Source organism: Myotis yumanensis, unplaced genomic scaffold (assembly GCF_028538775.1).
Source record: "Myotis yumanensis isolate MYYU_CA2020_CCGP unplaced genomic scaffold, mMyoYum1.0.hap1 SCAF_2, whole genome shotgun sequence".
Lineage (NCBI taxonomy): Eukaryota > Metazoa > Chordata > Mammalia > Chiroptera > Vespertilionidae > Myotis > Myotis yumanensis.
This window is the reverse complement of record NW_027223753.1, coordinates 208,538,582-209,096,995: the sequence shown is the minus strand read 5'-3', so window position 1 is coordinate 209,096,995 and position 558,414 is coordinate 208,538,582. Positions and strand designations below refer to the sequence as shown.

Genomic DNA, 558,414 nt, shown 5'->3' with positions numbered 1-558,414 from the left:
GAGGCGGGAGAGGCTCCTGCCACCTGCGCTCACCGGCCATGAGCCCAGCTCAGAGCTTCTGGCTAAGCGACCACCCCCCCCCTCCCCCCCCCCGTTGAGCGTCTGCCGCCTGGTGATCAGTGAGTGTCATAGCGACCGGTTGTTCCGCTCTTCAGTCAATTTACATATTACCCTTTTATTATATAGGATAGGATAATAACTGTGTATTTGGAGAAAATCATGGTGCCTTTTCTCCATTCTTGTTCAATGTAGAGCTTCAGTGGTTTAGAAGAATTTGACCTTCAAATGTAAATGAGGATACTGTATTAGTTTGCCAGGGCTGTCATAACAAAATGCCACACGCTGGGTGGCTTCAACAACAGACTTATTTTCTAACAGTTCTGGTGGCTGGAAGTCCATGCTCAATGTATCCACAGAGTAGGTTTCTGCAACCTCATTCCTTAGCTTGTAGATGGCCACCTTCTTTTTTTTTTTTTTTTTTTTTTTTTTTTTTTTCTTTTTTTTTTTTTTTTTTTTTAATTAAATCTTTATTGTTCAGATTATTACATTTGTTCCTCTTTTTTCCCCCCATAACTCCCCTCCTTCCAGCTCCCACCCCACCCTCCACCCTCACTCCCCACCCACTGTGTTCATCCATAGGTGCATGATTTTTGTCCAGTCACTTCCCGCATCTCCCACACCCCTTTTTCCCCCAAGAATAGTCAGTCCATTCCCTTTCTATGTCCCTGATTCTATTATAATCACCAGTTCATTCTGTACATCAGGTTATTTATTCACTTGATTCTTAGATTCATTTGTTGATAGATGCATGTTTGTTGTTCATAATTTGTATCTTTACCTTTTTCTTCTTCTTCCTCTTCTTAAAGGATACCTTTCAGCATTTCATATAATACTGGTTTGGCGGTGATGAACTCCTTTAGCTTTTCCTTATCTGTGAAGCTCTTTATCTGACCTTCAATTCTGAATGATAGCTTTGCTGGATAAAGTAATCTTGGTTGTAGGTTCTTGGTATTCAGCACTTTGAAAATTTCTTGCCATTCCCTTCTGGCCTGCAAAGTTTCTGTTGAGAAATCAGCTGACAGTCGTATGGGTATTCCCTTGTAGGTAATTGAGCCTCTTTCTCTTGCTGCTTTTAAGATTTTCTCTTTGTCTTTTGCTCTTGGCATTTTAATGATGATGTGTCTTGGTGTGGTCCTCTTTGGATTCCTTTTGTTTGGGGTTCTCTGCGCTTCTTGGACCTGTAAGTCCATTTCTTTCACCAGGTGGGGGAAGTTTTCTGCCATTATTTCTTGAAATAGGTTTTCAATATCTTGCTGTCTCTCATCTTCTGGCACTCCAATGACTCTGATATTAGACCGCTTAAAGCTGTCCCAGAGGCTCCTTACACTATCTTCACACTTTCGGATTCTTTTTTCATTTTGCTTTTCCAATTGGGTGTTTTTTGTCGAAACTTTGGTTTGATTATTGTACTCCTCTGGTCTGCTATTGGGTATAATATTCTTTATTTCAGTCCGTGTATGCTTACTTTCTAATTTCTTTATCGTAGCATCGAGGGTCTCATTAGTTTTCGTGAGGTTCTGCACAAATTTATGGCAAGCCCTCAAAATTGCGATTCTTAGCTCCATATCCTCCATTTCTGTCATGTTTTTTTGTCTCCGCATCTTTTATGCTTTCTTGGTGCACCCCCTTGTGGTCTCTGTGCGCAGTCTTGTTCTAGCCAAGCCTTAATTGTTGTAGTTAACACTAGGGGGATTTGACCCTCAGGCCGGCTGGCTATAGTAATCAGCTGTGCGGAAAACTCTGTCTTCTGGGGAGGCGCTAATCCAGCCTTTGCCTGAGGCGATCAGCAAATGGCTGTGCGCAGGCTTTGGGCGGGGCGGGATCAACAGGGCGGGCGGAGGGAGCAGTTATGGCCACGCTCAGTCCCGTTCCCAGAGGCTCTGCTTCTCAGAACCCCGGCAGCCGCTGCAAACCTCGGAGAGAAAGCTGCCCTCAGGTTCCAACTGATGCCGGGTAATCCCGCTTCTCCCGTTTGAGTCTGGGTCCCTAGAGACTCGCCCGGATCTGGAGCCCAGAGTCTGAGACTCAGTCCCGACAGAAAACGACAACCGCGCCCTCAGCCACCAGCCCGCTTTCGCGCGCACCTCGGTACCTTTGTATTTTCCACACTGCGCCGAGATGGCCACCTTCTTGCTGTGTCTCACATGGTCTTTTCATTACCTTTTCCAAGACCTTAGTACAGTTTCAATATAAGAATGGGGGCAGGGGGAGGGCACACAGTTCACAACAGGCACTGAGGTCAAATGGACACATGTTAAGTTCCCAGTTGTCAGATGACATCTTTGCCCTTGACAGATATGCTAATTAACCTATAGTATTTCAAAATGAAAATTTGGACACAGATTCAATATTTATTCCATGATAAAATGTAAGAAAAGTTATTTTAGAGTCTCCATTTAGAATGTTTTATTGTGAACGGATTTCCTGGGGGAAGTAGCTTACGGGGAGGGGGTGCAGGAAGCATTTCGCTTTTTTACTCTGTGTGCATGTTAACTGGGCATTTATGTGAGGCATTATAGAAAACCGCTTGAACGAGGAGGAAGCTTTCATGCATTTGCCCTAAGTTCTGTGTAGCAGAGTGATGATTTTTGTATGTTAACCTTGGAACCTTTTAAAGAGGCAATGAAAGTTGGCAATCAGAGATAGGAAATCTAACTGAAGATTTTCTTACTTTAATGATTTTTAGGATGACTACCAAAGAAATGAACAGGATGAAAAATGATAAGTTGAGACATAAAAGTTGTTTTTTTATTTTAACAAAAATGTACTAATAATACCCCTATGAAGTATTTGCTTCCGGCCTTATTCAGGGTTATTTTTTGGTGTTGAATCATTTACTCCTCACCACAGCCTGTTGGGGAGGTAGTCTTACCTTCCCATTTCACAGATGGTCCCCTGAGGCACAGAAGGGGTAAATGGCTGTTCAGCTAGCAGATGTGAACCTGAGACAGGGATTCAGGTGTTCAGGCTGGCAGCGTCGGTTCCCTCACCGTGCCTCACCGCCTTCTGATACTTACAACTCAGCTGCCCACAATGTCATTACTCTCAGCAGTGACTCGACGTTGTTACACGGTTTGGAGAGGTTTCTTTTTTTTTTTTGTTTTTTTAGGTTCACGATAGCAAAACAAGCAAATGTTTTAATGGCCCCCATCAATTCCCCATGTTTTCTTTAAGATCAATATTAAAGCAATTTGGAAAGTGGTTTTGCTTAAAGTCAGAGGATCCTCTGAGTATAAGACTTTGAGTAATCTATATTGAAAAGGTTCTTTTCTTTTCTAGCTTATGTATAACAGTGTGGTTATACTATCCTTTTATGAGAGCTAAGTGGGCTTTTCCATTCTGTTAAAACTACTGTGAAAGAGCTGAGTGAAAAGCTGAGTGTGTATGCAGTTAAAGTCACACCCATGGGTGTGTGTGTGTTTCATGACCAGTGTCTGCCAGTCTAGAGTGTGCTCTGAACGCCTCTCACACCTCCTCTTCCTTCTGTCAAGCGAGCGGGCTCCAGGTTTGGCCTTGCCTCCTAGGAGTTCCTGTGGGGTCTAAGTGAGAGGCTGCATGGTGGGTGTTTGGTATGGTTTTGCACCCGGTGCTATTTTGATGTAGACTAAATTTATTTTGATGGCGAAGTTCATGTGCACCTCTTCAGGTTTACTTTGCTGCCTGGAATGTTCTGGCTGTTTGTTCTCTTGAAGTTGAAGAAAGCAGTGGCTGCAGGGCAGACTCAGGAGTGAAACTGGGTGGTGTTGAGGGACCCCATCTTTCCTGAGCTCTGTGGATTTGGCCAAGTTACTCAACTTTTTGTGCCCTTACTCTCCTCGAGGAAAAAGTCATACCTACTCGTGGAGGTGTCATGAGGGTTAAGTTAGATCACATATGTCAGGTCCCAAGTTTTCTAGAGACCAGTTATTTAAAGACGTGAGACATCTCGTTTTGTGACGTCATTTTACTAAATATGAAATAGTCTAAAATTACTAATTTAATACATTTTAGAGCCTGTTTTGCCTATATTTACCTAAAAATGTCCTAACTGGATTTCTCTTTATTCCTGTTGTAGGTGCTGGAGATCAGAATTTATTTACCTCTATTTACCCAACACTTTCACAGCAGCTGCCGAGAGAACCGATGGAATGGAGAAGGTATGATGTGTTTGTTTTTTGGCTGTATCTCCCTCTTTCACTTTTAGACATCTGTGTGAACAAGTGAGGTAGTAAAAGTTAAAGCCTGAGTCCTACAGTGCACTGTGGAGAAACTGAGTAGCATCACAACTGTGGGCCTTCCTCCTTAAGAAATAGATGGATTTTCTTAATGAGTCATAGGATGGAAGAAATAAGACAGTTCTTTTGAGTTAGAGGCCTGCCTTTACAGGAATGATTTCTGATTCCTCAGGGTTCATCAGAATATCTTAAAAGCATAGGCGCTTTGGAGAGGAGACGGGCACTCACTCAGACTCCACATTAAGGCAGAAGATAGGCCTTTATCTGCACTCTCATAAACACCTCTGTCCACCCTGAGCTCCTTCTCATGCTCTTCCTTAAGGATGAGAAAGCGTACAGAAAGATGTTTTTTTTTTTTTTAAATTAGGACAGAAACCACATCAGCCACCCCAGCTGCCCTGTTGTAATTGCTTATTTAATGACTTGTTCAAAGGAAATACTTGGTTTTGGATTATTTCTGGTAAGGTATTATTTTTAGAAAGTGTTTGGATTTTAATTTGTTAACATAGGTAATCTGATTTGAACAATGTGGATAAAAATTTCCTGTTGTTATTCGTGCTCATATAATTCTGATTATTGCTACATTATTCATTTCTGACTACCAATTTTTACCATGAAGAATTAGTGTGGCTTTCTGAGGATGACTTACCCAAGTTCGCTATTGAATCTAGTCTAATTTTTGTGCCCAATTATTGTGTTACAGGAATGTGCTTAATCACTAACATTTGATATAAATAATATACAGAATGTGGGAGAATTCTCTTATGAAAAAACTAGAGGCCCAGTGTACAAAATTCGTGGACGGGTAGGGTCCCTAGACCTGGCCAGCAATCAGGGCGGATCAGATTCCCTGCCTCCCCACCTCCCCCTTCCCTCGCTCCCACTGCTGCTGGTCGCCTCCCATGTTCCGTGCCGCTCCCTCATGGTCAACGCACGTCATAGTGGGCGATTGAACTCCCAGTCGAACTCCCGAGGAGACACTTTGCATATTAGCTTTTTAAATATGTAGATTGCTCTGCTTCTGAGGAGTCCTAGTGCCATGAACAAGAGAAAACATTTCATTCAGCTAGTGGAGGAATTTAATGTCTAAAGAAATGGAGTAATTTAAAAAGGATTTCAAATAAGTATACATTATTTAAACACTCAGAAAGATAAAAGAAAAAAAGTGTGTCCATGAAACAATAAAGAGAGTTATGAGGGGGGAAAATGAAGTAGAGAAACTACATAGATTTAATATATGTATTCATCTCTTTACCTTCCTGAAACATTAAATGAGAAAAAGGACTAAAAAGGCATAAATGCACAAAGACTGAGAAAGGGGGTGGAGATGATGGCATCAAAGAGTTGTGGACACCTTTTTGGGCACCTTTTGGAAGGAAGAGAGATGGAGGAATTGGGAGAGACAGCTGAGCCCTATGTGTCTGCAGAGGAGACTCCCTGAGGAACAGGCAAGTCCCTGACAGGTGTCAGGCCTTGATAGGCGAGGGCAAGACCAGGCTGGAAAGGATAGTGGCAGAGGGCATGGGCAGGGAGCAGTTGGATGCAGGGCCCCCACAGTCCTGTGTCTGCATGCATGCCTGCCTGTGTGTGTGTGTGCATGCGCAGAAGTGACCACAGTTGTCTGCCCTGCAGGACCCTGGAGTGGGGGGGAGTCTTTCTATGGACATGAAGCTCCAGACCCTTGGATATGAGGCACTGCAAAAAGTTGGGAGAAGTGCCATTCTAAAATCAGCATGTCTAAATCTGAACGGGGTACAGTTGAGAACCAAGAACTCTGTGCCACATCCATGCTCCCCAGGCAAGAGAGGAGAGAATTCATCCGGGAGAAACTGGGTGGCCCAAGGATAAGGCTACCACACTCCCTGTTTTAGAAAATCTTGGGAGGAGGTGCTTCATCAAATTTAGGACCTGATTGGAGCAGTAAGACTGTGCTCCTGGGAGATGTCACCAGGGAAAAGGAACCAATAGAATCCCTGATGCCTGACTGTGTGGGTAGCACTCGGAGGGTTTACAGTTCTGTTGGAGAGCTTTGGAAGATTTACAAATGGTGACACTGGGAGCTTAAGAAAATAAAAATGCCAAGAAAAAGAAAAGTTACATTCTAAAGCTACTGCAAGCACAGTGTTATTACTTGGCTCATTAGTGAACCATGCTCCTACACTTAGTAATAAGGGGCACACGGCATATGGGCAACCAATACTTGTGGTAGAGCCATAGGGAAGTGGAAGAAGAGCAGGAGGATGGACAGACAGCTAATAGGTGCTTCAGAGGAGAGAACAGAGAATGGAAAACAGGCAATATTTGGAGAACTAACATCAAGATTTTCCCAGAAGTGATCAGAACCTGCTGAAAGGCGAGCAGAATAAAAGTAAAACAAAGCAAACAGAAAGCTATGTGAAGAAAATGGAGAAAAAGGAAACCAAATTTGCAGTCTCTCAACATTTGAAATGCAGCATAAAATAGTACACTTAAGAACAGTCTTCTCAAAGAACTGAGGGAAAATACCTTTGAACCTAGCACTTGTGCAAGAGGAAAAACTGCATCGGAGCAGCTGTAGGAGACTACTATGTAGGTGAGGCAGAGAGGATGGGGTAGGTACCTGCACTTGTGTGTGTGTGTGTGTGCGTGCGGGTGCCCAGATGAGACAGGGTGCTAAGAGATTTTGTTCCTTTTAGCCTTGGGGCCCAGCTGGGGCCCAGGATGGCTAGGGGCCCTGTCACATCTAGCTGCGCACAGCCATATGTGTTACTCCAGAGTGCCATTCAAATATTCTACTCACTGCTTACCAGGACATGGAAATAGTTAGAAAACAGTGCAATAAATAATAACATTTTTAGACATATATGATCAGAAACTTTACCACTCTGTCTGAAATAATTAAAGGATGTCTCAAGAAGAAAAATGAACTCAAAATTTACAAGGTGAAGGGAGCAGATGCCAGCAAACAAGTCATAAAATATTTTCCTAAAGTTAAGGTATCAATTCTTTTAAAAATGAAAAAAAATCTAAAGTTTCAGATATGTGGAAAAAAGAGAGGCGCGTGCTGTCTTTCTTGTCTCATTCAAGGAAGATACATGTTGACTTAAGTCTTTGAAAGAAAATATAAGTTTATGCATATCTACACTAATAAAAGAGAAACATGGTAATTGGCGTACGACCGCTACCCTTCCCATTGGCTAATCAGTGTATCCTTATGCAAATTAACTGTCAGCCAAAATGGCGGCCGGCAGCCATGCACTGAAGCGTCCAGGGAGGCTTGCTTCCACCAGGGACTGCGAACTCCAACGTTCCCCGCCTGCCGCTGCTGGCCTCTCAACTGCAACTCTAAGCAACTATTACTATGTTGCAAATAAGAAGCTAAACAAAACCGGCTGTCAGTCAGCCCCGGACTGCAACATTGTATCCATGTTTTCAGCAGCGAGGCCTCAGAGCTAAAGCTGGCCCAGAATAAAAAAAGAAAACAAGGAGCAGTTGGAAGCTTTTAGTCAACTGCCAGCAGGAAAACAGCCCTCAGCCCCTCAGCCAGCCTGGCCAGGCACCCCAGTGGGGACCCCCACCCTGATCCAGGACACCCTTCAGGGCAAACCAGCCGGCCCCCACCCGTGCACCAGGCCTCTATTCTATATAGTAAAAGGGTAATATGCCTCCCGGCACTGGGATCAGTGGAGCAGCGAGGCTCCCGGCACTGGGATCAGCGTGACGGGGCAGCGCCCAAACCTCCTGATCAGCCCTGCTCTGTGCCTGATGGTGGGGAGCTCCCCAATCCCCCTGATTGCCCTGCGGCTCTGTGTTTGACAGGGTGCAGCACACCAACCCCCTGACCGGCCCTGCTCTGTGTGTGACAGGGTAGAACCATAACCTCTCCATTGGCCCTGCCCTGAGTGTGACAGTGGTGGCGCCTCAACCCCCTGATTGGCCCTGTTCTGTGGGTAATAGAGGGTGGCGCCCCAATCCCCCTCCAGGGGCCTTGCTCTGTGTGTGACAGGGTAGAGCCATAACCTCCCCATTGGCCCTGCCCTGAGTGTGACAGGGTGCAGTGCCCCAACCCCCTGATCCGCCCTGCTCTGTGTGTGACAGGAGGCGGTGTCCCAGCTCCCCTATCGGCCCTACTCTGAGTGACAGCGGGGAGCTCCTCAACCCCCTGATGGGCCCTGCTCTGTGAGTGACAGGGGGCAGCGCCCCAACCCCCCTGATGGACCCTGCTCTGTTAGTGACAGGGGGCAGCGCCCCAACCCCCTGATTGGCCCTGCTCTGTGAGTGACAGGGGGCAGCACCCCAACCCCCTGATTGGCCCTGCTCTGTGCGTGACAGGGGGTGGCGCCGCAACCTCCCCATTGACCCTGCCTTTAGTGTAACAGGGGGCGGTGCCCCAACCCCCCAATCAGTCTATCCTGAGCATGACTGAGGGTGGCATTGCAACCTCCCGATCCGCCCTGCTCTGTGCATGACGGGGCGGCGCCCCAACTCCCCAATCGGCCCTGCTCTGAGCCTGACCAGGGGCTGCACCTAGGGATTGGGCCTGCCCTCTGCCACCCGGGAGCAGGCCTACGCCAGCAGGTCGTTATCTCCCAAGGGGTCCCAGACTGTGAGAGGGCACAGGCCGGGCTGGGGGACCGCCCCCCCCCCCCCCGAGTGCACAAATTTTTGTGCACCGGGCCTCTAGTCTATATATATAAAAGGCTAATATGCTAAGCGTCTGACCGTCTGACCTATGACGTACACTGACCACCAGGGGGCAGATGAACCCCGCCACCACCCAGAGCAACAGCCCACCAAATCGCAGCCGAAGCTGCCAAGACCCCATGGCGCAAAATGCCGCCCACAGCCCAGCCCAGCCCAGCCCGGGAACGATGGCTGTGGGCACCAGGTAATGATGTCACATAGCAGTGCCCTGCTTCCTCTCTCTAGCGACTAGCCTCCTTGCAGTTTCTTCAGCTCAGGAACAGACTTGCTTTATAGCCAGGTGGAAAATGTTACACTTTAATCAAATGTCTGTGAAGCATTTTCCCATGCCTCATCTCATTTGATCCTCACAGAAGTCCTGGAGTAGGTAGGTAGGAGATTTGGTGGAATCCTATTTTCTTTTCATTAGCCAGAAAATGGAGATTTAGAAAACTTAGAAACTTGACCGGACTGAAAAGAAGTAAGAAATGGTGGACCTTGAAAATGACTTCAGGTTTTCTCACTGTGCAGAATGTAGTCAAACACTGCTGCAGTTAAATATTCTATGCTTTGTTCTCCCTGCGTGATCTACAATAATAATCTGCTTCATGTTGATATTTACTGTTGTGTTGCTGACAATTACCTGAAGGAGAAGTTGGGGTGCTTTACTGTGCTGGAGAAAGTTTAGCTAAATCAGAAAGCAGGTCTAATTAAGCAAGTTTATCTATTATTTATAAAGCTCTCTCTGGTGCCAATTGCACATGTGTGTTTCAATTTGTCATTTTTGATGGTGAACTTGGTTGACAATTCTATTATAGAGAAAGGGCAAATAGTGATATTAAAATATTTCTTTTAATTAATTTCCTTTCAATGTGCATGAATTCGTGCACTGGGCCACTAGTTAAAAATAAAAATGTAAGCAACAGCAGAATAGGAGTAGACGGTTAAGATAGAAAAAGAGAACTTGATTCCCCTTACAAAAGACAGAAAAAAATAGCCTGCAAATAGGATATAGACAAATTCAGGTGTGAGCATGGTCACATTCAACACGGTTGGTGTCAGCTCGAAGCAGGGATGCTCTTCAGATTGGAGACACAGCCTCAAGAGGTGGAAAATAAGGTTTGGAATAAAGACACATATGGCATAATTTATTTTTAGAAATATAACAAAATAGCACCCATATCTTCTGATAACCTTAGGTTAGATATTTGTACGCGATGGGGTTTCCTTGTTCTTTCCTCTTGTGCTGAGAAAAGGGAGGAGGGTGGTTACCATGGTTTTATTTGTGCTCTGCAAACAAAACCGGTTCTCTTTCACCCACGGTTCTCTTTTCTGGATAACACAGGTGACAATAGTATTAGCTTTCATAGTTTCAGACTGCACTTTTGACATTTGGGAAACTTTTCTTTTATATAGTGACTTACAGATGAAGTAGTCAGGTCCATTTTTCTCAGAAGTCTGTATTGTTGCAAATAGCCCTGGTTAGATAGCATATTCTTGTGCTTGCAAGTTCATTGAGTAAAATAGGTTTTATGGACAGAGACCTTTGATGTATAACTGTGAATTGTGTTTAAAATGATTTTTAGAATTATTTTGGAAGACTCCTATTGGATTAATAGTCTGTATGTACTTCTGAACTCATAGAAGTGATTAAATTTTTGCCCTGGCCAGGTAGCTCAGTTAGTTAGAGAATTGTTCTGATATGCCAAGATTCCATGTTCAATTCCCGGTCAGGGCACATACAAGAGTCATTCAATGAGTGCATGGATAAGTGGAACAGAATTTTTTGCCCCTTCATCTGTCTCTCTCTAAAAAATCAATTAAAAAAAAAAGAAAAATAAATAATTAAATTCTTGTTGATTTTCCTCTTTCTGCTGAACATACTTCAGTTGTTTTTCTGTGACTTTACAAATTGTTTATAGATCCTATGGCCGGGCTCCCAAGATGATTCACCTAGAATCTAACTTTGTGCAGTTCAAAGAGGAGTTGCTGCCCAAAGAAGGAAACAAAGCTCTGCTTACGTTCCCCTTCCTTCATATTTATTGGACAGAGTGCTGTGTAAGTATTCACTTGGGGGTGGGGGATGTCTTGGAATGTGGTTAAGAATCCACGGGTCTAGGTGTTTTTTTCAGACAGTTACAATTTTTCATATGTACTTTCTGGTGCACCCTTTATTTTGGTGTTGTCTTTTCTCCATTCATCAGCCAGATGTATGGCTTTGTTGCATCTTTCTGCTCTGGTCCAGTGTGTTGCCCTCATGGTAATCACCCATTGCAGTCTTCCTTCCTGTGTCCCAAATTCTGTGAGGCATCTCTCTGTGCCCCAGTGGCCACTAGGTATTTTTAATATTTACTTTTAGTTTGGTTTTCATAACCTTCTCTGTTCACCACCATAGTAGATAATCCTTGTTTTCCCTTGCTGGTGTGTGTACTTTCTGAGGGCCTGGGCACTGGGAGCTTCCTCATGACTAGGGCCTGACAAAGGGCTTCCGGGGTTGCCCACCCAGTGAGTGAGCCCTGCTGCTGTTGGCGTTCACTTGTACTTGGCAGTTGTATATTTATTAATCCAGAGAGAAACTTCTTATTCTTAACAAAATTCTCCTCTCATGAACTAATAGAAAATTTTGTGGGTCATTTCTTTTTGTCTAATAAAGCAAACATTTAGCAATAAACAAAACACGTAAGTCATTGCATATTATGACATTTCAACCTGAATCTGAGGGTGCAGAAGCAGTTTTTGTAATTTTAATGAGAAATAACTCAAAGCTCATGCCTGGTTTTTGTGGGCTTAACCCCATACACCTTTTGCTTTTGTCCAGCAACACGTGTGAGATGTCATCTGTTAGCTCATCAGAGACTCAGCACCCAGGGTTTTTATTGGGGCTGGTCATGTGGCACCTCTGCCTGGCATGTATGAAAACTCTGGCCTCGCAGAGAGAGAGTAGGTTCCAGCACAGCCATAGTGTCTACACAAACGCTTTAGGCCCAGGGAAGCCCTCTCACATGTGGTGGGAACCCTCCCGAAGTCCACATTCCCAGGCGCTAGCCAAGGGCCAGCCTTGTGAGAGGCCTGGAGATGGCTGCCCAGGCCTGGTAACGGCTCTCTCCAGCCCCTCAGTGGTAATGTCAGGTTTGATTGGTGGTCAAGGAGTTGTCTGGTTTCTTCACGCTCTACTTGTTTTCCCCTTGCAACTAATAAGCCATTCCTGGGAGCACCGTATGGCCCTGGGAGTACCCTTCTCCTTATCCAGTGTTTGCACCGAGATGCCATCCCCACTGGTGACTCTTCCTGAGCCAGCCTTTACCAAGGGTTGCAAACACCACTCCCCCAAATTTATCAGCCAGTGCTCTACTCCAGGAGAGAGTCTGCATGGATTTTGTGTAATTTAATGCTTTACAGCCAGTTAGCCTTACTTATTTGAGGTTCAAATGGTCCCAGATTTGGCCAGCCAGGGTCACTTCAAATGGCTCCTATGTCCTTCTGAGCATTTCTAACTTTCTGGGACAATAAGATATTTTAGGTTCTTGTACTTTTGCTACCGTTGTACTGGAATCAGCCATTTCTTCCTTTGCCACTGTGGAGTGCCCCTGCTTTATGCCCTTTTTTAGACATTGCTAAGAAAGGACATTTCTGTAGAGCCTACGGTTGCTACTGATGGCTCAGATTTTAGCCTGACCCTGCAGGGCTCTTTCTGGCCTTACCCATTTCATGTTTATATTCACCTTGGTTCTCGACACCATGAACACATCGGCTCTGGGCTCAGTCCTACAATATGCGTAACATAGTTTCACGGTTGCTATGAACACTACACTATAGTTAGAAACTCATCTTCTAAGAAGAGTTCAGCAATTTGCAGTTTACACTTTCCTAGACTGACGGAACATGTTGTTCCTATCCGCTTAGGCTAGTCCCCCTTGAGGTTCGTCTTTAACAACGTGTGTTCCTGGTTGCTCTTGCCTATTTGATTTTCCACGTGAACATTAGTATCAAGTTCCTTAGCTCCAGACCAAAGCTTCTTGGTATTTTCATTGGGATCATATGAAGTTTATAAATAACCACATGCAGATCTAACATCTTGATGATATTGAGCTGTTCTAACCCAGAACAACGGATGTCTTTCCATGTGTGCAGGTCTACTTATGTGCCTTTCAGAGTGTTTTCTACTTTTCTTCTAAATAGATTTTAAACGTTTTTTGTTAACTTTATTTCTAAGTATTTTACTTTTTTGTTGCTATTGTAAATGGGGTTTTCTCTCTCATTATATATTTTAGTTTTTTGTGTATACAAAGGCTGTTGATTTTTTCAAGTCATAAAAGCTAAATACCTTCTGCCAGGTCCTCTTAGGATGCTTTCTCTTAGAGCCCAGCCATCATTCTGTGAGGTAATCAAGTGACTCCATGAGAAGGCATCTGGAGGTGCAGCCCTGATCTCACCAGGTCCTGGCCTACAAGTTCCAGCCTTCAAACCCCACAGCTGACACCAGGGGGCGCAGATGGGCTATCCACCAAGTCTCTAGGTCAGTGATGGCGAACCTATGACACGCATGTCAGAGGTGACACGTGAACTCATTTTTTTGGTTGATTTTTCTTTGTTAAATGGCATTTAAATATATAAAATAAATATCAAAAATATAAGTCTTTGTTTTACTGTGGTTGCAAATATCAAAAAATTTCTATATGTGACACCAGAGTTAAGTTAGGGTTTTTCAAAATGCTGACACGCCGAGCTCAAAAGGTTCGCCATCACTGCTCTAGGTTGTGGGTTGGTGAGCAGAACACATGTTCTGGACCATTATATATTGTATGGTTTGTTACAAAGCAACAGGTCACTGGAACAGCAGGTCACTGAAAAGAAAAAAGGAAAGACTGCAGAGGGTTTGATTGTGATTGCCTTGAATAAGTTGTAGATTAATTTGAGAGGAATTAGTAATTATGAATCTTTTTGTCTGGGAACATGGTTTGTTTCTGCCTTCTTTCTACCTTTTTTATATCCTTTAATAATGTGTTACAATGTTTTTTCACGAAAGTCTTGTATTTTTATTGTTGGATATGATTTTTGTGGTCATTATGAATGAGGTGTGTTTTCCCCCCTTAAATTGCATTTTCTAAAGGGCCTACAGTGATGGCAGGCAGCCTGCAGCGGGAGGAACCTCCTGCCTCCCCCATCCAGGCACATGTGTGGATGGGATTCCTGCAGTGCTTGGGCACAGGGCCTTTGGCCATGCAGGCCTGGGTTTTGAAGTCCCAACTGACTGTGTCACTGTGGGAACTTCCTGAACTGTCTGACTCACAGTCTATTCCTCTGTGACATTGGAAGATCTTCCCTCAGGGTCCCAAGTGTTTGGGGATTACTCAGAGGATAGGTACTGAGCCTGCCCAGAGACCTGCAGGAGTGGCTCGGTACTGGGTGTCTCCTGGAGTGTCCCCATCCCGGGACTGGAAAGTGCCATGGCTGCTGTATTCCCTGTTATTAGACACGTTTTGCCATATAAATGAAAGGGATGGATTAACTTGCTTTCACAATGACATATTTATTTTTAGGATACTGAAGTGTATAAAGCAACAGTAAAAGATGACCTTACGAAGTGGCAGAATGTTCTGAAAGCTCATAGCTCTGTGGACTGGTTAATAGTGGTAGTTGAAAATGATGCCAAGAAAAAAAACAAAACCAACATCCTTCCTCGAACTTCTATTGTGGACAAAATAAGAAATGATTTTTGTAATAAACAGAGTGACAGGTAAGTATCTTTAATTTTACCTCATTGGGCTGATACTGGGATGATATAGATTACTGGCTTCGGGTAGTGATAAATGTTTACTCTGCGTGACTGTGGTGTGCCTGACACTTGAGCATGTGATGGGGGTGCTGAAAACAGAACCAGGTCCCGCCTGGTGGAGTTCCTGGTCTGGCAGGTGAAACCTGTACACAGTAACCCCCAGTGGAGAGGCCCTCTGGCCCAGGGAGGGACCACGTGGTGGGCCCCCATTATTGATAATAACGGGCGTCAGCACAGCAAGGGCTTCAAGGAGTCTTGATATTCTTGTGTGCAGCAGGATTCCTTAAAGACAGAAGTTATAGAATGCTGACTTCATCTCCTTCACAAACTGTAACTGGGACCGCCAAGCCTTGGTGGTCACTCTGTTGCAGGGACTGACTCACCAGTAAAGAAGGAATAAAGGAAGGAGGGAGGGAGGGAAGAAAGGAAGGGGAGAGAGGAACTCACTGGAAGGAAGAATGGAGCAGTAATGCTGTGCTTGGAGAGTATTTTCCAGATAGTCCGCTCCTGTCTCTGCAGGTGTGTTGTGCTCAATGACCCCTTGAAGGACTCTTCTCGAACTCAGGAATCCTGGAATGCCTTCCTGACCAAACTCAGGACATTGCTTCTTATGTCTTTTACCAAAAACCTAGGCAAGTTTGAGGATGACATGAGAACCTTGAGGGAGAAGAGGACTGAGCCAGGCTGGAGCTTTTGTGAATATTTCATGGTTCAGGTATTTGACTAATGGTAGAACTGGACAATTTCCTTCTCTCCCTGTTCCCTCCCTCCCACCCTCTCCCTTCTCTCCCTCCCTTCCTTCTAAATAAGGCAGCTCTCTTGGGTTAAGTCTTATTGGCATCGTTTTTTAAATGAAGAGACAATATAGTAGCTAACAGATGTTTCTGTCCAGAGATGGTATCCTGAGTAATTATATCAGCAGCTCCCTGGAGCTTCAGAGTTTGACATTTAGCCTTTTATGAAATGGCCTTGTCCTTGAACCCAGTGGTGTTGGATTAGAATCTGAGGTATCAATGTGAACCCACAGTATGGTGGATGGGTAGGTGAGTGGGTGGGTGGGTGGGTGGATGGATGGGTAGATTGTTGGGTTCATTCAGACATACAGGTGTGTGTTGTGAGGGTTAGTATATGTACTTACTTGCTCTGCCTTCTGACAGGGCCTAGGAAAGATGACACCTCAGTAGCAATAAGCACATCTTGTGCCAGATCTTGGTTTCTAAACTCCATTTTCCACTAAAAGGTGCTGGAGCTCCTTGTAGAAGTGGTTGATTCCAGGGTTGGGGCAGGGACCTGGAATATCTATAGATCGGCAAGTAAGGAAGTGCACAAGAAAGGTTGGAGGTCCAGCAGAAGAACATAGCTGAACCATTTGTGCCAGATAAATAATGACCCATGCAATGAAGTTCATACCCATGAGGCTGCATAGATGTAAATAAATAGCTGGCTAAATGAATAAATGGAGAAGGTCCATGTGGAAGATTCTAGTGAAAAACTTGTATCTGGGATGGCAAGGGGAATGCCCGGGACAAGAGTTGACTGTGGTGTCCTGTGCTGCTGATTAGTCATGGAGAGTCAGAACTCACCTTGGCCTTCTCTGGTTTCATTCCAGTCTCCTCTCTGCCTGCATAAATGTCATTGACATGTCATTAAACTGGTTTTTACTTAGCGTAGCACAAGCATTGTTCATAACGCTGCATGCTTCTCTCTGTTACAATCTTCAGTAGCTACATAGTGTTTCAAAATACTGATTTAGGCTTTTGCTTTTTTAAAACTCTGGTGAACAGGAGGAACTTGCCTTTGTGTTTGAGATGCTGCAGCAGTTTGAAGACGCCCTGGTGCAGTACGACGAGCTGGACGCCCTGTTCTCTCAGTATGTGGTCAACTTCGGTGCCGGCGGTGAGTGGTGACCCTTTAGGTGCAGATCCTCTTCTCAGCACAGTTTCCCCAGTTTAAGTTGTCTGGAAGCTGCCACTCATTCACAAAATGATGAAAGCATCTGTGTCATTGTAAATTATATGGATATATTCTCATGGTTTCAGTAGGAATGAAATGAGAATTAAGAATTAGTCACTTTCACTTTTAGATGACTCCTAAGTAACAAAAGCATTTACGAAGTTGTTTTTCAGGTGTAAAGTGTCGTTTTTACAACTGACAGCTGGCTAGTGACACTTCTGATTCTGTGCCTCCTTGCTAGCGTGAGGGTGGGATCTTTGCTTCTGTTGAGAGGTCATCTTTGTGATATTTGAATGCTCATTGCAGTGCGTTTTATATGACACCATTGTGATGGGTGTTCATTTTTCCTCTAAACTTTCAGATAATTTCTTAAATTCTTTTAAAAGCACAAAAGTAGCACTGTCAAACCATTTATGAAGGTTATAATTGTCCTCACAGTTTTTTTGGTTGATAATTTATTTTGATGGAAATAGCATTAAATCTGTAGATATTTGTCTATAGCTTGTTCTTATTAACAGCCCATCGCAGGCATTTCTCCAGGGTAACAGCTGAAATTCTAAGTTATTTGCATTCATAGCTGCGTGATGCTTTGTAGTGTGGATTCGTTAGTTTATCCAGCCGTCCCTTGGTGCTGGCCATTTGGGTGTTTTCTGCTCTTGCCACCACAAGCTGGGCTGTAATAGACATTTTTGTTGGGTGGTGGCTTTTCTTTTGTTTGTTTTTTTTCAGAGAGAACTATCTTTGTTGGGTGGCGGGGTTTTTTGTTTGTTTTTTTCAGAGAGAACTCTTGTTATGAAGTCCAATGAAAGGAGTGATTTCGGGGACCCATAGTGTCTGCTAGAAAACCCTTGGGATGAGCGGCCCCAGGGCAGCCACTAGAGCAGCCGTGGGCAAACTACGGCCCACCGGCCGGATTCGGCCCGTTTGAAATGAATAAAACTAAGGAAAAAAAAGATCGTACCCTTTTATGTAATGATGTTTACTTTGAATTTATATTAGTTCACACAAACACTCCATCCAGTCTTTGGTTCTGGCCCTCCGGTCCAGTTTAAGAACCCATTGTGGCCCTCGAGTCAAAAAGTTTGCCCACCCCTGCACTAGAGCCATGACCACCGTGGCTCTGGAAAGGATGATGCAGTGTCACGTGACTCCTATTCCCAGCCAGTTTTTATTAAGTTCAGCTTTGAATCTCTTATTTTGCCAAGACACAATGTAAACACAACCAAAGCAAAGTATTTACTAATTAAATAAAAAAATTTAGAAGAGATAAAATTGCATTTCTTGTATTTTAGATATATTATCCATGTATATTTTTTAAATATCTTACGTATTTCTTACATTATATTTTATATAATTTCTTTGTTCTCTCAGTTTTAAAATAAACTTGGTGCCATTTAAAATCCAAAAGTAAGTTCTGCAGCTGACTGATACGATTGTTTATTTTTGTTCCTTCGTTTCATAGACACTTGCTGAGTATCCACTCAGTACCAAGCACTATTTCCAATGCAGCAGGGATCAGAATGAAATGAGGCACAGAAAGAGGAATATTTAACTCGCAGACAGGCAGGAATAAGTGCAGGCTGCAGAAAGGACACAGGGAGGGGAGAAGGTGGTGGTGAGTGCTGTTCAGTTTTAGGCTGAACAGTCCAGGAAGGCTCTCTGAGCAGGTGGCCTTCGCACAAAGCCCGAAGGGAAGATGGCGTGAGCCAGGAGAATCCTGGTGGTAAGGACCAGAACTGGCAGAGGGACTTGCTGGTGTTGGGACTCCAAGGGTCTGACTAGGCACCACACTTAGGGTGCACTCTAACAGCTCTGAGTATAAGTGTAAGTCAGCAAAGGATGCTTTGGGTTGCAATTGGCACTGCAGATACTCAGTAGTGTCAGATGCCCATTATCGAGTTGCTTCCTGACATGAACGTAGAACAAAATGGTTCTAACACCTCTCTTTTGGAGTGAGAAAAATAGATTAAGATTTTTTAATAGAGTTTGAATGACTTGTTATTATAGTTTCTTATGTTTATTTTAAGGTCATATTTGAGTCTTGGGGTTATAAGTTTAAATTGAGAGCATTGTTGGAAATTTTTGACAAGCAAGAATTTTCCTCTCTACTTCCTGTACTCCATCTTCCTTTGCTTAACATCCTTTTCTCTAGGAGCAGGACTCAGGTAGTTGGCATCATTGAGATAGAGACAGTTGAGTAAGGAAAAGAGTGGAGACAAGGAAGACAAAAAGACATGTGTGGCCCCATGAGCAGGCTGCCCTCCGGCCCCAGGAGACCCGCTCCAGCCCAGGCCTCGTGCCTTCCCTCAGAGCTGACTGACCACAGAGCCCACGGCTCCCTCACCCCTCAGCCCAGTCTGACTGCTTCCCCACCTGTCACCACCTTGTGGCATGGTACGATGGAGCCTGTGCCTAGGTCATGTTACCCTGTGCTCACTGTCAAGTGACAAGTCCTGAGTACGGTGCTTGTAAGGACCCCATCCCCGCATCCCAAGACTGGTTCCATGTCAACCGGAAGGGGCGGGCCGGAGCTCAGGGAGTCACTGGGTGATGAGCTGCCCGCCGGTCCCTGAGGTCCCACAGTCCCTCCAGCATCTCAGTGAGGTGAAGGGACCTGTCGTCAGCCTTTCATGATGTGTGTTTGTTTAGATGGTGCCAACTGGCTGACTTTTTTCTGCCAGCCGGTGAAGAGCTGGAATGGATTGACCCTTCGAAAGCCCATAGATATGGAGAAGCGTGAATTGATACAGAGGCAAGAAGCTACCCTATTAGATCTGCGCAGTTACCTGTTTGCTCGCCAGTGCACCCTGCTCCTCTTCCTGCAGAGGCCGTGGGAGGTGGCTCAGCGCGCCCTAGAGCTGCTGCACAGCTGTGTGCAGGAGCTGAAGCTCTTGGAAGTGAGTCGTCTGTTTTCCCAATTTACCCTTTTCTTGACTGTTCACACAGAAATCCCAGACATTGAACTGTTTGTGCTTAGGAAAGAGTTTTCTTTTCTGAATATCCTTAATTTCTTGTATATAATCTGTATAGTTACTTTTTGCATTGATTAATTAATTGCTGGAAAATATAATTTCCGCTCCCAATGTGGTGGAGTTCGTGTTGGCACAAAGCAAGTCTTTTGGATCATTTTCTTAATATAATTTTGAAAGTGGCCTTTGGCTTATTCTCTGGGAGCAGGTCTTCATGATAAAGGTACCCTCCTGATGGACATGCAGGATTAGGTTTTGCAGGTAGATATTTGTTTTATTTCAGAACTGTCTTCGTTTTGTAAGTGAACATGCAGGTAACAGTGTGACACACAGCCTGCTGTGCCATGTTAATTAATAGCACAGAGTTTAATGGAAAGTACATTATGAATACGTGTGTGCATATGTGTGTGAAAGAAACCACTAAGTGAGGCTAAATGTTGATCTATAGTGAAATACTGCCTTTAAAGATGAATTCACCCAGGGCGCCTGAACTCTCTCTGCCTGTAGAATCATAAACATTATTGTGAGAAATCCTAGTTGAATGGGTTCCAGCCATTTAATTTCAGCAGCCTCTTTACCCAGAGAAATGCACTTATGCACGTACACAATGTTATATATTGTTTCAGAGGATTCATAGCACCCAACCCCCACTCCTCAATGAAGAACTAAGTGAGTAGTCTAATTCCACTGCACACATGAAGAAAGTGGGTCTGGAAGTGGTTAGGTGACTTACCCAGTAACATAAGTAGTCACAGAATCAGATCATCCAAGCCAGGTTAGTGCCCTCTGTCCTAGTCCACACCAGCACCCGAGGGGCACAGTTATGAAAGGTCTAAAAGTGTAATATTCCTGTGTTAGGTAAGCCGTGGGCAGGGGTAGCTTTCCTAATATAGGAACTTTTATTTTGTGTGCCCTAGAATACCAAACACAGGCTCAACACGTAGTTTGAAATAATCTCAAGCGATTTAAACTTTTTTAATCCAAATGAAGAGAAATTATTTTAGTTCATTTCTAGAGGAGAAATGCCTAGCCCAGCTGTCATAAACTTGAGAATTTACAAATCTTATCAAATTATTTTCTATCCTCAGACATCTAATCAAACAAATGAGGAAAAGTAACATTTTCCACCTTGAAATGAAATTCTTTGGCTCCCTATAACCAAGTAGCTTTAGATCACCTGCTCTGGCTACTCCGATCTTGCTGTATAGACCTGGGGGCGGGGACTGTGAGTAACCATTCACTAATGAGACAGGCTGTCTGTGCTCACGTGTGCCTCGAGTTTGCCTGATTTATACTAGTCCACTGGGGGAGGGGGAGGTTTATATTAGAGTCCAGGCACGTCCCCTGGTCACTTCATGTGGAACAGCCCTGGGAGGGGTGATCAGGCAGTGCTGTATGGCTCAGGGCAGGCGTGGGAAACCACAGAGTGGTGCGGAGCCCCCCTTTAGCATGGTGCCCAGCTTGTCACAAACTCAAGGATTTAAGAGCCATTCTCAGATTCTCTTTCTTACCTTAGAAAGTTGACCAGTCATAGCATGGCTGCCAACCTGCAGAGAGGAGGGGAGGCATTGCCAGAGCCAATGGAACAGGCGGCCTGAGGGCCAGTCCTCTGGTGGGGCTGCTGGCCCTGGGAGGGAGCTGGCAGGGCAACCACTTCCTTCTTCTCTTGCCCTCTTGTCCCCTCCAGGCCTTCTGAAGCTGGAAGGCGAGGGAGCCCCCTGATGCGTCACACATGACAGCAGGGGGGAGTGTGGGCGGGGACATCCAGCTCAGAACAGGATGTGTCATCGCGCACTGGTGTCTTTGTCCCGGCCTGGATCCCTTGTCATTGCGGTGTGTCCTGACACGCAGGTGGGTTGCACCACAGCACACTCACCTCCTGTCAGCTCTCCCAGCGCAGAGCAGGCTTTGCCCACCTTAGCTGTCTTCGGAGTCCGGTCATGCCTCTGGCCATTGTGGAAGGAATGGAATCAGGCGAGTGATGCCCTGGGAAGAGACGTGCGAGGCATCGTGGTGTGGGCCTTGAGTGCCGTGGCAGAGTGTGTGGAAGTCGCATGTCGGCAGATGTGACGGGCTCTCGGGCTCCTCTCCTCCACTGGGCAGTGCACCCTGTGCTGTTGTCAGGATGCCGCCTGCACTGGGGTGTGTTATCCCTGGCTCCTTTATTCTTTGGATGAAAAATGGTCATTGCTGTCGTGTTATTTCCCCGAGTGGAGGCTGTCCCCACTTTTAATCATGTTTATTGTGCTCTTTTGCGCGTTTCTGGTTCTTCACCGTCCCTTTATCGGGGTGGACCAAGGCTGAATGGGACCTCACGGCGAGGACACACCACCTGCTGTTTGCTCTCAGTGTCTCCTTCCTCAGGACCCAGCTGTTCCTGCTCTCACGCCACCCATGCCAGCAGCTGTTGTGTGACTACGCCGTCGCTCGGATTCCCCACGACCTCCATGTCTGTACAAGGCACCCGGCCCCTGAAGTCAACCGTGTCCGTGACATTTCCTGGGGCTTCCCTCGCTGGGTGCTTGCCTGCTGTGCGCACACATTGACCTGAATGCATAGACCTGACTGCCATCCACTTGCAGGGCTTCTGGGGAGCTGCTTTCTCTGCAGAAGCGCTTTCCTCTCTGCCAGCAGGTTGATGGCAGTGTCGTTGGTGTCCCTGGTGAGGCTTGAGGACACGGGCGGTGCCAACGTCTGCATTTGCAGGCCCTGCACCCTTCCCGCTGGGTCCTGACGCAGGTACTTGGCTTTGAGCTCGCTCTTTCTCCACGAGATGGAGGCAGACCGCAGCTGCCATTGGGTTGTGAGGACCCATAGGTACCACGTGTACAGGGAGTGTGGCACGGGCTGGGCACATCACCACGCTCCTCCAAGCCAGGTCTTAGCATGACCCTCCTTATCCCTGTCTTCTTGAGCATTTCTTTCAAGCGATAGAGTTCCCTGTACACTTATGTGTCAGCTTTCTCCTAAGACTGTAGAGGTCATGTGACACTGTCAGCATGAAATTATTCTTTCAGCTTTCTCTTCTAAGATTCTTTCTGGCCTAAGTGGTTTGGCTCAGTGGATAGAGCGCCGGCCTGGGGACCGAAGGGTCCCAAGTTCGATTCCAGTCAAGGGCATGTACCTTGGTTGCCAGCACATCCCCAGTAGGGAGTGTGCAGGAGGCAGCTGATTGATGTTTCTCTCTCATCAATGTTTCTAGCTCTCTATCCCTCTCCCTTCCTCTCTGTAAAAAAATTAATAAAATATATTTTTTTTAAAAAAGATTCTTTCTGCAGGGGGAGGATTGTTATATCTTACACTAGAGGCCCGGTGCACCCATTCGTGCACGGGTGGGGGCCGGCTGGCAGAGGGGAGGGGCTGCAGGCAATTGGTGGGTCGGCCCTGTCCCCTGGTCGAACTCCCAGTGGAGGCGACAATTTGCATATTAGCCTTTTAGTATATAGGATGTTTTGCAGTTGGCAGTTAACTTGGAAAGTTTATTCTTAGAGTTTCTTTTAAAATTGTTTGGAAACATTCAAAGGTCAAAAGACTCAAAAATATTTCCATATTTTGTACACATGATTCTACTCTCAAAATCAGACTCCCTGCCCTGTGCTGGGCTGGCTTTCTGGGGGCTGTTTTTCATCGTCAGGGCAGGGGCCAGGGGCAGTGTTGAGCTTTGGCTCTGAAGCGCGGGCTGAGAGCTCAGAGCGGCGGCAGCACTGGTGGGGCAGCTGTGGGGCCAAGGCGGAGGCTCGGCCAGTGTGAGGCTAGACTAGTGTGTGGCTCTTCAGGGTTAGGCTGACGCTGCTAACCTTTTGAAGCCCAAGCCTAAGTATTGCAACGACTGTGCGCTCCTCATTGCGACATCTCCAGCAGGACATGCTGCACACACTTGCTTCTGTGACTTGGGAGGCCTGTCCTGGTAGCTTCGAGGTCGATGTATCAGTTGATTTAAGTGTCTCCTTTGAGAGGGTCCTTTTTCTGATTCACGAGAGCAATGGTTTGGGAAGTGGGAGGGAATGATGGTGTCCACGTTCACCCCTTTGATTAGAGCTTCAGTGATGGGGTGTCAGAACCGCACTGACCAGACAGCAGATAGTCATCTCCTCGGCACTGCAGAGCATGAAAGTCAAGGCATGTCAGCCGAGCTTGCAGAAAAGAGTTTACATAATGGAAAGGGGGGATTCTGAGAATAAGCAAGTCATCTTTTCTGTCAAACAGTTTAGGCCAGTGATGGTGAACCTTTTGAGCTCGGCGTGTCAGCATTTTGAAAAACCCTAACTTAACTCTGGTGCCGTGTCACATACAGAAATTTTTTGATATTTGCCACCATAGTAAAACAAAGACTTATATTTTTGATATTTATTTTATATATTTAAATGCCATTTAACAAAGAAAAAATGAGTTCGTGTGTCACTTCTGACATGCGTGTCATAGGTTCGCCATCACTGGTTTAGGCAGCCGCCATTTTGGCCCCGTGACTGGCAGCTCCCCTGGGGGCCACCATCTTGAAACGGCAAAGGTCAACCCCTCCCTTTGCATTAGCCAATCTCGAAAGACTGTGCGTCTGAGCTCCAGTCAAGAGTGAGGGACAGGTCACCTGTGGCAGGATTACAAAGCCTAGCGGACCGCCCACTCAGTGTGCGTGTGCTCCCAGACCACGTGCATGCACACCCTCCTGCAGGAGGAGAGACATTTGCCTTGCAAAAATCAAAAATAAAAATAAGTAAAGTATCTTTGAGAGGAAGGGGCATATGCCATGGGAATAAGCCTCATCTCTGTGGTTGGGCCTAGAGTCCCACCCAGGGGTCCTGGGTAAGAGCCTGGGGCCATCTCCCCTGATTGAAAATGGAAATTGTACTTATCCCACACAGCTTAGGGAGGAAGTTACATCAGCTCTGGGAGGGTTCACATAACTCCACTTCAGAGGATTTGTTTTTTCTACAGCAGTAAAAAATTTGCCTTCTATTTACCAAAAATTAATTATATCCTCTGTATACGTTTGGAAGGTACGGACAAGCACACAGAAGGAAGTGTCATGCTTACTGACAGCAGGAGGTCCCCTTGTGGCCTCCGCTCTAGAGGAGCTGCTGTCCCGTCATTCTGTCCTGCTCTGAGCAGGCTGCTCGTACATCATCTCAACGCCACATGGTCATACAAGTAGGAACACTAGTTCAAGGATACACTGTTCTTTTTTTAAAATATATTTTATTGATTTTTTACAGAGAGGAAGAGAGAGAGAGAGAGAGAGTTAGAAACATCAAGGAGAGAGAAACATCGATCAGCTGCCTCCTGCACATCTCCCACTGGGGATGTGCCCGCAACCCAGGTACATGTCCTTGACCGGAATCGAACCTGGGACCTTTCAGTCCACAGGCCAACGCTCTATCCACTGAGCCAAACCGGTTTCGGCAGATACACTGTTCTTAAAGTATTTAACATAAACCCTCAGGTGGCCTTCCAGAAAGATCTCCCCAATTCAGTTACACCAGCAATGCCTGTTTTCTAATCTTTACCAAACTGGTAAGTGAGAACAACAGAAGGAAGGTATTTTCTAGGAGGCCATTACGTGTTCGTCCAGTGACTGTCCAAATGATTTTTTCTTAATGTGTCCGCCTTGGCACTGACTTGCCTTTTATCCACATAGGTTGTGATTATGCTCACAGACAGGGTAGGACCAGCAGGATCAGGACCCCTCAGGATCCTAGAAGAGCTACCCATTGCAGAGACTGGCAGGAGCCATGCATGAGAGGCCATCGCAGCCAGTTGGCCACATTGTGAGCAGGGGCTGTGGATGGTAGAAGCGTCCAGGTTAAACTGGAGAAAATGGACAAGGTGGGCTGCCATTCAGGCTGGCTGGCTGGGGTAGGTGTCCCAGGGTTTGAGCCTAGCAGAGGACAGAAGCAGAGGTGTGGTTGAAGGTTAAGTCGGGTCAGCAAGTACTTGCTGTGTACTAGGTCCTCTGCTGGGCTCCTCAGTGGGTACCTGGAAGCTGTTGTGACCTTGAGCCACGAGGATCTGAGCTGGAAGAGTAGTGGGAGTGGACAGGAGGAGGAGATCAGTGCAAAGAAAGGGTGCTGCTGAGGAAGAAGTATGAGTTGATGGCTGTAGGAAGAGATAAATGGCTACCAAGCATCCTTGGAGAAACAGGTGATCACCTGCCAGACACTGTGGTAAACACGGGTGGGAGGATAGGGACACACATGAGGAAGAAACCCATAGTTGAGTGCTCTGAGCAGGCATGTACCCAGGTCGTCAGGGCCCAGTGTCAGAGCCGGATGGTAAGAGAAGGATCTTAGGAGGGGGTCAGGAATGGAGAAGCAGCTGTGCATGGGCGCTTCTGTTTAGTTTAGTAAATGTTTGTGCAGCGCCTATGTGTGCTTAGGAAGGTTTCTAGAGGTGGTCTTATATGAGCTAGATTTTACTTTATTTTATTTTTATTTGAGCTAGATTTTAAGATTCATTTGGCCAACAAATACTCACCAAGCACCCATTTTGTGCCAAGCAAGCATTTATTCTAGGCACCGTGTTTTTAGCAGAGAGCAAGACAGACCAAACCCTCACCCTGTGGAGCTTTTGTTTAATGGAATGAGTAGATTGTAGATGTGGCTTGTGGTGGCCAGTGCAAGAGTTCATTTCAGGCAGAGAAAACGATGTTTTATGTAAGGAACTATGAAGGATCTTAGTCTTGTTAGAACTTAAGGGGTGAGGCAGGGTTTGGAAGTGCAGGCAACAGAGGTACTGGAAGTGCATCTTGAAGGTTATGAAAGTGCTTGTGTGTCATTTTGAAGGTTGGATTTTATTCTAGAGCTGGGAGGGAGCCATTTTGAGGTGAGGGTGTCATGAAAGGTGTTAGGACCAGGTAGGGTAGAGGGCAGAGAGGGTGAGGAATTAGATGGAGGGAGGGAGAAGACTTAGAGACTTCTAGTGTAATCCAAGGATGAGGTTCTGTACTAAGGAAGTAGAGTTTATTTTAAATAAGTGGGTTCAAGAAAAATTTATTCCATGAATAAATTGTTGATCAACCTAATAGGTCTATAATAATAAAAGCATAATATGCTAATTAGACCGGACATCCTTCCGGCTTCCGGGGCTTCGAGGGAAGCTTGGGTCCCGGGTGCCAGAGGGAAGCCGGTGCTGGCAGCTGGGGAAGGAAGGCCTACTCTTGCACAAATTTTGTGCATTGGGCCTCTGGTGTAAAAATAAGTCTTGATCTCACACCATGCACAGTTAATTTCCGGTGGAGTTTTTTACCTAAACATGAAAAATAAATAAAACTTCTAGAAGACAGTATGGGAGAATGTTCTTCTCGACCTGGAGGTTAGCAAATGTTTCTCAAATATGACCAAAAGACACTAACTATAAAGGAAGAGAGTGACACGCTGGACTGCATGGAGATCAGACTCTTCATCAGTAGGTACCACTGCGTGAGGGAGGGGCAAGCACAGAGTGGAGGAGTGTTAGCAGAATGTGTGGTTAGGAAGGACCCTTACCCAGAATACACAGAGAGCTCCCACAAATCATGTAAAAAACACTGACAGATCAGTAGAAAAATAGGCAAAAGAGGATATCCAAATGGTCAATAAGCACATGAATCAGTTAATCACAGTGAAATGCAAACAAAAGCCAAAAACCACCCCCTCCCCCCTAGGACATCCTGGCTAAAATGGAAAGGCTTGACAGGTGCCAGCGAGAGGGCAGGACACTGACCACGTTCATGATGAGGAGGAGGAGGGTGATTGGTGCCACCACTTTGGAAAGCTACACACACACCCTGGTGTACAGAAACACATACATGTGTGTGCCCAAAGGCACATGCAGAATGCTCATGGCAGCATTATTCAATTGCTAGAAAATGGAAATAACCCAGATGTCCATCACGTCCAAGGAATATAGCCACTGCGATAGGTTGAGGCCATGGAAGGCATCCAGCAGTGGAAACGGGCGAACTTGTAGTGGGCAAACATCACCCACGTGAAGTGGAGCTAAAGAAGTCAGACACAAGAATGTGTATTTGATTTCTGTGCCGGGCCAGCTCAGCCAAGGGTTCGGTGAACCTGAGGGGGGACAGCAAAGGATGTAGAAAAGACAGACAAAGAGAATAAGCTGGGTGGATCTCCTGTGCCTGGCTAAGCCCACAGAGAGAGAGATCCAGACAGCAAGCTGAGCCTTTATTTTATAGCCAGAGGTAAACAAGGTAGTGGTCACCATAGTTCAATGTTCTTGTGAGTTTCATTTATTTTGGCAGGGGCTTGCTGCACCTCCCCATAGTCCATTAGCTACCCAGATAAGATCTAGGGAGCCTCATAAGGTCAAGCCTAATTATGCTAAGAGGGCTGTGCCCCCTAAGCTGGGACTTGTTTGTGGCTTTGCCAAGAACAGTCTGCCATGAGGGTTGGTTGGCCAGTGAGGGTTTGTGAAGGTGATGGTGACGGACAGGGAGCTCAAATGGGGCAGGTGGGATGTTGGAGTTCACTTAGGACACTGTTTTTCAGTATTTGGGTTATATATGTATATGCTAGTATATATAAAAAATACAGGTTTAACAGAAAAAGGATAAAAAGAACACCTTTAATTTTAGGCTTTGAAAGTGGAAAAATAGCTCTTGTGGTTACTGATGATACCAGTGTTGAGAGAGGAGGTGGATTTTAAGAAAACTAAAGAACATGGATTAAGATATTAGTTTAATAACTCTGTTGTTCACAAAAGTGGTTATCCAAATGGCCCAGTCTGGAAGCGTGCTCAGCATCCTTCTTGTTAGGGAACATGAATTGCCAAGAGTCTCAGCCTGCTGCCCTGGTCCAAGTGAGACGACAGAGCCCAGAGCCCTGCTGGGTGGGCCCGGGCCTGAGTGGAGCAGAGCCTCGCTCTCTGTCCTACACCTCTACCACTCCTGGACTGGCTCCCTGAGGTGGGCTTGCTGTAATTTAAATAGGTTTAAGCTTGTTCTAGTGATTACTTGTTACCATGGCTGCTGAACAACCACTGTTTTCCAGTTTATGGGACTTTGAAAAAATTCTCAAACTCTACTGTAATGGATAAAGTAACATTTTAAAAAGATTGACAGTACCAAATTTTAGTGAGCATACAGAAAAATTGGAACTTGAGTGTGATGGGATGTGTGTACATTGATACAGCACTTTGGAAAACTCTTTGGCAGTGTCTGCTAAAGCTTACACGTGCTTGCCTTGTGACTCAGCACTCCCATTCCTAGGTACCCAAGAAAAATGGGCCCAACCAGAAAACGGGATGGCACTATGCAGAGCAGCTGGTGACCTAGCAGGGGCTCTGACTGTGGTTAACTTCCTGGGAATAAAGTTGGTGCAACTATGTTCCTAGGCAACACGGCTTATGATCAGTCACCTTTGATTAGTAGACTGTGTCTGAACTGGGAGACTGGAAACCTGACCGTGAGGCCGTGCTCCTGGGCCACCTCACTGCTGTGTGCAGCTGTTATAGGAGGTAGGGGCTCCGTGGACCACAAGGTTTCATGAGGGACCCAATGCCAGGATTGCCTGCCTCCTCTGTGAGTAGCTGAGCACTGGGACAGGGGTCTTCTGGGTCTGAGAAGGCTCCCTCCTCCAGAGTGAGGAAAGCATTGCAAATAGTCTTATCTGTAGGAGCCAAACCCTCAAAGCAACCGAAATGCCTGTCAGCAGGGGGATGGACGAAGAAACTGGCAATGGAGAAAGGCCTGACACCCCGCAGTAAAGCACCACCTGCTGCGATAGGCCCTGAAAAGCTGAGCTGTGCTGACACTATATTGAGGGAAAGATGCCACGTGCAGAAGAGCTCATGCTGTGTGACTCGGTTTATGTGAAGTTCAACAGTCAGGCAGAAGGCATTACTGGTGACAGAGTCTGAATAGGGGAGTGGGTATCGACTGGGAAAGGGGGCTGGAGGGAACCTTTCAGGATAATGGAAATGGTCTGTTTCTTAATTTGAGTGGTAGTGACAGATGTGTCCTTGAGCTCTAAACTTGGGATTTGTGCCCTTTACATACCTTGCTGTATGTATTTTGTAACTTTTTTTAAGTAATGGGAAAGGTATTACTACAATCATATTTTAAATAAGTAAGTTTCACTAAACTTTCCAAAATTCTTAGGTGACCCATGACTGAAGTTCTGGCTGCCGTGGAGCCCAGCTCTGCCCGGCCATTGAAATGTATGGAGAAGAAACTGGCTCATTGGTCACTTTGGGGTGTTTAGTTGGGGTCTGGTTGGGAGCCCAGATGGACGCACGCAAATGAGTGGCAATGTAAGAGTTAGATGGCACCGAGAAGCAGCAGATCACAGGTGTCGTAAGATGCCATGTGGCATACCAATTTATGTTCCGATGTCTTTCAGTGAAAACTTAAATTTAAACTGGGTATCATAGGAAATGTAGGAGGCTGTGAAAGTCTCTGGAAATAGGGCCAATGAGCGTTCTGCAGTTCCTGAGCAGCCTTGGTGCAGGAGCCAGCAGTGCGCAGCGTGCAGGAGCACGGGTGTGTGGGACTTCCAACCGGGCAGGAATGGCTGGAGGCTTCAGGTTCCAGTTAGTAAAACCAGTGCTGCGTCTGGACAGGAGGACAGAGCACCTCAAGGCGTCGTGTTTGTGTCAGCGTGCTGTCCATCTGCTGGGTTTGACTTCCTCCAGGTTGGAAGTTGAGGCTTCAGCTTCGGCCATTAGAAAAGCTGCTGCTAACTGACGGTGTTATTTTGTACACACTGTTCTTCAGATTTACAAGTGGTACTTGCTCTTTGTAGAAAATAAATAAGCCAAAAAAAGCTATGCTGTAACCTTTTCACAAAGTGGCCTACTGTTCCCACCACAGCGTGTGACTCGATTCTTTCTCTGCACACACACATGTGCCACATAGGGGAGGGTGCAGCCTGGTGCCGGAGACTGGCTGGCCTGCCCCTGGCTGCTGGTACAGGTGTTCGCCTCTCTGAGCTCCCTGCTGTGGCTCCTGGGTTTCCTCGGACCCCTCTAAGTCACAAGACGCTTAAAGCGCTGTGTAGAGCCCTACAGTGTCCCTGTCCTTCATCCTCCCTGGCAAACAGCCTGTGTTGCCTGAGGAACTGTGTCCACAGGATTGGTACCTGTGTGATGGTGTCTTGTGAAGTGTAAGTGCCCAGATTGCCTGACAGCTTAGAACCAGGAGGCCCTGGTTTGACTGGGAAGGGAGGAGCGTGCTCTGTCCCAGAGCTGCGTCCTGCAACGGCTTTTCTGTGCATCCCTTGGGTGTGGTCCATTGTCTGGGCGAGAAAGTTGTACCACTTTATGAATGTACCTTCTGATCACGTGATTTTTTTCTGTGCTGATTTTTCTTTTCAAAGGCTCTAAGTAGTTTATCTCATGTTTTAGAGACTAAGCAAATTAGTTTTGATAGGACCGCTTAATGGCCCTTTCTTGTTCTGTCTTTTATTTGTGCTCAGGGTATGCTGAAGGAGTCCTTACATAAGTCAGTTTCATCAGCATTGTGCAGCCCTTCCCTCATCAGCTGACAGATAATTACTTTCTAGGTTCCCTTTTTTTAATGCTCACCCGAGGATATGTTTTTTTCATTGACTTTTGAGAGACAGGAAGGGGGAGAGAGAGAGAAACATTGGTTGGTTGTCTCCCATACATGCCCCAACCGGGGATCAAACCCACAACCTAGGTATATTCCCTGACTGGGAATTGAACCCGCAATCTTTTGGTGTATGAGATGATGATCCAACCAATTGAGCCACCCAGTCAGTGCTAGGTTCCCATTTTGAATGGCACCAATGACCATCTCACTAGAACTGGGGTGCCAATTGTGAGATACCTCATAATGTTAGCGCCGCCAAGAAAGCAGCACTGCCAACTGTGAGTGTCAAGATGCCATTGATTGTGAGACACTTTCCAATTTCAGAGATGCTAAAACGTGAAAAAGTACCTTTTAGAGTTGATCATATGCATTAAATACTTTTGCATAATATCACATTTGTTTTGTTTTTTTAATGGAACAGCTCAAATATATACAGAAGTAGAGAGGATAATATAATGAACTTCTAGGTACCCATCACTAGCTACAACAGTCCCCAACCAGAACGTGGTCAATTTTTTAAGTCTAGTTTTATTTTTTTAATATGTCTTTATTGATTTTAAAAAGAGGAAAGGAGAGAGGTAGAGAGATAGAAACATCCACGAGAGAGAAACATAGATTGCTGCTTCCTGCATGCCACCTACTGGGTATTGAGCCAGCAACCCAGGCATGTGCCCTGACTGGGAATCGAACCATGACCTCTTGGATCATGGATTGATGTTCAACCACTGAGCCACGCTAGTTGGGCGGGTGGTCAATTTTTATGTCATCTAAGTCCCTGTCTGCTTTCTCCTGAGTTATTTTTTCAGCAAGTCCTAGATATCATGTCTTGTTTGTGTGTAAATATTTCGGTGTGTATCTAATCAACAGGAGCTCTTTTTTAGAAACATGATCACCTAAAAAAATTAACAGTAATTCTTAAGTATCATCTAATATTTACTTAATATTTAGATTTCTAGTATTGAATATGATCTTTCTAAAATGTGACCCAGCGGTCATCTGAGATCTTAGTTTCTTTTCTTTGTAATATGTGCTCTTCGAACCCAGGTATGACCAGGTTGCAAATTTAGAGTGATGCTAGTTGGCCTTCTTGTAGGATTCTTTTCTTCATAAGCTTTAAAAACTCTGTGAGTGAAGGGTATATCCCTACCAAATCACTCATCAACATCTGAAATATAGAACCAAATCAGGTATTTGGACATAGATCACTTCGTTCTCTTTGGACGTGAACTGATATAATTATTGTTATTGTCCCCTTTTTCTTTCCTGTAGCTTGGCAGGTGACAGCACCAGTAGGCTGGGTAGCTGCTTGAAGGGACAGACTAGAACGTGTGGGTTTGCGTGCTTTCCCTGAGTGCCCTCCTCATGTGCCCTCCTCACGTGCCCGCTCTTGTACCCCCCAGGTCTCCGTCCCGCCTGGCGCACTGGACTGCTGGGTGTTTCTAAGCTGTCTGGAGGTGTTGCAGAGGATAGAAGGCTGCTGTGATCGGGCGCAGATAGACTCGAACATTGCCCACACTGTGGGTTTATGGAGCTATGCCACGGAAAAGGTAACTGCCCCTGAATGCAGACGTGGGCATTGTCTGTGAGCTGTGCCTCTCAGGGGTGGATGGACTAAGCCAGTGATGGCGAAACTTTTGGGCTCGGCGTGTCAGCATTTTGAAAAACCCTAACTTAACTCTGGTGCCGTGTCACATATAGAAATTTTTTGATATTTGCAACCATAGTAAAACAAAGACTTAAATTTTTTATATTTATTTTATATATTTAAATGCCATTTAACAAAGAAAAATCAACCAAAAAAATGAGTTTGCGTGTCAGAGGTGTCATAGGTTCGCCATCACTGGACAAAGCTGTTTGGAGAAGTGTTGTTCACTCAGTCACTATATGGGTTCTAGTTACTTTAGGGCGTGTCTGGATTAAATGGTTCCTACTTGTACCACTTTATTCAGCACAGATTAAACACTTGTTATACTTGTGCTGAAGGTGTGGTTCTCTGTCAGCAATTTTGGGGGATGGGGTCTACAAAGAAGGATGAAGTGTGAAACGTGAGAAATGCAGCGTGGTCCCGTGTGTGCAGCACGAGGGCCTGCTGGAGTGGGGTCATAGGGATGCAGATTGAGCGGGAGGCCTTGAAAACTTGGGAGAGCGTAAGCAGGTGCATGGCGTAAGCTGAGAATTACGAACTTCAGAGCCACTCTGAGAATTACTGTGTTGAAGGTAGGAATGTGAATGATCCCAATAAGTATATCTTTATATCCAGATAAGAATTATTTAGATGGAAAGCTAAATTTTTTTCTAAAATTTAGTTGGGTTTTAATTTTTATATTTAAATGTATAAGTTCTCTGCTGAGTCTTATGGCAAATTAAGTGAAATTGTGGGTTTATCTCAACAGCTAAAATCTTTGGGCTACCTGTGTGGACTTGTGTCAGAAAAAGGACCTAACTCAGAAGACCTCAATAGGACAGTTGATCTTTTGGCAGGTTTGGGAGCGGAGCGACCTGAAACAGGTACTTTCTGAGATGCACTTGTGCACGTAGTGCAGTGGAAACTAATAAAATGTAGGTTGTAAGTTGGCACATGTAACTCAAGTTCTAACAATATAATTACCATTTAGGAAATTGTACTCATTAATAGCTGACTAGATATTTTACCTTTTAGTAACATAAAGAAATGTTAGAACTTGTTTAAGAAATTGTTGGAAGATTTCTCAAAACTGTGTCTGAGCTTCTCACAGGCTTACATGAGCTGATTATGACTTTACAACCCATGTGACATTTAAATGCACCAATTTCCCTGTGAATTACTAAATAATCTAGTGTTCTAACAGTACGACCAGACAAATGATTTTCCTCAGTAAATTACTCCTAGGTAATAAAAACACTTGGAAGGGAGCGTTACTAGTTCCTGTGGGTACAAGTATAGTGATGAATATGATTTAGCATAAAAGGGACAGACTCCTAATAGTTTGTCCCTGTTATCCAAGAACTGAAAGGACTACTAAATTGAATACATTTACAAGGGAAAATGTATAATATTGCTCTGTCTCACCCAGAGACCAGCTCAGGTCATTTGGCAATATGTAATTCATTGGAGGATTTGTAATATATACTTTAAAAAATCCTAGCCCTGATCGGTTTGGCTCAGTGGATAGAGCGTCGGCCTGTGGACTCAAGGGTCCCGGGTTTGATTCCGGTCCAGGGCATGTACCTTGGTTGCAGGCACGTCCCCAATGGGGAGTGTGCAGGAGGCAGCTGATTGATGTTTCTGACTCTCTATCCCTCTCCTTTCCTCTCTGTAAAAAATCAATAAAATATTTTTTTAAAAAATTCTAATCTCAAAGCTTTTTAAAAAAATTATATGAAGGGTTTAGACTATTTCATGCATTTATTAATTGGACAAGAATATAGGTAATTATGTAGTTTCAGCCTGCACGGCTGTGTTTGTAGTCTCTACAAGTGTCAGGTGAAGTCATCTGCCTGCGGCAGGCACGCGGCCCTGTAAACTCATGTGTCCTGAAATGGTGAAGATGAATAAGGACTTTTATTTCTTTTTTGTTTAAGCCAACACCGCTCAGAGTCCTTATAAGAAACTCAAAGAAGCATTGTCATCAGTAGAAGCTTTTGAAAAACACTATTTAGTAAGTATTTTATATGTTGTTCCCTGTCTACCTGTGACAGAAAACCCAGCTCTAGAAGACTTTTTGCTGCTCTGTGACCTTGTGAATTGGGAATGAGCTGGAATTTGGGACGCCCTTCTTGTTGGCCTTTTCAGTTTCTTTGGTGCCGTAGGGAGTTGTGGGTAAAACCTAGAATAGCTGTTGTTCATTAAATGTTTACTAGTACTCATGGGGCCATACTTAAACTTATCTTCAGACATTTATAAGTTTGTTTAAAATGGCATTGCTAATTCAGTAGAATAGAATTTGTAAGAGAGGATAGTGAATGGTTTTCCATGGACAGAGGAATAATTTGGACTTAAACAGAGTTATTGTGCTTGCTTTTAAAGGATTTAAATTTGGAACCTTACAAAGCAGTATAGGTAGAAGCTGGGTGAGTCAACTGCGTACCTGAGTCATGGTTAACTCAAGAGTATTAGATAGTGGCTTCTAATAGTTTGCCCCTGTTACCTAAAGAGTGAAAAAAAAAAACACTAGAAATGTTACCCATATACAGAAAGTACTTTGACAAGCTAAATATTATATGCCTGCTGAGTTTGTATTTATTTTATTATACTGCTTAATTTTATGTACAAGTTAATGATCTTGTATAAATCACATTATATGCCCTAGCCGGTTTAGCTCAGTGGATAGAGCAAGTCGGCCAGCGGACTGAAGGGTCCAGGTTCAATTCCAATCAAGGGCACATGCCTGAGTTGCCAGCTCCATCCCCAGTAGGGGGCATGTAAGAGGCAGTCAATCAATGATTCTCATTGATGTTTCTATCTCTTCCTCTCTGAAATCAATAAAAATATATTTTAAAGAATAATAAATAAATCACATTATATAAAAACTCAATACAAAAGTAGATGCAAAGTAAAAAATAATGTGTTATTTAATAACTCTTTTGCTTCAGCTTTGGGTAAATAAATGTGGGATGTGTCTAGCATTAAAATTAAAGTACAACATTATGTGGTGTTTTATTTTCCCACAGGATCTGTCCCACGCTACCATTGAAATGTATACAAGTATTGGGAGGATTCGATCTGCTAAGTTTGTTGGAAAGGATCTGGCAGAATTTTACATGTAATTGATTTTCTTTGAATTTCAGATATTTCACACCTGTAGTAAGAAAAGATTTGTTATGTATGGAGTTAATGTGAAGTGTACATATATTTATAGAATGTAAGATTAGAATCTGTTAACCAATCATCATCACTTTTTTCAATTTCTTCTGAAAACCAAATGGAGAGATTTTCAGCTTGTTATTCTTAATAGCTGATACTGATCTTTGCATTCCTTTTATTTAATTAACATAATGATCTTATATAGTATATATAACATTGTACATATGTATTATATGTAAGATATAGTATTATAATTACATTTATTTAGTTAAAGAATTATGAGGAAATATTTAAGATTCTACATCCAGTGTTTACTAAGTTGAAGTGTAGATTCCTAAATATTTTGTTCTATAGCATTTTCTCTAGTTTATGTCAATGCCTCCTAGGAGTTTGAAATCCTGGAGGCCAGTGATGTAAAGTAACTGCATGTATTATGTTGGGAGAGAGGATGACCATGACTGAGTGATGCAAGGAGTATTCCCAGTCTTGCTCCAGCTTTAGACTCAGATTTCACAGGAAAACTCAAGACAGCATATTTCTCATGTGTTTGATAAAACTGGCCTGCCACAAAGGAGAAATCCCGGCTGGCAGTGTCATTGCTATTTGAAAGCATTGGAAAGAAATATGCATTATAAGGGAAAAGATATTTAAGTTTTCTCAAAAGAAATGTGTGTTTGAAATGATATCTTGAAATCTGTAGTACTTTCATTAGGTGAAACACGGAAGAATAATTTATTTCAACTGATTTCCTTCTAAGTGACATTAAGTTTTCCAGCTTTGCTTAGAGCAGCTAGCCAGTTACTGCTTAGCAACAGTCAGGCTGGATTGGCTCTCTTGAGCCTCCATCTAGTGCAGCGGTTCTCAACCTGTGGGTCGTGACCCCTTTGGCGGTCGAATGACCCTTTCACAGGGGTCGCCTAAGACCATCCTGCATATTAGATATTTACATTACGATTCATAACAGTAGCAACATTACAATTATGAAGTAGCAACGAAAATAATTTTATGGTTGGGTCACAACATGAGGAACTGTATTTAAAGGGCCAGAAGGTTGAGAACCACTGATCTAGTGTATTTCAGGAGTAAGTTATTAGTGGAGCAAAGGAGCCGTGTCTGCAGATGCTGTGAGTGGTGCCCAGCTGGACATTAGTCTGCTCTGAGGCCAGGTGCTACAGTGGCTAATCAGACAGTTAGGTCCTGGTTTCACCTTGGCCACATACTAACTAGGTGGCGGGGCCTCCATCTCTGGGGGTTGAAGATTTCCAACTCTAGAATGTAAGAATCTTTGACTAGAGATAGTAACTGAAGAAGTATTGAAGGTTTGGATCTCTTTAAAAAGGGGTGGAATGGGAGAGGACCATAAAAGTGTAGAAAAACTAACACATAATTTGATAGGTTTACATTTTATTTTATTTGAGAATTTGAGAAATGTCATTGCTTCAAGAGTAGGGCAGTAAAAATGGGGTGTCTTCCAAGGATGCCTGTTTAGCCTTAGCCTTTATCATGTGAGTTCGGTGGTCTCAGCCCTTTGGTGAGGGCCAGGGGACCCATGTTGTCATGGAGGCTTTGGCAAGCTCTTGCTAATTATGCTTTCAACTTTGGTTTATTCGGAACATCATGAAGGTTTAAATTCGGAAGATCCTCTCTTGGGTGATAAGTGTTGCTATTAAATTCTTCATAATTCTTTGTAAATCTTGGAAACCTGCTCAGTGCTATTTGCCCAGGCTCCCCTCTTGGTTGGGCCATATAGACTGCTTCCTTATTTCCTATCTTCAGTAGGTAGGTGGCATGAAGCCCTGATTTCGTAGCTTCCTCCCTAACTAGCTATGTACCTTCACCTTCTCTTAGCCTTGGTATTCTTATATGTCAGCTTGAGGTAGTGAACAGTGCCCTCACTTTCTTCTCCTGAGATTCAACTATTAAAGTTCTTCGACTAGTGTATGACGCTGGGCAAGTGGTGTGGGATCATCATCGCCATGAGCCCATTTTCAGGCCCAGTGATGGATTCCTGATCTGGTGCTCTTTCTCAGACCAGGGCATGTCTCAGAGAAGGACTGTCTAAGATGGTACGAAGGTCATTGTGGAGGGCTGGAAAGGGCGGAGAGCAGGTCATGAAAATCATGTCTAAGTTAGTTGATTATCATGAACCATAATGAAAGCTTCTATTTGTTGATTTGCAAGGAAGAAAAAGTCTCCACAGAAGGCAGAAACCTATCTTCAAGGAGCACTGAAGAATTACCTGGCTGAGGGCTGGGCACTGCCTATCACACACACAAGGAAGCAGCTGGCCGAATGTCAAAAACACCTTGGACAGATTGAGAAGTATCCTTTAAGTGTAGCATTTTCACGAAATAGGAAAATTGTTTTTGTTTAAACAGCAACAATGTCTACAATTGAGTGTTTAATAAGCATCTAATAATTAGGAGAGAAAAAGCCAACCTGTACATGGGTACCATGCTAAATATAAGTTAAATGCCTAGTCCTCACATTTGATCTCTGAGTTCCTTAATACGTTAAAAAATAAAAACGTTTTTATTGATTTTTAGAGAGAGAGGAAGGGAGAGGCATAGAACGATACTTTGTTGAGAAACATCACCGATTGACTGCCTCTTGCACACCCCCTACTGGGAATTGAGCCAGCAATCCGGGTATGTGCCCTGACTGGGAATTGAACCTGTGACCTTTTGGTTCTTGAGTCCGTGCTCAACCACTGAGCTGGGCTGAATTCCTAATAATTTAAAAAAAGGAGAGGCGGGGAAATATCTGTTAAATTGCACTTTGAAAGCTCTGGGGCCTGGAGAAGCTGTTTGCATGCAGCACCCCTTGGTATAAGGTCCTCTGTGCTGGCCCTTTGACTCTCCACTCCAGCTACCTTCAGACCAGCAGCCTTTTAGCCAGCGATCATCACTTAACTGAAGAGGAACGAAAATACTTCTGTCAAGAGATACTCAACTTTGCCAGTGAACAGACAGACAGCCCAGGTAAAACTAATGGTTAAAGCTTTTTATTGTGAACATTTTCAATGTTACAGAAAAGTAAAAAGAGTACACAATGTATAATGTATACTAAGCACCTAAATTCAACAACTGCTAACGCTTTGCTGTGTAGCAAACATGTATCTATATATTTCTTTTTACTTTTTTCTTTTTGCTGAACTTTAAAGCAGCCTCAGACCAAGTATAACACTTCACCCTGAAACAGTGTAGCATGGGTCTTGGAGAACAAGGGCAGCCCCCTAACTATGCCCAAATTGACAGGGTTCTAACTTCCTGGTACTCAGTGGCTCAAATTCAAATCTCCTCATGGTTTTTACACATTATTTTTAGTGGAGTCTAATCAGGGATCATATATTACATTTGATTGTTGTATCTGAATTCTCTTTTAACTTAAAAGTTTTTCCCTTCTTTTTTTTTTTTTTCAAGACACTGATCAAAATTTTTTAATGTCACAGCTGTTTTGAGATAGAATTTACATACCATAAAATTCACTGTTTTGCAGTGTATAATTCAACACCTTTTAGTATATTCATAGATATGTGCACATCACCACAATCCACTTTCTGTCTCTAGATACTATTCTGGATATTTCATGTGAATGGAATCATATACCATGTGGTTTTTTGTGACTGGCTTCTTTCATTCAGTATAATGTTTTCAAGATTCATCTATGTTGTAATGTGTCAGTATTTCATTCTTTTTTATGACTAATATTCCATTGTATGCATGGCCCACATTGTGTGTATTCCGTCATCGGTTGTGTGTAAGACACTGACTTTTAGACATTTAGCTAGTTGTTTCATGGATTGTCCCACCTTCTGGAATTTGTTCAGTGTTTCCTCATAGGTGTGTCCAACAGGAAGGTTGTTCCGAAAGGCTAAGATTCAAGCTAAAACTTTTGGCAAATATATTTTCTAGCTAAGGCTGTGTGGTAAATTTATTATAACACTTAGCTCCTGGGGTTTTGTTTATCAAGAAGAGTACTTACTTAAAATAGTACTTTTTTTTGTTTTTTTTCTAATCTTCACCCAAGGATATTTTTCCCATTTATTTTTAGAGAGAGTGAAAGGGAGGGAGGGGGGAGAGAGAGAGAAACATTGATGCGAGAGAGACACATCAACTGGTTGCTTTTCGCACTGACCAGGGCCATGGATCGAATCTGCAACTGAGGCACATGCCCTTAACTGGGACTCGAACCCACGACCCTTTGGTTCATGGGCCAACACTCCAACCACTGAGCCAAACAGCCAGGGCTAAAATAGTACTGTCTTGGTCAGCTGTGGTGGCCATCACAAAATGCCATGGACTGGATGTGTGAGCAGCAGATGTTCATTGTCTCACAGCTCTGGAGGCTGGAATCTGAGACCAGATGCCATTTGGCTTCAGGTCAATATGGTCATTGACTGCTGGTGTGTTTCACTCACATTGAGCTGTTTGGATGGGTTTCTCAGAAGCAGCATGGCCTTGATTAGTTGGTTTGTTTAGGTTCTTTAATGGGCCCAAACTAGCTGTTTGTAGAGCCTTGTGCCACATCTGCTGTGTGTGACATATATGTGAGACTATGCAGTTATGTCTTTCCTGCCAACGTTCTTTGGTATCTCTGTGTGAATAGGCTATTCCCTGATCATCCGCTTTTTGTGTGTGATTTTATAGCATCCCCATCAGCAAGTTCTTTTGTTGATTAGTGTTTAATAAATACCACTGCTCAGTCTGGCAGCCCTGTGGATTTTCTAGACTAACCAGGTGCTTGTAGAAAGGAGGTCAGAGAAAGCAGTGGGTTCCTCTTGGTTAGTGACTGTGGGGTGGGCTGCACTGGCCCTCTGCAGTTCAGGAGGCAGGGCTCCTTGCTCAATGGGCTGATGTCATAGGCCGGCAAGCATCTGGGTTTGCTTCCCGATATGCAGGGGTGGGTGGACATCTTCATTTGGGAATTTTGTTATGGAGGTGGAAAGTGGTGGAATTCCTTGAAACAGCTGTACGAATTGGACTATTTAAAAATGTTGTTTTGGCCCTGGCCAGTGTGGATCAGTTGGTTGAGCGTCATCTTATGCACCAAAAGGGAGCTGCTTCGATTCCTGGTCAGGGAACATGCCCAGGTTTCAGGCTTGATCCCCAGTAGGGGACGTGAAGGAAGCAGCTGATCAATGTTTCTCACATCGATGTTTCCCTCTCCCTTCCCCCTCCCCCTCTTCCTCCTCCTCCCTCTTTCCCTCCCTCTCCCATTCAAAATGCTTTGAAATTGAAGAGTTGACCTGTATTTCTCTTTGGTTTATCAAAACAGAACTTAGAAACCATTATTTCTTCAGGTTTTATGATTTCCAGGCGTTATCTAGGCATTTGATTATGTTCTGCTTTTGACAAAGTAATTCTTGGTGTGTGAAGATGGTATGAGGTTGGGTAGTTTTAAACTGTCTCATTTGAACTTCATTACTTCTTGCTTCTCATGTTGAGCATACTCCAGTTGGCCCAATGGTAACCAAGGTCCTGCTGCCTCTGCATCTTCTAGAAGTGTGACTTGGGAAGAAAAATATGGTGCTATGTATTTGCAGGTCACAAAGTCGTACTCCCAATGCATTCCTTTGCACACCTGAGAGATCTCCGTTTTACTCCCTCCAATGCCGTGGTACACGTGGGTGGTGTTTTATCCGTGGAGATAACTGTATGCAGTCAGATGCCCGTCCCTGTCCACATGGACCAGATTGCCATCAGCGTCCACTTCAGCATCGAGAAAAACAGTTATCGGAAGACTGCTGAGTGGCTTACCAAGCACAAGACGTCCAATGGGATTATTAACTTTCCAATGGAGACCTCGCCTTTCCCCGCATCCCAGAACAGTTTACCAGCTCTGGAGTTGTATGAGATGTTTGAGAGGAGCCCTTCCGATAACTCCTTGAACACCACAGGGATTATATGCAAAAACGTTCACATGCTCCTGAGACGGCAGGAAAGCAGCACTGCTCTGGACACGCCCTCAGGGGTGGCTCTGGATGACGGGGTCCCTGTGCTGAAGTGCTGCGGTGTGACTCTGGAACCAGGGGCCAATACCATAACCTTCAGGACACAGGTGTGTGTTGTGTTGGGGAGGTGACTTCAAAGGTGGTCAGCAGGGGGCGCTGGCCTGCAAGCATCTGAAGTATGGTGGGAGTCAAGTGGAGGCCTCTGTTCTTTTAACCTTGGTAATGTTTTATCCTTAAAAATAGACTGACAGTTAAAATAATTTTTATACTTATACAGTTTTAAGGCAATTGATAACTTTTGAATGAAGGTTTTAACATAGTTGTGTTCTCACTGGACTGAGATTTTTTTGCCTTTGTTTTAAAATATACCCTCATTTGTTAAAATGAGATTTCAAAGAAGGTAGTATCCTTGATGTTAAAGTTTATTTTCCTTTTGCAACTCATGGCTGTCAAAGCAGTTGCTTCTGATGCACTCTGACAGTCTTTCTCCAATGTAGTGTGTCCTATAACCCCTGCTAATCAGGGATGTGACCTCTGGGAAGGACAGCTATTGTCACATGTGTTTTAGTCTAGTCTGAGAGCAGGTTTTATATCTCATGCATTCAGAGAGAATGCCACAGATAAAGTTTATTGAATTGAAAATTCATTATTAGAAGTCAAGTTGAAGCCCCAATTACTCAGAAAGACATCAGTAGAAGTTTTTAGGGCCCTTTGCACAGCCTGCCTGTAGACATGGGAGCACAGAGCAGTAGGATAAAGAGGGTAAGAACAACGATCAATTCAGGGATAATGGTACCTCCTGCTCTTCGGGTGCTCACAGTTGCGAGAGTGGGTGCCGACTTTCCAAATGCTTGATTTGACCCTAGGCCAAGGAGCCTGGAACGTACACGCTGCGGCAGCTGTGCGCCTCGGCGGGCCCGGTGTGCTTCGTACTTCCGCACCTCTACCCGCTGGCGCAGTACGATGTGTACTCCCAGGAGCCGCAGCTGCACGTGGAGCCACTGGCCGGTGAGTGGGCTGCACAAAGCTGGGATTGTGGGGTCTGGTTTGCACATCACTCCTTTTTGAAGGAGTCTGAAAGTAGGGCTTTCTACACCAGTGGACTTCCAGCACAGTGTAGCTGGATTCCTCTGTAAGAGACGTTGGGGGTAGCATCAAAAAGATCTTGCCTGGCTGTGACTTTTCTGTTCATCGAATATTTGCGATCTGTAAATGCTAACTTTCATGTTTAATAAACATGGTAAATCCAAACATAAAAATGAGAGAAAAATGAGCTATCAGTTAATGTCAACTACAGAGAACTTAATAAGTAAATATAATTTCTTCATCTCTTAGCATAGTATTTGAGAAATTCAAAGCTGCTGTCCTCTTTGTTAAGTTCTTTTTAAAAAATTTTTTTATTGATTAAGTTATTACATATGTGTCCTTATCCCCACATGAACCCCCATCTCCCCCACTCATGCCCTCACCTCCCTGTTGCCTGTGTCCATTGGTTAGACCTATATGCTTGCATATAAGTCCTTTGGTTGATCTTAAGTTCTAAAATTAGAAAGAATTGGTATAAACAAATGATTTAAAACCACACATCAATTAAAACAATGAAACAGAATGTCTTAGTTGTTTAGGCTGGAACAATGTATTTATTGGCTTATTTCTTCCATTTGAAAAAAAAAATCAAAGAAGCATTTTTTTCTATTGAATCTCCTCATACTTTCTATTTTTGTGTTTTTAAACTTCTCCCATGGCCATCAGGAAAGGCCTCAGATACTGAACACAGCAGTCTCTCAAATGATTCTACAGTCAGAGAACCTTTTGTAAAAAAGGCTAAGCTTTGTTGCTGGCAGAGCCTGGAATGTGCCGGTGAGACCAGCCAGCTGTGCTCACGCCTCCATGCTGCAGCCCCTCCCTCCTCGTGCCCCTGCCTTCCCACCCTCTGTCTTGTCTGTTTCTTTCTCTTCCATGTTTGTTATCTCTTGACTTCTTCCTTCCACTTCCCTGGAGTGGGATTCTCAGAAAACTTAGCTCATTTTCATGTTAAAAGAAACCAATAGCCATGTCTTTAACTGAGTTGTTTTTAAGCCAAAGATCTTGAAGGGCTAATCTGAAACATCCAAAGAAAATTCTGAATAGCAATAGCACATGCAATTTCATCAGTCTGTTCTAAAAAAAAAAAAAAAAAAAAAAAAAATTATTGAGTTGAGAGAGAGAGAAACATCAGTTTATTGTTCCACTTATTAAGCATTCATTAGTTGATTCTTGTATGTGCCCTGACCAGAAATCAAACCCTCAACCTTGGCTATTGGGACGACGCTCTAACCAACTGAGCTAACAGACCAAGTCTCATGAATCTGTTCTTCAGTGTCATTATCTGAGTGTCTCTTACTAACTTATTGGCAGATAAAATTTGAGCCCCTCATAGACATGGTTGCCACTGTGATCCCTAACTCTTAGGCAACCTGGTGATGAGACACCTCAGGCGCAAAGCTTCTCTTAGTCTCAGCAAGGACCCCGCAACCCTGCAGTCCGTGTAATTGAGATTAAAGTGAGAGTGGAGGGATGGAAACAGTGAATTTGAGGAGTATCTGAAGTGAACAAATCTTTTCTAGTGGAAAAAACAGTGCTTTTTTGTTGTTTTGTTTTTATTTTTTTAAAAAACTGTACTTTAGCCTCATACTAGTTCCTCCATTGCTATTTTTGGTTGAGAGTGATGCTAAGTGCAGTCTTTTTCCCTTTAGATAGCCTTTTAGCTGGTATTCCTCAGAAGGTCAAGTTCACTGTCACTACTGGCCATTATACAGTGAAAAACGGGGACAGCCTCCAACTCAGCAATGTGGAAGCCATGCTCATCCTGTGTCACGCAGAGAACAAAGCCGTGATCTATTCTAACACGAGAGGTAAGGGGTGGTCCCCTAGCAAAGGTGGAGTCTCAGCATTGTTTGCCGTGCATCATGAGGATATAAGGAGCTGTCATCCCTTTCATCCTCAGTTAGCACCTGAGGCCTGCTTCTGTCTACAACTCTCTCCTGGCAGCTTCCTGCCTGCCTGTGGGTGGGTGGTGACCCCGCCCCTGGATGGGGCGTTACATATGGGAAGGATAAACAGAGCTGTGCATGTGCTCACTGCCAGGTGGTGCTGACCCTGCTAGGACTTCGGATGCAGCATGGGCCTGTGCTTGATAGTGATGCCCTGTGGGCCTCTAGCCTCCTACAACCCTCCCCGCTTTCCTCACCAAAAAGCAAAAGTAAATCAGCCTTTTTAGGCAGTGGACAGTCTGTCCCCCCGGTCCTCAGCTGTGAGTTATGGAGGGAAGGACGCTGCTCCCTTTCTGGGAGGGAGCACGTTGTGCAGGGACACACACAATGCTCTTCTGTATTCAGACTGAGCACAATGACAGCTCTCTGGTCTGGGACCAGCTGGCTTTCATGCAGTGTGACTCTGTCTTAGGGGGCTTTGTTCCTGATTTTCCTGCCTCTTCAGTCCCACCTTAGTCCTTTCTGTGCTTTTATGTGTATAGGAGCAGCAGGAGTTGGGCTGGAACTTCACTGCTGGGCCCATCACCTGCTAGAAGAAAAAGGAACAAGGAAACAGAAGGAATGTGTTTGAAGTGACTTTTTCTATTTTTCCTAGAAAAGGCTTCTGACGCATCACTCCGAGTTCAGTCGTCTGACAAGGTCACAAGCATCAGTCTGCCTGCAGCGCCTGCATACCACATGATCGAATTTGAACTGGAAGTTCTGTCTTTACCTTCAGCTCCAGCAGCTGGAGGGGAGGGGGAGAGCACCATGCTGGGGATGACAGAAGCCCAGAGGAAGCCTAAGGACACACAGAAAGCCGACCACTGCATGGCTACCACGGACCACAAAGTAAGGAGGGTCATGTCCTGCTGGTTCTGAAAGCCAGTGCATAAGAGATGACTTCGGTTGAAGTGGCAGATTTCCAGTTCTTGATGCCGCGCACTCTTGTTGGGTTTAGCACTAATATCTGTGAATCACCCCTCCTTTGATAATGGGTACATCTTGGAAAGACAAAGACAAACAGCTCTAACTTTCCTATCCCAGCTCAAGAGGGAAGGACAGTTTATTGTGAAAGATAGTGTTTGCTTAAGGGAGGCAACCTTGGGCCCGTAGTCTATTTGTCCTAGTGATTAGGCTAGAGGGAGTTCTGTGCCTTGGTGTGCTTGTTTTTGTCCACTGAGGTGTCCCTTCAAACTTAGTAAGGAAAAAACTCTGCTTTGGTGCTGGTATTTATTGACAGTAATTTGAGCGATCCATGACTTTGGTCCCCGATCCACAGCCCATCAGCTCATGCAATGTGTTGCTAGCATTGTGTTGATTCCAGATGTGTCTGTGTCTTGTAACACAGATATTGGTTCTGAGGGCTTCTGACCAGCTCAGGTGTAGAAGTGTATTCTTGTGGCTGCATGAATAAAGTCAAGACCCATCTGTATGCTGCCTATAACAGACTCACTTTAGATGTAAGGATACACACAGACTGAAAGTGAAGGTATGAAAAAAGATATTCCATGCAAATAGATATCAAAAGAAAGCTGGAGTAGCTCTACTGATTTTAGACAAAATAGACTTTGAAACAAAGATTGTAATAAGAGACATTATCCTATCTAATAATAGAGAAACATGGTAATTAGCCATACCTCCGCTACCCTTCCCATTGGCTAATCAGGGCGATATGCAAATTAACTGCCAACCAAGCCGGCGGCCAGCAGCCAGGCAGCTTGAAGCGAACAGGAGGCTTGCTTGCTCCAGTGACGGAGGAAGCCAACATTCCCCGCCCACCTTGCCGGCCTCTGAGCTTGCAGTTTAAGAAACATTGTTACAAATATAGAAGCTAAACAAAACCCCAGAAACCTGCTTTCAGCTAGCCGGGTTTCAGCCAGCAGGACTGCAACATTGTTTCAATTATAGAACAAATGCAGATCCCTGCTTTCAGCCAGCCGGGATCTCAGAGCTGGAGTGAGCAGGACCGCAACAGTGTTACAATTATAGAACCCAAACAAACCAGATACCTGTTTTCAGCAGCCGAGGCCTCAGAGCTGGAGCCAAGCCTCAGAGCTAAAGCTGGCCCAGAATAAAAAATAAAAAAAAAAAAAAAAAAAAAAAAAAGGACAGGTTGGGAGCTTCAGACACCCGCCAGCCTGAAAACGGCCCTCAGCCCCTCACCCAGACTGGCCAGGCACCCCAGTGGGGACCCCCACTCAGAAGGGGGTGTGACCAGCTGCAAACAGCCATCATCCCCTCATCCAGGCTGGCCAGGCACCCCAGTGGGGACCCCCACCCTGAAGGGGGTGTGACCAGCTGCAAACAGCCATCATACCCTCATCCAGGCTGGCCAGGCACCCAAGTGGGACCCCCACCCTGATCCAGGACACCCTTCAGGGCAAACCAGCCAGCTCCCACCTGTGCACCAGGCCTCTATCCTATATAGTAAAAGGGTAATATGCCTCCCAGCACCGGAATCAGCAGAGCAGCGAGGCCTCCCAGCACCGGGATCAGCGGAGCCTCGAGGCCTCCCGGCACCGGGATCAGCGTGACAAGGGGCAGCGACCAAACCCCCTGATCGCTCTGCGGCTCTGTGTGTGACAGGGGGTGGGGCCACAACCTCCCTATCCGCCCTGCTCTGTTCGTGACAGGTGAAGGCGCCCCAACCCCCTGATCAGCCCTGCTCTGTGCCTGATAGGGGGAAGCTCCCCAACCCCCTGATCGGCCCTGCTCTGTGTGTGACAGGGTGCGGTGCCCCAACCCCCTCCATGGGCCCTGCTCTGTGTGTGACGGGGTAGAGCCATAACCTCCCCATCGGCCCTGCCCTGAGTGTGACAATGGCGGTGCCCCAACCCCCTGATCCGCCCTGCTCTGTGTGTGACGGGGGCGGTGCCCCAACTCCCCTATCGGCCCTACTCTGTGAGTGACAGCGGGGAGCTCCTCAACCCCCTGATCGGCCCTACTCTGTGAGTGATGGGGGGAGCTCCCCAACCCTCTGATGGCCCCTGCTCTGTGCGTGACAGGGGGGAGCTCCTAAACCCCCTGATCGGCCCTGCTCTGTGCGTGACAGGGTACGGAGCCCCAACCGCCCTGATGGACCCTGCTCTGTGCGTGACGGGGTGGCGCCGCAACCTCTCTATCGACCCTGCCTTGAGTGTGACAGGGGGCGGTGCCCCAACCCCCCAATCGGCCCTACCCTGAGCGTGACTAGGGGTGGCATCGCAACCTCCCGATCCGCCCTGCTCTGTGCATGACAGGGTGCGGCGCCCCAACTCCCCAATTGGCCCTGCTCTAAGCCCGACCAGGGGCTGCACCTAGGGATTGGGCCTGCCCTCTGCCACCCGGTAGCAGGCCTAAGCCAGCAGGTCATTATCTCCTGAGGGGTCCCAGACTGCGAGAGGGCACAGGCCAGGCTGAGGGACCCCCTCTCCCCCCCCGAGTGCACAAATTTTTGTGCACCGGGCCTCTAGTATAATAATAAAATAGATCAATACAAAGAGAAAATAAAACATTTATATACCCAACATAGGAATACCTAAATATATAAAGCAAATACTAACAGACCTAAAGGGAGAAATAGATAGCAATACAATAATAGTAGGGGACTTACCACCCACCTACATTAATAGATAGACCATCTAAATAGAAAACAGTAAGGAAATGTTGCTCTTAGACATGCTAGAGCAGGGGTGGGCAAACTTTTTGACTCGAGGGCCACAATGGGTTCTTAAACTGGACGGGAGGGCTGGAACAAAAGCATGGATGGAGTGTTTGTGTGAACTAATATAAATTCAAAGTAAACATCATTACATAAAAGGGTACGGTCTTTTTTTTTTTTTTTTTTAGTTTTATTCATTTCAAACGGGCCGGATCCGGCCCGCGGGCCGTAGTTTGCCCACGGCTGTGCTAGAGCAAATCAATTTAACGCATATGCAGAACATTCCATCCAAATGCAAAAGAATACATGTTCTTCTCCAGTGCATGCGGGACATTTCCAAGTAGATCATGTTAGATCACAAGTCTTAATACATTTAAGAGAGTTGAAATCATATCAGGCATCTTCTTCAACCACAATGGTATGAAACTAGAAATTACTGAAGAAAACTGGAAAATTCACAAATATGTGGAGATTAAACAACTCGCTACTGAACAGCCAGTGTGTCAAAGAAGAAACCAAAAAAATACCTTGAGACAAATGAAAATGGAAATGTAACATACCAAGATTTATGGGCTGCAGCGTAAGCAGTTCTAAGAGGGAAGTTCAGAGTGATAATTGCCTATCTCAGGAAGCAAGAAAGTCTCAAACAACCCATCTTTGTACCTGAAGGAACTAGATAAAGAACAGACAAAGCCCAGAGTTAGTATAAGGAAGGAAATAAAAATTAGAGTAAAAATAAATGAGAAAGACTAAAAAGACAATAGCAGAAATCCCTAAAATTAAGAGTTCTTTGAAAAGATAAAATTGACAAACCTTTAGCTGGATTTACCAAGAGAAAAAGAGTGGAGGGATAGAAACAAATACCATGGAAATACAAAGGATTCTATGGTGAACAATTATATGCCAATAAATTGGACAACCTAGAAGAAATGGATAAATTTGTAGAAATACAAAAAGAAGGTTTATGGTGAACAATTATATTTCAACAAATTGGACAACCCAGAAGAAATGCATAAATTTTTAGAAATATACAACCTTTCAGGACTGAATCATATGAAATAGAAAATCTAAACAGATTCATTACTAGTGAGGAATTGAATAAGTGATGAAAAAACTCCCAACAAAAGTTGAGGACAAGATGGCTTTACTAGTAAATTCTGCTAAACATTCAAAGAAGAATTAATGCCAGTCTTGCTCAAACTCTTTCAAAAAGTACAAGAGGAAGGAATACTTGCAAACTTATTTTACGAGTCCCTGATAGATACCAAAACCAGAAAAGATGCCATAGAAAAGAAAATTACAGCTTAACATTCCTGATGAAGATAGGTCAAAACTCCTCAACAAAATGTTAACAAACCAGATGCAACAACCATATGGGATCATAAATCCCTGTATGATCAAGAGGGATTTATTCCAGGGATGCAAGGTGGGTTCAAATCCGCACACCAGTTGGTGTGGTACACATCACCAAAATGGACAAAATTACATGCTCATCTCAATAGATGCAGAAAAAGCATTTGACAAAATTTTGCATCCATTTATGATAAAGACTCTCAACAAAGTGGTATTGAAGGATCAATTCCTCAGCTTAATGAAGACGATATGACAATCCCACAACTAATATCATACTCAGCAGTGAAAAGCTTTAGATTTTTTCCCTAAGATTAAGAACAAGACAAGGATACCCACTCTCACCACTCTTCTTTAAAACAGTATTGGATGTCTAAGAGCAGTTAGTCAAGAAAAAGAAATCAAAGGCATACAGATTGGAAAGGGAGAAAAGAAACTTACCATTTGCAGATGACATGATCTTATATATAGAAAATCCTAAAGACTTGATCCAAAAACTGTTAGAACCATTTATGGATGAATGGGTAAAGAGGTGATACGCACAGTGGAGTATTATTTGGCCATAAAAAGGAATGAAATCCTATTTGCAGCAGCACGAGTGGATCTCAGTGGTATTATGCTAAGTGAAATAAATTGGAGAGAGAAAGGGAAATACTGTATCTTCTCTCTTAAATGTGGAATCTAAAAAATATTCAAAAACACCTTGCAGATACAGAAAACAGATTGGTGGTAGTAGGTGGGAGCAGTGGTTCAACTGTTTTTTTGTTTTAGTTTAAATGACAAGTTTTAAAAAGTATATGCACAAAAGGCTAAGAAATGCAGTCATTTTAAAGAGAGGCATAGAATATCAGACCAGTGGCACCTAAAGAATAATGTTTTTATTTTTCAGTCTTTGAAATGTTTTCCCTCACCTGATACAGAGTTCAGGAGACAAAGGTGATGTTTATTTCAATTAAGAGCATATAGTCATATTGAATGAGTGAGTTTCCATATTCAATATATGTGTTTGTTAAGTGAGGGAAATAAATCGAAGCTTGAGGCCTGGTTTCTGTCCTTACAGGAATTAATAGCTTTGTCCACACTGTGCCTTCAAATTGATTGGTTTTCAGCTATGCATTCAGTGTCATGTGGGTTAAGTGTGTGAATAATTCATTTAATTTTATAATAGTTAATGACTGAGTAATATCATCTGGACATAAGTGATTAAAAGCACTTTGTCATAACTTCCTGCACAGTAAAAAAATGCATTTAGCATCATGGCCACGTGTGGGAGGATAGCGAGGTGTGGCTTGTGTGCTTGCTACGACCTCTGCTCCGCAGCCATTGAGACGATTCTGGTGACTCCTGGATGTTCTGCCAGTCCCATGTCCATTTTTCTTGACTGTGTATGTAGCTTTGTGTCTCTCCTGTGTTTGTGCATATGTTTAGTGGGGTTTTCCTTCTGAATAGAAATTGTAAAGCCATCAAGTATGTAGGAAATTGGCAGCCCCCGCAGACTTGGATGGATGGTGGTGGTGCTGTGCCATTGGTGAGTAATCTGAATGGGTGTCCCTCTGTTTCTCCTCAGGTGTCCATCGAGTGCCCGTGGTCCATCTACTCCACTGTCATCGCACTGACGTTCAGCGTGCCCTTCAGGACCACACATGCTGTGCTGTCAGCCGGGACACGGTAAGGGAGGCCCTGCTTCTGTCGCAGGCTCTTTGACACAGAGACCCTTGCTGTTGAGAGCTTGGCCTTGGTGACCTTGAGCATGTTTTCTTACATGACCATGATGCTATTGTCCACTACAGTACCCAGTCTATACTGAGATCTCCCCAGCTGTCTCAGTAGTGGACTGCACAGCTGGTTTGTGGGAGAGGGGATCCATCCAAGTGCTCATGATAGTATCAGACCTTTCTTTCCGTCCTTGCCTTGTTCTTCAAGCCCCATGACCCATTGACAAACATGGGTCAATTGTCCTCTGGAAGGTGCGCATTCTGCATTTGCCTGGTCACTTCCTCGTGGGTTTGTTAAACTAGTTCCCCGAGAACCTTTGCTAATTCTAGAGCAGGCCTTTTCAGCCTCAACACTGCTGATGCTGTGGCTTGATAACCCTTCTCTGGGCACTGCTCTGAGCACTGCCCTGCGCACTGTAGGGTGTTAGCAGCTTACTGCTTTATGCCAGTGGTACTCCCCATCCTGCCCACCCCACTGTGACAACCAAAAAATGTCTCCAGACATTGCCCAACATCCCCTGGCTGGAGTGTGTGTGGGGAAATTGCTGCCAGTTAAGAACCACTGTGCTTGAGGCTTGATCAGACTCACAGTCAGCCCTTGGAAAGGCTGGAATCTTTGAGATGTGTCCTGTGCTTCATATGTCACTGCATCAGGAGGCAGTTCCCGTTGTCCCCAGTCAGTGATGCTCACATGACCACTGGGCTTAGGTGAGCCTGGCTCATCATTGTAATATCCCCTTCTGCTTCAGCCAAGGCTTACTTGGATAATTTGGAAACAAAAATGTCAGAATCATATTTATTTATTTATTTATTTGAGAACTTTTAAGATTTATTTTTAAGCAAAATAGTGAAATACTTAGAGCTCACCTGTGAGGTAGTGAGTTTTTTAAAAATTAAATTTATTGGGGTGACATTGGTCAACATGAACATATAGGTTTCAGAACCATATTTAGAGTGGAACATTATTCTAATAGCTATTTTTCCCTTTAAATTACAGTGAGGGAACTGTAGATAATAATGGTTAAAAACATCAGTAGTTTTGGCACTTCTGCAAACATGGTGCTCCGAGTGCCCCGAGCATATGGGCCTCGGCCTGCAGCTTTTAGTGCTTGCCACACCGTGCACGCCACAGCCCTGGGGCCTGAGGTCAAGCGCTGTCCTAAGGCTGTGCACCGGCCCCAATGTGCTCTTGGTGTGTAAATGCACAGAGAAACATGAATGGATGGCAGCAGAAAGTGGAATTGGAACAGTGGGAATCATCCATTTTGCATAGGAAGCTTTGGGAAATGTTTACCATAGTCTGCTTAAAGTCGGGACAAAATTGAACAAACTAGATGAGTTTGGTGCTTCAGAAAGGGTAAAAGCTGCTAGTGAACTCTATTCTCCTCCATCAGAAGTAACTGAAATTAATGAAGCTTTTGTAGAAAATCCAGGACTTGTCAACAAATCTGGTCATAAAGATGGTTGGGTGATCAAAATGACACTGAGTAACCCTTCAGAACTAGAGAACTAATGAGTGAAGAAGCATATGAGAAATGTGTACATCTATTGAGGAGTGGAAATAACACCCCCTAAATAAAGTAGCATGAAATATCTTCAATTAGCATAGTTGTCTTAAATTAGTGGTGTGTAGAAAATAGCAACTTTTAGTAATACCATGAAAAAAGAAACAGCAATACTATTGGAAGAAAATACCCCTAACTTTTTAATGATTGCAGATAAAGACATTATGCATCTTTTCCCAGCACCCTATGATTTATAGGCCAGGCTACAATTATAATATTCATAATTTCTGAAATCATCTGTGTTAAAACCTAGTTGTAAAAATTATGTATTTCAAGGATAACATTATCATAAGCCTTTATATAATATTGTAACGTACTTAACATTAGTCTCTAGATTTGGGTCAAAATACTTAATGATTGGAAATAACTAGCAGTGGAGAAAAGTTTTTGTTAGTTGTTACAATGTCAGATGATGAACAATACTATCTTAATTTTGCAGTATACTGAGGTTGCTGGTGCTGTTTTATACAGTGAAGTAGCAGCCTTTCAGGAAACAAAGTTCAATAATAAGACATTCAACTTCTTCATTTAAAAAAACAACAAAAACAATTTTAAACAGAACCTGAGTTGCTTTAAGAACTGTCTTTTCAAAACTCCTCTTTACCTGTAACAGAAATTAAAGTGAATCCTGTACTTAGTTTCTCAGTGAGTAATCATTATTTGTGATCACTACTTTCCTAGTCACTCATTTAGATCCATTGCAGGTTTAGGGAACTCAGTTATAATTGTGTAGTAATACTGTATCGGAATCAGAATGTTCTTTAATCCATTTTTCCTTAGAAATAGTTCACTTAGAAAGATTTATATTTTCTGACCCTTTTACATGTGAAATCAAAAGTAGGAATATAAGTAACAGCCTGTTCTTATTTATTTTCCTGTGTCACTTTTTTTTATAATATATTTTTATTGATTTCAGAGAGGAAGGAAGTGGGAGTTAGAGATAGAAACATCAATGATGAGAGAGAATCATTGATTGGCTGCCTCCTGCAGGCCCCACACTGGGGATTGAGCCTGCAACCCGGGCATGTGCCCTTGACCGGAATCGAACCTGGGATCCTTCAGTCCACTGGCCGACGCTCTATCCACTGAGCCAAACCGGCCAGGGCCTGTGTCACTTTTTTGATTCCCCAGAGAGAGTCTTCTTAACAAAGCCAAAGTATATTTCATAAAGTTCTTAAATGTCAAAGCCATACTTTTTGTTTTTCTGCTTTAGGAAATATATTCAAGTTTGTGTCCAGAATCTGTCGGAACTTGACTTTCGCCTGTCAGATAGTGATCTTGTAGATACTGGGGATAGTACTGACCTGCAGCTACTGCCGTTGAACACAAAATCCCAGCAGGTAACCGTCTTCCAGAATTGAGCATGAACTCGACAGAACACAGGAGAACAAGGGTGTACTGACCGAGCCACCCACACGTGTTGGTGGACATGGCAGAGAAGCCTCTCCATCCAGAGAATGGCGTGCTGGTGGTCAGTAAGCAGCCCACGCACCTGAGACTGCTGGGAACCGCAGTTTTGTGCCGCAGCGTGCATGTCCACCCCCCACTCTGTGGACTGAGTGGTTCAGTGAAGAGATTAGATTCTCATCAGAAGAATTAAATCTTACACTTGTCCTACCCTGCATACAGATTTATGTAACTACAAGCTTATTAGTCTCATGTGGACAGGGAATGTTGGCTGCTCCACTCTGCCTGTCATTCAGTGCCTGCCGGTGCCCCAGGAAGAAATCAGAGGTGCTGGTGTAAAGGGGTCTTATCCATGTTCACACTGCCTGGCTGAATCCTGACTTTGCTTTTCATGTTCATTTGCCACATGCGTTTTAGACAGTAAGTGCTAGGTGTTTAGAAGAGCAAAGGTTCTTAATTATTGCCTCATTTTTAGCATTTTCAAAGGATTTTCCCCAACTAACATCTGACACTACCCAATTCTATGGCTGTGCTATAGGTATGGACTTTTTGTGTGAGGTGGCGCTAGTTCTTCATTTAACTTATGCTAAATACAAAGTAATTGGCATGGATGTAGATTTCCTTTTTAATTGATTGATGCATTTCCTACTCTGGAAATGTATGGGATACTATATACAAATAAACATTCCTTAAGCTTTTTCATCTCCTATGTTGTGAAACTTATGAAATCTTAAAAAATTAAGACCTTTTTATCAACCTTATGCATCCTGCTCTGAGGGCCAGGGCAGGCAAGAGGAGCAGGGGCAGTGGTGAGGGTACAGGACTTAGCACAACACACTCTGGATGTCAGTAGCAGAGCTCTGTGGGGTCTCTTCTTCGGCTCACCCGCATTCCCATTGCAGGAAGTGTATCTTTGACAGATTGTGGCTTTTTCTGTGTGTGTGTGTGTGTGTGTGTGTGTGTGCGCGCGCGCGCGCGCACGCATTGCTGGCGGAGTGTGGCTTTGTCTCTGTGCAGTGACACCGACTCTCTTGCAGCACATCTGCAGCCGGCAGTCGGTGTTCTTTGTCTGGGAACTGACGTGGACCCGAGAGCCTCCCCCCTCACTGCATGGCCGGTTCTCCATGGAATTCCGCCCAGCTTCTGAAGAACGGCTGTCTATCTCCTTAAAGCCCTATACTTATGAATTTCAAGTGGAAAACTTCTTTGTATGTATTATATTATTTTTTTGGTGAGATGTGGGGTGGGAAAATGAAAAGTCGTGTATTCTTTAAAATCTAGAAAAATTAGACAAGATCTTTCAATATAATGAAGCAACAGTTCAAAGAAAATAGTTAACGCTTGGGGTAGTTAAATCACTGACTGTATTTGATCCCAGGTCTTTTTCAGGTGACATGATACATGTGCACTATTGCAGGCGGCTCTAAGATGAGTGTTTATTAGCATAAAGACCAAAGACTTACTGCTACTCCCTTCTCCTCCTTAGTTGACTTTAGTAGAGTCCTTTCATCTTGATCATTCGCTGCTACACAGGGCGGTTGTGTTATAAAGACATGTCTCTAGTTTTCTAAAAGAAAAAGTGAAAGTATCATAGAAGTTTACTTAATGTTGGGAAGGTTTTTTATAGCCTGCACATGGAGCTTAAAGTAGCCTTGAGCTAGATGAGTAGATAGTTGGTTTTTGTTTCTTTAGTGAAATTATTTGGATTTTGTGTTAGCTGAATGAAAATGAAAATACAGTTGACCCTGAACAACTCGGGGGGTTAGGGATACCCACCCCCTCCACCCCCCACAGTCAAAAATCCACATATAACTTTTTTTTTTCTTTATTGATTAAGGTATTACATATGAGTCCTTATTCCCCCATTGCCCCCCCACACACATATAACTTCTGATTCCCTCAAAATTTATCTATCATTAGCCTACTGTTGGCCAGAAGCATTACTGATAACATAAACAGACAATTGATACATATTTGTATGTTATGTGTTACATATTGTATACTTACAAAAAAGTAAGCTAGAGGAAAGAAGTGTTATTTAAAAAATCATAAGGAAAAGAAAATACATTTACAGTATTTAAAAAAAAATCTGTGTATAAGTAAGTGGTCTTGTGCAGCCTCAAACCTGTATTTTTCAAGGGTCAACAATTTTGTGGTATTTCATTTTCTTCTCTTTATTACTGAAATTGTCAACACTTTGAGAAGTGTTTGTGCTGACAGCTTTTGATTAACAATCTTTTCAATATCTCCTTTCAACTAAAAGACTATTTGTTTTAACCCTCTGTCTTATTTAATTGTCCATATTAGCTATAGTGCACAACATGATCATATTAATAGCAGCTGAACATTAAGTCGTTCACATAGTAGAGGGTCTGCAGAAACTTCATCTGGTTTGCTGATACAGATGATTATTAACTGGTTAGCAGTGTTCACTGGTACCTTAATCTTTTTTGCTTCCTCTTCAAATGAAGAGCATAGAACATTTTTCCTTTAGAACTGTACAAGCTGAGTAAAAGGCCAGATAAACAATCTGGTGGGTTCTTTTTACAACTGAGGACCAGATATATGGATACCACTTTTTTTTAAAGGCTTTATTGAGATATGATTCATATGCCATGAAGTTCACTCATTTAAAGGGTACAGCTTAATGATCTTTCTTCATTCAAAAAGAAACTATGTGCCTCGTTAACAGTCACTCCCCATCCCCATCCCATCACAGCCTAGAGGCCAAGCTGTCTATGAGTTGGTCTGTTCTGAACAATTCATATAAGTGGGATCATGTTGTGTGTGATCTTTTTGTGTCTGGCTTTCTTCACTTGGAATAGTGTTCCCAGGGTTTATTCATTTTGTAGCAGGATCAGAACTTCATTCCTTTTTATGGTTAAGTAATATTCTAGTGTGGACAGACCACATTTTGTTTTTCTGTTATCAAAGAGACATCACTTTACGTTCCCACTGGCAACATACGAGGGTTGCAATCCCCACCTCCTCCCAACACTTGTGTTTGTTGTCATTTTTATTAGAACCATCCCAGTGGGTGTGAAGTGATATCTCGTGGTTTTGATTTGCATCCCCTGGTGGCTAATGACTATAAGCATCTTTCATGTGTTTATTGGCCATTTGTATGTCTTCTTTGGAGAAATGTCTACTCAAGTCCTTTGCCCACTTTTTATAAGGTTGCCTTTTTATTACTGAGTTATAAGTGTTCTTTATGTAGTTTAGATATCAGTCCCGTATCAGATATGATTTGCAAATATTTTCTCTCATTTTGTGGATTGTATTTTCACTTTCTTGATGATGTCCTTTGAAACACAAATCTTTCCTTTTTATGAAGTCCAACTTGCTAATCTCTCTTATTTTTTGTACTTTTGGTATAGAATCTTAGAAATCATTGCTTATCCCAAGGTAAAAAAGATTTCCTTCATGTTTACTTCTAAGAGTTTTGTAGTTTTAGCTCTTACATGTAGGTCTGTGATCTATTTTGAGTGAGCCTTTGTGTATGGTGATAGGCAGGGGTCCAAATTCATTCTTTCCATGTGGTTATTCAGGTGTCCCTATACCATTTGTTGGAAACACTGTTCTTTCCCCATTGGATGGCCTTGGCACCCTTGTTGAAAATCATTTGGCCATAAATGTTAGAATTTATTTCTGCCAAGGTTTATTTCTAAATAAATAGTTCTAAATATTTCTAACACTGTCCCTAAAGCCTCAGCAGTTGCTGTCAGGTTTGGGAGGCACTTCACTGTTAAATTATGGTTCTGTGCTTCCCCTCAGCTGCTGGCTGCTGCCCTGCATTTCACATGCAGCCAAAAAGTGATGCTCAGGGGGACACACTTGGAGCGCACTCACCTTCATCAGTCCGTAGCTGCGCTTCCTTCCAAGCTCTGAACAAAAGGCACATTCCACCTCGGCTGCACTCAAACAGTCCAGACTGTGAGCTTCCTGGGAGCAGATTTCTCAGGCGGCTCTACTGAGGTGCTAGCCTTCTCTGCACAGTGTTCCTCCATCTCCTGCCACTGCTGCGTCCCCCAGTCCACAGATGTGTGTCTCCTTGCCCATCCAAGGGCTTGTGTCCATTTGTACCTGCAAGTGCAGGCATCTTTTTCATCCATTTGAAGAGTTGCATAAACTTCCAGCGCAGCCCTCTTCTGATGGGTAAAAGTCTGTCCTGTCCCCAACAGCCATGATTGGGTGTTTGACAGGGAAACAAACCGCTGATTGAGGCCCATCAGGATTGCTGCTCAGTTTTGTTAGCTCCCAGAAAAACATGAAATCTTCTTTGAACATTTTATAACAACAACAGAACACTTTAAATTGAGTTATACTCTAAGTAATTACTTTATATATTTGTTATAACTTCAGGAAATTAACACTTAGTAAGTGGAGCACAGGTAGCTGGATCGTCAGCTGTGGTTCAACAATAGACCACAAGGGGAATTGAAATAGAGAAATGTATTACTTACAGGTTCTGGAGGAGGTACCCTACACGCCTGGAGTTGCCACACCGGGAAGTCAGGGCAGAGTGCACACAGGGAGCAGGACCTGGGGCTCATGCCTTTATTAGGGCCTGTGGGTGGAGTGCTTTGAGGTTCTTGGACTCAGACTGGATTCGTCAATTCCAACAGGGGCTTGGGTAAGCCCCCAGGGCTCTTACTAAGGGGGGCACGTAGGGGAAGGTGCTGGGAGGCAGGGGCGACTGTTGATCTCAGGTACTGGAGAAACTGTTTCAGGATATACATTTGCTTGTGACTCTCTGGGCTGTTATCTAGGGCAGCAGTTGCCAACGGGTGGTCTGTGGGCCACTGGTGGTCTGTGAGTCCGAAAGGTTGGTGACCGCTGATCTAGGGTGTGGCTTGCACGAGGGGCCAGTGTTAGTTGAGGGCCCCGCTGGGCCAACACAGAGTAGCTGAGCTACACTCAGTGGTGTCCTGAAAGAAAGGCGCTCACCTTCCTAAGTGGAGCCTGCTGCGTGCGGCAGGTGGGCATGATCCCCTGGCAGGCTTTGGGTCTTTGTCCTGGGTGGCAAGCAAATGTTGGGTGAGTGTGAATAGGTATGAATATCAGATAAACATGTCACGGAGAAGGAAACATTGCAGAGAAAGCTGGTATGAACTTGATATTGAGTGATCCCAAGGAATTAATGTTAAATTTGCTAGTTGATATAATGGCATTATGTTTTGGTAAGAAAATGCCTATGTGTTTAGTATTACATACTGAAGCATACATGGGTAAAACGACAGATTGTCTGAAATTTGCTAAAAATACCCCAGGCGAGCTTTTCCCTGCCGATAGTGCTCTTGCAAACATGGTGAGCCTTCCTAAAACCCACGGGACTTTCTGTAAGAAGTGTGGCAAGCATCAACCCCACCAAGTAACAGTGCAAGAAGGGCAAGGATTCTCTGTGTGCGCAGGGAAAGCGGCGTTGTGACAGGAGGCAGCGTGGCTATGGTGGGCAGACTAAGCCGATTTTCTGAAAAAAAGGCTAGCACTACAAAGAAGGTTGTGCTGAGGCTTGAATGTGTTGTGCCCAATTGCAGATCTAAGAAAATGCTGGTGATTAAGAGGTGCAAGCATTTGGAACTGGGAAGAGATAAGAAGAGAAAGGGTCAAGTGATCTAGTTCTAAGCTTCATTTTCTTTTATTATATGACAATAAATTTTGATATGTTCACTTAAAAAAAAATACACCAGCGTAGATGGATAGATGAGGAAGCAAATGAACGGGCATGTCGATAATCTGGAATGTGGGTGACGGCACACAGAGTCACTGCATGTGCTGTTGTGCGTGCTCGAGCAGTCAGCACGCAGTGAAGCAAGGCCTCCCAAGAGCACTGAGTCGTTCAGGGGAAGCGCAGCTGCTCTGCTGGCGGATGGCACAGCGCTGGGCAGGCGTCTCCTCCGTTCTCCTCCGAGTCTGAGGGCAGCACCTTGTCTGCCTCACAGCGTTTCTGCAGATTTGTCATCACTGTTACACATCTCCGTTGTCCTTTTTTCCCCCTCTCGCCAGACCTTATATACCGTGAAAGCTGAGATTCTGCCCCCGGCGGGGACGGAGCTCTGTAGGACAGGCTCGCTCTGCGCCCTGGAGGTGTCCATCACGCGCCTGTCGGACCTCCTGGAAGTGGACAGGGATGAAGCACTGACAGAATCCGATGAGTACTTTTCGACCAAGCTGATGTATGAAGGTAGGTTTAGAGGCTTCTTTCTTCCTAACTTGTGCTGACCCAGTGTGCTGAGTGACTGTGCCCTCTCTCACAGAGTGTGGTGTTCCTTGTCCAAAAAGAATGTGCTAGAACTGAATGTTTTTATACAATGTGGCCCTACGCTCGCAGGAAGTTGAACTTGGTTGTTATGGAGTCTTCTTCTAACAGGTGTTATCAAGCAGTTGTTGGGCTCAGAGCTGAGCACATGGTAGCACTTGGAGCTGCCCTTTCCTTTCTGCTGTGACTCAGGGTCTTCACATCACCTTGAAGCAAAGTCCGAACCCCATTGCTCAGCAGTTCAGGTGTCCTGTAATCATGGCTCCTGCCCTTTTCCCTCCAGCTCCTTTCACCACATTTTCATACTTCATCCCCATGTGACCCCACAGTGACGCCCTGCGCCAGGCCCCTGCTTGATTGCTTGGGCACCCTTTCCCGGCCCTCCTCCTCAGGCCTGGCTCCTTCAGTAGCAGGCCTCAGTTTTTGGTGTCAGGACCCTTTATTCTCTAAAAAATTATCGAGGAGCCAAATATTTACTTACTTACTTAAAATAATAGAAATGTTTTCCAAAACAACAAAAACAAAAACTAGCAAGAGAAACATTGTTTTTGCATTCTTTCAAATCTCTTTAATTTCCATCTTCTGGGGGTAACTTGAGTTTTCCTGTCTGCTGCGTTTGGTCTGCAGTAATCAGAGTGGTCCAAGGACATGACGAAACGCCAGTCTCTCACACCGATGTAGATGGAATCGGGAAGAATAAGTTAGCAGCTTTCCGATAACTAGATATTCTTCGGTCCTACACCAAAACCTGACACGTGGCTGTTGTTACAGGCTAGATCAGCCGTGGGCAAACTACGGCCCGCGGGCCGGATCCGCCTGTTTGAAATGAATAAAACTGAAAAAAAAAAAAAGACCGTACCCTTTTATGTAATGATGTTTACTTTGAATTTATATTAGTTTACACAAACACTCCATCCAGTCTTTGGTTCCGGCCCTCCGGTCCAGTTTAAGAACCCATTGTGGCCCTCGAGTCAAAAAGTTTGCCCACCCCTGGGCTAGATACTCTGTGAGGTCTGAGATCACACCAATGGCCCTTTTGTACTGGATTTCATGAAATCCTTTTATCTGACTTGCATTTTGAAAGGCATCACTTTGTAGCACCATGCATTGGTTGGTCATTTGGGCACCGTGGTTCCTGAGTTATACAGAGCTTCTCGATGTTGCCACCTTTCATTACACCCTCACAGATTCACATCGTTTCCAGCTCACGCTGAACTCATCAGGATGGTCTGATTATAGGGACATTGTGCACGTTTTCCAAAATTCTAATTTTTGATGAGATTTTTCAGATTGTATCATTGGCCACTTCTTTAAAGTAACAAGCTCATGTCATTCAATTGAAAGAAAATGTCTGCAAAAACCCAAGACTGAGTAGCCACAGCTGGCGAAGTCGAGGCGAGCTCAGCAGTCTGGCACCCTGCGCTGTGCAGATGCCTGGTCCTACATCACAGGAGACAGCGAGGCTAGGGAGGCGGGCGATGGGCACACAGGCCTCTCTGCTGTTTGCAGCTTCTTGTGAGTCTATAATCATTTCACAAAGTTAGGACAGGAATGTGAAAATGGCTTTGGCCTACCCTGAGGACCACACTCTGGGAACTGCTGCTCCAAGGTGTCCCTCCAGATGCTGTATGTCCTTTGCACAACTCCGCATGTCCTTGGCACCACTCATCTTCAGAGGTTTTCCCATCTGCAGGAAGCTCTCTGTGACCCTCTCTTTGCTGCTCATAGAACTTGCAGTCACATGCTCCTAGGCTCCTGCTTTATTTCCTGTGACCCGGATGCTCTGCCCTCTTTGCAGGGTCATCTGCTTCTTGAGGACAACGATGCTGTCCTACATACTTTGGAGTGACGGCTCAGTTAAGTGTTTGACTTGCACTGGATTATACACAGCTGTGTTATTATTGGTGTCAATAATAACACCTACCGTGTATTAGACTGAGCGGCAGCTGGGATGTAGCCTCTCTGCTCTGATGCCACCCATTAGAAAATGCCACCCTTGGTGCCGCCCCCATTCTTCATTTAGCAGCCAGGCAGCCATGCTCCTGAAGTATCACACAGGTTGTGCGGTGATTTCGAACAGAATTGAACCCTTGTTCGTTTATTGATGAGAAGAGTGATTTCCCTGGCATCAGCATGTGTCTTGCTTGCTCCACCGTGTGTGTCTTACTGGAACGTGCAGTCACAAGACATGGAGGCAGAGACATGTTTGGGATTTTATGCTGAGTGTGAGACTGTTGATGCTTTTATTTGGTATGAATATGCATGCCCTTTTCCGGGGTAAGACAGTGCTTCCCTCTCTGTTTCAGTGGTCGACAACAGTAGCAACTGGGCAGTGTGTGGGAAAAGTTCTGGAGTCATCTCTATGCCTGTGGTCGCTCAGGCAACGCACAGAGTCCACATGGAGGTGATGCCCCTGTTTGCGGGTTACCTGCCCCTTCCCGACGTCAGGCTCTTTAAGTACCTCCCACATCACTCTGCGCACTCCTCACAACTGGACGCTGGTAAGGACTCAGTGGTGCGGGGAGCAGGCCTGCTGACCACAGCATGTTCTCTGGGCCAGTGGAACCTAAAGCCCAAACCTGGGCAGGGTGACCAGCCTTAGGCAACTGCTCTGGAGCTCAGTTCTTTGAGGACTTGTGTGCTAGGTTCCTGTACGGGTTGCCTGAGTTAACATGCTGCTGCACTGAAGGTTGTCTTGGGAGGCTTGCTACTCCCCATGGTGGGTAAAAGCTCTGCGGCCGTGGCCTCATCTCACTTCCTGTATGTTTTGCAGACAGCTGGATAGAAAACGACAGCCTGTCAGTGGACAAGCACGTGGATGACCAGCTGGACAGCAGCAGCATCAAGAGCAGGGGCAGCGTGCACTCGGCCGCCAGCAGTGAGCATAAAGGCTTGCCTATGCCCCGGCTGCAGGCGCTGCCGCCCGGCCAGGTCTTCAACTCCAGCACGGGCATGCAGATCCTGGTCATCCCCAGCAAAGATGACCATGTTCTAGAAGTCAGTGTCACATGACCACTCCTCCAGTTAACACGCCCAGACCCAGTGTGAATGCACTCCAAGGGATCCTACTCGATTGTCCTCCATTGTCATTCTAGCTCTAACCAGATCTGGGGACTCTGCCTGGCCATGGAAGCATCAGAGCGTCTCAGTGTGCAGCCGGTCAGCTGAGTCCAGCGTTAAGTTTGTGTTGTCAGTGGTGTAAGGTTACTTGTTACTTTCTCATCTCCCTGTCCCTGTGCTGGTGTCCCCCAGTGCTGGCCCGGAGCCCACTTCCTTATCCCTCACTCCCTGCTCACGAAAGCTCTGCAGAGGGGTCTTTCACCCAGACAACCTTCTGGTTCTTTTCCTTCTACTTCTTCTTCTTCTGGTTCTTTATGGAGGTCTGTGTGTCTTCCAGAGAGGCACACAACAGGCCTTGCAGTCTTATCAGTAACACGTGTGTGCCTTTCTGGTCACACGGCCGCCCAATTTCTGGACCAGGTGGATTTGTCAGTCTCCTAAGGAGTAACACAGTCCTTTACCTCAGCTCATCTAGTTGTGCTTTTCTAGAAAAATACCCTTTTGGGGCAGGTGGGTGGGCTAATGGGTGGGGTGGGGAGGGAACAACCCCTTCTGTGCCTTGGGATGTCAAACTGGGCGGACCTGGAGCACCCATTACTGGAGCCATTTTAAAGGTACTTTAAGATAGAGCAGGGCCTAAGGAACAGTTCAGTGTTGAAGCAGCTTAGGAATAAATGTTTCTGGGACACTTTTTTCCCTCATAATGTTGATTGAATATTATATGCACTTGAAATTAAAAATATATTTATTTTAATTGTCATATATGTGAGGGTTAATATGTTGTGTTTTCTCTCACCTTTAAACTTAAAGTCTTTACATCTAATTGTAACTGTAAAATCAATATTTTTCTTTTGCACCTTAAATCTTAGAAATTTAGAGGTTCCATTTAAGTGAAGATTAGAGGGGTCCTCTCAGTGCATTTCTAGTCTGGTTGTAGGAGGGACGAAAGTCTTGGCATATTCTCTGCTGGTCCACTAAATTGCAGTTATATCATACCAATGGATTAATTTGTTTTCGGTTGTAAATTTAATTGTACATATGGTTGATTTATTATTTTTAAAAGTACAAATTAACTGAGGTAATGTTTATGTATAAGTTGCACCAAAAATCAAGGACAGAATAAATGCGTGTTTGTTTTTATTGGTGTGAAAGTCACAGCTTGTAAATAAGTGTTGTATGTATTAAACCTTTTCCACCTCTCCAAAGCAATGTATTTTTGTACATATGGAATAGAGAACTCTTAATTCACTAGGAAAGTGTGATCAGAATTGAACTTGAACAGATTAATGCAAGTGAGGGTGGGGCTTCATGTGAATAACCTCAAATGTGTAAGCCTTACAGAAATAGGAGCCTCCCGCAGCTGCTACTAGCCAGGCTCGTCACCTGCTTGAGAGAGGCTGGTACTGGGGTAAAAGGTCAGAACAGTACGTACATCCACAACACAGCAGTCTCATTGTTCTGTAGGTTGTCTGTATCAACTCATTGAACACATACAGGTGGTGTCATTTCTCCCCCATGTCTTCTTCGTTTATAGAAATTGGAGAAGTGTGTGAAGAAGATAAATATTTGTGTATTTAATTAAACTTTCCAGAAATTTATCTTCCTTATGAGCCGTTTAAAACTAATAAACTTGGTCAACTTTTTAGGCAAATTAGAACTTCAGCATCTAATGATGGTTTAGAGTTTCTAAAATACATTTGTTTTATTGTAAAAATTGATGATTGCCCTACAAAGATCTACCAAGCCCTGTGAATGAAGAGATCTTTTGAGATTTGATTTGGCCAGAAAAGCTCTAATTCTCATGGTCAGCCTTGGAGCCCAGGGGACAAATCCATGTGTAACTTTCCCCCTTCCTTCTGAAGGAGCAGTGTGATTCAATGGTGACCTTATTTCTGTTTGTGTCTGGGCTCTACTCCCAGATGACATTCTCTAATTATAGAGAAGGGAAAAATGAAGGGGAAATCCAGATGTTTATGGTGGTTTCTTACTGTCTGAAAATTTAAGGAAATCAAATTTATCTCAGGTTTTGTTTTTTTACCCTAACCAAATGATCTTTTACAATATAAATTACCATTTTAAAGGTACTTTAAGATAGAGTACCTCTGTTTTTTAAATTTTATTTTTGTTTTTTACACAAAGGAAGAATGTCACCTAAAACTTTATCTTTTTTCTTTTTTTTTTTAACTGAAAGGCTACACTTGGATTTTTGTGGTGTTTAAAATAAGGCTTATGGGTTTGAGACTAGCTGGTTTAGTTGATAAAGATGTAGCAGCTGTTAAATAATTATGAAGCCAGATTTAGAATATGCATCTTAAAAAAACAATATGCAGCTACTTTGCAAATATGTGTGGAAATGTAAATATTAGCAAAAGGAACAGAAAGTAAGTTATAATTTTGGTGAATTTCATGGGGTCTCCTATGATTGGAAAAATTATAACTCTTCTGATTCTAATGTGAAAATAGATGTATTTAATCTGAAAATGACTTCTACCTACAGTTCCATTGTCAGCACAGGCTGTAATGGGTTGGATTTCTAAATTAGTAAGTCTTAGTTGATGAGGATAGATATCCCATAAAGAGTCAGTAGAGAAAATACACACAGACTTATATTCAAATTGTTTTTAGTGTTTAAAATAAGATTGTTATAAAATGAATTTAAACACTCCAGGTGTGTATATAAAATGAAACGTTAAATATTTTTTATTAAAGAATTAGGCTGACATAAACATTTCACTGTTAACTGTGATCTTTAAAATAAATCCTCCATGATTTTAAAATTTGATTTTTTTTTCATGAAAATGTCCCTTCCTCTAAACTTACTCATTTTATACACCAAGCTATAAAACTAGAAGGCATTGTTAATCGAATTTGCTGGGATTCTGTGACTGGAAAAGGTGACAAGTTGGTGACTTTGACACTGCAGGTATTAATTCCATTTTCAAGGTTTACTATGAAAGTCATTTTTCACATTCTGTAATATATTGTTAGACTAAAACCATTGTATTAAGACTGTTTAAAATGTAAGCATTTTAAATTCTGAAAATACACATTTTAAAAAGAAACTGATTTGCATTTTGTTCTTTTCTGTGGGATGTGAAAATTGTATAGAGTTACAGAGTTTTCTTGTTTTTTTCTCCCTTAACTTTGTTTCTGACTCTAAGTGTAGATTATTCGCGTTGGGGGACCATTAGGGATTTTTTTTCCATAACTTATTACCCCGGAGCTCACAAGAACTAAGACAAGTGAGTTTCAGAGGTTTCAGTTTTTGTAGACATGTTTGCCAACCTAACATTTGACAAGGTTACTGCCTCTGTGATGTTTGGTAGTATGGCTAATACAGTTTTTTCGGAAAAGTGTGGTTTTCAACTTATTCAGAGTCTCGTTCTTTTTTATTCTCCTTTCATAATCCAACGCTAGTAAGTAAGCGCGAGGTCGGATCTTCTCACTTTCCTTAGTGCATGAAGGGTTCCTCTGGCCAGCGGGGACCAGCCCAACGCAAGCCCGCAAAGATCCAATCCTCCCTGCCTGCGCCGGCCCTGCGCAAGCGCGCGACTCCAGGGCGGCAGGGGGCGGGGCCCGAGGGCGGAGGCTCCGCCTGTGGGCGGGGTCTAGGGCTGGGACTCCGCTTCCGGCGGCGCTGCGCCTCCGGGCCGCTGGGGGCGCTGTGGCGCGGGGCCGCGGTCCGGCCCGGAACTTGTCGCAAGCCGGCGGGCAGGGCAACGAGACTGTGTGGCGCCACACGTGCGGCGGCCGCGATGAAGTTCGCGTACCGGGTGAGCATGAACGCTGGTCGCCTGCCGGGGGAAGCGGAGGCGGGGATGTCGGTGCTGGAGACCTGCGGCGTGGGGGCCAGCAACCGAGGCCGGGGTGGGCTCGGCGTCCGGCAGCACCGTCTCCAGCGTAACCCGAGGGAGTCGGGCCGCGAGGGTTCCCAGCGCCGCAGCGTCCTGGACCGGGATGGAAGGCTGGCCGGGGCGTGGGCGGCGATGTGGGGCGGGTAGGCCGGCCCGGAGCTGAAATCCCGGTTCCCCGAGCCCCGTGGACGGGGAGGGGTGCAGGCGCAGGCGTCCAAGACCTGTTGCCCGGCCCACCCCACGTCACTCCGGTCCTCTTCCTCCGCTGCTCAGGACCATTGCCCCAGCGGCCGACCCGCTGATCGCATTTTCACTTGCGACATAAAGGAGGCAGGGGAAGCTGTTGCTCATACACACCGGCTGATCACATGTTGCTTCCTTCTTCACAGTGAGCTAAACTTGCCCGTTGTGCTTCTGGTAAAGCTCACGTGCAAAATGCTGTGCTGCATGTGAGCATGTATCCAGAGTAGCATTTACCAAGAACCCCTAGACTTTGAGACCCTTGTCTTACCCAGCACTCCTCTGTGACCCAAACCCCGAGGGGCTTCGCTGCCCTGCGCCCTCCCGTATGGGACGACGTGCAGGGGCGTCTCCATTCCTGGCATTACCTCCCTGGTTGAGACACCCTCACCTTCTGTGTGGAGTATCCCAGAAGCCTAAGCGGCTTCCCCGTTTCCCCTCTTGCCTCCGTGGTCATTGGAGTGGTTGTCAAAAAGTAGGAATTGGGTCAGAGCATGCCTCTGCTTACAACCTTGGATGACCAGGCCCCGTGGGCTCCCCGAGGTTCTCGGCCCTGCTGGTCTATTGCTCCCAATTCGACCTGGCCGATCTTCGTCCAGGTTCCAGCCCAGGCGGCCCCTCCAAGACCCCCTCCCTGAAATGCCCCTTCCTCTCTCACTGCTGGGGTTTGCTCTCTGCGCCTCGCTCCATGTCTAATGATGCCTCCTTCGCCCTGCCTGCTGCAAGTAGACCGTGAGGGCATTGAGGGCAGAGGCCCTGTGCACAGAGATAACTCCAGGCAACACTCACGTTTGATGATTGAATAATGAACGAGTTAATAAATAGGATGCTGGCAGGCTTCTCCTGTGTTCAGGAAGCCTTGAACCCAAGGTGCACTTGGGGTGGGTGCCATTCCTTTGTTGCAGCTTTTCTCCTCCTGAAACGTGGGCCCTGTTCTCTCCTCCTCCTGGCAAATACCTCCCGTCTGTGGAGGCTTCCCCGGTGCTCATGGTACCCTCAGCCACCTCCGTGGGAGCTCGGGCCCCTAGGGCTTGGGCTCACTTCTTCCTCTCTCGCTCAGGGCTGGCTGCGTAGGTGCCCAGTAGGTGTCCCACGGGGTGACTGGAGGGACCCCGGGATGACCAGGGACCTTGTGGGGGCCCTGCACCATCTTCTTGATCAGTTTTGTCACTTAGCCCTTTTCTGAAGTTGAGATTCTGTGTTTTCTTTGTATGAAGACAACTTTGTTTTCTTTCCAGTTTTCAAATTTGCTGGGGACAGTCTATCGGCGTGGAAACTTAAATTTTACATGTGATGGAAATTCTGTGATCAGTCCTGTGGGAAACAGAGTCACTGTATTTGACCTTAAAAAGTAAGTTCTTAACCCCTGGACAGTGTGGTTCAGTGGTTGGAGTATAGGTTCGGATCCTGGTCAAGAGCATGTACCTGGGTTGCAGGCTCGATCCCCAGCCCCTGTTGGGACACATGTAGGAGGCAGCTGATCAGTGTGTGTCTGTCTCTCTCTCTTCCCCCTCCCTCCCTTCCCCTCTCTGTAAACATCAGTGGAAAAAATATCCTCTGGTGAGGATTAAAAAACAAAGTATGAAGTTCATAACACCAAAATCATGTTAACAGCAGCAGTCATTATAGTTTTGCATGTAAAAATCAGCGGTGTTTTCCTTAACTTCCTCTTAATAGTACACCTGTTAATTCAGGCAGCCTGAGGCGGAGGCCACCGGATTGCATAGAGTGGATGGGTCCGCAGTGGAACTGGCTGGAGGAGTCCCAGTTTCTTCATTCTAGTGCCTCAGCTACACCCCATGTATCTAGGTTGTTACCTTCAAGGTACCAATCACATGTCACTGGGCTAAACTGTGTGGGAAAAGGTACGAGGGCGTGGAAGCCGCCCTGGACTCCTGCCTGGTCAGCGCAGTGCTTCTATGTTTCTTTCTTAAGGGAAGGACCCCTGCATGGGCGGGCTGTCACCCCTCCCCAGACTTGGCGGCCTGAGCAAGATCCTCTTCTTGCAGAGGCTGCCTGGGTTTTTACCCTGTTCTGAAGGCCTCAGTGTCCCCGTCTGTAGGATAGGACGGTAGTACAAGCGTTCGCCTTTGCTGTAGCGCCCAAGAGCAATGCCTGCACGGGGTGTGCCCAGGGCTGGCTGCTGGCATGGTTGTTACTGTCACTGTTTGTTTAAATGACATCTGACGGGGGCTCTCTAGTGTAGCTATCAAACACTCACTGAAGAAAAATTAGGAAATAAAATAAAGAACAAAATTAGAATCTAACCCAGTGGTTATTTGTTTTTGACATTACTTATTTTTCCATTTTTGTGCAGTTTCTGTAAAAACAGTTTTACGTGGATGTGCTGTCTTTGTGGTTAATCTCCCTGTTAATCTCTCTTGTTTCCAGTCTTCTGACTTTATACATGGGTAGGGTTTGGAGGTGCAGTCCTAGAAGCAAAATTGACCTTAAAAAGGCCATATTTTAGGTTTTTAATATGCTGTGCCAAATGTTCTCCAGGCATGTGTCTTCCTCTCCCTTTAGTGAGGAGCAAGGGTTTTTGGTGAGCTCTGGCCCCAGGGACAGGAGGGGTGTGTCGTGGGGGCGGGTGACCTGGTGGTCCCGGCCTCCCCGCCTGACAGCGTGAGGCCACCTTCACGGCTCTGGTTTTTGTCTCACAGCAACAAGTCCAACACCCTGCCCCTGACCACTCGGTACAATGTCAAGTGTGTGGGGCTGTCCCCAGATGGCCGACTCGCCATCATCGTCGATGAAGGTAACCACCAGTGACCAAGAGATAGGAGACAGTGGTGCAGGGTGGTGACGGATGGCACAGGTTGGGGGAGGGGAGCAGGTGTGGGCATCAGGGTGACACAAAGCTGACTCCAGGTCCTGTTGGGGGTATAGGCCCGCACACTGGGACCCGGGTATGGGGAGTGTGGAGTGGTGGGCGTAGTCCTTGGCATCGAAGCAGGGCTGGGCTTGACGTGCTGGGAGCCCGCAGTTCAGCTGCAGTTCAGCTGTAGCTCAGGTGTCACATGGTGGCCATGCCCTTCCTTCCTGCAGGGGGCAACGCGCTGCTGGTCAGCCTGGTCTGCAGGTCCGTGCTCCACCGCTTCCACTTCAAGGGCTCCGTGCACAGCGTCTCCTTCTCCCCCGATGGCAGGTAAGGGCCTCCCGGCTCAGGACCGGCGCTGTCGAGGGCTGGAGCTGGCTGGTGCAGACCTGGAGGGCTTTTTCCCCCAGGAGTCCCCGTGGGAGCCGGTGCGGGTGCCTTGTGTTGGCAGCCCAGACAGTTCCGGTACCCAGTGATCCCGCTGGGTCCCGGCTCCTACAGGGCTGCCCGCGCGGCCCCTCTGCTCCGCCTGCTCTGGGCTGGTGGGCACACAGCCTCCAGACCATGGGGCTGTGAAGGAGCCACCAGCTTCGAAGTCGTCGTGAGGAGGCTGTGTGGGGCCAGGTTCAAGGCCCGAGGGGAAGGGGGCTTGTTCCCAGGCTGCTCAGACCTGGGCTGACCAGGATGTGCCGGGGAAGGGGCGGCTCCGGGCTCAGCTGTGAGCCTCACGTCCACACTGAGAAGCCCCCTGGCCAGCATCCGAGGTCCTGCCTGCTCAGCAGGGCCAGTATCTTCCTTTGGTTTCCTCCCAGGGCTTTGGCGACTGGGCTGGCGGGAGGGAGCGCCTGCGGGGGATCTGCGTGGGGCAGCCTCCCTGGCCGTCCGCCAGTCCTCCTTCCCCTGGGTCCCCACAGTGAGGCAGGCCCCCAGGTGCCTCGTCGGAGACTAACCTCGGAGCAGGTGGTCTGTGCTCCCAGGGCCCGAGCTGGCCTCCGGTCTGGCTGGTGTTGAATGTGGATAACTACGGGACTACCGTTTCTGCCACAGGAAGTTCGTCATCACGAAAGGCAACATTGCTCAGATGTACCACGCCCCTGGGAGGAAGAGAGAGTTCAATGCCTTTGTCCTGGACAAAACCTACTTTGGGCCATACGATGAGACCACACACATTGACTGGACAGATGATTCCCGGTGAGGCCGGGGTGGGGTGGCTGGGGGGCCGGAAAGGATGCCTGTAACCATCCTCTTATTCGAGAAAGAGCGCCAGGTGACTGTTGTCACGCCCCGTTTCGTTCTGAAATGGCCTCCTGAGCCTTGTGTGGGGCTGGGTGCCTGGTTGGAGTTAGATCCACACTGCTTGGCGTTGGTCACTGAACCCGGAGGGCAGGATCCACCCTGGCGAGGGAAGCTGTAACCCAGCGCACTGGCCAGGTTCATGCCAGCACAGGCCTCAGGAGCCGTGGCCGGTGGGCGACCCAGCCTGGGTGCCGGAGCGGCTGTGGCCCATCCTTTCATGGCCGCCGTCCCTAACCATCCCAGAAGGCACCTGAGAGTGGCTGACTTTTTCTCAGCTGCCTGTTGTTCTGCGTTCAGGGAGAGACGAAGTCTGGCGGTGGCTGCTGCTTTGTACATCAGACCAGTTGGCCTCAGTGGAGGGCGGGGGACAGGGACACAGTCCCCAGGCAGCATGTTGTGGGAGACAGCAGTCTCACGTTCCTGGGGGACAGGTCTATGAGAGAAGGGTGGGGTGCCTCGAGACCAGACCTTAAGAGGCACCTGGGTCTGGCTCTGTCATCGCCATAAGCAGAGTTTGCCCCATTTGGGATCTTAGGGCGGGGGCAGGCGGTTTCAGGGAGGCTTGAACTGACTCCCCAAGCAGCACCCAATGGGCTCTGTGATCAGCTCTTGGGCCTTCTCTGGCTGACCCTGTGAGGGCCTACTTTTCGAGGAAGAACAGTGACACGTGTCCACCAAGGCTCCAGGAGACACACAGATGGGTGTAGCCAACACCCTGACCTGTCCCTGCTAGTCACCCTGGGGTGTCTCTGCTGTGCTTGGGGCAGTGCTCGCTGGGAGCCCTGGGGATGAGCTGTTTCCTCTTTCCAGGTGCTTTGCGGTCGGGAGCAAAGACATGTCCACGTGGGTGTTTGGGGCCGAGCGCTGGGACAACCTCATCTACTACGCTTTGGGCGGACACAAGGACGCCATCGTGGCCTGCTTCTTTGAATCCAACAGCCTAGACGTATGTCCCTGCACCCAGACCCCTAGCCCCACAGAGTCGGGTCACGCCCCTGTCGATGTAGGTGCCCCCTCCCCTGCGTCCACCCGGGTCAGTTGGGGAGTCATGGGTGGCCGTTGGCTGCCTGTTGGGAGTCATATCCCTGGTGCGCGGGGAGGCTTTGTGGGACAGGCAAACAGGGTTCTTGTCAAGCTGCCTGTGGACGGTGTGGGCCTGGGGTCAGGGTGACCAGTGCCCACCTGTGTGCTCCCACTTGCAGCTCTACACGCTCAGCCAGGACGGAGCCCTGTGTGTGTGGCAGTGTGACACCCCCCCTGAGGGCTTGAGGCTGAAAGCCCCCACGGGCTGGAAGGCAGACCTGCTGCAGAGGGAAAAGGAGGAGGAGGAGGAGGAGGAGGAGCGGGAGACCACCATCCGAGGGAAAGCCACGCCGGCCTCGGAGGAGCAGCAGGGCAAAGTGAAGTACTCCCGGCTGGCCAAGTAGGTCTCCCGTCCACAGAGGGCGGGGGCCCTCGTACCCTCTCGGGCCGGAATGGGACATGCTCCTGTGGGCTCTTGCCTCAGATGGGTCCCCGGTGGGCGGGGCGGGGGGGGGGGGGATGGGCGGTGTCACGGGGCGAGGACCCAGAGGCACAGAACAGATGCTCATTGTAGGCCCGTCATGGGGAGTCCTGGCTCGGGCACCAGCTGAGTGGCTCCTTGGGTCCCAGGCGCAGGGAGGCTCGGAGTGGAGAGCTGAGGGCGGGAGGGAATAGGGGACTCGAAGCAGGACAGTGAGGGCCGGCTTCCCGAGTGCCCACAAGGAGCGGGCGCTCTGGCCTCTGGTCCCAGGCAGGACTGTGAGACCAGCTTGGCTCTCTGGTACTTCCAACTCTGCTGTCCCCTGTACTTAGGTACTTTTTCAACAAAGAAGGAGATTTTAACAATCTGACAGCTGCAGCATATCACAAGAAGATCCATCTCTTGGTCACTGGTTTTGCTTCTGGAATCTTCCACCTTCACGAGCTCCCGGAGTTCAACCTCATCCACTCCCTGAGGTGGGTGCCTCTGCTTTCTGGTGGGCGTGGCTTATGCACTTGCAAGTCTGAAGGGCTAGTCGGGGGGACCAGGTGAGGCCATGCTGTGCCTGCCCTGGTCTCGGGCCTTGCAGTGGCCCCAGGACACCTGGCTTCATCTCCATCCTGGCCAGGTGCTCGGAGGAGTGGAGGGGATGCAGATGTTCCCTTCCCTGGGCTTTGGTTCCACGTGTGGGTCTCAGCTTTTTTTTCCCCTTCTGTTCTGTATCTTTGGCACATAGAGGATGTTCTGCTCCACAAAACTATGCACCTTCAGGGACTAGAAGGCAGGGCAGCGCTCTGGGGCTGCCAGGGCTTTTGCATTGGGTTGTTGACTCTGAGAGAGAGTGGGTAGGAAGTGTGTAGGCCAGAGGGGCTGGCTGTGGTCTCCGATGGCAAGCTGGCCCCCGAGGGTGGGGACAGGAGGCGCTTGTGCTCACGGAGTCCTGCTTTCTGCTCAGCATCTCCGATCAGAGGATCGAGTCTGTCGCCATCAATAGCTCCGGGGACTGGATCGCCTTGGGCTGCTCAGGTTCGTCTTCCTGCCCGATGGTGTGAGAACAAGGAGCTTCTGCTCTGGGACACCTGCCAGTGGTCCCACCTCGTCCCAGACCCTCCTCCGGCACTGGGAGACGCTGTGAGCAGAGGGGGCAGCAGTGGCTCCGGTGAAGGAGCAGTCAGTGAAACTTCCAGAACAGGGGCTGCTCTGGTGGGCTGAGTATGGGGCCACTCTGCAACCTGGGGACTCAGGAGGTGGGTGTGTCTGCGCTGGGTCCCCTCATGCAGGTGGAGGATGATGGCGCCACCTGCCTCAGAGTGGGATGGGCACTCAGGGTGCCAGCATGAGCCAGGGCCAGATACCCCCCCCCCCCCCCCCGCCTCCCCAATCTCACGAGCAATCGGGGCCTTCGTCTGCCCACGGGGCAGGGTCTTGGGATCAGGTCCTCAGCCCCACCCTGTGCCCCTCAGGCCTGGGCCAGCTGCTGGTGTGGGAGTGGCAGAGCGAGTCCTACGTGCTCAAGCAGCAGGGCCACTTCAACAGCATGGTGTCCCTGGCATACTCGCCTGACGGGCAGTACATCGTGACCGGCGGGGATGACGGCAAGGTGGGCTGGTCAGCGGGGAGGGAGCATGGCCCGGGTGGGAGGAGCTGTGGGGTCCTGCCCCTGTCCTCAGGCCGGGGCATATTGGGTCACCGAGGCACTGGGCTAGGCCCCAGCTGCGGGGTTCAGCCCAGGGCTTGCAGGCCCACTCGCCTCATCCGGGCCCAGGAAAAGGCATTTACAAACTTACCCGGATCTGAATGGAGTGGGTTCAGGTGTCTTTCTCTGGTTTGAGCTTGGGCTCCCACACGTGTAGTTACTTGGCTGAGGGGTCTTTGGTGCTACCAACCACCATCTGACTTGCTGCACTTCCCAGGGTGACACGGCTCCCTACAATCCCCCAGCCCTCCCTCATGGGAGGAGGTGAGGGGCAGGTGGTGTCCACACGGGATTTGTACGTGCATGTGTGTGTGAGAGAGTGAGCCCAAACCGGGGCCCGCCGGCTCCTCACTCCCCACACAGGTCAAGGTGTGGAACACCCTCAGTGGCTTCTGCTTCATCACTTTTACGGAGCACTCGAGCGGCGTCACCGGCGTGACCTTCACCGCCACTGGCTACGTCATTGTGACCTCTTCCATGGACGGGACTGTGCGGGCCTTTGACCTTCACAGGTGACTTTTCTGCTCAGTCTCTGGCTCAGAGCAGGCTGTTCCTCTGTTGGGCTGTGAGAGTGAGGCCGAGGGTTCTGGGATTGTCGGGCAGCCTGTGGTGTGGACAGAGGCTCGGGATGGAGCCACGGCATTCAGGCCCCGGAACACACGGGCGGCAGGGGCCTCGGCGAGCGATGTCAGCTGGGGCCTCTCTCTTCGCGGCAGGTACCGGAACTTCCGCACCTTCACGTCCCCGAGGCCCACCCAGTTCTCCTGTGTGGCGGTGGACTCCAGCGGGGAGATCGTCTGTGCCGGGGCCCAGGACTCCTTCGAGATCTTTATCTGGTCCATGCAGACAGGCAGGCTGCTGGAGGTAAGGCCACTCGTCCCAGGAGCTGTGCTCCAGAGGGGCGGGTGGTGGGGCACAGGTGCAGGAGGGGCAGAGGTCACTGTTGACTCCAGGTTTCTGGCCTCGCCTCCCCGCTTTCCTCATCCCATAGCCGTGAGCACTCAGAGAAGGGTTGCGTCTCAGCAGCCACAGCATCGGTGCTCCCTTGTCTGGCGTGGATCCACCCACCAAGCTCATCTCTCAGACCTCCTTTGTGAACTGTTGTAGGTCCTGTCCGGCCACGAGGGGCCCATCAGCGGTCTGTGTTTCAACCCGATGAAGTCGATCCTGGCCAGCGCCTCCTGGGATAAGACAGTGCGCCTGTGGGACATGGTGGACAGCTGGAGGACCACCGAGACGCTGGCTCTGACCTCCGATGGTGAGCTGCACCGTGGGTGAGCAGGCGGAAGTCGTGGCCCAGGGTGGGAAGGCCTGGTCTCAGTGCTGGTCCTGCCCGACTCAGCTGTGTGTGTGGATGTAAGCCCAGGACTCCCAAGGGCCCCACAGCTGTCAGGGTTGGCAGCCCCGTCGTGTCACTGCGCCGGGCTCCCCCCTAAGAGAGTGAGCGGGCCCCAGCTGCAGATTCCTGCCACTTCTGCCCTGGCCGGTAGGTTAACCTTGTCCACCAAAAGCAGTAGGTGCAGGGGCCCCACGGCAGGCTGGGTGGACCTTGCCACCCCAGTCCCACCACCTGTGCTTGTGCATGAAGTTGCCCCCGTGTACAGCCAGTGGAGTGTGGACGTCTCATCTGTGGCTGCTTTCCCTGCGGCAGCAGAGTTGATTGGTCACAGCAGAGGCTGGACTGTGTGCTGTCCGGCCTGCATAGAACACATCTGCCAACTCCGGGTCGCTGGGGGCTTCTCTGCTTCCTGCCCACCACCTGCCTCTGGTTCATTCTCTTACTAGCCGGCCTCTTGGTAGCTTTATGGGGCCTCCACACTGACCTCCATCTCCAGGTAGTCTGTTTCCAGTCTGTCCTGCAATCCCATCAGAGCAACCTTTGCCGTGATCTCTGTGTGACTCCCTTGTGCCCTCCCACCAGGCTGGCCCTGCTTAGTCATCCCTGTACCCAACTATGGCCAAGTCTGGACCCCCTTTCCCCGCTGCACTGGGGCCCTGTCTGCACATGTAGCTGATGTGGTTGTGAGCTGTTGGTGCTGAGGCCTGGTCCTAGAGCTTGTGTGTCCCCATCCCCGCCCCGCCCAGGCCCATCCCTCAGGGAGCTGATAATGAGGACAGCGAGGGTGTGGCCCGTCTAGCCTGGGTTTTCCTCAGGCTCTGATTCTCCATCTCTTTTCAGCTCTGGCTGTGACCTATCGACCTGATGGTGCAGAGCTGGCTGTGGCCACGCTGAATGCACAGATCACCTTCTGGGACCCTGAGAACGCCGTGCAGACGGGCTCCATCGAGGGCAGGCACGACCTCAAGACGGGCAGGAAGGAGCTGGACAAGATCACCGCCAAGCACTCGGCCAAGGGGAAGTGAGTGCCGTGCTGGGGGCAGGGCGTCTTTCACCCGGGGCTTGCACCCTGGAGCCCAGGAGCCTGCTCAGCAGAGGGGACTCTACCCCTCATCCCCTAGAGAGGGCACTGAGCCTGTGTTGGGTTTCTGTGTGGCTTAGTAGATCGCAGTGTCCCCCACTTAGGCCGTGTGAGCGTCGCTGCTCTGAGCACTCGGGACTGGTTGGTGTGGATACCTCTTCTGCTCTGTTAGGTCTGTCCCTCGCCATGGACATGCTGGGTGACTTGGGGTGACACTCACTTTTGACGAACTGCCAGATGGTTTTCCAAAGACTCAGCACCATGTCCCTTGCCCCCCAGCAGTGTGGGAGGGTTCCGATTCCCCCACACCCTCACCAACACGGTACTGTTGTCCGTTTCACATCACAGCCGTTCTGGTGTGAGGTGCTGCAGTTTGAGGACGTGTTCACCACAGAGCACAGCATGCTCACTTCTCCGCACCAGATGGCAAAACTCGTGGTTTTGATTTGCATTTCTCAGAACTGATATTGTTGAGCATCTTTTCATGGGTGGGTTGGGTTGGATCGTCAGCTTTGGATAAATGTGTCTCCAGAGCATTGGCCCATTTTAATTGGCGTCAATGAGTCTTTCTCATTTTAGTTGTAAGAATGCATATATTCAAGATACAACAAGACATCAGATAATGATTTGCAAATATTTTTCCTATTCTGTGGGTTGTCTTCGCTTTCTTGATGTCCTTTGAAGCACAGAGGTTTTTAATTTTGAAGACATCTATTTCCTTCTGACTTCACAAGGACACGCCCTGATTTGAACCACGTGGTCCTTTTGTGTTGAGGTTGTGCCTCCCAGGAGGCTGCAGCCCATGCCCGATACTGAGGGGAACGGGACTGCAGGGTTAGGGTGCTGTGGGTGCAGGGTTGGTGTGCTGTGCGTGCAGGGTTAGGGTGCTGTGGGTGCAGGGTTGGTGTGCTGTGCGTGCAGGGTTAGGGTCCTGTGGGTGCAGGGTTGGTGTGCTGTGCGTGCAGGGTTAGGGTCCTGTGGGTGCAGGGTTGGTGTGCTGTGTGTGCAGGGTTAGGGTCCTGTGGGTGCAGGGTTGGTGTGCTGTGTGTGCAGGGTTAGGGTCCTGTGGGTGCAGGGTTGGTGTGCTGTGTGTGCAGGGTTAGGGTCCTGTGGGTGCAGGGTTGGTGTGCTGTGTGTGCAGGGTTAGGGTCCTGTGGGTGCAGGGTTAGGGTCCTGTGTGTGCAGGGTTAGGGTCCTGTGGGTGCAGGGTTGGTGTGCTGTGTGTGCAGGGTTAGGGTGCTATGCGTGCAGGGTTAGAGTCGTGTGGGTGTCTAGGCAGTGAGCTGAGGAGGCTGCTGGGGAACGTGTGGGAGGACCACACGTCGCAGTCCCCGAGTGGTGACTAAGTCCGAGTCCCCTGCGCTGCAGGGCCTTCACCACTCTGTGCTACTCCGCGGACGGCCAGAGTGTCCTGGCAGGAGGGATGTCCAAGTTTGTGTGCATCTACCACGTCAGGGAGCAGATTCTCAGGAAGAAGTTTGAGATCTCTTGCAACCTGTCGCTGGATGCCATGGAGGTGAGCGAGCAGCAGGGGCTCCATAGCACAGCTCTGGGTTTCTCAGGACCCGGTGTGGGGCGGGGCTGGGCTGTGGTATGAGGGCACGTGATGGCCAAGATGGGCCTGGCAGTCTGAGGGAGCAGACTCCTGTGCTCATCCCCCTCACAGAGACCCCTAGGGGTCTTCTGAAGGTTGAGTTAGAGAATCCAGCCCCCTTGTGGCAGCAGGGACTCCTGTCCACCCGCACTAGGCTCTGAGGGAGGTTCTGCCGTGAAATTGGCTTGTTGCTGTCTCTTCTCAGAGGCCCTGTGTCCTGTGCACGCCCTAGACAGGGCTGGGTTTCCTTAAGTGTTACACACACAGCAAAGGAGGGGAGGCGTGCTCCCCTCCCCCATCTCTTACGGAGATACCTGGGTTTTACTCTTCTAGGAATTTTTGAACCGAAGGAAAATGACAGAGTTTGGCAACCTGGCGCTAATTGATCAAGATGCCGGGGAGGAGAACGGAGTCGCGATTCCCTTGCCCGGCGTAAGGAAAGGTGAGCAGAGGGTCCTTCATGTCCCCGTGGACTCTGCCACAGGAGGCCACCTGCTCACCTGCTTGTCCTGGGCAGCAGCAGTTTTACTCCCTTGTCATTGCTGCCGTGGTTCATGTCTGAAAACTCACTGTGCACGTGTGTCTGCTGGAGGCTGGGCTGCGGGAAGCTCCCTATGACTTGCTGCACAGCTGCGTCCTCCTCACCTTTGGGCCTCGGTGTGCTCCCTGGGCCAGGCCTCGCCCCCCATATGGGCCACAAGGACTTCAGTGTTGGGGAGTCTAGGAGGCCCGAGGGGTACATGTGCCTCACAGGGACAGGGCAGCAGACTTGGGTCCCATCGAGAAGGGACATCTATCTGCCAGAAAGCCCACACGTGGCATGGTATTGCAGCAGCTGGCCTGGGCCCGGTTCGTTCTAGCCCTGGCTTATGCCCACTCTGGCACCCGAGGCCCGCCCTGCACTTGGGGAGTGAGGGCACCTTAGCTGGCTGGGTGACGGGGAGGATCAAATGAGCCGATGCCGGTTCTAGAGCAGCTCCATGCCCCACAGAGCACAGTACGCTCACTTCTCTGCACCAGGTGGCAACAGGCCTGCGCTGAACACGTCCTCCAGACCCTCCGACTGAGTGTGGCTCCACCTGTCCAGGGGTGTTTTGTCACCACTTCGGGGGGTGTTGCTGTTGGCACTGAGTGTAGATAGACCCGCAAGGACCTGGCTCCAAACGTCGGTCACCCGAGGTTGAGCGCTCTCAGCAGTGTCTTTCAGGGTGGGGGGCACACATGGAACGTGGCTTGGTGGCCTCCAGGAAGGGCTCCAGGCAGTCGAGGGCTGAGCAGTGAGGAGACAGACCTTTCACAGGTCACCTTTGAGTTGTGGAGTTTCCTACTATGAGAATGTGTTGCCATTTACAAAGCAAATTTGAAAACAATGTGCCAGAAAGGATTCATGTGACAATACCCAGGAAGGATGAGCCTCCACTCAGACCTGCCTGGTGTAGTCATGCGGCTTGTGCACAGCTCCAAGTTCCCGGCTGATGGACAGGTGGAGGCGGAACCAGCCTGCCTCTTCCCGGAACTAATAAGTGGTTGGCTGGCCAGTCCACATGCACACTGCTGGTTCGTGCAGGTCTGAGGTGCCACATCTGCGAATAGGGCTGGAGGGACAGGGACAGGACTGCCACCCTGGCCAGTGAAGTGACTCACCTGATGAGGGATGTGTTGCCCTGTAACTGAGTGGTTCCTTTGATTTCCAGGTGACATGAGCTCTCGTCACTTCAAACCTGAAATCAGGGTGACTTCACTCCGCTTCTCTCCCACAGGTGAGCCAAGCAGTGCATTGTTGGTGCTGGAAGGCGTGGGGTCCCGCATGGACCCACACTGTGCACAATGCCTCTGCTCCCAGGGACAATGTCGGTCTCAGTTTCTGACTAGCTCTGTCTGAGCTGCACTGTCCCCCATGCATTAGGCATGGTCATCTTTGTCCTGTCTGGAGGTTGGCTATGAAAGCTGTGACCTCAAACAGGCTGGGCTTGGGGACAGGGAGGCAGGCACCTGCTCTGAGCACCCTCCTCATGTGCCAATTGGGACCATCCTGGGAGGCTGCCTCCTCATCTACCATCAAGTACCTTGCTCCTCTATCCTGCCCCCCACACACACACCTCTAAGAGTGTCTAGCAGACCACCTCTGGCAGCTGTGGGGAGGGGTCAGTACCGCCAGGGCCCGGGGCCATTATGTGTGTGCGGTGTGCAGACCAGAACATGACAGGGTTGTGATGAGCTTTGTCTTTGCTAGTTGATAGCTGACACTCCAGCGAGGAGTGGGGACAAGGACAGTAGGTGCAGAGCAGCACCTGGCATGGTACCACTGTGAGCCAGGGGTGCCGACCACGGCCAAGAGGCAGGTCTGGTGGCCACCTGGTTTATAAGTTGAATTTTTACAGAACAGCCATGCCAGTTTGTCCTTTTGTCTGGGCATGTGGTGGAATTGAGATATTGCTGCAGAGACCACATGGCCTGCACAGTTGGAAGTATCTGCTGCCCTTGCCAGGCAATTCTGCCAGGTCTGCCAGTGTAAACAAGGCGGGAGCACCTATGTGTCTGCTGCCACTGCACACGGTGTGGGAGGACGGCTGGACCAGTGACCCGGGTGCTCCTCCCAGAGCCACCTGGCGGCCGGGGCAGGAGCAAGAGGAAGACATCCCCGTGCTCCTTCCTGTGCTGCTGCCTCAGGGACCGTGCACTGTGTTCAGTACCTGTTCCTTGAAATAAGTGAGGAAACATGTGCATAATGGTCTAGGAGCCATGTGACTGCTTCATTTCGCAGGGCGCTGTTGGGCAGCCACCACCACTGAGGGGCTCCTCATCTACTCTCTGGACACCCAGATGCTCTTTGACCCCTTTGAGCTGGACACCAGCGTCACCCCTGGGCGGATCCGGGCGGCACTTCGCCAGAGGGACTTCACCAGGGCCATCCTGATGGCCGTCCGGCTCAACGAGAAGCTGCTGCTGCAGGAAACCCTGGAGTCAGTGCCCTGGGATGAGAGTGAGTGCCAGGCCCGGCTGGGGCAGGGCATGGGGGAGGGGGAAGGGGCGGGGAGCTGCCAGGACCCTGCACCCACAGCTGCTGGACGGGGCTCTCGGTCTGTGCACATGCAGAAAGGGCATAAGCTGTAATCGGCTTTTCTCTTGGTTTGAGTTCTTGGCAGAGTCAGCGTGGGTTTCCTTCTCTCTTACAGTTGACGTTATCAGCTCCTCCCTCCCCGAGTTGTACGTGGAGAAAGTGCTTGAGTTTTTGGCTTCATCCTTTGAAGTGTCTCGCCATCTGGAATTCTACCTCATATGGACTCAGAAATTGCTCATGGCGCATGGACAGAAGCTGAAGTCCAGGTACGATGTGCTGACCTGCTCATTCGTCTGTGACTCCTGTCACAGCTGATCTTTGCAGATAAAAAGGGAAACTTTACATGCAAGCATGGCGTGAATTGGTCTTTACGTGGATGCACAGCATGAGGTGAGGGCTTTGCATGCATGTGTGGTGTGACGTGAGGCCTTCAGATGCCCATACACCACGAAGGGGGGCCTTTACAAGCAGACACAGCGTGAAGGGCGGCCCATGGGCCTTTCATAGCTGCGGAGCACTGAGGGAAGTCTCCTTTCCAGAGCAGGGAAGCTGCTGCCGGCAGTTCAGTTCCTTCAGAAGAGCATCCAGCGGCACTTGGATGATGTTTCCAAACTGTACGTTTTGCCAGCGTCGATGGGCTGGGTGGGGGTTGTATCATCGCCAGCTGGACCACAGCAGGGTCTGCTCCCAGTGTCCTCTCATTCAGGGACAAAACATACCATGGCTGGGTATCGTCAGGGTCGCAGAGAGGGTGGTGGGTGCCGGCCAGCCAGCATTTCTGGTGGAATAGAAGTCACTCCTGCTTCACTAACGCGACCCCACACTTTCACAGCTGCGACTGGAACCGCTATAACATTCAGTACGCTCTGGCAGTTTCCAAGCAGCGGGGCATGAAACGCCCCTCGGAGCCGCTGGGCAGTGAGGAAGAAGCAGATGCGTCTGATGATGAGGACAGTCTGCACCTGCTCGGTGGAAGACATGGGGATGGGGACCACGGGGATACACTGTTGGTGTAAAGCCAGCCGCCTTGCAGCCCCGCTCATTTCGGTTAAGATCGTGGAAGAAAGAGAACCACAGTTGTCTGGTCGCAGGAAGTGAGTGGAGGGCAATCGGGAGCTGTGGAACCATCACTGAGGACTTGCTCTTTGTGCAAGAACGAAGGATCAGAGCGAGCTGACCGGTCCCTGGTCAGCACGGGCTTGGCACACAGGGCCCAGGACCTGATGGTATGAATAAGAAAGTGCTGAGCGTCTGCTATTGCAAATGCCTTTTCGAGAGGCAAATAGGTTCATATTTATAGACTCGTGAACTTTGTATGAAAGTTATTTATATTTTTAATAAGGTGTTAATGGTACATTTAGGGATGAAAAAGATGGGATTTTCTAAAATGTAAATATGGATTAAGTCTAAACTCTGAATTAAAATGTTTATAATGTATCGTAAGTGTAATTGTCATGCAGGGGGGTCAGGGCCACCCACCCACTGGCACCTCCATGCCAGGGGAACAGGTGAGCAGGACAGGTGGACCGCCCGCCACGCTCAGCCTTCATGGCCCCCAGCCTAGGCTGCCTACCCCATAATCTTCCCATAGGGTCTGGGCAGAGAGCAGCTGCTTGATCTGACCTTGGAGAAGGACCAGACGGGCCTCCTGAGGAGCTCAGAGACCCGCTGTGCCAGCTCTGCCCTGTGTGTCCCTTGGGAGGCGTTCCTGAGAGTAGCTTGGACCAGCTTCACCACAGCCAGGTGCTGGGTCCCCCTCGCTGGTAGCAGCAGCCTCAGGTGCAGCACTTTCCCAAGAGTGTGCGGGATGGTGTCTGTGCCGGCCCGCCCCCGTCCCTTATCAGGTGCGGCCCACAAGTCACTGGACAGCCTGGCTCTCCTGTGCTCCTCAAAGTGGATACTGCCCACCTCCCGAGGCTCCTGTGAGGCCTACCTGGACAGGTGGGGGTAGTGCATCTGACACCTGGTGCACCAGTATCTGCTGCCACCACCATCCAACAGGAACGCCCTCCGTGGCCGGCCCATGCCTGCTCTTGGCCTCTAACCCTCTGCTCACCCACAGTGCATATGCTTATGCTGGCAGTGCTCAGCCCCGTCACTGGGTGTGTTTGTCTACATCTTCCTCACCTGTAACACGGGCAGGCTGGACAAATGTATTCCCTCTTCACCTGAGCTGTTCCGTAAGCTTGTGTGCACAGGGAAGTACAGCTGAGCAAACCGGCATGGAGGTAACAGGAATGGAAGGCGAAGCTCAGCAGGTGCAGCCCAGAAGCAACAGCCCTGGGTTGTGTCTGCAGCCCCAGCCTGTTGCTCACCTGCGACCTCTCAAATAATTTTTAAAAAATCTGTGTTAGTTTGAAACTTCAAATCAAGGGAAAGGATAAAGCATCTATCCAGGCGTTTGTATGCCAACCGACTCCTGCATAACTTGGTGTGCTTTAATGTACCCGAAAGAATGAGCATGTCCCCATTTTGCAATGATTAGTGCAAGGGCGATGGCACACTGAGCATCGAGGGCTCTGGATGAAAGGACGCGCCACGGCCTGGGGCTATCCTAGCAAGAGGGGGGCCTGCGGTTTACAGGGGGCGCGAGCACAGGCAGCACAGGCTGTGCCGAGGACGCACAGGGAAAGACCACGTGGGGGAAACTGAAGGAGCCGCAGGCTGGGGCTGCATTCGGACCCCGACGCAAACAGCATGGACTCTGGAGCCCCACGTCTGAACGCTGATCTCCGCTGCTCAGGAATCGCTTTTAGGGGTGAGCTGACAAGGGCTATTCCACAGCGGCCCCGGGACACACTGCGGGCGCGGCCTGAACCCGCCGGAGCTGGGGGCGCGGGGCGGGGCTGGAGAAGACCGGCGACGACCGGCGAGGGGCGAAGGGCGCGGGGCGAGGGTCGGACGGCCCCGCGAGCGACGCGGGACCAGGGACAAACGCCCCACTTCCCTCGAGCTGCTCCGCAGCACTACCCGGCGACTGCGCAGGCGCGGCCCCTCCCACCGCCGCTCTTGACGGGGGTGGCGGGGAGAGGGTGACTGCGCAGGCGCCACTGAGCGGGTTCCCGCGCGGGTCTCCTCCGCGTTGTGACCTTCTGACCCCGCTGTCCTCGCGCGGCCATGGCGGCGGTCAGGGCCCTGTTGGCACCCCGGCTGGTGGCGGCGGCCTCTACGTTCGCGCCGGTGCCCGGTCTGCGGCCGCTGCTGCTCACTGGGCCAGCGCCCGCCCCGCGCGCGGCCTTCCACGGCTCCGCGCCGCGGCCGGGGGCCAGGGTCGCGCTGGTGAGTGCGCGCCCGCGGGGACGTGGGGCGGGCCGCCGAGGTCGGGCTCCCCCCGCCCTTTCCCCGTCCCCGAGCTGAAACACCCTCTCCCTCCCCCATCTCACCCCCACGTGGGCCACCCCGCGTGGACTCCCGTGACCCGCGCTCCCCCGCAGGTGCTGTCCGGGTGCGGAGTCTACGACGGCACGGAGCTCCACGAGGCCTCGGCGTAAGCCCCCTGGACAGTGCCCTGGGGAGGGTTGTCTTCTCCCCACCCGAACCTTTGCCCTTTGTTGAGGCAGGAGTGACTGACAAGACACAGGGAGGCGCAGGGGGGGACGTTTTTGCGAGACACAACATAAGCTGCTTCCGTGTCACCTGTGACATCCTTATAGGGCAGTGGTTCTCAACCTTGGCTGCACATTAGAATCACCTGGGAATCCAAGGATTTTTAAAAGATTCCCAGGTGATTCTAATGTGCAGCCAAGGTTGAGAACCACTGTTCTAGTGGTTTGAACACCCACGTGTTACAAACATTGGGATCAGGTGCCTGAGTTTTGGAGCTGTTTTCCCCCAATGTCAGCCGGGTTTCCATCCGCGCAGCACTCCTGGCTGTAGGCTGTCACTCCTGCAAACCTGTCAGTTGTTGCTTTGTTAGGAGCCTGGGGCTGCTGGCTGTGCATGTCCTCAGTCCTCCCGTCCCCGGGTTGCCAGTGTGTGCCGGTGTTGGCGCTAGAGAAGGAGTGAAATTTAGAGTGTGCGGAGGTGGGTGGCAGAGGGCTAGGAGAGGTTCCTGGTGGGGGAACTAGAGAGTGGAGAAAGCACGGGTAGCGGGGCACAGCTTGAAACCTCCCAGCACGGACCAGGAGCTGTATGTGGCGTGTCCAGGAAGTTGCAAGAGCAGCAGAGCCCGAGCGAGTACCAGGGCAGTCCTGGCTCTGCCTGGTCATGCGTCCTCCCAAAGGGGCACAGTGACAGCACCGGGTCCGGGACTGATGCCTGGCACAGAGCAGCCCTCTGGGAGACCTGCATGTCTCCGTGTCTCCCACCTCCGTGACAGCAAAGTTGGGGGACTCCTGGAATTAAACTTACTATCGTGACCCGAGACCCCCCCCCTCAGCCTTTTGAGACCCACATCAGTTGGCCTGTGGGAGGACAACACCCCACAGCAGCCTGGGAACCCAAACACCCAGACTGTGACACCAGCCAGGTCACCCCGCCCCCTGCACCTCGGTCTGTAAAGGGAACGTGGAGACTGGCTCGTCAGTGCAGGCTGGTTCAGTGACAGTGAATTCAAATTGTGGGTGTTTGGGTCTTCAGCAAGCCAGCCACAGCTCTTTGCAAAACAAGCGGGATGTTAACGACACAAGGAATTTATACCTGGCATTCGGCTAAAGTCCTGCCTTTAAAAACACGTGGACAGGTGAAGCTGGGTTGGGCCTGTCTCAAAGCCTGGTGTGACTTCCTCCCTTGCAGGGTGCTGGTGCACCTGAGCCGTGGCGGGGCTGAGGTCCAGATCTTCGCTCCTAACGTCCCTCAGATGCACGTGATTGACCACACCAAGGGGCAGCCTTCTGAGAGCGAGACCAGGTGTGGGTCCTCCCCTTCTCGTCCTTGACTGTGAGCTCCCCGAGAACCTGCACGCATAGCTCTTTCAGCCCAGTCAGGGCCAGTCTGTTCAAATGAGCACCCTCCCTTCACGCTCTTGTCCTCTGGTCTGCACTAATGCAGCAAGCCGGAATGCCACTGTCCACACTTACCTTCCATTCCTCACCGAAACAAGTTACTGCAGGTGAGCTCCATACTTCGGTCTGACCAAAGGGGTGCGCCTCAGTTTGTCTGCCGCCTCACTCGCCTGCCTGGGCCCACATGTCTTTGAGTAGCTCCCAGCAGTGTTTCTGTTCCTGAGGCCCTGGGTGCTTGAGAACTTCTCCCCTCCTGTCCTGCCGGGACCACAGGGAATGGCCCCTGGAGGCTGTGGTTCCCGATACCTTCCAGCTGGGGTCAGCCAGTGGGAGATGGGCCAGGGGAAGAAACTGTAGCTCTGCCTGCTGGGGTGGGTCCTAGTCAGGACCCTGACCTAGGGTGGCAGTGGCTCCCACTGTGGTTGCTGCACTCACCTGGCTCAGGGGCCCCCTAACTTCCCCATATGCCACCCTGCCCATCAGTTCCACATAAGTGCTATCTGCTTCAGACACTTGGGGTCTGCCTTCCTGGGGGCCCCTGACTGATGCAGGAGGCTCCAGATGGCCCTGGTGGGCTGTGAAGTGCTGATCTGAAGGGTCCAGCAGATGTTTATGTCCCGGTAGCTTTAACTGCCTTTTCTGCGTATTGACATGAAATTCATGTGTGAGCATGCTCCCTGGGGCTGAGAGAACACGGCCTCTTGTCTGTGGGCTCCTACCTGCCATTCTCCCGTCTGCACTGAACCTTTACTTGGCTGCTTTGTGCTCTTTCCCAGGAATGTTCTGGCTGAGTCGGCAAGGATCGCCCGTGGCAAGATCACTGACCTGGCCCAGCTAAGTGCAGCCAACCATGATGCCGCCATCTTTCCTGGGGGCTTTGGAGCTGCCAAAAACCTGTGAGTGTTTGAGCTTGGGGCCTTGTGCTTTTTACCTGGAGCAGTAGATGGGGACCAGGTGGCGACATGAGCCACTGCCGAGGTCTCGGGTCCAAACGATGCAAGTAGCTGCTCTGACGGAACCAATGCAGGATGGGGCTCAGGTCACATTTTGGCAAGACTTGAATTTTCCTCGACGTGCTCCTTTCCGAGCCCTCCTGGCACCTGGCCGCTGTTGTGGGTGTGACTTGTCTGACCTAACCTCTGTGCAGGTGTGTCTGTTCGTGCAGGCGCCCACGCCCCTGTGAGTCATGGGGCTCAGAAAAGTGTTGTTGTTTTTTCCGGTCACCTGACTGTCCTGCCTGGAGCCCTTGGGTCTTTGCCATGGCAGCTGCCTGGGAGCCTGGGAGGTCGTCACTATGACGTCCTTCGGGTTTCAGATCCTCTTTCTCTTCCCTCCTTCCTTGTTTCTGAGTTTCATGGAAATTGTCTGCACTGGCCTCTGTCCCAGGACCTGTCTCCTGTGGTGGGCAGGGGGATTCACGTCACAGCTGTGTGAACACACAATGTAGTATGTATGACACCCTGACTATGCGTTTATTGGAAACAGCAGATCAGCAAATAGGCCCCGGATGGAGCATTTTTCTGTGTCACTTAGAAGAACGTTCCTTCCCATGCCCAGGGTCTGTGATGAAACCACCTAACTGACCGCAGGCAGCCAGCCCAGGGCATTCCTTTCCACTGACTAGGTCATTCCTGGGGCTCTGCAGCTTCCTTGCTCCCCACCCTCTGCTGGCAGCGCTTGCCCGTGTAGTGCTCCAGGAATCACCACTTCCTCTTGTTGCTCTCTCCTCGTCCCCTTAGCTCCTGAACTGAGTGGGTGCTGCTCTCCCACAGCCCTTCCAGGCCCACCCCCTTTGGGTCCTCGCTGTGCTGTTTACACCTCTTTTTGCAGGTGTCTACTACGTAGACACTCCCTCCTAGGTGACTTTTCTGGGTGCTGTTGGGCCTGGCCTGATTGCCGGGCCCAGTGGTCCTTTGTGTACTCCTCATGGAGTCTCCACCTCCCTTCTGCAGCCCCTTCCCATTCTCCCCATGAATTGCATTCACATGTTGCCTGGCTGCCATCATGTTTGGACTGCAGACCTCCCCCTATCGACCCACATTTCCAGCTGCCTGCCCCAGAGTCCTGTTGGAACATCTTGCTGATCTTTAGAGCTGACTCCCTCACCTGTACTCACCTGTCATCAGAGTCAGCGAGAGGGGAGGTGGGGCAGGGGAAGCTTCAAGCCTCAGCCAGGGTCCTTGCTCAGTACCCCCTATCACCCTGTTGGGACAGTTGACCCCCATGCTGGCTCTGTCCGTCTGAGCGTCCTGCACCCAGAAGTGATGGGCAGAGGTGGTATGTCCCCTAAAGTTTGACTCTGCTCAAGGCCACTCCTGATGCCTCCAGATCCAGCCCCTAGAAGGCTGCTTTTCTGCCGGGAGGGAGCCCTGTCCCTGCCTCACACCCACTCCCTGTCCCCAAAACCAGCCATTCAAGTGACTTCCCCATGTCACCATCTTCACAAGCTTCCTGGTAGGAGATGGCAGAGAACTGTCTGGATCAGCAAGGCTTTTCACTTGCGACAGGACCAGGATTTCTTAGGAATATGAGCTGTCTTCACAAACCGCTAGCCTTACCTCTGACCGTTAGCACCACCCCTGGGGCGTGTCCCAGCATGGCTGACACCATACCTGGTTGGCTTAGGAGCTCAGACAGAGGTGCACCGGGTTCTTGATGTGTCTGCGTCTCGGTGTTAAAGGGTGCAGGGGGCGGGGGGAATACCTTGGGCCAGCATGCACTTCTGGCCACTGGCCCCATTCTTTCCTGCCTTCCCAGAAGAAAGGCCCGCTCCTACATCAGCGGTTTCCTACTCGGTGGCTGCTGTGGTCATTTGGGTGCAGCACGTGGCAGCAGGCGAGTTGAGTGGTGACAGAAGTCACTCGGTTCCTCCTGGTGGGACCCCGGCCGCCTCCCTGGCACTGTTACTAGCTTTTGTGTGTATTTCCCGAGATATTCACATATGTGGTTGTGTTAAAATTCTGTGTGGCTTATTGGTCCGTTAACAGTCTAACAGCTGCAAACATCCCACTGGGTGGATGACCCGACTTTGGTAGGGGCTCATGATGTCCAGTCCTCTTTTCTTCTATAGCGTCTTGGCGGTACAGTTGACATGCATATTTTAAATGATGCATTTTGACGTGTCAGGAGAGTGACCACCCGTCAGTCCTTTGTGCCAACGCCATGCAGGTGTGTAGGATAGAGGAGTGGGACCCACCGACGGAACACAGGGAAGCCCAGCGTGTGGCTCTTGGCAAAGCGGGTGCACTTTGAAATTCGACTGGTCTCTCCCAGTTGCCTTCCATAGAGATGGCACAGGCAGGGCATACCCACCACCTGGGAGGGCAGCCACTCCTGCTCTGCAGAAAAAGACGGTGTCTTGTTTAATTTGCATTCCTTTCCCTTGCCAGTCAGGTGGAGCACCTGTCACTGGCTTTAGGCCAGTGCAGACCTCCGAGGACCAGGTGGTGTGGCTCGCAGTCCGAGGCTTCAGCTAGCTCTGGGTCTGCTTTTCCCACCTCACCTCTGCTGCCCCACTTCCCTCCTCCTGCTTTCCATACTGTTTTCTCTTTAAAAACAAAACAAACAGAAAAATATACAGTGATAATGAGAAGTCACATGTGTGTACATGTGCACATTCACAGGCTAATCATTTCCATTGCTGAGGAATCCATGGAACCACATGTCAGATCTCAGTGTGGCAAATAGCCAGGGGCTCTGAGATGTAAGGCCACCTGTTCTCACTGTAGGAGCACATTCGCCGTGGACGGGAAAGACTGCAAAGTCAACAAAGACGTGGAGCGCGTCCTGAAGGACTTCCACAAGGCGGGGAAGCCCATCGGGTAGGTTCTGCTGGCCCAGGAGCAGGCCTGGGGGCAGGAGGGCCTCTGGTGACTGGCAGTGGTGGGGAGGGCAGGGGGCCGGGGCTGGGGCCAGGGCCTGGGGCTCGTAACTGGGAGCTGTCCTTCTGAGCTGCATGGTCTTGAAAACTCGGCCCATTTCCTCGTTTTATCTGAGGGATTTCACAGGTGCCTTCCAGCTCTGAAAATTCTGTAGTCTTGTGGTTACATTAGTTTCTCCTGGCCTCCATCCGCCCTCCTGTCCTTGCTCAGCTAGTTAGCCCTTGTCTTCCACTCTCACTGCTGCTGTGCTCACTGTTCCTGCCACCATGTCATCCTCAATTGCCCTCTCTTCCTTGTGGAGCCTGGATCCTGAGGCTGGCCGCACACTAGGGTCCTCTTCTCTGCACCCCCAAACTCATCGGCACAACCATGGCTCATGTCACAGCCCCTGGTCCTTGGTCTTGACGGACAGGTGAGGCTGGCCATACCTGCAACCAGGAGGGGCTCAGAAACGTGTGATGGCGACCCTGTTATAAGATCTGATTTCATCAGACTTTCGTGTCCACAAGTGTCCCAGTGGCTGCTTCTCCCTCCTGCTGCATGGTTTGTCCGCGTCAGTGAGCCGGAGCGCGAGCATCTCCGTCTTTGGAGCCGGTCCCTGGGAGACGGCTTGGCAGGAGCACGGTGCACACACTACGAACAAATTTGCGGGATGCAAACTTGAGGCCGCTCCTGGCTCCCATGGGTGCTGCTTGCTACCATGTTACTGGCGAACCTAAAAGGAGCAGCTTATGTTAGACCCCTTCATCCCAGTGGGCGACAGGCTGCTGAGGACAGTCCCCGCTGACAGCGTCTCACAGACCTTCAGTCACTTACAGAGCCGGCCCTGCAGCACCACCAGTGCCAGCCTAGGGTGCCAGCCTGGGAGCGGTCTGTGCGTGTGCCTCCTGCCCACCTCCTAGACTGGACCTGTGAAGCAGGCTGATGCCATCCACGCTGCACGTCTCCCCTCAGAGCTGCAGAGGCTCTGCCTCCCTGACCCTGTCTCCTTCGCCTTTCAGCTTGTGCTGCATCGCTCCTGTCCTCGCGGCCAAAGTGCTCCCTGGCGTTGAGGTCACCGTGGGCCACGAGCAGGAGGAAGGCGGCAAGTGGCCGTATGCCGGGACCGCGGAAGCCATCAAAGCCATGGGTGCCAAGCACTGTGTGAAGGGAGTGACCATATCCTTTCCAGCAGCTGGGGACCCGTGTGGCGAGGGGTCTCCCTCTCCTGTGGCTGGGCAAGCGATGTCTCCAACCAGGAACTGCGCTGAGCGCCGTGGGCGTAGAGAGCCTTGGGCAAAAACGGGTCACGCCCCGGGTCTGCACCTGGACCTGGAGGATGTCCTGGAGATGACCACGTCACCTCTGGGCGCCTGCCTGTGCTGAAGGTGGCTTCATCCTTAGTGTTTTTATGAGCAGTGAGTTTCAGGTGTCCCTGTGGCCCCCCCCTCCCCAGCGCAGAGCAGCCAGCAGACCCGTGGCCGGTCGGAAGGAGCAGGGCTGGCCCGGGGTTCTGTGTAGTCCAGGGCAGATGGGGCGAGGCCAGTTCTGTCACCTCCAGGGTCTGTGAGCTGGGGTGGGGAGGCGGGTCCCAGGTGGAATTGGCCTCTGCTCTGCTGTTGCAGGCACGCAGGTGAACTCTCTTAGTTTTCTTGATCTGAAAAGCAGAGGTGCTGCTGCCGCCTTCAGGGTTGTGGGTACCAGGGGGCACTCTGCTGTACAGCTTCATGAAGCCGACATGGTTTGCTGAGGTGCAAGCTGCTTTCTTCCTCTTGGGAGCGTGCTGGTCACGTTCTCGTGTAGTTCAGCCGCACAGATTGTGCAGAAGTGGCCCTGCCAGCAGGTTCCTCCAGGAAGAATGTCCCCCCCCACACCCCAGTCACCTTGGGAAGGACGGGACGCTTGTTCTGAGGGCAGCTGGGAGCAGTGGCCGGGACGTGCTTTGCGCCTAAAACTTCCCCTCATCCTTACTGGGTAGTGTTTCCCTAACTTCTGTGCACGAAGCTCACGTGGACCAGAAAAACAAGGTGGTCACGACCCCAGCCTTCATGTGTGAGACGGCGCTCCACCACATCCATGACGGGATCGGGGCCATGGTGACGAAGGTGCTGGAGCTTGCCAGGAAGTGAGCCGCTGGGCTCTGGGCTCTGGCTTCGCTTCTTCCACCAGGCGGAGCTGGCGGCCTCTTGTCCTGTCCAGCTTGGAATATGACACACAGGGTCGGATAATTGGTGTGAGAGTCGTCAGCTCTGCTCAGCTCACCTTCCTTCCAGGAGAGGAGGGAGGCAGAGCCCACGCCCTGGAGAGGCGGCTGGAGTCCCCCACCTGTAGGATGGAGTAGCAACTGGACTCCTGGTGCCTCCCGGGAATAACAGTCAGTCAGCTTTCTCACGAAGCCAGTCAGGTAGAGGTATTATATAATCTCAGGTTTGCCTAGCTTCAGAATACTTAGTGTTTGGAAGGGGAAAATAATTTTAAGTTTATAAATGTAATAATCAGAAAACTTGAAACATGGTTATTAACAATTAAAGATTCTCTAACCTGGAGTAAACATGGACTCATTAAAACGTTATTGGGATTTCTGAAGCAGGCAGCCACGTGTCAGGTCTTCTGAAATGGGCAAATGAAGAATGTAAATGAGGTTTCTTAATTAGTCTCAGTTTTCTTAAATTTCAGGAAGAAATTGCAATCCTCAGCCTGGGTGGTGGGCCTGCTGGGTAGTGGCTGTGAGATGGTCCCAGGCACGAGCAGCAGCTGACACAGATGTATCCAGACGGCACAGTACATTCTGTTGTGTTCCTCTTGAGAGAGTGGTTTCTGTTATAGGGAGAGGGCTTTGGGGTGACCACCCAAGTATGGAGCACCTTTCCCCTTCAGTCTGTCTTCTGTGCGCCCTGGGGGGCACTCTGGACACACGGACGCCACAGTGTTTGTGCTTTGTTTGGTTTTGAGAAAGCTCTTGGATGGAAGCAGCTGGATTGTTTCGTTTGGTTCAGCTCACACTGCCCTGTGTCGGAAGCAGCCTGGGAACGGGTGCAGAGACAGGGCCTGCCACTCCGCTCCTCCCCAACCCCTGCCAGGGAGGGTGAGATGATGGACTCCCCTCTGCTGAGGGGGGAGTGATTCTGGGGTGTGATTCCTGGCACCACGCTTGCCCAGGCCCTCTGGCTCACCTGCGTCTGTTTCAGCCCCTGACATTCCAGCCCTTTCTCCACGGGAACCCCATTGTTTGGCGACCAGCTTTTCTCCCACTGAAGCTGGGCCCGTGGGCAAGAGCCCCCTTGATGCACCTGCCAGCACCAGCCATAGGGCCAGGCCTATGTGCTGCTAAAGGGAACCTCGCTGAAGGGCAGGTAACAGGTTGAAGTCTCCTCCCTAAGAAGGTTGTTGATTGAAGCACTGCTCGTGTGTGTGCATGCGCGCGCATATGGCAGAATGCGCAGATCCCAAGCGTGCGCCTCGGTGAGTTCTCACAGTGATGCACTCAGGAACCTCTACTCGGACCCAGAGACCTCAGCCCCAGACCTGAGCCCGCAGCTGCCAGTGCATCTCGACTCGAGCACAGGGGAGCCTCGGCCGTATGGCTTCCCCTATGGGAGAATCTACAAACGGGTGTCTCCACTGGGGTGTTGCTCACATTCCGAGCCTCCACCAACGTCTCATCGTGTTCCCTGCACTGTCACGGGCGGCTGCCAGGCTGTGGGGCAGAGCAGGGATGTTGTGCGGCTTTAGTGGGAAGTCGGCAGTGCTCCTGCGTATCCATGCTGTGTGCCACCAGCACGCGTGTCCCGCTCTCCCGCCTGCTGGTGCGGTTGGCCATCGGTCTCATTCCAGCACCCTGGTGGGTGGGTGGTGTCTCCCTGATGTCCACTGAGGCTGATGACCTTTTTATGTATTTTTCAGCCTTTTGGCAATCCTCTTTTGTGAAGGACCTGTCCGGCTCCGGTGGTTGTCTGTCCTGTCACTGGGGTTGCGTTGTGTTCTGGCTACAAGGCCTTTGTCAGTTAAGTGGGTCGCCCATATTGTTTCCCCACTGTCTTCGTTCTCAAGGGCGTCTTGGTGAGCAGATATTCCTCATGTTGTTAAAATATTTTTTTATTGCCCTAACTGGTTTGGCTCAGTGGATAGAGCGTCGGCCTGCGGACTCAAGGGCCCCAGGTTCGACTCCGGTCAAGGGCATGTACCTTGGTTGTGGGCACATACACAGTAGGGAGTGTGCAGGAGGCAGTTGATCGATGTTTCTAACTATCCCTCTCCCTTCTCGGTAAAAAATCAATAATATATTTTTTTTAAAATATTTTTTTATTGGTTTCAGAGAGGAAGAAGAGGGAGAGAGAGATAGAAACATCAATGATGAGAGAGAATCATTGATCGGCTGCCTCCTGCATTTCCCCTACTGGGGATCGAGCCCACAACTTAGGCATGTGCCCTTGACCGGAATCGAACCTGAGACTCTTCAGTCCACAGGCCAACACTCTACCCACTGAGCCAAACGGCTAGGGCAGTCCTCATTTTTATGTGGCCCGTTGATCACCCTTCACACTTGTGTTTCTCTGTTATTCCTCTCCGCCCCCCATCATGACGGCATTTTCCTGTGTTGTCGTCTGTTACCTGTTGTTTCACCTTCATTCAGATCAGCGATTCATCTAGATAGAATCAAAGTTTGTGACTCCATCTGCTCTGCAGTGTGGTTTGTCTCTTCTGGAAATGCCAGGGGATGGGCCCTCGGAACGGAGCCCTGGGCGGGGGCAGCACCACCCCCCTACCTCTACCCACTCCGGGCTCACCCCAGGGCTTGGCGATCAGAGGTGCTGTGGACAGGGTGCCCGAGAAATGGAGCCTGCACTCGGGGAACAACAGGCTGGCCGGGTTTCACCTCTCTCACTTCTGCTTCACCTGCGGTGACCTGGCCAAAGGGCAGGTGACCAAAAGGGAAGGGAGAACTTATAAGGAAACCCCAGAAAGCGATCGTGTGTCCCTCAGTCCTCAGGCACTTCCCTTGTGTACTTGGCTACTGTGCATCTCATGGCTTTTCCATGAGGTGCTAATGGCCCAGGTCTGATGGCACTTCCCTGCCCTTCCTGAGACCCCACTGTGCTGGGGAAATAGGGCCACCACCAACACACGTGGCTCCACGCCCCACGCCTGTCCCAACTGCATCTGCCCACATAACCCGAGCAGAGGCCTGGGCAGTGGGTTCCTGACATTCCCGTCATAAGGCTAAGCTGGGACTTGGGTCAGGCAAAGACTGCTGCTCAAATCTGAAACGTCGAAGAGGCCCCAGCAGTCCGAACCCGAGTTGTCAGTTACTTGTTGGACGATTGAGTGCCTACTGCATGCCCAGAGCCAGAGGAAACGGGCAGACGTGACCCCAGCACTCACGGAGCTTGTGATGTTCCAGGCTGGGGCACGACTGGTACATAGGCAGATGAGCCATGGAGCCGACAGACCGTGGAGGACGCCTGGACACACTGGGAAGGAGGGCCAGTGGGGCCCGGGTGGTCAGGGACGGGAGGGGACAAGGCACCTCTGAGGATGAAGTGGAGTGAGCAGGTGGCTATGTGTGAACAACGTTCCAGACAGGAGTGGCCGGTGCAGAGGCTCAGTGGGAGCACCAGCAAGGTCAAGGACAGCACGGCGTGGGGCAGTAGGGCCACGAGTGGTGTGCTGTGTGTGGCGGGTCCCTGGAGGCTCCTTGACCAGAAGGCCCGGCCATGGAGTGTGCCTGTGGTTCAGGCCCTGCCACCAGGGGCACCACAGAGCTGTCCTGGGGTCTGGCTGCAGGATCCCTGGTTGACAGCCGGGGTGGGTGGCCTCCCTGAGTCTCCCCTGCCGCCTCTGCCAGGGGCAGAGCATCTTAAGAAAGCTTTTGAATTTCTCAAGTGTGATGTTAGCTGTAGGTTAATTATAGATTTTCTTTGTTGAGTTGAGGAAGTTCTCCCCTATTTCTAAGTTCCCAAAGAGGGGTTTCTTAAGTTATCATAAATTGGTGTTAAAATTTGTCAAATGTTTTTTCTGTGTCTATTGATAGGAACTTGTGATTTTCCTTGTTTAGTCTGTTGACGTGATGGATGACATAGTTGATTTTCAGATGTTGAACCAGCCTTGCATGGCTGGAATAAATCACTTGGTTGTGGTATTTAATTCTTTTTAAACATTGTGGCTTTGACATGCTAATATTTTGTTGAGGATTTTTGCATCTTTGTTTATGAGAGATACTGGTCTGCAGTTTTCTTGTAGTGCCTTTAGTTTGGTACCAAGGTGATGCTGACCTCATGGGATGAGTTGGGGAGTATCCTCTCAGCTTCTTTCCTCTGAAAGGGATTGTAGAGAACGGGTATAATGCCTTCCTTAAAGTTTGGCAAAATTCACCACTGAACCCGTCTGGGTCTGGTGCCTTCTGTTTGGTAAAATTATCTAATTATTGCTTCAATTTCTATTTCATATATAGGCCAGTTCACACCATCTGTACCTTGTGTATTTTGGCAAATGGTGTCTTTCCAGGAATTAATTGGTCCATTTCATCCAGGTTAATCTGTGGGCGTAAAGTTGGTCAGAGTATTTCTTACTGTCTTTCTAATGTCTATGGGATCTGTAACAAGGTTTCCTCTTTCATTTCTGATATTAGTAATTTGTGTCTTCACTGGTTTTTTTTCTTAGACTGGCCAGAGGCTTATCAATATTTCTGATCTTTTCAAAGAAGAACCAGCTATTGGTCTCATTGATTTTTCTCTATTTCTTGTGTTCAGTTTCATTTACTTCTGCTCTAATTTTTATCTTTTCTTCTGCTTCCTTAGAACTTAAAATTTTCTCTTCAAGTTTCCTGAAGTACAAGCTTAGATTATTGATTTTAGGTCTTTTTTTCTTTCCTAACACATGCATTTAATGTTATAAATTTTTTTCTAAGCTTTCCTTTTGCTGCATCTCACAAACTTTGATTGCTGTATTTTCATTTTTATTTAGTTCAAAATATTTTAAAATTTCGCTTGACATTTCTTGTTTGACATGTGTTCTTTAGAAGTATGTCATTTAATCTACAAGTGCTTAGGGATTTTCCGTTATCTTTCTGATACTGACTTCTAGTTTAATTCCATTGTGGTCTGAGAGCAGATGTTATATGATTTCTGTTCTCTTGAATGTGTTAAGGTGTGTCCTTAACCCAGAATGTGGCCTCTTTTTTGTTTGTTAATCCTCACCTGAGGGTATTTTTCCATTGATTTTTAGAGAGAGTAGAAGAGAGAGGGAATGACAGAGAGAAACATCGATGTGAGAGAAACACATCGATTGGTTGCCTCCACATGCCCCGACCAGGGCCGGGTCAGGGAGGAGCCTGCAACCACGGTACGTGCCCTTGACTGGAATCAAACCTGGGATCCATTGGTCCACAGGCCGACGCTCTACCCACTGAGCCAAACTGGCTGGGCCTAGAATGTGGCCTCTCTTGATGAATGTCCCCTGTGGGCCTGAGGAGAATGTGTGTCCTGCTGTCATTGTATAAAGTGGTCCTTAGATGTCAGTTAAACCCAGCTGACTGCTGGTGTCGTTGAGTTCAGCTGTCTCCACACTGCTTTTCCATCCGCTGGGTCTGTCCATTTCTGAATCAGAGGGGTCAGTCTCTAACGATAATAGTGGGTTTTCTCCTTGCAATTCTATCACTTTTTGCCCCATGTAGTTTGACCCTCTTTGTAGGTGCATGTGTGTTAGGATTTGTTACGTCTTCTTGGAGATGTGGACAAAAATGGGGCCATATTCTAAACCTGACAAGCTCTTGGGAGGCCAGCATGGTGGCCTTACAAACTCAGAGACCTACAGTAACCACACAGGGTGATCTGAAATGAAAACTTTCTAAGAGCGAGTCATGGCGGATGTTCATGTCCTAGGCCGGTATCTTCCTTGACAAAGGTCAGCCTTTCCCGTCACTGTACACCTTGTTTCACATCTACAGGAGCATAGCTGTGGAGTGTCAGAGCAGTCCCCTTTCTCCAGACCCTTCAGGGCACAGCTCCCCCCAGAACATAAGACCACCGAACCCCTCATTGTTACCTCATTCTCCCGCATACCATCGCATGGGCTGTTAACTGTCCCATACCTGCCAGTGAAAAGAAGGATGTGTCTATTTTACTTTTTACCCAATCTGAGATATTTCCTCCTAACTCTCCTTAGGGAACCCCCTTGACTCTGATGTATAAAATAAGGTGCGAAACTGCCATTCTCCAGAACATTTTCTCAATCCATTAAAATTTTGCTTTCCAGCAATTGTCAGTTTGGCTCAAATAATCTCATAAAGATTCTCTACAGGTTTGAACAGAGAATTGGCCCCTTTATCATCATGTAAGGCCCCTCTTTATCCCTGATACCTCTGTTCTAGGTCGCCATGTCTAAAATTAACATTGCTGTTTCCACTTTCTTTTAATCAGTGTTAGCAGTGTATTTCCTTGTCTGTCTACGTACTTGCAACCTAAATGTATCTGTGTACAGGACAGGGCAAAAGTAGGTTCACAGTTGTGAGTATGGGAAACACAGATGCTTCTCTTTTTTTCTTCTTAATTGTCACCCAACCATATGTTTTTATTGATTTTTAGAGAGAAATACATTGATTGGTTGCCTCCCATACAGGCCCCTACTGGGGATCAAACCCGTAATCTTTTGGTGAATGGGAAGATGCTCTAACCAACTGAGCCACCTGCCAGGGCAGGATTTATTCTTATATTATTAGTCATTAATTATTGTATTATTTTTCCGTGCCAACACTGTAAAGCTACTTCTGCCCATCCTGTATTTAAAGTGGGTTTCTTGTAGACAACATGTAGTTGGGCCTGACAATGTGTCTTTTAATTGGTATGTTTAGACCAGTGACATTCAAAGTGATTATTGACACAGTTCAATTAATGTCTACCATATTCTTCCTATTTTCTATTCGTTGCCCCCGGTCTTTGTTCCTATTTTTGCCTTCCACTCTGCTTTTTGTGGTTTTAACTGAGCATTTTATATGGTTCCATTTTCTCTCCTCCGATAGCATATCAGTGATATTTTTTTACTTTTTTTAGTGATTGTGTACAGTTTGCAATACATATATAACTAATCTAAGACTGCTTTCCAATGCTAGTAACTTTTTAAAAATTATATCAGAGAGGAAGGGAGAGGGAGAGAGAAATAGAAAAATCATTGATGAGAGAGAATCATTGATTGGCTGCCTCCTGCACGCCCCCTACTGGGGATTGAACCCACAACCCAGGCATGTGCCCTGACCTGGAATCGAACCATGACCTCTTGGTTCATAGGTCAAGGCTCAACCACTGAGCCATGCTGGCCAGGCAATAACATTTAATTACAAAGTACTGCAGATCCCTCCCTCTCTTATATTAATTCCACTTCTATGAAAACTAATCATTGACTACATTGTTGCTGTTACTATTTTTAACAAACTGCTGTCTGCTGTGTAAATTAGGAATAAGAAAGGTGCTTTGTTTTTCCTTCACTTTTCCCTTCTCCAATCCTTCCCTCTATGTGGGCCTGAGTCTCCGATCTATATCCTTCCCTTCTCTCTGTAGAACTTCTGTTAACATTTCTTGCAAGGCGGGTCTACTGGCAGCAAACCCCTCAGGTTTTGTTTGTCTGAAATAGTTTTTCTCCTTCACTTTTGAATGATCATTTTTCAGGGTATAGACTTCTATGTGTTGGTGGGCTTTTTCTCAACTTCAAATATTTCACTCCCTGTCTTCTTGCTTCATGATTTCTAGGAGATGTCAGATGTAATTCTTACCTTTGCTCCTCTTTGGTCAGGTGGTTAATTCTGTGACTTTTTAAAAAATATATTTTTATTGATCTCAGAGAGGGGGAGAGAGAGAGAAACATCAACGATGAAAGAGAATCATTGGTTGGCTGTCTCTGCACGCTTCCCCCACAGGGGATCGAGCCCGAAACCTGGGCATGTGCCCTGACAGGGAATTGAACTGTGACCTCCTGGTTCATAGGTGGACATGCAACCATTGAGCCACACCAGGCGGACTGTGGCTTCCTTCAAGATTTTATCTTGGTTTTCTGTAGTTTGACTATGACAAGCCTAGTTCTAGTTTTTGGCGTGCTCCGCATTGAGGGCATGATTTAGCCCCTGGGCCCAGCACACAGTAGGGCAGACGTTCCATGAGTGGGGCCCTGGCCTTCGCCCAGCAGTGCTGCGAGACTGTTCCTGCTGCACTTTCACAGGAAAGGGATGTGGCTTTGGAAGCTCCCCCCTCATGTCTGCTGCTCTCCTGAAGGCAGCGGGCCTTGTGAGAAAGGAGTGGGTGGGCATGAAGGGGCCAGGCTGGCTGTGTTGGTGGGTGCATGGAGGACAGGTGCTGTCTGTGCCGTGTCCTTCAGCCCTGAGCTCACAGCCTGGTGCTTCCTTAGAGACAGGAGCAGGCATCCCAACGGTGCCACTCTGGTGGCAAGCCTGTGTGTCCGCACACTCCTTTTCTGACAGTGGGCTCATGGCCACACCAATGGCTGAATGGCTGTGGTGCGTGAAGGCCTGGGGAGAACGGCTCGAATTGCTGATTCAGAACTGTGAGCAAATAAAGTGATGGTTGTTTTAACCCATTAAGTTTTGGGATAGTTTGTTATGCAGCAGGAGGTAGTGATACACTCCCTGCCCCAGGCTGAGCCAGGGGCCTGTCATCAAGGAACTGAGCATCTGGCTGACCTCCACAGATGGGTGCTCACGGGGGGGCTGGACAGGGCGCTTCTTGATCATATCCATCCGAGCCCCCAACTCGGGGCCTGGGGTGAGAGATGCATTGATTCAGTGCTTAGAGTGAACAGGAGACATGAACATCCCAGATGTCCCTGCCAGATGGCAGCAGGTCTCCCACATACCTGCACATCCAGGTAGGTGGTAGGAAGGAAGGAAGCGAGATGGGTGGCTGTGGTGCAGAAAAGCCCCACTCCTAGTCCACAAACGGACAGGTGGTCTGTAACTTCAGGTGAGCATCCTGCCAGGTGGGGCTTGGGCCTGTCCTGCCCTGGGTGGCTGGCCCTGCACTACAGAGCCCTGGCCCCTGGCTAGGCCATGTGTGTGTCTCCCCGCCCCCCTCCCCCAAGCAGGTTTGGACTCAGGATAGGGAGGAGAGAGAGCAAAGGGGATCACTGGGTCGGGGACTCAAGTTGCTGGGTGAGTCCACGATTAGGCAGACCATCAGGGGTCCACTGTGTTGGGAGTTACTCTGCTGTGGCTTCAGGCTGGGCTACTGTCTGAGGACAGATGGTCAGGGCCACCCTGACAGACACCCACCTCTGTCCTCACAGGCCTTGGAGAACGCCCACCTTGTGTTGGATTGTGCCCCATTTAGGGTCTTCCAGAACCCCCTGGCAGCCCCTCAGTGGTGCAGGCCAAGCCTCATGCGTTTGCCACCAAGAACAAGGGGTTGTGGGGCTATGGGTGTGCACAGTGGGGCACCCCATGCTTGACCCAGCTGGGACCTGTGGCTACGAAACTTCCACCAGCCACCAGCCCTAGCTGTTGTTTTGCTCTCCAGCACCCACGGATCCTGTGTGTCCCGAGTGTGGCCTCAGTTCTGGGCTCCAAAGGAACGGCTGTGCCTGCGGGGGGAGCAGCGTAGGGAGGACCACGGCGCCTTGGGGGGAATTTATGGAGTTGTCTCAAAATTGCATAATCCACCAGTTTTAAGTGTTCTCTTTAATATTTTCTGTCTCGTTTTCATGCTTCCCTGCACTTCCTGGTTTGGGCTAAGGTCAAATAGCAGAAGTACTGAAATAGTGTTCATTAGTGTCTCATGGAGCTTCTGACCTGACCTGAAACAGGAAGTTCTGTGAGACGTGTCGCCGGAAGTCTGCGTTCATCACGGGCTCTGGGCACTCGACCTGCGGCCCCAGCCCCCACTCTGGGTCCTGCAGGGACACGGGACTCTCCCCGTGAGGGGGTCGTTCCCAGCCTGGGGAAGACCTGGTTTGCTCCCTGGGGTTAAAGGATGGTTTGGGAGAAACTCAGAACCCAGCTCTGTTAGTGTCAGGGGACCGTGATGGCATCACCGACCCGGAGGCTTAAACAACACACTCATTTTCTCGCAGTCCTAGAGGCTGGAAGTCGAGATCCAGGTGCGAGCAGGGCTGTTTTCTCCTGAGGCCTCTCCTTGGTTTGCAAATAACCGTCTTCTCCCTGTGTCCTCATATGCCTGTGCCTTTGTGTGTCTGTCCTGGTCTCTTCTCAGAAGGACACAGAAAGATTGGGTCAGGTCTCACCCTAATGCCCTCATTTCACCTTAATCGCCTCTTCAAAGACCCATCTCCAAACACAGTCACAGTTTGAAGTCCTGGGGTCAGGGCTTCAACATATCAGCTTTGGGGGGACACAGTTCAGCCTATGAAACCATCTTTTTGTGTGTGTGAGAGAGGGGGGGGGGAGGGTGAAAGTGAAACTTTGATGGCTGCCTCCTGCATGCCCTCAACTGGGGATCAAGCCTGCGACCTGGGCATGTGCTGTGACCAGGAATTGAACCATCAGCCTCTTGGTGCATGGGACGACGCCCAACCAACTGAGCCACATGGCCCGGGCTGCCCCTCTGTCCGTGAGCACACTGGAACCTGGGGGCCTGTCTTTGGGAGGTTTGTAAGTCAATGCAGAGGCTGACGGTGAAGTTGCTGACCACCTCGGGTTAAAGTGCGGGTGTGCCTTTGACCGCACAGAGCTCACTCCGCGTGGGACTCTGAAGGAGGCAGAGCCCAAAGCCCCCTTGACAGCCTCATGGGGCCCTTGCCCAAACCTGGCCCCGCACAGCCCAGGATGTGCATGTGTGAAGACTGCTCCCCAAGTCTAGAGGTTTTCAGGGGCACAAGGATGGTTAACTGTGACATACACATAGCATAGGAGTTACCATCGTAGCCGGCTCAGAGTGCAGCTCTGTGGCAACAAGGGCAGTCAGTGCTATGTGGCCCCACAGTCAGTCCAGGACCCCTGGTACTTGTCACTGCCCACCACCCTGCCTGCTTTGAGGGCTCATCCACTTGGGGTGGACATGGGTTTTAGATCCTGGCAACTGAGCTGGTCCTCAGAGCAAAAATGTAGAAAGCAGCTGCCTGGATCTCAGATCCCAGCTCTGCCCTGAGTGCAGTGGGACCTGGGCCTGTGCCGGCAGCGCACGCTGCCTGTCTGCCCGTTTGTCCGTGAGCACGCAATGGGACCTAGCATCCTGGACACACTGGTGATGGCCAAACTCTCCCAGAGCCCTCCCAGACCTTCCTCTCACAGCTGTCCTGCCAGGCCTGGGATCTGACCCCACAATGCCCACAGGGGTCTGGCTGCCGAGTCCTGGTGCCCAGCTGGCTGTCCTGGACTGGTTCTCCAGAGCCACCTGAAGAGGGGTGCCCAGGTGAGGTAGGCAGGCGGGGAGACAGGAGGGGACACGGGAGAATAGATGGGGCAGCAAGCAGGGCAGGCTGCTGGGTCATGGGGGGCTCAGCGTGACCCAGCCTCAGGATTCCCTGCAGGACAGGTGGGTGAGACTTCCTTGCCCCCACCCTGTCCAGCGGCCCTGGGACACAGACAGGGTCCCAGGTGCCTCCAGGCCCAGACTAGACCCAGAGTGCCCTGCAGTGGGGTGAGGCACGAAAAGGCTGGAGGGGATCGAGAGCGTTGCCCCTCCAGGCCCCTCACCTGCCCAGCTGTTGCTGCAGGTGACATTGGTGTCCCAGCCCTCGCTCTCTCTGGGAGGAAGTTGTTCTCGGGAGGCCTGTGGGGGATTCTGAGGGGGATTTCCAGCTGGAGACCAGCTTTTATTGATGGTGCTAAATGGCTCTGAAAGGTCAGTCATTTATCAAATGAGCACTGGGGCAGGGGGGCCAGGCTCCCTCCGGCACAAGGCACAAGCAAGGCCACCCCCCACCCCCCACCCCCAGCCCTCATCTCCTGCCGGGGCCTCTGCTGTCATGGTTAATTTCATGTGTCAGTGTAACTGCCCTTTGAGGCCCAGATTAAACATTATTCTGGGTGTGTCTGTGCGGGCATTTCCTGACAAGATAAGCGCTTGATTGGATGGACTCTCCACCCTCTTCCCCGGCCATTTCAGCAAAACCAGGTGATAGGAAACCCAAACAAACAAATCCTGGGGAGCTAGGCAAGACCTGTCCCTGGGGGTCTGTGAGGAGCATGGATGCGGGCAGCGGAACTGACTCTGGCGGCCTCGCTGGCCAAGTGCAAGGGCTGCAGGGCTGCTGCCACCAGAGCCTTAGCCCAAGGCCCACCTCTGTGAGGCTGAGCGGAGGGTGGGGAGCACTCCCCCTCGCTGGGGTGGGTGCCCCAGAAGACATGAGACAGCCCTTCCCCATGGAAAAGCCCTTAATTGCCCCAAGATGGTTCTCCCTTCCGACAGGGAAGAGCCCAGTGATGATGCCAGCGTGGGAAAGCCGAGGGCCGGAATGTCCAGGGGCCGCCCTAGGGCCACGCTGCTCCCAGTTTTGATATTTATGTTATTGTGAAAGTGACCGCAGCCAAACTGCTGCAGATTGAGGAAAGAAAAAGTAAGCCAGCCTCCCACCCTACAGCCTAAAGCTGCCAGGCCCGTGCGTCTTGTAGCTCAGGGAGTGTGAGCGACTCCGTCCTTTCTCAGTGAGCGCAGGTTAGCATGTTAAAAACCGCTGCGCCTCCCAGCCCTCCGACGGCCCTGCTGGGTCGTGGCCCCAAATGGCCGGGCCTGTCCTGTTTCTCAGGGCGCCTACATGCAGCCCACCCCTCGCTCCCGTGGACGCTCTGTTGTTGGCAGCTTCTCCTGATTAAAATCATGTTGGGAAGAACATTTTGTCCTCAGAGACCTTTTCCTCGGGGTATTTTCCCAGAAACGGGGCTGCAGACTCAAAGTTGGGAGCGTTTTACAACCACGTCACCATGTAGAAAGGTTCTCGCAGTGTGAGCTGGTCCTTGGTGGGTGCTTCCCAGTGACGGGCCAGGGCCAGGCGAGGGGCCAGGGCCTGGGGGCCTGACTGCAGGACCCTCCCACCTTTTGGAACCCACATTACCTTTTCAAAAATTGTGGGAGAATACACATCACATAAAATTTACCACCGTAACCATTTCTAAGTGCACAGTTCAGTGGCATTGAGACCACCCATTTCTAGAACTTTCCATCTTCCCAAACTGAAACTCTGTCTCTATGAAACACGAATTCTCCATCCCCCTGCCCCAGACCCTGATACCCACCATCCTACTCTCTGCATGAATCTGACAACTCCAGGGACCTCGCATGAGTGGGATTGCACAGTATTTGTCTTTTCTTGTCTGGCTTATTTCACTGAGCGTGGTGTCCTGAGGTTCATCCAATCTGTGGCATGTGTAGCATTTCCTTCCTCTTCAAGGCTGAATAATATTCCACTGTGCGGCTGGACCACATGCTGATCCGTCATTCATGGTGGGCACGGGCTGCTTCTGCCTTTGCCTCCTGTGATGAATGCTGCTGTGAACATGGATGTGCAACTATCTCTTCAAGACCCCGCTTTCACTTTTGAGTGTATATTCAAAAGTAGAATTGCCGTGTCATATGATAATTCTATTTTTAATTTTTTGAGGAACCACCATAATATTTTCCAGGTGGCTGCATCATTTTACATTCCCACCCACAGTGCATGAGGGTTTTAATTTCTCATCTTTCATTTTTGTGTTTATGTAATAACCATTCTAATGGGGGGGAGGTGTTGTGAAAGCTGATATAAAAAGTTTAAAGAATATGAGTGTGAACGGCCGCACCCTCCCCAGGAAGATGGCACATGCATCCCCCCTCAGCGCTGATGGTGCATGCGTTCCAGTGAGCCGTCCTGGAAGCAGGTGTAGACACTGCACACTGGTGCTAGCACACCTCGGGGTGCGGAGAACATGGGTGCACCACCTCCCGCCCTCAGAACGTCCTGTAGCAGTGCCCACTCCAGTCCCCGTCCACGGGTCCCTGCTCGTCCCCGCCTGCCAGGCTCCATGCTGGGTCCCCAGCCTCTCCATCCATCTGTCTAGACCAGGGGTGGGCAAACTTTTTGACTCGAGGGCCACAATGGGTTCTTAAACTGGACAGGAGGGCCGGAACAAAAGCATGGATGGAGTGTTTGTGTGAACTAATATAAATTCAAAGTAAACATCATTACATAAAAGGGTACGGTCTTTTTTTGTTTTTAGTTTTATTCATTTCAAACGGGCCGTAGTTTGCCCACGGCTGGTCTAGAAACTATGGCCCGCGGCCCGTTTGAAATGAATAAAACTAAAAACAAAAAAAGACCGTACCCTTTTATGTAATGATGTTTACTTTGAATTTATATTAGTTCACACAAACACTCCATCCATGCTTTTGTTCCGGCCCTCCGGTCCAGTTTAAGAACCCATTGTGGCCCTCGAGTCAAAAAGTTTGCCCACCCCTGCTCTAGACTCTTCCTGATGACCTGGCTGGGGACTGCATCGCACCTTCCGGATCTGTCTCCCTGCCCCTCCTGGGGTCTTTAACTTGTCTGCTGTCCCCTCCCTGGCTTCCTGTAACCTGGAGGTTGGATTTGGAGCCGCCATTTTTAACCTTAACTTTTCCCCCCAGGAGATGTTTGCCAACATCTGGGGGAGTTTGGGGCTGTCACCCTGGCGAGGGTGCTGTTCAACACCCACAATGTGTATGCAGTGCAGCCCGGGCTCCAAGAGATCCCCGCCCCAAACGTCTTGGCTGGCAGTCAGCGCTGGGCAGACTCTCAGTGTGTCCCGAGTGCTTGCTCAGGAGCCGACCCCGAGCCCCCATTTGGGCCTCCACCGTGCAGGTGTATTCCCACCTTGGCAACTACCACGTCACAGGAGCTCTGCTCCAGCCCCCATAGGTACCCTGGTCCCGGGTCAGCGGTGACCGCAGGGGCTACTGATGAGATACTTGACCTCATCAGCACCTCTTCGTCCACTGGCTGACTCGCCGCCTTAAAGAGAGCCTCCCTTCCCCTTCCTCTCCCCGTCTCCTTTGCTGTTTTATTTGTTTCTGTTTTAGACTTGTAAACAGTGTTTCTCTGAACTTGTGGACTTTCACTCCTTCAGTGAGTTACAATCATTATTCTGTTTGAAGTTCAGATTGTCCAAAACTTAGCCCCTGGCACGCCTTCCTGTGGCTGAGGTGCCAGGCTTGCCTGTGCCCTCGGGCCGGGCCTCGCTGCGCCTGCTGCCTTTCAGGTGGGAATGGAATTGCGAAACCCCATCCGGGGCCGAGGGAGGGCTGCTGGTGGCACGGTTCTCGGGCTTCCCACGGGACTAGCCTGGGTAGAGCTAGAATAGGAAATAAATATGCACAGAACGCAAAGCACGTATCACATCCCGACTTAAATGAGCGTGAGGACGTCTCACCTCGCGTGTTGTGTGTCTACGTCACCCTCTGCTTACACCGAAACCCTCGGTTTCTAAGAACGTCACCTTATTACTCAGCCGCGCCCACAGCTCAGCGCGTCTTGGCCCTGGCCTTTCGAGGCAAAGATTTCCCTGAGTTATCAGCCGAGGGCAGCAGCCAGAACCGCCTCAGCGGCCACTCTTCCCAGAGTGGCTGTTATCGGTTCCCTCAAATTACCAAAAATAATGCCTTTCACATAGACACTTGTCTTTCAAATCTTGGAAATATTTTGAAGACATGCCACACCTGGCCCCACCCCAGAACCTGAGGCCAGCACCTCTGCCCTCCCAGCGTCCCCGTGTCCCACACTGCCAGTGGCCACGCCGCCTGGAGTCCCCGCCTGCTGCCGGCCAGGGGGCTGTCCGGTGCCTGCATCCAGGCCCAGCCACCTGGGAGCGATCAGTGGCACCTCCATCTTGCAGGGCTAGCCCACGGGTGTCAGGCTGGGGCTGCCCTGGGCTTTCCCGGTCCTTCTCCAGCTCTCTGCGGCCTGGGCTGGCGGGCCACAGCAGGGCGCGGCCTGGATGCGCGGCCTGGATCCCAGCTGCCGTCCAGCGCCAGCCGCCTGCGTCTAGGAGCCCGATCTTCCGGTCTTGTGGCGGCAGAAACACGCAGTGGCTCGGGCCTTCTCCTCCCAAACTGCATGCCTCCCTTTGGAGGTGTCCCCTCTGGTTAAGGGGGAGAGCAGGTGCCCTGGCTGGAGAGAAAGGTCGCAAAGGACACAGGGGGGCTGAAGAGGGGGGCGGCCGGGGCTGATCTACACTGTAAGTGAGCACCACCCTCTGTGCTGTGTGGCCTGAAGCAGCTGCCCAGCTTTCTGGGCCTCAACTTCCTCACCTGTGAAATGGGAAAATGAGGCTACTGTCTGGGTGCATGGGGCTGAGGTGGGTTAGTGAGTACCACAGGCGAGGGGCATGGAGGCGTTGGGCTATGGACCCTGGCACGTGCGGACATGACCAGGCTGTCGGAGTGGACTCCGTAGAATGGGATTGGATTTGCTCATGTCTGAGTGGCAGGTGTCCATCGCTACTGCTCACAAGAGGATGCCGACCCCTGCCAAGGGCAAGCCTGCTGTGTGCGACGGAATGAAGGTCACGGGCAGGAGGGGACAGTGAGGGCCGCGCCAGAGCCCGTAGGTTGGGAGTGCAGGAGGTCGTAGGTCTTGGATGGGGTGCCTTGGTGGACAGAGCAGGGGCTGGGAGGTGGTACTCGGGCGTCCAGAGGGGCAGTGAAGGTCATGCTCTAAACACAGGCAGCATGTGTCCCTGTGCCTGGCATTGCCCTGAGGGCTCCAAAGAACATGGTCAGTCGGTGTCCTGGGTGGGGCACAGGCACAGGAGCACGTGTTCCGGGGCCTCCCCTGTTGTGTTCTTGTCACTGTGACCCAGCTGTCTGGGGCAGAGGTCACAGTCATGAAGGGAGCTCAGGGTCCGAGGAGGAGAGAGGGAAACTGGGGCCCAAAGGGCACAGCGGGGGAGCAGGGCACCCAACTTCCTCTTCGTGGACCAAGGGCGGTGAGAGCAGCGAGCTCTGGGGAGAGCAGGTGTCCTGCCTGGGAAGGAAGGGGCTCACTGTCACCCCTGTCAGCAGGGCTTAGTTAAGGCCTACACCGGCCATCGGTCAGCTGGTCGCCTGTCCCCCAGGCCATTCCCGTCTCTGTGGAAAGCGTGTCCCTCCGAGCTCTCTGCTGGCCCAGTCTGGCCCCTGGACGACGCAATGCAGAGGAGCTGGGAGGGGACCTCCCAAAACCTGGGTTCGATTTCCCTTTATAGACACAGCCGTCCACCAGGCGAGGGGGAGGCTGCCCCCCCCTCAGGACAGCAGGCCACACCCACCCCCCTGAGTGTCCCTGCATAACTGAGGGCCAGGCCGGACCAAGGCAGGGACACCAGCCTGACGCAGAGGTGTCCTGCTGTCCCACAGGAGAGGGCCCGATGGAGGCTCCGGACCGCAGCCCCTGTGGTGTCAGAGCCCGTGTCCTCAGGAGCCTCTGCAGGCACTGCTGGCCTGGCCTCGCCCGGCCTGGCCTGGAGCAGCCTCTCCTCACTGACTGTGGTCCGGGACTTTCCTGGTCAGGCTACTTGCCACAGAGACCGCTCCCGGGGAAACCCCGTGTGAAAGTGGAGTCACCCACAGCCAGAGGCCAGGGAGAGCACAGGCTGGGCCAACACCCCTGGGAGAGACCCACCCATGTCCCAGGAGCTGGGAGGGCACCGTCCAAAACCTGGGTCAGATTTCACTCTCCCAGCTCACACCCTCACAGTGCCTGTCTAGTCAGGCCACACTCTCCCGGCCATGACCCTGGACCTCACTGAGCTCAGCCACTCTGCCTGTCCAAGCACCTCTGCCCCAGGGCCTTTGCACGGGCTGTTCCCCTGCCTGGAGGTTTGTTTCCACTCCCAGAGCCTGGCACAGAGTGGGTGGCCATGACAGGCTTGTTGGATGAAGGTCAGTGAACGTTGTCCGTACAGACTAATTGGGACTTAAAGAGATTGGAGACCGAAGAGAAACATCCCAGATGAGAGAGAGATGGGTGACTATGGGCGGGAAAGGCTGGAATTGGGGGCTGAGACCAGGGGGCCTCACAAGGCCCCAAAGGGAAGCGGAGGCCCTGCCCGAGTAAGTGCAGAATTCAATGTGCAGACACCTGCGCCCCAAGAAAGGCCCAGAAAGGTGTGGTGCAGGCTGGCGTGTTCTAGTGCCCCCCAATCAGGGGGTATGGCGGGCACTGGCCCTGGTGGACTGACTCCTCATCCCCTCTCCCTGGAGGCTGTAGGACACGCTGGTGACGGCCAGCGTTAGGGCTGGACTGGGACATGCGACAGGCAGGTGATGCCTGCAGACTCTGGGAAAGAGAAATCCCCTTTCCTACTTGGGCTAACATGAGCCGGTGAGCCTGCCACAATGGGGCTTTGCAGGGGCTTTCCTGGGAAGCAGCCTGGGACTTGCCCCGACTTTCATTTCTCCACGTGGGAACCTGGCCCACAGCCCGGCGGAGGAAGTGAGCTGTTCTGACAGGCTTCCGGCTGGCACGCCACTGGGTGCAGGGAAGTGTCCCTGCCAGCGAAGCACTGGGTGCAGGAACAGCCATACTCAAGGGAGGCCAACTCGCAGCCCCACACCCAGCACTGGCTCTCAGCTCCTGGCCTCCGAGAGCAGAGGGCGTGGGTGTGGGTCTGGGCAGGCTTGGGGGGCCCCCTTAGCTGCTGGTCTGGGAGGTTGGGAGGTGGCTTGTTGCTGGGCTGAAGAGCTCAGAGTATGGTCCTGGCAGCCCAAGTTTCCCCCCTGGAATGGGGACATGACTCTTCACTTGACCAAGCCTCCGTTTCCCAGTGTAACCTGCAACCTCGGGTCACTTTGACGGGGGTGGTTCAGGTGGTCAGCTGGTCTGTGGTTTTCCATCCACAACGGCCACTGTGGCTCCTGCCCCGGGATCCCGGGCCTTTCCCACTGCAGTGTGCTGGCTGCTGCGTGCGCACCCCAGCCGCAGGGTGCCCACGGTGCGTGGCGTCCAGCACCTGGACAAGGTGGGAGGTGAATCTGCAGGCGGGGTGCGTGCTCTGGCCCACTGGGTAAGAGGGCCAAGCTCCTGGAAGAGGCAGCTGGGAAGGTGGCACCGTCCCTCAGCGGCCTCGGGTCTCATTGGGGAAGGCATCCCTACTCGTGTCCGTCCCGAATCCAATGGGTCTCCTGGCCTCTGCCAGGCAGCCTTCCCGCTGGGCCAGGAAAGGGCCCTGCCATGATTAGGCAACACCTGTCTGATTTTATAGAATAACCCGCTCGGAGAATTTGGGCAGACGACATTCCGTGAACCTGGACCGATCTGGGCGGCCCGTGTGCTCGGAGGGTGGCTCAGAGGAGCCGCTCAAGGTCCGGTTCTCCCCGGCGTCCACCTGCCCAGCCCTGGTCCCCACGGCACCTCACTGTTAGCGCTCTGGCTGCTCTGTCCTGGGACACGTACACACAGCTCATCTACAGACATGCACCCTTATCGGGATAGGGGTCGTGATTTTACCTCGATCTTCCATGAAAGTCAGGATTCAGGACAGAGGTACCCGGAGTCACTTTGACTTACGCATCGACAGAAGGCATGGACTTGGTCCTGTGGGTCATCTTCTGTGATGTTCTTCCGTGCATCTTGCTGTCCCTAGTGAACGAACTGATATCAGGTGTGACATTCATGGGCTTGCCTTTCGCTGTGAGAAAACACGCCTCCCCCCCCCACACACACACACACTTTCTGCAGAGAGCTGCACACCTCAGCGACCTGAAGTCATCACCCGCTTCACTTAGAGACAGAATTCACACATTATCAAACCCAGCCAGGTAATTTCTTTTTGTTTTTAATTTTTAAATTTTATTTTTAAAAACTTAAATTTATATTTCAGTTATGGTTGACCTTCAACATCATGTACAATTTCAGGTGTACAACATAGTGATTTCACATGTATGCACCTTACACGAAGTGATCCCTCGATAAGTCTCGCACCCACTGGCACCGTACGTTGTCATTACAGTGTTGTTGAGTATATTCCCTATGCTGTACTTCACATCCTGTAACTATTTTGTAACTACCAGTTTGTACTCCTTAATCCCTTCACCTTTCTAATTTGATTTAAATTTTTATTGATTTTTAGAGAGGGAGAGAGAGAGAGAGAAACATCAATGTGAGAAAGAAACATTGATTGGTTGCCTCCCACATGTTCCCCAACCGGGGATCAAACCCCTAGCCTGGGTATGTGCCCTGACCAGGACTTGAACCCGCCACCTCTTGGTGTATGGAATGACTGAGCCCACTGGCCAGGGCAGTCCCTTCCCCTTTTTCACTCAGCCCCCAAGCCCCTGCCCATCTGGGAACCGTCCGTTTGTTCTCTCTACAAGTCTTTCTGGGAAGAAATACACACCCTGGCAGTTGCTGGCCACAAACTGGGTGGTTTTTAGACTATTCTCCGTGTTCTTCTGGACTTTCCAAATTCCCTAGGAAGTGCACAGACCGAGACACAATCAGGGAGAATACTGTTTCCTGTAGCCACGGTGGAGAGGGGAGCGTGGAAGCTTCACATGTGTGGCAGGTACTTGTGCTCTCATCTCTGTAACTAACATTTCCTACCAGGACACTGGGTCCCGTGGGAGAGCTCACATCCTCTGCCCGGCGCCGCCTCGCCAGGGACACACAGGTCTGCTCCCGCGGGGGTGAGGATGGCAGGTGAGGTTTCCTGAGCCCCACAGGAGGGCCAGACACTGGCTCCTCTTCAGCCTTGCAAAGCGAGCGCCATCTCACCCACGTGACAAGTGAATGGGCCTTTCCAGCAGATGAGGGGCCTGCTGAGCCAGCAGCTGGCACTAAGCCAAGACCATAACCCCATGGGTGCCTCGGCCTTCATTTGGGTCTCCTGCAAAAATGGAGACGGTGTTAACTAAGAAAACTGAGGCTGACAGACCTGAGGGGTGGGGAATGTTAGGACTGGGTTCGTTGCATTCCCAGTTATTTTGATGAGCAGAAAGAAGATTCTAGAACAGTGGTTCTCAACCTGTGGGTCGCGACCCCTTTGGGGGTCGAACAACCCTTTCACAGGGGTCGCCTAAGACCATCGGAAAACACATACATAATTACATCTTGTTTTTGTGATTAATCACTATGCTTTAATTATGTTCAATTTGTAACAATGAAAATACATCCTGCATATCAGATATTTACAGTACGATTCATAACAGTAGCAAAATTACAGTTATGAAGTAGCAACGAAAATAATTTTATGGTTGGGGGTCACCACACCATGAGGAACTGTATGAAAGGGTCGCGGCATTAGGAAGGTTGAGAACCACTGTTCTAGGACAAGGGTCTTGGTGTGGTCAAAAGGGGGCCCAGAATGCCCCCACCAGACTTCCACCCTAGTCCCATCTGGTTGTGGGAGGGGACAGGCAGGTGGCCACCGTGATGTGTTGGCCCACACTCGCCCACTTCTCAGACCACTGAGGCCACGTGTTGACTATCCACTATATGCGCAAGCTTTCACATGGATGGACGGATTCACGCCTGGCCAGAGAGAGGCGCTTTGCTGGACCTCCTCTCCAGGGGGCGCCTGTGTCAGGACCCTGTCATGGGACAGCAGATCAGAAGTGCCCGTGGTGACGGTGCTGGGAAGGTCAGGGACTGCAGCCCTCCTGCAGACTTCCTGCCGTGAACCAGCAGTGCTTGCCCGAGGTGGTGCCGGGGGTCCTGCCAGACCCCCCACCCACTCCAAAGACAGGCCATGTGCTGACCAGCCCCCCTCTCACGGCCTGGCGCCCAGCCCCTCCCCTGGAGGAGTTCCAGGGTACAGATGCCAGCCAGGATGTCCGGAAAGGCCCAGGGGGAGGTGACCCGCTGACTCCAGATGCCCCAAGTCAAGAGCAGGGCAGACGCCTTCCTCTTCCCTGCCAGGTAGCCTGAGCTGCACGGGGATCTTCGGGCCGGAGAAAGGTCATGCCACTTCCTCGCTGCGTCTGAGGTTTGTCCTAGGCAGAATGTTCTCCTGGGAGCCAGTCTCCCTGCCGGGCGTGGAGTTCCCCTAGGCAGGGAGGAGAAAGTGAGCAGGTCGGGCTTGTCTGGAGGAAGCGGCCCCTGTGGCCAGGTCGTTGGTGAACGTCCCCCAGGGGCTTCCCGAGGCTCCAGTGGCCTCAGGCAGAGACCCACAACCACTTTCTCCAGCTGTGTCCTCAATGACCTGAATTCGGGGTTCACTCAGAGTTCAGGTGGGTAGAAGGTTCTGGACCTGCATGGAGGTGATGGTTGCACAATACTGTGAATACTCAAGGCGCTAACCGCGTACTTTAAAAGCGGTAAAACGGTAGATGTGATGTTAGGTGTACTTGACCACAGCAGCAAGGAGTGAGTGAGTGGGAAGAACCCAGCCCATTTGTCAGCTTCGCCTGTAGGTCCGCAGTCAGTGCGGCACGGCCGGGCCCCTGCTCAAGGTTCACCTGCTGAAACCAACGCAGGGCCACGGGGGCATTCAGGCTGTGGCAGAGTTCAGTTCCTGGGGGGCAGGGCAGGGCCCAGATTCCTGCTGCTGGTCGGGCAGGGACTGCTCTCAGCTCCCAGGCGCCACCCTGGGTCCTGGCCGAGGGGCCCCTCCACCTTCAAGCCAGCCCCACGGTCCAGGCTGGCTTTCCTGCTGAGCCAGCCCGAGGACTCCCTCGTGGCAGGGCAGCTGGTCGGTACTTAACCACACCTTCCTGACCCAGGCTCACGGGCAGCATGGGGCAGGGGCCACGCCTGGAGGTCTGCCCCAGCCTCCTTGATGACCCAGTTACTGAGGCTTGTTGTCCCTTCAGAGTCCTGGCCACTCCTGGGCTTGTTGGAAGTGACTGCACGGAGTCACCAGGGGTCCCGCAAAAGTGGTGCTGGCTCCACGGGTCTGGGCTGCTGTCCGGGGCCCACACTGTGAGCATCGCGTCTAGAGCTCATGCCCCACACCACCCCTCCTCCAATGAGCACTCGCTCACCCTCCACCTGACCTGGGGGCCCACAGGTCCCCTCTCCTCTCCTAGGCTGTACTTAATGCCAACCCCATCAGAATAAAGCCCCCCGACTACTGCTGTGCTTGGATGCCATGTGTGTGTATGTGTCCGCATGTGTATGTCTGCATGCATCTTTGTGTGTGTGCACGCGTGTGTGCTGTAGCTCACGCAATCTCTCACGGACTGCCTTGGGTCCAGGGAGACCCAGGGGGGACTGGTGAGGAGCCACAGCTGGCACTGCCCGCTGGACTGAGCACAGCCCTGTCCAGCCTGTCCTGCTTGGGGCTCGCTTGCTCCAGACCCTGAGTCTTGCACAGGAGCATCTGAAGCCAAACTCAGGCCCCGGTCTGGGCACACAGTGGCCCTTTCCAGTGACCCCTCGAGCTGCGTCTGCAGGGTGCCAGCAGTTCCCTTTCGGGAAGCAATGGATCCGCCCAAACAACTACACACCCTGTACACCCTGCAGGTGAGGTGGGCACGTAGCTCATGGGACGTGGACAGAAAGACCAAGAACCCTGGGTCCCCGAGGGCACGTGGGGCTCTGTGCCTGGTGGACGCGTGTCGAGGAAAGGGGTCCCGAGGTCTCAGCCCTGGCTCGCAGGGCCGGGCGCAGGCTTGCATGTCGGGTCCCCAGGGAGGCCTGCAGCATGCCCGTCCTTCTTCCCAGGTTTGAGTTTGGCCTGCAGAGGGGTCTGGCCAGCCCGTAGTCACTCCCGCTGAAACCCCACGGAGGAGCTGGTCTCACGGAGCCGAATCATAGCTATTGAGCTGCTATTGTGATTGTTAGAGCCACTACGTCCGGCATGTTTGTTGCAAAGCAACAGGTGAGCAGAACGCAGCCGGAAGTCAAACTCGAAGATGGAAGGTCAGGTTTCAGGGACGGGCCTCCATCTCCTTGGCTCTGGCCTTTGCTTTTATCCTCTAGAACAGGGGTCCTCAAACTTTTTAAACAGGGGCACAGTTCACCGTCCCTCAGACCGTCGGAGGGCCGGACTATAGTTTAAAAAAAACTATGAACAAATTACTATGCACACTGCACATATCTTATTTTGAAGTAAAAAAACAAAACGGGAACAAATACAATATTTGTATTTGCATGTGGCCCGTGGGCCGTAGTTTGAGGACCCCTGTTCTAGAACCTCACAGTCTCCCGGGGCCCTGAGCCTGCGAATGCTGGTCAGACCTGCCTACCCCACCCTCCAGGTGCAGCCGCAGGGCCAGCTGGACCCTGCATGCGTGGCTCATGAGAGCCCAAGGTGGGCAACTCTCCCAACCCACGCGCAGCGATGCCGTCACGTGGGCAGTTTGACATCAGCCATGTGAGTGTATTTATGCCGTGGAAATGGGCAAATGCCACAAACCAGGGCTTTCTCCTGGGAGAGCCGGTTGGTCTCTGTTGGAGCCGTCCATCTCTCTCTGGCCATCTCCAGGACGGGTCTGGGCTGTCTCTGCTCATCCTCCCCCACGGCCTGGTGGACGAGGATGAGCTGGGCTGGCCCAGGTGCTGCCTCCCCCTGGGCTGCTGGCTCATGAGCTGGGGGGTTTATGGGGGGACATGAAGACATAATGTGGAAAAGCGAGAGGAGGGACTGCCACTTCGACCAGCGCCATCCCCGCTCTGTTATCGGCTGTTCAACAGAAAAAGGCCCCGTTTCTCAAGACACGACTCGGTGAAGGGACCTGTGCTGGCCTCACTGTGAGGGTGCTCGGGTCCTGGCAGGAGCCTGAGGATGGGATGGCCCAGGATGGGTGGGGGATCCCTGAGGTGGGTGGAGGGCAGTGTTGCGGGAGCTGCCTGGGCGGGGCAGCCGCAATGGACAGAATTAGCTAACCCCCCCCCCCCCCCCCCCACACACACACACACAGGTCATCACCCTGCTCAGGGCGAGGGAAAGGCCCTGCAGTGGCAGAGCCTCAGGAGACTGGGCAGCCGGCTCAGGAGGCCACGGTGAGGGCGCTGATGACACTGCTGAGGGCACAGGTGACAGAGGCCCCACCAGCGCCCACACGTGCCTGTCTGGCCATTCCGTGCTGGCACTTGGGCCTCTTACCAACAGCTGCGAGCCACCTTTTATGACAGGTGCAGGCCCGGCCAGCCCGGGGCTGTGGGGCTGGAGGGGAACATGACAGTCCAGAGGCTTCAGATCTGTGGCCCCAGGAGTGAGGGAGGGACCCCAGACAGGGCAGTCATCAGAGTGGAGGTGAGGCGGGAGCAGAGGCCGCTGGGCTCTGGGCCATGTGGAAGGCTCCTCGGCTTCAGCGTGGCAGCACCTGGCCCAGCCACAGAATGAGGTCTCCCACTGGTGTTCTCGGGTGAAACCCAGACGAGTTTTTCCCAGAGCAGCCCGAAATGGGAAGTAAATTTATGAGGGTTGCTGACAGGCGTTATTGTAGATTCAAGTGGCTGGTTATGGATTATACACATTTTCCTTTGTAAATGAGGCTGTTTCTTTGAGCTCATCCAGCCAATTTCAGTGTCCTGATTTGAAACCACAGGCCTGACCCTGAAGGCAGTCTTGGCCCCACACAGGGCAACAACTGGATTTCGTGTTTCTTACTGTGAAACAGCTCTGCAGACGGACGTCAGCTACAAGGCGCTCTCGCCAAAAGTATTTCACTGGAATCTGAAAGCCTTTAGATCTAAGTTTCCGCGTTCACAGGACAGCTGGCCCGTCTCCTGCCTGTCAGTGTCGTGGAAACAACATGTGCTCCAGGCCTGACCCCGGGGACATTCATCCACAAGGAGGCCCCGGCAGCATCCTCCTCGGGAGGGACCAGCTGTTGACGATATTCTTTCCAGTCTGAGGAAATTAGACCGCATGAAAGAATTCATCTTGGTTTTGTTAAGTGTGAGGATGTTATTTGGTCGTGGGGGAAATATTTGTATTTTTTTGGAGACGCACACAGAAATATTTCCGGAAGGCATGCCACGATGTCTGTGAGTTGCTGTCAAATTCCTCAGCATTAAAGAAGTACACAAAGCCCCGGCCGGGTGGCTCCGTTGGTTGAGTGTTGTCACCAAAAGGTGGTGGGTTTGATCCCTGGTCAAGGCACATACCCAGGTTGAGGGTTAAATCCCTGGTTGAAGCGTGTACAGGAGGCAACTGATGAATGTTTCTCTCTTTCTTTCTCTTCCTCTCTCTCAAATCAATAAAAACATACCCTCGGGTAAGGATTTTTTTAAAAGTAAGTAGAAAGAAGATATGCCAATATTAAGGGGGAGATTAATGCCTTTAGTGGTCCCTTCCCCCTGCCCTGACTATGTAATTCAGAATGCAATTATATTTATGAAACATAATAATAACTATACACATAAATGGTAGAAATAACCCATGTTGTGCGAGGTAAGATTAGATGGTTTATTCCTTGGAAAGGGAAATGTTTGCCTGTCCTTATAGCTTCTTGAAACCTTAATTTTTAAAGGAATGACTAGGCCTGATGGTTAATCTTATGTCAACTTGGCTGGGCCATGGTACTCAGATATTTGGTCAAACACATCTGGATGTTGCCTGGAAGATATTTTTTTAGACAAGATTAGCATGGAATCAGTAGTGTTTAAGTAAAGCCCTCCAGATGTGGGTATGTTTTAAGAGAAAACATACTGAGATTGCTTGAGGAAGAAAGAATTCTCCCTCCACACCATCATCTCTTCCCTGGGTCTCTGGTCTACCCTTCTGAATTTGGACTTGCCAGGCACCACAATCACATGAGGTGATTCCTTAAACTAAATCTGTCTCTAAATATGGAGATGGAGATGGATGGAGATGGAGATTTATCACCATTGGTCTGTTTCTCTGGAGAACCCTGACTACTACACAAGGGAAGTGGGTAGAGTGAATGTTACGAAGCTGCAAAGCACGAGAAGGTGTGGAGGGGCCTGGCAGGAGGTACTTGGCTGAGCTCAGGGTGCAGGGCGTGGGGTAGAATGGGGACCGGTGTTCCTGCTTATGTGAGCCAGGTCAGAAGGGCCCTGGGGTGGGCAGGGGCCCTGAGACTCTGGTGCTGGTTATGGACATGATGGCATCCACACCTCTCCCGGGTGCTGCCTGCCGTATGCATCTTTGTCTCCTTTGCAGTGAGACCCCCAAAGAACCATAATTTCTAACAGATGGAGAAGGTTTTAGTGTTAAGGATAGTTCTTTTTGTTGTTAATCCTCACCTGAGGATATGTTTCCATTGATTTTTTTTTTTTAGAGAGAGAGTGGAAGGGAAAGAGAGAGAAACATCAGTGTGAAAGAGACACATTGACTGGTTGCCTCCTTCATGTGCCCTGACTGGGGCCAGGGATCGAGCCTGCAACCAAGGTACATGCCCTTGACTGGAATCAAACCAGGGACCCTTCAGCCCGTGGGCTGGCACTCTAACCACTGAGCAAAACCACTAGAGCCAGGGCATCAGCCTTTAAAACCAGCCAGGGCAAGGACAGTTCTTTGGCAGTTTTCAGATTTTATTCACAAAATCTACTTGGACTTAACTCGTTTCACCTCTCTTCCCCCATCCAACCATCCCTCGTTTGTGGGTCTTTATTTTGTGTCACCCCTGATTGCTGGATAATTTTTTGAGTTGGTTTTTCAGGGAGGAAATGTTCTTAGTACAGTTTCTGGTCCCCCGTGTAGCCGACGTGCAGCAGGTCACCCTGCGATGACCTGGCTGTGCACAGAAGCCTGGGTTTGCAGCCGGGACACTGTGGCCATTTGCATTGTCTCCTGGTGTTTGCCCAGAACTCTCTTGGGCCACCCTGTCTTTCTGTGCTTTTTCTGATGATATTTTATACTTGAATATAAAATATTTATTAATTTTGTCATTTTATACTTGAATTTAAAATATTTATTAATTTTGTTTGATACCCAACAAGTTCTTTTGTTAAATAGATTGAGATCTATCTCCAGCCCAAGAAAGTTTCTTCTATTATTTCTTTGATTATTGTCTCTGTTTTGTTTATTCAGCTGGAAAATCAGTTATCCACCCGGTGGGTCTCTAGTTTTTTTTTTGTTTTTTTTTTGTTTTATTGTTTTTTTTTTTTAAATATATTTTATTGATTTTTTACAGAGAGGAAGGGAGCGAGATAGAGAGTTAGAAACATCGATGAGAGAGAAACACTGATCAGCTGCCTCCTGCACACCCCCCACTGGGGATGTGCCCGCAACCAAGGTACATGCCCTTGACCGGAATCGAACCTGGGACCTTTCAGTCCGCAGGCCGACGCTCTATCCACTGAGCCAAACCGGTTTCGGCAGGGTCTCTAGTTTTTGTCTCCAAATGTCCCTAAAGTCATCATCACATCTTTATTCCACATTATTTGCTTATTTCCTTCCGTGCTCATTTCCACCTGCCTACCTTCCCATTCACCTGCCACCTGTCTCGTCTCCTCCTCAGCCCTTGTTCCCTACAGGTAAGGGTTTCTTAAGTTTTACTGCGTGAAACTAGTAGCCTGAATGTACTCTTTTTCTTTCAAAAAATTGTTTTCACAAGTAGGTGCTATGTTTTCCTGAGTTTGTGAAAAAGACCATCGAATGGTTCCCTGTGGTTTTATTTTTCTCTTTACTCCTCCCGGTCGTCTCGGAGTTTTACGGAGGCTGGTGTTCCCCTGCTGCGGGAGTGGTTCTTCCCGCTCCCCTCCCTTCCATCTGGTGGTCCGGTTCCTGCTCTTCTTTCGGTGGATGGTGTTTGGTGCTTGATTTTCAGCTGCTCCGGGGCAGGGGGAATTCCACTGGGGGGACTTCACGTCTTCGTGGCTTTCTCTCCTGTGGAGTGAAGCCCAGTGTGGGCTGGGCCCTGCAGCAGACCCCTGCCCCCCACCCGCCTGGGCCCTGCTTCCCTGGGCACCCCATGCTCTCCCAGACCTGCCAGCTGCTCCAGGTGCGGGTCAGGGAGAACTCTGCTGCTCAGGAGAGGCTTCCTGCCCGGCCCCGAGTCCGCCCCCCCCCCCCCCCCCCTCCATGCCACCTGTGCCACAGGTGCTGCAGTTCTCTGTCCAGCCCTGATGCCTTCGGGGCTCAGCCTCCACACCAGGGCTCAGGTCCTGGGCTCCGCTCCCCTTCTTGGTGCTGTCATCTTCCTTCAAACAACCCCTGGACACCCAGGAGCCCTTCACTCCAGGCCCACCACGCCTGGCTTTCAGGCACGGGCGGGCTTGGGGACACTGGGGCTCACAGGCCGTGGGGTGTGGTTGTACTTTGGGGGCCTTTGGAGGAAGTGTTCCAGCAAACAGGTGAGTCCGAGTGGAACCAGAGCAGGGGTCACTGTCAGCATGCCCCCCTAACCCCCCACCTAGAAGTGCCCCCTGTGGCCGGCACCAGTTTGCCTCCAGGCCCGGCCCCTTGTCTCAGTATTTTGAGACCTGAAGGCCTGGGAGAGGGCCCGAGGCCTGCAGACCCAATACCCTCGCCCACCTAGGATCCAACTCCCCTGCTCCTCCTCCTGCTGCGCCCATGGGCCTGCACAGCCCCGCTCTCACAGACACACCCAGAAGAAGATGGTGGTGAGGAGGCGGGGCCTGGGGCCAGGGAGCCCCTCGCAAACACACTACACTGTCCTTACCTGTCACAGGTGAGTAGACAGGTGAGGGGTTAGGAGCCCCCCAGAGCTTGGTTACCTGGGTGGCCAGTTGTCTGTGGGCAAATTCTGCCTCAGTTTCCCCATCTGTGAAATAGAGGCTGTCACAGCACTTCCTCCACCAAATGGGCGGGAGTATTAAAATCATTGTAAACACCCACAACCCTCAGAGCTATCTTGTTAATTTTTACCGTTATTGTGACCCGCAAATACAGACGTAAAACATCCCGTCTCCTTGAGGCCCCAGCATAACCTTGGCTAATGTGATCTCAGCCCAGTGTGCCTGGATGCTGTTTGCCACCTCCTCTGAGGAGCCAGGAGAGGATCAGAGGATGGGGAGAGGGCTGAACTGAGCTGCTCAACTCCTGTCCCTGGGACAGCCTGGCTCTGACCTCTGACCAGGATGGTGCGGGGCCCAGACAGGCCCTTCAGGCCTTCCTCAGGGGTGTGGATCTGTGGCTGCAGCCACCTGCCATGCACCTGGGCAGGAGGATGAGACGTTTTCAGAGACAGCCCAGGTCCCTGCCCGTGGACTAGAACAGTGGCTGGCAGGGGCACAAGGAAGGTGCCATCCAGTCCCGGAGAGGAGCAGAGAGGAGGGCTGAGACTGGGGTCTGGTGGCAGATGTCCCTGAGCTCAGCTGCCCATAGTCACCCTTCTAGTAAGTTCCCTGTCCACGTCTGACAGTCTGAGTTGGGTGTCTGTGACCTGCAGTCAAACCGTCACAACCAAGAACAAGACCTTCCCCACCTTTCAGTCCCTCCACCAACACAATGTTCTCTGTGGCCGTGGAGTTTCCGTGCCTATCGCACGACAGATCTGACACCTCAGCATGCTCCTGTCACTCACCCCCACTGTTTACCCCGGCTCAGCCCTGCACCCTTCCAGACTCCCTCAGACCTCCAGGAGCAGACTGAGTAGATGAAGGGCATTTGTCCTCTGATTTCTTAGTGTAGACTCTCTGCATCTTTCTTCTTTCGCTAATTTTTCTTCTTAATGCTGATCAGTGTCCTGCTCTTGAACCATCCTTGCACTGCTAAGCAGACCCTGGTTGGTGGTCGTGTAGATGACTGGTGAAAGGTCAGGCAGAGGCTGGAAACCAGGACTACAGGCTTTATTAGAGGAGAAGGACCTGCCGGGCTGTCTCGCAAGGGGAGGACAGCAGCACGTGCAGGGGTGGGCACGCCTTTTGAGGGGCGGAATGGGAAGGGGTGGGGGGCTTAGTGTACTTGGCGCACGCTGATTGGTGGCTTACTGCATTGTCCATATAGGACAAGGGCTTAGGGTATTTGGCAGGTGTGGATTGGTGATCCAATGTATAGTCCATATAAGGTACCTGGTTAGTCACTCAGGTATTTCTGGGCTGCAGGTTATGTCATACTCCGCCCACCAGTTGGGGGAAGAGAGGATCTATCATTCTAAGCTTTTGGTAATAGTAAAAAAATTAAGAGTCTGGGCAAGGTCAGGGGGCGAGGGTCCGTCTTCCATAGCTACTTCCTGCTGAGAGGGGGTGTCGTCAGGGGCATCTACCCGGGGTCTCAAAGATTCCAGTGACATAGGTGTATCTAGGTTCTGAATTCAAGGCCAGATAGATCTCTTCCACCTTCTGGCGAACACCTGCATTCTGTTCTGCAAAAAACTAGTAAAACAGCGCACGAGACAGGGACCAACGAGCAAAATTAAAAGAATAAATACCAGTGGGCCTAATAAGAGAGTATCTATCAACTGGATACATTGACACACATTTGCTACATTGGTAAAATCATTTTGCTACTATTTTATCCACTGTGTTTGCATCTATAGGCTTACTTGAAGTAGCATCATTTTCTTTTTTAAAATATTTTTATTGATTTCAGAGAGGAAGGGAGAGGGAGAGAAAGATAGAAACATCAATGATGAGAGAATCATTGATCAGCTGCCTTCTGCACACCCCACACTGGGATCCAGCCCGCAACCCAAGCATCAAACCATGACCTCCTGGTTCATAGGTCGATGCTCAACCACTGAACTGGGCAAAGTAGCATCATTTTCATATGCTAATTTATGAAGTTACGTTTTCATAAATTTTTTGTTTGTTTGTTTTTTTGTTTTCATAAATTAAAGGATGCTTTCCACCTTTTCCTGTTGTCTAAAAATGTTTACAAAAAATTGAAATATCTATTTAAAAAGTAAATAAAATTCAATTGGACTGAATTTTCCCAAAGGTAGATCTTTAATCAGCCTTTTTAATTTCTAATATGGAAGTTGAACTATTCAAATGTTCCAGTTCTTCCAGGAGTGATTTTGGTAATTTCTGTTTTGCTTGAAGAGCAGCCATTTCCTCCCTATTTTCATGGGATGGGCCTGACTTCCTTCCTCACAGTCACACGAGTCCTGGCACAGGCTCTCTGCCACCCTCCGGCACAGGCCTGGGCAGGACCAGCAGGGCTCCCTTGGCGCACGTCTGGATTGTCACACGGCTGTGCTCACGGAGCGGCCCTCACTCCGGAAGCACACAGTGAATGGGATGTGTTCTCTTGGCAGTGCCGATAAGAGACCCTTAGGGTGGGTACCCGTGAGGCGTTTAGATTTCACACACGTTTTATTCCCAGTACTGCCTCCTGATCAGCACATGCTAGTCCTAGCTCACCCATCCCTCACCAGATATCATCTTACCAGTCTGGGAACAAGTTCAGCTGGTTAGTCAAGCTCAGGGTGGCAAGCTGGGAAATTCCCTAGCCCCAGGTTGATTGTTGTTGATCAGCTCTTAATTAAAGGTAAACGTCTTTAACATTGTAAGTTCAGTTATAATTTAACGTGTGCATTTTTCTTTTTCCGCATTTTAAGTACCTGGCAAGGTATTTACAACACAAAGCAAACGTCTCCAACAGGTAAATTACTCTTATTTAGCTAGTATATTAAGCTTATAACAAAGTCCACTCACACATCCTAATATTGTTTTTCAAACTTAAATTATTTAACATCTCAGCTTAAAATCACAACTCTAATAGAAATAGACATTTAGGTTATTCCTAAACTTCACTTTAAAGATATCTAATACAAAGAGGTTGACATAGTGCATTATTTCTATTAATTTTTTTGTTTCAGTGAAGTATAATTTAATGCTAACTTGATGTAACTATAAAGAATTTAATGAGCTATAAAGCTTAACATTTTTATTATGAAAATATATATGTTATGTTAGGCACTTAATTTTTAAAATGTTTTATATATAGATATATCGCATAATTTATCATTTTAGCTATTTTTAAGTGTATGATTAAATGTTATTAAGCTCATTCACATTGTTGTATAACCATCACCACCGTACACCGACAGGACTTTTCATTTTCTGTAACTAAAACTGTACCCATTAAGTAATTTCCCTTCCTCTCACTCCCTGGCAAACACCATTCTACTTTTTGTCCCCATAAATCTCACCATCTTAGGTAACTCATCTAAGGAGAATCATGCGGTATTTGTCTTTTTGTGTCTGGCTTATTTCACTTAGCATAACATCCTTCCTTTTTAAGGCTGAATAATATTCCACTGTATGGATGGAACACATTTTACTTATCCAGTTATTATTGGTGGAAGTGGGGTTTTGGGGGGTACTGCTGGAGTAAGAATTTCTGGAGCCCCCATGAGTGGATGAGATATTGTAGAAAGCTATCAAGCCCCTGAGTTTCCAAGGTGCCCATCTCCCTTTGTCCCCAGCAGCAGAGGAAGGGAGGCACTGGCGGGCAGCCGGAAGGCCCTGATCAGCCATGATCGCCAGCCAGGCCTCGGGACCCTACCCATGCACGAATTTTGTGCACCAGGCCTCTGGTTGTTTTAATAATAGCCATCCTAATGGGTGTGGAGTCATGTCTCATCATGGTTTTGATTTTCATTTCACTAACGGTTAGTGAAGTTGAGCATCTTTTCATGTGCTTATTGCCTATTTTTATAACTTCTTTGCAGAAATTTATATTCAGGTTCTTTGCCCATTTTAAAATAAGGTTGTTTGTTTTTTCTTTTTGTTGTTCTTGTGGAATTTTAGGAATTCTTTGTATATTCCAGATATTCGCCTTTTATCAGGCATATCACTTGCAAATATTGTGTGGATTGCCTTTTCCCTCTGTTGATTGTGTTCCTCGGTGCACAGGAGTTTTTAATTTTGATGCAATCTAGCTTATTTATTTTTCCTCCCATTGCTTGTGCTTTTGGTATCCTATCCGAGAAGTCATTGCCCAGCCCAATGTCATGAAGCTTTCCCCGCTGTGTTTTTGTTTAACAGTTTTGTAGCCTTAGCTCTCACTTAGGGCTTGGGAATGGTGTGAGTTCATGTTTGTCCGTGGTGTGAGTTGAGGCTCCAGCCTCACGTTTCTGCCCGTGGACACGTTGGGCTTCTTCAGGAAGAGTTCGCTGCGTTTTTCCTCTGGAGATGTCCCTACCCTCTTGTCTTGCTTTGCATCTGGCTGCATCCCTCGCAGGCCACAGAACTGGGCCAGAGTGAATGTTTAATTAAGGCCGTTTGTTTAAACTTGGCTTAGGTTTGTGAGTCCACAGAGAGACAGTCATCTAAAAACCACACACTGAATCTCAGCTGAAACAATGAAAACCCACACAGACAGAAATTTGACAATGTAAACGTTATGTCGCGGCCGCTGTTGCTCGGCTCCTAGGGTGCTCAGTGGCGTGTGAAAGTGGGTGATGCGTGGGTTCTGGTCTTGTTATCATTGTGGAGTTACCCACCTGAGCCTCGAGGCTGTCTCGTGGCCCCTCCTGCCGACCTCTGCCCGCCTGTCCACAGTCTGTCCTCTCCCCATGGTCACCATCTCGGAGAGAGAACTTGTTAACTTTGGGATGTGGCTTGTGTGCCTCCTGCCGCTGTGACCTACCCAGGCCGTGCTTATCCAAGTCCTCACGTGTGTGAGGGGGTCTGGCTGGGTGTGCCCATGTGTGTGGACTCGGGGAGCAGCCAGTGCTCAGCCGTGCTCCCATTTTCTCTCCCTCCAGGCCAGGCAGCTTCCACCCAGTCCGGTGTCAGGCCCTTGTTCCCCCTCCTGGGCTGGACACTCCTTGAGACTAAGGGCTCCACCGGCCAGCATCCTTGTCCCTGTCAGTGCTGGTGACACCCAGTGCACACGGGCGGGTCCCTAAGGCGGGGGAGGGTAGACCATGCATTCTCACTCGTCTCTTCCCAGTGAACTTCTCCTAACATAATTTTATGCTTAACAGTCTCGATCTCCTTCTTACTTTTCTGCAGCTAAATATGCAAATCAATGGAAAATGAAAGTCACTTTTATTGACTGTGACCAATGAGGCTGTAGGTGCTAAATTTTTTTTCTGGGTTGTGAGCATTTCACAATAATGATTATGCATTTGCTGAAAACAGCCAACTTGTTATCATGTAGACAAGTTACTGTTACACGCGAGAGCCAGAGCTTCTGGGGAGCATCTCCCTGTGAGGTGCTGGCACCCAGTCTTTTCACCTTGAGCTCACGTTTCCAGCGATGAGCTCTCTGGGTGCTGCAACCACCCAGAGCTCAGCACAACTCTGTCCCCTCCTTCATTTCTCCGAGGGGGGGGGGGGGGGCGGGGTGAGGGCTTTGTACAGCAAAAATTTAAAATTAAAAAATTGAGTCTATGAATTCTTTCCTAGAAAAGTGCCCAGAGTCATGGGATGCGTGATGTGTGCGGTCCCGCCAGGTGCTGACGCGGTGCGTGTGGGATCCCTGGTTTACAAAGGCCTCGGCCCGACCTGGTGTCTTAACCTTCGGAGCCAGCAAGGCTTTGCTGAGCTTGGGAGGTGGCTGCTGTTCCCAGGCCAGTCTGACGCTGACTGTGACCTCGCCTGTTCACAAAAGGTTGGGCAAAACAATTTTTAAAAGTTTTATTCATTTCTCTGCTCAGTATTTTTGCATTTTATGTGCCTCAAATGTATTTCTTGCCAAAAAACACACAGAGCTGCAGATTCTGTGCCCCACGAGGGAAAACATCCTCCCGTCACTTCCCTCTTGCACACCAGTTGACAAATGGAGCTTTCTGTCCAAGAAACCAGCTGGTTTCATCTGTCAATTTATGGACATGGCTAACATGAGCTTCAGAGAAGATTCCAGAACCTGCGGGGTGTGCTGTCCGAGCCCAGCAGCAGCCGAGGCAGGAGTGATGATCGTCCCATGTAACCCCCTAAGCGCTCAGGAGCCAAGTCAGTGCGCTTCCTCCCTGGGGGGCGAGGGGGGGGGGGCGTGACTGCAAGGACTCGCTCTGGGAAAGGAGGGAGCAATTCAGCTACCTCTCGGTGAACTGTGTGCAGCAGTGCGTGAGGGTGAGTGTGAGCGTGAGTGTACACGTGCTGAGGGGACTCAACTCCACGTCCAGCTTTGGGAGTTATTACATCAGAATCGAGTGTGATTCAGGTTAACATGCTGCGTCCATTCACCACAGAGCCCAGCGCCCTGGGCATTTAGCAGCATCCTCAGGATGCTGCGGCCGGGAGGGGGGGGGGGGGGGGGGGAGGGTGCCTTCCCTCGGTCGGCAGAGTGTGTACAACGTGATCTGTGTCCAGGCGGCGTGACGCCGCGGCCCCGCAGGAAGTCAGCCCACCCACGCTTGCGGCGTCAGAAGCACTGGCCCGAAGCGTTCGGCTGTCCCGCTGTCGTCCCCCCAGAGGGGTGTTGAGAGCAGCTGAGAAGGTCGGGCTCTGCGCCGTGGAGTTAGGGTTTGTGCCTTGTTCTCTGTGCTGTGACTCAGGGGCTCCCCCACCCCCACCCCCACCCGCCACCTGGGTCTGGCTCTCTGGCCACAGTGCCCTGGTGTGGGCCCAAGAGCAGGGACCGGGCCAGGGACCCTCCAGAAAGGAACATGTGGAAGCTGAAGCTCTGCCCCTGGAAAATGTGAGGTGCTTCTGCCCCTCCCCCCTCCCCGCTCCCCCGTGTAAAGGCCACAGCCCCGAGGGCCCCTCTGTCCTGGCCCCAGGTTCTCCAGGCCCTTGGCACTCCACCCACTGCCAACATCTGGGGATGGACGTAACATTCTTTTTTCTTTTTTAATTGAAGAAATGTCACTAAATAGTAATTGCATTTAGTTTAAACAAAAAGAAAAGAAAATTGAAATCTGAAGAGCTCATTGAGAAAAGCTGTCTGTGTCCCCAGAGATGACCACTGCTAGCTCTTTCCCGAGGTTTGCTGCTGCTGTCCTTTATATTTCTCATCGTCAACTAATTTCCTATTTAACCGAAGAACTTTGCTGTGGAATCTAGTTGAACAAGGCTGAATGATGGCCCGCAGGGGTCTCAGTTCTAACCCCAGAACCTGTGAAAACGGGACCTTACAGGGTTAAGGGACTTTGCACATGGGATGAGTTTAAGGGTCCTGAGATGGGAGATGATCCGCAGAGAAGGAGGCAGAAGGTCAGAGAGAAAAGATGCAGTGACGGAAGCAGAGGCCAGAGAGGGAGGAAATGGTACCCTGTTGGCTCTGAAGACCAAGGGAGAGGCCAGTAGCCAAGGAAGGTGGGCGCCTCCAGAACCCGGAAGAGGCAGGACATGGCTCCCCTCCCCCAGCCCTCCAGAAGGAGCCTGTGGGGACTGACTGTGAACTTCCGACCTCCAGAACCATGGGTGATAAACTTGTGTTGTTGTAAGTCACTAAACTGTGGGGATTTATTCCAGCAGCTGCAGGAAGAGAATGCACAAACTATTATAAAAATTTCCATAAAATATGCGGAGCAGCATGGGAACGGGAACACTTGTGAAACAAGATCACAAGAAAAAAGCGGAATGAAAACAAGAACTCATTATCATTTAAGTTGCGTCCCAGTAAACAGCTGCCCATCCATCTTAGCAAATGGAGTGTGGCCCCGGTCCAGAACTTGACGTGGATATTTGTCTCACCACCTCCGATAGCTTTCATTGCAGCTGCATTAAGAAGGATGTTCCAACACTGTGCTCTTGCTGGCAGCCGCACCATAAACACACCCGTCCGAGCCCAGACAGCTGGCTTCCCCGCGTCCAAGAAACCGGGCTCCAGCCGACTTCCCCTGCGGTGGAGTGGCCACTCCAGCGAGAGAGACAGACCTTGGGACTTGAGCCAGGAAGGCGTTTGCATGGGTGAGGGGCGGGGAGAGCCCCTTTCCTTCCCATCTGCCCCCACATCACTGGGGTTCCTGGAGCCCCAGAAAATGTAGCTACCACAGTGCAGGGTGCTTGGCCACAGGGAGCTGTTGGGGAGCCCTTGACACCTCAAGGAAGCTCCCCAACTTCCAAGGTGCTCCCCAAAGCCACCAGCACCCTTGCAGAGCCGGGAGTGATGTCGCAGTCAGCACAACAGCTGAGCTTGTTTGTGGGGGTGAAGCCAAGTCCCACTGCCCCCCCCCCCCCCCCCCCGGCCCAATGCGAAATTCCCTAGGAATGCTGGTTATTGTGGCAACTGGGGTGTAACTGTTAGCATCCCTGCTGCTTCTTACAAGAAAACAAACCTTCCCACCACGGCCTATGAAGCAGACAGGAAGGTTTCATAGGCCGTAAGAAAGAGCGCGTTCCCAGCCCAGGTCTGGGCAGCTGGTTATTTTGTGTGAAAGGTGGGTTTCTGGCTTCAGAGCACCTACAGGATGGAAGGTGCCCCAGGACCAGGGTGAGCCCAGTGGGCACCCGCTAGGTCATGGCCATCAGAGCAGGTCCCAGCACCCTCAACCCGCTGCCCTCTCCTGTGGTCCCTCTGCTGGGTCCTGCTCCACCCCACCCAGCACCCCCACTCAGCCTTGTTCCCTCCCAGACCCTGCTGGCTGTGTCCCCAAGGAGAGGGGACCCAGACATCACTCGCCCCAGGGCCCACCCATAGGGAGTGAGGCCAGCAGGTCTGCCCTTGAAATGGGCCCGGGATGGGGGACAAGGAGGAGCCACTTCTCCCCCAGGCTGGAGGAGCGAGGGCTCACCCCTCATCCATCGACAGGTGTCCTTTGCTGAGCTTATGGTGTTGACGGTGACGGCTGTGGTCAGGCACTGGAGACGCAGGGTGGAGAAGACAGGGTCCTGTGTGGAGCTGGAGGCCTGAGGCAAATGCAGCTCTGTGTGTGTGTGCGTGTGTGTGTGTGTGTGTGTGTGTGTGTGTGTGTGTGCTTCCCACTGTGAGGGGGTAGGGGGCCTCTCAGAGCAGAGCCCAACTAGAGAGAGAAGGGTGTGCCCTCAGGTACCTGAGGAGGAGTGTTGGGAGAGGGATAGGCGAGGGCAAAGGCCCTGGAGCCTCAGACCCTCTGCAAGCGAAGGCGAAGGGGTGTGGAAGGGGGGAGGGCAGAGATTGGGGTTTCCTGGTGGTGATGGTTTGGCCTTTTCAGATGGGTGATGCCTGCAGTCTTAGGTGTTGGGGGACAGATGCAGAACTTGACGCGCATATTTGGGGGAGAGGGGCGAAGGCTGGGAGAGAAGGAGTAACCAGAGAGGCCAGGGCTCTCAGTGCAGGTCCTTCCCAAGGTTCCATCCCACCCCCCACCCCACCCCACACACGGAGGCCGCCCAAATCCCCGCCCCCCACTCAGCCTCAGGTATTGATGTTCTTTGTGAACGGTGACGCTGAGATGAGCCGGACATGCAGGATACGGAGAAGCAGAGGGCTACCGCTCGCTCAGGCGAGTAGCAAAGACCCCCTGAAGCCCTCTGACTTTTATTCAGGGAGTACAGCAAATAACAGTGGAGTACAGCAAGTGACAATGATTAACAGGCATGCCTATGAGATCATCTGAGCTAAGTTATACATTTAACTATTAATTTCTGATGTTATACAAAGACCCTTTCCACCTGCAGCAGTGCACCCTCCCTTGAACTTTCCCTGCCCTCATGGACTATTTATCACCTCAAGGAAAGTTCTACCTCTGAACAATAAGTCTTGCTTGCAAGATTTTGTTCTGACACGGCCCGCTCGCAGGCTCACGCCTTTTCCTGGCAGAACGTCCTTTTCTAGTTAACTTCATTCCGCTTGACCGCTACACTCAGGCCTGTGGGTGCTGTGGACACCTTCTTGGTGTCCCACAGACCTCAGGACCCCTGTCATTACCCAGCGTACCAGGTCCCCCGCCCCGTGCCTGCAGCTCTCAGGCCAGTGAGGGTAAAAGACCGGCTGTCACGCAGAGTCTGGAGATGATTTCTGAGACCTCAGTGCACGGAAATTCGGAGTAAGCAGCAAGGATTCAAAGATGACAGGGTGTCTTCCCTGCACTGCCTCCTACGCTTTCCGGTTCTAGCCTTGATTGCCTGTGAGCACTTGTTGCTCTGCACGTTATGGTAACTGACAGCAATACGGCTGTTTCTTGCTTACAGACAGCGGGTTGAGGAGTGGCCCCAAGGGGATATGTCCACGCCCTCACCCTCCTCCCCACGGGTGTGACCTCCTTTGGAAATCAGAGTCTTTGCAGATGTCATTCATTTAAGGACCTCGGCATGAAATTATTCTGGATTTAGGGTGGGCCTGAAATTCAGTTATTTATGCTCTTACAAGAGAGAGGAAAGGAGATGTGAGCCACATGACAGAGAGGAAAAGCCATGGAGGTGGAGGCAGAGATTGAGGGATGGAGGCTGGCAGCACGGGGCTCTGGGAAGAGGCAGGCAGGCCCCCCTCGGTGCCTCCGATGGCACCAGCCGGCACCCAGTCTCAGGGCAGGGAGAGCTCCTGTCTCATTTTAAGCTGCTCTGTCCATCCGTGTACTTGGTTCCAGCAGCGCCAGGAAAGGACTAGAACCTGCAGATTCATCCTGCCTGTGGGGGCCGTCAGCCCCCGCCCCGGCCCGGCCCCGGGAAGCCAGCTCCCACTGTGCTTGAATCCGAGTCCCTATTCCTTCGCGTGTGTGCACCTGTGCTTTCTTCTCTGCTCCTGTGACCCGGCCGGGACACCGACTGTCCCCTCACTGGAGACGAGCTGACACGTTCATATGCACGAATTCACTTTACGTCCGTCTGAGTCCTGATTTCTTCCTGGTGAAGGTTATCTTTGCACATGAAGTTTAGGGATTGCGAATAGAAACTTCTGGGTGGTCAGTCCCTCTGGGCTGATCCAAGTGCTTGTGGCAGATGTGATTCACTCGTGACTTAAGAAAATAATAAGTTCAAATGCTCGTGGGGAAATGGTTTTAACCCCATGAGACGCACCAGCCTGAAACCGGACGGAAGTGAACCCTGCGAGCAGTCCGCTCAGGTCTGGCAAGGCCCCGGATGTGGCCGCAAGGAGGAGACACGCACGGGAGCCTCAGGAAGCACCGGGGACCAGTGCGTCCAGGGTGCCGGTGGCAGGAGCTGGGGGCTTTCCTAATGTGACAGCCACCAGTGAGTTCACAGGGCAGGGCCTGGGCCCACCCAGGACCTCCACACCAGGGCAATGCAGGGCCGATGGCCAGTCTGTGTCCTGGCCTGAACACGGTGGGGTGGTTCTGCTGCTCCCCTGGGACCCCCTAGTGCAGGGAAGTCAGCTGGAGGCCTGGGCCTGACGGCTGGGCCCTCTCCAGGCAGCTGGAGGCGAGCAGCCTGCAGCCCTGTCCCAGCACGGCCACCAGCCTCCTCCCCTCCTGCCTCCCACCTGGCTCCTTCCCTCTCCCCACACTCAGCCAGCGCCCCAGCCCCAAGCTGCTGAAATCAGTAATGGCCCTGAAAACAACAGCAAAGGCAATAATAGTAATTCTACAGGGTGTCAGTGGGAGCTGGGCTCACTGTGGGCCTCAGGGAGACCCCGGGCAGTCACATGTGCCCTCTGTCCTGTCCCTCCCCACTCACCCCCAGGTGCAGGCCTGGGGTTCCATGCCCACTACACAGACGGCCACCTGAGGCCAGGAGCAGAGTCACTGAGTCCGTGGGACACGGAGGCCCAGCAGGTGCACAGGGTCACGGGGGACCAGCCACCACCACCTCGGCCCCGTCTGCAGAGGGATCCTGTGTCGCAGGGCCTGCAGGTGGCTGTCTGCCGGCCACTCATGTGGCACCTGTTTGCTATTTCCTGCCCTCAAACTGCACACCTGCTTCTCTTCTAGACGTTTCTGAAGGGGTTTTCCAAAGTGACTTCAGCTCCAGGGCTCGGACGGGCCTCTGTGGTGAAGGACAGCACACAGGCGCAGCCTTGCCGCCCGGAGAGCGCTCCCTGCCTCCCTCGGTAGTGTGTTAGTTGGTTCGTTCATCCTTTCTTTCATTTGTTCATTCACTGGTATGTTCGTCCCTGATACTGTCTCAGGGTCAAGAACCACCAGAACCACGACCAGTGGCCTGGCCGGTGACTCAGACCCTCAGGGGCAGGCAGAGCGGACACAGTCATTATCTGGGGATGCAGCTGGGTCTGCACCAGGCTCCTCACCTGGGATGATTTTGATCTGCAAAGTCTGGAGACATGTGGGTTGTCACTGCGGGGCAGGTGCTGCTGGCCCGTAGAGAGCGGAGGCCAGCACACTGCAGGCCCAGGACAGAGTAAGTGGACAGCTGTCCATGTGCTGGGGAGAAGCCCTGCTTAGGCCGCTCTGGCTGCGGTCCGGAGCCTGCGTTAGGCTTGTGGGCGGACGACGCTGGTGTTGCTGCCTGTCTGTGAAGTGACCCCCATCTCCCGCCGTCTGTGACCCACTCTTTCTAGTAGGGCCCCCACGAACCCACCTTTCTCCCTTTAGCCCGGCACAGTGGGCCCTCCATCCACGTCCGCATCCCGCCTCCCCGCCCCGAGAAGCTGCTCTTGGCCCAACCCCATCTTGCGGGCCCCTCTGGTGTCCTTCTGACCTCTCTCCTGGGACACACGACATTCAGAATGAACCTCAGAGGGTAAGGGCGGTGACACCCATGTCACTGGTGCAGGCACAGCTAGGTCAGTACCTCATCTGCTCCTCACACCCCACCGCCGTGAAGGACAGCAGTGCTGGGTGACCCCCCGGGGCCCAGATTGTCACTCTCTGACTCCTGTGCAGGTGGCGGGGTAGGGGGGTCCTGTCATACCATTGCCGCGGAGCCACGGAGAAGGCTTTGTCAGGGAGATGGGGCTTCTGGGGATCCTGAGGCACCTGGGAGCTGGGTGGCTGCAGGAGGGAGAGGCAGGGCAGCGAGGGGACACCTTGGTGGGAAGTCATGGTGGGTGAGATCAGGCTCCTTGGAGGGCCAGGGATGGCCCAAGCCTGTGGAGTGGGGTGGAGGGAGCAGTGAGCACTGGCGGCCATGTGGGGCTCAAAGGCAGGTCTTGTCTTGCAGGAGGCTTGGAACCCTGCAAGTTTGGGGGGCCCATAGCACCCCATGTGGCTGGAAGATTCATGAGGCATGAGGCTGGACCAGGGAGGCAGGGATGAGGCCCAGCCCAGGACCCTGTGGCAGGAAGAGCCTCCTTGGAGAGTAGCTGAGGATCTGGGCAAAATAAGACCTGCGGGGAGTGGGAGCGAGGAGGGGAAGCAGGGAGCATTCGTGTCTCAGTGAGTGAGCGTCCTTACTGACAACATGTCCTAACTTTTCAAAGAAACCCCCAATCTCGAGACCACCCCAACCGTCCTCCATCGTGGGGAATGGGCCAGGGGGCCTCCAGTCCTGCTCCCCACTGGGCAAGACCAGCCCCCGAGGGCCCCTCCTCCGCAGGCCTGCCCATTCACCGTGGGAGAACGATCTGGTTTCTCGGTCAGCCCAGCCATCAGCCCGAGTCTACCCCTGGGACCCAGCGATGACTGAGCTGGTGTGGAGTCTGCAGTCGGTCACTGCTGTGCAGTGGGAGGCCTGACCGTCCTGTGCCCAGAGTGAATGAGTGAATGAATGAACGGTGCAGGGAATAGATTTGGACGCATGTCACCTCCTCAGGAAGCTCACCCCTTTTATCCTCTTCTGGAACTCGGACCGCTCTGACATCATCTCGTTTCCTTGTCTTCCGTGAGGTTCACCAACATCCCCATGCCTGGAACAGTTCCTGCCACGGCCCCAGCACTTGGCATTCGGGGAGCAATCCTGCCCTCCTGGGGGCGCATGTTGGAAGAAGGAATGAATGACTGAGTGAACGCTGGAGGAATGAGAGAGAGGCAGATGAGTGCTGGGTGAGTGTCTGATGGAGGAATGAATGACTGATCAGGAAGCCACCACGGCGCAGCACCGAGTGCTGGGACAGAACCGATTCGTGAGAAGGGGCATCTCTTGGACCTTTGACCTCACAAAGGCAAGCTGGGGACCTCAGCTGAGAGTGTTAAAATAGAAGCCGTTAACAAAAATTTTCTAAACAAACTGATGGAAATTCCCTTTGTCAAAGGAACTGCTATAAATCAAGCCACAAAAACACTAGGTCCAGGAGCCAAGGACTGTTTCTTGAGCTAATAATGTGCGGGGCACGGGGTGGGGGTGGGGGTGCAGTCGGCTTCCCTGGGGAGAGTGTGTGAGAGGAGAGGCCCCCATCCCACCCAGGGGTCTGCGTTCAGGTGCCGTCCTATTGAAATTAGTCGTTCAACCGTCATTTCAGAACAGACACTACCAGTGCCTTCCTGACAAGTTTGCAGGTAAAGGGCTGCCCCATGCAAAGAGTTGTTATTTGGGGAAAAGGCCTCTGGCCAACTTGGTCTGAGGACTTTTCGGACAGAACGGCACTTCAGCAGATAGGATTTGGACAGGAAATGCAAAGGTCCAGGTAAATAATTTGGGGAGCGCCCTGGGCTAAGAGTCGGGTGTCAGAGACCACGGAGGAGTGTTGCTGGTACCTTGGTTCTCCCGGACGGGACTGAGCCGTGCGCCCAGCCCGCCCACCGAGTGCCAACTCCTGTCGGGTGGATGCCCCTGACTCCCCCCACAGCCTGCGCAAGCTACCGGCCCTTTCACAACTGCCTGCAAAATTCCCAGAGTTTTAAACAATTGGCTTTTCATTATAGTTGACATATAATGTGTTAGTTTCAGGTGTACAACATAGTGATTAGACATTTATATGCCTTACAAAGGGGTCACCCGATGACGTACCCACCGGGCACCACACATAGTGATTACATATCACTGGCTATGTTCCCTGTGCTGTCACTGTGCCTCCCGTGACTATACAGTGGGGCCTTGACTTACGAGTGTCCCGACTAACGAGTTTTTCGAGATATGAGCCGTCTCTCGGCCGATTTTTTGCTTTGAGTTGCGAGCTAAAATTCGGGTTACGAGCCAGCTTCAGATACCCCACCGCTAGTTGGCGCAGCAAACGTCACAGTGAACGCCACAACATCAGCCCAGCATCACGTGTCTCACTCGTTCACTTTATGATTTGACATATGAGTAATTTGAGTTACAAGCTCCGTCACGGAACGAATTAAACTCGTAAGTCAAGGCCCCACTGTAACTGGTGATTTGTATTTCTTAGTCCCTTCCCATTTCACTCATCCCCCTCAACCCCTCCATCTGACAACCATCGATTGTTCTCTGTATCTCTGAGTTTGCTCCTGTTTTGTTTAGTTTCTTTGAGCCCACACATAAGTAAGATCGTACAGTATTTGTCTTTCTCTGACTTATTTCACATAACATGACACATTTCTCCAACAGGCACACGAAAAGATGCTCAACAGCACTCACCATCAGGGAGATGCAAATCAAAACCACAATGAGGTGTCACCTCACACCTGTTAGAGTGACTGTCATCAGAAAGTCAACAAATGCTAAGCATTGGGGAGGATGTGGAGAAGGGGAGCCCTTGTGTAGTTGACGCAGCTACCATGGAAAAAAGCATGGAGGTTCCTCAGAAAGTTAAAACGAGAGCTGCCGTACCACTCAGTAGCCCCCCTTCTGGGTACATATCCAAAGAAAAGGAAACCTTACGTGAAAACATAAATGGACCCACGTGCATCACCGCATTATTTACAATAGCCAAGATATGGCAACAACCTAGGTACCCACTGGTAGACAAACGGACAAAGATGTGGGATCAATACAAAATGGAATATTACTCAGCCATAAAAAATGAAATCTTGCCATTTTCCACAACACAGATGAACCTAGAGGGTATTATACAAAATTCCTAAATATGTAATCACTTTCCCACGGCCTCGGACAGGCAGGGCCAGACCAAAGGTGAAGGGAGTGTGGTGCCCCCCTCCGAGAGCCAGCTGACGGACGACCACGCTGGCAGGTTCAAGTGCAGACTCGGCCCCTGGAGGGAGCGTTGCCCTAGGCTTTGCGCCCTGGGTGCCTTGCTTGGCTCAGCCAGGTACGGCCCCGGGTCACAAGCCCCTGAGCCTTGTCTTCTCTCAGTAAATCACAGGGACCTCATTCTGTTGCCGTGAAAGGAAGCCCATGTATGGGGTCAGGAAATGCTGCCATCCACAGGGGGTGGGCTGGTAGGTTCTGCTCAGCTTCCAGGCCCCTGGGAAGGGGCAAAGGTGCTGGTCTAACTGCATGACAATGTTATTGTGAACGCCCAGTGAGCTGTGACTTCTGCTGTGTCATGCAAATGCAGGCCATTCATGCTGCGGCTGTAGGAAGACACACAGGCTAAATGCAGGGGCTTGTTTTCAAGGCCAGAGTGTCGGGCCCACAAGTGACAGAGCGTGACAGGCTCAGTGGTGAGCGCCTGCAGAGCGGCCACCTTGTTGATGGAGACCTTCACCAGGCACAGACCTGTCCTCTCTGCCGTCCCAACCACTAGGGAAGGGCAGGGCTGGGCGTGGCCCCGGGACGGAGGCCCTGGTTGGGGTGCAACCCCTAAGCTGTTCTTGTCGGGATGAAGAAGCCCAACCTCCACTTCATGGAGATGGGCCAGAGAGTCTAGAGCAGTGAGTCTGGAGTTTTTCCAGAAAAAATATTGCAGGCTTTTTGGAATTTGATGCAGAGAGTTTTAAAACTAGCTCATGTATTTACCTAATCATACTCTGGTTCACCATGATTTCCTGTGTAAAACCTAACCTACATGGCTGCTTCGTCCCTCCCTCACCTGTGGCCCTACTAAACCTCACCTGCTGACATGGGCAGGGCCCAGGAGGGACCTGGCGCTGCTGCCCCGCCCTCAGTGGCGTCGCCTTCGTATGGGACACCTTACAGCCTCCCTGGAAGCCCAGGAGCGCGGTCAGAGGAGCCGGTGCCTTAGGGCGGGAACCGTGGGTGTCTCTGGGAACGTGAACTCCGTCCATGTCTCACCTGAGCCACACGCGTGGGGTTGATTCCAGCTGACGTACAGGCACAGAGCCCCACTCCAAGGAGAGAGTGGCTTCTGCCTCCTAGGCCCTTCCCCCACCATCCCCTGCCCCGGGTGGGGCTATCATGCCAACCCAAGGACAGCCAGAGACTTGGGTGGGACAGGGTCCTGCCCCCACCGCCCCCCCCCCCCCCACCGCCGAAGCACAATTCAGTATCTGAAAATTCTGCGCCCTCCAGAGCTGGCCGGCCCACCCCTGCAGAGGAAGCTCTTGGTCAAGAGGAAGAGGAGGAGGAGGGTGGTGATGACTCATACCTAGCACCCTAGCGCACCTATCCTTTTCCCACACACTGCACGCCCCTTCTCTTGTCCTCACAGAGACCCCCCTCCCCGCCCCACCCACTGGCATTGCTGGCATAGCAAGGGGGACGGGCCTTGGCACCCTCTCTCAGGCCCTGACCCCAGCCATGGCCGCCAAGATGCCCTCCTCCTTTGTGGTGGAAGGAATGCCAGGGCAGCTTTGGGAAACCTCGGTGCTTAAGAGGGTCTTTTCCGACTTGGTTCTTGGGCTACGAAAGTGTCACTTTCTCCTTTAGGCCCTAAAGGCAGACAGGAAGTTCATTTGGGGAGGTACTAGTAATTTTAACTAAAAGTCTGTTGGGTTTTATTGCAATCTCCCGTTGGCCCATGCCCTGGCCATGCAGAAGATGCATGATGCTTAAAGCCTATTGTGGAGCAACCCCCATGACCCCCCACATCTGTCCTGGGGCTCAGACAGTGGTCCCCAAAACCCAGAACCCTCCCGGAAGCGACCACTCACACAGAACTCACTGCCCCGGAGGCAGGCCCAGGTCTCCCCAGGACGAGGGGGGCCACTCTGGGGCCAGGACACCAGCTGGCAGGGGCCTCCGGGAAGCCTGTGCTGGAATGAATGCCCAGGAGCCGATTCACGAATGCTGACTCCGTCCATGACCCTTCTCGATGGAGGGATTCCAGGACCATCTCCTCCTCGATGCACCGCAGGTCACCCTCTGACTGTGGGTCTCCTTCTGAATATGGTGTCCCCCTCTATGGGTCCCTCTTGCTGTGTGTGGGGTCTCCCTGTGACTGTGGGGCCCCTTCTGCTCGCGGGTCTCTTGTCTACAGCCAGTAGCCTGCCCAGGCCTGGGCCCTCAAATTCACAATTCTTTTGGTGTCCTTGACCGCTGCCTGTTACTACTAGTTTTTACTTGGTGCTTGTAGCTTGTAGAGGGGAAGGGACTCCTGGATGTGTCCCACGGAGAAGTAATGTTTATACACAACCCCTCCCAGTTGTGAGATTTCACGGTCCTTCGAAGCACAGACTGCAGGCTCTCCCACGGTCCCTGACCCCCAACCACTGACCCACTGGCTCGGGCCCTTCCCCTCCGACATCCCACACCCGCCTGACCCTGCCGGGGACACATTAAATATAGATGGTGACATGAACTGTCGTCCTTCCCAAATGGGTCTGCTTGGTCTCACAGGAAGTTTTTTCTTTTTCACATTTGGAGGGTGTATTGGAAGATGAACAGAGAACCCAATCAGTTATAAAAACAAAAGTCAGGCTTATGACGCAGACACGGGGACTAATGGAATGTTTCTGGATGTGTGAGATGCTGGACTCCTTTTTGCAAAGAGCCCTGCACGTTCAGCGCTGAGGGCAGCGTGGAAAGTCCCTGCCGGGCTCAGGTGCCAGGTTCCCGGGCAGCTGAGCAGAACCGGAGACCCCACGTCCCTGGTGATGGCAGTGCTGCCCTCCGGCCTGGGCCTCGTCCTGGCCTGCCGTCCCCCCACAGGGGCGCCTCCAGCCTTTCCCAGTGGTTGCCAAGGCCCGGGGTCCCCTCCACAGATCACACCACTTTCAGGGCGGGAATTGCTGTATCTTCGAGGTCTGGACACACCAGACCTTACGTGCCCGCTTCATGGCCAGGCCTGTTCGGAGACGCTGGGCCCCTCGGATGCTGGACATCACTCACAGGTTCGAGCCTCTACACTGTATCCACACCCCCTCCCACCTTCTTAGAAAATGGTTTTTACAATTTTAATGTTTTACTTTTCAGTTACAGTTGAGGTACAATATTATGTTCATTTCGGGTGTGCAACCTAGTGATTAGACATTTATGTAGCTTACAAAGTGATGTCTCATGCCCACCTGGCACCATACAGCTGCCCCAGTATTATTGACCATATTCCCTACGCTGCCCAGGACTATTCTGTACCCACCAATTTGTACTGCTTAATCCCTTCACCTTTTTTCCCCACCCTCAACCCCCCTCCCATCTGGCAACTGTCCAAATGTTCTCTGGATCTGCGTCTGCTGCTGGTCTGCTGGTTTATTTTGTTTTTCAGACCCACAGGTCAGTGAAATCACATGACACGTGTCTTTCCCTGTCTGTCTTATTTCACTCAGCACAATGCCTTTGAGGTCCGTGCATGTGGCTGCAAATGATAAGATTGCATTCTTCTTTAAGGCCGAGTCGTATTCCATTGTGTATATGCGCGTCTTTTTAAAATATATATATATTTATTGATTTCACAGAGGGAGAGGGAGAGAGAAGCATCAATGATGAGAATCATAGATTGGCTGCCTCCTGCATGCCCCCCACCAGGGATCGAGCCCACAATTGGGCATGTGCCCCCGACTGGAATCAAACCCAGGACCCTTCAGTCCGCAGACCGGCCCTCTATCCACTGATCCAAACCAGCTAGGACTGCACCCCGCACATTTGACCAGCGGCGAGATGAGGAATCGGCACGGAGCCTGGAGACCATGCTCGTGGCCTCAGGAGCCCCAGGCCCAGGTCCGCCCGTGCTGGGAGAAGCCTGAGGGAGGCCCCCCCAGCCGCTGCCTCCGAGAAGGACACCAGCTTCTCTTCGCGGCTGCCCCAGCACCGCCTGGGCGCCACACCGTGCTTTGCTCCAGATGCCAGTTAGTGGCCCTTCTGTCGCTCTTTCAGGGTTGACACGTGTCTTCTAATGCTTCCATGTGAAAAGTCTGGTAGGCCCTGTCGCCCTCACGTAAAAGCCACGCGAGGGCTTTTTGCCACCAAACACACCAAGGATTTCTTGTGACAAGCGTGGGACGCGGCTTCACCACGGAGCCCGGTCCTCACTGCTGCCCCAAGTCTGGGTCTGGGCCCATCTGTGCTGAAGGCCTTGGGAACCTCCGGCCCCAGCTTCCGAGGTGTGCACACCTGGGTTACCTGGCAGCCTCCTTCGCAGAATGTCCTGGAAACATCAAACTGCAAGATTCATCCCAGGCCACAGCGTGGGCACTGCCCGGGGAGGCCAGGACGCTGCCCACTCCCATCCCCGGGGGCCGTGGGCTCCAAGGAACCGGTGTTTGAGTTGGGTCTCCATCACCCCCTGCAGGTCCTCAGGGGCGGCCGGGCGAGAGGCCGTGGCAGCAGTGCAGGGAGCTCCCCGGACCACACTCGGAGGAAATTCCTGTTCTGAAGGCTGCCAACTGGAGAGCCCACTCCATGCCGCCGCGCCCTCAAGGACTGGCAGCCACACACCCGTGTCCGCTGGCCGCGAGTGTCCTCAGTCCCTCCAGGGCACGGCTGTCCTGCCACGGGGCCCAGCACGTGGGCGCCTGCAGCAACCTTCTTCGCGTGGATTCGGCTGTGCTTTTGCAGGAGGGAAGCCGAGCTTTTCACTCAAACACCCGAGGCTGCTTCTCCCCGGTGAGGGTCCCAGAGGAAAGCGAACGCCGGGGTCTCCGTGTTGACCGTTCCCTGCAGGCGGGACGCGCACACGTGCACAGGCAACCACGGGGCCCGCAAACACACTCCGCACCTCACCCTGCAGGGCCCCGGGAGAGAGCAGACGCCGTCCCTCTTCTGTCCCTCTTCTGTCCACACGGGGCCTGTCCTCCTGTCACTCAGACCCCTCGCCCCACAGCATGCGTCGGGACCCGGAGAAGGGCTGGAGGCGGGAAGGAGCCGTCTCGCGGTCCCTTTCTGCTGTGTTGGGCAGCGAAGCTGGGGCGCCCGCTCCCTGGGGTTAAGTGCGGTCTTTCCAGGGGAAGGGACCCCAGGCCAGAGAGGCTTCGTGTCCATGAAGGTCTTTGCTAAGGGCGCAGGCTGAGCTGCCCTTGGCCACCAGCCTGCCAGAGGCAGTTCCCCAGCAGCCTCCTGCCGTCGCTCCGGGTGGCGTCTCTCGGGAGCCGGGTCCACGTCCTGGGTGGTGAGTTCTTGTCAAACGTGAAGGTCTTGGAGGGAAGAGAAGGGATAGGGATGTGAACACTCGCCAGGCAGCCCCGCTGTCTGCTGTCTGAGGGGTGTGTCATCCCCAACTGGCTTTCGGGCCGGGAGCGCCCCTCCTGCAGCCGCGCAGTCAGCCACCGGCCCAGGCTCCCCGGGTAGAGGGAGGGCGCTCAGGCAGGGCAGTGGTTTGCCTACGGTGTTGAGTGAGGGCTGGTCTGACTGCAAAGCCACGCGCAGCCCGCGGCAGCTGCTGGGAATTGGAGACTGTGGGTGAAGACTGTTCCCGACTTGGGGTGGGAGTCACACCAACCTTTGCTCCCGGGACTGTGGGGTGCTCGGTTCCCCGGGAAACACCAGATACTGTTCTATTAGGAAGGACTCAGTGTCCGAACCCACTTAAGCCCCCCGTAGGGGTGGGTGGGAGGGCAGGGCAGTGAGGAAGGAGAATGGAGCCTGGGTGGAGGTCGGGGCCCTCATCCTGCTCGCTCTCCCTGCCCTGTGTGTGCGTGGAAAGTTCCAGCGTCGGCAAGTGACCCCTCGGGCAGGACTTGGCGGCAGGGCCGGGGGAAAGTGCCTGCACTGGGGTTCAGTGTCTCTGAACACAGAGGCCCTGTGCCTGCCCCAGTCACCAGGTAACGCTCGTGCCGAGTGGCAAACGTGGAGGGAGCGGCTGCCAAGCCCCCCAGGCCCACGGAACCTGCCCACTTCCTCCCCGAGCCTCTGGCAAACTCACCGGTGAACCCCCGCTCTGGCCTCGCAGCCTGGGCACCTGTTGGAACAAACCAGGAATATGCTCAGGGTAGGCCCTGGGGGGGGGGGGGCGGGGGTGGTCTAAAGACCCCCGTGGCTCAAGTGCTTGGGCTGAGAACAGACTCCCAGGGGGCACCCCGCTCTCAGGGCAGACGCTCTGCTCTGTAGGAGGGAAGCGTGGGAAGCACACTGAGATGCTTTGTGCCCGGACTCAGGGCTCCCTCTGCGGCCTGGCCGATGGGCAGCTCGGCTCCCGTAGAAATGAGCTCCATCCTGACCTCTAGATTCAGAGCCCATCCTCTCCCCACCCCAAACCGGGAGACGGCGTCAGGAACGTGGGGCCTCAGACTCGTGTGGGAGCTTTGGCGGAGCTGTGCTCGCTCGGGATGCTAACGCCACTAAAACTGCACTTGAGACGAAACCACCTCCTTGCAGAGTTTATAAACATCTTGGGAAAGGCAAAAGCACCGATTCCCACCAAATAAACAAACGTCAGCAGCTACACGTGCGCCCAGCCTGGTACCTGCGTAGTAGCCCCGGCGGCCAGGACACCGGCTCCTGCACCACCAGCCTGCAGCCGCCGCCACGATCACGGTCAGCAGCAGCGCGATGACGGCCACCACGGTCCTGGACCTCCCCGCCTCCTCGGCGTCGCCTGGGATGTCTGGATTGCTGCCTGTGGTTCCCGGGATTGGTTCTGCAAGAGAGAGGGAAACAGCCCAGACTTTCAGGGAAAGAAGGCACTCCGGGAGCATTCCACCGAAGCACTTCCCTGGCATCACGCGGTGCCTTTTAGACACAAAGCTGGTGGCCGAAGGGCTTTCCTCTCCCAGGTGCCACTCCTCCCCACCTGCCCCGGGGTGTGCAACCCCAGCCCTGGGTGGTGGCAGGAAGCACGGGTTCTTCCTGGCTTTTCACATTTAACGTAATTTACTCTTTGTCCAGCTTTATTGCTGACTTAAAAAAAAAATCCAAGTGGCTCTTTTCCTCCCTCACTGCTTGAAGATCAACCTTCACCATGAACGGCACGGTAACTATCCGAACCAGGAAGTTCATGGCCAACAGGCTACTTCAGTGGAAGCAAATCGTCATTGACGTCCTTCACCCTGGGAAGGCGACAGTACCCAAGACAGAAATCCGGGAAAACCAGCCAAGGGTCACACCTGACGCCATCTTTGTGTTTGGATTCAGAACCCACTTTGGTGGTGGCAAGACCACTGGCTTTGGCATGATCTGATTCCTGGGATTACTCAAAGAAAAACGAACCCAAACACAGAATTGCAAGACATGGCCTGTATGAGAAGAAGACCTCAAGAAAACAGAGAAAGGAACGCAAGAACAGAAGGAAGACAGTCGGGGGACATGCTTCACCCACACTGAGGGTCAGGGCCAGCTTCAAGGCCAGAGACCCCTGCAAGCTCCCGGGTCGCACCAGAGGGCCTGTGCTTGGGGCAGTGCTCTGCTGTCACCATCACGGATTCTTGTAAGTCCCGATCGAGGAGCCCTGTGCTTCCCACTGTGCACCGAGCCCCACAGGTCCCGCAGCAGGCACCGCCCACAGGCGCACCTCGCCTTCCACCTCTCATCTCCACGCGGTGACAGGGACACAGATGGAGAGAGACCGTGGCCTCTACGAAGGAGTCACTTGTCTGTGCCCCTTCCATGGGGAGGCCTCAGGCCAGCAGCCAGGCCCAGCTGGACCCCTAGCACGGCGGGGAGGGTAGTCTTCTCAGGGGGCACACACCCAAAAGCAAAAAGCTTGGTGGGGGCAGTGCAGGTGGGTGGGCTTCAATCCTGACACTGTTGCTGCCTCGCCCTGGTGCTTCTGATCTGTTACACAGCCTTTCAGAGCCTCAGTCCCTCCTCTGAAATGGGTCACCAAACTGGCCCCATGAGTGGAGATGAAGTCAAGCCATGTACACTGAGCACCCAGCCCTGTGCCCATCACCACAGACGTGGTGATCCCGTCACCGCGCACCTGACTCTTCCCCCCTCTCCCTTCCAACCCCTTTCTGATGCCGCTGCCGGGTCACCTCAGAGGGGCTTTGTCTTCTGCCTGAGAGGATCTCCCAGCACCCCAGGCCCAGCACCGTGGTTGGGGCGGGCATGCAGATCCTGGGGGGCCTTACCGCTCCCTTTCTGGCTGCTGACAGTCAGGTTCTGGTGCAGCAGCACATTCTCAATGCAGCAGCCGACATTCACGTCGGGGGTGCGCCGGATCCTCAGGACGCTGACCACGTCGTACAAGCCCTGCGCGTTCAGGGAGACGGTGCTGTTCTGCAGGGCCTCGTCCAGCAGGCTGTTGTCCGTCTTGTTGATCCAGTACACGTTTGGCCGGGGGTAGCCATTCATGGACGTGCATGTGAAGGTGAGCTCCTCGTCCTGGGGGGCGGCCGTGGGGGCACTGACCACGGGCATGCTGTAGTTTGCTGCAGGGTGAGAAACGGAGTGAGGGGTGCCAGGTTCTGAAGGTCAGAAATGGAGGGGTACCCAGTGTCGGGGCCCAGGGCTGGGTTAGAGGGGAGGCGGCCCGCCGTGCCCCTGGCCCTGGTAGAGAGACAGGACCAGGGCTCTGGTCTGGGCAGCGGACACTGGCCCTGTTCTGCCCAAGGGTCACCCCCTCCCACTCCAACAGGGGAGTTACTGAGCCTGCGGGCAGGGGCTGTCATCCACTCCCCACTCCAAAGAGGCCAGCCACTTGCATCTAGTGACACGGAGAGCTTGCCGTCAGCTGAAAGGAACCGCCCATCTCTGAACTAGCGGTGCCCTGAGCATCTTGATTGGCTTTCATTTTCTCCCTAAATTCTGATCTCAAAACTCCTTCTTAATTTTATTTCAAAAATCTAATTTGAGGAAAACCAAGATGGTGGCATAGGTAAACACCGGAGTTTGCTGCCTCGAACAACCACTTCAAAAATACAAATAAAAGACAGAACGGACATCAACCAGAACCACAGGAAGGCTGGCTGAGGAGAGACTCTTCAACTAGAAGGAAAAACAACAGCATTACGAGGCTTAGAGGAGGCGCAGTGTGGAAAATTTAAAGGTACGGTGGTGCGGTGGTGCGGCGGTGCGCGCGCAAAGCGGGCTGGTGGCTGAGGGCGCGGTTGTCGTTTTCAATCAGGAGTGAGTCTCAGACTCTGGGCTCCAGATCCGGGCGAGTCTCTAGGGACCCAGACTCAAACGGGAGAAGCGGGACTGTCTGGCTACGGTCCCTCCGAGGTTTGCAGCGGTCGCTGGGACAGAGAGGCAGAGCCCCTGGGGACGGACTGAGAGCAGCCATAGCTGCTCCCTCCTCCCGCCCTGTTGAGCCCGCCCCGCCCAAGCCCTGCGCAGAGCCATTTGCCGATCGCCTCAGGCAAAGGCTGGATTAGCGCCTCCCCAGAGGACTGAAGTTTTCCACACAGCTGATTCCTACTGCCAGTCGGCCTGGTGGTCAAATCCCTCTAGTGTTAACTACAACAATTAAGGCTTGGCTAGAACAAGACTGTGCACAAAGACCACAAGGGGGTGCACCAAGAAAGCATAAAAGATGCGGAGACAAAAAAACATGACAGAAATGGAGGATATGGAGCTAAAAATCGCAATTTTGAGGGCTTGCTATAAACTTGAGCAGAGCCTCACGAAAACTAATAAGACCCTCGATGCTACGATAAAGAAATTAGAAAGTAAGCATACACGGACTGAAATAAAGAATATTATACCCAATAGCAGACCAGAGGAGCACAAGAATCAAACCAAAGATTTGACAAAAAACACCCAACTGGAAAAGCAAAATGAAAAAAGAATCCGAAAGTGTGAAGATAGTGTAAGGAGCCTCTGGGACAGTTTCAAGCGGACCAATATCAGAATTATTGGGGTGCCAGAAGATGAGAGACAGCAAGATATTGAAAACCTATTTCAAGAAATAATGGCAGAAAACTTCCCCCACCTGGTGAAAGAAATGGACTTACAGGTCCAAGAAGCGCAGAGAACCCCAAACAAAAGGAATCCAAAGAGGACCACACCAAGACACATCATCATTAAAATGCCAAGAGCAAAAGACAAAGAGAGAATCTTAAAAGCAGCAAGAGAAAGAGACTCAATTACCTACAAGGGAATACCCATACGACTGTCAGCTAATTTCTCAACAGAAACTTTGCAGACCAGAAGGGAATGGCAAGAAATATTCAAAGTGCTGAATACCAAGAACCTACAACCAAGATGACTTTATCCAGCAAAGCTATCATTCAGAATTGAAGGTCAGATAAAGAGCTTCACAGACAAGGAAAAGCTAAAGGAGTTCATCACCACTAAACCAGTATTATACGAAATACTGAAAGGTATCCTTTAAGAAGAGGAAGAAGAAAAAGGTAAAGATACAAATTGTGAACAACAAACATGCATCTAACAACAAGTGAATCTAAGAATCAAGTGAATAAATAATCTGATGTACAGAATGAACTGGTGATTATAATGAATCAGGGACATAGAAAGGGAATGGACTGACTATTCTTGGGGGGGAAAGGGGAATGGGAGATTCGGGAAGAGACTGGACAAAAATCGTGCACCTATGGATGAGGACAGTGGGTGGGGAGTGAGGGCGGAGGGTGGGGCGGGAACTGGAAGGAGGGGAGTTATGGTGGGGGGAGAGGAACAAATGTAATCTGAACAATAAAAATAATAAAAATTTAATAAAAAAAAATCTAATTTGAGCCCTGCCTGGTTTGGCTCAGTGGGTAGAGCATCAGCCTGAAGGATCCCAGGTTCGATTCTGGTTTCGATTCCGGTCAAGGGCACATGCCTGGGTTTTGGGCTTGGCCCCCAGGATGGGGTGTGGGGAAGGGAGCCGATCAATGATTCTCTCTCATCATTGATGTTTCTATCTCTCTCTCTCTCCCTCTCTCAAATCAATAAATATATATATATTTTAAAAGTCTAGTTTGAGTTGAGTTGGCTCATTCAAGGCAAAGACAGCAAGATTAGGAGTATTTCTGTGAGATCAGGGAGCCTCAGGTTATGAAAAACTTTCTTACGGGTTGATGCTTCAACCAACTCAGCTTCATGCACAGTTAAGCAGAAGGCTGCTCATTGAGACTGGGATTTCCTCCATAGAAAGAATCAGGTGAACGAGCCAGAAAATGGGTCTCCTTAATGCTTACTCCAGGCCAGGGGCTGGGATGAAGTCAGCTGTCAGCATCGACGCCCTTACCTGCCACGTGCAGCGTGACCGTAACATTCAAAATTCGCTCTGTCGTCTTCCTAAACACCAGGCAGTCATACTTCTGTTCGTCTTGCGGGGTGATGTTGTACAGACGCAGAGAGAAGTTGCCCTGCTTCATGCTGTCCAGTGACATCTGGGCCCGGTCCTTGTACCGGTTGTTCTGATGGCCCGTGGAGCTGTTCCCGAGCAGGTGGTAAGCCACAGGTTCTGGCTTGCCACTAGCATTAGTGATTTGCCAATAAACATAAAGTTCATTTAAATCTAAACTCTTTTCTTTGGTGTAAATGCAGCTGAGCTCAACGTCGCTGCCCACCATCGCTCTGACTTCTTTTCCTTGACTATCTGCAGTGATTCAAAAAATACATTTATTTTAGGAGGTTGGCTCTTACCTCGCCTGCGAAGTACTCTGGAGGGGGAAGTTTGAGGGAACCCTCTCACACACCAATTCTGACTCATTTCAGTAGAAAAGGAATGTATTCCTGAGATCCACATAGGAATGCAATATTTTAAAAATTCGGGATTTGCGGAAAGCTCCTGCGATGTATTGTCTAATGCTGACTTCCTGTCATTATGGAGGAGGCCAGTGGTGGGAGAAGCAGGGGTGGCCCCTGGGACCAGGCTGCACTCTGACTGCTGCTTCTTGGGAGTTCATATTTAATTCAACTGAAGCGGTTTCGTAAAAATGTAGACATTTAAAAGAAAACATCAGTTTCTCAACAACAGACTTATAAAGCTGCTCGCACTGCGCCAAGGCAGGCCCACGTGACGTGTCCAGACTGGCTTTCCCATCCGTGCCAACACTTGGAGGGCTGAGAAGTGGCCGTGCTCGGCCCTGCCTCGCCCTGAGCTCGGTGCATCCCTATTCCTTGCTCCCAGCTCCTCGGGAGAGCAGAGGACTGAAACACGCGGGAGGAGGTGCATTCCGCCTACACCCAACTAACACGCGATAAAACAAGCGCTACAGGGTCTAGACAAGCGACCCCTTTGTGGCTTTCAATCCCACCCGTGACCCAGGCTTGGGGCCCAGTGACCTCACAGGAGTCCCTGGAAAAACAAGAAGGGCTGTGGCAAGGCCCCCGCTGACACCTGCACCCCGTGGTCCCACTCCCCACACCGAAGGGCTGGGAACCGGCCTCTGGAAGATGAGGGCTGTCGGACTTACCGGCTTGCAGGATGCTGAGCAGCAGGAGGAGCAGGCCAGCACTGGAAAGGAACCAGAAAGCCAGGTGAGGCCCCTTCTTCCAGAAGGTGAAGACGCCTGCCCACGGGCAGGAGCGGGTCACACACCCACTGACAGCCAGCCCATCAGCCAGGAGCCCCCTCCCTGCCCAGCGCAGCAAGTCCCGAGGGGCCAGCATCCCCCACAACCAGCCAGCCCCCATATTAACCCCCCAACACAATGATGAAAGACACTCCCAAGGCCACAGCTAGGATACCCTGGTGACCTAGCCATACAGGGACAGAGTCCCAGAAATTGTATGAAATCAGAAAAAAAAACACTTCCACAGTATTCATGGCAAGAGCTGCATTTAATTTGGGGGAGAAAGAGAAGAGCTAAGATGCCCAGTGGCAGTCGGGGAGCTGCAGGACAACCCTCTGAGAAAGGAACTCATTCTGAAACCAAACGGGAGGCTCCTCCCAGCCGGTGGGCAGCTGGGCTGCGGGGGTGAAAGCTCCCCGACTCCCAGGCTCCTGGTGCCCTCAACCCAGCCACCCCCTCCTACCGGCCTCCCAGGATGCTGTGAGCCCTGAGCTCTGGGCAGAGACCCCTGCCCCACCCCGACAGCTGTCATCTGACTCTGTATAGAGGCATGTCCCTTGCCACCAGGGGCTCCCCATACCCCACGGAGGCCACAGCCTGCAGGTGGGGCTGTCCTCTCTCACTGTCCCTGTTGGGGCCGCCATTCCTGTTTGTGGGGTCAGCTGTGATGACCACCTCCAGTCTTGACCCCTCCAGCCATCTTCCCCTGAGCCAGAGCAGCCTTCTAAAGTACAGAGCTATGAGGACGCCTCTGTGGCCCCCATTTCTCTCCCATGGAGCCCACCTATGGGTGCTCACGAGGCTCGCCCTGTCTGTGCACCTGTCAGGGCCTCTGGGCTCCTGTGAGCCCTGTCTTGGGTGCTGCCTGCATGCAGGTCTCTCTGTACCTCCCCCTGGTCCTCGGATCCCTGCTGTCAAACACTACACCCCCCACCACGGCCCACCACCCTTGCCTGCACCCCATCACCACCCTGCCTCCAGCTCCAGCCCACCCTCCTTGAGTCAGACAGACGGGGGCACGGTTCCCAGGTGAGGGTGGCTGGTGGCTGGTGGCTGTGACAGTCTAGTACATTTTTTTTCTCTTCTGAGCAAACAGAACACTGTAAAGCTACCCACAGGCCTGACTGGGGAGGCTGGGCTGCGGGACCCGGGTGTGGGCAGGCTTGTGGGCTGTGTGGCTGGGAACCTGGGGACCAGGTGCCTCACCCATTTATCAAGGGAGTCAAAGGCTGTTAACCGTACCACCCGCCCTGAAGGTGGTGGTGTGGCAAAAAGCTAGGAACAAAGCTGCCCCCCACCCCCCACCCCACCCAGGTCCACCTTCCCAGTTTGGCTCTGCTGCTGCTGATAGGGGAGGGGGAATCCCCATGGGTTCTGGGAGTCAGGGCGGCACCGCTGGCCTAGAGGTATCATATCCTTCATTCTTCCACCCGGCAGTCCTCTGGGGCCAGGAGGGAGGGGCAAGGAGTGAGGGGGAGCGAGCACTTTCCCTTCCCTTCCCAGGGACCCGCCTCCTAGCACACCCACATACAGCGTGGGTCCCCACGCACTGCCCTCCGCCCACACACTGCCCTCCGTCCCACGCACTGCCCTCCTCCCACGCACTGCCCTCCGCCCACGCACTGCCGTCGGTCCCCACGCACTGCCCTCCGCCCACGCACTGCCGTCGGTCCCCACGCCACCCCTGGGCGGTTGCCACCGACTAGCAGGTAACCGCACCCGCCGGCCCTGCCCGATGCCCGGTGCCGGCCCTACCCGATGCCGCCCAGCTCCTGGCTGCCCATCCTCCGCGCGGACCCGCCGTCCCGCCGCCAGATGAGTGCGTCCCCTACCGCGATCCCTGGCGGGGCGCCCTGGCTCGGTCCCTCCTGGGCACCCAGCTCCCTACGGTGGCGCCTCCGCTTCTTTCCCGGCTCCCGCAGGGCCCGGCCAATGGCTCTCACCTTGGCCTCATGGTGGAAGCGAAGACCTCGGGGCGCGGGAGACCTCGGAGCGCAAGGACCTCGCGCCGCCGCCTCCGCCGAGCCGGGCTCCAACTGCGTGCTGCGCGCCCGCCTGGACACCAGTTTCTGGCACAGAAGGCGAACGGGGCTCGGCCCCGCCCCCGCCCCGCCCCCGCCCCGCCCACGGCCCCGCCCCGCCCCCAGCCTTAGGCGGAGCGCCTCGGAACGGAAGCTCGGCCACCCGTGTCCAGGCGCTCAAGTGGGCCCCGTGGGCGCCAGGTCACGGGCGTGGGTGCTGCAGGTGCCCGGGAAGTTGGGGGGAGTGTGGCACCAGGGAGAGGGCGGCCGTGCGCGCTGTGGAAGGGCCGCCGGAGTGGAAGGGCCTTGGAAGGTTAAGTGCTGCCCCCGAAGTCGCACAGACCGCCCCTCCGGCCCAAGATCCCAGCCCTAGGCGTCCCCCCCCCCCCCTCCCTCGGTACCTGCAGCTCTCAGGTGAAGTGAGCTCACATCTGGAATGGATGGAGGGATGGATGGAACGAGGGGAGGCCCTGGATGTACCCCTCCTGCCCCCCAGCTTTGCTCTCCGGTCCTGCAACGCGTTTGCACATCGAAGGCTCTGAGAGGCCCGCCGCGTGGAAACCACTTGGTCTTGGCTCTTCCACGTTGGTGAGACCTGGCCCTCTTGTTTTTTGCTCGGTTCCCCGCCCAGCCCTCTGGGCCCCCTGGGTCAGTGCTCCCCACTCCCGCCCTCACGGGCCAGGTGTGTGCCACTGAGGTGAGGGGGGTGAGGGAGGTGGGGCCATGAGGGAACGGGGTGCCCTCCCTGCAGAGGCCCCGGGAAGGGCCTGGGATCCAAGGCCCCCAGCTCAGGTCTGGGGCCCAGGTCCCGGTGGAGCAGGCAGGAGGGTGTGTCTGGGCGCCCAGGCTGATTCAGAGGTAGAGGCCCGCCTCTGGGGGGCGGCAGAGGCCAGGTGTAAGGGGAGGGCGGACCCAAGGGGCCTCCCTGGCCCCAGCCACCTTCTGCACGTAGTCACTCACCCCACAGATTCCGTGCTCAGCTGCTGGGAGACGGGACGCAGGCTGCAGACGACAGGCCCGGACGAGAGGGCTGGCTGCCAGGAGGGGGTGGACTTGCGGTTCTCAAACCTGGGCTCCACCCGGCCGGGCGAGTGGAGAGTAGGGACGGGGGACAGGAAGGGCAGATATCATCTGAACTGGGGGGAGGGGGTGGGGGGAAGGAGGGGTGTGGTGTGGGGCCGGGAGGAAATATAAGATTTGGCTAGGAGCGCAGGGCGGGGGCATACTCAAATGGCGGGCGGGTGTGAGTACCGGACTCACCCCATTCCTGGAGCCAGAAAACCAATCTGTCCAGGGCGCAGCTGGAGCAGATGCAGGCAGGGGCGAGGGACGGGGACAGCTCATCAGTCCCAGTGGAGCTGCAGGGGACCTGGTTTCTGTGGCCTCGGTTCTTCTCCCCATGGCTTGGCAGCAGCTGGCAAAGGAAGACCGAGTTTGGGGAGGGCCGACCTCAGGTTCTCCCGCGCGGATGGGGCAGGAGGGCGGGGCTGGGTGCGCCTCACCTCCCCCACCTGGCCGCGATCAGCCCCGCCCCTAATCCGGGAAGCTTTCCGATTGGTTAGGCTTCACTGACAGGCTGTCACTTTCCTTCCCCGCTCCCAGACGAATCCCTGCTTTGCCCTCAGGGATGCTGAATGGGAAGGGGTGGATCCCATATACAATCTCAGGGGCTGTTGGCGAGGAGCGGGTCTGGGGGGGAGGGAGAAGCCCCCTGTGGAGCTAAGAAGGGAAAGTGCCCTCAGTGCAGCCTGGGCACTGCCCCAAAGCAGGTGGGAGGCAGGGGAGAGGCCTTTAGGGGGCCCACAAGGTAGAGCTGGCAGGAGCTGAGGCTGGTGCGGGAGGAGCCAAGCTCTGCTTCCCGGGCAGCCCCAGACCCAGGCCAGGCACACGGGAGTGGGGACTCTGGATGGAGGAAGAGACTGTGTGCTGAGCAGGCAGTGAAGTGGCAGGGAGTGCAGCTGCCATGGAGGGAAGGGCACCCCCGGAGTGGGGCCAAGGCCAGCCCCAGAACCCCCCACCGGAGAAGTGCATGCTGGCTTCCTCTCCCAGCTCTGCCATTCGGGAGCGGTGCGACCTCAGAAAGTTAACCTTCTGTGCCTGCACTGTCCCCTTGTGAAGTGGGGAGAGTGATGAGGTGTCCCTCCTAAAGCAGCTGAGTTAGTGCATGGATTGCAGAGTTGGTTTTTTTTGTTGTTGTTTAAAATATATTTTATTGATTTTTTACGGAGAGGAAAGGAGAGGGATAGAGAGTTAGAAACATCAATGAGAGAGAAACATCAATCAGCCGCCTCCTGCACATTCCCCACTGGGGATGTGCCCGCAACCAAGGTACATGCCCTTGACCAGAACTGAACCCGGAACCCCCCAGTCCACAGGCCGACGCTCTATCCACTGAGCCAAACCGGTTAGGGCAAGGATTACAGTTTTGAGACAAATGGGAAAAAGACCACAGTGGGGGGCAGTGGGGAGAGAACCCGTCCTGGAGGAATAGCTGGGCAGACCTGGGGACCAAGTAGGAGTTGTGCTCATGCTGGGGACTTGAAGCTCTGGGTGTAGATGTGGGAGCCAGAAGGGGCCACTTTCAGCCAAACTCAGAGCGTCCCAGAAAGGGGCTCTGTGGATGGGGTTTGAATAGCTAGAGGGGGATCTCCAGGTCTCTGTGATCGAACTGAATGCATAAAGCTGTCCCGAGGGGCTCTGGCCTTCCTGGGAGCACTCTGATGGGAAGTGGACAGTAATTAGTGGGCCCTGTGGCGTCAGTTCCTGGAGTGGAAGCATCCTGGAGCCAGCCCTCCAGGGCACAGCCACCACCTCGCGCTGCTGCTGCCCCAAGCGTGGATCCAGAGCTTGACCGCCAGGGAGGTCTTATCTGTGCCTGGATGCCCCGTCCCCTCGTCCCCTCTGTTTCTGGGGCTGCCGTGCCCTGGCCTCGGTTTCGTTGCAGATCTTACTAAATTAGCCCCTGGACATAGGACCTGCCTCAGAGCCCAGGACTGTCCTGTCCACTGCCGAGGGTTCACATTGACCAATGAAGACGTCTGTATCTCAGGGCTCAGGGCTCTCCAGAGAAACAAAACCAACAGGACTATATATGTAAATTCTCTCTCTCTTCTCTTCCTACTCTTCCCCTGGCTTCCCTGAATTTCCTTTCCTCCTTCTGAGGCCAGATGCCCTCTTGGTCTCAGGCAGAGCTGTCTGCACTGTATCTTGAGTGCGTGGCCGGATAGACACCCAGTTCCCGTCTCCTACTCCCATGCCTTCAGCTTATCACAACATTTTCCCAAACAAGGACTGCTTCCTGCCTGAGAATTCTACCACCCGCTGTGAAGATCAAAACATTTCCCCTCATGTTAGCATCATGCCTGGGTTAGAGAAGTGTTCCGAGGTCCTCCAGGAAACCCTCAGGAGGAATGTTTGTGACAAACCGGGAAGATATCAAGAGCAAGAACAGACGTTTTTAGACTCACAGAGCACATTACAGCAGGAAAATTTCCAATAAATCCTATTGTTTTTAGGAAATAATCTAGTTAAAGAGCTTCTAAATCAAAGGAAGGAAAAGGAGGGACAGGAAGAGGAGGGAAAAAAGGAGGCTTCACCCGCAGGGGCCTTAGGTGAGCATCTGGGTCTTCCCCTTAGTATCATTATATGAGGGAGAGAGAGAGAGAGTTTATTTCAAGGACACTGGAGCCCACAGGTGGTGCAGAACTCCGAGGTCAGCCCTGGTCCCGTCAGTGGCTTGCATGAGGCCCATTGTCTCGGTCCCATCAGGCTGCTAGAACAGAGCACCACATACAGGGCGCTAGAGGCTGGAAGTGGGGGGTCGGGGAGCCAGCAGTCAGGTAGGAGCCCTTTTCGTGGGTCCTCACACATGGTGGAAGGTTCGCTGGTGCCTCTTTGATTCGGGCACTAACCTCAGTTTGGAGTCAGCTCCAAAGGCCTCACCTCCTCACACCTTCATGTTGGGGTTAGGACCTCAACATATGAATGTGGTTCGGGAACCCACGTTCAGACCACGGCACCCACCCACCTTATGGAGGGTGGTCTGCTTCACTCGGAGTCCACCGATTTAAATGTTCATCTCACCCAGAACAATGTTCAAACACATGTCTGGGCACCTGGCCATGACACAGCTAATCTTAATGTACGTATTCTTTAAAATCTTCAACAAAAGATCCAATTTTAGCCCAACCTTTCTTCCACAAAGTGTCTTACCTCCCACGAACAGTACCAAGCCCTGGCTGTCATGCCCAGGACAAGCTGAGTGGTCAATGACCTCAGCCTAGGTCCCCCTTTGGCCCTTTGGGGGGGGGGGGGGGCGGGGGCGTTCCTGGCTAATCTGGGAAGATCCCTTTAGGATCTGATTCCAGCTCGAACCAATGCTCTGCACGGGTCTCCCCTCCCCGGAGCCCAGCGAGGACGGGAAGGCTGCACACTGCATGGCGGGTTAGGGTTAGGGTTAGGGTTAGGGTATCTGGCCTCCACCTCACTGCTGTCTCCTCATCCCTTCTTCCTTTGCTCACCGAGCTCGGAGTTCTGCACTTTGCTGAGGTCTGGGCTGCTGTGTGGCTGCCAGCCGGGTGAGTGGTCACGTGACACCATCGCTCCTGCACCTGTGGAGCGCCTGCCACAGACGCCTGGGCCGTGTGTCCTGCTGGTCTTTCTCACCCACAGCCCGTGTCCTACAGCATAAAGGCTGCGCGTATATATCAAAACACCAAAAATGACCACTAACCCGCGTAATAAGTGTATTTTTAATTCCTCAAACCGCACACAGACACTTTCAGCAGCACACATGCACTTGAACATCAGGATGTTGTCCCTGGTCAGAGCCGGGCACTTTGCCCCCTCCCGGGAAGGACGTGTGGGGGTGGGAAGGAGGGGGCGGCGGCTAATCTCCAGACCCAAAGGGAGGGGGTCTGAGGCCACCACGGGAAATCCAAGGTCAAGCAAATAAAATAATCATTTGAAGAGGACAATGGAGACAATATCAGGAAAGTTATCTTAGTTCTAAGAAAAGCCTTTTTTCTTTTTTCGCGGTAGAATGACTCACTTATAAAGAGGAAGTGAGTTCGGTTGAAAATACTTGAAATACTCTCTCAGGGGGAGGAAGCACTTCTTCACCAGCGTGGCCGGCCCGAGGGCAGCGGCCCGTGCTCTCTGCCGGTCCTGGGTCAGCTGGGCCAGCTCCTCGGGGGGCACCTGGGCCGAATGCCTGCTGCGGAGGAGAGGGCAGCCCGTCACCCACCAGCTCCACGCGCTCCCAGGGCAGGGCTGCCGGCGATGGGCGGGGGGCTGCCTGGTGCCGGTCTCTCCCATAAACACCCCGTCCTGCTTGCATGTCCTGGGCCTCAGGGGACGAGATGGCCCCACCCCTCCCACCTCCCTCGGCCCACCCCTCCCACCTCCCTCGGCCCTGTGAGAAGCTGGTGAAAGGCCGAGGGTCCCCCCGACAGATCTTGGCCCACCTGGGGAGTCCCCCTTTCAGGGAGAAGCCATCATGGAGAGACCCCACAGAGAAGAATGTCATTCCCAAGGAATCCTGATCTACCCAAGACAGAGACCTGAGCAGGTCCCGGGGGTCCTGTGGCAGCCATGCTGCAGACCCTGCATGAGGGGCAGGTGGGTGGGGAGAGCACCGGACCCCAACTTGCAATGTGATGCAACCCCTGGGACTCCGGGCTTCGTGAACGTGGCGCCCAGCACTTGCGTCTCATGCTCCCAGGCACCCACTGCAGTCAGACACATTCCTTGGTTCACTTTGCAAGGCCAGGGATGAGGCGCCAGAAACATGCAGGGCTCCTCCTGGCAACCCCTCTCCCCCCACCAACACACACCCGGGCAGCTTGACTGGCAGAGGGGTGACATGGCCGTCCAGGGCAGCCGCCCACCCGCTCAGCAGGATGACGTCTGCCTTCGGTGAGGGGCCCCTCCTCCCTGTTAGGACAGCAGGAGCCTGAGCGGACCTGCCCTTCAAAGCAGGGGCTTCCAGCCTGTTTCCGGGAACCAGCTGGGGAGGGAGCCAGCTGGTGGGCAGGGCAGGGAGAACAGGCGTAAGCACCACCCAGGCTTTAGCGAGAACACAGCCCGGGAAGCCGCACCTAAAACTGATCCTGGACATGGGCCTGGCGAGGGGTGGGTGGGAAAGGCTCCAGCAGCCACTGTGGGGAGGAGACAGGACCCAGCTGCCCCTGAGGATGCGTCAGTGACTCACACGGGGCTGCCCGGGGCGGGGTGCCACGGAGGAGCCAGCTGTCCCCTCCAGGGCAGGACCGTGTGGGATGAGATGGAGCCAGGGCAGGTGTCCTGGAGCAGGCTGCCCGAGGAGCAGGTTGACACAGGGCCCAGGGGGAGGGGTGTTGCGGGAGGAGGTGGAGCAGAGAGAATGCTCAGGAGAGTGTCTGGTGGGCTTGTGTGTGTGAGTGTGTGATTGTGTGTCAATGGGTGGGGGGTGTGAGTGCGGGAGCTTGTGTGAGTGATTGTGTGTCAATGGGTGGGGGTGAGAGTGAGCGGGGCTATGAGGGTGAGGGTCCGGTGTGTAGGGTGGGCTGTGCTGCCGAAGCCTGCAAAGTCCTAGGGTGAGAACCTCAGGAGCGTTTGTGCAACAGCTTTTGGGGAGAAGGTCCCCAAAGTGGAAGGGGTGTCCCGGACCTTGAGCACGCCCAGAATTTTTAGGGTTGCCTCAGAGACCCACTAGACATAGGTCCCGACCTGGGCAGCGAGGCTGCTGGGCATGGCTGGCTCCCTGTCCCCTCAGACTCCTGTCTCCTCGATGGCCAGTGTCCCTCCTCGCTCCCAAAGGGCTCGAGTGCACAGGAAATACCTCCTCACGGCCGGGATGTTGCTCCACACATGCACGGCGTTCCGGACGGCTCTGCCGCAGGTGTCCAGGATGGTCACGGGGTCTGTCTGGGGTGGAAACATCGGCTGTGGATACGGGTGACCTGGACAATAGCCTCTGTCCCCTGGGGTGGCCCACAGGCCTTGGCCGCCGTGGGAACCATGTGTGGTCCTCAGAATTGGGTCAACAGTCTTCCCAGACTGTCTACATTCCCCAGTCCAGACTGCTGCACATCACATCTTACCTTTATATATAAAAGCTAATATGCAAAGTGTCCCCTTGGGAGTTCAACCGGGAGTTCTATCACTTGCTATGATGTGCACTGACCACCAGGGGGTGGCACGGAATGAAGGAAGGCCTGGCCTGCAGCCAGAAGGCCCGGATCGGTCCTGATTGCTGGCCAGGCCTAGGGACCCTATGCATGCACGAATTTCATGCACTGGGCCTCTAGTTTTCCTTATAAATCCCCAATGAGGGAGGGGAAACTGAGATATTATTCTAAAACTTTTCATTGGTTGTTGGTGTTTTGTTCCCAGGGTCATGTGACCCAGGGACGCCCTGCCAGCTTGGGCACCAGGTGGACTGCCATGCAGATCAAGCGTCTGTGGTCTTTGCGCCGAGGGGTGTTTGTCTCAGGGACATGAGTGCGGTGCCGGCAGGAGGCTATTGTAAAGGACCTTTGCTTCACGGCGCAAGTGGCCGCCTGGCCCTGGGGTCACTGTCTCCCTAAAAGGCACTGGAAGGACAAGGGAGGAGAGAACAGGAGGGACAGACCTTCCACCACTGGGAGGAGGAGCCTCAGAAAGGAGAGGGGCATGAAGGAGAAACTGAGGCAAGAGGTCACCATCCCCCAACACACAACGAAAGGCGGCCTTGACTCTACCTCCCCAGACTCAGGGGCCCCAGGGAGGCCCATGTGGACCATTCCTGAGCCCCACCACCCTGGGACACACAGCCTCCTCCTGCATCGGGACCACCCTGGGACACACAGCCTCCTCCTGTGTCAGCCACCCTGGGACACACAGCCTCCTCCTGTGTCAGCACCACCCTGGGACACACAGCCTCCTCCTGCATCCGCACCACCCTGGGACACACAGCCTCCTCCTGCATCCGCACCACCCTGGGACACACAGCCTCCTCCTGTGTCAGCCACCCTGGGACACACAGCCTCCTCCTGTGTCAGCCACCCTGGGACACACAGCCTCCTCCTGTGTCAGCCACCCTGGGACACACAGCCTCCTCCTGCGTCAGCACCACCCTGGGACACACAGCCTCCTCCTGCATCGGCACCACCCTGGGACACACAGCTCCTCCTGTGTCGGCACCACCCTGGGACACACAGCCTCCTCCTGCGTCAGCACCACCCTGGGACACACAGCCTCCTCCTGCATCGGGACCACCCTGGGACACACAGCCTCCTCCTGTGTCAGCCACCCTGGGACACACAGCCTCCTCCTGCGTCAGCACCACCCTGGGAGGAGAGATGCCTGCACCGTCAGTGGCTGGAGCCCACAGGACGGTACCTACAGCTAGCAGGTTAAGATGTTCCCAGCCACCAGCAGGGACGAGGTTCCACAGCAAGATGGGAGCAGTTATAGAAAGTAAGGGAAGCCCTAGCCGGTTTGGCTCAGTGGATGGAGCATCAGCTGCGGACTGAAGGGTACGGAGTTCGATTCCGGTCAATACCTTGGTTACAGGCTCCTCCCCATCCCAGGCCCTGGTCAGGGCACGTGCAGGAGACAACCAATGGATGTGTTTCTCTCATATCAATGTTTCTCTCTGTCTTTCCCTCTCTCTTCCACTCTCTCTAAAAAAAAAAAAAAAATCAATGGAAAAATATCCTCGGGTGAGGATTTAAAAAAAAAGAGGTTGATTTCCACACCTAGGTTGATTAAGAATGAAGAGACGAGAGTAGTGAGATGAAGGGTTTAGGGAAAGCTAACACACAAAGCCAACAATGTCCATTAAAAAAAGTAAAATAAGAGAAGTTCCTTTTGGCTACTTCTAATTTGGGACCAATTTGGATCTATTAAATGTATATAAAAAAAAACAACAAAAATCAGGATTTTTGCTTACCTGACTGCTGTTATGTGGCAACATGTTAGTGTTTTGAAAATCCCAGAGTCCTTAAGAAGGAGAAATAAGTACAGACAGGGAAGTACAAGAATTGTGAGGCCACCTTGCTCAACTCCATGAAAAACTTTTTAAAATTAAAATGAAACAGATTATGTTCTAGGAAAACAGAACTGGAAAACAGAACTTGCCAAATTGATCTCCAAAAAGATATAAAATCCTTATAGATTTCTGTTCCCACAGAAGAGCTAACTCCCATTTAAAAATAACAGCAATAGCCCTAACTGGTTTGGCTCAGTGGATAGAGCGTTAGCCTGTGGACTCAAGGGTTCTGGGTTCGATTCCAGTCAAGGGCATGTACCTTGGTTGTGGGCACATCCCCAGTGGCGGGTGTGCAGAAGGCAGCTGATCAATGTTTCTCTCTCATCGATGTTTCTAACTCTCTATCCCTCTCCCTTCCTCTCTGTAAAAAAAAATCAATAAAATATATTGAAAAAAATCAATAAAAAAAATATATAAAATAACAGCAAGAACAACTAAGCCAGGCCATTTCACAGGAGAATTCTGTCAATTTTCCAAATAATTTTTATGAATCAAGCTTAACACTGGTACCCAAACCCAACAAAGATGGCACAAAACAATAAAACCACATACTTCTCTCTCTCATGCTGGTCACAGCAAAAACCCCAAAATTCAGCAATACGTTATGTTAGCAGAATATACATCATGCACCACTAAGTGGATTTTTTTTCCAGGAATGCAAGCACGGTTCATTATTAGGAAATCTATTAATATATTATATTTGAGTCCCAGTGCATGACATTCGTGCTCTGGTGTGGGGCGGGGGGGCGGGGGAGGGGGTCCCTCAGCCCGGCCTGAGCCCTTTCACAGTTAGGGAGCACTCAGGGATGTCTGACTGATGGCCTTAGCGCTGCCGTGGGGGTGGGAGAGGCTCCCACCACCACTGCTGCACTCGCCAGCCCTGAGAGCACACTGACCACCAGGGGGCAGCTCCTACATTGAGCGTCTGTCCTCTGGTGGTCAGTGTGTGTCACAGCAACTGGTCGTTCTGCTGTTCAGTCGATTTGCATATTACCCTCTTATTATATAGGATCTTATTAGTAGCTTGAAAGAAAAATTATCTAATTATCTCCATTGACATTAGAAAGAACATTTGACAAAATCCAACAGCTATTTTTGATAAAATTACTCACAAAATAGAAATCGATGGAAACTTCCTTAGCACAGTGAAATCTACCAACCTCACCCTCAGGCCAGCATCAGCTTAGCAGGGAAACATTGGAAGCTTTTCCATGAAAATCAGGGACAAGAAAGACCGCTGTGATTCAATGCTGTCCCAGAGGCAACAGCAGGAGACAAGAGAAAGGTGCCCGAGCTGTAAAACTCGAAGGAAACAACCGTCTCATGTGGCAGGTGATCTGCTCAAATACCTAGAAAGTCTAATGGAACCTACTGAAAACTACGATAAATTAGGTCATTCAACCAGGCAGCAGAAGCAAAATTAAGGCACAGCAATCAATAGCCTCCTGTGTACAAGGCAAAACCAGTTAGAAGAAGGGACGAAGATCCCAGCTGCTACAGGGCACTTGGACAAAAGTAACAAGAGCTGCACCAGAGAGCTGGTGCCACCTGGGCAGGGCCAGGAAAGCGGGCAGGGGGGAGGGGGCAGGGGCCCGGACAACCCTGCCCCTGCCGCCCCGAGGCCACCAGGCCACCTGTGGAAGTGCCAAGCACTCACACACGCTCCTTCATCGCAGCCGTGCCTGTGGGAGCAAAGGTTAGAAACCACCTCGCTACCCCAACACGGAGCAGGTTCATTCATTTGTTATGTCCATGCAGAGTCAAACGGAGGGAAGTGAAACGAAACAAAACACAAACTAAAACAAGGAAAGAGGTCCTCGGTACGGGAGGATCTGGTTCCGGGAAAACGAGCGGGACACGGAGGAGGAGGAGGAGGAGGAGGACGAGGAGGAGGAGGAGGAGGAGGAGGAGACGGAGGAGGGGCAGTGTGGGCAGAGCCGCTGTATTTGCATAAAGAACCCTGGAGGGGAAACAACAACAAAAAGAACTCTGGAGGTGACCAAGAGACTGGAGGTTGGACAGATGGGGGTCAGGACGGCAAGGACACTGTTGGCCTTACGTTTGGATGTGGAGCCTGCGCCCTGTGAGGAGGGGACACCAGGCTCCACCAGAGGCTGCCCTGTGTGTGGGGAGGGACTCGGCCCTGGGCAGAGTTGGCCCTGAGTCCTGGCTGCCCTCAGGTCAGGATTCAGATACACGGAGAGAAAACACAGTTGTCGGTGCCCCGGAGGGTGTGTGTGTGAGTGAGTGGGATTGTATGTTAGTGTGTGCCCGTCGTTTGTGCACCGAATATGGTGGTGTACGTGGTGTGTACGTGTGTGTGTGTGTGTGCATGTGCACAGGTGGAGAGCCCGGTGGTGTATCCTGAGCGTAGCGTGAAGGGGACATCCTCTGAGGCCACCATGAAGAGGTCATGCCCTAATGGCAAGGCGACCCTCAGGGTCCCTGTGAACTCTGAAACCCGAGGCCTCAGGGGTCAGACCCTAAACCGCCACCCCTAGACCCAGGCCGAGTGTTCTGGAGGAGGCCCGGCCTGGCTGGCATCCAGAGACCGCCCCCTGCACGCACCTCCAGGAAGCGTGTGGCAATGACACGTTCGTCCTCGGTCAGCATCAGGTTGTCCACGAACATCCAGAAGAAGGGCTGTGAGCCGCCGGGCCGGGGCCGCGCGTACTGCAGGACGCGGTGGAACTGGAAAAGGTACCACCCTGGGGGGCATCGGGCGCGTCTGGCTCTGGCCAGCCGGGGCACGGGCGCAGGGGCAGGGCGGGGTGGGGACTGCGGAAGGACCCGTTCCGCGTGGCCGGTCTGGGCCCCCCGGCGCCCACTACTGCCCAGGATAGTTCTGTCCCCCTAGGGCCGCTGTCACCCAGTGTGCTGACCCAGCCTCACCCAGTGCCCGGCTTTAAGGCACAGAGGTGGTTAAAACGAGGCAGGGCTTGCAGGTGGAAGGGGCAGGACAGGGTCAGAGGGGCCTGGGATGAGGCGATGGCCTCACAGGGGACAGATGTCAGAGCACATCCCATGGTACTTGCTGAACGTGGACATTTCATGGATATCAATCAGTGATCCCTCAATACAGCTGTTTTTATAAAATGCAGTCAATTTGTAATTTCCGCCCTCCCAGAGGGGAGTTGGTGGGCCATGGGGCGGGGGGAGTTTGGGATGAGAGGGCCCAGGTATTGGGGCAAAGGGTGCTCTTACCCGGAGGGTAGCCACAGGCCTGGCGGAGGGGAGGTGTGCAGCCGTACACGAGATCGAACGGGCCCCACTCTTCCACCTGCAGGACACGGGACACGGGGGGACGCGAGCAGTGTGGGCGGCCTGTCCCAGCAGCAGGCTCCCGTGTGCCCAGCGGTGACACCACCCAGGCGGGCAGTGAAGCCGCCGGGCCAGACCCACCAGTGACCTTGTCAGTCACCATCGGCCTCGGCACCTTCGGGGCTGCCTGTCATCGCTGGAGGAGGGGCTGGCCCTCCCCGGTCACTGGGAGCCGGAGTGACTGCCCGTGGCAGGCGTCACCCTGCAGGTGGCTCCTGGGAACGTCAGTGCATGGACCCCGGACTCAGGGGCTGTGAAGGGCTCCAGCCACGCTGGATGCTGTTAGGCACTTCGTCCGAGGCCACAGTCCAGGACATAGGAGATGGCCTTCCAAGGAGCCAAGACATTTCATGGTGGGAATGTCTGTCTGGGGGATGTTTTCAATTGGCCCGGGGGTTCGTTTTAGAGGGAGGTGGGGATTCGCCCCCTCTCTGAGCAGCACCATCCCCGGTGGCGGGACTGGCCCCTTGGATTTCAGCAAGTTGAACAGGAGGCTTGGCCCATCGCTCTGCTCTGGGCTGTGGCCAGTGTGGGGGCCAGGAAAATGCCCCTCTCATCTCTCCTACTGCAGAGCGAACCGCCAGCAACTGTGAGGACGAGTGCCAATTCCTGTGAGACCCTCACGTCGGCCAGGCTGGGGCCAGGCTGGGGCCAGAGCTGGTGTCCGCATCCCCCCTGCCCACACCCCACCCGGGACCACGTGCACACCCGCTTCCATCTTGGCGCTCAGACGGACACGCTGTACTTACGTTCCTCCTCACCACGTTGGTAACATCGTCCAGGTATTTCAGCCTTCCTGAGCCAGGAACACTTTCCAAAAAGCCCAAACTCGTCAGCTCTGGGTGGGGAAAAATAAGGGCACAGAACATGTTGACTCTGAGCCCAACCGGAACCAAAAGGCCCACAAATGACCCGAAAAGCTTTATCTTTCTAGTGACACGATGGGGACGAAGGAGGGCCTAAGGATGAAGGTGTGTGGCATTGTAAGCGAAGCAAGCAAACTCCCCGAGTACTGATTCGAGAAAGTCAGGCGGATTGTGCGATGTCGGCCGCACCCAGGGTTAGGAAATCCAGATGGCACCCGGCCAGGCTGAGTGACGCGGTGGGTGGGCTGCTGGAGCCCCGGCCCGGCTCTGGAGAGTCTGTGGCCGGGAGACAGGAAGAGCCCGGAAAGGACCTTACAAATGGGCTCGGGGATGCGTCCCTGGCGGGAGAAGAAGGCGGGGGGCGTGGCCTGGCTCCCGGGTGCCTTCAGCTGTAAGTTGTGCCCTTTGAGTCTCAGCCCCAGGCCCGTGACTCGGTGCTTGAGGCTCCGTGACCACTGCTCGGGGCAAGGGGCACAGGCCAGAAGTGGGGCGGGTTCCCATGCCGTTTGGTCTGGGACTAGGATGTATGTTCATGCATTCACTCTTGTGGCTGCAGAGCCCAGAAGAATCTGTGATATCCAATGGCACCAGCAGGGGGCGGTCAGCTGGGGGTCCAGAGAGGCAGCACACCCGGGCAAGGCTGGAGCGCAGCAGTGCTGGGCCGGCCGGTTCACTGCGAGTGAGGGTGCTGGGAGCCCCGGGAGGGGCAGGCGGCCCTGCAAGGTGGCCAGGGGTGTGCTGGTCTCTGAAGTGGACTTTGTGTGTGATGGCCGTGGGCAGAGAGCCAACGTCTGCATTTTCTTTCCAAGGCATGACTCCTGAGGGAGTGAGCACCAGGCTCCTGCACCCTCTCCCCACCCCGCAAAGGGAGCCTCAGCCCCTGGAGTCGGCCCAGGTGCTCAGCAAGTGGGACACTGGGAACACTCTAACAACCCCCTCACCCCCACCCCCCCCACACACCCCTAGGACAGGCAGGCGCATCACCACACTCACCTTTCCTGATGTCCCCAAAAAGGGACAGCACGCGGACCGGCTCTCTCTTCCACACAGGCACCGTTTTATACATCTCAAGGGGACTCTCCTATTTATTAAAAAAAGAAAAGAAGAAAAGACGACGCTCTGGGCCCGTGAATCACAGGGAGGCTCCTTTCTGGCCAGCAGAGCGGTCCCCTGAGCAGAGGCACACCTGGGGCACCCCTGCCCAGGCGCTGGCCCGCCCTGACCTCACCGTGCACCCCCAGGCCACGCCTCCTGCCCTGAACCCTCCCCAGACCATTGCTAGAAAGGAAATAAGGTGTGGCCTTCCTGAGTGTGAGGAAGACAGTTCTGCAGGGGACACTCCCTGTGCATTTCTTGGGGTGAGCCTCACATCGGGGGCTTCTGAATACACGCAACTTATTCCACCCCATTCCTCTCCTTCCCTGTGTGGGCTCTGAGTGCAGCCCCAAGCCACCGAGCACCCTGAACGTCACTCCCAGGCAGAGGACCGAGACCTCTGCCCTGTGCTCAGCCACAAAGAAGCCAGAAGCCACACCAGAGACAAAGGATGATGCCTGCCCTTCCCTTCCCTCCCAGGACGCCCGGGGAGACTGTTGATCCATTTGGCAAAGAAACCCCCTCCCAGCGATCCCTGCCCCCAGGAGGTGCACGTGGGGGGAACCTGGCCTCCTGCAAGCAAGGAATCAAGCCGCCCACTGTCGAGACCAGGCCTGAGGGGGGTCTGCCTGTGTGGGAGGCTGGCAGGGGAAGCCGAGCCACACGAGGAAGGGCCTGCCTGGGCGCACGCAGACAGGACAGCACCCACACAGGCAGCGAGTGAATGGGCAGGGGAGTCTGGGCAGGGCAGGTGTGCCCACGCCCCGAGGAGTGTGGGCATTTTCTTGCAAAGTGAAAGTCCTCCTGCAACTTGCAAGCCTGGTCATCCCACACTGAGGTGGACAGTTTCTGCCACTAGGTGGGCCATCGGGCACAGGGGCAGCTGTGACTGACGGACGCTGTGGGACGGCGTGTCCTGGTCCCCGGCTGCACTGCAGGCGCAGAGCTGCTGCCCCCTGCGCCTGGCACTGGGCTGGCGTAAGGACGTTTCCAAATGTCAACTTCATGTTCTTGCCAAGTGGAAAGTCCTCCTGCAACTTGCAAGCCTGGGTCGTCCGACGCTGAGATGGACGGTTTCTGCCACTAGATGGCCCTAAGGAGGTTCTATGAGGAGTACAAGTGCCTGTTCTCCAAAAAGCACCATAAAGACACCTGCAAAGGTTGTGGTGAATGCACACACGCCCCCAGCCCGTGTCAGGGAGAGGGTGGGAGGCACGCCCGCCTGTGCCCCCTGTGGGTGGGCGCGGCAATTCTGTGCGCCAGTCCCCAGAACCGGTTCTGGCTGTGGGCCCCTACTGTCCACTGCTGCATCGCCAAGCACCCTCCCTCGCCCTCCTGTCTTAGTTTTCCAGCACAACCACAACAAATGGGAATAAACTGTGTGGCCACGAATTTACTCAGGAGGCCGAAGTCTTGAATCAACGTGTCAGCAGCACTGGTTCCCGCTCGGAGTCTGAGGGGGGCTCTGACCCAGGCCTCTCCCCAGCGTCCTGAGGGGCTGGCAGTCCCTGGGGCCTGGGCGTGTAGACCACACTCCAACCTCTTTCCCCAGAGCCACACGGCCGCCCTCCCACTCTGTCTCCAGTCTCCTCTCCTTTCTCTCTCTGACACTCACTGCATTCCAGACCCACCCTAACAGGAGACACAGATCCTTAACTCAATTGCATTTGCAAGGACCCTATTTGCAAAACAAGTCACCTTCACAGGCACCAGGGTCAGCACCTGGATGTGTTTTTTGGGGTCACAGTTCATCCCACTGTGATGAGCCCACTGCTCCTGCCTAGATCCTGGCTCCTGGCTGTGACCTTCAGCCCTCGAGAGGCCCCGGGTCTAGCCAGCTGCCCAGGCATTTGTGCTCCTCTCCTGCCTGCTACAAACACCCGATTCCCAGGCTCGGCACAAGCCCCACCGCCTGCTAAAGTAATTGGAAAGCAGACCATCTCTCGTGGAACCTGCTGTCAGAGAGAAAGCACATTTGCTTAAACGCCTTTCGTGTCACCTTGTACCAGAGCAGGTGGGCATTCTGCAACCAGTGGCCAGAGGAAGCCAGCAATGCTGGGGCCCCTGGCACCGGTCCGTCCTGTCCGGTGAGCGGCTCCTTACCGGATCCTGGTCATAGAAGGCCTTCAGCCGCTCCCGCCACTTCCTCCTGCGCTGCAGCAGCCCGTTGCGGGGGGAGGGCAGGCACAGGAAGCACACCCAGTTACTCATGGCCTGAACTTTCCCCGAGGTCCCGGGCCCCACCAGGGTGTCCACGCACTCGAAGCAGTAGCACCTAGAGTCACACAGAAGCCACAGTGACTGAGACGACTTTGCTTTGGCCACCGGCTGACACCACGGGCCGCCTGCAGGCCGAGGAGAGCCTGCCCTCGCTTTGGAGTGAGCTCTCGGAGCCACACCCGGGCTCCTGGGAAAGACGAAGTTGGCCCTGTTCGTCTGCACCCACACTGTGGGAAGGTGAGACTGTGGACCTGGCGGGGGGGGGGGGGGGGGGGGGGGCGCCTGTCCCTATTAGGGACCTAGAGGGACGGGAACCAAGCCATCTGCAGAAGACAGTGGGCTGTTTATGGGCAAGGACAGATTTCAGAGAACCTCCTAAGCCACCAGTCTTCCCCCAACCCTGGAGCCCGGGACACGGTTAAGGTTTTCCAACATCAGTAGCAGGGGGTGGACATGCGGGGGGGGGGGGGGGGGGGGGGGCAAATGCAAGGATAGCCCCGGGGACTGAAGGGGAGGGGACTATGAATGGAGCTCATGTTGGCATGTAAGGAGGCATGAACATGCCTCTGCCTGTCTCCCCCTTCCTCCTGCCCTGACCAGCAGCCCCCAAGGGTGCAGGGTGTCCACCCTCTGTCATGATTGGGGGAGCAGCTACGTCTTGGCAAGAACAATAAAAAAAAGAAAAATTGGAAACACAAGTCTTTTGATGCCCCACCTCCCATATGTCCAGGCTCAACATCAAATGAAATATGTGAGATGGAAGTTGAGAGCTGAGGAGAGAGTCATCCTTTTGTGGGGGGATCCCCCCTCATTCTCAGGTGCGTGGCTGAGAAGGATGGACATATCCCAGGGTCCTTGGCCTTCACCGGGGCCCCCCCGGGCACCCCTCGCCTCACCGCGTGCAGTCGGGGTTTTCGCAGATGAGCAGCGTCTGTCCTGCACAGCAGATGCAGCAGTAGGACTGGTACCCGTCCTCATCGTACAGGAAGAAGTAGTCCCGGAACTTGTCCTTGGAGAGAGCAAAGCAGCCAGTGCCTCCTCTGCTCCCAGGGGCCTCCCCAGCCGCCCCTCGGCTCCCGGCTTACCTTGCAGGGGGAGCACATCCCACCCTCGAATAGGGGGTGCTGCCTGCGCACCTGGAAGCTCCCACAGCAGATGCACAGCTCTAAGGGGACAGCCAAGGGGCAACGGGTTACGACACCACCAGGCAGAACCACAGACTTGGGGAGACATTTAACTAAAGAGGTGCAAGGCCCCTACACGGGAACCACAAAATGCCCGCCGTTGGAAGAAAAATCTAGGTAACTGGGAAGCCGCGTCCCAGGTCACGGGTGTGAAGACTGATCAAATAATTGAAGGGACACCCCCTCCCTGGGGCCTGACCCTTAGGCCCCGTCACAAGGACATTCCCTTTTTGCTTAGACCACATTCCACTTGTTAAGACCACATTCCACTTGCTAATAAGACCATTATCTCTCCCCTCCAGGACCTTCCAAGGATCTGGACCCGCCCAGAGAACTCTCCGCCCAGAAAAAGCCCGCCTTCGGACCTCTGACTCCCGTCCCTGGGTGCTGGCGCCATTTTAGGGCTTGGCCCATCCGGTATCCCGAGGACCTAATGAATTCACAATCCCTCTCCCCTTTGGCCTCGTGAGTTCCTCCTTCAGTGAGCCTAACGCATGGATCGGATGGAATATTGTTAAAATGATGCGCCTGCCCAAACTGATCTACACATTCCTCTCGAAATGCCCGCTGCCTTCTGTGTGCGCACAAAAGTTCACAAGCTGCTCCTGAACTGCATATGGAAATGCGAAGACACCAGAATAGGCAAAGCCGCAGAGAAAACAAGTAGATTTGTGATTGTCTAATGTGCAAGGGGGAGGTGAGGAGGAATGGGGAATGACTCGGGGCTGGGTTTTTTGGGTGTGTGTGTGATAAAATGTCCTAAACTTAGATAGTGGTGATGGTTGCGCCACTCTGGGAATGTGAGACACTGAACTGTGTACCTTAAATGGAACCATGGGGGCTGGGGCCCTGGGAGGGAGATGAGCAGCAGGGCACCAGCTACGCCCGCTGCCTCCTTCCTGGATGGAGGCCTGTGTGAGGCTGCAGCCAGCGGGTCCGGAGCTGGCTGACATCCCCTTTACCTGGGGTGTGGGCACGTGTGCGACCACTCACCTTCTATGGGTCGCTGGTTAACCTTGACTTCATATGCAATCAGATCTGGAAAAGAAAGTTAAGTGGGGCCTTGCTTCTTCTACCTGCCTGTCGTTTAAGCACAGCCACCAGTGAGTGTCACACGTTGATTTTCTGAAGCCACAGGAGCCAGAGGACCCCACCCCCACCCCCACCCCGTGGCCTCTACCTACCTTTCCTGCAATGTTACCCCCCCCAAGCTTGAGGGTGGGGAGAGCCCCTGGGTGGGGCCCTCCTGCCCCTGCCCCTGCCCTAGCATCTGATCTATGTGTGAATATTCGAGAAGCTTGGAACCCAGGCCTGGGGTTGGCATCCCAAGTGATGGGTCCGGCACCCAAAGGAGCCCTCACCTCTGCGGGGCTCGGGCGAAGGGGTGGACGACTGCTCACTGGAGCCCACCAGGATGATGTCCACGCTGCACTCCGCCTCGGGGTCCATGTCTGGGGCAGCTGCCGTTGGACACCGTCCAGGAGACAGGACAGGCACAAGCAGGGGGAGGAAATGGCCCCACAGCCTCTGCCTTGGAGCCCCTGGCCCCCGGCAAGGGCACCCAGCTCAGCCCCCACCCACCTTCCACAGTGACACCCACCCCTCCCAACCCCGAGGAGAGAGGGCTTGGTGTGGCCCCTGTGCCAGGTCCCTCCCCACCACGGCCCCAGCCACAGCGACCGAGGGTCAGGCGGTCTTCTCCCCACAAAGGGAGAGGCCTTCGCCACCTCCATCTGCACCCACCGCCTCCATCTGCACCCACCAGCAGCCGTGGGCCCCACGGCCACTCCCGTGTTCCCGCCCGCAAGTGTCCCCCAGATCTGCTGGACCCTCAAGGCAGGAGGCGAGGGAGAAGGAGAAAGGGCCTCACGGATTTCACAGGGCGGCTGCCACGGCTCCTCTTCCAGCTTCCCGGAGGGGTCAGGATCCAGGCTGTCCAGGCGCTCCCGGCTCAGGGTCCCAGGGGAGGAGAGGGCCATGGGACCGGGGAAGGGGCCTCCCAGGAGCCCGCAGGAACAGGTCAGGTGGGAGGCCTGGGGGCCATTGGGTGTGGGGGCCGAGGAGCACTAGGGGAGGGGGCGCAGTGTCCCCCAGACGTGCGGGGGAGGAGTGAGCAAGCTTCTGTGTGAAGGGGTGTTGGGTGAAAGGGTGAGGAGCTCCTGCAGGCAGCTTATATGGGTGGGTGGGATAGAAGGTTCCGGAAGGGAGGAGGGGGAGGAGAGGTGGGGTGGGGTTAAGTGCTCAGTGGGAGGGAAGGGGCTTGGGGGCAGGGTGAGGGGGTTCAGTAAAGGGATGCTAAGTGAAGTATGGAGTTGGGTGGCGGGCCAGGACTGGAGCTCAGTGGGGGAGGGGCGTGGCACTCCTGGGCGGGGCTTAGGGGGCTCAGTGCTCGGGCGTGGGTGGGGGCAGGGCTGGAGGAGGAGGGGGAGGGAGGAGGAGGAGGGGCAGGGGAGGCAGTTCCTTGGGGGCTTAGGAAGCTGGGTGGTGTCCACCGTGGGGGTGGAGGTGAGAGGTGAGGAAGAAGGAGCCAGGAGGCATTCACTTCGGTGGGATGGGCCAAACGGCACTCAGTGGGGGGCGGTGGGGGAAGGAGTTGGGGTCTCAGGGCTGAGGCTGGGAGTAGGGGAGACCCTGGGGGCACACAGCCCTCTCCCCATTGGGTGCCGGCTGGCCAAGCCTCCTGACTTCCCTGACAAACACCTCCACCAGGTGATCAAGGTCAACATCAACAGTGACAAGTTGGATTGACAGGGTGCACCCAGGATGAAATGTGATGTGAGGTGATGGGAATGGCAGGTCACCTCTGTGGTTTTTCCTGCCTCTACCCATGAGAAAAGCACCAGAAGATTCCCGTAGAGCAGTGGTTCTCAACCTTCCTAATGCCGCGACCCTTTCATACAGTTCCTCATGGTGTGGTGACCCCCAACCATAAAATTATTTTCGTTGCTACTTCATAACTGTAATTTTGCTACTGCTATGAATCGTACTGTAAATATCTGATATGCAGGATGTATTTTCATTGTTACAAATTGAACATAATTAAAACATAGTGATTAATCACAAAAACAATATGTAATTATATATGGGTTTTTCGATGGTCTTAGGCGACCCCTGTGAAAGGGTCGTTCGACCCCCAAAGGGGTCGCGACCCACAGGTTGAGAACCGCTGCCGTAGAGGGCCACTGGGCAAAAGACCTGCTTGTATTCCTTAAACCTGCCCAGGCCATCGACAGCAAAGACAGTGTGTCAAAGGGAGCCTAAGGAGAGGTGACAACTAACTGTCCAGCGGGATCCTGGGGTAGAAAACGGACATGAGGGGAAAATGTTAGTCAGCTATGGCTTATTCATTTGGTTAATAATAATGTGTCAGTATTGGTTCATTCAATGGAACAGATGTATCACACAAGGCAAGATGTTAGTAGGGGAACCTGTGAGGTTCATGGTAACTGTATGGCTTTGCACAATTTCTGTAAATAGGAGACTTCTAAAGTTGTTTTTTTAACAATATACAGTGTTACTAACTATATTCACCATGTTGTACATTACGTCCCCATGACTTATTTTATAACTGGAAGTTTGACCTCCTTCATCCAGTTTACCTACCCCCCCCCCCCCCATCTGTTCTTCATATCTACTGAGGTCAGGGGTTTTTTTTGTTTTGTTTTTTTAAGATTCCACATATAAGTGAGATCATATGGAATTTGTCTTTCTGTCTGACTTATTTCACTTAGCATAGTGCCCTCAAGGTCCATCCATGTTGCAAATGGCAAGATTTCCTTTTTTTATGGTTGAATAATATTTCATTGTACCCCTCTATACCATAATGTCTTTATCCATTCATCCATCTGTGGGCACTTAGGTTGTTTCCATCTCTTGGGTACTGTAAATAATGCTGCAGTGAAGATGGGGGTGCAGGTATCTTTTCCAGTTAGTGCTGTTGTTTTCTTCGTATGATTATCCAGAAGTAGAGTGTTGGGTCATATGGTAATTCTATGTTTAGTGTTTGAGGAATCTCCACACCATTTTCCACAGTGACTGCACCAGTTTACATCCCAGCAGCAGTGCATGAGGGTCCCTTTTCTCCACAGCCGTGCCAATGCTTTCTTCTTGACTGTTTTTGGTGATAGCCATGCTGACAGGTGTGAGATGATAGCTCCTTGTGGCTGTGACCTGCATCTCCCTGGTGATGAGTGATGTTGAGCATCTTTTCATGTGCCTGTTGGCCGTCGGTATGTCTTCTTTGGGAAAAAGTCTATTTACATTTTCTGCCTATTTTAAATTGGACTTCCCCCCATGAGTTCCTTATGTATTTTGGGTATTAGCTTCTAATCACATATATTATTTGTAAATATCTTCTCTCACTCGTTTTGTTTCCTAAATGTGTCTGTTCGTTTCTGGGTTCTCTATGCTGTTCCACCAATCTGTGTCTGTTTTTATGCCAATAGCACACTGTTTTAACGACCAAAGCTTTGTAATGTAGTTTGAAATGAGGGAGTATGATGCCTCCAGCTTTGCTCTCCTTTCTTAAGATTGCCGTGGCTATTTGGGGTCTTTTGTGGTTCCATACAAATTTTAGGATGGTTTTTCCAATTTCTGTGAAAAAATGTCATTGGAATTTTGATAGAGGTTGCATTGAACCTGCAGATTGTTTTGGATAGTATGGACGGTTATAACAATATTAACTCTTTCAATCCATAAATAAATATATTTCATGTATATATTTATATAATACATATTAAATACATACTGTATATTTAATGTATTATATAATATATATAAATTATTTAGAATATATACTCAAGTTAATTCACTATTTTTTAAAAGTGGAGGGAGGGTTCCGGGCGGTTGGGCGCGCGAGCAGGAGCGGAGGCAGCCGCGCCCGCCCGCCCGCCCCGCCCCTGGATGCCGCTCTGCCCCGGCGCCGCCGCCGCCGCCGATCGCAGCACAGGAGTCGCGGCCGCCGCGGTTCCTGTGGTTGGCCTGGGGCTGAGGAGGCCGCCAAGATGCCGCAGTCCGAGTCTCGGAAGATCGCGATCCTGGGCTACCGGTCTGTGGGGAAATCCTCGTTGACGGTTCAGTTTGTTGAAGGCCAGTTTGTTGACTCCTATGACCCAACCATAGAGAACACTTTCACAAAATTGATCACAGTAAATGGACAAGAATATCATCTTCAACTTGTAGACACAGCTGGGCAAGATGAATATTCCATCTTCCCCCAGACGTACTCCATAGATATTAATGGTTATATTCTCGTGTATTCTGTGACATCGATCAAAAGTTTTGAGGTGATTAAAGTTATCCATGGCAAGTTGTTGGACATGGTGGGGAAAGTGCAAATACCTATTATGTTGGTTGGGAATAAGAAAGAACTACATATGGAAAGGGTGATCAGTTATGAAGAAGGGAAGGCGTTAGCAGAATCTTGGAATGCAGCTTTTTTGGAATCTTCTGCTAAAGAGAATCAAACGGCTGTTGATGTGTTCAGAAGGATAATTTTGGAGGCAGAAAAAATTAATGGGGCTGCTTCACAAGGAAAGTCTTCCTGCTCGGTGATGTAATTCTGCTGCGGGGCCCGAGGCCACTGGGACCCGTCCTGCCCGGAGACGCAAACTGCCCGTCATCCTCGAAGATAAACTCTGCTTCGTTTTCCTTCTGTTAACCTGAAAGATTTATTTGGGTCAGAGCTTTTTCCCACCTGCCCCCCTTTCAGATTATGTTGAACTCTGACTATCCTTCTGAGTTCACTTCCACTTTCAAATTTTAAGCAATCATATTTTCAATTTATATATTGTATTTCTTAATAATATTATGACCAAGAATTTTATCGGCATTAATTTTTAAGTGTAGTTTGATGTTTAAAATAATGTAATCATCAAAGATGCATATTGTTACACTACTATTAACTAGGCTTCCATATATCAGTGTTTATTTCATTGTGTTAAATGTATACTTGTAAATAAAATAGCTGCAAGCCTTAAAAAAAAAAGTGGAGGGAAGAGAATTTTTTTTTTTTTTTTTTGGTAAGAGTTTATTTGAGCCAAACTGAGGACATATGCCAGGGAGCAATATCCCAAATGTTCTTTGGGATAAGTTTTGCAGGTTTCTTTTTTCTTGATCAACTTTTTTATTTATTATTTTTTGAATTGTTTTTAATTTTTCAATTACAGTTGACATGCATTATTATGTTAGTTTCAGGTGCCCAGCCCAGCGACTAGGCATGATGTACATAACTTACTAAGTGGTCATTTTGATAAACGCACACCCACCTGGCACCATACATAGTTATTACAATATTATTGACTATATTCCCTCTGCGTACTTTACATCCCATGACTCTTCTGTAACCACCGATTTGTATTGTTTAATACCTTCAGCTTTTACACCTACCCCGCTGCCCTGCTCTGCCCCCCCCCCCCCCCCCCCCCCGCAACCCCCTGCCATCTGGCAACTGTCAAAATGCTCTTGATGAGTCTCTTTCTGCTTTGCTTGCTTATGGGTTTTGTTTTTTAGATTCAATTGTGATAGATATGAGTGTATTGATGTTTTAATGTTCATATTTCGCTGTCTTCCTCCCTTCCTCTTCTTCTCTTGACCCTTTAACATTTCATATGATATTGGTTTGGTGGTAATGATCTCCTTTAGTTTTTCCTTGTCTGGGAAGGTTTTTCTCTGTCCTTTGATTCTAAATGATAGCTTTGCTGGGTAGAGTAATCTAGTTTGTAACTCCTTGCTTTTCATCACTTTGAATATTTTGTGTCACTCCCTTCTGACCTGCAAGGTTTCTGTTGAGAAATCAACTGACAGTCTGATGGGAGCTCCCTTGTAGGTAACTAATTGCTTTCCGGTTGCTGCTTTTAAGATGCTCTCTTTGTCTTTCACTTTTTGCATTTTAATTATGATGTGTCTTGGTGTGGGCCTCTTTGAGTTCATCTTGTTTGGGACTCTGTGCTTCCTGGACTTGTATATCTATTTCCTTCACCAGGTTAGGGAATTTTTCTGTCATTTTTTTCAAATAGGTTTTTTTTTTTTTTTAATATATTTTATTGATTTTTCACAGAGAGGAAAGGAGAGGGATAGAGAGTTAGAAACATCGATGAGAGAGAAACATCGATCAGCTGCCTCCTGCACACTCCTACGGGGGATGTGCCTGCAACCAAGGTACATGTCCTTGGCCGGAATCGAACCTGGGACCCTTGAGTCCGCAGGCCGACGCTCTATCCACTGAGCCAAACCGGTTAGGGCGTCAAATAGGTTTTTAATTTCTCTCTCTCTCTCTCTCTCTCTCTCTCTCTCTCTCTCTCTTCTTCCAGCACCCCATGATGCAAACATTGGTACACTTGAAGTTGTCCCAGAGGCTCTTTACACTATTCTTGTTTTCTTTTCTTTTTATTTATTTATTTTTTATTCTTTTTACTGTTCTGATTGAGTGTTTTGGGTTTTTTTTTTGCTTCCTTATGTTCCAAATTGCTGATTTGAATCTCAGCTTCATCTACTCGACTGTTGACTCCCTGTAGATTATGCTTCATTTCCGTTAGTGTATCCTTCCTTTCTAACTAGTCCTTCCTATGCTGTTGAGATTCTCACTAAGTTCGGTGAGCACCCTTATAACCGGTGTTTGAACTCTGCATCTCGTAGATCGCTTGCTCCATTTTGTTTAGTTCGTTTTCTGGAATTTTAATCTCTTCTTTTAGTTGGGACGTATTTCTCTGTTTCCTCCTTTTGACAGCCTCCCTGGGTTTGTTTCTGGGTATTAGGTAGAGCCGCTAGGTCTCCCAGGCTTGGTAGAGTGGCCTAATGTAATAGGTGTTCTGTAGGGTCCAGTGGCACAGCCTTTCTAATCACCCAAGCTGGGCCCCCAATGTGCACACACACACCCCACCCCCACCCCACCCCCACCTCCGTGTGGAGTGTGTGCACCCTCCTCTTGTAGTTGAAACTTGATTGCTGTTGGCCTGTCAATGGGAGGGACTTACCCTGGGCTGATCAGCTGCAAGGACTGGCTGTGACCACCGACCATTGTGGAGGATCAGCTGTGGAGGGGCCCACCCCACAGAGCAGGACTTACTTCAATGGGGCTCTGGTGCCCTCTGAGTCCACCCTTGAGTGTGTTGCTTGTAGAGGAGATTGGGTGGTGACACTTTGACCTGGTCGGAAGCTGCCCACTGGGTGCGCTGGCTCTGGGCAAGCTCCAGCCAGACCCCAGCTGCTCTGTGATTCTGCTCTTTGTTCAGTGTCCTGTGTTTCTGCTCCAGGCTTTTCTGGGTGCCAACTATTTGTGGCTTGTTTTGTTTTTAACCCCCTTGGCAGTGGGAGCTCCTGCTACAATCCTGGTGCTGACTGAAGCACATGGTGAAGGAGAGATGGGTGTCCTCCCAGTGCCCTGTTGGCTGACCCCTGGGCTGTGGGTGAAGGGCCTAGTAGTGGAGAGGCCACTGAGGGCCAAGGCTGGATGGGAAGGCTCCATGCTGGATGCTGTCCTGGTAGAAGGAGGATGTGGACTGATGGGTTGCTGGTTCAATTCTTGGTCAGGGCACATGCCTGGGTTTGGGGCTCATCCCCTGTGGCGGGGTGTGCAGGAGGCAGCTGATCAACGTTTAGCTCTCATATCGATGTTTCTCTCTTCTCCCTTCCTCTCTCTCTAAAAATTAATAAACTATTCTTTAAAAAAAGAAGAATTTAAGAACTAATGAATTGAACAGCTGATTTCTTAAATTTTATTATGGTAACATACGCATAACATAAAATTTGCCATTTTGACCATTTGAAAGTTTAAAATTCAGTAACAATTGGTACACCATGATTGTGCAACCATCACTACTGTTTCCAAAATGTTTTCATCCCCCAATGGAAACCCCATACTTATTAAGCAGCCCCCCTCTTTTCCCCACCCCCCAGCTCCTGGAAACCAATCATCTGCTTTCTCTCTCTATGGATTTGCCTATTCTGGGCATTTCATATACATGGAATCATATAATAGGTTACCTTTCATGTCCGACTTATTCATTTAGCATGTTTCAAGGTTCACTCATGTTGTAGCATGTGTTAGAATCTCATCTCTTTTTTGGCTGAATGTATGCTATCGCATGGCTGGACCACATTTTACCTATCGATTCTCCTGTAGATGGACATTTGGGTTGTCTCCCCGCCTCTGCACACACACACACACACACACACACACACACACCCTTTTGGCTGCTGTGATAGTGCTGCTGTGAACATGCATATACATCTTTACGTGCTTTAATTCTTCGGGGTGTACACTTGGGAGTGGAATTGCTGGGCCGTACGGCAGCTCTATGCTAACTTACTGAGGAACTTGCAGGGGAGGACGGAGGCCGAGAGGTGGCCCACCAAGCAGCAGGCCTGTCGCTGCACCCAGTGCCTCATGGAGAAACTGAGGCTCAGCCCCACCCAAGTCCCTGGCTCCAGGCCCCTCTCCCCTCTGTGGGTCACCCAGGCCACCCTCACTCTTCCAGGCAGCAGGTCACCTGCAGGAAGGGGTTGTCATGGAAACCCCCGCGGTGGAAAGTCCAGAATTCTACAAGAGTCTCTTTGCTAATCTCCAAGCAAGTGGCTGGGTGACGCCGCATGGGGCAGGCTGGGCTGGAGGGCACAGGTGCGCCTGCAAGGGGCTCACGGCTTTAAAAAAGTGAAGTGAGGACATTTTTTAATTCCCCTGGAACCATTGTGTATGGCTAAGGGCCCCTCAGCCCACTGGGGTGGGGCGCAGGGTGACCTGGGAGGAGGAGGATGCTCAAAGGAGAGGGGTGCTGAGCTACTGGAGGCCATGCTCAGGGGTCACCCCGAAAGCCTCGGTTCCCGGGCACCCCTGCGTGCTGGCCTGGCAGCGCCATTAGATGTGACATGAAGTGGCTTTGCGTTCCTGAGGCCAGGGGCCCACGTGAGTGGGGGGACTGGGGACTGGGAGCGCTGATCTAGAAGCTTCCTTTGCAAAGAAAAGAAAGGCCAACAGACTGCTGGCAGGTGCAGAGCGGCGCCGGCGGCCGCGTCCTACTCGGTTACAGGGAAGTTTCCAGTCCGGCCCCTCGGGCAGCTCCCGGCCCTGATTGGCTTTGGGGCAGCACAGCCTTTGCTCTTTCTGGGGGAGTCGGTCGGTATAACAGCGGCCGGGCGCCCGCAGCCTCAGCCCCGCGGAGGGAGGTGCCCGCCCAGGTGTCCGGCGAGGCTGGGAGAGCGGGAGGCAGACACGGCCCAGACGTCCCACCAGCCCGGCGGCACCCCGTGGCCGCGGGAGCCCAGACGGGGAGAGGGGGCCCCCAGGTCCGCGCGTCCGGACGACCGGATGGCAGGCGAGGCCCGCGGCGGCGGGGACGCGGCGCTGCGCCGCCTCCTGAGGCTGCACCGCACCGAGATCGCCGTGGCCGTGGACAGCGCCTTCCCGCTGCTGCACGCGCTGGCCGACCACGACGTGGTCCCCGAGGACAAGTTCCAGGTGCGCCCCGACTCCGACCCCCCCTCCCCCAGACTCCCCAAGCCCCGCCCAGGAGCCGGTCAGGTCCGGGAAAGGTCCCTGATGGATCCGCCCGGCCCCTACCGCCCCTAAGCGCCACTCTAAGGCCCCCAACCACCCCCACGCCCCGCCCACGAGCCAGATGGACAGCCCCCAGGGCCAGTTAGAGGTTGGCCCTGCCCCAATGCCTTAGCCCTCTCCAAGCCCCAGCCACCAGCCTGGGGGTCCGTCTCCAGGGCAAATTCCAGATGTGCCCCCAACGCAGATCCCCAAATTCCCTCCCAACCCTCCCAAGCCTATGTCCAAGCCAGGGGCATGGTCCCCCAAGATGACTTCCAAGTAGCCTCCCTCACCCAGCCCCCATGCCATCCTCAAGCCTGCCCAAGCCAGGGAATGGACACGGTGCCCAGGTCTCCAGCAGCCTCCCCTGGGTTGGCATCTGCCCTCTAGTCCCGCAGTGGAGGCGGGAGGAGGGGGGACTGGGGAAGCGCAGAAGGGCCCCCCACACCCTGCTCTCGCTTCAGGAGACGCTGCGTCTGAAGGAGAAGGAGGGCTGCCCGCAGGCCTTCCACGCGCTGCTCTCCTGGCTCCTGACCCAAGACTCCGCCGCCATCCTGGACTTCTGGAGGGTCCTCTTCAAGGACTACAACCTGGAGAGATATGCCCGGCTGCAGCCCATCCTGGACAGCTTCCCCAAAGGTGGGGCCTGGCTGGGGGCGTGGGGGCGGGGGGGGGGGGGGGGGGGGGGGAGCGGGGTCCCTGCGGGCCAGCCTCCCTGCTGGGGGCTGAGGTGCCTGGAGCCCTGTCGCTGAGCCCCAGTGGGACTGTAAGTGGGAAGAAGTGGGGGGCGGGGGGAGTGTTAGGGAGACTCTGGACCTTACCCAGGACAACCCTGAGTTCTAGGAGGCAAAGGCCCAGGCCTCGTTCACGGTGCCCAGAGGTCAGCTCTGGGCTTGAGGCCTGGCCCCGCCTCTGCCCATGCCCTGCAGATGTGGACCTCAGCCAGCCCCGGAAAGGGAGGAAGCCCCAGGCCGGCCCTAAGGCCCCAGCACAGCTGCCCAGACCCCCCACCAAGAGGAAGGCCCTGGAGGAGCCTCGGGCTGTCCTGCCAGCAGCCCTGTCCCCCAGGCGCACCTCCAGCCCAGGTACGCAGTTCGAAGAGCAGTTCTGGCCATAGATCCCCTGAGAGGCAGGCACCCCAGTCCCCACCACACCTTCTGCACAGCTGCTCTGGGAGCATCTGTCCCACCTGATCACAGAAGCCAGCCTGGGGGCAGCAGGGGTCCTTTCCGGGGCGGGTGGTTTAGTGCCCATGAAGTAGGCAGGTGGGTGGCACTTCCTTTTCACTGATGTGAACACCAGAGCCCTGTAAAGCCAGGGGACCCCTGGGAGTCGGAAGACCACCCCCTCTCGCCGGAGCTCTCCACCCTGCCCGCCCACTGGCCCCTGAGTGGAGGGCAGGGCCCGCTGCCGCAGCTCCCCCCACAGGCTCCCAGGTGAAGGCCAAGCACGTGAAGAAGCAGGAGAGCACCTCAGAGCCGCAGTGCCTCCCGCTGGGCAATGGTGAGCAGGCCCAAGGCCTCCCTGCTCCTGGGCCAGGGTGTGGGGGTCCAGCAGGCGGACTGGGGAGGGGGCTGTCCTCTAGGACCTGTCCTGGGACCTGGGACCATGGCATCTCACCCCAAAGCCACTTCCAGGAAAGAGGGCGCGCCTCGGGCTACCCCTCCTGTGCCCTTCCTTCAGGGCTAGCTCCCCTCTGCTTCCTCCAGGGAAGCCAAGGTCCTTTGTCTGGATTCAGCCTGGCCTTGTCCCCTCCCTGCCCCAAGACACAGGGCCCCAGAGACCCGCTGTGGTCCCCTGGTGCCTCCCTCCCAGCACAGCCCAGGGCCATGTTCCGGGGGAACCTGATCATTCCTGCTTGCCTGCCATGTTCAGTTGGCGCGCGCACACACACACACACACACACACAGTCTCTGCTCTGACACATGGGCTGTGTGTGTGTGTGTGTGTGTGTGTGTGTAGGGGCTGGGCCCCCTCCAAGGCCTTCCCTGAGCGGAAGGAAAGAAGCATTCTGCCCCCCAGGTGCCTCTTGCTCCCCACTGCGTGCATGGAGGAGGTGCTCAGGGTGACCCCCACCTGCTGCTCCCTTCCCCAGGAATTCAGACTATGTCCGCTTCGGTCCAGAGAGCCGTGGCTGTGTCGTCTGGGGATGTCCCAGGAGCCTGCGGGGCTGTGGAGGGGATCCTCATCCAGCAGGTGTTTGAGTCAGGTAGACGGTGCTGGCCCCTGAGATCCGCGTCCCCCCTTAACTCTCTGGTGGCCCCAGAGCAGACAGGACCGTGGACAAGGCAGCCAGTGTCCCCCGAGTGGTTCTGGCTCTGGGAGGGTGGGAGGCACGAAGGCTCCCCGAGGTGGGCGTGGGGGCTCCTGAACAAGCAGGCCAGGGGACGTCTGGTCTGAGAGGCCAGCGGTCCAGGGCCACACCCTGGATCACCTCCGTCCACCTGGATGGGCCACTTCAGGATCACAGGCTCACCTCCTTGAACGTCCTCAGCTTCCAAGTCTGAGGCCTGTGGGAGGCCTGTGCTGCTCAGACCTCCGGGGAGGGGGCTGCTCTCTTGCAGGACAGCTTGCAGCACCCCTTCTCTGCACTTCCTTACTCCATCCGCTGTTCGGGCACCAGCTGAGGACACAGAGGACAGCCCGGCCCAGCTGGCCCCTCGGAGCTGCTGGGGGCCCTGGTCTCTTTGGGGAGGGACCCAAGGACCCTGCAGTGGCTTCTCGGGGCTGTTAGGCCACATTACCACTAACTGGGTGGCGTAAAGCAACAGAAATTCCAAAATCTCGGTGTCTGCAAAGCCACTCTCGAGGAGGCTCAGGGCAGAAGCTGTCCTGCCTCTTCCAGATCCTCCTTCCCTGGTTCCCTGGTTCCCTGGTTCCCTGGTTCCCTGGTTCCCTGGCTTGGAGTCCAGTCACTCCAGCCTCTGCCTCTGTCATCACAGGGCCTCCTCCCTGTCTCTCTGTGTTCTCTCCTCTTCTCACAAGGACACCGGTCATTGGACATAGGGTCCAGTGCAAGCTCATTGTAACTAATTACATCTCCGAAGACCCTACTTTCAAATAAGGTCCCGCACCCACATTCCAGGTGGACATGGATTTGGGGGACACACGATACAGTTCCCAGCAGAGAACCCTCCTCACTGGGGCGGGTGGGGGAGAAGGAGCATCCAGCTGCAGAGCTCCCGGCCTCTCTGCCACCTGCTGGCCACTGGCCTGGGCCTGCGGTGCAGCTGAGCAGGGCCACCTGGGCAGGCGGCCGGCCAGTCAGCCTCTCCTCCCAGGTGGCACCCAGAAGTGCATCCAGGTTGGTGGTGTTTACACTCCCAGCAAGTTTGAAGACCCCGGCGGGGGGAAGAGCAAAGCCCGCAGCGGCAGTGGCCTGAAGACCCTGGTCCGAGCAAAGGGTCCCCAGGTTGCTGCCCCTGTAAGTGCAGCCATGTGGTTCCCACCCCCAGTACACACAGTGGCTGCGGGGGCTCCCTGCCTGGACTGTCTCCCCTGTTGGTGACCCTGCCTTCTCCCTGGCAGGCTGCAGAGGACCCGCGAGCAGGCCAGCAGGACAGGGTCCCGGCCCCCCATCCCCTCCCCCTCCCTAGCGAGCCCCAGCTCCACCAGGTAACTCCCAGACGTGGGGGTGGGGGGAGGGTGCCCTCATCCCCATGACGCCAGGGCTTGCCACTTGTTCAGGGCACTCACTCAGTGACTGCAGGACAGGCGTATGCCCCTGTTCACATGGGGAGCTCTTTTTCCTCAATGGTATCTTTTTTCTGATAACACACAATTGTAACAATTCAAATAAGTCCGAGAAAGTGCGTCTTGCCGGGCTTTTAAAAATGTTTGGTCCAGATGCCAGCTGTCCCTGGCCCATGGATGGTGGTTGCCCCTGCTGGGAGCCAGGAGCCCGAGTGCCAAGCACATCTTTGGGCTCCCGGCAGCGTTTCTTACTGAGGCAGAACTAGTCCGAGATCCCAACCCCTCCACACCAGGCCCTGTCTGGGCCCCAGGATCCAGCAGGACCCATGCCCGCTCTTGGCTGGCAGGTCTGGGAGGACTGTTACAATGAGCGTGCTCATTGCTGTGCATGGCTGCCAGCCTGGCAGTTCAGGGGGCTTCTGGAGGAGGTGGCATCCAGAAGGGCATCATGGGTACATGCAGGCAAGGGCACAAGCAGACTGGAGGCCTCAGGTAGAGGGGACATCAGGTGCCCGAGGCGAACAGGAACACCTCTGGGCCTAGCCCTCCTTGCCCTGTGAGGAAGGGGCAGCATGGGGGTGGGTGCCTAGGAGAAACCCGGCTTTCTGAAGGTTCTCCCCAAGAAAGATGGACTTGGCAGGTGCGCAGGGACTAGAATCTCAGAGATGGAAGGGGTCGAGGGCAGGCCCGGGGAGCAGGCATTGGCCAGCAGCGGAGGGGCCAGGGGACCGGGGTGCCCCTGGGGAACCTGCAGTGCAGCCGTTCTGGGGGAGGCTGGGCCCACCCCCTGTCCACCAGAGGATGTGGTCTCTTTCTGGTCAGAAGAACGAGGATGAGTGTGCCGTGTGCCGGGACGGCGGGGAGCTCATCTGCTGTGACGGCTGCCCCCGAGCCTTCCACCTGGCCTGCCTGTCCCCACCGCTCCAGGAGATCCCCAGGTGAGCGCGGCATGCTGGTCACCTCCGCGGCACCCGTCCACCCCCCATCTGGCTTCACAGCCACCTCCACCCACTGACCCTGAGGCCTCCCGGACGTCTCTCGGTTCCACGGGTGGGGAGTGAGGCCCACCTTCAGGGTGCCCTTGGCTCAGGTCACTGGGCAGTGGGGCTGCGGCCTGGGCTGCTCCCACTCCACCTCCCTGCGCGGTCACACTGTCTGGCCAGCACTCAGCCTGGCCAGCAGGGCCCTGAGGGTGGTGAAGCAGAATGGATGGCGGAAGCAGAGTGGCCAGCCTGTCCCCTCTGACTCCACACCCCCGGGCAAACTCCCTCAAGCAGCTGACCCCTCCACCCCCAGGTGAAGTCGGGCCACAAAGCTGCACCCCAAGGGCCGGTCTACCTCCTGGTGCACCCTCTCCAGCCCACCAGGAGAGCCTTGCCCTCTACCACCCGTGATCACAGGTCATGGTGGCCTGCGGGGAGGGCCTAGGAGGAGTTGTCGCCCTGGCTCTGCCCCTGCTCGCTGTGTGACCTTGACCAGGTCACATCTCTCTCTGAGATACCTCTGCACTAAAACAAGGGGGTTCGGCCCAGATCCCTGTCCAGCTCCCCTGCCCCAGACACTGACTGTCCGTCATTCTTCCATTCTCTTCCTTCCTGCCCTTAACCATGTGGTGGGTCCAGGGTATAAACACCAGCCCAGGGAGGCCCCACCTGCAGGCCAAGCCCCTGACAACAGGCACAGGCGGCTGCAGGTGGGGGTGTGGGGCACTCTTGGGGCTCATTTGAGAAGTACCATGGGGACACTGATCTTGTTGGTGAGGTCCATCTCACCAGAGGCAAATATTGGGCATCCTTGTCTCTTCTGATGACTGGCTGGGCGGGCGCTTCCACTGTGGCTCTGCCCACTTCCTGCCCGGGCCTTGGTTTCCCCATCTGTGAAAGGGAAGGGTGACGTGGACGAGCCCTCAGGCCTCCCTGAGCTTTGGGTTTGGGAAGCTACCGAGCCTTCTGCCTTGCTCTGCATGCCTCCGGCCGGTGACAAAATGAGCAGTGGTACTTGGAGGTGCTCCAGCTGCCTCCAGGGAAGAGCCCAGCCAGACCTGCCTGGGGCCAAGGAGCCACCTGCGGAGACCCCGGTAAGCACAGGCCCCCTGTCCTCCTGGAGTCCCTGCCCGCTGGCCACGTCTGGGGTTGGGCCTGCCCAGTCAACCATGTGCCCTGGCCTGGCCACATCCATTCAACTTTCTATAGTAGGGCCTGAGGGGTGCCAGCTACTGGGCCGCTGCCCTTACAGTGGCCCCGTTTCTCAGTGCTTGAACTGGGGTGCCTCGGCTCAGTCAGCCCAACACGAGGGATGTGCTTTGACCACTGATAATGTTCACCCCAAAATGTTTTAGTGTCTGATGCAGCAAAGACATGAAGGATATGACACATGCCTGGATGTAGGTGGAGGGTTTACCTCGACAGTCCCTGAGGCCTTTGGGCACCCCATCTTTAGATGGGGAAAGGGCGAAGGGTAGAGGACCACAGAGCTGGGACTGCACCCGGCCTTTCTGACCCGTGCGGCGTTCCTTGCACACCAGCCCCAGTTCCCCGCAGTCACTAACTCCCTGGGTGGTGCCGGGCAGGTCCCTGCAGCCCCTCTGAGCCCCGAGCCCCTGGTTCCAGGTCATCCTGGGACTGCGGTCCTCAGGAGAGGAGGTGAAGGGACCGCTCAGGGAGCTCCCCGCTGGTATGGACACTGCTGTCGCCTACAAGCACCTGCTGAACCCACCTTCAGGGCCCCCCCTGCCCATCCTGGACCCCTCCACCCTCCGCCCCCTACTCAGTGTGGGCCCTGAGGGGCAGCAGGTGAGGGGGCGAGGGCCCTGGGTCTGGTGTTGCCTTGAGGGTGCTCAGGGCTGGCAGGGCAGCCTGAAGTAGGAGGAAAGTGACTCACAGGGGGAAAGTGGGAGGGGAAAGTGGGCTGGAGTCTAAGGGGGTTAGGAGTCAGGACTGGGGGCGGGGCTCTGCCTGGAGCAGCCAGATTGACCATGGGGAGGGCAGGTGGGAAGAAGCTGGAGGAGGCACAGGGGGTGGGTGCGGTGGGAGAGCACCCAGAACAGGGGGTGGGGCTGTGGAGGGATGCCTTCAGGGGTGAAGCATCCTTATCGTTCCCGAAACACCCAACCCTAAAAGAGGCTGGACGATAAAGGGGGCTGGGATGGCATTTGGGGGAGTCCCCATGTACCCCAGCTCTTCATGCCTCGTTTGGAGAGTGCCATTTCGGAGACCCCTTGGCCAGTCCTGAAGGGGGCCAGTCCCACCAAGGAGGAGCGAGGCTGGGGCACCTGGTTACCCCGGGCTGCAGCCAGGCACCCTCCCTCGGGGGCTGGGACCCCAAACTACCCCTCCCCTGCGCGCGCCCCACCCCGTGGTCCAGCCCCGGCGGGTCCCTGGGATAGGGGAGGGTGCAGGATGGGTAGCGCTCCCTTCCCGGCCGCCGTCACGGTGCGGTCCGCCCCGCAGGGCCCGGCGTCCGGCGCGCGGTGCGGAGTGTGCGGGGACGGCACGGACGCGCTGCGGTGCGCGCACTGCGCCGCCGCCTTCCACTGGCGCTGCCACTTCCCCGCCGGCGCCCGGCCAGGGTGAGTGCGATGGCCCGGGGGTGGGGGCGCGCCCAGCGGCTCCGCGAGGGTCCCTCCTGCACCCCACCACCCCCGGCCGAGCCCGGGCCGCCCGCAGCCTGTCCTCCGCTCTGCGCAGAGCCGTCCTGCGCTGCAGATCCTGCTCCGGAGACCCCGGCCCGGCCCCCGGGGAGGCGGCGCCCGCCCCGAGCCCTGCCCGCCCGGCGCCCGGGGCGGCCAAGGTGAGTGCCCCCCTGGGGGGAGGGGCCCCGTGGGGTGGAGAGGTGGAGGAGGAGCATCTGGAGAAGCAGCTCTGGCGCCAATTTCCCGGGATTTCATCACACCCCGCAACACGTGTTCCTTATTTCTATGCAGTGGTTTTGTTTAAAGAGACTCCTTGTTGGTAATTTAAATCTATTGGAAAAGGAAGCCCGCCTAAGCAATGGCCCCAGGTTGGATCACGTCTGTGCCCAGAGCTCCCCTGACCCCCGTGTCCTTCCCCAGCCCGGGAGTGCCCGGTGGGATGGGGTGAGAGGTGGGTTGGGGCGAGGGGCGAGCGGAAAGGAGACCCCACGGTGAGGTGAGCATGCGCACGCGATGACGTAGGATAAACCACCCGTGCAACGCCCCCCCCCCCCCAAGGAAGTCTAAACTTGCTGAGCATTTTTTAAAAATATATTTTTATTGATTTCAGTGAGGAAGGGAGAGCGAGAGAGAGAAACATCAGTGATAAGAGAGAACCACTGGTTGGCTGCCCCCTGCACACTCCACACGGGGGGGGGGGGGGGGGGGTCGAGCCCCAAACCCCTGCATGTGCCTTGATGGGGAATCGAACCCTGACCTCCTGGTTTATAGGTCGATGTTTAACCACTGAGCCACATGGGCCTGGTTAGAGCATTTTTTAAAAAAGCATTTAAAAAATTTTTAAAGCACGCCCCATACTGGGGATCCAGTCCACAATCCAGGCATGTGCCCTTGACCTGACTTGAACCCAGGACTCTTCAGTTCACAGGCCCATGCTCTATCCACTGAGCCAAACCAGCTAGGGCTGTAGAGACTTTTTATAAAAATTTATCTGGCTCAAAACAGGATAAGCCTGGAAGCAAGATCTCAACAGACTGAGAAAAATGCTCCACGGAATAAAGTTTGCGGTTTTTTCTCTGCACTGAGGTTCAGGAGCAGGGGTCCTCAAACTTTTTAAACAGGGGGCTAGTTCACTGTCCCTCAGACCGTTGGAGGGCCGGACTATAGTTTAAAAAAAAAACTATGAACAAATTCCTATGCACACTGCACATATCTTATTTTGAAGTAAAAAAACAAAACGGGAACAAATACAATATTTGTATTTGCATGTGGCCCGTGGGCCGTAGTTTGAGGATCCCTGTTCAGGAGGGACCACAGGGAAGATGGGTGGAGGTGGCAGAAAGCAAGGCCCGGGTGGGAGTATAGGACAGTTAAGACTGTGTGCCGTCTAGAGGGGTCACGCTTTAGAAGGAGGGGTCTGACGGGGGCATTTCAAAGGCTTGTTAACCGGATGCATAGAAACAATGGATGGGTTGGTTTAAGGCCAGGAAAAGCCTTTTACTAAAGAAGTTCAATGCCTCTGACAATCCACCGTGACCTGCACGGTTAGGAGTTTATGGTCAGATCGTCCTGTGAGGAACTTTCCATAGAACCCCATTTCTATGCACACCCCACTCCTCCAGCAGCCCTGGGTGGGGCCCTTCCCAGCCCCATCCTGCAGCCATGAGTCCCTGGGGAGAAGTCACTCTCTCCATCCTCTTTGTCCAGGAGGAGATGCAGCCAAGGCCCCAGCAGCTGAGCAGCAGGCGTCTGGGGCTCCCTCAGAATCTGGGGGGTCCCGTGTCCCCCAGTCAGGAGCCCCCAGAGGGTGGCACCTCTTGCCCTAGCTGCCCTATGCAGAGGCCTCCCTGACCACATCCCTGGCCTGGAGGAATCTTTGGGGGCCCCAGAGGTCCTGCCCGCATCCAGGCCATACTGCATCCAGGCCCCGCCCAGGAGGCTCTTGGGACCCCCTGGCAGGGCTCACAGCTGCCTGGTCCCCACCCGTCTGCACAGGGTGTGCCCAAGCCAGCTCACCGCCTCCAGGCAGCCTTGGGGGGTGGGTCTCCCAGGAGGGGATGCCTCCCTCCAGAATCTGCTTCCTTTATTGAGACCTGGTTTCTTTTCATTGTGATGTAAAATGTCGGGCCACTTTGGAGTCAAAAGTTGCAGCTCGCTTTGCCCCAGACCATTTCCTGAAAGCCTCGGCACACCTTGGGGCTGTGGGCCTGTGCTTATCAGACCCACCCAGGTGGAATGCTGGTATTTCCTGTTCTGAGCTACAAACCCGGCACTTTCACTTGGTTCCACTGTAGTAGGGACTTCTCCCCTCCTGGCCGGAGCCTCATTCCCTGCTCTGGCACCTTGCCCAGGGGCATGGTTGGCTGGCCTTGGACCAGGCACTTTCCTCTCGGGACTTCAGTTTTCCATCGGTGATGGGTTGATGGGGTTCTCTCAGTCACCTCACATTCCCCAGAGGGCCACATGGCGTGTGGAGCAGGCACATCTGGGGGCTGGGGGCAGGCAGCTTGGGCAGGCAGCTCCCAGCGCACTCCTGTCCACCCTGCCAGTGCCCACTGCCTCCAGAGGAGCTAGGTGTTAGAATTCAGTTTTCAGCCCCCCCAGCACCTGCAGTGCCTCCACTGCCCTGGCACCTGCCACCCACCCCCAGTCCCTGATGCCTCTGCAGGGAGTTCTGCTTCCATGGGGATGTCCCTAACTGGGGTGTGGAAGTTGGGGTGACCTCCCTTTCCTGGGTTCCAGGCAGGGGATGATTCTACTGGTCACGAGCCCGTTCTGCACAGGGATGACCTGGAGTCCCTCCTGAGCGAGGTAACACATCACCTGGCCTCCACCTTGTCCTTACTGCTCCCCCTAACCCCCATCCCCAAGCCAGCCAGCACCCGAGCCACAGGAGGGGCAAGGAGTCCCGGCTCTGGACCCTCCAAGCACCCCAGGGCAACATGCTCCAGCATGGCCCTGACCCCTCTATGCACGTGAGCACACAAACGCAACAAGGGGACCCTGAGCTGCTCCCCCTTCCAGCTGGCTTGCAGGTCCTGGTGCCCAGACATGGGGGGTTGCAGAACCCCAGCAACAGGGCCACCAAAGCCTGACTTGGTGGCCGTGCCTTTTCCCAGGGCGGGTGGGGGCCCAGGAGCTCTGCTGTTTGTGGCTCTCTCCCTCCTCTTCCTGACCCAGGCCTCTGCCTGAAGATGAGCAGCTAGATTTGCTGGGAAGAAAAATGTGGCTTTTAGGGGCCTCATCTTCTCTGGACAGGAGGTCAACACCTCCAGCCATTTCCCTGTCCCAGGTGGCCAGATGTGGGCGGGGCGGGCATACCTTTCGTGGGAGGTTCTGGCCGGGTCCCAGTGCCCTGGTTCTGCTCTGTCCTGCAGCACTCCTTCGATGGCATCCTGCAGTGGGCCATCCAGAGCATGTCCCGCCCGCTGGCTGAGGTGCCCACCTTCCCCTCCTGATCCGGAGGGCCCAAGCCTGGAAGCATGGAGGGGAAGGGGCCGGGTGAGATCAGATCCCATCCCTGTGAGTGCCCACTTACTTGTGCTCACGGTGACTCTGCTCTGAGAGGGACGGAGGGACAAGCTCCCTCGCCCCTGGAGCTGTCCAGGTTAGAGCCAAGAGGAACTGACAAGTTCCAAGTATTGTCTGTGCCGCTTGTAAACACAACCTGTCTTTGTAAACACAAGCCATCATGTGCACTAAAATTAAAGTCACGTCTGTGTGGGTTTAACATGTTCTCCAGTGGATGGGGTGTGTTTATTTTGGGGGGTTTGAACCCATGTTTCTGGGGCCTGAAGTATAGGTGGAGCTGGCTGGATGGAAACTCACAGAAATGGGAAGAGAAATGTCAGTGAGCAGCTCCACTCTGCCCTCTGCTGGGAGCGCTCGGGCGCTGCCTTTGGCCCGGAGGCAAGTCCAGGTTCCACGTTTGGCCTGGTCCCGCCCACCTCTGTCTCTGCCCCCACCGTGCTCCTGCTTGCCTGTGTTTCTGAGGGGCCAAGCTCATCCACCCCAGGGCCTTTGCAGGGCTGCTCCCTCTGTTCAGATTTCCTTCCCTGGATGCTTTGCGGTCTGTTTTCTCAGCATTGAGAGCTCAGCTCCAACGCCACCTCATGCATTCAGTTATTCACTCACTCACTCATTCAATCATTCATTCTTTCAAGAAACTTCCTTGTGGATTTTCTATGCACTGAGCCTTTTTCCAGGCTTGGGGTCCCAGGGGGAAATTCCAGTGGTGGGATGGACCGCGTACAAGAGGAAGGTGCAGAGGCAGGACTGGGGTCAGAGGGCAGAGCATGCTAGGGGAGGGGCCAGTGTATCTGTGCAACAAATCGGAGGTCGTGTGACTGGGGCACACTTCACTGAGTCACACCCAGCTGTAAACAAGTCATGTGAGAGCCCCACCTCAACCCTTAGGCCACGCAGTAAATGAATGATAGGGAAGGTCAGTGGGGTAGGCCTAGCCAAGCAGGGCAGCGGGCAGGCAAATACAGCAGGCTCCAGGTTTCTGGGAGGAAGACCTGGGGAGGGTGGGGCCAGGGCAGGAGTGGGGACTGAGCTCTAGGAGCCTCAGAGCAGGGGCCCTAAAGGACCAGGTGGCTTCGGAAGGCTCCCTGATGGAGCGTCCAGCCCCTCTGCCCTCATTTTCCTCATGGCAACTGCCACGGTCTGAAGCCGGCTTCTGGATTGGTCGGCTTCTTTCCTAGCTGTGTCTGTCTCCCAGAACTTCAGCTGGGGGTCCTGGGGCCCTGCCTGGTTCTTGGCCATGTCCCCAGGGCCTGGCACAGCTGTTGGGTCAGTGTTGGTGGGAGGGGATGGCAAGGCTGTCATAGCTCCTTCACCCGCAGGAACCCATGACAGAAGGCCCAGATGGGGGTCAGAGGCCTGGGAGGAAGGGAAGCAGCCACAGGCCTCCCTGTGAGCAGGCAGCAAAGCTAGGACTTGTACTGACTTGGGTCATGGCTTTTGTTCCCACCCGGGAGGCCCAGGCAGGGAGTGAAGCAGGAATAGGGGTCTCAGTCAAGACGCAGCCCTCGGCCTCTCTGGGGTCTGGCTGGCTCACACAGCCCCTCTGGGGACCCTCTGCCTGTACACGGGCTCCTTAGGCGGCACCTGCAGGGTGGGGCAAGGGAGGGGCAGGCCCCCCTAGGACAGCTCATGTTTAGGGCCTGACTCCCACCAGTGTGGGGTAAGTGCCCCATACCTCTTGGTTGAGCAGCTGTTCCAGGCTGGGCCAGGCCAGGCAGCAATGGGACTGACAGCAATGGGACAGCAATGCCAGGAGCGGATGAAGGAGCCGTGAATGCACTGGGCGTGTCCCAGCGTGGGGGCTGGATCCTGGACAAGGAGAGACACAGAGAAGGGAAGGACTGAAACCAGACAACCAATGGGTCCGGGCTGCCTGTCACTACTTGAGCCAATTAAGCGGAGACAGGGTTGAATCATGTATAAGCATTTATTCCAGTATTGCCAGCAGTATGGGAGAGCAGCAGGTCATCCACAAAAACCTGCTCTGCAGCCCCCATAAGCCAGCTCCTTACTGGTATATGGGGTAGGACAAGTATTACTTGGGGAAGTTGGGATTGTAGGTATGGGAAAGTAAGGATTACTGGCATGGGGGCATGGGTATGCAGGCAATGTGGGACTCCATTGTTTGGACAACAAGATTGTTAATCTTTCCATGATAAAAGGCAGCTCTTGAATGAGAATGGACCACATTCCAAAGTTGACTGGCAGGTCCAAGGTTGACTGGAAGGTCCAAGGTTGTCTCCCACATCAGAGGGTGGGGGTGGGGGTGGGGGGAGGGGGGCGGGATACAACTCCCAGCCAGGTCAGAATGTCCTTCCTTTAACCAACACAAGGCAGTCATGGTTAACAAAGCATGATTAATATTTCCCATAACCATAGCTAGTCCCCAATATTCTATTTTTGCCCCTAACGGGTCCAGACAGGAGGATTGGGAGGGAGCAGCCACAGCAGGCACAGGCTCACTCACCCAGAGCAGGGGAGGAGGGAGTGGAGTGGGGAGCCCTCCCCTGCCCACCTGAGATCCCAGCACTGCTGAGCCCTGCTCCCACCCCCAGAGTGAACCAGGCTGGGTGAAGGTTGCAGAGGCCAGTGGGAATGGCATAGTGGGGATTGTGGCAGTGGGGTGCATGTTAGGGAGCTGACCAGGGCAACCCAGATGCCACGGGCTCCCTGCCCGTCAGTGTCCAGACTCCCCCAGTGCAGCCTCACCGTGAAATCCTCTGTTGCTGGGTCCGGCCCTCTCCTCAGCCCAGTGCAGTCCTGGCACAATTGGGTCTCACCTGGTGGGTCTCAGGGCACCAGACACCCCAGCTTCATCAGAGCCCACCCCTCTAAGACAAGTCCATGGAGGCCGTCCCCAGGTAGCTCGGTGCTTCCATGGACGGCCCAGGGTTACTTCCTCCAATTTAGCTTCTCTTTAGGAGACAGCCTTCAAAGTGTGAGGGCCGGCTGACAGGCTGGAGGCTCAGCTGTCACTGTCTTTGAAATTATGAACAGTTTATGAATTGTGTTTTGTGCTGGGCCCCTGCCCCACAGCACCTGGTCCCGTTTGGAGACTCAGAGGGACTGGCCGATGTGGGGTCATTGCTAAGAATTGGGTGAAGAACCTGGTGTATGTGGACGTGCCCAGTGGGCTCAGAAAAAGACAGTATTTCAGACACAGTTATGCTCAAGGCGGCGGGCAGGCCTGGCTCTCGGCTGGTCACCTGCACTGGACTGAGCGCACACCACACATGCCGCCCCTGGAACTGGAGCTCCGGCCTGACAGTTGACTTGGTGCTCCGAGGACAGCTTTGAGAGGCTGCACATCGTTAATTCCCCCAGGACTCCGAGAGCGCCCTCTGGGGGGTCGGTGGCAGCCCCTGAGGGGACAGGGGCTCCCAGGGCTCCCAGGCACAGGCTGCTCAGTGTGGAAAAGGCCGCTCTGCTCCACCCCAGCGGCCCACCTGCACCCTGACTCCAAGCTGGTGGATACTCACCTGGTCCCACAAGGCGCTGTGTGCCCAGCTGCAGCCCCTCAGCCCCGATAGAGAGATACATCCATACAGGAAGCCCTTCCCTAAGTGAGCGGCAGCTGCTCCCCAGGCCCAGGAGCCTCCTGCCTTCTGACCGCAGCCTCCTCGCCATCGCCATCGCTGCAGGGCACAGTCCCTTTGTGACCAACTCAACTTTTGTGGAGTTGCTCTCTTTAAAAAAAAAAAAAAAAAAAAAAAAAAAAATATATATATATATATATATATATATATTTGATTTTTTACGGAGAGGAAGGGATAGAGAGTTAGAAACATCAATCAGCTGCCTCCTGCACACCTCACACTGGGTACATGCCCTTGACCAGAATTGAACCTGGGACCTTTCAGTCTGCAGGCCCACGCTCTATCCACTGAGCCAAACCGGTTAGGGCTGGAGTTACTTTTTTTTTTAAATCCTCATCAGAGGATATTTTTCCATTGATATTTAGAGAGAGTGGAAGAGAGGGAAAGACAGAGAGAAATACTGATGTAAGAGAATCATATCAATTGGTTGCCTCCTGCAGGAGCCTGCTACACCAGGGCCCGGGCCAGGGAGGAACCTGCAACTGAGGTCTGCCCTTGACTGGAATCGAACCCAGACCCTTTCGTCCACAGGCTAGGGCTGTGGAGTTACCTGTTCACTTTCCACCTCCAATCCAGACCTTGTCCCCAGGGGCAGGTATGTTCTGTTGACAGTGCAGAGCCCAGGCTGACCAGAGCCGGGCACAGGGACCACTCGCGAGCACTGCCAGAATAAGTGAATAAGACTTCGAAAATGAGTAAACGTCCAGTATTCAAGGAACGTTTTGAGAAATAATGTTATAGCCACAGACTGGGGCATTATCCAGTCAATAAGAATGATAGCACAAGCCTAATGGGTAAACATAGATAAGTATTACATTATATTTATTTAACTATATAATATCTATGTATGCACACATATACACACACACACATATAGAGGTGTATATAGTCTATCTGCCTATGTATGTATAAAGAAAAAGTATGTGTGTATATATATGTATGTACATACATATAGAAACAGGTGTATATACTTTGTCTACTTATTAGGAAAAAGTATGTGTGTGTATATATTTAGAGATTATACACAGGGTTGGGCAAAAATAGGTTTACATTTGTGAGTATGCAAAACAGAGTTTATTCTTGTATAATGTTTTATTAATTATTGTATTATTTTCCATAGGAACAACTGCAAACCTACTTTTGCCCCGCCCTGTATCTAGAGAGAAGGGAGAACATATGTAAAAAGAGAACAAATGTGTGTATGTCTGGCTATGCTACGGTCAGGCTGTTTCTAACGCCTTGGCAAGCTCTAGGGCGGGCTTGGGTTTAACGGCACCTGGATGGTTATGGACTAGACCTTCAATACACGGACTCCTTGGTGAGGTGGAACCGGTTGAGGACCACGGTTCTCCAAGGTTGCAGATCCCCACTAGCGGGGCTCTGGCTAGTGTGTTGTTGGGGGTTCAGGTGCCCGGCGTGCACCCTGGGGACAGCTGCGTACGCATTCCGAGCGGGGGCGCTGGACGCCTTCCTCGGCCGCTCCACCGGCGCGGGCAGCGGTGACCTCACACGGGGGCGGGGCCAGGATGGGGCGGAGGCGGGGCCGGGCAGAGCGAGCCGTGAGGGCGGAGAGCGAGCCATCAGTCTCGGCGCCGCCATGGCCACCGTGGACCTGGAGAAGCTGCGGATGTGCGGGGCCGGAAAGGCCATCGGGGTGCTGACCAGCGGCGGCGACGCGCAAGGTAGGCGGGGAGCGGAACCTGGCGCTGGGCGGCGGGCGGGGGCGTCCCCTATCCCCGGGCCCCTCCGCGCGCACCCGCCACCCTTCCCGGGACCTGGGGTCAGGGGCTGCCCCTGTCCGCTCGGGGCCTCCGGTCCCCCAGCCTCCCCGGCGCGCCCGGTCGCCCGCGTACGTGCCGCGCGCCACGGCTTCCGCGCTCCGCCCCCTCCTTGCGCGCCTGCCGGAGGTGTGTCCGTGCGCCGGCGTGGCCTGGGGACACGGTGCGCGGGGCCGGCGCAGGACTGGCCGCAGTCGCCCCTCCTGCCGACCTGGAGACCCCGTGCCCCTTCCCGGTGGCGCCTTCCAGACCTGTTTCCCTGAAGGCCGTGCTGAGCTGTGCAGGTGCCCGCGTACCTTGAGAGCCGGGCTCTTCCTGGTTCCTGAACCGCAACCTGGGGACATTTCCATTCCCCCAACCAAGGCCTCCAGGGCGGCTCTAACGCCCGCCCACCCACTCCCCATCCATCCATCCGGGCTGGCAGGCGTGGGGTGGCATCCTACCCAGAACAGCTCCCCACTCTCCTTTTGAGGCCTAGTGAGGAAGAGGGTACCATGGGGAGGTGCGCTGTCTGGGGCTTAGGGAGTTTCCTTTAGCTCAGACTTGTTCTCACCCCCTGAACAGGGGAAGCCCAAGGTGGTGGCCTGGCAGAGCTGAGCTGGTGCCCTGCCTTGGGGGGCGGGGGGGGGGGGGGGTGTCTATCCCAGCAGCCCCCCTCCTGCCAGCCAGGTCTTGTCCTGACTACTGCTTTTCAGCGCCTCTGACCTGGGATGGCCAGTTTGGCACCTGTTGTGCTGGGCCATGTGGCTGCACCCTGAACTTTAAAAAATATATATTTTTATTGATTTTAGAGAGGAAGGGAGAGAGGAATAGAAACATCAATGATGAGAGAGAATCATTGACTGGCTCCCTCCTGCACACCCCCTACTGGGGATGAAGCCCGAAACCCGGGCATGTGCCCTGGCTGGGAATCGTACCTGGGACCTCTTGGTCCATGGGACGATGCTCAATCCATTGAGCCACCACAGCCGGGAATACAGCCTGAACTTCAGGAGAGGCCTTAAGTAGACCAGGAGCAGGACTGAAAGGGATAGAGCCAGCACCCTCAAGCTGCACAGTGGGCTTGACCTGTCTCCCTCCAGATTCGAGTGCAGACACACACCTCCATCCCTTCCTCAGGCCCCCGACTCCCCATTCCCCACTCAGAATGGGGAAGAGGCGTTCACAGGTCAGGGAAGGCAGAACGAATTGGCCTCTGTCTGTGTTCCTGCCTGTAAGGGGCCCTCCTGCAGGTTCAGGTTGAACCCTCAGGGCCTGGCCTGGTTGGCACTCAGCGTGCCCTTCTGCACGTGCACGGCCCCTCATGGTCAGAGCACTTGCTGCCAGTTCCTCCCTAGAGCCTGACGAGTGAGGCCAGGCTGGGGTGAGTTGGCTTGGAGGGTGGCCTTGGGGAAGCTTCATCCTGTGAGATTAGACTACAAGAAAGGACACACCCTGAGAGGGCAGGACCCACCTCGCCAGACAGGCACAGGGGCCCGGGAGGCCCCCAACTCCCATGGCTCTTGCAGGCTGAGCGGTCTCCACCCCAGGCTCCTGTCTGCGCAGTGGAGACAACAGCACCCAAGGGGGTTGGCAGGATAAATGACCTGCATTTAGATCGGAGTGTAAAGTCTTAGTTGTGGCCCTGGTGCCTCACACAGAACGGGCAGCGCTTCCTGGACACGGCTGGAGTGTGGCCATCGGTGCACCTGCTGGCTGGCCTCGTGCTTTTCTCCGCAAATGTCGCCTCTCCCCCAGAGCCCTGGCAGCCTCCACGCCTCTCCTGTGTGCTCTCTCCAACTTGCAGGTGGTAGCCATGGTTTCTGGTTGGAGCTGCACGGAGGAGGACTGCCCAGACGCCCCCAGTTTCGGGCTCTGCAAATCCCGGGAGGACGGTGTCTGCCTTCCTGGGTCCCGTGTACGCCCTCTCGGTCTGTCCTCCTTTGTCCTCTGTGTGGCCTCCCTCGTGGGCGCTGGGCTCACAGCAGCTGGGGTGGATGAAACTTACCTCCCAGGTGCTACAGTCTGCATTGGTCGGAATGTGTACAAACCAGCCAACCTCACGGAGCGAAGGGCCAGAGCTGGGTCCTGGTTGAGCCGACGTTGACCAGCCCTGTGGCCCGGCCCAAGCACTTCCCTTGGGCCTCGGTTTCCCCTTTTGTAAACAGGGAGGAGGAGGCAAGACAGGCCACCTGGCAGGTTCCTTCCAGTCAGCCTGGAAATGGCGTCCTCTGCCCGCTCGGGGGCCTCTCCCTCCTTTTGACCACAGGAAGTGTGAGTTGTTCAAAGATGTCAGAGGACTTTGCAGAAGGAACTAGAGACTTGTAAAATAGCCCGGCTTGTCCACCCTTCCACCCCTCGGTCGCCCGCTGTGGGGCACCCCCTCCCAGCCCCCAAAGAACAGTCAGGACCTGCCTCTTTCTGGTGACCAGTAGGATATTGATGTCCTATACTTGCAGGTGAAAATTTCGCTCCCCGAGTCCCCTCTCATCTCGTATGTCCCAGCCAAGCTCTGTGTCTGCATGTCACCTGTCCCCTGTAGTGTCCTGCTGAGCCCGGCAGCGTCTCATGATCGAACTCTTTGTACGCTGAGAGCTGACTGGGACCAAGTCACTCTGGTTACATCGTGGACTTCCTCCAACAGGAAGTCATGGGATGCACCTCCCTGGCCCTCTCGGAGGGGCGTGGGGCGTGGGGTGTGGGTCGCATGCCCCTTCAGCCGGTACACCCAGCTACTCCCCTGCCCACTCTTCTCATTGGCCCAGGGTTTATTTTGAGGACAAAAAGCAGATTAAAGGATCATTTTAAATGCCTTTTAAGAAGGCTATGTACAGTGAGGTGTACCGGATAATTCATGCCCTCGGGCTGCCGTCTCCATGGCATCCGGTTCTGGGCTGACAGTCGCGAGTTTTCATTTAACATTGTCTGGTTTTCACCCTAACGCTGGGCTCCTTTGTGTCTACTAGGCTGGCCTGTGAGATGGCGTTGGCCCCAGGCTGGCCTGTCCAGCTGCTGGCCACGTCAGGGGTGGGCGACTGGGAAGACATCTGGGTTGTACGGTGGGTTGAGTCCCTGGCCACTGACTCCCCCCCACCCGCTCTCCTCACCCTGTTCCGGCTGCTGGCCCCCTCCTGCCTGCCAGAGGTGGGGCTTGGACCTTGAGCCTGCAATGGGCACACAGTGGCCTCACCAGCGAGGTGGCTGGGAGAGGCAGATAGCCTAGAGTGAACCACCTGCTGCCAGCTCAGGGCCCCCTGGGGTGGGGTTGGGGGCGAGGGCAGGAAGCTTTACTGCTGTCTCATCTTCCTCAGTGCCCACCACCCCACCCGAGAAGGCAGGGGGCCAGGGGAGCCTGCAGCCCTCGAACCCCCCCGACCTCAGCTGCAACTTCTGATCCAGGTTCCTGGGGCACCCCAGCTGTCTGGGCAGGGGGGTGCCCCTGGCTCCTGCCCCCAACTTCAGCCTCTGCTATCCTAGTTCCATGCATTTGGGGCACATGAGACATTTACAGTTCCTTCAGAATTGGGGTTCTCTGACTTCACCCCAGTGTGGAAGCTGCGAGTGTGGTCTCTGTGGTCTGCCTGCCTTGGCGTCTGGGTGCCCCACGCCAGGAGCCCTGGCACTGGATGTGGGGCCGTGGGAACCTTTGCTGTGGGTGGACACAGGGCGGCTCACTGTGCCCCAGGAGGGGTTGGTGCCCCCACCTGCTGGGGCTCTGGCAGGTCCCCACCCTCCCCCGGAGACCCGAGCTTCTCATCTGTAGACGGGGATGGTGCACATGCCTGTCTGCTGATGTAGGAGCCTGGAGTCCTGAGCCTGCAGGGGTCCTGCCTGTCCACTGGGTCCTCCTGAGGTGCTGTGAGGCCCCCTCATGTTGTCTCATTCCTGCTCGCTCCCCTGGGCCCTGCCTCCCGGGCTGGAGACCTGGAGACCAGGAAGATGGGTGTGACAGGGTAAAGGTTGGGAGTCCTCATCTTGGAGTCACCATGTGGACCACACAGGTGTTGGGACCCTGGAAGCCATGGTGCCCCTGCAGGATGCCCGAGCAGATGGGCACCGCCAGCCTCCATGACTTCAGGGACCAGGAAGGTGGCGGGGGGGGGGGGGCCTGGGGGGCCTGGCCACACGGGCATTTGCATAGGCCTCCAAAAGGCTTTTGAAAGCTTGGGTTAGACCACAGGATGAGCCCATGTGCTCTGGCTCGGTGCCAGGAACAAAGGCGGAGGGGGGAGGGTTAGCGGGGAGGAGCAGGGAGGTCCTTGGGGAGACCAAGCACCGGTCTCCTGTGATCTGGCCCTGGACGCAGAGTCAGAGGGCGGGACCCTGGGTGGTGACCATTCTTTTTTGTTGTTGTTAATCCCCTCCTGAGAATATTTTTCCCATTAATTTTTAGAGAGAGTGGAAGAAAGGGAGGGAGGGGAGAAACATCTATGTGAGAGAGACACATCGATTGGTTGCCTCCAGTGTGGGCCCTGACGGGGCAGGGGTTGGAACCTGCCATCCAGGTACCCGCCGTTGACCAGGAATTGAACCCGAGACCCTTCGGTCTGTGGGCCGACACTATCCACTGACTCACACCGGCCAGGGTCTTGGCCGTCGTTCTTTCTTTCTCTCTGAAGACATAGGGTCCCTGCCTGCCTCTTTTTTCAGAGCCACAGGTGTCTTTGACGCATGGACTCTCCGTAAAGAAGGTTTTGGTCAGTGTGGGGGCTGGGCCCACTCAGGATGCCCACACTGGGGCCACTGGCCAGGGTAGCTGACCTGGCAAGCTCCAGGCCTGTGGCAGCTACAGTCCTGGCTGTCTGGAGACCAGGGAGGTGGGCGTGGCATCTCCCCAAAATGCCCTCAAAACATGGGAGGGGGACCGTCACGCAGGGCCACTCCTGGTGCTCTGTGCCTCTCGAGGGGCCTCCCATGAGGGCTTCGTTCAGGCTGCACCTTGTGGAGGGGCCGCAGGTGGACACCTCTGCCCTCTGTGGGTCTTGGAATCGGTTGTGAGGGAAGGGGCTCGGAGCACCCCACGTGCTGCCTCCTCCAGCACCATGAATGTCCCTCTTTCCAGCGACCTAATCTGCAGGGGAGTTGCTAGGCACAAGGGCGAGGCTACGGGGACAGGGAAGAAGGGTGGCCACCCCAGCCTGGCAGCTCCCCTGTGTGTGTGCGGGCAGGAGGGCCAGAGTGCCAGCCTGCTCAGCCACACTGCCTGAGGCTGCCGACCCCCCAACACCCTATGCCCTCAGGGTCGCTGCCTCCTTCCTGTTTCACGGAGCCCACCTTTGGGGGCCTGGGGCAGGGGCTGATGCTCAGGCTGCTCCTGAGCTGCCCCCCGGGTCATGGTCATAGTGGAGGCTGGGCGGAGCAGGGGCTCGATGAAGCCTGAAGTGACAGGTGTTTGCACACACCTGGTGCCCACACTCAGGCTGCGTGAGGCCCAATGGGGAGTTTCCTGGCTTAACTCTGGGCAGCTTATTTCCGAATGCTCCACAGCTACAATGACTGGGGTTCACCCTGAGACCTGGGGCTGGACCTCCCACTCCAGCTCGGCGCCCCCTGAAGAGGGTGCTCCAGGGCCCTGACATCCGTGCATGCCCACTGACCATGTCCCCCCCGACTCCCTCCCAGGTATGAATGCCGCTGTCAGGGCCGTGACGCGAATGGGCATCTACGTGGGAGCCAAGGTCTTCCTCATCTACGAGGTAAGGCCGGGCGGGGTCCAGGCCCCACACTGCGGGGAGTGGGGGGGCGGGTGGGGGACACCTCCCTGTCTCACAGTGGTCACTTGTTCAACTCGAGGCTCAGGCCTAGAGGGAGGGGAGGGTGATGAGGAGGCAGAATGGCAGGGAGCCGGCCCCTGCTCTGGGGTGGGGTGAGGAGCCTTCCCCCCAGTCTGGGTGCTTGTGACGTGGGCCATGTCCTGGGAGATAGAGGGCGTAAAGCTGCTGTCCTCCTCCTGTGAGGCCGGGGAGCTCAGCCGCCACCTGTCATCCTCCAGCCCGGTCCCCCTCCTCCCTCCAGCACCCCCGTACCCCTTACACACAAACGCTGTGTGGATCACCCAGGTAACAACAGCAAACAGCCCCCTTGGACAATGGCAGAGTATTGTTCTCTTTTGTTCTCACCAAGTTGGTGCCCCCTTTGCCTCATGCCCCCGCCCCCCAATGCCTGTGTCACATTTGGGGCTGACGTGCTCACAGGCACACATGGAGAAATTCCTCCATTGTCTTGTGGTTTTCTGGAGGCGCCGTGTTATTTTGTTTTCATTTTTTGGGCAACCAGAAGCTAACCCCAGCCTCTCTGCTCTCCCGATGCCTCCCTCTTCCCCTGTGGGCTGTCCCTGCCCCTTCCCCTGACCCCAGGTTGGGCCGGGCCACACCCAGCTCCGGCCGCATGAATGAATGAATGAACAGTAATTTGTAGGCCCCTGCCTCCTGCAGGGCTCCGACCCTCAGCCCAGGACTGGGGGGCTGGGACCCTGCAAAGCCCCAGGTTGTCTTTGGGAAGCAGGTCTCCTCAGAGTCTCAGCTGCTGGGCAGGTGGGGCCCATGCCCTGATGATGGTCTAGAGTCTTCTGGGGGACAGGGAAGGCTCTTGGGAGGGGCCTCGGGTTGTGGCCTCCAGACAGGGACAGGTGGGTCCAAGCCCTGCCTGAGGTTGCCCACCTGTGACAGGTGTGTTCCATCACCTCTTTGATCCTCAGTTTCTTTTGTTAAGTGAGGGTACCAATTCATTCTTTGTGGGGATGTTAAGGCACAAAGCTAATGCAGTGTTGTGAGTTAAAGCACTTTTCACCGCCGACAGCGAGAAGGGCTCCGTGAATGGGAATGGCTTTTATTCACCCAGGAGTCCAAACTGGACCCATGGGCTCAAAGTTGACACAGGAGAGCTGCCAGCAGTGCACTTGGCCTGCAGCCAGCTCTGGGCTGCCTGGGCGCCTGCCCTGGGGGTGGGGAAGGGAGCGGTGACACTAAGTGGGTGGAGGTGTGCAGAGACATTTTATTTTTAAAATATTTTTATTGATTTCAGAGAGGAAGGGAGAGGGATAGAGAGATAGAAACATCAATGATGAGAGAGAATCATTGATCGGCTGCCTCCTGCACGTCCCACACTGGGGACTGAGCCCACAACCTGGGCATGTGCCCTGACTGGAATCAAATCGTGACCTCTGTTTCATAGGTCGATGCTCAACCGCTGAGCCACGCCGGCCAGGTGAGAGAGACATTTTAGAAGGTTCAAGGCTAGAAGAGGAGGGTTGTGTCTGTGAGACTTTTTTGTAAATAATTTTTTTTTCAATTACAATTGACATGCAATATTATATTAGTTCCAGGTGTAGAGCAGGGTGATTAGACATTTATATAACCTATGAAATGACCACCCTGGTAAAGCGACCCATCTGATACCATATGTAGTTATCACAATATTGTCTGCTGAGCCTGCATTTGTGGAGGTGGTTGGGTGGTGCTTTGATGTGGTCTGAAGCTGTCCACTGGGTGTGCTAGCTCGGGGCTGCCTGGGAGGTCAGGCCAAGGTCAGCCACTGCCCATGTCCTGCTTGGGAATCCCCAGCTTGAGTTACAAAATAATCTGCAGGCAGCCGCTCCTTGTGCTGGGCTTGGAGGTGCTTGGGAGAGGCCAACTGTGCACCAAGGCTGCCTGCAGCTAGTGCCTAGCCTGGGGCCACTTAGCAAGAGGTGTGCCTAGGCCAAATGCTGCTTGTTTGAGAGATTTTAGGAAATCTGAAGCATGAGCCAAGACAGGCTATTTGTATGGAAAAGTCACTGGAAATGACTTCAGAGGGCCCGAAAGTTGGGTGGGGTTAGGTCACAGGGAATCACTGGGGTGGGTGAACCATGTTAACTAGGTTGATAGAGACTCAGATATGCTGCCTGTCTGCTGGCTCTGTGGTCAGGGGGCTCATCAAAGGAACAATGGCTTCTGCCAGCACCTCTGTCGGGGAGAAAGCTGCCTTTGTCCAGGCCTGGATGGACAATTCGGCCCCCCCACCCCCAAACCCCGTATGTTCTGGTGCCTTTTGAGCTGCTGCTCTAACTACTGAGCAAGCCAGCCAGGGCACCCTCCTGATTTTCAGCCTCCACATCTGGGTGTGGGACCAGCATTCAGCGTCTCCACCCCTCCTACCAGTCTTGATGTGGCTTTTTCTCTGTATCCTTAATTGGAGGACTTCTGTTCAGCTGGTTTTCAGGCAGTTCTGAATGATGGTGGTTCTGTCGTTTGGTTGTAATTTTGATGTGGTTGTGGGAGGAGGCGAGGACCACATTTGCCTTTGCCGCCATCTTGACTGGAAGCTGTCATCTCTGTCCTCTGCCTTCTGAATTCAGCAGAAGTGGCATTCTGGAGCTTCTAGGGCCACCCCAAAAGATGCCTGAAACCTCCTCCCAGGTCTCAGAATGGATGTTGTGGGGGAAGCCAGCTGCCCTAGGAGACGTCCAGCTGCTCTCAGACGGCCATGCTGAGGGTAGCCCAGGCTAACCATACGGAGCCGCCTGCTCAGTTCCTGTTGTTCATGCCATCTTAGCCCAGGCGCATGGTTTGGAGGCTGAGAAGCCCACGATCTGCCGTCTGCAAGGTGCAGAGCCAGGAAAGCTGGTGGTACAAGTCCCGTTCCCAGCCTGATTCCGAGGCCTGGGAACCACGAGCAATTGCCGCTGTCTCAGCTCCAGCAGAGCTGTGTGTGTGGGACTTGGATTCGAGCTGGTGTGCAGTGGCCAGGGGCCAGGCTGGCGCTGTGCTCGGGCTCTGTGCCTGACCCTGGGTTTTGCAGACTGAGACCTGCCTGTTTTGTAGCTGCTTGCTCCAGGCAGTGCCTGCTGTGGCTTTTCAGGTCATTTTCCTGTTTTTCTGTGCTGGGCTGGTGGTGGCAGGGCTGGCTCATATCCTTGTGGCCACATTCCTGACCAAAGGGTCGGGGAGGGAAGGAAGGGAAGGACATAGTCTGGCCTAAGCCATGGAAGATAGCTTGGTGGTCCCCAGCCTGGGGGTCTCACTCCTCCTGTGGCCCTGAGAACCTTCTCCTAATTTTGGTTCCTGGAAGAATGGGCACCTGCCCTGCCAACTCCGGCTGGGCTGTGGGGCTGGTGAGGGAACCTGTTATGTCCTGAGTTGAAGAAACATTCCTACCTGGGACTTCCCTGCACTCTTTCCTGTGTAGTGCTCCACCTCCACCCCCAGGGGTGGGAGCATTTGCCCCAGGCTGCCTCCGGGCCTTGCTGCCCAGGACGCTATAGGCTTAGGCGACAGAACAAGGTGGGATGGCCTAAAAGGAGGAGGCAGAGGGAAGGTAGATGCCCAGAGCCAAGCTGGGCTCTAGCCCCAAGCAGGGGCAGTGGCTCATCTACCACTTCACCGGAGGGACTGGAGGACTGCCTGGAGGAGGCAGCCCTGCTCATCTCAGCATGGTGGTGCCGTCTTTTCACTATTTATAAAATGCACCTGTCCTCTATCCAGACTGTATAAAGAACTCCTACTGATAAGGAAGGAGTAGTCATGTGTCAGAAAACGGACAGGGCACCTGACCAAGCACTTCTCACAGACGTGGTCCAGACGATCAGTGGCTTATGTCATAGAAAAAGAGCAAGTGGCCTGGCTGGTGTGGCTCAGTGGTTGAGCATCAGCCCTTGACTCATGCACCAAGAGGTCACTGGTTCGATTCCCAATCAGGGCACATGCCTGGATTGCAGGCTTGATCCCCAGTAGGGGGCATGCAGGAGGCGGCCAATTGATATTTCTCTTTTATCAATGTTTCTATTTCTCTGTCCCTCTCCCCCTTTCTCTAAAAATCAATAAAAACATTTTTTTAAAAGAAAAACAGTAAGTGGTCAACTAGGGAAATTTAACACACAACCAACTGCAGGGACCCACATGCAGACCCCAGACCCCAGGATGGAGACTAGCATGGCCGGCGCTGTGGGCTGGAGCACCCAGAAGCCCGGCTGCGTGGCTGGCGGGTGAGGTCAGCACAGCGGGCGCCACGTGAGCCTCTGGTAGCTGCTCAGGCACCAGCTCTCAGGAGCCCTCTCGCAGGAGATGTGTGCGTCCTTAGCAGCCTCATTTCTAATAGCCTTAAGCTGGAGACCTTCCCCATGTCCGTCATCGGTGGACAGACCATGACTGGGGCACACACAGTGGCCTGGGGTACAGAGCGAGCTGAGACACGGTTGTGCACGGCGATGCGGGGCCTCGGAGACACCAGGTTGAGTGAGAGCCAGACACACAGAGCAGACGCTGCTGTCACTTCTACATCTAATCGATGCCCGTAGGAGGCAGGACAGCGGGTTCCTCCGGGAGGGGTGGTCTTGGAAGGGCAGAGCGCTGCTGGGCACTCGCCAGGTGGGCCACCTGTGACGGGAGCGCATTGCCCTGTGAGTCACACTCTGTAACAAGTAGCTTCTCAGTCCTGCAGAGGTTCCGGGAGGCCCACCTGGTGCCCTGGCCTCTCCCCTTGACTGTTGGCCACCCTCCAGCTTCATCATCCAAGGCCCTGGGGCCTCGTGGTCAGGACCCAGGAGCCTGCTTCCTGCCGGATGGAGTGTTGGCCGGGTTCCCAACCCCCTGCTCGTGGACAAGGGTGCTGTCCGGCTGCTGTGGGTGCCTGTCTCATGCCTGTGCTCCTCGGTTTCAGGGCTACGAGGGCCTCGTGGAAGGAGGTGAGAACATCAAGCCAGCCAACTGGCTCAGCGTCTCTAACATCATCCAGCTGGTAAGGCCTGCCGTGAGCCCTTTCCACCTGTGAGCACGTGTGTGTGCACACAGACACAGAGAGGCAGACGCACACAGAGACTGCACAGAAGCGTACCCGTCCCCCAGGGACTGGCTCAGGCTCACCAAGTCGTCTGGCTGCCGTGGGTTGTGGAGTGGCAATGGCCCTGGGGCGCCTCCACTACAAGAGTTCACTCTCAGCTCCAGCTAAGGGTGCAGGGAGGAGGGGACACTGGACAAGGCCTGGCGCGGCATCTGAGTAGCCTCCCCTTCGTCACCACTCTGACCCGCCAGTGACCAAGGCCCAGGTTTCCCTCCAGCTGACTGAGGGCAGGGGCGGGCACCTTGCTGGGCCAGGACTCCTAGGAGTGGTGGTTTTGGAGTCATGTCTCTGTGGGGAGACCCTCATCCTCCCACAGAGCTGGGACAGGGGTGTAGGCCTTGTCACCTGTTTACCCCAGGCCAGCTGGTGACACCCGGCTTATTCAAGTGGCCAGTCATTATCACGAGCCACAAATGGGTCGGTGGGCGCAGTGGGCAGGGGGCCTGCTCACTTGGTTACCCTTTTTGAACTTCCCAAGACTGACAGGTGGATAGTCTCCTCCTCCTGGTATGTTCCAGGAGGAAGGCCCGGGGAGGGGGACCCCGGCCCAGGCTTCTGGAGGAGGCCCTGGACTTCGCCCTCTCAGTTCTGCAGGGTCCACCGTCCCCCCCACACCCCCCAGTACAGGTCCCTTCTGCTGCCTTGTTGGTCAAGGCTCCCCTCTCCTTTGCACAGGGTGGCACCATCATCGGCAGTGCCCGCTGCAAGGCCTTCACCACGCGGGAGGGACGCCTGGCAGCCGCTTACAACCTGGTCCATCGCGGCATCACCAACTTGTGTGTCATAGGTGGGGATGGCAGCCTCACGGGCGCCAACATCTTCCGCAGCGAGTGGGGCAGCCTGCTGGAGGAGCTGGTGAAGGAAGGTGGGTCAGCGGCCAGAGCCAGCTGGGAGGGGAGTCGGGGGGGGGGGGGGTGCTTGGAGGCCTCAGCACCTGCCTCACTGCTGGTGGCAGTGGGATAGGCAGGACGAGGGGAGTCGGGGAGACGCTGCCTGGCTGCTGGCCAGAGGAGTGGGCCTGGCCCAGCCCAAGGTCAGACGACCCTGGGCAGCTGCAGAAGCTGTCGGCTGGGTGTGGCTGGTAGTGAGGTCAGTGTTTGAGCCGGAGCCCCTGGAGCCCAGCATCAGGGCCCCCCAGGCAGGGTGGACAGCAGCCCCAGGCTGACTCCCCCCACGCTGTGTGGACAAGTCTTGTCTGTAATTGATTCCGGACTTGGGTTACGGACGTTGTCATAGTTTGCAGAAGTGTAAGAGTTAGCGTTTGATAACACCCAAGACACATAGCTGCAAGGTTGCCAGATGGAAAGCCGGCTTGGAGTTCAGTCTGTGCCGCTCGTGTGGAGCCTGGAAGTGGGGTGCGGTCACTCTGAGACTGCCCTGGAGGTCTCCTGCTCGGGGTGATGAGTCTACACTCAGCTTTAGGGGTTCAGTGGCCCCTCCCCCCTTAGGAGTCCCAATGCAGGACCTGGGTAGGGGAAGCTGAGCCTGGGCACCTTCCTGGGCCACACTGCCTGGTGGACGGGGGTGAGAGGTGGGGTTTCTTGGCCCCCATCGTGGCCAGTCGGGCCTCAGCTGGCCTCCGCTGCTCCTCCCCAGGCAAGATCTCAGAGAGCACGGCTCAGACCTACTCCCACCTGAACATCGTCGGGCTGGTGGGCTCCATCGACAATGACTTCTGTGGCACCGACATGACCATCGGCACGGACTCGGCCCTGCACCGCATCATGGAGGTCATTGACGCCATCACCACCACCGCCCAGAGGTGAGCGAGGCCCGCAGCCCCCACTGGCTGGGCCAGGCTGCCAGGCGGGCAAGCGAGGCGGGCAGGCTGGGGATCCTGTCCTCCTGGGAGGGGCGAGGCCGCCCTCTGCAGGGTCAGCAGGGGCCCTGGGGATTGGCACATCCCAAGGGGGGTCATCCGACTGCCGCTGGCCAGTGACGGCCAGGCCCGGGCAAGGGAAATGGCCTTCAGCCCTTGGAGCAGAGGTCAGTGAAAACCAGCGCGAAGGCGGGTCAGGAACCCAAGGCCACATTTTGCTCAGATAGGTGACCACCATGGGAATAAGGAGAGTGGTCGGTCCTGCTGCTCTGGTGTCCAGTGTCGCCGGGCACCCCCAAGGGGAGCTGGGCTGCTGGCAGTGTGGCTTGGCCCCTGGGCTTGAGGGAGGCAGGTCCTGCTGGCCTGTGAGGCCGGCCGTGCAGCTCAGCTCCCAGAGGCTCAACACTGACCTTTCGCTCTGTTCGGTGCCCACAGCCACCAGAGGACGTTTGTGCTGGAGGTGATGGGGCGGCATTGCGGGTAAGGGGGCCCTGGCCAGCTGGGGGTGCGGGGGCGACGGGGAGCAGGAGCCAGGGTGTGGCGCCTCCATGGCCCCGGCACAGGGCAGGTGCTCATCTAACACTGGGTGTGCGCTGGGGGGTGGGAGTCTGTCTCTGGGGCTGGATGCAGGGAGGACAAAGGAGGTGAGGCTCAGGTGACTCGGGTCTGGGGCCCGGGTTGCTGGGTCCAGTCCTGAGCAGGTGGCCCCTCCGCTCCTCTAGGTACCTGGCCCTGGTATCCGCCCTGGCCTCTGGGGCCGACTGGCTGTTCATCCCCGAGGCACCCCCCGAGGACGGCTGGGAGAACTGCATGTGCGAGAGGCTCGGCCAAGTGAGTGGGAACGGCGTGCTCACTTGTACCATTTGCCTCATCCCCCTTCTTCCCTTGCTGCCCCCCAATTCCCAAGCCTGTGGCAAGGACCCCGCCATCTGCCTCTCCCCGCCTCCAGGAGGGCCACAGGGTCCCTGTCGGCCCCTCCTCACTGGGGTGTGGTCCCTGCGGTGTGGACCCCCGGGAGGGTGGGTGTCGGGACAGGTGTCTGAGGTTGCTGAGCTCCCGGATGTCTCTGACCCAGACCCGAAGCCGAGGGTCCCGGCTGAACATCATCATCATCGCCGAGGGCGCCATCGACCGCAACGGGAAGCCCATCACCTCCCGCTATGTGAAGGACGTGAGTGCAGGAGGGGCCCCAAAGCGGCCTGGATCCTGTGGGTGGGAGAGGGGTGGGGCTCAGCGGGTCGGGCTCCCTTTATCTTCTGTCCCCAAGCATCTGCTGGGCTCCTTCCCCTCCTGGAGGGCTTCCTCAGTGACAACAGATGTGTGTGTGTGGGGTGCCTGGGCCCCCTAAGAAGCCCTGGCCCCAGAGGCCAAGGTTTCCCCCACACCTCTTGGGCACCCCCCCCACTGGCTGCTTTTCACTGACCTCTGCTCCTAAGGCTGAAGGCTATTTCCCTCGCCTGGGCCTGACCGTCACCGACCAGCAGCAGCCTTCATTCAGACATATTCCCTACAGGCCAGGCCCGCCTGGGACTCCATGTCCACACACTCACACGGGTAACATAAACACACATACACAGAAACACATCCAGACACTCACATGGAAACACACACACAGACATACACCCTGTATATGGAAATAACATCCACACACTCACATGGAAACGTATACAGAGAAACACACACTCGTGTACCCAGAAACACATCCACACATAGAAACACACATACACAGAAACACATCTGTGGGCATGAACCCTGGGCTGGCTCTTTGGGGACCCTGACATGCCAGAATCCCTGAGGCCTGGTGGGGAGGGGCAGGGACCAGGGTTTGGGGTCTGTGGGTGGTGAGACAGTGGAGGTGGGCAGCGAACCCAGGGACCCCCTTATTCTCTCCCAATGAACAGCTGGTGGTCCAGAGGCTGGGCTTCGACACGCGTGTGACCGTGCTGGGCCACGTGCAGAGGGGAGGAACCCCCTCGGCGTTCGACCGCATCCTGGTAGGTGGGGCTTTGCTCTGGTCCCAGTGTGATGGGGGGCGGAGGGGGCGTGCATGTGTGGTGTGTGCGAGCATCTCCTCACTGTGCCGGTGCTCATGGGTGAGACCGAGGTGTGCCCCCTCCGTTTCTCTGTGAGGGGGAAACGCAGACCTGGGTGGGGACCTTGCCTCCTGGCCAGCCCGTCCCTGCCCCATGAGTCAGCAGCTCCCGGCCCTCCTGGGAACGGCTGTGGCAGATCCCTGGGGGAGGAGGGCAGAGTGTGCAGGGGCCAGGCCTGCGCAGGGTCCTCCGGGGTCCGAGTCTGGTGGTTCCGAGTCCAGCCCATAGCATAGTTCCTATCCAGGGGGCACCGAGGCGCTGGGGAGCGGGGGTGGGGGAGGAGGGGGCCTGGATTCTGGCCTGGGGGTGCTATTGTCATTCTGATTACTGCTGGGCCCCTCTTGTCCTCTGCAAAGTGGGAATCTCCTTGTAGACAATGGAGACAGGGCCTGGCCAGGGGCAGCCCCATGGGTGGTAACGAGCCTGTATGCGAGGGCTGGGCCCCTGTGCTGGCATGAGGCTGGATCGCCTGCTCTGACCCTCGAAGAGCTGAGGCCGCTCTACTGCCCTGAGCAGCCCATGGCCTCCTCAGTCTCCGCAGAGCAGTGGGGACACTGGCCTCAGAGGGCCTTGCCCACCTGGCCAGGCACCTCTGCACTCTATGCGAGGCCTTGGGGACACTCAGGACAGTCTCCTGAGGGGTCTGGGACATAAGGGCCAGGCACCGACCCTCCACCAAGCCTGGGCAGCAGAGATGGCCAGGGTGGGTCCGGGGCCTCCCCGGCTTGCAGGAGAGCAGGCCGGCTGCTGTTTCGTGGGAGCCTGTGGGAGACACGAGTGAGATGCCTGGGTCAGAGGCGAAGGACAGTTTGTTCTCGCAGCCAGAGCAGCGGCATTGTTCACTGGTCCCTGAGCCCAGCTCTGCAGGGTGACACCTGCACGCACACCTGTGTCGAGTTATAGGGGAGACGCCTGAGCTCAGGGAACCCCAGTCTTCCCGAACGAGCTGCTAGTGTGGTGCTCTAAGGGGGACAGGCACTTTCTTCTGTGGCTGTTACTAAAACAAACCCGCGCAGTTGGAGACTTGCTCCCAAGACGTGCAGAAATCCAGAGACCTGGACACTGTCTGCAGGACCAGCCTGTCATATCTCACTGAGCAGAGCTTAGCCTTGCTTTCCTGCACACCTGTCTGTCCCTGTTGGCTGGGCCAGGACCTGCATTTGTGATTTGTCCCCACGGAGGACAGCCCCTACGTGGTTTAGCTGGCCCAGCCCACCAGCCCGCATTCATCATATACATGCACGCAGGAAAGCCCTGACATGCAGGAGCCCCATCAGAAACCTCGTCATGGTAGAAAGAGCCCTGGAAACCTGGCTCCAACCCTCGCCCTTCCCACCAGGCTGAGTGGCCGTGGGCGAGTGGCGTCACTGCAGCCTGGAGGGGCAGGGCCACACCCTCCTAGCAGGGCTCTGTGAGACCCCGTGAAGCGGTGTCTGGATGGGCTGTTGTGAATGGTGGTCATACTAAGTCACTGTTTCTGTCGCCATTTGTTCTAGAAGCTTTGGCCAGTGTGTGTGGGGGGGGGGGGGGGAGGGGGAGTGGGGGTGGTGGTGGTGGTGGTGGTGGTGAAGCTCTGAAAATTGAGGGTTTGTATGTGGTGTGGGGGCTGGCTCAGTGTGGCCCTCAGAGCAGAGAAGGGCCAAGCCAGTCTATTTTATTGGTTTTTTGTTTTGTTTTTTTTTTTTTACAAAGAGGGAGGGAGAGGGATAGAGAGTTAGAAACATCCATGAGAGAGAAACATCGGTCAGCTGCCTCCTGCACGCCGCCTACTGGGGATGTGCCCGCAACTAAGGTACATGCCCTTGACTGGAATCGAACCTGGGACCCTTGAGTCCGCAGGCCGAAGCTCTATCCACTGAGCCAAACCAGTTAGGGCCCAAGCGAGTCTATATGTACATGTGTGTGCATGTGTGTGTGCACGTGCCTGTGCCTGTGTGCATGTGTGCACATGCCTGTGTCTGTGTGCATGTGCGTGTGTGTGTGTGTGTGTGTGTGTGCACTCTGAGGGTGGGCTGCGCCTGCCTGAGCCCCACTCCTCCCCCTCAGAGCAGCAAGATGGGCATGGAGGCGGTGATGGCACTGCTGGAGGGCACACCTGACACCCCGGCCTGCGTGGTCAGCCTGTCAGGGAACCAGTCTGTGCGGCTGCCCCTCATGGAGTGCGTGCAGGTGGTGAGTATACGGCCTGGGGTCTTTCTGGCTCTCCCCTCCCCCCAGAGCTACCTGTCCTTCCAGGCCTCTCAGGGCTTCAGCAGGCTGCCCGCACAGCCCCTTCCCAGCCTCGCCTCCTCATGTGTCACATGTCCCAGCCATCTGGGTGTGCGCCCCATCCCCACCCCCCCCCCCCAAGCGGGCCTCAGGGTGTCTGAAGCCTGCAGTCCTGGGGAGGGGAATGAGCATGTCCCCAGCGTGAGACGAGCCCTGAGAGAGGGGGGAGCTAAGCTGAGGTCACTTAGCTTCCCAGAGCCAGTGGCCATGGACCCACCTTGCAAACTGGGTGGTTGGGGTAGGCATTTGGGGCAAAGATGGGAGGGAGGGGGAGTGGGTGGCCGGAGCCACTGGGTAAATCCTGGCAGACGGTGTGGGGACATTCGATGTGGATGGAGCGGGGGCCACTGGCAGAGAGAGTGGGAGGTGAGCGCAGAGAGGCTGAGAGGCTGGGTGTGGGGATCTCGCCCTGGCTCCACAGGTTTGGGGGGCCCTGCAGCCAGGGGAGGGTGGGGTGAGAGGGCACACCTGGGCTTCTCTGAGGCTTCTCTTGAAAGAACCTCCTGCCATGATTTCCACCAGCTCTGCTGCTGAGCAGACTGGACATTGGCTATGGGCCTGGGGGCCAGATGGGCCTCAGCCTCCATTCCCAAGGCCCTGGGGGGTGGGGGCCAGGGGCTGAGGAGGAGCAAGGGTGGTCAGGGAGGACCATGGGCCAGGCCAGGTAGGACCGCTCGGCCTCGGCCAGCTTTCCTGATTGCTGGCCTTGGCAGTGACCGCTGCTGGGCAGGCCTGGGACAGGCCCACTGAGCCAAGTGGCTGCTGTGTATGCTCCAGCCTCCTCCTTCAGTCTGTGCTTGTCCTTTTCTTTAAGACGAAGGAGGTGCAGAAGGCCATGGATGAGAAGAGGTTTGACGAGGCCATCCAGCTCCGTGGCAGGTGAGGGCTGTGTGGGCTCGCTCCACGCAGACCCCTGGCAGCTTGCACACAGCCAGCCCCTGACATGCGGGACATCAGAGCTGTAGAGATGGCCTCTGCATCTCCCGAGACCCTTCCTCCCACGTGTGTGTGGCCGAGCAGTCTGCAGTTAGCAACGGGGCCTCAGTGGTCCCTGCGGAGGGAAGCAGGCAGGCTGTGGGGTGGGGTGGGCCGGAGCTGCCCACTCCTGGCAGGTTGGATGTGGGTCCTGGCTTAGCTGAGAGGCATTGGTGTTTTATGGGGTCTTCCACCGTCCAGTGATGGCATCCGGCCCAGGTTTGGGGCAACGAGAGAGGAGGTGGGTTGCACCATGTCCAGCTCCTTCATGCTTAGTTGTATGACCATGGGCTGTGGCTGGGGGCTGGGAGCGGGCTGTGGGTGTGGGCTTCATGGTGCATGACCGGCTTTCGTTCCAGGAGCTTTGAGAACAATTGGAACATTTACAAGCTGCTTGCACACCAGAAGATCTCCAAAGAGAAGGTGAGGTGGTGTGAGTGGCAGAGCCTGTGGGCTCAGGGTCTGCCCATGGGGAGCAGAGAGCTCCGAGCTGGCTCAGCTGGGCTGGGCCCCTCCCTCCTGTGTGGGGTCTGAACTGTGAGCTGGGAGGGTCAGGCTCGGCCTCTGCTGGACCAGCAGATGTCAGACAGCCAGTGTCCGGGCCTGGGGATTATGGTGGCCAGTTGCTTACCAGACAGTTGCAAGAAATTAAGTCAGGCCCGAAGACTTAGCTCAGGAGAAAAGGGGTCCGACATTCACGAGCCCCTTCAAGACAACTACAAACAGGATGACAGCAGGACTTGTTTCTGAAGTCCTGGGGGGCAAGGACAGGGTCCCCTTAACACAGTGTTGGAGGGTGGGGTCCTGGATCTGCTGCCCTGGGAGCCTCGGCCATGGGGGGCCGACACGGAGTGGCAGCTGCCTCTCGGCAGAGGCCGTGGGGTTGGTAAATGCTGTGGCCGTTGTCACTAATGTCACCGATTTGAGGGCACCCCTGCAGAGTGTGTCTAGCCTGGGGAGCGTATCACCCTCTCCGCATCTCCTTTCCTGGTCCATCTCTCCAGGCCCCACACAGCAGAGGGGGCTGCACGTCCCCTCCCGGAACTGGCTGGGTGTGCCCACCTCTGGGGCAATGCGACGCTACCAGGGCCACTGGAGCCGCACTGCCTGGTGAAGCCCTGGCCACGTGTGGCCACAGAGCTCTCGGCATGAGGCCGGGTTCCAAGGACGGTGGGAGATGGGTGTGAAATAGCCCGTTAGTAATTTCTTTCTTCCTTTCTTTTTTTTTTTTTTTTTATAATACATTGTGTTTTGTTTTTTAAAAATACATATTTTTATTGATTTCAGAGAGGAAGGAAGAGGGAGAGATAGAAACATCAGTGATGAGAGAGAATCATTGATCGGCTGCCTCCTGCAAACCCCCCACTGGGGATCGAGCCCACAACCTGAGCATGTGCTCTTGACCGGAATCGAACCTGGGACCTTTCATTTCTCAGGCCGACGCTCTATCCACTGAGCCAAACCGGCTCGGGCCTGTTAGTAATTTCTTACATCGATTCCAGGTTGAGGTGATACTATTTTGGCTATATCAGGTTAAATTAGCCCGAGTAGTGTCACCTGCTTCTTTGTACTTAATGTGGCCTTTCTCTGCTTCTGTACCACTCACCAAGGACTTTGAGGTGCTGTTGCTGACCCCTGAGTGTGGGGTGATAGCCGAGGCTTCGGGCAGGAGTGGACTCTGGTCCGAACCCGCCCTGCCGCCACCACAGGAGCGCTAGCCCCGTAGTGACCACATCCTGCTAATGCCTGTGGCCAGGCCTGCAGGTTCTGAGCACGGCCTGCACTGCAGCCTTTTTGCTCTTCATCAGCAGCTCGTGGCGCCCTGAGGACAGATCCTTGTCACTCCTGGGGGGCCTGGTGCTTCTCGTTGACTTTTGTGTGGCCAGCCGTCTCTCCCAGCCCAAGTTCACGCTCTTGTCTCTGTCCCCTTCTCCGAAGACCCAGTTCTCCCTGGCCATCCTGAACGTGGGGGCCCCGGCGGCTGGCATGAACGCGGCCGTGCGCTCGGCGGTGCGTTCCGGCATTTCCCAGGGTCACACGGTGTATGTGGTGCACGACGGCTTTGAAGGCCTGGCCAAGGGTCAGGTAGGTGCCAGGTGGTGGGTGTCCTGGTCATTGGCTGATTATTACCCCCCCCCCCCCACCCCCCAGCTTGCTTACAAACAAACCAGGGGCTCCGGATGCCGACACGCAGGGATTGGCCAATTCAGGCCCATGAAGAAGAGAGATCGAGGATGAGGGCGAGGGGCGAGCTCCCGGGGAGGGGGAATGGGTCCAGGCCGGCTGCCTGGCCCAGGCTCCCGGGACCCTGCTCTGTTCCCCTGTGGGCGTGCTGCCCCTGGGCACAGGTCCGTCACCTGAGGTGGAATCCGAGAGCACCTCTGGCCTGTCCCCTTGAACTTGTGCCTCCCTGCAGGTGCAAGAGGTGGGCTGGCACGATGTGGCCGGCTGGCTGGGGCGTGGAGGCTCCATGCTGGGTACCAAGAGGTGAGTGGCTGGCAGCTGGCTGCCATGGGCAGCTGGGCGATCAGCGAAGCTCAGCGGGGAGAATGGGGGCTGCAAGGGGAAACCCACCCTGGGCCCTGGGCTAGGTCCCCCTCTGGCTGGTGACCTGCCAGGGCATGCTATGCAGTGGTTCTCAACCTTCTGGCCCTTTAAATACAGTTCCTCATGTTGTGACCCAACCATAAAATTATTGTCGTTGCTACTTCATAACTGTAATGTTGCTACTGTTATGAATCGTAATGTAAATATCTGATATGCAGGATGGTCTTAGGCGACCCCTGTGAAAGGGTCGTTCGACTGCCAAAGGGGTCGTGACCCACAGGTTGAGAACCGCTGCGAGCCTCCGGCCTGGGCTTCCTGGCTGAGGGCTCACCTGGGGTCACCTGCGCAGGGGAAGGCTGCTGGGCGGCCCCACGTCTGCTAAGAGCTCACTTAGGCCACAGGGGGAGGGGCTCCTCCATCACCTGACAAGTGCCTGGCAGGGGCACTGGTGGGCCCCATGCCCCATATGCCTCAGGCACTGAGCCTCTGCTTGCGCCTGTAACCAGGTCAGGTGCAGGTCAGGTGCAGGTCAGTGCAGTGTGTGCGTTTTCGTCCGGCCTGGCGGTCTGTGCAGACACTGAGTGTTCGTCTCACTGTCTCCCACTGCAGGACGCTGCCCAAGAGCTACATGGAGAAAATCGTGGAGAACATTCGCAAGTACAACATCCACGCCCTGCTGGTCATCGGCGGCTTCGAGGTGAGGCCGCCGCAGGGGTGCCGTCTGGGGTGCTGAGGTGGCCCTTCCAGGAACCCCGTGTGCAGGGAGGTTCTTGGCAGGGTCCAAGGAAAGCGGTGTTTGGTCTGGGGAGGGTTTTTGCCTTCTCTTGAGGCTTCGCAGTTCAGATGAAAGCTGGCAGCCCAGACGCTGGGGTTGGGGGAGCAGGAGCAGGGGGAGGAGGGCTGGAGGGAGGAGCAGGGCAGCTCTGGCTGAAGGACAGGGAGCAGTTCGCGTCTGGCCCCTGAGGTGGGGGTAGGGCACTCTGGGCAGGAGGCCTGTGTGGTGGCCGTGCCCAGGGTGGTCTTGGGTGGATTTTGAGCAGTGGGCACTGCTGTGTGGCCCGGGTGCTGGCAGCCCTCGTGACTGGCAGACGCTCTTGCTTTCCCCGGAGGAGCCCAAGCCCCCTGCAGACCGCAGGGAGTGGACAGGGTCAGGGCAGGCCCTGCAGGCCTCCTTCCTGTCCTCCCTGGACCCCACTGTCCCTGGCCCAAGGGGCTGCAGAGCTCCTGGGTGGGGCCCGTCCCCCTGCCCCGGCCCAGCCTCTCTGGTCCTGAGCCCCCGCCCCCCACAGGCCTACGAGGGGGTGCTGCAGCTGGTGGAGGCCCGTGGCTCCTATGAGGAGCTGTGCATCGTCATGTGCGTCATCCCAGCCACCATCAGCAACAACGTGCCGGGCACAGACTTCAGCCTGGGCTCCGACACCGCCGTCAACGCCGCCATGGAGGTAGGGAGGGCCTCCTGGTCCTGACCCCAGTAACCTAGGTATTTTATTTCCTTTTGCTCAATTCTCTATTCAATGTTACAATTCTCTTTCACACGCTGAACTGTCCCGAGTTAGGGTTATTATATCACATTCTCCTTGGCATCCAAGGCCACACGTTCACAGTGACCTACACCGGCAGCAGTGACCCCGCTTACAGGTCAGGGAAGACCTCTTAGCGATGTCCCTGGCCTGCACCCAGTAGAAGCCAGTGGCTCTCCTGTTGTCCCCGGGGCACGTGGGGCGTGGGGCTGCCCTGGCCTCCTGTGACCCTCAGTCAGCTTTGGGGAGAGACCTGGTCTCTGCAGCATAGCGGGTCCCGGCTGCCCACTGGGGAGGACCCTGACCACCTCTGGCGCACCCCCCCCCCCCCCAGAGCTGTGACCGAATCAAGCAGTCGGCCTCGGGGACCAAACGCCGGGTGTTCATCGTGGAGACTATGGGCGGCTACTGTGGCTACCTGGCCACCGTGACCGGCATCGCCGTGGGGGCTGACGCCGCCTACATCTTCGAGGACCCTTTTAACATCCAAGACTTAAAGGTGAGCTGAGCCTCAGCCTCCTTCCTCCACGCGGCTGAGCAGGTCCCCTCCTGGTGCAGAGGCTGGGCCCGGCCAAGGAGCCACGGCTCAGCAGGTGGTGCTCACTGCCTGTGAGGCGGCCTGGCCTGTGACCCTGCACCCCTTTCCTCTTGCAGTCTCCCACTCTGTGTCCATGTTGTGGCTCCTGTGGCCTCATGGCCCAACCAATACCTCTCGGTGCCCTCTGCCACCTGCAGGCCCCCGGGTCCCCCCATCACCCCTGGGTCACGTTGGCTCCAGCTGTCAGTCAGTCTGGAATATTCCTGCCCAGACAGCCTGCCTTCTGGCTGCAGTGGGGGCAGTACTGGCTGCTGCCCCGGCCCCGGCTCACCGTGTTACTCACGCCTGTAGGCCAATGTGGAGCACATGACGGAGAAGATGAAGACGGAGATCCAGAGGGGCCTGGTGCTGCGGTGAGGCCCCGGGTGGGCCTGGGCCCCGGCAGGGGGAGGGTCGGCCCAAGCCTCGGCAGGTGCTTCCAGACCCTGGCCGTGGGGTCAACAAGGTGGAGGTGGCCTTGGAGAGGTGGGTGGGGTCAGCGTTCCCAGAGGCCCGTGGCCTGGCCCAGCAGGCCCCCACTTCACTCAGGCCCCCTTTCTTCCTCTCCCCAGAAACGAGAAGTGCCATGATCACTACACCACGGAGTTCCTGTACAACCTCTACTCCTCCGAGGGGAAGGGCGTCTTCGACTGCAGGACCAATGTCCTGGGCCACCTGCAGCAGGTACGGCGTGGGGAGCACGGCCCCTGGCCCCCTGCCTCCCTCTGTACCTGGGCGAGGGGTCAGGACACAGCAGGATGAGGCCTTCCTTTGTGCACATCTTTGTGGAGCAGGTCATTGGCTGCTTCGTCCTCCCCCCCCGCCCCCGGCAAAGTGCTCATCATCTTCAGGTGGGAGACCATGCTCCTGTCTGCTGAGGCCTCCCCACTAGCTAGGAAGGGCCAGGGCCCCTGTGGTCACCTCCATGCCATGTCCCCACCCTGCATCAGCCTCCTAGCGGCCCTGCAAGGAGCTGGAGCTGTGGGGTTTCCCAGCCTGATGCGAGGGCTGTATGCACTCCGAGGCTGCTCTCCCCTGGGGGTTCCTGGCTCACGGGGACCTATCTGCTGCCGCATGCATAGTCCCACAGAGTCATCCCATCTGGTGACTAGTTAGCCCACTGCCTTGGCCTCTCGAAGTGGCTTTTAGGTCAGATTTGAGGTGGAAGAGGGACCAGGGGTGCAGCAGGCAGTGGGTATTGCGTGAGAGCTCACCTGAGGTCACAGCGGGGCCAAGTTTTGGGACTTGTGGGGACTAGGCCTGCCTTGGCTGGGTCTCGTCCCTGCTGGCCGGTAGTCTCACCCACTGTGTCTGCAGGGCGGGGCTCCAACCCCATTCGACCGGAACTACGGGACCAAGCTGGGGGTGAAGGCCATGCTCTGGATGTCGGAGAAGCTTCGGGCCGTCTACCGCAACGGTACGTGGGGTGGCGGCTCGGCGGACGGTGCCTCCGCCGGGCCCTGGGGGTGGCTGCAGCACATGCCTGTGTCCACAGGGCGGGTGTTCGCCAACGCCCCCGACTCGGCCTGCGTGATTGGCCTTAAGAAGAAGGCGGTGGCCTTCAGCCCTGTCACCGAGCTCAAGAAGGACACTGACTTTGAGTGAGTCCCTCTGAAGTGAGGGTGGACCCCGGGGCCCTGACTTCCCTGGGCTGGTGTGCTGGGACAGGGGAGGGTTGGGGTGGGCCAGCCGGACTGTCAGGTCCGAATGCACAGGCTTCCCACTCTGCCCCTGGTGCTGAGCCCGTCCTGGGTGCAGGCCCCGGAGGGCCACCACTGCCAGGGGCCACTCATGTCGGGGCCGGGCAGGGTCCAGGGTCCAGAGGAGGGGGTGTGGTCCCGGGTCGGGCTCTGGCCAAGGAGGTGCCCTGACCCCGGTCCCGCCCGGCCCCAGGCACCGCATGCCCCGGGAGCAGTGGTGGCTGAACCTGCGGCTGATGCTGAAGATGCTGGCACACTACCGCATCAGCATGGCCGACTACGTGTCCGGGGAGCTGGAGCACGTCACCCGGCGCACCCTGAGCATTGACAAGGGCTTCTGAGGCCGCCCCGCTCTCCCGACGCCCGGCCCTCCCCGCCAGGCTGCTGCCCCTGGCGCCTGCGGGCAGGCAGGCAGTGGGCAGGCTGTGGCGTCTCAGCCTTGCCCTGGGGGATCATGGCCCCATCCTCCAGGACAGAGCACCCCGGGTACCATCTTCCATTCCAGGGGGACACGGGACGTCCTAGCTTGGACAGCACTGTCCTTCCTCCTTGGACCCCTGCATGGTCCTGAGTCTCCCCTCACGGTGGCCCTTCGCCCTCACCGGCCCTTGGGGTCCAGCGCCGTCTGTGTGCCAAGGGGCGTCTGTCCCCAGGGCCTTGCTGTGACCCTGCTCCTGTGCACTGGACACTGGCTGAGCAGAGCCTGCCGTCTTTTGTAGGAATAAACTCACCCAACAGTGGACGCTCAGTCTCCTCAGAGCAGGGCCCGGGGACTGGAGGGAGGTCGGGCCTGCTGGTGGTTGGCAAGGGGTTGGCTTGGGGCTGTCCTGTGGCTCCAGGGCCAGTCTGGGTCTCGGAGACATGCACCCTCATCCCAGGATCCACACTCGCTTCCCAGGACCAGCAGGCCCCTCTGCCGATGGGGTGACCTGAGCCTCCACTGGCCCTGTCCTGAGCCCCTCATCTCTGTCCTAAGGGGTGACCTGAGACCCCTCAGCCTTGTTCCGAGGGGTGACCTGTGTGCCCCCAGCCCTGTCCTGAAAGGTGACATGCCTGGTTTCCTCCAGGATGAGGACTTCTGAGCCTGGTTCCTGGGCTCCCGTCTGACCTTGAATGGTCCCCCAGACTTAGCCTGGACTGGGGTCTCTGAAGCAGAGCCAGGGGTCCCGGCCAGGGCTGTGGCTGATATGAGTGAGGTTGCTGGGACACCCTGGTGGGGTGGCCATTGGGAGGGGAAAACAGCCAGAAACTTCAACACCACCGCCACAGGCTGTAGGCTGATCCATCAGTTCGGGGCAGCGAGAGCCTCGATCCGCAGCGTGGTGCTGGCTCCGGGGGGATGAGCTGACGGGACACCGAGGTACACTTTGGCGGGACCTGTCTCCTGAGCTCACTGCACTGTCCAGGGCTTTCCCCACAGTGGCTACCGGGGCACCTCGTCCAGGGATGCTCCGGCCTGCACTCCTGCCCTCAGTGCCCGCAGAGGCTCAGGATGAGGGGCTTGGATCTGTGAGGTTTGGTGGGGAGGCCCTGGCCTTGGGGGCCCACAGGCCATGTGGGGGGGTCCTGGGCAGAGGTCTCCTGGTTGGGCCTGGCTCGGTGGCTCTAGGGACCAGGTTGGGCCTTCATCCCTCCGGCTGCCTTCATGTACTGACAGGCCTTGGTGAGGAGCCTCAGTCACTCCAGGGGACAGCGGGCCTGGGGGACTGGCCCTGTGCCAGGGCCACACCAGCCTCACCTCCTGGGCGCTCGTTTCTGGAGCTGGGCCTCGGGTCTGCTCCGCCTGCCCTGAGTGTGGGCTGTGCCCAGCAGGTGAGTGACGAGCCCTCCTGGGTCTCCTGTCCTACATTAACGGGGGGTAACAGGACACGGGGTGTATGCCAAGCCTGCTGGGCTCGAAATCCCTGCTTTCAGGGTGCGGGAGTTCAGGGTGGGGGCTGCCAGGCGCCCTGTTGAAGACCAGAGGCCGTAAGTAAACATGCTGCCCTGGGTCCAGCACGAGAGCTCCGAGGGCCACCAGGTGGGCGGGTGGCAGGGAGTGGGGCCAGTGAGCTGGCAGCCTCTGCTCTGGCGTGGACCGTGGGGGGGGGGGGGGGAGCGGTGAAGAGCGAGGGGCTGAGGGCCGAGGCGGGCAGCTCATCCTGAGTCCGATTCCAGGGTCCCCGAGTGAGAGGCACCAGGGTGTGAGGGACACTGGTGTGAGCGGGGGACAGAGGGTGTCCATAATCAACAGAACCACACCCAGCCTGTTCCAGCCAAGGCACAGGTTTATTGGGAGCCACAGCCCACAATGACGAGAAGGCACACGCACGGGCCTGTGCCACCTTCCCAGACGACCCCGTGCACTGACCCCTTGCCTCCCACTGCTCAGAGCTCAGCCCTTGTCCCGCCACAGAGGAGGCCCCGCCTCTGCTTGGTCTCCCCAGTCCGAGTTTGGAGGTCTTCAGCGGCTTGCAAAGAGCTGGCCCCACGGTGCAGCCTCAGCAAGGAAAGCCGGGGTCTTCCAGATGCTGGCCTGTCGCGGCTGTCACGTGGCTCCTGCCTCTGGTTTGTGTGGCTCTCACACAGCTGGCAGCTCAGCTCTCAGGGATGCGGACAGCCCCACCCCAAAGGGAGGAAGAGCAGAGGGAAGACCCCGTCTCTCCAGTCGTTTCAACAGCAGCGAGAACAGACTTGTCTCTAATGGTTGGGGCGTTGGGGGGGGCGGGCAGGGTCATCCTGCTCCCCTTCCACGGAGGGGCTTCCCCAGCTTTTGGAGGCACTAGGAAGGCCCCCGGGGCTGCAGCATCCCCGCCCGATACTGGGCATCATGGAAAGGCCTGCTGCTCTTCCCAGAGGAAGAACACGTGTTAGATGCCGTTCCCAGAGGCCGCCCTACCTCGCCCAGCGGCTCCACCTGTGGCCGCACCTGGATGCCCGAGCAGATGCACCTGGATGCCCGAGCAGACGAGGCAGACCTGTCCCTCCAGGCCTGTCACACAGTCTGTACACACCCTCTGCTGATGTGAATCTGAGGAGGGCGTCTGTCTGCAGGGAGGCTGTAATTCTGGAAGGCTCCTGAACCCCATGACCGAGTCAGAGACGGCCTGCGGGAAATGCGTGAATGCCAAGGTCATGCCTAACGTTTAGGAAACCTGCTTCCAGGCCGGGCTTTGGAAAATGTTTATTAGGGAGAAGGGCGTCCCGCGCAGGAGGGCGAGGGAGTGGGGTCTGCCCAGCCAGCACCTGACGCCCTCCTGCCCTCTCTAGGTGCCACCGAAGTGAGAGCTCGGCCTTCCAGGGTGGGCTGAGGCTTCCTGAGGACCGAGCCCCAGGTGCTGGGACTCGGCCTAGGGTCCCGCAGTGGCCGCGACTGTGGCAAGCGGCCTCACCTCCTGGGTGTTCGGGAAGATGCTGGGACTTCAGCAGAAGGTCCCACAGGGCGGGGTCCCCGCTGGGTCACTCCATGTCCTCCTGCAGCTCCTGTCTGTGCAGAGCCTGCAGCCTGCTGACCACAGTCTGGTGCACGGCCTCCAGCCCCTCAGTGTCCAAGTCCCGAAGCAGCAGGAGGATGGCAGTCAGGACGTTGTTCTGGGGGCACAGAGTTACTGGCTGAGGGCCACCCCCAGCAAGGCCAGGCTGCCCACACCATACGTGCCCAGAGCCCTGGCCAGCGGCACGCCACATCATGGGGATCGGCCTTCCATGCAACCCACCGACACATGGGAAGATAGGAGACTCATGCAGCCTAAGGTGCCAGCTGCAGTTCTGGGGTGGCGCTCACTGGCTTGGGGGCTCCCTGCACGCCATCTCCTCTCATGCTCACAGCCTGGAAGCCCAGAGTGGCTGAGTCACTGGCCCTCAGTCACAGAGCTGGTCGGTGGTCGAGCAGGAATCAGAAGCGGCCAAGGGCGACTCAGTAACACGTGCTCAGACATGTGTGATGCATGTGTGTGTCAATGTGTCTGTACTCGGTTTCTACCTGCATTCAAGCAGGGAAACGTTGCCATTTCTGCTATGAAAACAGGGGCGTATTTTGCACACGTGGGACTAGGTGAGCTGATTCCTCCTGTGAGATGCCCACAGGAACGGCCGTGGCTCAGCACGCCGCGCTGTGAGACCGTGCGCTCAGAGGATACAAGGGGACTCTGTGGAGCCCCCACCTCCCAAGACCCGCACCTGAGCCTGGCTTTGTTCGTCCCTGTGGTGTCTCCAGCCCCCGCCCCACTCCCACCACAATTCCCACACCCTGGGCAGAGGCAGCCAACAGCCACCCCATCACACTTACCCTGTTCTTGCGGCTGCTCACAGCCTCCCTCTGTGGGAAGGAAGGAAACCGGTCCCGGGCAGGGGGCTTCAGGCCGAGCTGTCCCTGTGTGCTGGTGGGGGGTGATGACAGTGCGTGAGGGCTGAGCAGCTCAGGGCCCGTTTCTGCAGAGTCAGTACCCACAGCCCAGAGCCCAGAGCATAGTGAGGAAGAGACGCCTAACAGTGGCTCTCCCACCCGCAGTACGAAGTCACATGCCCACCACGTGCCATCACTTCTGGAGGGATAGCAGCACCCGACTGGGGGGGGGGAGGTGCTCCAGCACCCATTTCTCTCAGATTCCCTCGGCTGCCCTGCTGTACCCAGGCTCGAGACCCAGGTCAAGGGTGGGGGGACTAAACAAATGATGCGAGAGACGGCGCTTCGCCTGCTGTGCACGGAGCCTGGCAGCCCCGCTGGAAAACACTGTCTCTACAACGTCCGTGACAATCAGACAACTGTCCTCAGGGGCCCCTCCGCTGCCCTGGAGGCCCCTCCAGCTGGTACTCCCTCTGCCAGCTGGCCCCCAGGTGCCCACTGATCCCCTTCACCGAGCCCCACCTCCAGGCCACCCGTGAAGGGTTGGTTCCGCACGTGCACTCGCTGTGCCTGGAGCGTTCTCCGGCCACGAGGGCAGGTGAGAAAGGACCACCCAGGGCAATTTGCTCCCCTTCCTCCCCAGAGAAGGGAGACATGGCTGCTGGCTCTCAAGAGGGCGAACCCCGACAGACCCCCTGCGCACCTCGCCTCCTCCTCGCCGTAGCTCAGCGCGTCCCCTCGGGTCTCGGCAGCGGTGTTCATGGCACTCAGGGCGTAGGACAGCTCGGGCCTGCCGTTCCCCATGCCCTCTCTGCTGGGGGCTGTGACCTCCTCTCCCTCCATCAACGCCCGGGACAGCTCCTCCTCAGTCACAGCTTCGAGGGGAAGGAGGGGGAAAGCATCAGAGCGGCCGCCCTGCATGCAGTCTGCCTTAGAGAAGAGGTGTCTGTCTGTCCACCCCAACAGCCATGCCCCAGCCCACACATGAGCTGGACACATGGCCGGTGGCCAATGACTGCTTTTGAACCTGACTTTCAGCACTTCCCAAAAGCAAATACTCATTAAGAAACCTCAAATTAAAATTTAAAAAGAAACAGCATGCACTGCATTTATTCCATTTGACTTAATTGCCCTGGAGTTTATTTATATTAAAATTGTTCATCTGGGAGAAAATAACTGCACATAAGACAAGGATGAGGAGCCAGCACACAGAGTAGGCGGACAACCCAGAAAAGGGTCCAGCCCTGGGAACGGGCAGAACCGGAGGCAGAGAACAAGGCGCCCTTGGCACAGGCAGAAGCTTGCCTGTGGGCCATGGAGATGCAGGTGAAACGCCACCCCCCCAACAGGTAGAGGCCAACACCAGGTAAGCCAAAGCGGGGAGCACAGAGGCATTACCACCGTGGGTCCCGTGGGCCAGCAGTGACACCATTCGACCCACCCAGGCCGCACATGTATCCAGGGCACGTGGGTGAGTGTGTGGCAGCCCAGTGCGTGTCGGCAGTGGGGCAGACAAGTTGTGCGAGGTTCACCGGAGATCCTGCGCTCTGCACGTGGGGCTGCACCCCCGTAATGGATCACAGGGACAAGCCCGGGGGTCCTTCTGGGAGACTCTAGAGGAGGAGGTGTCTGGGAGGTCCGGAGGGGTCAGGGTTTGGCAGAAAGGGCAGAGGAGGGAGGCCGCGCTGGGGCGCGCTCGGCGGGGACACCTACTCTGGTTGTCCAGCTTCTGCAGGTTGGGCAGGTTGCGCAGGACGGTCATGCGGTAGAGGTGGGGGTCAGCGCCGCAGCACGGGTTCTCGGCCAGCCACAGCACCCGCAGGCGCGGCAGACCCTTCAGGTGGGAGAGCTCGCTCAGGCTGGCAATGCGGTTCCTCCGCAGGTAGAGCTCGCTCAGCTGCTGGCACCGGCTCACGGGCTCCAGGGTCGCCACGCTGTTGACGCTACAGAGACAGCGCCGTGAGCATCTGTCTGATATTGCCTTGTATTACAGAGAGGGAAACCGAGGCACAGGGGTCTGAACCGTGCCCAGGTGGGAGAGCTGGGACTGAGCCTGGGCATAGCTGTAGCCCATTCTTCACTCATTCATCCTCCCTCGAGAAGGCACCCACCAAGGGGCTTGGGCCAGGGATGGGTGCGGTGAGCACATGTGGGCAGCACAGGCATCCACCAGGTGACTGAGGAAGGCCCAAAGGATGAACAGAGGGCGAGGGAGGGACAAATAGGGTGGCCAGCCCTGCGATCAGGAAGTGAAGTCACGGGAGCCTGCACGGGACCCCAGGGCCTATAGTTTCAGAACCTTCGGAACTGCCATACAGGGAGAGTCTGTCTTCCCTGTCAGGTTTACATAGGGGGACCTGCAGAAAGCACTCCAGCATCGAGCAGCAGGGATCCCCAGCATCAGCTGCGGCCCTGGGCTCAGAGTGGGTAGGGGGGCATTCGGGACACATCCTCCAAGGTCCCCAGCTGCCTGGAACCCCAAGGACAGAATTTGGTTCACTCAGGGTTTCCTTAGTCTGTTAAATGCCAATGATGCAAAAAGAGGTAAGTCATCGATGACAGAGCATGTGATAGAGAAACTGGCAGAGTTCCCAGCAGTGATAGAACTGGGTCAGAAAAGGCTGGGGCGCGGGGGGCTGTTGGGGGCAGATGTGGCCACCGTGAGGGTGGCTGCTCATCCCTGAGGGGCTGTACCCACTGACCTGCAGAGAGGGTGGGCAGGGACGCGGGGGGGGCGGGGGCAGAAAGGAGAGTGGGGCTCGGGCGGAGCCAAGGAGCCAGCGGCCCTCCCATATTTTCCTGGGGTTTTCGGGTCATCTAGGTTCCCCTCCTCTTTCAAGCCCCAGTGACACAGAGTGACAGCAGGCATTCAGGTACCTGAGGGTGATCACTTCCAGGCTGGGCATCTCCCGGCATATGGAGATCTAGGGAGGAAGAGAAAGCGGTTGCAAACACTGCTGGCTCTGGCCTTGTGACATCACATCTAGCAGCCCAACAAATTGGAGCCACAGTCAACTCCACCTCAAGGGCCTACGTAGCGTGGCCTCCCCCTCACCTGGCACTATCTATGCAAGAGCACGTGGGCTCTGCATGCCCCCCACCCTGCAGCCTAGATATTCCCTCAGCCTGGAGGAGAAGCATGTGCTCTCTCTCAAGCTTTCAAACAGCCTTGCCATCAAACACTGCCGGAAGCCAACACAGAGCAGTCCTAGCTTCAGAAGCCCTCCAAGGACCTCAGGGAGCTGGACAGAGAACCTTCCTTCTTGCCGTCCCTGACCTACAGGGAAAGCACTGACACCCCTGCTCACCAACACAGCTGGGCCAAGAGGGAGACAGAATTGAAAACGGGATCTCGATGGTGTTAACACTGTGATTCAGTGGGAAAGGGCAGCAAGAGGCTCAGGCGGGTCCGTCAAGCTCCCTAACCTGTCAGGTTGTTGAGTGGTGCAGCCGCCAAGTATCTAAGTGTCTGCCATTCACTGGGCATGAAGCCAGATGTCCCTGACCACAGCAAGTTCACGGTCTGGTCAGGATGCTTCATAGTGCAACGGATTTGTCTTCTGCTGCAATGGTGATGGGTTTCGTGCGTGTGTGTGTGTGTGTGTGTGTGCGCGGGCGCGCGTGCGTGTGTGTGTTTTCTACTAAATATGCAGCTCTTCTGCTACTGCCTGAGGTGGAATCAGCTTTTCTGGACAGTCCAGTGACTCAGCAACATTCAAACTTTGTTTTTAAGGAAAGGCACAGTTCAAGTTACAAAAGCAGATAAGAACTGAATGACTGGCACTCAGGCTCTGCACAAGTTGAGGGCATTCATTCTAGGGGTGAGAAAGAAAAGAAAAAATCTATTCACAGCTCACTCAGCTCCGTGTACTGCCCCCCACCCCTGCCCCATCTCTTCCTGCCATTGGTGGGGGAGCGTGAAGCTGGACGTGACCAAGAGCAGAAGCTGAAGTGAGGAACCTCCTCCTCGGAGACATGAAGTCCAGGAACCCACAGAGGCCCCCAGACCCCGACTCCTCCCTAGGTCAGAGCAGACCGCACTGGGATCTGCTCCCTCTTCGGTGAGATCCGCATGGACACAGGAGCCTCTCAACGACGTGTCTAAAGCAAATGTTTACAGGAATTTAAAATAAACTTGGGTGCTAGAGAATGTTATTTTTACTAGTGGTTCTGCCTTACAACTGCTAAATGAACAAAGCACCCGACGACGGCCTGAACTGGATGGTGCAGTTCTGCAGCTTAACAGTTCCCTTGTGGAAGAGACTACAACTCTGGGATCAGGGATCAGCATTAAATACTTACATCTGTGAGGCGGCTGCCCCTGGGAAAAGAAGAGATATATGCACATTAATTTTATTCAAGGTTAATTTAAAAAATTAGAAATAACTCCAAAAATTAACAATAAATGCTATGGAATATAATGAACAACATAAACTGATGAACAATAACAGATCCAGAGACAGAGAAGCATCGATCAGACTGTGAAACCTCAGAGGGAAGATAGGGGAGGGTGGGGGTAAGGGAGTGAGATCAACCGAAGGACTTGTATGCATGCACATAAGCCCAACCAATGGACACAGACAACAGAGGGGTAATGGGGGGATTAGGACACATATGTAATACCTTAATCAATAAAGAAATTTAAACAAATAATAAAAAGCAAAAAACAAAAAAACAATAAATGCTTACAAATTTTAAGATCCCATGATTTCAATGACAGAGGAAAAGCTTGCCCAGACAACTGACAAAGGTGTCAAAACTCTTTCATGGCAGATTATCAACAAAACCACAGGGTATAGGCTTGGTGCCTGAGGGCGGCATCTCAGACTGAAGAGCAATGGAGGCTGTTCCACTTGCAGGACACAAGATCGACTCGCTCTCAAGGCTGTGGCAGCAGGATCATGTCCCTCATGATGTAAACGAACGAGGGAGTCTTTATAAGAGGCCAAGTTCAAAGGCTAAACATGCAACTCATGAAACACTTTAGAAAGCCTGAATTAGAGTTGCTGTTTCTCCCTGCTGAGAGAAAAGTATGACCAGCCCATGCAGAACAAAGTCATGCATTATTGAAAAGGATGGACGGGACCTTGTGGCCAAAGTAGCACATGTGCGAGGGCAAGAAGAGCTTTTTAATGAACAAGCAGAGCGCCTACACTGCGGTCAATATTAGGGCACCAGTGGGAAGAAGGTCTGCTCTTGGCTGAGCTCCCTACTCCCACCTGAACTGTCCAGTTCACAGTCACGTGTGAAGCCTCCCTCCGAGTCCCCGGTGAACACCTGTACCTCCTTCAGGAGTTCATGAAGCGCTTCTGGTCCTGCCTTGGCCCAGTCAGACCACCTTCCCTTGGAGCCTGCACTGACCCCACAGCACCTATATCGTCACCTCCCAGACAGTGAGTCACCTGGGGGCAGCTCCTCTCCCAGAGGACTCAGTTACAGAAAGGACTGCTATATCCTTGCTGAAGAGTCTCAATTCTCTTACTTTCTCCTAGAAACGGTTTCAATCACCTTAATCTCCCACCTTGTTAGTAGACTTGGTTCCCAATGACTGGCAATGTCAGAAACCAGACCGTGCACAGAGGGACCAGCTGTCCCACTAAAGCTATGGAGAAGCCCCATAACAGTCCTCCAGGTAATCCCAATTGTTTCTGGCAAGGATAGCAGGTTTGGAGCCTGGGTCTGAAACACCGCCGCGGGGAAGGGTGGGGTGTGTGGGTGTGAGAATTCTGGAATGACCTTAGCCAATGCCACCTGAGCTTGTGCCAGCACCTCCCAGAGGCTGTGGGCTCTTGGGACCCGGAAGGCCAGTCTGGGACAGGAGGCCTGAAGGCTGGAGGCGCCCTCCTCCTCCAACCGGCTCCTTAAGAGGCCCTTCTGGCCCCGCCCCACAGGGAGCTGTCGGCTGGGAGCCCCATCTCACGGCGGAGGTGCCCAGCGGGGAAGCCCCAACCCAGGGCGGAGGTGCCAGGCGGAGTGCCCCATTCTAGGGCGGAGGTGCCGAACGGGAGGCCCCAATCCCAGGGAGGGGATGGCAGACAGGGGTCCCCACTCCAGGGCAGGGGTTTGGCAGCGGGGAGGCCCCCGGCTTCCGGGCCTCACCAGCAGTTGAGCTTTTTCACGCTATGCAGCTCCGAGGCCTTGGCCCGGGACAGAACCATCTGGCGCGTTAGCTTCATGGCGATGGGTCGCCGGGACCCCAGCCACCAGCCCGCTATCCCGGAGGACTTGGCTCCGCCGCGGCGCGTCTCCAGGGGGCGGGGCCCGCGTCGTCAGGGGCGTGTCCTTCGAGTCCATTGGCCTCCCGGTGAGGGGGCGGGGTCGCGCCAGCGCAGTGGAGCCGTCTTCTTCCGCCCCTCGGGCCCAGCGCCCGGTTCCGCGCAGGCGCGGCGTGGGAACGCGGGTCCCTGACGTCATTTTGCTGCGACCCTCCCTCAGCCCGGAGTCCCCTGCCCCGAGCCCCAGCCCTTAGCTCCAGTCCCAGCCCCGAGCACTAGACGCGATGCTCTCTTAACTCTCCTGAATTACAACAATTTGTCCTGTTGAAATAAGGAATGCAGAACAGTCTTAGGGTGTGTTGATTTCCTTTCTCCCTCCTTGTCGGCATTTAAGGAAATGAGGGGGGTGCCAAAGACCTGGGGCCAGCCCTAGCAGAAACCTCACAAGTACTTAAACCTTTTAGAAATTCAAGGTTACCTGGGCTGCAAGTTACATTAAGACAGGCTTTTGGGATCTCAGATGAATTAGGGATGACAAGACCAAACCCTGAGACCTCTTTCCCACTAGGTCCCTCTCCTGGCTTTGGCCTGCCAGTCAGAGCTTTAAAACAGACACTGGCTTTAGTCTTGGCTTCCTGGGGACCTGCCCCAGGTATCTGTAGGAGGGGATGGCTCTTGTAAGCCTGCAGTCACAGGGAGCCAAGGTTTTGGTGGTGGCCTGCAGGGGCCCTGAGGGTCCAGCACAGGGAGGAAATGGTCCAGGTTGTTAACGTAAAAAAACCATTGAAACCCGTAAAGAATTTTTGTGAGTTTATTTGAGCCACACTGTCGACATATGCCGGGAAGCAGAACCTCAACGAATTGAGATAATGCTCCGAAGAATGGCGGGGTTACATTTGTATTTATACATTGCAATCAAAGGAGGGACAAAGGTGAGTTACATGAAATTCATTGGTGATAGATTAAGGAGGAGGGATAAAGCAAAGCCGGGGGAGGGGGGGGGGGGACGGACCCCTGGGATTGGATAAAAAGTAAAATGATGGACACATACTTAGGTGGGTACAGGAACAATGAACATGATAAATGAAAGAATCTGCGGCATCTGTCCTGGGCCCAGAACACCTGGCTGTGCCCCAGGGGCTCCATAAAAAGGTAAGTCACAAGTTACCCAGACATCCCAAGGATATGTTATCATAGATGCAAAAAGACAGATGGGCTCAGTTGACCTTATCAGTGAAGATACTGGCCTAGGACGTAACTGCCCACCATAACTGCTTTTAGTTAAAGTTTAATTTCAGACCATCCTTTGTGGTTACTTTAGGTCTCCGAGTACAAAACTGCCAAGCAGGCCTCTCCTGAGCTTGTCAGGTCAGCATGTGGCCCCTTTCGTCCACAAGGTATATGATGGCCCGGAGGCTGGAGAATGAGGAAGGATGCCGTGCTCAGGTGGGGATGAGTGGTTGTTGGGTCAGTGTAAGTTTTTGGAGAATAGGGCATCTCAGAGCAGTGTGTTCCAAGTTCTTACCTGGCAAGCAGGCAGAGAACCATCTGACTAATAAGGCTTGAGCTAAGAAAAGTACTGACACTGGGCTTGGCCGCACATAGAGTGGCGGGCAGCCTCTGGCAGGCCCAGGCTGTATGAGCTTGCAGAGGGTCTCTGGCTGTCCCAACTGGGAAACCACACCAAGTGACAGGGACAAAGCAGGGGCTGCCAGGAACTGTGGGGAGCAGGCTGGGCCAGGAGGTCGTGCAGAAGCATCCAGAGAGACTGTTCCAGGTACAGATAAGGAAGCTGCTGGCCGACGGAAGGAAGCAAGCATGTGCAGGAGTTGGTTCTGGGGGAGGCCGAGCAGGCATGTGACAGGGTGTCGGATGTTTTGTTGTGACAGATGCCATTGAGTTGGCAGCTGACGAGAAAAAGGCTTTAGGGTTGTTGGTCCCAGGCTTGGCCCCCCTCCTCCTTCTACATGGACTGGTGTGGCCCAGGCAAAGGGACCAGTCAGGTTTGGGGCAAGCCATTCCAGGGAGGGCTTTGGCTTGGGCCCCAACTCTCTAGCCTTGCCAATTATGAAAAGTGGCATCTGCCCCCTGTCTCTTGGCAGTGCCCAAAGGGGTAGTCCTCCCTGGGAGAGGACTGCGCCTGGAGGGTTTTTCGTTGGTGATGCGGGTGAGGGAGAGCGGTGTGGAGACCCCATAGGTCTGCTCAGAGTAGGTCAAGGACTCGAATTCAGGGTATGTGATTTTCCAGCACAGAGGACTCACCAGGCAGCAGGGACCACTTCCCCTGAGTCCGAGTGGCCTGGGCATCTGGCAGGACACATCTGCTCCTCTTCTTGGCTGAAGCTGGGGCCGGGCTCCTGTCAGGCCTCCTCACAGAGGGGAGAAGGAAGACACAGAATTGCTCAGGTGGGCTGGTCGAGGAGGTAGCTGGGTGTGAATTAGTTGGAGGTCCTGGTGACTCAGGTGGCTTGATCTAGCGTCTCAGTCTTCATTGTCAGGCCGGACCTCTGTCCACCCTGACCCCTCCAATGGCCACACCCAGGTTCTCCACACCCTCCATCCAGGCCGTATTCTAACAGCGAGTCCAGCAGAAAGAATGCTTTCTCCCAGTGAGTCAGGTGAAAGTTTGGGGATTGGTCTGGCTTGGGTCCCATGTCACCTAGAACCTGTGGCTGTGGCAGGCTGTGCAATGCCCGACTGCTGACCTGAGAGGGGAGAGATCTCGAGGAACATCCAGGAAGAAGGGGAAACCATGGCTGTTTCTGGGCCTTAGTGGCCCTGGGAAAGGTGAGCACCATGCCCTTTCCTCGAGTCCGCTACTCAAACTGTGTTATTCCAGTGACTTTCCTCTCCCAGTGGTCACTCTGGTGGCCCATTCACAGAATTCCCACATGGACGGTGCTCTGGGGTTGTCACTGTGGCCCTCATGGTCTCTGCTCTCTTTCTTAAAAAAAAAGAAGTAATTTGGCATCTCTAAAGGCTGTGCTGTCTGAGTCCAGTTCTAATCCAGCTGAGTCATGAGCTTCATTTCTGCCCACGCCAGGTGCCCACACCTGCCTGGCTCCCCCGAGCCTCCCAACCAGCATTTCCTGTGCGTATACCTATTTCGGCTCCTCCTTATTGGCTCTTTGAAGACTTTGGGACCATGGAGACGGAAGACGCTTCCTGTTGCCAGATGGCCTGCAGGGTTCTGGGCTGCTGTGCAGTTTTGGTGATGGTGCTGCTCCAGCAGGGGTGACATGGACCCCGGGAAGGGGCCTGCTCTCCTCTCTGCTGCCCGAGGGCATGCCCTCTGCCAATCACCTGTAGGAGCACGAAGGCAGGCCCCTGTGGCTCAGTGTGCACAGCTCCATCTGCGTGGTGGGACACAGCCTGGAGCTGCTGAGGTGAGAACTCTGCTCTCTGCAGGTGGGTGGGTCCAGCACTCCCAGGGGTTACAGTTGGGGGGGGTGGGGGGAGGGTGTTGCTAGCAGTCACACCAAGGGTGCTGGTGCCGGGAGAGGGCTCCACTCAGGCCCAGCTGGCAAAGCTGTTCTGACCACACAATGCTTCCCCACCCCCACCTCGGCCCAGGTCCTGCCCTGGGCCTCCTGTTTGCTCCATCCACACTCCCCACCCCCATCCCAGGTGACCTATTCAGGCCACAGCATCTCATCTTTCCAGCTGTACAGGTGGGCTATCGGTGACTGTATCACGAACTGCCTCAGACTTAGCAGCTCAGGGCAACGGCCATTTATCATCTCAGTTTCTGAGGGTTGGGAGTCTGGGAGCACTGGGCTCGGTGGCCTGGCTCGGGGCCTCCCGTGAAGTCAAGCTGTGGGCCAGGCTGCCGTCTCTGACACCCTGAGTGGGGTCTTCCAAGTGGGGTCTTTACTTTCACCACAGGGTCTCCCAGAGTGAGTGAGGAGGTAGGTAGGGGAGGGACAGAGAGAGGGCGGGTCCCCTTGGTGGTCCCTGGGCAAGTTCTTTAGTTTCCCGGAGCCACAGCTCTCTCACAACGAACAGGGGATGAGGTTCCCTGCCACATCGGCTCTTGACTGCAGACATGGGGAGCTTAGCATGGCACCTGGCAGGGAGGGTGTGAGCGGTGACCTCCTCCAGCGACCTTGGGGCTGGTGCTGAGAGGTCAGGAAGGACAGCGGACTGTCGACAGGCTCACACCTGCATCCAGACCTGGAACAGACGTTTAGAAGAGAAGAGTGACCTGCACTTACTGATTTGATTAAGTGTCCTGAGAGATTACACAGGTGAGGGGTCATTTCCAGCTCCATCGTCATCACTGTTGCTATGGAAACATGCCCCCCATTAGAGCGTCCTGAGCAGGCATGCAGCAAGGAGAGTGTCCCCAGTAGCTACACCAGTGCCTGCAGTCTCTATACCACCCCTCTTCCCCCCTGTGCAGCGCCGTGGCTCCGTTCACTTTTGCATTTCACAGTAAGTCTTTGGTGATAAGATGGTTCTGGAGTGCAAGTGACCTGTTGACTTTAGAGATGAAGAAAAACGATGGTGTCCCCAGCACGAAGCCCACTTTTCTCTGGTGCTCTCTCTCACTAGACCAGGAGTCAGCAAACCAGCCCACAGGCCAGCACCAGCCATTGCCTGTGTTTGTAAATAAAGTGTTATCGGCACACCACCATCCCCATCCACGTTTTGCTAATGGCTGCAGTGGCAGAGTTGAGTACAGAGACCGTGGACCGGCAAAGCCTGAAATATTTACCATCCAGCCTCGTGCGGGAAAGTCTGCAGCCGAGGCTCTAGCTCTGGGCGCTGGCTCCCGCCCCGTGCCCTCCCGCCTTCTGCTCTGTTCCTGTGTATTATTCATAGCCAGACCATGTTGATGCCACACGGTCAGATTGCCATCCTGCTCCCTGATTGCGGTTTTCCTCCGGCTGCCAGAGCAAGAAGCTTTTTATCTTGGGCAAGATGTTCCTGTTGCGAACAAGCCCTCTGCTTGGCACTGCCTTTATCTGAACTCGAAACAACCCTCAATCAAGGCCAGTACATGCTGTGTTCCCGCTTTACAGTCACGCTTTTTATTTTTATGGGAAGGATGTTTCATAATTGCTCTTGCAGTGGTGTGTGGCAGACGGCACGGGGCCTTCTTGTGCAACGTGTGGTTTTTCAGTAAGGAAGGAGCCACTCGGGGACAACGTGGGCACAGATGTTTTGTCAGAAGCCTGTTTCCTGAACTACTTCACTTCAAGCGAGGTTCCCACGGGGGCCGGGATAGTTGGGGAAAAATGCTGTGTGCCTGCCCATCACACAGCTCTGCCGTTACCGCTGTCCCATGGAATATTAACAGCCCAGCATGCTTCAGTCAATGAGATGGCCCCCTAGCGAAGGTGAACTGGATGAGGGTCTGGACACAGCTGCTAACACCCAGCTGCTGACACGGGCAGGTCTCAAACCTCTCCCCGGGCTGTGGCGGTGGTCGCAAGCTTTCTCCTGCAGCAGGCAACCTCCTGGTGCTAACTGGTGGCCGGGCTCTGAGAATGCAGCAGTGATGGGCGGAGGGCTGTGCCCTGCAGTGTGTGGTCCAGCAGAGTAGAGCCACCGCGTCCCCAGTCGCACCTGCTGCTGCCTGCTCTACTCCGCGGTGCTCCCAAAGTGTGTCAATAAACCATCAAGTGTTGCCCTGTACACGGGGCTCTGGTGGGTTCTGGCACCTTCCCCACCGCTGCTGGAGACCTCCTGTGGCGGGATAGTGAGACAGGGGACATCCGCCGGCCCGTGGACCTGTGGCTCCTTTGTGGGGACGCAGGGGCAGGTGGAGGGTAGGGTCGTTCCAGAGGGCGCTCTGGGCAGGAGTCTGGGCACTGCGGTCAGTGAATTCAGGGGAGGAAATGGGGGGAAGCTGGTCGGCCAGGCGTCAGCTGACAGCCCTCGGGCCCTGATTGGAGAAGCCACAGACAGGACACTTCACTTCCCTAGACTCTGAGCGGGCCCAGGAGTGGTCATGGGGCATTTGGAGCTGGCAGCCAGGAAGGAGAGGGCAGAGGGCCTGTGCTGGGTGAGAGAACCGTGGTCTGGGCCTTTAGGGAAAGCCGGGTCAGCTTTTCAGGAATCAGAACTCAGCGCTGGCCAGTCCCCCTGAGAAGGGGCAGAGCTCCCCGGGGCGGGCACCTGCCACAGTGAGTGAGGGCAGCTGCAGGGTCTGGCAGGGGGCCGTCGTGGGAGGGGCTCACCCAGCCCCAGGTCCACTGGGGTCTCACGCCCCTCCCCCTGACCCGCCTCCCCCCTCCCCCCAAGGGTTTAGAGCTTGAGCAGAACTCTTAACTGAGAAACTTGCCACTAGCCCCTTAGGAGGCAAGCTCTCGCCCAGGTCAGGAGTCTGGGGAAGGCCGGGCCCAGCGACTTGTCCTTGGCTCTCCGCGGTGCGGGACGCGGCAGGCTGCGCTCTCCAACCGAGTGACGCAGGGCGCGCTACGGGCCACGCGGAAGGTGCGGGCGGCGCGGGGTGCACGCTCGGCTCGGGATTCCGCCTCGGGATTCGGGCAGCCCTGCCGGGCCGGGGCGCCTCCCCCGCAGCAGCGCGAGTCACCGGCAGGTACGCGCTCTGGCGGGTGCACACCATGGGGGTGCGGCAGCGCGAGGTCGGGGGACCGGCGCTGGGCGGAGGCGCGGGCGCGGAGAGGGCGCGGGGGTCCTGGGGCGCGGGCTAGCGTGCGGAGCCGCGGGCTGCGGGGACCTGGGCTCAGGCCAGCAAGAGCGCGAGCTGGGGCGCGGCCGGGACGCGGCCGGACGCAGGGAAGATGCGGGCTCCGGGTCCGTGCGGGCGGGCGCGCCGTGTTGCGGTGCCGCGGGCGCTGCGACAGGACGGTACTGGGCACGGTCCGCCCGGCCTGCAGTGCCTCGACTGGGAGCCGGGGGGATAGACTTAGCGGATGTTGGGTTCTTGCTCTGGACCTCGGACAAGACCACAGCACCCACTTCCTCCGCCCCAGGTGTGTGTAGCAATTCCTGGTCTCGAAATGCTTTCCTAACCGGGAGTTCAGAAGACCCGGAAAGGGCGTCTACGGGGCAGGGAGCAGCTGCCCGGTTTAGAGAGAGAAGTAGGGGCGGCTGCACGCCGGCCCCACATGTAGTTCCATTGCTCTGTTTCCTGGTCTTTGGGGCCGAGGTGCGTGGGGTACACGGAGCCCCTGTCTCTGTGAGTTCCCACGGTCCTGGGTCCACGTGGCAGCTGTAAAAAGTTGTGCCCAGGAGTTCTGTTCTTCTGACCTTGGTTTCTGCCCGAGGGACCGGCGGTTTACACTGGGGATGAAGTCTTTCCGCCCCCACACCTGGGATGCGAGAACCCCAGGCTCTGAGCTGAAACCCGAGGGGGTGGACGGCCCCTCCCCCATGCACGGTGCTCTGTTCCTGTGGGATGGCTCAGTGCAGCGCCCCGCATCCGACACTCACCACACCTGGGCCTTGATAGCAACAGCGCCGCATTCTTGCCAGGTATCCTGTGCCAGGTGACATTCATGGTGTGCATTTTGTGTGCGAGATTCTTCCTGTGTTTGCACCTATCACCTACCCGTCCTCCTGGAAGTCAGTCATTTCAGAGCGCTCTCCACACTGCTCAGTTGGGCAACTGTCTGAAGGATGTGTGAACCAGCGTTTCTGAGTTTCTTAGACAAGGTCCTTCATGGCACATACTTACGTCTGCTGCTCTGCCCATTTCATGCCTACCATCCTGTGTCCTTGTCCTGTGCTGGGCCCAGCCCTGGAGAGGGGGCTGGAGCCATCTCTAGCCCAGGCCCCCTGACAGAGGAGCTGTCTGCCTGTGAGATTCCGGGCCTCATTTTCCTCTCTGGTAGCTGGAAACCTTCCTAGCTCACCTGTGTCCATCAGAAGCTGTGAGGCAGGTGAGCTGCTGCATAAGGTAGCCGGTAGCCCTGCCAGGGCCACACAGGGGTAAGGTGTCACCTCCACATGAGTGCTGGCCGGGACCTGGGGGATCACTGGGCCAGCGCTGTTTCCTGTTCTGTACATTTCGGCTGCTGTAACAGAACACACTGATTGGGTGGCTCATAAACAGAAGTTTACTTCTCACAGCTCTGGAGGCTGGGAGTTCGAGATCGGGGTGCTGGCAGGGTTGGTGAGGGCTTCCTTCGGGGGTGCAGACATCTCCTTGTGACCTCACATGACAGAGGGGGCAGGGAGCTCTCTGAGGTCTCCTTTATAAGGGCACTAATCCCATCACGAGGGCTCCATCCTCTTGACCTACTCACCTCCCCAAGGCCCCACCTCCAAATACCATCACCCTGGGGGTTAGGGCTTCAACACATTAAGGGACCAGGTTCAGACCACAGCATTCCACTCCTGTTCCCTCCAAAGCCATGTCCTTCTCATATGCAAAACACATTCGTTCCATTCCAGCAGCCCCCAAAGTCTTAACACATTCCAGCATCAACTCTGAGGTCCAAGTTCCCGTCTAAACCTTATCTAAATCAGATGTGGGTGAGCCTGGTCGGTGTGGCTCAGTGGTTGAGGGGAGACCTATGAACCAAGAGGTCATAGTTTGATTCCCAGTCAGGGCACATGCGGGCTCAATCCCCAGTGGGGGGTGTGCTGGAGGCAGCCAATCAATGATTTGCTCTCATTATTGATGTTTCTATCTTTCCCTCTCTGAAATCAATCAATATGTGTGTGTATGTATATCTATATATATCTATATATATCTATCAGATGTGGGTGAGGCTTGAGGCAGATTCCTCCCAAGGCGTGTACGTTCCTCTCCAGCTGTGAACCTGTGAAACCAGACGAGTCATATGCTTCCAAAATACAGTGGTGGGACAGGCAAAGGATAGCCACCGGGGTGGGGCCTGGGCTGGAACTGCATGCCCGGGGCTGTGCCGGTCTGGGTTGCCTGCCCCCACAGCTCCACCCGGCATTGGCCTTGCAGTGTCCCTTGCCTGGGCTCATGTTCCCGAAGCTCTGGGTGCCCCAGGCTTGTACACTCTTCACACAGCATCGCAGGCTTTTCCTAGCACCACCCCCAAAATCTTCCAGCCTCTGCCCATCACCCTGTTTTAAGGTCACGTCCACATGTGTACGGTTTGTCACAGCAGCACCCACTCCTGGTGCCAGTGTTTTGTATTCATGGAGGGAAGTGGGCCTCCTCTGGGCAGGTCTGGGGTCTGGGAGTGAGCCTGGCCAAGGGGCAGGGGGGAGGGAGGGGGGAGGGAGGGGTGCAGAGGTGAGGGTTGGCTGGAGCCCTGCATGTCACCGAGAGCATTTCCCCAAGGTCAGTGGCCAGGTGCCTGAACCGCAAGTGCCTAGCACTGGGCTGAGCCAGGGAAGGGCTGGGTGGGCTCCTGGCTCCTGACAGGTCGCTCGCACCTCCCCAGAGCACAGTGATCACATGTCGAAGCTGGACGAATGGACAGGGGAAGGCCTGTCTGTGAGGGACCATCTTGTGAGATGGAAGGTGACATGGTCAGAAAGGGCTTCCAGGTGCGAGAGGGAGGTGAGCCCTTGTGATTCTCTTGCCCCAGGAGGCCCCTTTCACACCTTCAGAGCCACTGGGTGGGGGAGTGACTCCATGGATGACATCATGGGGTGCCGTTGTGGGGTGACATGTGGGTGATGTTGTGGGGTGACTTGGGGTGATGTGGGGTGATGGGTGACATTATTGGGTGATGTTGTGGGATTACGTTCTAGGACGTGATCTCCAGCATCATGGCTTTCAGGAAATCATTGCGCTGCTCACCGTGGCCTCAGTGATGGTGACGGTGGCATTAGCACCGGAGCAAAGGGCTTGAGAAAAGGAGACTTGTTCCTTTTAGGGACTTGTCTCATGGGTGGAGAGCTGTGCCTCGATTCGAAACCACTTGGTGCTTAGTAGGGTCTTTTCCTTTTTGAAAATGAAAGTAGTGGACAGACGTTAGGAGCGCGGAGACAGGATGTGGTGTGTGCACCTCGTGATGGGCCAGTTCCCTCCGGGGCCCGGCTCCTGGGTGTTGCTGGACATGTTGAGTGGAGGGTGCGGGTGGAGCTCTCTCTCTGGCCCTTCACAGTGACCTGAGCTGTCACCATAGGAACGGGCCTGGGGCCTGGGGATGTGCTTGTGCTTCCAAACGGCCCAGGCACCCCAACTGAGGGACAGGGTTCCAGGCCGAAGGAGAAGCGGCCGGGCTCCACCCCAGGAACCCAACGGGCCCGCTCAGGACACCTGCCTCTTTTCTCCTCTGTGTGTTTCAGCGCCCCCTCCCTGGCGTGTTCCCCGAACCCTCCGCCTAGCCAGGCTGAGCAGCGCCCGTCGTCAGAGGCGGGAGACCGTGGAGGCTGGAGCCAGCCGTCAGGATGGAGCCCGCGGCCCTGAAAGCTGGCTCCATGCAGGAGGACGGCTTCAGGGTGCAGCCCAGGAGGGTGGCAGACCTGGGCCGGGTCCCCAGCCTCCAGCGGAGCAGCAGCAGCCTCTGCAGGAGCAGGAGGTCGCAATACGCCTTCAGCAGCTGTGAGAAGGTAGGCTGCCAGGGGCTGGGGGTCTCAGAGCCCTCTGGGGCCCAGTGACCACGGAGGGGGGCGTCCTGCTGGACAGAGACTCCTGTCCTGGGGGCTGCAGCCCAGAAAACCCCGGAGGAGAGAGAACCGGAGAGAAGAGCAGGTGCCACTTTGTCCCTCCATTTCACCCCCGAGAGGGTGCACAGTCACTTCCTGTTCTTGGTCCGATTGGGAAGCGCTGGGTAAACACTGCCCGGGGACGCACTGAAAGTTGTCACCCTGACCTCGTAGAGCAGCAACTTCCTTCTCTATCTGACTGGGAAGCCCCAAGCACAACCCACGTCCTGGGCCAGCTCACGGAAGGCCTTGGACGAGACCGTGGGGGCTGAGCACGGGTGCGTGTCACATCCCTGTCAGCCTGCCGTCCCGCCGGGACCAGGGCAGGTGTCCAGCCCTCAGCCACCGCCTTTCCACCGCCCCGAGGTTTTCCCGGAAGGCAGTGCTGACATAGCCTGGAAGGGGCTGTGCAAACTCAGGTTGGGCCCAAGAGGAAGAGCTTCCGCAGGTTCCCTCCTCCGTCCGTCCGAGCGCACACCAGGGCGCCAGGGTGGCTCTCACCGCGTGTGGGAGGGCCTGGGCCTCGCTTTTCCGAAGCGCCCCTTGGAGCCTGTTGGGTTGGGAACATACGGGTCTGAGGGAGGGGTAGGATGTGCAGGCGCGAGTGCTGTTGATTTGATGCCCGAGGATCTCCAAGTATCGTTTTTTACCCTCAGCAGGAAAATCTGAGCTCGTGGATCCCAGAAAACATCAAGAAGAAAGAATGCATGTACTTCGTGGAAAGCTCCAAGCTGTCTGATGCTGGGTAAGGACCCTCCCTCCGTCCCCACGTGCAGAGGCTGGTGAGAGCAAGGCTGACCAGGGCCTCAGCCGGGCACAGTCCCGTATGCACCCGGGGTGCTCGGAGCCTCCCATCTACCCAGCAACTTGCCATGGGGAAGGAGGCTCGCCCCGCCCTGCTTGGCAGGGGAGGTGCAGAGATTTTAGGGGGCTTGTTCAGGGTCAGATGGTGGTCACTCTGAGGCGGTGCTTGGACCCACTGTGGTCAGGGCTCCACATTGCCCACCTCGAGAAGAGCTCCTGTCCCTCTGGAATAGTGTCACTGGGATCGGGGACCGGAAGGGCCTCGGGGAATGTCCATAGATCGGACCTCTCACTTAGGAGGGCCCTGGCAGACAGGCCCACCCTGCCTCAAGGGGAGTGAGGATGGGTAAGGCCACCAAGGCCGCTTCCGTGGGCCCCCACAGTGGCCACTTTGCCTCGGAGCTGCCGGAAGTTGTTCTCCTGGCTGAGGGCTCTGCAGCAGGGTGCCCCTGAGTTGTGTAAACCTGAGGGCATCTGGGGAGGGACCCCACACATTCCTGTTCCTGGGAGCCCTGGAGTGGCATCCCTTGTTTTATTAAATTTGTTGGGATAACGTGGGTTAAAAACGTTGTATAAATTTCAGGTATTATGCCACTTTATAATTGGATATCTCTGTACTCAGGTGCGCTCACCATCCAAAATCTAATGTCCCCTGTCAATGTGTATTTGACCCCCTTACCCTCCTCCACCTGGTTCTTTGTCATTTCCCATCTGACTTATTTCACTTAGCACAATACTTGCAAGCCTCGTCCATGCTGTGGCACATGGCAGAATTTTATCTTTTTTATGGCCGAGTAATATTCCATTGTCTATATGAAACATGGGCACCAAGCTTATGGTTTCAGAGGGTTTTTTGTGAACTTGACCCTAAAGGCAAGGGAAGTAAAAGAAAAAACAAACAAACAGACCAGTCAAACTAAAAAGCTTCTGCACAGCGAAAGGAGCCATCAACAGACAGAAAGGCAACCAACCGAATGGGAGAAGATGTTTGCAAACAACACCTCTGATCAGGAGCTGATATCCAAAATACATAAAGAGCTCATACCACAAAACCATATAAAACAAACAATCTTATTTAAACATGGGCAGAGGATCCGAACAGACACTTTTCCAAAGAAGACGTACATGTGGCCAATAGAGAGACGAAAAGTTGTTCCTCGTCACTAAACATCAGGGAAATGCAAATCAAAACTCACACCTGTGAGCAAGGCTGTTCTCAATAAGGCAGGTGTTGGTGAGAACGAGGAGAAACGGAACCCTCATCCGTTGCTAGTGGGAATGTAAAATGGTACAGCCACGGTGGGAAACAGTAAAGCCACCATATCACCCAGAAACCCTTCTCTGTTGGTATTCCTCGAGGACGAACAGTGCATAGATTCTAGGCTGTGTTTCCCTTCCAGACACACGTAGGCTGTGCCACAAGTGGGCCACACTCTTTCTTCTTGTCACCTGAAGAACTCCTATCTATCCTTTAAGGCCTGATGCCGCCTCTGCCATGGAGCCCTCCTTGACCACTCTCCAGGGAGTAACCTCTTCCACCCACCACACTCTGTGTAGTTGTCTTCTCTGACCTCTGACCAAGGCAGAGTCACTTCTTACTCCCCATGATGGACAAATAGCATCCAGCTCACATTTGCTGAATAATATGGGGGGAGGCGTGGCCTGGGTGGAGAAGATAGGGGAGGATTGTGACCTGGAATCAGATGTGAATGATCACTGGTTTCTGGGATGCGGTGGTATGCCCAGGGTGTTGTCACTAAAAGTGCCCCGTGGCTGTGTGGGCGTTTACACCCTGGCTTGGCTCCTCCTCGTCAGATAAGAGCCTCATTTCTCCCAGGGGGTCCTAGGGCAGACCCCGAGTTAGGGAAAGGTGCCACCAAGCTCCAGCTGACAGCTTGTGGCTGGTGCCCTTGAATATACTTGGTGCATGGTCGGAGCTTCAGGTTTACCACACATTCTGACGACAGACTGAGGGCTTTGCATTGCGTTCTCCAGTCTTAGTTATTTTAAAATAGGTTTATAAAAATAGCCTGGGAAGGAACGTGTGATACACAGGAAGGCTTCCCGTATAGGAATCCTGGGTTTCAAAAACGTTTTGAAGACTGTAATCTGGTTTCTAGTTTGTAGGGTTCGGGGGTGCCACCGATGGAACCCTGGACCCTTCTTTCGTCTGGACTCTGAACCAGTGGAGAGATATTGACAGGGGTTGGTGAGGGCTTGGGGGGAGACAGGTTGGATTTGAGGCAGAAATGTGGCTTTCTGCTCCTGTGGTGTTTCTGTCCACTTCGAAGAAGTAGCGCTCAGTATGCGTTTGGTTCTGAAAACTTCCAGAAGCCCTTTATTAACATGGGGTTCGAGGCAAGGAGCTGCTATGGGGAGATCACAGGTGGAGTGGCTTATTGGTGCAAATGTTACCTGAGAGTGTGTGTGTGTGTGTGTGTGTGTCTGCCTGTAGCAGCTTCATCAGACCGCAGGCAGGGCCCCCGATGGGGGGAAGGTGTGCCTCCCACGGCTGCTAGCAGAGATGTTCCCGTTTATGCCCATCTAGGCCAAGCGCTGGGAGCCTTTCTGACCAATTTCTGGGTCAGCGGTTTCCGTGTGGTTTCCTGCACTGTGTCAGGCTTGGAAACGCCACGTAGATTTAAGCTCTTATCTCATCAGAGGGCAATGGTCAGGGGAGGGAAAGGAGGCAGCTTGCCACAGGCTGACTGTTAGAACCAAGGAAATCTGGGGCAGCCTTGGGCCAGGGTATGGGCGCTCAGGTCCTCATCCCAGCCCCTCTCTTCCCTGCCTTGGCCCATACGTTGAGGAAGCCACACGAGGTGTTTCCAAAGGTCCCTGCGAGTCTGAAAGTGCCTTGCGTCTGCCGGAGGGGTTAGAGGGGAGGGTCAGATGGGCCTGTGCTCACAGCCCCAGGACCCCCCACAGAAACACGGGTGGCAAGGGGCCCACTTCACGAGCAGTGAAAGGACAGCGGGGGGACCAGCACACTTGGGTTGGGGGTACGCTGTGTGTCTCTGAACCACCCTTGGTTCTCTGCCTGGTTAGTTAATTTGCATCAATAAAATAACTTTATAAATGATTGCCCACCTACAACCTCATTGGACCTCCACAAATTTTGCAGGGTTGGTATCAAGGAATGTATTATTTTTTCCATTTAATGATGGGATGCCTGACATTCAAAGCACCTAAGACTGTGGTCGCCAAACTGCGGCTTGCGAGCCACATGCCGCTCTTTGGCCCTTTGAGCGTGGCTCTTCCTAAGCCTTAGGAGTACCCTAATTAAGTTAATAACAGTGTACCTACCTATATAGTTTAAGTTTAAAAAATCTGACTCTCAAAAGAAATTTCAATCGTTGTACTGTTGATATTTGGCTCTGTTGACTAATAAGTTTGCCGACCACTGATAAGATCACACGCTTAGCAAGTGTCAAGACATCTGTCTTGTGTCTCCTGGTCCAGCAGTCTCTGCCTGTATCATCCGGCTCAGTTTTAGACTTTCTTTCTTTTGGTCTCATCTGTATCTAGTCTTTTAGGTCATTTGTTAACAATCAGAGAGAAGGAATCTAGAAAATTTGTAGACTTGTCGTGGAACAAGGTGTAATTGGCTGGGTGGGGCAGGGGTGCCTCCTTACTGCCCCGCGTGGCCAGCACGGACACTGTGGCCATGGCTGGGGCCTCTGGCTGCTGGTGGGGGTGAGTCCTGGCTCTCCACTGGGCTCCCTCTGACACCCTCAGCGGGGAGCAGGGGGCACCCCGGGGCCCATGCTGACCGTGGCGTCTCTGCAGGAAGGTGGTGTGTGAGTGCGGCTACACCCGCGAGCAGCACTTGGAGGAGGCCATCAGGCCCCAGGCCTTCCAGGGCAACGAGTGGGACCCCAAAAAGCACGTCCAGGAGATGCCGACGGATGCCTTCGGTGACATCGTCTTCACAGGCCTGAGCCAGAAGGTGGGAAAGGTTGGTTTCCATCGCCCCGTTGCCCTTCCTGTAGACCAGAGCCCGCCACTGGTGACCCACAGGGGCCAGACGTCTGGGGTGGGAGTGGGAGGCTGGCTGAAACCCTGGGGGCACTGCACCCTCCCAGTGTAAGGACGGGGTGCCTGGGGGCTTCACAGGGTGAGCAGGAGACACCTGCTCTCAGTGTCCTTGGTCACTGCAGAGCAGGCGGGGCTGTAGCCAGGGGAGTGGCTGGGAGGCCTGGGAGGGCAGGGGAGCACCTGGCACAGGCACAGGGGGTGAGGAGGTGGGACAGGCCTGGGGAGGCTGGTAGCAGAGGTGAGAGCTTCACCAGGAGGCCGAGCAGGGTGGGGCGGGATCCCAGTGGAACCTCGGACCTCAGGGTGGTCCCTGAACCAGCAGCATCACTAAGCAAGGTCTTGGCCGCACCGCAGACCTGCAGAATCGGGAGCCCACTCACCTGCGTTTCCACCAGCCTTCCGGAGGCTTCTGCCACAGCTCCTGGCACCACTGCCTGTGGGGTCTGGTGCAGCCACTGGGTTCTGAGTCGGGTTTCTGGAACCCCTGAACCTCATACCAGCCGGGTGACACCTTTCCCCTCAGCTCCTCCGAGCTGCCGAGACCCTGCCCACGTGGCCAGGGAGGTGGAGCCAGGAGAGTCCTGGGGAGGGCAGTGTCACACTGGCTCCAGCTTCCTCCAGCCCCAGAGCTGCATCAGCACCGCCATGTGGGGTGTGCCCCAAGCCCCTGTCCCATGGAGCTGCTCCCAGGTGATTGCAGTCTGGCTACCTCTACCCCAACAGGAGGAGGAGTCCCCGAGGAGCCGGGCGGGGGGTCTTCGGCAACACGGAATCGGGGGGGCTGGGGGGGGGCGGGGCGCTCAGAGCAAGAGCGAGGTGTCTGGACACGAGTCTGAGGACAGCTGACCTCACATGACAGCCAGATATGGGGACCCGGGACAGGGTGCTGCCGTGAGGGAGGTGGCACTGGGTGAGAAGAAGGGACGACCCTCCAGTGCCACCTAAGAGGAGTCAACGGTAGCTGCAGCTCTACAGCGACATTGGGATCGGGACCCGGGGCCTCGGGCCGAGGAGGAGCGAGAGGAGAGAGTGCTGTGGCCCCCAGCTGGGGAGCTGGGCTGGGAGGGGGGGTGAGGGTGAAAGCTGGCGCTGTGGGCTCCTGTCACTCCAGCTGGCCTCCCCTCCGGCCTTGGCCTCCCTCTTCTCTCTATATTCGAGTCCTGCCTGGGCACGGCCCCTTGTACTTGTTGGACCCAGACCCAGGTGTGAGGCACCCCCCACCAGGCAGGGGCTCTCGGACATGGCTGGTGTGGGGTTTCTGGGGCCTTGGGTGGTGCCTGCTGACCCGGGGGCTCCTCTGCTGTCTCCTGACTCCCCTGCAGTACGTCCGCCTCTCCCAGGACACTCCCTCCAGTGTGACCTACCAGCTCATGACGCAGCACTGGGGCCTGGATGTCCCCAACCTGCTCATCTCGGTCACGGGCGGGGCCAAGGACTTCAACATGAAGCCCCGGCTGAAGAGCGTCTTCCGCAGAGGCCTGGTCAAGGTGGCCCAGACCACAGGTAGGCGGGACAGCAGGCCAGACCACAGGTAGGCGGGGGCCACCAGGCCAGACCACAGGTAGGTGGGGACAGCAGGCCAGACCACAGGTAGGTGGGGACAGCAGGTCAGACCACAGGTAGGTGGGGACAGCAGGTCAGACCACAGGTGGGCCCAGGACACCAGGCCATACCTGGCGGGTGGAGAAGTGTCTGTTCCCATTCACCCAACCTCACCTGCCTGAAGCACCTTCCTTCACCCCCTGCTGCCATCCCTGGGCTTGCTCAATGGGGCAGACGTGGCTCCACGCAGCTCCCCGATGGTGGTGCCCTGCTGGGCATGGAGAGGAGGCCGGAGGAGGCTGTTAACCATGAGGTGTCGGTGAAGCGTTTCTCTGTCAATGAGTCTCTTTGAACTTACACCTGAAAATGGGTTTGGAAGCCCTGCAGAGACGGGGCATGGGTGTCAGGAGCACAGGTCCCAGGTGTCAGGTGTATGCATGGCAGGGTGCACACCGGGACCCAGGGACCTGCCTGCCCTCCGCTCCTTCCCCAGGGGCCTGGATCATCACCGGGGGGTCCCACACTGGTGTGATGAAGCAGGTGGGCGAGGCCGTGCGTGACTTCAGCCTGAGCAGCAGCTGCAGCGAAGGAGAAGTCGTTACCATTGGGATTGCCACGTGGGGCACCGTGCACAACCGCGAGGGCCTGGTCCACCCCATGGTGAGCGCTCGGCCCCTCCTGGGGAGGGCAGGCTCAGAGGGGGTGCTCCTGGGAGCTTAGGGGTGCTGCAGTGGACAGGCCATCATCTGGGCACTGGCGTAAATGCACCATGGAGGGAAGAGGCTGGGCAGGAATAAAGGAGACATGAGCTCAAGTCCCCCACGCCACAGACCGTGGTGACCCGGGACAAGTCGCTAACTTGGCTGGACTCTGGTTTCCTGCGGTAAGATTCCAGGATAGGTTCATAAAAGGTCCCTAACTTGCCACCACCGGCCACCTTAACGGCTGCCCGGATGTGAACTGGACGGAGCAGGAGGAGGTGGCATGGCCAAGATCACATGGTGGTGAGCACCTGCCATTGTCTGTGGACAGCAGGGCTCTGTGCTCGTGTCCCGGGCTTGCCATCATTAGTGATTATCAATGTCGCGGCTTAAAGCCACAGAAATGCCGCCCCCCGCCCCCCCCACCAAGTCTGGAGACCAGAACTCTGAGATCAGCATCACTTGGCCCAAATCAAGATGCTGGCTTCCTCCTAAGGCTGTAGGGAGGAGCCATTCCTGCCTCTCCCAGCTCCTGGTGCCTGACGGGTTTCCTTGGCTTGGGGCCCCATCACTCCAGCCTCTGCCTCTGTGGTCACAGGCTGAAGATGGTTATGGTGGCATTTAGGACCCGGCTGGACAGTGTAAAATAATCTTCCCACGTTAAGATCCTTAACTTGGTCACACCTGCAAAGACTTTTTCCAAATAAGGTCCCGTTCACAGGCTGGGGGGGCGGGGGGTGGTTAGGGCCTGAAGTCTCTCGGGGTTATTACCTGCCCCCCCAGGCCCCACTTCTAGCATTCTCGATACAGAACTTCCCGTCCATGTGTCTGACTCTTCCCTGGCCTCCCCAGGGCGGCTTCCCTGCCGAGTACATCATGGACGAGGAAGGGCAGGGCCACCTGACCTGCCTGGACAGCAACCACTCCCACTTCATCCTGGTGGACGACGGGACCCATGGCCGCTATGGGGTCGAGATCCCCCTGAGGTCCAAGCTGGAGAAGTTCATTTCGGAGCAGACAAAGGAGAGAGGAGGTGAGGCAGCGTGTTCCAGGGGCGCCGCGATGGAGAGGGGAGCAGGCTGGTCACAGTGACGGGGGCACAGCTGGCGGTGACCAGGACGTCCCACAGGCGGGGCGGGGTGCTTAGGGCACAGTCTGAACACACCTGGATGTCTTTACACTAGTCCGGGAGGTCATCTCCTCGTGCCCCGCGTAACCAGGGGCAGGAAGTCAGGGCAGGCCCCGGCGCTTCTGCTGACTCTCAGGTCAGAGACCATCCTGCGGTCACTTTACAACCTTGATCTCAGGTTAGAAGTAAGAAAGTGTGCCTGGGGGACCCTGGCATCTTTTCCCCTGCGGGTGGGATGGGATGGCTTCTCGGACAATGGGGGTCAGAGACAGGGTTTTGCATGTGCTGTGAGGAGGGGTGTGGGCAGGACCTGGAATAATGGAGGCTCTAGCTCTGTCCCAGGGTTCATCAGGCACCTTGAGAGCAGAGGTTCTCAAGCTTTACTGCACAGCAGAGTCCCCTGGAAGGCTTGTCAATCACCCCCGGGCCCGCCCCTGGTCTGTGACTCAGGTCTAGGTGGGCAGGAGCTGCTTCTAGGCTCCCAGGTGACACTGACTTGCTGGTCGGGGCCCCCTTTGGGCCCCCTGCTTTGAGAGACCCGGGTGGGAGTGTTAGGCTAGAGTGTGTGGGGACAGTGTGACCGTGGCAGCTCTTCGAGAGCAGGTTTGCCGAGGGGGAAAGCTATTTCTAACAGGACCCTTGGCTGCAGGCTGGTGAAAGGCTCATGGTGGGGCTGAGCGTCTGGACAGAGGACTGAGGTTTGGTCCCCGTGGTTCTGATGCTGTGCTCCCGGGCCACATGGTGCGTTATGCCCACTTGCTCGAGGTGTCCCAAGGCCTGCCCAGACTGGAGGCACCATGAAGGGGCTGCAGAGAAAAGCAGGGAGGTCGTGTGGCGGAGCCATCACTCGGCTCTTGAATTTGCTCCTTTACGCAGAACAAGCAGACGACGTGTGACTCCACAGCGTCAGCCTTTATTTATTTATTTATTTATTTATTTATTTATTGTTAATTCTCACCCAAGGATATTTTTTATTGATTTTTAAAAGAGTGGAAGGGAGAGGGAGAGACAGACAGAGAGAGAGAAACATTGATGTGAGAGAGGTACATGGATTGGTTGCCTCCTGGGGGATCGAGCCTGCAGCTGAGGCATGTGCCCTTGACCAGAATCAAACCCAAGACCCTTCAGTCCACAGGCCAACACTCTAACCACCGAGCCAAACCAGCCAGGGCTAGAGTGTCAGCCTCTGAAAGCTGCGTAGCCCTGTGACACTTCCTCGCTATTAGCCTGGAGCTGCAGGGGGTGGGGAAGCACCCAGGTGGAGCGGAGCCCCACATTCCCTCCCTGGGCTCTGTGCTTCGTCCCAGGCGTGGCCATCAAGATCCCCATCGTCTGTGTGGTGCTGGAGGGAGGACCTGGCACGCTGCACGTAAGTCCTGGCCAGGTGGTGAGGGGCCCCTGGGGGGTCAAGTCCTGCTGCAGGTGGGACAGCTGACCCAACGCTGTTACCAGCGTTCTATTGGGTCCCTGGCAGGAGAGGGTGAGGAGCTGCCCCAGGAGATGGAGAAAGGGCAGACCCCATGCGGCGGGCCCTCTCCAGGTGACGGGGGACGGGGCACTGGCTTTGGCCCCGGGTGATGGGTCAGTAAGAGGGGCTCCCGAGGGGTCTGCAGCAAGGATCGGGGTGGCAGTCCCCTGCTTCCAGGACCGGGGCAGCCATGGGTGTGGCAGCTGAATGTGACGGAGGTTCCTCAGTGGTATTAACGTGCTGCCCACGGACCTGTATTCAGAACCCACTCCACAGTGTGTGGCTCACCTCGTTCGTGGTATCTCCGTGCAAGAATGTATATGACATCCCAGCCTGCCAACATGGGGCAGGAGCATAGAAAATGTCATTAAATGTTCAGTAATCCCAGGAGGTGAAAATGAAACTCTGGGGTTTCCTGGGGAGATGGGGGCACATCTGGTCCCCACTCTCTCCATTCTCGGGCTGCTCCTCGTGGTTTTCCCGCTCATGGTGCAGTATCTGTTCCTGGGCAGGCATCCTGCCGCTGGGTGAGGGGCCCCTGCCTGAAGCTGCGATCACACTGGGCCCCTGGGGGCCACCCCTCGTCGTCCTGGTCTCACCCTGGGCCTCAGTGAGGGAGGGATCTCTGGCCCAGGCAGCACCCTCTCTCTGGAGATGCTGTGTCCTCTTGCTCTGGCGCTGTTGAGTGACAGGTCTGGAGGAGATGGTGTGTCCGCTGTACCCTCCCCAGCATCTCAGGCTTGGCCGCCTCTTCCCTCTGAGCAGTGGGTGCTCTTGCACTGACCAGTATTTTCAGTGAGTTTCACTGAAGCCCTGAGCTCTGGCGTTAAATGCTGTCAGAGATTTCTCCTTTTCAGGAAGTGTGAGAGCGGTGAGGGATCAGGTCCCGCTCACGGTCGGCCCCTGACTTGCAGACCATCTACAATGCCATCACCCACGGCACCCCGTGCGTGGTGGTGGAGGGCTCGGGCCGCGTGGCTGACGTCATCGCGCAGGTGGCCGGCCTGCCCATCTCCGAGATCACCATCGCCCTGATTCAGCAGAAGCTGGCCGTGTTCTTCCAGGAGATGTTCGAGACCTTCACCGAAGGCACGATCGTGGAGTGGACCAAGAAGGTGAGGCGGGCCGGCACGGTGGTCACCAGGAGCTCCTGGGTCCCAGGTGGCGGTGGCCTGGTACACAGGACCAGGGCACGAGGGACCCAGAAACAGAGCCCCAGGGGCCTGGGTGGGCACGGGAGTGATCTGCAGAGGGTGGGGGCTTTGAGCTGGGCAGGCAGAGGGCCCGGGGCAGGCGGGCGGCCTTCAGCTGAGGAAGCACGCTGTTCCCGAGAGGGCGTGCCTGGAACCTGTCACCTGCAGGACTTCCTGCCCGGCCTGCACACTGCAGGTCAGGAGCACAGCTGTTCCGGGAAGAGGAGCTCCTGGGTGGGAGACCAGGATGCTGGTGCTTGGCCAGGAGGGGGGTAGAGGGGTGGGGAGCCGAGATGAGGGCAGCCGGGGTGCTGCCCGGTCCTGCCCAGCCCCAAGCCCGGGGAGCTCAGGGCCTCTTGGTTGTTCATGGAGGCGCTCCGGGGTCTACCGGACAGGGAGGCAGGCAGAGCGTGTATAGATGGGGGCCACCATGGCTCCCACCTCATGAGGTGATCTGGGAGGCACCTCCATGCTTCCTCAGAGGCACCAGTGGGCATGAGCCTCTCCTGGGGATCTTCATGTTTAGGGAGTATTCCAGGGCACACTCCAGAGTGTGTGGGAGACTTCCAGGCCTGGGAGGGAGCTACAGATGGGCGAGAAGCTTCGAGGACCCCTTACAGACAGATGGGGTGGGGCATTCACTCTAGACCAGGGGTGGGCAAACTTTTTGACTCGAGGGCCACAATGGGTTCTTAAACTGGACCGGAGGGCCGGAACAAAAGCATGGATGGAGTGTTTGTGTGAACTAATATAAATTCAAAGTAAACATCATTACATAAAAGGGTACGGTCTTTTTTTTTTTTAGTTTTATTCATTTCAAACGGGCCGGATCCGGCCCGCGGGCCGTAGTTTGCCCACGGCTGCTCTAGACTGTAGGGAAGGAGTTCTCTAATACTTGAAGGCTGTCTGGCTCAACTGGGAGCCCTGGGTCACTTGGAGTGGACTCAGAGGCAGCCATCTCCCCAATCCAGATCTCTGGGGGCCCCAACAAGCCCACAGCCATGACCCCAGCCACCAAGAGTGTGAGGGAGTGTGGCTGGATCAGCCTTCAGCACCCTATGAAGCCCGTGGCCAGCGGGGTGAGCTCAGGGAGAGCGCCCTGCACCCTGGTTCCTCTGGGCATGCTGACTGCTGCCTTGGGGTCGGGGGTCAGCCATCCTGAGCTCACATGGTCCCTGACTCCTGGCAGGATTCTCAGCGATGGCACTCAGTACCTCTCTGATCCCCGTTTCCCCGACAGCAAGGTGGGGCTGCAAAGTCATCGGGTCTATATCCTTTATCCAGCTCCATGAACGATGGGCCAGGCTGCAAGAATTCCTGGAAATTCAGTCTTAAGTGCCTGATGTATACTTTCCAGGGCAAGTTTGTGGAGCAGCGTAGCCCCCACTATGTCTAATTTCAGGCCACACGGGCGGTCATGCCCACCAGCCAGAGGCCACAGGGGCACATCGTAGGAGGAACCCCCTCGGGAGCCATGGGGTGGAGGGGGGAGATGCTGGGGGTCTGGGCCCTGGCGGGGGCGGAGGCCAAGGCAGCCAGCTCTCTGTGGATGGGAGCAGGGCCCTGCTTCCGGTTTGTGGTGGCGCAGGGACCTGTTCTTGTCGGTGCTTCCTTGGCCTCAGGGTGACCTTGTTCGACGTGGATGCTCTGGAGCCTGTTTGCCGGTGGGCAGGTCGGTTTGTGAAGACTGAAGTTGGCTGTGAGCGTCTGCTCGGTTCCCTACGGAGCCATGGGGAATGGCGGGCAGGCCCAGGGCCTTTCCTCGGCTAGTTTATAAATTATTCAGGCAGTTCTCAGAACTGAATCTCACCCACCGTGGTCCAGAGGTGCCTGTTTTTTTCCACTCTTCCTTGTGAGTCAGGCCCTGAAAATGGCACTCATGTAATGCAGTCTCAGCCATCCAGGGGTGGCCCCTTATAGTTACTCTGGTTTGAAGGAAGGGACCCTCAGCTTCATGGTCATGAATAGTAATTCAGAGCTGCCGGGTTGCTCAGTGGTTAGAGCATCGGCCCGCAGACCGAAGGGTCACGGGTTCGATTCCAGTCAAGGGCACATACCTCAGTTGCAGGCTCGATCGCTGGCCCCTGGTCAGGGGGCGTGTGGTAGGCAGCCAATCAATGTGTCTCACATTGATGTTTCTCTGTCTCTTCCCCTCCCTTCCCCTTTTTCTAAAAATCAATGGAAAAATATCCTCAGGTGAGGATTAAAAACAACAAAACAAACAAAAACCAGTGATTTCATTCAGCAAATCCCCGGGCTGGGTCTACCCTGTGGCGGGCGGCAGGGTGAGCGGGTGGCCTTCTCCCTGACGCTGCCCCTGGTACACGTGGACACCAGCCACGGGCTCTCATCCGGGGCTCAGCCGGCACCGAATGACCGTGTGTCGGGAGGACACACTCGCCCTCTCAGCTGCTCTTCTTGTCGGTCAGATAGGGACAGTGGTACTTAAACTCGGAGGACGGGACAAGAACCTTTATGCAAAGTGCTTCGTTTTGTCTCCACATGCCCACTCCAAAATGGAAGCTGTGATGTGAACCGAAGGCGGTTAAGTTCAGGAGACCCTTTGGCTGGGAGATGGTGGGACTGGGGGGCCAGGGGTTATTGTGGAATCGCCGTGAGCGCTGTACCCTGAGGGGTGGGGAAGGTTGGGGTTTTAGGGGTGGAGGTGGAGGTGGGTGTTCGAGGGTACCTTCTAGGTGGGGAGTGGCAGGTCCGGAAGCAAGAGCAACAGGATGGGCGAGAAGGGGGAAGGAGGGAGGCCGGGTGTGGTTGGCCTGAGGGCCTGGGGGCAGCGTCTGAAGCTTTGGGGGCCATGAACTCTGGCCTCAGGGTGAAGGGGTTACAGGGAGCAGCAACTGGTAGCAGGCAGGAAATGATGTCATAGACAGACAGGTGATAGATAGATGATAGGTATATATATCTGGTATCTATCTATCTATCTATCTATCTATCTATCTATCTATCTATTCAGCCAGTTCTCAGAACTGAATCTAACAGTGGGTTCTGATAATGGGCTGAATAGATAAACAGATAGATAGGGTGGGTAGGTAGATAGACATATAGATTGGGAGGTAGGTAGACAGGTAGGGTGGGCAGATAGATAGGTGGATTCATAGATGGATAGGTAGGTGAATAATTGGATGAATGGATGGATGGATGTATAGATAGGTAGATAGGTAGGTAGGTAGGCAGGTAGAGTGAGGAACAGCAGGGCCCAGGTAGAAGGACCAAGGGGAGAAATCTTAAGTTAAGCAACACCACCTCATGGGCAGGGTGGACTCTCTTTACACTGTGGCTGTGTTTTCTACACCACAGGCCACTCGCAAAGATCACGTATTTGGTCCGTAAGCTTCTTCATCATCACTGTCCAGGGTGTGGGGAGTCCAGGTGGTGGTCCTGGCCACACAGGCAGACAGGACTCATGCCCAGGGCTCTGGCTCTGAGTCCGGGCCCTCCATTCTCCCGGTGCCCCAGGAGGAGGCAGGAGGCCCGCTCATCACTGGGGCCTCACTTGGCGAATGCTTGTTGCAGATCCAAGACATTGTCCGGAGGCGGCAGCTGCTGACCATCTTCCGGGAAGGCAAGGATGGCCAGCAGGACGTGGACGTGGCCATCCTGCAGGCCTTGCTGAAAGGTGAGGGGCCGGCATGACAGGTGCCACGGGGAGAAGCTAGAACAAGGGTGTTCAGGCCCTGAGTTCTGGTCGGTCGGACACGCTGGTCGGAGGTGGGTGCCCATTGCCGATGTGGGGGTGCAGGCGTCTTTCTCAGCTTGTCTTTTTAACTAAAATCTGAGCATGGTTCACACTAATTTATCTCTGTGGTCATCCTGGTTTCTCATAAAATCTCAGGGTAAAAAGAAAGAACCTTGGAATTCCCACTCCTGACTCCCCACACTTGGTTCCATGCTTGAACTCCCTGCCCCCCACAGCAGAGTCAGCACGCAGGGGGTCCTCATGACCGACAGAGCTCTGGGCAGTCTCCTTGGCCTGGCCTCTGCCCTCTGGCCACTCTTCCCAGGCCCACACTTCCCTCTTCCCTCCTCTCTCTGCTGGGGAAGTGAGTACTTCCCCGTCCTTCCTGTCCTCTGGCTCCACGTGGCTGACGCAGAAGCTCCCATGAGACAGTGTCAAATGTGACCTCTTTTCTGGATGTCCATCCCAGGGGTCCTCAAACTACGGCCCGCGGGCCACATGCGGCCCGCCGAAAACATTTATCTGGCCAGCCAGGTGTTTTTGCCGCCGCTGTGTGCTTAGGAATGTGTTCATAGTTTTTTTAAAAACTATAGTCCGGCCGTCCAACGGTCTGAGGGACAGTGAACTGGCCCCCTGTTTAAAAAGTTTGAGGACCCCTGGTCCATCCACTCCATGCCCCTCCGTGACAAAAGGCCTGAATGTTGCCCATAAAACCTCACCTAACCAACGAGATGGTTAACCTTAGACTGGAGACTTCAGTATAAAGGCCTTTGCTCAGGAACATTCTTGCTGGGACAGAGAAGAACCGGGCAGAGCGGGTCCAACAGAACCAGAGCTGCTCCGTCCTGGCGGCAGCAGACCAACGGGTGGGGCTGGAATAAGGAGGCGCGACTCGCCGCCTGTCTATCTGGTGGAGGCGGGTCTGAGGGTGTCCCAGCACAGACGGGCCGAGGAAGCATCGCGTCTGTCTGTTCCCTGCCTCCTTCTCCCACGGGACCAAAGGTCCAAGAGAGGAACACCAGGCAGCTCATCCCTGGGGACATCCAGGCTGCTGTGGCCTCCAAAGGCCAGGACAAGGCGGGGGGGGGGGGGGGGGGGGCACTGAGTCTGCCCATCGGTGCCCGGCTGGGAGAGGAAGGACCCTACTCATGGCTCACGATGGACCCAGGGCCCTGGCTGGTTTTGCTCACTGGATAGACGATTCCGGCCTGCAGACTGAAGGGTCTCGGGTTTGAGTCCGGTCAGGGCACATGCCTGGGTTTCAGGCTCAATCCCCAGTGGGAGGCGTGCAGGAGGCAGCGGATCAATGATGCTCTCATCATTGATGTTTCTATCTCTCCCTCTCCCTTCCTCTCTGAAATAAAAAAAAAAAAAGATGGACCCCAGGGATGTGGGGCACCAAGTCCCGGCAGCCTGTGTCGATGTTCAGAGCCAGCCAAGCTAGCGCTGTGGTCGTGGTCCCCTCTGTGCAGGTGCTGATGGGAGGGGCGTGTGCAAGCCCCAGGGCATTGGAATGTTTCCTTCTTGATCTTGATGGTGGCCATGCAGGTGTCAACAGCAGTAAAAAGCCATCGAGCTGTACGTTTAAGATTTGCGCACTATAGAATTCCGTTAACCTCGGTGAAAAGCTTTAGCGAGATGATGTTGGCATGGCTCCATGTTGTCACAGGTGTCAGAACTCAGTTCCTTTTTGCTGCTGATGTTATTCTGTCAGGAGCGGTATTCTATCGTCCATTCATCTGTTGGGCATTGTGGTTGCCTCCAGTTTGGGGCTGTTATGAACATGCCCATTTGTTTTCATTTCTCTCGGGTCCACGTCTAGGAGTGGAATGACGGGTTCTTTAGGGTGAGTGTATGTTTAACTTTATAAGAAACTGTCAAACCTTTCCCAAAAACGGTACAGTTTACCTCTCTGCAGCCTTGCCAACGTGTGGCATCTATTGTCAGCCCTAGGCTGCAGCCACCTGGTGGGTGGGAGGTGGCCTCTCCCTGTGGTCCCCTGATGACTAACGCTGTGAGCATCTTTCCCTGGGCTTGTGGGCCATGTGGATAGCATCTTGGTGGAGTGTCTCTCAGATCATTTGTCCATGTTCACTTGGTTGTTTGTCTTTTCATTTTTGTGTTGTAAGAGCCTTGATATATTCTAACACAAATCCTTTGTCAGAGACAGGTGCTGGGATATTTTCTCTCGGCTCCTGGTCTGCTATTATATTTCCTTCAGGGTGTCTTTGAAGAGCAGAAGGCTTAAGTTTTAAGGCATTTTATTTTTAAATATAGTTTACTAATTTTTTACAGAGAGGAAGGGAGAAGGATAGAGAGCCAGAAACATCGATGAGAGAGAAACATCGATCAGCTGCCTCCTGCACACCCCCTACTAGGGATGTGCCCACAACCAAGGTACATGCCCTTGTCCGGAATCGAACCTGGGACCCTTGAGTCCGCAGGCCGACGCTCTATCCACTGAGCCAAACTGGTCAGGGCAGTTTTAAGGCATTTTAATTTACCAACTTGTTCCTTTCATGTTCATGTTCTTTGCACTCCGAGAAATCTTTACCCATCCCATGGTTGCAAGTACTTCCTTCTGTTTGTCATGGCAGCTCTGAGGGCACAGCTCTTATGCTTAAGTCTATGATCCACCTGAGTTAACTTTGTGTGTGGTGTGAGGTAAGGGTCAGAGTTCTTTTTTTTTTTTTTGTCCCCAAACAACAACCCATGTTTTAAAATGTTAAACCCAAAAGAGAGAACATAAACTAGTTGGGCAAAATACTTGTACTGACCTGGGTGAGGTGGTGGTTTTGTAATCAAGACGGAAAAGGAGTGTGACGGCTCCGTGGTGGTGACATTTTAATGTGAATGTGGAGACTGGACACTGTGTGTTCTTTCAACTTAGGGCTTGACCAGGAGGTGGGCTGGGCAGGGGAGCTGTGGGGAGCCAGAATGGCGACCAAAACCCAAAATCCCCTGATTCGAACAGTGGAAGGAAAAGCTTTTCTAAGGGTGTGTGTGTTGGGGGAGGACTTTGCAATGGAGCCCTGTACTTGTTGAATGAAAATCACTGAGAGCTGAGGCTGGTGCCCAGCCCTGCCTCTCTGGCTTTGTTAGAGGGCAGGGGTGCTGATGGGCAGTGGCTTTGAGGTGCAGCTTGAAGCCTGGGATGCTGGGTTTCTCACCTGCAGCCTCTCGGAGCCATGACCACTTTGGCCATGAGAATTGGGACCACCAGCTGAAGCTGGCAGTGGCGTGGAACCGTGTGGACATTGCCCGGAGTGAGATCTTCACAGATGAGCGGCAGTGGAAGGTATGGCCTCTCGGGGCTGCCCTGGGGGTGACGAGGGGAGGGGGTGTCCCTAGGCGCACAGGAATCATGCCACCGGAGCAGGATGGCCTCTGTCTAGATCCAGCGCTTCTCTTGGTGGAGGGTGGCTCAGCCAAGTTTCTCCTCCCTAAATTGGTGACCACAGTCGTCCTGTCCAAGGGAGTTGAAGCTTGGATTACGAAGTGGGGGGCGGCTGGAGGGGATGTCCAGCTGCAGCCCCTTCACAACACTCTCTCTCTCAGCCTTCAGAGCTGCACCCCATGATGACGGCCGCCCTCATCTCCAACAAGCCTGAGTTTGTGAAGCTCTTCCTGGAGAATGGGCTGCGGCTGAAGGAGTTTGTCACGTGGGACACCCTGCTCTACCTGTACAAGAACTTGGACCCCTCCTGCCTGTTCCACTGCAAGCTGCAGAAGGTGCTGGCCGAGGAGCCGGAGCGAGTGGCCTGCGCGCCCGCCCTGCCCGCCGTGCAGATGCACCACGTGGCGCAGGTGCTGCGGGAGCTCCTGGGCGACTCCACACAGCTGCTGTACCCCCGGCCCCGCTCCAGCGACCGGCCACGGCTCTTGCTGCCCGTGCCCCACATCAAGCTCAATGTGCGTGCTGGTAATGTGGCCCCCGCTCGGCGTGGCCTGCATGCTGGGCCACTGTTGTGTCCTTAGCGCTTTCTAAAAAAATAGTTAGATTATATTTTTATTATAAAAGAAATACACTCCCTACCTTCCTCTGTTCAGCTGCCATAACAAAGTACAACAGACTGGGGCTTACACAGCAAAAGTGTGTTCTCCCACAGCTCTGCAGGCTGGAAGCCCGAGACCATAGTGCTAGTGGGCTGGTTTAAGTAAGGCCTTCCTTCCTGGTTGCAGACGGCTTTTCTTCTGCTTGTGCCCATCAGGAGAGAGCGCTCTGTGCTGCTTCCTTTTCTTATAAAGACTCTAATCCTGTTGGGTCAGGGCCCCACCCATATGACCTCATTTAACCCCAACCACCTCCTTAGAGACCCTGTCTCCAAATGCAGTCTTTCTGAAAATTTCGAATGATACACAAGGTTATGTAAGGAAAATGATCCCCATTGTGCCCTGGACCCCCAGCCCTGCTCACCGGCTGTAATTGGTTTTCCGGGTGGGCTCATAGGCAGGTCAGGATATTCCACCCAGGTCTGTATGAGGTGCCCAACACCGGTCAGGAGCGGGTGTTGCTAGTCTCATCCTCATCTGTGTTACGAATGGTGCTGGTGTATCGTCAGGGAGTATTGGTTTCCTGTCATTAAGATTTTACAAGCGAAGCCTCAGTGCTGTTTTGTCAGTTTCCCTTTAAGAACTTGAACTGCTCTTTGACCTTCAGGGATTATTTTAATAGATTTTCTGATAGTGAAGTGTTTTTTATTGCTGTTTTGACTCTCAGCTAGATGGCAGTGTAAGATGTGTTTAACATGACACTGGATTCTGCTGCCAGTATGTTCAGGGTTTTTGCATCAGAATGTTTAAGGCTTTGATTATACTTTTATTTTGGGGGCTGTCTTTGTCAGGTTCTGGTACCAGTTCCGTGTTAGTCTTGTAAAACCCTCTGGAAAGCCTTCCTTCTTTCTCTGCTCTGGAGCAGTTTATGTGGCCGAATTCACTGCTTCTTACAAGCTCAGCAGACTCCCCTGAGGGGCCCAGAGCCTTTTTTGGGCAGAAGCTCTGATAACTTCTACATTTTCTATCCTGATGATTTCTTTGTGGCATTGGTGGTGGTCCTGCAATCTGTCCAAGATCAGATTGGTTTTGTTTTTCCTGCTAGAAAATGACCCACTTCTTTTAGGTTCGTTGTCCCAGGCAAGCTGTGCCCGACCCCCGAGAAAGACGTGGCTGTGGCCGAGTTTTACGTGTTTGCGGTTCTGCCCTTCTTGATTCCAGGGTATTTAAGATACCCCCATGGGAAGGTGCTTTAAAAAGTCCAAAATGGAAGCTCACACTTGACCATGTCTGTAATTTAAGAAGATAAACTAACTTTTTTTTATAAAGATGGGCATTTGGGAAACTTCCAAAACCACTTACAGAAAGTGCAGCTTTGTGTGTGCGATGGACGCTGTGAGCTCTGTCTCTGGGAATTGTTTCCAGGCTGTCTGACCAGCCAGGAAGCCTGTGTCCCTATGTGGCCTGAGAGTGTCTGCAGCCCAGGACCTTCCTGTTCTCACAGACCCTCAGTGTCTGCTCAGCAGCCTTTCCTGCTTGCTTTCTCTGTTACAAGACACGGTGCGGGTCCCTGAGGAGCTCAGAGCCATGGCTCTGGCAACAGACTCTGTGTTAGAGTTTTTCTTCATAGGAAGGGGCTTGGATGGGGTCAGGTAGGACTGAGGAACCCTGAGCTTCCTGGAGTGTAACAGGATCTGCAAATGTTGGTGCAGGAGCCACTGGTATCCCACTTTCTGGATGTTTCTACGTGTGTCCAGAGTGATGGGCTTATAACCCCGTGTTCATGGTGCTGTTGAAAATGCAGGTCGCAGGGCTCATCCCCCGGGGGTCAGAGGTTGAGAAGATGTGGGCCGCGCTCAGGACCTTCACCCCTGGGGAGCCTGATGCTCGTGGGGACCTCGGCAGGGGCTCTGACTGTCCACCGCTCACAGGTGCAGGGAGTGAGTCTCCGGTCCCTCTACAAACGCTCATCGGGCCAGGTCGCCTTCACCATGGACCCGGTCCGTGATCTTCTCATTTGGGCCATCGTCCAGAACCGCCGGGAGCTGGCAGAAATAATCTGGGCTCAGGTAACCAGACATGTGGCTGTGAGTGGGCCAATGACAGGGATCCTGGCCGGTGAGCCCAGCACCGACAGCAGGTGGGGTGGCCAGAGCCGTGGAGGGAGGGCAGTGGGCGTCACAACACCTGAAGGGACTCGGGGTGTCCAGTGTTGAGAACAGAGGGCTTAGCTCTAGGCAAGGAAATAATTGTTTAAAAGGCAAGACACACAAATTCCTGCAGGTCTATGCAGGGAGGAGGCTGGCCAGCAAGAGCCATCCTCCGTGGCCCCCGTGGGTTCTGGGGGTCAGCGCCTGAGCTGTGGCCGTTCCGTTCAGAGGCTGCAGGGCGGGCTCCGTCCTGGGAGGGTCTGCGTCTCTCCATTGGCTGTTGAGGATTTCAAGGAGACCGTCTGTTACTTGGTTGGGAGCAGGCCCTGGTCTACCTGCCTGAGCCTGGCTCCAGCTGTTTCTCCTCTTTAGGGGAAAGTAAAATTTAGTAAGTTTTTCCCTGTTTTTTTTTTTTTTTAATATATTTTTATTGATTCAGAGAGGAAGGGAGAGAGAGAGAGAGAGAGATAGAAACATCAATGATGAGAGGGTATCATTGATCGGCTGCCTCCTGCATGCCCCCTACTGGGGATCGAGCCCACAACCTGGTCATGTGCCCTTGACCGGAATCGAACCTGGGACCCTTCAGTCCACAGGCTGACGCTCTATCCACTGAGCCAAAGCAGCTAGGGCGAGGCCCCTGTTTCTAGTGCTGGCATTTCCAAATTGCTCTCGAGGAGTTAGCTCTCTCTCCCGTTGTCACCAGCAGCGTGGCATTGGTGGTGGTCCTGGGAGGCTTGTCCTCTCCTGGGGGGCAAGGTGGTCAGCGCTGGGCCGGGCCTGACTGTGGCCTCAGGTGCTCTGTGGGGCTTGGGGGTGGAAGGCCAAACGCAGACTCCCAGGCTCTGACACCAGCCCTCATGCTGGGCCGGTGCTGCCCGTAGACCCAGTACCTCCGAGCTGTGCTTTGGGGACCCCCTTGAGATGTTCTCAGTTGCCCTCTGGTGCCTGGGCCTGGCGGTGCCACTGAGGCAGGGAGCCCTGAGCCCGGACGGAGACCTGCAGGGCCTGGTCCTGTTTCTCCCCATTGGTGCTCTGACCCTCAGCCCCACACCTGGGGTTGACCAGATGCCCTGGGAGCCTGGGCCTCCTGCCATCAGTGCTGGGCTGGCGCCCTGTGTCCAGTCTGTGTTTGGGTGGGCAGGCGGCTGCCTGGCAAGAAGACAACTTCCACTGGCCAGTGCAGGAGGCCGGGCCTCAGAAATGGTATCTGTGTTGATGTGGGTGACCTAGATGGTCTATAAGGAGAGGGGCCACAGCAGGCAATGCCCAGGGGCCCCTGCTGCCCCGGGGTCTCTGCTTTCATCACCCCGGGCAGTGTGTCTGTGGCTCCTGGCTGGACCCCGTGGGCCCTGACGGTGGCTCCCCTGGCCCAGAGCCAGGACTGCATCGCGGCGGCCTTGGCCTGCAGCAAGATCCTCAAGGAACTCTCCAAGGAGGAGGAGGACACGGACAGCTCCGAGGAGATGCTGGCCCTCGCCGACCAGTACGAGCTCAGAGCCATCGGTGAGTCAAGGGCCGGGCCTCCCGCTCGCTCAGCACCCGAGTCGCCCCTGGGGTCCTTGTCCCGGGTCCCAGCCCCTCAGTGTCACTCTGTGTTACCCCGCGGTCCCTGCCCAGATTTCAGCTCCACTGCTGTCCCGCCTGTGCCGTCCGGAGGGGCCGCTTTGAGGGGAGCCTGCTGCTGTGACAGGGTCCCCCTCTCCGCAGGCGTCTTCACCGAGTGCTACCGGAAGGACGAGGAGAGAGCACAGAAACTGCTCACCCGGGTGTCAGAGGCCTGGGGCAAGACCACCTGCCTGCAGCTGGCCCTGGAGGCCAAGGACATGAAGTTCGTGTCCCACGGGGGCATCCAGGTGACCGTGGGAGGGCCTGCTTCTGAAGTAGCCGCCCTGGTGCTGGCGTGGAGAGGCAGCCTCCGCTCAGTAGAGGGCGCACATGTTCACCAGGTTCAGGTCCCTTGGGACCAGGGATGGTGCCCGAGATGCCCGGAGGCCCTCCTCCTCCCTGTTTATGGGGAAGGAAACTGATGCTAAATGAGAGGCGGGAGGTGAGTCACCTCCACACAGGGTGTTCCTACCTGGAACACTGACCCCCCTCGTGGCCCCAGGAGCCAGGCATCAGTCCCCCCCCTGGGGCCTCGGGAGAGGGCAGAGAGCCATGAGCAGGGAGCCCCTCCACGCGCTCTGGAGGCCTGGAGTTTGGCAGGTGCCTTCAGAACACCAGCGTTTCCTGGAGCATCTTTGTGCTGTCACCATGTCCGGGGAGCATGCTCCGTGCTGTGCTGGGGCCTGGGAAGATGGTGGGGAGGAGTCCTGTCCCTTCTTTTACTCCCTGTCCCCCCCTCCCCCCCCCCCCCCCCCCCCCCGCCTCCACACAATGCTCAGAGGGGCCAGCTGTTGAGAGCTGGGAGGAAGGGCCCTGAGCCAGAAGCCAGGGTATGGGCCCCCTCTCTCCTCCCTTACCTCTAGGAGAGCCCAGCCTGGCCCACCTGGAGCCGCTCCTCAGCTGGCAGGTGGAGGCCTGCCCTGTGCCACCCACTGAATCTTGTGGTTGGGGGGGCCCAGAGGGCACTGTGCTGGAGCATGTGGACTCCCCCTGAAGGGTAGACTCCCGCCTCAGGGGTGGGGCACAGGGAGCCCCAGGGCAGGATGGGGTGAGGGGCCCACTGTCCTGAAGCTGGGCCCTCTGTCCACAGGCCTTCCTGACCAAGGTGTGGTGGGGCCAGCTCTCCGTGGACAACGGGCTCTGGCGGGTGATCCTGTGCATGCTGGCCTTCCCGCTGCTCACCACCGGCCTCATCTCCTTCAGGTGCCACCCGGCTGCAGGGCTGTGGGCTGCAGGGCTGCGGGGCTGTGGGGCTGGGGGCTGCAGGGCTGCGGGCATGTGGGGCTGCGGGGCTGTGGAGCTACAGGCTGCGGGTGATCCCAAATGCCCTCACCAGGGGCAAGTTGCATGTATCCTCAGGGCTGTGACTGGATCCTAGGTGGTGGGGATGCATTCAGACAGGAGGCAGAGGGAAGGGCCTCACCTGTGCCTGAACACCTGCTGTCCCCGAGCACCCACCTGCCCTGAGCACCCACCTGCCCTGAGCACCCCTCTGCCCTGAGCACCCCTCTGCCCTGAGCACTCACCTGCCCTGAGTACCCATCTTCCCTGAGCACCCACCTTCCCTGAGCACTCACCTGCCCTGAGCACCCCTCTGCCCTGAGCACCCACCTGCCCTGAGCACCCACCTTCCCTGAGCACTCACCTGCCCTGAGCACCCACCTGCCCTGAGCACCCACCTTCCCTGAGCACTCACCTGCCCTGAGCACCCCTCTGCCCTGAGCACCCACCTGCCCTGGGCACCCACCTGCCCTGGGCACCCACCTGCCCTGGCACCCACCTTCCCTGAGCACTCACCTGCCCTGGGCACCCACCTGCCCTGACAGGGCACCCACCTGCCCTGGGCACCCACCTGCCCTGGCACCCATCTTCCCTGAGCACCCACCTGCCCTGGGCACCCATCTGCCTTGAGCACCCACCTGCCCTGACAGGGCACCCACCTGCCCTGAGTGGCTGAGGACCTGCTACAGCTCCAGGGAACCAGGCTCCAGGCTCTGTTGGGGTCCTTGCTCTTCGGGGTGTCTGGTGGGGCCTGTTGGGGTCCTTGCTCTTCGGGGTGTCTGGTGGGGCCTCTGCTGTAGCTGTGTGTGCAGGGCTATAGGGGCGTGTCCGCCCTTCCCTGCCAATGGTGTGAGCACGTGCAGGGACTCCCTGAGCACATGGGCCTGGGCCAGGGTGGCTCAGGTCCTCAGGCTGTCAGGCCCCTCACGGCCTCACTGTCGCTGCAGGGACAGGAGGCTGCAGGCGGTGCGGGGCCTGGCCCGGGTCCGCGCCTTCTTCAACGCGCCCGTGGTCATCTTCCACCTGAACATCCTGTCCTACTTCTCCTTCCTCTGCCTCTTCGCCTACGTGCTCATGGTGGACTTCCAGCCCTCGCCCTCCTGGTGCGAGCGCCTCATCTACCTCTGGCTCTTCTCCCTGGTCTGCGAGGAGCTGCGGCAGGTGCGTCCACCCCTCCCTCGCCGTCCTTGGGGCTGGGGGGGTGTCTCCCTGCCCACTGGTCCCCTCCCACCTGCCACAGCCACTGTCTCACGTGGCCCTTGGGCCACGTTGCTCACACTGTTAACGTCGCCACCTGTCAGGACCTGAGCAATGGAAGGAGGTACCGCCCTGTCTGCCAGCCTCCCCTAGGGGCCGCCCCACAACCCATAGCATGCCCTTCTCCCTGAGTCAGTCCGGTGGTCCATGAAGAGACCTGGTTGTTCCCATGGGGCCGCCTGCCCCACCCTGCAGCTGCCTGGGTCTAGGGCCTGGCACCCAGAGGAGGGTGTGGGGACCCCTGCCAGGCTCTCATGGTCACTCCAGGGTCTCCCCCTCCTCTTGGAGCTGCAGGGAGCCGGTGGGGAGGGCTTCCCCAACACTCATTTGCATTTTGGGCAGGGCTGAGGTCCTGCACCTGGAGTGCTCAGTGGCACCTCCTGCCCAGGCCCCTCTCCTGTTCCTGACCCACGGCGCTGGGAGGAGCTGAGCACTCACCTGCCCTGAGCACCCTCCCCAGTAGCCTCGCTCTCCAGAGGGAGCGAGCATTTTACTTTGGGTAAGATGAGAGTGACTGACCTCCATAGCGATCCTCTCACAGCTCCTCTATGACCCTGACGAGTGTGGGCTGGTGAAGATGGCGCTCCTGTACTTCAGCGACTTCTGGAACAAGCTGGACATCGCTGCCATCCTGCTCTTCATAGCGGGCCTGACCTGCCGGTGAGCGGCCCTCTCCCCTCAGGCGCCTGCCCAGAGGGGTGGGCTCGAGACTGGACCAGAGCCGGCCACCCTCGGGGGCTTAGCTGCCTCTGAATGAGTCTGTCGTCTGTCCAGTGGGCGACCCTGCCCACCCTGGGGATGGCTGCCATGTGCACGGTCCCCTTTCTCTGTGAAGCTGACGAACCCCTCCAGCTTCCTGTCCCAGGATGCCTGCCCAGCCTGGCTACCTGCCCGAGGCTGGGCTTCTAGATCTTTCTGGAGAATAAGCACCCCGCCGGAGACTCTGTCCCCTGAGCTCACACCCGGTTTTTAGCACTTCAGGGCCCAGGAGTCGCTAGAGCCCTTTGCCTCCAGGGCCCACACAGGGGCATGGGCAGGTGAGCGGGTGGCTGGGGACAGGCTGTGGGAACAGCAAGCTGAGGTCCCTGACTCTGCCTTGGGCCAGGCTGATCCCGGGATTGCTGTACCCTGGGCGCATTGTCCTCTCTCTGGATTTCATCATGTTCTGCCTCCGGCTGATGCACATATTTACCATCAGTAAGACGCTGGGGCCCAAGATAATCATCGTGAAGCGGATGGTAAGGAGATGAGGGGCCTGATGCCAGTTGCAAGTGAGGCGCACCAGGGCTTAAGCATACACCTAGCATCCCACATCCCTGCTTGGCCCTGGGCTCTCACCTCCTGGCACACCTGTGTCAGGTCTTTTCCTGTATATCACCTCTTCCAGGCAGCCCTCCCTGATTGCCACAGCACATTCCTGATCCCTGTTACAGCTCCTGTTGATCCCCTCTGTGGGTCACAGTCACATCCAACCCCTCCTACACATTGGGCTGTGCTCAGGACCCCATTAGCACATGGCAGCAAACCCCCAGGGCTGTGTCCCCGGAGCTCCTACAGCGTGGGTGTTGGCTACTTCTCCCTCCACTGCAGGGTTCACAGACAGGCATGGAGGGTGGGGTCTGCCTGCTGTCAGGGAGAGCAAGGCGTGTGTGGGGCTGCAGCCGGTGCCGCCTTGTCTCTGCAGATGAAGGATGTCTTCTTCTTCCTCTTCCTGTTGGCCGTGTGGGTGGTGTCCTTCGGGGTGGCCAAGCAGGCCATCCTCATCCACAATGAGAGCCGGGTGGACTGGATCTTCCGGGGGGTCGTGTACCAGTCGTACCTCACCATCTTCGGGCAGATGCCGGCCTACATCGACGGTAAGACGAGGTCCTGACAACGTGGGAAAGGAGCCCCCATGCCAGCAGGGGTCCTGGGAGGAGGGGAGGGTGAGTATTCCCCTCCTGCCCGGTACTGCTCCTGGGTGGGAGCTCCCGGGTTCCCCTGGGGAAAGAAAGGGCAGGTGCACACACTGTCCAGCCGAGCGGGGAAGGCACCAGCCGGGGTGGGGATGGGTGCTGAGCTGCACCTCCAAGCTTCGGCTGAGGTCCGGGTGGACCGAGGGCGTGGCCTGGGGCACTGGGCGTCAATGCCACCCCCTCCCCAGCATTAGTGCCACCCTATTCCTTCTCTTCCACCCCAGTCAGAAATAACTTCCTCCCTCCCAGATGGAAAGAGCACTTTTTGTATACTGAGTTTTTCCTTTACTAATTTTAGAATCTAAAATGTCGGATCTAATTTTACATTTGCAAATATCCACTTACCTTTAGAATCTGATTTAACATTTGCATCACCCCAAAAAGACACCCACACAAACTAGCAGCCACTCCCCATTCCCTCCTCTGCTCAGCCATAGGCAACCTCCTTTTCATCTCTGTAGAGTGTTTTTTGTGGACACTGTATGTAAATTGGATAATGTGACATGTAGTCTTTTGTGTCTTGCATAATGTTTCCAGGATTCGTTCCTATCATAGCCTGCGTTAGTATTTCACTCCTTTTTCGTGGCTAAATAATATTCCACTGTGTGGATAGACCACATATTGTTTCTCCCTACGTGGGTGAGCATTTCAGTTGTTCCCCTCTTTGGCTACTAGGAACAGTGTAGCTATGAACAGTTATGTGTGAGTTTTTGTGTTGACATATGGTTTTATTTCTCCTGGATATATACCTACCAGCAAAACTGCTGGGTTAATGGTAACTCCACGAGGAACTGCCAAACTGTATCCCACGGCGCCTGCGCCATTTTTATCCCGCCAGCAGTGCGCGAGGCGCCCGTGTCTCCGCCTCTTCGCCAACACTTGTCACTGGCCGGCTTCTTGTGTCCCAGCGGCTCTGGTGGGTGTGAAGTGTGCCTCGCTGTGGTTTTGGTTCGCATTTCCCTGATGGCCGGTGATGTTGAGCACCTCTTCACGTACGTACGGAGCCACTTCTGTATCTTCTTTGGAGAAATACCTATTCCTAACCTTCGCCCATTTTCCAAGTGGGTTGTCTTTTTATTAAGTTGTTAGAGTCCTTTACATACGGATACCGTCCTAGTCCATTGATCTGTATGTTTGTCCTTGTGCCAGTAGAACACTCTCTTGGTTTCTGTAGCTTTACGTTAAGTTTAAAAATCAGGAAGCTTGAGTCTGTCCTTCAACTTTGTTCTTCTTTTTCAAGACTGTTTTGGCCTCTGGGTCCTTTGGATCCACATGAATTTTTGGATCAGCTGATCAATTTCTAAAAAGAAAAAAAAGGCATCTAGGGTTTGGATCGTGAACATGGAATGTCTTTCCACTTACTTAGGTCTATAATTTCTTTCAATACCATTTTATAGTTTTCAGTGGATAAGTCGTTCTACTTTTATTAAATTTATTCCTAATGGTTTTATTTTTTTTCATACTATTGTAAATAGAATGGTTCTATTAATTTTGTTTTGGATTGCTTGTTGCTACTGTATAGAAATATACTGTATTTTGTATCCTGAAGTCTTGCCAAACTTTTTTATTAGCTCAAGTAGATTTTTAATGGGTTGATTGGGATTTGTTCTATAGAAGATCATGTCTTCTGCAAATGGAGATACTTTTACTTGTTCTTTTCATATCTGGATGCCTTTTATGTCTTTTTTTGCCTACTTATCCTGCTAGAATCACTGGTACAATGATGAGTATAAGTAGTGAGAGCACATCTCTTTATCTTGTTCTGGATCTTAGGGGCGGGAAGCTTTCAGTCTTTCACTGTTAAGTAGGATGTGGTGGGTTTCCTGTAAATGTCCTTTATCTGGTTGAAGAAGTTCCCTTCTATTCCTGGTTTCTTGAGTGTTTTTATTATGAAAGGATGTTAGATTTTGTCAGATGCCTTTCCCGCATCTATTGAAATGTTACTATATTCATTGATTTTCAGATGTCAACCAACTCAAGGTTCCTGGGACACATCTCACTGCATCATGGTGTATATTCTCTTTATATGCTGCTGGGCTCAGTTTCCTAGCATGTTGTTGAGGGTTTTTGCATCTATATTCACAAAGAGAATTGGTCTGTAGTTTCCTTGTCATGTTTTGTCTTCTTTTGGTATCGGGAGATGCTGACCTCATAGAATGACTTAGGGAGTATTCCCTCCTTTCTTATATTTTGGAAAAGTTTGTGAAAGATTTACTTTAATTCTTCTTTAAACATTTGGTAGACTTTACCAGTGAAGCCATCTGGGCTTGAATTTTTGTGTGTGTTAAGTTTTAAAATGACGAATTCAATCTTTTTACTTGTTGTAGGTCTGTTTGTATTTTCTATTTCTTCTTCAGTTGGTAGTTTATGTCTTTCTAGGAATATGTCCATTTTTCTAAGTTACCTAATTTGTTAGCATACAATTTTTTGTAGTATGTCTTTATAGTTCTTTTTTTTTTGTAACATTGGTAGTGATGTCCTCTCTTCATTTATGATTTTAGTAATCTGAGCCATTTCCCCCCCTTTTGATCAGTATAGATAAAGGGTTGTGATTTTGTTGCTCATTTTCAAGAACCAGATTTTGGTTTTGTTCATTTTCCTTGTTTTTAAAATATATATTTTATTTTGTTTGCATTCTGACCTTTATTACTTACTTCTGCTTGCTTTGGATTTAGTTTGCTTTTCTCTTTTTAGTTCACTGAAGTGGAAGGTTACGTGATTATTTTGAGCTCTTCTTTTTAATATAGATATTTATAACTATTATAGTGAGTTTCTATCTCAGAAAATTAAGTGCAAAGAAAAATGTGGTCCCTAATCCACATCCCAGAGTAAGCACTATTAACGACTTTGTGTGCTTCCTTAGATATCTTTTCATGCACAACTGAAATCTGAGTTTTATGGAATGTCCTCTTCTCTACCAGCGTGGCACTGCATCTGGCTCTGACACCTGCTGTGCCACCAGTCTGTGGCCACTGCAGCCCTGTTTTCTCACCCTCCTTCTCTTTTCACTAGTTGTTAATTCTCTCCTTTTGAATCCTCTCCACCGCATGGGGCTCTCCAGGCTGGGACCCGTGTGTTAGCAATGACGGTAGCCCTCCCGAAGCCAGCCCTGCTTGGGGCTGGGAGATGCTGGTGGGGAGGGCTGGTCCTGGGCAGGGTCCCGTGCCAGCCTGCAGAGGAGGCTGGCTCGGGGGGCTTCCCTTGGCAGCCACACATCCTGCCCCCAGGGGATGCCTGGGTGCAGACGGACGCCTCTCTTTGGGGCTGAGCCGCCAGCTGAGGTCACCCCAATATGCAGGTGTCCAGGCCTGTGCCTCCATGGTTTAGCATACAATTTGTTCCCTGCCCCCTCCCCATGCTAGGCGTGAACTTTAGCCTGGACCAGTGCAGCCCCAATGGCACCGACCCCTACAAGCCCAAGTGCCCTGAGAGCGACGCCACCCGGCACCGGCCCATCTTCCCCGAGTGGCTGACGGTCATCCTGCTCTGCCTGTACCTGCTCTTCACGAACATCCTGCTGCTCAACCTGCTCATCGCCATGTTCAAGTGAGTGCTGCTGGGGCTCGCCCAGGCTCAGCTCGCTGTCCCCCCACCTTCCTGCCTGCCCCCGTCACCACCATCGGTGCCCAGGACCCAGGCACTCTGAGGTGCCCTGTTCAACCCAGGCTGGACTGTGCCAGCCACTCTCCCTGGCCACTGTCCAGGGCCCTGCTGTCTGTCCGGGAACTGCTGTCTGTCTGGGGCCCTGCTGTCTTTCCGGGGCCCTGCTGTCTGTCCAGTGCACTGCTGTTTGTCCGGGAACTGCTGTCTGTCCGGGAACTGCTGTCTGTCCGGGGCCCTGCTGTCTGTCCGGGAACTGCTGTCTCTCCGGGGCCCTGCTGTCTGTCCGGGAACTGCTGTCTGTCCGGGGCCCTGCTGTCTGTCCGGGAACTGCTGTCTGTCCGGGGCCCTGCTGTCTGTCCGGGCACTGCTGTTTGTCCAGGGCCCTGCTATCTGTCCGGGAACTGCTGTCTGTCCGGGGCCCTGCTGTCTGTCCGGGCACTGCTGTTTGTCTGGGGAACTGCTGTCTGTCCGGGACACTGCTGTCTTTCCGGGGCCCTGCTGTCTGTCCGGGGCCCTGCTGTCTGTCCAGGGCACTGCTGTTTGTCCAGGGCACTGCTATTGGGGACCAGTGGTCTGGTCATTCAGCCGTGAGCCAGACTGCGGGAGGACATGGTGGCTGGGGGCCGGCAAAGGCTCACTCCTCCCTGCGCCTGGGGTCAGGGAGCTGTAGCGGGTGGACTCCAGGTTCATGGTCAAGGAATCTCTGGGCGTCTCACAGAGAAGTCACCTCCCCGAGGGGCCGGGCACAGCCACATGCAGGGGCAGCGGGATTCGCACGCAGGCGCTCGCACAGCCTCGGTGCTCTCGGAGAAAGCACTGTTTCGCAGAGTGTTTGGTGCATGAAGTAAGATCCCGAGGGGGGAAGCTTTTGGCGCAGGCCTCTCACTGTGCAGAGGAGGGACCCTGGGCGGGGCAGCGGCTGTCTGAGGCCGTCAGGGTGGAGGAGTGCCCGTCAGCACTTAGTGACAATGCTGCTCCCGGGACCGGGCCCTGGCTTGGTCAGGCCCCTACCTCTTCCCCTTCATTAGCCAAGTTGCTGAGGTTGTCACTTCTAATTTGCTGTGACAGACCCTGAACATGTGCTGGGACTCTGATACGAGGCCCAAGGGGACCAGCGGGCAGGGCTCAGCCCGTAGCAAGGAAAGCAAGTGCTTTTCTGAGTCAGCGGGCCTGCCTGTTGCAGACACCGTCCCTTCCGTTTGTCGGACTGAACCGAGTTCAGCGCCATGACAGGGCCCGCCTCCCACGATGTCTGCTTGCTTTTATCACCAACAAGGCGCACGCACCACGATCCTGGCGCTCTTTCCTGCTCCCCTGGCCTCGCAGGCAGCTCGGAATTCTGCGTCCGGCTGCTCGGCTGTCCCTTTCTGCCCCTCGAGTCACCCTGGGAGGTGTGTGTCTGTTCAGGGCCATCACCGGCCCCAGGGCAGTGAGATGGTGTGAGCTTGTTCCTGCCTCGTTGCCCTGCATCTGGTCATTGTCTGCAACTGGCGTGCTCCTTGCCTCCCGCCAGCTACACGTTCCAGCAGGTCCAGGAGCACACGGACCAGATCTGGAAGTTCCAGCGCCACGACCTGATCGAGGAGTACCAGGGCCGGCCCCCGGCCCCGCCCCCCTTCATCCTCCTCAGCCACCTGCACCTCTTCATCAAGAGGGTCATCCTGAAGATCCCGGCCAAGCGGCACAAGCAGCTCAGTGAGCCGCCCGCCCTCCGCGCTCCCAGAGTGTCTGTCCTCGGGGGTCTTGGGGCCACATGTGGGCGTGGGGTGGCTATGGTGACTCCTTCTAGACGAGTCCTAGGAGCTTGGGAAGAACGCGGACCATGCAGGGCACTGAGCTCCCAGCAGGCCCCTCGGGGATGGGCGTGGCTCAGGTGCAGGACCTTAGGAGGGCCTGGAAGGGGGCGGGAGCCCCTCATGCGTCCTCCCCACGCAGAGAACAAGCTGGAGAAGAACGAGGAGGCCGCGCTCCTGTCCTGGGAGATCTACCTGAAGGAGAACTACCTGCAGAACCAGCAGTACCAGCAGAAGCAGAGGACGGAGCAGAAGATCCAAGACATTAGCAACAGGTACGGAGGCCAGGGCGGCTCTCGGTGAAACGGCACAGGCCATTCGGTTCTGAGACAGACCAGGGACATGGCCCTCCTGGGGGAGGCTCAGCAGCTGATGACTTGGGACAGGAAACCTCAGTGCCGTGGCCCGAGCAATTCTCCCAGCACTGGACCTGTGTCCTCCAGCTGACCCACAGCCCTCCCTCTGGGTCTTGGGAAGGCCACTGTGTGGGGGTGGGGCTGACCCTGAAAGGCTGGGGTGGGACGGGGTGGGCTGGAGGAGGGGCAGGTGGGCGCGCAGGAGGCCAGCTGGAGGCCTGGAGGGCGGACAGTGAGCACGCTGGCATGCTGCCATGCCGGAGCTCCCATAGGGCCTCCGTAGCCCGCCCGACTCTCAGGCCCACTCAGCACATCTCAGTTCCTGCTCAGCTCTTCCCACCCACTTGCTTCAGGGTGCGAGGTCTGTGTTGGGTGAGAAGTCTCTCACTCCCTCTCTCCACCCGCCCTCAGCCCTGTGGGCACCAGAGGGCCTGGCTGCCAGGGACACAGACGTGGAAGAGTTTGGTCCTGCTGCTTGTGTGTGTCTCACTGTGGGCCAGGAGGAGGCGGCATGGGGACAGGTAGTCATGGCAGCTCCTGGCCCTGGCACAGAGGTTCCCACAGGCCGTAGAGAGGGCGTCCTGGGGAGCATGCCCCCGACCTCTCGTCAGAGACGGGCAGCTGCCTTTCTCCATCTCTCATCTGTGAAATGGTGACAGTGACAGTATCCATCGCCTGGAGTCATCTCCAGAACACGGGAGCACGTGTGACGCGTGAGCACTTCCTGGGCTAGAGACACGCCAGCACACACTGGCTGTGTGTGGCTTTATGTCACCGTTGCACAGGAGTCATGGTGATGGTGCCCCTTCATGGGCATCTTCTCTCCCTGAGGCGGGCGAGGGATTCCAGGTCCAGAGGCAGCATGGCACTCGGGCTGAGCCGGCCCCACTGCGCCCACACCTCAGGGCGCACCTTGGTGATGGGGACAGTTCCTGTTTGTCATAGGGACTGAGTCGCAGCCAGCCAATCGCATGCTGTCGCCTTCCCTCCAGTAGCCAGGTCGCACACTCACAAGGCTGCCCAGGGACAGGGTGCGGAGCAATCACGTGGCTTTTCAGAAATTAAGCAACACATAGCGAGGGCTCAAGTTAACTGCCGGGCCCTCAGTGAGATAATTGTCTCCCCTTTCCCTCGATAACCTTTCACAGTGGGCTGCAGCCCAGCTCAGTGTGCGGTGGTTACTAAAAGGGTTGCCCATGTTATTAAAGAAGAACAATGTAGGGTTGGCACCGAAGGAGACAGGAAGTGAAGACCCCTGGCCATAAACAGCCAGAGAGTCTGGGTGGACTGGGCGGTGGAATTATTTCACCCATAAACACAGCCAGCCAAAGTTGGGTGAGATTCCCACATTGTAGCAAAATAAGACAAAATCCAAGCAACCGTTCCCCAAATGACAGCACTGCCCCTCCTTCCCGCAAACCCCAGCAGCGCCCAGCAGGAGCTTTGTTGCGTGTGACTTAGGTTCTGGAGCTCATGGCTTAGGTGAGGGGCTCAGGTATGTGTGTGCCCTGCGGGGAGCGGGCCTAAGCCATCAGTAGGACATCCCCTGAGGGCTCCTAGACTGTGAGAGGGGCAGGCCGGGCTGAGGTACCTCCCCCCAGTGCACGAATTTTCACTATAAACACTTTCAAATTAAGAGGAAGATGCCTGAAATTAAGGCCGACAGAGCCCCGGCTGTTGACTCAGTTGAGGCCGCCACCTTCAAGCTGGCCCTGTGCTGCCTCACCGTCCATGCCCGCCAGGCTGAGCTGTGCTCTCTTCCAGGGTGGACACCATGGTGGACCTGCTGGAAATGGACCGACTGAAGGGTTCGGGCTCCATGGAGCAGAGATTGGCCTCCCTGGAGAGGCAGGTGGGTTTCGGGCTGGGGCCTGTGTTTCTGGGGCACAGGTCCGATGGGCCTGGCTGGTGCCTCTGTGGTGCCCGGCTGGTTTGAGAATGAGCACCCTGGGAACGACCAAGAGGAGGTGGGGAACGTGGGGCACCCGTTCCTCATGGGAAGAGGCGCCTTCTTTTCCTCTGGAAAATTCCGCCCGAGTCCCCTGGCCGGGCTCCAGCACACTGCACTGTGAGCACCACATAGGGGCCGGTCTGAGGAGTAAACTCTCATCCCCTCCTCGGCCTCCTCAGACCTGTCCCCCGACCTGGGGGCTGTGGGCATCGCCCCAGCCCTGGCTGCCTCAGCCCTCCTGGCAGAGCTCTGCTAGCTTCCGCGGCCGCCTGGGGAGCGCAGCCGTAGGGGTAGCCTGTGTGCGGGGCAGGTGCTGACCAGATGCGGTTTGGGACTTCCTCGCAGGTGGCCCAGACGACCAGAGCGCTGCACTGGGTCGTGAAGACCTTGCGTGACAGCGGCTTCGGCTCGGACGAGGGCGCCCCCTCCCTGGGTGAGTGGGTGGCTGTTCTTTTGAGCCTGGGGACTGTGGGGAGGAGAGGCACCAGGCAGGGCTCCTGCTGGGCCTGGAGGAAGGACCTTGGAGGGTGCCCCAGCCTGTGGGCCAGATACCCGAGCCGGGCCAGCTTTGCCCACGCTCGTGTGGCTGTCCCCAGCCTCCCAGCCGGCCTCGGAGGGGCAGGACCCGGAGCTGGACGGCAGGCAGAAGGCGGAGGACCTGGGCGACGCCCACCACGTGAACGCCCGGCACCTCCTCTACCCCAACTCCCCCATCGTGCGTTTCCCTGTGCCCAACGAGAAGGTGCCCTGGGAGGTGAGTGCTGTTCTGGCTGCACCCCCATCAAGCTCGGGGGCCGGGGTGCTGGGAGAGCTGTCCGGCTTGAACCCTCTGACCTGGCCGGGCACCAGGTGGGCTGGCCCACGCAGCTTCACAGGGACGTGCTGGACAGATGCGGACTTTGAGGCACAGGTCCACACAGCTGGGGGTGGCAGATCCACACAGCCTAGGGAGCCCCATGAGCCTCTGATCCATGAGAGCCGACCGCCCCTCACCTCTGGTCGCCCCACTTATCCGGGTCCCACTGTCCCCAGTGCATGGTCAGTGCCAGGTGAGCAGGAGCATCTGAGAGAGGGAACGAGAGGAAGACGTAGGTAATGGCATCCACCCCAACCTGCAGCTTTGTCCCTGGCCCTCCCAGAACATTCCGGGCTGTTACCTCCATTGCCTTCTGTGGGAATCCTCACCTCTCAGGTCCAGCCTAGACCCCCGCCCGACCTGGGAAGCCTCCCCTAGACACCAGTTCTGTCTCCACCCCCGGGCCTGGGTCCCCGTGTGGCAAGACCCTCAGGTCTGCCCAGCTCAGAGCTGCTGTGGGTGCCTGGGGTGGTCTCAGGGTCCCAGGCCGTGCACGCCTGGGGGAGCAGCCTCCGCCACCATGCTCTGGGGCCTGGGCCTGCCCTGGATGGGGTGACAGTCTGAGGGACCCCTGTTTTGTGCAGACAGAGTTTCTCATCTACAACCCCCCCTTTTACTCGGCTGAGAGGAAGGACAAGGACTTGGTGGACCCCGTGGGAAAGTGAGTGCGCTCTCCTCCCTCCCTCACACCCAGGGGCGGGGGGGCGGGAGCCCACCCAGGGCGAGGGCCTGCTTCCTGTCTGGAGGCCTGCCGGCTGCTTTCCCCTCTCCAGGGTCTGGGACATGCTGGGAGGGGAGGGGGCTGGGGGCGCCTGTGGCCTGTGGGGCCTCCTGTCCTCTGCCTCTCAGGTGTGATCACCCAGCGCTCTGCCCTCCCTTCTTGCCCTCTCTGATCCGGGACCTGACTGCTTGTCCTCTCCCAGCGCCCTGGACCCTCTGTCCAGGATCACCTACAACGCCGTGGACGGGCCCACAGACCGCCGGAGCTTCCACGGCAGCTACGCGGTTCAGGACGGGTTCCCTCTGTGAGTGCGGCCCTGTCCCCCCCCCCCCCCCCCCATGGTGCCCAGCCTCCCTGGGGCCTTTGGGGTGTTCCTTCTGGGGTCAGGTTTCCTCTCTTGGTTACTAGGCAGCAGCCCTTGGTGAAGGCTGGCGCGTGCCAGCCGGGCTCCTGGGAGGAAGGGCCTCCTGCCTGGGGTGAGCAGGAGGAAGGGGCCACCTGAGGGCTGGGGGCCATCAGAGTCCGAGGAGGACGACAGGTGGCTGGGGACAGGGGAGCCCCAAGGAGCAGGCGGAGCAGGGCCCGAGGGAGGAGGCAGTGGCCTCAGTGAAATGCTCTGGAGAAGGTGTGCCAGGGTTGAGAGGACAGGCTGGCCGCGGGGACAGGAACAGTGGTCAGACCTGGGCGATGGGCTTTTCCCTCCTGTTCTAGTGGTGAATTCACATGAACCCATCCAGTGTCCAGCATTTGTTCTTTCTGAGAGGACCGGGCAGGGTGGAGGAGTTGGCCCTGCCCGGGGGGGACCCTCGGTCTCTGTGTCAGGGTCCTGGGCTCGGGGAGCAGGGACAAGCCATGTGCTCCCAGGCGGGGTCCACGCTGGTGACTCCTTCCTCTGGTGCCTGGCCCAGAACCCCCGCCGCCCCTCCCCTCACACGTGTGGGTGGCACGATGGGCCAGTCCCGCCCTCGGGGCACAGGAAGGCCACTTGGACGCCTTATGCATCTGCAGTGGGGCCAGACCTTTGCTGCTAAGGACACCCTTTTCTTTTCCAACTGACCCCCTGGTAACCTGAAGCCCCCGCCTCACCCCTTGGGGTCCCCACGGGCTGGTCCTGCCGGCGGCAGGCTGAGCAGACCCCTCTCCACCCCAGGAACCCCATGGGCCGCACAGGGCTGCGAGGGCGCGGGGCCCTCTGCTGCTTCGGACCCAACCACACGCTGCAGCCCGTGGTCACTCGGTGAGTCCGCCAGTGATGAGGTCACTCACGCACCCCATGAGGGACTCACTTCCAGGCCCTTCCCATGCGCCCAGAGAGCCCCGAGGACAGCTCTCATTTGGTACATGCCTCACGGCATGACGCACCCCGAGACACAGGACAGGAATGTTGGGGCCCCCTGGACCGCCCAGGCCCGTCCCCCCTCCCCTCTCAGCTCCCCTCACTTCCCTGTGGGCCCCCTCCCTTGGAGGCCTGTGGGAGGAGGGACAAGGTGGCCAGGGCCCACAGCCACAGACGAACCGAAAATAGGCAAGATGTGGCCCAGCCGGGTCCCTAAAAAATATTCTCCAAAGGCTGGCCATGGCCGGGCTAGTCCTCCAGCGGCCACAGGAGCGGGACACACCCTGATGGTGCCGGACAGGAGCAGGTTCTTGGAGGACACAGGGCTGGGCCCCGGGAAGCCCGGGGGGCGGGCGGCTGCGGTGCTGGGGGGCTGGCACAGAGCCTGGGGAGGGCAGGTGTGAGCCTGGTCCCTCTGCAGGTGGAGGAGGAACCAGGACGGAGCCATTTGCCGGAAAAGCATCAAGAAAGTGCTGGAGGTGCTGGTGGTGAAGCACGTCCTGGCAGAGCACTGGGCCTTGCCAGGGGTGAGCCACCAACTGCCCACGTGCCCCTTGCCACTCGTCCTTCATCCATCTGCCCACCGACTGAACGGCCCCCACCTGCGGCCGCTGTCCCTGGTTCCTAAGGACAAAGCCAGGGACTGGGCGGTGCTGCAGGTCTTCAGGCCCCAATCGATTCCAGGGCGCTGGGCGGCTCTAGCCCTGCACCCCCGAGCCCCGTGGCTCCCACGTGAGGGAGCGTGGCTCTGAGCACCGGGCACGGGGGGTGTCTGCTGAGCCTGCACTGGTCCCGAAGTCTGAGGCAGAATGGACATGGCTGTGAGGGACTGTGACCAACAAGCAGGGTCCCCTAGGTGGGTGGGGACAGCAAGGAGTCGTGTCCATGGATAGGTGGCCTCGGGAGTGGCCGGGAGCCTAGCGTGGTGAGAGATGTGGTCTGAGGAATGCAAACAAACAATAAAAACAGCCCTCCCGATGGCGGCCAGGGGGTGGAGGTCAGGGCGCTGGCGACCTTACAGGGAGCCGAGAGGCACCGGTGTCCGGCGTGCACGCCTCCAAGGCTGTGCCTGTGGCCTCACAGCCCTGCTGTGGAGCAGGCTGACGTGGGCAGTGGGCTCTGGGCAATGTCACTCTGGCCCCGAGACAGTCGGCCTGCCAGACGCTTGTCGGCCTGCCGCTCTGGGGGTCTGGCTGGCCGCCCATGCTGGGCAGGTGGCCAGTGGAGGTGGGTCCCCGGATGGCCTTGCGGACGAGCCTTGCCTCCCTCTCTGCTCAGGGATCCCGGGAACCCGGAGAGATGCTGCCCCGGAAGCTGAAGCAGGTCCTCCAGAGAGAGTTCTGGCCTTCCTTCGAGAACCTGCTGCTTCAGGGCACGGAGGTAGGTGGCCTGTGTGTCCCGGGCCCCGTGGGGCGCTGGTGCTGAGGCTGCAGGATGAGCAGGGGACAGGGAACCTGCTCCGGACCCATCTCCACGCTCCCGGAGGAAGGAGCTGGGACCAGGGACCGTGGCCGTGGCTGGGGGCCTCCTCGCCTTCTCTCTCTGTCCCCATTTCGTCTCTAAATCAATGGGGCCAGGCTGTTGTCGGCTTCTCCTTCCCACATTCACCCTGGCCCTGTGCACAGCTGGCTCCCAGGGGCCCCTCAGCACCTGTGCCTCCCAGGGCAGAAGGGCTGGGGATGCTCGCCAAGCCCTGTCAGGAACGTGCGGCTGAGTCCTCACACATGTCAGGCCTGTTTGCCTTATTGAATCCTTACTTTCTTTTTTTTATTTTTAAAATATATTTTTATTGATTTCAGAGAGGAAGGGAGAGGGGAAGACACACAGAGAGAAACATCAATGATAAGAAAGAATCATTGACCGGCTGCCTCCTGCATGCCCCCTACTGGGGATGGAGCCCACAACCCAGGCATGTGCCCTTGACCGGAATCGAACCTGGGACCCTTTAGTTCACAAGCTGACGCTCTAGCCACTGAGTCAAACCGGCTAGGGCTGAATCCTTTCTTAATTACAAAAGCAACATGTGTTTGCTACAGCATCCAAAATGCAGCCCGGTCAACGCTGAGCATCAAAGCCATCTACCCTCACGTGCCCAGGGGCCACCGGGCGCAGACACCCGTTTGCTTCTCATGCCCCCGGTGGCCCCTGGGCGCGTGAGGGTAGAGGTGGCTTCGAGGGTCACCGTGTGGGCTCTGTCTGCAGCTTTCTGTCCACACGGGAGCACACACACACTTCTTCAATAAGAACGGCTGCTGGCCTCATTCTCTGCACCTTGCTTTTTCACTTAACCGGCGATGGCCATATTTCTAGGTTTGTTTTTCACGACTATATAATGTCTTGCAGACTTTATGTATTTTGTGCCATGATTTGCTAAAACAGTCCTCTGGGTGGCATCTAAGTGGTCACCGGTCCTGTTTCTACTCATGTCAGGATGAAACAGGCGATTGCCGGTACTCACGGCTCTGACCTGCAGCAGCTGGTCCTTATGGTTCGTCCCTGTCCCATGCTTTTACCTCTGGGACACTGCCGTCTCCCGTTCCCTTACTTTGTAAAAATAGTTAATTTATCCAGGTGATATCCAGACAGCATAAAACTAACCATTTTAAAGCAGACCGTTCCGTGGCATCTAGTACATTGACAGTGCTGTGTGACCATCACCTCTAATTCGAAACATTTCATCACCCCAAAAAGAGCCCCCGCACCCCATCCGCGGGCACTTTCTTCCCTCCCCCAGCCCCTGGCCGCCTCACCTGTCTTCTGTCTCTGGGTTTGCCTGTTCAGGACATTTATGTTCCGTGGAGCACACAGCATGTGGTCTCTGGCGTCTGGTTCACTGTAATGTTTTCAAGGCCCACTGTCATTTTCAATCCCTCCGTGGACAGTCCGGGTGGGCCCAGATGACAGGCCAGAGGCCAGGAGGGACATGCGTGAGCCCGTGGGCCGCCTCAGGGTCAAGGCTGAAGGCTGGGGTGGCAGCAGCTGGACAGGCAGGGGAGATCCAGGCCAGGGGCCTGGGTGCCATGCAGCTGTGCTCTGAGTGTCCCAGGGTCCGCCGAGCTCGGGACAGGGAGGCCCTTGCTCTGGAGGAAGCCGGCAGGCTCAGGGTCGGTTGGGGGGTCTGGCTCACCCTGCGCTGCCCCCCAGGTGTACAAAGGCTACGTGGACGACCCTCGGAACACGGACAACGCCTGGATCGAGACGGTGGCCATCAGTGTCCACTTCCCAGACCAGAGTGACGAGCTGAAGAGGCTGAACTCTGTATGGGGCTCAGGCCGTAGGCTCCCAGGAGGGGAGGGTGCAGGACCTGTAGGGAGGGGTCTGGTGGGCTCCTGGGCCAGGGCCAGAGCTGCTGGGGATTCTGAGATGGGGTCCTCCAGGACCCTCCAGGCTTGCATTGGGGGCGGCTGGTTTATACACCTTTATGGGGATACTGTCTCCTGAATTTAGCTCAATCCAACATGTCCCTAGTCCAGACCTGGGACCACGAGGTCCCAGGGAGCAAACCCAGGCCCTCGTCTGCAGGATAGAACCTCCGAGCAAGGAGCCTGCTCTGTTCTCGCCCGAGGGCTTTCGGGCTCTGCAGGCATTTTCTCAGTTGCGTCTGAAGTGGGTGTTTTTGCTCCCGTGTGATAAAAGCCCAGTTGAGGCCCAGAGATGGGGGTCAGAGCAACGTTTGGGGTGCTGGGTGCTGGCGGCAACTCCGGGGTCAGGATGTGCCTTTCCTTGCAGCACCTGCACACCTGCGACCCCGGAATGTCCGTCCGATGGCAGGTCGTGGACAAGCGCATCTCGCTGTATGCCAACCACAAGGCCATCCTGCAGAAGGTGGCCACCCTGTTCGGGGCCTACTACTGACCTGAGGGCTCAGCAGGCCCAGTCCGTCCCCAGCCCCTCGGAGATCAGGCTGCAGGGGATGCAGCTCTGGACCCCGGGGAGACCAGGGGTGCAGCGTGATGGGGCTTGGGGACCTGCCACCCCTCAGCCAACTGGAGTCTCCCATCGGACGAGTTCATGAACTGGCAAGGCGCTCTGAGAAGGGAGCCAAGGCCAGGGACAGGCTGGCCCCGGTCACACGGCATTTCCTCAGGATTGTGGTGGCCACGGGGACCCCGCCAGCCATCACTGCCTTTCCTGAGCCGGCAGGCAGCCGGTTGAGGGGCTGGAGCCTCCTGCAGCCTTGGCCTTTGGCCGGAGTCGAGTCTCCCCTGGTAACGCTGTCATGCACAGCGCACCCCCTGCCGGAGGTACATCGGCCCAAGGCCTGTGTCCCCTGGAGCGTTGGGGTTCCCGTGTGGCCTCCTCCTCAGGCCCATGCCTCCAAGATGGCCTCCACCGTGGCCTGACTCAGACCCTCGCCTGGCCTGGGGCAGGCCCTGTGGGAACCCCAGTTTATTGCCCAGGCCACCGTCAGGACTGAGCAGAGGGAGGAGGCCTGTGAGTGCAGGCCTTCTCCAGAGACGCAGAGGGTCCCTCCCTGTGAGTCCAGGGAGTGTGGGTGTGGATGGGGGCACCCCGTTTAGTGTCAGCGAGTCACAGACCATCAGCATAAGCCATCAGGAGCATCAGGACCAGGAAGGTTGTCAAACCCCACGTTAAGTCCGCTGCCCCGTGCCACCTGGCCGCCCCATGCCACCCGGCCAGCTCTTCTGTGCCTCCTGCAAATAAAGTTCCAGAGGTGCAGTGGTCAGGAGCCGTGTCTGGGCCACCAAAACCTCTACCAACCCGCGGCCAAGCTTCCCGTGGCCCGAGGGCCTCTCCTGTGGCTGTCTCCCCGTGTTTGTGGGCATGTGTGCGTGTGGATGTGTGAGTGTATGTGTGTGCGTGAGTGTATATGTGTGTGTGTGTGTGAGTGTATGAGTGTGTGTGAGTGTGTGTGAGTGAGTGTGTGTGAGTGAGTGTATGAGTGTGTGTGAGTGTGAGTGAGTGTATGAGTGTGTGTGAGTGTGTGTGTGTGAGTGTCTGAGTGTGTGTGAGTGTGTGTAGGGAGAGCCGGCAGAGGGGACAGGCCTGGACACCCCGGGAGCAATACTAGAGGAGGTGAAGGCAGCCCTCTGCTGTGCAGGGAAACTCAGCAGCCAGGACCGGGCAGTTGGTTCTGAAGGGCCCTGCGGGGAGGTCCGGGGGGCTGGTGCCGGCAGGGAGACACTGCTCAGGCCCTGTGCGCCTGGGAAGCCTGGAAGGGGAACCATTGCTGGCCTTATTTTAGGTTTTCCAGTCTGGATTTTCAAGAGCAGCCAGAGAGAACCAGGAATTCTGGAAGATCCAGGGATTCAGAGGTCTAGGGATTCTCTGAGTGTCGTGGGAGGTCAGTGTGGCCAAGGTTGCCTGGGACAGTTTTGTCAAAGGGAATCCATCCACGAAGGATCTTGGCCAGCGTGGGGTCCCTGGCCTTGGCTTTTTGCTTCCCACGCAACAAGTGGGTTCTCGGCCAGCTGCCCTTGTCCTGCCTCTGAGTTGGCTGCTCCGGCCCTGCCTGGGAGTTGGCTGACCTCACGGTGCCCAGCAGCCTGGGCTTCTGTCTGAGGGTCCCCATGAGCAGGTGGGGACAGTGTGGAGCCTGGGCAGCAGAGGGCTGAGCCAGGCACAGTGGAAGGGCAGGAGGGGGAGCAGCCGGCACAGCCCTGGACACTGGCCAGGGCCCAAGGAAGGGCCCACCAGGCCACTGTTCGGTTTGTGTGGGGCGGGCAGTGTCTGGGCCTCCCCGGATGTTTTGTTCATCTGCCCGATTTCATCCGGCCCTGGTGGTGCCGCACGCTCGGCTCCTCCTCACTCCTCCCCAGAGAGCAGCACTCAGATTTCACCCTGCAAAACAGCCTCCCTGACGGGCAGGCAATTAACCAGCCGCAGAGCTGCATTCGCTCCCTGGGGCCACGACGCCGGATTCTGGGTGGATAAATAGGCCAGATAATCAGCGCAGAGTCCAATTACAGTAAGAAGCGTGGCCCGGTGGGCAGAGCACGTGGCCGGGATGGCATTGGAAGGTGCTGGTGTGTTTGGGAACACTGACTCATGGTCTGGAATGGACAGCGAGCTATGCTCTCACAGGGCCCTGCAGCCTGGGCCTGGCCGGCAGCCAGAGCCTCTGTGGACCTCTGACATCATCACTAGTCAGGAGGCCACAGAACCAAGGACCGGGAGCCAGCTCAACACAGCCTTACACGGGCACCTGGGACTGACTGATCCATCCACCCGTCCACGTGTACGTCATTCACACGTGGACTCCCCTGTGAGCGGCCCACCTTTATCACTGCACACATGTGAGTGTGATCCGCTGGTGGATTTTTTATGTTAACAAGCATCACCCAGATCCAGACACATAACACCCGGCCCCAACCCCATCCCCATCCTGAGTTCCACCACCCCGGAGTGTTGCCTGCTCCTGAGCTTTCCATAAACAGAAACACAAAGTGTGAGCTCTGAGTCTCCAGCCCCTCCCACTCATCCCCATCCACACTGTCCTTCTCTTGGTGGTCACCATATGCTTTGTTTAAATATTAAAAATATTCCATAATTTGGGGGCTCCCGTTGGCACCTCTTCAATTGCCCAGAAAATAACATACCAGCAGCTTCCTGGCTGACAATATTTTCATCTCTTTAAAAGGCGGTTGGCTGTGTAAGGCAGAACGAATAATGTCTTGTGGGGTTCCCGAACATGTGGACATAAACCGTACGACCACAGCACAGCCCCCAGGGGTGCGCACGGCTGCAGGGCTCTCACTGGTGGAGTGGCCCAGGGTGGCCTGGCGAAGGACTGTGATGCCGGACGCTATCCCCCAAAGCAGGAAACGGCACAGCGACCGTTACAGACAGGAGACAACTAAGGAGAGAAAATGGACCAAATAATGTTCAATGCAAGGGAAGTCAGGAAAAGAGGACAGGGGATCAAAGAGAGGCAGACAGACTGGCGCCCAACTGCCCCAATTATCCCTTCACATGAGCTTTGAAGCAGGACGTCATCCGTGGGAAAGCACGACCCGGAACGACCGGCCTTAGTCAGTGTCACTCGTTTTTCCACGAACGTCCTTGTCTATTCGAGGGCCCACACTGCATTTAGCTATTTCTCCTTCGTCTTTTCCAATCTGTAACAGTGACTCAGGCCTTTCTTGTCTTTTACGACCTCCTTCTTCATTTTTGGAGCGTACTGATCAGTCCTTTGTAGCCGTCTTTCAGTGTGAGTCTGGAGTGTTCTCACGATGGCAGATTGTGCGTTTGGGGCAAGAACACCACAAAAGTGATGCTGAGTCTTTCTCAGTCCATCGCATCAAGAGGCTACATGATGGCTGTCTGTCTTATTACTGATGATTTAACCTTGGTCACAGAGTCAGGTGGTTTCTCCACTGTAAGGTTGTTATTCTCACCTTTGTAGTTAACAAATATATTTAAAAAGATACTTGAATGCTATGGAAATCCCGAAGGAAACTAAGTATAAAACACTCGAGGTTAAAAGTACAATGGAAAACGGTAGCCCATGCTAACCTAATGAAAAGACGGCTGGGGTGGCTGTTAGAGTCAGACAGAACAGAGTTCAAGACAAAGAATCTGGGGGTAAGAAGGGCCATTTTACCATGACAAGGTGACCATTTAATCAAGAGGACACAATCTGAATATAGGCTTTCAAAGTGCATAAAGCAAAAAAACCCCCCCAAAAAAAAACAAAACAAAAAGAAAAACCACAGAACTGCAAGGAGAAAAGGATTAATCTATAATCAGAGCCTGAGACTGAAACACCCCATTCTCAGTAATTAATAGAGCAAGTGGGCAGTCAGTCATAATATAGAACAGTTGAATATTATACCATACAGATCATAGTGGAAGTCAATAAAAAAGGGAAAACAATAGAGCATCCAATGCAACAAAAAATTGGTTCTTTGAGAATATCCATAAAATTGACAAATTTCTCTCCTGACTGATGAGTAAAAGAAAAGTGCGAAGACACAAGTGACCAATACCAGGAATGAGAAAGGTGCCATCACTGAACATGGAAAGATTAATAACAGAATATTATGAACAACTTCCTGCTGATAAATTCAACAATTTAGATAAATGGACAATTCCTTAAGCAATCCAAACTATCAACATTCAATCAAGGAGAAAAATAACCTCAGAAGTTCCATCTGTACAGAATAGTTTAACAACATATAAAATGATACCCACCATGTGAATCTGAGGTAGGCAAAGATTTCTTGTGATTTATCCCAACGACACAAGGTTGACTTAACACTTGAAAATCAATCAGTATAATCCATAATATTAACAGAATAATAAAAAAAGATTTTCAATAAATGCAGAAAACATTTCACAAAGTTTAACAAGCATTTCTGATAGAAACTCTCAGCAAACTAGTAATAGAAGGACACTTCCTCACACGGACAAGGATAGCTACATACAAAAAACCTGCAGCTAACATTGTTTTTAATGGTGAAAGGCTGAATGCTTTCCTTTCCCCTGATATCACCTCTTCTGGTCAGTATTAAACTAGAGTCTCAAGCCAGTGTAATTGGTCATGAAAAGGAATTTAAAACACATCTAAACTGGAGAGAAAGAACTCATAATCTTTTTATTTATAGAGAAGATGACTGCATATGTAGAAAATCCTGAAGTGTTTATTTAAAAGTTCCTAGAGCTAATAAACGAGTTTAGCAAAGTTAAGTTCAGAATACAAAAATCAATTTTGTTTCTACATATTAGTAATTAAAAACCAGAAATTGAAACAAAAATGCCATTAACAATAAATAATCAGAGATAAATCTGACAAAAGATGTGCAAGGTCTGTAACCAGAAACTATAAAACCCAGATGAAAGAAATAAAATAAGCTCTAAATAAATAAGGATATACCATGTTCATGGATTGGAGACTTAATATTGTCAAGATGTTAATTCTCTCAAACTGACCTATGAAGTCAATGCAATCCCAAACAAAATCCTACTAGGCTTTTTTTAGTAGAAGTTGGGAAAATGAGGAAATACATCTTGGATGACCAAAAAAACTTTATGAAAGAACAAAGTTGGAAAATTTATATTTCCTGATTTCAAGAATTATTATAAAGATCCAGCTATGAAGACAGCTTAGAACATTTGCATAAAATAGGCAAATAGACCAAATGAACACAGAGTGTACAGAAATAGACTCACACAGATATGGATCACTGATTTTCAACAAAAGTACAAAAGTAATTCAGTAGAGAAATAACTTTTCAACAAACAGTTCTGGAACACTGAATATCCATATGCACACAAAAAATAAACTTGGACTCATATTTCATACCATGTAGCAAAATTAATTCAAGTTGGATATTAAAACCAAAGGCAAAACTTACACTATAAAAACCCTTGTGACGTTGAGTTAGGCAAAGATTTCTTACATATGACACCAAAAGCACCATCCATATAAGAAAAACTGATAAATTGGACTTCATAAAAATTAAAACCTTCTCTTTGAAAAGCTTTTAAGAGAATGAAAAGACAAGCCACAGTCTCACAGAAAATATTTACAAATCACATATCTGACAAAGGACTTGTATCCAGAATATATAACGAATTCTCAAAACTCAAAATAAGAAAACAACTCATTTAGAGGTGGGTAAAAGATCTGAACAGAGCACTTCCCTAAAGAAGATAGATGGCAAAAAAACAAAACAAAACCCCAAACAGATGAAAGATGCTTACCATCATTAGTCACCGGGGAAGTACAAATTCAAACCACAATGAGATACCAGTACACACCTGGTAGTGTCAGATATTTAGAAGGCTGACACGCCAAGTGCTGGTGAGGGTGTGAGCACACACTGTGGGCAGGAATGTAAACTTGTACAATCATCCCGTCAGTTTCTTTCACATTAAACTTACAGCTACCGGTGACTCAGCCATCCCACTCCTAGATATTGACCCAAGAGAAATGAGTATTTGTCCAAACAACGGTAGGACACAATGTTTGTATCACTTTATTTGTAACAGGCAACGAATGGAAACAGCCCAAGTGTCCAGGAACAGGCAAACAGATACGTAAACTGGAACATTCCTAGGATGAATGACTAGTCAGCCCTAAAAGGAACAACTTGATAAACACATAATCCTGCGGAGGGAAAGAAACTAGACCCAAAAAGCACATACCTGTGATTCCATGTACATGAATGGTAAGAAATGCCAACTGAACCCACAGCGACAGACAGATCAGCGCTTGCCTGGGAGGGGGTAAGGAGGGAAGGGAGTACCAAGGGTGGGACTGGCGTGTGTACTGCGTGGATTATGGCGATGGTTTCGCGAGTGTATACAAATGTCAAAACTTACCAAGTTTAGATGTGTGGTTTCTTGTATACCAACCACACCACAATAAAGCCGCTTTTAAACGCCCCGGCTTACACAGTCCCTATCCTTCTCCAGGCCCCGTGCACGGACCCTAACACACAGAAGCGGGGGGTGCGGTGAGAGCCCTGGGCAGGAGGGGACGCAGGTGGGTGGAGACCTAACCCCACTACCCAGCTTCTGGGCCGAGGGACGCACCCCAAGAGGGACTCACCCCAAGGGCTTGGCGCGGATCCGAGGGTCTTCAGGCCCCTTGCGTGCGGGTGTCGGCGCCAAGAGGGGACTCGCGCCCCCCACTCCCCACGGCGCGCAGCTGGGTGGACCCGGGAGGGGCGGGGCTCTGTGTGCTCACGGACCCGCCCAGCCCGTAGGCCCCGCCCACAGCCCCTGAGACACACCCACTCAAAAGACCCAGCCCCGCCCCACGCTTTCCCATAGGCCACGCCCAAGGCCCTGCCCCCCTAGCCCTCTAGTCCCGCCCCAGGCTCCGCCCTCGAACAGGCTCCCGCGTCGTCCTGGCCCCGCCCTGCCCCGCCTCGCCGAGGCCCCGCCCCCAGGCCCCGCCCGCGAAGTGCAGGCAGAGCCCCGGCTGCCCTGGGTGCCGGCCTCGGGGTCCCCGCCGCGCCAGGGTGTGGCGCCGGGTCGGGCTCGAGCCACGGAGATCCTCGCGCAGAGCAGCCTCCGTTCGCGGCCGCGCAGGTAAAGCCCCCGCCCCTCCCGGGAGTGTGGACACCGCGTCCCTATTACCCGCCCGTGGTTCCCCGGGTCCTGGGGATCCCGGGGGTCTGGGGTCCTGGGGTCCGAGCCCCTCCAGCCCAGGCCCCGCGCGGCCCCGCCACTCCACGCCCCAGCGCAGCGCGCGCCCAGGGCTTGGCTTTTCTCTGTTCTCCTCTTCCTTCCTTCCCAAGCATAATGGAAATAAAAGGCGCCCACCCCAGGGCTGGTGCCGGGTGGCTGTTCCTGTTAGGGCGGGCAGAGGAGAGCTTTATCCATTATTACAATTTTTAAGGGTTGTCACAATTAGCAAAGTGCTAAGCGTCTGCAGCAGCCTGGCCGGGAGTGATGAGCCGCTGGTTCCCGGTGGTTGTGGGTTGGTTCGGGCTCTGCATTCAGTCTTTCCGGTTCCCACCCTGAGGGGCTGGGAGAGGGTGGACGCCAGGCTGCCATCACCCAGTGCTGTCCAGGCCCCTGGTCCCTGGGTGTCTAGAGGGTGTGTCCAGCTTAGGTGGCAGGGCTGTCCCACCATGTTGATGGGTGCCTCCCCGCAACCAGGGGTCAGTAGAGCCTGCTCTTGCTCTTCTGGTGGCATTGGGAGTCCCCGGAAATAAGTTAGAGAGACCCCCACTGGTCAGAGGCTTCAATTTGCCTGTGGTATCGCCTCAAAGTCAAGGTGTGCCTGGGTGCCGGCTGAACCCCGTGGACAATGCCCATTGCTCCTCTGTTTCAGAACGGAAAGAAAATACGTTTTCCTGGCAGGCGAGGACAAGAGTTTATGTCCGTATCCGATGCAGCGTCCAGGGAAGTGGGGAAGGATGTAGGCCCACAGCCCTGGGCCGGAGGAGCACGCCGTCTGCCCCCAGGTGCGGTCAGGATGGGCCCCACGGGCAAGCAGAGCCTCTCGTCCGTGCCAGCCCCCATGGGAGGGTCTTGCCTCCTCCTCCTCTTCTGCCTTCGCCTGGGCACCTCCTGCCCGCAGAGCTGCCAGTGCCCCGACCACGATGGGGCCGTCGCCGTCCACTGTAGTGCGAGCGGCCTGCAGGAGATCCCCAAGGACATCCCCGCCAACGCCGTGTTCCTGAAGCTCGACGCCAACAAGATCGCCCGCGTCCCCAACGGAGCCTTCCAGCACCTGAGCCAGCTGAGAGAGCTGGACCTGTCCCAGAACGCCATCGAGACCATCGGCCCCGCTGCCTTCTCGGGCCTGGCCGGCGGGCTGCGGCTGCTGGACCTGTCTCACAATCGCATCCGCAGGATTCCCAAGGACGCCCTGGGCAAGCTCAGCGCCAAGATCCGCCTGTCCCACAACCCCCTGCACTGTGAGTGTGCCCTGCAGGAGGCCCTGTGGGAGCTGAAGCTGGACCCCGACTCGGTGGACGAGATCGCCTGCCACACCTCCGTGCAGGAGGAGTACGTGGGGAAGCCGCTGATCCAGGCCCTGGACGCCGGCGTCAGCTTCTGCAGCACCCACCACAAGACCACCGACGTGGCCATGCTGGTCACCATGTTCGGCTGGTTCGCCATGGTGATCACCTACGTCGTGTACTATGTGCGTCAGAACCAGGAGGATGCCAGGAGACACCTGGAGTACCTGAAATCCCTGCCCAGCACCCCCGTGTCCAAGGACCCCCTCAGCCCTGCATCCTAGTGCCCGCGGAGGGCCATCACTCTGTGGCAGGTGGTGACTGACTCCTGCTCCTGGTGTCCCCCCGGCCAGGTGGCAGTCACAGCTGCTTCTCCAGGTGGCAGTCACAGCTGCTTCTGTGCAGTGCACACTCTGATCAAACACTTCCTCCAATTGCACTGAGTCACCGCAATGCCCTTCGAGCCAGGTGATGTTACCGTCAGACCCGCTGAGGGAGGAAGACACGAAAGCTTAGAGAACGGACTGACTTGCCTGTGATGTCACGGGAAATGATCCAGTCGGGACTTAAAACCAGGCTGCCTCTAAGATGTCCCTTCCACTCGCAAGCCTCTCCCGTGCGGCACCGTGGGAGTGAACGCATTCAGAGAAGGAGGGGCTTGTGTCCATGACTACGAGTGTCCCCGGTGGAGTTTGGGGTGCAGATTCACCTGTCGAAGGCACAGGTGACCCTACACTGCGGAACGGACGCGCCTCTGCTCCCCTAGTAGTTCCAGAACACATTGGACCACAGAATCTGTCCAGAGCCAAGTATATAGGAGAGGCCAGGAGAGGGAAGGGAGTGAACAACCGTGTTTATTCTCAGATGATTGTGAGGAATAACACTTGGACCCAAATTTCAGTCCTGCGAGAGGGGAAAAACCCAAAACCTGAAACCGAAACACCACGGAGAGGAACCTGAGGACAAGCTCGGCCCGAGTCCCACGCGGTCTGCCTGGCTTGTGGGAAGGCCGGTCATCGCTGGTCGCCGCCGTGCCTTGCTTTTCTACTCACCAACACCTAAAGCAGCGCCTTTCAAAGGACAGGACCGATGAGTGATGTTTCAAGGCCAATCAACGGGACTCCTTTTCTCCAACAAGTTCTCCAATCTCTCTCTCTCTCTCTCTCTCTCTCTCTCTCTCTCCCTCCCCCCCCCCCCCCCCCACCTTTGCTGCCAGGACTCTCAGCTCACTGAGTGCTCGATTTTCTTATATAGCTACACGTCCAGGGCAGGTGTTACCTCCACCTGTATGACTCTGATTCCTCTTCCCAGTTTTGTGTTACTGTCTTTTGTATGAGTGTTTATATTTTACACGACTTTGAATATTTTTTGGGGGGTGAGCAAATAGGGATAAATTGCTATGAGCTGAAGGTATAAAGGGCAGGAGCCTCATCAAGCAGAGGCGCAGAAGCGATGAACGATGGCGGGTGGTTGGTACTTGGAAAGTTCCGAGTGACTTGACGTGGGAAACGAATGTGGGGTCGCATTTACACGCTGATCCGGAGACACAGCCGCTGCACCAGAGACCGAAAGGCTCGTCGGAACGTGGCGGTGACTTCTCAGTCACGGTGCATTAACAAGGACCCGCCTAGAGGTTCCCAATACCTCCCACACCCTAAGGCGCTGCGCCCGTGTTCACGGGGTGGGGGTGGGGGGTGCACAGCACGTGCAGGGTAAAGAGAGGGGCTCTCCGCTGCCCACTGTCCAGAGTGGCTGTGGGAGGCAGGGCTGACTGGGCCATCGATGCCCACCTGCTGCTCCACAGGCCGCCAGCCCACAACCCTGCCCACCTTTCCAGTGACAACGAAAACCAGAAGTCTGTCCACGTGTGTGACAAAGGCTGTGTGGAGCAGGTAGGCTCCGCTGCTGGCTGACCGGCAGGACACAGCCTGCTTGGGTGATCTGGGTCCCCTCCCCCCATCCCATGTGCCCTGGTAGGGACAGGGTCCCACCCCACAAGGAGCTCACCTCCTGTGGGCCTCCCTGATGGCTGTGACCCCTGGGTCAGGGGAAGAGAGCAGCACAGGCCCAGGGGTAGAGGGGAGCGTCAGGGTCCTGCAAGGCCTCTTGTTAGGGACTCCATTTGCTCTCACCCCCAAATCAGCCAGCGCCTGATGCCACCACACGTGGCTCTTCAGGGGGTGCATGGAGAGTAGGTGGGCTTTCCCCCTCCCCACCCCTTTGCTGGCCCCCAGCCCAAGGCCACCTTCCCTTGGTGTGGACCCTGTGGGGCCGGGGAGGTGGGCGAGAAGTGGGCGAGGACCTAGAGCACTCAAGGGCCCTCTCCCTTGCATCGAGAGCCGTCAGGGGCTGCCCACCTCCAGCCTTTTGGGGCTCCTCGCCCCTCATGGAGTCTCCCAGGGGAAGACACCTCCTTCCAGGAAGACCCCCAGGACCTCAACTCCAAGACCCCCAGCTCCTCCCTGCTCATGGAGCTCCCAGCCCTGGTGCCTGAGAACGGTTTCAGGGCACAGCCCTCTCCTCTTTTCTCCTCTCCCTTCCCCTCCTCCTTCCTCTTCCTCAAGGAACCCCTTAGGATGATGCCCTCCCTGCACCCCCACATTCTTTGCTGCCATATTGAGTATGGGCTGACGCAGCCTTCCCCACCCCAGACCATTGGGTCCAGTGTTTGACCCCATCTTACATCTGTAGAGGCCGGGGTCAGGCTGGCCCCGTCCAGGGGACCAGTGTTGACAATGGTGGTGACATGGCGAAAGGGGTGCCTCCGCCGGCCCATTCCCTGGCTCTCTTTGCCATCCAGGTAACAGGCTCTTCACAGTACCTGGGGGTCCAGGCCAGACAACTTTGGGGTTCCTCATGGGGTAGAGGGGTGTAGTGAGCAGAGGCCCCTGGGCACCTGCATGGGCGCTGGGCACTGGCCCTGCCTGCTGGCTCTCATGTGCTGCCAGGCTCCCTGCAGCGGGTCCTCAACAGAAGCATTTGCAGGGACTTTGATCCTGGACTGAGTTACCTGGGGGAGGCAGGGCTGCTGGCACAGGCTGTGGGAGGTGGAATGTTCTGGACTTGAGGCAGCTCCCAGCCATGGCAGCAGTCTGGAGTGGCACCGGGAGTCCTCCTGCTGGAAGTTCCGTCTAAAGTCTGATTCCACCGTCCTCCCCCCTCGCTGAGCCCTCAATAAACCTCCTTGTGCTTAAATCGGCTGGAGTGGGTTCTGTTGTCTGCACCTCTGCGGGCCCCTTCCCTCCTGCCCCTCACCCCCCCGCCCCCCGCCCCTAACTGCAGACCTGACCAGGCGTGAGGGGCTGGGTCACAGGGTGAGGTCAAACGCACACCCTGTGGGACACAGCAAAGAGGTCAGCAGCTGCTCTCAGGCCTCAGGGTGGCCCCGGGCCGGCCGTCCACTGGGGAGGGGGCAGCAGCCGTGAAGTCCCTGGACAGCACATCCGGGGCTGGGCTCACTCATAAGGGGCCTCGGCTGATGCTCCCAGTGGCTGGCACGGTAGAGAATATTTCCATTTTCAACCCGAGGTGGTGAGGACTGGAGGGGGATGGCGAGTCCGGAGGCGGTTTGTTTGGGGCAGAGCTGGGCTGGAATCCGCTCTCTGACGCCGGGCCTGGGAGTTCTCACTCAGGAAACGCGAGCCTTGGAGCGTCATCAACACAGGAGGTGAGTCCTCGGTTCAGCCCCAGACCGAGGAGGGGCCCGCGCGGGAGGCAGCGCAGCCGGATTCACAGTCCAGTCTGGGATGCTGCATCGGAGCCCTGGGTTGCTGCATCTGTAACCATGGCAACAGCACGGGCAGGAAAGGGAGTGGACCTGGGTTGGCCACCAGGCCCCACTCCCAGGCGCAGCTGACAACGCTGGCCTGCTTTCTGTGCAAAGAGAGGTGGAGAGAGCATCCCCGAGGGACAAGCCGCCGGCCTGACCTTCCCAGCCAGCTCAGCGGCTCTGGGAGAGGAGGAAGGGCCGCAGACGCAGCGGAGGGAGAAACCAGGCAGTAGGCGGAGAGCGGCCACCCAGCTGGAAAGCAGGTTCCAGAGGCCATGTTAACAGCTGGCTCTATGGCTGGGGAAACCGAGGCACGGATAGGTGAGACGATTTGTCCCAGGTCCCAGGAGCTGGTGAATGCTGAGCTGGGGTGTGACCAGGCTCCAGGCAGCAGTGGACGGCAGACAGACGTCAGCAGCCGGGCAAGAAGGCGGAGCAATTAAGATGTGGAGAAAGCACCGAAGGGAGACCAGCGCATTTATTTACAGACAGGTGACTCTTCTTTCACCCACTTTGTCATTGTGGCAGGCGAACCCCCAGACAGTCAGGAGACAGAGCCGTCAGCCACTGAAGTCTCTTATCACATTAAGTCACAGCCACTCCCGCCTCCTGGCCAGCCCGGGGCAGGGATCTGATGAGAATGCTTGCTCAGCTGCCGCCCTCCTCCCTTCATCCCTGCCCACCGCACACACTCAGACCTCCGGAGGGTCAGTGGCGAGGGCCTGGCGGCGTCTCTGAGCAGCGGTCACCTCTGCACTGGACTTCCCCGAGGGGGCCGTGTGCAGGATGGGCAGCTAGGCCAGGCCCCACCAGGGCACCCTCCCCATCCACCGGGTGAGCTGGAGGTGCCCCCTTTGGACAGGCACCTGCTGTCCTGTTCCTGAGAGCCCTCAGCACCCCCACTGTCTCTGGCTCAGCTGCCACCCTCTCTGCGCTCACTTCTGGACGCCAGGGCCGGGTCCTGCTGTCTCTGTGTGGGAGATCTCGGAGTTAGTGGTGTTGACCAGAGGGTCGCCCTGCGGGGTGGTCAGCTGGACCCCGCCCCCAGCCAGGCTCCCAGGTGCTTTATGGTCTCTCTGTAGCCCCTGCAGAAGCCACTGGACCAAGGGTTCAGAATGGCCACCAAGCTTCCTGTCCTTGCCCTGGGCTGAGAAGTCGTCTTCAAAAATCAGTCTGTTGGTCTGGATGTCACAACGAGGCCACCAAGACTGCGGTTTTCCAAGTCACTCATTTGCTTTCTTGTCGCGAACCAAGAGGAAGTGCCCGCTCCGTTTTAACTGCTGAGCAGCCCCGGGAAGGACCCAGGCAGGTCCTGGTCACCGCGGCCGCCGGCCCAGGGATGTCTGCTGTTGTGACACTCACTCTTGACTGTGGGTGTGACTCATCAGAACTTAAGTCTGTTTTCATCGCTGGGATGTCCTCTGTTGGGAATGTTTGCTCACGCCCTCTGCTCTGGGTCCCGTGTGGGGAACTGGGTCCCGTGTTTGTTAGAGCTCCTCAGACCCTGAGGACTGACTGCATGAATTGAGCCCCGGGCGTGCCAAGAGCATCACCAATCTGTGCTGGTGTCTCACCTCCACTTACTTATGTATTAACATAACAGTATATGCTCGATGGATATGAAACCATCTATCTGTCATCCCATCTTCCCTTTCATTTTCTCCCATTGTCTTACCCTTAGAAAGGTAAAACATTTCCTCCAAATTGGGGGGGGGGGGGAGAGAATCTATTCTAGAACCTTTTGCTTTCCAATATCTGTAACTTTAACTTCACCAAATTATGCCAATACCAGGTTGAGTGGTTTAATGTTAGTAGAATTTAATACCTGGAGGCCAAGCTTTCCCTCATTTTTTCAAAGTTTTTTTCCCCCCTGCCTGTTAATTCTTTGAAATGCTCCGTGGATCACTTCATTAATTAAAAAGGCAAGCTTTGGGCCCTAGCTGGTTGGCTCAGTGGATAGAGTGTCGGGCCTGCAGACGGAAGGGTCCCGGGTTTGTTTCTGGGCTTGGGTTGATGGCTCAGTCCCCAGTAGGGGGCATGCAGGAGGCAGCTGATCAATGATTCTCTCTCATCATCGATGTTTCCAGATCTCTCTCCTTCACCCTTCCTCTCTGAAATCAATAAAAAAATATATTTTTTAAAAAGGGCAAGCTTTGGGATTTTGGTTGGCATTGTGTGTGTGTGTGTGTGTGTGTGTGTGTGTGTGGCGGAGGGCAGGGTATTTTTGGTGGCAAAGTTAACGGGCGCTACAGGAAAAGCCCAGCACCCCTGACACCACGGTGAGAACAAGAGAAGCTTGTCAGCAGCCCTTCACTTCCCAACCTGGCAGATTGTGAGACAGAAACGCCCAGGCTTGGCAGGACCAATGGAACAGGGGCCGCTCCGCACATCTGGCCGTGCTTGGCCTTGTTCCGGGTTCAGGGGGAGCCCTGGAGGTCAGGAGCAGATGCAAACATTGCCGTGGACAACATTTCTCCAGAAATCGCGACCTCGAAGGAGCAACCCCAAATAAAAATACAATTTGTGCTGAGATGTTCTTAAAGGGTTTGCTATTTATCTCAGTGGAGATGGTTGAGAAGAATCCCCGTGGATTTACAAAGGTGCCCAGCTCAGCGGAGTGGGGACTCTTGCACAGGAAACACAACACGCTTGTCAAAAAGACAAGACCGTAGCACGTCAAACCATACGCAAATTCATGTGCAACCGCAGGCTGCCCTGCGACCATTTATCAGCCGGACAAAAACCAGACCGCCTTACTTGAAAAGATGTAAATATTTCAGTGTTCTCTGCACTTCCCTTCTCTTGTTTGCATTCATCATCTAAACAAGTCTTGATTTGTGGTTTTTGTTTCCACCCAGTAGAAGAGATGGAATATTGTGCCAAGGCGAGGTGGCACCGTTGGCTTGCTGAGGAAGTCCTCGGCAGGGTCCTGGTGGCTCCCGTGTGCCTGCCTCCTTTCCCTCTGGGCGCCAATCCTCCCACCCCCCACCCCCCTACCCTGTCCCTGTGGTGAGCCAGACCCTGTAGTGACACCCTCAGGGCAGAGAGAAAACTGGACGTCTGGGTTACCCAGAGAGAGAGAAGCTGTGAAGGGGGGTGCTTGGAGGTCATGGGCAGTGCCCAGCTGGCCCCTCCCCCAGGCGTAAATTGAGGCTCAGGGATTGGGAAGTGGCAGGTGGGAGGGACTAAACACTCAGGGGCCCTGGCTGCCCAGGGCAGGGATACTGCCAGGCCTAAGGGTCAGCGACAGCGACAGCAGAGGTGTGGGGTCTCGCAGGGGCACGGGGGCTGCTGCAGTGGGGCCTGACTTGGTGTGAAGGGCACATCTTCCTTCTCCAAAATAATGACTAATGAGTGTGTCCGGGGGTGGGAGTGGGGGAAGGTCCATGCCTGTGGGGTCCCAGGGGGTGCAGGCGCCGGGCCTTCCCTCTCACAGGTCCCCTGGCCTGGCCCCGGACCTCTCCCCGCCCCCACCCCTGCCCTTTGCTGTTCTCCTTGGGGAGGGGACATCCTTGTCTGGGGCCAGCCCCACCCTCCCCAAGGCATGGAGGAGAATCTAGAAAAATCTCAGCCTTCAGAAGTCAGAAGGGCCCTGCTTAGGGCCTGGAAACCCCCGATCTGATTGGACGCAGTGTAGGCCTCCTCCCTGGGCCGTGGGGCACCCGCCCTGTCCTCGTGGGGAACTGACCACGGGGAGCCAGGGCTCCAGGGCCGGAGCCGCCACTGTGCCCTGGCTGTGTGATCTTGGGCAAAAATCACGGAGAGCTTTAAGGAGGAAACGGCAGAGCATTCAACCAAGCGTGGGGCCTCCCTGCTGCTCAGCTCCGGCTCCCACATCCCTCCGGCGCAGTCGCCTCCCAGGGCGGGCGGCGCGGACAGCGGGACAGGCCTGGCCTTGCGCCCACCGGTGGTCTCCTGGCTCCACGTGGACCCCGCGGCCTCCCCCGCAAAGCCTCTGGCGCAGAGCATTCCCATCCACCCGAGGCCTGGGTGGTGCCGGCCCCGCCCCCCTCCTCCCCCTCCCCCTCCAGGTTCCCAGGGTGTCCTGTCACCACAGCAGCATCCCTGGGAGGCAGGAGGCGCCCCTGGTGGAGGGTTCGGGGTGTTAAGGCGGAGCGGAGGGAGCACTGGCCCCACGGAGGCGGCCAGTCCATCCTGCACACCCAGCAGCTGCAGTGAGGGGTAAACTGAGGAAGCAGCTCTGTGTAGGAGAGGTGTCCCCCGACGGCACTGCTGACTAGGGACCTGAGGGCGCCTCCGCTTTGGTGGCAGAGCGAGGCCCCAGGACGTGCTCACGGAGAGCCGAGGCCCCCAGAAACACGCAGACGCAGCCCTGCTCTGTGTAAAGAGTCATAAATATATTTCAGTGTAGACAACGAACAATAAATAGCTGCATGAACGTGTAGGACAGCCTCACGCCTGCTCCCCGTCTGGGCTCGACAACCAGGGCAGCGTGGCCAGGCCCCAAGCGGACGCCGCAGGGAAGGTGCCCGGCTTCTGCGTGTGAGGTAAACAGTTGTATGAACTTTCCTGTGAAGCGACACCCCCGCAGGGCAGCTCTGGTTTCCGGGCGAACACCCACGAGCCGCCGGCATCTGTCCACGCTGGGCACCAGGCCAGAGTGGTGACCGACGTCTCCAGTTGGGGGAGGGCCAGGACAGCGAGACGGCAGCCCTGGAAGCGAGGAGCATCTCCCCAGAGGTTCCAGGGCTTCTCAGGGGGGGCTCTGGGGTGCAGTGAGGTGGGTCCTGTTCCCAGGGGCCAGGCCCGTCCGTCACCCTGTCCTGAGCTTCAGCACCCGGGAGAGGGGCTCCTTGGCGCTGGAGTAGACGAGGTAGGAGCCGGCCGTGGTGCGGAAGGTCTCCCAGTCCCGGCAGCCGAAGGTCGGGAGGCTGTGCACAGCCACGAAGCCTTCGTACCCCTGCCACCTGCGGGAGAGACACGTCAGCCTCGGGTGGGCGGTCTGTGCGGGGCGCTGGCAGGGCGGGGAGAAGCTGCCCCGCACGTCCAGGCTGCGCACTCCCCGGGCTCCTGCCCCACCCAGTGGGCAGCCTGGCCCTCTGTGCTCTTCCCCAGGCCTCCCCCCGCATCCCCCCTGTGCACAGCACGGTGGGGCCACATGTCCCCGGGCGGCACAGCTGCCTGGTTATGCTCTCAGAGAGCTAAACGAGGAGCCTGCAAAGGGGGAAACGGAGGCCTGGAAGGAGGAGCCTGCCCTGTCCACCACCCTGCAGCTCCTCATATCCACCCAGACACTGGTCCCAGCCAGAGTGCCCTGGGGACTCTGCCACCTGGGGGTGGGGGTGGGAGGGGGCAGTGGCAGGGAGGGTCCTGGCAGTGTTGAGGGGGGTAACTAAGCCCGCACCGTCCCCACTCCTGGGTCACAGTTGACATCGAGGCGCCTGCCCTCAGTCACACACCTGCCACCACATGGGTATGGCACCCTGCTTTTCCGCGAAGGAAGCACGCTCCCGGCACACTGCTCTGCACCTCCCTGCCCCCCCAGTTTGGACCCGGAACCCGGCCCATGGCCCGCTGCTCATGCAGTCAGCGGTTTCCGGGTTTTGCCTTCAAAAGGGATTTACCGACAGGTGGTTTCAACTTTTGTAGGGTGGTGCTCTCACAGCGGGTGCCGGGTTCAAAGGCAGGAGTCGTTTTAATTTTGTTATTTTTTCAGACTACATTCCAGAAAGGCCGGGCGGTCCCTGTCCTGATGGGAAAGGCCGGGGTTCCGCCGCCACCACCCCCACTTCCACGCACCACTCTCAGAAGAACGGAGGAAAGAGAATGTGTCATCATCCTGCTTTGAGAATAACAACGTCCAATGTTTATTCACATCTTTCATTGTTTTCTTCTGAAAATTCCTGTTCATAATATTTTGCCCATTTTTCTGAATTAAAAAAATATGTTATTACTTTGTAGGGGTTCCTTTTCTGTCATAAGTGTGGTAAAGTTTGTCTTTTGATTTTGAATAGGATGTCTTTTTCCATTTAAAACTTTTAAAGGTAGGTAGCCAGCCAGGTGACCTATTTCCAGCGTTGTTTAAGGAGATCGCCATGTCTTCTTGTACAACTTTGGGTTATAAAAAAATCATCTTAGCTTTTCCCTAATATTTCTATAGTTCAATTTTTTACATTTAGAGGCCTAACCCTCATAAAACTTATTTTTCTATATCATATGAAGCAGGAATCGAGCTTTATTTTCTTCCAGATGGACAGAAAATGACATACAAATTATTTTACTAAGTCATGCATCCGTTTTCATTGAATTGAAATACAACATTTATCACATTAAATGGCCGTAATTATTGGCTCTCTTGTGGAGTGTATTACACCCCCCTACAGGTTTATTTCTGCAAAAGCCACACGGTTTCCTGGCACGCCGCCAGAGCCTCCTTCGCTGTTTTCATTCTTCCAATTTTTCTTGGCCATGTTCGAAAATTTAGTCTTACTAAATTTAATTAATTTTAAAATTATGCTGTCATGTTGAACACTCTACAGCAAAAAAATTAGAAAGTTGATTTTCCTAGTAAAACATAGATGACCAAAATTGTCTCAAGAAGAGACGGAAAACCTGGTGACGCCAATGACCACGGGAGACGCTGGAAAAGGGACCTGGCCCAGGTGGCTTTAGAGCGGGGTGTGACCTAATCACAAAGGAAATAGCTAAATCCCACGATTGAAGCTGTCCCGCCCAGAGGCGTGGGTGGAAAAGTTGGTAGCGGGTACCTATGGAGTCAGGCTCCACCTCAACCTGGGTAGAGGTACGGCCCCAGAAGAAAACCACAGACCAATTTCAGTTCCTATTAAAGATGGCAAAGCTCTTGAATCATTCCGAAACAATTGGTAGCCACTGGCATAGTAAGTAATTACATAGGATCAAGTGGCACTGGTCCCAGGAATTCGAGGAAACCTCTCAGAAGTCATTGCGTCAACAGATTAACAGAGAAGAGCCAGGCCGCATGCGGAGGGATGCGGGCCCACGGGACCAGCGGACTCGGCCCGGCCCCGTCCTGCTCAGCCCCGCGGCCCTGAGCCTGCGCTCACCACGTCAGCCGGGCGCACTGCTGGCCTCACGGGGCTCCGGGAGGTTCCAGCTACTGGGAACACCAGGTAAACAGTGAAAACACGAGCAGGAAAGAGGCCAAGTGGCTGGTATTCACAGAGGCAGTTGAGTTCTCAGGACTCCCATGCGCCTCTGCTCCAAAAAACGGTCAGAGTTGATCGTTTGGTGGTTTGGTCGGGTGGCTAGACACAGAAATTGTCACAAAAAGCAGCTGGAAACGGGACTGGAAAACCCAAGCGCTGTGCTTACAATACGTGAGCGACAGCCAGAGTGAACGTAGCAAGGGTGGCGCCGTGCCCGTGTGAGGACGTGAACTGTTCCCGAAGGCACGTGACACGGGGGGAGCCCTGCCGGCGTCCTGGGTGGGAACATGTGAGAGAATCCTGTGTCTGCACACTGCACCCGGCCAGACTCAAGGATGCGAGCATCGGCCTGACTAGGGTCACCTGGCTGACCCAGGGCATGACCGGGACTGGGCAGGGAAGGGGGGGTCTACCCCAGGTGAACCAGGTGGGGAGAAGGGTGCCGCCTTCCCAAGCTGTTTACCTGTAAATAATACTGTTTACTGAGAAGGTATTTCCGTCAAAGGAGTTGGCAACCACCAAGAAGTAATCTTCGCCCACTGAGAAGAACTCCCAATCCAGAGCACTGCGGGAACAAGGGGACAGCATTAGGGGCCAACGTTAGGGGACAGGCACTAGGGGGCAATGTTAGGGGACAGGCATTAGGGGCCAATGTTAGGGGACAGGCACTAGGGGCCAACGTTAGGGGACAGGCACTAGGGGGCAATGTTAGGGGACATGCATTAGGGGCCAATGTTAGGGGACAGGCACTAGGGGGCAATGTTAGGGGACAGGCATTAGGGGCCAATGTTAGGGGACAGGCACTAGGGGGCAATGTTAGGGGACAGGCATTAGGGGGCAATGTTAGGGGACAGCATTAGGGCACGGAGCTCGAGGTGCCCCAGAGCTCGGTTGCTGGTTTCCAGCCAGTTCTCCTAATCCCAGAACTTGGGGCCCAGGCCCCACCCCAAACCCACAGGGGGGGGAGGCCCAAAGGGAGTGATTTTCTCAGCCACACAGGGAGTTTAGACATTCACTTGAAATTTAAAAAAATGTTTTTAATTATAGTAAAATACATATAAAATTTTAAAATTTTAACAATTTTTAAAAATCCTCACCCAAGGATGTGCTTAGAGAGGAAGGAGAGAGAGAGAGAGAGAGAGAGAGAGAGAGAGAGAGAGAGAGAGAGAGAGAGAGAGAGAGAGAAACATCGATGGGTTGCCATCCGGGCATCAAACCTGCGACCCAGGTATGTGCCCTGGCTGGGAGTTGAACCGGCAACCTTTTGGTGCATGAGACGACGCTCAACCGACTGAGCACTCCGGCAGGGCTCATCTTAATCACTTTTAAGTGCACAGCTCAGTGGCATTAAGCACATTCACAGTGTTGTGCAACCACCACCACCATCCATCTCCGGAACTTTCCAGTCTTCGTGTGTCCGGCTTATTTCACGCAGCATCTTGTCCTCTAGGTTTTCCCATGTGGTAGCCTTGTTGGAATTTCATTCCTCGTTAAGGCTGAACACTATCTACAGTTGCGTATTCCTTCACCCTTCGATGGACACTTGGGTTGCAAGTGTGAATGGTGTTGCTATGAGATGGGTACAAAGTCTTTCACTTTGAAGAGGTTGATATAATCAGAAAAGTGCTAAGCTCAGGGGCATTCCTAAGGGCTGGCAGCACCCTGGAGGTGGAAACGTGAGGAAAGTTGCCATCCCCGCTCCCCTTCCCGCTCCTTCCTGGACACCAATAAGGTGCCCACATAGAAACGGCCCCCTACACTGGGAAGCTGTGTGTCTTGTCGCAAACGGACACGTTGCATTCTGTCTTAGTTGAGAAGCTCCTGAATCGGCTAAGGATGAGTCTGTGCACAGACTCGGTCAGTTCTGAGGGCTCTGACAGATAACTTCCTGGGAGACCGCCCCAGGACCCTATCTCTCCAGGAGGCCCCACCATCACCTCTCTGGTGACTGCAGGCCCTGTGCCCACTTTACAGGTGAGGAAACTGAGGCTGCAGCCACACACTAGTCGGTCAGACACCGAGGCCCGGCCAGTGAGTCTGTGTCTGGTGGCCTTGGGCTGAGGCCTGGTCAGGCAGCAGAGGGCCTCCTGTCTGGTGGAGACTCACTGCAGTCTCCCTCCTGGTGGGGACTGAGAGCCCTGGCCGAGAGCAGGGTGCTCGGGCAGGACCCCGGGAGTGAGGGGGTGTCTAGGACAGTGATGGCGAACCTTTTGAGCTCAGCGTGTCAGCATTTTGAAAAACCCTAACTTAACTCTGGTGCCGTGTCACATATAGAAATTTTTTGATATTTGCAACCATAGTAAAACAAAGATTTATACTTTTGTTATTTATTTTATATATTTAAATGCCATTTAACAAAGAAAAATCAACCAAAAAAATGAGTTCATGTGTCACCTCTGACACGCCTGTCATAGGTTCGCCATCACTGCCCTGTCCTCTGAGGGTTTTTTTTGTTTTTATTCTTTAGAACAACTGCACTTAGTCAAAAAGTGGAAATGACCTACATGTGCATCAGCGGACAACTGGGTGAGTGAAATGTGGTCTGTCCACACGGTGCCTATCATTTGGCCACACAAGGAACACAGCATGGCACGTGTTCTTGTGTGTGAATGTCCACCACAGGGGGTCCGCGGGGACCGGCAGCCGACTGGTGGTGCCAGGGGCTGGGGACCAGGGGGAGGGGTGACAGTGAAAGGTAGGGGTTTCTTTCCCAGGCATGTGATGTTCTAAAATCACCTGTGGTGATGGTTGCACATACCTGTGAATTTAATACAAACGAACCACACTGTTTCAAAGGAATCAGAGTCAAGATTATAAACATGAGCCATAAAATCCCTCCACTGGCCCTGGCGAAGCCTTGCAATATGCAGGAGTGAGGCCACACCCCACCGACGAGGGATGCAGGCAGCCTTCTGTGCTGGTGGCCACCGCGTGTGGCTTTGGGGACCGTGCACGAGGCTGGGCCTGCCGCCTCCTCGGGGTGGGCTCGGTGGGGGTGCAGCGGGGAAGGTCGCTGTGAGCCGACCCGATGCTGTGCCCGGCCGGCCTCGCCCTCCCTCCCAGCCATACCTGCAGGTCGGGATCTCCTGGAACTTGACGAATGTCTGTGCGGTGACGTTCAGCTCGTAGATGACCGAGTTGATGACGTAGGAGTCATTTTGCACTTGCATTTCCACATCGTAGCTGTGACTGTTGGCAACAGCGAGAAAGATCCTGTCTCCAATATGGAAGACTTCCCAGTCCGCGGCACCAAATGTCTGAGAGGGAAGGAGAGGAGGGCAGGCTGCACTCATGAACAGAGACGGCAGGAGCCGCTGAGTGACGCCACACACACACACACACACACACACACACACACACTCCAAGCTCGTCGGGCAAGGTCCCCGCTCTCCAGCCTGGATTCGCTCAATTTCCCACGGCAGTGACTCTCACTCCCTTTACAAACATGAGTGCCAATTGTGCCTGTACCTGAACGGTGCCATCTGGGGTGACTGCTTCTTAGCCATCTGTGCCACCCACTCCCCCAAGCCCCAGTGCTGCTCTTCCTTCAAGGTCTAGCTGCTACTACACCTCTTCCAGGAAGCCCTCCCTGCTTCCTCCAGTCTGGCCCTGAACTCTGAAGCAACCTGTAGGTACCTCGTGTGTTTCTCACTATGAGCTGTTCCTGCCTGAGGTTCTCCTTTGGTTCTCCCCACAGCCCCATCTCTGGGTTCCCGTGCACGCTGTTGCTCCCAAATCACTTGTCACCCTTGAGGCTGAGGTGTGCAGGGTCAACAGGGCTGGGCTTTGGCGCGAGCGGCCAGCTGTGGAGCCTTTGCCCCCGACCGCGAGCTGCATGAGCTGATTGGCATGTGGGGCCCACGAGGAGGAAGGTGACGTGTAGCTCACGGCCAGCATCTCGGGCCTAATGGCAGTGCTGGTGCAGGGGGAGGAGAGGACCAGAGAAATCCAGATCCAGGCCCTGGCCTGAGCTCTGGAGAGAGAGGGCAGGGCAGAAATGAAAGGAGACATTTTCCTGGGGATCGAGGGGCAGGTGCAGGGAGAGGCCCAGGGGTGAGAGAGGGAGACCCTGGCAGGGCACTGTGGCAGGGGACAGTGTTTTTCCCCATGCCCAGCAGAGGGCGACATTGTCCGCCTCGGCCCAGCCCAGGTAGCTGCTGCTGAGAACATTCCTGGGGGCCCCTAAGCTGGGCTCGGAGCCAGGAGCTCTAGAAACAGGTCTGGATCGGTCCTGAGGAGCGCAGCCAAGTAAGGTGAAGCCAAAGGCTGACTCACTAGGACAAGGACCGGAACCAGACACCTGGCGGTCCCTGATCCCTCACGGGGGCCGGGAGCTTGGTAAGGCCTTTCTGGATCAGCCTGTCCTCTCCTCCACGCGGCTCCGGGAGGTGGCACCATTCTTCCCCTGGGGCGCCCCACGACCTCTGAGCAGGCTCGGACACTGGGGGCCACAGGGGCCTTCAGCATCACCCGCCCGGTGGCTGCTTCACAGACAGCGACAGTTACAGACCCACACGGGGTGGAGAGTCACACACATGTGGCGGTGACTTCGCAGAAACCGAGCAGGAGATGTCAGACTGTTACTAGCTGATCCCAGCTCCTCTGACCTGTGCTGGGGAGACCATGTCAATGGGAAACAGCACAGACGTGTGCACGAGTAAAGGCACATACCTGTGTGCATACACCTGCATGTACACACACCTGTGCACACACTCACTCCTGCATGCATGCGTGCACACGGGCTCTCCCACACAGTTCAGGGGCCAGGAGCTGTAAGAGAGGATCTCCCCCAGCACTTCCTGGGGCTCTGAGCCACTGGACTCAGACCGCTCCCTTCTCCTGAGCCCCAGCACAAGGGTGACAGAAGGGGGTCCAGGAGGGTGCTGGGGCACTGGCAGCAGGGGAAGAAGAGGCCCTGAGGTGTGGCAGGGGCAGGAGGCAGGGAGGAGTGTCAGGTGGGCGTGGCTCAGAGGGGCTGTCATCCCGCCTCTGCTCCGCTGGTTGGAGCCGGCAGCAAATACGAGGAGTTTAGTTCCATGCGAGTTTCAGAGAAACAACAATTTTCCAGGACTTGTGTATCCCATGCAATACTCAGGACATGCTTTTACTAAAAAATCACTCCTTGTTTCTCTCGAATTCAAATGGAACAAGCACCCTGTAGTTGATCTGGCCACAGGCGAGCAGAGACCTGCATGGGGCTGGCTGGGTCAGTCACTACTGTCAGCGACTCCTCAGCCCCACAGTGTGGCTGCCAGGAGCCCCCCGGAGCGGGGCCAACACCTGCACCCTGGGCCAGAGGCTGGGCTCCCCGCACTGGGAAGCAGGTCTGAAGCTGCCTGGGGTGGCACCAGCCTGAGGCACCTGCTGGGCTGGGCGGGCTCTCCCCTCCTTCCCTCCTTCCAAGGGAATTCCCCCGGAGCCCTGCCCTGCCAGCCCGGCATGGCGCCTGGGGCTCGGGAGCACCTCTTGGGGTGATGGTGCCGCCTGGAGCCTCTGGAGCCCCTGACAGCCTCCCTCGAGGGTGGGTGGGCTCCCAGGGTCATCAGCTTGGATGGAGCAAAGAACCAAGGGGGTGGGAGTGCCCGGGAGAGGGCAGGGGGGTGGGGACACTGCCAGGGGGAGACACCCAAAGGGTCGTGGGGCGATGCTGCCATCCTCACTGCAGGCAGCTGGCTAAGGTGGGCAGTGGTCTTATCCTGGGAGGCTGCGGAGAGCACCACACTCTGGGTACCCCTCCGAGCTCCCCCCACCCAGCAGGCCCTTCAAGCCGTGCCGCCTGGGCCACTGCCAGCTCCTGCCTCCCAGAGGCAGCGGAAGTCACTGGAGAAAGCACCCTCTCCCTGGAGCATCCGCCCGCATTGAGCCCGGCCCCACCCAGGTCCCTTCTGGGTGTGGGGTCCACAGGAGGGTGCTCTCTCACACCCTCCTTACAGAGGTGGATCTTAACCAACTTTCTTGCTTCTTTCTTTCTTTTCATTTGCTTCTGGACATTTACATTCTTGGTGGAGACAGTTTCCAACAAGCCCACAACTTCCCCGCCACCTGCACACCCGCTGGCCACTCCGTGCAGCACCTCCATGCGTCCCATCCACCTGCCTGGCTCAACGCTCCCTCCATCACTGACCCTCTCCCGGGGGCCCTGGGCACTCAGCCACCCTCTGCCCCAAGCCTTCCCAGCTCTGGGCCCTCAGGTCCACCAGGGACTTAGCCATCAGGCCCACCTCCCGAGGCAGCGAACCCTGAACCCAGAACCTTGGTCAGCGGTGCCCCTCTCCCCACCCTTACCATTTCCCCTCCTCATCCCCGCCCCCTCCACCTGGGCCTCCATTTGATCACATGACCACAGCCCCACAACCCCACAACCTTCACTCAGGGAGCAGACGGAGGCTGGGTTCCATGCACAGAGCCGTTCCCTCCTGGACACGCCCAGCTCAGGCCTACTTTGGCCCCAGATGATGAGGACAAGTGTCTGGGGCCTGGGTTTCTGCCACCTGGAGGGAGGATCCTAGAGTCCCTGATGGGGGGCAGCCAGCCTCCACTCACACCTGGACCCAAAGCCCTGCGCGCCCGGATTCCCCGGGGGCAGCAGCTCCACGTCACCCAGAACTACCGCTGCTCCTCCTAGCGAGGGCAGGGTGCACAGCTCTGCAAACAGGCCCAAACCTGCACCCCAAACCCTGCGAAGGGGCCCCCACGATGCCAGCACCTCTCCTCCGACACATCTCTGAGCACCCTGCCTCTCCTGCTTCAAAGCTCATGGTCACACCAAACTCCACACCAAACAGTAAACACATCGAGGCATCTCCAAGGCTTGAAAGGACCTAAACACAATACAAAATGCTGGCAAAGCAGGAAAGTGGAATTCTGTGGAGTTGGAGGAATTATCGAGGTGTGAACAAATGTGGCTGGTAAGAGAAGGAGGCCTTCAGGCAGGAAACAAAGCTGGTGGATGCCCTCAGAGCTTGGGGGACCACAGTGCCCTGGGCGTCCATCCGAGCAGCAGTCCTGGCTCCTGGGACAGCTCTGCCCTAGGGCTAGAGACCTCCCTCATGGCCACAGAGTCCTGCTCCCACCACCTGCTCCTGCCACCTGCTCCTGGATGCTTCTCTCCTGCCCTTGGCCCGCTCTCCTTAGGGTTGCATCGCAGGGATGGGCCTCCATGCAGCTGGCCCATTTCTGCCCTCCGCCTCCGCCTCCCTTCTGAGGATGCCCCTGTCCAGGACTGGGCACAGACTGAGCTGGCTCACAGATGCCACCTGAAAATGCAGTGGCCACCTCCTTCCAGGCTTGTTTGTCTGCCGTCATCGACATCCCCATGGGTGGGTCCTGTAACCACCTTCCGGACCCCTCCTCCTGCCTTCCCTTCAGCGTCTTGTCCTGGCCCTTTTTTTGTTTTGTTAATCCTCACTCGGTGATATTTCTTCTATTGCTTTTTAGAGAAAGTGGAAAGAGCGGGGGAGGGGGAAAGAGAGAGACATCTATTGGTTGCCTCCCGCACACACCCTGACTGGGGCCAGGGATCGAACCTGCAACCCAAGTGTGTGCCCTTGACCAGACTCAAACCTGGACACTCAGTCCATGGGTTGACTCTCTAGCCACTGAGCCACACCAGCCAGGGTGACAATGACAATTTGTACGAATCCTCTTCTGCTTCGGGAACTAGCTCAGTTTCTCCCTGCGAGGGTCTGTGTGTGCACTTTAGCCTCCGCGTCTCAGGTCTCCTGTCTGACCCCCAGACACCCTGAGTTGTCTGAGTGTGAGGAAGGCTGTGGCTGGATTTGCTGCTGGCAGGCGTGTCCTGGGACCTGGGGCTTCTGGTTGTGGCCCTGGGAGACGTACTGTAAGGAAGACCTTCCTAAATCGGCCTTTTGTCATATTGCACCTTTCTGTTCAAATGTAGGCGATATAGGATCACCGTGTTGGTAGCTGTAGGATGGCAATCTCCAGAATGACCCCCAACCCACCACAGGAGGCCGCCCCCATCACATGATGGTCTGGCCCTGCCAAGGACCTGGCCTGGTTGACCAAAGCCACCAGCTGCCCCTCTGTGCCAGGCTGCGGCCCAGCTCCCAGGACACCACAGAGCTCTGCTCCCGGCCCCAGTGCGCCTGCTGGGAGACGTGGAAACAACCACCTGAGTCTTCTTCCAGAACGAAGTCTCCGGTTCCTACGACTGTCCCTCCTTCCATACGACTCAAATCCCTTCCAGACCGCCCACCTCCCCAAGCTCCCAGTGTGCTGAGCTGCAGCTGCACAGCCCCAACCCCTCCTGGGCGGCACGCTCACCGCTCACCTCATGGCTCACCGGGGCGCTGCCATCCCGCCCGCTTCCCAGGCACCATGGGGCCTCGGTGACACATGCCATTAACTTAGAGCCCACGGAGTTCCCACACGCATGGCCATCGGCCTGTCGCCTGCACCCCTGCCCGGGCCTCCACACGGCCCTTTCCCTGCGGCTCCAGGCTACGTCCTCGGGAATCTGCTTTACCCTAACCCAGACGCCTTTGCACCTCCTCAGGCTAATTCCAGTCAGAGATCCCATCCCCCTGGGCAGACCCGGGCCAGCCCATTGCTGGGCCCTTTCAGATCAGCACGCACGCCCCCAGCACCTCCTCCTCTCACAGGAGGGCTGCGCTGTGTCCCGAGTCTCCATGTGCTTAGCCACCACAGCAATGACTGACGCCGCATAAGGAGCATTTGAGAAAGACCCTGCCCAACGCTGAATAAAGCTACGGCACAGCTGGGTTCCAATCAGGGCTCTGTCGAGAGCAAGTCCGATAACTCCTGAGCCTCAGTTTCCCGTGAGTAAGAGGGGACTAGTGGCGGAAGTTACCTCACAGCCCAGCCGGCATGGCTCAGTGGTTGAGCGTCGACCTATGAACCAGGAGGTCATGGTTCCATTCCTGGTTGGGGCACATGCCCGGGTTGCGGGCTTGATCCCCAGTGTGGGGTGTGCGGGAGGCAGCTAATCAGTGATTCTCTCTCATCATTGATGTTTCTATCTCTCTTTCCCTCTCCCTTCCTCTCTGAAATCAATAAAAATATATTTTAATAAAAGTTACTTCATAGGGCGGCTGTGTGCATACGATGACCTGTTTTCAGAAACCAGGTCCACATCCTTCCAGCGACACCCCCACCTGTCCACACCCCATCCCCCTGAAGAAGTAGGTTAAGCTCTTGGCACGGAGCTTTGTGAGGCCCCTGCACAGCAAGCCTGGATGCTGTCACTGCTGAAAAATAATGCCTCAGCCCTGCCAGTGTGGCTCAGGGGTTGAGCGCCAACCTATGAACCAGAAGGTCCGGGCACATGCTCGACCCCCAGGAGGGGACGTGCAGGAGGCAGCCGATCAGTGATTCTCTCTCATCATTGATGTTTCTGTCTCTCTCTCCCTCTCCTCTCCTCCCTGAAATCAATAAAAATATATTTAAAAACAAAACAAAACAAGAAAAAGAATAATGCCTCACCCCAGTCCTGCTTCCCCCAGTGAACCCCCCTCCCCGCCTGGGAAACAGCACCCTGAGTATTAACCTTGGAGTCATGCTGGCTCTTCCCCGCCTCACTGTCCAGTCAACAGCTCTCGTGAATTCGGCTTCCTGAACGTGCTTTAGAAGCCTCCACAGCTTCTAGATGGTGCTGCCACCTCCTTCTCCCCGGGCCGCAGCTCCGCCCTGCCCCTGCGCTCCCGTCATGGTCCACGTCACAGCCGCCTGGGACACGTGCGGTCCGCAGGGTGTCTAATGCTGTTCCACCCTAATAAATACTCCTGCAGCCTGATCACAGGTCCTGCTAACCAGCCCATGGTGACCGGGACCAGGTGAGGGACCTCGAGGTCTGAGGGAACGTGGAGAGTGCTGCCCCCACCTGCCACATGTGGCCAGGTCAGAGGTCAGCTGTCCGCCTGCCCCAGGGCAGGAGCCTGACATCCAGGGGTGGCCAGGCAGCGGGGGTCAGCAGGCCGGTCTGAGCAGCTGGCGCAGCCAGGACACCTTTGTGTCAGAGGGACAACCGAGCCAGCGCACCCCTCCTCTCATGTTAGGGCTCCCCAGGCTCTTTTGGGGGAGGCTGCTGTGTGCAACATGACTCAGTCTGAGCCTTATTCGGGAGGGAGGCACCTGGGGTGGAGGCATGGGGTGAAGGTCCCGACCAGCACCGGTCCTGGCTGGGGCCCCTGACCCGGCATCACCAGGCGCTGTGTGGGATCAGGTAGGCCCTGGGGGGACAGGGCGCAGTGCCGTTCCTTACCAGGAAAGACTGGAAGAGCCGGAAGGAGCCGACCAGCCAGACGTACAGGTGGGAGTGCACCTTGGTGGACGTGCCGTTGAAGGCGTTGGCCACCACCAAGAAGGAGTAGGGCCCCACCGTGAAGAACTCCCAGTCGTAGGCGCCGGAGGTGGCGATGGTCTGGTTGGCCTCGAACAGGCGCGTCCGCGGGTTCCACTTGTAGATGACGCTGTCGATGTTGTGGTTGTCTCCTGGAAGCCAAGCGGCTGTGTTGAGGGAGCGGGCACGGAGCTCTGCCAAGGCCCCCCTGGACCCTGCCCAGGGCCCCTGCTGCCTGTCCAGCCAGGCCTGGGCCACTCTGGGTGTGGCCCCCACTCACCCCACATTCTCCTGCACCCTCACACCCCAGCGAGGACGCCCTTCAGGCGGCTCACTCCTGCCTCTGCCCAGATGAAAGCCCTCAGGGGGCTCCTCTTTGGGTGGCTCAGGACCCTCCCCATGGCCTTCAGGGTCTTGGAGGTGGAGCCCCCTGCCTCTTCTCAGCCTCACCTGTCACAGCCCAGGGCCTCCTGGCTCCCACCTCTCCCGCAGGTCAGGCCGCATGCTCCATGGGGCCCCCCCTGGCCAGCCTCTCACTTCCATGGAGAGCTTGGTGAGTGGGCTCCTGGGGTCGCCCTGCCCATCAGCGGGTGGTGGGGGCTCCTCCTCAGGCCCCCACAGAGCTCTCTTGTGGGTCTCGGGCTCAGGGAAACTCTGAGCATGGAGCCCACTGAGGCCTGAGCTAGAGATGCCCTGCAGGGCCGCAGCCACCTTGGACCTGTCCGGCCCTGAGTCAGAGGATGGGAAGGGCTTGCCGAGGTCACTAGTTGGGGGGTGATTGCTGGCCCAGAAACAAGGTTAGCCGGCCCCTCGCAGCCTGTCCCCCACCACACCCACGATTCACAGAGTCTGTGTGCACACGATGACCGGTTCTCAGAAACCAGGTCCACATCCTTCCAGCGACACCCCCACCTGTCCACACCCCGTCCCCCGGGCTGACCCTTGGCCTGCTGGTCAGAGAGGTCACCTTCCCACCATGTCAGTCAGATCCTCCCAGAAGGAGGTGAGTTAGTCAGTCAGTTAGTCAGTTAGTTAGTCAGTTAGTTAGTTTTAAATGAGGCAGTCTGGGCAGCCAGGTGGCCCTTATTTCCGTGGCGACTCTCCTGGGGGCGGCACTGACCACCCATCTTCCTACCTGGACAGATGGGAGGTGCTCAGAGGCCACATCAGGTGGCCGAGCCCGAGGAATCGGGCTGCTGTGATTTATTGTCCTTTTTAATGAGATGAAGACGAGCCTTCCAGTTGTAGGTCACAGCCCTACCTTCCCTGTGGTTGGCCACAGCCAGGAAGTGCTCCCCAGCCACCTCGAAGGCCTCCCAGTCCCGGGCGCTGTGGGTGGCCACTCTCTGGTAGGGCGTGAACCGCAGCTTTCTCGGGCTCCATTTGTAGATGACGGAGAACTCCTGGCCCTTTTCGTTGGGGTCAAAGTTGGCCACAGCCAGGAAGACCTGCAAGAGAGGACGGGACACTCGGCTCCCTGCCCGCAGCCAGGGTCTGTGCCGGCTTCCCAAGAGCTGTGTCTGTCCGCACGGGCAGGCGTTTGTCTGCTCACTGTTCTACCTGCAGTGGGTAGGTCGGGGTAGGGCCAGGGCTGTAGCCAGCACATGTGTGTAGGTGCAGGGACGGAGCTGAGCCCACCCTCTGTTATTGATGGCCTTGGCGGCCTGGGAGCCTGACTGTCTCCAGACCCGTTCATTACGTTTAAAACCCTTAAATGTGCCGTATGCCCCAGTCCATTACTGCCACGTCTACCTCCCAACCCCAGGAAGAGCTTCATCACAAAAGTGTTCCTCATCACCCGTGGGAGTAGGAAAGGTCGTAATGCCCTATTCCTTTCCACCCCCCGCCACCTCCAGAAAGTGGTGTTTGCCACGCAGCCGAGTAGGACACAGAAACCCTCTACGTGTGACGTGACCAGCGGGCATGATCGTGCGCTTATGCGGCTCTAACGGGGGCCAGGAGCTTGGCCTGTCGGGTGTGCGCGCTGGAACTAGGAGCCAGAATGCCCAGGTAAGTCCTGCATCTGCTTAGGCAACCGGACAGATGATTCCCGCCTTGTTTTTCCAAATTTCCCTATTTTTCTTTTGTGTAAAGTTATTATTTTTGATAATTAAAACATAAGCGCCTTTAAAACATCATCAGCCGAATAACCCGAGAGCAAGTCATTCATTCACCATGTTGGATCGGGCACAAGAACCATGGTGGGCTGCCAGCCACAGGAGGGCAGGGGCTTGTTTGCTTGCTCACTGCTCTACCCGCAGTGGGTGGGTCCAGGTGGGGGCAGGGCTGTACCCAGCATGCATGTTTCTGGGGGAAAAGGCAGAATCGGGCGGGCGGATCTGTTGCATTCTCTCATGGCTTCTGTCTTGTTGACGGGCCCAAGTTAAATGACCTCCACAGGTTTCTAAGTTAGCAATGAGGGTCTGTACAGACCTGGGCGGCATCTTAGCAATGGCCTTTCCTGGTGTGTCGGAAGCTGAGCAGACTTTCTCAGGCCTCGTCTGGGTATAGAGACTCAGCCCGGTGTCTGACCGGGAAGCCGTCTGGAACCTGACAAAGGCCTTGGAGCCTCGAGAAACACGTTTTCCTGGAGAAGCCATGTCAGGAGCCCAATCCCCGGACTCTGCAACTTTAAAAGGACGAGAGAGTCACGAATGCAGACTCGCCTTTTTCCCGATGGTGAAGTGCCTCCAGGACTGCGCTTGGTGTGTGCGGATGCTCTGGTACGAGGCGAACTTCCCGTCGGTCCACTTGTAGATGGCGGACGTGGCCTTCCGATTGGCGGTTGCTATGAAGAGCCCGGCCTCGGGGATGACGAAGACCTCGATGCCCAGCGTTTCCGAGTGCGTGAAGAGGCGCTGGTGCTCCTCCACGTAGTCCAGCCTCTCTTTGGCTTGTGAGAGAGACATGGAGACGTGGTTAATGGTCAACGTTTCCCAGCACGGAAGCCTGGAGGCACCCTCCTGGGAGCAGCACCCCAGGCCCTGAGCCGTGACCCCAGGGCATTAGCGTGGGGCACGGGCAATTTGCTCAGAGCGCCTGTTCACCACCAGAGGCCTGCCAAGAAGCCCACTCGGTTTGTGTGGGTTTCAGATCCGGCAGGCCCCCACTGGTACTCATTGGGGGGACCCGATGTGTTGGGTCCTTATGGGACATCTCCCAGGCTCACTGCGGCTACAAAAGGCTGACCCCTAAGGTGACCCAGAGGGTGGAGTCAGGAGCTCGAGAGCAGTCCCCTTTTGCTGCGGACACCCAGGGCTACCTCATTCCCCCTTCCCACACCAGGAATGGAGCCCTGGACGGCTTGCTCAGTGGTTACAGTGTCAGTCCGTGGACCGAAGGGTCTCGGGTTCTATTCCCAGTCAAGGGCACATACCTCGGTTGCAGGCTCAATCCCTGGCCCTGGTCTGGGTGTGAATGGAAGGCAACCCGTCGATGTGTCTCTCACATGGATGTTTCTCTCTCTCCTCCCCTAACCCCCTCACTCCCGTCCACTCTCTAAAAAAATCAGTGGAAAAAATATTCTTGGGTGAGAATAAAAAAGAAAGAAAGGAACGGATAGCTGCAAGGCTTGCTGCAGCAATAATGCTCTCGGGCCCCTGGCATTGTCACATTGAATCTACGATCTGAGCGCAGGCAGGGTGCGAGGAGGGAGAGTGGGCAGGGCCCCCTGGGGGAGGCTGGCTCCAGTTAGCCCCGAGCTCTTTCCTGGACAGGGATGAGGGGAGGTGATGAGCCCTGCCACCCAGCCTGTGTGCCCAGGAGGGCGCATGGTTCCAGACGAAATATGGGGCTTGCTGCTCTGAGTGGGGGTGCCTCCTTTTCTCAGGTAACGCTGACTCTGAGCAGAGCCCCTAAGTGTCCAGAGACCCAGGAGCCATGACCCCCCGTCCACCTCACCTGCCAGCACCGAGACCCACTCGCTGCCCACACACAGGTACAGCCCCCTCTGTCCGGCGTCAAACCAAAACTGGGCATCCTCCACTTTGGTGCATGGAGGCCGGGATCCCAGCGTCACCTTCATGTCGGTTTCTGGGGGAGACAGGAAGTGTCTGGTGAGTGTCCAGTGGAAATGAACTCCCTGGAGGAGGCAGTCCTGCCTTTGTCCCTGAAGCTGGGCTTCCAGGACCCACTCAGGGTCTTAAATGGGTCCCAGGAGGCAGGGAGCCCCAGGGCACGTGGCCCGCCCCAGGGCGTCTGCGTGGCAGGACGGGTAAAGCTCCCTATGGCTCCAGGGCAGTATGTCCACCGCCCCCTGGACCTCCTGCTCTTCTGGAAATCCTTGTGACTACTGCATGCCTTCTCACCTCCCACATCTGTGACCAATGGGCATGAGTTTATCTAAACTTCCCTTTTGCTTAGTTCGGTGGCATTTTGAGCCCATCTCTCCTTGGAATTATGCCTCCATCTCAGGTCAAACACACGTGTCCTAATGAGGCTACTCGGCCACTTCAGAGTGATATCTGCCCTGTGGCCCAGGCCCGAGGCCAGGCTGTGACTCTGAGCACTCCTTTGACCCTCGCAGCCTGGGGCAGGGGTCTGGGGGCCGAGTCCTGCCCCCTGAGAACCCCTTTGGTTACAGCGGTCCATGTTGCCTGAGGAAGATGCCCAGAGGCCTCCTGCCCAGGGGCTTGAAAACACAGTTACAAGACAGGCTCTCAGTGTCACCCGCTCAAGGTCGGGGTGTGCCCAGTGAAGCTGGGAGAGGGCCAGGTTGTCCTCCCACCTCGCCGAATAGTGGGGGGTTAGGTGGATGGGTGAGGGGGTTGGATTCTCCCTGGCAGGGGCTGTGGTTTACATAAATTGTCGATAGCCCTGCCACCATGGCTCAGTGGCTGAGCATCGACCACCAGGAGGTCACGGTGCGATTCCCGGTCAGGCCACATGCCTGAGTTGCGGGCTTGATTCCCAGTGTAGGGCGTGCAGGAGGCAGCCAATCAATGATTCTCTCTCATCATTGATGTTTCTATCTCTCTTTCCCTCTCCCTTCCTCTCTCTTAAATCAATAAAAACATATTTTTTAAAATAATAAATAAACAGTCACCATTGTACCTTTAGATTGGGAAGGTGCAAACAGAAACTAAAAAAGTGGAGCTGGGGACCCTCTGGGCAGGGGGTTCACGGAAAATAGAAATGTATCCTTTGAAGGTGGGGCCCCCACTGGGGCAGGGGCTGAGGTGTGGTGTCTTTCGGGGAGGGATGAGGAGAAAGGGCCCCCAATGCTGCTCTGGGGACAAAGCAGGCAGCAGGTGGAAGTGGAGGCTTGAGAGGAAGCAGACTCTGAGGGGGAGCAGGTGGCCTGGCTTACTAACCATAGGGATATTTTAGCACCTCATTGTCCTCCGGCTTCCCCGTGAGACCCTGCAGGATTGGGGGGATGGACAGCACGAGCTCTGCATTCCTGCAGGGACACAGCCTGGGAGTGGCGTCGGAGCCGGGCAGCAGGACCAGCTGCCTGACCAGGCCCTGCGGAGAGAGGGACAGTGTGTTCAGACCCTGGGCGGTGGTGGAAATGCCCTGGGGGCTAACCACTCTAGAGCTAGGAGGGAAGAGTCTGCATATAAGTTATGGGGGGCATTGGGTGCATCAGTGGAGAGCTAGACACTCTTCTGAGGTCACTGAACCACAAAGGGACTTTCCTGTGGACAAATCTAGAGTTACAGGCCAGCATTGCTTATCTATCCATCCATCCATCTACCCATCCATTCATTTGTCTATTCACCCATCCATCCAACCATCCATCCATCCACTCATCCATTCATTTATCTATCTATCCATATGCCATCCATCCAACCATCCATCTATCCAATCATCCATCCATCCATCTACCCACCTATCCATCCATCCACCCACCCATCCATCCAGCCATCCAGCCATCCAACCATCCAAGCATGCCATCAGTGAATATTCACAGAGCACCTGCTATACATCAGGCATGGTTCTAGACAAGGACACACAGGGAACAAGGCTCCCCCACCTCCACTCTAGGACAGAGACAGGCAATGAGCAAACACACAGCTGGCCTGAAGGTGGTCAGGGCTACGATGAAGAGCCAAGGGTGGGATCTGGGTGCAGGGTCATCTTCTCAGAGTGGTGGGAAAGGCCTCCATGGGAAGAGGACATGGGGCAGGGCCCTGAGGGAGGAGGGTGTGAGCCGTGGCAGTACAGGGGCCAGGTGGGCCAGGAAGAGGGGACAGGGAGTGCAAAGGCCTTGTGTCAGGTGTGCCTGGCGTGTGTGGGACTCCACTGAGCCTCGTGTTCCTCATTCCTGTCTGACACACGACAATCTGTGGAGCCAGAGCATCGGGACAGCAGGCCTGTGGTGACAGCCCCTCTGTGAACACTGCGTGGGGAGGCCAGGCAGGCAGCCCCTCCACACTCACCGTGAACAGGCCTTTGGTCCTCCTCCGGCTGCCGATGAAGAACCGGGCTCCTTGCACCGATAGGGCGGCTGGGAAGGGCACATCGGCAGTTCTGAAAACAGTGGGTGGGGGTTTAGCCGTGGGAGAGCGGCAGTGCAGGCCATTAGTGTAGAAAAGGACAGAGCGGTGCCGCGCGCGGGACGTGCCAGTGTCCTGGGGCGGCTGTAACAAAGGACCACAGGCTGGGCGGCTTCAACCACAGACATCCATTCCCTCACAGTTCTGGGGACCAGAAGTCCAACACTGAGGTGTTGACTGGCCCGGAAGACGCTGGGCAGTGAGAGAGCCCGTGCCTGGCTTCCCGGCCCCGGGAGCTCCAAACACACAGTCCTCTCCCACGGGGCACCCGCCTTCTCACCTTCTCAGAAGGCTCCAGGGGGGTCCTTCCTGCCTCTTCCTGCTCCCGGGGGCTCCTGGGGGCTCCTGCCTGTGGCTGCATCACTCACTCTCTGCGCTCACCATCACATGGCTTCTCCCCTGGGCCTCTTCTCCTCTTCTTACAGGGACACCGGTCACTGGGTCAGGACCCACCCTCTCCAGTGTGACCTCAACTGAGCTGGCTCACACCTGCAAAGGTGTTGTCTCTAAACAAGGTCCCAGGCCCGATGGGACATGAATTAGGGCGCCCCCCTTCGCCCCAGGACGAGGATCTTCTGCAAGAGCGTGTGCTGCCAGAAGTTCCCCGCCATTTCACAGAACATCCAGCGGCTCCTACGGGCATGGGGTTTCCAGCCCGTTCACCCTCCACTGAGCCCTGGGGGTGGGGAGACAGATGGTGTCAGGGCAGGATGGGGTTCCCTCCCTGGTGACTTGAGGGTGTTGGAAAATGTGGCCGGAGTTGGGTCTTGATGTGCGGCGGGGGGGGGGGGGGGGGGGGGGGGGGGCGCGAGCGGAACTCTGGGGAAAGGTGAGAAGGCGGGTGCCCCGTGGGAGAGGACTGTGTGTTTGGAGCTCCCGGGGCCGGGAAGCCAGGCACGGGCTCTCTCACTGCCCAGCGTCTCCCGGGCCTGATGCCAGGTCCTCTGCTCCTTCCAGTCCTTGCCGTCTGGCTGCGGCTGGCCGTGGTGAGATCAGCCCAGTGTCCGCGCAATTCCCAGGTCACCTGAGTTCTGGCCTGTGTCCTCCACGGTGCCTGCAAGGCCCGTGAAGCCCGGGGCCTGAAATCCGCCGTGGCCACCATGGCTCCAGCCCCGGTGCCCCGCCCCGGCTGGGCCTTTTGCACCCTCCCCGCATGGAGCTGTCAGCTGCAGGCTCTCACCCTATAAAGGCTGATGTAGCTGACAGCGTGGTGGGGAGGGGTGGTGACTAAGACATGTTTAAACCAAGTGTATAAATGTTATGGATTCTTTTTATTACGGAATAAGTTTCGTAATAACAAAGCAGAGTAAGATCCCACCTTCGGAAGTACTATTTGGTATAATGATAGATTTAAAGTAAGCTGGACCACTCGACGTGCAAATGTCTCCAGCCCCACTCAGCAAGGATGGATGGGGAGGCCCGTGGGTCAGCAGCTGGCCAGGCTGCAGGGACTCACTGTCCCTGGTCCAAAGCGAGGCGCTGGCAAGGACAAGAAACGAACTCGGGCTTCCCCGTGCCCGGGGTGTGTCACAGTTACTCAGAACTCCTCGGCATGTTTATCTGGAGTTTTAATGAATATTGATCCCCTTATTTCAGACGAGGGAACTGAGTCAGAGAGGTTAGATGACGTGTTGAAAATCACACAGCAAGACCTGGGCCTCAAGCCGGGGCACAGCTTCTGCTTGGCTGTGGTACCCAAGTTCCTATGATCCTCCTCTGTGGCCCTTTCTCCTCTGTGGCCCTTTCATCATGGTAACAGCGCCCTGCAGGGCACATCCCCTGGGCAAGCTCAGCCTGGACTCACACTTCAGCCCCAGCCCAGGGCCAGGCGTCAGCTCCCCGACCCCCCGCTGCCCTCCGCTCTCAGACGGGTGCCTGCCCTTGTCCCCCGCCCCACGCCCTCCCCTGGAGGCAGGTGCGCTGTCCACCTGCTGGTGACCCAGGCACTCCTGCCACAAGGGCTCCTCCACAAGCCTGACCCCTCCGGCCCGCCCTGCAAACTCAAGCTGCCCCCGGATGTCCACTCTGGACTCCATGTCGGGCAGCACACCGCACCATGCGACCCTCCCGGCATCCCGGTACCTACATGTCCACGGGGACGCCGCAGTCCGTGGTGAGGGAGAAGGAGTCTTCCGACACAGCCAAGACCAGCGTGTGCCACTGGCTGTCCATCAGGGCGGGGCTGCGGAAGGACACTCGGGTCTGCCAGGCGCCCGACGCGTCCTGGCTGAGGAAGAGGAAGTGCAGCCGGGTAGGTGAGTACCGCAGGCCCAGCAGCAGCGCGTCGGGCCCCTCCGCCACCACCGTGAACAGGTACTCATTCTTCTGCAAGAGAGGGCGGGCGGTGAGGGTGGGCAGGGAAGGGCAGGGCTCACGGCGCAGGGCCTGCTGCCACAACCCTGTGTGTGATGAAGCCAGGAGCACTGCTCGCACCCATGACCATGCCGGGATCAGGTAAACAGGAAGCAGCGTGTTGGTGAAGACTTGGAGAAATTCGAGCCTGGTGCATCATGGGTGGGAAGGCAAAATGCTGCAGCCCCTATCAAAAACAGTAGGCGTTTCCTCCACAAATTACAAATGGAACTACCGTATGATCCCGCAATTCCATCTGCTGTAAATCCAAATGGACGGCCAGCTGGGTCTCGGAGAGATACGTGGACACCTGTGCTCCCTGCAGCGTTACTCAGAAGGGCATTATGCACGTAGAAGCAACCCAGCTGCCCACCGGCGGATGAAGGGAGGAGCATACATAATGCGGCCCAGCCACCAAATGGAGCATCTTCAGCCTTAAAAAGGAAGGTCTGGCATCGACAGGGACGAGCCCCGAGGACATTGCGCTGAGCGGAACAAGCAGCCACAAAAGGACAAAGGCTTAGGATTTCACTAACTGGGGGACCCGGGAGCCGTGGCATCCACAGACACCGAGTGCAGAGGTGGGCGCCAGGGGCCGGGGGCCGGGAAAGGAGCCGATGTTTAATGGGAACAGAGTCATCCCGGGAAGATGAGAAAGTTCTGAGATGGAGGGTGGTTATGGCTACGCAACAACAACCACCTGTGACTGCTTCGTGCCCTTGAGCTGAACTCGTAAAGATGATCAAAACGGTGAGCTTCAGGTGCGGTGTGCTTTACCACCACTTAAAACCCACACCCCCCTCCACAACGGTGACTTCAAACACAATGTGACCCCCAAACCCCAGCCACCCCAGCCACTCGAACTGCGCAGGGAAATGTATACATGCTTATAAGCAATTGCAATGTAGAGTCTATAAATGCCTAGCCTAACACAGCTGAAAGAGTAGAGGATTGAAAGTGATGAAACCTGGATGATAACTAGTGTCATTTTTCACTAGCCTTTGCCCATGCCACACTGCGACCCAAATTCCATGCAACTATTATTCCAAAGAAGTTCAAAGCCTCCACATTCCTCATAATTAATTTAATGCCTAATCAGCAAAACCCACTTGGCTCAGACTGGGTCCCATGGCTTCTGGCCACTCCTTCACGGACCTTCCTTGGTCGGGGTGTGAGTCCCACCCAGTCCCCCGCCCAGAGGACTTAGGCGCTGTGATCGCTCGGCCACTCGTTCCTAGAAATACTCGCGGCTGGAGGAGACCAGTGTCTGGTGAGAGCCCGGTTTCTCGCCCACCGCCACCGCGGCAATGAAATCAGAGGAAGGAAGCGCTCAGGTGATGAAGTGAGTTTATTGGGGTGCACGAGGAGGTGCTGACAGGCTGAGAGTGGAGGTCAAGTGATGGACAGAGAAATTGGAAGGGAGGGGCAGGTGACCCAGGGGCAGGAGGGGACCCTCCCTGGGAGGCAAGAGCCCTGAGGTTCAGGGCTCCGGGAGCAGAGGTCAGCTCAGGACAGGGGAGACTGGGGGACCCTGTCCTGAGTAGGGACAGCCATCTAACACAGGTTAGGACCTGACTGAGGGGTGGCTGGGAGAACCACCGTCACAGGGTAAGACCTGAGCCCGGCTGGCCCTGGGGACATGCCTGCTCAGCAGCAGGACTTCTGGGCCGAGGTGGGGACACAGCAGGCCGGGCGAGAGCACACGGGGCGGCAGAGCAGGGACATGCAGGAGGACGGGCGGCAGCAGCTGGGCTGGCAGGAGGAAGCAGGGCCACAGCAGGAGGAGGTGGACACGCAGCAGGCAGGCCTGCACACGGGGCGGCAGATGAGGGACACGCAGGAGGAGGGTCTGCAGCAGGATGAGGTGCAGGAGGTGGGCTGGCAGCAGGAGGAGGGCCCAGAGCAGACAGGCACACAGCACAGGGGCTTGCAGCAGACAGGTGTGCAGCAGACGGGTGTGCAGCAGGCCTGCTGGCAGGGGGAGGAGGTGCAGCAGGAGGGCTGGCAGCACAAGGACATGCAGGAGCTGGTGCAGGTTGACTGACAGGGGCTTGGCCCACAGGTTGTCTGACAGCAGGGGCTGGACATACAGCTCACTGGGGTGCAAACAAGGGTAAGGCAGGAGGTCGGGGTGCAACAGCTGGGGGTACAGCAGGTGGGGACAAAGCACCTGGAGGTGCAGCAGGAGGGCTGGCAGCAGCTGGGGACACAGCAGGTGGGGGCACAGCAGGAAGGCTCACAGCAGCTCTCTGGACAGTCGTCCACCTGCCAGGAGGAGTCCATGCAAGAGTCATAGGACCCGGGCAGGCAGGCCCGGCTGCCATAGCTCCGGTTGCTGGAGCAGACGGACAGGTTGGAAGCGGCCATGGTGGGGCAGAGGCTGGAGGAGGGTGAGTGTGTGAGTGTGTGAGTGAGTGTGAGTGTGTAAGATGCCCAGGGCTGCTGGCTTTTATACCCTCCTGGTGTTTGTTTTCTAAGCAGGAGGCTCCCCACGCCTCCTTTCCTTGTTGATATTTTGAGCTGAGTCCTGGGCGCCCGTATTTCCTCTGGTTTATTTCCAGGAAAGAGTCTGCTGCTTGTGAAAAGTCTGTTTTGTTGAAGAGGGGCTTGGCCCCCTGCCGTGTGTGTTTCCTAAGCAAACAGCCCTGGAAACATCTGGAGTGGGGGAGCGCTGGCAGCCCCCCCTGCCCGGCCATGCTCCACTGCCAGCTGTTCTCCCTGACGTTGCAAGGGATGGTTTGAATCCCAGAGTCAGAGGCTGGGCAGCAGGGGCTGAAACTGGGGCTCTGCTGCTCATCGCTGCTGGACATCCCCACTCACAGGCGGCTGAGGAGGGGCACCAGCCACAGAGGAATCCAGTAAAGGGGAAGGAGACGGATGAGGGTCTCAAACAGCAAGAATGACAATAGGGTTGGCTATTTGAGCTCCTTTTCCCTCCAAATACTTTTACATTCAGCTTATTGACAACAAAAAATAATTCTGCTGCTGTTTTTGTTGGGATTGCCTTGAATGTACAGATCAGTGTGAAGGTAACTGACATCACAATGTCTCCTCCGTGAAGATGCTCTAATTCTCCATTAATTCATGTCTTCTTCGGTTCATTTCATCAGTGTTTTTATAGTTTTCATTATGTTAGATTCAAACTGGTTTTCATTTTTTATTTTGTTGTAAGTCATACTTTTAAACAAAAAGTTTGAAATCCAATTCTTTATTAATATTATATGGAGGTGGCAAAAGTAGGTTAAATTACCAGTCATCATTAGCTAAAATATAAATCATAGGTAAGGATACAAAATAATAACAATAATAATGAGGCAAAGAATACAAATCAATAATAAAATTATTCAAAAACAACAACATAAGAATAAGCTCTGTTTCATGTACTCATAACTGTAAATCTACTTTTGCCCACCTCTGTATAGAACCACAATAAATTTTTACTATTTTAAGTTTGCATCTTCAACCTTGCCAAACTCTTACATTTTCCAGGAGACCTTTTGCAGATTCCTGGGGGTGTTCTATGTGGACAATCATGTACTCTGTGAATAGAGACAATTTCATTTCTGCATTTGCAATATGCATGCCCTTTACTTCTTTCTCTTGTCTTATTCTGGCTCAGACCCTCAGTATGAGGCTGAATAGTGTGGTGGGAGGGGACATCTGTGTCTTGTTCCTAGATTCAGGGAAAAGTGTTGTTTTTTCAATGGAGTGTGGTATTGGCTGTGAGAGTTTCATAGATGCCTTATATCACGTTAAGGATTTTTGTTCATCCCGAGATCACTGTAAACTTCAGAGGGAACTATCCCTAACTCATTCTCTGAGGCCAGTATTGCTCTGATATCAGAGCCAGACAAACACACTTATAGAAAAGAAAGCTACAGTTCAACATTCCTGATGAACATTGATGTAAAATCCCACAACTATTACTAACAAATCAAATTCAGCAGCAGATTAAGAGATATAAACCTTGGCCAAGAGAGATCTATTGTTGAAATGCAAGGATGGTTCTACATATGATAGTTGATCAGTGTAATATACAACATTGATAGAATGAGGAGGAAAATACCTGACCTTCTCAACTGATGCAAAAAAACCCTCCACATTTTATAAAATTCAAAACACTTTCATGATAAAAATACTCAACAAACTAGAACTAGAAGGAAACAACATATACATAAATACATATGAATAAAGAAATGAATATGTATGAAAAACCTACAGCAAACATCACACTCAATTTTGAAAAACTGAAAGCTCTTCCTCTAAGATCAGAAACAGGATAAGGATGCCCACTTGTGCCACCTCCATTCTCCATAGGACTGGACACTCTGGGAAAGCAGATACAGTGAAAGAAATAAACAGCATCAAAATCAGAAAAAAGCAAAATAATCTGTGTTCACAGATGCTATCATATTAAATGTAGAAAATCCTAAAAATTCTTGGGAGTGGCTCTTTCTTTAGAGTTTGCTATCAGCTTTGTCAGGTAGGACTGAAACACTGGGGCCAATTTTACCCACAACGGAGGCAATGCCCCCTGAGTGGTCTCCCCGATGTCCTGAATCAGGACCATGTTCCACCTGGCAGGAGGGAATAGGCGCTGCTGTAGGCATGTTTGGTGTCTGGGATGAGCCCTCTAGTTTTGTGGGTTTCCCCAATCCCAGACTCACATGGGGTTGCTGGTCATTACTTAGCTGACACTTGAGGGAGACCCTCTGAGGACCAAGAGTGACTCAGGGCAGGTCTCCGCTCTCTGTTACTCTGGCCATAAACACCAGCTGCCTGGGGCTCCCCCAAATCCCAGGGCCGCCTCTGACTCAGGGGTGCATGGAGCGCCTGGGTTTTCCATTTTTGCACGAGGGCCTGGACATGCTCTGATGGCGGTGAGTCGGGCCGACTGTGAGGCTCACTCTGTTGGTTCCCCTCGCAGGGGTCCTGGTTCTGTGATCTTCAAGTCCAGCATCTGAATACCATGGCTCCACGATTTGCTAATTGTTTGGTGTGGCCCTGGTGGGAAGGTCATCCAGTCCCTCTGACTCTATCAGGGTTGGAGCGGCCCCTCCCTGCATCCCTCTATCAGGTCTCTGCTCACAGTGCAGACCTGTGGGTGGACCACAGGGGAGGCCCCAGGCCCACATTCTGTGCTGCAAGGAGCCCCAGGCGTTTCAGATGGGACAGTGGGTGAATGGCGCCTGGGCCTGACTCTCCTTAGACCAGCGGTTCTCAACCTGTGGATCATGACCCCTTTGGGGGTTGACCCTTTCACAGGGGTTGCCTAAGACCACCAGAAAACCCATATATAATTACATATTGTTTTTGTGATTAATCACTATTCTTTAATTATGTTCAATTTGTAACAATGAAAATACTGCCTGCATATCAGATATTTTCATTCGGATTCATAACAGTAGCAAAATTACAGTTATGAAGTAGCAACTAAAATAATTTTTTGGTTGGGGGTCACCACAACATGAGGAACTGTATTAAAGGGTCGCGGCATTAGGAAGGTTGAGAACCTCTGCCTTAGACCTTAGAACTTAGCTCCTTTAGCTAAGCTCCTCTGACCCCCAAATGCCTTCAAAATTATGCTTCGTCTCTGGACTCCTATTTAAGCTACACACAGCCTTCTCCAGATTTCCTGAATCCTTGATGCAGGAATAAGAACCCCAACAGTACCCCACCAGGAGGAGTTAGGCCACTGCCCTTTGGGATCTCTGAGCCACTCATTTCTAGAAATATCCGTGGCTGAAGAAGACAATGTCTGGTGAAAACCACATGTCCCACCCCTCCCCCATGAAATCAGATGAAGGAAGCGATCAGGTGCTGAGGTGAGTTTATTGGGTGCCCGAGGAGATCTGACCAGCTGAGAGTAGAGGTCAAGTGACTCAACAGAGAAACTAGGAGGGAAGGACAGGTGGCCCTGGGCAGGTGGAGGCATCGTGTAGGAGGCAGAAGCCCAGGGAGCAGTGAGGTCCAGGGGTCCTGAGGGCAGAGGTCAGGTCAGGTGAGTGGAGACTGAGGTTCCCCGTCCTGAGTGGGGGCAGCCACCTGACACTGCTCAGGACCAGACTGAGGGTGGCTGGGAGGACCACAGTCACAGGGTGAGACCCGAGTTTGGCTGGTCCTGGGGGACATGCCTGCTCAGCAACAGGACTTCTGGGCCGAGGTGGGGACACAGCAGGTCGGGCGGGAGCACACGGGGCGGCAGAGCAGGGACATGCAGGAGGATGGGCAGGCATCAACAGCTGGGCTGGCAGGAGGAGGCAGGGCCACAGCAGGAGGAGGCGGGCATGCAGCAGGCAGGCCTGCACACGGGGCGGCAGATGAGGGACACGCAGGAGGAGGGTCTGCAGCAGCTCGAAGAGGCTGGGCAGGGGGTGGCCCCAGAACAGACAGGCTTGCAGCAGATGGGTGTGCAGCAGACAGGTTTGCAACAGACAGGCCTACAACAGACTGGCTTACAGCAGACGGGTGTGCAGCAGACAGGTGTGCAGCAGGCGGGCGTGCAGCAGGCGGGCACACAGCAGGCCTGCTGGCAGGGGGAGGAGGTGCAGCAGGAGGGCTGGCAGCACGAGGGTGTGCAGGTGCTGGTGCAGGTTGACTGGCAGGGGCTGGACCTACAGGTCACCTGGCAGCAGGGGCTGGACACACAGCTCACTGGGGCACAGACAAGGGTCAGGCAGGGGGTCAGGGTACAACAGCTGGGGGTGCAGCAGGAAGGCTGGCAGCAGCTGGGGACACAGCAGGAGGGCTCACAGCAGCTCTCTGGACAGTCGTCCACCTGCCAGGAGGAGTCCCTGCAAGAGTCACTGGACCCGGGCAGACAGGCCCGGCTGTCATAGCTCAGGCCATTGGAGCAGACGGACAGGGCGGACGCAGCCATGGTGGTGCAGTGGGGCTGGAGGAGGGTGTGAGTGTGTGAGTGTGTGAGTGAGTGTGAGTATGTAAGATGCCCAGGGCTGCTGGCTTTTATACCCTCCTGGGTGTTTGTTTTCCAAGCTGGAGGCTCCCCACGCCTCCTTTCCTTGTTGATATTTTGAGCTGAGTCCTGGACGCCCGTATTTCCTCTGGATTTTTTCCAGGAAAGAGTCTGCTGCGTGTGAAAAGTCTGTTTTGTTGAAAAGGGGGTTGGCCCCCTGCCCTGTGTGTGTTTCCCAAGCAAACACCCCTGGAAACATCTGGAGTGGGGGAGCGCTGGCACTGCCAGCTGTTCTCCCTGACGTTGCAAGGGATGGTTTGAATCCCAGAGTCAGAGGCTGGGCAGCAGGTGCTGAAATAGGGGCTCTGCTGCTCATCGCTGCTGGACATCCCCACACACAGGCGGCTGAGGAGGGGGCCCCAGCCACAGAGGAATGCAGTAAAGGGGAAGGGAGACGGACGAGGGTCTCAAACAGCAAGAATGACAATAGCTTTGGCTATTTGAGCGCCTTTTCCCTCCAAATACTTTTACATTCAGCTTATTGATAACAAAAATCATCCTGCTGCTGTTTTTGTTGGGATTGCCTTGAATGTACAGATCAGTGTGAAGGTAACTGACATCACAATGTCTCCTCCGTGAAGATGCTCTAATTCTCCATTTATTCATGTCTTCTTCGGTTCATTTCATCAGGGTTTTTATAGTTTTCATTATGTTACTTTTATGCTAGTTTTCATTTTCTATTTTGTTGTAAGTCATAGTTTTAAACAAAAAGTTAGAAATCTAATTGTTTATTAATATCATATGGAGGTGGCCAAAGTATATTAAACTGCCGGAGTCCGTTCATTGTCTTCACCAGCTGAGTTTAGGCAGAGACCCCCCCAAAAGCTAGTAGTCATTGAAAGTCCTAGCAAAGGTCAGGCCTGTGCACCGCCCAGTAAATCTAGGAACCACTCAGTTAATTTAGGTAATAATAGTTGAAGCATCCCCACCTTAGTTCCCTTAATTCCTTAGATACTTATGTAGATCCTTGTTGATTATTGTTAATCAGATACTCTGCCTACACTCGGAAATCTATTGATTAGCTAATCAGTTACTCTGCCTACACTCGGAAATCTATTGATGAGTTAATCAGATACCTTTGTCTACTCCTGGAAATTGTCTGCTGATCTGTGTGTCATTGAAACTTCCTTACCCTAAGGGCTACTCCAGATCAATAAAAGATTGGAGCAGCCTGAGCATGGGAGGAAGTCCTTCGGGACTTGCCTGCCTGGTCCTCCAATTTTGCAAAATTATCTCGTGTCTTTTCCTCTCATTTGTTGTGCGGCTCCACTTTTAGATACCGAACCCTACTCTACGCAGAACGTGGATGTTATGCCCAGATTTCAAGATTCCCAAGAAACCAGATCAGGGAGCCAATTCGATGCAAAAGCATAAGAATCTGTATTCAAGCTAGCTTGGGCTCCCCATCCACCAGGCTCACCGACATCAAGGCAAACCAAATGGCTGAGCGCGCCTGAACCCCGCCCAGGGACCGATTATATAGGGGGGGTCGGAGTAAGGGGAGGAGAAAGGACTGTGCTCTGCCGATTGGCCAGGCGCAAGCCGGGTCCTGTTACACAGGATGTGGTCATATCTATGGTGCGCACTTCCCTTGATTGTCATTGGTTAGTTTAAAATCCCGGGCGTGGCCTGCAGAGGCCTGGGCTTCCGGGAAGAAGGCCGCACGTGGCCCCAACATGGAGGATACAGGCAAGATGGAGGGCATAGCCCTCGCCCTTTCAGTGGAGGGAGTGTTACTGGACATTAAACTACCAGTTATCATTAGCTAAAACAAAAATCATAGGTAAGGATGCAAAATAATGAGACAAGTAACACAAATAAATAATACAATTATTAAAAAACAAACAATAACATAAGAATAAGCTCTGTTTCGTTCACTCATTACTGTAAATCTCCTTTTGCCTACCTCCGTATAGAACTACAATTAATTTTTATTATTTTAAGTTTGCATTCTTCATCCTTGCCAAAGTCTTATATTTCTAAGAGACCTTTTGTAGATTCCTGGGGGTGTTCTATGTGGACCATCATGTCCTCTGTGAATAGAGACAATTTATTTCTTCATTACCAATATGCATGCCCTGTACTTCTTTCTCTTGTCTTGTTGTGGTGGCTCAGACCCTCAGTATGAAGCTGAATAGGTGGGATGGCAGGGGCCACCTGTGTCTTATTCCTAGTCTCAGGGAAAAGTGTCTTTTCAATGGAATGTGGGGTTGGCTGTGAGAGTTTCATAGATGCCTTATATCAAGTTAAGGATTTTTTTAAAAAATTATACTTTTATTGATTTCAGAGAGGAAGGGAGACGGAGAGGAGATAGAAACATCAATGATGAGATAGAATCACTGATTGGCTGCCTCCGGCATGCCCCCACTGGGGAACAAGCCCACAACCCGGGCATGTGCCCTTGACGGGAATTGATCCCAGGATCTTTCCGTCCACAGGCCGATGCTCTACCCACTGAGCCAAACCAGCCAGGGCATGTAGTAAGCATTTCTTTTTTTTTATTATTATTTAATATATTTTATTCACTTTTTACAGAGAGGAAGAGAGAGATAGTTAGAAACATCGATGAGAGAGAAACATCGTTCAGCTGCCTCCTGCACACCTACTACTATGGATGTGCCCACAACCAAGGTACATGTCCTGGACCAGAATCGAACCTGGGACCTTTCAGTCCGCAGGTCAATGCTCTATCCACTGAGCCAAACCAGTCAGTTCAAGTTAAGGATTTTTTGTTCATTCCTAGGTCACTGTAAACTTCAGAGGGAACCTTCCCTAACTCAATCTCTGAGGCCAGTATTACTGATACCAGAGCCAGACAAAGACACTACAAGAAAAGAAAGGTACAGGTCAATAGCCCCTATGAACATTGATGTAAAAACACTAAACAAATTACTAACAAATCAAATTCAGCTGCAGATTAAGAGATTGATATACCTCAGCCAAGAGAGATCTATTGCTGAAATGCAAGGATGGTTCTACATATGATAGTTGTATGTAAAAATACTCAACAAACTAGAACTGGAAGGAAACAGAATATATATAAATATATATGAATAAAAATGAATATGTATGAAAAACCTACAGCAAACATCACACTCAATTTTGAAAGACTGAAAGCTTTTCCTCTAAGATCAGAAACAAGATAAGGATGCCCACTTGTGCCACCTCCATTCTCCATAGGACTGGAAACTCTGGGAAAGCACATCGACAATTGTTGGGGTCCAACCCCAACGTGTCCAGGGATCCCCAAAGGTGTGGACGGAGTCGGCGAAGAATGAATGACATGGAAACTGGTTTCAGTTCATCAGCATAGCGAGGTTCTCCCTCCAGGATCTCCAGCGAAGTTCTGGTCAGGATCTCCAGCGAAGTTCTGGTTAGGAACTCCAGCGAAGTTCTGGTCAGGATCTCCAACCAAGTTCTGGTGCCATGTTCTCTCGCTAGGTTCTCCAGCCAGGTTCTCCAGGTTCAGTCACCAGGTTCTATCCAGGTTCTTTTGCCATGTTCTGTCTAGGTTCTCCAGTGAAGTTCTGTAGCCAGGTTCTGTCCAGGATCTTTTGCCATGTTCTCTGGCTAGGTTCTGGTTAGGATCTGACGTTTATTGTCTTGTTACATCCGTATTTATACCAGCCGATTTTAATCCTGTCAGTTTCTATTACAAAGGTTAGGGCGTTTCTTATCTCCATCCCAGGGAGTAAAGATTATGTAGCTTAACTACCCGCCTGGCACTTAATTAAGGGGTTGTATCCCCTCCCTAACCTCAGGGAAAAATCCCCACCTGGGGAAACAACCTTTCTCGGAGAGGTGACCTTGGTTAAAACACATGGCACTAAGGAGAGCAAACATATTAAGAACAATATGCTATATATGCCAGGTCCCTTGAAACATATGCTGTGCAGATGTTTCTTTCCTGCAGCGACTGTGTCAAGCAGCAAGGATGGACCGGCTTCCGGCAGACAATGAAAGGAATAAAAGGCATGTAAATGGGAAAGAAGTAAAATAATCTGTGTTCACAGATGCTATCATATTAAATGTAGAAAATCCTAAAAATTCTTGGGAATGGCTCATTCTTTAGAGTTTGCTATCAGCTTTGTCAGGTAGGACTGAACCACTGGGGCTCATTTTACCCACAACGGAGGCAATGCCCCCTGAGTGGTCTCCCCGATGTCCTGAATCAGGACCATGTTCACCTGGCAGGAGGGAATAGGCGCTGCTGTGGGCATGTTTGGTGTCTGGGATGAGCCCTCTAGTTTTGTGGTTTCCCCACTCCCAGACTCACATGGGGTTGCTGGTCATTACTTAGCTGACACTTGAGGGAGACCCTTTGAGGACAAAGAGTTATTCAGGGCAGGTCTCCGCTCTCTGTCACTCTGGCCATAAACACCAGCTGCCCTGGGGTTCCCCCAAATCCCAGGGCCGCCTCTGACTCAGGGGTGCATGGAGCGCCTGGGTTTTCCATTTTTGCACCAGGGCCTGGACATGCTCTGATGGCGGTGAGTTGGGCCAATGGTGAGGCTCACTCTGTTGGTTCCCCTCCCTCAGGGGTCCCTGTTCTATGACCTTCAAGTCCAGCATCTGAATACCATGGCTCCACGATTTGCTAATTGTTTGGTGTGGCCCTGGTGGGAAGGTCATCCAGTCCCTCTGACTCTATCAGGGTTGGAGCAGCCCCTCCCTGCTTCCCTCCATCAGGTCTCTGCTCACAGTGCAGACCTGTGGGCGGACCACAGGGGAGGCCCCAGGCCCACAGTCTGTGCTGCAAGGAGACCCAGGCGTTTCAGATGGGACAGTGGGTGAATGGCCCCTGTGCCGGAAGCCAGTCGATCCTTGCTGGTTGACACAGTCGCTGCAGGGAAGAAACATCTGCACAGCATATGTTTCAAGGGACCTGGTGTATATAGCATACTGTTCTTAATATGTTTGCTCCCCTTAGTGCTATGTGTTTTAACCAAGGTCACCTCTCTGAGAAAGGTTGTTTCCCCAGGTAGGGATTTTTCCCTGAAGTTAGGGTGGGAATAAAATCCCTTAACTAAGTGCCAGGCGGGTAGTTAATCACTTTAACTAAGAACAATCACGCTTAAGCTACATAATCTTTACTCCCTGGAATGGAGATAAGAAACACCCTAACCTTTGGAATAGAAATTGACAGGATTAAAATCAACTGGTATAAATACAGTTGTAACAAGACAACAGGAGACAGAACCTAGAGACAAGACTTGGCTGGAGATCCTAGACAGAACCTAGAGACAGGACTTGGCTGGAGATCCTAGACAGAACCTAGACACAGAACCTAGACACAGAACCTAGACACAGAACCTAGAGACAGAACCTAGGGACAGAACCTAGGGACAGAACCTGGACACAGAACCTAGGGAGGGAACATGGCAAAAGATCCTGGACAGAACCTGGCTACAGAACTTCTCTGGAGAACCTAACCAGAACTTCGCTGGAGATCCTGACCAGAACTTGGCTGGAGTTCCTGGCTAGAGATCCTGGCTAGGCTGCTGATCAACTGAATGCTGTCTCTGTGTCATTCCTTCTTTGCCGACTCTGTCCACACCTTTGGGGACCCCTGGACCTGCTGGGGCTGGACCCCAACACCCCTGGGCCTGACACTCCTAGACCATGACTTTCTGCAGGAGACCAGCCTGAGGAAGTCCAGGCACAGGCCCAGCAGGCACTGACCTCGGGCCCTGTTGCCCCACCAGGAGGAGTTAGGCCACTGCCCTTTGGGATCTCTGAGCCACTCATTTCTAGAAATATCTGTGGCTGAAGAAGACAATGTCTGGTGAAAACCACATGTCCCACCCCTCCCCCATGAAATCAGATGAAGGAAGCGATCAGGTGCTGAGGTGAGTTTATTGGGTGCCCGAGGAGGTCTGACCAGCTGAGAGTAGAGGTCAAGTGACTCAACAGAGAAACTAGGAGGGAAGGACAGGTGGCCCTGGGCAGGTGGAGGCATCGTGTAGGAGGCAGAAGCCCAGGGAGCAGTGGGGTCCAGGGGTCCTGAGGGCAGAGGTCAGGTCAGGTAAGTGGAGACTGAGGTTCCCCGTCCTGAGTGGGGGCAGCCACCTGACACTGCTCAGGACCAGACTGAGGGGCGGCAGGGAGGACTACAGTCATGGGGTGAAAACTCAGCCAGGCTGGTCCTGGGGGACATGTTTGCTCAGCAGCAGGATGTCTGGGCCGAGGTGGGGATGCAGCAGGCCGGGCGGGAGCACATGGGCGGCAGAGCAGGGACATGCAGGAGGATGGGCATCAACAGCTGGGCTGGCAGGAGGAGGCAGGGCCACAGCAGGAGGAAGCGGGCACGCAGCAGGCAGGCCTGCACACGGGGCGGCAGATGAGGGACACGCAGGAGGAGGGTCTGCAGCAGCTCGAAGAGGCTGGGCAGGGGGTGGTCCCAGAGCAGACAGGCTTGCAGTAGATGGGAGTGCAGCAGACAGGTTTGCAACAGACAGGCCTACAACAGACTGGCTTACAGCAGACGGGTGTGCAGCAGACAGGTGTGCAGCAGGCGGGCACACAGCAGGCCTGCTGGCAGGGGGAGGAGGTGCAGCAGGTGGGCTGGCAGCACGAGGGTGTGCAGGAGCTGGTGCAGGTTGACTGGCAGGGGCTGGACACACAGCTCACTGGGGCACAGACAAGGGTCAGGCAGGGGGTCAGGGTACAACAGCTGGGGGTGCAGCAGGAAGGCTGGCAGCAGCTGGGGACACAGCAGCTGGAGGTGCAGCAGGAAGGTTGGCAGCAGCTGGGGGCACAGCAGGAGGGCTCACAGCAGCTCTCTGGACAGTCGTCCACCTGCCAGGAGGAGTCCATGCAAGAGTCACAGGACCCGGGCAGGCAGGCCCGGCTGCCATAGCTCAGGCCATTGGAGCAGACGGACAGGTTGGAAGCGGCCATGGTGGGGCAGTGGGGCTGGAGGAGGGTGTGAGTGTGTGAGTGAGTGTGAGTGTGTAAGATGCCCAGGGCTGTTGGCTTTTATACCCTCCTGGGTGTTTGTTTTCCAAGCTGGAGGCTCCCCACGCCTCCTTTCCTTGTTGATATTTTGAGCTGAGTCCTGGGCGCCCGTATTTCCTCTGGTTTATTTCCGGGAAAGAGTCTGCTGCTTGTAAAAAGTCTGTTTTGTTGAAAAGGGGGTTGGCCCCCTGCCTTGTGTGTGTTTCCTAAGCAAACACCCCTGGAAACATCTGGAGTGGGGGAGCGCTGGCAGCCCCACCCGCCCTGCCGTGCTCCACTGCCAGCTGTTCTCCCTGACGTTGCAAGGGATGGTTTGAATCCCAGAGTCAGAGGCTGGGCAGCAGGGGCTGAAATTGGGGCTCTGCTGCTCATCGCTGCTGGACATCCCCACACACAGGCGGCTGAGGAGGGGCACCAGCCACAGAGGAATCCAGTAAAGGGGAAGGTAGACGGACGAGGGTCTCCAGCAGCAAGAATGACAATAGGGTTGGCTATTTGAGCTCCTTTTCCCTCCAAATACTTTTACATTCAGCTTATTGACAACAAAAAATAATTCTGCTGCTATTTTTATTGGGATTGGCTTGAATGTACAGATCAGTGTGAAGGTAACTGACATCACAATGTCTCCTCCGTGAAGATGCTCTAATTCTCCATTATTTCATGTCTTCTTCGGTTCATTTCATCAGTGTTTTTATAGTTTTCATTATATTAGATTTATGCTATTTTTCATTTTTTATTTTGTTGTAAGTCATAGTTTTAAACAAAACGTTTGAAATCCAATTGTTTACTAATGGTATATGAAAGTTGGCAAAAGTGGGTTAAATTACCAGCCATCATTACCTAAAACAAAAATCATAGGTAAGGATACAAAATAATAACAATAATAATGAGACTAGTAATACAAATAAATAATACTGTTATTAACAAACAAATAATAACATAAGGATAAGGTATTTCATGTACTCATAACTGCAAATCTACTTTTGCCCACTCCTGTATAGAACTACAATTAATTTTTATTATTTTAAGTTTGCATTCTTCAACCTTGCCAAACTCTTATATTTCCAGGAGACCTTTTGTAGATTCCTGGGGGTTTTCTTGTGGACAATCATGTCTTCTGTGAATAGAGACATTTCATTTCTGCATTTCCAATATGCATGCCCTTTACTTCTTTCTCTTGTCTTGTTCTGGCTCAGACCCTCAGTAGGAGGCTGAATAGTGTGGTGGGAGGGGACATCTGTGTCTTGTTTCTAGTCTCAGAAAAGTGTTGTCTTTACAATGGAGTGTGATGTTGGCTGTGAGAGTTTCATAGATGCCTTATATAAAGTTAAGGATTTTTTGTTCATCCTGAGGTCACTGTAAACTTCAGGGGGAACTCTTCATAATTCATTCTCTGAGGCCAGTATTACTCTGATAGCAGAGCCAGACAAACACACTACAAGAAAAGAAAGCTACAGGTCAATATCCCCTATGAACATTGTTGTAAATTCCCTCACCAACAATGAGATAACATCTAACACCTGCCAGAACGGCTATCATCATCATCAAACAACAAAAGACAAGTACCGGTGAGGATGCGGAGAAAAAGGAACCCTTGTGTACTGCTGGTGGGAATGCAGACTGGTGCAGCCACTGTGGAGAACAGTATGGAGTTTACTCAAAAAACTGGAAATGGAACTCCCATTTGACCCAGTACTCACACTTCTAGGACTATATCCCAAGAAACCAGAAACACCAATCAGAAAGGATATATGCACCCCTACGTGCATAGCAGCTCAATTTACAATAGCTAAGATTTGGAAACAGCCTAAGTGCCCATCAGCAGGTGAGAGGATTAAAAAACTGTGGTCCATCTGCACAATGGAATATTATGCTGCTATAAAAAAGAAGGAACTTTTAGCATTTGCAACAGCATGGATGGAACTGGAGAGCATTATGCAGTGGTTCTCAAACTGTGGATTGCAACCCTTTGGGGGTTGAACGACCCTTTCACAGGGGTCGCCTAAGACCATTGGAAAACACACATATAATTACATATTGTTTTTGTGATTAATCACTATGCTTTAATTAAGTTCAATTTGTAACAATGAAAATACATCCTGCATATCAGATATTTACATTACGATTCATAACAGTAGCAAAATTACAGTTATGAAGTAGCAACTAAAATAATTTTATGGTTGGGGGTCACCACAACATGAAGAACTGTATTGAAGGGTCATGGCATTAGGAAGGTTGAGAACCACTGGCATTATGGTAAGTGAGATAAGCCAGTCGGAAAAAGACAAATATCACATGATCTCACTCATATGTGGGATCTAACGATCAACATAAACTGATGAACAAAAACAGATCCAGAGACAAATGGCAGGGGAGGGTGGGCGGCTAGAGATTAACCAAAGGTGTTGTATGCATGCATATTAGCATAACTAATGGACACAGACACTGGGTCAGTGGGGGCTTGCCCTTGGGGGTGGGAGTGGTGGGGGTGGGGGCGTCAATGGGGGGAAAAGGCAACATAGGTAATACTTTAAACAAAAACAACAACAACGAAAAGAACCCTCAACAAAATACTAACAAATCAAATTCAGCGGAAAAGTAAGGGATTTATGCACCTTAGCCAAGTGAGATCTATTGCTGAAATGCTAGGATGGTTCTACATATGATAGTTGATCAAAGCAACATATAACATTAACAGAATGAGGGGAGTAATACATGAACATCTCAATTGATCGAAAAAAAAAACACCCACATTTGAAAAATTCAACACCCTTTCATGATAAAAATACTCAACAAACTAGGAATGTAAGAAAAGAGGCCAGCAAGAATTGGTGCACCAGTGGGGTCCCTAGGCCTGGCCTGCAGGATTGGGCTGAAACCGGCTCTCCAACATCCCCCAAGGGGTCCTGGATTGCGAGAGGGCGCAGGCCAGGCAAAGTGATTGTGCCATCTTGCATGATCGGGGCCAGGGAGGGACGAGGGAGGTTGGCCAGCTGGGGAGGGACTTTAGGAGGGCTCCAGGACATGTCTGGCCCATCTTGCTCAGTCCTGATTGGCCAGACACCAGCAGCAAGCTAACCTACCAGTTGGAGCATCTGCCCCCTGGTGGTCAGTGCACATCATAGTGAGTGGTTGAGCGGCCTTAGCATATCATTAGCATATTACGCTTTGATTGGTTGAACAGATGACTTGACAACCGTACACTTAGCATATTAGGCTTTTTTTATATACTAGAGGCCCAGTGCACAAAATTAATGCCCTCGCAGGGTGGTGGGGGGTCCCTCAGCCCAGCCTGCACCCTCTCGCAGTCCAGGAGACCTCGGGGGATATCTGACTGACAACTTAGTGGGCCTAAGCCGTCAGTCGAACATCCTTAGCACCACTGTGCTCTCCAGCCACGAGCCTGGCTCAGGGCTTCCGACTGAGCAGCGCTCTCTCTGTGGGAGCACACTGACCACCAGGGGGCAGCTCCTGTGTTGAGCGTCTGCCCCCTGGTGGTCAGTGCACGTCAGCAACCGGTCATTAAGCCGTTCGGTCAATTTGCACATTAGCCTTTTATTATATAGGAGGATATATATGAATACATAAATGAATATGTATGAAAAACCTACAGCAAACATCACACTCAATTTTGAAAAACTGAAAGCTTTTCCTCTAAGATCAGAAACAAGATAAGGATGCCCACTTTTGTCACCTCTGTTCTCCATAGGACTGGAAACTCTGGGAAAGCAGATAGACAATGAAAGAAATAAACGGCATCTAAATCAGAAAAAAGCAAAATAATCTGTGTTCACAGATGCTATCATATTAAATGTAGAAAATCCTAAAAATTCTACTGTTAGAACCAATAAAAGAATTCAGCAAAATAGCAGGATACATAGTTAACACACATAACTCAGTTGCATTTTTGTACACTAGTAGTGAACAGTCCTCCCCAAAATTATGAAAACAATTCCATTTACAATAGTGACAAAAATAATTTAAAAACTTAGACATTAACTTAAACAAGGAGGTGAAGGCCTGTACAATGTAAACTACAAAACATTGTTGAAAGAAATTTTTAAAAAGACATAAATAAATGGAATGATAGCCCATGTTCATGAATTGGAATAATTAATATTATTAAGATTTTAATACTACCCAAAATAATCTACATATTTAATGCAATCACATTCAAATTCCCAACTTTTTTTTTGTTTTGTGTTTTTGCAGAAATATAAAATCCATCCTAAAATTCATATGGAATATTTTTGTTGTTGTTATTAATCCTCACCTGAGGATATTTTTCCATTGATTTTTAGAGCAAGTGCAAGGGAGGAAGAGAAACAGAGAGAGAGAGAAACATGGGTGTGAGAGAAACACATCAATTGGTTGCTTCCCCCACACACCTGGACCAAGACCAGGGACCAAGACCACGTGCCCTTGACTGGAATCGAACTCAGGATCCTCCAGGCCTCAGGCCGATGCTCTATCCACTGAGCCAAACCGGCTAGGGCAGCCGTGGGCAAACTACGGCCCGCTGGCCGGATCCGGCCCGTTTGAAATGAATAAAACTAAAAAAAAAAAAAAGACCGTACCCGTTTATGTAATGATGTTTACTTTGAATTTATATTAGTTCACACAAACACTCCATCCATGCTTTTGTTCCGGCCCTCCGGTCCAGTTTAAGAACCCATTGTGGCCCTCGAGTCAAAAAGTTTGCCCACCCCTGGGCTAGGGCCATATGGAATCTTAAGGGCCCTGAATCTCCAAAACAATCCTTAAAAAGAACAAAGCTGAAGGGCTCACATTTCCTGATTTCAAAACTTACTACAAAGCTACAGTAATCAAAAGAGGGTGGCACTGGCATAAAGACATGAAGACCCCTGGAATAGGACCCAGAGTCCTGAAATACACCCTCACACAACAGGTCACATCGTTTTTGACAAGGGCACCAAGTCCATTCAATGGAGAAAAGACAGTCTTTTGAACAAATGGTGCTGGGTAACCTGACATCCACATGCAAGACCTAAAGCTATAAAACTCCTGGAAGAAAACAGGACAAAACGCCACAGCATTGGATTTGGCAGTGGTTTCCTGGGTGTGACACCAAAGGCATGGACAACATAAGAAAAATACACACATTGGACTTGGTGAAAAATTTTAAATGTTTTTGCATCAAAAGACAACATCAACAGAGAAAAAAGGCAACCCGAGGAAATGAGAAAGACATTTGAAAAGCATGTATCTGATAAGGGATAAATATACAGAATGGATAGAGAACTTCTAAAAAAGAATAACAAACAAAACAATAAAAAAAAATCCAAAAATGGGCAAAGGACTTAAATAGACCTTTTTCCAAAGAAGATACACAAATGGCCAATAAGCACATGGAAAGAAGCTCAACATCACTAATCATGGGAGAAAAGCAAATCCAAACCATGTGATACCACCTCACAGCCACTAGGATAACGACTGTATTTAAAAAAAACAAATACACAGAAAAAAACAAGTGGTTGAGTGCTGGATATTTTGTGTTCAAATGAATACCCTTGACCATTGTTCTAGGACAGTGAGGGCGAACCTTTAGAGCTCGGCGTGTCAGCATTTTGAAACACCCTAACTTAACTCTGGTGCCGTGTCACATGTAGAAAATTTTTGATATTTGCAACCGTACTAAAACAAAGACTTATATATTTTTGATATTTATTTTATGTATTTAAATGCCATTTAACAAAGAAAAATCAACCAAAAAAATGAGTTCGCGTGTCACCTCCGACAGGCATGTCATAGGTTCGCCATCACTGTTCTAGGATGTGGTGAAGTTCCTGGGGAATGGCTCATTCTTTAGAGTTTGCTATCAGCTTTGTCAGGTAGGACTGAACCACTGGGGCTCATTTTACCCACAATGGAGGCAATGCCCCCTGAGTGGTCTCCCCGATGTCCTGAATCAGGACCATGTTCCACCTGGCAGGAGGGAATAGGCGCTGCTGTAGGCATGTTTGGTGTCTGGGATGAGCCCTTTAGTTTTGTGGTTTCCCCAATCCCAGACTCACATGGAGTTGCCGACCATTACTTAGCTGACACTTGAGGGAGACCCTCTGAGGACCAAGAGTGACTCAGGGCAGGGCTCCCCTCTGTCAATCTGGACATAAACACCAGCTGCCCTGGGGCTCCCCCAAATCCCAGGGCCGCCTCTGACTCAGGGGTGCATGGAGCACCTGGGTTTTCCATTTTTGCACGAGGACCTGGACATGCTCTGATGGCGGTGAGTCGGGCCGACTGTGAGGCTCACTCTGTCAGTTCCCCTCTCAGGGGTCCCTGTTCTGTGACCTTCAAGTCCAGCATCTGAATACATGGCTCCACGATTTGCTAATTGTTTGGTGTGGCCCTGGTGGGAAGGTCATCCAGTCCCTCTGACTCTATCAGGGTTGGAGCAGCCCCTCCCTGCTTCCCTCCATCAGGTCTCTGCTCACAGTGCAGACCTGTGGGTGGACCACAGGGGAGGCCCCAGGCCCACGGTCTGTGCTGCAAGGAGCCCCAGGCATTTCAGATGGGACAGTGGGTGAATGGTCCCTGGGCCTGACACTCCTAGACCATGACTTTCTGCAGGAGACCAGCCTGAGGAAGTCCAGGCACAGGCCCAGCAGGCACTGACCTCCGGCCCTGGCACCCCACCAGGAGGAGTTAGGCCACTGCCCTTTGGGATCTCTGAGCCACTCATTTCTAGAAATATCTGTGGCTGAAGAAGACAATGTCTGGTGAAAACCACATGTCCCACCCCTCCCCCATGAAATCAGATGAAGGAAGCGATCAGGTGCTGAGGTGAGTTTATTGGGTGCCCGAGGAGATCTGACCAGCTGAGAGTAGAGGTCAAGTGACTCAACAGAGAAACTAGGAGGGAAGGATAGGTGGCCCTGGGCAGGTGGAGGCATCGTGTAGGAGGCAGAAGCCCAGGGAGCAGTGAGGTCCAGGGGTCCTGAGGGCAGAGGTCAGGTCAGGTGAGTGGAGACTGAGGTTCCCCGTCCTGAGTGGGGGCAGCCACCTGACACTGCTCAGGACCAGACTGAGGGTGGCTGGGAGGACCACAGTCACAGGGTGAAAACTCAGCCAGGCTGGTCCTGGGGGACATGTTTGCTCAGCAGCAGGATGTCTGGGCCGAGGTGGGGACGCAGCAGGCCGGGCGAGAGCACACGGGGCGGCAGAGCAGGGACATGCAGGAGGATGGGTGGGCATCAACAGCTGGGCTGGCAGGAGGAGGCAGGGCCACAGCAGGAGGAGGCGGGCACGCAGCAGGCAGGCCTGCACACGGGGCGGCAGATGAGGGACACGCAGGAGGAGGGTCTGCAGCAGCTCGAAGAGGCTGGGCAGGGGGTGACCCCAGAACAGACAGGCTTGCAGCAGATGGGTGTGCAGCAGACAGGTTTGCAACAGACAGGCCTACAACAGACTGGCTTACAGCAGACGGGTGTGCAGCAGACAGGTGTGCAGCAGGCGGGCGTGCAGCAGGCGGGCACACAGCAGGCCTGCTGGCAGGGGGAGGAGGTGCAGCAGGAGGGCTGGCAGCACGAGGGTGTGCAGGTGCTGGTGCAGGTTGACTGGCAGGGGCTGGACCCACAGGTCACCTGGCAGCAGGGGCTGGACACACAGCTCACTGGGGCACAGACAAGGGTCAGGCAGGGGGTCAGGGTACAACAGCTGGGGGTGCAGCAGGAAGGCTGGCAGCAGCTGGGGACACAGCAGCTGGAGGTGCAGCAGGAAGGTTGGCAGCAGCTGGGGACACAGCAGGAGGGCTCACAGCAGCTCTCTGGACAGTCGTCCACCTGCCAGGAGGAGTCCATGCAAGAGTCACAGGACCCGGGCAGGCAGGCCCGGCTGCCATAGCTCAGGCCATTGGAGCAGATGGACAGGTTGGAAGCGGCCATGGTGGGGCAGTGGGGCTGGAGGAGGGTGTGAGTGTGTGAGTGTGTGAGTGAGTGTGAGTATGTAAGATGCCCAGGGCTGCTGGCTTTTATACCCTCCTGGGTGTTTGTTTTCCAAGCTGGAGGCTCCCCACGCCTCCTTTCCTTGTTGATATTTTGAGCTGAGTCCTGGGTGCCCGTATTTCCTCTGGTTTATTTCCAGGAAAGAGTCTGCTGCGTGTGAAAAGTCTGTTTTGTTGAAGAGGGGGTTGGCCCCCTGCCCTGTGTGTGTTTCCTAAGCAAACACCCCTGGAAACATCTGGAGTGGGGGAGCGCTGGCAGGCCCACCCGCCCTTCTGTGCTCCACTGCCAGCTGTTCTCCCTGACGTTGCAAGGGATGGTTTGAATCCCAGAGTCAGAGACTGGGCAGCAGGGGCTGAAAATGGGGCTCTGCTGCTCATCGCTGCTGGACATCCCCACTCACTGGCGGCTGAGGAGGGGCACCAGCCACAGAGGAACGCAGTAAAGGGGAAGGTAGTCGGACGAGGGTCTCCAGCAGCAAGAATGACAATAGGGTTGGCTATTTGAGCTCCTTTTCCCTCCAAATACTTTTACATTCAGCTTATTGACAACAAAAAATAATTCTGCTGCTGTTTTTGTTGGGATTGGCTTGAATGTACAGATCAGTGTGAAGGTAACTGACATCACAATGTCTCCTCCGTGAAGATGCTCTAATTCTCCATTAATTCATGTCTTCTTCGGTTCATTTCATCAGTGTTTTTATAGTTTTCATTATGTTACATTTATGCTAGTTTTCATCTTTTATTTTGTTGTAAGTCATAGTTTTAAACAAAACGTTTGAAATCCAATTCTTTATTAATATTATATGGACGTGGCAAAAGTAGGTTAAATTACCAGTCATCATTAGCTAAAATATAAATCATAGCTAAGGATACAAAATAATAGCAATAATAAGGAGGCAAAGAATACAAATCAATAATAAAATTATTCAAAAACAAACAACATAAGAATAAGCTCTGTTTCATGTACTCATAACTGTAAATCTCCTTTTGCCCACCTCCGTATAGAACTACAATTAATTTTTATTATTTTAAGTTTGCATTCTTCAACCTTGCCAAACTCTTATATTTCCAGGAGACCTTTTGCAGATTCCTGGGGGTGTTCTATGTGGACAATCATGTCCTCTGTGAATAGAGACCATTTCATTTCTGCATTTCCAATATGCATGCCCTTTACTTCTTTCTCTTGTCTTGTTCTGGCTCAGACCCTCAGTATGAGGCTGAATAGTGTGGTGGGAGGGGACATCTGTGTCTTGTTCCTAGTCTCAAGGAAAAGTGTTGTCTTTACAATGGAGTGTGGTGTTGGCTGTGAGAGTTTCATAGATGCCTTATATCAAGTAAAGGATTTTTTGTTCATCCCGAGGTCACTGTAACCTTCAGAGGGAACTCTCCCTAACTCATCCTATAAGGCCAGTATTACTCTGATACCAGAGCCAGACAAAGACACTACAAGAAAAGAAAGCTACAGGTCAATATCCCTTATGAACATTGATGTAAAAACACTCAAAAAATACTAACAAATGAAATTTAGCAGCAGATTAAGAGATTTATACACTCACCCAAGAGAGATCTATTGCTGAAATGCAAGGATGGTTCTACATATGATAGTTGATCAGTGTAATATACAACATTGATAGACTGAGGAGGAAAATCTATGACCTTCTCAACTGATGCAAAATCCCTCCACATTTGACAAAATTCAACATACTTTCATGATAAAAATACTCAACAAACTAGAAATGGAAGGAAACAGCATATATATAAGTATATATGAATATATAGATGAATATGTATGAATAACCTACAGCAAACATCACACTCAATTTTGAAAGACTGAAAGCTCTTCCTCTAAGATCAGAAACAAGATAAGGATGCCCACTTGTGCCACCTCCATTCTCCATAGGACTGGAAACTCTGGGAAAGCAGATAGACAGTGAAAGAAATACACGGCATCTAAATCAGAAAAAAGCAAAATAATCTGTGTTCACAGATGCTCTCATATTAAATGCAGAAAATCCTAAAAATTCTTGGGAGTGGCTCTTTCTTTAGAGTTTGCTATCAGCTTTGTCAGGTAGGACTGAACCACTGGGGCTCATTTTACCCACAACGGAGGCAATGCCTCCTGAGTGGTCTCCCCGATGTTCTGAATCAGGGCCATGTTCACCTGGCAGGAGGGAATAGGCGCTGCTGTGGGCATGTTTGGTGTCTGGGATGAGCCCTCTAGTTTTGTGGGTTTCCCGAATCCCAGACTCACATGGGGTTGCTGACCATTACTTAGCTGACAGTTGAGGGAGACCCTTTGAGGACAAAAAGTTACTCAGGGCAGGTCTTCGCTCTCAGGCATTCAGGCCATAAACACTAGCTGCCCTGAGGCTCCCTCTACGCCCAAACCACTTCTGACTCAGGGGTGCATGGAGTGCTTGGGTTTTCCATTTTTGCACAAGCGCCTGGACATGCTCTCATGGCGATGAGTTGGGGCAACTGTGAGACTCACTGTCTTTGTTCCCCTCCCTCAGGGGTCCCTGTTCTGTGACCTTCAAGTCCAGCATCTAAATACCATGGCTCCACAATTTGCTAATTGTTTGGTGTGGCCCTGGTGGGAAGGTCATCCAGTCCCTCTGACTCTATCAGGCTTGGAGCAGCCCCTCCCTGCTTCCCTCCATCAGGTCTCTGCTCACAGTGCAGCCCTGTGGGCGGACCAAGGGGAGGCCCCAGGCCCACAGTCTGTGCTGCAAGGAGCCCCAGGCGTTTCAGATGGGACAGTGGGTGAATGGCCCTGGGCCTGACTCTCCTAGACCATGACTTTTTGCAGGAGACCAGCCTGAGGAAGTCCAGGCACAGGTCCAGCAGGCACTGACCTCGGGCCCTGGCACCCCACCAGGAGAAGTTAGGCCACTGCCCTTTGGGATCTCTGAGCCACTCATTTCTAGAAATATCTGTGGCTGAAGAAGACAATGTCTGGTGAAAACCACATGTCCCACCCCTCCCCCATGAAATCAGAAGAAGGAAGCGATCAGGTGCTGAGGTGAGTTTATTGGGTGCCCGAGGAGGTCTGACCAGCTGAGAGTAGAGGTCAAGTGACTCAACAGAGAAACTAGGAGGGAAGGACAGGTGGCCCTGGGCACATGGAGGCATCGTGTAGGAGGCAGAAGCCCAGGGAGCAGTGAGGTCCAGGGGTCCTGAGGGCAGAGGTCAGGTCAGGTGAGTGGAGACTGAGGTTCCCCGTCCTGAGTGGGGGCAGCCACCTGACACAGCTCAGGACCAGACTGAGGGGCGGCTGGGAGGACCACAGTCATGGGGTGAAAACTCAGCCAGGCTGGTCCTGGGGGACATGTTTGCTCAGCAGCAGGGTGTCTGGGCCGAGGTGGGGACGCAGCAGGCCGGGCGAGAGCACACGGGCGGCAGAGCAGGGACATGCAGGATGGGTGGGCATCAACAGCTGGGCTGGCAGGAGGAGGCAGGGCCACAGCAGGAGGAGGTGGGCACGCAGCAGGCAGGCCTGCACACGGGGCGGCAGATGAGGGACACGCAGGTGGAGGGTCTGCAGCAGCTCAAAGGGGCTGGGCAGGGGGTGGCACCAGAACAGACAGGCTTGCAGCAGATGGGTGTGCAGCAGACAGGTTTGCAACAGACAGGCCTACAACAGACTGGCTTACAGCAGACGGGTGTGCAGCAGACAGGTGTGCAGCAGGCGGGCACATAGCAGGCCTGCTGGCAGGGGGAGGAGGTGCAGCAGGAGGGCTGGCAGCATGAAGGCGTGCAGGAGCTGGTGCAGGTTGACTGGCAGGGGCTGGACACACAACTCACTGGGGCACAGACAAGGGTCAGGCAGGGGGTCAGGGTACAACAGCTGGGGGTGCAGCAGGAAGGCTGGCAGCAGCTGGGGACACAGCAGCTGGAGGTGCAGCAGGAAGGTTGGCAGAAGCTGGGGACACAGCAGCCTGAGGTGCAGCAGGAAGGTTGGCAGCAGCTGGGGACACAGCAGGAAGGCTCACAGCAGCTCTCTGGACAGTCGTCCACCTGCCAGGAGGAGTCCATGCAAGAGTCACAGGACCCAGGCAGGCAGGCCCGGCTGCCATAGCTCAGGCCATTGGAGCAGACGGACAGGTTGGAAGCGGCCATGGTGGGGCTGTGGGGCTGGAGGAGGGTGTGTGTGTGTGAGTGTGTGAGTGAGTGTGAGTGTGTAAGATGCCCAGGGCTGTTGGCTTTTATACCCTCCTGGTGTTTGTTTTCTAAGCAGGAGGCTCCCCACGCCTCCTTTCCTTGTTGATATTTTGAGCTGAGTCCTGGGCACCCGTATTTCCTCTGGTTTATTTCCAGGAAAGAGTCTGCTGCGTGTGAAAAGTCTGTTTTGTTGAAGAGGGGGTTGGCCCCTGCCCTGTTTGTGTTTCCTAAGCAAACAGCCCTGGAAACATCTGGAGTGGGGGAGCGCTGGCAGCCCCCCCCTGCCCTGCCGTGCTCCACTGCCAGCTGTTCTCCCTGACGTTGCAAGGGATGGTTTGAATCCCAGAGTCAGAGGCTGGGCAGCAGGGGTTGAAAATGGGGCTCTGCTGCTCATCGCTGCTGGACATCCCCACACACAGGCGGCTGAGGAGGGGGCACCGGCCACAGAGGAACGCAGTAAAGGGAAAGGTAGACAGACGAGGGTCTCCAGCAGCAAGAATGACAATAGGGTTGGCTATTTGAGCTCCTTTGAAAACAAAAAATAATTCTGCTGCTGTTTTTAGTGGGATTGCCTTGAATGTACAGATCAATGCGTAGGTAACTGACATCACAATGTCTCCACCGTGAAGATGCTCTAATTCTCCATTTATTCACGTCTTTTTTTATTTTTTTTATTTATTTTTTATTAAATCTTTATTGTTCAGATTACATTTGTTCCTCTTTTTTTCCCCCCCATAACTCTCCTCCTCCCAGTTCCCGCCCCACCTTCCGCCCTCACTCCCCACCCACTGTCCTCATCCATAGGTGCACGATTTTTGTCCAGTCTCTTCCCGCATCTCCCATTCCCCTTCCCCCCCCAAGAATAGTCAGTCCATTCCCTTCTATGTCCCTAATTCATTATAATCACCAGTTCATTCTGTACATCAGATTATTTATTCACTTGATTCTTAGATTCACTTGCTGATAGATGCATGTTTGTTTTTCACAATTTGTATCTTTACCTTTTTCTTCTTCCTTTTCTTAAAGGATACCGTTCAGCATTTTGTATAATACTGGTTTGGTGGTGATGAACTCCTTTAGCTTTTCCTTATCTGTGAAGCTCTTTATCTGACCTTCACTTCTGAATGATAGCTTTGCTGGATAAAGTAATCTTGGTTATAGGTTCTTGGTATTCATCACTTTGAATATTTCTTGCCACTCCCTTCTGGCCTGCAAACTTTCTGTTGAGAAATCAGCTGACAGTCGTATGGGTATTCCCTTGTAGGTAATTGAGTCTCTTTCTCTTGCTGCTTTTAAGATTCTCTCTTTGTCTTTTGCTCTTGGCATTTTAATGATGATGTGTCTTGGTGTGGTCCTCTTTGGATTCCTTTTGTTTGGGGTTCTCTGCGCTTCTTGGACCTGTAAGTCCATTTCTTTCACCAGGTGGGGGAAGTTTTCTGCCATTATTTCTTCAAATAGGTTTTCAATATCTTGCTGTCTCTCATCTTCTGGCACCCCTATAATTCGGATGTTTGTACGCTTGAAGCTGTCCCAGAGGCTCCTTACACTATCTTCGTATTTTCGGATTCTTTTTTCATTTTGCTTTTCTGGTTGGGTGTTTTTTGCTTCTTCGCATTTCAAATCTTTGACTTGATTCTTGCCCTCCTCTGGTCTGCTGTTGGGAGTCTGTATAATATTCTTTATTTCAGTCCGTGTATGCTTAATTTCTAGTTGGTTCTTTATCATAGCATCGAAGGTCTCATTAGATTTCGTGAGGCTCTTATCAAGTTTATTGGCAGCTTCTTGCACATTATTGCAAGCCCTCAAAATTGCATTTTTTAGCTCTATGTCCTCCATTTCTGTCATGTTTTTTTGTCTCCGCATTTTTTATGCTTTCTTGGTGCACTCCCTTGTGGTCTTTGTGCGCAGTCTTGTTCTAGTTAAGCCTTATTGTTGTAGTTAATACTAGAGGGTTTTGACCACCAGGCCGACTGGCTGTGAGAATCAGCTGTGTCTGCAATTGTGAGAATCAGCTGTGTCTGCCACGGGAAAACTTCTCTCCTCTGGAGAGGTGCTAATCCAGCCTTTGCCTGAGGCTATCCGGCAAATGGCTCTGCGCAGGGCTTGGCCGGGGCGGGATCAACAGGGCAGGCAGAGGGAGCAGTTATGGCTGCTCTCAGTCCCGTTCCCAGAGGCTCTGCTTCTCAGAACCCCAGCAGCCGCTGCAAACCTCGGAAAGAAAGCTGCCCTCACGTTCCTACTGATGCCAGACAATCCCGCTTCTCCCGTTTGAGTCTGAGTCCCTAGAGACTCGCGCGGATCTGGAGCTCAGAGTATGAGACTCCCTCCTGATTGAAAACGACAACCGCGCCCTCAGCCACCAGCCTGCTTTGAGCGCGCACCTCAGCACCTTTATATTTTCCACACTGCGCCTCCTCTGAGCCTCGGTATGCTGTTGTCTTTCCTTCTAGTTGAAGAGTCTCTCCTCAGCCAGCCTTCCTGTGGTTCTGGGTGATGTCTGTTCGGTCTTTTAGTTGTATTTTTGAAGTGGTTGTTTGCAGCAGCAATCTCCGGTGTTTACCTATGCCGCCATCTTGGTCTCTCCCTCTTATTCATGTCTTATACGGTTCATTTCATTAGTGTTTTTATAGTTTTCATCATATTAGATTTATGCTATTTTTCATTTTTTATTTTGTTGTAAGTCCTACTTTTAAACAAAAAGTTTGAAATCCAATTCTTTATTAATATTATATGGAGGTGGCAAAAGTAGGTTAAATTACCAGTCATCATTAGCTAAAATATAAATCATAGGTAAGGATACAAAATAATAACAATAACAAGGAGGGCAAAGAATACAAATCAATAATAAAATTATTCAAAAACAAACAACAACATAAGAACAAGCTCTGTTTCATGTACTCATAACTGTAAATCTCCTTTTGCCCACCTCCGTATAGAACTACAATTAATTTTTACTATTTTAAGTTTGCATTCTTCAACCTTGCCAAACTCTTATATTTCCAGGAGACCTTTTATAGATTCCTGGGGGTGTTCTATGTGGACAATCATGTCCTCTGTGAATAGAGACCATTTCATTTCTGCATTTCCAATATGCATGCCCTTTACTTCTTTCTCTTGTCTTGTTCTGGCTCAGACCCTCAGTATGAGGCTGAATAGTGTGGTGGGAGGGGACATCTGTGTCTTGTTCCTAGTTTCAAGGAAAAGTGTTGTCTTTACAATGGAGTGTGGTGTTGGCTGTGAGAGTTTCATAGATGCCTTATATCAAGTAAAGGATTTTTTGTTCATCCCGAGGTCACTGTAACCTTCAGAGGGAACTCTCCCTAACTCATCCTATAAGGCCAGTATTACTCTGATACCAGAGCCAGACAAAGACACTACAAGAAAAGAAAGCTACAGGTCAATAGCCCCTATGAACATGGATGTAAAAAGACTCAAAAAATTACTACCAAATCAAATTTAGCAGCAGATTAAGAGATTTATACACTCACCCAAGAGAGATCTATTGCTGAAATGCAAGGATGGTTCTACATATGATAGTTGATCAGTGTAATATACAACATTGATAGAATGAGGAGGAAAATCTATGACTGTCTCAACTGATGCAAAAGAACCCCTCCACATTTGACAAAATTCAACACACTTTCATGATAAAAATACTCAACAAACTAGAAGTGGAAGGAAACAGCATATATATAAGTATATATGAATATATAGATGAATATGTATGAATAACCTACAGCAAACATCACACTCAATTTTGGAAGACTGAAAGCTTTTCCTCTAAGATCAGAAACAAGATAAGGATGCCCACTTGTGTCACCTCCATTCTCCATAGGACTGGAAACTCTGGGAAAGCAGATCGACAGTGAAAGAAATAAACGGCATCTAAATCAGAAAAAAGCAAAATAATCTGTGTTCACAGATGCTATCATATTAAATGTAGAAAATCCTAAAAATTCTTGGGAATGGCTCTTTCTTTAGAGTTTGCTATCAGCTTTGTCAGGTAGGACTGAACCAGTGGGGCTCATTTTACCCACAACGGAGGCAATGCCTCCTGGGTGGTCTCCCCGATGTTCTGAATCAGGACCATGTTCCACCTGGCAGGTGGGAATAGGCGCTGCTGTGGGCATGTTTGGTGTCTGGGATGAGCCCTCTAGTTTTGTGGGTTTCCCCAATCCCAGTCTCACATGGGGTTGCTGACCATTACTTAGCTGACACTTGAGGGAGACCCTCTGAGGACCAAGAGTTACTCAGCGCAGGTCTTTGCTCTCTGGCATTCAGGCCATAAACACTAGCTGTCTGAGGCTCCCTCAACGCCCAAGGCCACTTCTGACTCAGGGGTGCATGGAGTGCTTGAGTTTTCCATTTTTGCACAAGAGCCTGGACATTCTCTCATGGGGGTAGTTGGGGCAACTATGAGTCTCACTGTCTTAGTTCCCCTCCATCAGGGGTCCCTGTTCTGTGACCTTCAAGTCCAGCATCTGAATACATGGCTCCACAATTTGCTAATTGTTTGGTGTGGCCCTGGTGGGAAGGTCATCCAGTCCCTCTGACTCTATCAGGCTTGGAGCAGCCCCTCCCTGCTTCCCTCCATCAGGTCTCTGCTCACAGTGCAGCCCTGTGGGCGGACCAAGGGGAGGCCCCAGGCCCACAGTCTGTGCTGCAAGGAGCCCCAGGCGTTTCAGATGGGACAGTGGGTGAATGGCCCCTGGACCTGACACTCCTTAGACCAGGGGTCCTCAAACTTTTTAAACAGGGGGCCAGTTCACTGTCCCTCAGACCGTTAGAGGGCCAACTATAGTTTAAAAGAAAACTATGAACAAATTCCTATGCACACTGCACATATCTCATTTTGAAGTAAAAAAACAAAACGGGAACAAATACAATATTTGTATTTGCATGTGGCCCGCGGGCCGTAGTTTGAGGACCCCTGTCTTAGACCATGACTTTCTGCAGGAGACCAGCCTGAGGAAGTCCAGGCACAGGCCCAGCAGGCACTGACCTCCGGCCCTGGCACCCCACCAGGAGAAGTTAGGCCACTGCCCTTAGGGATCTCTCAGCCACACATTTCTAGAAATATCCGTGGCTGAAGAAGACAATGTCTGGTGAAAACCACATGTCCCACCCCTCCCCCATGAAATCAGAAGAAGGAAGCGATCAGGTGCTGAGGTGAGTTTATTGGGTGCCCGAGGAGGTCTGACCAGCTGAGAGTAGAGGTCAAGTGACTCAACAGAGAAACTAGGAGGGAAGGACAGGTGGCCCTGGGCACATGGAGGCATCGTGTAGGAGGCAGAAGCCCAGGGAGCAGTGAGGTCCAGGGGTCCTGAGGGCAGAGGTCAGGTCAGGTGAGTGGAGACTGAGGTTCCCCGTCCTGAGTGGGGGCAGCACCTGACTCTGCTCAGAACCAGACTGAGGGGCGGCTGGGAGGACCACAGTCACAGGGTGAGACCCGAGTTTGGCTGGTCCTGGGGGACATGTTTGCTCAGCAACACGACTTCTGGGCCGAGGTGGGGACACAGCAGGCCGGGCGGGAGCACACGGGGCGGCAGAGCAGGGACATGCAGGAGGATGGGCGGGCATCAACAGCCGGGCTGGCAGGAGGAGGCAGGGCCACAGCAGGAGGAGGCGGGCACGCAGCAGGCAGGCCTGCACACGGGGCGGCAGATGAGGGACACGCAGGAGGAGGGTCTGCAGCAGCTCGAAGAGGCTGGGCAGGGGGTGACCCCAAAACAGACAGGCTTGCAGCAGATGGGTGTGCAGCAGACAGGTTTGCAACAGACAGGCCTACAACAGACTGGCTTACAGCAGACGGGTGTGCAGCAGACAGGTGTGCAGCAGGCGGGCGTGCAGCAGGCGGGCACACAGCAGGCCTGCTGGCAGGGGGAGGAGGTGCAGCAGGAGGGCTGGCAGCACGAGGGTGTGCAGGAGCTGGTGCAGGTTGACTGGCAGGGGCTGGACTCACAGGTCACCTGGCAGCAGGGGCTGGACACACAGCTCACTGGGGCACAGACAAGGGTCAGGCAGGGGGTCAGGGTACAACAGCTGGGGGTGCAGCAGGAAGGCTGGCAGCAGCTGGGGACACAGCAGCTGGAGGTGCAGCAGGAAGGTTGGCAGCAGCTGGGGGCACAGCAGGAGGGCTCACAGCAGCTCTCTGGACAGTCGTCCACCTGCCAGGAGGAGTCCATGCAAGAGTCACAGGACCCAGGCAGGCAGGCCCGGCTGCCATAGCTCAGGCCATTGGAGCAGACGGACAGGTTGGAAGCGGCCATGGTGGGGCAGTGGGGCTGGAGGAGGGTGTGAGTGTGTGAGTGTGTGAGTGAGTGTGAGTGTGTAAGATGCCCAGGGCTGTTGGCTTTTATACCCTCCTGGGTGTTTGTTTTCTAAGCAGGAGGCTCCCCACGCCTCCTTTCCTTGTTGATATTTTGAGCTGAGTCCTGGGCGCCCGTATTTCCTCAGGTTTATTTCCAGGAAAGAGTCTGCTGCTTGTGAAAATTCTGTTTTGTTGAAGAGGGGGTTGGCCCCCTGCCCTGTGTGTGTTCCCCAAGCAAACAGCCCTGGAAACATCTGGAGTGGGGGAGCGCTGGCAGGCCCACCCGCCCTTCTGTGCTCCACTGCCAGCTGTTCTCCCTGACGTTGCAAGGGATGGTTTGAATCCCAGAGTCAGAGGCTGGGCAGCAGGGGCTGAAAATGGGGTTCTGCTGCTCATCGCTGCTGGACATCCCCACACACAGGCTGCTGAGGAGGGGCACCAGCCACAGAGGAACGCAGTAAAGGGGAAGGTAGACGGACGAGGGTCTCCAGCAGCAAGAATGACAATAGGGTTGGCTATTTGAGCTCCTTTTCCCTCCAACTACTTTTACATTCAGCTTATTGACAACAAAAAATAATTCTGCTACTGTTTTTGTTGGGATTGCCTTGAATGTACAGATCAGTGTGAAGGGAACTGACATCACAATTTCTCCACCCATGAAGATGCTCTAATTCTCCATTAATTCATGTCTTCTTCGGTTCATTTCATCAGTGTTTTTATAGTTTCCATTATATTAGATTTTTGCTAGTTTTCATTTTTTATTTTGTGGTAAGTCATAGTTTTAAACAAAAAGTTAGAAATCCTATTCTTTATTAATATTATATGGACGTGGCAAAAGTAGGTTAAATTACCAGTCATCATTAGCTACAATATAAATCATAGGAAAGGATACAAAATAGGGGACACCCAATATGGCGGCATAGGTAAACACCGGAGTTTGCTGCCTCAACCAACCACTTCAAAAATACAACTAAAAGACGGAACGGGCATCACCCAGAACCAAAGGAAGGCTGGCTGATTGGAAATTCTACAACTAGAAGGAAAGAGAAAAGCATAGCGAGACTCAGAGGAAGCGCAGTGCGGAAGTAAAATACTAAGGTGCGGAGTGCATGCGGAGCGGGCTGGAGGCTGAGGGCACAGTTGTCGTTTTCAATCTGGAGGGAATCTCAGGCTCTGAGCTCCAGTTCCGGGCGAGTCTCTAGGGACCCAGACTCATACGGGAGAAGGGGGAGTGTCTGGCATCTGTCAGAACCCTAGGGCAGCTTTCTCTCCGAGGGGCTTGCAGGGATTACCCGGACACTGAGAAGCAGAGCCTCTGAGGGCAAGACTGAAGCAGCCATAACTGCTAGGCAAGCCCTGTTGATCCCCTGGGACCCGCCCCGCCCAAGCCCTGCAGGGAGGCTTTTGCTGGATAGCCTCAGGCAAAGGCTAGATTAGCACCTCCCTAGATATCCAGGAGCCAGGAAGCCCAGAGGTCAGAGTGGGACCATCCAGTTTGCAGCTCCGTGGAAACATAAAGGACACACTCAGGGGGCAGACTCAGTGAGCACCAAAGCCCCATTGAAGCAAGTCTTGCCCCAGAGGGGTGTCTCCAGCACAGAAGTTCTCCCACTGCAGACACAGCTGATTCTCACAGCCAATTGGCCTGGAGGTCAATTCCTCCCAGTGATAACTACAACAATCAAGGCTTAATTACAACAAGACTGTGCACAAAGCCCACAAGGGGGTGCACCAAGAGTGTCTACCTCAGGTAATTGGGACACTTAGCACAGAAAGGCACCCTATCGACACAGCGAAGCATAAAAAAATGCCGAGACAAAGAAACAGGACACAAATGACAGAAATGGAGGAAAGCAAACTGCAGGATATAGAGTTCAAAACCACACTTTTAAGGTCTTTAAAGAACTGTCTAGAAGCCGCCGATAAATTTAGTAAGGCCCTCGAAAAGACTGGTGAGATCGCCGATAAATGTAGTGAGATCTTCAAGAAATCTAGTGAGACCCTTGATGTTGTGATAAACAACCAACTAGAAATTAAGCATACACTGACTGAAATAAAGAATATTATACAGACACCCAACAGCAGACCAGAGGATCGCAAGAATCAAGTCAAAGATTTGAAATACGAAGAAGCAAAAACACCCAACCGGAAAAGCAAAATGAAAAAAGAATCCAAAAATACGAAGATAGTGTAAGGAGCCTCTGGGACAGCTTCAAGCGTACCAACATCCGAATTATAGGGGTGCCAGAAGAAGAGAGAGAGCAAGATATTGAAAACCTATTTGAAGAAATAATGACAGAAAACTTCCCCTACCTGGTGAAAGAAATAGACTTCCAAGTCCAGGAAGCACATAGAACCCCAAACAAAAGGAATCCAAAGAGGACACATCATAATTAAAATGCCAAGAGCAAAAGACAAAGAGAGAATCCTAAAAGCAGCAAGAGAAAGAAAATCAGTTACCTACAAGGGAGTACCCATACGAATGTCAGCTGATTTCTCAACAGAAAGTTTGCAGGCCAGAAGGGAGTGGCAAGAAATATTCAAAGTGATGAATACCAAGAACCTACAACCAAGACTACTTTATCCAGCAAAGCTATCATTCAGAAGTGAAGGTCAGATAAAGAGCTTCACAGATAAGAAAAAGCTAAAGGAGTTCATCACCACCAAACCAGTATTATATGAAATGCTGAAAGGTATCCTCTAAGAAGAGGCAGAAGAAGAAAAAGGTAAAGATACAAATTATGAACAACAATTATACATCAATCAACAAGTGAATCTAAAAATCAAGTGAATTAATAATCTGATGAACAGTATGAACTGGTGATTGTAATAGAATCAGGAACATAGAAAGGGAATGGACTGACTATTCTTGGGGGGCGGGAAAGGATGTGGGGGGTGCGGGAAGAGATTGGACAATAATTGTGCACCTATGGATGAGGACAGTGGGTGGGGAGTGAGGGTGGAGGGTGGGGTGGGAACTGGGTGGAGGGGAGTTCTGGTGGGAAAAAAAGGAACCAATGTAATAATCTGAACAATAAAGATTTAATTAAAAACAAACAAACAAACAAACAAAAAGAACCAAAAAAACCCCCCCAAAATAATAGCAATAATAAGGAGGCAAAGAATACAAATCAATAATATAATTATTCAAAAACAAACAACAACATAAGAATAAGCTCTGTTTCATGTACTCATAACTGTAAATCTCCTTTTCCCCACCTCTGTATAGAACTACAATTAATTTTTATTATTTTAAGTTTGCATTCTTCAAACTTGCCAAACTCTTATATTTCCAGGAGACCTTTTGCAGATTCCTGGGGGTGTTCTATGTGGACAATCATGTCCTCTGTGAATAGAGACCATTTCATTTCTGCATTTCCAATATGCATGCCCTTTACTTCTTTCTCTTGTCTTGTTCTGGCTCAGACCCTCAGTATGAGGCTGAATAGTGTGGTGGGAGGGGACATCTGTGTCTTGTTCCTAGTTTCAAGGAAAAGTGTTGTCTTTACAATGGAGTGTGGTGTTGGCTGTGAGAGTTTCATAGATGCCTTATATCAAGTAAAGGATTTTTTGTTCATCCCGAGGTCACTGTAACCTTCAGAGGGAACTCTCCCTAACTCATCCTATAAGGCCAGTATTACTCTGATACCAGAACCAGACAAAGACACTACAAGAAAAGAAAGCTACAGGTCAATATCCCTTATGAACATTGATGTAAAAACACTCAAAAAATACTAACAAATGAAATTTAGCAGCAGATTAAGAGATTTATACACTCACCCAAGAGAGATCTATTGCTGAAATGCAAGGATGGTTCTACATATGATAGTTGATCAGTGTAATATACAACATTGATAGACTGAGGAGGAAAATCTATGACCGTCTCAACTGATGCAAAAAAAAAACCCCTCCACATTTGACAAAATTCAACACACTTTCATGATAAAAATACTCAACAAACTAGAAGTGGAAGGAAACTGCATATATATAAGTATATATGAATGTATAGATGAATATGTATGAATAACCTACAGCAAACATCACACTCAATTTTTTTTTTTAAATATATTTTATTGATTTTTCACAGAGAGGAAGGGAGAGAGATAGAGAGTTAGAAACATCGATGAGAGAGAAACATCGATCAGCTGCCTCCTGCACACCTCCCACTGGGGATGTGCCCGCAACCCGGGTACATGCCCTTGACCAGAATCGAACCTGGGACCTTTCAGTCCGCAGGCCGACGCTCTATCCACTGAGCCAAACCGGTTCTGGCCACACTCAATTTTGAAAGACTGAAAGCTTTTCCTCTAAGATCAGAAATAAGATAAGGATGCCCACTTGTGCCACCTCCATTCTCCATAGGACTGGAAACTCTGGGAAAGCAGGTAGACAGTGAAAGAAATACACGGCATCTAAATCAGAAAAAAGCAAAATAATCTGTGTTCACAGATGCTATCATATTAAATGCAGAAAATCCTAAAAATTCTTGGGAGTGGCTCTTTCTTTAGAGTTTGCTATCAGCTTTGTCAGGTAGGACTGAACCACTGGGGCTCATATTACCCACAACGGAGGCAATGCCCCCTGAGTGGTCTCCCCGATGTTCTTAATCAGGACCATGTTCCACCTGGCAGGTGGGAATAGGTGCTGCTGTGGGCATGTTTGGTGTCTGGGATGAGCCCTATAATTTTGTGGGTTTCCCCAATCCCAGACTCACATGGGGTTGCTGACCATTACTTAGCTGACACTTGAGGGAGACCCTCTGAGGACAAAGAGTTACTCAGGGCAGGTCTTCGCTCTCAGGCATTCAGGCCATAAACACTAGCTGTCTGAGGCTCCCTCAACGCCCAAGGCCACTTCTGACTCAGGGGTGCATGGAGTGCTTGTATTTTCCATTTTTGCACAAGAGCCTGGACATGCTCTCATGGCGATGAGTTGGGGCAACTGTGAGACTCACTGTCTTTGTTCCCCTCCCTCAGGGGTCCCTGTTCTGTGACCTTCAAGTCCAGCATCTGAATACCATGGCTCCACAATTTGCTAATTGTTTGGTGTGGCCCTGGTGGGAAGGTCATCCAGTCCCTCTGACTCTATCAGGGTTGGAGCAGCCCCTCCCTGTTTCCCTCCATCAGGTCTCTGCTCACAGTGCAGACCTGTGGGTGGACCACAGGGGAGGCCCCAGGCCCACAGTCTGTGCTGCAAGGAGACCCAGGCGTTTCAGATGGGACAGTGGGTGAATGGCCCCTGGGCCTGACTCTCCTAGACCATGACTTTCTGCAGGAGACCAGCCTGAGGAAGTCCAGGCACAGGCCCAGCAGGCACTGACCTCGGGCCCTGGCACCCCACCAGGAGGAGTTAGGCCACTGCCCTTTGGGATCTCTGAGCCACACATTTCTAGAAATATCCGTGGCTGAAGAAGACAATGTCTGGTGAAAACCACATGTCCCACCCCTCCCCCATGAAATCAGAAGAAGGAAGCGATCAGGTGCTGAGGTGAGTTTATCGGGTGCCCGAGGAGGTCTGACCAGCTGAGAGTAGAGGTCAAGTGACTCAACAGAGAAACTAGGAGGGAAGGACAGGTGGCCCTGGGCACGTGGAGGCATCGTGTAGGAGGCAGAAGCCAAGGGAGCAGTGAGGTCCAGGGGTCCTGAGGGCAGAGGTCAGGTCAGGTTAATGGAGACTGAGGTTCCCCGTCCTGAGTGGGGGCAGCACCTGACACTGCTCAGGACCAGACTGAGGGTGGCTGGGAGGACCACAGTCACGGGGTGAGACCCGAGTTCGGCTGGTCTTGGGGGACATGCCTGCTCAGCAACAGGATGTCTGGGCCGAGGTGGGGACACAGCAGGCCGGGCGGGAGCACACGGGGCGGCAGAGCAGGGACATGCAGGAGGATGGGCGGCAGCAGCTGGGCTGGCAGGAGGAGGCAGGGCCACAGCAGGAGGAGGCGGGCACGCAGCAGGCAGGCCTGCACACGGGGCGGCAGATGAGGGACACGCAGGAGGAGGGTCTGCAGCAGCTCGAAGAGGCTGGGCAGGGGGTGGCCCCAGAACAGACAGGCTTGCAGCAGATGGGTGTGCAGCAGACAGGTTTGCAACAGACAGGCCTACAACAGACTGGCTTACAGCAGACGGGTGTGCAGCAGATAGGGGTGCAGCAGGCGGGCGTGCAGCAGGCGGGCACACAGCAGGCCTGCTGGCAGGGGGAGGAGGTGCAGCAGGAGGGCTGGCAGCACGAGGGTGTGCAGGTGCTGGTGCAGGTTGACTGGCAGGGGCTGGACCCACAGGTCACCTGGCAGCAGGGGCTGGACACACAGCTCACTGGGGCACAGACAAGGGTCAGGCAGGTGGTCGGGGTGCAACAAGTGGACTGGCAGCAGCTGGGGACACCGCAGCTGGGGGTGCAGCAGGAAGACTGGCAGCAGCTGGAGAGACAGCAGGTGGGGGCGCAGCCGGAGGGCTCACAGCAGCTCTCTGGACAGTCGTCTACCTGCCAGGAGGAGTCTGTGCAAGAGTCATAGGACCCAGGAAGGCAGGCCCGGCTGCCATAGCTCCGGTTGATGGAGCAGACGGACAGGGTGGATGCGGCCATGGTGGGGCAGAGGCTGGTGGTGAGCTGGGAGGACTGACCGGGTATGTGCGTGCGTATGAGTGTGTGTAAATTGTCCTAGGTCTCCAGCGCTTTTATATCTGGTCCCTGGCCTTTGTTGTCCCTACAATAGGCTCACATTCCCCCTTTCCTTGTTGCGTCAGTCCAGGGCCCGGAAGCCTCATTAGGTGAGTCAGATGCCCGTGGGGACCATGATGGGAGCCTGACCCCTGTTTGGCCCTTGGGGAAGCTGGCACTAGCGCCCTGCTTGGTCAAACGGTTCCTCCTGCAGGTCCTGATGGGTTGGGGCAATGTATGGCCGCCATTCTCTTAGGCAGATGGTGGAGGTGGTCGTCGGTAGGGCTGCTTGTGGTTGTGTTGGGTCCCGCAGATTGTTAGAGGCCTGCTCCTCGTGCTCCTGGAGAGGACCTCGGGGATGGCCGGTCTCCTCTGGACCCTGACTGGGCCAGGTTCTGCTTGGTTTGCTGTTTCACACCCACACGTAGGTGAGGAGTGGGGTGGTGTGGACGTTGGGCTGGAGTGGTCCCCGGGCTGACAGGCAGTCCTGGGAATTCGGAAGGGAGCCATGACAGCATCTTTCTCAGCCCTGCTTGCACGTCTGTCTGGTGTGCACTGGGGGAGAGGGGCCCTAGCTTCACCCTTACCCTCTTTCCCTCTGATAGCATCCTACCTAACCTTAGCACAAATCACAACCAGGAGATTGAAAATCCACCGGTTTTATACAGATTTCATCAGCTTCACATGCACTGTGTGTGTGTGTGTGTGTGTGTGTGTGTGTGTTTCTATGCAGTATTTTCACATTTGAAGATCATATAATCACCCCCACTATCAGACACAGTGTTGTACCATCACTGAAAGGCTCCCACATCCACCCCTTTAGACCACACTCACCCGTGCTCTCACCCCTAATCCCTGACAACCACCTATCACTTCTCCATCTCTACTCTCAGCTATGCCGAGAACGCATATAAATGGAGTCATACACTGTGTCACTTCTCCAGAGGGACTTTCTCAGACGGCATAATTCCCTTGCAATCCAAGCAAGCTGCTGGGATGTCACTGATTTGGTCCTTTCTATTGAGGATGACGCTCAATAGATATAGAGCTACTCTGGTTATATATTTCTTCTTGAGTGGGTTTGGCAGTTTGTTTCTGTCAAGGAATTTGTCCATTTTATTTAGGTTGTCAAATTTGTGGACATAAAGTTGTTCATAATGTCCTTATTATACTTTCAGTGTCTGTAGGATCTCTAATGATGTCACATGATATTGGGGACTAGTGTCTTCTCTCTTTGTTTTGCTGGTCAGTATGGATAAAGATTTATCAATGTTTTTGATCTTTTCAAGGAAACAGCATTGGGTATCCCGCTTCCCCCTCAACCCCCGACCCCATGTCTTTTTTCCCATTTCATTGCTTTCCTCACTGATCTTTGGCATTGTCGTTCTGCTCTGAGCTTTATTTGCATCCTAGCTTCTTAAAGTAGAAGGTAAGGTCATTTATTTAAGAACTTTTTTGTTTTCTTTATTATTATTATTATTATTTTAATTATTTTAAGTAGTTTTATTTTTGTTTTGTTTTGTTAATCCTCTCCTGAGGATATTTTTGCCCCATTGATTTTTAGAGAGAGTGTAAGGATGGGGAAAGACACACAGAGAGAAACATCGATGTGAGAGAGAAACATCAATTTGTTGTCTCCTGCAAGCACCCCTCCTGGGGCCCGGAGAAGCCTGCGACCGAGGTGAGTACCCTTGACCAGAATCAAACCTGTGACCCTTCAGTCCACGATCTGACACTCTAACCACAGAGCCAAACTGGCTAGGACTGAACTTCCTTGTTTTCTGAAAAGGACATTCAGTACTCTAAATTCCCCCCTTAGTATTGCTTTAGCAGCATGCCACACATTTTGACATGTGTTTAATTTCTATATAGTTCAAATATTTTCTAATTTTCCCTTTCATTCTTCTTTGATCTACATGCTCTTTACAAGTCGGTCTTATTTTTGAATATTTGGGGGCTTCACATAATCTTTTTAATATTGAGGTTCTAATTTAATTACATTGTGATGAGAGACCATGCACTGTGTAATTTAAATTCTTTTACATTTGTTGAGACATGTTTTACAGCCTACAATGTGGTCTATCTTAGTAAATGTGGTCTATATTGGTCCCTGTTTTTCATGCACTTAAAAAGAATGGTTATTCTATTCTCAACAAAATATTAGCCAGTGAGATACAACAATACATTAAAAGAATTATATGCTATGACCAAGTGGGATTCATCCCAGGGATGCAAGAATGGCTCAACACCCATAAATCAATTACTGCAATATATCCCATTCAAAAATAAAGGATAAAAACCATATGATCATCTCAATAGATGCAGAAAAAGCATTTGACACAATTCAACACCCTTTTATGATAAAAACTCTCAACAGAGTGGGAGTAAAAGGAACATATCCCAGCATAAAAAAGGCCATACATGACAAACCCACAGCTAATATCACACGCAGTGGTGGAAAGCTGAAAGCCTTTCCTCTAAGATCAGGAGCAAGACAAGGACGCCCACTATCACCACTTCCATTCAACATTGTCCTGGAAGTTCTAGCCACAGCAATCGGGCAAGACAGAGAAATAAAAGGCAGAATTGAACCGTGACTTCCTGGTTCATAGGTCGATACTCAACCACTGAGCCACGCCAACTGGGCAAGACGTTACGTTTTTAAACTGAGCTACATGCAAATGGAGGAGAAATTTTTGCCAGAATCTTCTTAGAACAGATTGAGGTAATTTACAGGCAACAAGAAGTTGGTGTGAATTTTTCACTTATCATGTACAAGAATATTGATCTACTATTGGGTCATAGCTAAACTGGTCATGTTTTCTTTCTCCCTCCCTCTCTTTCTTTTCTTTTTTTTAAAATATATTTTTTTTATTGATTTCAGAGAGGATGGGAAAGGAAGAGAGATAGAAACATCAATAATGAGAAAGAATCATAGATTGGCTGCCTCCTGCACACCCCCCACTCGGGATGAAGCCCGCAACCCTGCAACCCTGTCATGTGCCCTGACCGGGAATTGAACCATGACCTCCTGGTTCATAGATCGACGCTCAACCCCTGAGCCACACTGGCCTGGCCCTCTCTTTATAAGAGCAATGGTTCACTTGTCAGTGTGGGTTCTCTACGGAGCAGATGCCAACAGGATAGCTCTGCCAGGGATTTATTGCAGGCATGTCCATGAGAGAGTAAGGAGGAGCTGAGCAGGTGGGAGGAGCCAAGCAGGTGAAGGGAGCCAAGTAGGCCAAGACTCAGCTGCCTCCTTTGAGCGGATGCGGAGAACAGAAGGACGGGTGAGCAGCACCTCAGACCACAACATAGCTCTGAGAAGGCCTCCAACAGGTGGGGGTTCCTGGAGCAAAGAGGCCTGTGAGAGGAGACGTGTGCCCTGCAGGTCCCCTGCTGTGCTTGGTCAATGGCCAAGAGTAGCCTGGGTGGAGCTGAGGTGTATGAGGGATGGCTTCCTGAGTGTGCATCAACCACGCTCTCATGGGGGTTTCTCCTGAGGGACTTCCGGTGGTGCCCACAGGGACAGCCTAGTGTGCCTTTGATAAGCAGCAGCTGACAGTGAAGGAAACACTGTGTTCACCACCCCCAGGACCCCACACCAGGAGGGAGGGCCATGGGGTGCCAAGGAGGAAAGGGCAGGTGTGGGAGTGGGTTCCAGCAGCACTAGGCCCCCAGAGGCCTTATGATTGACATGCGTGCATGTGGAGGTGCCAGGCAAGCACAGGGTGACTGCTCCATGGTCATGCCACACTTGGACTCCTGGCTTTTTCTGGTTCTCTTTTCCCATGAAAGGTCACAGGAGGTTATGTCAGGAGTCCTGGGGGGCTGTGCATGTGCCCTGCTCCTCAGCTCCCGCCACATTGCACTAGGATCAGGAAAGAAAATGTGAATAAGTATATGGTGTAAGGAAGGAAAGTTTATCAACCAGATGGGCATGTCCTGTCACAGGACTGACAAGGTGCAGGAATTGGAGCAGGTTGAGGAGAGAGGGGAGAACTTGGACCCAATTTGATGACTTACCAATAAATGATACAAACTAGATGAGACGAACAAGTACTCAGGAACAAAAGAACTGCAAAATTAATATTCTGAGAACTGCAAAGCGTTGTTTTTATGTCAAAGAAGTTCTAAATCAGTGAGAAACATCCCATGTTCATGGATCAGAAGACAATATTGCTAAGAAGGCAACACTTCCCGATCTATCTGCATATCTGTGCAGTCCTTCTCAGAACCCAAGCCGACTTCTTAGTAAAGGCTGACAAGTTGATTTTACAATTCATATGGAGTTACAAGGAGTGAATACCCAAAACAATCTTGAAAAAGAACAAATTTGGAAGACTCACACTTCCCAATTTCAAAATTTACTACAAAGCTACAGAAATCAAGACAGTGTGGTGCTGGCATAAGGACAGACAATATTGATTTGTCAATTAAATAAAATCGAGAGTCCAGAAATAAACCCATACATGTATGGCTGACTGACTTCAACAAGGTGCCAAAACCATTCAATGGGAAAAGAATAGTCTCTTCAACAAATGGGGTTGGGACAACTGGAAATCCATAGGCAAAAAGAGTGAAATTGGACCCCTACCTTATACCACACACAAAAAATTAACTCAAATTGGCCAAAGACCTAAATATAAGAGGTAAAGCTATAAAACTCTTAAAAGAAAGCATTGGGGTAAATTTTCATGACCTCAGATTTGGTGCTAGATTTTAGATATGACACTAAAAATATAAGCAAGAAAGGAAAACTAAGATAAATCTGACTCTACCAAAATTAAAAGGTGGTTTTGTGCTTCAAAGGGCACCACCAAGAAAGTGAGAAGACAACCAACAGAACAGGAGAAAATATGTGCTAATCATATGTGATAGGTGACTTTGTCTAGAATATATAAATTCATATAACTCACTAATAAAAAAGGAAAATAACTAAAATAATGCAATTAAAAACTGGGCAAAGGGCCCTTGCCAGGTGGCTCAGTTGGTTGGAGCATCGTCCCTTTCACCAGAAGGTTGTGGGCTTGATTCCCAGTTGGAGCACATACCTAGGTTGCAGGTTCAATCCCCAGTCACACTTATGGAAGAGCAAGGACTTGGACTTGTAAACAGAAAGGGTTTGTCACACGCCTAGGAAGTGCGTTGTCTTGGAACCCACAGTACAGGAGGCAACCAATCGACGTTACTCTCTCACATTGATGCCTCTCCTTTCTCTCTCTCTTTCAAAATCAATAAAAACATATCATTGGATGAGGATTAAAAAAAACAACAACAACTGGGTGAAGGATTTGAAAAGACATTTCTCCAAAAACAGATACACAAATTCACACATGAAAAACACGCAACATCGTTATTCATCAGGGAAATGCAAATCAAAGCCTCAATGCAATACAGTCTCAGGCTCATGAGGACGGCTAGGATACAAAAGTCAGATAATAACAAGTGTTGACGAGGATGTGGAGAAATTGCAACCCCCAATCACTGCTGGTGGGAGTGTAAGATGGCTCAGCTACCTCAGGAAACAATCCGCCTGTTCCTCCAAGTGAATCATAGAGTCACCATGAGCCAGCAATCCCACTCCCAGGTATGTAAGCTCCAAAATAAAAATGTTTGTCCATACAAAACCATGTACCTGAATGTTCATAGCAGCATTACTCACAACAGCCAACAGGTAGAAAGAACATAAGTGCCTGTCAACTAATGAGTGGATAAACAAATAGTCGTGTATCTGTACTGATGAATATGATTTGGTCATAAAAAAGAATGATGCACTGACATGTGCTACAGTATGTACGGCATTGAGCACATACTCCATGGAAGAAGCTCTATATTATGTGATTCCATTTATATAAAATGTCTAGACCAGGCAAACCTATGGGTACAGAAAGTAAATTGGTTGTCGGGGGGCAGGTCAGAGCTAAATTTTGCGGAGCTTGTTTTGGGGGTGATGAACATGTCCAAATCCACAGTGATGAGGGTTGGTCCTGCCAGTTCAATGTACTACACATCACTGAATTGTGACTGTAAATGGTGAAATGTGTGGTATGTTTATCGTGTCTCAATCAGGCTGTTAAAAAGGACTGAGCACGGCAAGAAATGAGAAGACGAAGCAGAGCCAGTCCTCGGGGAGCCACAGTTGGAGTCCTCCGCAGAGAGGAATACTTGCTTCCAAATAGTGGAGTCACATTGAAGAAAGTAGCTGACAAGACAGAGACTTTATCCTGGGACGGGAATTCATATAAAAAAAGAAGAAAATCGAAATGACAGGACTGAAAACACAATGGCTGCGATAGGAAACTCAGCAGTTGGGTTTGACAGCCGATTCGATGGAGCGAAAGGAGAGAGGTTAGTGAGCAGAAGTCCCGGGAAAGATCAGACAGAATCACAGTCCGCAGACAAAACCCACAAGGAGGATCACGATGATGGAAAAGCAAGGACTTGGGTTTGTCAACACACAGGGCTTGTCACACGCCTAGGAAGCGTGGTGCCTTGGAACCCACAGGGAACAGCGGCGGGAGGTGCTGCATCCCTCTCCGGGCTCCCAGCCCAGCAGGGAGGAGGCGGTGCTAGCTGGGTGTGGGGTGGATGGACCGCAAGGCACACGTTGTCAGTCCCCAAAAGGGTAAGTTTTGTTAGTTTACAGTTTACTTTTCCTGTTAGATGATGTCAAACTCAAAACTCTAAGCAGTATTTCCAGCCCAGCCTTGGACAGGTTAGCACACCAGGAAAATCATAACGGCAAGAACTGCTAGAACAAACCCTGAGCAAAAGGCCGCACCGGCTCTGCCTGCCCACTCCAGGCGACGGGGACCTCGCTACCCACCAAGGCCGGCACGCTGACCCCAACGGCCTGGGAGACCTTGATCAGTGCCTCCTGCCCCTGAGTCAGCCGTGCCCTTCGCACGCTGCACTGAGGACATCCACTGTCTTAACACGCAGATGAGAAGCGTCACTGACCTTAGGGGGGAGAGGGGGAGCTTTCAAGGTTACAACGATGGAAAATTCTTCAGGGAAGAGGTCACATCTGACGAAAATCCTCGAAGCAGGGAAGCTCATGGCGTGGGGGCTGGAGAGCTGGAGTCCCAGCGCTCCTTGAACCCGTGTCACGCTGATGCCGCTCTCAGCGCCATTTGGAGGGACCGCCTCTGCCAGGATGTCCAGGGGGCGCAGATCTGTGTCAAGGAAATCACAGGCGGGTTATGCCAGGATGTTCACAGGGCGCCCGTGTGGCTGGCCGGGTCTCAGATGGTACAGAATCCTCGCAAGGACCCCGAGGTCTGGTATCGCGATTATCGCCAGTTAACCACCCACCTGGGCCTGCCGGTGACCTCTCCTACCCGCCCCCACGACCTGGCTGTGCTGGCTGTGCCAGCCCTGGCCCCCGGGAGTGCACGGTCCCACAGGAGACAGGCTCACACACATAAGGCATCTGGGGCTGAGAGGTCAAGCGTGGCATCCCCGGTGCCCTTAGCAGTGCCACATCGCCAAGCAGACATGGGGACACAACAGTGGTCCCTGCAGCTGAGACTGACAGAGTGAGGAGCCACAGCCATGCCAGGCTCCTCCATCCCAGGCAGTTTACAGGCACTGGCTGGTTCTGTCCCCCTGCACACACCTAGAGCGGGTGCTCTTTTCCTGCCTGAACCAGGACCGATGCCACCATTCCCTGCTGGCGTGATGAACAGCGTTTTCTAGGTCCCGGTGTTCCCTCGGGCCATCCCAGCTCATCTGCCGTGCCCAGCCCAGGCTGGGGTACCAGGGGGTGTGATTACGTCCCTGCCCGCAGGAAACCCTCCTCAGGCCTCTCCTCCGTGAATGTGGGCAAGGACACAGGTGACCAGTCAGAGAGGACAGCTTCCCGTCGCCCTGCACTGGGCATGAGGCACACGGCTGCCCACTGCAGTCACGTTGGACCAGACACGTGTCCCTGCAAAGCACAATGGCCCATGGATGGTCCAGAAATCCCAGGGACACCTGCCCTTAGGAGTCGAAGCAGTGACCTTTCTTGGGCTGTTGCCCAAGAGGGCCGTGGAGAGCCTTGGGGTCATTTCCAGCCATTTTTGTAGGAAGCACAGAGTCAGGCAGCAGTGCCAGTGAGAATGGTGGGCAGCAGCTGGTGCTGGAGAGAGGGGCTGTGAGGCCGAGGGTCTGAACTATAAGCCAGGTGGGGGGGATGGAAATCTTATCCTTCCATTCTCTTTAAAATCAGTGGAAAAAATATCCCCAGTGAGGATTAACCACACACACACAAAAATCCCTCACAAAAAAGCATTTCATGAAATCCAACACCATTCTTGATAGAATCTCTCAGCAATAAAAGGGAACTTCTAGCCTGAGAAAGCTGAACTAGAGAACACTGCAGCTAACATGGTCCACGCAGGAAAGACTAAATGTGTTCCCAAGTTCAGGCACGTGTGAGTCCACGTACATGTGCCTCCGTGCTCCATCCACGGGGAGGGCCTGGGAGAAGGGACACGCTAGCAGCAGTGACACACCTGGCTCCAGACCTTGGTCTCTACACGCCATCCTCCGCTAAACGGGACCAGCGCTCCTCGGAGAAGTGGTTGGTTCCAGGGAGGGGACAGGGGAAACTCCAGGTGAGCTGGCACCAGAATGTGAAACGTCGGGGAGGGTGGCAGGCCCAAGGGGCCCAAGAGCCAAACGAAGAAGCCCCTGATGGTCCAAGTTGGAATGATTCGAGCAACAAAAATAGAAAATGATAACATTGCCATAAACTCAATAAAATAAGTACTTTTTAGTCCATATTGAAATAAATAACAGAACAAATAAGCAAATGGAGGAGAAGGGACCACTCTTCCTTAGAGAAGAATTTTAGCCAGGAAATGGCGATGGATTGAGGAGGGGGAAAATCACCATGAGAACGCTGCAGGGACTGGCTGCACGCAGTCCCCAGACCAACGAAGCCACTGAGCAGAGGTTTCAGTAGAAACCGGATATTTGCAAAGTCTTAAAAGAAAAATCTCCCCCAATATGTACTAATTACAAAGGGACAAATGGTCACATTCCCAGAGATAAGTCACGTGGACAGCCTGCACCTCTGCTTCACTGGACACATGACTTCTGTGAGATTCAGCCCCCAAATACAGCAGCCCCAGACGAATTGTGAGAATATATCAGACAAACCCAATTTGAGGGACGTCTACAATCCACCCAACCAGCGCTCCTCGGAAGTGTCAAGGTCATAGTGCAAAGGGCACTGAGCAAATGTCCCAGGCAGGAGAAGAAGGAGACCTGACAAGTGCCATGCGGGGTTAGGGAACGGAGGGAGGGCGTTCGTGGGCAACTGGTGACTCGAATAGTCAGTCCTTTAGTGAACACCAGTGTGGTTTCTAAAATTTGGTAATTGATCTATGGCTATGTAAGATGGCGACACTAGAGGAAGCTGGGCGAGGGGTATAGGTAAATTCTCTGTCCTCTTTTTATGATTATTTGATAAAGTAAACTTTAAAAAAATCACCCCAGGAGCTCAAGCCGTTCGGACAAGCAGAAGTCATGTGCGTGCTGCCAAACGCTGTCCTTCACCTGCCGCAGACCCAAAGCCCTGAGAAAGGAGACCCACTCAGCCTCTCCTTCCACCCCTGACCCTGGCATTGTGTCACCCCAACTTTGACCATCGGGGTGCTTGTGATGGGCTGAATCGCATCCCCAAATGTTGCCCCGCCCCCTCCCCGAGGACCTGCGAATGTGACCTTATCTGGCAACAGGGTCTTTGCAGATACAGTCAAGTTCAAATGAGGTCCTAATCCGATATGGCTGATGTCCTTATGAAAAGGGGGAATTTGGACAGAGAGGCACACACGGACAAGGCCTTGTGAACACGGAGGCGGAGATCCGGGTGCTGCTTCTACAAGCCAAGGAACCCAAAGATGGCCAGCAGCCACCAGAAGCTGGGGGAGAACACGGGGCAGGGGCTCCCTCACAGCCTCAGAACCAACCCTGCTGGCACCGGGACCTGGGACTGCTGGCCTCCAGACTGTGACAAAATGCGTTTCTGCTGTGCGAGGCCCCCTGTCTGTGGTGCTTGGTACGCAGCCCCAGGACACTGATACAGTGTCGCGTGCACATTATGACTCACACTGTCTTTGTTTAGAAACTAAATACACCTCCAACCACAAGGCACACGACCTGGTTCCGCCCGCAGCGCAGCAACCTCGGGGCTCCCCCAACCAGGGGCCAGATCTAGCCGCCCACACACCTGGGCTCTGCCTGGGCCCCCAGTGATCCCGCTAACACATCAAGACAAGATTTATTTCCAGGACTATAAACAGGTAAACGCACCCCACGCCAAGGTAAAGAGTTTTGTGAGCTGAGCAATGCCTCCTGGGAAGAAAACATCTGCTGCAGATTCTCCAGGAGCCACTCTCACTGTCAACAAGGAAGGGACGCGTGAGCCTGCTGCTGGGACAACATACACAGCCAGGCAGGGGCATAAAAGCTGGACGGCCCTCAGCATCCCACACATTCACACACTCACTCACACGCTCACACCCTCCTCCAGCCCCACTGCCCCACCATGGCCGCTTCCAACCTGTCCGTCTGCTCCAGCAACCGGAGCTATGGCAGCCGGGCCTGCCTGCCCGGGTCCTATGACTCTTGCACGGACTCCTCCTGGCAGGTAGACGACTGTCCAGAGAGCTGCTGTGAGCCCTCCTGCTGCGCCCCCACCTGCTGTGTCCCCAGCTGCTGCCAGCCCACCTGCTGCACCCCCAGCTGCTGCGCCCCCACCTGCTGTGTCCCCAGCTGCTGCCAGCCCACCTGCTGTGTCCCCACCTGCTGTGTCCCCAGCTGCTGTGCTCCAGCCTCATGCTTGACCCTTGTCTGTGCCCCAGTGAGCTGTGTGTCCAGCCCCTGCTGCCAGGTGGCCTGTGGATCCAGCCCCTGCCAATCAGCCTGCACCAGCTCCTGCACGCCCTCATGCTGCCAGCAGTCTAGCTGCCAGCCCTCCTGCTGCACCTCCTGCAGTGTGCCAGTCTGCTGTAAACGGGTGTGCCGCAGGCCTATCTGTTCTAGGGCCACGCTCTGCTCAGCTCCCTTGAGCTGCTACAGACCCTCCTCCTACCTCTCATCCTGCTATCGACCTTCCTCCTGCACCTCGTCCTGCTACAGGTCCTCCTCCTGCGTGTCCCTCACCTGCCGCCCTGTGTGCAGGCCTGCCTGCTGCCTTCCTGCCTCCTCCTACTGTGGCCCCGCCTTCTCCTGCCGGCCCAGCTGCTACCGCCCATCCTCCTGCGTGTCCTTGATCTGCCGCCCTGTGTGCTACCGCCCAGCCTGCTGAGTCCCTGCCTGGGTCAGAAGTCCTGCTGCTGACTGGGCACATCCCCCAGGGCCAGCCTGGCTCAGGTCCCACCGCAGGACTGTGGCTCTCCCAGCCACCCCTCCATCCAGTCCCAACCCATGTCAGGAGGCTGCCCCTTCTGGAAGCTGACTCCCCATCCTGAAATGCTCCAGCACTTAGACCTGGTGACTGCTGGTCCAGCCTGCTGCTGAGTTGGACACGTGGAAGAACTAAAGGACCAGACTCAATGCAATCGCTCATGAGGGGCGATAGGAAGCCCTCATGGCAGTGCCCCCTCCACGTCTCCCACCCTCCTGAGGACCAGCTCAGCCTCCATCAGTCTCCAACCCTGACGTACTTTAGTAAACTGACCAATAAACACCCCCTGAATTGAGCACTGCCCTGTTGTCCATGTGTCCTCATTGTCATTTCTCAGCTTAACTACACGTCTACTTTCCCCTTTGCACACAGCACTCTGCCAGCCAGCAGGACCCTGTGGTTTCCTGTGGCTCCCAGGTTTCCCAGCTGGGCGGTGGAGGGTGGGGCAGGCGTCACAGCCCTTTGGCCATTGGGGGCCATCTTGAGTTCATCCTTCACCCTGCTGTCCTATTATTCGCTGAATAGTAGTAGTTCTTTTTCTTGATCTTACTTTGTGACGTCTCTAGAGATGTATTTACCACGGGGTTTGTGCAAGCCACGGAGCCTTGGGTGGAATGGGGGTTGGTGACATCTCTCATGGAGCCCAGAGCCCCTAAAAGTTAGGCTGTGGTTTCTGATGTCTCTCCAGGACCCACTACTAGGATCTCCAGGATCCATTCCTCCTCGAAGAATGTTGGCTGCATGGCCCAGTCCTTGGGGAAGTAGGTATGTCTCAGGTTGAGCTTGAATTTAGCTGGAGTATTTCCCAGAGAGGAAGCAGACAGACTCAGCTCCAGAGCCAGGAAAGAACATGAGGAGTCAAAGAGGCAAGCAGGGATTGGATTAGAAGAGAAACAGAGTCCTCCCACCCTAAGTAATTAGAAAATGAGATGGAAGATATAAGAAGGCAGGTTTCAGACATCGGGCAGCTGACAGTACAGGACTCAGGTCCCCGAGAGAAGGGAGACAAAGGAAGGAGCCCTGTTGTTTAATTTCCTAATTGGACAATTTTCTACATATCCCTCTGTTAATGATTTCTGATTCTATTTTAGTCAAACAACACTCTCTGTATGATTTCAGTCATATATATATATAAAGCCAGTGTCCATGATGACCAGGATGACCAAAAGACCAGTCACCATGAGGTGTATTGAGCACCTCTCAATCCCTTCCCACCCTCCCACAGTCTCCGATCACAGCACGGTGAACAGGAAACCACTGCGAACAGAGCAGCAGGGCAGGACTAGTGAGCGAGCAGAAGATGGCCTAGGGACCCGAACTGCACACGATTTTGTGTGCACTGGGCCTCGAGTTAAATATATTGAGGCAACCCTCATGCACTACTGGTGGAAATGCAGACTGATGCAGCCACTGTAGAGAACAGTATGGAGTTTCCTCAAAAAACTAAAAATGGAACTCCCATTTGACCCAGTGATCCCACTTCTAGGAATATATCCCAAGAAACTAGAAACACCAATCAGAAAGGATATATGCACCCCTATGTTCACAATTTACAATAGCTAAGATTTGGAAACAGCCTAAGTCCCCATCAGCAGATGAGTGGATTAAAAAACATTGGTACATCTACACAATGGAAAACTATGCTACTGTAAAAAGGAAGGAACTCCTACCATTTGCAACAGCATGGATGGACCTGGAGAGCATTATGCTAAGTGAAATAAGTCAGTCAGAGAAAGATAAATATCACATGATCTCACTCATTTGTGTAATATAATGAACAACATAAACTGATGAACAAAAACAGATCCAGAGACAGAGAAGCATCGATCAGATGCTCAAACCTCAGAGGAAAGGTAGGGGAGGGTGAGGGTAAGGGGGAGAGATTAACCAAAGGACTTGTATGTATGCATAGAAGCCTAACCAATGGACACAGACAACAGGGGGTGAGGTCATGAGCTGGGGAGTGGATGGGGGGGCCAATGAGGGATAAGGACACATATGTAATACCTTAATCAATAAAGAAAAATAAATAAATAAATAAATAAATAAATAAATAAATATATTGAGGCTTGTTTAATTGCTCTGGCTCACTGCTGAGAGTTTTCAGACTGCAGCACATGGAGGGTGACAAATAGTGTGGAGATTTTACAGAGTAGGAATCAGAGTTCATGGTGAATGAGGCAGCATTCAGCAGTATTATGGTTTTATTTTATTGAATTCCAGCATTCAATAAAATATCAGTAGACACATGAAGAAGAGAAAAATGTCACCCATAACCAAGAGATAAAATAGTTTATAGAAACAAACCCACAGACAGAGTTGATGGAACTAGCAGACAAGGTAGTTAAAATAGCCACTATACATATGTTCAGGATTTGAAGAAAAACATGAACACAATGGGGAGAGAAATAGAAGATACAAAAGAAAATTAAACAGAATTCCAAACGTTGAAAAAGAAAACATTAACAATAAAAAATTAGAAGGATGAACCTTAAAGTAGTTTAGACACTGCAAAAGAAAAGAACAGTAACCCTGAAGACATAGCCATAGAAATTATCCAAATCAGAGGACAGTGAGAAAAAAAATAAAAACTTTACAGAGCCTCAGTGAACTGGGAAACAATATTAAGTGGTCTAATATAAACACATCTGGAGTATCTTTTAAAAAAGGTGGGGGAGAGGGCAAAAGATATTTTAAGAGATAATAGCCAAATATTTTTTTAATTTGATGAAATTGATAATTATACAGAAAATTTAAAAAACACTGTAATTAACCTGACCTAATTGATATTTATACAAAATACCATATAAAAACACTCACCAAAACATATCATATGCTAGGCCATTAAACAAGTCTCAATATATTTAATAGGTATGAAATCATACAGAGAATGTTGTTTGACCACAACAGAATCAGAAATCATTAACAGAAAGTTATCTGGAAAATTGTCTAATATTAGAAAATTAAACAACAAACATCAAAATAATCCTTGAGTCAAAGAAGAAATCACAAGAAAATTAGAAAATATTTTGACTAAAATGAAAATAAACTTTGTGGGATGCAGCTAACACAATGTATAGGGAAATGTATAGTTTTAATAATGTATATTTAAAAAGAAGGGAGGATTGAGATAAATCATTTAAGTTTCTACTATAAGAAGCTATAAAAAGAGGTATAAATTGAACCCAAAAATAAGTAGAGGGAAGAAAATAATCAAGAAGTGTAGAAGTCTACCAAATAGAAAAATGAACAGACAAGAGAAAAAAATCTATAAGCCAAATTTGTTTTTTTGAAAAGATCAATAAAATTGATACATTTTTGCTTTATCAGCCAAGTAAAAAGAGAAAAGAAATAAATTACTAATATCATGAATGAAAGAAGGCTTACAAGCACAGATTCTATTGACTAAAGGAATAAAAGGATGAAAGCAAACAACGTTATGCTGATACATTCAACAACTTAGATGAAAGAGGCAAATAACTGGAACGATATAAGTGATAAAATCTAATACAAGATGAAATAGAAAACCTGGATAGCCCTCTGCCAATTGACGAAATTGAATTCATGGTTAAAACCTTTCCCACAAAGAAGACATCGAGCCCAAATGCCTTGACTACTGAAAATCCTAAGGAAGAAATATACACACATACAAAAAAAGCTACTAAATTCAAGTGAATTTTGCAAGGTTACAGGATACAAGGTCAATCAATATACAAAAGCCAATTGTATTTTTACCAAACAACAATAAATAGTCAAAAATGAAAAAAAAACTTACTATTAATTAAAACATTAAAAATGAAATAGGAGCTCTAGCCTGTTTGTTTCAGTGGATAGAGCATTGGTCTGCAGACTGAAGGGTCCTGAGTTCGATTCCATTCAAGGGCACATGCTGGGGTAGCGGGCTTGATCTCCAGTGGGAGGCTTGCAGGAGGCAGCCGATCGGTGGTTCTCTCTCATCATTGATGTTTCTATCTCTCTCTCCCTCTCTAGATCTAGATTAGCCAACCAATTTGGAAAAAGAAAAACAGAATTGGAGGACTTACATTGCTTGATTTCAGCACTTAGTTTAAAGTGACATTGATTAAGACAGTGTGTTATTAGCATAATAATAAACATGTTTATTATTGGTGTAATAATAAACATAGAAGAATAAACTAGATGAGAAAGTGCAGAAATAGATCTTCCATATACATGGTTAATAGATTTTTTGGCAAGGGTAATTCAGTGGAGTAAGAATAATCTTAACAAATGATACTGGAACAACTCACAGTATATTAAAAAATTAACTTGAAAAAAATTTAACTTGAAATGGATCATAGAGCTAAGCATGAAAGTTAAAACTGTAAAATATTTAGAAGTAAGCATAGGACAAAATCTGTGTGACCTTAGGTTTAGGCAAAGATTTCTTAGCAAGAACCATTGAAGAAAACATGACCAATTGAATTTCATCAAAATGAAAGATGTCAGCTCTTCACAAAGCACTGTTAAGAAGATGAAAAGGCTAGTCACAGATAGAGAGATTTTCAATTTACGGATATGACACATGCCTGGTGTCCAGACTATATGAATAACACTCACAAGTTAGTAATAAGGACAAACAATCTGATTTTGTACAAATGGGCAGAGGCTTGGAGCAGGCACTGCACTGAGGAAGACATACTAGGACAAAGGGCAAACAAGCACACGAGATAATCGCCATCGTTAGTCATCAGGGGAATAAAAATACCACGACCCACCCTGCACCCACCACGTGCCCAGCAATGCCGCCCGAGGCATCTACCCAAGAGGAATGAAAACATGCTGAGTGCTGGTGTTCACAGTGGCTTCGTTCAGAATCCCCATAACCTGGAGACAACCCAAATATTCTTCAACAGGTGAACGGGTAAACTGTGGTACATCCATTCAATAAAGCTCGACTCAGCCGTTAAAAAGGAATCAACTGCGTTATACACGACAACAGAGACAAGTAAGCAGAGCCAGACAGCGAGGGCACACCCTGCAGGATTCCTTCCCTGTGGCCTGTCGTTAGTGAGACGGTGGCTCGGGGTGGCTGGGCTCCGGGTGGAGAGCGGTGGGTTGGGAAGGAATGCCAGGAACCTTTGGCCTGAAGCAAATGGTCTACGTCTCTCTCTTTTCTGTTTTTGTTAATGCTCACCTGAGGATATGTTCCCATTGATTTTTAGAAAGAGTGGAAAGGAGAGAGAGAGACATAGAGAGAAAAACATCAATGTGAGAGACACAGTTGGTTGCCTTCACACATGTGGGCATAGAGCCTGCAACGGAGGTACATGCCCTTGACCAGACTCGAACTCAGGACCCTCCAGTCCCCAGGCCAATGCTCTTTCCACTGAGCCAAACTGGCCAGGGCTCTATATCTTGACATAGGTAGAGGCAACAGGATAGCGACCTTTTAAAAAACTCATCAAAGTGTATAATTAAATTGTGTGCATTTGATTACATGTAAGTTGTATCTCAACAAAGCCGGTTTTAAGCAGAAGTGGGTGAAAAACTGGTCAGCAGGAGAAGAGGGAAGTTTGGACGTGCAATGTGCAGCAGGCAGGGCATGGTGTGGGGTGGGAGGTGGCCGGTGTTTCAGGGGAGGAGGCAGTGACCTCAGGGACATCAGGGGCTCCCTCCGGGGGTTCTGGCCATGTCACTGGCTGCAGGAAGAGTGAAGGGCTCACAAGCAGGGAGGCAGCACTTTGTCCACCTGGTAGACCCAAGGGGGGCTGAACACTGGCGGATCCTTTCCGGGTTGGGGACAGTGGTCCATTTCCTGCAGCAGTTCTGGCCACGGCCCCTAGGGGGTGATCTTGCTGGGGTATTTGCACATTGTCAACATGTGCCCTTGCGTGGTGTCAATGTCATCCTGACGTCAGAGTAGGCTGTTGCCCATGGCCCTTCGGTACGTGGAGGCCTGACAGGAGCACTCAGGTCCCGGGGGAGCCCTCAGCGTGGCTCGGTGTCCCTCACACTCCCAGACGCAGGCGGGAGCTGCCAGAGGAGGCCCTCGGGGCACACACAGACATGGCGCTGGAGGTCCTGCACCCGCTCCTTCATATTTTGTTTCCACATCCGGGTGTTTACTCCTGTGAGCTCCCTCACTCCATCAGCCTGTGCTAACAGTGCAGACCTGCAGGTAGATGACCAGGAGGCCCAGCCCAGAGGTGTGCCGCACGGAGCCCCAGGCCAGCTCTCCGATGAGCAACTCTGAGGGTGGGTTTACCCAGGTGGACAGTGGGTGGAAATGGTCCAGGGCACTTGAGAACCCCTAGATGTGTCTGCAGGTGACCAGCTCGGGTAAGCCTGGGGCAGGGGCCCCCAGACACGGACATTTGTTGGTCAGGGCAGGAGTCCCACCCGGTCACCTTGTCCAGAGCAGTTAGGACACTGCCCTTTGGGATCTCTCACTCATTGCTAGAAATACTTGAGGCTAGAGGAGACAGATGTCTGGTGAAAACCCTGTGTTCTCCCCGCCCCCCCCCATGAAATCAGATGAAGGAAGCGCTCAGATGATGAAGTGAGTTTATTGGGTTGACCAAGGAGATGCTGACAGGCTGAGAGGAGAGATCAAGTGAATTGACAAAGAAACTTGAACGAAAGGACAGGTAACCCAGGGGCAGGTGGAGACGCCTCCTGGGAGGCAAGAGCCCAGGAAACAGTGAGGTTCAGGGCTCCTGGGAGCAGAGGTCAGCTCAGAACAGTGAAGCCTGGGGGACCCCATCCTGAGTAGGGACAGCCATCTAACACAGATCAGGACCAGACTGAGGGGTGGCTGGGAGAACCACTGTCACAGGGTAAGACCTGAGCCCTGCTGGCTCTGAGGACATGACTGCTCAGCAGCAGGAAGTCTGGGCCGAGGTGGGGACACAGCAGGCCGGGCGGGAGCACACAGGGCGGCAGAGCAGGGACATGCAGGAGGACGGGCGGCAGCAGCTGGGCTGGCAGGAGGAGGCGGGGCCACAGCAGGAGGAGGTGGACACGCAGCAGGCAGGCCTGCACACAGGGCGGCAGATGAGGGACACGCAGGAGGAGGGTCTACAGCAGGATGAGATGCAGGAGGTGGGCTGGCAGCAGGAGGAGGGCCCAGAGCAGTCAGGCACACAGCACAGGGGCTTGCAGCAGACAGGTGTGCAGCAGACGGGCTTGCAGCAGATAGGTGTGCAGCAGATGGGCTTGCAGCAGACAGGTGTGCAGCAGACGGGCTTGCAGCAGACAGGTGTGCAGCAGACGGGCTTGCAGCAGACAGGTGTGCAGCACACGGGCTTGCAGCAGACAGAGACACAGCAGGCCTGCTGGCAGGGGCAGGAGGTGCAACAAGAGGGCTGGCAGCAGCTGGGGACATAGCAGGTGGACTGACAGCAGCTAGGGACACAGCAGGAGGGCTGGCAGCAGCTGGGGACACAGCAGGAGGGCTCACAGCAGCTCTCTGGACAGTCATCCACCTGCCAGGAGGAGTCGGAGCAGACGGAGAGGGTGGATGCGGCCATGGTGGGCGGTGGGGCTGGTGTGAACTGGGAGGAGGTGTGAGTGTGAGTGTGAGTGTGAGTGTGAGTGTGAATGTGTGTGGTGCTCAGGGCTGTTGGCTTTTATACCCTCCTGGCTCTGTGTCCCATTTCCGCTTCCCAGAGGCACAGGATGTTTGTTTGTCTGGGATGTTGTCCAGCTTGTAAATCTCCTAGATTGTTTAGCTCAGGAGCCTGCCCCATTGTGTCCCCAGGGGAATAGAAGTGGGTGGCAGGTCCCAGTCTGGGTCCTCAGACAGGGGAGGGTGGGGTCTTGCCTCAGGCCATCTTGGATGTGCTGGGGCATCGTCTGGTCAGCTGCCAGGGCAGCCTCATTGCGTGGCTCACTCTGTAGGCAGCCACACTAGGAAGAGTTTCCCTGTGGTTCAAACACCCCGTCCTGTGGGGACACAGGACTGTTGGCAACTTGTGTGGGAGGAACCGAGAGGCCAGGGCGTTGGGTGACTTCCAGGGCCACATGGGTGCGGCAGGACCTGGGCCTCTTGGCCGGAGCTCAGGGGGATTTCTTATCACTAAAGCACCTCTCTCCGAGGCCAGCTGCCAGCGTGTCCACGTTCTACCTGTCCCTGAGGACTTTATTCTAGGGAAAATCGTGCGGGTCCCTTCCCCACAGGAAAATGACAGCTTCTTGGGTGCCTGGTTCCTATGCGTGTCCCACAGGGAGCACGTGGGCTGAACCAGGGAAGGGTCACAGCCCTGGTCTCCCTCTTGGGTGGCCTTCTCTGTGGGGAAGCCCGGCTTCTCCTCCAAGACAGCCCCCCACAGCCTTTACCCAGCCCTCCGCCGGTCGGATATCCCACCTGCCTACTCCAGACAGCCCACAGGGTCACTAAGAAGCACAGGCCACAGAACACAAAAGAGATGCAAAATGTGGCCAAGAGCGTGTCTCCCTCACTCTGTCAGCACCCACTTCCCCGCTCTGGAAGCAGCGACTTCCACTCCTCTATCTTCTCTGTCCCTGCCTCTCCATCTGTGTGTCTGTGTGTGCTGCACACACACACACACACACACACACACTCTTACACACAGTCCATTCTCATTATTCGTAGTAGTTACGTTCTATGAAGTTGCCGCAAACACTGAATTAGCAAATGCTGAACCATGGCGCTGGGGGAAATGCAGGGTTGGGACCCTGTGCGCCTCTCGACACAGTATTTTCATCAGCCCATCAATATGTAGCCTTGTTTGATGTATGTTTCTGGTTAAAGACTTCTTATTTAATTAATGTATATTTAACATACATCTCATGCAAAATTGGACTAAAGCCATCTGCACTCTCACTCTCGTGCGAACATGTATTTCCTCCGTGAAGCACAGTGCAGCCTTCTTGCACTTAGGACACCAGACAGCACTTCGGCTTCATGCTGCAGGCCATTTCAACCAGCCAAGTCACAAGCATAAAGCCCCCAAATGTGGAAAATCGCGGCCCCAAAGAGACCCTGGAAGGGCACGTTTACAGACTGAGAGCTGACACAAGAAGCCGTGTCGCCTGTACAGCCTCAGCTGGGAACTCACATTTTTGGCCACCCTGCACAAGCCCACAAATGACCACACAGGCACCGCAAGTGTTGATTTGGGGGTTACAAATCAATCGTAGTGATTAGGTGAATTCACAAATAAGGAATCCCTGAATAATAAGTATTGACCGCACATCTCTATCATCTATCTATCTGGGTATAGATAAAGTCTGTGTATAACTTTTTAAAATACGAATTGTTTCATAGTTTACCCACTATGTGTTGTTGGTTTTTTTAAATTTAATGATGTGGTGCTCCTTCCCTGTGAATACAGGAAGGCTCCTCTTCCTTGTTGATAGCTGCCTAGAATTCCTCATTGGTCTGGGTGCTTCTTTCCTTTTGCTGGTAACGAATTACCACAAGCTTACTGGCCTAAAACAATGCACGTGTCATCTCAAAGTCTCTGGGGTCATGCTGCACTGGGTTTCCTGTGGGTTCGCATCATGGGGTCTCATCTGGAGGCTCGACTGGGGAAGGAGTTGCTTCCCGGCTCGCGTTCTCATGAGAATTCAGTTCCTTGCAGGTGGCCAGGCTGAGGGCCTCAGTTTCCTGGTGGCTGTAACTGGGATTGTTCTCATTTCTTGGCACAAGGCCCTGTCCACGGACAGTTCACATGGGACTCCCACAGCCAGCACAGGACAGAGTCTCCCCCGAAGACCAGCATTACCATCTTACACAGTGTGACCACACACATCCCATCACCTCTGTGCCTGACGCATGTCACACGTCCTGACCCCACTCTGGGGGGAGGGGCCACAAAATGCACGGATACCACTGTTTTACTCCAAACTTGAAAGAGCCATTTCCACTCAGATTATTTTTGTCCCCTTTTCCTTCAATTATTGAGATAGGTGTATCAATGTCCCCAACTGTGACTTCATCGTTATCTATTTCTACTTTTAGTTCTGTCAATTTCTTATTTCTATGTTTTAGGCTATGTTACTAGGTACATACACATTTGGAATTGTTAATAGCTTCCTGGTGAGTTGACCCTTTCAGCTCTATAAAATGTCTTTATCTCAAATAATGCTTCTTGCCTTAAAATCTACTTCTCCTGATATTAATAAGGCACACCAGCTTTCCAAAGTTGGTGTTTGCATGATGTCTTCTTATCCTTGTTTTTACTTTCAATCTGTTGTAAACAACACACATACCTATTATATCTACTCCCTGATTATATGTTTTCTATTTGCCCCAAAATGTTCTTTTAAATTATTTTCTGACCATTTTGGGTTAATTGAGTATTTTTATAATTCATCTCCCTTTTTTTAATCATCACCAAGGGTAAGCTTTTATTGATTTTAGAGAGAGAGGAAAGGAGAGAGGAGAAACATCGATGTAAGAGAGAAATACTGATCCACTGCCTCCTGCATATGCCCTGACTGGGGATCAGCTCAGCAATGCAGTTAAGTGCCCTGACCAGGAATCTAACCCGCAACCTTCCGTACACAGGCCCACGCTTCAAACAACTGAGCCACCCAGCCAGGACCATTTCCCTTTCCTACTCACGATTAGTTACCCACTGTACTCACTGCCCTTCCAGTGGGGACCTAGTGTGCATTCTTGGCTATTCAAGTCACATGGGTACTCTTTCCACTTTCAAAGCAATGCTGAGACCTCAGAACACTGTAACTCCGTTTACCCTTCTCACCCTGACTGTTGACACTGCTGTGCATTTTATTTTTCTATTAACAACCAAGAAAGTAAACAGGAGACACAAGCAGTCCTCGTTTTCCATAAGGAGGCCTGGCCGTGGTGGCTGTGCTTTCTGCAGGGAGGCGGACAGGGACCTCTGGCTCACACACATAGCTCTCAGGGTCAGGTACAAGCCGATGGCATGGGGAGGCTGTGGACAGGCGCGGGGTCTGTCCTTCACTGAGCGCTCGGGCAGGTGACAGGGGTGTGCACTGCGCACCCAGGGACATGGAGGTGCCACTGGCAGACCTTCCAAATTTACCTGCTTGCCACCTGCCCCAGGGGAGTCCCTGAACCGGAGGGCGTGCAGGGGAACCACAGTTAGAAATGCTGCAGCCGTCTGCCCTCTCTGGCCCAGGCCTCCCCAGCCAGGCACTAGGGAAGCCGTGGCACCCAAACGCTCAGAATCCCCAAGTGTTCGCAGGACATCCCAGGTGTCCAGAAAGGGCAGCTGGACTAGGAGGGATGGTTCTCTCGTGAGGCCAACTCAGGCCCCGGGGCATGCTATTTGCAGACACACCTCTTCTACCTCAATGTTATGAACTAAAGGCAGCTTGGGATGCATCAACAGAGCACACAACACCCTAGGAGCTTTATCGCTGAGCAACAGCTCACAGAACGAAAACATAAACCCACACTAATGAGAGTTCCCTGTGTCCCAAACACAAACAAGGAAGAAGTCGTGCAAGCATCCTGCGGGGAAACACAGCCAGAGAGGGTATAAAAGCCAACAGCCCAGGAACCTTACACATTCACACTCACACACACTCACACACTCACACCCTCCTCCAGCCCCACTGCCCCAGGATGGCCGCATCCGCCCTGTCCGTCTGCTCCAGCAACCTGAGCTATGGCAACCGCGCCTGCCTGCCCGGCTCCAGTGACTCTTGCACCGACTCCTCTTGGCAGGTGGACGACTGTCCAGAGAGCTGCTGTGAGCCCTCCTGCTGTGTCCCCAGCTGCTGCCAACCCACCTGCTGTGTCCCCAGCTGCTGTGAGCCCCCCTGCTGTGTCCCCAGCTGCTGCCAGCCTACCTGCTGTGTCCCCAGCTGCTGTACCCCAGCTTCCTGCCTGACCCTCATCTGCACCCCAGTGAGCTGCATGTCCAGCCCCTGCTGCCAGGTGACCTGTGATCCCAGTCCCTGCCAATCAGCCTGCACCAGCTCCTGCACACCCTCATGCTGCCAGCAGTCTAGCTGCCAGCCCTCCTGTTGCACTTCCTCCTCCTGCCAGCAGGCCTGCTGCACACCCGTCTGCTGCACACCCGTGTGCTGCACACCTGTCTGCTGCAAGCCCCTGTGCTGTGTGCCTGTCAGCTCTGGGGCCTCGTCCTGCTGCCAGCCCACCTCCTACACCTCATCCTGCTGCAGACCCTCCTCCTGTGTGTCCCTCATCTGCCGCCCCGTGTGCAGGCCTGCCTGCTGCGTGTCCACCTCCTCCTGCTGTGGCCCCACCTCCTCCTGCTGTGGCCCCACCTCCTCCTGCCAGCCCAGCTGCTGCTGCCCATCCTCCTCCATGTCCCTGCTCTGCCGCCCCCTGTGCTCCCGCCCGGCCTGCTGTGTCCCCGCCTCGGCCCAGAAGTCCTGCTGCTGAGTGATCTTCTTAAGGGCACCCAAACACTCAAGAGCTCACTGCCATCTGCACCCCAGGATTCTTTACTAAGAGCCAGGACGCTGCCAAGTCCCTTCATGGGTCCCCGCACTGGGCATCTGTGGTCGCCCGGCCACCGCTGTGCCTTTCTCCCTCTGGAAACAGTTCACCCATTTCTCCACTGACTTCCCCCAAAGCAACGTGCCCTGCCACCCAGCCCGGCTGGCAGTGACCCCAGCGAGGCCAGCTGGATGCTCCAGGCCTTGGGGCCTTGAGAGGAGTGAAGGGAGAGAAGCTGGTTTCTCCTCGCCACCTCACCCGTGTGGCTTAGCATCCCACTGCCTCCTCTGCTGGCTTCTTCACTCCCCCCACCCCACTCCCACTCTGTGTATGGTCTGTCCCCTCCAATAAAGCCCTTGCCTGATGCATTTACAGGATTTATTTCTGTTGTTTACAACAAAGACCCCTACCTGACATCCCCCAGGTAGCGTTGGTCCCAGGTCGTTCCCTGGGCCACCATGTTCCTGCCCCTCAGTGGTGACCTGGGAGCCCCCCCTCACTCTGACCACATCTATGTCCAGGAGGTGGACATACTTTCTGGACACAAAAGCTGAATCATCTGACAGCGGTGCCTGCCCTGGGGAGAGGCTACTCCTCAGGGGTGACTCATGCTGTCTTCAGCGTCCCACTCAGAAGGGCTGGTTCAGGAAGGGGTTCCCACAGCAGGTCCCCAGCACGTGTGGCTAGGGTGCCTCAATGGGCCTAAACCGCCTGTGCTGACACCTGCTCTCCCTCTTGGAGCCTGGGATTTGGGGAAGTGCCAGGCACAGGTGCCATGTGACCAGCCCCCGATAAAACCCTGGGCCCTGATCTCTGACAAGGTCCCCGGTAGACATCGCACAGGTGCTGTCACACTCCCTGTGAGCAGTTCAGTGCCTCCTGCAGGATCCACCGGGACAGGCCCTGGAAGCTGCACCTGATGTCCCCGCCACCTCCCCAGGAGCCTTTTCCTGCGCTGACTTAGCTCTGTGTACCGAGTCCTAAGAGCTCTAGAGAGTCATCAAAACAGGGTAGGGGGAAGGGGCTGAGGACCCGAACACCCATCAGAATGAAAACAATGTTCAAGTCTGATCATAACACACAGGCCTAGAGTGTAGACAGGCACATGTTACAACATGGAAATGCCCCTTGAGTGACACTGACTTGGTAACAGAGTATGACCAGGAGGATGAAAAACACAGCCCCAGGCGGGAGGAGAGATTCGCAAGGCACAGGCCCCCGGGGGTGTGCTGAGGCCGACTCCCCAGCTCCTGAGAGCTGACCAGGCACCTCTCTTCCCAGCTCAGTGTTCAGTAACATCACATTGGGAGCAATTACGAGAATTGTTACACCATGGAAATGGGCAAACACCACAATTGGGGCTTTTTTGTTGTTTTTGATTCACAGGCAGCCAGTTATTAAACATTTACCAGCAGACCCTGCACGTAGGCAACAAAGAACTCAGAGTCAGAATATATAATCACTAGAGTTCCGGTGCACAAAAATTTGTGCACTCGGCGGGGAGAGAGGGTCCCTCAGCCCGGCCTGTGCCCTCTCGCAGTCTGGGACCCCTCGGGAGATAACGACCTGCTGGCTTAGGCCTGCTCCCGGGTGGCAGAGGGCAGGCCCAATCCCTAGGTGCAGCCCCTGGTCGGGGTCAGAGCAGGGCCGATTGGGGAGTTGGGGCGCCGCCCCCTGTCATGCACAGAGCAGGGCAGATTGGGAGGTTGCGATGCCACCCATAGTCACGCTCAAGGTAGGGCCGATTGGGGGGTTGGGGTACCGCCCCCTGTCACACTCAAGGCAGGGTCAATAGGGAGTTTGCTGCACCACCCCCTGTCACGCACAGAGCAGGGCCGAACAGGGGGTTGGGGCGCTGCCCCCTGTCACGCATAGAGCACGGCCCATCAGGGGTGTTGGGGCTCCGTACCGTCACACACAGAGCAGGGTGGATCAGGGGGTTAGGCCGCCGCACCCTGTCACACACACAGCAGGGCCGATGGGGGGCGGGTTGGGGTGCCGCCCCCTGTCACACACAGAGCCGCAGGGCAATCAGGGGGTTGAGGAGCTCACCCTGTCACTCACAGAGCAGGGTGGATCAGGGGGTTGGGCCGCCGCACCCTGTCACACACACAGCAGGGCCGATGGGGGGCGGGTTGGGGTGCCGCCCCCTGTCACACACAGAGCCGCAGGGCGATCAGGGGGTTGGGGCGCCGCACCCTGTCACACACAGTGCAGGGCTGATCAGGGGGGTGGGGAGCTCCCCCCTATCAGGCACAGAGCAGGGCTGATCAGGGGGTTGGGATGCCTTCCCCTGTCAGGAACAGAGCAGGGCAGATAGGGAGGTTGTGGCCCCACCCCCTGTCACACACAGAGCCGCAGGGCGATCAGGGGGTTTGGGCGCTGCCCCCTGTCACGCTGATCCCGGTGGTGCCGGGAGGCCTCATCGCTCTGCTGATCCCGGTGCTGGGAGGCATATTACCCTTTTACTATATAGGATAGAGGCCTGGTGCACGGGTGGGGGCTGGCTGGTTTGCCCTGAAGGGTGTCCTGGATCAGGGTGGGGGTCCCCACTGGGGTGCCTGGCCAGTCTGGGTGAGGGGCTGAGGGCTGTTTTCAGGCTGGCAGGTGACTGAAGCTCCCAACCTGTCCTTTTTTCCTTTTTTTTTTATTCTGGGCCAGCTTTAGCTCTGAGGCTTGAGCTCTGAGGCCTTGGCTGCTGAAAGCAGGTTTCTGGCCTTTGTTTACCTTCTGTATTTGAAACTTTGTTGCGACTCCAGCTCTGAGATCCTGGCTGACTGAAAGCAGGTTTCTGGGGTTTTGTTTGGCTTCTATATTTGTTACAATGTTTCTTAGAGAGCAGCTGAGAGGCCGGCACGGCAGGCGGGGAACCTGGCTTCCTCCATCACTGGAGCAAGCAAGCCTCCCTGTTCGCATCAGCTGCCTGGCTGCCAGCCGCCATGTTGGTTGGCAGTTAATTTGCATATTTCAGTGATTAGCCAATGGGAAGGGTAGTGGCCGTATGGCTAATTACCATGTTTCTCTTGTATTAGATAGGATTTTCTACAAATCAAAAAGTACAATAACCCTATTAACACGTTCATGCACGATTGAGCAAATCTGAGAGCAGACTCCCAGAACTAGGACTGCAGAGCAGAGTGAGCAGGCACTGGTGATGTGAAGATCCCTCGGGGATGGGAGCATTCCCTGGGCCTGGCCTGCGCCCTTTAGCAGTCCGGGAGGCCTCGAGGAATGTCTGACTGATGGGATATGGCTGTGGCACTCCCCCAGAGGGAGCGCACTGGCCACCAGGGGGCAGCTCCTGCGCTGAGCGTCTGCCCCCTGGTGGTCAGTGCGCAACATAGCAACCAGTCCTTCTGGCGTTCTGTCAATTTGTATATTAGACTTTTATTATGTAGGATTAACAATCAAGAAAGTAAACAGGAGACACAAGCAGTCCTCGTTTTCCATAAGGAGGCCTGGCCGTGCTGGTGGTGCTTTCTGCAGGGAGGCGGACAGGGACCTCTGGCTCACACACACAGCTCTCAGGGTCGGGTACATGCTGATGGCGTGGGGAGGCTGTGGACAGGCGCGGGGTCTGTCCCTCACTGAGCGCTCGGGCAGGTGACAGGGGTGTGCACTGCGCACCCAGGGACATGGAGGTGCCACTGGCAGACCTTCCAAACTTACCTGCTTGCCACCTGCCCCAGGGGAGTCCCTGAACCGGAGGGCAAGCTGGGAAACCACAGGTAGAATGCTGCACCTTCTGCCCTCTCTGGCCCAGGCCTCCCCAGCCAGGCACTAGGGAAGCCGTGGCACCCAAACGCTCAGAATCCCCAAGTGTTCGCAGGACATCCCAGGTGTCCAGAAAGGGCAGCTGGACTAGGAGGGATGGTTCTCTCGTGAGGCCAACTCAGACCCCGGGGCAGGCTATTTGTAGACACACACCCCTTCTACCTCAATGTTATGAACTAAAGGCAGCTTGGGATACATCAGCAGAGCACACAACACCCTAGGACAGTGATGGCGAACCTATGACACGCGTGTCAGAGGTGACACGAGAACTCATTTTTTTGGTTGATTTTTCTTTGTTAAATGGCATTTAAATATATAAAATAAATATCAAGGGACAGATCCAAAGACTGAGAAACAGCAATCAGGCTATCAATCCCCAGAAGGAAAGTAGGGGAGGGCGGAGGTAAGGGGAAGAGATCAACCGAAGGAGTTGTATACATGTATATAAGCCAAACCAATGGACATGGACAACAGGGGGATGTGAGCATGAGTGTGCGGGGGGGGGGGGGGGGGGGGGGGGCGGGGGGGGGGGGGCGGGGGGGCATGGGGAGTGGGAAGGGTGGGGGTTAATGGGGGGCTGAGGAAACATTTGTAAAACCTTAACTAATAAAAAATAAATAAATAAATAAATATCAAAAATATATATCTTTGTTTTACTATGGTTGCAAATATCAAAAAATTTCTATATGTAACACGACACCAGAGTTAAGTTAGGGTTTTTCAAAAAGCTGACATGCCGAGCTCAAAAGGTTCGCCATCACTGTCCTAGGAGCGATATTGCTGAGCAACAACCTGCAGAACGAAAACACAAACCCACACTAATGAGAGTTCCCTGTGTCCCAAACACAAACAAGGAAGAAGCCGTGCGAGCATCCTGCGGGAAAACACAGCCAGAGAGGGTATAAAAGCCAACAGCCCAGGAACCTTACACACTCACACTCACACTCACACTCACACCCTCCACCTAGTTCACCTCAGCCCCACTGCCCCACGATGGCCACATCTGCCCTGTCTGTCTGCTCCAGCAACCTGAGCTATGGCAACCGCGCCTGCCTGCCCGGCTCCAGAGACTCTTGCACCGACTCCTCCTGGCAGGTGGACGACTGTCCAGAGAGCTGCTGTGAGCCCTCCTGCTGTGTCCCCAGCTGCTGTGTCCCCAGCTGCTGTGAGCCCTCCTGCTGCGCTCCCAGCTGCTGCCAGCCGACCTGCTGTGTCCCCAGCTGCTGCCAGCCGACCTGCTGTGCCCCCAGCTGCTGTGCCCCAGCTTCCTGCCTGACCCTCATCTGCACCCCAGTGAGCTGCATGTCCAGCCCCTGCTGCCAGGTGACCTGTGATCCCAGTCCCTGCCAATCAGCCTGCACCAGCTCCTGCACACCCTCATGCTGCCAGCAGTCTAGCTGCCAGCCCTCCTGCTGCACCTCCTCCCCCTGCCAGCAGGCCTGTTGCACACCCGTCTGCTGCACATCTGTCTGCTGCACACCCGTGTGCTGCACACCTGTCTGCTGCAAGCCCCTGTGCTGTGTGCCTGTCAGCTCTGGGGCCTCGTCCTGCTGCCAGCCCACCCCCTGCACCTCATCCTGCTGCAGACCCTCCTCCTGTGTGTCCCTCATCTGCCGCCCCGTGTGCAGGCCTGCCTGCTGCGTGCCCGCCTCCTGCTAGCCCAGCTGCTGCCACCCGTCCTCCTCCATGTCCCTGCTCTGCTGCCCCCTGCGCACCCGCCCGGCCTGCTGCGTGCCCGCCTCAGCCCAGAAGTCCTGCTGCTGAGTGATCTTCTTAAGGGCACCCAAACACTCAAGAGCTCACTGCCATCTGCACCCCAGGATTCTTTACTAAGAGCCAGGACGCTGCCAAGTCCCTTCATGGGTCCCCGCACTGGGCATCTGTGGTCGCCCGGCCACCGCTGTGCCTTTCTCCCTCTGGAAACAGTTCACCCATTTCTCCACTGACTTCCCCCAAAGCAACGTGCCCTGCCACCCAGCCCGGCTGGCAGTGACCCCAGCGAGGCCAGCTGGACGCTCCAGGCCTTGGGGCCTTGAGAGGAGTGAAGGGAGAGAAGCTGGTTTCTCCTCGCCACCTCACCCGTGTGGCTTAGCACCCCACTGCCTTTTATGTTGGCCTCTTCGCTCCTCCCCCACCCCACCCCCATTCTGTGTATGGTCTGTCCCCTCCAATAAAGCCCTTGCCTGATGCATTTACAGGATTCATTTCTGTTGTTTACAACAAAGACCCCTACCTGACATCCCCCAGGTAGCGTTGGTCCCAGGTCGTTCCCTGGGCCACCATGTTCCTGCCCCTCAGTGGTGACCTGGGAGCCCCCCCTCACTCTGACCACATCTATGTCCAGGAGGTGGACATACTTTCTGGACACAAAAGCTGAATCATCTGACAGCGGTGCCTGCCCTGGGGAGAGGCTACTCCTCAGGGGTGACTCATGCTGTCTTCAGCGTCCCACTCAGAAGGGCTGGTTCAGGAAGGGGTTCCCACAGCAGGTCCCCAGCACGTGTGGCTAGGGTGCCTCAATGGGCCTAAACCGCCTGTGCTGACACCTGCTCTCCCTCTTGGAGCCTGGGATTTGGGGAAGTGCCAGGCACAGGTGCCATGTGACCAGCCCCCGATAAAACCCTGGGCCCTGATCTCTGACAAGGTCCCCGGTAGACATCGCACAGGTGCTGTCAATCCCTGTGAGCAGTTCAGTGCCTCCTGCAGGATCCACTGGGATAGGACCTGGAAGCTGCACCTGATGTCCCCGCCACCTCCCCAGGAGCCTTTTCCTGCGCTGACTTAGCTCTGTGTACCGAGTCCTAAGAGCTCTAGAGAGTCATCGAAACAGGGGGGCTGAGGACCCCAACACCCATCAGAATGAAAACAATGTTCAAGTCTGATCATAACACACAGGCCTAGAGTGTAGACAGGCACATGTTACAACATGGAAATGCCCCTTGAGTGACACTGACTTGGTAACAGAGTATGACCAGGAGGATGAAAAACACAGCCCCAGGCGGGAGGAGAGATTCGCAAGGCACAGACCCCCAGGGGTGTGCTGAGGCCACCTTGCCCAGCGCCGGAGAGCTGACCAGGCACCTCTCTTCCCAGCTCAGTGTTCAGTAACATCACATTGGGAGCTACTGTGAGAATAGTTACACCATGGAAATGGACAAACACCTCAATCAGGGCTTTTTTTAGTTGTTGTTTTTTCACAGGCAGCCAGTTATTAAACATTTACCAGCAGACCCTGCACATAGGCAACAAAGAACTTATATTCAGAATATGTAATCATTATCTACAAATCAGAAAGTACAATAACCCTATTTAACTAAGACAAGCAAATGGCTTGAACAAGCACCTTTAAGAAAGGATATTCAGATGTTCAGTGAGCAGCTGTACTCATCAGGGAGCTATCCATCAGCTACGAAGGCAGGACAGAAGCATTGTTAACCATGCTGGGCTCAAACGTTCCTCTCCGATGCACCATTTTCAGAAGCTTCTGGGGGGTGTGCTCCACCAAGACAAGGGCCAAAACCCAGGGAGGAAACCACACTCCATCCAGGAAGTCAGAGCTCCTGCACTCCTGTCTGCTGGGGAGAGGAGGGAGCATCCAGACAAACAGTGAACGGGAAGCCGGGTGACGCCTCTGCACCGGTGGGGCCAGCCCGCAGCCACAGGGGCTCCAGGAGGGGTTTCTCAGTGAAGCTGACTGGTCACCTGATGCGTGTGAACCTCTTGAGCGGAGCTCGGGAACGATTTGAGGACAGGCACACAGGAGAACAAGCAAACACGCACACGAAGCCATCGTTAACCCTAAGGAAGGAAAAGCAAGCAAGAAACAACACATGCGCACGTAACCATGTTAACCCACTATACCAGCGGTTCTCCACCTGTGGGTCGCAACCCCTTTGGCGGTCGAACGACCCTTTCACAGGGGTCGCCTAAGACCATCCTGCATATCAGATATTTACATTATGATTCATAACAGTAGCAACATTACAGTTATGAAGTAGCAACGAAAATAATTTTATGGTTGGGTCACAACATGAGGAACTGTGTTTAAAGGGCCAGAAGGTTGAGAACCACTGCACTATACAGACGTGGCTGTGAACAACACTCAGTTAAAATAATACGGTGTGAACACAGATGTAACCAATATTAGGTCTGACTGCCTTCTTTGGCTGGGAAGAAGGGGGTTTTCACAGGGCTTGTGGCAAAGAAGAGAAAGTGCCTTCCTCCTCCACAGAAATCAGCTCATATCTGAAACTGAAAACTCAAGAAATAACAGAATGTGCACGGTATTCGGTAATTTTGAGATAAAAGGGGAACTAAGAACGGGGTCTGGGACGGACATTGGGAGAGAAGCACCCAGAGAAGAGCCATGGACACCCCATGGGGTTTGGGGGTGGCACAGGCAGGGGGCACTCCTCTGGGCCGAGGCCCCCTTGCTCCGTGGAGGAGGGTGTGGGACACAAGTGCAGCATCTGCTGGTGCAAAGCACCCTGAGCCTGGAACGCATGCTAGAGGTGCACAGAGGGGCTAGGCTCAGAGTCACACCCACCTCCTGAGCCGTCTTTAGGATCTCTGCGTCTCAGCACTTGCTCTCAGGACACAAACACTCCTCCAGTGACCAGCCATCACCAGCCACACTCAGGAGTCTGGCATGGCAGACACCTGCTGCTCCAGAACCTGTTACCGCCGCGACTACCCTGTCCGTCTGCTGCAGTGACCTGAGCTGTGGCAGCCATGTCTGCGCCTTGACCACTCTCCTTGGCTCCTCCAGGCAGGTGGACAATTGCCAAGAGAGCTGTTGTGAGCCCCCCTTCTACACCCCCAGCTGCTGCCAGTCCACCAGCTGCACCCCAGCCCCCTGCCTGACCCTTGTCTGTGCCCCTGTGAGCTACATGTCCAGCCCCTGCTGCCAGTGGGCCTGTGGGCCCAGTGCCTGCCAATCAACCTGCACCAATTCCTGCACGCCCTCTTGCTGCCAGCAGTCTAGCTGCCTGCCCTCCTGCTGCACCTCCTCCCCCTGCCAGCAGGCCTGCTGTGTGCCCGTCTGCTGCACACCCCTGTCTGCTGCACACCTGTCTTCTACACACCTGTGTGCAGCAAACCTGTGAGTATGTGCCTGTCTGCTCTGGGATCACCCCTGCCCAGTTCCCTCATGCTGCCAGCCCACTTACTGCTGCTCACCCTGCTGTAGACCCTCCTCCTGTGTGTCCCTCATCTGCCGCCCCATGTGCAGGCCTGCCTGCTGCGTGCCCGCCTCCTCCTGCTGTGGCCCTGCCTCCTCCTGCCAGCCCAGCTGCTGCCACCCATCCTCCTGCATGTCCCTGCTCTGTCGTTCCATGTGCTCCCACCCAGCCTGCTGCGTCCCCACCTTGGCCCAAATATCCTGCTGCTGAGCAGACTTCTCTCCAGAGCCAGCAGGCCCAGGGATTCTCCCTACTCACCAGCACCTAGAAGCCCCTGGAAGCCCCTGACCGCCAGCTTCCTTGGCTCACCCTCTCTGGGTGTAGCTCAGCCCCACTTCTTCCAGCCCAGCCCTGGTCTGGGGCCCTGAAAGCTCACTAAGCTCCTCTCCTGACCATGGCCCTGGGTGCCCTGGCTGCGCCACACCACGCTTCCTGGCTCAAGGCCATAGCCCTCCTTTGGTCAGGGATGGGCCCTTCCTGACCCCGGTCCTGCACAGCGCAGTGTCACTCAACCTCTGAGCACCAATAAAAACTCTGCTCCCCTCTCTGGTCCTTCATGAGACTGCACACATCTGGGGTGGGCGGCACAGTGCTGAGCCTGTGCCCTCGGCTGACGTGATATCACCAGTTTAGGGAACTTTGAGGGGCTCCTGCACATGAACCTGGAAGCTCATGTCCCCTTCATGCCATTCGGCTGTTTGACCACCATCACAGGTCGTGCAGGGTCCTAGCTTTGTTCCGGGCCCAATCCTGTGGGCCCCGCCTGGCATAGCACCAAGACTGGCCTCTTGGGATGGCTGGGCACCCAGAACTCACACTCAGTCATAGACACTGGAACACACACCCTGTGCCCCGGCACCGAGCCAGCTACTGGGCCACCAAGGGCAGAGACCAGGACGCAGCCTTCAGAGCTCCACCTGCTGGGCTGGGCTGGGCTGAGGGAGAGCAGGTGGGAAAGGGAGGATCCCGGCCGGCATTGGTGTGGTAAGTCTAGAACATGTGGGAGCGAGTCCAAACCATGAAGTGGGAGGTAGATGTGAACACGTGTGTCCAGATGTGGCCAGATGCAGGTTCACGCACGATTGAGCAAATCTGAGAACAGATTCCCAGAACTAGGACTGCAGAGCAAAGCGTGCAGTCACTGGTGATGTGAAGATCACCACACCGCCCACAAGGGGTTCTGGGTCTGAATAATAGCACAGATTGTCCCGGCCGGTGGCTCAGTTGTGTGAGTGTTGCTCCCTACACCAGAAGGTTGTGGGTTCAATTCCCCATCAGGGCACATACCTAGGTGCAGATTTGATTACCAGTTGGGGCACATACAGGAGGCAACCGATTGATGTTTTTTCTCTCTCTCTCTCTGTCTCTTTCTCCCTCCCTCTCCTTCTCTTCTTTCCTCTCCCTAAAAATCAATAAACATGTCCTCAGGTGAGGATTAATTTTTTTTTTAAATAGCACAGATTTGCAACATGGAGGCTCACATTTCTCTATCTTTGCCAGTTTGATAAGAAACATATTTTATCATGATTCCTTTGCCGAGGTATGCATCCTCCCAAAGTGTGGGCACGCCATTATCAGTTTATGTACTGTACAGATGGACAGGTATTTAAGGTCTCTCTAGTCCTGCTTATTACAAACCCCACTGTGAGGGGCCTCACATACCGTATACCCATGTGCACCAATGCACGTCTTCATGGCGCTTACAGTGCTTGCCGTGGCATTTCTAGGCCGGAATGTTTGCCAATTTTAAATTCTGAGAGATACTGACAAATGCCCTTCTAAGGACTTTTCAAAATTGTGCCACTAAAATGTCAGAAAACATAGAAAATAGGAAACTCTAAGCTTTCCTTCCCTAAACACTGTGGTCGGGGGGGAAGGGGGGTGGCAAAGCTGACAGAATCAGCTGTATCTAAACTCTGGAAAATGGTCAAAGGTTTAAAACAGCCAAGGAAATGCCTTGTCAAGAGAAAACGCAGGTGCAGCCACATAGAACCACTTTGCAGTGTGTTCACAGTCCCTTGCGCCACCCCGTCCCCGCTCAGCCGAGGTCTGAATTCAGCAGCCTGTGCTGTTCCCGGTGAGTCCTGGTGCTGGAGGGAGCATGGCAGGCCTTGTCTTAGCAGTGGTTCTCAACCTTCTGGCCCTTTCAATACAGTGCCTCATGTTGTGACCCAACCATAAAATTATTTTCGTTGCTACTTCACAACTGTCATGTTGCTACTGTGATGAATCGTCATATAAATATCTGATATGCAGGATGGTCTTAGGTGACCCTGTGAAAGGGTCGTTCGACTGCCAAAGGGGTCGCGACCCACAGGTTGAGAACCGCTCTAAGCGTGGTTGTTTGTTTTAACCTGCCTAGTGGCTTGTTGAAGGACTCACACAAAGGGCTTGCCTTTATTTCTCCCAACTCAGAACTTCCTCAAGGCATGGAGGCATGTGCATGGCAGTGTTTGTCAAGTAAACAAGTGAAGGCACCCGAGGGAAGAGTATCAACTGTGGCGAACAGAAGACACCCTGATGAGCCTAGACTGACAAGCTGGGGAATGAGATGCTTTCAAGAATAAGGTTTTCAAAGCTTCCACCAATTCCTGGGAGTCTCAAAGCTCCATGTTACATATGAGAGGGTGCGTGCTCAGAAAGGACCTGCGAAGGCCTTAAATACTCACCTCTGACTGCACTTCAAGCTCTAAGCAAGCAGGAAGTGAAGGTAAAGGCAGAATTGTAAACTGTCCAGCTGAGGGTTGAAGGCATGTTCCAACAAAGCCCAGCTAAAAAGACCGGGAGGGGAAATAAAATTGGGGGATCCAGGTGTTTAAGGAACTATCTGTCAAATTACTATTTGACTACTAACAGAGACCACACATGACAAAGAGTACAGTCACTACAAAATAGTTTAAAAGAGTTGCTAAACAAACAAACAAAAAGCCACAACAATCGGCAACAACAAACTATATGAAGGGAGGAGAATCTGATGTCAATTATCTATATATATAAAAGCTCTCTCTATATAAAAGCCTAAGTGACCGGCCGACCGGCCGGTAGCTATGATGCGCACTGACCACCAGGGGCCAGACACTCAACACAGGAGTGGAAACCACAGGCATGGAAACATGGAACAGACTGATGAATCTCAGAGGGAAGGGGAGAGGGGGAGGGTGGGAAGAGATTATACAAAGATCTTATATGCATACTAGAGGCCTGGTGCACAGATTCGTGAACCAGTGGGGTCCCTCGGCCTGGCCTGCAGGGATCGGGCCGAAACCAGTTCTCTGACATCCTCCAAGGGGTCCTGGATTGCAAGAGGGTGCAGGTCAGGCCAAGGGACCCCACCAGTGTCCCTCGATGAATCCGTGCACCAGGCCTCTAGTCACATTATAATACTCAAAATGTTTTTTAAAAAATTACAAGGCATGTAAAGTCTAGGAATTGAGTTTACTAGACAAAGTCTTTAGGTCAACTTTATTAATATACTCTAAGAGTTCATAAAAACCATAGACAAAGAGTTAAGAGGAACCAAGAGAATTATGTTTCACCAAATATAGTATATTAATAAAGAGACAGAAATAGAAAAAGGAACCAAATGAAAATTCAGAGTTGAAAAGTACAATAACTGAAATGAAAACTTCCCTAGAGGGTCTGAACAGCACATTTGAGCAGGCAGAAGAAAGAATTAGTGAGAGTGAAAATAGGTCAACTGAAATACTGTAGTCTGAGGAGCAGATAGAATAAATGAAATGAAGATAAATGAATAGAGATTAAGTTACCTGTGGGATACCATCAAGCACAACCACATATACTAAATGGAGTCCCAGGAAGATGAGGGAGAGAAAAGAGCAGAAAATAATTGTAAGAAATAGTGGTCAAGCCCTGGCTGGATGGCTCAGTTGGTAGGAGCGTTGTCTCATGCACCAAAGGGTGCAGGTTTGACTCCCAATCAGGGCACATACTTAGGTTGCAGGTTTGATCCCTGCTCAGGGCATATGTGAGAGGCAATCAATCAGTGTTTCTCTCTCATATCAATGTTTCTTTCTCTCCCTTCCTCTCTCTCTAAAAGTCAATAAAAGCATATCCTTGAGTGATGATTTAAAAAATAAATAAATAATGGCCAAAAACTTCCCAAATTTGATGAAACAGGACTCTACATCCAAGAAGCTCAATAAACTCAAACAGAATAAACTCAAAGATCCACACTGAGATGCATTATAATCAAATTACTAAAAGACAAAGAGAGAATCTTAAAAATCGCAAGAGAGAAGATTGACAGCCAATTTCCCATCTAAAAAAATGTGAGCCCAGAAGGCAGTAGGATGCCATATTTAAAGTGCATTAAAAATTGTCCATCAAGAAGTCTATATCCAGCAAAAATGTCCTTTAAAAATGAAGGTATCATTAAGACATGTCCAAATAAATAAATGTTGAAAGAGTTGATTACTAGTAGATCTGCCCTACAAGAAATAATAATTCAGGCTGAAATAAAAGAGCACCAATCAGTAAGTTGGAGCCATATGAAGAACTAAAGAACACCAATAAGGTATCTGTTTCAGTAGTGTGTGTGTTTTAAGGACTTTTCCATCATGTCTAGGTCTAACTTTTTAGTGAATAGTTGTTCACAGTGTTCTCCTACACTCCTTTTTATTTATGCAAGGGCAGTAACATGCCCCATTTTTACTTCTGACTTTAGTAATTTGAGTCTTCTTTCTTTTTTCTTAGCCAATCTAGTTAAAGGTTTGTCAATTTTGTTGTTGTTATTTTCAAGAATAAACTTTTGGTTTCATTGATCGCACTATTGTGTTTCTAGTCTCTATTTTATTAATCTGTGTCTTAATCTTTATTTCCTTTATTCTGCTGCTTTGGGTTTAATTTGCTCTTCTTTTACTAGTTTGTTAAGGTGTAAAGTTAGGTTATTGATTTGAAATCTTTCTTCTTTTTAATTGTGTCAATAGCTATAAATTTTCCTCTGAGTATTTTTTTTCTATATTCTTTAAGTATTGGTTTATTATGTTTTCATTTGCATTCATTGCAAAGTACTTTCAACTTCCCTTTTTATTTCTTCTTTTGACCCATTTGTTGTTTCTTTGTTGTTTGATTTCCACATATTTGTAAATTTTTCAGTTTTCCTTCTGTAACTGATTTCTAGTTTCATTTCATTGTGATCAGATAAGATACTTTGTGAGATTTCAATATTTTTAAATGTATTGAGATTTGTCTTGTGGCCTAACATATAGTCTAATCAGGAGAATATCCCATGTGCAGTTAAGAAAAATGTGTATTCTTCTTTTGTTGAGTTGAGTGTTGTATACATGTCTGTTAGGTCTAGTTGCTTTATAGCAGCAGTTCTCAACCTGTGGGTCACGACCCCTTTGGGGGTCGAATGACTCTTTCACAGGGGTCGCCTAAGACCATCGGAAAACACATATATAATTACATATTGTTTTTGTGATTAATCATTATGCTTTAATTAGGTTCAATTTGTAACAATGAAATTGAGGGTCACCACAACATGAGGAACTGTATTAAAGGGTCGCGGCATTAGGAAGGTTGAGAACCACTGTTTTATAGGGTTCTTCAAGTCCTCTGTTTCATTGTTTATCTTTTTTTAAAATATATTTTTATTGATTTCAGAGAGGAAGGGAGAGGGAGAGAGAGAGAGAAACATCAATGATGAGAGGGAATCATTAATTGGTTGCTTCCTGCACGCCCCCTACTGGGTGGGGATCGAGCCTGCAACCGGGGCATGTGCCCTTGGACAGAATTGAACCCAGGACCCTTCAGTCCGCAGGCCAACACTCTATCCACTGAGCCAAACTGGCTAGGGCTCATTGTTGATCTTTGATCTAGTTGTTCTACCGGTTCATTTTTTTAAATAGTGAAAATGACTTATTGAAGTCTCCAAGTATTATTGTAGAATTGGAATTGTCTATTTCTTTCTTCAGTTCTGTAAATTTTTTCTTTATGTATTTTGGAAGTCTGTTGCTAGATATATATGTTTATAATTGTCAAATATTCTTGATATATTGACCTTTTATCAATAGTTGAAGTCTTTATTTGTCTCTGACAATAATTTTGACTTAAAATCTATTTTGCCATTTTATTATAACCATTCAGATTTCTTTTGGCTACTATTTGCATTAAATATCTTTTTCCAACCTTTCGTTTTCAATTTATTTTGTATCTTTGGACCTAAAGCGAGTGAACTGACTCAATAATAAATAGACAAGCTGAAGAGACATAAAACAAGTCATGAGATTTAACCAGTAATAAAAAACCTTCCCCAAAAGAAAAGCCCAGGGCCCAGTGACTTCAATGCTGAATTCTGCTGAATATTTACAGAAGGCTTGGCACCAACCCTTCTCATCCGTTTCAAAGAGCACAATGTGAGGGGACATTTCCTAACTTACTCTATGAGGTCAGTCAGCATTATCCTGATGTCAAGCCAGAGAAAGATAACAAAGGAAAACTACAGACCAATATCCAATACAATTATACCAAATCCAGCATTATATTAAAAGAATTATACACAATGAGCAAGTGGGATTTATCCCAAGAATGCAAGAATAATTCAACATGTGAGAACCAATCAGTGTGATGCACCATGTCAATAGAATAAAGGGGGAAATCATGTCATCCCAAATGCTACAGAAAAAGCATTTCACAAAAACCATCTCTTTCACAATAAAAAATGCTCAGCAAAGTAGGAATAGAAGGAAACTTCCTCCGCATAACAGAGAACATTATGAAAAACCTGCAGCTGACAATATTCAACGATGGAAGACTAACAGCCTTTCCTCTAAGACAACCAAGACAAGGATGCCCCCTTTTACCACTTCTACTCAACACTGTACTGGAAGTTCTCGACAGAGCAATTGGGCAAGAAAATAAAATAAAAGACATCCAAATTAGAAAGAAAGAAAACTCACTACAAAGCTACAGTAATCAAAACAGAGGTACTGGCATGAGGACAGACATATAGATCAATGGAATAAAATTGAGAGTCCAGAAAAAACCCCCCACAAATATATGGCCAATTGATTATTAACAGTAGTGTCAAGACCAGCCGTGGGCAAACTATGGCCTGCGGGCCGGATCCGGCCCGTTTGAAATGAATAAAACTAAAAAAAAAAAAAAAGACCGTACCCTTTTATGTAATGATGTTTACTTTGAATTTATATTAGTTCACACAAACACTCCATCCATGCTTTTGTTCCGGCCCTCCGGTCCAGTTTAAGAACCCATTGTGGCCCTCGAGTCAAAAAGTTTGCCCACCCTGGTCAAGACCATTCAATGGAGGAAAGAATCGTCTCTTCAACAAATGTTACTGAGACAACTAGATATTTACATGCAAAAGAGTGAAGTTGAACCCTAGCTCACACCATATATAAAAATTAACTCAGTTTCGGCTCAGAGGAGTCTTAGGTGCAAGTTTCTTCATACAAATCTGGGTTTATCTGACATCAGCCACCTCCACCATGCTGCCGAATTTTAACCCCAACAAGATTGAAGTCAGATACCTGAGCAGCAGGGGGAAATCGATGCTGTGTCTGTGCTGGCCCCCAAGACTGACCTCCAAGCCTTTCTCTAAAAAAGGTGGTGACGACATCACTAAGGCAACCAATGATGGGAAAGATCTTAAGGTTATAGTGAAACTGACTGTTCAGGACAGACAGGCCCAGATTGAGGCAGTGCCTTCTGCCTCAGCCCTGATCATCAACGCCTTCAAAGAACCGCAACGAGACAGAAAGAAGCAAGAAAACATGAAGCGCAGTGGAAATGCCACTTTTGATGAGATTGTCAGCCCGACAATGCAGCACCGATCTTTAGCTAGAGAACTCTCTGGAACCATTAAAGGGATCCTGGGGACTGCCCAGTCTGTGGGCTGCAATGTTGATGCCGTCACACTCATGGCATCATAGATGACATCACCGATGACATGAGCAGTGCTGCAGGGAAATGCCCCGCTAGTTAAGAACTACAAAGTAAAATGTTTCAATTAAAGATCATTTGACAACCAAAAAGAAAAAATGAACTCAAATAGATTGAAGACCTAAATATAAGCGCTAAAGCTACTATAATTTTAAGAAGAAAACATAGGGGTAAACCTGCGTGACCTTAGATTTGGCAATGGTTTCTTAGATATGACGCTAACAGCACAATCAACAAAACTGGATTTCATCAAGATTTTAAAGTTTGTTATATTGAAGGGCAGTATCCAGAGAGTGAAAACAACCCACAGAATGGAAGAAAACGCTCGCAAATTATAATCCTGATAAGAGTCTAGTCTACATAAGACATAGAGAACTCCTACAACTCAACGACAAAAAGACAACATGATTAAAAGTGGGCAAAGCACTTTGATGGACATTTCTCCACAGAAGACATACAAACAGCCAACAGCACATGGAAGGAAGCCCAATACCATTGGTCATTTGGGAAATGCCAATCAAAACTACAATGAGATGCCACTTCATCCCCACGAGGGCAACTCTAATTAAAAACTAAATAAACAGCAACAGTGTGGGCAAGCGTGTGAAGAAATGCAGCGCTCATACATTGCTGTTGGGAATGCAAAATTATGCAGTCACTGTGGAACATAGTCTGTCAGTTCCCGAAAAGTTAAACATAGAGTTACCGTCCGGCCCAGCAATTCCACTACTAGGTGTATACCCAAGAGAATTGAAAAGAGGTGGTCAAACAAAAACCTACACAAAAATGTTCACAGCAGCATTGTTCATATTAGCCAAAGGTGGAGACAACTCAAATGCTCCCATCTACTAACTGTGGTATGTCCATACAATGGGCTAACATTTATCCGTAAAAAAGAGTGAAGCGCTGACACCTGCTACAACCTGATGAACCTTGAAAAACTTTGTGCTCAGTGAAGTAAGCAGACATGAAAGGCCACATCTTGTATGATTCGTTTTCCACGAAATGTGCAGAATGGGCAAATCCATAAGAAGGAAAGCAGAGTAGTGATTGGCAGGGACAGGAGGGGACTCCTTAATAGCTTAGGATTTACTACTAAGTGATGAGAATGTTCTGGAACTAGAGAGGGGTCATGGTTGCACAACACTGTGACTGCACTAAATGCCACTAAACTGTATACTTTAAAATGGTTAAGTTGGTAAATGTTATGTGTTATCACACAGGCATGAAAAACACGCTTTTTAGGTGCTCCCGAGAGCGAGGCCCCACGCTCAGCCGCACTGGACATGATGAGCATATTGTAAATCTTGGCTGATCTTACAGGAGGAACAGCTAGGTTTTAATTTGAGAAATTTTAATTATTAACAAGGTCAATAGCTTTGCCTATGGTTATTAAAAATCTGAGTGTTGTGAATTTTGTATTTGATCCTTTTGTATCTTACTCTGCTTTAGTTGTAAGGACTTTTTAATGTTCACACTAAACATGCATATTGCAAATATTTTCTGGAAGCTCAGTATCCTCAATTTATATCTCATGAAGGTTCCCTTTGGGTTGTGGTTGATGAATTGTCCCCCAGGCTCGTCCATGCTGCCTCCTCCAGGTTAACCCACCCCAGCCACAGGTCCTGCCCAGGACGTGCCTCTCCCAGGAGCTGCCCACGGCTTCAGGCATGTGCTTCAGGACCCACAGGTCCGCTGTGAATCTGGTCCCCTAACAACCCAGGGGCCAGGCCCGCTGGAAGTTGCCTCTCCTTGGAGAGAGGAGGTCCCTCCCTGACCTCAGCCTCATCGCCCTCGCAGCCCTCGGCCGACACCATGGAAGTTCACAGACCACCCCCAGGAAGGGCCTGTCCTCACGTTGCCTTTCCCGCAGAACAGGCCAGGCCTGTTCAACTTCTTTTCCAATCACAGGCCAGGCCTCCAGCCCAGGTGAGGGCACCAAAGGCTGGGCCCACAGAGTGCGTCCCCAGGGCCCAGCTGCCACCAGGTGCCTCCAGGTGGAAACCGAAGGGTCAGCCAAGGAGAAGCTGTGGCTTCCTTCCAGGCATCCCTGCAGGGGTCAGACTCAGGCCAGGGAAACCAGCCCGTCCAGGACAAACATTGATGATCTGAGCAAGGACATCTCATGACAAGAGGACTGACCATAATGAAGGTGCTCACAGCGCAAACACCAACAAGGAAGGGAGGGCGTGAGCCTCCTGCGGGGACAACACAGGCACCCAGGGAGGGGTATAAAAGCTGGACAGTTCCAGCACCTCGCACACTCACTCACCTTCACCCCCTCACACACTCTTCTCCCAGCTCACCTCCAGCCCCACCGCCCCACCATGGCCGCATCCGCCCTGTCCGTCTGCTCCAGCAACCTGAGCTATGACAGCCGGGCCTGCCTGCCCGGCTCCAGTGACTCTTGCACCGACTCCTCCTGGCAGGTGGATGACTGTCCAGAGAGCTGCTGTGAGCCCTCCTGCTGTGTCCCCAGCTGCTGCCAGTCCTCCTGCTGTGTCCCCAGCTGCTGCCAGCCCTCCTGCTGTACCCCCAGCTGCTGCCAGTCCTCCTGCTGTGTCCCCAGCTGCTGCCAGCCTACCTGCTGTGTCCCCAGCTGCTGCCAGCCCTCCTGCTGTGTCCCCAGCTGCTGCCAGCCCTCCTGCTGTACCCCCAGCTGCTGCCAGCCCTCCTGCTGTGTCCCCAGCTGCTGCCAGCCCACCTGCTGTGTCCCCAGCTGCTGCCAGTCCACCTGCTGTGTCCCCAGCTGCTGCCAGCCCTCTTGTTGCACCTCCTGCCCCTGCCAGCAGGCCTGCTGTGTGCCTGTCTGCTGCAAGCCCACTTGCTGCACACCTGTCTGCTGCACACCTGTCTGCTGCAAGCCCGTGTGCTGCACACCTGTCTGCTGCACACCTGTCTGCTGCAAGCCCCTGTGCTGTGTGCCCATCTGCTCTGAGACCGGCCCCTGCACAACCTCCTCCTGCTGCCAGCCCACCTCCTGCACCTCATCCTGCTGCAGACCCTCCTCCTGCGTGTCCCTCATCTGCCGCCCCGTGTGCAGGCCTGCCTGCTGCGTGCCCACCTCCTCCTGCTGTGGCCCTGCCTCCTCCTGCCAGCCCAGCTGCTGCTGTCCATCCTCCTGCATGTCCCTGCTCTGCCGCCCCCTGTGCTCCCGCCCGGCCTGCTGCGTCCCCGCCTCAGCCCAGAAGTCCTGTTGCTGAGCAGCTCCATCTTCTGCCTCTGGAGCTGTTCTCCTTGCTCCTGAGCACAGTTCTCTCCCAGGAGCCCCCAGAGCCCCTCTGCTCGTGCCAGGCCCTCCCCCTCCCACCCTCTGCTGGTGCCAGGCCCTCCTCCTCCCCCCCTCTGCTGCTGCCAGGCCCTCCCCCTCCCCACCTCTGCTGCTGCCAGGCCCTCCCCTCTCCCATCCATGGACCCATAGTCATCGCCTAATGCAGATTTGAACATGCCCCCGATCTCTTTTTGAGAAGAGAGGACCCACAAAGCCCTCACTGGGTGCACTAGGGGCCCCAGGAGCCTCCTCTGCAGGACTGGTGCCTTGCTTTCCATGTGACAAAAGCCAATTGCTAAATCAATAAAACGTTTGTCCGGGAAATGTGTGCTTGCTGTCTCCTCCCCTGTGCCCCCTGGGCCACTCCAAATCTGGGCTCTGGGTGCTCGGTCTGCCAGACAATAAAGATGCTCTCCAATCCAAGTTCAGAGCAGCTGGACGACAAGATCTGAAAGGGAGCCATCTGCACGCTCATCTCCCTTCCAGACCCAGCGGCCCACCCTCCCCGCAGTGGGCAGCCCTCCAAGGCTGGGCCCAGGAGGCGGGCGTGGGTGCTGGAAGCTTGGACCTTGAGGGACATGGGCTCCTGCCCACATCCGGTCCCCTGCCCGTCCAGGTGAAGGGTGAGTTGGGAGCAGCAGAAACCCTGTTGGTCAAGAGCTGTGTGACAGTGTCCCCTGCAGGAGGACCACCACGGCCTGGGGCAGACACGGCCGGAATCTGTGCTGGAGGCTCCGTGGGTGGGAGGACTAAGGGCAATGCTGCCCAAGAGTCCCCACAATCTGGGTGGACCCTGGGGCCCAGGACAGGGTGGACGCGCAGGCCAGGGGAGAGCCCGGAGCAGGACAGACCTGACCAGGAGCCCCCCTGCTGCTAAACACCTAAGAAGGGAACGGATCACCTGGAGTGGGGCTTCCTCCCTGGCCAGCAGGCATGGGACAGAGGCTCAGCAGGAGGAGCCCACAGGGGAAGAAGGGGCTCAAACTCCCCACAGCTGAGTGAAGGGAAGCCAGTGGCAACCCGCTCTGGACGCCACCTGCTCCTCCCCTGGGCCTCTCCACCCCCTGCCGGTCACACTGCAGCCACCAGCATCATGGAGGAAGAATGGACATCGGAGACTGTGCAACGAAGGTTGGGTCTATCCTGTGGCCAGAACAAGTGCCCACGAACACAGTGGCTACAACAACGCAAATGTACTGTCTCACAGCTCTGGGGGCCAGAGCCTACCATGGGTCTCTCTGGGCTGAAGTCAAGGCGTGGGCAGGACTGGACCCTTCTGGAGGCTCCGGAAGAATCTGTCCCTTGTCCCCTTCGGCTCCTAGAGGTCCCTGCCACATCCCACATTTGCATGCTCTATGCCGGCAGCCTAGCGTCTTGCTTCCATCTTCCCGGGGCCTCCTGTTCTGTAGCCCAGGCCCCTCATCAGTCCCTGTAATGACATTGGGCCCCTGGATCACCCAGGATCATCTCCCATCACAAAACCCTTCATTGGCTCCCATGTTCAAGTCGCTTTGCCTGCAAGCATCATAGTCACAGGTTCTGGGATTAGGACGAGGACATCTCTGGGGATCACGGAAGTTGCCCATCGAGCCCTCTCTGCTGACTGGGAGAAGGAGCCATATTTTTCTTTTTGTTTTTAAAATATATTTTCATTGATTTCAGAGAGGAAGGGAGAGAGAGAGAGATCAAAGCATCAATGATGGGAGAGAATCATTGACCAGCTGCCTCCTAAGTGCCCCACACTGGGGATCGAGCCCGCAACCTGGGCATGTGCCCTTGACCGGAATTGAACCCGAGACCCTTCAGCCTGCAGGCCAACGCTCTATCCACCGAGCCAAACCGGCTAGGGCAGAGCCATATTTTTCAATGGAGCGTGCGGTTTGGCTTTAGCTGGAGGGGAGAGCAGGGGACCTGTTTACCTAAATGGGGTCAGGTCAGCAAGCTAGAGATTTGCCTTCAGTCCCACCCAGAGCTGGCTAAGAATTGGACTCATAAGTTCAAGGGACAATGTGGGACAAAGGAAGCCATGTGGCTGGGCACGAGGAGCACCCCTGTCACCCCAGAGGTGGCCTTTGAAGGGTCAGTCCCTGCCCTCTCTGCAGAAGGAACTTTCCAGAATCCTCGGGAACCACACCCAGAAGCAGTTTAGGGAAAGACAATGAAGGGGGGACGCAGCCACACTCGGTGAGCATCACACTCCGATGTTTATTAGGCCTTGGCTGCTGGAGGGTGCGGGGCCCGGGCACTGCGGCACCTGCCGGTGGGATGAACTGGGGCGAGTCCCTCAGCCTGGCTCGCTGGGATCCAGAGGCCGTGCTACAAAGTGGTCTGTGGGATCCAGGAGGTCGGAAGTGAACGTCTGGACCGACTCAGAGGAGTTCGTGCAACCGGCTGCTCCTGGCCCCATGAGGAGGGGCCCTGGGAGGCCACAGGCTCAGTGGCAGGACGGTGTGCAGCAGGGGACCTGTCTACAGATGCGGGTGTGGCAGGACGCTGGCTGCTTCCAGAGGACTGGCAGGAGGGGACATACACACATGGGCCTGTAGCTCACGGCACACAGAAGGCTGCCTGGAGGCCCAGGGACCTGCAGCTGGTCGCCTGGCAGGGGCTGGACACACAGCTGGCCAGGCTGCAGGAGGAGGGCTGCTGGGTAACATGGGGACAGGCAGCTGTAGGCCCATTGGCAGGAGGTGGCTGAGCTGCACACTGGCAGGCACAGCAGAGCCTCATGGGGGGCACAGCAGGAGCTCCTGCAGCGCAGGGGTGGGCCGCAGGCGGCAACTCAGCCCAGGGGTCTGGTGGGGCAGCTGGTGTGGCACATGGTGGCATGGGGCTGGAGTGGGGTCAGGGCAGAGGACAGGGCTGGTCTGCAGGCTCCTTCCCGGGGCGAGCGTTACACCAGGCCGCAGTGTCCCTGCAACCAGCCGCATGGCGCCTTCCTTGTGGCTGCCTCGGCGGGTTCTCCTCCTCTTCCTGCTTCGTGTGCCTCTTCCTGGCTGAAGTGACCCCGGGTGTTCAGGAAGCTCGTTCTTGGCTGCAGGTCGCCAAGACCCAGTGGCCCTACGATTTCTAGAACCAGAGCCCAGATTGGATAGTGAAGGGCCATCGTTGGGGACAGGGGACCCAGCAATGATTTTCAAGGTCCTCCCCAATTTTAAATACCCTGTCCTCTGTCCATGTAAGCACAGTCACACTCGCTGCACTGGGGGTCCCCCATTTACATGTGGAAACTCAATGATTCAGGAGGTCTTCCCAACGCTGCTGGTCTCCCCAGGGCGAGCGCAAGGACCACGTCACCGCAATGACATAGTAACGGACGTAGCTTGGTGCCAGGTCTGTGCTAAGTGTTTTACACGAACTGTCTCCTAATTGATTATGTATCCATCCCACACTCTTCCAGGATGGGTGACGCGTGCCCGCCTGGTCACCGCAGACAGAGAAGCAGGCCTGCGAAATGGCTGTTTCACTCTGGAGTCCATGATGCCAAGTAACGCTGGGGCTTTGGGGTTCTGGAATCTTCCATCTATCAGTTAGGGCTTTTTACATCAAATTTGGGGATTTTGCCCATATTTCTTCAAGACATTCATATGTCTCAATGTCATTCTCCTCTTGGGTTAAAAGTACCTCTACCTTAGTTTTTTTTTAATGTTCTCTTAGAGGCCCTTTTCTTAGTTCTTTTTCCTCTTCATCAGATTGGATACTTTCTACTGAGTGTCTCCGAGTTCACCAACTCTTTCTTCTTCATCAGCTCGGGTGGCATGACCTGAATCGCTCCACCTGCGCCTGTGCCCTAGCACCTCAGACTATGGGCTCCCCATCGCTCCCCGAGCGTGCCCATTCCTGCAGCAGTGCCCTCACATCCCCGGGTTCCTCTGCCTGGGACACTGCCCTTCACATCACCCACTGCAGCTCAGCATCGCCTCTTCATGGAGGCCCAGCAGCCTCACTCTCTCTGCTGCCCCTGTTTGTTTTCCTCCCAGGACAACATGTGCCACACCAGCTGCCACACAGGTGGCCAGGCTGGCTGCTGCCTGCCCAGCTCTTGCCAGTCCTCCATCTGCCTGCCCATGAGCTGCAGGCCCACCGTGTGCACGGCCCCTTCCTGCCAGTCCTCCATCTGCCTGCCCGTGAGCTGCAGGCCAGCTGTGTGTGTACCCGTGAGCTGCCAGGCACCCTGCTGGCCGGTGAGCTGCAAACCCATGGTGTGCATGGCTCCCTCCTGCCAGTCCTCCATCTGCCTGCCCGTGAGCTGCAAGCCTGTCGGGTGTGTGGCCTCCTCCTGCCAGTCCTCTGGGTGCATCCAGCCCTCCTGCCCCACCCTGGTCTGCAGACCCATCTCCTGTGGCACCCCTTCCTGCTGCTGACTCCGAGCCTCCTCCCCAGCTGCTCCCGGTGCAGACGGGCCACACCTGCACTGTCCCACAACCAGCCTCAGCGGGCCTCCAGGTTCTGCATGAGGCAGATGTAAAGCACGTTCCACAAGCCCTCTGAACTCCAGGAGGGGAAGGTGGCAGGCCATCTGGATCCCTCGTGGCCCTGGGCATCCCCTCAGGGAAGCCTGATACTTAGGGTCTCCCTCTGGCTCCAGCAGGAAACCTCACCCGGTGTGAGCAAATAAACCTCTTTCTCCACGCAGCTGTCCCTCTGTTTTTCCTTCACATTTTCAAGTTCTTTCTTTGAAGTCAGATACCTGCCTAAGCACAGCAGCACCTCCTCAAAGAGCTTTCTCCGGAAAGCCCAGCTAAAAGTGGGGGTGTCCTCAGTGGTGGGGATGTCCTCTGTGGGTGGAGGGGTGGGGGAAGGCTGCCATACCCAAGACATTGTCAAAAGGGCAGAGGAAAAACTTCTCTCCAGCACAGTGTGGGATGGAAAACACTCCTGGGACCTGGGTCATATAGAGTACCCTAAAGAATTGCTACAACAGGGGTGACAAGAACCAAGATGGCGGCATCGGTAAACGTCTGTACTTGCCACCTCCCACAACCACATCAAAATTACAACTAAAATACAGAACAACCATCATTCAGAACCACCTGGAAGCTGGCTGAATGGAAGTCCTACAACTAGAGAAGTAAAGAAGAAAGCACAATGAGACTAGTTGGAGGGGAGCCCGGGCTGAGCAGGCTGGTACAACACCCACGTGTGCCGGTTTTTCGATCGGGAGGGAGGTTGTCTTTGTGGAAGCTGCCAGAGAAGGGAAAGGGGTCCCAGCCCCACACCAGACTCCCATCCCAGGGTCCAGAGCTGGGAAGAAAAGTCCCCATAACTAAAGGCTGTAATATCCAGCAGGAATTGTGGCTGAGAGATATGGAGGCTGCTGGAGACCCAGCTGTTCCTATTAAAGGTCTGGCGCACAAACTTACTTGGACTCGATACCACTGAGCTCCAGTACCAGGTGGCTCTGGGGGACCCAGACACATACAGGGAGGAACTGGACTGTCTGGCATCCGGGCAGGAATCCAGGGGTGGCTTTCTTCCAGACAGGGGTGCTCACAAGGCTCATTGTTCCCACGCTGGGGTCTCCTCTGTCACAGGGCTGACTGGCAGCCATATCAGCGTGGCCCACACTGTTTGTTCTGCCCAATCAAATTTGAAGCCCCACCCAAGTGGTATGCAGCAGCTTTTCCAAATGAATGGCTGGTCCTGGCTCAGGCTTTGCTAAAATCTCTTAAACAAGCTGCAGCTGGTGGCAGCCCCAAACCTATCAATAAAAGGTCCAAGATCTGGCACTAGCACCAGCCTGCCTTGCTTCACAACTGGGCCTTGAATCCTGCATGGCAGCTCTCCCACTGTAGTCATAGCTAGTCCTCCCAGCCAATTGGCCTAGAGGTCAACTCCTCCCAGAGACGCCAACAGCAATCAAGGCTCAGCAACAAAACTGCACGGAGCCCACACAGGGGTGCATCTAGAGTGCCCAGCTGTGGTGACTGAGGAGGCTGAGCCACTGGGTCCTACAGGACACCTACTACACAAGGCCACTCTACCAATTTCAGGAGACATAGTAGCTCTACCCAATACATAGAAACAAACACAGGGAAGCAGCCAAAATGAGGAGACAAAGAAACCTCACAAATGAAAGAAATGGAAGCAAGCAAACTATTAGAGACAAAGTTCAAAACCATGGTTATAAGGTTACTCAAGGATCTTCATGAGACTTTCAAGGATCTTAGTGAGAATGTCAAAGACATGAAAGAGGACCAGTCAGAAATTAAGCACACACTAACTGAATCAAAGAACAATTTATAGGGATTCAACAGTAGAGTAGAGGATTCTAAGATTCAAATCAATGATTTGGAATATGAGGAAGCAAAGAATACCCAATCAGAAGAGAAAAAAAAAAGAATAAAAAAATATGAAGTATAAGAAGCATCTGGGACAACCTCAAGTGTACCAACAGCAGCATTATGGGGGTGCCAAAAGGAGAAGAGAGAGTGAGCAAGATATTAAAAACCTACTTGAACTATGTCTTTCTCACAGCCTCAGAATTCAGATCCTGAAGAAGGTGGGGGGAGCATGTCCCTGGGTGGAGAGAGCAGCTTATGCCCAGAAGGGTTCTAGGCAGCCAGTGAGCCATTAGACCGTGGAGTCTGTCTTCCTCAGCCCAGCCTGTGCAGGGCCCCGGGCACACGGGCTAAGGGAGACTCAGCTGGCTGTGGGTGCCCATCATGGGGATGTGGGGGGCCGTGTCCCACATCCTAGGGACTATGCCAGCACTAAATGGCCCCCTTCCCCCTAAGAACTCTTTGGGGCCTGTCCTACTGACCTTGGGCTCCAAAAGTACAGCAGACAAATGTTACCACCTGGAGTGTCTCCTCAGCTCTGACCGCCCTCAGTGGACACACACTACCCGCTCCCTCCACCTCCTGCTCTCAGACCTGCCTGAGCTCCGGCCACCAGCCCTGCAGGCCACACCCAGAGGCTGCTTCTCCCCTAAAATTCCAGGCACCTCCCAACCTGGAGGCCCCCCAGCTCCCTGAAGCCCTTCTTGGCTAGGAGTGCCATCAGCACCTTCCTGTGGCCTCCTGACCACAATGACCTCAGTGCTGGGCTCACCGGGTGATTCCACTGGGCACCCACCACCATGTCTGCGGGCCGACAGCACAGGAACGAGTCTGCCCAAGCCTTGGCCTCCGGCCCCAGAAGCCCCCTTCGTCCCGCCCACCGCTCGCTCACTCGGCTCGCAGGCTCACTCGAGTAGTATCATTAAGTACTCCCAGGGTGTGATTAACTAATTAAGCTCAGGAGGCTCTGGGAGCCACCAGGTGCCTGCCCTTGAGGTTTTTGCAGAACCAGCTGGGCCAGAGCCTCCGCTCTTGTCCAGGGATGATGCTGGCAGTCTGGGCTCCTCTCAGGCCCCCCACAGCCAGGCCCCCCCCACCCCCACCCCCCACCGCCAGGCTGCTGTGGTTGCCATGACAGGGGCACAGCGCCCGCCCTGCCTCACCTGAGCTCAATCCCTGATGGCTGTGATGCCGTTGCCCCATTTTTTTCCTTCTTTTTTTAAAATTAAATCTTTATTGTTCAGATTTAAAAAAAAAAAAAAAAGATCTTACCTATGGACACAGACAGTAGGGTGGTGAAGGCCTGGGGTGGGGCAGGAACTGGGTAAAGGGGAGCAATGGGAGGGGCCAGGGGGACATCTGTAATACTCTCAACAATAAAAATAAATAAATGAATAAATAAATAAATAGAATTGCTACAACAGGGAGGGCAGGAAACTCTCACACAAACCCTGCCATGTACAGAGTGGAGCCTGGCTGTCCCAGGGAGGAGCAGCAGGAAGCCTTGCTCTCCAAGTCCCAGGTGGACTTATCTATAATAGTAAAAGCGTAATATGCTAATTAGACCAGATGTTCTTTTGGACGACCTTCCAGATGAAGCCAGGGCTGCGAGGGAAGCCCGGGTCCCGGGTGCCAGAGAGAAGCTGGTGCCGACAGCCGGGGGAAGAAAGGCCTACTCTTGCATGAATTTCGTGCATCGGGCCTCTAGTCCTATATAATAAAAGCCTAATATGCGAATTGTCCCCTTGACCAAGAGTTCAACTGCTCGCTATGACATGTGCTGACCACTGGGAGCTGGGGGCATGGAACATGGCGGGCATCGGTGATGCAGCACTGGCAGCAGGTGACAATGGAGGCACTGCCGGCCCTGATGAGAGTGGGACCATGGCGGGATGGTGGAGTAGGTGAGCGGGTGGCGCCAGGCCAAGGCGGATGCGAGCAGGGCCCAATCGCCTCACAGTGGCGACAGTGACTCCCAGGCGCTGAGGGAGCCGGGAGAGGGGGTGCACGGGGGGTTGGGGGCCCAAGTGCTTCCTAGGGCCCAGAGATCAGCTGGGACCTGCCCTTCCACACCAGGTGCTCATGCTTCGATAGCTGGCCAGGCCTAGGGACCATACCCATGCACGAATTTCATGCACCAGGCCTCTAGTTTAGAAAATAAAACCCCACCCTGGCACTGGACACTCCAGCTCAGAGACTGCCCTCTACACATGGGCTTTCTTTATTGGACTGGCTTCATGGGGCACCCAAAACAGAAACAGGGACGTGACATCAGCAATAACAGCAAACAGTGGACATGTTGCCAAGACACAAGGCCCAGGTAATAAAGGCCACCCTGGGGGAGGAGCCTCCAGACCAGCCCCACCACCACCACCACCACCACCACCACCGTGTGCCACGCTAGCTGCTCCCAGGTCTAACCATCTGCCGTCCCTGTCCCTGCCTGCTGCTCTCTCATGGGCTGTGGGAGCTCCTGCTGCTTTCCCCTCCCTTGTCTGCTGTGCTGGCCCGCGGATGGGTCGGCTGCCTCCTGCCAGCCTGCCTGCAGCCCGGACTGCTGCCAGCCCGCCATGTGCGAGACCTCCTCTGGTGTCACCATGGCCTGCCTACCTGTCTTCTGCTGCACCCCTGTTTGCTGCTGATGCTGTGGCCGGCACACCAGCCTCTCCCTGGTCAGACAGCCGAGCTGTGCCCTGCAGGGGAACACCCTTTCCAGGCACCATCACTGGTCTCTGGTTAATGACCACGGTCTTTGCATGGCTCCTACTGGACGACTGACCCAGGAACCACCTGATGGCTGGTTAAGACACTGACTAATCTGGCATTCTCTCCTTGGAAATCGCCGTTAGCACCCTCCCCTGGGGCGAGAAGGGGCGGTGCATCCTCCAGAAAGAGGGTCTGGGATGAAGGGCTGGGCTGGCCCATCCTCCTGAGGATGGAGAGTGTAGCCAGAGCCTGGTGCCCACCTCTGTCCTTCCTGCAGGCGGCTGGCATGCCCTCTGCCCTGGGCCACACCTGTGAAAGAGCACCCAGGGGCAGGGCCGCCACCGGGAGACTGACACTGAGATAGCACAGGGTGTGGTGACAGCCCAGCCATGACCCTCTCCGCTCCCCAGCAGCTCACTTCTCCCACGGACCGGCTCTCGGCAGAGAAGTGGTGCATTCTCCAAACACCACCGATGGGCTCCTCGCCCAGCTCCCTGAGCAGCATGCTGGTATGCTGGCCTCTGCCATCAGCTGGCTGGGGACGCCATGGTTTCCGAAACGATAAAGAGCAGGACACCAGGCCCTCCTGTCTGACCACGTTTCCCACGCACCTCCGCACTGGCCCAGGGCAGACAGCCGTGAGCTGGGACGGCAGAGCCCAGCCCAGTCCAGTGGGGGGCGAGGTGGCGCTCAGTGACCACACAGGTCAGGGTGAACGTTCAGCTGAAGCAGAACAGAGGAGCCCGCCCTCCTGCATGGCCTGTCATCCTGGCCTTCTCTCAGCCTGTAGCCTAGCAGTGGTGTCTCGCACGCTGTTGGACTCACAGCCTTCTCCTTCTCCTTTCCCTCATGGAGGCTGGCGTCTGCCTCGCCAGGGGCTCAGTGCTGTGCCGTCAGGTGGAGCTGGGTGTGAATTGCAGCTCTGCCATCTACATAGCCACCTGGGGCACAATCTGCCTCTCTGTAACCTCAGTGTGCCCACCTGACACAGCTAAGAATGTGTCCGGAACAAGGACACGTTGCCGGTGCTTGACTCAGGAGATTGTCATGCTCGGTCAGACACCATTTATAGATCCTGGCACGCGTTTTCTAGAGGCATGCACACCTTCAATCTGAGCTTTTCAGAGTTAACATACATCATGCAAGAACCTCACGTGTGAGCCCACAGCCCCAAACACAAAACACATGAGAGCATGTACGCACACAGGCCAAGGGTCATAAGAACAACAGACGTTCCAAGGACTCCTTGAGGTGGGAATCTTGACCACAGAATTGTAAATCGGGTGCTTATGAATAAAAAATAGAATGGGAGCCCTAGCCGGCTTGGCTCAGTGGATAGAGCATCAGCCTGCGGACTGAAGGGTCCCAGGTTCGATTCCGGCCAAGGGCACATGCCTGGGTTGCAGGCTCAATCTCCAGTGGGGTGCGTGCAGGAGGCAGCCGATCAATGATTCTCATCATTGATGTTTCTATCTCTCTCTCCTTCTCCCTTCCTCTCTGAAACCAATAAAGAAATATTTAAAAAAAAAATAGAATGGGAAACATAAGAAAGGGACAAGATACCCTCTAGAACAGCGGTTCTCAACCTGTGGGTTACGATCCCTTTGGCGGTCAAACGACCCTTTCACAGGGGTCGCCTAAGACCATCCTGCATATCAGATATTTACATGACGATTCATAACAGTAGCAACATTACAGTTATGAAGTAGCAACGAAAATAATTCTATGGTTGGGTCACAACATGAGGAACTGTATTTAAAGGGCCAGAAGGTTGAGAACCACTGGTCTAGAAAGATATATTGGAGAGAATCCAATACAACTTCTCAAGGTAAAATATGTAAAGTCATTGAAATAAAGCCACTGCCTGGGTGAGATGGATGATTAGACAGGCTGCATGGAGTTTGCATGAATTAGAATGCTGACCTGGAAAAGTATACAAAAACAAGGTATTTTTAAAAAATTAAAAAGCGGCTAAGAGACTTGGAAGATAGAAAAGGTTCACTATTCAATTAATTGACATTCCAGAGGAACAGGCCAGGGAGACCCGGGAAAAGGCAGCATTCGAGAATGTAGATTGTTTCCAGGGAATGAGAAAAGCACTTACCTCTGAGTCACAAAGCACAACATACATGAGAATAAAGAGAAATGCCGAGGTCCATGCAGTGGAAACCAGAACATTCACGGGAGAGGACGTGTTGAGAGGAACCAGAGAAAGGAACCAGAATTACCATAGGACCCAGAAATTCCTCCCCTAAGTTAATACACACAAGAACTGAAAAAGGGGACTCAACTCTTCCTGCAACCTTACTCTCAGTAGCCAAGAAGTGCACACAACCCAGGTGTCCATCACGGAGGAATGGATAAACACGACGGGGATGTCCACACGGTGGAATATAATTCAACCATGAAAATACAAGAACGTCTGATTCATGCTGCAATACACAGGGACCTTGAGGACATCATGCTAAGGCCACACTCCAGGGGCCTTACCCCAACTTGGCTCAGAATCTCTTAGGGTGCCAGGGCCCCCACTTCTGAGACCCCTTTCATCTCCAAGTCCCTGGCCCCCAAGGCGTGCCAGCTCATTGGTTTATAAGAACCAGATGTGCAACCGTCAGGACGTCTGCAAGCCAGTTGTTAAACCACTATTGGCTTGAAGTCAGCCGTGGCGGGAATATTCATGCCACCGTCACTGGCCACCCTGCCAATCCGGGCTTTTCACTTCAGAGGGGCCAGTCCACTCGTCATCCCTCATGTCTCCCACTGCCTGTGGGCATCAGGCTCCCTCTGACTTTGGGTACCGCCAAGCAGCCCCCCTTACTCTCAGCCCCGTCCTAGCCGTGGGCCGCAGCGTTCTCAACACAGAAGGCTGTAGAATGTCTTTGTTCTTTTTATTTTATTTTATTTTTCGATTACAGTTGACAAAATGTCTCTGTTCCCGACTTTAAAAACCACTTGCCTCCTGAAAGGAAACCTCCCAGCCTCCTAGACACCCCCCTGGGCGGTGGCTTCCCCTCACCGTCATATTGTCCACATTCCTCCCTGCAGGTAAATTAATGCTCATTTCCTCAAATTCCATCGAAGAGGCTCCTTTCTCAGAGCTAGCCCCTGCTCTCCGGGCACCCGCGGTCCATTTCCACATACACCTCACACCACAGTTCTAATCCAACTTCATCCCGCCCCCACCCCTCCCACAGAATCCAGATTTCTTGTACTTTCCCTGTCTCTCTGTTCTCTGGGGAGCGGAGTTTATAGTTAACGACACAGGCCGCTGGGTTCCGATCCAGGCTCTTCTGCTTGCTAGTGTGGCTTTCGTGCAAGTTCTTAGCTGTGCCTCAGTTTCCCCATCTGTAAAGTGGAAATAACAACAGCTCCTACCTCACAAGGCTGTTGTGAGGGTTGTGGAGTTAATATTTATTAAGTTGCTCAGAATAGATGCTGGCATAGCCAGAGCTATTATTGAAGTGTTTGCTGATACAATAAAAGTCAACACAGCTCCCAAACCATTCAATTACACCCCTAAATAAACAGGATATAAAAAAGAACAAAACACGCTTATGATTCAGCTGAGCGCTGAGAAATAGGAGAAATCATAGTAAGAAGCCCCAGAAAGCTGCTCAGAGGGGGGCTGTGGGGAACACCCGGCCCTCCTGTGTCCATGCCCAGGTCGGCCCCAGTGGTGAGGCCTCCCCTGCATCCCAGCTCTGTGGGCCCCTGGCCTCCAACTCTCAGGGGTTTAATGAGCTGAGCAGTCATGGGTCTATGACAGGCGTCCTCAGGGACCTGCTCCAGCAACAAGGAAGCACAGCTCTTCTGTGCCCTCGTGACGGGAAACACACACCGCTGAGCCATATAAAAGCCCGACTACCCTGAGCAGCTCACACAACCTCACAACCACTCCCTCACACTCACACACTCACACCCTCCTCCAGACTCTGCCCCACCATGGCCGCATCCACCCTCTCCATCTGCTCCAGCGACCTGAGCTACGACAGCCGCGTCTGCCTGCCCCGTTCCAGTGACTCTTGCACCGACTCCTCCTGGCAGGTGGACGACTGTCCAGAGAGCTGCTGTGAGCCCTCCTGCTGCGCCCCCAGCTGCTGCCAGCCCACCTGCTGTGTCCCCAGCTGCTGTGCCCTGGTCCCCACCCAGACTCTCATCTGCACCCCAGTGAGCTGCATGTCTAGCCCCTGCTGCCAGGTGACCTGTGGGCCCAGCCCCTGCCAATCAGCCTGCACCAGCTCCTGCATACCCTCATGCTGCCAGCCCTCCTGCTGCACCTCCTCCCCCTGCCAGCAGGCCTGCTGTGTGCCCGTCTGCTGCACACCTGTCTGCTGCAAGCCCCTGTGCTGTGTGCCCGTCTGCTCTGGGGCCACCCCCTGCCCAGCCCCCTCGTGCTGCCAGCCCACCCCCTGCCTCTCATCCTGCTGCAGACCCTCCTCTTGCATGTCTGTCATCTGCCGGCCCGTGTGCAGGCCTGCCTGCTGTGCCTCCTCCTGCTGTGGCCCTGCCTCCTCCTGCCAGCCCAGCTGCTGCCGCCCGTCCTCCTGCATGTCCCTGCTCTGCCGCCCTGCGTGCTCCCGCCCAGCCTGCTGCATCCCTACCTCGGCCCAGAAGTCCTGCTGCTGAGCAGGCATGACTCCCTCCCCTCCACCCCCCAGGGCCATTCTGGTACTATGGGAAACTTAGGAACTCCTGAGGTGCATGGACAGCCCTTCCTCCTCTCAGCCCAGGAGGATGGCCCAGGCCCACTGCCACACTCCGCCTGGGACCCCAGGGCTCAGGAGGGGTCCCTGTCCATAGTGCAAGCCTCAGTGGTCTCACCGCCTCAGAAGCTGCTTGGAAAACCTAATAAACTCACCTGCATTTAACCTTGATGGCACTTGGCTCTCTTTTGGCCATTTCTGTTCAAACTGCCAGCCAGTCTCCACAGAGGCCGGGCTTCTGCCCTCGCTGCCCTGCTAGACCCCAGCTGCAGGCGCCCTACTCTGGCCCTGCCTGTGCTGGCCTGGCCCCTGGCTCCCATCCCACAGGACCTGGGCCCAGCCAGGAATGGTGGCCTCGGTGTGGGCAGCCCCCTTCCCAGGAGCCCACCCGGCGGTCAGTCCTCAGGCCCTTGGCAGTGGCCAGTCCTGGCACAGTCACCACACTGCCCTGGGCATCTCCCTCAGAAGCCCCCTTACGGGGAGGCTCCCTGCAGAAGGGCCTGGCAAGACATGGGGTTCAGTGTCTCCCCCACGGAGATGCAGCAGCCCCTCTGCCAAGCCTGGAGGATTGGGGTTAGGCAAGACTGTGACCTGCCTCCCAAGCCCTCCAGCCCCACCTTCCTCCTCTCGTTGCTAAACCTGCCCCTCTCTGGAGCATTCTGCTGGGATCACACAGAACCCGAAGTCTCCTCCCACATAACAATGATAAATAAAGCCAGCTGTCCTCCCTCCTGCTGGGTGCTGCCTGCACCCCTGCAGAGGGCTGCCCCATTTCTCCCCTACTCACCCCTGCACCACACACCCTTCCCTTCCCCTCGCACACGGCGCCACTGCCCCTGCCAACAACTGCCGAGACCAGCCTCACTCTCGTCCCTTCTCCTGGGGCCCTGTCCCTGCAGAGCTTGGCCCTCAGCCCCGGGGGGTGTCCCTCCTGCCCCTTCACTCTCTGCCGGTCCTGTGCCCATCACCCGCCCACTTCCCTGGGGTATGAGGACTTGGCTCTTTCTCCTGACACACCCCCAGGGCCTCTCCCAGACTCAGGGCACTTACACTTTCAGACAGGAACTTCTTCCACGCTCACCTCTCCCAGTCCACCTACCCCTGCCTCAGAGGGGGACCCCCGCCCAGCCCTCTGGACTCTGCCCTCACTCCCCGCCCCTCACACACACATCCGGTCCTGCCATGAGCCCGAGGTGCTTCCCATTGGTCTTTGTTCCCCTGCTTGCTAGACGGACTCTGGGCAGCCCAGACAGGCCGGGTCCCAGCTCTCAGCACCCCAAGGCTGCCGCTGCCAGGATCTGGGGTGAGACCTCCCAGCAGAGCCGGTGTTTGGGGGCTCCCAGGGGCACGTGCACATTCTTCTCTAGAATGCATTTGGGAAGAAAATGAGCCTTTGTCCAGTAGGAGATGCCGATCCGGGAGAAAGATGATGGCGACTCTGAAAGGTTTGGGAGAAACTGCCATCCAGGGTCCCCCATCATCACAGCACAGCATGAGCGAAGGGAGTGCCGGCAGAGATGAGCGGCCCTGCGGGCTCCCACTGCGCTTGGCTGGGCAGAGCCTTTGTCTGTCCTGTGGCCCTGCCCTCACCGGAAGTTCCGAGCAGGAACAGCTAGGATGGGGGAGAGTCTGAGGAAGAGAAGTGGAGAGAACAGACCGCCTGGGGTGCTCCTTCCACCCAAAGCCACCAACCTCGCAAGCAGCAGCTGGGAGCTCATTTCAGCAGGCGGCTGCCTGGGAAAGACGTGTCTGGGCGGATGGACAAGGCCTCCTGCTCCATCAGAATGCTCTAGAAGCCCAGGAAGTCAGTGCTTCGAATCTTACTGTAGGGCGGGTAGTGTGAACTCACCACTGGACCTGAAGCCTCGCCCCCTGCTGTACCTGTTCTGGTCAAACCCACCTGCTGGCCCAGCAGCAGGATGCATCCCAGTCCTTCTAACGGCAATCGGAGTTGCCCCGCTAAGCGCGATGCTGCCATGTGGCCGATGAAAGCACAGGAAGGCCAGGGGCCTTGTGAAGCACCCAGTAAGCACCAAGCACTGAGCGTGTTTAATCCCCCACGGTCCTCACTGGTTTGGCTCAGTGGATAGAGCATCGGTCTATGGATTGAATAGTCCTGGGTTCCATTCCGGTCAAGGGCACACACCTCGGTGGCAGGTTCAATCCCTGGCCCTGGTCAGGGTGCGTGCAGGAGGCAACCAATCAATGTGTCTCTCTCACATCAATGCTTCTCTCTATCTTTCCCCCTCTCTTCCTCTCTCTCTAAAAAACAAAAATCAATGGATAAATATCCTCGGGTGAAGATTAACAAAAATCAATCAATCAATCAATCACACAATGGCCTGGGTACACTGGTGCCCCATCTTGTTGAAGAGGAAGTGGGGGCCCACAGTGACCTGCCAAGGTCAGACACACCAAATCAGGCAGTGAGCGTGAGGGGTGGGTGGAGCAGGAGAGAGACCACGTGGGGCAGGTGAGACATGGAGTGTTTGCAAAGAGTGCTGCCGCGGGCCAAGAACGTCCCCAAAGACAGCCTGGTCCGAACTCCACGCCTGTGGGTGTCACCTCTGAGGAAGGACCCTGCAGGCTGACCAGAGGCTGTTGGTTAAGTTAAGAATCTCGAGATGGGAGACAGCCCTGGGTCAGCCAGGTGGGCCCCCGGGGCCTCACACGTGTGCTTCACAGGGAGAGAGACTGCACTTCCTTCTCACACAGACAAGGAGGCGGACACAGAACCAGAGGCAGAGCTCAGAGCGCCGGCATCACGGCCAGACATGCCCGGAGCCTCAGCAGCTGGAAGCGGAGGGAAAGACACCCCTGGAGCCTCCTAGTGGGGGGGGTGGGGGGGGGCGGCTGCGACACCTGGGATCTCAGTTCAGGAAATGGCACAGGTGGTCTCCAGAGTCTGAGAGGACACATGTCGGTTGGTTAAAACCATCAAGTCTATGGTCAATTGTTACAGCCCCAGGACACAAAATCAAATGTAGTCAGCCTCGCTGAGCGTTGTGGAGAGATTCTGCAGTTTTAAGTGAAATGACAAATAACAAAGTCAACTTAACCACAGGCACTGAGACAAACAAGAGTTAAGTTCTCACGGCATCTCATCAACGTTATAATGAGAAATATCATTGCTGCAGGGCCTGCTGTATATGACAAATTTTGCATGATACATATAGCTTTCATACTTTGTTTTTAAAAAAATATATTTTTATTGATTTTTTACAGAGAGGAAGGGAGAGGGATAGAGAGCTAGAAACATCGATCAGCTGCCTCCTGCACACCTCCTACTGGGGATGTGCCCGCAACCAAGGTACATACCCTTGACTGGAATCGAACCTGCAACCCTTCAGTCAGCAGGCCAATGCTCTATCCACTGAGCCAAACTGGTCAGGGCTAGCTTTCACACTTTCTAAGGATTCTGGTTAAAATGTCATTGAGCCCAGCTGGTGTGGCTCAGTGGTGCAGAAATCTATGAACCAGGAGGTCACGATTCAACTCCCGGTTAGAGCACATGCCCAGGTTGTGGGCTCAGTCCTCAGTAGGAGGCATGAGGGACGCAGCCAATCAATGATTCTCTCTCATCATTGATGTTTCTATCTCTCTCTCCCTCTCCCTTCCTACATGTGTCTTGACCGCCCAGCCCTTGCCCACAGCATAACCCCGCCAGCCTGAACCGCAGCTGGAGGAGGAACAGCACAAAGCCACTCATCTCCAAGCTGCACCTGTCTATGAGGCCACAACCCGAGGCAGGGACAGCTGGCACCAACCGCAGGCAGAACTGGCCACAACCCTCCCCCTCCCTCCATCATCTACAGGAACTCGGTGACAATGCAAGAGAAAGGGGACCACATGCCCCAGAGACAGGCACTCCCATGAGGAGCCATTCCTGGGACCCAGAGTCCAAGTTACCCTCCCCCATCACCAGGTCCCTGCGATGAGCACTCAGCAGCCCACCCTCTGTCCACCTGCCTCAGCTCTACCCCAACCTGGTCTCTCAGGCCCACTCAGCAGGCTTGGTCAGGACTGGCCACCCAACCTCAAGCACAGGCAGGACTTTTACGAGCTGGCCAGCATCTCCTAAGAAAATAAACCGGCCCTAATGAGGGTTCCCCAGGAATAGACTCCAAACAGCAACAAGGAAGGGAGGCGTGGTGAGCTTCCTGCTGGGGCAACACATACACAGAGGAGGGGTATAAAAGCTGACAGCCCTGGGCACCTCACACACTCACACTCACACTCACACACCTACACCCTCCTCCCAGCTCGCCTCCAGCCCCACCGCCCCACCATGGCCACATCCGCCCTGTCTGTCTGCTCCAGCAACCTGAGCTATGGAAACCGCGCCTGCCTGCCCGGCTCCAGTGACTCTTGCACAGACTCCTCCTGGCAGGTGGACGACTGTCCAGAGAGCTGCTGCCAGCCCTCCTGCTGTGCCCCCAGCTGCTGCCAGCCCACCTGCTGTGTCCCCAGCTGCTGCCAACCCACCTGCTGTGTCCCCAGCTGCTGCCAGCCCACCTGCTGTGTCCCCAGCTGCTGCCAACCCACCTGTTGTGTCCCCAGCTGTTGTGCCCCAGCCCCCTGCCTGACCCTTGTCTGCACCCCAGTGAGCTGCATGTCTAGCCCTTGCTGCCAGGTGACCTGTGAATCCAGCCCTTGCCAATCAGCCTGCACCAACTACTGCACACCCTCATGCTGCCAGCAGTCTAGCTGCCAGCCCTCCTGCTGCACCTCCTCCCCCTGCCAGCCGGCCTGCTGCACACCCGTCTGCTGCACACCTGTCTGCTGCAAGCCCCTGTGCTGTGTGCCTGTCTGCTCTGGGGCCCCCTCGTGCTGCCAGCCCACCACCTGCACCTCATCCTGCTGCAGACCCTCCTCTTGCATGTCTGTCATCTGCCGGCCCGTGTGCAGGCCTGCCTGCTGCGTGCCCACCTCCTCCTGCTGTGGCCCCACCTCCTCCTGCCAGCCCAGCTGCTGCCGCCCGTCCTCCTGCATGTCCCTGCTCTGCCGCCCCCTGTGCTCCCGGCCGGCCTGCTGCATCCCTGCCTCAGCCCAGAAGTCCTGCTGCTGAGTGAGCACACCCCCCAGGCCAGCCCCCACTCTCTCACACTGCCTTCAGGATTTAACCCAGCACGTGCACTGGGACGTGTCTCAGCATGAACGCTCGCTACCCTCAGGCCCCAACAACCAGGCCGAGCCTGTCTGCAGCCTCCACATCAGGCCCCGATGAAGCTGAGATGACGCTCCCCATTACTGGGGGTCCCAGGCTGTTTCTGACAGACATGGCTCCTGGCCTTTCTCCCGTAGCCTTACTGAGGCCCCTGCCTGGTCTCGACCCCGGCACCCCAGCTGCCGTTTGCCCTCCCCTCTTCATACACGTGTCTTGAGCTGAGTGAATAAACTTGCCGTCCTGGCTACTGTTGTCCTCTCTCTGGGCCTAGCTGTGGGTTTTGTCCAGCTTTCCAGGTTAACAGAACCCTGGCTTCTGCATCTTCAGACACAAGACACAGCTTGGGAGCGTTTCCGACAATGTTGTCTGAGGCCCACCCAGGGCGGTCCCCGGCCCGCACTCCTGTGTCTGCACCTCTGGGCAGCTCTGGGTGGCTGTGCTACATGTCTGGGATTCAAATGGCCAGCAGCCCCCTGGACAGCAGGCCCTTGGCGGGAGGACCCTGTTGTCCCTCCCTGATCAGTGTGAGGACCCCAGGGGGCAGGGCCTAAGCTGGCTTCTGGGCCAGGAGGCTGTGGGACCAGGACATTCCTGGGCCAGAGCTGACACAGAGGGTTTCTACAGACAAGCAAATGCCTGCGTCTGTCCCTCCACCTCCCCTTGAACATCCTCATTTCATTCAAATGCCCCAAACCCACCTGACGGTGCCTGCACAGGCCAACGGCCACATCCTTCCCCAGCCCCAGGTCCAGTGGGTGTGGCAGCGGCCACGGGGACCCGTGCCCTAAGTCCAGCCTGAGTGTGGCAGAGGTCAGAGGGGAAAGCCAGAGGGGAGGCGATTCAAGGGCTCACATCTGGGGTCCAGGCCTGCTGCCTTTGGAGGGTTTTCCCTCCTTGCCAGTCTGGTTGGGGGCCCCACATTTCCCAAACTTCCCAAGCCCAGCCCTCACTCCTGGACAGAGCAACTTCCTAACTGAGGTCCCCCTGCCTCCATACTCCAGCCAATGCCACCTCCTCTCTCTTGACCCTCCCTTGCTATTGACATGACACCCTGTCCCACCGAGGAGGCCAAGAAACCCAGCAAAGCACTCTTCAAAGGCAGGTCAACGTGAGCGCCCCCACCCTCAGAGCAGGTTTAAGAGATCATCTGACCCTCACGTACTCTCCCCCCGAGGACCTGGTCCAGACCCCCTGCTCTGGGCTGGCTTTTCCAGAGTCACCCACACAAAGTGGGGGTCCTCAGGGGACCTGCCAGTGGAACGAGACTTGGATGGCATGGATTCATGCAGACCAGTGCCCACCGTCCTTCCTCCTACATTCTGAGGCTGCTTCCCCTGGGGGACCTTGCCCTGCCCGCCCCCACCACTCTCCTGGGGGAACTCTGCCCCACCCCCATGGGAGCCTACTATGAAAGGGCTGGTAAGAAATCAATTACCCAGCTGTTATGGGGCCAGAAAATTCCCTGGACTTCTGTCCACTGTAGCCTTTAGCAGCCTCCCTCTGGACAACTTCATCTGCAACCCCTCCCCCCACCGGAGACCATGAACTGGGGACCCCAACCTCCTGTGGGCCTGGACCTCTCTGGGCACTGGAAATCCCTAAGACACTTCCTAGAAACAGGTATCCTATATAATAAAAGCCTAATATGCTAAGTGTCTGACCGTTCATCTGACCGTCATTCAACTGTTCGACCAGTTGCTATGATGTGTACTGACCACCAGGGGGCAGACTCTCTGACAGGTAGGTTAGCTTGCTGCTGGGGTCCAGCTGAATGGGACTAAGCAAGTAGGCCAGACATGCCCTGGAGCCCTCCCGCGGTCCCTCCCCGGCCCCAATCGATCGTGCACCCTCTCACAATACAGGAACCCTCGAGGGGATGTCAGAGAGCCGGTTTCAGCCAGATCCCTGCAGGCCAGGCCGAGGGACCCCACCGGTGCATGAATCCGAGCACGAGGCCTCTAGTCTATAATAATAAAAGTGTAATATGCTAATTAGGCTGGTCGTCCTCCCAGATGACCTTCCAGATGAAGCCAGGGCTGGAGGGAAGCCTGGGTCCTGGGTGCCAGAGGGAAGCGGTGCCAGCAGCCGGGGGAAGGAAGGCCTACTCTTGCATGGATTTTGTTCATCGGGCCTCTAGCCTAAATATAATACTCTAGATTGCAAGGGGAGACAATTGATTGAAAATACAGTTACCAAAATATTTTTTTTGTTGTTAATCCTCACCCAAGGATATTTTTCCATTGATTTTTAGAGAGAGAGTGAGAGGGAAAGGGGAGAGACAGAGAGAAACATGATGTGAGAGAGACACACCAATTGGTTGCCTCCCAGACACATCCCAGCCAGGACCTGGGCTCCAGCCTGTAATGCGGTAAGTACAGGCCTGCCCTCGACGGGAATCAAACCTGGCACATCCGTCCCCAGGGCCACCGATGCTCTCTCCACAGAGCGAAATCCACTAGGACCCAAAATATTTTAAAACAAGTATGCAGTGAGGTGGCCTCTTCATTAAGGTATTAGCCAACAAGAGGAAAGGCGGCCTCGTGAGGATGGGGGACAGATGTCCCCCCAAATCTACCACAGGATGCGGGTGACAGTCCCAGGGGCCGCCACCACGGCGCACACCCGCACATCCCTGCAGGGCTGCTGCTGGGTTGGAGTCGTGACGACAAAGGTGCAGTAGCTCCCACCCAAGTTCACGGCCCTGAATTCCATGCCTCACCCCGCGCCCCGGTGGAGCCCAGAGTCCGGAAAGCCAGAAGCCGCCCTGACAACAGGCAGAAACAGTGGCCAGAGAAGCCGCCGCCTGGGCGCTGCTCTGCTCTGCTCTGCGGGACGCCGGCCGCGGCCTGTCCCCCCCACTGGTGCCCCTGGGGTGCCCCCAGTCCCGACCCCCGCATGCGCGACACGCAGATTCCCACGGAAGGTGATACCGGCGCAGGGGTCCCCGAGCGCCGCCCCGCAGCGTTTCCACCGGCTGCGCACTCGCCGCGCCAGGTGGGGCTGTGGAGCTGCAGCCGAGCCCGAGCCCGAGCCCGGGAGGCCCCTCACCCCCCCTAACGTCAGGGCGCCGTTCAAGCTGCTGGAGGAAGAGAGTGAAACGAATTTCATCTCCTGGGTGGATACGCTCCGGGTGTTTCTCCGCGGCGCGCGCGTGCACATTCACACGCACATTCACACGCACATTCGCACGCACACACCGCCTGCCCCTCTGAGTAGCACGACACCCTCCTGTCCCCTTGCTCCCCTCGGACCCAGCCCTGCCCGCAGACCGGACCGGACCGTGGGCCACCTCCACCCCACCCTCCCCCGCCCAAGGGGGGCAGCTCCCGCCTCCAGGTCGCCTCGCCTCCCCCTTCCGTCGCCAGCGACCCAGCCGGCAGCGGAGGGGGCTCCCGGGCTGCATGCCGACCCTGGAGTCACCTGGGCAGCGAGGTTGGCATCCCCTGCCCACCACCACCACCGCCATCACCAATGGCAGGTAAGTACGCCTGGCATTGCCTGAGATGCTCCTTAGGTTGGATTCTTCCGAGGACCCCCCCACCCCCAAGTTTCTCCACCGCAGGGCAAAAGGCTAACAGAGTCACCGGGAGGGAAGGGAGGGGCTCTAACGGCCAGAGCCCGCATTGGGGTGCTCCTGCAGTCGGAGATGCGGGGTTGGGGAGCGGAGGGTGACAGCCAAGCATCCTGTCCCGTCTTCCTCCTCCCCGCTCCCCCCAAGACTTGGATGAGAAGGGTAGGGGGCGCCTCCTGCCCCAACACCGAGTTCTCTAAGCCTGGGGCTCAGAATCCACCTGGGAGGATGGGGCGCGGGAGGGGGTGCAGAGGGGAGGGGAAATGGGGTGGTCCATCAGGAAACCGGCCCAGACCCGAAGCATGCGCCTTTACTGTGGAAAAAGACTGGGGAAATCCATGATTTACTTTTAAAGATCGAAACCACAGAGTCAGTGGTTCTGATCTTTACGAGGTTCCATTAGAAAAAATGAATATTCTTTGTTTCCTGATTTCTGTGCAGACAAAAAAAAAAAAATTAAAAAATACCCCTGTCCTAACAGCTGAGAATTTTTTAAAGGAAAACAGGCGTCAGGGTGACGGAGTGCCCTGGTGTAAGGCGTGGCCTCCTCTGTGCTCGGGGGAGAAGGGGATGGGTGTCCCTCAGACTTGTGTTTGGAGAGACAAGGGTGAGGGGTGTGCTGGGTCCCCTCCAGAGTGCAGGTCGCTGAACCTGTCCTGACGGGGCAGGGGTTGTCATACATTTAGTGTCACGTCTGAACTTTTGCTGAAAGTGACATACGTGAAAAGCGTCAGCGCTACAGGTATTGGGACTGGCTTGTCCCTAATTGCCAGCCACTCCGGGGCCCAGTGGAATTGTCAGCCTCCTCCTCCTCCACAGCCTCCGGCCTCCGGCCTCCGGGGCCTCCAGTGGGGCCTGGGGCTGCTGCTCAGATTCCCAGGGGCCGGTGGGCACCGCACAAAGGACAGCGGACCAGGAGAAAGAAGCAACCGGCTCCTTAACTGCAAAAGGCTAAAACTCCGTGGATGTGAGCCACCAGCAGGGGCGTCTCCCAGGAATGGGTTCCAGGGGCCTCTCAGCAAAGGGCCAGAACTCACACCTGGAATCACCCACTGAAGCACCACCACCCCACAGAGCTCCTGGAAGAGAAGTCCAAGGACAAAGAGCCTGAAAGGATTCGGCGCTCCCCTCCCTGCTTACTGCCCCAGCTGCAAAGGGGCCAAATGCCCACTGCCTCCCAGCCAGCTGGCTTTCCATTGCAAATCTGTTCCCAGCCTTTCCTGGTACTTCTCCGTCTCCAAGGATGCAGGGCACGCCAGGTCTGACCACTCTACCCGCTCCTGCATTCCGCCCACCTTGGGGTCCCTGCCCAAAGCCTCGGCCATGTGGCTCCTCTGGGTTCTCCTGGCCTCCTGCCCAGGGGGGGCACAGCTGTTTGCTCTGCACAGCTGCAGTTCGATGGAGGTGTAAGTCCCTAGCCCTTGGGACGCACTGCCTTCTGCTGTGACCCAGCGGCAGGCACAGCTGCCGTCCTTGCCTAGGTATTAAACAAATGAAGGAGGGAAGGAGGGGGCTCATGGAAGGGTGCCATGTGGATTAGGCCCTGAGTCCTGGGTGAGGACCCACCTCTGACTGGTCCCAGGTGACAGACGACACTCACACAACACAGAAGGCGGGACACGCTTCTCCTGACTTCCCATCCCCATCAGACACCCCACTTTACCCCTTTCCCTGCCCGGCTCCCCTAAGCCTGTCAGTGACCCCGATGCATTGGGTCAAGCTGTTCCCACAGAATTTTCCACCTTGGCCTCCTGCCTGGTTGGGACAAGCTGAGCTGGGATGGACAATAGGGACTTTCCACAAGCACCACCCGGCCCCCACCCATGACCGCTGCCCCTTCCCTGATGGAGAGCCCCCCCTAGAACATGCCCACCCAGGTGTCTCCCCGAAGGACACCCACACATATGTCATGCAGCTGGAACCACGGGCCTTTTATAGGAGCTGAGTGGATCTTCGCAATCCCTATTTCAACTTTTCTATCCCAAGGCAACTGGCCCCTGCTGAGGGGTCCAGCCTCAGAGGGCACAGGCTGGCTCCAAGGGTCAGAGAGGCCAATAGCACGAAAGGCATCTTGGCCCAGAATCCTGCCGGCCACACTCAACCCAGGGAGCCCACCCAACACACCCCAGGCCGCCCGGAGCCCCCTCCCATCCTGAGGCCAGTCCAGTGGCTGCACCTCCCACCTGGCCCCTGGCCCCTGGACCCCGGTGGCTTATTCATGCTGACCACCTGCTTGGCTGAGACTGAGACTTGACCACCAGACAAACTGTGCGGCAGGGCCAGCCAGTCCCCAGGCCCCACCCCTCTGCAGAGGGTCCCAGCCACACCGCCTTCCCGCAGGAGGTGTCCCTAGCCATGAGCTTGCCCGAGAAGGGCCTGGTGATCTGCTGCTGGTCAGTGTGCTAATCAGTTAGAGAGCTGCTGGTCAGTCCACACCTGAATGGTCCTGGCCAGTTTCCCAGCGACCCCTGCCCAGACCCCATGCCCACTTTAGCTGGGACACAGCTCCTGCAGTCCCAACCCTACGAAAGCCAGCTGAAGTGGCCTGCTTCCTGTCCAGACAAGGCCCTCCCTCCCCACCCCTGGCCTCCTGCACCGCCCCTCCCCGTACCTCCTGAAGCCATACAGACACCAAGTCCCTCTGAGCCATAATCCCCTGTTCTCCCAACTCCTGGGCCACTCCAGCCTCCGCATTTGCCCAGTCTTTGTAAGGTGCGTTTCTCTCCCCTCTGCTGCCCCACTGCCCGGGGACACCTGAGAATCCTAGCCTGGAGGCCTCCCACAGCCCTGCAGTGGCCTGAATTGCAACCTCATACTAGGGAGAAAGAGTGACCAGGACAGAGCGATGGCACAGTGGTGGCAAGCAAAGCGGCCCCCTCCCAGCCAGCACCCTCCTGAGAGGGGAGCGCACACGCGAAAGCCGTTACCGCTGTCCTGTGACCTGCACGTCAGCCGCCAGCCACCACTCCAACCTGGACACAGTCGGGGCCAGGACTTCAAATCCCGGCCACCGCCGCCGCGGCCCCGGCATCTCCCATACACGCAATGACAGGTCCATGAACAAAGCCCAAAGGGAAGTGAAGTCCAGCCCCTACACATACACACACAACCCTGCAGCGTAACTCGTGTGCTTTGCAAAACTGAATGCAATCAAAGTGGTGTTTTTAACTCTCTGAGCTCCCGACTCGCCTTTATGCAAGTGTCTTGGGAGTGTTCCAAATGTAGTTCAATATGACTTACGTGACTTTTATCTTTCCTCTCTCGATGGTGGTATTTAGAACTGGGTCATCTTTTAACTATTTGCAATGTACCTTCAGGGGAGAGGGGGCGGCTTTATAAATAACCTTTATTATTATGCAGGTTGATTCTGTTCCCAGCGCTGAAGGGAACGTGAAGGTACATGTCAGTGACTCATCCCCACCGGGACACTGCCGCGAACTCAGGACGGCACGGGGTCCTTTGGGGGCTGCTGGGACCCCGCGTGCTGCTCCCTGTGCCAGGGAGGGAGTTGGGCCTTCAGTCACGTGAAGCCCGGGGATTTCTCACAGGCTGACCTGGCTCCTGTATGATTTTCAAATCTGGTGCCCAAGACAGTAAAGGGGCAGGTGCAGCACCCTACTCAGGCGCCCCTACACCCCACTCAGTGGCTGCCCCAGCACCCCACGGGCTGCTCACCTCCCACTCGGGGGCCCTGGCTGTTCAGGGTGGGGGCTGGGGGCTGTAATAGACACCCCCACCCACGTCAGTCATGCTCCAACTTAGATCATCATCGGGCATCTCCTGGTCTCATCATTGGGAACCAGATGCCATCAGAGCAAAGAGCCATGACATGGAGGGGCTTCGCTGACTCCAGGGAACCAGGGATGAATAATTTTCAAATAAAACCAGAACCCACAGCAACCCCTCTCGGTGACTCCCTGTGACACCCACATCGCCACGGTCGAGAGGCCACACGTGCCTACATCACTTGCTCAGGGTCCAACAACCGACTTTTTGGCTACCAGGCCTCATTTCCCTGTTACTTTGCTTTGTTTCATTATTAATTTTTTAATCTCTTGGTAGATAATCCAGGAAGGTCTGATGGTGTCATGGTTATTAGCAAGTCCACTCGGCCTTTCTGAAAAGAAGGGAGCATAATTTGCCGCCCCCCCCTCCCGTTTTGCCCACCTGGCCGCCCTGGTGAGCTGGCCAGTGGAGCCCCTCTCTGATGGACACCACCCCAGAAGGTGTGTTTGGGGCTGTTCCCATCTGCCTCACTTCTCGTGGGACAGAACTACCAGACTGGGTGGGGGGGCGGCCTGCGCGTTGCCAAGTGCAGCCCTGGGCTCCCCACCTCCTTCGAGGGCTTCATTCCTAAAGCAGGTGTAAGTAAGGCCCTTCCCCAGGAGGGCGAGCAGGTAAATACATGTGAAGGGCCTCCGATGGCGGCTGCTTCACTCTTTGAACCAAGTCCCCACCCTGTTAGCAGTTAAAGACCGAGTTTCTATTGTGATTGCCTCCCTGCTTCCTTTCATCTTCTCCACCTCTGCCCGGCCCACCCCTACCTGTCCGAGGGCACCTGGGACCTTGAATCGCGTTAGGAAGTGGCATTGAGTGCATAGCAACCCCCTCCCGGCTCCCAGGGCAGCAGCCCCCTTACCTGTGCAGGGCTCCCATCGCCGGCCACCTCGGCCTGGAGTCACCAGGGGCAGGAGCACAACACACAGCGTCAGCAGGATAGACATGAGGGGTCTGGGTCCCAAGCTCCATCCAGGGCGCGCACCTGGCCCGAGGGGAGGCAGCTGCTCCTCAGACGCCTGGGTCAGCCCTTGCACGGGGCCCCTGGCAGTCACTGGGATGGCCACATGCCAGGGCCTGCGGCAGGGACAGAGGTGGCCCTGGCGGCAGCCCGCGTCTAGCCGCTCTGCTGGGAGGCAGGTGGTGCTGGCAGGTCGGGCTGCAGCCGCCCGCGTCTATCTCCTCATTTCCGCATGGGCTCGGGTCCTGCGGTGCAGGTGACAGCTGATAACATCTCCGCACGGGCCTCGATTAGTCATTGGCAAAGCACATTTTTCCCAAAGGAAAGACAGAAATAGATCGTCCAGGGGAGAGCGGAGAGCAAACCAGAAAAACTCAGAGAACCAGTTTTCCTCGCAGAAAACAGCAGGTAGAGCTCCGCTGACAGCCTCTGGGACTGAGCTCGGCCACCAGCTGGGGGGGTGCCCCAGCAGATCCCCGAGGGCGCTGGCTGGGCTCCGCTGCAGGTGCCCCACTGTGCTGGGGTCCGAAGACAGGCCCCCACGCTCTCCCGGGGCCCAGCCCCAGGTGCCCGCGCTCTGCTGGGTCCCCCGGTGGCAGCGGCAGGTCCCCAGTCTCGGCAGTGGACGTCCCCCTTTTATCTGGTGCCCGGCCCTCCGGAGGGTGTGTGGGTTTGTCAACTGTTGGGTTTCAGGAATTTCCCTCCGGAGGGAAGTCAGTCCTTCAAGGGAACAGCTAATGAGAAGAGAGTCGCCCGGGGGAGGGGAGTGTGCACGTGCGTGTGCAGCGGGTGGTTCGCATCTTCAAGGCCCAGGGTCACTCCAGTCTGACCTCTCCAAACCGCAGCTGACGTGAGGTGCCGCTCCAGGCGGACGGCCGTTAAGTGTGGCTGGTCTTTACAAAGCAGCCTGCCCGCCTGCCCCTCCCAACGGCTCAGGGACAGCCTGGGAGGGAGTTCCCAGCGGTTGGCAAGGGGCTTATGCCCTTGTAGGAGACCCCTGGCATCCCAGTCCCACACTGGCAGCAGCCCCTGGGTCAGTGGGACCCCTCTCAGTGGCCCCTGAAATGCAGGGTTGCAGTGTGAGCCCCAAGTGCCCCTGGGGAACCCCAGCTCCAGGTCTGGGCAGAGGCTGCTCAGGACACAGGTGTTTGTGAAAAGCACACACCCGAGGTTGGGGCTTGCTGGAGGGTGGAGACAGAGGCAGCGACCAGGAGAGAGACAGGCAGGGAGGGAGGGGAGGGAAGGAGTGTTGGGCTCTTTCCATAAAGCAACCTCTGTGCCTGGAGAGTCAGTCTCTCTCTCTCTCTCTCTCTCTCTCTCTCTCTCTCTTTCTCTCTCTCTTTCTCTCTCTGTCAATATACAGATAGATGATAGACGTGTGTGTGTGTGTGTGTGTGTGTGTGTGTGTCTATCTCTTAGTATCTGTTGAATATATATAGATATATACACACACACACATACACATATATATACATATACATATACACATATTTATACACATATCTATACACATATCTATATCTATATCTATATCTATATCTATATCTATATCTATATCTATATCTGTATCTATATATTCAACAGATACTAAGAGACAGTTTTCGTCCTGGTCATATGGTCATACGGTCTCAGTTTACTGGGGTTGCATGTGAAGAGAACCTGGAAGTGGCTCTTATTACACAGAACCCCATTCCCAGCCCCAGGTGAACCCCTCCGCCCCAGGACCCGCAGGCCTGGCCGGCACACAGTGTGGGGACAAAGGCTTTCTGACCCTCTGGATCTTAGGAGCTATGAACCTCACACTCCCAGTAACCGTCATTAGAACCATTATCTGATCAAAGGAAGGACATAGCCCCCCAGATGTGAAAGGCTGATCTTTGGGGAAAAGGCAGCTGTGCAAACTGGATAATCGAGCTTTCCTCTTCTTTCCCAATTGAGAACTTTGGGGGTCACAGTGGCTCTGGGTGGGGCAGGAGCAGGTCAGGAGGGCAGGGGACTCCCCACAGGATGGGAGATGTCACTTGTGCAGGCCATAAACCCAGGCCCCGTCACTGTGACTCCTGTCAACCTCACCAGGTGACCCTTGACCTCTGGTTCCAAGTCTCTCACTAACCTTTAATTAGTTGATAAAAATGAGATCATGTGTCATCTTTTAACAACCAGATTTGAAGCATCAGAACTGTGGTGCCTTGAACCCTCCCAGGAAAGGTTTCCTCTGTTACATCCGACCCAGTAATGCCAGTAATGCTCTTGATGACAAACGGGGTAATTAGTGGGATCTCGTTCCTATTTTAAAATGCTAACGTACGTGCCTGCACGCAGAAAAGTGCTCAGAATTGCCTTCTCTAGACTGGGCCCCGTATGGCCCTGGACAAGTCACTTAATTTGCAGGCTCTGTGCCTGGTCGGGGGACCTGCATGGGAGGGAGAGCCTGCAAATTAAGTGATGGGTGCAACCTACATACAGCAGCATTTCTGCAGACACATTGCCAGCACGCGGGCTCTGAGATGCCCAGTGAGAACAGGGGACTCGGTGTGGGATTCCTCCAGGTCTCCTCCCTGGGGACACACCAGCACAGCCACTCGATGAGGGTTCTGAGGCCCTGGCAACAAAGAATGCGCTTCAGGTCTCCTGCCCGTTTTCTCCACGCTGCATTCACTGCCCCGTGCCACACACTGAGGTCCCAGGAACCCACCGGACCAGCCCAGGTGTAAAGAGCAGAGCGTGGCCCTGCCACAGTGTCACAGACCAGAGCTCCTGCCATGACTGTTCAGAACCTGCTCAGACCTTCCGCTGTCGGGCGTCCCCCCCAGGAAGCAGGCTGGCTACATCTCCTCTTGGGAGCCAGACACAGCCCCAAGAGCCCCCGAAATCAGGCCAGAAGACCAGCCCACCCTGGTCCGCCAGCTGCCTTCCCATGAGAAAATAGGAAATCTCCCAAGAATTTCCCCCAGCACGTCCTGTTGCCTCCGCTGAAGACCTCTGTCGCTCTCACCTCGTTCCGCTCACTGGTCGAGAGGAGAGGAGGGCCACGCCGACTCTGCTGGGACAGGCTATTGACCTACGTGGATGAGTCTGCACCACAGGCACTCGGTTAGGGCTTCCTTATGGCGCGACCCCTGAGAGCATCACCGTGTGGCCGAAGGTGGCCGTTCGTGTGTCCCCATCTCCTCGGGGGCTGTTCAGCATACCCCAGCCAGGGAATGAGGCTCTCTAGGAAAATGAGATGAAGTGACAGGTAAAGGAGAAATTTGAAATGATAACTCCATGTTACAAAAATAAGATGCTAAAGCCATGCAATCCCCCAGTTTGCGGTTATATGAAGTTAACTTGTCACTTATGTGGAATACTGGGGGGGAAATGTGACCACGGGTCTAGATAGACTAGAATAGGTAGCTGTGAACCAGGCTTGGACAGTGAGCAATGGCCACCTACCTAGGCTCCCACCTGGCACCGAGCGTGGGTCCATCGGTCGCTGACACTGGAGGGGCGCATGTGAGGAGACGCAGGTTAGATTTCCATTTTGAAAGTGATTTCGTGAGAGAGGTCTCGTGAGGTTATTGAATAAGAGAATAAGACTTGGTTTTTCCGGTCACCAAAAGATTTCCTCAGACCAGCGGGCCATTAACTCTTCATCTGCTGAACGGTTGCTGCAAATATTTCATCCCTATCACCTCTTTTTTGATGCTTTGGTTTAATTGCTTTTTTTTTTTTTAAAGGAATGCTTTTTGGTGCTTTTGTCTTTTGCCAGGTATTTTAAGCTTTTATTTAGTCAGTAACATTTTCTTAAGACCTATGGATCTTAAAATACAATTTTTAAATGTCTCCAGGGTCTTGTTGTGTTTATGTTTCGCTCTCCATTCCGTCTGGAGTGTGAGCATGAACGTGGGCAATGCGGTGAGTGGGACTCCGTCTCCAGAAGCTGTCGTGCACCGTTTATTAAATGCCTCCCCTTCCCCGCCACCTGGAAATGTCACATTTAGGATGGACTGGGGTCCAGTCCACTAACCTTTGTTTTAAAATCCTTTGGTCTCTTTCCTTTGCCAGCATATTATCTCAGTAACAGTCTTTATAGTAAGGGTTCATGTCTACAGATAAAGGACATATGCATCAGCCTTCCCTTTGCACAAATGTATTAGCAATTCTCACATATTCTCTCTTCCATGTGCACTTTAAAAATTATTGGTTCTCATCTTCACCTCCCAAACCAAAATCAAACAAACAATAAAAAACATCATAGGAATACCCATTGGCATGGAATAAGTTTGTAGATCACGTTCAGAATAATGAACATTTTTATGATACAACATCTTCTGACTCATAACACATATATCTGTTTATTTCCATCTTGAATTAAGTTCATCAAAAAAAAATTTTAGTGTTATTCCTGTAAATATCCTATAAACTTACTTATATACTACTAGAGGCCCGGTGCACGACATTCGTGCACTGGGGGGGAGGGGGTCCCTCAGTCCGGCCTGTGCCCTCTCACAGTCCAGGACCCCTCGGGGGATGCCTGCCTGCAAGCAAGCTTAAGCCAGCAGGCAGACATCCCCCAGGGGTCCTTAGCACTGCCACGGAGGTGGGAGAGGCTCCCGCCACCGCCGCTGTGCTCGCCAGCTGTGAGCCCAGCTTCTGGCTGAGCAGCACTCCCCCTGTGGGAGCGCACTGACCACCAGGGAGAAGCTCCTGCATTGAGCACCTGCCCCCTGGTGGTCAGTGTGTGTCATAGTGACCGGTCGTTCCGCCATTTGGTTGATTTGCATATTAAGGTTTTATTATAGAGGATGTTCTCATACAGTGTGTGAATGTGTGTGTTTCCAAGCTCTCTGTTCTGTTACACTTCTCCCTGTAACTCTGTCCATTACCGCACCATCAATTCTGGTGCCATGTTGTTAGGTGCTCCTGAGTTATTTCTTTCCTGGTTGGTACAGAACATTCCTCTTTATCCAAAAGGTCTTATATTTCTACAGGTTTGTTGAATGTGTTTTGCTGCTTTGGTTGTGGTGCCTTTTTCATTTGTATCATTACAAAAACTGCACCTTTGTCTTGCTGCCCAATGTTGGTGCTCTTTCTAACATGGGTGGATCACTCGATGCTGCAGAAATTGACTTGCTCCCTGAAGATAGCACAGCAATAAAAGATAAAGATGGACAGAGCCTGAGCCTCACACATGCACAAGGAGAGAGGAAGAGTGCTCAGCAAAGAGGTCTGAGGGTAGAGGGACTCGATCTGCCAGAGGCCTATACAGATGAACTGGTAGGAACTGGTAGAGTAAGATCCCAGTGCTGACCTAGAATTAAAGTGTTTAGGAGGTGGGGTAATACCAGGGTCTCTTCTTTCCCCTTAATGTGAATGCACTTCATCCAATCAGCTGAAGACCAGAAAAAGACAGGCTCCTTCAGGAGGGAGGAAATCGGCCTTCAGACTTGAGCTGCAATACCAGCTCTTCCCTGGGTCTCCAGCCTGCCAGCCCACCCTTCGGATTTTTGACTTCATGAACCTGCTAGCCTCCACAATCACTTGAGCCAATTCCTTCAAATATCTCTCCTGATACATAGATAGATGATAGGTAGGTAATAAATAGATGGATAGATAGATAGATGGATGGATAGAGATAGATAGGTAGGTAGATAGATAGAATATATAGATATATCCATATATGGCTATATCTCCTGTTGGTTCTATTTCTAGAACCCTGACTACTACAGCTAAGGCAGTTCTTCTTAAATCATGGTCCAAGGCGGAGGAAGTTGAGCTGAGAAAGTGAAGCAGTCTTGCTTTTAGTACTCCTATAAATTGGACTCCCATGTGATGTCACTTTAGGAGGAAAGATTATCCTAGATTAAATTTAAGTCTGGAAACCACTGTTCTGGGAATTTCAATGAGGGACTCATTTATGCGGGTGCCAGCAGTGGGATCTCTTCCAAACGAGCCCCTCTTTCCCCGAGCAGGTGATGCGTGCCCGAGGCATTGTGTGCCGTTTTCTGCACCCTTCGGTCCTATAATAACTTAGGTGTCTGAGTGTCTAAAGGTCTTTCGTATGGACTCACCCAGGCAAGCCCTGTCTGAGGGCTCAGCAATGGAGTCTTATTTGCGATTCAAGGAGGGCCCTGGGAGTTTTCCTTCAAAGGCTCTGGGCTCAGCCAGGTTTGCTCACAGTGGGTGTCACAGTGGTGTTTGGGGAGCAAATGTGGCCTGCGCTGAAGGAGGCCGTCCATCCCACAAAGGACAGCAGACTGACTCTCTATTTGCTACTTTTCTGAACACCAAAACCCTCTGCTGAAGGTCATCGCTGAGGCCTCACCCATGATGCTTTCTCATAGGAAAACAAATTGCGGGGGGCGGGGGGTAAGAAAGAAATATTTCCCTCATTTTCCAGCTTTGGATAGAGAGGAGGCTCCAGGGGGAGGCTGGGCCTGGGGGGAGGCTAGAAGAGGGAGAGAAATTGGAGGGGCAGGTGGGAGAGGGCAGGGCCAGAGGCATGAACCCTCATTTTCTCCCATAACTGGCCTTTAGCTTCATATACCAACAACTGCATTTGTGGAATCACTCGAGTTGGTCTTATTAGCTGGTTATAAAAAGAGGCCAAGTGGCCAAGCTGAGAGGGCTTGCTGCCTCGTGCTGTTCCTGAGCTCTGAAGGCAGGACGAGGGGTGTCGGGTACACGTGTGCCGCGGGGACAAATGGCGCTGCCTGGGCCTCGCACTGAGGCCGCCAGCCTGCTTCCTGTCCCTGGCTCGCCAAGCCTGTCATTTTCAGCTTGTGAGGGGCACCAGTCCCACCTCCAGGCAAAACCTATCCTTACCACACAGAGCATGTTCTTAAAATTCTTTACAGCTTAACCTACAGTAATCTTACCCCGATAAAAGCATAGGTTTTGCCTTCTGCTCCGAGCTGCATTGTAATTTCCCCAACAACCTGCTGAAAAGACCCAGGGAAACTTAGCAACCGGCAGCCGGCCTGGAGGGAAGCTGCAATTACCAGGGTGCGAGGCCTGCGGGCAGCAGCACCCACTTCAAAGGCGTGAGGGGCGGGCGCGGGCAGAGCTGTAATTAGCCAGGCCGCCGGGCACCAAAGCCCCGCGTGCGCACGCACAGCCGGCGGGAACAAAGGCGCCCAGTGTTTGATGTGAATCACCCAGGAGGAGGGTGTGCCCCTCTGCCCGGCACCCAGGACCCCCGCACAACGCACATCCTCTCTGGTCAGGCCCACCGTGGGCACCTGTGTAGGAAGAGGCCTGAAGAGCAGAGGCCACGCCCTCCCTGCAGAGGGGAAGCACTGGCTGGAGTGCCTCCCCAAGGGCCCACGTGAGGAGAAGGAAGCATGAGATTCCTGGTGGCCAACCACTGGCCACTTGCCCGATGGCCAGGCCCAGGCTGCTCGCTGGTGATGGCTGAGCTGGGAGAGGGGCACGCCCAGCAGAGGGTGAGGTCAGGTGTGGAATGACCTCACCCCCCAGGAGAGTGGGCCCCCCTCTCTGAGGACAGGGATCAGAGCTGGCATGTGCTTCTCCAGCAATGGGGGCAGAAGGGAAAACCTCAAGACAGGAGGAGGAGCTGGAGGGTTCTAGAAGGAGCCGAGCCCCTTGCAGGGAGGGGAGGGAGAAAAGCAGGAGGCAGGGAGAGGAGGGCCTGAGGCAATGGGAGGACTGTGTGCCACCAGAGGCCACGGGGCAGGGAGGGCTCAGGTCCCCATGTGAACCGTGCCTGACAAACGACCGTCCCTCCGAGTGTCTGTAGCCTAATATCCTCCTCTTACAAGGATGCCGGTCTTGGTGAATCAGGGCCCATTTCACCTCCATCTCACCTCCATCTCCTAAGACCCGTCTCCAAATACGGTCACACTCTGAGGGACTGGGGGTTAGGGCTTCAACTTAGCCCATAAAAACCACCATCCTAGAAGAGAGAGGTTAAGTCACCATTTATTTAAGACAAAAGCAAATACGTAAAAGCACATCTGGTATTAGTCCTTTTCTCGGTGTCAGGAATAACATTGGCAGCACGATAACTAAATATTCGCCTCCGCTGAGTGATGTCCTTGGTGGGGGGTGCGGAGGCGTGAGCGCGGCAGGCGCCGCGGTAAGCACGCTCCTTGCACTTTCCACACGTCAAATACAAGGAGTGTGTTGTGACTGGAACGACTGCGTTTTCTCAGCTGGAATTCTGGGATCACACTGAGTTTGGAGCACAGGTCCTCCCCGTGCGAGGGATACACTTCTGTGTGGCTCAACAAGCGTGCGCTCGTGTCTTATTTGTGTAATCTGTTAAAATAACAGTGACAGAAAGGCCATTGAGCATGTACAGCTTTATTCCCCGCTGACAGATTTGAGGGGCGCTGTCAGCCGAGAAGCCTTCTCCATAGTCTAGGACGGTCCTCGTCTCTTACAGCCTGCAAATAAATGACCTCACTTGGACACACAGGTGCTTTTAAAAATAACTTTATTTTTCTTATGACACAAGTAAAAGTCGGTTCGTTGTTGAAACCTCATCACATGCTGAAGACCAAAAGAAGGAAATGAAAATGATCCGTAACCCCACTGTCAGGTGATCGCTTAGCATCACGGAGCATGCAGCAAGAATCATATACTACAATATACTACATATGCGTCATCAGCATACAACCCACACTCTCCTGCCATCCCTTCTTACTGACAATATAGCTGGCGATGTGAGGCAGCTTGTAAACAGCTCCGGCCCCCGAGCAGGACACGCTGCTGTGCCCATTTCTATGGGGATCCAGAGAGGGGGGGCCCCCCTGGGTGCAGGAGGCCCAGCTCCTCCCGTGGGGCTGAGCAGAGCTGGCGCTGCAGTTCTGGGCGAGCCCGGGCCCCTGTGCATCCCTCTCCCTGGTCAGAGTCAAGCAGATGCTCCCTGCAACCCAGGGCCCGCACCTCCATCCACCTCCCCTGCAGCGGACAGGGCATTTCATCAAAGGGGCAGCGCCCATGGAAGCTGGCCTCCCTGCCAGGCCTCTGGACTGGGGGCCACCACCCACAGGTGAGAGGGAGGGCAAGACCCTTTGCCTTGCTGTTTCCATTTCCTGGTCCTACAACAGGAACGCCCGTGGTGGCCGCCCTGCCTGGCCGAGTGGATGCAGAGCAGGTGACCCGGGCCCTCTGTGGGCGGGTCTTCGCCCAGCTCTCTCCAGGGGACGGGAGAAGGAAATCACCACAAAGGACCAGGCTGACTCTGTCAGTACAAAGCGCAGCAGATACTTTCAGAGGCCACACAGCCCCTGGACGCTCACACCTTCATCCTGGAGTCCCCCAAGCAGGAAGCAGCCCACCGTCCGCCCCTCCCCGAGGCAGGGCACAGGCCGGTTCCCTGCGCCTGGCATGTGGAGGTCTCTCTCCATGCGGATTTATTGTCTCATGTGACAGTTCCTAACCTACACGCCAGGTGCAGGGCATGGCCCAGGCCTTCAGGACACACGTTTTTCTTGTACTTCCCTAGACTTGGAGTGGGAAGGAACGTGGCCAGACCGTGGATGGGCCCATGCAGCTCGGCAGACCTCTGAGGTTCATGCCTCTGGCCCTGCCCTCTCCCACCTGCCCCTCCAATTTCTCTCCCTCTTCTAGCCTCCCCCCAGGCCCAGCCTCCCCCTGGAGCCTCCTCTCTATCCAAAGCTGGAACCCTTCCTGCTGCCTGGCCTCCCTCGCCTGCTCCCAACCCTGACCCCGTTGTGCAGTGCTGGGACAGGATCCTGGGGTCTCCAGGCCCCAGCCCCAGAGGCAGATGCCTGGGAGCTGCTCCAGGAACCGACAAGATGCCATCAGGGAAAGCGGCAGCTCCTGAGCAAAAGGGTTGGGGACAGGGCCGGGGGGGCGGGGGGGGGCAGGCACTCGGTGCAGCGGGGGCAGCAGGGACAGGGAAGGGACAAGCAGGGGCTTCACTGTCTCGGCCGCCCTGTGCACGGCCCAGCGTGGGCTCCCTGGTCCTGGAGGGGCCTTAGCGGTGGTTCCTTCTCCGACTTCTCAATGTGAAGAGCTCACGTCCCAGGGCGGCAGGTGAGTGCTCGTGAGAACGGGGCCCAGGAACTCTGTGAGGCCCAGTGAACCTGCGTGAGGCCCACTGACGATGTCACTGAAGTTATCTGACAGACAGGACGTTAGGGTGCAGTCTGAAGGGGTGCTCTGGGTCAGATGAAGAGTGGGGGGATGGTCTTCGAGGGTGTCCAGGGCTCCAGCAACTCCTGCCCAGCCAGCCTGGCTGAGCAAACGCCCATTCCGGGCCCCACGGCTCCCATCTACCACGCAGAAGCCCTTACCCCCACTCCCTGGAGGCAGGAAAGCGATGCTGTGTTTGGGCTCAGAGCCAAAGCGAAAGCAGGGCAGAACCTGTGGAGGATTTTCCCACTTGAGACACCTCCGCTCGGCTGTTAGCTGGTTCAAAGCTGCAAAGTTGAAGTCCGCAATGGGAGAGGAGTGACTGACTGACTGTCCTCTCTCGATCGGGTGTATCATGTGTTGGCTGCTCTCAGAAAACACAGCGTCTTCCTTCCCCACGGGGTCCTGGGGGTGCTGCCTACAGGGTGGGCACCACAGGAAGAGAGGTACTGGCCAGGTAGGCAGGGATAAGACACGAGATGACAGGTGTATTTGCTTCCTGGAGCAGCCGGAAAAAACGAACACAAACTGAGGGGCTTAACAGAACAGAAATTCCTCCTCTCACAGTCTGGCAGCCAGTGGAGATCCAGGCATGGGCAAAGCCACGCTCCCTGCCCCCCAGGCTCTGGGGAGGATCCCCCTGCCTCTTCCAGCTCCTGGTGCTGCCAGAATCCCTGGTGTTCCTGGCTTATGGCGGCATCACCCCAACCTCTGCCTCGGTTGTCAGACGGCCCCGCCCTGTGTCTGTGTCTTCCCCTGCTCCAGCCTCACCTCCTCTGCAAGGACCTGCCAAGCCTTCCTGATAAGCTGGCGATACTGGGGAGCACGGCCCACCACTGTGGATTTGGAACTCCCTTGCCATACCCCTCCGCACCCGGGCAGCCCCAGGGCCCAGAGCCCAGGCTGGAGCAGGAACCCCCACTCGCTCACACTGGCTCTGAGCGGCAGAGGAGCTGGGACTTGGGCTTCCCGACTGCGCAATTCAGAAGCCTCACCAGGTGTCAAACCGCCAGACACAGCTCTGGCTCATTATGTTTCCACTTATGATCTGACCGTGAATCACCCGTGACTCTGAGCCACGTTTCCTCCAAGCTCTGCGCTGTCTGTGCCTGGACACCATTGCTTAGGAGGCTGGCTGGCTTCTTATTCCAATCTAGGGTGGTTTATAGAGCAGCCTAATTCCTCGCCCCACCGTGGCTGGGCGCAGTGGTGTGTGTCAACGGTGCGTGAAATGCCAGGTGTGCGCTCACCAGCCAAGCGAGCCCCTGAAGCGCGGCAGGCCAGGGCCCTGAGTGCAGGAGTGCACAGAGCAAACAGAGGCGACAAACGCTGCTCCCTGGGGTCAACGGCCTGGGGTGGGGCCGTTCTTCCCTCTAGTGAGGGACTGGGGACAGGGAGGGATGCACGATGCGGAGAAGGTACCCACACAACTCCCCAGAACACTGCAGGACCCGCTGCCCAGAGGCCAATGGCTGGGCTGCTCCCCGTCCACCCTCACCTGGGGAAGCTGCCACTCTCAGCCTTCCCTGTGCACATGTGTCTGTATGTGATGTGTATGCATGTGTGCACCCATGCATGTATGTGCATGTGTGTGCGCATGTGTGTGTGTGTGTGCGTGTGTGTGTGTGTGTGTGTGTGTGTGTGGCCATTTAACCAGTAAGGACAACCGCCCCGTGAAATCCGAGGCCGTGAGTCACCTCCTGCTGCAGGAACTTAGCACTGGGGCAGGCCTGTGGCTTTGAACGGGAAGATAGGATCTGGCAGACAGTGAGTGATTGCATCTCCAGGTGGCTGAAGGGGAGGAAGCTGGATGCGTTCCGAATGTGACTCCCGTTCTGAAGGGGGAAGCACCGGGAGCGACGTCGTCAGTGCCATCGCTAATGAGCCGGCTCACAACTCGTCTCAACACGTGTCTGTGCCCATAAAAGAAGAAGGAAGGGCCCCCGTGGAACTCGCACACTTCGCTGTCGGGGCTGCTCAGGGGCCCGGGCCCTGCTCCAGTGTCTCTCTGGCCAGACAGGCCGGTCACTGTGTCGTCATCCAGGGGAGCACAGCCCTTGGAAGACACTTTAATAGAAAGTGCCTTTTCCTGTCGAAGCCCCTGAGCCCTGGAGGTCTCCGGGGGGAGCCACAGTGGGCAGCAATGGTAATAACAACTATGGCCGTGGTAATAATGACAAGAATGGTCTGTTGATCACACACACCCTAAGTACCAGGCTCTTTTGAGGCGGATCCAGAATCAAACCCAAGTCTACCTAGTTCTCAAGCCAAGTTCTTAACGGGCTCTCAGGCCGCTCTACAAGGCTCTGATGGGGACGCCATGGTCTGACCTCAGATGTAGGGGCCTAGGGTGAGTTTTCACCGTTGCAGCCTCTCAGAGGTCAGCTCACAACCAGCAGGGCAGCTGTTCGGGGAACACTTCAGACGCCTGCAGGTCACAAACACGGAACAACACTTATTGCAGGATGAGGGAGGGGGCGCTTGGCACCCACACGGCCCAGCTGGGGTCTCAGCCGTGTCCCGAGATGGGGTGGGCCTGTGGCTTGTTCAGCTGCAGAGCTGGACGTGGGCCTGACTTGATGGGAGGAAGAGTCATAGGTGAGAGCAGACACTAGTGAATGAACTGGTCAGCTCTTGGTGGCTGCTGCCCTGCTTCTCTCCGCATCCTGAGTGGCGGCGCAGGTCCTCAGGTGCTAGTGCAGGACTTGCAAGCTGCTGTTGCCCCCAGGAACATTGCACATCATGAATCACCTGTAGACGGCGGGCTGGGCGGGCGTGCCCGACATGTGACTTCACGTGAATGTTCAGATTGCAGATATTTCTTTAAAGCCTCTTCAATAAAATTTAATTAAGCTTTCAAAAGAATTAACTTTTTAAGAGCCTAATTTTCATAACTTGGCTTTATATTTTATAATCATTATAACTCGTATTTTGCAAATTATTAATCAATTTACTTTGTATTTTAATTTTAATATATACCTTTAACTACCTCAGAAGCAAATAACTTTTTGAAAGCACTGAAAAAATACTTTCAGATTTTTATGTTTAACTTCAATGTGTGTCTATATTTTATTACACGTCCAGTGTAACGGATGTGTGTGGACACTTTGCTGTTGGTAGGAACACCAGCTCTTTATACATCTTTGTGCAGGAAGGGGACAAAAGCTTTTTTATTTCGCAGCTTGTCAGCTGTGGGGTGTTGCTGTCTCCATGTGTGGATCTGGCAGTGGCCTCCCTTGCACACTCGCCCTGAGCCTCTGTGTGCACATGGAGGGAGAAGCGGCTCCATGGGGCGCACCCCTGAGGACCACCTGGGCAGTAGGAGGGCGGGGAGTCAGCCTCCCTGACCCGAGTTCTGGAGGCATCTTTGTAGCGTGAACGGCCCATCCTGGCTAAGAGAAGCACGTTCCATCCTGGATCCCCACAGAGCCACGGGCAAGTCTGTGACATCTGATGGCAGCTCGAGTAGCCACCCAGGCCAGACCCTGAGACCCTTGGGTCCTGTGCCAGAGGATGTCCTCCTGCAGTGCGAACTCCCCTCGGCCATCAGCTGGACAGAGGGCTGGCCAGCAGCCAGGCAAGCCTATGGGGTTCTGCTCTCTGCTGGCACGCAGGAGCGGCGGGCCAGGACCACAGCCTCAGCCACCGAGGCAGCCTGGGAATGATGGCAGCCTGGTGACCGGCGTGGCCACCTAGGGTTTGACAATAAGTCAGCAGGTGTGTGCAAGTATCCGTGCCCCCCTGACTGAGCTGCAGGCCTGAGCTCCTGGCGGCGGGCAGCTGTCTGTCCCCGGGTGACGCTCACCTGGAAGCAAGCATGTGCAGGCTGGCAGTCACGGATGACTCATGTGGCTCATTTCTTTATGACAATCAGGCTAAATTTAGGTTAATTACTTTTTAACCATTCTCCCGAGGGTGCATGAAGATACTTGACACGGTCCACAGGCTCCATCGCTGCTATCTGATGGACCCGATGCCAGCCTGGTGGTGTGGGCCCTGCCCTGCGTGTGGGGAAACCGGGGTCACCAGCTGGAGAGAAGCTGAGGCGTCGCTGTCCAGCATGCAAACTGGCAGCCCGTGTGGGGTTTTGGACACTTAGGCATGAATGTGTGCAGTTTGCCTGCCCACCCAGCCCTGCAGCCCCCTTCCCTCCCCTGGACCCTCACCCAATAAGCCAGTCCCCTGAGACGTGGGGACCTGGGAGCCCTCTAGCTGGGATCCCACCACAGACGCTTCTCCCTGGTCTCCTCATCAACCACTCAACTGAACTTTCCAGAAAGTCACTCTGGAACCCGGAAATGTCAACCTGCCCAGCTGTGCTGCCAGCGCCTCCCAGCATATCTCCTGCCCCCAGCCCCAGCCCCACCAGTCTGGGCTTTAACGCCCCTGCCTTTCCGAGCTTCATTCCAGAACTGCTGCCGCTTCCCCAGCTGCAATAGCACCCTCACCTGGCTCATCCTGCACCCTCACCCGCCTCCTCCAGCACCCTCACCTGGCCCCCTCAGCACCCTCACCTGGCTCCCCCAGCACCCTCACCTGGCTCCCCCAGGACCCTCACCTGGCTCCCCCAGCACCCTCACCTGGCTCCCCAGCACCCTCACCTGGCTCGCCCAGGACCCTCACCTGGCTCCCCCATCACCCTCACCTGGCTCCCCCAGGACCCTCACCTGGCTCGCCCAGGACCCTCACCTGGCTCCCCCATCACCCTCACCTGGCTCCCCCATCACCCTCACCTGGCTCCCCCAGGACCCTCACCTGGCTCCCCCAGGACCCTCACCTGGCTCCCCCAGGACCTCACCTGGCTCCCCCAGCACCCTCACCTGGCTCCCCCAGGACCCTCACCTGGCTCCCCCATCACCCTCACCTGGCTCCCCCAGGACCCTCACCTGGCTCCCCCAGCACCCTCACCTGGCTCCCCCAGCACCCTCACCTGGCTCCCTCAGCACCCTCACCTGGCTCCCCCAGCACCCTCCCCAGCCTCCCCCAGCACCCTCACCTGGCTCCCCCAGGACCCTCACCTGCCTCCCCCAGCACCCTCACCTGGCTCCCCCATCACCCTCACCTGGCTCCCCCAGGACCCTCACCTGGCTCCCCCAGCACCCTCACCTGCCTCCCCCATCACCCTCACCTGGCTCCCCCAGCACCCTCACCTGGCTCCCCCATCACCCTCACCTGCCTCCCCCAGGACCCTCACCTGGCTCCCCCAGCACCCTCACCTGGCTCCCCCAGCACCCTCCCTGGCCTCCCCCAGCACCCTCCCCGGCCTCCCCCAGCACCCTCACCTGGCCCCCCCACCCCCCCAGTACCCTCATCTGGTTCCGTCCACTAGACTTCAGCCTCCCTAAGCCCTGCCTCGGCTGGAGCCCTCTGGGCAACTACTGGCTCAGCCATCACTCTGGCTCACAGTTGCCGGCAGAACTGTCTGGCTCCTCCTCAGCTGACCATGGAAGTGAGGGGCTGCCCCCTCACAGAGGAGCTCCAAGGGGCACATAGCCAGCACAGCCACCGTCAGAGAGCGCTGGCCACACTGGCACACCCTCCAGGCTCTTCCCATGTCTCAGCTCAGAATGCCTAGAAGCCGAGGGGACCCACTGCTGCCCTGTGGCTGACCCTGTGTACTCCATTCTCTCCCTCGAACACCAGGCCAGAAACCCTGCTCTGCTCCCGGGGGACTGTGCCCCACAGACAGCAGACTCCCTCTTGTCCAAATCCACACACCACCACCCCTGGCCCACAAGGCCAGGCACCCCGCACAGAGGCCTTGCAAGTCAGCTCTGGGTCACGCTGCTTTGGGTGGACTGACAAGGCCGTGTGAGGCCCGAGCAGAGCACGGTTCTCAGAGGCTGGTCTAAAGCCCAAAGGTAACGTGACATCTCCGTAAAGGTTGTCTGTGGAGGATGAAGCACGGGCATCAAACAAAACTGCATGTGTTTCCACGTCCCCTCCCCAAGCAGGGCCCGTCCCCGCAGCAGGCTGACGGGTAAATAGTGGAATTCCTTAGCTCCACCTCACTACTTCCCAGGAGAGCCAGCAAATAGCCTGAAACCCCGTCAGATGCACCTGCACAGGGTGGGAACCAGCTTTACCAACGTTTTAATCTTTATCAAATTTTAAAGGCAGCACGTGTCGGCTGTAACAAGGGACCAATGCAAAGCAAAGGAGGTGATTGCCTCCGTCCCACTGCAGCCACAACGGCAACTGGTCCTACCAGCGCTTTTGCCCTAAACCAACACACTAGACAGAACACACAGGCCAGTCTCCAGGTAGTGGATGAGGGCTGGTGCGAGACTGTGACCCCAGAGAGGGAGAGAGAGGCTGCGGGAGCCCTGGATCCCCACCTGGGCCCGGTCTCCCACGGGGCTCAGCGCTGGGCTCCAGGCAGAGCACGGCAGGTGGAGCTCAGAGGAGAATGTGCACCAAAGAAGCTACATGGAAATGGGGCCCCAGATCCAGGGCCCCCAGTCCCTGGCTGCACCAACCAGCGTGAGCACGTGGGAACTGCCGGAGGGGCTGCTCCGGGAACAGAGACTGAGAAGTCATCTGGTCCAGCCCAGCGGTGTGGAGACAGCCCCTCGGCCCTCACTCAGCCCCCGGGAATCCAGCGGAGACACCAGGACAGCCATGCCTGAGACTCGAGGAAGGTCACGCCTTGTAGTGGGGACATTTGAAAGGTCCATGCTAGACACCCACCCCCACAAAACCGTTAAGAAGCCACAGGGACAGGGGCTGCCAGTGGAGTCCCACCCGGTTACAGGAGCTTGGAGAACACCTAGGACACGCCTCAGAGCCAACCCAACAAAGCATACAACCAAACTCACACAAATCCAGGGCCAATTAGATAAAAACCAGCACTCTTCAGAGGAAGACAGGAACCCAGAGTCTCCACGACCTCCGCAGCCAAGTTCAGCAGAGATGAGGAGGAGGAGCAGGGGGAGGAGAGGACCAGTGGGAATCAGGAAGTCAATTAACAGCCCTGAGACGGGCCAAAGGTGGGACTCGGCAAAGACTGAAAGCAGGTGTGGTAAACAGGCTCCAGGAACAAGGGAGGTAGAGGCTGATAGGGAGAAAAGGAGTCTCCGCAGACACACAGGAACTGTCATGCAAATCCTACTTCTCAGTTCTGGACTATCCAAAATGAATAATTCCCTGGATTATTAAAAACGAACCAACCTGAGGAAGGGAGAAAAAGGAGCTTGAAGGGAAATAAACACAGGGTCAGGAGCCCATAAACATGTAAAATTAAAAAATTACTCAACATACATTAAAAAATGAACAATTCCCAAGGGAAAAGACAATTTAACAGGCGCCAACCACAAGACGCAGGGTCAGAATTACCAAACTTGAAGGTGGCTTTTACAAGCGCCCTCTACAAGGTGTGGTGAACCACCTGAACTGAGTGGAAGCAGGAGTTCTCAGCAGAGAAATGGAAAGCATTAGAAAAACCTAACTTCAGAACTAAAAAAAATACAGCATCTGAAGTAAAATAACATATGAATTGTATGTAGTATTAATTTGTATTAATTTTTTAGTGGCCCACTCTAGGGATAATAATACACAGCCCTAACTTCCACATTCTACGTACAATTCCATTTCTCTGCTGAGCACTCCTGTTTCCACTAAACAACATACAAATAATCCAAAAAGGAGGCAGGAAAATTGATACAAAGTAACAAAAACCAGAGGGACAGAGAGGCAAACAGTAAAACTGCTGACCCAAATCCAATGATCTCAGAAAGAAACGCATTTTAAAAACAATGCTGCAGATGGAATCAATGTTAAAAAAACGTGTTCCCCCAGAGAGACCAGCAAACCCAGGTGGCTTAACAGGTAAGTTCTACCAGACTTTCAAGGAATAGGGAATCCTATAAGGGAAAAAAACAAAACAAAACAAAACACTCTCCAAGTCCTTCTCTGAGGCCTGTAAAACTGATGCCCAAACCAAACAGACATAAGAGAGGGAAAGTCAGGTCCCCAGGCACTCCTGAATTCGAACACAAAACCCTCAACAGACACCAGCAAGTCAAACTGAACGAAGTAACTTACCACAATCAAACTGGGTTACTGAGAAACATGAGAAGGATATTTAAGTCCAGAAAATCCAGAAATGTAACTCACTGTGACAGATGAACAGAGAGAGGGCGTCAAGGATGCAGGCGGGTGGGGCAGGCAGCACAGGTGCTCACAGGGAGCCACGTCTCAGCAGTGCCCTGAAAAATGCCTGGGAAGACCCTGTGGGCGGAGCAGAGGCCCAGGCCCTGGTGCTCTCGCAGGGCAGAGGGAGACAGGGAGGCTTACACTTTAAAAGAGGCAGAGGCGCCCTGGCCGGGTGGGTCAGTTGCGAGTTCCCTTCCCGGTCAGAGCACATACCTAGGTGGAGACATGCGTGGAAGGTGACCCAATAATGTTTCTCACACTGATGTTTCTCTCTTTCCCTTCCTCTCTAAAAAAAAATCAACTCAGGTGAGGATTTTAAAAGAAGAGGCAGAGCCATTAATCCCTCCCCCACGCCCACCCCAAAGCCCAGGGACATAACTCTGTAGGCCCACAGGGACCTGCTGAGGGCACATGTATGCCCTGACACCTCCCCCGACACCCCACTGGTGTCAGCGGTCGAGTTCTTGCCACACTCGAATCCACTCAGAGCCTGCAGGAGGAGAGGAACCTATTCAAACAGTGGGCCGGCCACCAGGCTGTGCTGGTCTGGGGTCCCTGGTGCGGCACCTGTTCCAGCCCAGTCTCTACCATCCATATATGGCAACAGAACTGGGGAGCTCGAGTGGACCAGGTCCAGGAAACCACAGCAGTCAGGGCTGATGGGACAGGACACCCCAAAAAGCAGCCCAGACAGATGATGAGTTGGGGAAGAGGAAGGGGAGAGTCTACAGAACAAAGAGATGTGCATTTTCCGGAGGTTGTTCACACACCCCATGGGCCCTGGGACACATTCATGGGCCTGTCCTCTCCCTTGACTGCCCATGGCCCCAGCCCAGGAAGGCTGCCCTGAAGCCTCACTGCAGACCCACGTGCTGTGTGCTCAGAGCCCTTTCCCCTCCCCGCACCCGCTCACCCCTCCGCCTGCTTCAGGCCCTGCATTCCTGGGGTCCAGAATATTTTTGTGGGTGGAAAGAGAATGGGCATGGAATTCGCCCCCACACTCCCCATCGCTGGGCTCTAGTTGGCAGGGGTTGGTTCCACCCCTGCAGCCCTCACCTGTCAGGGCCCCTCTCCTCAGCTACAGCTCAGCAGGTCTGGACAGCCTTCCACCCTGTCCCTGCAGCCCAGGCCCATGTAAGCCTGCCCTGGTCCCCCAAAACCTGCCCGCACCTCTGTCCACAAACCCTCCAAGTACCCCGTTGAGCGTCCATCTGTCCCTGCCAGGACCTGCCAGCCCGGTGGGGTCCCAGGCAGTGCCCAGGGATTGGCAGCGGTGAGCTGTGAAAGCCAAGCCCCATCTCGCCCGCACGGGCAGACCTCAGGTGCCCGCAGCCTCCTGGGACTTCACTGTTGGGAAAATAAAGATGGAGGCGGCAATCGGGTACCCAGCCTCAAAGTCACTGGGGCTTCTTGCCCTGAGGAGTGATATGTATGTGTACACATGTGCACACGGGTGAGTGCATGTGCACACACGTGTGTGTGCACAGGTCTTCAGGAAGGTAGGGCCATGCTGGGTGAGGTGGCGCCCAGAGGTCTGGTGGGTGGGACCTTGCTGCCGCCCCATCCCCGCTTAGCTGCTCCCGTGGGCGGGAACTGGTCCAAGAGGGAGAAACCCGTGAGAACCCCCAGCCTGCTCTGCCCTGAAGCTGCAACTGTTTCATGTGGTTCCAACTCATTTAGTGTATTATCCAGGATTTCAAAGAGCCATTAGCAAGACAATCCCTCAGTCCCTGGTTTCCACCTGAATCTGGGCCAACGTCAGGTCCTCTGCCAGACAGGTAAACCCGCACACACATGTACATGCGCACACGTGCACGCACACACACATACACAACTTGAAAGGAACTTGTCGCCACCGTTACCCTGGAGCAAACAGGAGTCAGGAGGACTGAGGCAGGACGTGAGGTCAATGCCATTAACATAGTCACACACACAGCTGGCCGTGCATCCACTGGGGCCCAAGGGGCAAGCACCGAGCACCTGTCATCTGCACTCTGCGAGATTCGCACTCTGGTCTTGATTCCTCTCGGCCCACTCTACCCTGCGCCAGTGGCTGATACCTGACAGGGTTAGTGTTGCCAAGAGCCAGCGGCAGAAGCTGAGGAGGTGGAGGGGCTGGAAGCAGTGAGACCGGTCCCTGGGTTCAGATGGACCTGGGCCCCAGCTGCACAGCCAGGGGCTTCGGGCAGCCAGAGAGAGACCCACCTCCCATGGAGGGCGGAGGGGCTTTGTCCCAGAGCCCGAGGGCAAAACAAAACCTGGCCTGCTGATGAGCCGGCTTATAGACAAGCGCTTGGAGGCAGAAGCCCATGTCCCTCACCCCCGGGACCAGAGCCTTGGTTCTTGCTTGTGAGGCCATCAGGGACTTCTGGCTCCAGAGCACGGCCCCTTGACCAGACACCTGAGCCACTCTACAACAGTGAGTTTCACTCTGGCCAGATAGGGCCAGGCACCCTGCACAGCTGAATGGCCGTGGCGGGCACATCTACAGCCATGCCCAGCTTTCCTGGGCAAAACCTGTGAACACTTGGGGGTGTTTGTGCACATGAGTAGCCTGGGGACTCTAGTCACCTATGGGACACTGTGGCACACCCCGTAGGGCAGGTGCCAGGTGGAGAGGAAGTCTCGGCAAATGCCCAAGCCACACCTAAAACCGAGGTTCCTAGGACTTGGGGTGACAGGTGTTGGTGGCCAAGGCAGATGGCCTTGAGGGGAGGGTGGAGGACAGAGGAGCAGCCTCCATGTGACTGGGCTGGTGCCAGCATCTACCAGAGCTGGGTTTCAGTCCAGTGGGGAGGCAGTGGACACCAGGTGGTTCACACCGATGCAAGGTCTGATGACCCATGGGGCCTGGGTGGCAGGGGATCTTAAAGGTGCTGCTGGGCCAGGGTTCTGGTTTGGTGGTGGGACGGGTCTCTGAGGGAGTGAACAATTTTGTTCAGGGAGCATGACCTGAACAGATTTGGGGGCTGTAATACTGGGCCTCTGGCCACACAGCTCAGCCTAGGAACACCATTCCCTGCATGGAAGGGGATGTGTGGTGTAGGGTCCACGAGGGTGCCTCCCCTGCAATCAGACCTCCTGGGACTTGCTGAAGGGGCCTGAGCACCAGCAAATTCAGCCAGCATGGCCTCTCCCACCCACCCAACACGGGCCCTTGGCTGGCACCTAAGAATGTGGATTGCAGGGGAGTTCCCAGCATGTGTGACTAGGGTGCCTCACGGGGCCTAATCCGTCTGTGCTGACGATGGCTGTGCCAACATCTGCTCTCCTTCTGGGAGTCTGGAATTTGAAGAAGTGCCAGGCAGAGGTGCCATGTGACCAGCCCCCAATAAAAACCTTGGTCCCCCATCTCTGACAAGGTCCCTGGTAGACATCTCACAGGTGCTGTCACACTCCTTGCTGTGTGCATCCTGCATGAAACACCAGGACAGGCTCTACTCACTCACCTGGTGCCCCCCAATCCTCCCACAGGTCTTCCCTGTGCTGATCGTGCCTTGTATGCTTTCACTGTCCCGTATCATCATGGCTGAGTCCAGCAAGTCACCAAACCTGGGCTGGTCTTGGCCACCCCAATTCGAAATCACACCAGAGATCTGACATTAAAGAAATGAAAGCCCCTCAACAGAAGGCAGAGTGAGCACTGCTGGGGGAGGGGGATCCGAGACCTGAGCCTGGAGCACCTCAGAAGGTGGCCCAGGGCCCAGGGCGGGAAAGGAGGGCCAGGCCTGGGGACGAAAAAGAAAGGCCGACCGTGACAGTCACCAAACAGTACTGAGGTCAGCAAAGCTGGGACCTGGGCCCCTTTACTAATTTACACACTAAGCAAGGAGCTTCAGAGGCAAGTCCCACAGGGACTGTGACTTCATGGTCCGATGAGAATCTGAGTGTGCTCTTAGCTTTCTGCTGCTTCCTACTCACACGCCTGTTCTTTGCTGCCCGTGCCAATCAGAGGCTGGTTAACAGACAACTTCTCTGGACAAGTTCACAGTCTGATGCTGCCACAGACCCAGCTAGGAAACCCGAGAACTCCAGAAGGAAAGACACGAAGAAGGGAGCAAAGGGACTAAGAGAATGAACCCCTCCAAGGCTCACACAAGTCCAGAATAAAGTGACCTCTGAACAGTCCTGACATGGAGTCTTGGTGCCCATGCACATTGTCCATGGGAGGGCAGCTCTACTGAGAGGCCTCTGGCATATTCCACAGCAGGCACTTGGTCATGGGTCTCCATATCATTATATAAAAACTAGAGACCCGGTGCATGAAATTTGTGCGGGTGGGGGGGGGGGGGGGACGGGGGACACTCGGTGGCAGTTCCCTCAGCCTGGCCTGCACCCTCTCCAATCTGGGACCCCTCTGGGGATGTCAGACTGGGATCGGGCCTAAACCAGCAGTCGGACATCCCTCTCGCAATCCGGGACTGCTGGATCCTAACTGCTCACCTGCCTGCCTGCCTGATGACCCTAACTGTTCCCCTGCCAGCCTGGTCGCCCCTAACCGCCTCTGCCTTGGCCCCCACCACTGTGGCTTTGTCCGGAAGGACGTTCGGAAGGCTGTATAGAAGATGTCCGATCTAATTAGCCTTTTACTAGTATAGCTGCAACAAATAAAAACACACTGCAGAATGGGGAAAATATATAACTTTATTTTTAACCAGGGGATTCTCTTTCCATTTAATAAATACAAATTAATAAAAATACTTTGTTTTGCAAAGAGACCATCTCTCTTCTTTCTCCAGATTTCTTGGAAGCCCCCGTGGCCACCTGCTAATGTGGCTGCAATGTCCACGCTCCAGCCGTGTCCACAGATCACATCCCCACACACTTTCCCTCTCTGTGGAGAAGACTCGGCCTCCTGCAAATGGGCCTACAAATACTGTTTAGGTGCAACACCTCTTTCCCTCCCTTCCAAATACAAGTCCTCATACTAAATTCCAAACCTTAAAAGGTGCCCTTCTGAGGAGAGAATCTGGTTTCCAAAGAAGCCCAATATGGAGCCCCTTTAGCTAATATTTGTTAACCCAAGAGATTATGTGTGAGGTGGCAGACACCACACCTGCCCACCAGACACATCATGAAAGGGGGGGAAGGGACAAAGGAAAGTAAGATCTATTCTATGTCTTGAAGGCCGTCCCTTATTTTAAAAATAGAAATACCTATTTAAATGTAACCTGTTTGAAACAGGCTGAATGTGTGATTCTGCAAGCAACAGATCTGTTATTGCTCATAATGGCCCCCGGCATCGTACTGCTGAGCCGCCCATACTGGAGAAGACTGACTGTAATCCACACGTAAGTGATTTATGTCCACTGGGGCCCGGGACCCCGCGTGCCACACTTCCACAAGTGAGCGCAGGTCAAGTTTGGAGATAAGGCACGCCTCTGCTCTGCGCTAACAAAAGATCCCTTCCAAGTTGCAAAGAATAATTTTGTCCCAATAAGTCAAAGTTCCTGCTGCAATCACTATGTGCAAAAGCCTACAACTCCCTGGGTTTGAGACTGGAAAAGATAAACTCCTATAGATCCAGAAGAAACTGTGACTAAAACTTTCAGCCTCATATTTTCCTGTATTAGTAACTGAGACATGACCGTCATCTTTGATAAATGTGATCAGGAAAGATCATTGGTCTGTGTGGTAGCAGTGAGCTTCTCCATGTGCCCCAATGTTCAGTCATCCACATTTTAAAAAGTATTTATTTCCTGAAAGTATTACTAAGCGTGATAGTTTGAATTCACAACAAATGAAGAAGATGTAACTAGATAACAAAAACACCTGCTTGTAAAATACAACACACTGAAACAGCTGCGCACTGCTCGTGGGGCACACAGGAGCCAGAGGGACAACAGACGCCCAGCCCTGCCCTTTGCCTTGGCTCCAGTCCTGAGGAGGCCAGCACAGACCCCCTCAGCACTCAGGAGGGAGGGGAAACTACTAACTGTTGGGTTCGCAGGCGCTTCAGCTGGGAGAGGTAGTGGTGACAGCTTTGACAATCTACCTGAACCACCTTGCTGGAACACTCTAAAGCTGCATCCAACTGTCATTATCCTACGTGAATTGTAATTTCAGAAGAGAAGCCTGTTTGGGGTGGGAGGGGTGGAAAAGAAGACCAGAGCTGCAGTTCTACAAGCTTTCCTTTTTTGGTACCAGCACAGAGTGTCACTGTCGCTCAGTGTCCTGGAGGAGAAACACTGGAGACTGCCTGGTGGTGCATGTGCACACACACGGGCAAGGCCTTAGAGCCCCAGAGACTTCTGCACGATCTGCTTGGCGATCTTGTAAAACTGCTCTCGGTCATCCCGCCACATTTTGGAAGCATCCACGTTAGCTCCACTTTCGTCGTTGGGCTCTGGAAGAGAAGGCAGACGTTGTCCACATGAAAGGGGCTCCTAAAGTAAGGTCTGAATTGACAAAATCTTCATTCCACCCCTAAGATGCGTCCCAAAAATAAATAAGAGATGCTGACGACTGAAATGCTGGGGGAGGAAGCCTGTTTTTTAACAAACAAACAACAACCCCTCGCCTGAGAAGAGGCGTGAGGTCAGTGGAGAGACACATCTCAAGGCAAGATCTACTCTCATGACTCCTACCTTCTGAGCGTCTAAATGTGCCCACAGAAGTCATCTACCTCGCTGAGCACATAGGACAACTGGCACATGACCTGCGGAGCGCCCAGAGAGCGAGTCACAGACCACCCACCCGCCAGCTTATTCCTCCAGGGCTTGCTCTGTGCAGACACTTCTCTCAGAGCCCTTCTCAGTGCAGCTCCCCCTAGCAACCACCAGAGCACACGGCCAGGCAGATGTGGCCCCATATGGTCTGACATCTGGCCCCAGACTAGTAGTCCGTGAGCTGGCCACACAGGGCCAGCAGTGGCTCCAGAATAGAATCAGCAGACATACAGAGAGGTAGCCGGGACCGGTGGGAAGTGGACAGGGGAACCAGCAGTGACAGAGGTACAGGCAGTCACCACCATGTAGAAACCGAGAAGCAACCAGATCAGAATAGAGAAGGCTGCCTAGAGGCCAGCAGGACAATGAGTACAGTCCTGAGCTCAGCATGGACTCTAGCCCTCTAGCCCTCCTTCCCTAAGCTGCCACAACATCTGTGACCCTCCAACCAATAGCACTGTTTCCCTCCCTTCTTCCATTATACAACAAACACTTCCTCACCAGCTCCTGTGTGGGAGGCCTCATTCTGGACACTGGCTATGCAGGGGACCCAGTGACCTGGGCCCTCTGAGAGACACCCTCTCATGGACCCACAAATGCCTCATTTCAAACTAAGTGCTACAAAGAGGAGAATAGGACAGCAGGGGTACGCAGGCTTCTCAGAGAATGTGGCACTTAGGGGACCCCTGTTTGAGCCAGACTGCAGGGAACAGCCAAGCATGGACAGAGCCAGCCCCCAATCCCTGCCCACAGCCTCTGCCCAAGGAAATCCCAGTGCCCCAATGGCTTGCAGAGGCCTAAGGACCACAGTCCCTTAGAGCAGCACCGGGACAGACAACACAACTGAACAGGACACCGCCTGGCCAGATGAAGCGCGGTGACGGTGCTGGGAAAGCAGCTCGGAGCAGGGACTGCTGTTCTAAGAGGAGTGTGTAAAGACTACATTAAAACCTTTCAAAAAAGGAAAATAATTTAGAGCAAAAATGTTTATAATAGAACTTATAGCTGACATCTGAAGATAGCCAAGTCAATGCCTCTCCCTCGTCTTCAGACACCTTTTGTCTGATTCTGTTTGCTCATGTGAGAATGGAGAGAGTCTCCAGCTTAAAACACGCATGCTGGTGTGGCTCAGTTGGTTGGGCATCGTCCCATGCACCCAGAGGTCACTGGTTCGATTCCTGGTCAGGGCACATGCCCAGGCTGCAGGCTGGATCCCTGGTGAGGAGCGTGCAGGAGGCAGCTGATTGATGCTGCACTCTCACATAGATATTTCTCTTTCCCTCTTCTTCTTTCATCTCTTCTCTAAAAATCAATAAACTATTCTTTAAAACAACAACAACAAACAAAAAAACACATACACTGAAATTCTTGACTTCAGGTTCCTGGACTTCACTGAATCCTAAGCAGTCAGCTAAGGACCTCCAACGGCCCAAACCTAGCGGCCGCTCAGTTTGGCCTCCAACAGCACCGTCAACTTTCTCCTCCTGACATGCCTCCATTTCCTAATTTTCCAGACCACTTCCCCCACTCCTGTGAGGAACTTTCCCTTCTATGTGCCCTTTTCTCCATTATCCCCTTTGTCCTACCCGTCACCGACTGTCTTATCCACAGATGATCCCATATCCTCACTTCCACGACCCACCCTCAGATGAATGGCTTCCGGAGGGTAGACACTCATACCCCAAACTGTTCCCTTCCAAATTATGCTCCCTCTGGATTCCTGTCCCCAAAGACAGCACCCCATTGCCCAGGCACTCGGGTCAGAAACACAGAAGGGATTATGCTTGGAACAGTGTATACAAATAACATGAAATGAAAAGGCAGAAAAGTATATATATAAACTCATTAAAAACAATAAAGCTGGATTATGAAGACGAGGATGAAATGCGGGAGGAGGCACAGCCACTGAGCTATCTGGCTTCCTCTACTAGCAGCGAGCCCACAGTGGCCAAGGCTTTCCTCACCTGCCAGCATGCTCACCACCGACAGGAGGATCTTCTCCACGCTCTGCACGGGGCTCCACCTCTCGGCACTGCTCTCGTAGCCCATGGGGTCGTCGCCCGGAGCATGGAGGATGGAAATGCAGACTCTCCCATCAGGATAGACTGCAGGGGCCAGAACACACCAGGTGAGCGATAACGGGCCAGTGACCCAGTCACCGAGGCAGGGAGCAGGAGGTGCAGACACCGAGAATGGCTGACTGTACAGCTGGAACACAACCTGAGGCCCCAAGTGTCAAGCTCCCATCCACAACGTTCCCATCCACATGGTCCTGGTGGGCCTATACAGACCCTCAGGTCACTGCTCAGCCCCTGACGGGACTCTAGGCTGGTCTGTCCAGTTCTAGTAATTATGGGACAATTCCACTGTCATATGGTTGTTTTTTAAAAATATTATATCCAAAAGGAGTAAATGAAATGTTATCTGGCAATCAAATATTTCACCAAAATATAATCAGGATTGTCCACAATAATTCTACTATTAAATCCCTGAGAAATGTTCACATGGCTAGGACAAAGACAACTGAAATTACTTAAATATTTTTTAAAAGGCACCGGATTTCTCTTGGTAATTTATCCTTTTATCTATGTTAAACTGTCCTTCTAAACTGAAACCACGATGTCAATACCACCATGATTAATTTGCTGAAGTTTAGAACATAAAAAATTTTTTTAGTGGTCTATGTCACTCACTGACACTACCTTTCATGGAGTCACTCTGGGCCCCTCCTGGAATCACTAAAACAACTTGCAAAAGTACTCACTGTTGGGATGAAACATCTCACAGGTAAATCTCATCTTTGGGGGACTTAATGGGTAATCAAGCGGGAAACTCAGGATGGCAGGAAAAACACCAAACTCAAAGCAAGTGTCTTCTGGGCCCCTGAAAGACATAAAATACATAGAACTTGAAGGTAATTTTTTCAATGTCTACCACGCTTTAGAAATGAGTTCAAGACATTTTTGCTTAATTACACATGAAAAGATTATCTAAATACTAATGATGAATTGGTTCTTTTTCTGAATGGAAAATCCTGTCTCATTGTTGCGTTCCAACCTGGTTTAAATCTTAGGTACGAGCACAAAGACGAAGTTACAGGTAGTTTTTACACTAATAGAGGTAACAGTGGGGCCACAGAACCTCTATCATCACAGGATTAGAGAAAACAACTAAGGCCAGCACTGCGAGACCCTAAGGACTCTTTGCTTTTCTGTATATGTGATACAATTACATTTTAGGAGGAAGATATAAATTATGGCACATGTTAGAGCAAGATTCTATTGTAGTAAATAAATGAGGGGTTGAGAGTTGTTTTCTAAAGGCTATTTTTAATTTTTAAATGAGCCTCAGAAGTAGTTTTTCTAACCTTCCAGAAACAGGTAAAGAGCATACGTGTGGTCCCTGCCAGGTCCCTACAGAAGGCCAGGTATGCACACGTGCAGCAGTGTTGCAAGCAAGCCCTGACCTGCAGGCCTGAGCTCGGGGCCACACCCTGCACTTACACGGTCACCTAAGCACTCAGTGTCACCAGGCACGTGCATGCCTGTCTGCCTGGGTTTACCAACTCATGTGGAAAGTAGCAGAAACAGACTAAACCACTTCAGAAGTCTTATCACTTTAAAACTCTACGCATATAAATGAACACTCTCTTGATCAATATACAATACCATGGCCGGCAGGAGAGGAGAAGTGAGAGCCACCAGCTTGAAACTTAAAAGAGATGAACTCCTCCACCCCATACAAATGTCATTTATAAAATCTGCATTAGAGTAGCGTTAACAGATTTCAGACCATTTTTCCTATGTACATTTTTATAGAAAACAGAATTGCTAAACAACTAGACACTACAATAGCAGCAACCACTTTGGGTATGACCCATTAACTCAATAAGAAAAGAAATTCCACTCTATTCCTGTGAACCGAGAGGTCTCTTTAGCAACACCTGTCTTTCTCTAAGCCAGCGGTTCTCAACCTATGGGTCGCGACCCCTGAAAATACATCCTGCATATCAGATATTTACATTACGATTCATAACAGTAGCAAAATTACAGTTATGAAGTAGCAACGAAAATAATTTTATAGTTGAGGGTCACCACACCATGAGAAACTGTATTAAAGGGTCGCGGCATTAGGAAGGTTAAGAACCACTGCAAGCAATGACCCCAGCATGTTAATTCTACAGCGTAGTGAGTGCCATCACAAGGACAAAGGCCTTGGCCACTGCAGAAGCAGTTCAACACAGGAGACCTGCTGCCTCTCAAAATAAATAAATACAAGATATAGCACAGGAAAAAAATTAAAATATTCTAAAACGATCTATATACATTTAAAAATTGTCTTTTAAAAGTATAAGTTTATTTTAAATCTTGATAAAATTATTTTTATTCAGTGAAATTTTAAAAATGTATGTAGATTTGCAAATATTAGAAACAACACTTATCTCTACAATTAAAGGAAATAGTCAAAAAATTCAAAAAGAACAGAACTTTAGCCCTGGAGGGTGTGGCTCAGTTGAGTGAGCATTGTCCTGGTCGACAGTTCAATTCCAGGTTGGGGCACATGCCTGGGTTGAGGGTTCAGTCCCAGGTCAGGGTGTGAGCGGGAGGGATTGATGTTTCTCTCTCACACAGATGTTTCTCTTTCTCCCCGCTCTCCCTTCCTTTCTCTAAAATCAATTTTAAAACATATTTAAAGAAAGAAAGGAAGGAAGGAAGGAAGGAAAAAAGGAAGGAAGGAAGGAAGGAAGGAAGGAAGGAAGGAAGGAAGGAAGGAAGGAAGGAAGGAAGGAGAGAGAAAAGAGCTTATGTTCATTTGGTGCCAACACTAAGGGCTTTCAATGACACCACCATAGTGGACGCCAGGACCGAGTCACAAGCCTGGAGGCTGGGCTGTGGTAAAATGCTCAAAACAGGAACAACGCAAGAAGTGTTCAGTGGAGCTAAATATTTTCAATTGAAGAGGCTAATCTTGATTCTGAAAACTGTGTCCTTGCTACTTTAGGGAGAAGCCACAGTGAATAGGTACTTTGTTTTGGAGGGTGTCACTGCATAACAGCGCCCAGAGCCTTGGCCTGAAACCAGGACAGGAAAGCCACAAGAAGAGGCAGGAATGGGGTGGGCTCCTGGAAGAGAGGTGGCCCAGCAAAGCTGCAGGGAAAGGCAGACGCCTGGGACAGGACTGCAGGCCACCACCACCAGGAGCTGTGCTCTTCCTGAATGGTGCCCTGGAAGCCTTTCTTTCTGCACACAGGGCCAGGACAGACCACACACGTGAGGTGTCCCATCGGCCCACGGCTCCTTTCCAGAAGACCTCAAAGCAGACGGAAGTGCCACTCTGTCCTTACTCCTTATGTCCTTCTGATGAAAGCTGTCAGGAAGTGCTGCTTTCACTTAAGCAAAGCTGGGATATCGAAGGATGAAATGACTTAGTCAAGGTCTTAAATCAGTTCAGTCCCAGAATTAAGAGTAGAACAGTTCAAACTGCTAACTCAGAGGCTGGGCAAACAGAGATATTATCTTTAAAAGCAACAGTGTTACTATGTCAGGAATGCGTGCCAGTGCTTCAGTCTTTCTGGCACCTCTGATTTAGCAGAGGGAAAAAATGTCTGGGTAATGTTTTTGGAATGAGCCAAATGGTACTTGCTCAATACTCTGATAACAGTTCTTTGTTTCTCATAATAGAGCTTTCTTTAAAATAAAAAATCCACTGGATCGTCTGCAGCCTCAGAAACATGATCAAACATTTCCTAAAGTGTTCCCACATCTTAAATATCAAAGTGATTTTCAAATGTTCTGGTTCGCTACTGGTTTAAAACCAGGGATCCTTTCTCTTCCAGAGATCCTGGTGCCTGGGACAAGCCTACAGCTGGGCCCATGTGGGCAGTGGCATGCCAGCTGACTGATGGAAAACACTAGCGAGTAAATTCCTGAAGCAAGACAGAGAGACATAATTAGTATTATTTTTGGACAACTTTTAGTGCCATACTCCAGGCAATAAAGAAGTGATAGCCTCCCTTCTTCACTAAATGCCTCATCTGAAAATCTTCAGGGGAAAAAATGTACAAGAAAAGCCAAGGAAACAAAACATTTTATTTATCTGAGGCAACCATACATTCTTCAAAGCCTGAAAATTATTTTTTATCTTATTAATTAAAATAATGGCCTAAATTATTTCAGAGCTCTGAGATAGGTACTTATTTATTTGTTGAGACGAGTATTAAAGCAAAATACCCACACTGCACTCTATAAAGGAAATTGTTCCAAATCGCTCCTCTGATGACTACCTCAGGTGAGTCAGATGCTGAGGAGCAAATACTGAGAGCAACATGGAGTCTAACCCTGACCACTGTTCATAGTGTCCGCTCTGCCTGAGGGACAGCTGCCTGCTGCTTCCTCCTGGAGTCCTGGCACCCCAATTCTGCACCATCCATAACAACCGATCACCTGTGCAGCTAGGCGCGTGGTGTGAGCCACCTGCCCTTGGGCATGTCCTAGCACCACAGCCCACATGGCTCTCCAGCTGGGGCAGGTGGTGAAGAAGCTGCTTTTGCTGTTTTTTTCAGTTTTGTCACAGCGCACGAACAAAATGTCTCATACATGTGACAAGGGTTTAAATAATAAAGATTGTAAACCCATTCATTAGTACTTAAACTTGAACTGGATTACTAAGGACGGTTACGCTCCAAAGACATAACCGCCTGAAGCATAAAAAAGAAAGGCACACGGCTTCATAACACCTTCCACTTCCAGGTGGGTCCCAAAGAGCCTGGCAGGACATGAGGGGAACCGGCAATACAACCCAGTCAACACGTGTAGTCCTCAAGGAAAAGCAGATAAATTCCACAATAAGATCCCACTTCACACCAGACAACACCAAGTGTGTGTGCGGGGAGAGTGGAGAAATGAAAACCCTCACCTGCGGCTGGTAGGAATATAAAATGATGAGTGAGCTACTGTGGAAAACAGTTTGACTGTTTCTTAAACTGTTAAACACAGATTTATTCTATCCTCCAGCAACTCCACTCCTGAGTATCCAACCAAAAGAAACAGAAAAGCATGTCCACACAGACAGTTCACAGCAGCACTCTAGCCCAAACATGGCGACACCCAAGTGTCCATCAGCTGATGAGCAGACACATCAGATGGGGCCCATCACACGACTCAGCAACAAAAAGGGAGGAACCACTGACACACTGTGACACAGAGGAATGCAACCTATGCAGTACACTGAGTGCCAGAAGCCAGACACAAAAGACAAGGTATTTTATGATTCCATTTGCAGGAAAAGTCCAGAAAAGGCAAATCTATTAAGGTAGAGAGTAGAGTAGAGCTGCCTGCAGCTGAGGTGGGGATGGAAACTGACTGCAAATGGGCATGAAGACCTTCTTGGAAATGTTCTAAAACTGGATTGCGATGATGACTAAAAAACTCTGACCTATACACTTAATACAGGACAACTTATGGTATATAAATTACATCTCAACAAAGCTGTGAAAAATTTTACACTGGGGCAACGCCTCAAGCCATACCAGGGTTTCTCGACCTCAGCACTGCTGCATCTTGGGCCAGACAGCCCGGTGCTGTGTTAGAGGCCATCCTGTGCACTGTGGGGTGTTTAGCAGTGTCCCACTAGATGCCAGTAGTGGAGCTCCCCCTACCCCTCAGTTGTGACAACCAAAAATGTCTCCAGACACTGCCAAATGTCCCATGGGGGGGGGGGGGGGGGGGGGGTCAACCCCAGTTGACACTGGTCTAGACCTGCTGTTCCATAATTTGCTTCTTCCTCTCCATAGCCACTGTGGACACATCTCTAGGGCAGTATGTGGACTCTGCCTGAGCCCCTCCAGAGCCACATGGCATTCCACTGTATGGATGATCTGTAAATTACACTGGACAATGACATGTCCATATTACTGCAACCCAGGTACAAGCCCTTGACTGGGAATTGAAATTGTGTCCTCCTGGTGGACAGGCCAACACTCTAACCACTGAGCCAAGCTGGCCAGGGCTCATACTGAGATCATCATCACAATAGCACTTCTATTGAAGAAATTCTTGGGCTTGGGACTGTTTGGTCAGAGAATACAATACAAATTATAAGCATCTATCTTAATGTCTCAGGTCTGTTTTAGTAGCACAACACCCATGAGAGCTCTATGATACTTTTCTGTCAACAAGAAAGCCTAATGTAAGGGTGGCTACTGTGACCATGATGTTCACACCTAATATAAGTCAAGCCCAGTCCTAAGGAGAAGCAACAGCCTGGGGATCCTTGCACCCACAGTGGTAACCCAGCTTGGACCCAAATGTGCCATAGTAACATGGGGGTAGAGTCAGCAAAGGGTCCCCAACCATTCAGGAAGAGGAAGTCCTTGTCATTTTATCACAACCGACAGATCCCCCTGGTCTAGAGAGGGGACAGCAGCTAGGCCATGGACCAGGCAGGGAGGTCACCACTGCCAACTACTTCAAGAATGCTGGGGAAGGACAGAAACAAGGTGGCAAAATTCCTAGGAACTTCATTTTTTTTCCAGCCATTGAGGATATAACAGATGTCCTGCACCCCATACTACAGGGCTCCAAAGAAAGAGCATGTCCAACCTCCACAGTTAAGGACCTCAGATAGCTCCCCACATCCACAGCCAGGGGCCAAAGAGGTCACACAGACAGACCTTAGAACATGAAGCCACTAGTTCATGGATGCTAAAGTCCTGGCCAAGTGGCTCAGCTGGTTGGCACGTCGTCCCATATACCAAAAGGTTGTGGGTTTGATCCCCGGTCAGGGCACATATCTAGGTTGCGGGTTGGGGTGCATACGGGAGGCAACCAATAGATCTCCCTCCACTCTCTCAAAAATAAAAAAAATCAATAAAAATTAAATAAAGAAAGAAAAGGGTGCTGAACTTCTTTGTTTTGATCCAGATAAGTGAAGGTAAGAGAAGCAGAGTGACTGGCCCAAGACCATAAAGCCACGGCAGCCATATGCCCTGCTGGCCCACCTCCCTCAGTCTGATAGGAAGCCCCTGCCCTTCTTACTGAATATAGGGTTCAACTCTAACATAAGCTCCGCAGAGAGTCACCAGAGTTATTTTCCCCTACTGACCAGACAACGGGCAGCGGTGATCTTATTATTTAGTTCTTCTTTGTCCATTAATTTGTTGTGCTCCCACCCCAGTCCCCCAGTCTTGTTCTTTCAGGATGGAGGTTCAGGGTCACCCCTACATGCCTGTGTCTGTGAACAAGTACCCTAATAACAGGCTCTCAGTGTTTGTGTGTCTGGGACATGTGAAAAGATGTTTTCTTCCCGGCACATTTGGGATGGAGGCTCTGAAGGTAAGCTGCAAAATGGAAAATGAGACAAGCATGACTTTTACAAACACTAGGGTACGGGAGAAACTCTAGAAACAGTCAAAGAATAAAAAGAAAGAAAGAAAACCTATCACTAAGTAGAGAAACTCAGCCAGCTGTCTGCCAAGACAGGAGGGTGAGCCGAATCAATGGGAGGACAGTTAATTCCTTAATAGATGTTTTAAGCACACTGGTGAACGGCCTCTTGTTTGTGAAAGGATCTGGAACAGTACCAAAACCCACAAACTCACAAGATCCTGAAGCAGGGGAATTCCACATTAAAGCAAAAGCTTTATTCAAACACAGAAGTGCTCTACCTAAAAAACAGTTCTAATTACTTTTTAAGACAGGTTTTCATAATATTGATTTAATTTTATACTGTTTGTCTCAAATTAGTAATAGTTACCCTAACAGATTTTAAACAATAAACACTATTGAAAAACCATAGTGAGAGGCTCATGTGTCCCTTTAAGGGCTTCTAAATAGTTTCCTGGGCTGTGCACAGTCACTACCTCCCAGAGACAAAAGGCCTACCAGGTGCCCACAGACCTCTGCACTCAGAGGGACTTCCAAAATTCTGTCCCTACAACCAGGCCTGCTGCCTGGTGTATGTGTCGTTGTTAACACAAAGGAGTGCACATGATACAGTAAATGAGAAAAGCAGGTTACAGAACAAGTTCCTACAGTGTGCTATCTTGTTTCTTTAAAAATACAAACAGCTACGCTAACATGAGTACAGTATTCCATTGAATGTAGGTCATTGCTGTCCCGGAGCCCACGCTGTGGGGTGAAAGACACAATGCAGTTACAAATACACGCTGCAAAGACATGCTCATGCCAGAAACACTGAACACAGGAAAACTATGGGTATCATGGACCCAAGCAATGAAGATATTACAAATGATCAGGAAACATTAGCATACTGTACTGTCTCTGGATAGTGTTTACTCACTTTTGCTTATAAAAAAACTTATCTTCACATCAATTTTCACATATTAGTATTAATCTAACCTCATAGATGACAGCAGCAACTTGTTTCTCAAACTAACATGTAAATATTAGGAACTAATGTCATACAAATGCCAGGAAATTTTAGAAAGTCTGATTACATTTAAAATTACATCCGGAAATCAGAGTTCACTCTTGATGCAGCAGCTTCAAGCTTCTCCCAGTCCCTTCCCATTAGGGCACTGCATCCAACGGGAAAACTTCCTAGCTAGTTGAAGACCTCATCTCATGAGAAAACTGAGGACTGATTTTAAATCTCAACTACGTAAATGTTACCTGACCACATTTTCTTGAAATACACTAAGTCTAAGAATAGCCAAAAAATTGTACATCTAAGGTATAAAGAAGGCAAACAAAGAGCCTGGGTCATAGAGCCATAGAAGACTCTAGAGTCAGAGGTCTATTTGTTGCTCTTTAAGCAACATCACTGTACATGAAACACAGTTACAGTCTTTCTAGACTGGGTAGGAACCGCACTGGTCATCTCGGAAGAACTGATCATGTCTTCCGGTCAGGGATGATGGAAGGCCAGACAAGGCACACAGGAGAGGCAGAGGGCAAGACCAGTCCTGGTGCGCAGGTGGGGTGGCCACCCCCACACGAAGGAGCCTTTTCAACCTCAAAGCCTTGGCTCTCAGAAGTCCTTGAAGCCAAAGCCACCCATGCTGTTTGAAACTAACTCAGCACAACACAGACCATTCAACATTTATTTTAAACTCTACAAATATATAATGCTTACTAAACCTTTTACTGGTGGTGCTAAGGAAACACTTTCATTTCTTCAGTCTAACGCTCTCCCAACTGAGCTATTTCGGCTCATTTCTTATGGATAAATGTTTGTGTTTTCCACATTCAGATTATCAGACTAAAGAAGAGCTAAATTTCAGACACACCCTTTTTTCTGATCAACACTTCTTAGTACAGTTGCACTGCCAAACATGATGCGCAGGTCTAATTTCCAGTAAAGTCTTAAAGACTAACAACACATAGGATTAACTTACATGATCAATGCCTCCCATTCAAAAAAATTCTCTTCATTCATGGGGCCTGCAGAAAAAGAAAAATAGCCACATTGTAACTTTGAAGGCAGCTTTGGCTATTAAAAGTAAATTAGAAAAAGGTTAACTTTAGTGTCTCACCTGCCACAATTCCTTCCGGAGGATTCAGTGTTAATTCTATAAAATTAAAAAGTAACACCATAATGAAACAGTATGAATATTACGTTGGCATTTTAACAAAACAACTGTAAAAACTATACAAACTATAAATTATATAGTATACATATTAGCAGAACAAAATTCTTTGTACAAAGTGAATGACTGCTCCAGTTACATTTCTGATTAAGACTATGTGAATAATTCTTTATTCCAAGCAAAAAAGCAGAATTTTAGAACTAAAAACCCTTTCATTCTACAGATGAAGAAACAAACAAAAAGAGTTAACTGTCTTTCCAAAATACTCCTGCTGGTTATTTTGATTAAAGCTCATAAATCAAACACAGTATACTATTTTCCAACTGAAAAACACAGTATATTATTTGCCAACTTTTGACAAACTAGAGATGTGAGGAGAACTGAGGCTTCAAAAGCTTGACTCTGAACTAAGTACATTGAGCACTGCACAGACCAGCTGCCAGCCTCTAACATCACTGCACAATCTATGAGCCCCAGAAATGTAATATTCCACAGAGTATCAGACTTCAGCACTGACAGCAGAAATACTAAGAAATAAGTCAGCAGCAGCACTGCTCAGCAATTTAAGATTATTATGTAGTTGTTGAAAACGGTGAGGCCCAGCTCTGGGACTTAGAAGCTGCCACTAAGAAATGTCATTTTAACTCCTGGCCTCCTAGTTTTTATGAGATACTCCCAGTGAACAAATCCAGAAATATGAGAAGAAGATGAAAACTCATGGGCAATAAGGATGGCAAACAGGAGTAAGGAAGTAGGCCAAAATGCATGCCCCATTTGGGCTGAGGAAATCACTAAAATAGTAAGAAACATGCAAACAGAAGATCTATAAACGTGAACGTTGTTTGTTTTTTTCAAAATATATTTTTATTGATTACAGAGAGGAAGGAGAGTGAGAGAGAGATAGAAATATCAATGATGAGAGAAAATCATTGATCGGGTGCCTCTTACCCCAAACCAGGGATAGAGCCCACAACCCGGGAATGTGCCCTGACCAGGAATTGAACTGTGTGACCTTCTGGTTCCTTGGTTGACACTCAACCACTGAGCCACGCCTGCCTGGCCAAACATTGGTTTTTAAAGAGACATAAAATTAACAAATCCCTGCTAAATAAACAGGCCTAAGGACTGGAAAAGAAAAAATAATTTGTCATTAGTCATAGATGCTGTGCCAATATACATAGAAAGTCCAAAGGAACCTAAAGAAAAATTATTTTAAAAAGTACATTTGCCAATACTGCTGAATAGTTTGATATATATATAACTGAGTTGCATTTCTATATATTAGCAAGTTAGAAAAGGGAAGTAATAAAAATGATACCAATTATAACGGGAAACATGTAAAAATAATTTCATTGTTGTTAATCCTCATCCGAGATTTTTTCATTGATTTTTAGACAGAGGAGGAGGGGGAGGGGAGGGGAGGAGGGAGCAGGAGGGAGGGAAGGAGCAGGAGAGGGAGAGGGAAGGGGAGAGGGAGAAGGAGAGGGAGAGGGAGAGGGAGAGGGAGAGGGAGAGGGAGAGGGAGAGGGAGGGGGGAGAAGGGGAGGGGGATGGGGAGAGGGGGAGAGGGGGAAAAGGGGAGAGGGGGAGAGGGGAAGAGGGGGAGAGGGGGAGAGGGGGAGACATCAATGGGAGAGAAACACATCCATTGGTTGCCTTCTGCACGTGCCCCAACTCTGCTGGCACAGAGTTCCATAAATCAATGGAATAGGACAGAGCACAACCAGAAACAGACCCATGGAAATACAGACCCTCAATTCACTCTGAAGGAAGTACTAGAGAACAAAGGGAACGGACAGGCTTTCCCACAAATGATGCTAATCTTTACACAAAAAAATAGCACTTTTCACCCTGACCTGTGTGGCTCAATTGGCTGGGTGTTGTCTCATTCACCAAAAGGTTGTCGGTTCCATTCCCAGTCAGGGCATATGCCTGGCTTGTGGGCTCCGTCCCCCATATGGGGGGTGCAGCTGATGTTTCACTCTCACATCAATGTTTTTCTTTCTCTCTCCCTCTCTCTCTCTCTCTCCCTTCCTCTCTAAAAATCAATTAAAAATTATTAAAAATAAAACTTTCCCTCCATTTCACACTATGTACAAAAAAAACCAAAATATATAAGAAAAAGGAGAGAAGGGACATGTGAGATAATAAAAAATAAATGCTGGTCTCTGTTCCCAGCTCTTGGCACAGTGCTCCTGAAACCCTTGGAAATTCTTAAGTGATAAGAAAATCAGGAGTATCTTTGGTTCTATTTGGGCTCTGCTCCTGTCCTGCCCAACTCCTTGTCCCTGACACAAGGCTCTTAAATCCCTTGAACTCCCTGGGTGACAGGAGTCTTTTGTTCTAATGAGGTGACTGTGGGTGGGCTCCTGGGTGGCTCCTGGATGAGGGCTGGTTCCCAGAAAGACAGAAATGTGACTAGATATAAGCTTGGAACTTTTAGCCCTCCCCCCCGAGGGAGATGGAGGTAATGATCCATCATGCCTCTGAGAGGACTCCATAGAATCCCAATAGCATGAGGTTCAGGGAGCTTCTATGCCAGGGGTGAGCAACCCCTGGCACGCGTGCTAAACATGGCACACCAGTAACTTTTGCTGGCACGCAAAACCCTCTCTTATAATCTTCCATTTACAATTTTTTTCTTAATATCGACTTTTTTATTTTTCAGATAAATTCAGTGTAGGTGCATCTTAGATAAATAAATAATTTTACATAACAAGTTATCTTAAAGACCATAGACATGGATTGACGAGAGAGGGGAAGAGCAATTTCTATGCTTCTGCCTTAACTCTCCCTGCCTTCCTAGATCTGACCGGTGTTTTGGTTTCATCCACAAACGCTTGTGAATCTTTGTTCTCAGTGATGAATTTTGTTAAGTCTCATTATAGGAGTAGCCTGACGGATGAAAGTAGTAGCTCGTGCATATCTCTTAAGGTCACGAAATATAAACCTGATGTAAAATCTCTGTCATCAGTGATGCAGCAGCAAAAGTCCCACTGATAATATCAAATGGAGTCATAAAGTTTTCTGTTGGACTATCAGTGTACATGTATACATTAAAAAATAAATGTATTTTTCATCATCATATACTGTGTTTTTGTTGCTCGAATGAATTTTATTATTTCTTCAAGGTTCTTCACATACATACACCTTAAGAGATATCAAGTAGGTGTAACATGTTCTCAAAAAATTAGGGTTAGCATGCAGGAGAATTCTGAGTCAGAGATTTTGCTGGTTTTGGCACGCACTCACAAAAAGGTTGCCCACCCCTGTTCTAGGCTGTTGAACATGCAGAGGAGCTAGGAGAGTAGCACTCCCAGGGAGGGCACCAAAGCTGCACACCCTTTCCCCATATCTTGCCCTACACATCTCTTCCCTCTGAGGGTCAATTTATAGCCAATCAGTCAGAAGCACAGGTGACAACCTGGACTTACAATTGGCATCTGACATCATCTCCAGGTACATGGTGTCAGGACTGGAGAGCACCCAGCTGGTGTCACAGAATTGTCTGGTGGAGGGAAACCCCCCACATCTACTTTCACAAGTATTGTGACTACGAGAGTAAAGGAGACACACAGTACAGTTTTCTAAACACTGCAAAAGATGTGAACAGACATCCAAAGAAGACATGCATGGCAAGTCAGCACGTGGAAAGATGTTCAACATTGTGAGTCATAAGGAAAAGGAAAAATAAAACCACAAAAAGATGTGGCTCTACATCTTTATCTGTAAAAATACCTTTATTCATTCAAAACAGAATTGCTAAAATAATAATAAAAAAAGACAGGCAATGCCCAGTATTGGCAAGTTTAGCAATTGGATCTCTGATGCATCATTGGTAGAAATGCAAAATGGTCTGTTAAACAGTTTGACCATTTCTAATAAAAACAATTTAAATGTATACTTACCCTGAGACCTGAAATTTTACTGGTGGATGTCTACTCAAGAGAAATGAAAACATATATCCCCACAGGTGCATACATGAATGTTCATACAAGTTCATTCATATCAACCCAAACTGGAATCAACCCAAATGTCCATCCTCTGTAAATGAACAAGGTGTGATCTTGTGTACAGCACTTGGCAATGAAGGAACAAGCCGCTGACACACCCAAAAAATTAATTACTCTCAAAACACTAAGTGAAAGAAATCTATTTATATGAAATGCTAGAAAAAATGTAAATTTTATCAATAAGCTGACATCCCCAAAATTAATTGCAGTTGTTTTATGAAATATAAAACAACAAATCTCCTAGAGGATAATACAGGGGAATATCTTCATGCTCTAGTAAAACTAATAATACAGTTAATAACCAAGAAGTACTAACCATAAAGGAAAAGACTGAAAAAATTAAGAACATTAAAAGTAAGAAACTCTTGACATCAAAAGATACCTCTTTTTTAAAAAAAATATTCCAAAGATTACTTGAGAGTAAAAAGGTAAGCCACAGCCCAGCTGGTGTGGCTTAGTGGTTGAACGTGGACCTATGAACCAGGTGGTCATGATTTGATTCCAGGTCGGGGCACATGCCCTGCATACTCAGTGGGGGGTATGCAGGAGGCAGCCAGTTGATAATTCTCTTTCAACAGTGATGTTTCTATCTCTCCCTCTCCCTTCATTTAGAAAACTGAAATAAGAAGTGTCTGTACAGATAAGGAGCAATGAAAACACATTGCTGGAGGGAGTTTAAGTTGGTATTTTGGAAATGAGGTTGCTATTACCTACTAAGACCCAGCAATTCCTCATAGGAGTACGAACACAGATATATGTGCATCAAGAGACATGTCTATGAATCTTTTTTCCCACGTGCTGATGTCATCACTCAGAAGAGCTTCAGATTCTAAGTAGCAACCAACATGCTTCTATGCAGAACAACTTATACCAAATTATAACAAATCCCCTATGAATCCACCTCTGGAAAAATACAGGGAAATACTAGGTGAAATGTCACTGGATTAATTATGGAGCTTGATATTTAACATTTTGGCATGCTCCCTAAAGAGACAGAGGATACCAGCTTAAGCAAGTGAGCATGTGATGACCCTAAATCCTCAGATTAAAAAATAAAAGAATACATGCTTTGATGGAAAAGTAAAGCTAAACAAGGAGGAGACTCTCCTGTGAGGAAGAGCTGCCAAGGGGTGGGGGGCCCACCCCATGGGGTTCTAGAGGGCTGGCAGCCTTCTCACTTCCCCTGGCTGGGAATGCTCTCTCTGAGACCTCCCTAAGCTGAATGTGTCCTTCCTTGTACTTTTTTCTTTGTCCCGTTATATTTCAAGCTAGTAAATAGTTTTAAAAGCTGTTACTGCAACAGTTCTGACAGGGAAGATGATGCCTTAGGCCGGAATGGCAACTGTGAAAGTGGTAGAGTGGACCATAGGCAGAGGTGGCAGGGCTTGGTGATAAAGTTGATGTGCTATGTGAGGACAAACAAGAGGAGTCCAGATCACTGAGCGAGTGGTGGCGCCATTACTGGAATGGGAGAGTTCTCACTTAAACATGGGAAGGTCGAGACATCAGTAAACAGACAAGCAGAGGTGACTAGCAAGCAGTCGAGAATGAGTCTGAAGTTCCAGGAAGGATGGATGTTGGAGGCAGAAAGGGGAGAGTTACTGCACGGAGAGTGCACAGACCCCCCAGGGCCTGATGGGATTCTCCAGAGCAGTATTTCCCAGGGAACATTTGGAAATACAGGGGGTCATTTTTAGATTGCACAGTGACTGGGGAATGCTATTACTATCTGGTAGGAAGTGACCAGGAGCACTTAACATTCTGCCATAAATGGGTCCTACACAAGGGAAAATTATCTCACTCAAAATGCCAGTTACACCTATGGAGAAACCGTGACCCAGGAAACTAGTAAAGGGACGTCTGTTACTGAGGACGAAGAGGAAGGGACAGCAGAAGATGTTAGGTGAGGCCAGTGAAGTAACACAAATTAAGTGTTGGTTCCAAACACCAAGTGCTTTAGTAAATACTTCAAGGAGGGAAGAACCAAGTGCAAATGAGGTCAATTACCAGGGAGACAGAGACCGTTGGATTTGGCAAGACAGACCCTGACTGTCTCAGCCCCTCTCTGTATCTCTTCACAGTAGTAGACTGGGAGAAGTAACCCCAGGCTTTACATACCGAGTCATCTGAAATCTCATCTGGTTTTTATGTCAAATCACATTTTTGTAAAAACAACAACAACAAAAAAGAAATAAACAACAGATTAAGGCAGATGGGTTATAAATTGCTAAGGGGAACGGGGGGCTGGGATTGGAAGGATGACAATGTCAATGTTAATGGAGAAGAGTGCCTAAGAGCAACACAGAGAAATAATTACACCAATAATTTTCATGGAATCTCAAGGAGGAGCTTACACCAAAAAGAGCTGGCTTTCTTCTTCATTTGTGGAGTTCCCCCTTGGAACTTCCCTCTGTGTCACCCTCCCTTTAGGGAGAGAGCAAAGGGTTATCTAAACTGTAGCTGGAGAACCAGCCCACATGCAGCAGCCTTCCCACCAACATTCTTATTCAACAGCGGCATCTACTGGTCAGAATGAAACTACAGTAACCCAGTTCACTAGATAGAAGGAATGCTGTGGACTACACTTACATAGGCGAGCGCGTGCGCACACACGCACTTCAGTTTTGTATTTACAGATAAAACAACTTCAAAAAGAGAAACAAAATCTTAACAATGCCAGAGAAATTTGCAAAGACCATGCCACTCATTACTTGACAATGTTGTTAAAAGCATTTTTTAAAAGTGGCTTAAAAAACAGCTGTCACACAAAATGAAATATAAATTTAACCTTTAACCCAGCAAACCCATGTCTCAGAATCGATTCCACAGAAAAACTGGTAAAAATAAGAAAAGATACATGCATAAAGCTATTCATTTCAGGACCATTTGTAATAGCAAAAAAAACTGGAAATGATTCCAACACTATCCAGAGGGGACCAGTCAACTCATGTTACATCTACCTAGAGAATACCTACAGCTGCGAAAAGGAATGATGAACACCTCTATGCACTAACACAGAATAAACTCTAGGACATCTACAATAATAAAAGCATAACATGCTAATTAGACTGAATGTCCTTCCGGACTAAGCCAGGGCTGCAAGGGAAGCCCAGGTCCCAGGTGTCTGCCAGTGGCCAGAGGGAAGCCCGGGTCCCAGGTGCCAGAGGGAAGCCGGTGCCGGCAGCCGGGGGAAGGAAGGCCTACTCCTGCACAAATTTCGTGCACTGGGCCTCTAGTATAAAATAAAAAACAAAGAGGAGGAAAATGTGTACTTGCATCTCTAAAGAAGTGACTCAGGTTAAATGAAGTCACTGGGGTGGCTCTAATGCAGCCGTGGGCAAACTACGGCCCGCAGGCCAGATCCGGCCGGTTTGAAATGAATAAAACTAAAAAAAAAAAGACCGTACCCTTTTATGTAATGATGTTTACTTTGAATTTATATTAGTTCACACAAACACTCCATCCATGCTTTTGTTCCGGCCCTCCGGTCCAGTTTAAGAACCCACTGTGGCCCTCGAGTCAAAAAGTTTGCCCACCCCTGCTCTAATGTAATCTGACTGGTGTCCTTATAGGAGATGAGGACACAGACACAAAGGGTTACCACATGAGGACACGGGGAGAAGACAGCTGTCTATATGCTCAGGAGAGGTTACATTACATGAAGAATTCTTGCAACTTAATAAAACAAACATAACTAAAACATGAGCAAAAAACTCAAGACACACCTTCAAAAAGATATTATGGATGGCATATAAACACATTAAATGATACTCAATGTCACTGGTCATTAGGAAAATGCAAATTAAAACCACAATGAGAGGATGGTGACGTACAAATATCTGAACTCACTACCCCGAAAAGACACATTTTTCCCTCTTATAAACAAATAAACAAAAAACAACTAGACGACTACACATCAAGCAAACAGGAAAAACGGCCCTGCTCCAGAGCACCCGTATCTCCTGGAAGGGAGGCCTTACCACATGCCTGATGCCCCAATTTTTGCAACTGCCCTTGATCACCTGGCTCTTGAGGCCAAGGGAGCTATGTTCCTGGCTACATGGACTATAATAGTCAGTGTCACCCAGAAAAGAGCTCATACCCCAGTCTGGCACCCCAATATTTGTGAATGCTGCCAGGGGACACCTCTACATCACCTACCTCTGGTGGCTAGCGGGGCTTACACTGGTGGGCCCTCTGGACTGTAACCAACAGAGAAAGATTTTTTATTTTATTTTTTTAATATATTTTTACTGATTTCAGAGAAGGAGAGAGAGAAAGAGAGAGCGTGAAAGATAAACACATCAATGATGAGAGAATCACTGATCGGCTGTCTCCTGCATGCCCTAACTGGGGATGGAGCCTGCAAGCAGGGCCATGTACCTGGTCTGGGAATCGAACCATGACATACTGGTTCATAGATCGACACTCAACCACTGAGCCACACCAGCTGGGCCAGAGAAAGATTTTTTAAACAGCTACCAACCCCAGAGCACAGCAAGAGGCAACAGGCCCAGGAGCCTAGTCTTTCTGTGAAGAAGGCCTATTAACAAATCATCATGACTGCAGCCTGAGAGGCAGGCTTCTAATTAAACTGTAATCCTTTCCAGAGACCTCAGAAGGCAAGTGCTAGCATCATGCTCACCCTCTGCAGAGCTCCAGAGTGCCAGTGTCTCCTGGAAGGGAGCTTTATACATGTTTGCTGCCCCTTGATCACCTTGCTGTGATGTTAGGAATGGGTAGGGCATGTCTTGCATTCTTATTAGGTCTCACAGGACTGTGGCAATCAAAGAGATGATTATTAGCAGGCTACCACCCCCAGGGCACTACCCAGATAGTGGATTGAGATACACCTCCAGTCTTTCTAGGAAGGAGGCTTCTTACACAATTGTCCAGTAGCTTCAGGCTGAGGAGCAGGCTTCAGGTTTGGCCCAGACTTAAAGGCCTACGTAGCTGCTCTCAAGGAACATAAGTTGTAAACACCATCTTGGCAGTCTCTTCTGCCTTGCTCCAGCTCACTGTATCACCCAGAAAAGAGTGTATACTTGTCTGGAGCCACAATCTCTCTGACTACCAACCAAGGGACACCTCCAGAGAGACTGGCTCTGGTGGCAGCGAGGCTTATACTTGCAAGCCCACAGGACTATATACACACACACACACACACACACACACACACACACACAAACACACATATATACACACACACACATACATATATACTAGAGGCCCGGTGCACAAAATCTGTGCACCCTCTCTAACCCAGGACCCTTTAGGGGATGTCCAACTGCTGGTTTAGGCCCGATCCTGACATCCCTCTCAAATCGGGGACTGCTGGCTCCTAACTGCTCACCTGCCTGATCGCCCCTACTGGCCTCCCTGCCAACCTGATCATCCCTAACCACCGCTGCCTGCTGGCCTGGTCGCCCCCATCTGCCAACCTGGTTGCTCCTAACTGCCCCCGCCAGCATGGTCGCCCCTGACGGCCCCCCCTCCGCCGGCCTGGTTGCCCCTCACTGCCCCCCTCTGCCAGCCTGGTTGCCCCCAACTGCCCCCCCTGCCGGCCTGGTCGCCCCCAACTGCTCCCCCTGCCGGCCTGGTTGCCGCCAACTGCGCCCCCCTCACTGCCCCCCTCTGCCGGCCTGGGCAGCGCTCACTGCCCCCCCTGCCAGCCTGGTCGCCCCACACAGTCTGCTGTTCGGTTGTTTGGTCGCCCCTCACTAACCCCCCTGCCGGCCTTGTTGCCCCACTCAGCCTGTTTGGTCATCCGTTTGGTCGAGATGGCCCCTGGCTCTTTATATATATAGATTTGCCTACTTTTAAAAGCTGCTGCCTGAGAGTGTGGCTTACAACTAGCCTGAATCCAGGAGGTGAGACCCTTTCCTTCAGGACACTGACCACACTCAACTACGGCTTGGACAAGCACAAAAATTTGAAAGACAACTAAGAGCTGAATGACAGGGTTGAATGACAAGGTTCATCTCCTATAAGAGGCCACTTCCCTCCAAGATGGGAGAGGTGGTTGTTTCTACTACTGTACAGAAACCAACACAGAGTCAAGCAAAATGAAGAAACTGAGAAATATATACTGCAAATGAAAGAACAAGGTAAGACTTGAGGGAAAAAACCTGATGAAATAGAGATAAATAAATGATAATGAATTCAAAGTAATGGTTATAAAGATGCTTGCTGAACTGGGGAGAAAAATGGATGAACAAAGTAAGACAATGAGATGGGAAACATAGGAAATACCAACAGAAGTCACAGAGCTAAAAAACTCATTGGCTGAACTAAAAAATATACTAGAGGAGTTCAAGAGCAGACTAGATGAAGCAGAAAAGATAAATCAACTTGTCAACTTGAAGACAAAGTAGTGGAACTCACCCAATCAGAGCAGCAAAAAGAAAAAAAAAAACTTTAAAAAATGAAGAAAGTTTAAAGGAATTATGGGACATCAGATGGATTAACATTTCCATCATAGCTCTCCCAGGAGGAGAGGGAAAGGGGAAGAAATCTTATGTGAAGAAATAATGGCTGAAAACTTTCTTAACCCTGAGAAGAAAATAGACACCCAGATTCAGGAAGCTCAGAGAGTTCCAAACACGAGGAACCCACACCAAGACACATTATAATTAAAGTGTCGAAAGTTAAATGAAGAAGAGTTTTAAAAGCAGCAAGAGAACACTTCTTGTGTACAAAGATGAGAGAATCATTGATCGGCTTGTCTCCTACCAATTAGGAGACAGATAAGACTATCAACAGATTTTTCAGCAGAAACTTTGCAGGCCAGAAGGGAGTGTCACGATATATTCAAAAGGCTGAAAGAAAAAAAACTGCCAACCAAAAATATTCTCCCCAGCAAATTGTCATTCAGAAACGAAGGAGACAAGCAAAAGCTAAAGGAGTTCATCACCACCAATCAGACGCTACAAGAAACATTACAGGGACTTCTTCAAGCTAAAAAGAAAGGGTGTTAGTAACAAGAACACATATGAAAGAATAACTCTCACTGGAAAAGCAAATATATACTAAAGGTATTGGACTAACCACCTCAGACTCATCACAATACGTTCTTTCTCTTAAAACACTTTTTTTTAAACTTCTCAGTACGGCCTAGCTGGTGTGGCTCAGTGGTTGAGCATCGACCCATGAACCAGGAGGTTCATGGTCACCTTAGGATTCCTGTTTAGGACACATGCCCGGCGGGCTCAATCCCCAATAGGGGCGTACAAGAGGCAGCCGATCAATGATCAATGATTCTCTCTCTCTCCTCCTCCTCTCCTTCCTCTCTGAAATCAATAAAAAAAATTTTTTTTAAAGAAAGAAAAAAACTTCTCATTACGCAGTTTAGGTTTCCCTCCCCTTCTCTCACTGCATGTAGGCAAGGCTGGAATTAGGCAGTCACCCATATTACTAAAATGGGCAAAGAAAACAAACCAACAGCGCAGCAGTAACGTTCACTTCTGTCCTTTAATTAACGCGTCCTCCTTACAAGGAGGCGGCCGGCAGGGGGGCGGAGGGCGACCGGAGACCACTGCCGCTCCCCGCCCCGCCCCCGCCCGCTGACCGTGAACAAACGGGCAGCCCGTGGGGTGAGGAGTCCGCTGCCCCGCACTCCAACCAGGCCTCAGGGAGCGACGACAGACTGGGGACGGGGCGCAGGGCAGGGGGCCGGGAGGAGGGACGAAGGGGCGCTGCCCCGACGTGAGGCTCGGCGGCGGGCAGGCCCCAGACTCACGTTTGTACTCGGCCATCAGCCTCTTCAGCGCCGTCCCCGCCATCGTCGGGGAAACAGCTGTGCCGTCGGACGTCGCCGCTAACCGCTCGTATCCTCCCGCCCGAGGACGGGGTTACTTCCGGTCGCTGCCGGGGGCACAGAAGCCCTTCCGGGTCGCGGGGCGCGCGCGGGGGCGGGGCAGGCGCGGAAGTGAGAGGGGCTCGCAGAAAGGGGCGGAGTGCGGCCAGGGGCGGAGCGGGACCGTCACGGGGAGCGGGTCGAGCGTCTCTGGCCCTTGGTCCCGGGTGGCTCGGCCCTGCGGCCGCTTTGTGGGGTTCAAGCCGCTTCTCCCGCCCCCGTTCCTGTGGAGCCTGGTCTTCCCGGAGATTCCAGGGTCGGGTCCTTGGTAACCGCCTGTTCCGTCACGGCGGCCGCAGGAGGGTCCAGTGGAGGACGGGGACGAAGGACGGCGCGACGGCCGAGCGGGGGACGCAAGCTGGGCAGAGGTCATTTAGATGGGGAATTTTTAAAAAAATATATATTTATTGACCTCAGAGAGGAAGGGAGAGGGAGCGAAAGAAACATCAATGAGAGAATCATTGACGGCTGCCTCCCGCAGGCCCCCTACTGGGGACGGAGCCGGCCACCCGGGCAGGTGCTCCTGCCTGGAATCCAACCGGGACCCTTCAGTCCGCAGGCCCTGGCTCTACCCACTGAGCAACATCAGCCAGGGCAGGGGGTCTTTTCAAGACACCGGGAGCAGGGGGCCAGAATGGAGGCGCTGCCGTCGGTGGTGCCACCGCCGCTAGGAGCCCGGTCCTGACGCGGCCCAACGGCAGCCAAAGGAGTCCGGCTCCTAAGACAGTGACGCCCCGAACGCCTTCCGACCGGAGTTGGGTTTGGAAAGCGGGTTGGCGATGGCGGAGGGTTTATTCTGCCAGCGCGGGCACCACTCAGGGTGCCCAGACTCGGCCCCACGGAGGGAGGGACCTGGCAGGTCCCGGGGGCCCCCAGCCTCGGCCAGCCCGCTGACCAGCATGACCTGGGTTCTGAGGAGCAGGCGTGATATGTGAGGGCTTCCTGGGCGATCACAGGGGGAGGCCAAGTTCAGGATGAAATTAGTGTCTTTTATATCTTTGGCAACTAACGTTCTGAAGTATGAAAGGCCTCTCACAGCTGAACCCGGTTGAAGGTAGTTTTAACCTCAATATCTTGCTTCCCCAGCTGGGAGCTGTGACACCTACTGGGGCTTTCCTGGGAGGGAGGTTCCTGGGATGAGGGCCTTTCAGTGCTGAAACGGGGCCATGCCCGCTGGGACCCTGGCACCACTGGCAGGATAAATAGTGCCTGTCTCCTCCTGAAGCATCAATTTAACTAAGATCCTAGGAGTTCAATTTATGTAAATACATTTTCTTAATTTTATTGATTTTAGAGGAAAAGAGAAACATCGATTTGTTGTTCAACTTATTTATGCATTCATTGGTTGTTTTTTTATGTGCCCTGATTGGGGATCGAACCCACCACCTTGGCATAGCAGGAGAACGCTCTAACCAACTGAGTTACCCAACTAGGGCCTATAAATATTTTTAAAATATTAATACCAAGAGGTATTATTCCAAATGCACAATTTGCTTAAATTTTGAGAGAAGATAACCTCGAGGACATGCCTTGTTCTTTCTTCAATCTACGCTCAGTGCAGTGGGTGGGAATTCAAGCAGCACTGCTCTGATGTCCCAAACTCTCAGCCTGTCTCTCCTAGCTTGAGGGAGGAGTGCCCCCACCTCCACTCTCCCGGGCACCTAGCAAATTACTCAGTCCCTGTAATGTGCTGGAACCCATCTTCTTTGGCTGGTGTAAATGATCAGGTGCGAGAGTGGACGTGCTATATCCCAGCTCCCCTTCATCTTTCAGTTTGCACTGACCTCACCTGAAGGACTAACTAAAACAGCTAGGTCATTTTCAAACCAGGTTTTGTCACAGCACAGTCCCCTGGGAAGTCCTGTCAAATTAGCAGCAGATCACTCAGCTGCAAAGCAAGCAAGGTTGTCAATCACACAGAAGAAAACTAGTCTGACAGTAAGGCACCAAACTTGAGAGGCCCGACTGATGTCCAAATCAGCTGCCTTCCAAACCCACCCTCTTTACATGCGGCATCACAAAGCCAGTTCAGATTACCCCACGGGAGAGCTCTGGGTACGTGAGTGTGGACTCCTCAGAAGGAGCCAGCCCAGTACGGGCGGTCTGCCAGGAATGCAGGGAGTGGGGGAGGCAACAGATGAATACTTACTTTTCAGCAACTAGCCTTTAAACAAAACTCTGAGTGGCCTTGCTGAATAGTATTACAGATGTTGAATTGTGACAGTGAGCCGCAACCTCCAAATGCAATATTTAATACAAGAGACAGAATATCAAACTATATTTACTGTTTACAGTAGTAAAGGACAACAAAGAATGTACAAATTGTGAACAAACAGCAGAGCCAGCAGACACCACATCCACACCCCAACAGCAAAACACAAAGGAAAGGCAAGATTCCGGGCAAGCAAGAGATGATGGTCCAGGTCGCACTGTCCAGGTACCAGGAGGCAGAGCAGGGCCATCAGGCAGCAGGGGTTCCATACAGAAGGGCAGGAGGAGAACTGAAGGTTTAATAGGTATAGGTTCCAAAATGTTTCACAGAAATGAAATCACAGCTAATGTCAGGAAAGCGGCAGAGCACATCCGTGAGAACAACATGAAATCATCTTTGCACAGGGCCCATCTGTAACCACACTTGAAGTAGCTCTTTGACACACAAAAGTCACTGCAAAATCAGCAATACTTAATCGTACTTTGTTATATAGAAACCATAATTATTCATCAGAGCAAATACTGGAAGAAATCTGAGGCCACAGTACTACTGCCAAGTGAGAAACATGGCAATTGCTTTCCTCTATTAAAAGGGGACCCCTGAAACTAATACAAAATAATATTGAATATAAACTGTAATTGAAAAATTTTTAAAAAAAGAAGGGGAAAAGCCAATTTCTGCTGCACCCTGCTTTGCCCATGCACCATCAGGGGCCCCGGGCCTGCCCCTGCCCAAGGGGAGCTAGAGGAACAGAGTGCCCAGGCCCGTGCTACTGAGGGGCTCAGTTACTTTTCACCTTTAAAAAAGCATTCCAGTATTCTCCCTTCAACTTTACCATATTCTCACAAAACTTAAACTTGCAATATTTAGCATTGAAAGACCCTACAAGACAGTAAATGGACCTACAAGAAACAGTAAGTGGAAGTTTGTCTCCCCACAATGCCCCCAAAACGGCCCACAGAAGCACCCCCACTTTGATGATGTGAGCTCTCTACAATGGAATACGCAGGGGGATTTACTCAATACCTGGGATAAGATCCCTGTCTAGACTAAAAAGGGACATTCACACAATAAGCTTCAGGGAAATGTTGTAAGAGGGGAAAGACAAAAATGAGAGCAAAAGCAAACCCCCAAAACCTTGCAACTCATTTTCCTAAACAAACATGACACTGGCTGGCCCGGTTCAGGTAAGGATTCGTCCCTGCAGACAGTTTTGAGTTGCACCCGCAGTATGTCAGAGAGGAAAGGAATTTTTGTGGATGTCCTTGGTTCCTGCAGACTCCTTAGTGATTGGCATGGTCACGTGTTCACTATTCAACAGCAAATGCAAGGACAGTGACAAAGTGGGCCGGTCCCTCTACAGACCACATCCCAAGAGGCAGCCAGTCGCCCGTGAGCCTCCTGTTTGCTGCTGGAACACATCAATGGTATCTTCATCCTCCATCTCCAACTGGCAGGGTCGACATGACAGGCACAGTGAGAGAGGGGAAATCTGTTAGTTTTCTCGCCATCACAGGAACAAAAACTGTTCAAATGAACACACATGTCCACTGCACTGTCTCCCTCGCACCGGTGCACAACACCCCACCACACCTTTGCTCTGTGGGTTGCTCCGGGGTTGCTAGGGCATATCAGGGAGAAGAGGCTTTGTTTAGAATTTCCAATAAGCTACTATTCTGCAACCTTCCCCTAACAAAATTCACAAAAGTATATTCAAAACTAACTTTAAGTGACAGAAAAACTAGGTCTCATTAAAAAATGAACAAGTATCTAAAATTGTTACTGAAAATTACACAAAATCAGATCCCAATTAGGAGCCCCTGCTCCCCGTCCCTTCCCTTCAAGACCAGGCCAGAGATGGGCAAAAGCTCCCCACCTGCTGCTCCTGACACCACGGGAATGGACATCTGCCCTGATCTTTGTCCATTCTCGGGACAAAAGAACTTCTGCCAAATCACAGAGACTAAACAGGGCTGGAGGCAGTAACATTTCCCAGAAACGTTCTCAAAAACAGGGAAGTAGGTCCGGGTGAGTGGGCCCTGTGCTGCTGTGGACACTTCCTGAACGGGAGCCAGAGTGACAGGCCAAGAGCGTTCCAGCCCCCACCCCAGTGCAAGCCCCCAGAAACCCTCACAAAGCCAACCACCACCTCAGCAGCAGAGTTCCTCCACTGAGCAGAAATACGTAGCTCTTTTACATGTGCCAGCCCAATGGGTTCTGCCTCTGTGAAGGGCAAGACTGAGTGAGACCCCAATAGTAGGTGACTCGGGATCACAGGTCATCCAGCTGATGAATGACAAGAACCAGACTGAACCTCGGCCTCCAACTCCATCCGAAACTTTTCACTGTTGGGCCATGCAATGCAACATGCTGGGCCGACACTGAGACTGTTTGTTGGGGGGGGTGGGGGGGTGGGGGGGGGGGGGTGTCACGGGCTTAGCAAAAGCTAACTCCTGACCGATAATGAAGGGGTACACACTACTTTCCATCCATACCCCTATGCACAAATGCTTACAGGGCACAGGAAGCAAGCCAGTAAGTTAGCCACAAATTGACTAACACTACAAATTCCATGTCCAGACCACCAGGGGGTGTGAGTGCATCTACCCATCTTGTCTGGACCCCTTTGGTAAGCCCCCAACCCGCCCGCTGCACCTCCCAGCCTGGAGGAGGATGTCCAACAAAGGGCATCATTCTCTTTTGAAACACTGAACTGCCCAATTAATATGTTAAATACTCTAATAACTAAGAACATTTAAAAAAGTAAGGTATCCCATATGAACACCCATCAGTAGCTCCCCAACAAGAATATTTCAAACAGCTATTAGTCAAATGCAGGTTGAAATGGACTAAAGATGTGGAAGCTGCTTTCATACCTGGGCCGGGGTGTCTGCTTCATTAATTGGCTGCCCATCAAACCTGAATCTAATCTGTCTCATTGACAAGCCCTGAAAAGAAAAGGCAAATATAATTAAATATTTCTAGGTTATGAATTAATTCAAAAACATCAAATACTTACACCAAAATACCAAGATTCTGACCAGAGGATATTTTTCCATTGATTTTTAGAGAGAATGGAAGGGAGAGGGAGAGACAGAGAGAAACATCCATGTGAGAGAGACACATCGATTGGTTGCCTCCTGCACGCACACTGACCAGGTCCGTGCCCTTGACCGAATGGCACCTTGCACCTTCAATCCATGGGCTGACGCTCTATCCACTGAGCCAAATTGCCTAAGGCCAAAAACCGTTTTTTCATTTAATGGGTCCTCAGGTTGTACAGGCCCCATACATGCTGCAGAAGCAAACACAGTTCTTTGCTGAGTAGCACACTTTAATTAAACCAGGATTCAGTGAATTTCAAGAATAAAGTTTCAAGGCACTTGAGTTCCCCTTTAAAAAAATGTCACAAACTTGAAGAATATACTTTAGAATTAATATACCTACAAAAACTGGATATGTTAGAATAATTTTTTTAAAGTAATATAAAATATCTTTGCTTAAAATGCTTTAAAACTATCAAAAATATGTCAAGGAATAAGAGTTTATCAAAAATTAGCACGAAATCATTTCTTGAAAAGCACATAAAATGTTTAGAAATTAAAATTAGAAATTCAATGACAGCTGAAACAGCAGATCGGACACAGCTGAAAAGAGACTTTGTGAAGCGAATAACAGGGCTAAAGGAATAACTAGAATGCAAGTCAATAGATACAGACATAAAAAATATGAAATAGAACATGGACTGAGGATTCTGAATGTGCAGATGGATGATCCAGTGGATTATAAACCTACTGATGGGCCTACAATGCATTTAATGTGAGGCCAACACCAGCACCTTCAGAAACTACTGTTCTAGCGACTTATAGCTCCAGGCACCTGCCCCTACTGGTCCCTCTCAATACCCTCCAGAAGCCAAGAGGATTTCTAAACTGCTGGCACCACCACCCAGGTGACAAAGGCATTTGACAAGAAGACTGCACGAAACTGGAAGCAGTCCCGATGGCTGTGGCCTTGAGAAAGGCAGGAGGAAAGGCATTTTCCATCTAAAAAGGAGCGCGTGCAGACTTTCTGCATCCGGAGGGAATGGTAAACATGGTCAGGGTGCAAAGACATTGCCCTTTTAAAAGCAGCTCTGATTTTGCTTAAACAGGAGAGATGGGATTAAAACATGCATCTCGGCTCCTCCTGAAACCCTGCTGAAAAGACATAAAAAATAAAAAAGATGCCCTGGCCAGCGTGGTTCAGTTAGTTAAGCGTCGTCCTGTGCACCAAAAGGTTGCCACTTACATTGCCAGTCAGGGCACATACCCGGGTTTCGGGTTCAATCCTCAGTTGGAGTACATGCCGGAGGCAACCGATCTGTCTCTCTCTCTCTCTCGCATCAATGTTTCTCTCTCTCTTCTCCTTTCCTCTCTCTCTAAAAAAATCAATAAAGAAATTAAAAAGGCAGTCAGCAGGACAAAGAAGAGGGGACGAGCCAGCAGAAAAAAGGTGCAACTGATGGGCTGGAAGTTCCAAAGCCCGGATGCTGGACCCCAAGGTCTAGGTGGGAAGGGGGACAACAAGATGCAGCCCTGAGAGGGGAGGGGCAGGCACAGACGGTCTGGGAGGCAGAGGTGCAGCAGGCAGCTGATTTTGGATGATGCCTAGAAGTTCCTATCAGACCCCAAGTCAGGGCTGCCAACTCCAAGAGGCCAGAAGCTGTGCCGTCCACAGGCAGAGGGAGCTCCGGGCTGGAGTGAAACAGTGAGGAGCAGCACGCACACCCAGAACTCCTTGGGGAAAAGGACAGGGCACCTATCACACCAGAGCTGTGAGGTCCCTCACCCACTGAGTGAGGGGCCCAGGTGGAGGGGATAGGCCCAGGACCAAAGGTGAGTCCATGGAGCATGGTGAGAGCAAAACAGACGCAGGGATGAAGCACAAATGCATTTGAGCTGTAAGTTCATGACACTAACACAAATAATCACAACTGAAAAGGCTCAATTTAACCGGTCACTGTGGGAGGACGCAAGTGAGTCAGCTCATTACTTTGAAAACTGGTAAGTAAAGGGGAAGAATCAAGCATTTTGTGGAAACCAAACTGTGATGAGGGATGTGTCTCCACAGCGTTTTCCAGCTACCGTGTGAAGGAGCCATGGAACTGCACTCAAATTCCCTGTTCTGCAATCTCTCAGGAAGGAAGCCGCTTAAACACTGATCCAAGAGCAGACAGGTGGTCACACTCCACCCCCAGAGGAAGAGGCAGCATTGTGCCTGGCCTGCTGAAGCAAGAGCTGATGGGCACAACCTAGAGATAAAGAGGGCTGAAGAGAGAAGGCCACCAAGGAGTGCACACACTTGTGCAGACACACATACATGCACACACACAAATATGCATGCACACGTGCACACCTATGCACACATGTGCAGACACACATGCACACTTCCAGGACAGTGGAGCCCTGAACAGCCTGGACATGGGGTGACAGCAGAGTCCCACCCAGCCCATAGGCACACCTGCCGCTCGCAGTAGGCCTTCATCAGCTTGCTCAGTGGGGTGTGTCTCTTAATCTTGAACTGGACCACGGAGCCATCTTGCCCGGCCACTTTCAGGTTGATGTGGTCATTCTCTGTCTTCACTCCCTCCTGCAAGAGACATGACATTGGGCCTCAACACCGTGTCCCAAAATAACCACTTTTAAAGGGCACATCTTTAGGTAATTGCTGGAGGTTTTTTTTGTTTAAGTCATTAAAAAGCAACCTAATTCTGAAAACTCTCCAGCAATCCAGTCACTCATGTGATGGTTTTATTTTTACACAGAAATTATTTTTAACTTCTACTTGTTAAGCATCCATGTGTAAGGAAATGCAATGCAAATCTACAGAGTTCATAGATTGGTAATTCAAAGAAAAAAAATCTGTTCAATAAATCTAGAAGAAACTAAAGTCCACGTCTGCCACAGATGACTCTGTGAAGCCAGAGGGACAGCACGGTATGCCCATCCTCCTGGGGGAGTGGACTGTGCAGCAGCACCTTCCACCTTCTAGCTGCCGATGCGTGTAGTTCAATCAGCCCCATCTGGTCAGGGACACTCACAGTACTTTATCTTACGGAATTCCTGGCTCACCCACAGCTCCTGAGCAACCACACATGGAATGGATGCCACAAGTCTGTGTCCTGCAGCAGCAGCTCAGTCTGAGAAGCATTTCCTAAGAACCAGAGTGATGTGCCCGCAGGGTGCAGCGCCAGTGAGGGTCCTGCAGTCACAGAGCCACCTCATTTATCTGGCACTAACTGTTTGGGAATAAAGAGTTTATCTTTGAACAAAATGATGAAACTGACCAGAGTCAACCTGAAAATAAAGATTTGATGGAACGCAAAGGGATTCTGTACTTTCTCCAGCTGACACACATGCTCCCTTGTTGGCGCATCCCCAGAAGAGCTGACCACCACAGGGCTCCTGGCCAGGGCTGCTGGCTTTGTGGAGGAGTCATAGCGCTCTCCTTCCCTCCCAGCTGGGAGGGCTGGGGCCCTGGCTCCCCCTCGCCATGTCACCAGCTGTCCTAACAGAAGGGACTGGGAGGCAGGCAGTCACATCCCACACTCTGGTTGGAAACTCTGAGTGGGGTGCCGCTCTTTCTAGGGAGCTCGGGATGGCCCGAGAAGCGGCCCTAGGAGGCACGACCCCAGCAAGAAGCCTGAAGGTCATCCTGGGTTGGTGCTTACCCCACCGCAGCCCTGGGCGGCAACCTGGCCAGGCACCACTCAAGCCCTCTCTGCAATGTGGACTCGTGTAGGCCAACCCGGTGACACAAGTGGGGGGTGCTCAGGAACCCAGGCCAGGATGGACTGAGGGTCCCTCTAGCACACCTTCATTCCCCAGATATTAAGGATACATTTGCTTCTTTGTTCAAATTAAGGTTTTGTTTTGGAGTAATTATGCATTTATAGAGAAATTGCAAAACGGACATGGAGAGAACTCTGGCACACCTCTCACCTGTCTTCCCAATGTTAGCATCTCACACCCAAGGTACATGTCACACTAAGAAGCCAGTGCTGGCACACCACTAGCAATGAAACTCCACTCCAAGCTTTGTTGCTATTTCACCAGTTTTCCCATGAATGTCCTTTTCCTGTTCCAGGATCCAATCCAGGGTACCACACTGTGCTGAGAGATATTTTCCCAATGTTTTATTGTGTTAAAAAACACATAACATAAAATTTACCATTTTAGCCGAACCGGTTTGGCTCAGTGGATAGAGCGTCGGCCTGCGGACTGAAGGGTCCCAGGTTCGATTCGGTCAAGGGCATGTACCTTGGTTGCGGGCACATCCCCACTGGGGGCGTGCAGGAGGCAGCTGATCGATCTCTCTCATTGATGTTTCTAACTCTCTATCCCTCTCCCTTCTTCTCTGTAAAAAATCAATAAAATATTAAAAAAAAATTTACCATTTTAACCATTTTCAGTGGTATTAAATACATCCATAATGTTGTGCGGCCATCATCCATCTTCAGAACTCTTCATTTTGTAAAACTGAAACTCTGTCCCCACAAAACACTAACTCCCCTCCTCAGCCCCTGGCACCCACCCTCTACTTCTGTCTGAATCTGATGACTCCAGATCCCTCATTCAAGTAGAATCATACAGTGTTTGCCTTTTTGTGACTAGCTTATTTAACTTAGCATGTCTTCAACGTTCATCCATGTCACAGCATATGTCAGAATTTCTTTCCTTTATAAGGCTGAATAACATCCCATTGTATGGATGGACCACATTTTGTATGTCTACCCATCCATCAATGGATGCTTGGGTTGCTTCCACATTTTAACTATAGTGAATAATGCTGCAGTGAACATGAGTGTACAAATATCTCTTGAGACCCTGCTTTAAATTATTTTGAGTATGTACCCAGAAGGGGAATTGTAGTTCTATATTAATTTTTTGAGGAACCTCCACACTGTTTTCCCAACTGCTGCACCATTTTACATTCCAACCAAAAGTGCATGAGGATTCCAATTGCTCCATGTCCTCACCAACACCTGTGGTTTTCTATTTTGTTTTTTATAGTAACCATCCCAATGGTTGTGAGTTTGATGACTTGCAATTCCCCAATGATTGGTGATGTTAAGCGTCTTTTCATGTCCTTATTGACCATTTGTTTTGTTTTTTACGTTTTATTTACTGATTTTAGAAAAAGAGAGGGAGGGAGAGGGAGAAAGAGAGAAAAACATTAATTTGTTGTTCTACTTATTTATGCATTCACTGGTTAATTCTTACATGTGCCCTCACCAGAGGTGGAACCCACAACCTTGGCCTATCAGGATGACACTCCCATCAACTGAGCTACCAGCCAGGCTCTTATTGATCATCTGTCTATCTTCTTTTGAGAAATGTCTATTCAAGTCCTTTGCCCATTTTGGAATGGGTTTTTTTTTTCCAGTTGTTGAGTTTTAGAAGTTCACTATATATTCCAAATACTAATCCCTTATTACATATATGATTTGCACATATCGTCTCCCCTTCTCAGGTTGCCTTTTTACTGTCGATAGTATCCTCTGATGCACAAAATTTCTGTAATTTTCAAAGTCCGAGTTTGTCTGTTTTTACTCTTGTTGCCTGTGCCTATGGCATCATATCCAAGAAATCACTGCCATACTCAATGCTGTCAAGCTTTTGTCCTGTTTTCTCCTAAGAGTTTTATGGTGTAGGGCTTACATTTAAGTCCTTGACCCATTTTAATTTTTTATGTGGTGTTACAAAGGGTCCAACTTAATTCTTCTGCATGTGGACAGAGGAAATATTTATTTTTATAATGAAAAAACATGATTTGTTCAAACAAACAGATGCAAGAACCAAAACACAAAACAAACAGAAACACAGAATCACAGGGCAGCAGCTGCAGACCAGGCAAAGGCAGGCAGCAGGACTGGGCAGGAGGCCTCACCATGAGCAATGGGGGCACCAGCTCCCTCAGGGAGCACGTGCAGCCAGGAAAAGCCCCAGGTACCTCTCTCCTCCGAAGGAGGGTCACCAAGCGCAATGGCCTGTACCAGAGGCCGGTGAACTCCTAATAAACAAGGAGTAGAAGAAATACAAAACTAGAAATAACGACCACGATTTACTGCAGTCAGTTCCTGACTCAGCTAGGCAGGGAGCGAGAAGCTGCTTTCCCAGCTGACCCACAAGATCTTCCTTTCGCCAGCATGACGGCCTGGGAATGTGCCTGCCCCTCCTCGCCAAGTCCAGAGCAGAGGGCCCCTCAGCAGGCACAAAGGGCACTGCACACTGTTTAGTCATGTTGGACACAGTTCAAACAAGTTTATTCAACTGAAAGGACCATGGAAGTTGACCATGTGGGAGAGTGAAGTTTAAACCCACTGGAGAAATGAGTATAGTGTGTACCTCATTGTATGTAAACTTCAGTAAGAGGAAGCCACCCAGAAAACAAAGAAAGGCATTTATATTTGGCCAAATGACCAGGCTGAGAGGAGTGGTATAAAAAGCTGAGTAGGAACCAAAATGTACAAAGCAAAGGCGGCTCCAAGTGCAGTGCAATCTTGACTCAAGGCAGGGCAGGGAGGGGGCTGGCTTCCACCCTCAGCCAGTGGGCACACGCCTTGTTTACTTAAACACTTAAACGAGGCATGCCTGCGAGTGTGACATGCTTGAGGGCTGCAAGCTCTAGTACCAGGCTGGTATCAGAGGAAGCCTGTGTGCAAAGCATTCAACTCAACAGCAGATCTTCCTCTTGGTCAATAAACAAACTCTGACAGTGCAGACCAAAAGCTTTGGAAACATCCTTTCTATCCTATATAATAAAAGAGTAACATGCCAATTGACCGAACTGCGGAACGACTGGTAGCTATAACACGCACTGACCACCAGGGGGCAGATGCTCAACACAGGAGCTGCCACCTGGTGGTCACTGGCTCCCACAGGGGAAGTGCTGCTCAGCCACAAGCCAGGCTGCCAACTGGCTAGTGCAGTGGCAGTGGCAGGAGCCTCTCCCACCTCCATGGCAGCGGTATGGATATCCAACTGCTGGACATCCTTAAGCCATCAATAGGACATCCCCCAAGGGCTGGCGGGCTGCGAAAGGGCACAGGCTGGGCTGAGGGACCCTCCCCTCCCAGTGCATGAATGTCGTACACCCGGCCTCTAGTGTTTTTAATAAGAGTAGTTAGCACAACAGCTGTGGACCTCCCCACAGACTGACAGCCAAAACCCTAGAGCAGCTGTTCTCAACCTGTGGGTTGCGAACCCTTTCGCGGTCGAACAACCATCCTGCATATCAGATATTTACATGACGATTCATAACAGTAGCAACATTACAGTTATGAAGTAGCAACAAAAATAATCTTATGGTTGGGTCACAACATGAGGAACTATATTTAAAGGGCCAGAGGTTGAGAACCACTGCCCTAGAGCGTCAATTTTCAACCAGTGCGCCACAAGAATTTTTAAAACATGCAATACCTGACTATTTAGTCAGGGGCACTGACCTCTTTTCCCTTAGATTGTCAAATAAAATGACAACAGCAAACCCAATAGCCATCTGGTGTGAATGAATCACAATTATACCTATTTTTTGGTCATTTTGGCAAAAAATGTATTTTTTGGTGTGCCGCAGAATTTTAGTAGTAAGTTTATGTGTACTATGAGATTTAAAAAAGGTTGAAAATCACTGTGCTAGGGCCGGGCTGGGTAGCTCAGTTGGTTGGCAAGTCGTCAGCATAGCCAAGGTTGCAAGTTAGGGTACACACCAATGAATGCGTAAATACATGGAACAACAAATCGATGTTTCTCTCTCTCTCCCTAAAAGCAATAAATAAATAAATAAAATTTTAAAGAAGCCCTGGGGGGGGTGGGGGGAGTCCTAAAAAGAAAAAATAAGTAGAAAATTAAAAAAAGAAGCCCTGCCAGAGGTTAGAGCATCAGCCTCCCTACTGAAGGGTCGGGGATCGACTTCCAGTCGAGGGTTGAAAGGTTCCATCAGGCCTGGTTGGGGCGTGTGCGGGAGGCAACCAATCCATGTGTCTCTCTCACACCGATGTTTCTTTCTCTCCCTCCTTCCCTCTAAAAATCAATGGAAAAACTATCTTCTGTTGAGGATTAACAACAAAACAAAACATAAAATCGCTGTCCTAGAGAAGTGCACACCAGGGGGCGCCATAGGGACCGGTGGGTACAGCGATAGAGGCCGGGCGGGCGCACCCTGGGGGACAGCAGAGGAGAGTGGGCGCACAGCACCGGGCGGGCGCACCCTGGGGGACAGCAGAGGACAGTGGGCGCACAGCGCCGGTCGGGCGCACCCTGGGGGACAGCAGAGGACAGTGGGTGCACAGCGCCGGGCGGGGGGCGGAACGGCAGGCGGAGGGCTGCATGGTAAAGGTGGCAGCGCGCGCACAGACCAGGCTACACACCGCCCGGAGGATCGCAGACGTGCTTCCCACAGCGAGGGGCGTAGTGGGGGTCGGCCCCCGCGATGGAGGAGGTCTTACGGGGGGGGGGGGGGGGGGCGGTCCCCAAGAGGGGTCATGGCGGGAACGGGAGAGTGTGTCCGAAATCCCCGCAACTAGGGTCCGAACGGGAAGAGGGTAGAGTCCCCGGCGGGAGACTCCCGGGAGAGGGAGTCTGGATGCGGCCGGGAGGTCCCGAAGACGACGTGTCCCGGCGGGTAAGGGGCGGCAGTTGCGGGGACCAGGGCAAGGAGGGTCCCGACAAGGGGTCGCCTCGCTCCACCTCGGAGCTCCGCGTAGGCTCCGCGGATCCGAGCCGGGGAAGCGGGGCGAGAGGTCCAGCTGCGCGCGGGGAACAGGGGGAAGCAGTGGAGACCCGCGCGAGCACTTGGGGCGGAGCCTAAGTCGGGGTGGGAGCGGCTGGGGCGCGGGGGCGGGGCCTAAGCGAAGGGCGGAGCGGCTTGGGTCGTGGGGGCGGAGCCTGGGCCGGGGCAGGGCGGAGCCTGGCCGGGCGGGGGGGAGGGGAGCCCAGCGGCGCGACTGCGGGGGGAGGGGCGGGAGGCCCGGGCGCAGGGAGGCCCAGCCGGCGCCGCGGTGCCTGGCCTCGGAGGCCGCGCGGAGCCGCGGAGAGCGCCCAATACGCGGAGGGGGCTACAGGGGGCGGCGCGGGCGGGGGTCGAGCGCGGAGCCCGGCCCGCGCCCACCGGCCCTTACCTTGGGCTTCTCCTCGGACATGGCTGCGCGCGGTTGCGGGTGGTGGGGCGGCGGCAGGGAATTAGGCAGCGCGGGAGCGGGCGAGTCACGCTCTCAGCCCGCCGCTCTCCCGCCGCAACTGCTCGCGGGGCCGCGCTTTGCCCCCCAAATCCTGGCGCGCCAGTTGGCCGACGCGAGGTCACGTGGCGAGCGCGCGTGCACGACGCGCGCGCCCGGGGCATGGAGCGCGCGCCCGGTCGGGCCGAGGTTCCCGGCGATTGGGAATGCGTCACGGGGCGGGGCCCCGCGCCATCCCCGCGCCCTGACACCGGGGGGCGCTCAGGCACTGAGGGGTGGGGGTAGGGCGCGCTGGGACCTCCGGGGGCCTCGGGGCATGCAGGGCGGGGTCGTCCCGGACGCGGAGCTGGGGAGGGTTCGGGGAGGGAAGTGGCCTACAAAGAGGTAGGCCTTGAGGCCGGGCCAGGTGCGCAGTCGGGAGCCAGGGCAGGCGCACTATCTTGGGGTCCCCCGGCCAGGGTGCTTCCTGGAAAAGGTGCCCTCGCCCAGGTGCCAAACGCCAGGACACGAAGGACTGCAGAGGGAACCGAGAGGGCGGGTCAAGGCTGACCCTCCTGCGGCTCCGTCCACCGAGGACACTGCGTTTGTTCACTGTGAAGCCCACACAAGCTCAAGTCTGGCCTTCACCCCGAGCTGCAGGTGGACAGAGGCATAAGCAAGGATTGGGGGTGTAGAGTGTCCTTCTCTGTCCACTGCTCACTCTGACCTTAGTCCGGCTTCCCTCTGAGGCTTCCTCTTCTCCTGTTGGCTCGTCCCCATTTGAGGCTTCCGAACCTGGCAAGTGAAAGCTGAGCATCTGGGGGAGGTGGTGCGATGGGTGAAGGAGATCCTCTTGTGACTATTTTGCTAACTTTTCTGGAGTGCACACCCTGCACCAGATGCTAGTACATACTCTGCACCCAATCCTCACAGCAGCCCATTTCACAGGTGAGGAAATGGAGGTGCTCAGAGGGTAAATTCCATACCTGAGGCCCCAGAGTGTGTAGGCAGACACATGGTCATTGAGGGTGACCAGTGTGCCCTACACCGATCAGGGCAAACCCAGGGTTAGACCCCCCGCCAAGATGGACCAGGTGGGTGCTCAGGTGGACACTAGAAATGTGCTGGGGAAGAGGGGCCACAGTCAGGAGGTCCTTTCAGTACTTTGGGATGCACGTTCTTAGAAAGCCCTGGCTCTTCCTATTCTCCCTGCCTGTAATCCTAATGCTCTCAGGAGAAATGGGCCAGTGGTGGCCAACATTTATCACTCAGAGTGTGCCAAGCATGGTACCGAGCTTGCATCATCCCATTAAAACCTCCAAAAATTAGTCGTGATCCCTATGTTGTCAGTTGGGAAACTAAGGTTTAGTGAGAGGGTGGACTGCACAGGATCAGGCAGCTAGGAAATAGCAGGGCCTGGGTTTGAATTTAAGTGACAGAACCACTTCCAGCCTAAGACCAAGCCAACTGGGTTCCACTCATTTCCTGTTAACATCTCTAGGCCATAGAGCCAAGTTTTCATGGTCTCTAATTTCACAAACCGCCTTGACTCTTAAAAATACAATTTCTTGGCCAGAGATACATTTAGGAGAGGGGAACGGGGTTCCCCAAAATGGAATTGTCCTGTCACAGGTTGACAGAGTCTCTCCGTGAAAGGTAGTCAGAGCCAACCTCCCCTCTCAGCCAGGTCCAAGGGTGTGGTCCCTTTCACCCTGGAATCTGGACTGTGGCCCTCCTCTGCCAGAGGATCCCTAGGTAGAATGGCCAACGCAAGCTGTGCTTCCAGGAGAGGGGAGCCTTCAGGAACCAGCCCCTTCCAAGACAGCGATGGACAATGGGAATCAAGCCCCAAATTGTTGGCTATGGTGTGACTTTGGGTAGCAGTGTTCGGATCCATCAACAACTCTAAGACAGTATCAATTACAAAATATAACATCGTATGTGCTACATACACATTAAACTATTATGGATGGAAGACACATCCTGGCTTTAGACTTAATGTGTGAAAAATATATAATTTAGAACTGATACAGTATCTAAATGTGTTACAATAAGAAATTAGACTGTGGCCCACTCATGTAATGAAAGGTTATGTACATATTTTAAATATATAAAAAAAAACAAAGAGTAGTTGATAACAGGAAAAGATGCTCATATGATGTTTTTTAAAGCAAATTATAAAACTACTGTGGCCCTGACCGGTGTGGCTCAATTGGTTGGGCATCGCCCTGTGCATTGAAAGGTTGCTGGTTCAATTCCTGGTCAGGGCACGTGCCCAGGTTCTGGGCTCTATCCCCAGTAGGGAGCATACAGGAGGCAGCCGATCGATGTTGTGTAATCACATCAATGTTTCGCTCTCTCTCTCCCTTCCTCTCTCTCTCTCTAAATCAACAAAATATCTTTTTTTAAAAGAAAAAAAAAAACCTATTGTGGTTTTTGAACAACCAGAAAATCTGTATGAAATATTTTGAAAATCTGTTTGAAGAAATCAGGTAGCTACCAAAACAGAGAAAAATTTCTCTGAGGAGCAAAGATCCCAGAAAGAAAGGAAGTGATCTTTACCTTTGGGACATTTGGTGATTAGTATGGTGTATTATTCAGCGCAGGCTGCCATGACAAAATACCACAGACTAAGTTACTTACATAACAGACACTTTTGTTCTACAATTCTGGAGGCTGGAAGTTTGAGATCAAGGTACCAGCAGGGTTGATTTCAGGTGAAGCCTCTTTTTGGCCTGCAGATGGCCACTGCCTCCATGTGTCCTTTCCTCTGTGTGTGCATGGAGAGAGGGAGCATAAGAGAGAAAGAACGGAAGGAGGGAGGGTGAGAGATACATATAAGGCAGTCCGTAATGTATGCAATGGACAAGAAGTTAAGACACTGAGCACAGCTTTTGAGTCTCATAGAATGGAGGAGACAATAACTGGGCATGGCCAACAGCAGATAAATTGGTGGTGGAGGGATGGCTTTGATAAATAATCTGAACCTTGAGCTAAAGCACTGAGGCCTACAATAAAGAAGTAAGGCTGAGGTGTAAATAGATCAGTCCTCACAAAGACTGAAACTCCAGCATCCAGACAGCTCACTCCCAAACTGGAGTGAGCTGATTTGCTCTCCTTCCCATTACCAGCCTGAAGCAAAAGGAAATCTCTGGAGGAAAATGGCATCAGCCAGGGCCTCAAATTAACTAAAATATTATCATACACAGTATCCAGAATTGAATAAAAGTTTACAAAGAAAACTGAAGAATATATATATATATATATATATCCTTTAATATACTTATATATTAAATATATATATAAAACCCACAGGAGAATAGGCATTATCAGACACAGACTTGAAAGTCACTTTAAATAATGTATTCTAGGAAATAGATTACTTGATACAATTTCAGTAGAGAAGTGGAATCTATAAAAGAGAATCAAATATAAATTTGAAAACAAAAATACAATCATAGAAATTATGAAAAGATGTCAGTAGATGAGTTTAACAAATTAGACACAATAGAAGAGAAGATTATAAACTGGAAGATATGTCAAAAGAAAATATTCAGACTGATGCAAAGAGGGAAAGAAGTATGGAAGGTTATAAAAGGTCAAACATACTTGTAAAATGGAATCCCAGGATTGAAAAAAATATCCCAGAAGCAATATTTGAAAAGATAATAAAAGAGGATTTTTTAAAATTCACCAACGATAACACACCACAGATTACAGAGAAACTACTAACCCAAATCAGAATATATATAAGGAAAACTACACCTGCATATATGATAGTAAGGCTGCTGAAAACCAAAGACAAAGAGAATATCAGCCAGATATTTAAAGGAGAAACAAAAAGACTTACATCAGACTTTGCAATAGAGACATGGAAGCCAGATGACAATGGAATAACATCTACAAAATGCTGAAAGAAAATAACTACCAACATAAAGTTCTATAACAATTAAAATTTTGTACAAAAGTGAAATAAAGCAAATCATCAAGAATTCATTGCCAGAAAGCATGCAGTAAGGGGAATACTAAAAGAATATCTTCTGGCAGAGGTAAATTGATCCCAGATGGAAGCATAGAAATACAAGAGGTTTACTACCCAGCAACAGTATAATTAAGATTTTTTTAAGTTTTTGGTATTAAGTAATGAGTGCTTCTTCTTGCTAGTTTGCTTGTGTATCACTTCAAAAGGTGGTTGAACCTACATTAGGTGGCCAGAAGATAGATACTGAGAATACAAAAGGCTGACTATACTAAGAATATTGCTGAGTTCCTGGTGTGTGCATATATGAACATTATGATTAACAAACCAGATAAATGCCAAGATATAATTACATTTTATGTTGTAATTTAATCAACATGATACCAGTTCCTATCCTGCTTCTCACCAGACTGTCAGCAAACATACAATCCAATTCTCCTGACTTGTACTTCTACCATCATGTTTCACCTGTTTTGGTTGATTTTTATTGAAATAACACAAAAGAAGGAAGAGGACTAAAATAACAAAAAACTGACCAGAGCCAGCCTGAACCAAGATGGCATTGAATCTGACCTCCAGGAGACCTGAACCTCATTATACCCTAGTTATAATGCATCAGCATGCTATCTGACACAGATAGCAAGTGCCATGACAGATTCAACTTGGACCATAAGGGAAGAAAAGGGATGGTGCCCCAGTTCCGGGAAGAGAACTGCCTATTCCTGGAAAACTAATGCATATGACTCCCTCTCATTATGTTGCCCCCATAATCTCCCCCAGGCTTCTCTAGAATGAGAAATTTTTTTTTAAATATATTTTATTGATTTTTTACAGAGAGAAAGGGAGAGAGATAGAGAGCCAGAAACATCGATGAGAGAGAAACATCGATCAGCCGCCTCCTGCACATCTCCTACTGGGGATGTGCCCGCAACCCAGGTACATGCCCCTGACCGGAATTGAACCCGGGACCCCTCAGTCCGCAGGCCGACGCTCTACCCACTGAGCCAAACCGGTTTTGGCATAGAATGAGAAATTGATCTGAGTTTAACTCCCACTTCTCCATTCTCTGGCCATTGAATTAAAGCTTGTGCAGAAAAAAAAAAAAAAAAAGATATACAGGAGGGAATGAAGCATGGAAATACAATAAAGAGCATACATATGTAAGTAAATCTAAATAAATACTGACTCAGTAAAACAACAACAATAATGTCTTCTAGACATCCATCTACCCATTTACCCACCCACCTATTCACCCCTGCACTCATCCATCCACCCACCCATCCATCCATCTATGCACCATCCACCCACCTACTCATTCACTCAACCATCCATCCATTAACCCAACCATCCATTATCCACCCAGTCACCCATATACTCATGCACCCATCTCATCTATTAATCCATTACACAAGTGCTTGCTGTGCTCGTAGCAGGTGCTGGTGCTGTCCAGGAGCTCAGCTCTTCCTTGAGAGGCCCTGCTGCTCATGATCCTCCCTTCCTGTCTGCCCACCCTGTGGAGTGTAAGTCCCAGCATCAGATGGGCAGAGAGCCTTACAGGGACCGTATCGGACATACAACCCTATGATTGTGAAAGTCGATTCCCTGTAATAGATCCATAGAAGATGGATGGACTGATTGGTGGATGAATGGATAGATGGATGGACGGATGGACAGACAGATATCCTGCTGGTTCTTCTGTGGTTAAACCTACAATAGGTGGCCAGAAGAATTGAATAGTAGATCTGAGTTAGAGAACAGATCGTAGCAAAGGAGGGCTCTTCAGGTAGATGGCCAGGAAAAGTTCACAGACCTCAAATGGAGTGAGTGGAGTCAGGAGCTGCCAGGATGCCTGGAAAGGTGCTCCAGGTGAGGGCCTTGGTGTGTTCCAGGCATGAGGCTGCTGGTGTGCTGAAGGAGGAGAGAAAGATGCTGGAGGAGGAGAGACAGATGTAGGTGGAGGAGAGCAAGGGGCCTTCGAAGCTTTCATAGAGCTCGGGCCTTTTTCTAAGGGCTGTGAAAATCATGGCAGGGGTGGGGTGGGTGTTGAGTGGGTCCCCGCAATCATATTTGCAGTTTAAAGGGGTCCCTCAGGCCAGGGAGGAGAGTCTGCAGGGAGAGCAGTGGTGCCAGCCGTGCCCCAGTGGAGCAGAAGGATATGGTGTGGACCTGGGCAGGGCAGTGAGGGATGCCAGTGCTCTGCAGACAGTAGGGCTTGGTGATAGAGTCTGGCTTGGGCTGGTCATGGTAAGAGTCCTATGGGGTCAGGGAGAGGTTTGGTGGAGGATCGTGGAGTCACGGTCACCTGGGAGCCTTGGAGCCCAGGCCAGGGAAGAGAGGAGGGTGAGGGCGTGGGCCTCGTGCAGACCCTGACAGTCCCAGGCCTGCTGGCTCTGATCCCAGAACCCACCACCATATGTTTTCAGAGGACAGCACGAGCTCCCGGTGTCCTCTGATTTCGGTGTCTGAACACTTGGAATTCAGTCCCTGCCCTGTGGCCAAGCATGCAGGCTTCTCATGGGCTGGCTCCACTTCTCCCTGCCGTCCCTTCCTCCCTTGGTCAGTGTCCACCTGGGGAAGGGCACACCCTGGCAACCTTCTTGGGACTTGGGCTCAGATCTCCTGAGCAAGCTGCATGCTCCCACCCACTGGTTCCCTTTCCGAACTCATTCTGGGCAGTGGGGGTGGGGGGGTGGGGAGGGTAAGGTCTCCTGCTTGGGGCCAGCCCCACCACTCAGGTCCTGCGTGTGAATCATCCAACCCCCTCCTAGGTGCCAGCTTGCCTCTGCATGCCCACTGCCCATCAGTCTCCCAGTTAGCAACCCTCTGTGGCAAGCAGGGTATTCTTTTTTCGTTAATATATTTTTATTGAGTTCAGGGAGGAAGGGAGAGGGAGACAGAGATAGAAACATCAATGATGAGAGAGAATCATTGATTGGCTGCCTCCTGTATGCTTCCTACTGGGGATTGAGCTCGCAACCCAGGCATGTGGCCTGACTGGGAATTGAACCGTGACCTTCTGGTTCATTGGTCGATGCTCAACCACTGAGCCAGGCCAGCTGGGCTGGATAACTATTTTTTGTGCCTGGTTAACTATTTTTATACCTAGTTAAATATTCTTTATATAAATTAACTATTCATTATGCCTGGTTAACAATTCTTTATACTGGGTTAACTATTGTTTATATATTGACACCTCATGCCAAGTTAACGACTCTTCAGCTTAGATTCCAATCAGAGAAACTGGTGTTGCTCCTCAGCCAAGAGCCCCTGACTCCTGAGCTGACACAGGGGCCACACCCTCCCTGCTGTGACCTCTGAACATGAGTCCCTGAGACTGAGTAACTGGAAGTGGTTTTGTGATTTTGTAAAAACAAAAACGGCAACGCTGTTACTTGGGATACAAAGTTGGAAATCATGAGGCAGGAAGAAAATGGCACACGTCACCCTGTCTGACATACTCATCAACTTAACCAGGCCAAATGTGATCCCTTGTAAAGTAGACAAGAGGAACAAACACATACAAAACACAGGGCGTAAGGCTAAGTCCCGAGATGGGCAGTGCTGGAGACAGCGTTAGTGATGGCTGAGAATTAGTGTCAAGGAAGGCCAGCCAGCTGGTGGGGATCCTCAGAGAGGGACAGGGCTCACCGTGGTCCAGAGGCCAGCAGGGAGCAGAGGACAGGGACAGGGACAGGGCTCACCACACATCCATCATCATGAGCCGCTGGTGAACAGCATTCTCTTGGAAACGTTAGTGAAAGTGTAAGGCTTCTTGCCAGGCCAGCACCCCAAGTTCACCCCAAGTCAACTCCCACTATCAAAGGAAATTCATTTTGTGGACTCAGTGCCCCTCCCCCTAAGCTTAGAGAACTCAGGAATGTTATGTTGACTGTATTTGGCAATTTATCTGTAGTTAGGAATTATTCTTAGTATTCAGGCTTTAGCACCAACTGTGGATTAATGATGCTCTTCAGCTCTGGAGAGAAAACCCATCAAGCTAAGTAAGTCTCCACTGAACTGGCTAGTTGGCCTCTCTGTGCAGGGAAGGACACACTGGGGCCTCTGTGACCAGCTTTACCGAGGAAGTGGGGGTGCTGGTAGAATGGAACCATCTCAAGTGGACGCAGTTCCCGACAGCTAGACCTGCTCCTGATGTGGCCTTGGTGAGGCAGGTGGCTGCCCAGCCAGGAGTGCACTCCTGCCAATGGAATCAAGTGGAGGTGACTTGTCACTTCCCCACTGCCCTCCCCACCTGCTGGCTGGGGACACAGGACTTGAAGAGCCCAGTGGACACCCAGCCCCAAGCCCTCGGGGAGGAAAGCTGCCACCACTGAGAAACGCCTCCGGGCTGAGCCACCGGAATGCTGATGTCTGTCCGATTCAGCAGCCATGGGTAACAGGTCCAGGTAGTCCAGAATGTGTGAAGAACTTCTAACCTTCAACATGTGGCTCCTTTCACGCACAAAGGCCGTTTTGGGGCTATGTCCCCAGCAGAATACATGGGAACAGGGACAAGGGGTGGACTGCCCACTCAGCCCCTCCCAGCAGCCCACCCCGGGAGTTGGTGCCTCTGGTGCCCTCTCAGGCTTGGCTGGGCACCTGTACCAGGGGACATAGTAAGGTCCCCATTCCCCAAAGAGGTGACTGGTGCTGGGTCCTTCAGCTCCTCCAAGTGGACATGTGGGCAGAGAAAGTTCAGTAGTGGCAATGCCGACCGCGAGGCATGCGGGTTTCTGCTAAATATCAGGCTGCAGTGAGTCTGTCTGGGGACTCAGGGGCCAGCTGTTGTGCTTCCTGGTAGAGTGAGCACAAATGACCACTGAATCAGCCACTGCCTGGCCAGGGCGTGGTCCCTGGGACCTGCACAACAGCACTGCAGGGAGCAGCTGGACCAGTAGGGGTGCTGCGGAGAGGGGGCCTAGAATGGAGAGTGGGGAGATTGGGGAGCCTCGGGACCATTCACAGTGGCAGGTCCAGGGCTCATCCTGCCTCCTTCCTGGTCTCATTTCTCAGAAACTGACAGCACTACCTTGCCGAAGCGCTGACAGGATGGAGTTCCTGACACTCAGGTTTCCCTGGATGGCTGTGCCTGCTCTCCCTGCCTCTCCCACAGGCGGCGGGGCCTGCTTCTCTCAGCCGCCATGGCCCTAGGGCTCTTAATGATGCCCTAGGCCAGCATCCACCTGTACTGTCAACTGTACCAAAAACACACACACATGCAGGGCCTGTGCTCCTGTCTACCCAGAGAACCGCCTTCCAGATGAGGCTCTGGTTTGGGGCTACTTACCTGCACCCATCTTGCAAAGCGTTACAGACCCCTTCAAGCGAGGTGGGCACTTTGGCAGAATTCTACCAACACTTAAAATAAGCACCATGGACACTTTGAGCCAGAATTCTACTTCTAGGAACTGACTCCACAGTTCACTCACATCTCATGCCAAAGCAGCACAGACAGATGTAGCTTGGGAACACAGGGCCCCCAAAGGGGACGGAACGGGCGCTGTGAAACCACCCGGGAGGGAGTGGCCACGTGCATGGAGCCCTGCGACACGGACCAGATCTAGGATGCCCAGAGCCAGGTGATGGGGACACGGCCACTGTTTCCCCATCCAAATTTTCACCTTTTAACTGGCAGTGATTTTTCCTGAAGAGCAGGCACTATGACGAAGCATTTCACTCCCTGTCCTTATCTTTCCAAACAGGTCTCACCACCATCCATCTTCTTAAATGAGGCCAAGGTTCTTGTAAGTTTCCCACGCAGACTGGAGACTCTAAGGACTCGCCAGGCCCAAGGCCACCCTGTGACCATACCTGGGGGTGGAGACACGGCCTCCTGCCTCCCACATTCTAGTTTTAGGCCAGTTACCTCTAGACATTTCAGAGCGAAGGAGCTGGAGTTGACCTGCCCGTGTACTTTCACCTGGAAGTGAGTAGAGTACAGCTGGGTCCACTGGGGCAGGCTCACACTTCCCACGGGACTGACGACTATCTGCAGACACAAACTCAACACAGAGGAAGTCCCAGAGTCCCAATGACTGACGCAATGGTAAAATAGCTCAGCAGCAACTCGGAGGGATGGGCGGCTCTCCGTGAACCAGGCATTTAAGAACCCCCAAAAGAGAGGGGTGGAGTCTGAGTGTCTGTTGATAGTTATGTTTCAAATGGGAGCCAAGGATGCAAAGCTCAAAAGCAGAACTGCTTTCTCCTGGGGTTCTCTGTATCTGATCCCAGCTAAGTAGTAGGGAAGCCTGGGTTGGGGGTGGTGCACTGACTAGAGAGCTAACAGCTGGCTGGGCGGGGGCTGAGGGCAAGGGCACGGGGAGTTTCAGGGCATAGCATGGTCATTCCCCGTCAGCCAGGGTATTAAAGCTGAGAGTGCTCACACATCACACGATGGGTTCAGAAGTCTGGCTGTATCTAAAAAGTCTAACTGCCCTCACTCTCAAGTTCAGACAGTCCCCAACTTATGATGGTTCTTTGACTTATGATTTTCAAGTTTACAATGATGCAAAAGCGAAACATTCAGCAGAAACTACTTTGCATTTTGAATTCTGGTCTTTTCCTGGGTAGTATACGCAGTGTGGTCCTCTTGTGATGCTGGGCAGGGGTGAGATGCAGCTCCCAGTCAGCCACGTGATCACAGGGGTCAAATCCACTGACACCCTACATGTCTGTCTTCCCTGTCAAACAGTTCTGTCCAACTGCAAGCTCAGGTGAGTTGCTGAGCATGTTGTGGTGAACTTGTCTGAGCTCTAATGCTGGGTCTGTTAGGTGGGCATATCACATGCATTTTCAACTTAGAATGAATGGGTTTATCAGGATGTAACCCCATTGTCAGTCGAGGAGAATCTATAATCATATTAATACCGCTAAGAAATGAAACACAAGGAACAGAGTATTCAGCAAAAGCATGTATTAACTCACTTACTGGAAACTGGTTAAAAATTAAGGCACTCCAAATGTTATGGTTTCTTGAGGTTATAACTTTTGGTTGCTTTTAGACCTATTTCAGAGAAAAGCATGTGGACTTGGGGTGGCCTTTCAGACGCCCTGGTGAGGGCTCCATGTCTTGTGAGAGGAATACTGTGCTCACTGTATTGAACAATCCCTAGCTCTACTGTCAGCTCAGGAACCTACATTGAGTGATTTTACATACATACTAACTACTGTATTAATACAAAAGTTCATTAAAGTCGATTACAAAGTTTCTCCGATGAATAAACAGCAGAAAGTAAAAATTATCAGGCTGCTTTAAAATATTAAGGAATGTTTTGTAACACTGTAAATTGCTGTTAAATGCCCAAGTCAGAGAAATAAAACTACAGACTTTGTTAAAGGTTAGTTCTTCAGTTTTGTAGAAACGTAATTCCTAGCACTAGTCTCCATGGTTCAAGGCGTGTCATGCTGTTTTGATCATCCTGGTCTGCAGGTGAACTTTGTGATGGCAGAGCGGCAGGAGTGTGAAGACTGAATGCATGGCTTCTTTTATGTGCCTGTTGGCCTACTTTCCCGAAGCTAAATGATTTTCTAATTCAAAGCAATCTGGCACTGGGGAGTATGTTCAGATTTAAGAAAGGCTGCTTCCACTGACACTTCATTGTCTGCTGCTGTTCCTGCCATGAGTTCAGTCTATTACTGAAGCCACATTTCTTGCTCTGGAAGAAATGGAACCATCATGTACGGTGCCACTGGGCACCCGGAGGCCACAGGTGACCTACGAGAACCCGCCTCTAAAGGGAAGTCTCATGACAGGCCTGAGCCAAAGGAGTGCGGCTCAGAGCCAGGGTCATCTTAGAAGCAGGACAGTCACCATTGTTTCTGGGTAGTGTGTGGAGATCCCCTCAGCTGGCCCTGGACACCCCACTTCCCAGGCACAGAGCCCTTCCTCCTCAGGGATGGCACCAGCCCAATGGCAGGGAGAGTCTCAGAGCGCTGCACACACTCGACTGACACCTGTGTCACTGGGGCTAGAACGGAGAGCAGGGCGGTGAACAGCGCTCTCGAGCGCCAAGCTGGCACATGGGAGTACCCATCTTCTGCCTTAGGAAGGTTTTACAAAACTTCATTTACAATAGAGGTTTTCACTGGATAACAAGCTTCATGGTCTGCTAAAGATACAAATTAAAATATCATACAATGCATGGTCTGAACATTGATAGTGAAGTTTCCTGGTGAAATCTTTTAGGTGGGGAAATAAATCCAGGATTTTTTAAAGAAGGTTTTCAATGCATTCACTCTTCAATGTTCTTCATTGCAACTACAGCCTAGGAAGTAGGGCCCCTGACACTGTGGCCTGGATGTGGAAAGCCACCAGAATTGACATTTGGGAGACGGGGCAACAGGGACTTGAGGCCCGCACCTGTGGCTTTAGGGGGAAACGACGAGGCACTGGCCGATCCTCCCACGTCACACGCAGAGATGACTCCCTGGCTGCTGTGTGGAGCTGTTAGTGGGTGGGTGGGAAGGTCGGAGCCGCTGCAGCAGGAGGATGGCGTTAGTGTTGCGGCTGTTGCTGTGCAATCAGCTTACAAACCGAGATGTGGAATGTGCATGATTCCTCCTCAAATTAACAACAAAAACAGAAGCAGCCTTCCCCCACCTGCACAGGCTTAACATCTCAGGTAACTAAATACAGAATCAGGAAAGGGTACAGAAGCACACAAGAACGGACAGCATTCAGGGCAGCTGAGTCACGCTCACTTCCTCAAGGTCAGCAGGCAGGATGGGGGCAGCCAGGCCTGCAGACTGCTGTCCCTAGGAGCGCCTTTGGGACTTGACACAGCAGGAGTGTGTTTTAGTTTTCAAATCTAGCATATGGGTTTTCTTCTTTAAACAAACCTGCAAACAAAACAGACTTGGTTACAAGTGCATCTAGGCAACAACAAAATTCAAGATAGCAATACAACTAAGCTTTCTATGGAGGTTTACTGAGGCCAACAGGAAAATGGGGATCCTACGCAGGTTTGAATACTATGCTAAACCTTTTCTGAAAGTCCAAATACAGTGACTTTAACACTGAAATAAAATGTGCCCAAACCAATAATTTTTAAAAAAACAGACCCCAAGAAAGAAAGACTTACTTGCTCAAAGAGAAATTAAGAAATTTAAAGCTAGGGAAAAAATAAATTAAATAAATAGAAACAATAAATAAATTTAAAAATAAAGGAGAAAACTGGAGTGCACACACAGAAAAAAAGAAAAGAAATTTAAAGCCAATATTTCTTCCCCGATATTAGTGGTTAGCTAATATTATACAGAACAAAATAAATAAATAAAGCACCTTCCTTTAAATGTCCTTATAAATGTGGATTAACTTTTAAAATTAAGGCTGTAAAAAGAACTAAGAAGGCCACCATCAATTAAACTGCCAAGCATTTATATAACTAGTAGAATCTATAGTGTTAAATAAATACCCAGACTAGGAGTGTTCTCTGCAGGTGGAAACACACACAGACTCTCTCTCGGTAAGAACCTGTACTATACACTGAAATTATCTAGAACCTCTGCAACACACTTGCTTTCAGCAGGGTTTTTTAGGGCGGGGGTGGGGAAGAGATAAGAAGGGAGAGGGGAGCCTCAGGCCTTGGGGAGAAAGTGCACAGATTTGATAAAGAACTATCATATGTCAAATGCCAAGTACAAGCAGTCTAAGGAAAAGAAACAGCTCCCAGCTCTACTTCTGGTTCAGAAGGAAAACTGTTCCGTGCTACGGAAAGCAAATGCCTTCTAAAACAAGACCTGGGTTTCGCCTGCACTGGGGCTAGGGCTCTTTACATGAATATTAACCAGATGTCAATGCTCCTTTCGAGGCTCCACGCTTTCATGGAAAATCAAGCTGTCCCCAGTCACAGGAGTGTATAGTGCCGTTCGGTGGGCATGGGCACGCACCCAGGCAGAGGCCCCAGGGGAGAGTGGGGAGTGTGCTGTCGCCACTGGACAAAGGAATTGCACCCACACAGGAGCCCATCATCAGCTGTCCCAGGACAAGGCCCAACAGCGGGGCTTGTGCTGTGGGCAGGAAGAGCATGGTGGCCAGGTGGCAAAGAGATTGGTGGCTCTGACCTCACCACATAATTCTGAAGGCCTGTGCAGCAGCACCCAGAGGAGACCAAGGGGTGGGAACACACAAAAAAAGGCTCTACCAGCCATCGGACCGCTCATCTTAAACAGAGACCGAGCGGCAAGAGGAGGGGCAGCAGCCTCATGCCTGGAACCAACACTTGGAGGCCACCAAGGTCAACCCCAGCCTGAGGCAAGGCAGGATGCCCAGCGCACACTGGTGTCCTTCAGGAGGCGCAGAGACAGTGAGAAAGAAGGACACCCAGCCAGTGGGCCAGCTGAACCAGCGTGCACAGCCCAGAGTACCAGCAGCCCTTGTCAGAGAACTGAACCTTGAGGATTTACTACTTTAGTGAGTAGGATCCTAATATTCCACCACAACAGAGTATTTCCTTATACACACTGAGGACTTCAAAATAAGTGCATTAGTTGGATAAGATGTTGACATGTTCCTGGTCGGATTTAGGATTTAGCTCAGTTGCTTGGTCCACTTAACCGAATCCCCAGGTCACAAGGTCAAGAGAGGCAGAGTGGCTCAAGGCTAGAGGCCCCAGGGCTGTCATCAGTGAGGGCCTGGCCTCAGGACAGGACAAGCAAGTCCACTTCTATCATTTCCAACACACTGAGCAAGAGCATCAAAGCTCATGTTGTCCACGGATGTGAACCAACTAAACACAGGAGCAGACCTAATGTTCTCCAACACTAAAATATAGCCTCACCACCTGCCCCCCAATCTCTCCAAACAAAAACCGAAACAAACCCAGGACAAAACACCCAGAAACAGGAAAAGGACAGCATGGCCTCCGTTTTGGCTGACGCCTTAAAGAAGGAATGCAGCTCCACACACAGGATTCGGGAGACCCCAGGGTGGAGGGAAGGAACAGAGGAGACCAGACTCACACCCTCCACCCGCACCCCCCCAGCAGACCTTTAAGGCAAACAAGATGGCAGACCAGGAAAGGGGCTACAGCAGACCCCTGTGATGGCCCGCACTTCATAAGCCAAGTATTCCTGGAGCAGTTTGGCTGAGGTGAAAATATTCATCTTTTAAGACATTGCATGGAATTAGTTATAACAGCACCACTTGGAAAGTAGAGCCATCTTTCTGTCCCCATACCTACAGTTAGACCTCACAGATGTCAACAATGACCAAGATGGCTTGGCAGCAATTTCTCACCAACTGAAACAGAGATTCAGTCGATTCTTACCGTATTTTTTCCTGATTTCATCATGCCTTGACTTCATCTCTGCCCTCCTAAAAAACAAAAAAAAGCTTGTTTAGCATCAACATACAATGTAACTTTAAAAGAAGCACCTTCCATTTCCCTCAGCAGAGAAGCTGTGGTTTGTTCTCGTTTTCCAGAATGAGAGCAGGGTGGGGCTGAGCTTGGCCATCAGGCCACACTCCCACTGGGACAGGCAAGGTGATGCTGAGCAGAGCCTTCTGAGCTGCTCCAATATCATGCTATTCAATTCTTTATTTCAATAAATGCAATTCAAATGTCCAATACTGATTTTTTTTAAAAGTTGTTTTCTTATATAAAGAAAAGGTAGTATTCAGTAAAAACCTTATGCTAGGTTCTAAAGATGATTAGGAACATGCAAAAGCTAGTTTTTATTTAGGCCCATGACTTCAAGGTGATGACCTGGAGACCAGACCTGTGGAGCCTTAGGCCTTATCGGCTGCCTTCCTGACACGTGAGTACCTTGTTCCTAATCAGGCAGGGGGTGGCCAAGGGCTGCATCACACACACCTGCCAAATGCTCTGTAACCAGGAAGTGCTGCTTGATCAGCACTGGTGGCACAAGCCCGATTCGGCCAGGGGCTTGAGACAAGTGACCAGATCAAAGGCTTTCCTCCCTCTCTGAGCCTTGGTCTGCTCGCAAATGAAGATTGAAAAACTGCCTTCAGAGGCTCCTGCCCCTGCAGCATGAGAACCCACTACCATGACGCTGTAAGCAGGAAGGCTCTGCCAGCTGCAACCCTGTCACCGACTGGAAGAAACGGACAGGGAAGCAGCAGGCCTATGACAAGGAAGGTCGTGGCCCCTGGCTAGGTCCCTGCATATGTAGCTTCTCACTCTTTGTACCACAACTTAGAAAACCCACAAACACTACACGTTCATAGCTTTTAAAAACGGAGAAGACTTGTGACTTATCAATGTCCCTTTCCTGATCTGAGTCCCCTTAAAGTAGTGGTTCTCAACCTTGGCTGCACATTAGAATCACCAGGATTTTTAAAAGATTCCCTGGTGATTCTAATGTGCAGCCAAGGTTGAGAACCACGGCCTTAAAGGGAACTTCTTCCCGTGGGAATGATTCTGTGGCCTCACCTTTCTTCCTGCCGTATTCTCCTCTCTTCTTGCTCCCTCATGGCCTTCTCCTCGCTTTTGTCTGGCTTCCGGCTCTTCTTCTTTCTGCAGTAGCAGCAGTAGCAGCAGCATGTGGCAACCGCCAGGAGGATGAGGCCCCCAACCACCGACATGGCGATAATCAACGCCTCAAAGTTCACTGTAAGTGCAAAGGGGCCAAGTCAGAGCTGCTTGGAGCAGGAAACCCCGGGGAGCAACACCCCCTCCTGGAGGGGGGGCAGGCCTTTCTTAGTACACAGCTGTGCCATCGAACAATTTCTCCATTAATCAGGATGGATCCAAGTTTTGGGGTCCACCACCAGAGACTGAAAAGATGTTTGAAGACCTAGGAAAGTTAAAACCAGGAAGGAAGAGAATACTCAGCTGTGTAGTTGGACTTTCCTGAAAGAAAATTTAAGCCCGATACAGCTCATTTAATTACTTAAGTCAAAGTCAAGAGCAATACATTTATTTTGCACAGGAACTAAATTCTGACCATGGCAAGCAGAAGGACAGGGGATCTTCCCTAGGGGTTTGAAAATGGCTTCCGATCAGTGTCAATGAGTTTATGACTTTCTGTCCAGACCAAACTTCTGAGACAAAGACAAACTTAAGACAAGTTTTACATTCTTTTCAGCTCCTCTTAAGAATTTATAAATTAAAACCAGTCCCTGTTTTTTTATTCCATCTGAACTCTAATACTTCTTTTGTGAATGTGTTTTTTAAAAAAATATATTTTATTGATTTTTTATAGAGGAAGAGAGAGGGATAGAGAGTTAGAAACACCGATGAGAGAGAAACATCGATCAGCTGCCTCTTGCACACCTCCTACTGGGGATGTGCCCACAACCAAGGTACATGCCCTTGGCTGGAATCGAACCTGGGACCTTTCAGTCTGCAGGCTGACGCTCTATCCACTGAGCCAAACTGGTTAGGGCTGAATGTGCTTTTTAATCATCCAGTTAAAACAGCCACTGAAGCCCTGGCCAGTGTGGCTCAGTTGGTTGGGTGTCATGTCTTTCACCAAAGGGTTTCGGGCTCGATCCCCAGTGGGGGCATGCAGGAGGCAGCCTTCTGATGTTTTACTCTCGCATCCATGTTTCTCTCTGTCTCTAAACAAATTAATTTAATAAAATCTTAAAACAAAAAACCCCACCAGCCATTGAGGAGGCTTGAAGAGCCACCTGGCCAACAGTGGGTTCCATGCTTTGCATACCCCATACCAGCTCCAGCTGCTTCTGAAAATGAGGTTAAAATGCCACCACAGGAAGCGGATGATCTCTAATCTCACTTGTGGTCCGCGTGGGGCTTGGATGGTGAGTGTTCTGCTCTGGGGACGGGGAGGTGAGTGGAGGGCTCTGTGCCGGTATGGACCCACCTCACATTCAGATTGGCTCCCAGCAGAATAGCACTCACTTAGGGTTTACTCAATCATTTTACAATCAGGAACAGTGTGACATCTGACCAAGTCCTTCTGTGCAATAACTGTATTCTCTCCTTCCTTGACCTGCTCTAGAAGCGCTGGAGTTGCAATAGTGGTGTAACTAGAAAGAGACCTTCACTAGCAGATGGTGTCGTTTCTGACTCGAGAACTCTACAACCATCAACTTTAAAAATGACGGAGATCAATTAGATAGCTGGCTCTGAAATATATCTACCCCCCAAAACAGCTTCCCTGCTTAGCAGCTAAAACCAGTCATAAAATAAAAACAGAAATCACATCATAATTGGAAGCAAAACTATGAGCCCTTTCCCTGTTATCCTGTATGGCAATCTATGACACTCTACCAAAGGACATAAGAAACGACCCCGGGTGACCCTGGTGATGGAGTGACATCTTGCTTCTGGACAAAGGTTCAAAATGGCAAAGTCCTCATTTTTCTCCAAGCACACTTATATTTTTAAGGTTATTATAATTAAAACTCCAAAACATTTTTGCCTAAACTGGATAAAAGGATTCTAAATTGTAAGAGTAAAAAGCACCTGTGCCCTGGCCGTCATGGGTCAGTGGTTAGAGCATTTGGGAGGCAACCAATCAATGTGTCTCTCTCACATCGATGTTTCTCTCTCCCCTTCCTCTGTCCCTTCTCTTTCCACTCTCTCTGAAGAGCAACGGAGAAAAGTCCTTGGGTGAGGATAAACAAACAAACAAACAAACAAAAATGCACCTGTGGTGGCCCTGGCCGGGTGACTCAGTTTGAGCGTCGTCCTGTACACCAAAAGGTGGTGGGCTCAATTCCTGGTCAGGGCACATGTCTGGGTTGCGGGTTCAATCCCCAGTTGGGGCAGGTGCAAGAGGCAGCTGGTCGATGTTTCTCTCTCTCCAAAATCAATAAACGTATCTTCTGGTGAGGGGGAAAAAAAACCAAAAACCCACCTGTGGTATAAGGCCTAACATTAGCGTTAAGTGTACCCTGATGTCTGGTGAAACCAGGAGGGCCTTGAGTGGCCCAGCAAGTTCCCCTCCCCACTTACTCCCACAGGTGAGGCCCCAGCCAAACCACCGTCCTTACTCTGGGAACCAGGTGCAGTGTCATTTCCCTGTCAGCCCTTGGAATTGCTCAAGCAATCACATCTCCTCTCTGACCCAGGCACCACACCCTCTTGTTACTGCAAAGCCTCCTCCCACAGCCCCTAATTCATCCAGTATCCCCTCCCCAAGGGCTGTGACTACAGGTGATGAGTAAACTGCCATGGATCTCGTCTGTCCAGTGTCGGGTTTGACCATCCCTGTAAGCCCTTGGGAGGGACTTTCATTTCACAAGAGAATTATCAAAACTGCCCCCCACCTGGAAAGGAGCTCATCATCATTAGCCTTCAGAGAAATGCACATGAAAACCATGGTGAGATCCACTCACACCCACCAGATGGACCACACCGAGGATGACTGAGTGCCCAAGCACTGGCAGGGACGTGGAACAACTGGAAGCCCCACATTGCTTGGAGGAGCATGAGCTGGTACACCACTCTGGAAAAATGCCTGCAGCCCTACTAAGGATGAACACGTGGTGAGGCAGCAATTCTACGCCTACATATATGCCCTGTGGAGGGAGGGCTGGCACACATTCAACACAAGACCGCAGCAGCACCAGAAACAGCCCAAATGTCCGTCAGCAGCAGAATGGAGGCACACCTGTGAACACTGCCCCAAGTCGGAGACAAACCGGCACACACAACACACAAGGAAGGGCCTCAGGCATACATACTACGGGGTGAAGTCAGGTGAGGCAGCACAGGACCTCCTTTATGTGAAGGGCAGGGACAGGCAGCACTACCTATGCTGATGGCAAGTCAGTCCAGCAGTTACCTGCGGAGTCCTGACAGTAACAGCTGTGGGTGCCGGAAATGGTCTGTATATTTTGCTAAGGGGGGAATCAGCTATGTACTCATGTAAACGTTTACTGAGTAAATGTATGTGTGTATACATGTGTGTTTATGTTGTAGACTGTAGTCTATAGAGGGAGACTTAAGATGTGTGCACCCCAATAGAAGTTAAACTTCAACTTAAACAGCTCATGCTCAACATGCCCAGAGTCCCAGGGTCCCCTGGTCCAGGAGTGGTCTTTGTGAAACAGTGAGCAAGGACAGATTCCATGGAGAAGACAGTGGACAGGACGGAAGCAGAGGGCGGTGAGGCCCAGTGAAGCCTTTCTGGTATGAGGACAGCAGAGAGAATGGTCAACTGGGTGGAAATGACAAAGGGTATGTGGGCACATGCACACACGTGTACGCCCACACAGTAGGCCCCTCAACCCACACACACACAATCCTGGATTCCCTGGGGCCTCAGCACTACAAGTGAGTATTTCTAACAGAGGCTGATGGATTCTAAAATGGAATTCAATTAGAAAAAAGACAGATAAATTAGGAATAAGCTGCAGACACACCAAGTGAAGTAACAAAGTGCCCTAAGAAAACAACAGCTCCTTTATGCAGCTTAAGACGGTAGCCTCGCCGTCGCCTGTGTAGCTCAGTTGGCTGAGTGTGTACAGTGCACCAAAAGGTTGCCAGTTCGATTCCTGGTCAGGACACAAGCCCAGGTTGTGAATTCAATCCCCTGTCAGGGCACGTATTAAAGGCAACCCATTGATGTTTCTCTCTCACATCAGTGTTTCTTTCTCTCTCCCTCCCTCTCTCTCTCAAACCAATTTAAAAGTAAGTAAATAGATAGATAGATAGATAGATAGATAGAAAGAAAGAAAGAAAGAAAGAAAGAAAGAAAGAGAGAAAGAAGTCTCTGTTTGACCCCAAACCTGAAGCCATAAAAAGAAAGGATTAATAAACCCAACCACATAAAAATGAGTTCTGTGTAGCAACATATACCAGCAACTAATTTAAAAGCAAACTAGAAAAAAATAAAATAAATAAATAAATAAATAAAAGCACACTAGAGTCCGTCCAGTATGGCTCAGTGGTTGAACGATGACCCATGAACCAGGAGGTCGCGTGCGCGCGTGCGTGTGTGTATACATGTACACACACACACACACACACACACATTTTTTTTAAAGCAGACTAGAGCCCTGGCTGGTGTTACTCAGTTGGTTGGAGCGTTGTCCTGTGCACCAGAAAGTCGTGGGTTTGATTCCTGATGCCTAGGTTGCAGGTTCGATCCCAGTCAGGGCGCATATGGGAGGCAACTGATGGATGTGTCTCTCTCACATTGATGTTTCTCCCCTTCTCTCCCTTTCTCCCTCTCTAAAAAAATAAGTAAGTATATGCATAAAAGTAAACTAGAAAACAATTTGAATCTCACAAAGAGCTAATTTCTGATGAAAGAATACCTGTAACAACCACATGGAGACGATGGGACACATGCCCATGCTGAGCAGGGATTCCTTGCTTGGGAAGTCAGAGCCCTACAGGAACCACAGGGGTCAAGGTGGCCCACGAACATCACCAAGACATAAGGTGCTGAGCCATCCAAAAAGCAGCCTTCAATTCTCCACCCCCAAGGGTGTGGAGACCCAGAGCCAAGGCTGAGGCCTGAAGGGGCCTCCAGATCTACAAGGACCCCCCAGTTGAGACACCACAAGCTCTCACTGGCTCCCCAACTTCCCACTGGGAACATCAAAGAACTACTGGGAATACATTTTCTGGCAGCTTATGTTAATGAGCACAACCAAGAAGCCAATTTTGTAAAATGACCACTTACCCCAACAAACGCCCCAGCGTGCAGAGCTCAGCTTACAAAGAGAAGCAGGGGGCAAGATTTTTGCCACTGGATAGTCCACGCATGTTTTATCCGTGTTGCACCAAAGACACTGAGAGAGATAAACATTAAATGTTAGAAATTCAACGTAAACACCAAAGAACCAGACGGTCCAGGACCTGATTCCCTAAACCATCAGCCACCTGGTCTGCTCACCCTTGGAGGATGGTAACGGCCTGGGCTCTCACCCCAACACAGAGGTTCAACTGCCCAAGAACCATGTCACTCAAACCTCTTCCATTAGGCACCTTGAATAGCCACACAGCCTCTGTGTTGTCATGAAAGATGCCAGGCAGCTCCCCCCGCCCAGGGCCTTTGCATGGGCTGCTCCTTCTGCCTGGAACATTCCTCCCAGACGCATGTGGCTCTCTAACCTCCTCCATGAGGCCTAACCTGGGCAACCTACTTAAAACTGCCCCCTTACCTCCGCCCCTGCTGTCACATCGCCTCCTGACACACTCAAGCTGCCTATTGTGGCCCATCATCAGGAGGATAGGCACCCATGTGCATCACTGAAGGATCCCTCGCAGGCGGACCAAGGCTGGCCCATGGCAGGAGCTCAGTATGTTAGTGGTCTTCTGTGACCACGATCACCACCATGTAAAGATCCTACCTCTGACCTCTACAAGAGCAGCAAGTGAGTATTTCCTCCAGCCGTCTTATAGATAGTGCAACCGAGGCTCAAAGGCACCTACTGGAACCTCACAGATGCCCCTAAGTCCCTACAGTGTCAGGGGAGAGGTGGTCTGGGGCAGGGATAGCGCCTTCACCCAGTGCATGTGTGTGGGGGAGTCTGGAGCTGGCACTGTGGGCGTTGGCAACAAAGGAAGTGGGGCTTAGGCTGCAGAACGTGCCTGCACAGGAAGAATTTGGCTGCTTATTTTAGATCTTAAAGGTAACAGCTTTATGGCGTTCTTTTTCCTTTGAGATTTTAATAGGATAGAAAGTCATGGTATTTTTTTTTTGGTCCCAGGTTAGGATGAACATCTACTGCAAAATATATTAAAACAAAGGCTCCCTAGGCCCCTTTACATAGCATCCACTTTACTGTGTTGTGTTTAAAATGGTTGAGCATACTTAATAAACAGCAGGAAAAAACCTTTTTTATTTTGGCTGTTTGAGAATATCTTGCATTTTAGTGGTTTTGTTCTGGTTTAACAATGTTTGGTAAATCTTCCATTTTCAAAAAGCTTAAGTTTTAAATGTCTAATTTTCCAATTTTATATGATGATTTTCCAAAAGCCATAGGCATTTACTCGGAGGGTAAGTTCCTCTGTGGTGTTGTTGTGGTGTTGTTGTTACATGAGTGAAGGAGTATGTTCGTGGTAAACCATTTGAGTGACGCCAACAGGACACAGAGCATGCCCTCAGCCTCCCTCTAATCTGCTCAGGCTCTTCAGGCCTCCGAGGCACTGCCCATCCTTTCAGAGACTTCTGTGCACCCCTGGACCCACACACGCACGGCCAACCCCAGCTTTTACCCACCTGCACGTGTGGCCCGCAGCTCTGACTTGATCTGTCTGGGTTCAGAATGGGGGTCAGGACTTCAGATGAAGTGCCCTCCACACTGTGATCTGAACATGTCCCTCACCTGCACCTCCCACTGCCCTTCCCAGAGAGGGGAGAGCTGAACAGGACAGTGCTGCACAGGTGCTCTGGGAACAGCAAAGCCACATAGACTCTAAGCCACTTTTATGGCTGAAATGACTTCAATAGAAAAACCCAGACACTGAAAAGAAGCAACATCAAGAAAATGCCACCCTGAGGACCAGAGCCCCCCAATCTGGTTGTGTTGTCAATGATAAGACCTGGAACTGCAGTACGAGCTCCTTCCGGTGTAACTGGCAGAGGTAAGTCCTATAACCCACAGATGTGTTTGGGACCCGAGACCCTGCCATGTTTTTGTAAAAACATGGCCCCACATCTTGAAGTGGGAATCATCTGATAGATCTTTCCTGACCCGCCCTTGGTCATTAAACCCGAATGTGAGGGAAAGGGAAACATAGGCTGTGTAGTTCCAACACACGCAAGGACCCGGCCACAGCGGGGAGGCAGCCTCCCCCAGGGCCCTAGGCCAAGGCCCCACAAAGGGTGTTTTCTCTCCCAGCCATCCCTACCCCGGGTCAGCTTCTCTCAGGTCCTCGGTGCTGACCACACAGCGCTGCGGTGAAACGGAGCCAGACACTCACAGGCTGCTGGATCAGGTGCTGCCCAGGAAGTCAATGCCTGAGGAGCAGCAACCGGACCCTAACAAAGAGGCACTGTTCCCACAAGCCCTGTGACGGCCAGATATGGTGGGAGGTTTCCCCAGCAGCACATGTGACTCTCTACTTCTCCCCGATGGCCCGCTGCACACACCCATGTGTTAGATCCCAGGAGCAGCTACCCTCTTGCTCAAGGTCACACAGGGACTTGCAAGAACCAGGGACACTGGAACATCCTGGCTGCAAGGCTCACCTCCTGACTAGTGAGCTGTGATCAGGCTGACCCCACTGGACCAGATGCCCTCAACTCCCCCCTTGACCTGGCTCCTGTGTTTCCCCTGGATCTCGCCTCTCTTCTCCATTCCGGCGTGAAGAGCTGAGAGAGAAGCATCTCCCCGGCCCTGGTGGAGACACGGGACACACAGAGCTAGGACTCTGGCTAGAGGTTTATAGGCGGCTCATGTTCCTCTGACCCCTCAGCGGTGGATGACCAGGGCTTTGGGCACACTCCTGCTGCGTCTCCAGGACCATCTGCAGGTGGAGACATAACCCCTGTTTCCAACAGGCCTCTATGGCCTAATGACACCAACATGAGGCCCTAGTCACAGGTTAACAGTCACCGGTTGACCCCTCTGCCAAGCGCTCATCCATCTGCTCCTCTGTCCCCGCAATCCCTGTCTGAACAGCACTGTGCACCAACGTTTACCACCCCCTCAGGGGGGCCTGAGGCTTCCCCACCGGCCACACATGCTCCCACCACAGGCCTGGTGCACACCTTTTATGACCCCATACCTGTTTCAGGAGTTAAATATGCCTATCAATGATGCTCAGGTGGCATCTGCAGTCCCCATGGGACAGCTGGAGATGCCTGAGAAGGGCTAAAGTAATATTTAATATCCATCACGAAAATCTCCCACATCCCCAACATCTGATCCCTTAACACACACCAGGGACACCCCCGTTAGGAAAAGTGGGCCTGCTCCAGTCACATGCTACTTACGGAGACATTTTTCAGGCACTCCTCACAGGTCTTGTTTGTGTTCTGGGAGCAAACTGTGGAGAAAAAACAACAAATCAGCCAGGAGGGCAGGGAGGGTGCTAGTGAGTGATGCACAAGGTCCTCTCTGGGCACCAAGCCTCCAGGGACAGAGTAGTTACTGAGCCCCGCTGCAGCAGGGCAGCAAGAGGTATATGAAAACATCACACACGGTTGTACCCACGGGGGTCTTTCAGGAAAGGTGACTGAGCATACCCTCAGGAGGTGAGCCCTGGGGTCAGATACCATGGACCACTAGCCAGCTGAGGCCACCAGCTCAGCAGCAGACACTCCCTGTGGAAGCTAAGACCACAGCAATGCTGGGCCCACTTGGCTAACGCCAGGGCTTTGGCCCCTGGCCAGTCCCACCAGCCCCTCAGAGAGGGCTATGTTCTGGGCACACAGGGGAGAAGCTGGCTGCAATCCAGGAGCAGCGCTGGGGACCCTCCCAGCACTGTTGCTCCAGGGAGGGGTCAAACCCCACACCAAGATCGTGTGATAAATGAAACATTTCCAGTATGACATCAGGCAGCTGCTAATACCCCACCCTATCCCCTAAAACAAACACACACTTTGAAAAGACCTCTGCACAAACTCATTAATCACCAGGAACTGCAACTTAAAGTCATGATAAAATACCACTTCGTTACCATCAGAATGGCTAAAATTAAAGACTGACAATCCTAAATGTTGGCGAGGCTGCAGAGCAAGTGGGGACTCTCATACAGTTTTGCTGTGAGTACAAATTGGTTCCACCACTTGAAAAATAGAGCTGGCACTTCCTCATAAAACAACATATATGTCTACCCTATGACTCAGCAATTCCACTCTTAGATATTCCACCCAGGAAAAATTAGAACATACGTCCACAGGAAGACTTGTACAGGAGTGTTCATAGCAACTTTATTTTTAATATGCCAAAAGCTGAAAACAGCCCAGATGTCCATGTATAGAAGGATGGACAGACAAACGTAGTCATACAATGCAACACTATTCAGCCACAAATATATACCCCAAAACACGAATGGACCTGTAACCAATAATCTAAATGGAGCCCCTTGAACATGGAGCTGGAGCTGCGATGCCAGAGGAACTGCCTTGCATGTTTTCATTCCCACATCTCTAGAATGTTAGATCAGGGCATAATAACCTTTGAACTGGGCCCGAGCAACCTTGTTTCTCAAAAAACTATTTGTAAAGAGAACAAGAAAGCACATACTTATAACCACTGGACTGAAAACTAAAAATTCTATTTAGCCCTGGCTGGTTTGTTCAGTGGCTAGAACACCACAACCAATTGATGTGTCTCTCTCACATCAATGTTTCTCTCTCGCCCCCTCCTCTCCCTCCCTTCCACTCTCTCTTAAAAAAAATTAATGGAAAAAATATCCTCGGGTGAGGATTAAAAAAAAAACAAAAAAAAATTCCACTGTTTAGAATTAATGTCACCATATTATGTTATCTGCACCAACAGCCTTCCTTCTACTGATGTAATTGTTCCCCTTCCCTTTCTCATAAATACCCATTGCTTCTGTCTCCTAACTGGGGCAACATCTGGGTTCTGCCTGAATTAGTACATCTACCAATAACTATCCTTACTGATCTCAGCTAAATGCTGCTACCTCTCACTTGGAAAGGCCTTTTATTTTTAGGTTAGCATCATCTTATAACTCATCCAGAGGCATACTACTGTTCCTGCATTTCACTGTATGCACAAGTTATCTCAAGAAGAAAACAATGTTGAACTCTAGTTAATGACATGCAGCGAAGTACTGGGGGAGAGTGTAGGATGTCTGTACCTTACTTCAAAATGCCTTCACGGAAGGATGGGGGGAGGAGGGACACTTGTACAGAGGTGACACAGCACAAGGTGAAGGATAAAAGCTGAGTTTCATGGGTATATGAGTGTTGACTATACTATTCTTTCAATTTTGCTGTATGAATATTTTCATAATAAAATGTAGGGAAAAGAACTTTAGTTTCTAGTTACATTTTTTATTCACTGTATTTGCTAAGTGGGACTTACTCTAAAACAGTTGGTTATTCTATTCAATAGTGTAGTTCTTCTACATTTCATTTCTCTAAATAAAATCCTATTTTATTTATTTATTTATTTATTTATAAATATATTTTATTGATTTTTCACAGAGAAGAAGGGAGAGAGATAGAGAGTTAGAAACATCAATGAGAGAGAAACATCGATCAGCTGCCTCCTGCACATCTCCTACTGGGGATGTGCCCGCAACCCAGGTACATGCCCTTGACCGGAATCGAACCTGGGACCTTTCAGTCCGCAGGCCGACGCTCTATCCACTGAGCCAAACCGGTTTCGGCCCTATTTTATTTTAAATGAAATATAAATCCATTCTTTCATGTATTATTCTGCAGCAATTATTATCAAATAGTGTTCTTTTCAGCGTCTCTAATGGTGTGCTATTGGGTTTATGTTGAAGCTTATTTTTAAACTATTTTATGTACTCAGAACAACAGATTTCATTTAGCTTCAGGAAAGTAAAGAAAACTGACAACCCCTGAAATGCCTTGATTTCTCAAAATACTACTAAGAGAGGCAGGGCGACAGCGGCATTTTGATAACAGCCACCGCCATTTCAGAGGTCCCAACGCGCGGGCACTGGGAGGAGGGAGAAGCAGAGACCCCATGGTGTCAGGATGAGATGAACTCTGAAAAACTCGGTTCCTAGCTCTGTCCACTAAAGGTCCTAGAAAGGACCACACCCAGTAGCAAGGGGCACGTGTGGTGCCCAGGTCTTGGTTTCTAGATGCTGCTCCCCACTAAGAGAAACCAGGGTTCCCTGGAGAAACGGCTGATTGTAGAATTGGCACAGAAGAAGGACAAGATCAACCCTGGGCAGCTTGCTGTGCCAGAAAGTGGCACGAGTTGATGGGTAAATGGTAAAAGGACCCAGAAGAAGATTGGGGTGGGGGGTCCTTCTTGTTAAAATGGGACCATTTAAACAACCAAGTGAATGACAGCAATGGACTCTGACCTCTTGAACAGTCCATGGTTTCATGCTGACATGAAATATAGACAGAGAAGGCACCTAGCAAAGGTGAAAGCATTTCCTCTTTGCAACCATCACAGTGAACAGGGACGCCGAGACCATTGTGCCCATTGGTGGTGCCTTCCCATGATCACTTAATAATGAGAAACGGCACCTGAGAAGTGATCGAAGTATCACCAGTGTAACCTGTGACCACATGACAATGGGACAAAGTGACAGCTGGTGCCTCCCAGAGGGGTTGACTCCTGTCAAAATGCATTGGAATCAAATCAAAGAAAACCCAGACAAGACCAAACTGAGGGTCTTTCACAAAGCAGCTCTCTGGAAACACCGGGGACTGAGGAGCTACTGCAGAGGAACAGATATTAAGAGACATAACTAAATGTACCATGTGAGCCTGGATGAGGCCAGACGACAGGATGGGGGACATAGAACATTACTGGGAAACTGGGTACAAGGATGCCTACGTTAAGTCAAATATTCAAGTATTATTATCACTGGTGATTGTCCAGATTTTGGTCTTATATTCCCGTTATGTAAAAGAATGTCCTCATTCTCAGGAGACACACTCTCAAGAATTTAGGGGTCTCACAACTGACTCTCAAATGGTTTGGTTAAAACTAACAAGCAGACAGGAAGAAGGAGTGGCAAAGCAGACGTGGCAAATGCTGTGGGAGCAGGAAGGGATTCGGAACTCATTGTTCTAGTTATTTCTTCAACTTATCTGTAGCTCTGAACTTTTTCTAAATAAAGAGTCAGGCCAGGGAGGTACGGTGGGAATCTGCATGCCACCTAACACACCCCCCTCCAGTCCTTTGTGAAAACTTCTACAAGGGAGGGCACACTTCCTCCTCAGGGAGCAGGGGTGATGTGGGACAGGAATTTTTTCCACGGGGATTTTCATTTTTAAAGTCTTTGTGAACTGGCCTTGCGTGAACTAAAAGAACTATGCTCCAAAACACACACCCTAAGCTTCATCCACCCCAGAGCCTCTGATTACGGGCCAGTATGAGTCAACAAAGAAGCATGGGAGGCGGAGGCCAAGGAAACGGCCCAGCCCGCCTCCTGCACCAGCACAGCCAGGAACCGGGCAGGTTTTCAACCCAGGCAGAAACAGCCATGTTAAACAGGTTCAGAGCTGGGAAAGGTCATCCTGTTCTCAAACACCCCCATCCTCCCGCATGGTAAGAAAAGACAATACATTAACCATTTGCTGCCGCTTCAAACAGGGAGTTTTCCTTCACTGCATCTCATCCCATCACAGGATACAGAAAACCATGTGCTCAAAGCCAGAGAAAACAAAACAACAACACTGTTTCTTTTTTATTTATTTTTAAATATATATTGATTTCAGAGAGTAAGGAAGGAAGAGAGAGAGAGAGAGAGAGAGAGAGAAACATCAATGATGAGAGAGAATCATTGATCGACTGCCTCCTGCATGCCCCTACTGGGGATTGAGCCCGCAACCTGGGCATGTGCCCTGACTGGGTATTGAAACGTGATCTCCTGGTTCATAGGCCACACCAGCCACACCAGCACTGTTTTTTAAGTCTACTGCTGAATGTGAATGTCTGCCTGACTTCTGAAATCTGATGACTGATAAAATCTTCAACTTAGATTCTATTTATTAACAATTAAAGAACTTCAGGTCTCACTCACTCTGGATTGTTCTTCTGTAGGATACACTAACCCATGACCCACTTTCCAGTTCTTCTCAGGTGAGTCAACTGATTAAGTACAAAAGGACATACGCTAGCATGAGTAAAGAGATAATGTTTTTTAAAAATAAGGAAACAAGTAAGTATATTATTTATGGTCCCTATGTCATACAAGAGGCCAAAGGGCTGTAGCTGCTGAGCCCTTAGGCGGTGGAACAAGCCCCTTATTCGGGCTTTGTGCCTACACTGCACACGACAGAGCATTTCACGTGAGAAATGAGGGCGGAAAATTCTCTTAGACAAAAAAGCCCTGGTCACCTTCCTATCCCTGTAGAAAAGAGTAAAGACTGTAGTACATAACACCACAGACCACGTGTACAGAACCTACTGAGAACACCTACACTACCTGCTGAGAAAGCCCCAGTTCTTGGTGGGCAGTGAAGGAGGCTGCAGACCCCTGCAAACCCAGCTGCTACTATCAGGAGCGGTCAGGCTCTAGATAGCTCCTTTGGGTCCCTCTGTTTAAGACACCAGTCTACGGTCCTTTGAAGTGTCATCTCTCACTGAGATGTGCAGATGAAACTCTAGGATGGAGTCTGACACATGCACAATACAAGTGGGGTCCAAAAGCACAGGAAGGTTTCTTCAATGTAATGAAATTGCCCTCAAGATCTTCAATGCCTGGTGGGTTCCTCCCATCTCCCGCCAGCAAAGCACACAAGAAGACAGCAGAAATTGTTGGTTTTGGATGGGCATGATGTATGCTTAGAATTCACACACCCCGGAGGGTTAATTTTATGTATCACCTTGACTGGGCTAAGGGATGCTTAGGGGGTTGGTAAAACCTTACGTCTGAGTGTTGTCTACTTGCTGGAGCTAGGACTTCTATCTTCTGCCCTGGGACATCGGTGCTCCTGGCTGCTGGGCCTTCAGACTAGGCTGCAGCTTACACCACCGGCTTCCGGGTTCTCAGGCCCTCTGATCTGGACTGAGCTACTCCACCCGCTTTTCTGGGCCTCCAGCTTGTAGTCGGCAGATCTCAGGACTGCTCAGTGTCCAGTCATGTGAACCAATCCCTCACAATAACTCTCTTTCGCTACAGCTATGTTGGTTCTGGAGAACACTCATATCCTTACAAGGAAGATACAATGTTTTAAATAGTGTACTCACATTCCTACAGTACTACAAGCAGAAAAAAAATATCACACTAAGTACACACTCTGGGAAGGGGGAGCCTCAGTGCTCTAACAGTGCCCCCTCGAACGCAGATCCCAAGGGCACCTGGACAGCAAACACCCTAACAACACGACACCATTGCTCCCATCTGACGGTGTTGTTGATGAGAGAAACAACAGTTCACCCACCACCGACCCAGGACTCCGGGCACCTCTAGGAGACAAAAGTGGGATACTGTGAGCTGAAGCAAATGAGAGCAGCTTCCAACTGGACTGACAGTAAGCGTACACGTTGTGGCTAGAAAAGGAGCTGCTTTTTTACCAAATAATATTAGGACAGTTTTAGTTTAATTCCCAAACACTTCAGGGCATTTCCTGACACGCACCCTGAGCCATTGAGAAGATTCTTGCGCAATTAGATTCTTTTGCCAGATATGCATTGTTTCCTAAAAAGCAATCATTCCCAATTTCTGCTGAGAATTCAACTTAGACCAAAAGTTCCCTCTACGGTGCAACTGGACTGCTTCGCTAACCAATGTCGAAAACACGCACACAATTATTCTGGAAGCAGACCAGAAGAAACTCCAACAGTCCCGACCTGGAATAAGTATGCAATAAGGTCGGTCACAAAGAGGAAAGGTGTTTACTGTGCTAAACAGACACTGACAAAGCCTGGGCTTAACATGAGTTGAGAAACATACTGGCCTCAGGCTGGGCCTACCTCAATTCTACTTGTAAAGATCTTGAAACGGAGACCCACAGGCCCACCCCTGGCTCCATTTCCCACAACCAGTGATCGCATGGGTAACTCCACACACAGCAGCCAGCTTGAAACATTTCTGAAACAGATGGACACTGTTTCCCACGCACTTCCCCATTTTCCACGAGGCCCCGGGGCTGTGGCCCCCTCACCTGCGCCTCCAGCAATACAGATCTCCGGGCCTGCATCTCTTTTGCCCCCAGGGCATGCAATTTGCTCCACTAACACTCCCTCACCTACACCCCTCCCCACTCTCAGCACCCTGAGAGCTTGTTTCTTGGTCAGTCTCCCCAGAAACTCAGCTTTTCAGGCACCGACAGGAGCCCTGGGTCCCCACCGTGCTCCCAGCCCCCGCACACACAGGTGGTTAATAACAGGTGGGCTACGTCCATGCAGAAGGCCCCGCGGTTCCGGAGTGCGGCCGGGACCAGCCCGACCCGCAGTGGCGCTGCGCACGCACCCCCACCTCATCCTAAAGCCCTGGTAACTCCGAGTGCCCCTCCTCCGGCGGGCAGTGCCGCGGGCCTGGACCCCCTCGCCCTCCCGCGGGGCGGCGGCAGCGGCTGAACCAAGACAAAGGGATGGCCGGCCCCCTCCAGGGGCCCAGCTGCGGCGAGACCCGCGTGACCGGACACTCGGGTGGCCGCCCCCGCAGACCGCGGCCCGGAGGTGGAGCCGCGACCCCGCGTAGCCGTGACCACCCCGCGTCCCAGAACCCCTACACCTCCACGCCCCCTGCCTGGCGCCAGAACCCCGCGCCCCCCTAATCTTCCCGCCCGACCCCCGTACCCCCTCCGTGGCCTCTCCGCGGCCCCGCCCCGCCTCAGGACCCGAGCCCCCTCCGAGGTCCTCACCTGATCCGGGCGACTCCTGCACCGCGGCCGCCTGGAGGAGCAGCAGCAGCAGCGTGGCGCCGCCGAGGGGCAGCCCCCAGCACACTGTCCGCCCGCAAGCCCCGCCGGAGCCCATGGTGGTAATGGCCCAGCTGGTCGGCGGGTCGGTGGTCAGCCCCGCAGCCTCGACCAGGAAGACTCGCGCCGGAAGTGGGCGGGGCGGGCGGCACTAGCGAGTGCGCAGCCGCGAGCCCAACTCGCCCCGCCCCTCGCCCTCGGGCCCACCCCTGGCGGAGGGTGCTCCCGCCTCCCTGCGGGACGCAAGCGAGGCTCAGTGCGCCTGCGCAGCGGAAAGGCGTGGGCTGCGAGGAGCGCCCCCTGTGGGTCAGTGCCCCTGCGCGGCTGAAAGGTAGGGTCTGTGCTAGGGTCGCTGTATTTTTAAAAAATATATTTTTATTGATTTCAGAGAGGAAGAGGGGAGGGAGAGAGAGAGAGAGAAACATCCATGGTGAGAGAGAATCATTGATCGGCTGCCTCCCACACGCCCTCTTCTGGGGATGGAGCCTGCAACTTGGGCATGTGCCCAGACTGGGAATGGAACTGTGACCTTCTGGTTCATGGGTCAATGCTCAACCACTGAACCACACTGGGCGGGCTAGGGTCACTGTCTCTTAATTTGCCTGCACAGCTGTGAGTGGTATTTGGAAGAGTAGAGGGTGTGCCGCAGTCTTGACCCTAAAAAGGTGAACAAGCCCTGGAAGGTGGCCCCAGGGACTGACTGTGCCACAGCCTCTCCTAGCTTGATCCTGAGGGCCACTCAAAGCAAATACTTGGCCAGAATCCCTCCTGGAAGAAAGACACCCCCCAACCCTCTGCTGCCCTGGCTAGCGGGCCATTCATCGCCGAACCCCTCCCCCCCAATTCCCCAGAGCCCTGCCCTAGGCACCCTGATCCTGACCATTCACCCACACACCTCCATCCCCTCTCCAGTCACACCCCCACCACACTCCCATAAAGGAAAAAGGGGCTCTGTATTAAACCAGTAATGGGCAGTAACCTCAGAGGATGAATTGATCACCAGTCTCTAAGTCATGGGCAAGGTGAGTAGTCACTGGTTTCTAGCAGACTCTCTGTCTCCCCCCAGCAGACGGAATTCCCACTGATTGACACAGCCAGATGTTACCTGAGCTCCTCTTCCCGGACCTGGTGTTCTGGGCTGGGGATCCTGGTGTGGGGTTGAGACACCAAGCTCCTTAGGGGCTCCCTTTGCAGCTGAGATGACCCTCCAGATTCTCAGCTGCTGCATGTGGGTGGGGGGCCAGCTCTTTTTATGTCTCTGCCCTCCTACCAGCTGCCAAGGGGCTTCTCCTGTAAATCCTTGGCTATAAGACTTTTGCTCCGCTGGTCCTCAGCTGCTTATTCAGGCTGATTGTTCTAATCTATACTTTAGGTGTGATTCCAGGTTGGTCCTGGGAGGAGGTGAGTGTAACTTCCACCTACTCTGCTGCCGTCTAGGATCCCGTTTCCTTCGATCTCACTCTAAGTCTGTCACATGCTTTCCTTCCCAGCACATGTCATTTGCAACTTTTTCCTGGCTATGTGTTACATGCACCTCCCTGAGGGCAGGAATGTATCCGTGTTTGTCCATGTTTTTCTCACGGTGACAGGCACTTAGCCATGCTCCATTAGTGCTTTATGAACAAATGGATGCTTTAAAAATCAAGAGTTACACTGGGATTGTAATAAAGAACTATACGTTTCCAGAGAAGAGAGTAAGGACTAACATAATCTGAAAGTATGCTTATGTATGAGATTGTGGACTCACAATTCACAACCCCGTGTCCACATCCATCATCTCTCCTGTCTGTGCGACATGGAGATGAGCAACACGAAACGCTAATGTGGTTGCAGAGGGTGTTAAAGTCCGGGAGACCCTGGCCCTTTCCCGGGACCACTGGATTCCCCACCCTGACGGGCTCTGACTGGCTACACCCAGACCTGCTGGCATGGTGCCAACTGGCAGGTGCCCACGTGTCTGGTTCTCACTCTGGGATAAGGCCATGACGGTAAGTACACAGGCTTGGCTGGTTCACTTGGCCAAATGGCACTGATCAGCCATGACTTCCAGGTACCCCTAGGAGATGGCTAGGGAAAAACCTCTCACTTGAAACTCACTTGCTTCCCATACCCCTTGCCCCCAAGAGCAGGTAAGACCTGGAGAAGAGGTAAGAGATGCTCATTTCTGGGCTTGCTCCCCCCTGTTCAGGCTCTGTAGGGACCCTATTTGGTGGGGCTGCCCCATGTCTTCTGAAATCTGCTTCCATGTGGGGCAGGGAATGGGACCAAGAAAGGCCTTGCATGCATGGCCAATAGGTGAGGAAGGAGACAAGAAAGCTGAACCCTGGGCCAGGGATTGAAGTTGACATGAACCCTTTAAGCTTGTTGAGAGTGGGGTGGGGGAGAGAGGACATAGCCTGCAGAGCAAGCTCCCATGGAAAGAGTCTAGGAAAGTTTATTAATGTTTTCTATACACATGATTGGGGAACAGTGGGATCAATGGGTGTGATTTTATACCCTGATAAGTGCAACTATAAATATATTTTTACCGCCTTTCATCAGACCACCATCCTCATTTTTACACAGGAAAACATGGATCGAACCTCATAAAGACTCCAGCGATCCCTTTTGCAAGTCTCTATCAGAAGCCGTACCCGTCAGAAGGGGGAACTGTGTCTCCTGAGGAGTCCACATAATCACCCTGTCATATCTGTCTTTTTTTTTTTAATCCTCACCTGAGGATATTTTTTCCAACGATTTCCAGGGAGAATGGAAGGGAGGGAGGAGGGGGAGAAAGAGAGAGAGAGAGAGAGAGAAAGAGAGAGAGAGAGAGAGAGAGAGAGAAACATTGATGTGAGAGAGAGAGAGAGACATCAATTGGTTGCCTCCTGCATGGGCCCCCCCCGGGGCTGGGAAACCTGCAAGCAAGGTGTGTGCCTGTGATCAGAAACCGAACCCATGACCCTTGGGTGCATGGGCCAACGCCACGTCCATGGAGCAGGATCACGGTCAGTCAGCCTGATGGAGGAGACGTGGTCTGAGGGTGATTCCATCAGGTCGGCTCAGACGACCTTATCTTCTCCAGTGCCCCTAACTCTCAGCAAACTTGGGGTTCATGACTGTCGTGGTGGCACTCTTGAAAAGGGGGTTATCCTGGTGAGAAAAGCAAATGAGACTTGTGAGCGCAGGGAAGGGAAGAGCTTAGATCGGGGTGACCTTCCCATTGGCAGGGCTTGCACTCAGCAGCTCTGAGGATGGGGGACAGGCGGTAGCCACGTGAGGGGGTTACATAGGGGCCGGAGGGCCAGACCCTCTACGCGGGACCAGCCGCCTCGGGCCCCCGGGGATGGCCACTCACGTTGTTCCACTGAGACTTGAGCTTCTCCTTCTCAAAGCGCTTGTACTCCCTGAGGTCAGTCAGGTGGGTCAGGGCTTTCCAGATGACCAGCAGGAGGACGCCAATCAGCACGACTCCTGCCAAGGTGCCACCCACGATGGCGCCTACGTTGGGACCTTTTGGACACTCTAAGGTGAGGAGGAAGCACATGCACACCGTGTGTCAGGCCCTCTCCAGCTACCAGGCCTCGTGCGTGTCCCCTCCCCCGCCCCCCAGGTCACCACACAGTGCTCAGGTGGACAGAGCTTGCAGCCACCGGTAGTTGAGCGAACAACCTGACCCACTCCGGGTCAAGGCAAGGCTGGGGACAAGACCAGGCCATGCAGTTCCAAATGCAACTGTGAGGACTCTTGTTTACAGAGAAAGAGGGCCCAGGTTACCAGCCAACCAGGGCAGAGCATGGATGGGACACAGGTTGTGAACAGGCTGTGCTCTCGAGGCCACAGGAGGGCTCATTGTAGGGAAGGGAGCCGAGAGCAGGTCTCAGTCTTGCAAGGGCCGCTGCACTGCTGGCCCATGTGCAGTCGTGAGAGCGGTCGGGCATCCCAGCTCTGTGTCCCCTCAGCCTCTTTGAGAGGGAACAGGGTGGGGGTGCTGAGAGTTTGTGGGCTCCCCATGCTGCTTGTCTAAAGCCCTTAAACCAGTGGTTCTCAACCTTCCTAATGCCACGACCCTTTAATACAGTTCCTCATGTTGTGGTGACCCCCAACCATAAAATTATTTTAGTTGATACTTCATAACTGTAATGTTGCTACTGTTATGAATCATAATGTAAATATCTGATATGCAGGATGTATTTAGGTGACCCCTGTGAAAGGGTTGTTTGACCCCCAAAGGGGTCGTGACCCACAGGTTGAGAACTGCTACCTTAAACCATCCCATGGGACTGTTTACCGTAAGTCCCAGCATCCCACATATGCTTTGTCATTGTCACCCCATGTACCTCCTGGAAATTAACGTAACCCACCCCCCACCACCTGTCATGGCCTGTGGATCCTGCCCCTGCCCCTTATTTCTCCTGATGAGGTCCCCATGTTCCATCTATGGGCAGGTCCCTCCTCTGTTCTCAATACTCCAGGACCCAGCCCAACCCACCCCATCCATCTTCACATTTAGCCACTGGACCTCAAGCAGCCCATCCAGGTCTGTGTCCACCCGGCTCCTCGAAGTCCTATGTTCACTCGCCCCGCCCCTCCTCCCCGACGGGTCTGCGTCTGGTTTTTGAAAACACGGTTCAGGCGTGTCCCTCACGCTCCTGAAATTCTGCTAAGGGCTTCCGACTATGTTTGAAAAGAGACCCGAAGGCCTCCCAGGGCTCCCAGGGCCCTCGAATGCCAGGCCTCTGACGGCACACCCTCTGTCCCCCATGTCTGGATGCTCTCATCCTCTGCTCTGAGCTGCAATGTGTCCTCCTCGGAGAGACCTGTTAACCTCTGACCTCAGGAAGCATCCGCTGACGTGGCCTTTGCACCTTGGGTCCCCAGCCGGAGGCCCCCCTCCCTCCCCATCATGGCGCTAGTGTTCTGAGTTGTTGGTGGAGGGGGTCCAAACCCATTGCACATGCAACCCGTGATGACAGGGTTGGTGTTTCCATGTCCTTCACCATTTTGGGGCCTGGTACTGACCCCGAGCTGAGCAAGTGGACAGTGAGCAGCGCTTAGGAAATGCAGCACCTGGTCCCTCAGGGCCCCTGGACCCCCACTCCAGGGCTGAGCTCTGAGCATGCAGATTGTCCACCTCAGGCCACATAGCTGTCCCTGGACAGGGCTCCAGGACCGGGTCAGTGTCCGTGGGTGACCACCAGCTTGGGTCCTGAATTCCCTCCAGCGGCGTCCTGTCCCCTTGAGCCAAGGGCACAATCCACCCACTGCCCGTCATGCACCAGGAGGTGAGGTCAGAGACTGGGAGAGGGTCTGGGGCAGGCGGACCACAGTCCGGGCCGCCCTCCTGACCCCGCCAGTCGGCCTTCCCACAAGGAGAGGGCTCTGCGCAGCAGCCAGAGTTCCGGCCCCCTTGTCCCACCTGGCAGGGCCTCACCTCGTATCTCGTCCACGAGCATTTCATATGTGTTCCTCCCCTCCAACTGCCACAGGGTGTAGGTCAGCCAGCAGCCCTCTGAGTCCCGCTCCTTGCACTTCCGGGTGAGCTTGGGGTTATTGGACCGACCCGGATGAGGGGTCTCTCTCGACTCTATCACTTTCTGACATGCCTCAGTGCAGTTCTTCATGTAGGGACCCTTGTTGAATTTCTGGCACTCGGCACAGAAGCTGTGGGAGAGCCACTGTGTGAGCACGTGTGCAACCGGGAGTGGGATGGTGTGAAGCATGAGAGAGTGCCAGAGTCTGGGCACCGGGGTGGCAGGTGGGGCTGGTCCTGGGTGCTGTGGGGCTGACACTGGTGCCTGTGTGGCTGGGGGAGGAGGTGGTGCTCTGGGGAGGGAGGTGGGCAGAGCCCCTGGGACCTGGAAGCCTGACAGATGGGGTCCAAGATGGGCAGCGACCCGGAGCTGAAGGACAGCAGCAGGCGTGCAGAAGGCCCCCACCTCCCCCCGGGGCCTCAGCCGGGCGGTGGGTTTCTGCTGGGGCTGGCACCTGCCCCGGTCCGGTGGAGGCAGCACTTACATGTGTTCGCTGCAGGGCGACGGGCAGCTCGGGCACTCCTCACAAAAGGGCAGCAGGTAGTTCTTGTCGCACTGGCACACGTTGCAGAGGCACTGGCCACGGCCACTGCACACGGACCTCCCCTTTCGGCAGCCGTCTGTGGACTGTTGGCACTGGCAGGCCGAGCCCTCGAAGCCCGTTTTGCAGAGGCACTTGCCGCAGCGGCATTCCCCACGATCTGGGAGACAGCGGGGTCACCGCAGAGTCACCCCCGCCCGGTGCCAGCCCCACCCCCCCAGCTGGCCTTCCACTCACCAGGGCCCAAACCCGGGACCTGCTCCTGGGGTCTGTCTGTCCCTCTGTCCCCAGCACCACCACAGATAACTCACCGAGGCCCCCGCAGATTTTGCCATCGTAGCGCTCGCAGTTCATGTTGTCACACTCGCAGTACTGCCCAAAGATCTTCTTGTTGGGCACGTCGCTCGTGTGGCACACGCACTGCCCGCAGATGCAGTCCCCCAGCCCCGAGCAAATGATGGAGCTGTTGTCTTTCCGGCAGCTTCCTTCCAGGTCCTGGCTGCTCCGGCCCTGAGTCTGGCACTCACAGTTCTTCCCCATGTAGCCAGGATCGCACCTGGAACAGGAGGGACACCGCTCAGGGCTCCTCCCCCGGTGCCCTCTGCTGCTGTGTGTGGCTCCTGCCCCAGAGGGTCGGGGTGGGTGGTGGGGGCGGGGGGGGGCTCACTTGCAGATGCCACACTCCACGGAGCCCTTGCCACCACAGACGCTGCGGTCCTGCACCCGGTCCTTGCACTCGCACTCGCACTGGGGAAGTATGCTCACGGTCACCGTGTCTGTGAAGCCCAGCGCCCGAATGACAAATGATTGCTCCTGGACACACTCTGTGGCCGTGACCTTCACCTGGAAGGTGACCTGTGTGGGGAACAACAGGGCGCAGGAGAGGTCAGGACCCGGCTTCCAGACATGAAGGATGTAGGCCTCAGGGTCCCGAGAGGGAGTCGGTGGAGGTTGGGGCAAGGGGAGAACGCTGATCGCTAGGGGTTTCTCTGGAACTTGGGACTAGAGATAAGAAAACGGTGAGATACTGGAGCAGGGCGGTAGCAGGCGCATGGGGCTCCCTGACCCACTGACCCCGTCTCTGGCTGGGACCTGGGCCGGGGGGATGGTTCTTAGGATACTTTCTATCGCACAAGCATTCCAAAGGATTTTAAAATGACTTTGTAGAGAACATATACTTTGTCCCTAAGTCCAGCATGCTAAGGTGCCCGAATCCCACAGGAGGTCCTAAATTCTGAGTGCAGAATTGTGTTCTGACCTTGAATAAAGGGTCAAGATCATGCCTGGGAGGACGGAGTGGGACAGAGCACAGTCCCCACCAGCCACACGCACACTTGAAGTGGTCACCAGCACCGAGCTTCAGGGAGTGCCAGCTTGTCGAGAGCAAGGCACCCCCTGCCCAGCCGTGGTTCAGTGGTTGATTGTTGACCATGAACCCAAAGGTCACGGATTTGATTCCCGGTCAGGGCACATGCCCCCGTTGTGGGCTCCATGCATTCAGGAGGCAGCCAATCAATGACTCTCTCTCATCATTGGTGTTTCTGTCTTTCTCTCCTTCTCTATTCCTCTCTGAAATCAATAAAAATATATTTTTAAAAAGAGAGCAAAGGCACCCCCAAATCAATTTTAATGAATTTCCAGACGGTACATTAACAAAAAGCAGAAATGTCAAGAAAAATGTGTGTAAAAGAAGCAAGCAGCCAACCACAGGATTGAGTAAATTCCCGTGTGGATCACGTAGGGCAAGAAGGAAATATTTTGGTAAAAATTCACAGGTAACATTTAGTAAGTAACGTTTGAAGAAATCCTCATGTCATGTTGTAAAATGTAATACAAGCAACTATTTTGCTAAATATTAGCTCACAGCCAGTGAAAGAAAAATTTAATTGCTGTGGTCATAATAAATTTAAAATACGAGGAGGGAAATAAGCCAGTGCTTATTTCTATTCATCTGCTTGGCCCATGCTTTAATGTTTTCAGCAAACAAACAAAACCATAAATCAGGAAAACCAACCCAGACGCGTAGTATGTGAAAGGAATGCCCTTCTCTGAGGGGACACGCTGTTCCAGCGTCTGCTCCCAGGGGGCGCTGCAGACCTCGCGGTCATTACGGCTACACTAGGGAAGTCTTCAGTGTTGATAACGAGGATGCTCCTGCCAAGGACGGTGCTAAGTGCCCCACCTGCTCCCCCTGAACAGGTAAGATATAAACTTACACCATTTCGCCTCTGCGGGGATTTTAAAGGAAGGGAACTGGACCTCTGGTGGACCTTGGGCTCCTGCCCCTGACTTGTTCCTAAGCCCTTCCGTTTTACCTGGGTGCACTTCCTTCTAGCTGTCCCTGGGGGAATGTTGGGATGGAACCTCACCGGAACGTTGATCTGGACGCCGTCACAGTCCCCTCTAGGCTGGTTCATTTGCGAAACTCCGTTGCTGCAGAAGGAGTCGTAGGTGACTCTTAGGGTGTCGGGGAGGTTGTTATGATCCAGAAAGACTCTGGAGGAGAGTTTCTGTGGGCAAAGAGTGGCTGCTGATTAAGGAGGACCGTTCTGCTATCCCCAGGCCTTTCCAGGCGATGGCTTTTGCACACCTTCCCATTTCGCATCCCTCTCCCTTCGCCCACAGGCACACTGAGAGCTGGGTAGGTGCTTGGTCCTGTGTCGGTGCAGCAAGTGTTGGGGTTACCAACACCACGGCCCTGCCCTCAAGACAGGCCAATGAGAGGACCAACATGGAGACTGACCACAACCCCATGAGAATAGGGGCTTGGCCATCCCACCCACCACTGAATCCCCAGTGCCCCGCACAGGTAGGAGTGGAAAACTAAGTACATGGGAGAGAGACAGAGAGAATGAGACAGAAAGACAGTCAGAGAGACAAAAAAAGAGGGGGAGAAATAGAGAAAAAGAAAGACAGAGTGGGGGGTGGGGGGCAGAAAGATGGTGAGTGAGCATCATTTCAGAAAATATGGGAACATCCACAGGCAGTGGCTGGGGTGCAGGAGGGCCCGATTTGGGGGTACAGGGCTCCAAGAGCATACAAGGAGCCATCAGAACCTCCTCGATGGGGCTCTAACTAAAGTCAATGGCTTCAGTGTTTATCGGGTGCTCCCGTGAGCTTGGCTCGGTGAGGCCATCAGGACTTTTGGCCATGAACCTGGGGTCCATGTTTCAGGGAAGGCACTGGTGAGGAGGGTCAGATGTGACCCATACCACGCCATCAACACGATAGGACACAGCTGCCCTGTGGGAAGCCCAAGGTCAGTTTGTTCACAAGGCCCAAGGGTGTTGCCTGCAATGCACTCCTGTCCAGACCACCATTTTATTGACCTGCAGGGGGGTGGCATCTGTGCTGAGTGTCTGGCCCCCAGCAAAGCACCCAGGGACTCACATTGTAGGCATCCTTAATGAGCTGGACCACATTGCTGGAGTCTTCTGACAGCTCCCCAACCGCCGATTTGGGGATAATCTCAGTGAGCTTCTACAAGGCAAGAAGACCAGGTGGGTCACAGGTGGAACTCTGGGGCCATGGAAACCTCACATCTACTGCTTGGCAACACCCCAGAGGGTTCCTTCTTGCCTGTCAGATGATTCAAACTATCCCCCACTCCACCCGATTTCTTACAGTCTTCAGTTAAGACAGTGCATGGTCAGTGGTGTGCTGGTAAATTGTTAACATCAGGTTCTCAGGGGGAAAAACCCTGAGTTGTAGCATTTGCCAATTTCCTTGGTGTAAATACCCCACCTGGGTGGATTTCACACTACCGATATCACTGAACATCGAGCTGTGGAGAGATGTGGCTTAGACAGTGTTCCCACCACGCAGATAAGACCGGCAGAAACAATCAGGGCATAGGTTATTGGAAATATGCCAAAGCAGGGGATAGGGGGAAGTTTGGAGTATTTCAATGAGTTGATGTAATTCAATTTTAATAATGATCGTGTTAGGAATAATGTGGTAATCTGCTCTAGCAGGCCAGGGTCAGCTGGTTCAGCTATGTCCGTGGGTTAGCAGGCCCGAGCACCTATAATGCAGGCAGACCTGAGGCCAGCCTCCAGGGAACCTTTGGCCACTTCCTCCCACATACTCGCCTTAGCCTGGTTCAAGGGTCTCACCATCACTCATGGATGATTGCTCCAACATTTTCTCTTACAGAATTGATGGTTGGGTCCATTTCCTGCCTCAAAGGCCTGCTGTGACTCACCAGAGTGGAGTTCAGTCACCTCCGTGGAGCTCACGAGGGCTGTTCAGCCTGGCCACCCACCCCCTCCAGCCTCCACCACCCACTCCCCCCCCCCCCCCCCAGCTGTGGGTCTCTGCCGTGGTTTGAGAAAGTGGGACTAATCCACAACACTTGCTATGTTGAAGCAAAATGAAAATGTCAGAACCAATGCCAAGATGTACGCCACAGATACGCTAAATTTCAAGGGAAACCATCCTCTTTCATCCACATGGAAATATCATGTGGCAGAAAGAGGCCTCGAACTCCCTAACCACACAGTGTTCATGCTCCTAAACCCACGGCCCCGCGTGGCCTCCTGCCCCAGACGCCCGCCCCGCACGCAGAAGCAGAACTCAGCCTGTGGCAACGCTGAAATGGCTGTATCCTGCCCTATTGCTCAAGACCTCAAGGCCACTTACTTCATAGGTTTTCACCATTTTCTTGGTTACAGCAAAGATGGGCTGGATGTTGTTTTCAGCCAGTTTGTGTGCCAGCTGGCCCACGGACGGGTAGTCCTGAAGAGGAGACACCCAGTCAGGTAGCCCAAGGCCAGGCAAGCAGCCCAGGCCAACCACCCACACCACGCAGCAGAGGTGACTGCGCGGGGCCCAGAGGCCGAGCCCGTCCACGTGCTGTCCATGGAGCTCTTCCGAATGATATTGACAAATGCATAAAATAGCAGGATTCAGAGGGAAACCAGTTATATCAAAACACAGTTAAGAATGTTGACACTGAGCCCAACGACAACTTGCAAGAAGGGCTCTTAGTGTAACTGGGCTCAAATTTAAAAACAGAACCTAGAAGCCATTACTGAACAGGGGCCTGTCATGCATGACACACTTCAGGGAGAAACCTGTACTAAACTGCCTGCCTCTTTTAAAAAAAAAAAAAAATTCATCTTTATTATTGAAAATATTACAGATGATCCTCTTTTTCCCCCACTGACCCCCTCCTGCCGGCACTGCGCTCCTGCCAGCGGAGGCAGTCCTCATAAAGAAGCTCCTGGAATTGTGTTTCAACTAGTTGGACTGAGACTTTCCAGGTCCAATTGGCGCTACATGGCTAGATCCCCATCAGCATCTTCCCTGACCAATCAGAGTGGCTCCATTCTGACCAATCAGGATAGTGCTTTTTGGACCAATCAAACTGTGAGGATTTGGAATCCTCATTTGCCTGAGAAGGAACCAATCAATGATCAGGGGCAGGGACTTCTCTCTATATAAGTCAGCTCCCCTCTAGCCTGGTTCAGAGGCATTTCCCTTTCCACCAAAGACTGTGTTTCTCTGTGTCGTGCTGCTAACACTTGAGCAGCGCGGAGCCACTCAGCAGACTGGACCACTGTGGACTGGAGCAGAGCAGAGCTGTCTAGCCCGAGGGGGCCAAGCTGCAACACCAAGGCTGAGGGGCCCTCCTGGACAACCTCACAGTCATGCTTTTTCATAATTGAGCTGTTTGCACGTGGTGATTCCCGTTGGCATGGAATTGGCACTGACAACCATCGTTGACATGAAAATGTTAAACATGTGGCATGCTTTTGATCAGTGCCCTAAAGAAGAAACCTAACGGCCAGTCACCACTCCCCGATGTGCAACGTAGAGACGATAGTGAACATAATTTTGGAGTCTCTGTGCTTGTGGGCTGCTAGGAATCCCTCTGACTTCTATCAGGGGCAAAACCTCACCCACCACCCCCAGCACGGGGCATCTTATTTTCATAAATGAGAGACAGTCTCAGTTTCAGGCAGAGGTTCACCAGAACCTCAGGTGGTGTCTCTTTCCTGTCCAAGTTGTGGACCCCTGAAATCTACCCACCAACACCCTCTCCTGCAGTCTATAGGCTCTGGGTGGAGTTGTACCATCTCAGAGGTGCTTCGCAGAGTTTACGATTTCAGGGTGTGGCGCATCATTCACAGCAGGCCAGGTGAAAGGTGGTGGCTCATGCCCGAGATGCGCCTCCCTTTCCCACTCCTCTGACTCTCCAGACGTGTTCTCTCAGCTGGCCTGGAGTGACCTTGGTCTCCGGTCTCCCTGGATAGATCTATACACACCCCTGGACTTCCCCTTTCGGCCCAGTGTTTCCTCTGCAGTCCCTTGTGCTATGTCCCCTCCCAACGAGGACCCCGGGGAGAAGCACTCACAAACTCGTTGCTTCTTTTGTACATGCTGTCCTCCAGGTGGCAGTGGCCATCGTTGGGGGTCAGGATGGCTCCCAGCTTCCCATCGCCTGCAAAGTGGAAGCCATCGTCCGTGGCGAACACCAGCAGCCGCGTGACATTGCGCCAGCCAATTTCCTTCTGAGAAAGAGAAGGCGGGGTTACCTGCCTCGGTTTCCTCCATGGGGCCCTCACAGAGGAGAGTTGACAAAGTGCTGTGCCCCCCTCCCCCCGGGGGGTTTCCAGATGGGACGACCCAGAGGCAGGACCCCAGGCAGGGCCCAGCTTCTCAACTCGGGTCCAGGCTCCCGTGCCTGGGGCTGGAGGTACATCTCTACAATGACAAGTTCCCAAATGCCCAGTGAATGTGTGGGACAGACACTGAGGGGACTGCAGTGCCTGTTTATATGAAAACACGTAGTCCTCTGAGGCCCAATCAGTGCAGACCTGAGCCTAAATCCGAAGGAACTATTCCCAAAGAGGAAAAGAAAATACTCGTAGAAGTGTGTATCGAAACGGGAGATGAGTCAGGCACATTCGCCACACGAGTGTGTCATCACAGGACATCACACGCAAACGATGTGTGTGCCTGCGACGCAGGGACAATCCGCAGAGAAGCTGGAGGATTGGAAGCCAGTTTGCAAAGGATCGGGACTGAGTGGTTGAAAACACGGGGCCGGTGGTATTGTACTATTTACATCATAAATCCAGTGAGTGGGCCGACGAGGCAGGGCTCCGCAGGCGAGCGGGCAGCCAGAGGCAGGGGAGGCCACTGGGGGAGGGACAGGCCAGACATGGCCGCCTAAGCCACAGGACATGGTAGGACCTCAGAGGACGCCCCTTATTTCCCGAGGGGCGGAGGTTGGGGGTGATTCTGCTCCAGGAACCGCCAGGATCTGACTGCTCCGTGGTCTTACAAGATCCTTTGCTTATATTTGGGCTTGAGAAGATGTTCCCCACACCACAACTAATAGTGACATTTCTGGGTGACTGGAGGGTGCCCTAAGGTGCTCAAGGTGAAGGTGGCTCCTGTGGCTGTGGGACTGAGGTCCCCATCGGGGAGATCCAGGGACGGGGCAGGGACAGGCCTTACCAGGCAGGCTGCGACCTGCATCATGGCATCCAGCCCGCCCTCAGGGGCGTCCAGGTTCCCAGAGATCAGCTGCTTCCCGACTTCTGTCTGGAACTGGTTGGAGTTGTCCGTGAGCTTCAGCACATGCTTGAAGGCAAACGGGGGCTGGCACTCCTTCTCCTTGTTGGGACACGGATTCCGGAGTTTCTCGGGGTGCGTGTTGACAAAGGGAAGCACTGTCTTGTCCACAAAGGACCCGAAGCCTGAGGGACAGCAGGGGTAAGTGTGGGAGGCAGAGGTGGCACCAGGTGGTGGGCAGGCAGGGCCACAAACCCATGGGGCAGGGAAGGGTGGAAGGGGGGCATAAGGGTGGGAGGGCCTCGGTTTCCCTGCATGGTACAGAGTGGGGGAGAAGGTAAGATCGCCCATGGGGTGTGTGTGTCCAAGTGTGTGCACGTGTGTAATTAGGTATGTATGTGAGTGTGTGTGTGTGTCCCCACATATGGAGACAACCGCCCGGAGGGGGCAGCGATGAGGGTGAGATGTTCCATTTCCCTCACACACATGCACTTTGTAAACGAATCCCTGCTTGTCAAGCGCTGAGGCCCCTTGGCCCGGAGGTCAGGGCTGTGTGTGTGTGTGTGTGTGTGTGTGTGTGTGGTTATTTCATTAACGCTGTGATTACTCTGCAGTCTATATAGGTTTGTGATCTTTAGTTTTTTAATAACTAGCACTGTAGGACTATTGTCTTTCAAATATATTGAAGAACAAACAAAAGGAGACGGAGGGAGAGGAGGGCGGGCAGTGTCAGGAGAGCCAGCCCCTGGTATGGCCTTGGTGAGGATGCAAACAGGGACACTGCATGAAGCCCCCAGCACCTGTCCCTCAGGACGTGTGTGGGCAGCAGGGCCAGCCGAGATTCTAGGCAGGACTCAGTGGGTTGACCTCACCAATGCGGCCAGACTCGGTGATTTCGTTGAGGGCCCGGAGGAGGTCACCCCCCAGCTTCTTGACGTTGATGAGGTCATCAAGCATGGAGTAGGACAGGTCCATCAGGTAGTACAAGTCGATGGGGTAGCCCTTGGCGCGCCGGAAGGTCACATTGAACACAGCCTCCTGACCTGCCGTGCGGATGGGAGAGAGTGAGGGGCAAGTTGGTTTGGGCAAAGCTGGTGTAAATGGTTACTCGGGCTGTTGGCTGCGGGACTTATCAGAACCTTTACTCGGCCAGGAGTACCTGGCCTTCTGAGAGGGGAATAGAAGGGTGTTTTCCAGGTGATTTTTTCCTCCTTTTTACAAAGAACACAGAACACAGGGCTGAAAGACACCCAGGTCCCCAGCCACAGAACCCCAGTCCGAACCAAGCCTACCCGGTCTCAGGTGGAGCTTCACTCTCTGTGGGAACAGCTGCTTCTGGCCCCCCTGCTGGTTCTCTGTGGTCTCAGCGAGGCTTCTGGGGTCCATGATGTCATCGGCTACACAGCCCTTAGACAGCAGCTGTACCCTCGTGTCACAGCGAACGGAGTCGGGCTCCCCTGGCCTGGAGAAGTTCTGGGAGGGGAGTCACAAAGAAGGAGGAGAAATAGGGGGGGCCCACGCTGTGGGCGTTGTGTGAGGCTGACCTGCAGGGTCACTTGAAGAGGCTGACCCTCCTCGTTTGCTCTGGCACTCAAGACAAGCATCCTTATGATACAGGGATGAGGTGGGGAGCTGGACAGTCCCCGGGGAGACACCCATCTCTGATAGCTTCTCCGTGAGGCTCCCAGACCACATCAGAGTGTGGGGGCAGTCAGTCAGCCACTGCCTCCAGCAGCAGCCCACACGGGGCCTGTCCTGACCTAGCACAGCCTGCCTCTCTGGTTAGCCTCCAAGATGCCCTAGGACAGGGGTCGGGCCTGTCTGTCTGTCTCTCTGTCAGTCAGCCACCCTGAGACCTGTTCACAGAGGTTCTGCTCTTGTCCCGCTAGGAAAGGGCCTGGGATGGTCCTGGGCACCCGTAGTTTAAGAGGCAGAGAAAGGGGGTCCAGCCCGGGAGGTGGAAGGACTGGCCAGGAAGGAAGCTCTTACCGGCTTCAGGCACCAGGCGCAGCCGGGCCCCGACTCGATGCAGTCCCGGCAGGTGTTGACCTTGTACTTGTTGCACTCCTGGGAGAGGACTGGGGGCGAGATGAGACCGGTGCTGTCTCATCAAAGCCGGTTGGCACAAGGGGCTGCTACCATGGACGGGGTGGACAAATGACCAAGCCCGCTAGCAGGGTGTGGAAGGAGAAGGAGGGGTAGCAGAAGCACCAGGAAGGATGGGATCAACCAGGGGGGTGTGTCTGCCAGGATCCAGCGAGGGACTCCTGGAGGCTTGGCGGGCAGGACCCATCATTCCTGACGAGGAATGCCCCACAGAACTCACCAGGCCCGAGGAGGAGCAGAGCCCACAGGGTGAGCAGCAGGGCGTGCTGACGCAGCATTTCCTGTGGAGGGACGGGTCTCAGGGACAGGTCCTCACACCCAGAGTCTGGGGCTGACCACCCACGGAGCCCTCCCGCACGAGCCTGGAGATGCAGAGCCAGGAGGCCCTGTCCCTGCTGCTGGAAGCATTTGGCATCTGGGTGAGGCCAGCACAGGCCTGTCTTCGTGACTGCCCTGCAAGGCAGCTATCAGACCCCTGACCTGCCGGGCCTCCAAGGATGAGCAGAGAGGGGGCCTCACGCCAGTAGCACACATGGGTCCACTTGTACTTGTCCACCTACACCACACAAGTGCACATAGGTGCACACGTGCATGTACAAACCCCCATACCCATCACATCATCATATGCATGTTCACACAGAGAACACACATGAGCCATATTCCACACACATGCATACATGTGTGCACACACCACACACATCACAAACAAATGCATACCTACCACACACACACTTGGTGCCACACACCCTGGGTCAGGGCCGTGGGGCCCTTTGTTTTCCCTGAGTCCTCAGTGAACTGAGCACTGAGCTCGGAGCAGAGACTCGGGAGGCCCAGCCTCGGGCAGGTGGCGGCAGCAGAGAAGGTGCTCTGCACCTGGGGCGCTCCTGCACTGAGGAGCGAGGGAGGGCTATGCAGAGCTGCGGCCCGCCTGTCCAAGGCACGAGCTGTAGCTGGCCATTATTTTGCTTTCCTTGATGTACACCTGCCGTCTTTACAAATCCAGTGCCAGGGGGAGGCGCGAACAGGGCATCGAGGAAAGTGGCTCATGCAGTGGTCACTGCTGATGCTCCCAGAGGCACCAAGTGGCTGCGGAGTCGGAGGCCTGGCCTTCTAGTTCTGTTCTGGTTCTCACCCACCGCCCACCGGGCAGGGGCCAGAAAAGGAACATCGTGGGGGCTGCAGACCCAGCCTGGGCACAAAGCAGAAATGACCCTTCAGAACACCAGGGAGGGAGACTGGGCTTCCTGGGTGGGTGGCCTCCAGGTCTGAGAACCCTTCAGCTGACTGTGACCTTTTATCTGACACCAAGGAAGCGGAGAAGGTGCTGAGAAGCCGGCAGCCAGGAGGTGGCAGGCAGGAAGGAGCCGCTCTTTATCAGAAGCAAACATCAACACAGCTCACCCTGGAGGTAATGCAAATGCCAGATGCTCTCCCCGGGGTGGGTCTCTGAGGTTCCTGGGGTGCCCTGCTGCCAACACCCTGCCTCCAGGTGGTGGTGGGCCTCCAGGGAGGCCTCAGAACCCCCAGTCGGTGTGGGTCTACCCAGGCTGGCAGAGGCCCAACCCAGAGCCCACCTATCTGTTCTAGGGCCTGCGTGGCTCCTGCCGTGGCCTGTAGGGCTCTGAGAGCATGTGGTCCCTGCTGTAGGTCTCGGGGTGCACCCTGTGAGTGGATCCTGCCCTCCCCACTCCTCTCCCACCCTGCCCAAGTTCCTGTCTTTTTGAGGCTCCCCACCAGGACCCAGAAATGTCAAAGCAGAACCCTTGATTCTTCCAGAACGGGTTGAAAGCAGAACTCCTGCTTCTCTGGCTTCCTGGGCCACAGCAGCGGCCAGCCTGAGAAGCGGTTTCGGTTCACTCTGGGCCCCCCATTTGTGGACTCCCAATCATGGGCCCTGGGGCTCAGGCCAAGGCTGGTCTCAGCTCTCCATCTGGGCACCCCAAAGTTTGGCGGCTGGACTGGTGCCTGAGTGTGCCCACTGAACCCTCAGCTGACTGCACTGCCCCGGGGTGCAAGGTCCAGTCGACCCCAGGATAGCACCCCACCCTGAGCCTGAGGCAGCCCCAAGCAGAGGACAGTGAGTCCCCTCCCCAAGCGTCCCATCCATGCTGTGGTCTGGCGAGGTGAACGGATCCCCCCAGGTCTGGGGCAGGACCTGCAAATGCAGCTCTGCCCTCCCTCCTGAGGCCACAGACCTGAACCTCCAAATATTCACCACAACCAGCTTGTATACTCCCCAGGTCCTCACACAGGGAAACTGAGGTCCGAGCAGCAGCAGGACCTGGGCACGGTTTCGCTCAGTGCACTTCCTCCCACAGTGAGGGGAGTGCACCTTGGTTAGGGCAGGGCCCACAGGCCACAAGGTCCTGACCTTGACCACAGGAAGCCAGGCAGGGGTTGGTAGGGGGGCTGCCCTCTCCCCAGTGTTACTTCTAATTTCCTGCAGCACAGGGACGGCCACTGCGGATGCCTCACCCCAACCCACAGGCGAGTGGGGGCAGGACACCTGGCACATGGTGGCTCTGGGCGCTCAGAGGGCAGATGGAGGGAAGGAGGCAGGAGTCAGCCTTCCTCTCAGCGGTGGGCAAGCTGGGCCAGGCAGGACTCTCCTCATGGGACCTCAGGGCGCAGGCCCACACTGGCTGTGCATGGCAGCCAGAACCAGACCTCAGAGGCCAGGGCCTTGCCTGAATCCGGGTTGTGGACACACAGAGACCAAGCCCTGCTCCGGGCGTTGTTCTGAGGCTGCCTCAGCAGGCGTAGTGCCCCAGACTGGGTGGCAGGCCTGCCTCAGCAGCTCACTCTGCCTCAGTTTCCTCTGTGTGACTGGAGAGGACAGGCTTGGATAGTGATCATGTGTAGAGCGGCCTCGGCACCTGGCACCCAAGGGCCCTGGACTCGCAAAGACAGCCGGCGGGAGAATGAGCAGGTGAGTGGGAGGCCCAGGCTGAGCCAAGGAGAGAGGGCAGGGCCAGGGGGGAGCAGGGCACAGGCTCCAGCCAGGCCACCTGAGCCTAGGCCTGTAGAGCTCATGCCAGAGGTGGTTCTCTGATGGGCAGCCCCTTGCCACCCTTCTTCTGCCAGAGGCCTGAGTGCCCTCCCACCAGCCAGGCCGCAATCTCTCTGGATCCAGAAAGCACCCCTCACCAAGATTCAAGGTGCAAAACCCTAAGTTAGGCGTTTTGAGAAACCCCAGGCCCCACCGGCCAGTGAGGACCTGGACCCTGCCCACCAGGAGAGAGATGGCACAATCGAGGGAAACTGTAGGAGATGGTGTCCCCAAGTCCTCTGTACCAGCCAGCTTCCCCAGAGCCCGGGCCCAGTGCCCTCCCTTCCACACCCCATGAATGCAGCTACAGGGGGTCCTCTCTCCCCACAAACAAAGTGCCAGTTGGCTTCTGAGATGCAGAAGGAGCATCAGAAGGAACACACACTCCTTCCAAATCATACTCACTCACTTGAAAAAATATCCATATTTGGTAAATGACAGACGAAAAAGGGAACATTAGAAGAGAAATACAACTTTGGGCAAGAAGCAGGGGGAAGCACCGCGTTTGAGTCAGGATGAGAAGCTGGTGTCGGTTCAGGCTTCCCGTCAAAGATGGAGGCTCTGCCAAAGTACGAACCCTCAGATGAGGCCACTCGGGGTGCCACAGCCACACTGACTGTTAGCACTTGCCCTGAGAGCTTGCCCTTGACTGCTGGGGTCAGAGAATAAGCCCTCCTGAGTGCTAGCTGACAAGAGACCACAAACCAAGTGACAGGGAGCTGTGAGCAGAGATGACGCTCTGGGGAGGAGAGTGAGAAGGAAGAGAAGGCAGGGGCCCCTCTTCGCCCAGGTGGATAGGTCAGGGTTGTTTTATGGAGAAGAAAAGCAAACGTTTGCAATGGGTTTTAAAGAGGCCTCAGCCTTTTAACATCAAAGACAGAGTGTCAGCATGGGATCTGTTTTATCTGCTTTATCCTATATAATAAAAGGCTAATATGCAAATCAACCGAACAGTGGAATGACCAGTTGCTATGACGTGCACAGACCACCAGGGGGAGCGCCACTCAGCCAGAAGCCCTGAGGCGGGCTCATAGCTGGTGAGCACAGCGGCAGTGGCGGGAGCCTCTCCAGCCTCCACAGCAGTGCTAAGGATGTCCGACCACGGGGAGCAGGCCTAAGCTGGCAGTCAGACATCCCCCCGAGGGCTCCCAGACTGTGAGAGGGCACAGGCCAGGCTGAGGGACACCCCCCTCCCCTGTCCAAGTGCATAAATTTTGTGCACCGGGCCTCTAGTATAAACATAAGGGAGACTGGATGCTGGAGTCCAACCCCAGCAGGTCCAGGGGTCCCCAAAGGTGTGGACGGAGTCGGCGAAGAAGGAATGACACGAAGACAACCTTCAGTTGGTCAGCAGCCTAGTCAGGACCTCTAGCCAGGATCTCCAGCCAAAGTTCTGGTTTGGAACTCCAGCCAAGCTCTGGTTAGGATCTGATGAGGATCTGATGTTTATTGTCTTGTTACATCCATATTTATACCAGCCGATTTTAATCCTGTCAATTTCTATTACAAAGGTTAGGGCGTTTATTATCTCCATTCCAGGGAGTAAAGATTATGTAGCTTAACTACCCGCCTGGCACTTAATTAAGGGGTTGTATCCCCTCCCTAACCTCAGGGAAAAATCCCCACCTGGGGGAACAACCTTTCTCGGAGAGGTGACCTTGGTTAAAACACATGGCCCTAAGGGGAGCAAACATATTAAGAACAGTATGCTATATATGCCAGGTCCCTTGAAACATATGCTGTGCAGATGTTTCTTTCCTGCAGTGACTGTGTCAAGCAGCAAGGATGGACCGGCTTCCGGCAACTGGACAGGGCTCACCTCCAGCGGGGGCAGGGACACACCACCCTGGATTACAGAGGTCCAGACTGATCCAGGGACAAAAAGGGCACAGGATGGAGGAGGACGCAGTCTACAGTCCTCCCAAACTCCAGCCCCACGAAGACATCGTCCAAGTTGCAGGGACATTGTCACAGCTATTAATTTCACCATTGGTGATGTAGGAGAGCAGGCATTTGAAGGAACACAGTTTCTGACCTAATGGAATAAAACAAGACCCCCCCTCCCTAACACACATTAATTAGAAATTTTAAAATGCTGCTGATTATCTCTTAAGTCAGCAATTTCTCACCTTTTACCTTTTTTTTTTTAATCTCATGGCACACATAAACTAATTACTAACATTCTGTGGCTTACCAATATATATATATTTTTGCTGATCTGACAGAAAAAAAAAAAAGGTATAATTTTGACTCAGTCACACCAGGTGGCTATTGTTGTGTTGGCTGTTGTTATTTTTAAATTTGACAATCTAAGGGAATGAGGTCAGAGCTCCTGACTAAACAGTCAGGTGTTGCAAGTTTTTTCTTGCAAGTGTGCCGAAATACACCGGCTGAAAATCGCTGTCTTAAAGAGGAAATCAAACATATCTATACCAGTAGATACTGTAGACAAGGAGGTGACACAAACATCCTCTGCAGGGCAGTGATGCCCTCTGCGCCCCTTGGGGACGTGAAGCCGATGCCCTAGGTGCCCTAATTGTGAACACGAAGGAAGGAAAATTCACTTCTAGGGCCAGACGATCCAGAAGTGAAAGAGCAGCAGAGCTATGGAACGGAGGCAGGAAGCACACAGACAAGGATGGAAATGGGTGAATCAGAAAACAAACACAAAGGCAAAAACTGAGAGTCACACTGAAACCCATTTCCTGGGGAAAAGCAATAAAGTGGGTCACCTGGAAGGGGAACATGTCTGGTGGCAGCCGAGGAACTTTGAAAGGGAGAGTCAGGCCCACAGGGGTGGGGGGGTTGAGGGGGGTAGTGTCGTTTACTGGGCGCTAAACGCACTAAGAAGCTTTGAGAATGGCCTCTGGGAGATCCTGGTGAAGGTGTGTGGCCCCGCAGGGTTCAGAGGGAGCGTCTGCAGGCACTGAGCAGGAACACACCAGCCCCCAGGCACCCTGCTCACCGAGCACCACACACCCAGAGCCAGGCGACTGTCAAGAACACGCCCCTCTCAACACAGGCATGTTAAGTCCGTTTCAGGAAATAAAGTGATAGAAGAAATAAATGAATGTGTATTTTACCATAAGGAAGCCTAAGCTTAAAACTTAAGGGAAAAAAGGTCAAGAAGATAGATGACTCTAAAACAACAAATGGGTACATTAAAAATTTGAATGGATGAAAATATTTAATTACTATCTAATGCAAAAGGTGAATGGTGCCCTGACCTGGTGGCTCCATTGGTTGGAGTGTCATCCGTACACCAAAAGGTTGTGGGCTTGATTCTTGGTCAAGGCACATACCTAGGTTGTGGGTTCAACCCCTGATCAGGATACGTGAGGAAGGTAACCGATCAGTGTTTCTTTCTCATTTCTCTCTCTCTCTCTCTCTCTCGCTTCCTCCCTTTCTCCTTCCCTCCTTTCCACTCTCTCTAAAAAGCAATGGAAGTAATATCCTCGGGTAAGACTTAACAACAACAAAATGAGTGGTAATCTTCCTCTCTAATGACAAAAAGGCCAATACTCCATAGTTCCTCAAGAAAAGGCACCTGGTCAGTAACTGGTTGAAAGTCACCCTGCTTAGTGGTCAGGTAATGAGATTTCTTGTCTCGCTATCAAATGGCAAATGTGTTGAACATTTCTGACACTCACCCAGCAGAACCGGTGCAGCAATTAGAACGTGTGAATGACTCGGTTTTCACGGTAAGAACTGACTGTGGGAAACCAGCAAAAGTAAGTTCGCAAGCCCTGCCCAGGTTTCTCTCTCTGGGTGGTGCAATTAGAAGTATTTTCCATTTTCTTCATTATGTCTGCTCGTATTTTCCAAACTTTCTACGGTCAGCATTTATAACGGTTTAAGAAATATCCATTCTTCTGAGAAAATCCAAACTATGGTGGGGGAGGAAATTGTCCTGAAGTTTCTGTTCCTACTGCCAACACTTCTGAGGACGGTTACTCCCTGGTGGTGGGAAGAACTGAGACGCTGACGTCCGGCCCTCCCTGCTGGAACACAGGCTTGTAGATGGTTCATTCACTCACTCACTCGCTTGCTCACTCATTCATTCTCTGAACAAACGCTGGCTGGTCTCTTCTCCAACACTGCCTCCCAGATTCTGGAATTCTGCCCTCTGCTGAGACCTCAACACATCCCATCCCCACACTCCCACCGAATGTCCATCACTCTCGGAGGCCTCTGCACTCCAAAGCTGAAGCACAGCGGCATCCATACGGTCTAAAATGCTGCTCCCGTGGGCTGACTCTGCGAGTGCTCCAGCCCCAGAGGCACTGGGAGAGAACCCGGGCCCCTGCTCGGGGTTCTCCCAGGTGGCCCAGTGGGGTTCTCCCAGGAGGCCCAATGCTCGCAGAGGCACCAGAGTAGCCTGCTGTCCCACGGCTCCTCCCAGGCAGGAGCCCTGGCTTGGTGAGGTCTTGATGTCAATGAGGCTGGCCTTAGATCAGTGGTTCTCAACCTTGGCTGCACATTACAATCACCTGGGAATCTTTTATATTTTTTTTATTTTTTTTAAATATATTTTATTGATTTTTTTACAGAGAGGAAGGGAGAGAGATAGAGAGTTAGAAACATCGATGAGAGAGAAACATCAATCAGCTGCCTCCTGCACATCTCCCACTGGGGATGTGCCCGCAACCCAGGTACATGCCCTTGACCGGAATCGAACCTGGGACCTTTCAGTCCGCAGGCCGATGCTCTATCCACTGAGCCAAACCGGTTTTGGCTGGGAATCTTTTTCAAATCCTGATTTCTGGGCCTCATCCTCCGGAAATTCTGTCTTTGTTACTAATGTTGTGGCCCCACCCCATAACAAAGAAACAGAATTTCCAGAGGATGAGGCCCAGAAATCAGGATTTTAAAAAGATTCCCAGGTGACTCTAATGTGTAGCCAAGGTTGAGAACCACTGCCTTAGACCCTGCCTTAGCTCCTCAGCCACAAAACCCTTCAGACTGTTATCCTCGTAATTAGCTAGTTAATATCAATTCAGGAAAGAAAGTAAAGGGAAGTGAGACTGTGGGCATGGTCACCTGGGAAGCTTCACCAGGAAGCGACAGCCTCACACAGCATTGTCCTCCAAGAGATTAACGCCCCTGCCCTCCCCCATCCCGTACTGGATTTTAGGGGGGAAGGGGAGATGGGCACATGCACAGTAGAAGTCATGGTGGAGCAGGGGGAGTACGTGCCTGCCAGTCTAGCCTGGGGAACAATGGAGTGGCTAGCGGGTGGGCCCCATCAGAAGTGCATGAAATCTTGGAAAGTTAAAATCCCCAAAGAGTTCCCTCTCTCCTGCTTGCTCTTGTTCTTGCTCTTTTGCTCCCTGATCCACACTCACTAGAGTGCTCACCTGTTTCTTTTTCATCGCCATGTGGCCGTAAGTAACTCCAAGGCCCCTGGCCATGCAATGGATTGCAGCTGGGAACACAAGCTGAGCTAGCCAGATGCTGGATTGGACTGTGTTTTCATATGGAACAGGAACTCTGGGCTGAGCCCTTAATTCTGGCCCCGCTGAAGACAACATTTCCATAGCGAGACAAACAGAGATGGGACCTTGGAGGGGAATCCCCTTAATTTTACGTCATCAAAAAAAGCTTTCCGCAAAACCCCATCCTCTCGTGGGGGCCTCAGGAAATTCTTTTCCTCGCAGCACCCCAAGAACCCCACTTCCACCGATAACAAGACTACTTCTAGCTGCAGCCCAGGGTGCAATGCTCCCAGGTGACACTCTGTCCGGAAGCTTCCAGGACAGTGGAGTCAGGCTACATGGGCACAGAGGACACTGCATCTCAGAGTGGCTGGATCTGAGCATCCAAAAGACCCGAATCACACCCCAACCCCACATCTCCTGCCAAAGGGAAAGAGGTGTGACTCGCTCTGTGACACCTCCTGGGTGAAGGGCGGTGGCTTGGGAGGCCTGGCATGCAGGGATGGGGAGCACAGCAGACACGGCCAGTCTGCAGGGGAGCTTCTGCCAATGGGCAGTGGTTCTTGCCCAGATAGCCACTCAGGACTGTGGACCTCACAGGAACAAGACTGGGCATTGCCCACAGCACCACCCTGTTGGCTACACTCGGGCAATGTAGTATGACTCCACTGCACTGGAAGCTTCCGGAGAGAGGGTCACCTGGGAGCGTTGCACCCTGGACTGCATCTACCAGGGGATAAACTGTGCCTGCTCCCCATTCCACACAGCGGATCAAAAGGGTCAGTCCCTTCTCCAAGCTACAAAGCCACACCAGCCAGACCCCAGGGTTGACACTCTCAAACCTACACTCAGCAGCTGAGTGACTATGGACAGGCCATCTCAGCCCTCCCAGCCTCAGTTTCCTCCCTTGTTAAAGAGAAACGAAGACCTCGAGGTCTCTGGAGGAAGAGGGAATTTTGCCTGCAGAAGGCTTTCCAACTTGAGTTGCAACATCAACGTTTCTTAGGTTTCTGACCTGCCCTGTAGAGTTTTGACTTGCTAGGTCTCTCAACTGCATTGAGCCAATTCCTAAAAATAAAAATAAAAATCTCTCTCTGCACATACACACACACACACACACACACATGCACACACACACACACATGCACGTACACACACATGCACACACACACACATGCACACACACACACACACACACATGCTCTCGTCCTATTGGTGCTGTTTCTCTAGAGAACCCTGGCTGCTGCAGATCCCAAGATATATGTCCAGTTTTAGAAAAACTTGCTAGAGGTGTTTTTAACAACCTCGGAGCTGAGGGAAGCCAACTGCACTGTGGTTTCCTGGAGGCTACGAGGGCACTTCTGAGCCCCCTTCTCTCCCCCCCTAATCAGAGCTGTGGGCTGTGGCATCACAGCTCCCCCAGAGCTGAGAGGAGCCCACATGACACCCTTCTCAGACCTGGGAGCTGGGGTCTGCCTGCTCCCTAACTCCCCTGGGCCTTGCTACCTGGCCGCTGGGGAGGGTGAGTGGCCCAGACACCTTTAGCTTTCAGAGGAGGGAGCCCTGGGCCAAAACAGGAAGTCCTGCCCAGGTCACAGACTGGGAGCTCCAGGACCTGGCTGTGCCTACCAGGCCTCTCCTCCCTGCACCATGTCACCAAGACACCCACCAGCCAATAATGGAAGTGAATAGAAACCACCAACCTGTCAAGGACCCCCGCAGCCTGGACACATCAGCCTCTTGTCCACGTGTCCCTCACACCTGCTCAGAAGCGACCTTTGATCATAGAGTCAGTTGGAATTTAAACTACAGGCTGGCCCAGCCTAGCCCTCCCATTTCACAGGTGGGAGGCCAAGCGGCCTGCTCATGTCACACTCTCCCTGGGTGCAGGCGAGCCCCTCCCATCCCCTGGACAGCGGCCGCCTCTTCTGCAGAACTTCAGCAAGGCACTGGGTGGCCCCTTCTTCCCCCACGAAATCTCCAGGTAGTAACTGCCCCTCCAGGAGACTGGTTTAGGCATCACACACCTAATGCCTGTCTCCCTAAAACTCACTGTCACCCAGCACTTTCACATCCTCAGTCCTGAGCTTGTGAAACTTCGAGAATCCAAGAGAAGTGACAGACCCACCACCTAGAAAATGCACCACGCACACAAACACACCTCACACATATTTACACACACATACACACTCATAATACACGCTCCCCCATACCCCATATCCCCATACATCCACATTTAGACACACATACTCACACCACACACACACACTCACTCCTTCACATGTACCTACACTCATACACACACCACAAATTCACATTCCCCCTCATATACACACACCAAACATCACACACTCACATTCAGACACACACACAGACTCTGCGGGGCACAGACCAGCCCAGGCAGCGTGGAGGCGCGAGGAGAGGAGGGGGACTGACTCAGGCAGGAAGAGGAAGACACAGCTGGTGAGGCCCCACTCCCCTCCCACACAGCCCAGCCTTGCCCAGTGCTGCACCCACCAGCCGGGGCAGGCGCGGGGTGGGGGCGGGGGGGCGGGGGGGGAATCTTCCCTGCCCCCACCTCCTTCTGGCTCTGCCAGCCTCACAGCCCTCATTTGGGGGCTCAGCAAGTGTCTGTGGCTGTTGGAAGACCCTAGACCCAGATGCCGAGGACTGGGGCTGTGCCGGTCCTCTCTCCATGCTGGGTCCCGTTCTCTTCAGTCACAGATGTTCCCAGCATCTGCTAGCTCTGCCTACGGTGGGCACCGCACCCCTCACTGGATCTCAGTGACAGGAGGCCTGGGGTGGATGATCCCAGGGAAGGCAAGAGGGAGCAAGGCTGCCAGGGCCCCTCCAGGGCTGGACCCCCTGGAGCTGCTTCCCCTGGGAAAGGCTATGGCCACTCTCCAGGGAAGAGCCACAGAAAGACCAGCATTAGAAAGACCACCCTGGACACGTCTGTTCACTCACCCCGCTCGATGTCCTGGAGATGTGGCAGGGCATCCGGTGGGCTGGCAGGGGCCTCTGCCCGCTCTTGACCAGGCTGGTTTTGTGGCACGTCTGGGAGGACCCTGGCCAGCCAAGACTTGGATGTTGAAGGCACAAGGCTTCCTCTTCTACAGCAGCAATAGGGAGGAAGTAGTTACATGTGGGCGATTGCACCACATGTGGCCCATGAAACCCAGCCCCGCTGCTCTACACGGGCTCCCAAGGGGGGATGTCAGAGGAACACGCTTACAAGCCAAATGATGGGATGTGCCATTCATTGTGCAAGTCGTGGTGAGAAGCAGAGAGAAGGAAAGGAGGTGCGATTACTGGGAAGAGGGGCCCCTGGTGGCACGGAGGGACTCAGCCACATACAGAGGAGGTCTCCCTGTGCCCTCCAGGGAACAGGGAACCGCAGAGGGAGTGCCTAGGAGAGGGGGCCTGGCCTGCGACCGAGCACCCAGCGAGGAGAGTGCCTCCATCATTGAAGAAGCAAACAGGGGTGTTGGGAAAAAGAACTTGTTTATGGAAATAAAAAAGGTTTACACAAGTCAAAGAACAGGACAAAGGCTGGAGAGCGAATCAGAGAGCAGGATGAGAGATCAGCTGAGGGGCACAGGAGATGGGAAGAGGAAGGCACGTCCCTCTGTCTGTGGATGCCCAAAGTCCACGTGACCACGGGAGTCCAGGGGAAGGAAGAGTGAACAGAGAGGAGGAGATGCTCAGACAACAACAAAAGAGCCAGAGCTAAGAGAGGACCCAGATTAAGAGTCTCTGCAGGCCCTAGGGAGGGAGGGAGACGGTCTTGTTACTAGGTTTATCCTGAGGCTGTCACAGGACATCAAAGATAGCAAGGAAATTTCACAGGGTGAGGGGACTGCTAGAGGGGAGAGGGAGAAAGACCTGGTGAAGGTCCCATAGATTTTCAGGCGTAACAAAGGTTTTGTGATTATATAAAAGCGTCCCCATCCTTTGCAGTGGTTCTCAACCTGTGGGTCGCGACCCCTTTGGCAGTCGACCGACCCTTTGACAGGGGTCGCCTAAGACCATCCTGCATATCAGGTATTTACATTACGAGTCATAACAGTAGCAACATTACAGTTATGAAGTAGCAACGACAATAATTTTATGGTTGGGTCACAACATGAGGAACTGTATTTAAAGGGCCAGAAGGTTGAGAACCACTGCTTTAGAGTTACGTGTTGAAATATCCCAGATGATATGATATGACGTTTTTTATTTGCTTCCAAATAATTGAGTGGGGAGGGATGGGGGACAGTGGGGGAGGGGTGTAAAGGAAACAAGATAGGCCATGAGTTAATCATTATTAAAGCAGATGTTGGGGGCATTCGGGCATATTAAACTATTCTGTCAACTCTTATATATGTGTGAAATTTTCTGTAGTAAATTTAAAAAAGAACTTTATATATTTTATTGATTTTAGAGAGGAAGGGAGAGGGAGAGAGAGATAGGAACATCAATGATGAGAGAGTCATTGATCGGCTGCCTCCTGCACGTCCCCTACGGGGGATGGAGCCGGCTACCTGGCATATGCCCTGACCAGAAATCAAACCCTGACCACCTGGTTTACAGGTCAACGCTCAACCACTGAGCCACGCCAGTCGGGCTGGAAAAGAACTTTAAAAAGAGGTATAAAGTTGTTTAGTTTTGCAAGATGGAAAAGTTCTAGAGATTGGTTGCACAGCAGTGTGAGTATACTTAACAATACTGATTGTGCGCTTAAAAATGCTAAAGATGATTAAAGGGTTAAATTTACTTTATGCATATTTTATCACAATTAAAAAGAAAAAGGAAGTGTACGAAATGCTATTTATCAGGCACCTGCTGAAAGAGACACCGCAGGCTGGGGAGAGATTTCAGGGACAAGGCTTGCATAGGGAAGCCAGGGACGGGTGAGAGTTGGGGCAGGATTCTGGAATAACCTTTTCCCCCAAGTCAGCCAAGTGCCAAGAAATTCCCTTTGCTGTCACTGTCACTTAGGTCTTCCAGAACACGCTCTGTATTTCTCCAGGCATCAGTGAGGAAGCCCTGAGCCTGGCCGACACTGAGCTGGATCCCCGGAGGCCGCACAGCCCAAGCCCTCAGAACATCACGGCCCAGTCAGGAGACAAGTGCGTCTGATACAGGCAGAATGGAAGGGGTCCCCGGGAGAGTAATCCAGGTGTGGTGGGGGCAGGGGGCAGCCAGGAGGGCGGCTCCGAGAGAGGCAGGCTGTTTTCATCTCCTTGCTGAATACCGGCCTGGCACCTCGGTCCTACTGCCCACCCAGCCATGTGTCAACGGCACACAGCCCAGCCCAAAAGCTTGGGAAGGGGGCTCCCTTGTGATGGATGGAAGATCGGAAGTATTTTCATAATGGAGACTGTGAAGCAAGGGGACCCAGGCTCACTTCACTGAGATTCTCCGGGGTGGGGAGTGGGGGGTTGGCACCGGTCAATGCTGGGAGGAAGGTGGGAGACAGTCAGACCCCGAAACCCATAATGCTGTGCTGGTGGGTGCTGGTGGACTGAGTGAGTTGGGAAAACCGGTGTTGAGCCTGGCTTCCAGCTCTCCCCTCCCCCTGCCCCCTCCCCCATCCCCCAAAAGGCAGAAAGCAATCTCACCTGGGGTGACCGAGGGCATTCAGGTGAAGGGAGGCTGCTGGCAGCCCTTTCCCAGCTCTCAGCTCCTCCCTCTCACACCTTCACTCTTGGGCCTCTGTGCCAGCTTCCCTCCCAGTTGGCCTGCAAATTCTCCCAGCCACCCGACCCTCCTCTTTCTCAGAAACTCCCCATCGTTGCTTTTTTAAAAAAGTTTCTTCCCACTAGTAACTTCCTCCTACAATGTGAGTTCAACTGTTGCACCCTTTGCCACTTTGCAGAGGCAGAGGGTGGGAGGAGCTGCCAGAAACAGCTGTGGGGGAGCAGGGCAGGCAGGCACCCTCCCTGGGGGTGGGGGTGCAGAGCAGGAAACAGTGTGGCCTGTGGTAAGAGCTCCAAATAGTTCTATCTCACTCTAACCCTACAGATCCACAGAAACAGGCGGTAAGTAATCCAGTAGATCCCTGAGTGTAATCTGGGCCATGTAGACACAGGGGGCAGCCAGGTGACTTAGAAAGGAGAGGAGAGATG

General features: G+C 53.1%; 27 protein-coding genes, 2 long non-coding RNA genes and 3 pseudogenes across 41 annotated transcripts in view; 14 read left to right on the top strand and 18 right to left on the bottom strand.

Moving 5' to 3' along the window:
* The window catches only part of TRAPPC10 (trafficking protein particle complex subunit 10), a 78,650-nt gene extending 13,573 nt beyond the window's left edge, over positions 1–65,077 (top strand). Inside the window, exons 2-23 of one of the 3 annotated variants that reach the window (XM_070407097.1) lie at positions 4,115–4,196; positions 10,859–10,994; positions 14,477–14,673; positions 15,232–15,427; positions 16,497–16,608; positions 19,315–19,562; positions 32,577–32,723; positions 33,570–33,684; positions 34,738–34,814; positions 35,827–35,918; positions 38,141–38,281; positions 38,828–38,940; positions 41,505–42,019; positions 42,779–42,920; positions 44,648–44,806; positions 45,540–45,775; positions 51,484–51,584; positions 54,410–54,536; positions 55,641–55,811; positions 60,610–60,787; positions 63,169–63,363; positions 63,636–65,077. In XM_070407097.1, coding sequence (XP_070263198.1) covers positions 4,115–4,196; positions 10,859–10,994; positions 14,477–14,673; positions 15,232–15,427; positions 16,497–16,608; positions 19,315–19,562; positions 32,577–32,723; positions 33,570–33,684; positions 34,738–34,814; positions 35,827–35,918; positions 38,141–38,281; positions 38,828–38,940; positions 41,505–42,019; positions 42,779–42,920; positions 44,648–44,806; positions 45,540–45,775; positions 51,484–51,584; positions 54,410–54,536; positions 55,641–55,811; positions 60,610–60,787; positions 63,169–63,363; positions 63,636–63,874 — 3,719 coding nt within the window. In that variant the 3' untranslated portion in view covers positions 63,875–65,077. Of the gene's footprint in view, positions 1–4,114; positions 4,197–10,825; positions 10,995–14,476; positions 14,674–15,231; positions 15,428–16,496; positions 16,609–19,314; positions 19,563–32,576; positions 32,724–33,569; positions 33,685–34,737; positions 34,815–35,826; positions 35,919–38,140; positions 38,282–38,827; positions 38,941–41,504; positions 42,020–42,778; positions 42,921–44,647; positions 44,807–45,539; positions 45,776–51,483; positions 51,585–54,409; positions 54,537–55,640; positions 55,812–60,609; positions 60,788–63,168; positions 63,364–63,635 lie in introns of those variants that run through there. The other 2 variants (XM_070407096.1, XM_070407098.1) reach the window with 2 other exon arrangements.
* Positions 65,078–67,623: 2,546 nt separating this feature from the next.
* On the top strand, positions 67,624–83,842 carry PWP2 (PWP2 small subunit processome component). The gene is made up of 21 exons (XM_070407095.1): positions 67,624–67,695; positions 69,255–69,367; positions 70,680–70,774; positions 71,065–71,164; positions 71,882–72,025; positions 72,941–73,076; positions 73,333–73,553; positions 73,967–74,110; positions 74,590–74,660; positions 75,098–75,234; positions 75,694–75,842; positions 76,047–76,194; positions 76,438–76,588; positions 77,510–77,690; positions 79,119–79,266; positions 79,678–79,786; positions 81,039–81,104; positions 82,109–82,327; positions 82,521–82,671; positions 82,945–83,019; positions 83,238–83,842. The coding sequence occupies exons 1-21, from the start codon at positions 67,678–67,680 to the stop codon at positions 83,419–83,421; spliced, it is 2,760 nt and encodes a 919-aa protein (XP_070263196.1). The 5' UTR covers positions 67,624–67,677; the 3' UTR covers positions 83,422–83,842.
* A 1,595-nt stretch (positions 83,843–85,437) lies between these two features.
* GATD3 (glutamine amidotransferase class 1 domain containing 3) lies at positions 85,438–93,759 on the top strand. Its single transcript, XM_070407094.1, has 7 exons — positions 85,438–85,684; positions 85,840–85,892; positions 87,140–87,253; positions 88,125–88,244; positions 91,077–91,169; positions 92,231–92,387; positions 93,209–93,759. The coding sequence occupies exons 1-7, from the start codon at positions 85,523–85,525 to the stop codon at positions 93,335–93,337; spliced, it is 828 nt and encodes a 275-aa protein (XP_070263195.1). The 5' UTR covers positions 85,438–85,522; the 3' UTR covers positions 93,338–93,759.
* Positions 93,760–142,202: 48,443 nt separating this feature from the next.
* Positions 142,203–153,206, bottom strand: ICOSLG (inducible T cell costimulator ligand). Its single transcript, XM_070407093.1, has 7 exons — positions 153,064–153,206; positions 151,022–151,062; positions 149,848–150,201; positions 146,786–147,085; positions 145,180–145,353; positions 144,640–144,675; positions 142,203–143,911 (listed from the first exon to the last, which is right to left on the bottom strand). The coding sequence occupies exons 1-7, from the start codon at positions 153,072–153,074 to the stop codon at positions 143,898–143,900; spliced, it is 930 nt and encodes a 309-aa protein (XP_070263194.1). The 5' UTR covers positions 153,075–153,206; the 3' UTR covers positions 142,203–143,897.
* Positions 153,207–153,550: 344 nt separating this feature from the next.
* On the bottom strand, positions 153,551–154,589 carry LOC139002320 (uncharacterized). Its single transcript, XR_011470146.1, has 3 exons — positions 154,402–154,589; positions 154,102–154,209; positions 153,551–153,652 (listed from the first exon to the last, which is right to left on the bottom strand). It is a non-coding gene; the product is annotated as an uncharacterized lncRNA (long non-coding RNA).
* Positions 154,590–157,904: 3,315 nt separating this feature from the next.
* DNMT3L (DNA methyltransferase 3 like) lies at positions 157,905–172,819 on the bottom strand. Its single transcript, XM_070403786.1, is given in 13 exon segments — positions 157,905–158,217; positions 158,220–158,356; positions 159,962–160,047; positions 164,723–164,862; positions 165,359–165,434; positions 166,225–166,313; positions 167,335–167,422; positions 169,540–169,711; positions 170,553–170,665; positions 170,742–170,821; positions 171,834–171,878; positions 172,202–172,300; positions 172,603–172,819. Coding segments are annotated over 13 exon segments (1,368 nt in total). The 3' UTR covers positions 157,905–158,191.
* Positions 172,820–175,798: 2,979 nt separating this feature from the next.
* LOC139002319 (GTP-binding protein Rheb pseudogene) lies at positions 175,799–176,818 on the top strand (annotated as a pseudogene).
* Positions 176,819–181,143: 4,325 nt separating this feature from the next.
* On the top strand, positions 181,144–192,153 carry AIRE (autoimmune regulator). The gene is made up of 14 exons (XM_070403785.1): positions 181,144–181,293; positions 181,836–182,010; positions 182,301–182,456; positions 182,800–182,874; positions 183,467–183,580; positions 184,653–184,795; positions 184,900–184,986; positions 185,887–186,002; positions 187,057–187,158; positions 187,661–187,856; positions 188,514–188,632; positions 188,751–188,853; positions 191,438–191,506; positions 192,073–192,153. The coding sequence occupies exons 1-14, from the start codon at positions 181,144–181,146 to the stop codon at positions 192,151–192,153; spliced, it is 1,686 nt and encodes a 561-aa protein (XP_070259886.1).
* Positions 192,154–197,367: 5,214 nt separating this feature from the next.
* On the top strand, positions 197,368–222,632 carry PFKL (phosphofructokinase, liver type). The gene is made up of 22 exons (XM_070407092.1): positions 197,368–197,501; positions 203,199–203,272; positions 208,212–208,289; positions 209,067–209,256; positions 209,988–210,153; positions 210,646–210,690; positions 210,933–211,041; positions 211,286–211,381; positions 212,112–212,204; positions 214,350–214,475; positions 215,386–215,450; positions 215,906–215,969; positions 217,485–217,631; positions 217,963–218,033; positions 218,703–218,790; positions 219,383–219,535; positions 219,948–220,112; positions 220,503–220,564; positions 220,763–220,874; positions 221,508–221,607; positions 221,686–221,791; positions 222,084–222,632. The coding sequence occupies exons 1-22, from the start codon at positions 197,417–197,419 to the stop codon at positions 222,229–222,231; spliced, it is 2,343 nt and encodes a 780-aa protein (XP_070263193.1). The 5' UTR covers positions 197,368–197,416; the 3' UTR covers positions 222,232–222,632.
* Positions 222,633–224,145: 1,513 nt separating this feature from the next.
* CFAP410 (cilia and flagella associated protein 410) lies at positions 224,146–232,455 on the bottom strand. Of its 2 annotated transcripts, XR_011470341.1 has the most exons (8): positions 232,314–232,455; positions 230,517–230,535; positions 229,092–229,138; positions 227,928–228,157; positions 226,918–227,089; positions 226,158–226,248; positions 225,262–225,460; positions 224,146–224,976 (listed from the first exon to the last, which is right to left on the bottom strand). XR_011470341.1 is itself a non-coding variant. In XM_070407090.1 (7 exons), the coding sequence occupies exons 1-7, from the start codon at positions 232,388–232,390 to the stop codon at positions 225,329–225,331; spliced, it is 768 nt and encodes a 255-aa protein (XP_070263191.1). In that variant the 5' UTR covers positions 232,391–232,455; the 3' UTR covers positions 225,037–225,328. The 2 variants fall into 2 exon arrangements, 1 of the variants encoding a protein (XP_070263191.1); XM_070407090.1 differs by lacking the exon at positions 224,146–224,976 and having other exon boundaries at positions 225,037–225,460.
* Positions 232,456–238,389: 5,934 nt separating this feature from the next.
* On the top strand, positions 238,390–285,241 carry TRPM2 (transient receptor potential cation channel subfamily M member 2). 6 transcript variants are annotated; one of them, XM_070407086.1, is made up of 33 exons: positions 238,390–238,439; positions 242,621–242,884; positions 243,637–243,725; positions 247,574–247,733; positions 249,145–249,325; positions 249,858–250,024; positions 250,918–251,098; positions 252,502–252,563; positions 253,577–253,777; positions 257,387–257,489; positions 260,726–260,847; positions 261,108–261,461; positions 263,474–263,611; positions 265,069–265,198; positions 265,403–265,548; positions 266,391–266,503; positions 267,529–267,742; positions 268,380–268,498; positions 268,944–269,076; positions 269,523–269,694; positions 273,156–273,339; positions 274,910–275,091; positions 275,332–275,464; positions 277,310–277,397; positions 277,842–277,929; positions 278,093–278,250; positions 278,937–279,013; positions 279,276–279,377; positions 280,224–280,310; positions 280,831–280,936; positions 281,688–281,789; positions 283,554–283,667; positions 284,139–285,241. In XM_070407086.1, exons 2-33 carry the CDS (start codon positions 242,723–242,725, stop codon positions 284,262–284,264), a joined length of 4,494 nt encoding a protein of 1,497 aa, XP_070263187.1. In that variant the 5' UTR covers positions 238,390–238,439; positions 242,621–242,722; the 3' UTR covers positions 284,265–285,241. The 6 variants fall into 6 exon arrangements, with proteins under 6 accessions (XP_070263187.1, XP_070263189.1, XP_070263188.1 ...); XM_070407088.1 differs by having other exon boundaries at positions 247,574–247,742; positions 253,727–253,777; XM_070407087.1 differs by having other exon boundaries at positions 247,574–247,742; positions 269,037–269,076.
* A 1,994-nt stretch (positions 285,242–287,235) lies between these two features.
* LOC139002318 (uncharacterized) lies at positions 287,236–291,003 on the bottom strand. Its single transcript, XR_011470145.1, has 3 exons — positions 290,926–291,003; positions 290,076–290,805; positions 287,236–287,767 (listed from the first exon to the last, which is right to left on the bottom strand). It is a non-coding gene; the product is annotated as an uncharacterized lncRNA (long non-coding RNA).
* A 275-nt stretch (positions 291,004–291,278) lies between these two features.
* On the top strand, positions 291,279–295,987 carry LRRC3 (leucine rich repeat containing 3). Its single transcript, XM_070407083.1, has 2 exons — positions 291,279–291,410; positions 292,159–295,987. The coding sequence occupies exon 2, from the start codon at positions 292,204–292,206 to the stop codon at positions 293,074–293,076; it is 873 nt and encodes a 290-aa protein (XP_070263184.1). The 5' UTR covers positions 291,279–291,410; positions 292,159–292,203; the 3' UTR covers positions 293,077–295,987.
* A 5,348-nt stretch (positions 295,988–301,335) lies between these two features.
* On the bottom strand, positions 301,336–432,995 carry TSPEAR (thrombospondin type laminin G domain and EAR repeats). The gene is made up of 12 exons (XM_070407070.1): positions 432,914–432,995; positions 368,870–369,084; positions 322,617–322,855; positions 320,414–320,504; positions 319,343–319,496; positions 317,931–318,062; positions 316,697–316,923; positions 315,292–315,478; positions 313,953–314,182; positions 306,779–306,966; positions 304,173–304,274; positions 301,336–301,489 (listed from the first exon to the last, which is right to left on the bottom strand). Exons 2-12 carry the CDS (start codon positions 368,966–368,968, stop codon positions 301,336–301,338), a joined length of 1,803 nt encoding a protein of 600 aa, XP_070263171.1. The 5' UTR covers positions 368,969–369,084; positions 432,914–432,995.
* Positions 324,530–325,249, bottom strand: LOC139004223 (keratin-associated protein 10-3-like). The gene has a single exon (XM_070407076.1). The coding sequence runs from the start codon at positions 325,247–325,249 to the stop codon at positions 324,530–324,532; it is 720 nt and encodes a 239-aa protein (XP_070263177.1).
* Positions 329,021–329,762, bottom strand: LOC139004457 (keratin-associated protein 10-3-like; annotated as a pseudogene).
* LOC139004228 (keratin-associated protein 10-7-like) lies at positions 336,114–336,758 on the bottom strand. The gene has a single exon (XM_070407082.1). The coding sequence runs from the start codon at positions 336,756–336,758 to the stop codon at positions 336,114–336,116; it is 645 nt and encodes a 214-aa protein (XP_070263183.1).
* On the bottom strand, positions 344,030–344,719 carry LOC139004226 (keratin-associated protein 10-12-like). The gene is made up of 2 exons (XM_070407080.1): positions 344,568–344,719; positions 344,030–344,477 (listed from the first exon to the last, which is right to left on the bottom strand). Exons 1-2 carry the CDS (start codon positions 344,717–344,719, stop codon positions 344,030–344,032), a joined length of 600 nt encoding a protein of 199 aa, XP_070263181.1.
* Positions 348,208–348,897, bottom strand: LOC139004225 (keratin-associated protein 10-8-like). The gene is made up of 2 exons (XM_070407079.1): positions 348,672–348,897; positions 348,208–348,581 (listed from the first exon to the last, which is right to left on the bottom strand). The coding sequence occupies exons 1-2, from the start codon at positions 348,895–348,897 to the stop codon at positions 348,208–348,210; spliced, it is 600 nt and encodes a 199-aa protein (XP_070263180.1).
* On the bottom strand, positions 354,519–355,208 carry LOC139004224 (keratin-associated protein 10-12-like). Its single transcript, XM_070407077.1, has 2 exons — positions 355,057–355,208; positions 354,519–354,966 (listed from the first exon to the last, which is right to left on the bottom strand). The coding sequence occupies exons 1-2, from the start codon at positions 355,206–355,208 to the stop codon at positions 354,519–354,521; spliced, it is 600 nt and encodes a 199-aa protein (XP_070263178.1).
* On the bottom strand, positions 361,049–361,831 carry LOC139004221 (keratin-associated protein 10-3-like). Of its 2 annotated transcripts, XM_070407075.1 has the most exons (3): positions 361,802–361,831; positions 361,700–361,753; positions 361,049–361,624 (listed from the first exon to the last, which is right to left on the bottom strand). In XM_070407075.1, the coding sequence occupies exons 1-3, from the start codon at positions 361,829–361,831 to the stop codon at positions 361,049–361,051; spliced, it is 660 nt and encodes a 219-aa protein (XP_070263176.1). The 2 variants fall into 2 exon arrangements, with proteins under 2 accessions (XP_070263176.1, XP_070263175.1); XM_070407074.1 differs by having other exon boundaries at positions 361,049–361,831.
* LOC139004220 (keratin-associated protein 10-3-like) lies at positions 372,447–385,638 on the top strand. Of its 3 annotated transcripts, none has more exons than XM_070407072.1 (5): positions 372,447–372,603; positions 372,733–372,936; positions 373,971–373,976; positions 381,187–381,196; positions 384,975–385,638. In XM_070407072.1, exons 1-5 carry the CDS (start codon positions 372,447–372,449, stop codon positions 385,636–385,638), a joined length of 1,041 nt encoding a protein of 346 aa, XP_070263173.1. The 3 variants fall into 3 exon arrangements, with proteins under 3 accessions (XP_070263173.1, XP_070263172.1, XP_070263174.1); XM_070407071.1 differs by having other exon boundaries at positions 372,447–372,612; XM_070407073.1 differs by lacking the exons at positions 372,447–372,603; positions 372,733–372,936; positions 373,971–373,976; positions 381,187–381,196 and having other exon boundaries at positions 384,853–384,996; positions 385,075–385,638.
* On the bottom strand, positions 380,144–380,797 carry LOC139004227 (keratin-associated protein 10-9-like). The gene has a single exon (XM_070407081.1). It carries the CDS (start codon positions 380,795–380,797, stop codon positions 380,144–380,146), a length of 654 nt encoding a protein of 217 aa, XP_070263182.1.
* Positions 390,463–394,859, top strand: LOC139004219 (keratin-associated protein 10-3-like; annotated as a pseudogene).
* Positions 402,119–402,562, top strand: LOC139002704 (large ribosomal subunit protein uL11-like). The gene has a single exon (XM_070403784.1). The coding sequence runs from the start codon at positions 402,119–402,121 to the stop codon at positions 402,560–402,562; it is 444 nt and encodes a 147-aa protein (XP_070259885.1).
* On the top strand, positions 404,900–405,775 carry LOC139002317 (keratin-associated protein 10-7-like). The gene has a single exon (XM_070403668.1). The coding sequence runs from the start codon at positions 404,900–404,902 to the stop codon at positions 405,773–405,775; it is 876 nt and encodes a 291-aa protein (XP_070259769.1).
* On the top strand, positions 409,830–410,207 carry LOC139002316 (keratin-associated protein 12-1-like). Its single transcript, XM_070403667.1, has 2 exons — positions 409,830–410,012; positions 410,070–410,207. The coding sequence occupies exons 1-2, from the start codon at positions 409,830–409,832 to the stop codon at positions 410,205–410,207; spliced, it is 321 nt and encodes a 106-aa protein (XP_070259768.1).
* On the top strand, positions 418,776–424,604 carry LOC139002315 (keratin-associated protein 10-3-like). 2 transcript variants are annotated; one of them, XM_070403666.1, is made up of 3 exons: positions 423,825–423,864; positions 423,913–423,985; positions 424,097–424,604. In XM_070403666.1, exons 1-3 carry the CDS (start codon positions 423,825–423,827, stop codon positions 424,602–424,604), a joined length of 621 nt encoding a protein of 206 aa, XP_070259767.1. The 2 variants fall into 2 exon arrangements, with proteins under 2 accessions (XP_070259766.1, XP_070259767.1); XM_070403665.1 differs by lacking the exons at positions 423,825–423,864; positions 423,913–423,985 and adding an exon at positions 418,776–419,224 and having other exon boundaries at positions 424,007–424,604.
* A 22,904-nt stretch (positions 432,996–455,899) lies between the features above and the next one.
* UBE2G2 (ubiquitin conjugating enzyme E2 G2) lies at positions 455,900–481,369 on the bottom strand. The gene is made up of 6 exons (XM_070407069.1): positions 481,241–481,369; positions 469,436–469,471; positions 469,298–469,343; positions 460,706–460,824; positions 459,906–460,046; positions 455,900–457,619 (listed from the first exon to the last, which is right to left on the bottom strand). The coding sequence occupies exons 1-6, from the start codon at positions 481,281–481,283 to the stop codon at positions 457,507–457,509; spliced, it is 498 nt and encodes a 165-aa protein (XP_070263170.1). The 5' UTR covers positions 481,284–481,369; the 3' UTR covers positions 455,900–457,506.
* A 2,253-nt stretch (positions 481,370–483,622) lies between these two features.
* On the bottom strand, positions 483,623–495,889 carry LOC139004216 (small ubiquitin-related modifier 3). Its single transcript, XM_070407068.1, has 4 exons — positions 495,730–495,889; positions 489,072–489,200; positions 486,446–486,517; positions 483,623–485,019 (listed from the first exon to the last, which is right to left on the bottom strand). Exons 1-4 carry the CDS (start codon positions 495,748–495,750, stop codon positions 484,927–484,929), a joined length of 315 nt encoding a protein of 104 aa, XP_070263169.1. The 5' UTR covers positions 495,751–495,889; the 3' UTR covers positions 483,623–484,926.
* Positions 495,890–506,642: 10,753 nt separating this feature from the next.
* PTTG1IP (PTTG1 interacting protein) lies at positions 506,643–528,260 on the bottom strand. The gene is made up of 6 exons (XM_070407067.1): positions 528,077–528,260; positions 520,571–520,623; positions 517,310–517,418; positions 512,137–512,314; positions 511,012–511,058; positions 506,643–508,582 (listed from the first exon to the last, which is right to left on the bottom strand). The coding sequence occupies exons 1-6, from the start codon at positions 528,189–528,191 to the stop codon at positions 508,539–508,541; spliced, it is 546 nt and encodes a 181-aa protein (XP_070263168.1). The 5' UTR covers positions 528,192–528,260; the 3' UTR covers positions 506,643–508,538.
* A 2,287-nt stretch (positions 528,261–530,547) lies between these two features.
* On the bottom strand, positions 530,548–558,132 carry ITGB2 (integrin subunit beta 2). The gene is made up of 17 exons (XM_070407066.1): positions 557,908–558,132; positions 555,269–555,414; positions 544,038–544,098; positions 543,701–543,789; positions 543,004–543,184; positions 542,584–542,754; positions 541,655–541,896; positions 540,547–540,702; positions 538,829–538,924; positions 537,578–537,667; positions 536,557–536,697; positions 534,855–535,042; positions 534,499–534,743; positions 534,131–534,347; positions 533,547–533,776; positions 531,471–531,637; positions 530,548–531,265 (listed from the first exon to the last, which is right to left on the bottom strand). The coding sequence occupies exons 1-17, from the start codon at positions 557,924–557,926 to the stop codon at positions 531,203–531,205; spliced, it is 2,502 nt and encodes an 833-aa protein (XP_070263167.1). The 5' UTR covers positions 557,927–558,132; the 3' UTR covers positions 530,548–531,202.
* Positions 558,133–558,414: the final 282 nt, after the last annotated feature.

Coding starts and splice junctions, on each gene's coding strand:
- PWP2 (XM_070407095.1), top strand. Junction 73,554..73,966: donor AAGTACTCCCGGCTGGCCAA/GTAGGTCTCCCG, acceptor CCCTGTACTTAG/GTACTTTTTCAACAAAGAAG. Junction 75,843..76,046: donor CGGGCCTTTGACCTTCACAG/GTGACTTTTCTG, acceptor TCTTCGCGGCAG/GTACCGGAACTTCCGCACCT.
- GATD3 (XM_070407094.1), top strand. CDS start 85,523: ATGGCGGCGGTCAGGGCCCTGTTGGCACCCCGGCTGGTGGCGGCGGCC. Junction 85,685..85,839: donor CGGGGGCCAGGGTCGCGCTG/GTGAGTGCGCGC, acceptor GCTCCCCCGCAG/GTGCTGTCCGGGTGCGGAGT. Junction 91,170..92,230: donor AAGGCGGGGAAGCCCATCGG/GTAGGTTCTGCT, acceptor TTCGCCTTTCAG/CTTGTGCTGCATCGCTCCTG.
- ICOSLG (XM_070407093.1), bottom strand. Junction 145,354..146,785: donor CAGCAGCCAGAAAGGGAGCG/GTAAGGCCCCCC, acceptor TCTCTCTTGCAG/AACCAATCCCGGGAACCACA. Junction 144,676..145,179: donor CCGCCGGGGCTACTACGCAG/GTACCAGGCTGG, acceptor TTGTTCCAACAG/GTGCCCAGGCTGCGAGGCCA.
- AIRE (XM_070403785.1), top strand. CDS start 181,144: ATGGCAGGCGAGGCCCGCGGCGGCGGGGACGCGGCGCTGCGCCGCCTC. Junction 182,457..182,799: donor CAGGCGCACCTCCAGCCCAG/GTACGCAGTTCG, acceptor CTCCCCCCACAG/GCTCCCAGGTGAAGGCCAAG. Junction 187,159..187,660: donor CCGGTAAGCACAGGCCCCCT/GTCCTCCTGGAG, acceptor CTGAGCCCCGAG/CCCCTGGTTCCAGGTCATCC.
- PFKL (XM_070407092.1), top strand. CDS start 197,417: ATGGCCACCGTGGACCTGGAGAAGCTGCGGATGTGCGGGGCCGGAAAG. Junction 215,970..217,484: donor AGAAGATCTCCAAAGAGAAG/GTGAGGTGGTGT, acceptor CCTTCTCCGAAG/ACCCAGTTCTCCCTGGCCAT. Junction 220,113..220,502: donor TTAACATCCAAGACTTAAAG/GTGAGCTGAGCC, acceptor TCACGCCTGTAG/GCCAATGTGGAGCACATGAC.
- CFAP410 (XM_070407090.1), bottom strand. CDS start 232,390: ATGAAGCTAACGCGCCAGATGGTTCTGTCCCGGGCCAAGGCCTCGGAG. Junction 227,090..227,927: donor GCAGAAGCTGGACAACCAGA/GTAGGTGTCCCC, acceptor TTCCCCTCGAAG/CTGTGACTGAGGAGGAGCTG. Junction 225,461..226,157: donor TGAGCAGCCGCAAGAACAGG/GTAAGTGTGATG, acceptor CTGTGCCCCCAG/AACAACGTCCTGACTGCCAT.
- TRPM2 (XM_070407084.1), top strand. CDS start 242,723: ATGGAGCCCGCGGCCCTGAAAGCTGGCTCCATGCAGGAGGACGGCTTC. Junction 275,465..277,309: donor ATCCAAGACATTAGCAACAG/GTACGGAGGCCA, acceptor GCTCTCTTCCAG/GGTGGACACCATGGTGGACC. Junction 279,014..279,275: donor TTGGTGGACCCCGTGGGAAA/GTGAGTGCGCTC, acceptor GTCCTCTCCCAG/CGCCCTGGACCCTCTGTCCA.
- LRRC3 (XM_070407083.1), top strand. CDS start 292,204: ATGTCCGTATCCGATGCAGCGTCCAGGGAAGTGGGGAAGGATGTAGGC.
- LOC139004223 (XM_070407076.1), bottom strand. CDS start 325,249: ATGGCCGCTTCCAACCTGTCCGTCTGCTCCAGCAACCGGAGCTATGGC.
- LOC139004228 (XM_070407082.1), bottom strand. CDS start 336,758: ATGGCCGCTTCCAACCTGTCCGTCTGCTCCAATGGCCTGAGCTATGGC.
- LOC139004226 (XM_070407080.1), bottom strand. CDS start 344,719: ATGGCCGCTTCCAACCTGTCCATCTGCTCCAATGGCCTGAGCTATGGC. Junction 344,478..344,567: donor CCCTCCTGCTGTGTCCCCAG/CTGCTGCCAACC, acceptor TTGTACCCTGAC/CCCCTGCCTGACCCTTGTCT.
- LOC139004225 (XM_070407079.1), bottom strand. CDS start 348,897: ATGGCCGCTTCCAACCTGTCCGTCTGCTCCAATGGCCTGAGCTATGGC. Junction 348,582..348,671: donor ACCTTCCTGCTGCACCTCCA/GCTGCTGTGTCC, acceptor TCTGTGCCCCAG/TGAGTTGTGTGTCCAGCCCC.
- LOC139004224 (XM_070407077.1), bottom strand. CDS start 355,208: ATGGCCGCTTCCAACCTGTCCGTCTGCTCCAATGGCCTGAGCTATGGC. Junction 354,967..355,056: donor CCCTCCTGCTGTGCCCCCAG/CTGCTGCCAACC, acceptor TTGTACCCTGAC/CCCCTGCCTGACCCTTGTCT.
- LOC139004221 (XM_070407074.1), bottom strand. CDS start 361,831: ATGGCCGCATCCACCCTGTCCGTCTGCTCCATCAACCGGAGCTATGGC.
- TSPEAR (XM_070407070.1), bottom strand. CDS start 368,968: ATGAGCTTCCCTGCTTCGAGGATTTTCGTCAGATGTGACCTCTTCCCT. Junction 322,856..368,869: donor CTCCCCCTCTCCCCCCTAAG/GTCAGTGACGCT, acceptor CCTCTCTTGCAG/AAGAATGAGTACCTGTTCAC. Junction 306,967..313,952: donor GGCTCTTCCAGTCTTTCCTG/GTAAGGAACGGC, acceptor CTTCCCTCTCAG/ACATTTGGTGCCGCGGACTG.
- LOC139004220 (XM_070407071.1), top strand. CDS start 372,447: ATGGCCGCTTCCAACCTGTCCGTCTGCTCCAGCAACCGGAGCTATGGC. Junction 372,613..372,732: donor CCCCACCTGCTGTGTCCCCA/GCTGCTGCCAGC, acceptor GCTGTGCTCCAG/CCTCATGCTTGACCCTTGTC.
- LOC139004227 (XM_070407081.1), bottom strand. CDS start 380,797: ATGGCCGCATCCACCCTCTCCGTCTGCTCCGACTCCTCCTGGCAGGTG.
- LOC139002704 (XM_070403784.1), top strand. CDS start 402,119: ATGCTGCCGAATTTTAACCCCAACAAGATTGAAGTCAGATACCTGAGC.
- LOC139002317 (XM_070403668.1), top strand. CDS start 404,900: ATGGCCGCATCCGCCCTGTCCGTCTGCTCCAGCAACCTGAGCTATGAC.
- LOC139002316 (XM_070403667.1), top strand. CDS start 409,830: ATGTGCCACACCAGCTGCCACACAGGTGGCCAGGCTGGCTGCTGCCTG. Junction 410,013..410,069: donor GTGTACCCGTGAGCTGCCAG/GCACCCTGCTGG, acceptor CCCTCCTGCCAG/TCCTCCATCTGCCTGCCCGT.
- LOC139002315 (XM_070403665.1), top strand. CDS start 418,776: ATGGCCGCATCCACCCTCTCCATCTGCTCCAGCGACCTGAGCTACGAC. Junction 419,225..424,006: donor ACCCCCTGCCCAGCCCCCTC/GTGCTGCCAGCC, acceptor CTGTGTCCCCAG/CTGCTGCCAACCCACCTGCT.
- UBE2G2 (XM_070407069.1), bottom strand. CDS start 481,283: ATGGCGGGGACGGCGCTGAAGAGGCTGATGGCCGAGTACAAAC. Junction 469,344..469,435: donor TCCGGAAGGAATTGTGGCAG/GTGAGACACTAA, acceptor CTTTTTCTGCAG/GCCCCATGAATGAAGAGAAT. Junction 460,825..469,297: donor GAATGGGAGGCATTGATCAT/GTAAGTTAATCC, acceptor TATGTCTTTCAG/GGGCCCAGAAGACACTTGCT.
- LOC139004216 (XM_070407068.1), bottom strand. CDS start 495,750: ATGTCCGAGGAGAAGCCCAAG. Junction 489,201..495,729: donor TGTCCGAGGAGAAGCCCAAG/GTAAGGGCCGGT, acceptor TGTCTCTTGCAG/GAGGGAGTGAAGACAGAGAA. Junction 485,020..486,445: donor AAGCAGACACCCCGGCCCAG/GTATGAAAGCAG, acceptor CGACCCTGCCAG/TTGGAGATGGAGGATGAAGA.
- PTTG1IP (XM_070407067.1), bottom strand. CDS start 528,191: ATGGGCTCCGGCGGGGCTTGCGGGCGGACAGTGTGCTGGGGGCTGCCC. Junction 512,315..517,309: donor ACGCTGGGGCGTTTGTTGGG/GTAAGTGGTCAT, acceptor TTGCACTTACAG/TGAACTTTGAGGCGTTGATT. Junction 508,583..511,011: donor TGAAATCAGGAAAAAATACG/GTAAGAATCGAC, acceptor TTTTGTTTGCAG/GTTTGTTTAAAGAAGAAAAC.
- ITGB2 (XM_070407066.1), bottom strand. Junction 538,925..540,546: donor ACAAAAGAAGCAACGAGTTT/GTGAGTGCTTCT, acceptor TCTCCTCTTCAG/GACTACCCGTCCGTGGGCCA. Junction 531,266..531,470: donor TCAAGTCTCAGTGGAACAAC/GTGAGTGGCCAT, acceptor TTTTCTCACCAG/GATAACCCCCTTTTCAAGAG.